The 576,716-nt window shown below is 41.7% G+C and overlaps 2 protein-coding genes across 2 annotated transcripts; one reads left to right on the forward strand and one right to left on the reverse strand.

Annotated features, from left to right (window-relative positions):
- Positions 1-37,828: 37,828 nt before the first annotated feature.
- On the forward strand, positions 37,829-299,530 carry DNAH7 (dynein axonemal heavy chain 7). The gene is made up of 64 exons (XM_063430168.1): positions 37,829-37,905; positions 47,328-47,393; positions 48,642-48,747; positions 49,037-49,172; positions 50,471-50,561; positions 51,006-51,186; positions 52,305-52,377; positions 52,566-52,691; positions 53,383-53,502; positions 55,253-55,436; positions 56,278-56,457; positions 58,893-59,162; positions 61,643-61,770; positions 62,999-63,077; positions 63,936-64,160; positions 64,565-64,711; positions 65,445-66,130; positions 67,559-67,745; positions 71,755-71,948; positions 75,648-75,846; positions 81,985-82,125; positions 83,054-83,266; positions 89,802-89,911; positions 93,211-93,379; positions 94,130-94,232; positions 95,191-95,318; positions 95,981-96,193; positions 97,146-97,244; positions 101,349-101,597; positions 105,003-105,152; positions 105,283-105,465; positions 106,949-107,125; positions 108,095-108,226; positions 108,955-109,176; positions 120,624-120,821; positions 124,182-124,337; positions 134,271-134,439; positions 147,112-147,238; positions 151,821-152,040; positions 152,963-153,835; positions 160,030-160,259; positions 165,723-166,053; positions 168,102-168,448; positions 176,652-176,832; positions 184,605-184,790; positions 209,304-209,467; positions 214,793-214,947; positions 224,207-224,397; positions 225,521-225,654; positions 230,753-231,088; positions 233,862-233,988; positions 234,843-235,037; positions 238,816-238,908; positions 243,573-243,749; positions 244,057-244,218; positions 249,620-249,820; positions 252,406-252,567; positions 254,807-254,992; positions 257,391-257,528; positions 265,443-265,673; positions 271,556-271,708; positions 288,738-288,915; positions 291,135-291,238; positions 299,225-299,530. Exons 1-64 carry the CDS (start codon positions 37,897-37,899, stop codon positions 299,429-299,431), a joined length of 11,988 nt encoding a protein of 3,995 aa, XP_063286238.1. The 5' UTR covers positions 37,829-37,896; the 3' UTR covers positions 299,432-299,530.
- An 8,808-nt stretch (positions 299,531-308,338) lies between these two features.
- Positions 308,339-379,813, reverse strand: SLC39A10 (solute carrier family 39 member 10). Its single transcript, XM_063430169.1, has 10 exons — positions 379,764-379,813; positions 343,481-344,508; positions 341,285-341,465; positions 324,381-324,550; positions 321,950-322,138; positions 316,910-317,027; positions 315,955-316,299; positions 315,735-315,815; positions 309,906-310,096; positions 308,339-309,704 (listed from the first exon to the last, which is right to left on the reverse strand). The coding sequence occupies exons 2-10, from the start codon at positions 344,495-344,497 to the stop codon at positions 309,555-309,557; spliced, it is 2,442 nt and encodes an 813-aa protein (XP_063286239.1). The 5' UTR covers positions 344,498-344,508; positions 379,764-379,813; the 3' UTR covers positions 308,339-309,554.
- Between the last annotated feature and the right edge of the window lie 196,903 nt (positions 379,814-576,716).

Raw genomic sequence — 576,716 nt, forward strand, 5'->3', positions numbered from 1 at the left:
TAAACAACTTTAGCTAAATGAAGCAGTTTTAGTGTATAGACCATGCCTCTCAGGTTTTACTGCTCAATTCACTGCCATTTAGGAGTTAAACCACTATGTTTCTGTTTATGCAGCCCTTGCCACATCTCCCCTGGCTATGATTGACACATTGATTGAAAAAAAACTGGTTTCACTTTCAATAAGATGTAATTTACTTTAAACAATTGTATCTCCTGCTCTGTAAATTGAACTTTAATCACATACAGGAGGCTCTTGCTGGCTCTAGCAAGCTATTAACATAGTAGGGGATAAGATAATCCAAATTAAACAGAACTTGCAATAAAGGATAAACTTTAGATGACTCTTAACAGGAAGTGTTTAGGAAGGCTGTGCAAGTCACATGCAGGGAGGTGTAACTAGGGTTCATAAACAAAGTAATTTAACTCCTAAATGGCAGAGAATTGAGCAGTGAGGTTGCAGGGGCATGTTCTATACACCAAAACTACTTCATTAAGCTAAAGTTGTTTTGGTGACTATAGACATATGTATAAATGATCTTGAAATAGGCATTAAAAGCCACATTTCAGTGAACAAAACTCAGTACAGCTATGCACTTTGGAAAAAAGAATGCACAAGCAACTTACACCCTAAATGGTAGTGAATTAGGGATAACAACATGAGACGGACCACCGTCACTGAGTACCATGCCCACTGCTTATTTGTGTGTTTTCCCTTGTGTAATGTACGGTTCTCCATGTATTTCGTGTTATATACCCTGTTGACTGTTCGGGAGCGCTCACGCGAGCGGAACACATTCGTCTCCCGAACGCGGATCACCCCGGTACCCCATTAGAATGTTCACACCAATCAATCAGAACCTTCGCACCTGCAACATAAGTGTGAAACCACAAGGGAAGTAATTAATGAGTGCTCCCCTGGGTGGCCGCCATTCGCATAGGCGAATGCCACCCAGGGGGAGCATTTGTATCCCGAAAGGAGATTATTTTCTTGCGTGGTTGTTGCACCGGGGGTTGATGGGCACATTGTTGGGGTACTGGCAGTTCACATTGCTCTTCCTGCTCCTGATGGAGCTATAATCACTGCTCCCGTGAGCTGCGAGGCCAGGCTAGTAGCTTCCCAAGGAGCGCTCTCACCGGGGCTGCCTAAGTGGAGGCAGCCACCGGAGAGATGCGCGAGCCCCAGCGGAGACCCTGGAACTGTTGGTCGGCTTCACAGCCGCAGAGTCCCACTGGGCGCTTGGAAGTCCGTGCCGACCAATCAGGAGAAGGAACTCCCATTCAAACTGTGTTCGCAACATTCTCCTGATGGGTCAGCACGAGTGAGTGCTCATTGGTTGCTGTGGGGCACAGACGACCAGTCAGAGAAGGGTTTTGCGAGCGTTTCTCCTGATTGGGTGGCGAAACACACTTATCCCTGAGCGCTGTTTGGTGCACATGGGTTTTGCGCAGTTTCTCTTGATTGGGTGACGAAACCCCTCTCCTCCTTGAGCACTGATTGGCGCGATTTGGTTTGCACCCTTTTTCCGGATTGGCTGTTGCTTGGTTTAGGCACGAAGTTTGAATTCGCCGGACTAAACCAAGCAACGCTGTGGAACTAATTGCAAGGATGTACAGAGCCATCTTCTTTGTGAGTGTGTATTTTTATTGTTATTTTGGATGTTTTATGCCATTAAATACTTCACTATGTATGTTTTTATTCCTCTTTTTATATGATCACCATGCAATATATATGGTAAATATACACACGATTTGTGATTGTGGCGCCCCCACTGGTATATGTCTTTGTACTATACTGTTTGTATACTTGTACAGAGCCTCAAGCCCCGGACTTTATACAATGATTTTTCGGGCTCCGTGCATCCTTCCCGGAGCGCGGAGCGTGGAGACCATAAGAATTCCCCCATATATGTAATGTGTTTTACGGTTTGTAATATGTTTTAATGTGTGTAACTGTGTCCTGTTGGTATCTCCCAGAGCGGGAGATGGTTATCTGTAACCCATGCCCCTTCTCCTGCCTGGGACAAAGGAAAGTGTATTAAAAGAGTGGAGACGCTCTGCGGGTGTCTGTGCTTAAAAAACTGTGTGTGTCAATAAAGGATTGTCAGTGTTTTTACCTCCAGAGCTGTGTCTCGTCTGTTACTGGGGGGAAAGGGTTCATCACTGTTCCAGCTCATGGAGGATGCAGCGTGGAAAGTCCTTGCAAGGACTAAGAAGCACCCTGGGCTGTGTGTCGTCCAGCCCCTGGGAGCGTATAGAGCTAGTCCCCTATCTATTCCCCAGCTAGGAAGCGGTCCCTGGTGGATGTACCCAGCCGGGGTACAAGGAGCTCCGTCACACAACACATGAGAAGGATTTGGGAATTATTATAGACAACAAACTAGGCAACAATATGCAATGTCAATAGCAGTTGATAAGTAAGGAATTGTCATGAATAAATAGGGGCATTAACTCTCAGGATGAGAATATAATGTTGCCTCTTTATAAATCACTGGTATGACCACAACTTTAATATGCTGTGCAATTTTGAGCACCTGTTCTAAAGAAGGACATTATGGCACTAGAAAAAGTGCAGAGGTGGGCAAAGAAATAGATAAAAGTAATGGAGCATTTTAGTTTTGAAGAAAGGTTAACAAATTTGAATCTCTTTAGTTTGGAAAAACTAAATTTTAAACACCTGTTCTAAAAAAGGATATCATGGCACTAGAAAAAGTGCAGAGGCGGACTACAAAATTGATAAAAGAAATGGAGCATTTTAGTTTTGAAGAAAGGTTAACAAATTTAAATCTCTTTAGTTTGGAAAAACAGTACCTCAAAGGGGATATTATCCCCTTAAGGACAGAGCTTCAGAAGCTTGTCTTTCACTTAATGACACAAGCATTTTTTGCATTTTTTTGCTGTTTGCGTTCAGCTGCAATTTGCATTTTACTCATTTATTGCACCGACGCATATTATATACCGTTTTTTAAAGGACAGAAAGGGCTTTAATTTGATGTAACATATATTTACATAAATGCTTATTTAATATTAAAAAATACAGAAAAATGCAAAAAAATATGAAAAATCTTGATTTTTTTTAACAGTTTTTGCAATAATAATGTGTGCACAATTAGTGCAGGTTAAGGAAAGTAATTAAAAATAAATTCATTTAGTTGTCCTGATTTACAGAATATATAATGTGTCTGGGATTTTAAGTTTTTTTTGGTAGTTACAGGTCACAAAGCACAAGGAGTAAAATAAACTTTTAATGTGGAGCGATTTTAGAATTTGGTATGTTTGTCTTGTAAGCTTAATAGCCATAAAAGAAAACAAAATTGCCACACAAAAGTATATATTTATATAAAGTAGACACCACAGGCTATTTACCTAAGGTTGTTTTGACACTTTCTACGTAGACATTTTACCGCCAACCTCTGCTAAATATTGGAGTAAAATAGTGTTTTTTGGGGGTTTTCGCACACAAACTTATAACAAAGAACTTCTCATGTGTATTTTGTAAAGTTGTGTGTGCTATTCCTGTACAAAGTTTTATTATGTGTTCAGTTACTTCTGCTGAGTACAACGGTACCCCCATTGTATGTCTTTGGCACTATTTTGTGAAGCTACAGTGCCATATAGGAGACCTGTCCTTTTCAGTATTCACAGTAGAATTTTGAGAGACGGATTTAATGAGCCTATGCTTCCATTTGGGGTATTATAACAGTTTGACTGTTCAAAAAAAAACCACAAAGGCCTACCATTTGTAAAAGTAGACACTCCAGGGTATCTCATAAGGTGCATATTGTGCCTTAACATGCCCCCATTTTTTTACCATTACATGCCAAAGTATGTGGTAAAAAATAATTTTGTGCATTTTTTACATACGGATTGCATTTTTGCTGGGCATTTTGTATATTTCATATGTGCCACTAAGTTCAAACCCCCCAAATTATGCTCAGCTAAGTCTTCTGAGTAAAAGGACACCCCCATTGTATGTCTATGGCACTATTTCGTGAAGCTACAGTGCCATACAGGAGACCTGTCCTTTTCAGTATTCACAGTAGAATTTTGAGAGACGGATTTAATGAGCCTATGCTTCCATTTGGGGTATTATAACAGTTTGACTGTTCAAAAAAACCCCACAAAGGCCTACCATTTGTAAAAGTAGACACTCCAGGGTATCTCATAAGGTGCATATTGTGCCTTAACATGCCCCCATTTTTTTACCATTACATGCCAAAGTATGTGGTAAAAAATAATTTTGTGCATTTTTTACATACGGATTGCATTTTTGCTGGGCATTTTGTATATTTCATATGTGCCACTAAGTTCAAACCCCCCAAATTATGCTCAGCTAAGTCTTCTGAGTAAAAGGACACCCCCATTGTATGTCTATGGCACTATTTCGTGAAGCTACAGTGCCATACAGGAGACCTGTCCTTTTCAGTATTCACAGTAGAATTTTGAGAGACGGATTTAATGAGCCTATGCTTCCATTTGGGGTATTATAACAGTTTGACTGTTCAAAAAAACCCCACAAAGGCCTACCATTTGTAAAAGTAGACACTCCAGGGTATATCATAAGGTGAATATTGTGCCTTAGCATGCCCCCATTTTTTCACCAATATATGCCAAAGTATGTGGTAAATAATAATTTGGGGCATTTTTTTTTACATACGGATTGCATTTTTGCTGGGCATTTTGTATATATCATATGAGCCACTAAGTTCAAAACCTCCAACTTATGCTCAGCTAAGTCTTCTGAGTAAAAAGACATCCCCAATGAATGTCTTTGGCACTATTTTGTGAAGCTACAGTGCCATATTGGAGACCAAGCCATATCAGTTTTTACAGAACTTTGGATTTTGACGCTGGGCCTATGTGCAATTTCCAAGCATCTTCACAGGTTTTAAATTCAAACTACCCCACAAAGGCCTACCATTTCTTAAAGTAGACACCCCAGGGTATTTCAAAAGGCATATTTTGAACCTTAGCGTAGGATAATTTTTCCGCTAGCTTGTACCAGGTGTAGTGGTAATAAGCGTTTTTTCTGCATTTTTGACACACAAAGTGAGTTTGCACAGTATATTTTGCAAACCTTATGTGTGCTACGACTGTATAATACTTCATATGTTGCTCAGCTATGTCAGCTGAGTACAAAAATACCCCCGTATGTACCTTTGCCAGGTATATGTGGACATCAGAGGGGCACATTTGGGACATAGTCATTCCAGTTTTTTTCAAACTTTAAATTTTTACACTGTGCCCATGTCCCATTTTAGAGTATTTTACCAGGCTATATAATTCAAACTACCCCACAAAAGCATACCATTTCTTAAAGAAGACATCCCAGGGTATTTCAAAAGGCATATTTTGAACCTTAGCGTGGGATCATTTTTCCGCTAGCTTGTACCAGGTGTAGTGGTAATAAGCGTTTTTTCTGCCTTTTTGACACACAAAGTGAGTTTGCACAGTATATTTTGCAACCCTTATGTGTACTACGACTGTATAATACTTTATATGTTGCTCAGCTATGTCGGCTGAGTACAAAAATACCCCCGTATGTACCTTTGCCAGGTATATGTGGACATCGGAGGGGCACATTTGGGACACAGCCATTCCATTTTTTTCAAACTTTACATTTTTACGCTGTGCCCATGTCCCATTTTAGAGTATTTTACCAGGCTATATAATCCAAATACCCCATAGAGCCATACCATTTCTTAAAGAAGACATCCCAGGGTATTTCAAAAGGCATATTTTGAACCTTAGCGTGGGATCATTTTTCCGCTAGCTTGTACCAGGTGTAGTGGTAATAAGCGTTTTTTCTGCCTTTTTGACACACAAAGTGAGTTTGCACAGTATATTTTGCAAACCTTATGTGTACCACCACTCTATAATACTTTATATGTTGCTCAGCTATGTCGGCTGAGTACAAAAATACCCCCGTATTTACCTTTGCCAGGTAAATGTGGACATCGGAGGGGCACATTTGGGACACAGCCATTCCATTTTTTTCAAACTTTACATTTTTACGCTGTGCCCATGTCCCATTTTAGAGTATTATACCAGGCTATATAATCCAAATACCCCATAAAGCCATACCATTTCTTAAAGAAGACATCCCAGGGTATTTCAAAAGGCATATTTTGAACCTTAGCGTGGGATCATTTTTCCGCTAGCTTGTACCAGGTGTAGTGGTAATGAGCGTTATTAAATGTATTTTTTTACTTTTTAAAACTTTTTTTACTTTTTAAAACTATTTTTTAAACTTTTGTTATGCTTATTAATTTTTTAAAGTTTCTTAAACTTTCGTAAAACTTTTTTTTACAGATTTAACATTTTTCTAAGCTTTTTTTTTTACCGTTAACCCCTAACTAGCAGTAAGCAGCACTAACAGTAAATTCCCCATTTTCCCATAACTCCCACACACCCCAGCTAGCAAAATATTTAATTATACAATATTTAAATTAGTTAATTAAATACATTTAACCCCTGAGGGTTAAAAAATAAATAAAAGTTAAATGGTGCGAACCAAGAGCGACACAGAACCTTGATTTCTTAATTGTCTGTAAAGATTAAAAGGTTGCACCAAAACTGAAAATAAAGAATTTAAAAAAAATAAAAAAAAAAATAAAAGTTAATCGTCAGGGGTTAAAAAAAATTAGATCACAGTATAATACTGTGATCTGTATTTTGATCACTGTAGGCAGTGATCGACTGGCAGGGAAGGGGTTAATTTTATTTGGACTGGGTAAAGTGTTTATTTTTTTTAATTTTTACTTAAACGTTATTAAAACTTTTTTTTAACTTAATTTTTTAACTTTTTAAAGCTTATTTTAAAACTTTTTTAACGTTAACCCCTAGTTAGCCTAACACTAAATCCCCCAATTCCCCACTAACTTCCACCCTCCCCAGCTAGCTAAATTTATAATTTTAAAATATTTAAATTAATTAATAAAATAAATTTAACCCCTGAGGGTTAAAAAAAAAAAAAGAATTAACCCTCAGGGGTTAAAAAAAAATCAGATCATATTAAAATTTAATCCCTGCCAATTGATCACTGTAGTCAGTGATCAATTGGCAGGGAAGGGGTTAATTTTTTATTAAAATGGGTAACGGGGGGTGGGATTTTAAATTTACTTTTTTTTTTTTACACTAGGGGGCAGGATCAGCACTAATCTGTCTCCCTGCACTTCACAGTGAACCCGGAAGTGCAGGGAGGCGGAAGGTAAGTATACACAGCACATGTGCTCGCTCTGACATGCTGTCAGAGCGGGTACATGTGCTGGGGCAGCCTGATCCGGTGCTCCCGGTCTGCCTCTAATACAGAGGCAGACCGGGAGCACCATTAACCCCACGATCGCCGCGATTGCGGCGATATGGGGTTAATTTTATCGCGTGACGGACGAGGTCCGTCACCCGTCGTTAAGGGTATTCCCTGGATGACGGACCTCGTCCGTCACCCGTCCTGAAGGGGTTATTATTATGATTTATATAGCGCCAGCAAATTACGTAGCGCTGTACAATGGGTGGACCAACAGACTCGGGATATGATAGCATTATACACATATATTTGGGGCCAATACAAACCATTGTCTGGAAATCTGTTCATGTACAGGACTATACATAGGGCACAAGATCATGCATTTAGACTAAGAGAAAGGAGATTTAATCTAAGGCAAAGGAAAGGTTTTTTTTTTTTTAAGAACAATAAGGATGTAGAATTATCCGCCTGAAGATGTCGTTTTATCTGAGTCTATTCAGATTTTTGAACAGCAATTGGATAACATTGCTCCCAATAGCATAGAGGGGTAAATTAGAGGGGTAATAGCTTCTTGATCCAAGAGGATATTTGACTGCCATTCTGGGGTCAAGAAGTAATTTTTCCCAGTTTGTTGCAAAATTGGATATGCTTCAGACTAGGTTTTTTGCCTTCTTGTCGATCATCAGCAAAAACAAATCTTAAAGGGACACTATAGTCACCTGAACAACTTCAGCTTAATGAGGTTGTTCAGATGAGTGCTACAGCTCCCTGCAGCCTTTTTCTTGTAAAAACTGTATTTTCATAGAAAATGCAGTGTTTACATTGGAAGCTTGGAACACCTCTTGTTGCAGTCAATCAGCCGGCCACCAGAGGGACTTCCGAGTTCAGAGGCCCTAAAAAGGCCTCGTTCACGTCTGACGTATTCACGCACTGTGAACCCGCTTTGTGTGCTGAGGCTGTCAGCACTGCTGTGGGAGTGGCTTCAGCTGACAGCTGAAGACCGAAGAGGAGGACCCACAGGGACTCTTTCTGGCCACAATAGTGGTTGAAGGGGGTGGGGGGAGGAGACCTACTCTCCTTCCCCCGCCTGGCCCCCAACCCCTGGGCGGCGGGTGGGGGCCATGAAGATAATGAGGGGGGACCTACTGTCCTCCCCCTCTCCGGCCCCCACCCCTGAGGTCCGTCACCCGTCGTTAAGGGTATTCCCTGGATGACGGACCTCGTCCGTCACCCGTCCTGAAGGGGTTATTATTATGATTTATATAGCGCCAGCAAATTACGTAGTGCTGTACAATGGGTGGACCAACAGACTCGGGATATGATAGCATTATACACATATATTTGGGGCCAATACAAACCATTGTCTGGAAATCTGTTCATGTACAGGACTATACATAGGGCACAAGATCATGCATTTAGACTAAGAGAAAGGAGATTTAATCTAAGGCAAAGGAAAGGTTTTTTTTTTTTTAAGAACAATAAGGATGTAGAATTATCCGCCTGAAGATGTCGTTTTATCTGAGTCTATTCAGATTTTTGAACAGCAATTGGATAACATTGCTCCCAATAGCATAGAGGGGTAAATTAGAGGGGTAATAGCTTCTTGATCCAAGAGGATATTTGACTGCCATTCTGGGGTCAAGAAGTAATTTTTCCCAGTTTGTTGCAAAATTGGATATGCTTCAGACTAGGTTTTTTGCCTTCTTGTCGATCATCAGCAAAAACAAATCTTAAAGGGACACTTAAACCAGCCAATCAGAGTGTTCTTAGCCTAATTGCAGGGCGTGGCAAGGCTTTATAAGCCTTCCCCCGCCCTGCAGAGCTCAGTCTGCGCTGAGCCCTCCATGGGTGAACATGGATTTTTTTTTTTTGCGCTCGTTTTTTTTTGTTTTTTTAATTGCATCAGTTATTATAGCTTTTTATTTGGTCTTTTTTTTGGGCTGAAGAAAGAAGATTTTAGAAGAAAGAAAACATCGAATGGTAAGTTGTTTTTATCTCATTTTTTTTACAGGTTTTTAGTTAAAGGTCCCCACCCTCATTATTTTTAGGGTGAGGGGGGTAGGTAGGGAGATAATTTTTTGGGGGGAGGGGTGACTAGGGTCCCCCCCCCCCCTTTGTATTTAGGGCCCCCACCCACCGCTCAGGAGTGGGGGCCGGGGGGGACAATAGGTGCCCCCCTTATTGGTAATTTTAGGGCCCCCACCCACCGCTCAGGGGTGGGGGCCGGGGGGGGGACAGTAGGTCCCCCCCCTTATTGTTAATTTTAGGGCCCCCACCCACCGCTCAAGGGTGGGGGCCAGGGGGGGGGGACAGTAGGTCCCCCCTTATTGGATGATATGGATGATGGGAGTGGATGGATGATATGGATGATGGAAGTGGATGGATTTGGGGATGGATGTGGATGATGGGAGTGAAAGGATGATATGGATGATGGGAGTGGATGGATTTGGGGATGTATATGGATGAAAGGAATAGATAGAAATAGATAGATATGGATAGATAGAAAGAATTAGATAGATAGAAATAGATAGATATGGATAGATAGATAGATAGAAATAGATAGAAATAATTAGGTAGATAGAAAGCAGTGGCGTACACACAACCCATGGGGCCCCGGTGCAAACTGATCCGTGCCCCCCCCCCGCGCGCTTACTCTGCGCGGGCTGGGGCCGCAACACATGGCGGCGGGCACCTGGTCGCAGGGCTGCGACCCGTGCGACCGCGGTATGTACGCCAGTGCATGCATAAACACATACACTTAAAGGACCACTACAGACACCCAGATCAAATCAGCTCAATGAAGTGGTCTGGGTGCCAGGTCTCTCTAGTTTTAACCCTGCAGCTGAAAACATAGCAGTTTCAAAGAAACTGCTATGTTTCACTGAGGGTTAATCCAGCCTCTAGTGGCTGTCTCATTGACAGCCGCTAGAGGATTTTCTGCGATTCTCACTGTGAAAATCACAGTGAGAAGATGCTGAACGTCCATAGGAAAGCATTGAGTAACGCTTTCCTATGGGCGGTTTGAATGCGCGCGTGGCTCTTGCCACGCATGTGCATTCGGAGCTGAGAGGCGGATCGGGACGGAGAGATCCCCAGCGCCAAGGGAGTCCGGCGCTGGAGAAAGGTAAGTGCTTTAGACACACACACACACACTCTCATGAACAGATGCACACATTTACTGACAGACACACACTCAGTGACAGACGCACACAAACATACTCAGTAACAGACACACACACACACTCTAACACACTCACTAACACACACTCTAACACACACACTCACTAACACACACTCTAACACACACACTCACTAACACACACACACACTAACACACTCACTAACACACTCACTAACACACACACTAACACACACACTAACACACACTAACACTAACACAATCACTAACACTAACACACTCTCACTAACACACTCTCACTAACACACTCTCACTAACACACTCACACTAACACTAACACACTCACTAACACACACTCACTCACTAACACACACACTAACACACTCACTAACACACTCTCACTAACACACTCTCACTAACACACTCTCACTAACACTCACACTAACACACTCACTAACACACTCACTAACACACACTCACTAACACACTAACACACTCACTAACACACACACACACACTAACACACTCACTAACACACTAACACTAACACTCTCACTAACACACTCTCACTAACACACTAACACTCTCACTAACACACACACTAACACTAACACTCTCACTAACACACTCACTAACACACTAACACTAACACTCTCACTAACACACTCACTCTAACACTCTCACTCACACGTTTTTTTTTGTTTTTTAATTTAATCCCCCCAGCCTCCTTACCTGTGGGACAGCTGAGGGGGTTCCCTGGGGTCCAGTGGTGTCACCCGGCTGGCGTGCGCGCGAGGGAGCACTGTCCCCTGAGTGCTCCCTCTTCAGCTCCCTCGCGCGCCGCGTACTGTTACCGGAGCCGGAAGATGACGTCATCTTCCGGCTCCGGTTTCAGTGCGGTGCGCGAGGGAGCTGAAGAGGGAGCACTCAGGGGACAGTGCTCCCTCGCGCGCGCGCCAGCCGGGTGACAGCAGGGCCAGCCTCGGGGGGCCCTGAGGTGGCCAGCTCCTGGGCCCCCCAGCAGAAGAGGCTGGCCCTGTGGGTACATACCTGGGTCGCAGGGCGGCCGGGCCCCCTGGTGGGCCGGGCCCGGTCGCAGCCGCGACCCCTGCGACCCCAGTATGTACGCCACTGATAGAAAGGAATAGATAGAAATAGATAGATAGATAGAAAGAATTAGATAGATAGAAAGAAATAGATATAGATAAATAGAAAGAAGTAGAAATAGAGTGTGTATGTGTTTAACAATATTTATTTAAAGTGTGTGTGTATGTTTAACAATATGTGTGTGTTTGTATGCAAACACTATATATAGAGAAATCTCTATATATAGTGTTTGCATGCAAAGTTTGGAGTAGGAGGGGGGCGGGCACACAGCGAGCTGAGCTGTCACTCAGCTCAGCTCGCGAACGCGCATTCTGCGCACATGCACGGTAAAGCGCTGAGTGTCTTCATAGGGCGGCTGTCAATGCCGCTCTATGAAGAACGCGATTGGTGCAGCGCGAAGCCGCGCATGCGCACCACATCGCGATGACGCTTCTCTCAGAGAAGCGTCCTATTGGGCCCCGCGATTTTGTCATTTTGACGAAAAAGGGGGCGCGGCATGGCTGGGAGCTCGGCGCTGGAACGGAGGTAAATTTTTAATATAAAAAAGCCTTGAAAATTATTTTAATAAATGAAAGTTCATATAAAAGCAAGAAGGAAGGCCTCTATAGTCAGCATATAAAAGCAAGAAAGACAGGTCCCCCAGTCTTTCTTGCTTTTATATGCTGACTATAGAGTCCCTTTAAGGCCTTAATTAGGAGATATCTATCATTTATTTTTCTGCCTATATATTTTATCAATCCTTTTGAGTTCATGCTAATGTAAATTTGAGGATATGGTGCCATCTAGTGGCTAATATTTGGCAGCACAGACTCCGGTACAATACAATCAGGATTTTATTAAAGACACGGAGGCTCATATTATGCATAACTCTTTCTTTATTTCCTCAGCAGCAAAGATAGAGGAATATAAATATTGTCAAAATGAAAGAAAAAACTGAACAGGCATAACAGTCAGCCAATCACATAACAGAGGAAGTAGCTATATAAGTCCTGTGTCTCCCACAATCCTCCTCTTTCTTTGCTGCTTCCTCAGACAGCTAAGTATCCATGTTTAGCTCTCTTACTTGTTGTACTTTGATTGTGGTATTTCTTGTTATTATTGCCATTTACTGGTTTTACTTTGGTATTGTGTTTATTGATGCATCCCTTGTTTAAATGTATATGCATCGTTTTTATTTGTTGTGCTCTTAGTGTGCCTTGGGGATCCCTGGGGGTTTTTCCCCTTTACCGGGAGATTTTTTCTCTCCCTGCCTTTCCCTTGCTCCCTCGCGGGTGCAAACAGTGATTTTTGCCGCGGCCGGTCCTTGCTGCACGACCGCGGCTACGTGCACTTCCCTGCCCGCTCACGGTCTTACCGCGCGGGCAGAGTGCACGCGCCCCTTCCCCCGACGGGTGCACGGCCGCGAGCACTTCCCTCGCGTGCGGCGGCCATTTTGGACGGACCTCCATGCGGTCTGCCTCCTAGTTGCCGTGCAGTCGGTCGCCTCGATCCCTCCCGGGCACACTAACGGTCTGACTATTTCTTATTGCTTTTTCTCTGTGGGTTACTCAACCCCTTTTAGTTCTCTCCTGCCCCATTTCGTTAGTCTAAAGTTGGCTCTTACAAACTATAGCCAGCATGCAGGATAGGGATGATGGGCCTGCAGATCCCTCAGGGGACTTTACCATGGAGACTACGGAGAGTGCTATGGCCTCTCAGGAATTTCAAGCATTGCTTGAAGCCACTATGGCTTCCTCCCTGCAGAAGGCTATTGCCTCAGCCATGGGGGCTGTCTCCTCCTCATTTACCCACTCCCTGCACTCGATGGTTTTACCTACAGTTACCGCCCCAGCTTCCCAGGGTGGGGGGTCCCCTTCACCTGCCCAGACAGTGCCTGGGGCACGTAAGGCTAAGGCCAAATCCAAAAATGTCGGCTCCCACTCCTCGATGCAGGTGCTACCTGCCTTGAATGACTCGCTGGAAGCGGTCACTGACAGCGCGCACCCCACGCGCAAAAGAGCCCCTGGCCGGGCTAAAAAGGCTAGACTATGGAAAAGGGCTAGAGCCCTGGATGATGGGTCGGATACCGACCGGAGTGTGGAGGATGAGTCCGACCATATGGGATATGACTCCTTCGATGAAGGTGAATCTGGCGAGGATTTGCCCCTTACGGGCGTGACCCCCTCGGGCTCCTCCGCCAAGGCCAGTGGCCACTTATTAGACGCCTCTGGGGATACCAAGGCGATTCTTGACCCGCAGGGTAACCCCCTGTTCGACCCTGATGACCTGCGGCACCCCAGGTCCGCTGAATGGGTTCCCCCAGACCATATTGCCCAGTACGTGGCTAAGCGTATTCGCACCCCGCTCTCTAAAGAAGGCCGCAATAAACTGCGCGCCGAATGCCCGAGACCTTCCCTCCCCGGCGCCGCCGGCAGAACCCCGGATATTGACCCCCAAATTGCCCAATTTCTCAATAAGTCGGGCTGGAAGCCCAAGAAGGGCCTTGACCACTCCCTGAAAGGGTGCCAGGACAAGATCCTGGATACTCTGGGGCCCCTATCTAAATTATACGAGCTTCTCGAAGCTGCCAAATCTGGAGACTCAGTTTTGGATATGGATGTGGCCATTGGATGGGTCCAGCGGGCTATATGCCTGCTGGGCAATGCTAATACAGCTATGTCCTCCGAGAGGCGTAAGGCGATCCTCCTAAAGATCGACCCTAAACTGGCCGCTATGACGGTGACAGAACCTGACCCGACTGAGGAGGGCTTACTGTTCGGCTCCTCCTTTGTCAAAGACATGGGCTCCTATGTGAAGACCTTTACCGCAATTGATAAGGCGCAAGCGAACATGAAGAGCATGTTCGCGCCCAAGGTTTTTGGAGGGGCCGGGCGTAGCAGGAACCGTCCGCCTGGCCGCGGTTACAGAGGCTCGTTCCGAGCACCCAGAGGTTCCTTTTTTCCGTCACGAGGCTTCCAAGACCCGAGAGCACCCACCTTCTTCCCAGCCAGAGGCAGGGCTTGGGGCTCCAGATACCCCCGCAGTGGCGCTCCAACCAGACGTCCCCCTTCTTCCACTCCCGCTCAGGTTCAGGTAGCGGGGAGGTTAGCCTTGTTTTACCACAGGTGGGTGGCACTGACATCAGATGCTTGGGTACTACAGTGTGTAAGGGGATATCGCCTAGAGTTCGTTTCTATGCCTGTCCAGTTTTGTCCCCCCAGAGAATTGTCTCTTCCACCAGATCAGGACGAGATGATTTCCGCGGAGGTCGTGGAAATGTTGTCCAAGGGCGCAATAGAGGAACTGCCGTTCGCCGCAAGAGGCTTTACGAGCAACTTGTTCCTAGTACCAAAGAAAGGGGGCGGAGTTCGCCCCGTGATAAATCTTCGCCCTCTCAATGCTTTCCTGCGTTACCAACATTTCCAGATGGAAGGCATACACTGCCTCAGAGATCTTCTACGCCAGTCGGACTGGCTGGCCAAACTGGACCTGAAGGACGCTTACTTCACGGTTCCCATTGCTGCGGACTGCAGGGACTACCTGCATTTCACTTGGCATGGCCGACGATGGCGCTTCACCTGCCTGCCTTTTGGTCTCTCTTCGGCTCCTTGGTGCTTCACCAAGCTCTTGAAGCCGACAGTGGCATTCCTCCGAACCCGAGGGGTCCGCCTCATTATTTACCTGGACGACATTCTGATCTTGTCCCAGTCAAGGGCGGACCTCCTACTACACTTAGAATGGACGACCGACCTTTTACAAGGTTTGGGATTTCTGATCAATTGGGACAAATCGGTCCTGACCCCCGCCCAGTCGATAGAATTCCTGGGCTTCAAAGTGGATTCCGTCCAACAGTTTTTATTTCTACCGGATTCCAAGATGAAGGCCATTCGGAAGGAAATCCGGAGGGCTCTTCGTGTCTCGGACTTGTCAGTAAGACAATTGGCGAGAATTATTGGCCTCCTCGCAGCCTCTATTCAGGCGATCTTCCCGGGCCCACTACATTACAGAGCCCTCCAACGGCTCAAAGGTTCACACCTTCGGCTGGGCCACTCCTACGAATCCCGGATACGCTTGGACGCGGAATCCAGAGACGAGTTAGAATGGTGGTTGGCACACATGGAGGCGTGGAACGGGAGAGCCATTTTCGGCTCCGTCCCGGACGTAGTGATAGAGTCCGATGCCAGCTTGCACGGCTGGGGCGCTCGTTGTGGAGACGTTTCCACAGGAGGCAGATGGTCCGACGTGGAGAAGTCGTTACACATCAACTGCTTGGAGCTTCTGGCAGGGGCATTCGCGATCCGCAGCCTTACCCCAGGGCGGGCGAATTGCTGCGTTCTGCTCAAGATGGACAACGTGTCGGCGGTCCGTTACATAAATCACCTGGGCGGCACGAAGTCCAAAATGTTAGCGATTCTAGCGAAAGATTTCTGGCAGTTCTGCCTCTACAACAACGTCTCAGTGATGGCGGAACACATTCCGGGTCTGGACAATTCGGGAGCGGATTGGAATTCCAGACACTTAAGAGACTCTGGCGACTGGCATTTACACGCTTCAGTGTTCCAGGGCCTGGACATGTTGTGGGGAAAATTCCAGATGGATCTGTTCGCATCTCGGCTGAACACTCAACTGCCGAAGTTCTACAGTTGGAGGCCGGACCCGGCGGCGGTGGCGACAGATGCCTTTCTCCAAGACTGGCCGCAGGGTCACCTGTACGCCTTTCCCCCGTTCAACATGATCGCACGCACGATCTCGAAACTGGTTCGCCACGATTGTCGTGTGGCATTGGTCACCCCTCTCTGGAGATCTCGACCGTGGTTCCCTCGCTTGATGGAGTTGTCAATAGATTTCCCTCGGCTGATACCAGTCTTCCAGGACCTCCTTCTGGATCCGGATGGGAACTCACACGACCTGGTGTTGCAACACCAGTTGCCCCTGATAGCATGGTTCCTTTCAGGGGACCTTGGGTTGTCTCAGACGTTCCGCAGACAACTCTCCTGCTCCTCGATAACGCCTGGGCCCCAGGCACACGAACAGCTTATCGAACTTCATGGAGATCGTGGTCTGGTTGGTGCATGGAACGGGCAGTGGATCCCGTATCTGCCCCTCTACATTTGATCCTGGAGTTCCTCACGTTTCTGTTTGACTCGGGCAAGGCGTACCGCACGATTAACCTATCCCGCTCGGCTATTTCAGCCGGACACAAGGATTTGGATGGTTCCCCTGTCGGCAGACATCCTTTTGTATGTCGCCTTCTCAAGGGTATTCGCTTTGCCCGTCCTCCTCGGCCTCGTTTCTCTGCATTTTGGGATGTCAACGTGATGTTGCAGTTCCTCTCATCATGGTACCCTAACCAAGAATTGACTTTAAAACGTTTGTCATCCAAGCTGGTGATGTTACTCTGTTTGATCTCTTGCAAGAGGGTCTCTGACGTCAGGGCCCTGGATTGGGACGCCGTTGCATTCACCCCAGAAGGCGTTACTTTTGACAAATCCAGGAGGACGAAATCCGCATCCAAGTCGTTTACTTACCCGAGGTTTTCTGGTTGTCCGGCACTCTGCCCAGTGGATTGCGTCAAAGTTTATCTAGATGCTACACGTTCCCTTCGCTCCGCTGATCTGCATGATTTGTTCTTATCTTTTAAGTCACCTCACCGGCCAGTTTCGACACCTACTCTGGCACGTTGGGTGCGTTGGCTACTGTCTTCTGCAGGTATAGACACCTCTGTTTTTACGCCTCATTCTGTACGGGGCGCGATGGCTTCGAAAGCATCCTCAGTCGGATGTCGTCTAGAAGACATTATGCGAGCGGCGGACTGGTCCAGAGAATCGACCTTTCGAGATTTCTATTTCAGACCTATTGAACACATCGCATCTCGAGTAGTGGCACAGCTTTGAACTTGCATAATATGAGCCTCCGTGTCTTTAATAAAATTCCCAGATTTTACTAGTAACATGACGTAAAGTCATGATTTTATTAAAGACACGGAGGCGAGTATTATTCCCGCCCACCCTCCCGGTGTGGATTCTGGGAAATGAGATGCTTCGGTGCTATTCAGGTATGCTTTTCAATTAGGTCTGTATTTATTTCATGTATTTATATCATATATTTGCATCATGTTTTGAATGATCTTGACCATTTTATGCTGGATCCTAATTTTATATATTTTCTATTTCAGAATACAGTTTTTTGTATGGCTCCTCACGGTTATGTTTGGTAAGTCTACAGTTTTGAGTTTGGAAATTACCATATTTTTCTATCTTTTTTAGCTTGAAGTTTTCGTATTGTTTCCCGTTTCCTGTTTGGATCAAGTGGGACATCGTTATCTTACCTGGTCTTCGGTTTTCGCAAGAAAGAGGGGGATTGTGGGAGACACAGGACTTATATAGCTACTTCCTCTGTTATGTGATTGGCTGACTGTTATGCCTGTTCAGTTTTTTCTTTCATTTTGACAATATTTATATTCCTCTATCTTTGCTGCTGAGGAAATAAAGAAAGAGTTATGCATAATACTCGCCTCCGTGTCTTTAATAAAATCATGACTTTACGTCATGTTACTAGTAAAATCTGGGAATTATTTCCTAAAGAGGGATCTGAATAAAAATGATAATTTGAAATTTCAGGTCAAAATAGATGCACTAGAATTTTTTTCTAGATCAGCTATGCTTCAGTTCAGCAACTCTGGCCTCACTTTAGTAAATTACCCTGTTTATCTCACTCCTAGCACTTTGATTCAAATGTTGTAATAACACGGTTAATAAGTACACTATATTGGTTTGCCCTATTTAGAGGCATTGTAACTTCCAGCCCTACTTAACATTTCTCTTTTTTTGTGGTTAGTATATTCAAGGATTACCCCCCCCCCCCCCCCCCCCCCCATCAGAGATCCAGCCAGGGATGCAAAATTGCACATCAAGCCCCTGAAGTGTCCTCCTCAGCTTCTTAGTGAGACCTGGCAGCAATTCTGCTGCGTACCAGGTCTCCTCCATCCTTTTCCTGTGTGGAGCTCCGATGTGAGGGGAGGAGGGGGGCCCAGGGGAAGGGCCCCCTCCTCTCCTGCTGAGTGGCTGAAGCAGCAGGTATTTAAATCCTCCAGGCCCCCTTCACTAACCTCAGCTCCCATCTCAGCCCCCATCTCCCCCAGGCCCCCCACCTCCACCCACCTTAGTCCCCATCTCCCTCAGGCCCACCTCCACCCACCCAGCCCCATCTCTATCAGCACCCACCTCAGCACCAGGCCCCCCTCCACCCACCTCAATCCCCATATCCCTCAGCACGCACCTCAACTCCAGGCCCCCTCCACCCACCTTAGCCCCCACCTCCCTTAGCATCCACCTCAGCCCCAGGTCCCGTAAGTGTTTAACTGTTATATGTGTGGAGAAGGCTGAGTGTTGTGAGTGTGTGGTGGCTGAATTTTGTGTATGGAAGTGTTTGTGTGGTGTCTGGATATGTTGGGGAAAGAGTTTGGGTGGGTGTGTTTTTCATTAGCCCCCTCATGCTTACCTTTTAGCAGGATGGGGATGTTATCTGTCCTCCAGTGTAGTGCATTCTGGGTAGTATTATAGTGGTCCAGTAGGGGAGCATTGCTGTTTGCACCCTTATCCTGTAGGGATGTAGATCAATTTAAGAGCTTTCTAGCTGTGACTTACTCATCAAGAAGAGCACAGGACTGTGAGGGAACTCTTACACGAACAACATAGTACTATGAATACAAACCTATATTCGCAATTATATAGTGTACTCCTTTTTATTTATTTTCAGGGTCCCCATAAATATAATTTGGAAAACTATTTTACTTAGAGTTGGATGGGCATTACAGAAGATTGTATAAAAGGTATGGGAGTGACTAAAGGATAGGAATGGAGGGATTAGGATACATGGGAGCGATGGAGGAAAGAGAGGGAAAATATTAGAGTGATGATAGAGAAATATGGTAATAATGGAAGCATAGGGGTAGCTGGGAGTGATGAGAAAACAGGAAGGGAGTAATGGAGAAATTATGGGAATAGGGAGGGATGGATTGGAGTTTGGGTAGACATGAATGGAATGATGGATTTGAGTGATGGGAGAATAGTGAGGGAGTTGAGTGATGGGAGTATAGGACTGCCTGGGAGCAATGGGAGAATAGGAAGGATGGTGAGTGAAGGATTGGAGTGATGTTAGTACAGAGAGAAAGGGAAGAGTTTGAGTGGTAAGAGAACAAGGAGAGAGATATTGGAGTAATGAGAGGGCAGGGAGGGAGGGATTAGAGTGATGTAAAGTTAAGGAAGGAGAAGATGGAGTGATGGGAGTATAAGGAGGGAAGATCGTATACACTGAGTGTATAGTGATTGTTATGGGAGTTAGGGGGTTTGGAGGGATGGGAAGTCATGAAGAGAGAGATGAATTTGAGTAATGGGAAGACAAAGAATGATGACAAGATAGGGATGGAAGTGAATGATGTTAAGATGGGAAATATGTGATAGGAGCACAGAAATGAATAATCGGACATTTAGGAGCAGGTGCTGTGCTCTGTGCTCTAGCCTTCTAGTGAGTGGGGCCTGATGGGGAAGAGGAAGAAATATTTAATCAAATGTCCATTACTAGCTTCTCTCACTAGGCTGGTACAATGTCTATCAACGCCTTGCACTATACCGGAGAAGGTACCGTAGGAGTGATATCTATAGGGCTTGGCCCAGGGGCAACACTGGGCTTTGTTACATGGATAGGGGGAACAGTTTGAATTTTAAGTGTACATAGGACCCACAAACATGGATGGAAGCTGGGCGGAGCTCTGGCCCCTGCTGCATCAATTTTGCAGTGCAATTATGCAGTGACTGACCAAGTCATCTTACTACTTTTTTTTGTTTTGTGTATTTTCTAGGTCCTAGCATCAGAACGCATATCGAAGAAGGCAGTTGCTCTGAAGATTGTGAGAAAAAGAGACCTTCTGATGGAACACCCAGACAGGATACTCACAGAGAGACGAGTGCTGGAGATAGCATCTGGAAGTCCATTCCTTACCAAAGCCCATGGCACATTCCAGACCCTGGTAACTCAACTTAATCCTTACATAAACAGAAAGACCAGGGGTGTACCTAGAGCATTTGGCACCCGGGGTGGATCCTGTGTGTGCCACTCCCCCAATGTAAAAAATGCCCGCAAAATTTTTAAAATGTTTTCTTTTTTTATAATGTATTGCACAAATTTGTAAACGCTGTAAACCCCTGTCTGCTCCCTTCTACAAAACCCTTTCCTGCCCCGCTACTCCTACAAAACCCCTATCCTGCCCCCCTTCTACAAACCCCTGTACTGCCCCTTTCCCCCTGCACCCCACTTCCTCAAATCTCCTGCTCAGCCCTCCCTTATACAAGACCCCTGCCACCTTATACAAAATTCTTATTACCATTTTTGATAAAGCCTTAAAGGTGAAACGCGTTAAATGGTTTTAAATTGTGTATTTTAAAGCAATAAAAAGTTTTATTTGGTTACCTTTTTTATAGGACCAATCTTATACTTATTTTATTGTATGTACACTTTTTTTTTATTATTTTTCCTGGCATTTTACTGTATCCTGTTTCAAGCAATCCATAGGTGGGGATAATTCCACCAGTGCTGTATCTATAGAGCAGTATTTTCTGCTCTACCATTGTGAGTATATTTTATTTTATTTTATATTTTCCTTTTACTTTTCCTAATGAGAGCACTATTGCTGTTTTTATATATATCCTGTGGAGTACGACGGAACCAAAGTCGGACGGACAGAACCACTTCTCCAGTATATCCTCTAGCGGGGATTATACCACTAAGGGCCCTTCATCCCAGAGTTGGCCTTAGCTCCACCAAATGTGAGTGTACTATCCTCCTTTTTTATTTATTTTACCTTCAGAGCTACAATATTATACCATTGGAAGCTTGTCGTGTTTTTTATCTTCACATATACGGATTACCTACAACCCGGACGGATCAACTCCTGAGGATTGTACACATAACCTATCCATATACCAGTGAGACGGTTTTTTGTACTTTATTGAACATTTTACTATTTGATCTCTACTGAACATTTTAAACACTTGGGCGGACTTTGTTTTATCTACTTTTTTATGATATTTTAATAGAGACTATTATACCTAGGTCTTTATATTGCTGTTTATTCATTTTGGCATATTCAATTTTTTACCATATTATTTTTTGTATACTAGCGCAGCCCTTACCTCTATCTTTTTTAGTTGATATTAATGCAGAGGATTGTGTTACACCACAGTTGCATGACATAGCTTAGATGGAATCTCTGAATCTGTGCATTAAGGTTTCAATTCGGTATTTGCCAAAGTTTAAAACACTGTGCTTGAAATTCTGACATTTCAGGAGAAAGGTGAAGGAGACACAAAATTACTCTAAATCAAATTTGCAAGTTCAGGTCTAATCACCAAATGTGTCTCCAAATTACTTTTTGTAAATGCTGTAATGGCAACTATGGGTCAAGTTTTCTCTGCCATATAAAGTTTACTTCACAGTTTCTAACTATAAGTGAACATGGCACCTCTGTGTAGTTTAACACATCATTTCACTCCTTATGTACACTCTGCATTTATAGTTTTATAGTCCTACAATATAAAAAATCTTAATTTTGCAATCATGTTTCTGTGGCTGTTTATGTGTCTGTGCTGTGATTTTTATCTCAATACATTGTATTTTCAATCAGAGCCATGTGTTCTATGCCATAGAATATTACCACGGAGGGGATCTGGAGGATTTTCTTAATAAGAATAAGAGAATGGAACTCAGCACTGCAATGTAAGGCCTAATAGACGCCGGTGTTTGGACTGGAGACAAAACTAAGAGTCAGAGGAAGGGAAGTCTTAGTAAAAAAAGGAATATGACAATGGTTTTAAAAAGACACAGGTGTAAGACAGTGTACTGTAAGAAAGGGTCAGTAAAAGAATGGACTATAAGGTTCCATGCTCTAAGCTCTAGAATTTCATCTTAAAGGAGTACTCCTGTTTTTAGGAGTGGTCATGGTGGTAGGAATCTTAAAGGAGTACTTCTGCTTTTAGAAGGGGTCATAGTGGTAAGTGCAACAGTCTGCTTGAAACACTGTGCATTCAGAGTTATTTACACTTTTGTGTGGAGGGTGCAAGCTACACCCCAGGCACTGTAGCTTATGCTTCATTTTAATTGTGTGGATAAAGTTGTCTGTTCTCACCTTCTACCATTACAGGCAAGTTTGACTGCCTCCTCTTTCTCTCCCCGCTTCCCTACATTGCACATTTTTTTTTCAAATAATAGACTCCCTCTAATGTGCACTCCCTCACTCCCTTCCTCCTCTCCCTAGCCCTAGAGTGTGTGCACGAGCTCTAAGCTGGTGAAAATGGTCCAATCAATAGCTTCTTTATGAGAAGCATTTGATTGCACCTTGTAAGAGAGTCAGTGACATCTGACAGGGATTGGAGACGAACATAGAGAGCTTTGCTTGGCGCTGGATTCAGGCCCGTCGCTACCCGACAGGCAAACCAAGCAACTGCTTGGGGCCCCGAGCTGGCCTGGGGCCCCAAGCAGAGCCGGTGCTTCCTATAAGGCTGCAGCCGCCTGAGCGCTCTATGGAGAGCCTCAGGCGGCTGCAGCACTCCTTTCTCGTCAGTGGCGTACTAAGGGGGGGGGCGGGGGGGCATGGGGGGCCCCGGGTGCCACTGTCCAGGGGGGTGCCATGACTTCACGTGTCATGTGTCGCCCCCCCGGCCCCAGTCATCAAGCCGCACCTTTGAGAAGGGGGAGGAGTCTTTGGGACGCGGCGTGATGACGCCGTACGCACGCCGCCGTCAATCCGCCTTCACGGATCTTCAGCGCAAGGATCCAGTGGTCGGTCTCGGAGGGAAGGCATCATCAAAACGTGAGTAGTAATTTATGTGTTTTTGTAATTTATGTAATGTTATTTAATTAATTAAAGGGGGTGTATTAATTATGGGGGGGTGTATTAATTATGGGGGGTGTATATTAATTATGGGGGGTGGATTAATTATGGGGGTGTATATTAATTATGGGGGGTGGATTAATTATGGGGGTGTATATTAATTATGGGGGGTGTATATTAATTATGGGGGGTGGATTAATTATGGGGGTGTATATTAATTATGGGGGGGTGTATATTAATTATGGGGGGTGTATATTAAGTATGGGGGGGTGTATATTAATTATGGGGGAGTGGATTAATTATGGGGTGGTGTATATTAATTATGGGGGTGGATTAATTATGGGGTAGTGTATTAATTATGGGGGGGTGTATATTATGGGGGAGTGGATTAATTATGGGGGGTGGATTAATTATGGGGGGTGGATTAATTATGGGGGGTGTATATTATAGGGGTGTATTAATTATGGGGTGGTGTATGTTAATTATTGTGGTTCCTGTAGGCTTTGCGTGCGTAAGGTGGGGAGGGCGTGGAGGGGGGGGGAGGCCTCCATGTCTATTTTGCTTGGGGCCCCCAAATTCCTTCAAACGGCCCTGGCTGGATTACAGGTAAGTTCATGGAGAATACATCTCCAAACTGATAACAAATTTCTAAGCGGAAAATGAATACATGAAGAAAACTTGAAAATAGTTAAATTTGGTTTAGAACAAATTAGTACCTAGAATATATTTAGTTGTATTCTATACAACTAAAGAGAGTTATAGTGGAATTACTGTGAGCCAACTCATATAGGAGGATCGCATTTAAGAAAACATGTTTTATTGATATTGTGAATATAGTTGATAATAAATACAATTTTTGCCTGTTAGATTCTTTGCTGCGGAGTTAATATGCGGCCTGCAGTATCTCCACCAACACGGCATTGTGCATCGGTAACTATATCTTTTAGTTTCATTACATTTAGCTTAATTTCTGAAGACGCTGTTTTCTATACTCTGCTTTGTATTTTGTTATCACACAATCTATATATACAGATCTGTAATATAACAAAAAATACTTTATAATATGGGCATAATTATTAGAGAAAGAAAAACAAAACAATGCTCACACCCTCAGAAATTACACATATAGCTCCCATTTTGAGAGATTGAAATGGAACATCTTTCACCTTGAAGGCTGTTTTCTAAAAGGTTTATTCAAAGAATAGTATTATACAGGAAATTTAAAATGAAATTAGGTCAAAATAACCAAATTTAGAAAAATTATCCACGTCAATTCTGTCTTCGGTGTTGCTATTTTAGCCTTAAAGGGAAACTATAGTGCTTGGAAAACAAAGTTGTTTGCCTGGCACTGGTGGTCGTCCGCCGCCAGCGGCGGGTGACCTTCCCGCGGTGTGGTCGGTGTTTTGGTCCATTATCTGATGCTGGACATCCTCACGGAACTCAAGCGTCAGATAATTTCCATAGGAAAGCACTGAATAATACTTTCCTATGGGGAGCACTAATGCGTGGGTGGTCATTGCCGTGCATGCGCATTAGATCTCTCCCGTCAGCTGACATCAGCGGTGGAGGAGTGTGAGCGGCGCTGGATTCAGGTAAGTGGATGAGGGAGTTTTATGTTTATTGACTGATCTTCTATAAATTCATAGACAAACAGAGTTCAAAATTTTTCTCTCTACAGACACATCAAACCAAGGAACATCATGCTGGACGAAGCTGGACATCTCAAGATCGGAGACTTTGGGCTGGCACTGGAAAACATGCATGACAAGAAGGCTTCGTGAAAATAATGGTGAGAGCAAACTGAATACTAGATAAAATCAGATGACATGTGTGTATCTGTAGGTATTTATACTAATTGAATATTCACATTGGTATTACAAATAAGCACTAAGAATTGTTTTTAATTACTGTATGAGGATGTTCATTTTATTATGATTAACATGCACATCATTTTATATACATATGTATTAATTAGCAGTGTTTTTTCTTTAATGATGTGTTTTTTATGTTTCCATGTATTGTATTATTAATACATTTTTTTCTTCTTTTTTCTTCTTATCTGTATATAATATACTTTGTGTGTTATAACATATTTCTGATATGAGATGTTATTATGCATAAAATTAGTTTGCCACAAAGTATAGACATTTTCCTTCAATAGGACTTGTGCAAAACAAAGTTGTTTTCATTATCTGCCCGAGACCGGAAGTATACAAAGGTACAGGGATGTCATTTACCGCTGACCCGGAAATAGACCCTGACACGCAACGTGACCGGGAACCGGAAGTTAGCAAGACCCGAAAACCGGAACCGGAAATGACACGCACCGTGACCGGAAACAGGAAGTCAGCAAGACCCGAAAACCGGAACCGGAAATGAAACGGAACACGAATTTTGGCGCCAAAATGTAACATATTTAAATGTAAAGTTTGATGAAGCATGTAGCACTTTGAAAAAGACCATTATCGGTCGAAACGCGTTAGTGCAATTGGGGGACGAGTTTCCTATGCTGTGTTTTTAGCAATAAAAGTTTTTTTCACTTACCTGCTTTTCCTGTCTGACATCAATTCTACAAGACGGATTTTATGCATTGAAAAACCTGCTTGCAGCACTACAGTCTCCAACATTACTTTACAAGGCGCTGATAGTCTGAGCCACTTTTGAACGGCTCAGCACCACGTGAGTGGGCATTTTTATACCTATTATTTATCTGTTTTGTGGAAACAGGCTATACTATGTCCTTTATGTTATTGTTTTTTAGGACAAGCCCAACAGACAGTTATATATGGTAATATTGCCTCTCATCTATCTGTCATCTGATTTTATCTAGTATTCAGTTTGCTCTCACCATTATTTTCACGATATTTTCATTATATTTATTTGGTGTGATTTGGAGTGATTCACATCAGTGGTGATTTGAGCATTCGCTCCCGATTCCTTTACCTTTTCTGTGTTTTCTATATTTATGACAAGAAGGCTGCAATAGGATCTGCAGGAACTGAGGGACCTAAAAATTGTATTAACACTACTTTTCTTTACTTTTCTTCAATAGTGTTAAATATGGATCAATTAACAGAAACACTTCATTAGTTTCCATGGTGATCTAAAACAGTATGATAGAACCAGTGTTTTTAAATAGAGTCAAGTGGAACTTCACAGTTTATTTTAATGCCAGAGTTATACATACACTTTACCCCGTAGTGTATATATAGAGCATATGTCAGATGAAAAGCTTTATCAATGTTTCGCAAACAAACTCAAATCATCCCTCTGCTAGTAAAAATTTAATTGAAAAGTAGAAAGAAAGTCTGGCCTGGGTTTATTTTACTAGATTAAAACATGTTGGGGCGGAGCCTGACCGGGGAGCTGTGCAGACATGCTTTTCATGAGCTCCCGAGCCTGGACCCGATTTTCATTAAAAAACGGGGGGCAAAACACCCAACCCTGAACCCCTACTCACCTCACCGGGCACCATGGAGACTTGGGAACTGGGGGACACCTTGCACGCTCAAGCACCCACAGTGCTCCCAGATCAGAGGCTTGGGTCCTACACCGAGCAGGGAAGGGGAGAGACGGCCGCTCTCCCGACCCACTGAAACAAGCGGCACCCGAAGCATCGGCCCCCCCCACAAGCCGACCTGGACTGTGGTTGAAAGCTACAGAAAGGGACATGCATCAAACAAGCGAACCGCCGCTTGTAAAATGGCGGCTGCAGACCACGTGGCTGAGCCTGCACCATCTCAACCCTTACATGAGCGCCTGGAAACCCTTCTCCGGCAATTCTGGGAGAGACTGGAGCGAAGGGAGGCCCAACGAATCCCCACTCAATACAAGGTGGAGGAGTTAACAGACGTCGTTAGGCGGACGGAGCAGATCCCGGGCAAAGCCGCCTTACCTCGAAGGGCGGAGTGCCCATCTGGGCTGGGGGTCACTAGGAGACATCCTCCAAAACACCGACCACACCACGGGAAGGTCACCCGCCGCTGGCGGCGGAGGACCACCAGGGCCTTCCTCAGCGCCCACAAAGGGAAAGACCCGGCCTTGAGAAGCACCCGAGTCTGTGGTCATTTGGTGTTGGCCCCACATACAGCCTGGAGCTGGGGAGAAGCCCCCCACCGCACGAGTTCACCCTCCCTACCCCAAGATTCTCAGATAACCACCACTACAAAGCCCAGAAAGACCGGAGATCCTGACAATCGGAGGAAAAAGACCCACAGACCAAGAGCAAAGGCCCACATTACAGCCCGGAGCCGCAGAGTCGCGGATTTGCTGCGCCACGAAATGCTGACAACCAGTTTGCTGTATCTGCAGCCCAGCCCGACGGACCGCACGCCAGATAGGGAGACTGATGCACCTGAGCAGGGAATGGACTGTCCACAAAAGCATACACAGGGAATCGGCTGAACCCAGCAAACAAAGCCCCTCTATGCACCTTTCATGTTGCCAGGCAAACGGATTGACTTCGGACAAACCTCAGGTGCATATTGACTGATCTTACCTAGCCTGCAACCTATCTACTAGATAAAGGCCTGTTTAATTACACTTTAATAAATAACTGTCTAGCATGTAACTAAATAATAGGCAATTGTATAACCACTGTGCCATAGCTTGAAATGACGATCAGTAATGTGTATCTATATCGCTCACACAGTCATAACCGCCGCCCCAGTACTGCTCTAATAATCTCGCACTATAGTTACAGGCAGTGCTTTACTCTACCTTATGATACTCCACGCTACTATACTACTATTAAGTATGGCACACTACACCCAAGCCACACACCTGTAACCTTAAGCTCAACTAGCTCAACCCTATGCATACTCAGCACAGCAAATTATACCACACACATCATGGCTCCATGGCTGACATCTTCATACAATATTTCAAAAAGGTGTGCAGATATGCAGCAGTTCTGTGATAAGGTGTGCCGATAAGCCGCAGTTTCTATAAAACATGCATTGCTTCTCATGTTACATAAATGTTGTAATCCACTGGATGTTTAACTACTCTACTATTATTACGCTAAACCTGTTAGTAATATTATAGACTGCTTGAATAATATAAAAGGAGGCAGTCACTCATAGGAGATGATGCATTGTGTTAGCATGATCCCAACCTGTATGACAAACGTACATCCTCTTCTCTCTATTCTGTATCCCATTTACCAATTGCCTCAATAAAAGAAAGATTGACAAAAAAAACAAAACAGGAAGTTTAATTACCACTTAATCCAATGTCATTTGACTAATGAATTTTGAAATTATTTTGGTAGATGCTCAAGGGGAAAAAATATAACGCAGCTGTAGACTGGTGGACCTATGGCATTATCCTGCGTACGATGGCCAAACGAGCGTTTCATCATAGAGATTCAAATATGACCGATTATTTGCTTCAGGACACTCAATACCAACCTGAATGTCTCAAAATGGATGTAAAAAACCTTCTGAAAAAGGCAAGTATTATCAGACAGCTTGGTACGACATCTTGTCAAACACAAGTAATTATATGGTGAGGCTATTTTGTTAAACATTATTTTAGCTTGTAAAAAAAGTATTCTACTGTGCAGAAAACGTTAACACAGAGTAACACATTCTACTCTTTTCTTACAGCTCCTAAACAAGAAACCATCTGAGCGCTTGGGGGCAGCTGGCTCCATCCGTGATCATCCTATTTTTCGATCCATTGATTGGGAGCAGTTGGAAGCTGGCAGGGTAGATCCCCCCTTTGCGCTAAATACAGTATGTATACAGAACCTTCAAATAGAGGCCAGTAAGATCTGATGTACTGGTGAATATTTAGTATAAAGACAAGAGGAACTGCCAACGTGACAGCATGGGTGTAGCTAATCTCTGGATAATTAGTTATTGAATATAAAGCTTGTCTGAGCATTATTGGAAATGCAGTCCAGAAACATAGAGATACAAACAAGCGGTGAATGTGTTGCATAAAAATAATTTACCTTGGGAGTGGGGCCTGACAGTTGATGTGACACACTCTCTGAGAGCTCCCAGCTTACCGATACCTGAACAGGCCAAACAAACTTGCAAAAACAGAAAATGGGGAGCAAGAAAACATTTCTACCCCCCAGGACCACATGGAAAGCAGGAGAACTCTACAAATACTTCAGAGATAAAGCCAGAATTCTAACGGCAGATGCGGAGGATAGCATGGTGGCGCCATCTTTGCCACAAGACTTGCCGCCACACAGCCCAGCCATCTCTGAACGATTCACTTACTCAAGGGAACTCAACCTCTGAAAACTCATACAGAACTTACCCTCAAAGAGGATATACCCTCAATGGTAGCAAGGTTTCAGTCCTCCGTTCAGGAAAGAATCTCGGTTCTGGTGACAGACATCAACTATGTAGGCCAGAGGGTACTCTCTTTCGAGGAGGAAAGTGAATCAGTCTGGGGCACACTACAGGAGGTAATACAAAGGTAGGAATCCATGGAAGGCATAATTAATCACATAATGAGAAGCATGGAGGACCTCGACAATACAGGAAGATAGAACAATTTCCGAATTAGGGGCCTACCAGAACCTAAAGGTACTACAGAAAACCTGCAGGACCCATTACAACGACTCATTAACACAATACTTCAACGACTGCCAGACACTCAGATCATCCTTGATAGATCCCATTGAGCTTTGCGACCCAGGGAGACAGAGGAAACTCTCCAAAAGACGTAATCTGCAGGGTTCATTACTTTGGTCTCAAAGAGGAGATTTTGAAACAATCCAGGAACACACCAGCCTTGCAAATAGGCAGGGACCGCATATAAATCTACCAGGATCTATTGTGGATTACACTACAGGCCAGGAGGACCCTCAAACCCATCACATAAGCGCTGGAGAAGCAGCAAATTAAGTAACGCTGGGGATACCCCTTCTTCCTAATAGTACAACATGAAGGACATTAAGTAACTATCGTGTCCCATAAAACTGTACTGGACTTTTTACAGTTCTTTGGACAGGAACACATGGACATACCAGACTGGTCTGATACTTGGCACAAAATCTAACACCCTATCTGCCTCAAAGTGATAAACAAAAAAATGGCTGGAACAAGGAAGTGTCCAACAACCAAAAACACTTCCAGATATTCTGTCGAAAGAGCTCGACAAGAAATCCCTGGGCCCTGAAAGATCGGACCAGGTTGTATGATTCATTCTAAAGGCTTTACACAACCTTGCTGCCTGGCCAATATTAATTGGGTTACAGCCACTAAACCCTGTTACTAGAGATGAGTAGTTTACTAACTACAACACGATCCCCATAATTATGGGAAGGACCACCTTGAGACTACCGTGTCTTACCTGTTTATAAATGCAATATTTAGACATAATACGCTAATTAGGTAACCCATATCCAGTATCGTTTTGTGGTAGAAAATCTTGGTTAATTGCAGTTTTTTTGTTTATATTATTTTATTGCTCAATGGATGCTATACCTTTACCTTCATCTTAGAGTAGAGATAGTACTGCTTCAAATCCCTCTCACCAACAGTAAGCTAGGCAGCAAATGCAGAATATCCTATGAAATAACCAACTAGCAGCTTGCTGGAGGATCTTGCGTCCAAATATCAAGGATTAAACCTTTTACCCTTACTGACTGGGCTAGTCCACCCTGACCAGGCTGAATTTGTGCCTACGTGGGAGGTAAACCATTCCAAATCACTACCCCCACCCATGCAAGAAATTGCTAACTATAGTAGTCTATTTAATTACATAAATCAGATCTCTTTTGAACTTCAGAGCCTGACCTAATTGACTTATCTAATCAAGACAAGACATACATGGCAGAACAGGTTGAACATACCTCAAACATCTACCCTACTACTTAGATCCACACACCATGGATAGATTAAAGACCCCTCTCTTCCCTCAAAACTCCAGATATGTGCAACCCATACAGACACCTCTAAATTATGTTAATTGTTCACGTTACTTGTTGTTTGAGTTCGTATTACCAATTATCAGTGTTTACAGGTTCCACATTAATTGACATCCTAATGACAAAACAAGAGACATGGATCTGCTCCTACAATGTTAGTAAATACTGTGGACATCCCTTTAGGGGGTCAACTACACCCATCTAACAACTCACCTTAAAGTCGACACCCATCATTACACACACATGAAGAAGCAGGTACATCTTACATAGTTACATAGTTACATAGTTACATAGCTGAAAAGAGACTTGCGTCCATCAAGTTCAGCCTTCCTCACATATGTTTTTATATTGCAGATCCGTATATGGGACACAAAACAATGCTCATGGACACCACAGGTGTACAGATTGTTACTTATGCATATACCTTCCTAAACTGTTGTATGCTTTGCATTATGCCAACCAATCAAATACTAGGATGTGATAACTATGTTGTTTCAATGGCTGGATTGCACCCCGAACGCCTAACAACTATGAGTTGTACCATTCTATGGATCTGTAAAAACTGTATGCTTATCTTGAACCACTGTGGAAATTTTATTACTATGCATACTCTTTCTCATTGTAAAAAAATCAATAAAAACACAATTAAAAATTGTAAGGAAACCTAGTATATCCAATCCTCATTCTGCAGTTTCCTTCCGAACGGCCAGAGCATCAGTGATTATAACTCTCCGTTCGGAAGATGAAATAAACGATGTCCATACGAATGCAATAGCTTTACAAGATGATTCCCTTAGTAAAGTATATGAATACCCAAACATCAGCCGGAGTCTAGAAGAAGGGTGCAACAGAACTGGCTTTTAATTATCACACACTGGCTTTTATGCAAGTCCCCGTGCAAGGGGACATCCCACAGGGAGGGACAAGGTCCAATCATTAACAAGTAAAACACAAAACACTCCAAGCACAAACATACAATTCCCTCCCCTAGTCCTGGAGATAATCAAGTCTGATAAAGTAATAACTTAATTATCTCCAGGCAGAAAAAATACAGTTTTACCCAATATTCAGAACACCCTTTTATGCATATGGTATCCCCACAAATAATATGTCCCCTGATAGCCCGATCTGGGTGACCAACATATTCAAATTTCACCCAGATCGGTTCAGGGGTTCTCAAAAAGTATGGAAGTCTTTTGTGACCGGCTAACTGCGAGGCTGCTGCCCAAAACAGTTCCACGAGTTTGGGTAGTTTTGCCGGTCCATTTCGTAAAGTGGCAAAAAACGAATAATTCCACGAACGGTTTCCCCTGGCTCTTAGCAGCGATTGTGCCCTTCATACGAATGAACAAAAGTACCGAACAGGGTTCTTCTAGCTGTTCAGGAAATAAAGATCCAGCGTTCATATGTTGGGACCAGTGTTCAGGAAGTCGAGTGTCCGATTTTAGTTCCAGACACTCGACGACCAAGTCCCGCTGCCTTTGTTCGCACAAAAAAAAGATGGCTGCCATTTTCTCAGCCACGTGGCGTTCGGCAATACGAACGACGGCCGCACAGGTAGAGGGTTCAATTAAGGCATGCTTTGAAGTTAACAAGCCAGGGGTGGTCTCTGTTCGGTAGTTACATCTACCGAATGAAAAAGGGGAGAAATACCGAACACAAAGAGGGATTTCTTCATACTAAAATAAATACAAAAATCAGAATCTAATCTGAATATGTTTGGAACCACAGTCAATCACCTCATCATTTCCTTCACATGTTATCAGTTACTGCAATTATACTATTAAAGGGACACTATAGTCACCAAAAAAACTACAGCTTATTGTACTTGCTCTGGTGAGTATAATCATTCCCTTCAGGCCTTTTGCTGTAAACACTGAATTTTCAGAGAAAATGCAGTGCTTACATTACAGCCTAGGGATACCTCCACTGGCCACTTCTCAGATGGCTGCTAGCAGCGCTTCCTGGGGAAGTGCTGCTCAGTGTGCAGCACTGCCATTCAGTGTCTCCACCCTCTACATGGAGACATCGAACTTTCCTCATAGAGATGTATTGACTCAATGCATCTCTATGAGGAGATACTGATTGGTCAGGGCTGTGTTTGTCTTGTGCTAGCTCTGTCCCTGTTCTGCCTTTTGACAGTCTTAGCCAATCCATTGTGATTGGCTTCAATCAACACTTCTGATGATGTCGCCAAGCAAGCAGATCAGGTGCAGAACCAGTAATACTGGAATAAAGTTACGATTTTAGAGGCTTGATGGTGTTTTTAACACTATAGGGTCAGGAATACATGTTTGTGTTCCTAACCCTATAGTGTTTCTTTAAGTCTCTTTACCATCACCTCCAAAAATTTTCACAACCTCTTGTCTCATCTCCCCATTTTAAAGGGACACTATTGTCACCTGAACAACCTTAGCTTAATGAAGCAGTTTTGGTGTATAGAACATGCCCCTGCAGCCTCACTGCTCAATCCTCTGCCATTTAGGAGTTAAATCCCTTTGTTTATGAACCCTAGTCACACCTCCCTGCATGTGACTTGCACAGCCTTCCATAAACACTTCCTGTAAAGAGAGCCCTATTTCTGTTTAATTAAGATTTTCTTATCCCCTGCTATGTTAGTAGCTTGCTAGACCCTGCAAGAGCCTCCTGTATGTGATTAAAGTTCAATTTAGAGATTGAGATACAATTATTTAAGGTAAATTACACCTGTTTGAAAGTGAAACCAGTTTTTTTTTCATGCAGGCTCTGTCAATCATAGCCAGGGGAGGTGTGGCTAGGGCTGCATAAACAGAAACAAAGTGATTTAACTCCTAAATGACAGTGAACTGAGCAGTGAAATTGCAGGGGAATGATCTATACACTAAAACTGCTTTATTTAGCTAAAGTAATTTAGGTGACTATAGTGTTCCTTTAATGTTTAGATCGTACGCTCACGGGCAGAGCTCTCTACCTTTTGTATTGGTCTGTTTATATTGTATTGTCTTTTTTCGAATTGTACAGCACTGCACAATATGTTGGCGCTTTATAAGTAATAAATGAAAATAAACATATGCTTATAACAGCTACCTACTCAATATACAAAGAGTAAGTATGCTTTTATATGGTATTTCTTAAATCAAGGTGCAAAGAATGAGGAATGGAAAAGGAAGAATAGGGAAGAGAATTATCTTTTTTCTTTTACATTTGAATTTCTATTTCACTGGTGTTTCAGTTAAGCTTTTTACTTAGGGTTGTGGTTCCATTAAATACTACTATGTGTTTCATGTCTTTTGTATAAAGAAGAAAAAAAATACACAAATACACCTAACCAACTCAATGGTAGGAATATGCAGAGGTACTTAACTGCGTGTAAGATGGATACAGCTTCCCAAGAGGTTTCCACCAAACGAACCTCAAATACAGATATGTGAATGAACAAAAATGGGATACAGCTGAATAACTAAAAAACAAAAGAATACATAGCACATAGTGAAGTACAATAACAATAATTGGATTTAACCCACAATGATTGCACTCACGAAATAGTGTAGAGTAATGCGCCTTTAAGCCCACAATGGGCTGAAGTGGTATTTGCCTTCCACGGGTAGGTTACTCTGTCTTTCCAAGAAATGGGAGTATGACAGTTGGAATGTAAAAAAAATTTTTATTCAAAGGCAATAGATAGCCTTAAAAAATCAATCGATAAAATTTAAAATTAACTGCAATCTAACGCGTTTCGTCCATACAACTTGGACTTCATCAGAGATAATTCTGCAGTTTAAACAATAATATAAAATACAAAGCATGCATAATCCCACCCCCAACAGAGTCCCTTAAATACAACCAGTCCGTGTGTTGATTGGAGAATCATCTCCTGGAACCACCTCTCCAATAAGGACATATTGCCTCCAGATGGTTTTCACTTGAAAAGTTTGCGGCAAAAAAGCAGCTGTTGTCCGTCCGTCTGTATAATATTACTTTGCGTTCCAAATGTCCGTTTCCGGTTGCGTTCCACATACGTATTTCCGGTTGCGGACGGCAACACACGTCATGACGCTGACGTTGCGTTCCAAGATTCGATATATGCGTTCCAAAAATGAAAAACCACTCAAATGGCTGAATAACTGAAAGTAATCTCGGAATAATGACAATAATCAATTAACAGACTCTCATAATACAAACAGAGACATATGAATAACAAAAAAAGTGCCATCATCCAATAGAGCAATGAGATTTACATCCTCTGCCAGTTTCTAACCAATATAATAAAAATATATGAATTAAATAGTGAAATATGTTTGAAAATCAAATGAACAATAATGAAAATAAATATAAGTGAAAAAAATAATATAATATAAATAAAAATGAAAATGAAAATAAAAATGAAAATAAGTAAAGAATATTAATAAAAAATAAAAATTAAAATTAAATTAAATTTTAAAATTTTAAAAGAAAGTAAAATAAAAATAAAATAAATAAGTATAATTAATGATAAAGATAAATATAACAATGAAAATAAAAATAAAAATAAAAGTGAAAATAAAAATAAAGATGTGTCAGTGAGCACATCTGTAGTAAGCATGTAAGTGTGTCAGTGAGCACATCTGTAGTGAGCATGTATGTTTGTGTCAGTGAGCATGTCTGTAGTGAGCATGTATGTGTGTCAGTGAGCACGTCTGTAGTAAGCATATTTGTGTGTCAGTTAGCACGTCTGTAGTGAGCATGTATGTGTGTGTCAGTGAGCACATCTGTAGTAAGCATGTGTGTCAGTGAGCACATCTGTAGTGAGCATGTATGTTTGTGTCAGTGAACATGTCTGTAGAGAGCATGTATGTGTGTCAGTGAGCACGTTTGTAGTAAGCATGTATCTGTGTGTCAGTGAGCATGTCTTTAGTGAGCATGTATGTGTGTGTCAGTGAGCATGTTTGTAGTAAGCATGTATGTGTGTGTCAGTGAGCACCTCTGTAGTAAGCATGTATGTGTGTCAGTGAGCATATCTGTAGTAAGCATGTATGTGTGTTTCAGTCAGCACCTCTGTAGTAAGCATGTATGTGTGTGTCCGTGAGCACCTCTGTAGTAAGCATTTTTTTAGTGAGCATGTGTGTGTGTGTCAGTGAGCATGTCTGTAGTGAGCATGTATGTATGTTTCAGTGAGCATGTCTGTAGTAAGCATGTATGTGTGTGTCAGTGAGCACGTCTGTAATAGCATGTATGTGTGTGTCAGTGAGCATGTCTGTAGTAAGCATGTTTATGTCAGTGAGCTTGTAATGAGCATGTGTGTGTCAGTAAGCTTGTCTGTAGTGAGCATGTGTGTGTCAGCGAGCAAGTCTCTAGTGACGTGTGTCAGTGAGCTTGTCTGTAGTAAGCATCTTTGTGTATACCAGTGAGTTTGTTTGTAGTAAGCTTGTGTGTGTGTGTGTGTCAGATAGTTTGTCTGCATTGAGTTTGTGTGTACCTGTAAGTTTGTCTGTGTTTGTCAATGATCTTGTGTGTGTCAGTGAGATTGTCTGTCTGTGAGGCCGTGTACCAATGAACTTGTGTCTATGAGATTGTCTGTGCCTGCATGTGAATATGCTTATATTTACTAATATTTATAATTAAAGAAGGAACATACCAATAATAAAAGTATATGTTAATATATACTTTAGTGAGAATGTTAAATATCCATTTATAACATTTAAAATGTTGGGCATACCATGAAAGCCTATTTCCACTAATCCACCACCATGATATGGAGTGGGCCCTCGGTGGTGACTGTTTCATGTAACCCTAGCCTGGCGCACCTCTACCATATAATTTTACCCTATAGCTAGTGTCACGCGAGATTTCACAAGTTCCCTCAAGCATGACATATGGTCGTTATTGCCACTGTATTGTTATTTAGCGTGTTTAGACTAGCCATGGAAGCATAACTTAAATATATCGACTTTACATTATAAAAATTGTGCATGTGCATATCTAGTAGCCCAAATATTCTGCAGGATCATATGCTTGAGGATTCCTGTTGGGGCACCCAATACTTATTTGTATTACTATAATGCACTGCAAAAACACACACAAAAAATACAAATAAAAAAAAACAATATTACACAAAGTATATTATATATTTAAAAAGTAATTTGCAGAAACTCTGTCATTATATGTATTTGATTTTTTTTATCTGATGTGTTCCTTTATAAATCAATATATCTATCTATCCATCTCTATCTATCTATCTATCTATCTATCTATCTATCTATCTATCTATCTATCTATCTATCTATCTATCTATCTATCTATCTATCTATCTATCTATCTTACCATTTAAAAAACAAACATTCAAGTTACCAGTAAACAAGAACCTAATGCAGCAGGTAAGGTTCTGTGACGCACTGCTGGTTATTCACGAAGATCGCTTACTCTGACACCGCTCCTAACCCACAAAATGGCCGCAAAACTACATAGCGGCGACATTTTTTTTTTTGGATTCGCCCCGAGCTTGATCCTCTGTCCTTAGTAACCGCCAGTCCCGTGTATTAACTGCACCACACATTCATGTCTTTGGCTTCCTTAGCGACAGGGCATAAACAATACAGTGCCTGACACACAACACGGACAGACGACGAATACTAAGAGGATTTCATGTTCTATAAAAGAAATCTAGGATTCTAGGGGAACTACTGCTCGGCCATGGATCAGGTACATTATGATAGTGTTGGTATTAAAACCAGCAAACTATTTACACCAGGCTATAACCTGCACTTCAAATCTCTGCCACCTCCTCAGCTGTCAACTTCAAGATTGAAACTTATTTCGGTTCGTTTTTTTTTTTTAAAGCAGGTTTAAAAGTTGACGTAATAATGTACTCGCATTTATTACAGAAATCGATGGGGTTTTTTTTTTGCTTTTATTCTTCATTTGAAGAAAAAATGGGTGAACTTTCACTTTATAATAAATTAGAAAATACACTGTGAATTTGTTATTCAATAATATTGTAATGTAGATATTAATATGAACGACTGTATAATATGCAAGGGTTGTGTTGCTTACTTTGCTATGTAGGACTTTATTACTGGTTTAACCCCTTAGTTACTGCAATACCGAAATTCTGGGCAATGGTGGCTGAGGCTTTTTTTTTTTTTTTTTTGCTATCAGGGTTATTCACTAAAATGAGAATCCAAAGTGAATTTCAAATAAAAGGTCACATTTATCTGACTTAGAGAATGTTTCCAGCTTGAAATAACAAACAAACAACAGGGTGCGCCAGAGACAAAGGATGAAAGCCAAAATTTGGAAGATAAAATAATACAATAAGAAAATCTACAATCAATCGTATTGCAATATAAAATAAGATAAAACCAGTGAAATAAATACAAAGAATGTTGGCTATTCTGTGCTTAGAATTTGGAAGTCACTCTGAATTCTCATTTTAGTGAATAGCCCTGTATGTGTTTATTCCACTGTAGTTTTCCAGTTTCCTTTTAAAGCGGCATTGCCACCGCTGGGGACTGTGCCGAATACGCAAAGATCCACGACACTGACATCGCCGCTGGGGCTCTGGTGGCTGGGGGGCAGGTAAAGGTGAGATTTACTTACCTGAATCTCTCCCTCGTGGGCGCCTCCATTTTGATCTGGCACGTCCTCTTTGGGCTGACTTTACTGCTGTACTCTTGAGCAAGCACGAGAGTACAAAATTGAGGTCTATGGAGGATCCCACGAGACCATGGCATCCTCCATGGATACAACCAATCCCCTGCAGCCATCACTGTTGTAGGGAATTACACATACACGCCGCCATGAAAAGTCAGGCTGAGGAGAAATACTGAGATAAAGTAGTCCCTACTTTGTCTCTGTATGTCTAGACTGGGTTGAAATTTCATAAAATAAATTAGGTCCAGGCACTCAAGATTGATAAAATAAATTGGGTTCAGGCAGTGAATTTACGTGAAATTCCAACACAGTTAACTGATTATTTCATAAAGAATTTTATTAAACACTAATTTTTCAAGGTGGTGACATTGCCGCTTTACGTGAACCCATACACGTTCATTTTATCTCCTGACCAACCTCTGCCAAATCTGCGGTTCTTTATTTAAATTGATGTGCATCACTTTGAGATAGCTGTCTCATTCAAGCATGTTATCTTTTAATGAGACAGTTGCCTAACTACTCTGCAGGCTGAAAAAGCAGTTATTTATTCATTTATAGTAAGTTTATAAACATTTAATGCATACTTTTCAAAGTATTTCTTATTTCATATTGGTTTGTTTATTTGTTCAAAATTGTTTGCTTGCTGGTTTAAAGAAATGTGTATTTCCCAACGTTGTTAAGACACCAAATATGTATTCTGCTACTGTCCTCAAGTATAGCAATACCCCAGATGTAGAACTTTGTCAAATTTCTGAGACCTTATAGAGTCAAATTCCAGACATGCGAGTCTCAGTTTTCAAAAACACAGGTTTCTCCAGCTGATTTACTTGTCCCTTGTCACTTTTTGGAGGAAATAGTAGCAGCCAGGTATACAGAATCCCAGAATCAGGACCGTCCTGCTGAAAGCAGTACTGTTGAGAGGACTGAGTTTCTTAATGGAGGCACCTAGGCTGGGTGAGGTTAATGGGCATAACTATTGCTAGGGACAGCTGGCCCTGCTGTTGCCTGCCTTGAGGGACCTTGACATTGCTGATTCTATGATGCCCCGCTAAGGGATAGCCTGATCTTGCTGAACCAGGAAAGACAGTGTATCTGAAAGCACTTTTAATGGCTGATGTTTGAGGTAAAATGGCTTTCACAAAGTGTAAAAAAAGTGACTTATCACAAGTTGTAGAAAGCGATTTTTACAAAGTTTATAATGACTCTCTATGGTGGCATCACAAAGGAGTTATTATCTTGGAGTTTACAACTCAACTATAGTCACAGATATAGTCACAGCGTGTAGCCACAATTTTTGCCATGTTAATTTGAATTTACTACAATTTGGAGTTTAGCAAATGTACTGGAACTGAAATCCAAATTGCATAATAGATAAGCTATTAGTTATGAAAAAGGATAACCATTTTAAATCTTTAGTTTAGCTACAGATGTAATAAGATAGCATTATATAAACATATTCGGGTTCATCAACAGAACTATACAAAGGACACAAGGTCACCAATTTAGACTGGAATAATGGAGATTTACAGGGTTATTTAGTAAAGTGAGAATCCAAAATGAATTTCAAATTTAAAGTCAAAGTAGCCTGGAAGTCAAAGTCAAAATAACTGTAAACTGTCAGGTATGTTTTTAGTTTCGCTACACTGGCATTGCATTTGAAATTCACTTTGAATTCACTTCAAATTTTCACTTTAGTGAATAACTGAGTTTTTTTCAATCTGTAAATAGCAACTGGATGACTTTTTGCAAAGACAAAATATTCAGGGATACAATTTTTAATATGTGGGGTAACAGCTTCTTGATCCAATCCCTGTTTCCTAGTTTGTTTCAAAAGTGTAAAGTGCTATAAACTGGATGGTCTGGGCTTCTTTCGGATCAACAGCAAAAACAAATGTGTAACTTTGACTATAGAGTTGCAACTCAGTTTTCAGTTCACTGCAGTGGAAGGGCTGGCAAGGGAAGGATGTGGGCAATTCTCATGAGCATACATGGATTGAGGGCTCTAGCTTAACACCAACTGTGCTGGTTTTGGCAGGACAGCCCTGACTATCCAGTCCTGTCCCTGGTGTTTCGCTTTGGGGAGCACATTATTGGAAAAAGCTTGTCCTTTGATCAGGGCACTGAAACAGTTCACCCTGTGGTGTCTGCCCTCAGTGGCCTTGCTTTACATTATTGACATACAGCCTGGCACGCAGTCAGGCCAGGCTGACCTGCCAGTAATTTGGAAGGGCCCACATTTTTGGCGGAGCCAGTGACATGACCGTGTCACTGGATCACCAACTTTACTCCCCTCCCTTAGGCATCACACTTCTTAGCAGTGTGTGTGTGATATTCTTGCTAGCCCTATAGTGTATTGGTTTGTCCATGGGCTGTAAACTGTCAATGTTCTTTAGGCAGTGCACTCAAATATTTCCTAATGGACTACTGTATTCTTGGTATATTCAGGCTACCAAACAATGACTAGTGTGTATGATGTCCATAGAGATATTAAGAGTGAAATGAAACAGTGCTCATTATGTTAAAATTACAGTATTCAACCCTCATTCAAAATTAGGTTTATTGTCAAAATTTTCAGCTGTTTGCATTGAACAAATCAGACAAAATTGAAATAGCTCAACACTTCAAATGGTTACCCCAAATTCAACTGAAAATGCAACTTATAATGACATCTCCAGTCTCAAAAATATTCACTCCTCTGCATAGAATCCCTCAAAACAGCACAAATATGCAAAACAGATGTCGTACAGTACAAATATGCAAAACAGATGTTGTCGCAAGGACACCTGATGCAACTATCCAAGGGCTTCATTAGTTGCACCAGGTGTGCTTGAACTGGAACACTTGAAATACCTGAATTGGCTTGGGGTTTGTTGAGTGTCATGTTTGACTGCATGTTAGAAATAGGGCATGAGATGTGCAAAACAGTTTTCAGTTCACCCAGCTTTGTATTCAACACCAAAATGTTTAGTGAATTAACTCCTTAACAGTGAGCAGTGAACAATTATTTCTAACACTGAATTATAGTGACTTAAAATGGAATTGCAATATATAAACTATTATAGTGGAGTTTTTTTCCAAATCAGCTTTTTTATCTACATTTTGCAGATCAGTTTTTAATTCACTACAACTCATTGTTAGGATGCGGTAAAATGATTAAAAAAATAAATAAATAAAAAGGGACAAAACCCAACAATATTAAGAAAAACAATATGTATTTCATTTAATTGAGTTGACATTGTCTCACCTAGTGGATACAAAGTGTATATTGCCAGAGAAGCATATATTTTCTGGTTAAACTTTCTCAAATCCGATTAAGGAAATAATTTGTCAAGTTTATTCACGAATCCCTGAATTTTTGCTAGATTTTTAACATTCTGTGAAAATGACTGAATTTGGACCAGACTGGCAATTCTAATATTTACTTAAGCCAAATCTGGTAGAAATACCGAATCTGCACCCTTTGGTTGGATGCCTTCATTCTCAACTTTCAAATCTATGCTTTTCACATCAGAATCATATAGAAAGGATAGAATTTGGGCATTTACAAAGCACTGATTGTAAAGCAATTCACTACCAAATGCATCGTATAGGATCCAAACTATTGCTTGTGGTGCCAGAGGGCAAATAGTTAAGAAATATGATGTGCTGTTGGGGATCTACCATTTGCCCATCCTTGCAGAGTTGTATTTGTGAGAAGTGTTTGTGCAGTTGAATGTAAGCATGTTGTTGTATAGAGTATGTGTCTGTGTGAATGTAGGGGTGTATTTGTATGTACCATTGACACTGGACTGCAGTGGTGTACTTCTGCGTTTGCGTTTGAATGCAGGGGTGTGTTTGTATGTATTGTTGCATTTAAAATTGTTTTGTTGATGTTTGAATGAAGGATTGTATTTGTATATCATTTTAGTACTTGAATGCAGTGGTCTGTTTGTATGTAATGTTGTGTTTGATTGCATGTGTGTGTTTGCATGCAGTGTTGGTGTTTCATTGCTGGGATGTATGCACATATACACATACACTGTCAAATACATACATACATATATATACACACAGATACGCATACATTGACACACATACATTGACACATACACTCTAACACACACACATACATACACATGTTTAAACAATATGTATAATTTATACATACAATATGTTTTAATATTTTTAGCCACCCTCCTGTTAAAATGCTTTTTCAGTGCAGGAGGGTGTTTCCTTGGGTTCTGCTGGTGCCTGAGGCTGATGGGAGTGTGGGGCTGTAAAACACACTCCTTGCTGCATCTTTCTCCCATCCTACCTGTACTACCGCCTCCTCTTCTCCGATTCTGCCTCTCACGCAGTTCTCTCTATTTGGGAGGACGTGACAGGCTTTTACTTCCTCCCAGCATCAGCAATACCACAGGGACATGGCCGCACTGTTAAAGGGCATTAGCACCCGAACAGGTCTCTGCCCCATTGTTAATTTAAGTGATGGTTACAGTTGGCTGGTTGCTTACCACTTAGTAGATATTCCCCCACCCACCCACTGCTCTGTCGATGGGGAATAAGAGAGGTTTTAAACCTCCTTATGGTTCGGTGGTTTTTTATATTGATACCCTTAGACTTTTATTATTATTATTTTTTTACTTTTTACCATGGCAGCTGACTACCACGTGCTGACCAGCCTCCACATAACTTAGCCCACATGTCTAAATGCTACGAACAATGTCCAGATTTTCCAGTCCAAATGTCCCCAACTGAAACGTGATGGTTTTGTCCTATTCAATACTGGGCCATTTAGACTTTAGTGAAAAATCCTGTTTGTATTGCACCAGAAAAATGCCTTACACATTCATGACCACAAGATGGGGATCACATCCTTCTGATAACTTTCTAAAGCTGTGGTATTGGACTAAGGCACATAACCGGAGACAATATCCCACTGATTTTCCATAGCCTCGTTCTACAAGGCTGACAGATTACTCACACCTGGAACAGGATGTCAAAAGCTAAGCCTTTCATATATATATAAAAAAAAGGCAGAGTATTACATTAAATAAAAGATAATATGAGTTACAGATGATTTCCATTGTCTTATTCAGTAGTGTAGTGGTCATTAACCACCAACTAATATTTAAAAGTATATAATTGTAGAAAGTAGACTCCCCCGGGATTTAAACCTTTTAAATTACATAGTTGTTCAAGTTGTTCTCGTGATGTCTAGCATGAAAGGTCACCATCACAAGGTTAATGGTAATATAAATCGTGTTCCCTATTACATTAAAGACTGAAGGTTACCGAGTGCCAAGAAACAGTTATTAGAAATGTGTGTAATTAAACCGTAATGTGTGAGTTTCATAAAACTACCACTAAGTGGACATTTAGGTATTGTGCACTGGTTTATTTATGGTGTTATTGATTGCACTAGTTATAGTTTAGTTACAGTGGTTATTTGTTCTTTAATTGGTTTATATTGAGAAATGAGGTGTTTGTGATGTTTGTTCTGCTTGCTACATTTTTACCCAGTAGATTTGTACCTTATAGCCCTATTCCCTTGAACCTCTGACACACCTCTACGTATTGACTTGTTAAGTTCTAAATAAAAAAAGAAAGCACGTGTTGAGGTATTTATTGTTTGTTAGAAAAGCATTTTCAAGTTCTATGAGGTCTTAAATTCAATGTTTCTTGTTAAAGGGACTCTCCAGTGCCAGGAAAACATATCTGTTTTCCTGTCACTGCAGGTTCCTGCAGACCCCCCATCCCAAGTTGCTGAAGAGGTTAAAACCCCTTCAGTGACTTACCTGAACCCAGCGCCGATGTCCCTCAGCGCTGGGTCAGTCTCCGCCCATGCTCCTCCCCGCCAATGTCAGCTGCGTGCGCTCATTAGACCTCCCTATAGGTAAGCATTACTCAATGCTTTCCTATGGGGATTCCGGCTACGCTGGAGGTCCTTATGCATAGTGTGAGGACGTCCAGCATCGTTTAAAACACTTTTGGGGTTTTAAGAACCCGGAAGTCCCTCTAGTGGCTGTCTATCAGTCTCCGCCCATGCCCCTCCCCCGCCAATGTCAGCTGCATGCGCTCATTAGACCTCCCCATAGGTAAGCATTACTCAATGCTTTCCTATGGGGATTCCGGCTACGCTGGAGGTTGTGGGGATATTTATGGGATAATAATAGTAAACAGTTGAGAATTGCCCACTATTTCAATTCTCAGATCCCAAAGATCGTTATCGTGTAAGTGAAATGTATTCCATATAAATTAAATCACAATTTGTTATAAAAATAGATACAATTTATTGTGACAATTTAAATAATAATAATATGTAACATGCGTGATAATAATCAATGAATATTCAGTATAACATGAGTATGCAATACAAATGGCAATGCATTCCACTGGCTAACATAGCAATTGTCAAGACAATGATTTATGATGGGCTTCACTGAGACAAAGAAAAAGTTTCACACAGTTTGCAGCATAAAGCCATAAAACTTTAGCTGACAGTTAAAATAACCCTTTCAATGCTGGCTAGACCTCCTAAGTAATTAAGACCTATTCTCATGTAATTTTAAATAAAATAACAATTAAACCAGTTCATTAGTCACTTCCTGGAACCATCCAATAAGAGTAATCTACCATGTTCTATAAGCAGAATTTTAACTTGCCTAAACAGATATTTTATCTTATTTTAGAGCAAATCAATACACCTGGATAAATATCACGATATGCTAACATGTGATATGCTATTAGAAAATTTTAATTAATTTAGATTAATTAAATGAAACCAGTATAATTACCAGTTGAGTAGATATTTTCATCAGATTAGTAGGTATTCTCAGGAATTTGAATGTCATGGGTCTCTTTCTCTGTCTCCTGACTTAGCCTGCTTCCAACTCTTTGCCCCCGACTGCTCACTTTCTTGCTTTCTCTGCATACCTTCTCTGCATCCCTTTTTTTTTTTAAAGGGAAAATTCACTGTTCGTCACTAGATGACAGACCAATAGAAAACTAGAGGTGTGGTTACCTTCCAGATAACAATGTAAGTATTTGGTCTATAGAGGGCAGTCTCGTCCCACTAAACATACCTATCCAGGAAAGAGTTAACTTTTCCTGGTGGCTATTTTGACGTCATTTACCTTATCTTTATAGTTGTCTTTAACTTAAGTTTTCTGTCATTTCAAAGAGTTTCCTTGAATTTTCTTCACACTATGTGTCTCCAATTCCTGCTGTAATTTCTACTATGACAGTTCGTAAACTTAGTCTCACCTTTCACTACAATGGGAATCTTGTAAAATTTAGAAAGTAAAATTAATTACTAAGTCTTATCTGGTCACTGGTGTCTGGCTTTCTTGTGTGAAGCTAACATTAAGAAGAGTATTCCATCCCCCTTCTCTGTTAGACTCATTGTATCACTTGGTTTGTTTATACAAAGCATTCCTTAGCTTCTGGCAAAGTGGTTAGTTTTACAGAAAGGATAGAAATCTTGTGTCTTTTGTTAGCTTGAAAATAACAAAATGGAGTCTGCTCTGTTTCAGAGTGACTCTGACAATATACATTTTAATTTCTATCATAGCACAAAATGTCTGCCGATATAAATACCCTGACAAGGTCCTCATGCATAGTGTGAGGACGTCCAGCATCGTTTAAAACACTTTTGGGGTTTTAAGAACCCGGAAGTCCCTCTAGTGGCTGCCTGATAGACAGCCACTAGAGGAGGACATAACCCTGCAAGGCAAATATTGCAGTTTATAAAAACTGCAATAATTAAACTTGCAGGGTTAAGGGTGATGGGAGTTGGCACCCAGACCACTCCAATGGGCAGAAGTGGTCTGGGTGCCTGGAGTGTCCCTTTAATTGTTGATAAAAACCTATTTGACAAGATTGTGATTGCAAGAACTTCAAATGTCTAAAGCAGGGCTTGACAAACCGTCATGCCGACCTAGACATGTCAGCTGTCAACTAGTGCCCAGATTATTGTCTCTGCTGCAGGGCCATTTAAACATAAAGACTACAGGAGCAGCTGCTACAACCCCATACTATTAAAATAGTTGTTCTGGTACAAAGAGACTGCCCCTGCAGTCTCTGCAATCCAAATACTTCTCATGCTTTTATGAGCATATTCTGATTGAAGCCACTACTACACATGCGCAACTGCCTTCCAATTATTTCCTACGGGGAAGCATTGGATTGTCTGAGATCAGTAATAATGGTGTAAAGAGCACAGCGGAACTGGAGCTTTCAGGGGACTAAAGGTAAGTAAAATGTATTTATTTCATTGATGTGATAATAGTAAAAGTGATGTAGAAAGAGTTGGATTGTGATTGCTTGGAAATCAGCTATTAACATGTCAATAACTATTGGAAGAGTATTATACTTTACCTATGTATTTTTGTATTTGGAAATCAAAGTATTATAATGAAAAAAATACCCATTACATTACTTTATTATAAACATGCCTATATTAATTCTGATTTTATACATTTTTTTAACAGCCTTCAAGACCCACCAAAGCGAAATTACCAAAGACTTCGTTAGGATTTTTACCACCACTGCCTGAGGTAGCAATGGATTTAAGATCATTACATTTCATATAATCAGAAGCTGTATTCATTTCTATAATGTCACAGAGGAAAGCAGTGAGAATTGTGCAAAATTCTAAGTGAATTTAAAATGTAAGGACAAAGTAACCGAATTGAGACCATAGCTGACTTGCAAATGTTTCCAGTTTCGGTATTTTGGCCTTAAATTTAAAATTTGCTTTGAATTCAATATAAATTCCTGCCAATTCTCAATTTAGTAAACAAACCTGTTTGAATTCACTTTGAATTCCCAGAAATTCTCACTGTGGGAGAATAATGTAACATATTAAGAACACTTAGTTTATACCCAAAACACTTTTGAAAGCTATGGAAACATATTTGAAAATAGATATTAACATTATTAAATAATTAAATACTGTATATATTACATATTATATAACAAAAAAGAAAAAATAAATATTGTTGTGGTATAAATAATTTCAATAAAGTGATTTTTTGATCCTGTCCAGGGGAGGTCTGCAGATTTAAAATAGTTATTTATTTCTGGGATAAGCTCTACAAATTTTGGTGAATTATACAGTCTTCATGTGAGATCCTACATTCTATTTTACACATGAGCTTGCTGGAAGGGTACCGTGCCTTATGCCAACATTAGCTGTCAGTTAACAGAACTGTAATCCCTTCACAGCTCTGAGCAAAGAGATAAGCAGAATGTACAGGTAGATCTTTAGAGTATGCCTGCAAGTCATAAAATAAACATTCTGTTGTGGACAGAATATTAACTTTAGTAAAATGTCTATTTACTCTGTGCATCTGTGCTCATTATTCATTCACTGTGTTAACCTGGCTGCTAGAGTAACTGCTCCTCCTCCCATAATTATGCATGTGACGTATTTCTGTCTTCATAAGGGGCTCCCGCCCCCTGATTAAAGCATTCCTGAGTTTTTCACCAACCTGAAACTTTGTGTCTGGTGTGAATTACTTTAGGAAGCGTGCACGAAACATATAACCAATTTAGACAGGGGCAGACATACAAAGCACTTTAGTAAGACACATTGTGCTACCAGTGTTTGGCTGTGGAGATTTCTTGGAGATTTTATACACTCATTAGCAAGTTAAGCTGAAATTGCTTGAAGTCAGTAATTAGTAGGGATGTCCACATATATTTGGCCATATAGTGTACATATCCTGTATACTTGAATAATGGGGGAAATAACTTGTCAAAACAACTATGTCTTAGAATGATTATTCTTTTTTTATCTTAAGGTCACCTCAAAACCTCCATGGAAAAACACTCCATCTTTTTTCCTTGAACGAGATGTAAAAAAGGACGAGCAGAAAGATGTTAATGAACTTTTTGACGTGAAACCCAGTAAGATTAGATTTTTATCTCTTATATTTTTAACTGTACGTTATTATCTTTGTATCTGAAAGTGACATACAAAACTAGATTGTAATGTGTGAGAACTAAAGGTTGGAGGAACAAACAAAGCTTGATGGTGGAAGTTCTGCCTTTTGTCAAATTTGTTAATTTGAGGATTTACCATAGTGTAATTCCAACACAGTCAATATGAGCAGTTCACAAAGTATTATCTTTATTAAATGCTTTACATTTTTTTTTGGTTTAACATTTATATAACAAAGTGTTTTTTTTACTACAGAGTTGGTAGAATTGCCTTCCCATGTGTCACCACGTTTTCATGATGCCAGACCATCTTATTCAAAAATGCAGAGCAGTTATCCCAATCCGAAGAAAAGTCGAGAAAAATTCCGGAGTGCGCTTGTTGATATCACCATGTTGGTTATTCTTTTATTTTTATTTCATTTAGTTTATTAATTATTCACCTTTTGAAATATTCTACATCTTATTCTTTCAACTCCATGCCCACTTTGCTTTTGCAGGTTTCCTAATATTAAAAAAAATAAAAAAAACATTATCTTGGGGACTTTTTACTTTTTAGGTATTGATATTAAAGGGACACTATGGTCACCAAAACAACTATAGCTTAATCAAGCAGTTTTGGTGTATAGAATAGATCATGTCCCTGCAGTCTCGCTGCTCAATTCCTTGCCATTTAGAAGTGTAATCTCCATTCTTCCAGTCTAAATGGGTGACCTTGTTTCCTTTGTATAGTTCTGTTCATGAACAGATTTTAAGACAATGGTTTGTACTGGCCTTGAATATGTTTGTACAGTTCTATCATATCCCATCCGTAGCAATGTTTTACTAAACTAAACATTTAACATACACAAATACACTACCTGATGAGGTTATAGTCCACTACAGTTACTTCTGGCCAGAAAGTCACTCCCTACAGTAAAAAAAAATCCCAAAAGACTGTACTTCTTTCATCTGCTTCTTCTCTCTGAATCTCCTCTATGGCACCTGCCTCCCAAAAGGCTTTGCTTTTCCTCTTCTTTGTTTCTTCACTCTGGACCCCCCCTTTCATATTTTGCTTTCTGTACAGATGGGTAAAATTTTTAAATTTCTTAAATTATTGTTTCTTACTTTTTTAATATGGGATTAACTTTCCATTTGTCCTGATATTTCATCTCTGTTAGACAATTTCGCATATAATCAAAACATCTTTTTTTTTTTTTTGGCAAAGGGAGTCTTACCCAGCTCCATCTACTATGAAATCGTTTGTTTTTATTGGTAGCCAATAAATAAGAAGGAAAGACAACCCTACAAACCTTGGGGTAGAATTCTTATATATGAACATATTTAATAAATACATATAACATGGAGGTCACTCAGTCCTTTAAAAAAAAGAAATCATTGTTCATTTCTCACATATCACAAAAATGTGACAAATGGCTTTAGTGGAGACATTAAATGGCTGTCTTAACATAGTGATAATGTGTATGGCAGGAAGTTTCCTTGGACATGACACCTGCATTTGTTTTGCTCATTTGTTGTTACTTCCTGTTTTTCAACTGCTGGGGATTAAATTCCCAGCATTCATTGTTTAATGCACTGTAACCACAAAAAGAAAATCAAAATATATTTACAGTACAACACCATCACACTTTCTTTTTGTAGGGTAAATGTATATTTTACATTATAAATAAAATATGACTCACTTATTTTTCAGGCAAAGAGATGTTGCTACAATCCAGTCGTTTCAGCTTGATCCCACTAATCAGCCACAAGCAAAGCCATCTTCTTTGGAAAAAGATATTTTGGTAAATAGAGTATTTCTCTTGCATTAATTCTTCTGGATTTTCAATCCAGGCAGTTCAGACTAGCATGGCTTTATGAGGAGAGCATGGATTTCTGGAAGTTGTAGTTTATTTATTATCTCTTTACTTGTGAATGCTGTTAGATGAACTCCAACTCCCAGAATCCTTTGCTGTATTTCCTGATGACTTGAAGAACTGTGTTACTGAGGAAACACTACAGGTTTGGAAGAGAAGAACAAAACGAGAGCTGTGATATCACATATCCAAATTTGGTAAACTGCAAGAAAGAACTAAACAAAATTTATTTGCAAAAATAATCACTGAAGTTATGAGCTGAAATTTGCATTAAAGTTGATGCCTAAAGTGTCCCTGTAAATAAAGTAGCTGTTCTAGCTGTAAAAAGTGTTACCTATATTCTCATTCAATCATCTTCCATTCATTTTCTAGCGGTACAATTATTACATAAGACATGGTATTGACAAAGAACATATTGCACCAATGGAGAACTTGTGGCTAGAAAATATTTTAAATTTGGTTCCCAAACGTCTGAAGGTTTACAAGGAGACCATTGATGGCCTTTTAGATGAAGTGGAAGAAGATTATCTAATTGGCGTCAAGAAAGCAACTGGTAAAATCTTTGCATCACTTTCTTAAAATATCTGTGTGAGCTGGAAATATTGTGTTCTGTGTAAAAACGTTCACTGTTATCTAATTTCATTTTCATTTTGCTGCTGTAAAAAATTATTTGGAGCATTGATACATTCACTCTCTATATATTTTATGCAGCTCTTCTTTTAATTATACAACACCTGCCTACTTTGAAAAGTCTTTCTAAGTACACATTTGAAAAAACAATACCAATTTAGAATAGGATGCATTAAAAGAACACTCTGGGCACAATAACAACTTCACCAGAATGGAGTTCTTATGGTGTGAGAAGTTCCCAGGCGCTGGCTTACCTTCACAGGCTAAACCATTAAGGAGCAGTTTAACCCAAAAGTCTTTCGTCAGGCACCAGTCAGCTGTGCTCCTCTACTTCCGTTTTAGTCCGAGGCTTCAATCAGGAGTCTCAAGTTTGGAGCTGCTGAGTCAAATCACCCTACCTAAACATTAATATTCACAAAATGGAGTAAAAACGATAAGTAAATTTTTCACTCAAGTTTGTGAACATTGATCTACTAATAGGATGAAAGTGTCAGCTGACACTCTCAGCCTATCAGGAGCACCCAGTCTGAGGCATCTTGATTTAAGCCTCAAACTCAAATGGAAGTGAAGGGGCAGAGCTGACAGTCACCAAACCAGGGACTATGGGAAAAGCACAAAAAGGCATGATGTTCTTAATAAATAGTATTCATATTTTTAAAACTATTGCGTTGTTTAACTAATAGTAACACAAAAATGTGGAAACTGGACAGTTTCTGCAAACAGATTTAATAAGTTATAAAGTAGTGGTAACAGTTTTTTTAAAAAAATTGTATAAATGTAAGCTTTTTTCTTAGGGACCTAATTTATGAGCATGGCATTATACTGGTGTTTAGCTGTGAAAATAGCTAAGTGTAATGTAATAATGTAATATTGTATAGACTCTTTATATTGCCAGAGGAGTTTCCCTTTGACAAAGGTCAGTGCTTCTACAGTAAGCAATGTATTGTTTATATAGGCGTATGTCTATATATAAAAAGTATTTGTACTTTAAGGCAGCGGTTACTCAAGCTAAAAGTTGCATCTTTTCTGACTCTCTTGTAGTTGATTTTGTATTAAAAGACCCACAGGAAAAAGATGAGGATAAGAAAATTGATCTTCTACCCCATCGTATGGAGTAAGAAATGTATTATGTCTGTCTGTCATATTTTAGCATCTATAAAATGAGCAAAATCAGTGGTTCATCTCCAGTTTTTGTTCTTCTTTTGAGCTGTTTGATATTAAATCATGTTTTGCCATATTATTTTACATTTTCTTATAATTTAATTAATCTGAGTGTATATATACGTGTGTGTATTATTTTAGAATACAGATTCTGCCAAAACCTTGGAAAAATTCATTTTTAGAAAACCATGAATTCATAAAGAAGAATTTGAATTCCATTAATCCAGTAATGGCTGCTGTTTTGGATTTGTGGTATTCCTCTTTTACGTAAGTAAACTGCCTACTTTGTATATCTAAGTCTTTTTCTCTAAGACACATGATCTAGATTTACTAAAAAAGTAATGCTCATTAATTTACTATTCCTCAAAACATTTGTATTGATCGGTGATAATGAATGTGAGTCCGGGAAAACTCTATACACAGAGCTACATTCTGGCATTACCAATGCGTTTCACAGTGTTATCAAGCACATTAGTTAGATGAGGGAATATAAGCGAGAGAGGGATGCTTTGAAGAGGATTTCAGCAGAGCTTTTAGAAGTTGACAAACAATGTACAATTACAATTATTTATAATTCCGCAGCGCTGTACAATAGGTAAAACAAACACTAAATTCTAATAAAACATGATTGACATACTGGAACAGCAGGTGAAGCAAGCCTACAAACTTACATTATAAACGATACATATACATAATATATTTAATGAGTCTCATCTCAGTATTCCCGCATCGGATCATTCATGCGTGGAAAAGTGTCTCCAAGAGTAAGCATCATTGTTCCTGGACCTTTCTTTCACTGCAAAGCACCATCACTTCTTTACAAGTTATTTTTAATGCGTTTCTTTGAAATAATAAAAAAGAAAAAAAACCTCATGAACTTAGATTTCTTACTGCTTGTTATACAACCCACTTGTGTTTTTTAAATGGCTTTAATGTTGATTGTTCATTTATTATTAAGGAAACTACGGCTGGTTGATACTGATGAATTTCACAATCGTCAAGACTCAATGGAACTTAGCATCTTTCAAAATCTTGTAATTCGACACATTGATGCCGCCACAGACAAATTACTTTCAAAGTAAGTATGTGACTATCTATAAAGACAATCCTCACCTAGGGACTTGGCTCCAATAATTACCAGTAATAAAGCGTCATTTTAATTGTAATCAATAAAAAGTCTCACTCAATAAGAATAAAGAAGAGAAGAAGTAACCAAATACACAAAATCTAGATCAACATAGTTTGCATCCACTTCGATCAATGAATCTGGAATGGAAAGTAAACTGTAAATTGTCACAGTGTATCTCAGATATTGTTCACACACTGTATCAATCCAAGGAAGATACATTTCTAAGTAGTATACCATGGCTCAAAATGTGTTGAATGTTATTGGGAGTAATAATATTTCCATACTCACGCATAACATTTTTTATCTCCATGCACCCAGGACAGACATAGTTATTCATAAAAGTGAGAATTGTTGGGAATTCAAAGTGAATGCCAAATTAAAGGCCAGTTTTGGGCCTTCAAGTTTAAATTCACTTTAAATTCACTTTGAATTAGCTGCAATTTTGACTTCAGTAAATAGCCTAATTTTGTGGGAAAACTCAGTAGGGAAACTAAAAATAGAAAAAAAGTTGCAGATAATAGCTGCCACCCACATGCCCCTCGTGACCCTGTAGTAAACATACAAGGTGTGACGTGTCCTGTCCATGGTAAAAAGGACACATTTTAGCTGAAAGTAAACCAAAACATTCAAATGTAAAGGGGGAATGGCATGATAGGCTTATCAATTTCCTCTATTTTAAATATTTTACATATGTTAGGGCTTAGTCATGAACATAAATGAAAAGATTTAGGAAAGTTATATTTTTTAAACACATTACACATTACTTTGCACATCATTTACATTTCCCATTTAATTTGTTCTTTAAAGGGACACTCTAAGCACAAAAACACCTTTAGCTTAATTAAAGGTGTTTACTATTTACACTATAACAACCAAAACAATTTCAGCTAATAAAACAGTTTTGGTGTATAGGTCATGCCCCTGCAGTCTCAATGCTCAGTTCTCTACCATTTAGGAGTTGAATCACTTTGTTTATGCAGCCCTAGTCACATTTCCCTGCATGTATCCTGCACAGCCTTCCTAAACACTTCCTGTAAAGTGTTATCTAATGTTTACACATCCTCTATTGCACTGTTTAATCTAGAATTTATTATCTCCTGCTCTGTTAATAGCCTTTTAGATTAAAGTTCAATTTACAATGCAGGTGATAAAAATGTCTAAAGCAAGTTGACATCTTATGCAAAATTAAACCATTGTGTTTCATGCAGGCTGTGTCAGTCACGCCCTGCGGAAGTGTAGCTAGGGCTTCAAAATCAGAAACAAAATGTATTTAACTCCTTATAGGCAGATAATTATCAGTGAGAGTGCAAGCCCATGGTATATATGCCATTACTGTTTAATTGAGCTAAATTGTTTTCGATGCTTAGAATGTCCCTTTAACAATCTTTTATAATGAATATTTTAAAAGATTTTCTATTAGGGTTATACATATTCACGTCTGCAGTCATAGGGTCTGCAGCCAAAAACAAGTTTCATCAAGTTTACTAATACTAATATTATATTAAAATATGAGGCTTAAAATTAATTTTGGTTGACCAAAGATCCAGAAACAGTGGACAAGGATGACAATTTAGCCCTGCATTATCGTGGGCCTTGGCATACCTGGGACACCTCCTGTGCACATCAATGTCGGAAGTTTACATGTAAAATATTGTGTAACTGACAACTGAAGAATACTATTTTTTTCTGACTTTAATAGGTGGTTTACAGAAGTCCTTAACATTTTCTATCAAGGAAATAAGAAAAAGCAAATTCCCAGTGACCGCAACCCTAGAAAACTACAATCTTTTTTCAGCTGCATCGCCACATTAATGACTGAACAGCTGCAACGTCTTGCTCTGGTATCCATGCAGGACTATACAGATTTAATTGTGCAACCACCAGTGAGTAATTATTTCCATTAATAAGTACAAGAAATAAAACTGATTGTAGACTACACAGACCACATTTGAAACAGTAAGCAGCTGGAATGTAGTAATAGTGGCATCAGCTAGGATGTTATAGAATATTGGAGCTGCTTAATAGGGGTTTGGATTCCTTTATATACATAACCCAATAGTGATATCTTTTTGGAAGCAAATGTCCATATACCAGCGCGATTCACATTTAGTTATGGTAATATATTGGGTCCTAGGTATTAAATAGAGATCCTGCTTCTGTCTTTTAGATAAAAGATCAGTATAAACATATCAACTAACACACATATATTTTATAAAGAAATGCTTCTGTTCATTTGTTCACAGTCCTCACAGATAGCCACTGGTAAATCCTGGACACACTCTGTAGCTGTCAAGGCTAGACAGCTCAATGTGCTAACCTCAGGTCTATGAGTATCCTATACTACAGGGATACTTAACTGACGTGGACTGGCATGGCATCAAAAAATGATGCAGACATCTGAGTGTATAAAAGGATTGCCAATAGGAACGGTCCATGTCAGAATCCGTGCCAGAATGATGTTCGGCATCAATGCGCACAAAGTTGTCTGTTCGAAATTGAATAGCTCACAGCATGAATGCAAACGTGTAGGTGTCCATCAGATGCAGGAGCCATAATAGTAGCAAAGGTGTACCAGAGATGCAGGCTAGAAAGCTTTATGGTTTGTAGAATCAACTGTTAAAAAGTGACCACAGCCCATGTCCAATTTTATAATTATGAACAATCAGTAAGTACCGAAATACTTGGGAAATGTCACGTATTGTAAAATCATATTCATTATTTCAGGACTCTATCCGTGCTTATGAACATCCTGGCTTCATAATGAGACTGATTCTTGACAACGTTTCTATCAAATTTGAACCTGATTTTGTTGATTACGATATTGTCCTGTTGAATACTTATGACATAATGATTAAAGCTGTTAATCTTGTCCCAAGAGTGGAGACTAAGCTTTTTTCTGCAGGGGTAAGTACAATAAAAAAAAAATCAGTGTCTCTAATTTCATTACTCAAAATTGTGTAGATATTGTTTCCAGGATTTGCTTCAGTTCTACAATACAACATTTCTCTATATGTGTTTCACTGCACATCCAATTGGCTTCTGTAGTAATGAGAATTATATTAATATTCATAATCACAGTGGTAAACTTATAGTGCGATGACATTTTCAGATATGAGTTCATAGATTATATCTTGCAGCACAATATATTTGTTTGTTGGTGTGTACAAAGAATCACTTTTATCAGGTACAGTGCCTTGCAAAAGTATTCACCCCCTGCCCCCTTGACTTTTTACCTATTTTGTTACATTACAGCCTTAAGTTCAATGTTTTATTAATCTGAATTTTATGTGATGGATCAGAACACAATAGTCTAAGTTGGTGAAGTGAAGGTAAAAAAAATATATACATAAAACTATTTTTTAGAAACAGAAAACAGAAAATTGGCATGTGCGTATGTATTCACCCCCTTTGTTATGAAGCCCATAGAAAGCTCTGGTGCAACCAATTACCTTCAGAAGTCACGTAATTAGTGAAATGATGTCCACCTGTGTGCAATATTAGTGTCACATGATCTGTCATTACATATACACACCTTTTTTGAAAGGACCAGAGGCTGCAACACCTAAGCAAGAGGCACCACTAACCAAACACTGCCACGAAGACCAAGAAACTCTCCAAACAAGTAAGGGACAATGTTGTTGAGAAGTACAAGTCAGGGTTAGGTTATAAAAAAAATATCCAAATCTTTGATGATCCCCAGGAGCACCATCAAATCTATCATAACCAAATGGAAAGAACATGGCACAACAGCAAACCTGCCAAGAGACGGCCGCCCACCAAAACTCACAGACCGGGCAAGGAGGGCATTAATCAGAGAGGCAGCTCAGAGACCTAAGGTAACCATGGAGGAGCTGCAGAGTTCCACAGCAGAGACTGGAGTATATGTACATGGGAAGACAATAAGCCGTACGCTCCATAGAGTTGGGCTTTATGTCAGAGTGGCCAGAAGAAAGCCATTACTTTCAGCAAAAAACAAACTGGCACATTTTGAGTTTGCGAAAAAGGCATTTGGGAGACTCCCAAAATGTATGGAGGAAGGTGCTCTGGTCTGATGAGACTAAAATTGAACTTTTCGGCCATCAAAGAAAACACTATGTCTGGCGCAAACCCAACACATCACATCACCCAAACAAATTGAGCAATACCTGTACCACTCTGTGCGTGATTTGAGGCTAGGACGGAGGTTCACCTTCCAGCAGGACAATGACCCCAAACACACTGCTAAAGCAACACTTGAGTGGTTTAAGGGGAAACATGTAAATGTGTTGGAATGGCCTAGCCAAAGCCCAGTCCTCAATCCAATAGAAAATCTGTGGTCAGACTTAAAGATTGCCGTTCACAAGCGCAAACCATCCACCTTGAAGGAGCTGGAGCAGTTTTACAAGGATGAATGGGCAAAAATCCCAGTGGTAAGATGTGGCAAGCTCATAGATACTTATCCAAAGCGACTTGGAGCTGTGATTGCCGCAAAAGGTGGCTCTACAAAGTATTGACTTTAGGGGGGTGAATAGTTATGCACATTGACTTTTTCGGTTATTTTGTCCTATTTGTTGTTTGCATCACAATAAAATAAAATTTAAAAACATCTTCTAAATTGTGGGCATGTTCTGTAAATTAAATGATGCAAATCCTCAAACAATCCATGTTAATTCCAGGTTGTAAAGGCAACAAAACACAAAAAAATGCCAAGGGGGGTGAATACTTTTGCAAGGCACTGTGAATCAGAAAATCTCTCTTTCATTCTACATCTTGGCTATGTGCAGAGGAACTTTCTAGAATTTGAAATGTATGTTGAAAATGTATCACTGAAATGGATAATTTTAGGAGAAGGTGATCATTATGAAAACGAAACAATTATGGGGTTCACTAACAAATGTGTCAACTAAATTCCGTTCTATTCTGAACTTTCTATTGAGACCTCTTATGTGTGTGGATTAGTTCCATAAATTAATTAAAATTGCCTACTCAGATTGTGTACTGGGTTGTGTGCTATACTGTAGTGTTGTGTGCACAGCTGAATATACTGTAGTTTTGCTGTGCAATAGTGCAATAATAATAAAAATATTAATAACGATAATGTACAGATAAATTCACTACCTTTAAAGTGCCATAAAGTGTATGTGTATATTTAAGATATTTTCTTTAAATGTTTTTTTTTGAGTTATAATTCTTTTGTAGGAAACCAATTTTATGTTACTGTGTATAGGTAATCCCCCTCCTTAAAACCCAATATTTTGCTTTTCACTGTAGTAGTTTAGTTGTGTACACATTAATTTGAAATATTTCTGCCTGTTAGACTCACTCAGGATCTGTTTAACCATATATTTATTTCCATACAGACTGATCAGTCCAAATTTACTCTAAAACCAATAATTCCTGACGATATCTTACAAGAACAGAAGAGGAAAGTGAAAGAATATGTTGCTTCAGAGAGCTTCTTACCAAAAGAGCATTTAAAATTGTATGATAAATACAATATTTTAATTAGCAAACAGGCAGATTTGGATGTAGATCAATTCTTGGCTGAAGATCATACATTTGAAGAGATTATGAGAGAGGTTAAGAAATATGAAATACTTACAGATGAAATACAATACACTTCCAGAAAGGTAAATATGTTTTATCTTAACATGAATGTATCTTGCAAGGCACTTTAATACAATTGTTTTTAAACAAAATATCATAATTAGCTTTAGTTCTGACGTTGGAAATGTGTTTTTATTGCACGAGAACACATACAGTATACATGACAGTAAACATGAAACCTACAAGAAATGAATTATTCAGCTAAAATAAAATAAAAAACATCCAGATTGTAGTAGTAAAGTCTGGCAAAGTATAGGAAGAGTAGAAAATCAAAGAGTTTGGGGAGTAGAGAAGGAAGGGAGGAAAAAGGTGAGAAAAATGGGAGACAGCAACGGGAGAAGTACTTTCATATTATTTGAATCTATAGGTTGGAGGCAAAAAACCCGTGGTAGAGTTTTATAGGTAATGGTATGCAAAAGCAAATGATGGCTATCCTGTCTAATTCATCTGACTAGGCTAGGTTCAGTTCACTCCATAATTTCGAGAGCTAAGAGGTTATCTGAACTTTAATAAAAATGTATACACTGATAAGCCACAACATTAAAACCACTTAGAGGTGAAGTGAATAGCATTGATTATATTGCTACAATGGCATCAGTCAACGGTGGGATATATTAGGCAGCAAGTGAACAGTCAGTTTTTGGATTTCATGTGCTGGAAGCAGTAAAAATGGGTGAGCGAAAAGGTCTGACTGACCTTTAACAAGGGTCAAATAGGAATGCTAGACAATTGAGTCAGAGCATCTCCAAAATGGCAAGCCTTGTGGGGTGTTCCAGTGTTTAGTACCTGCCAAAAGTGGTGCAAGGAAGGCCAACCGCTTAACAGGTGTTAAGGTCATGGGCGCCCGAGGCTTATTTTTGAAGCGAAAACTAGCCTCTCCTGTCCATTCACAAAGAGATCCTGTAGCTCAAATTGCTTAAAACCGTACTGCTAGCCATGGTGCTGGAACACTCAGTGGATCTTAATTTGCTGCGTATAGGGCTGCATTGGCGTAGACCAGTCAGATTGCCCATGATGATCCCTGTCCACCGACGAAAGTGCTTTTAATGGGAATGTGAGCATCAGAACTGGACCATGGAGGAATGGAACAAAGTTGCCTGATCTGAAGAACCATGATGTATGGCTAGGTTTGAGTGTGTCATATACCTGGAGAAAAGATGGCAGCAGTATGCACTATGGGAAGAATGCTTTGGGCAATGTTCTACTAGGAAACCTTGGGTACTGGCATTCAGGTGGATGTTACTTTGACACATACCACCTAGAGATTGCTGCAGACCACATACATGCCTTAATGGGAATGATGTTTCCTGATGGCAGTGGCTTCTTTCAGCAGGATAATGCAAACTGCAAAAGATGTTCAGGAATGGTTTGTGGAGTATGCCAAAGAGTTGTGGGATGTGCTATAACAACTTATCTGATCCACTTCGCAACTTGCAGGACTTAAAGGATGTGCTGCTAATGTCTTGGTGCCAGAGACCACAGGAAACATTCCAAGGTCTTGTGGAGTCCATGCCTCAACTCATCAGAGCTTTTTGGGTAGGACGAGGAGGACCTACACAATATTAGACGGGTGGTTTTAATGTTGTTGCTTATCAGTGTATTTCTTTGTATTACACTCATTTGTTTTTTAATACAACGCCATCTAAGCAGTGGGATTTTGCATTCTAAGGGAACTTTCTTGTTGAGAGATTGTTTATAGCATAGTGAAAGACAATTGGTGTCTTCTATACTCACGAAAACTTGTCTGGATTATGCTGAAGCAGCAACATAATGTCTTTATTTTGTTTCCCTTATGTTAAGAGCACTGCCTTCTTTATATGTATGTGTACAAAAAACTGATAGGTAAATATGGCCCAGGTATTGAGTTATTTGTTAATTTCAGATTACTAGAAAAAATACTCACCTTCAATGTTCCTGCCACGTCTGCTATTACCATTACAGGGAGACTCCTCCCAAACCAGAAAGAGACTCAACCCACCTGGAGTCTCTCCTTCTGGTTTAGAAGGAGCTTATCCATAATCCGTAAGTCTCTCCCTAGCAAGATTTATGAAGGTATGTAGTTCAGCATTCAACCGCAGTCCCACTCATCTCATATAGAATGCCTGAAATTATCGTATCGTATCGTACTCAAAACAACATATGGGTCCAACACACCTCTTCTCTTTTCAATGACCAGCACTCCTGTTTATTGGCTAAATGTACACAGTGAAGTCCAATGTGCTGTTTTGAGTAGTTTGTTGGACCTGGCATGGTAAGGGTTAACCTTACACCCCACAGTCTGACAAACACTGTTCGCCGCTTGGGCGCTGGCTAATGATTATTTTCTATACTAATGCCGTGGTGGCTGTCAATTTTTCCATTGCCCCAATTTGCAGTTTTGTGAATGATGTTTTCTTCTATGATCTCTTCAGCCAGCAATTGTGAATGAGTGGAGCCTCAGCTCTGCTGAGGTAGGGAATTGTGTATCAGTTTTTAAATAGTTTTTTCCTATTTCTATTTTCAGTTCATTCGTTTAGGCATGTTCGAACTCCACTGTGATGAATTGATCCGAGCTCTGGTCAAACGTTCAGAGACTATTTGTGGAAAACTGGTAGCAAAAATGCTCAAAGATCACCAGGAGACCAATAAGAGGTAAGCAGTGCTTCAAACTAGCTTTCTGTTTTTCTTCTATTGCATTGTATTAGTAAGTAATCTCTCCAAGGCATCAACCATGTAGCAGTGTTGTTCTCTTATAATAGGATTATTTGTTTTCATAGAAGGAACCTTATGGTTTTTATTTCTTCACTGCCAGGATATACTATGGAGAATTGAGTTCGATACTTATTTTCTGCATGTTAATCACTCAGTTCTACAACTTAAGTCTCTCTGTGCACATTTTAGCTGTTTATCACAGTGTCCAGTTCTCTCTTTTATTTTCTGTCGATTTTTCTAAATATAGTGATTCTACGATTGAAACATTTCCTTCATTGGTAGTAAAATACTGCTGTTGTGATGTTTAAACGTGGTAGGATTTTTTTTTTTTAACACTGTTGCCTTTTTTGCCTTATTTGGCTTAGTCTGTATAAGAGTATAGACATATATTATATTTGCATAGTCAGGTGCTGTGTATTACATGGTACTATAAATATCTGTACCTTTCCAAGAGCCAAGCCCAGATATATTGCTAATCAGACTATTGCAAAACAAACATTTAGTACAAAGTAAAATTAAAGGGACGATCAAATGTAGATTTGACCACCGTTTATGTAATGTTTTATGTCAATCATGCATGTTAATAAAAGTAGAAACATAACTGCAAATACATCTTGTGGATTTTTCTCTAGGTGCTGATCCTATTTCTTTGCAGTTTCTACAGCAGAAACTTTGCAGTGTGTGCAGTATTTGTCCTTAATAATCAATGGGAGGAGCACATTAATGTGCAATACATCTTTTAGGCATTCCATCGAGGGGCAAACATACTAGTATCATTTGAAATTGTCTATGAACCTTTTTTTTTTTTTTTGTATGTTATTTATACACTGAGAGCCATCTACAGTGCGTACAACTACACGATTACTCACTAAACTGCAAATAGTATGGATTTCATCAGGAAATTAGATATTTTAGTCCAACATAATCAAATTGAGCAAAATCTCTAACTCAGCAGTGTTTCCAGTTCACTTATTTTGGCCTTAAATTTATAATTTCATGTTGATTTAGTTTACAAGTTAGTGAATAACCCGGTAAGAGTTTCTTTCACTCCAAACATGAACATGGTATATGCACGCTTTTAGATGCACTCTGCTTTCTAGCATTGGTCATTATGTGTTGATGAGTAAGTCTATATTTTACAAGTTATTTTATTTCATATTGTCTGTAGGATATGTAATGACTTTGAGCAAATAGCAGAGAAGGCACTAAGCACACCTCCAAACACCAGTGAGCTCATGGAATTGAAGGTATGTTAACATTTTGGTTTTCAAAACTTAAAACTCTGCGTCGTATGCTATTTAGGATTAATATTCGTATTGCACAGACATAGGCAACATGTATAAATAGCTCTAATCTCATGTTTCTGTTTCCATTGGAGAAATTCATACTTGGAGTTGGAACAATCTACTAAATCCTGAGATTACTTCTGTTACTAGCTTCTTTACCTACCAAGCTACATGTGTTGTATAGAATTTCGTTCTTAGAGCTGTGGTAGTTTTGGCTTCCAATGTTCAACATATTCCCTAACAAATGTGATTTTGTCATTCATTAGCTATCCCTTAACATAGTAAACAAACATACATTGTATAGTGCATCTCTTGCAAAGAACTGTTAATAGTGAATTGATAGCCATTCTGTTTTCTCAGTAAGCCTTTCTGATTTGTTTACTTGGGGCAGGCACGCAACTAAAGTATAAAACACACTTTAGTCATTTCCGATACTGGTGCACTCTCTTCTGGTGTCCTGCACACTCATAGTCCCCTTGGCATTCACCTACCACAATTCCACACTAGCTTACGTGCCCAAACATCTATTCCATGATGCTGTCCATGCATGGTTACCATGTCGCACAAAACTTTATGTGATATCAGAGATTTGCATCATATCTCATTGACATTGACAGCCGAAAGTATAGCATAAATCTATTCAAAAGAAAAAAACATAAATAGCTTTTAAAAAGCTGTTGTGTAATTCAAACATCTTTCTGACATATATTCTTTAATTAATGCCTCTATCCTAATTATTCAACCACTTCTTGCCAACCACTTTAGCTTCAGACATCTGATTTACTAAAATTATGTTTTTTTTTTCCAATTGCAATTAAGGAATACATAAAGAAGGTTGAAGCCCAAGATATGCTGGATTTGGATCAGAAACTAGTGGAGGCTAAGAATCGAATTATTTTCCTGGTAGACTACAGCATATTTTCACCTGCGGATATACGGTTGAATAGCAATACTTTTCAGTGGCATGATCGCATGGGAGACATTTTTGAGGAACACAGAAAAATAGTTAAAGAGAAGACAGAACAATATCAAGAGGGATTGAAAGTAAGATATTTAGTGCTACGTTCAAATACTAGTAAAGGAAAAGCATTGCAAATAAATATGTATTAGTGATTGATGTATTTATTGTTTTTCGGTTCCACATTAAAAGATTGCCTGCCTTTCAGACAACAGCGGGACAATAATTCTAACACCTCTGTGTAGTATAATGCTTTTAAAACAGTTGTTAAAGTATCTGAACATATTTTTGTATTTGCTAGTAGTATTATGTACTAGTCTCATTATTAGTAGTAAAGTATGTGAGAATGATATCCATTACTACACCTCTTGATCCATGCTGGCTATTTTGCACATTAAATACACTACACAGTCATAGTCACATTTTGCCTAGACATAGTACATGCCTTTATTTAGTAATAAGTAACTGAAAAATATTTCATTTCAAAAAGGTTCGCTGTGAGAGGTTTGTGGAAGAACTGGACACCTATTCCAAGCAGGTGCTTGAATTTAAAGCATTTGGTGACTTTCAGGAGGTCAACAAATATCTTAAAAAGGCACAAGCACTGAATTCAAAACTAGACCAAGCAGTTGAAAAGGTTAGTTCTGGGTCTTCTTGGTTTACTAATTGTCTTTACATTTTTCAGTTTGTCACAATTGGATTGACCAAAATCAAGTTTTGCTATTTTGATCGAAAATATCTGGTGTGTAAATTTTACCTTCAATACGAGATATGGAGGCAGTAGTGCTGGTAGGCTGGGTATCCTGGAGGAATGGTGGATACCACCTAACAGTGCTGGCGGAAGGTTAGGCAGTGCTGTCTAGGATGAACTAAATTTACTTTGATAGTGTGGAAGTTTAAACACTGCCTTATCAGTGTCGTTGAGCAGTGACACAGTCTCTGGGTGCCATAGAAAACACTATTTTTGCCATACTCACAATTCAGAAACCTCACAATTAAACCTACTAATTTTCTTGCCTCTAAAAAAATGATAAAGTTGCCACATGCATTTTTTTAGTTACAAATGTAAACCTTAACAAGTTTTCTGTAATTTAGAGTGAATTCAAAGTCAATTAAAATGTAGACATTGTAAGCTGGATTAGAAGAAGAATTACAAGAAATATAGTCAGCTGTATTTTATTCCAAAATCTATAATTCATAATGACATAATTCCAACAAACACTTTAGTGCTGAACTTGAAGCATAGCTGATTTAGAAACTTTTTTTAGTTTGACTATTTGAATAGTCTGACAGTTCTCACTTTAGTGACTAATTCTCTAGTTTAGGCCACGTTTTCTGCTAACTATGTTTTTAAAATGCATGTATCCCAGGTGGATCAGCTGAATGCAGAAGAAGAAGCATTTGGATGGTCAGCTTCCCAATATCCTCAAAGGAAAAAAATTCAAGATACATTGAATCCATATCTGCGACTTTATGAGATTATAGTTGAGTTCAGCACCAAGTACAAAGACTGGCTGGAAGGTCCTTATTCTAATGTTAACCCTGACGGAGTCGAACAGGATGTGGGAAACTATTGGAGAGCACTTTATAAACTTGAAAGAACATTTCAGGACTCCCCAAATGCCCTTTCATTGGCTTCTAAAATCAAGGTCAAAGTGGAAGAATTCAGAGAGTACATGCCTCTTATCCAAGTAGTTTGTAATCCTGGGCTCAGAGATAGGCACTGGGAAGCTATGTCTGCTATTGTTGGCTATTCAATTAAACCACAACAGAGCACCAATGTCCACAATTTTCTAGATATGAATCTCCAACCTTTTCTTGAAAAATTTGAAAGTATCAGTGAATCTGCTAGCAAGGAATATTCACTTGAGAAAGCAATGGAAAAAATGATTTCAGAGTGGGATAAAGTAGAATTTACTCTACTTCCTTATCGTGAAACTGGAACATACATTCTTTCATCTGTGGATGATATACAGATGTTACTAGATGACCACATTGTCAAGACACAGACCATGAGAGGTTCTCCATTTATTAAGGCTTTTGAGACAGAAATCAGGTAAGGAGATTTGTTAAAACTTAGAACAGATAATGTATTTATCAACCCTGCTTGGTTTCTGATGGTGTAACTGCGTTTTGCACATCATACATTAATAATATATTATGTTTTCCAGTTTCATCCAACTTTTAGATGTCCTACACAGTATTAAGGCTTCCTTATCAATCCAGAAGTATAACACTGTAAACGTTATGTTTTCTGTAGCTTGGAGCAAAACAAAAGGGTTTGCATTTGATCCATGAGGCTTCAGACATTTAAACACATTTGCTAAAGTCCTTACATATGTGCTCAAGTTTTTAGATTTATATTTACTTTTAGCATGTGTGGTTACCTAAATCAGCTTAAAACTCACAGTCTAGGGTGCCAGAGATGTGAGCAACAGACATTTAATTTATCCATGTGAATATAGCGGTATTGCAGGACATCTGGGTAGGACCTTATTGAGGCACATCAATAGCCATTTCAGTCAGGTGATTGACTCAGTAAATGTTTGCATTTTTTGTTCTTTTAGGCCTATTTGTGTACCCTTTATAGAGGGCATGCAACTGTTTATTGTGTAAATGTTTGTGTTCTAAATCCTATTCATTGGTTTTCTATGGCATTGTTGGGATAGGGTTATTATCAAGATAAACATTTCTAATTATGACTGCGCAGTATAATTCAATCAAAACAATAAGACCTGACTAAAACATTTAAAGGGACCAAATGTACAAATCCTAGTTATAAAACATGATGATGCATGCAACTGTTTCAAAATTCCAGCAATTGAAGCCTTGAATCAGCATGCTCAAACTAATTATTTCTGCCATGACTTTCCCCCATAATGCACAAGTGGCTGATTTACAATGGACTGTCTTTATTCTGGGCCTGGGTTGCCTCACCATAGAAAACAGCTAAAACTAGATGTCAAATAATTGATTGCCAAGCTGTGTATTCAACTCAACACTGCAATGTGGCAGGCTAGCCTTGTTCATGCTTTATCAGCACACCAACATGGTATAGATACACATTTGCTAATATTAATTCATGTTTATTATGAGCTTTGCACTCAATCAGTGTCTTAGGTATGCTGCTGGTGCAATTTCTCCAGCTAACTTGTGCTCAGCTCACTTATGAATAATGGTCTTTGCATGGTTTATAAGTGTAGAATAGAGTACAGATTACATCATTGATAACAATAATTTAACCCCTTAAGGACCAAACTTCTGGAATAAAAGGGAATCACACATGTCATGTGTCCTTAAGGGGTTAAACTACAATAATTAGTAGTGTTCCATTGAAATAACACAGTTAGTTATTTGGCCTGTTGAAACCAACCCACTGAATTTATCTTAGCTCATTGGAAGTTATTTTTTTTATGATGAAATGTACATCGCTCCTGTTGACTTTACCAGGGTTATAATTTCAATCTCTATATATTCAATGCAGGGATTGGGAAGGTAAACTGTTGCTTCTACAAGAAATCCTTGATGAATGGCTAAAAGTCCAAGCAACCTGGTTGTACTTAGAACCCATATTTAGCTCCCCTGACATCATGGCACAGATGCCAGAAGAAGGCAGGCGTTTCACTACAGTAGATAAGACATGGAGAGACTTAATGAAACTGGTACTTTTGGTAAGTAAAAATGATAAAAAATGATACTGCACACAAGAATTAATACAAAAAAAGGCTAGTATGTAATTTCATAAGAGTCTAAAAATCCAAACCCTGAAAATTAACATGGGTCATTTATATCCTAGTACACTTCATAGTTGGGATATCATTTATTTATATATATATATATATATATATATATATATATATATATATATATATATACTTTTGGTAAATAGATTGAGATGCAAGTTTGCCATTTACAATTTTTTTTAGAAAGACCATATTCCTGTTTGCACTGTTTGTTTCAGTGATATCAGCCGGAGATTTGGTTATAAGCACTAGAAGAGTCATTGCCCTATTTTGTCTCTACACCACAAGCAGAACAGACACAATGTGCAGTAGTAAGTTCATATAAAGAACTTCTTGAATCCATAGCTTTCTACGTCCTCTAACCTGGCTACCCAAGCTATTTAAAAATACAAAATTAGGCCTTGTGCTCAAACTCCCACTGTTCCTTGACGGCACAAATGACTATAGTACACATTAGCCCCAATACATTGAAAACATAAAATGTACTTGTGCATTATCCCAAATCCCTATGCACATTTAAAAACTGAAGGTTTTTTAGTATCACTCCTATAACCATTTAAAGTGCAAGCTCATCAGCCACGTTAAGGCAAAATCTCTTAGGTGAGTCCTACACTAACAAATGTTTAGTGTAGGACTCACCTAAGAGGTTTTGCCTTAAAGGACCACTCTAGTGCCAGGAAAGCATACTCGTTTTCCTGGCACTAGAGTGCCCTGAGGGTGCCCCCACCCTCAGGGACCCCCTCCCGCCCGGCTCTGGAAAGGGGAAAGGGGTTAAATCTTACCTTTTTCCAGCGCTGGGCGGAGAGATCTCCTCCTGCTCTCCTCCTCCGATCCTCCTCTTCTCCTCCCCGTCGGCTGAATGCGCACGCGCGGCAAGAGCTGCGCGCGCATTCTGCCGGTCACATAGGAAAGCATTCATAATGCTTTCCTATTGACGCTGGCGTGCTCTCACTGTGAAAATCACAGTGAGAAGCACGCAAGCGCCTCTAGTGGCTGTCAATGAGACAGCCACTAGAGGACATAGGGGGAAGGCTTAACCCATTCATAAACATAGCAGTTTCTCTGAAACTGCTATGTTTATGAAAAAATGGGTTAACCCTAGAACAGGGGTAGGCAACCTTTTAGCAGCACTGTGCCGAAATAAGATTGTGATGTCCCGTAGCGTGCCGATCCTATTTTTTTTAAATTGAGGTGTGTATGTTGCCGCATTCTGCTTTTTATTTCTACTGCAGTTGCTTTGTATCTTTGTATTTGTGCACATATGAGTGATTATATTTTATATGTTCATGAGTAGTTTATGGTATTGTGTGTGATACCTATGAATGTGGGCTGTGTATGGTGGCTGCTTGTGGAATTGTGTGTGTGGATGGAAATGTCACATTGTGTGTTTGGTAGTGTGTGTATGTTTGAGGCTGTTTGGGGTATTGCATGTGAGAGGCTGCATGTGGGGTTGTGTGTTTGTGTGTGGGCTGTTCATATAATTTGTATGAGGGGAGGGTTATTCTTCATTTCTGTGTGTATCTAGCAGTGTCTGTGGCTTCCCTGGGTTCCAGTGGGGACCAGGCTGGCCAGGTACAGGTCAAGAACAGGAGCTGCAACAACAGCTGCAGGCTGCTCTACTACAGTGTGGATTCCCACTTACAAGTGCTGGAATGAAGTGATCTGAGATCACTTCCTCTATGTGCTGCAATGCATACATTGAGGATTGTCCCTCACCACCTTATCGTATTCGCAAATATCTGAAGATTCACTGGAATCCTGATAGGCCAGAGCCTGTTTGGCTCTAGCAGCCTTGAGTGCCATGCGAAGACACCTTGAGTGCCGTGCATGGCACACGTGCCATAGGTTGCCTACCCCTGCCCTAGAAGGACCTGGCACCCAGACCACCTCATTAAGCTGAAGTGGTCCGGGTGCCTAGAGTGGTCCTTTAATGTAGTTCTAATACAAAATGGTAGTGTTTAGGGCTTTGCTTATTTATTTAAAAAACACGTTTTTTGGTTTTATTGCAATATGTTTTCCTTTGCTGCATAACACTCCTAATAATGAGATTATTTATCTGACTTCTTGGTAAATCAAGAATGTGAATCTCGTTTCTCAGAAGGTGGTGCTGTGACTCTATAGAAAACATGCACTGAGCTAGAAGGATGGTTTCTTACATCAAAACAGACATTCCTTCCCTACTGATCAACACAAATACATTTTCTTTGTCTTTCATATTCATGGTAATGTGAGCTAGCTGTTAGCATATTGGGATGAAAGGTAATGCAAATGCAATCTTTCAAGCATCTAACCTGTCAAATTAATTATGAATAATTACTACTTAAAAGGCATATTTCGAGTTTGCTAAAATATAGAAGAAAAAAAAAAAAAGAAAATCTTGATGGTCAGCTATTTTTTTTTTTCATAGTTAAAACATATTTGTATAAACAATGCCAGATGGCCATCTACAGTAAATTGAAAACTATTTACTTGGAAAAACTGTAGCAATTTGAGAAAATATTAATGAGTGTCTTATTTTTTTCACTCAAAGTAGGATAATTTACCGTTAGCCCAGTTAAATATTAATATATATATATATACATTTTTATATATATTTAATATATATCATATTTAAATATATTGTACAGTTATACTCTATAAAGATGATTCTTTTGTGTTTTATTTGAGCGATGCAGTTGTTCACTGAGCTATAATCCTCCTAAAAACAAATAAACAAAAAAATAAAAAGAGCTTAAAGGAACACTGTAGTGTCAGGAAGACAAACATGCCGTTTAGCTCCGTGCCCCCCTTTGTTCCCTATTAAAAAGTAGTTTTACTCACCTTATTTCCACCGTGTGTGTCTCGCCGTGGCTGGCTTGGACCCCCCTCTGCCTCCTTGGCTGAGATTATCAAACCTGATGATCTTAGCCAATCCAATGCTTTCCCTTAGCTGCACTTCGCCAATCAGCATCTTCTCATAGAGATGCATTGAATCAATGCACCTCTATGAGGAACGTTCAGTGTCTGCATACAGAGCATGGAGACGCTGAACATCACCGTCAGAGTGACTGCCACTAAAGGTGTTAGTAGGGAGCAATAAAAACACTGCCTTTTCTCTGAAAAGGCAGTGTTTACATTAAAAAGTCTAAAAGCCTACAGAACCCAGAACAACTACATTAAACTGTAGTTCTTCTGGTGACTACAGCGTTCCTTTAAATATTAGAACAGTAGTATGGATTAATGAGTTGTTTTGATTAAGAAGCAAGATTCACAGTTCAAGGCTGCCATTTGCCAAGTTTTCAACAACCAAAAAGTGTTGTTTTTCTTTCTCGTTCTAATTTCAGTAGTATCCTGAAAGAAGCATAGAGCCCATGTAAGCATTGACATTAACTGAGAAGTAGAGAATACTTGTTTCCCATCTTTCAGTACCAGTCTTTACTTTAATCTAGGTAACATAATGGTAGCAACATAGCATTAAAGTTGTAGGCCATAAGATTAGTGGATGAGTTGACTGTGTTATGCTTGGTTGAGTCTACTGGTAAGACAAGCTGTATAATCTAGATATGCAGCTATTGCACGACGATTTTTCATATACCCCTAACGAAAAATAACAAAAGAAAATGCATGCTTATTTTTCTAAGTTTCTACTAAATTGGTAAAAATTCTTATTTTAATGTGGAGTGTTCCTTTCAATTACACGGTGAGCCCTCTACTAAAATTACGTGCAATATTTGTTATGGTAAGCCTCAAGAAAAGTTATCATTACAGATACATGACAATGCTTATATGCTTTCTTACACCAATAAACCATCAACACAATTGCATTTCATTTTATAAAACAGCTGTTGGTTTTCTGCACTTCCTTTTGCTTCTTGAGTGATAGGAAAAAAAAAAACATACAGAGCCTTGTGGTATTTTTTTTTTATGCCCAAAGTTTTAAAATATAATCTTATTTCAGGACAGAAATGTTCTCACTGTGGTAACAATTGAAAAAATGTTGGAAAAATTCAAAAAGTCGAATGAATTTCTGGAGCTTATTCTTAAAGGACTCAATGACTACTTGGAGAAAAAACGGTTGTACTTTCCACGTTTCTTCTTTTTATCTAACGATGAACTCCTTGAAATTCTGTCAGAGACAAAAGATCCTACACGGTAAGTGTGATATCGAATGCTGCCTCTCCTAGTCCATGGCCCCTGGTCCCTCTTCTGCCCTGATAAACCAAATATGTGCGATTTATCCCACCAGGGAAATATTGTATTTTCCTGTGAAGAGCCTTGGGGCTAGAATTTAAGCACATAGACTTTGGAGTTTTATTTGGGACACTGTACCCCCTCTTATAGAATGGTGCATTGTAACAATACAGGTTAGTCACTGTCATTACAGGGGCTCCTCAGACTGTCTGATTGTTTGCTAGAAGATGTTAACCCTGTTTACTGAAATTAGAGTTGAGATTATTGGTTTTGTGCCTGTTTTTACTTTTTTTTTCATGAATGAATACCATGTTGATTAAGTTGAGATGATAATAGATCAATGTATTATTGTATTCAAGTTTTTAATGTGTCAATAAGTCAGTACCTTCCTACAAAGTGTATTTAAATCTCCATTCTTTCCATGATAAAATACATTTATTTTTTACTCAATTAAGTGTCCTGCTAATGGCTGTAGGTACCTGAGGGAAGGCAGCACCAATATTTGGTAGCTCTGTTGTGACTCCAAGTACTATCAGTCAAGAATTACTGTGGGTGGTTATAGCTCCTTTGTGAGTGCTCTTGGATTGGATGAATTGTGCAATGGGTTGTGCTAAGAAAAATTGTAAGGCAAGGCTATCTTTGTTCCTGAAGAGCTACCGATATCTCCATCCTGCTCGGCACCCTCTGTGTGTGGGAGGACGTGGCCTGCTTTCACTTCTTCCTGGTATCACTTATACTACAGAGGGCCGGTTGTGTTGTTAAAGAGCCACTGTGCCCGACCAGGTCCTTGTCCCAGTAGCACCCTTATGATGGCCCCATGACCCCGCAGCTGCCGCACTGGCTGCACCAGAGGTAGTTCCACCTCTGAAAAGAAACCCACTGGGCTCCGTTTGCCATCCCAGGGTCTCAGCACTGCAGGACCATCTTTAAGGGACAGGGTTTTAGTGACACACTGGACCAGGAAAGATCTGCTCACTCTTGGTGAGTACTGTTGATGCCTGTCCTATCGATTTGTTGTGACACGGAGATTAATAGCCATTTTAAATAGTAGTATGTACATCATATACAGCAAAATAAAACCAAGTCCTGAAACTTTATTCCACAGAAAATAGCATCAGTACAGAAACAAAACACATATTTTCGTCCATTCAAGCCTAAAGCAGCAAAACAACTTTTGCTTAATGAACTGGTTTTGGCGTATAGATCATTATCTGCCATTTTGGTCACTTTGCTAATGAATTCCTAGGCAACCCCCCCCCCCCCCCCTTCGATGTGACTCTCACAGTCACCAAAGGGTTTCATTTTCACAGCACAGTGCAATTCCTTTCAATGTTTTTCTCTCCTGCTCTGTTAATTGAACTTAAGTCACACACAGAATGCTACTGCAGGCCCTAGCAGGCTATTAATAGAGCAGGAGATAAGAAATCCTACATTAAACAGACTGTGCAATAAAGGAAGTTGACACATTATCTCTCTCTTTACAGGGAATGTGTAGGGAGACTGTGTAGGTCACAATAGTTTCACGTAGAGGATCAGTGACTCTTGAATGGCAGAGAAATAAGCAGTGAAACTGCAGGAGCATGATCTATAGACCAGAACCACTTTCTTAAGTTAAAGTTGTTTTAGTACTTAAAGTATTCCTTTAAGTCTCAACATGTTTTCTTTTTTCTTTTTTTTAATGTATACATCTCAATTAGCTATGAATAGGAGTAGGGTTAGGGGTTCTTTAGTCTTTAGAGAATAGTGATTCTCAGTACCAGACAAACACACACACACATGCAGAGACAAACATACATACATCCCCTGCCAAGCACACAAACACTAATAGATTCACACACACACACACACACACCGACATACACACATAAACAAGGATCGACAGAGACCCCCACAAACGCAAATATTAAAATGTAAGATGTTTTAGTCACCCTGCTCTTTACTAACTTTTTGCCAGGAAGGTGGCTTCCCTGTGGTCCGATAGGGTCCAGTCCATTGAATGCAGGCTGTACGCAAGTGGGCAGTATCTGTCTTCTGAGCACTGGGAGGAATAGATCGAACATCTGTGCATGTGGAGATGCTGTACCTTGTAAGGGGTCTGTGCCATCATCAGATTCCAGATATTGTCTGGTGCTCAACCAGACCATGTAACATTGAATGGGCCTTTTGTGGACCCCAAAGCATGGGCTAACAGATTATGGTCTGTTCATTCCTGATGGTGGCCCTACTGCCCTGGAACCCTCAGCTTACAGGCAGCATCTCTCTTCCTCTCTTGCCCGAGCTCAACCCCACCTCCATCTCTCTTTCACCCCTCAGCTTCATCTCCCTCTCTCTCTCCCACTCAGCTCAATGTCCCTTTCTCCCCCAGTTCCATCCCCCATTAATCCCCTCCATCCCTCTCTCACCCCTTAATCTCCCTCTCTCCTCCCCAGCTCCATCTCCACTTTCCTCTCTCCCAACCAGCTTCATCACCATTTCTCCCTCTAATCCATCTCCCTCCATCCCTCTCTGTCCCCTCTGCTCCATCTGCCTCTCTCCCCTCAGCCTTATCTCCCTCTCTGCCACCAAACTCCATCTTCCCCTCTCCAAATCTGTTACCGCTCACCAATTCAGCTATTTCTTCCTCTCTTCCTTCCTTTCTTCCATCCATCAACTCTCTCTCCCATCGATCTTCATCTTCCTTCTCTCCCCTCCCAGCTCCATTGTAATAATAATCCTTAGGGGCCACCTGCACACCTTTGATGGTGATCCTTTTCCCTCCCCCGAATCTGCAGCAGTGTGAGAAGCGACTTACTGCTGTCACTCCTCGCACCTCCTAATAGTGGATAGCCTCTGATGGTGGCACTCTGCTGGCTTCTCCATGCCTTTTCTTCAGTTAGGTGAGTTAGGCAGCCGTGAGGCCCCAGCGAATGCGTGACCCTAAACGGCCTCCTAAATCACCTAATAAGAGAGCTGCTTTTGTGTCCCACCTCTCATAAATGCTGAATTGTGCTTCAACTTACCTGGAATCTTGCCATGCCTTGCTCGGCACTACCGTTTCTGATGTCACAGCAATCATCAAGAGGTCCAATCAAAGGCTGCTAGTAGAGAATGCTTTCATTGGACCACTTAACTGGCTCAGAGTGCATGTGGGTTTTGAGCTGGCGAGCGGAGAGAGGGAGTGAAGAAGGCAGGATGCCCCAATGCTTCCCCTTTCAGGCTATGTTTGCAAAGGAGAAGCAAATTACATCTATTGCCAGAGTGCAGTGAGTGCTGACGACAGACGCACAAACTCTGTTCCTCGCTTCCAAAGTCATGTGTATGGGGGCATCACCAGCAAATATCTCAGTATGTGCAGCATTTCAAGACTCCTACTACCGTGATCACTTCTGAAAGCATAAGTGGACATGTTGGTTGGTCTAAAAATTTAAATATAGATGATATGTAAACATAATATTAAAAAAAATCTGGGAATTTTTAAATCTGCATCCAATCCCAGAGGCCCAGCACACCTCGCTTAATCCTTAATTTTAACCTCATATCATGTTATTGTGTACTCACTGCCCTGGTCTTGAAAGGTAAAGAGCAGACCTTTGATAGGTATTTAATCGTAATGTACTTGACTTTTCTAATCTTTTGTTTACTAATATGTGTATGTACTTAAATTTATATTTTTGTTTTTAGAGTACAACCACACTTGAAAAAATGTTTTGAAGGAATAGCTAAAGTGGAATTTACAGATGTCTTGGATATCACACACATTAAAAGCAGTGAAGGAGAGGTGGTCCAACTAATAAATACAATTTCAACATCTAAAGCTAGAGGTCAAGTGGAAAAATGGCTTCTTGAACTTGAATCTTCAATGATCAGTTCAATTCACAAGGTAGAAAGGTTTCTTAAGATACTTCACTTTTGGTTTTCTTGATATGTCGGCATGGAATATTCTCTAAATCATATTTGATTCATATGGACATGCCACATTTCAAATGTTCCATCTTATTAATTATTTTGATCAATAGCATGTTATTGCTTGCTGTAAATTCAATTTTTTTATTTTTTATTATGGACTCACATAATGTAAAATAAAACAAGATTTCAGTAATGTTTGTATGTTATAAAAACCTTGCACTTATATTAATCATAACAATTACAACATTCCAAAGGTACACAGATTAATTAACAGATTGAATATATTCACTTATATTAACAGTATCGTATTGACAAACATTTCATGCTTAATGTTTTTGTTTGCCTCTGTATTGTAACTATGATCAACTGTGAATGTCCTTGGTTCTATACAACATATTTTATTGGTATTCTCTCAATGTTTTTGTAATAATATGCTACTTGGTTACATTTATTGTGCTTATTTTTTTATATTTCTAGATAATTTAGAATTCTGATTTTTTTCCCCTCTACCTTAAAGGGACTCTCCAGACCCCTAAAGAACTTGAGCATACTGAAGAGCTTTATGTATGAAGAATGTGTCCTCTTTTATTCGTTTAAAAAAAAAAAAAAAAGACATGGAATTTCAATAGAAATTGGCACTTTTCAAAATAAACCTTGTTATACCCATCAAGGCTGCCCATCACACAACCAGTCATGTTACTTCTAGGTTGTTTAGCTCACTGAAGCTAAACATAAGAGGCAGGCATAAACAACTTTGTCATTTTGCAGGTTATGGTACTGCCCAAGACTGGGATGGTCCTAATATTCCCTAACTGGATTCAGTCTCTGCTGCAAAATGCACAATACTGAAAATACTATTTTGTTGACCTTGTCATTTCTGTTTTTCAATATAAAAAGAAAGAAACAGACAATATGAAGTAATAGAGTATTGTGGGTTTGTTCATTTGACCTAACGAAACAGTAGTAATTCACTGCTCCCTGTTTCCACATAAATAGACCTGTTCCTAGATGTCTTTTATGTGAAAAACTACACCCCTTTTCTGACAAAAAACTACTTTTATTCACTTATACCCAGGACTGGATTAACATAGGGGCCGATGGAGCAGAAGCTCCAGGCGGCCCATTGATTAAAAAAAAAAATAATAATTATATGTATATATATATATATATATATAAACTTAAGAATGAAGGATGCACTCACAGGACTTGGTGAAAAAATCTTCTTGTTTTATTCAATCACGGTGTAAACCCAAAACACCGTGATTGAATAAAACAAGAAGATTTTTTCACCAAGTCCTGTGAGTGCATCCTTCATTCTTAAGTTTATATATACAACGCAAAGTGGATTGCACCCAGGCAAGTATTCCATAATATTGGTAAAGGAGAGTGCCAAGCTATTACTTATAATATATATATATATATATATATATATATATATATATATATATATATATATATATACTTTTTCAACTACTCTTCACATGTTCTTGCTTGGTGCAGAAGGAGTTAAGTATGGTAACTTATGTTGGATGTATGGGAGCAAAACTTATGTGGATTGGCTGTATATAAATTAGTTAAGGTAAAGCTGACTTTGTGCACTGTGCAAATGCTCTTGCTGCTTTGGTCTCTCTAACACTGTGGCATGTCCCCTTTCTTCTACATTCACTATATACACCTTTTCACCAGGGGCGGCTCTAGACTTTATGAGGCTAAGGCGAAACTAAACCGTGAGGCCCCACTAACACCCAAAGTGAAAAAATATAGGCAAATTTGCATTGCCATAATACAGACTGGGGCTGTGGGGGCTGTAAGAGAGTTTACTTACCTCTCCTGCAGCTCCTGTCAGCTCCCTCCTCCTCCGCGCCGTCCGTTCAGCACCTCGGTCAGCTCCCAGTGTAAGTCTCGCGAGAGCCGCGGCTCTCGCGAGACTTACACTGGGAGCTGACAGAGGGAGCTGCACGGACGGCGCGGAGGAGGAGAGAGCTGACAGGAGCTGCAGGAGAGGTAAGTAAACTCTCTTACAGCCCCCACAGCCCCAGTCTGTATTATGGCAATGCAAATTTGCCTATATTTTTTCACTTTGGGTGTTAGTGGGGCCTCACGGTTTAGTTTCGCCTTAGCCTCATAAAGTCTAGAGCCCCACTGAACTACCAATGCTGGACCACCAGGGAAGGAGAGCCCCCCTCCCTGCCATGTATCAAGCAGGGAGGGGGGACGAAAAAATAATAATTAGTAATAATAAAAAAAAGAAAAATTAAATAATAATACAAAAATAATAAAAAATTTAATTAAATAAATGAAAATAATAAATAATAATAAAAAAAATATTAAAATAATAATAAAAAAAAAATTGCCCATCCCCCACCAAGGCTCTGCAACACACACACACACACCACTCATACACACACACTGCACTCATACACACACACTGCATTCATACACACACACTGCACTCATACACACACACACTGCACTCATACGCTCACACACTGCACTCATACACACACGCTGCACTGTCTACGTGTATTTTAATATTAATATATACATAATTATATATATATATTAATATCAAAATACACGTACAATGATATTGATTAAATATATATATAATTTTCATTATATATATTTATATATAATAAATAAATAAATATATAAATGTGTTAAAAAATAAAATTAAAAAAATAATAAAAAATAAATAGATAAAAAATATATAAACATGCGTCATTTCGTTCTAACTGTATTTTAAAATTAATATATATATATTGATATCAAAATACATGTAGAACGAATAAATATATATATTTATATACATAAGTATATACGTATATATCACTATATATATATACCTATATATAAATAAAAATAATAAAAAAATTATATACATATATATATATATATATATACACATATATATTTACACACATATATATAATAATTCTACGTATATATGTATGTAATAATTTTACATAATTAGGTCATTTCATTAATTACAATTTGCAGGACCTGCCTGCCAACCCAGGCCGAAAGTTCAGGGAATTAAATTTTCTAGCACTATATTTAACCCTGTAACTTTCCAAGACACCATAAAACCTGTACATGGGGGGTACTGTTTTACTCGGAAGACTTCGCTGAACACAAATATTAGTGTTTCAAAACAGTAAAATATATTACAACGACGATATCGTCAGTGACAGTGACATTTTTTGCATTTTTTCACACACAAATGGCACTTACACTGACGATATAATTGTTGTGATACGTTTTACTGTTTTGAAACACTAATATTTGTGTTCAGCGAAGTCTCCTGAGTATAACAGTACCCCTCATTTACAGGTTTTATGGTGTTTTCAGAAGTTACAGAGTCAAATATAAGGTTTGCGTTTCAGTTTTTTCACATTAAAATTGGCCAGGTTGCCTTTGAGACCGTATGGTAGCCCAGGAATGAAAATTATCCCCATGATGGCATACCATTTGCAATAGTAGACAACCCAGGGTAATGCAAATAGGGTATGTTCAGTTTTTTTTAGTAGCCACTTATTCCTGGGCTACCATATGGTCTCAAAGGCAACGTAACCAATCTGGCGAATTTCAATGTGAATAAAATGAAAAATGTAACACGCTATATTTGACCCTGTAACTTCCCAAAACACCATAAAAAACCTGCACATAGGGGGTACTGTTTTACACATGAGACATAGCTGAATACAAATATGTGTATTTTATTGCAGTAAATCAAACAGTATTTTGACATTCACAGTTAGAACGTCACGTAGAACTAAAACAATTTTAAAAATTCTTATTTTCTCCCATTTTTTTTATATTTTTTTCATATTAAATTATGTTCCATACCTAAATATTTGATGTTAAACGAAAGCCCTGTTTCCCCTGAATAAAATTATATATAATGAGTGTGGGTGCATTTAATATGAAAGAGGTGAATTACGGTTGGACAGACATATAGCGCAAATGCCAGGTTTTGTTTACATTTTTTTTGGATCACAACTTGTACATTTGGCTGCGGTCTTAAGGGGTTAAGCTGAAGTGGTTCTGGGGACTATAGTGTTTCTTTAATGTGAGGTAAATTAGAGATTAGTGCCACGAATAATATACTAGATTGCCTACTTACAACCAGATGAGGATGATGATGGGCTCTAGCTGCAGTCTGGCTCCACTGGTCTGGTGTAGAAAAGGCTCTCTGGAGGCTGTTTGTAACTGTGGTTGCAAAAATCAATGTTCTGGGAGAACGGGAAGCAGCTCCATTTTTTGGGGGCCCTTTACACAGCTCAAGGTCTGGGTCCCAGGGTCCACCTTCATGTTCCACCAATGAGTTTGTTCACAGGGGGTGGAATGTGTAGGGGATGTCCTGATATGTGTGTAAGGAATGCATTGTGTGAATCTGTGTTTGTATGTGTAAGGGCTGCAAGGTATGTTTCTGTGTATGTACGGGATGCAGTGTGTGCGTCTGTAAGGGGTGCATTGAGTGTGTGTAAGGAATGCATTGTGTGTTTCTGTGTGTGGGGGAGGTAATGATGGTGTGAGGGGGTTATTGATGGTGTGAGGAAGGGGGGTGATGATGGTGTGAGGAGTGTGTGATGATGATGTGAGGGAGATGGGGTATTGATGGTGTGAGGAAAATGGAGTGGAGGTATTGATAGAGGGATGATGGTGTGAAGGAGGGAGTGATAATAAGGGATTAAATACCTTTTTGTAGCTCCCTGGTGGTCCAGTGGGCTCCCTGGTGGTCTGGTGGCCATAATATCCGGTTTGCAGCTCTGCAGACTTACAGACCATGTATCTCGCGAGATCCAGTCAGAGTGTTGCCGTGGTAACCCACATCTCGTGAGACACCTGGTCTGCAGCTCTGCACATTGCAGAGTTGCAGACCTGTTTGTGCTATTGGCGTTCTCCGGCCGGGCAGACCGGAGGGGCCTTGCACCCGGGGGGCATACAGAGCAAGCTGCCAGGCCCCCTGCTGGTGTCAGGTCCTCGGTCACTGACTGAGGACCCGACACAGTCTTCCCTAAGGCGGTTTAGGCACCCGCGAGGCCCCAGGCAGCGCAAGGCCTTAGGCGACCACCTAAATCGCCTAATTAGAGAGCCACCTCTGCTTTTCACTATGCCAGACAGCATACTGGAAGCTTCTACCTGCTAGTAAGAAGGTAAGGAAAGGAGTGAACAAGTGAGTGCTGGGGGACACCAGGGACGGGCCCAAGAAAGCGCTGAGGGAGCGCATCATTAGATGCATTTGCACCAAGCTCGGGATACTGTCTGCTTTGTATGCCCTTAGTTAGCCAGCCTGCATGATTGGCAGGCAGCCTGACATGCATTCACACTAAGGCCGACCTTCTAAATCTTTGGGCAGATCTGCTTCCCCCCTTTCTGGGCATGTCCGCCCATTTAGGCAGTGCCAGTCATGTGATTCACGTCAGTGGTCCACACTTTTACCCCTGCAGCAACGTCCTGCTTCACCGGACTCTGCTGTTATGGGGTATTGATTTGCTTGAGATATGAAGGGTATGTGTTTTATTGTAGCGGCATCCTGTGAGCTCACCTCCACCACCACCTCCACCAGATACATAATGCTTGGGAGGTATGACTGTTTTAGTATTTTTTTGTTGATAAGATTCTGTAATTAGGCCCATCATAATTGTCAGCACCAGGTTTATACCTTATGTAATCTGGCTTTGCTTATACCAACTTAACTGGATAATACTGGACAATATCAAACAATTTATTGAGAAAAACCTGACAATTATCACTTGGCAATGCTCTCTAGAGTTTCACATCATTGCCATGTAAACATTTGGCTACAAGTCCCATTATTTCAATTATAATGTTGCCCTAATTCTCTTATTTATTTGGGTCAGATTGCCAGGTGTAACTAGCTAGTGTGGTTGAATGGTATAGCTTGTGACATTCCAGATGTGCCAAATAATGTGGTTGGTCCATGAAGTTTATGGCTGAACCTACTTCTCTCCAGATTCCACTCCTTTGTGCATGTACAGTCTTTGGCTGTAAAACGCTCACAACCAATTGTTACAGAATTATATTTTTATTAGAATGTAATTGAGATGTTGTAGCAAAACAATAACACTGTTTTCATTGCATAAAGGTTATTGGTGAAGCCCTTGAAGCTTACCCCAAAGCAACTCGAATAGACTGGGTGAGGGAATGGCCTGGACAAACTGTCCTTTGCGTATCTCAGTGTTTCTGGACTCAAGACGTTCAGCTGTCTATCAGAAAAAGCCAAGAGGTATGAACATTTTGATAATAAGCAATAAGCCTTGCTAATTTGTTTTTTGCCATTTGATCATTTGAAGCAATGCCTAAATGAAGGCGTACTTTACAATATGTTTCAAAATAAAAATCTTACACAAAATAAGATCATATTGTGTTAAAGAGTAAATAATATCTCATATGTAGTATTCCTCATTAAATTTAAATGTTATGTGCTTTGAAAGACTGTTAAGAAATAGCCTCAAACTTCCCATTAAGAAGTTGGTAAGGGTTTAGTGAAGCACAACATGTTAAGTATAAGCATTCTTCTTTTGATTTCTGTTCTGTTGATCTACAGAAGTATTCTGCTGGACTGTCCAATCAGCAGATAAGTGCACATTCATGTGCATTGGACATTGCATAGTCACACCACCATGCTATTGCACACATACAGTACATTTTTATCTTCTGTGCATGTGCTGCTATTAACCTGTCAGAGCGCTAAAGAAAGAATTATTGCTGCGGACGCACAAAAGCTAAAACATGTTGAGGAGTATATGGAGTGACAGTCTGACAAATTTCTGGAGAGTACCTGTCTGCCAAGAAATTGCTACTATGAATAGAAAAAAAGGAAAAATAATCCTGAAACAAAACAACACAACATCTCTTGCAACTGATTTGAATGTAAACTTTTAAATGCTCCACTTGTATTGAATCCTTTACTTTTAGCATGATAATTTCTGCCTTATTATTAGTGTAGAAAACATTCACTTTAAAATAACAATGTATTCCAATATAAGTAACCTATGGTACAATATATTGGACGGCTCTAAAATCTCAAAGAATGAAGTGCAGGAGGTTGTAAATCAATAAATAAAGTGACTTTGAGATCAATTGGAATTTCAGAATTACTTTGTGTTTGTATCCTTTTTATACATTCTTGTCTTTTTTTGTTCTAAATCCAGGCACTTGAGGCATACTTGGAACAGAATAATAAGCAAATTGATGATATTGTAGCATTGGTACGAGGGACATTGTCAAAGCAGAACCGTGTGACACTTGGAGCTCTTGTGGTATTGGATGTTCACGCAAGAGATGTCCTCTCATCTCTGGTTAATAAACGAGTTTGCGATGAAAATGATTTTGAATGGTTAAGTCAGTTGCGATATTATTGGGAGGTATGCAATAAACATTTTTTTATAACTCCTTTGTATATACCGGTATTTTCAGTTTCTAAATGTTTTATGTCTTTCTGTTGTAAAAAAACAAACAAACAAGAACACATGAATAATACTTAGTACATTATGACCCACTTTTAAACACAGGAACAGAATGTGGTGTGATAAAATACTTTCTTAATCTATCTGCTCTTCCACCTGTTTAATAAATAATAGCATGACAAACAATTTGTTCTCTAGAAGAAAAGCAATATAAAACAAATATACTTTATACGTTATTGGTATTGCGTACATTGTCCTGGATCAGAAAATTGCATAACGCATTTAGTCTGAAAAGAAATATTACTGGAAAAGGGGATGTAATTAAGGAAAAGTTTTTATGTTTAGTTATTTTAAGACATATCAGAGGCCATTGTTATGCTAAAGAAGAGCGGCAATTTTATTTGCATGTTTGCCTTTCTTTAGTTTGTAGGTTATTTCACATATAGTAATCTATGTGCGAAAGAAAAGTTTTGTTACTCCCTGCCTATTCTTTGTGAATTACTGTCAGAAATGCTACTTGCAAATAGTACGTTTTTTGTTATATAAAATAGCACATAGCAGGCGTCATTGTTTAGATATATTCTGTTACATGCCACATACATAAACAACGATTGATATTGTGTGCAACATTTCACCTGTAATAATTATAAAGAAAAATCAAGGATAGGGGGTGTAATTTCACGCATTTAAAATAAGTGAATACAAAAAATAGAAAATACTTATTCACTCTTGAACCATGGTAAATATTAAATGAACCAAATAGATCTTCATAGCGATTTTTAGAGTGATTAATGCGGAAAATCTTGAAATGAAAGCTAGAATCAGAATAGAACTTAACAGCTGCTAATAAACAGAATCCTGACATCTGTCCTCAGCAATGTCTCCACTAGTTTAATCTTCTTTCTGAATTCTCCAAACTACCCACAATTTCTGCAGCCACCGGAAGCGGAAAACAAAGACCAGAAAGCTAATTCTTCACATTACTTTCCCGTAAACGGTGTGGCTTTTGCAGTGGGGTTCAAAAAAATGGCTCCTGTACAGAGACACTGCAAAAGCCACACCGCTTACGGGAAAGTCATTTGAAGAATTAGCTTTCTGGTCTTTGTTTTCCGCTTCCGGTGGCTGCAGAAATTGTGGTTAGTCTAGAGAATTCAGAAAGAAGATTAAACTAGAGGAGACATCGCTGAGGACAAAAGTCAGGATTCTGTTTATAAGAAAATCTTCAACAGAATAAAGTGGACTCAGATAAGCCGCTGTTAAGTTCTATTCTGAGTCTAGCTTTCAGTTCAAGATTTTTTGCATTGAACGTTCTTAGAAACTGCTATCAAGATCTATTTGGTTCATTTAATATTTACCAAGTATCAAGAGTGAAAAAGTGTCATCTATTTATTTTATTCACTTGTTTTAAATGCTTGAAATTGCACCCTATGTTTGTTTTTTATTTATACATTTTTGTAATTTTGTGTTTTGTGAGGGTTTTAGACACTGGGAAGCTGCTCAAACTGTGGCACCTAGTAAAGATTACAGATAATGGAGCTCTTGACTCTCTGCCTTGAGTATGACTCTACTATGTGTACTTAACCCATGATCAAACATAGAGGTGCACATAAACAATCACTTTAAAGAACTCTGCCTCCATCTATTGATGACGTTCGCCAATGGCATCCCTAGAAGACAGGGTTTTCTTTTTTTGTCCAGGATCTGACAGCCCACAGCCAATTGGTGACCTCTGTAAAAATAGAGCAAAACTAAGGATATCTTTCTAGACAAAGAGAATGGAACAAGTTTTCAAAAATACACCAAACTTAAAACATGGTTAGGATGTATGTATTTATTTATTTTGCACTATTGACCCGCCTCCACTGTTTTCATATAATAATGAATAATATAATCAGTATTGATCAAAAGTAACTATATTAGTAAACAAACTCCCCTAGTTAAGAAAAAAAATTACTAGAAACGTAAAAACTGTCCATCAAATATAACTCCCAAGAATGTGCTTATGCCCCCATAATGTGCTTATATTAGCCAGAAGATTTGACTTGTATAGTGTAGCTCACCTAGTGAGAACTTACACCTGGTCTCAAGAGGCAAAGCATTTACACCATATAACTGGCTTGTTTACAGTTTATGAATCTGCAACTCCAATGGTATTTCTATTAATTCTCATGGAGAGAGTTTGCTCCTGGGGCATACGTTTACGAGTCTCTGTAAAGTTACGACAGTGAGTTATTGTAATTTTTGTTATAACCGCAATTTTAACAGCGTGAGGCTCTAGTCTAGTAAATCCACTTGCTGGTTCAGTTGACACATTTATTTTAGAATTTGACTCCCAATATAGACACAAGTTGTGTATAATTAAAGGGACTCTATAGTCACCATATAAAAGCAAGAAAGACAGGTCCCCCAGCCTTCCTTCTTGCTTTTATATGAACTTTCATTAATTAAAAAAAAAAATTCGGTGGTTTTATATTAAAAACTTACCTCCGTTCCAGCGCCGAGCTCCCCGCTAGGCCGCGCCCCCTTTTTCGTCAAAATGACGAAATCGCGGGGCCCAATGGGACGGCTTCGCGCTGGACCAATCGCGTTCTTCATAGAGCGGCATTGAATGCCGCCCTATGAAGAACCTGAGCGCTTTACCGCGCATGTGCGCGGAATGCGCGTTCGCGAGCTGAGCTGTCTGACTGACAGCTCAGCTCGCTTTCTAAAATTATCAATAAGGGGGGGGACCTACTGTCCCCCCCCGGCCCCCACCCCTGTGCGGCGGGTGGGGGCCCTAAAATTATCAATGAGGGGGGGGACCTACTGCCCCCCCCGGCCCCCACCCCTGAGCGGCGGGTGGGGGCCCTAAAATTATCAATAAGGGGGGGGACCTACTGTCCCCCCCCCGGCCCCCACCCCTGTGCGGCGGGTGGGGGCCCTAAAATTATCAATAAGGGGGGGACCTACTGTCCCCCCCCGGCCCCCACCCCTGTGCGGCGGGTGGGGGCCCTAAAATTATCAATGAGGGGGGGGACCTACTGTCCCCCCCCCCGGCCCCCACCCCTGAGCGGCGGGTGGGGGCCCTACAATTATCAATAAGGGGGGGACCTACTGTCCCCCCCCCGGCCCCCACCCCTGTGCGGCGGGTGGGGGCCCTAAAATTATCAATAAGGGGGGGGACCTACTGTCCCCCCCCCGGCCCCCACCCCTGTGCGGCGGGTGGGGGCCCTAAAATTATCAATGAGGGGGGGGACCTACTGTCCCCCCCCCCGGCCCCCACCCCTGAGCGGCGGGTGGGGGCCCTAAAATGATCAATGAGGGGGGGGACCTACTGTCCCCCCCCCGGCCCCCACCCCTGAGCGGCGGGTGGGGGCCCTACAATTATCAATAAGGGGGGGGACCTATTGTCCCCCCCCGGCCCCCACCCCTGAGCGGTGGGTGGGGGCCCTAGTTAACCCTCCCCCCCCCCAAAAAAAAATATCTCCCTACCTACCCCCCTCACCCTAAAAATAATGAGGGGGGACCATTAACTAAAAACCTGTAAAAAAGAAAAAATGAGATAAAATCAACTTACCATTCGATGTTTTCTTTCTTCTAAAATCTTCTTTCTTCAGCCCCAAAAAAGGCCAAATAAAAATCCATAATAACTGACGCAATTAAAAAAAAAAAAAAAAAAAACGAGCGCAAAAAAAAATAATCCATCTTCACCCATGGAGGGCTCCGCGCAGACTGAGCTCCGCAGGGTGGGGAAGGCTTATAAAGCCTTGCCCCGCCCTGCAATTAGGCTAAGAACACTCTGATTGGTGGGTTTGAGCCAATCAGAGTGCTCTTTGTCATTTTACAAGCGTGGGAAAGTTCTTTGGAATTTTCCCACGCTTGTAAAATGACACAGAGCACTGTGATTGGATGGATTTCAAGCCATCCAATCACAGTGCTCTGTGTCATTTTACAAGCGTGGGAAAGTTCTTTGGAATTTTCCCACGCTTGTAAAATGACACAGAGCACTGTGATTGGATGGATTTCAAGCCATCCAATCACAGTGCTCTTTGTCATTTTACAAGCGTGGGAAAGTTCTTTGGAATTTCCCCACGCTTGTAAAATGACACAGAGCACTGTGATTGGATGGGTTTCAAGCCATCCAATCACAGTGCTCTGTGTCATTTTACAAGCGTGGGAAAGTTCTTTGGAATTTTCCCACGCTTGTAAAATGACACAGAGCACTGTGATTGGATGGATTTCAAGCCATCCAATCACAGTGCTCTTTGTCATTTTACAAGCGTGGGAAAGTTCTTTGGAATTTCCCCACGCTTGTAAAATGACACAGAGCACTGTGATTGGATGGGTTTCAAGCCATCCAATCACAGTGCTCTGTGTCATTTTACAAGCGTGGGAAAATTCCAAAGAACTTTCCCACGCTTGTAAAATGACACAGAGCACTGTGATTGGATGGCTTGAAATCCATCCAATCACAGTGCTCTGTGTTATTTTACAAGCGTGGGAAAATTCCAAAGAACTTTCCCACGCTTGTAAAATGACAAAGAGCACTCTGATTGGTTTAAACCCACCAATCAGAGTGTTCTTAGCCTAATTGCAGGGCGGGGCAAGGCTTTATAAGCCTTCCCCACCCTGCGGAGCTCAGTCTGCGCGGAGCCCTCCATGGGTGAAGATGGATTATTTTTTTTGCGCTCGTTTTTTTTTTTTTTTTTTTTTAATTGCGTCGGTTATTATGGATTTTTATTTGGCCTTTTTTGGGCTGAAGAAAGAAGATTTTAGAAGAAAGAAAACATCGAATGGTAAGTTTTTTTTATCTCTTTTTATTTTTATTTTTTTTTACAGGTTTTTAGTTAATGTTCCCCCCCTCATTATTTTTAGGGTGAGGGGGGTAGGTAGGGAGATAATTTTTTTTTGGGGGGGGGGGAGGGTTAACTAGGGTCCCCCCCCCCTTTGTATTTAGGGCCCCCACCCACCGCTCAGGGGTGGGGGCCGGGGGGGACAGTAGGTCCCCCCCTTATTGATCATTTTAGGGCCCCCACCCGCCGCACATGGGTGGGGGCCGGGGGGGGACAGTAGGTCCCCCCCTTATTGATAATTTTAGGGCCCCCACCCGCCGCTCAGGGGTGGGGGCCGGGGGGGACAGTAGGTCCCCCCCTTATTGATCATTTTAGGGCCCCCACCCGCCGCACAGGGGTGGGGGCCGGGGGGGGACAGTAGGTCCCCCCCTTATTGATAATTTTAGGGCCCCCACCCGCCGCACAGGGGTGGGGGCCGGGGGGGACAGTAGGTCCCCCCCCTTATCGATAATTTTAGGGCCCCCACCCGCCGCACAGGGGTGGGGGCCGGGGGGGGGACAGTAGGTCCCCCCCTTATTGATAATTTTAGGGCCCCCACCCGCCGCACAGGGGTGGGGGGCGGGGGGGGACAGTAGGTCCCCCCCTTATTGATAATTTTAGGGCCCCCACCCGCCGCACAGGGGTGGGGGCCAGGGGGGGACAGTAGGTCCCCCCCTTATTGATAATTTTAGGGCCCCCACCCGCCGCACAGGGGTGGGGGCCGGGGATAATTTTAGGGCCCCCACCCGCCGCACAGGGGTGGGGGCCGGGGGGGGGACAGTAGGTCCCCCCCCTTATTGATAATTTTAGGGCCCCCACCCACCGCTCAGGGGTGGGGGCCGGGGGGGGACAATAGGTCCCCCCCTTATTGATAATTTTAGGGCCCCCACCCGCCGCACAGGGGTGGGGGCCGGGGGGGGGGACAGTAGGTCCCCCCCCTTATTGATAATTTTAGGGCCCCCACCCGCCGCACAGCGGTGGGGGCCGGGGGGGGGGAGGAGAGTAGGTCTCCCCCCCCCTTCAACCACTATTGTGGACAGTAATCGTCCCTGTGGGTTCGGGCTTCAGCTGTCAGCTGAAGCTGAAGCTGTCAGCTGAAGCCACGCCCACAGCAGTGCTGACAGGCTGTCAGCACACAAAGCGCGTTCACAGTGCTTTGTGTGCTGATAGCCCGTCTGATGCATTCACCCAGAATGCATCGGACGGGAGGCCTTTTTAGGGCCTCTGAACTCGGAAGTCCCTCTGGTGGCCGTCTGATTGACTGCAACAAGAGGTGTTCCAAGCTTCCAATGTAAACACTGCATTTTCTCAGAAAATACAGTGCTTACAAGAAAAAGGCTCCGGGTAGCTGTAGCACTCACCTGAACAACCTCATTAAGCTGAAGTTGTTCAGGTGACTATAGTGTCCCTTTAATTAAAGAGACAAAATCTTTTAAAACAATACATTTATATAACGTGGAATAATAGTAGTTCATTTGTCTAGATAATTCCATTTCCTCTTCCTAAGGTCACAATAACTAGCAGTTCAGCTGAAAAATGTCTAGGGTCCCAGTAAATTGTGTAGAAAAATGTCAGTTATGAAATAGGACTCAGCAGGAGGTCGGTAGAGAAATGTCACTGGGAATGACATATTGGCATGTTTTGTAGTTGATTTCTGCTGATGATTTTTCATTTTATTTTAGGAAGGACACCTTCAAACAAAGATGATCAATGCTGGATTGCAATATGGATATGAATATCTTGGTAACACCCCAAGATTGGTTATAACACCTTTAACAGATAGATGCTACAGGTAATTAAGTAAACCCCAAGCAAGTCTTTATATTTACTTTATGTTGCTATCACTACTGATACTCTGGAAAGTCATACAGTATAATAAGAAATCAACTGGGAGCTCCAAGGGTTAAAACTACTCACATTAACTGCGTGTGACTGCTGATTTTCAGTCTCCAGTGGGGACCTGCTAGTCCCTTCAATATACAAATCCAAGCTAATAAAAATATGAAATGCAGAAATGGTTACACCAGGAGATCCACAAATTATTGCTCCAATATAAAAATGTATTCTATCTTGCAGAAAGACAAGGTCAGGTTAAAGCCATCTCACTTCACATATTTTATGTTGCAGAGAACACTTAGTCATAAGTTACTATTGATGCCCGGCCTATACTGTACTGTGTTCTAAAATGGAACAAATACGAACAGCGTGAGGCAAGCACTGAAGATCAATCACATACCATTTGGCTAGCACGTTTTTACTAATCTATAGACAAGATATGCTGCCATAGCTCCATCCACCTCTTGCTCGTGCTTTTCCATGTCCACGTAAATATTACCGTATATACTCGAGTATAAGCCGACCCGAATATAAGCCGAGGCCCCTAATTTTACCCCAAAAAACTGGGAAAACTTATTGACTCGAGTATAAGACTAGGGTGGGAAATGCAGCAGCTACTGGTAAATTTCTAAATAAAATAAGATCCTAAAAAAAATATATTAATTGAATATTTATTTACAGTGTGTGTATAATGAATGCAGTGTGTGTGTGTATGAATGCAGTGTGTGTATTAGTGCAGCGTGTGTGTATGAGTGCAGCGTGTGTGTATGAGTGCAGCGTGTGTATGAGTGCAGCGTGTGTATGAGTGCTGTGTGTATGTGTGCAGTGTGTGTGTATGAGTGCAGTGTGTGTGTGTATGAGTGTGGTGTGTGTGTGTATGAATGCAGTGTGTGTATGAATGCAGTGTGTGTGTGTGTATGCAGTGTGTGTATGAGTGCAGTGTGTGTGTATGTGTGCAGTGTGTGTGTATGTGTATGAGCGCAGTGCGCAGCTACTGGTAAATTTCTAAATAAAATTAGATCCTAAAAAAAATATATTAATTGAATATTTATTTACAGTGTGTGTATAATGAATGCAGTGTGTGTATAATGAATGCAGTGTGTGTATTAGTGCAGCGTGTGTGTATGAGTGCAGCGTGTGTGTATGAGTGCAGCGTGTGTGTATGAGTGCAGCGTGTGTATGAGTGCAGCGTGTGTATGAGTGCAGTGTGTGTATGTGTGCAGTGTGTGTGTATGAGTGCAGTGTGTGTGTGTATGAGTGCAGTGTGTGTGTGTATGAATGCAGTGTGTGTATGAATGCAGTGTGTGTGTGTATGCAGTGTGTGTATGAGTGCAGTGTGTGTGTGTGTGTGTGTGTGTTGCAGTGGTGGGGGGGTGGGCAATTTTATTATTTTATTTATTATTATTTTTTATTATTTTAATATATTTTTTTCATTATTATTTCTTATTATTATTTTTTATTTAATTATTATTTTTATTTTTGTCCCCCCTCCCTGCTTGATACATGGCAGGGAGGGGGGCTCCTTCCCTGGTGGTCCAGCATTGGCAGTTCAGTGGGGGGGAGAGGGGGCTGGCAGAGATCTTACTTACCCGTCCTGCAGCTCCTGTCAGCTCTCTCCTCCTCCGCGCCGTCCGTTCAGCTCTTCTGTCAGCTCACACTGTAAGTCTCGCGAGAGCCGCGGCTCTCGCGAGATTTACACTGGGAGCTGACCGAGGTGCTGAACGGACGGTGCAGAGGAGAAGGGAGCTGACAGGAGCTGCAGGACGGGTAAGTAAGATCTCTGCCAGCCCCCTCTCCCTCAGTCTGTATTATGGCAATGCAAATTGCCATAATACAGACTATTGACTCGAGTATAAGCCGAGTTCCGGTTTTTCAGCACAAAAAATGTGGTGAAAAACTCGGCTTATACTCGAGTATATACGGGACATTATGAATGTTTTAAATACAGCATGAGCTTTATTCTATTTACATGTTTATTGCTACTTGTAATTGGGTAACTAAAATAATAGATCAGGATGGTGCAGTAGACATTGCTTACCTAGATTTCAGTAAGACTTTTGACACTGTCGCACATAGAAGGCTTATCAATAAACTGCAATCTTTCAGTTTGGATTCCAATATTGTTGAATGGGTAAGGCAGTGGCTGAATGACAGGCAACAGAGGGTTGTAGTCAATGGAGTATATTTGAAGCTTGGGCTTGTCACCGGTGGGGTACCTCAGGGATCTGTACTTGGACCCATTCTCCTTAATGTTTTTATTAGTGATATTGCATAAGGTCTTGATAGTAAGGTTCTTATCTGGGATACTCTACATTGAAATTATCCTATTTTGAAAGTTTACTTTTCGTTTTTAAATGCACTAATAATGTACAATCCTTATTTTATGTTACCCACTCCACTAGAGTTTATTTTATATTCAGAAATCTCTTTCTTCCACCGTTCACCACACTGTGAATCCTTAGGGGAACAATATCCTGCCTCTTTGTTAACAGTATTGTAATTTGCACCTGCTTCCCCCTTGGGAGGCATTAAATATCCTCCTGAGTTAATGTATTTGCAATGTTACAAATCTTGGCTACTTTATGTTTCTTGCATATACCAGCTTACTATCCAGTTCTACTCTATTATATAAAGAGGGATAATTTAACTAATGTACCTTTTAATGCACAAGGTCACACATTTAGACTGGAAGAAAGGAGATCTAGTCTAAGGCAAAGGAGAGTTTTTTTTTCTTTATAGTAAGAACACAAGGATGTGGAATTATCTGCCTAAAGAGGTGGTTTATCTGATGTACAGATGTTTAAACAGCAACTGGATGAATACTTTCAAAAGCATAATATTCAGCAATATGACTTTTACTTTGTGGTATGATAGCTTCTCAAGGAGAGATCTGACTGCCATTCTGGGGTCAAGAAGGAATTATTTTCCTAGTTTTCCAAAATTGAAAAGTGCTGCAAACTTGGGGTTTTGCCTTATTTTGGATCAATAGGAAAGACAGATGTGAAGAGGGCTGAACTTGATGGACACATGCCTCTTTTTGGCCCATGTAACTATGTAACCGTAACTATGTATATAACTATGTAAGTTTGTTAGCAATTTGATGAATACAATGTGTTTAATATTCTTAATAGATGTTATTTACCATCACACAACTTGTTTGTGATGGGTAAACATTTTGTAGATCCACTGATATCAGTGGCTTTATGCTATTTTCCTCGCTCTTAAATTTAATAAAGCTTATTTTTTCAATTGTAGAACTTTATTTGGTGCTCTCAACCTTCATCTGGGTGGAGCTCCTGAAGGCCCTGCGGGAACAGGAAAAACAGAAACCACCAAGGATCTTGCAAAAGCCGTAGCAAAGCAATGTGTTGTTTTCAATTGCTCAGATGGGCTGGACTACCTTGCGTTGGGAAAATTTTTCAAGGTACAGTACCCAACTTGTAAAAATATTTCACATATTTAGGGCTACAGGATAGATCAATACTATATGTATTATAGTGCATTCTGCTCAGTACTCAGATGGTTAAACATACTAAATGCACACATATGAAGATTCATTTTTATTGTTCCTTAATCCAAATAAATAAAACAAATCTTCTGTTGCCATACATAGTACAATTGGCAAGTCTTATATGCTTTTAAATTGTCTTCTTTGACCTTAAATTTGAAATTTATTTTGAATTCCCAGCAATTATCACTTTAGTAAATAATCCTAACAAGGGCCTAGAATCTCCCCCCATTGTTCTTTCTTATAATATAATTTAAAAGAGGGGACTATCACTGCGTTTCACTTTCAGGCTTTCATTGGGCAGACTAGATGGGCCGAATGGTTCTTATCTGCCGTCCCATTCTATGTTTCTATGTTTTATTAGGCTATGCTATGTGTATCTACCTCACACTGACTAATTAAAAAAAAAAAAAAAAGTTTGTTGGTTTAGCTGCTCTGATATTTAAACAAAAGGTAATATTAATGTATTATAAATACTGAATTTATTTCTGTATGCTAAGCTATTAATAAAATACATGTATGCACAGCCTAAAGATTTTACATTTAAACATATTTAATTTTATTATACTCAAGGCAATATTTAAAAAGTCATGCCTCTTTATTAATTTACAATTCTTATCCTATATGTATATTTTGCAATAACATTGCGCACATTGTCCGTTTTAGGGTTTACTGTCCTGTGGAGCCTGGGCTTGCTTTGATGAATTTAACAGAATTGATTTAGAGGTGCTCTCCGTAGTAGCTCAGCAAATCCTTACCATCCAAAGAGGTACCGTATTGCCATGTTATGAATTTGTGTATGTGTGGTATTACGAGTTACTGAAAAGCTCATAGTAATATGAAAAAGACGATAGGTAATATATGTATATGCTCTAATAATAAAATATTGTAACAAGGACGACACATGCAAGTTTTCATACATATTTGTTGTACCCCACTTATCTGTTATTTCCTAACCACAGTAAAAAGGAAACAAGAATTTCCTCCCTTTGGGGCAATAATATTGAATGTAGTAAGCATTCATTTACTTAGTTAAAAGCACCATTGAAAAAAATCTTGCTTAATACAGACTAAAACCTTAAAGTACTCACACCTCAGATATTCAGTTAAGAAAGGTCAGTCCTCAGAAAATTCTATAACATCTAAGAACGTGAACATCAGTAACTTACAAAATCTATGACATTTATTTATCATTTATGGTTTATTAAAAGCAACAGTGTTCCCAAATGTGCAACCTCCGGAGTCAAGACTTAAGTGCTTTAGCAATGTAGACTCATCCAATAGCAGCAATAACAGTGTGCGCATTTCGTTTTCAAACTTTCTCAATGCTCGTTTTTTAATTTACTCATGATCTTGTTCTTGGATGTTACATCCAACCACATTAGTCCACTGCAGCCAAAACATTGAGTATCTAAGTAAACACCAACTGGGTCACTTGAAATGTATTTGGTGTTATTTATAACAGTATCTGATTTATCCTGCAGTAACTTTTTATACTAAATATATTTAATTATAAAACTTCATCATTATCGTTATTATATGGCCTAGATTAAAGAATCTTGTAAAATGTGTGTTATAGTTTAGGGGAAAGTGACAGTTCTAGGATCAAAATCAAATACATGAGTAAACATTATTGTACAAAGTTTATAATGAGCCATACATACACCCCTTACAATATGCACTATGCATTTAATATAATTACGGTACCCTGTTTTTCTTACTTATAGGCATCAATACAGGATCTGATTTATTAATGTTTGAGGGCACTGAATTAAAGTTGAATCCCTCGTGTGCTGTATTTATCACTATGAATCCCGGTTATGCAGGACGTTCCGAGCTCCCAGATAATCTCAAGGTATTGTATATCTGTTATTTTTTTTTTCATATACTCTTAATAGTGATGTTAATAGTTGGTGTAGTAATATAGTAATGTACTGCTTATTATATAACACATCAAAATTGTTAGTGGTTGTTAATCAGAGAAGTCTCAAACATTCAATGAACTCTTGACAACTCTTCTGAAATGAGCTGCATATTATACCAAGAAGCATAATTGTCACATTTGTTTCAGATTTAAATCCCACGTTCCTGTAGGTTAGGTTTGCCATGACCTATACTGTTTGTGGCCAAAGTGGAGGCTAGGGTCTGAATAAATAAATGATCTGTTGATAATGTCTCTGGTAACATTTCTAGCTTCCTAGGAGTTGTGTCACCTTCCCATCACTATTGAGTAAGAATACTGAAAAGTGCTTCCTGAAAGGTCCTGCAAGAAGTGTTTCTATGCACTAAAATTGCACCTAGGCAGCTAATACCTACCTACGTAAAGATGTTTCATTAGTTTCACTAATACATGTTGTACTTGTTTCATAAATATATTTAGCATACTATTGACGCAAATGTGCCTTATTTAAAGGGCCTTTCTTTCCTTACTGGTTCATTTCTCCATCTGCTATGACATGTACATTTCCTTTGGTTGCCATCTAAATTATGCACATACCTCTGCTTCCTGTTTTGCAGGCACTCTTCAGGACAGTGGCCATGATGGTACCTGATTACGCAATGATAGCAGAAATTGTTTTATATTCCTGTGGCTTTGTCACGGCCCGACCATTGTCGGTGAAAATTGTAGCAACTTATCGTCTCTGTTCAGAGCAACTATCGTCCCAGCATCATTATGATTATGGAATGAGAGCTGTAAAGTCAGTGCTGACTGCTGCAGGCAACCTTAAGGTAAGGATACTATACATATACTCAATAAAAGGAGGCTTGCACCAATAAAGTAAAAAAAAAACAAAAAAACTAGACTCTAATTAGAAATAATACTTTTGTTTTTGATCAAGTATTAACGTGCTAATCAAATGCAAGTTGTTAATATATTTAAGAACTGTGCTAATATAGTATGTTCACAGTTTAGAACTGTTTTGCTGACCATACATTAAAAATGCATGAGAACATATTATTTTAAGAAACTATTCTGTGCTATTGGTACAGTGCACATTTTATTCACTATTAATCACAAAATATGAATTATTTAACAATATAGATTTCTGATGGCCAAACATTAAATAAGGAAATATTATATGTAACATTCATTATTTAGTCTTTTTGTTTTTGTGATATTTTCATTTTCGAGTGGTTAGTACTGTATTTGATGTAAACATATTAAGTACTTTCAATTAGGAGTAGGAATAAATGGAGAGTCATGCTAAAAGATATGTATGCTTATTTTTGAGAGTTTTATGTTGCATAAAAATTGACATCTAACCTTGGCATAGTGGATGTTTCTGACCTATATTTTCAATACTTCTTAATTACTCATGTGTAAGTTTAAAATATGGATTTTGTGTACACTATAAATATTGACTTATTTCTAAAGTTTTCTTAGACATCTAGTGATAATCAAAGCCTTTACATCTTTTAAATGCACACTTTTAAAAAAATGATGCTGTAGACTAGAGTTGACCTCTATTTTTATTGCATTATATCAAAAAATTGAAAAAATGCTCCACATCCTCAGGATTGGATAGTCTGTGCAAAGACTAGAGGCTGTCTGAATCATGCTAACCAATCATCTCTTTTCATTTGTTTTCAATGGGAGTAGTGTGAATGTGCATATTTTACTCTGATGTCATTGGTATTCAGTGTATGTGATGGAATGACACACATATGTATTGTTTTACAGCTCAAATATCCAACTGAAAATGAAGAAATTTTACTTCTCCGCTCTATAATTGATGTAAATCTTCCCAAATTTTTGGCTCACGATTTGCCACTCTTTGAGGTAAGATTCTTTTTTATTGATGTTCTCTTTTTATTATTCTTAAACAATAAGCATGCCAGAAAGGAACAGGAACACAGCTGTACAGCAATTTTTATCCAGGTGATTTAACATTCTTACATGTAGAAGTGCATGGAGTTTGTAAATGCAACGTAAAAACTACAGTTCGGTACTTTTTTGGAATTGCTCTGAATACTAACTAGGGCATAGGCTCTCATGTAACAATGCTGACCGACAACTGGATGTAGATATTTATACTTGGATTAGTTGCTCAGCCTCTCATGAGTATCTCCAGCCATCAAAGTCAATTGGATTAAGGAAACTGCAGAGCTAGTCAATACACTCAGAGATTACTTTCCGCAATTTGGCAGAACTCGGCCAATCTAGTGAACAGTCGAAATTTTGATTTCTGACCAGCCACCCACCAGAATCTTGGGAACCAACTCATGCAAGCCTAAACATGCTCGTTATGGTTCTTGATTTGGAGTACCCTTGCTTGCACTGGTAAAAAAGGGGAATGGAAAAGATGCTTCCAAGCAGGATTTTCCAGACATTTTGATTGGAGCTACTGAGCAAGGCACACCAGCAGAGTTACTGTGTGTTTTACCCATGGTGTGTCTGTGTTGGAGTAGGAGATATCCTGGCTCATTGATTCTAGTGTGAGACTAGGTTTAACTTGCTCATGTGTCCAATAAGCAAGCTACTGCCGGAGGCACTTGAAACAACTATTTTATCATTGGTCCTAGCATGAGACTACATCACCAATATAAGTCGTTATTTTTTGCGGAGTCAGAACATTGTTCTTGGGGAGTGTTTTATTCAGTGAAAAAAAAAGAATTAAAAAAAAAGTTCTTCTTGCCTAGCCTGTTGCTCCCACATTAGCACACACAAACTTTAAGGGGGCGATATAGGCTGCTTTTTTCATCATAGAGTTACACTGTTGTTTATGTCTAGTGTAGTATTACACAACTAGCCACTGCCACTTAACACCAGCTTGGAATCATTAATTTACAGTTGTTAAAGTTGTGTTAGTTTACACAATACACAATCATTAATATCCCATGTTTATTACAAGAAAAACAAACTTACCATCATGTTATATAACAATCCCAAAATTAAATTGAGGAAAATAGGGGAATGGTCCTTTCCACAATCGACCATCTGCAGTAGTACCATGGCTTCTGAGAGTTTCAACACCTCAGCCATGAGTACTGCTGACATCTCTACCACCAGTGCCTCCAGCATCACTATTAGTAGTGTTCAGCCTTGGGATAGTGGGATTAGCAGCATGACCGTCGAAAACCAAAATGTTGGAGTACTGTATTGCCCCAATGAAGCAATGTTTGGGGTCAATTTAAGTACCTCCAAGAAGGCTGACTTTCAAAGTGCAAATTGTGCAACAAGGACAAGCAACAATATCTGATTCTGTGCAGTTGTCACAAATATTCAACACTTATGGCGAACAGTGAGGATGGCAAGGGTAATGCCAGTAGACGTCAGAGGCAGGTTAGACAGGAACAGTCGGACCCCTCATACAATGAATAAAAAAAAAAGGTTATCTTGTCTAGCTGCTACTGTCAGTGCCGATTACATCCACTTCACTGGTTTAGAATTGCTTTATTGATTTGTGATTTTATTTTAATTTTATTTCTTGTAAGAGACTGAATATTTGATGTGCTTACGTGCCACTGCTTGCATTTTGTAAATTGTGAGCTTCTTTTCTCAGTAGTATACACAAAGTGTATACACAAAGTAAAGCCTGTCCGCAGTGAATGTGACAGGTCTTTTTTTTTTTGTAGAAAAACTATTCTAAAATATGGTTGTGGTGTTGTAATGTTTTAAAACATTTCTAATTGTAGTAGAGTCACCCTGCCTGGCTGAGGCAGTGTGGCTATGCCTGCTACTTCTACAGATGCAGTTTGTAGAAGCAGATAGGGCAGGTTTTTTTCATACTGAGAGTTGTTTTTTTATATATATTTCTAATCAGGGACATTTTATTTTAAGGAACACAATAGAGTCAGGAGCACAAACATGTATTTCTGACCCTATAGTGTTAAAACCATCATCTAGCTCCCCTAATCCCCCTTGCCTCCCTAAATATAGTAAAATCTTACTTGTATTCGGGTCTGCAGTTGCTGCCTCTGAGCCATCTGAGAAGTGGCCAGTGGAGTTATCCCTAGGCTGTAATGTAAACACTGCATTTTCTCTGAAAAGACAGTGGTTACTGCAAAAAGACAGAAGGGAATGAAATACAATAAGCGTTGTTCTGGTGACTATAGTGTCCCTTTAATTTTGAGTGTGCTTCTGTGCCACTGTTTGTGCTTTGAAAATTGCAATATTCTTACCCTCTGCAATATATACAGTGTATGGCTGCAATTTACAGCACAATTGCACCCTGCCTACACTGGGTGTCGCAGTAGTAGTTTTACAGGCAGGGTACATCATCATTGAATATGAAGAATCAGTTTGCAAAGCCTTTTTTAACTATGTGCTGTACAAGTGTCAAAGCAACTGATTTTTCAATGCAAGCATTAGGCAGGGTGATAACACTACATTGACAAGTATACTTCATCAAGGTGAAACTCCACATTAAGCATGGTAGAAAGAATTTTGGAACAGCAGAGGGTTATCCATACTCTTCCCTCCATCTTCCCTCCACTCCAATGACATTGACTCCCTACTGAGTTGTGAGGATAGGACGGCTAGTGTTGGTTCTTGTACCAGTTAAGGACGCTACGGACATTTTGAGCTTGATGTCAATTTTGTGACAGTTCAGCCCCTTGTTTATCCACATCATAATAAAAATAAAAATAATAAAAATAAAAAAATAAAATATATGTATACCATTCACCACCAACAGAAAGCTCTGGATCTCTAGTCTGCACGGGAGGGTACGCTGATTTTTCCACCCAGCTTGACGCAATCTTTGAGGACTTTTGGCCCAAGCTGGCACATTGTTTGCCGGAACCTGCTACAATTAAGCACAGAGCTAACCTACCTCGGAGTTGTCATACTACATACAAAATGGCTGACATGCCAGGAATGCCTACCTGTCCTAGCAGATCTCCTGATATTATCTCTCCTGCTGAACCCCAGAGGAGCACTGGCACTGAGATTGTCCATTCTTCTACTGGGCCAGGAGTTCACTTGGAAAAGTATCCAGCCCACCGTCCAAAGGGGTTTCCGGGATTCAGAGTTCCCGCTGGCCCAAGGTCCTACGGCACGTGGCAGGGGGATCTATGGACACAGGGAAGAACCTCCTATTTAGGTCTGGGCTCAAGGAAATGAGAGGTTGAAGTGCTATGGCTCAGAATACACCGTTGTAATCATTTTTGCATTGCAGCACAGTCACCATTTTTCCTGCTGTTTTGACAGTCTAAATTGCTTTGCAAATGTTTTTCTGTGCCTAAATTTAGCCAAGCTGAACAATGGCATGAACTAAATTCTGCCGTGTCTAATTTTTTTTTCTGTTGAAGTTGTTTGGAAGAACTGTTTTTTTCCCCTGCACAAATCTACTTAACTAAGAGCGACACACTGTGTTTTTTTTTCTAACACACACTGCTCAGTAGTCCTCATAAAAACAGCTGATGTATTTAAAAAAAAATTGCAGCAAAAAATGTGGGCCAGTCTCACCGGCCCCCTATCTGACTTGTGGCCACATTTTACATATACAATGAAGATTACAAAAGTTACAGACACATTTTCATGATTTCAGATTGAAAGTGTTGTTCTAAAATGCATTTTATTATACAGGTAGTTTTGGTTGACCACACCATCTTATTTTGAACAGAGTGTGCTCTTTAATTTTCCAACATTTATTTGGTTTGCACACCTCTGTATAACACTTCACGTGTGGATATTTTACATTATTTTTGTTTTCACATCCATCATTGTTTTCCTTTAAAAGCACTTGTTTATTTTTCTTTGTCAATACAGAGGTCAATACTTATTGGTTAACAAACAGTTTCGATTTGTTTCTCTACCCCTTGTGCTGACATACACACATACAATAAATACAAGATTTGAGAAAGGTTTGTTATTACAAGGTTTTATATTGTTTAATACAGCACACTGAATATATGAAGATGATCTTTTTTTTTGAACTAGGGAATAACATCAGATTTGTTTCCTGGAGTGAAATTACCCAAAGCTGACTACATTGTCTTCATGGATGCTATCAAGGAAAACTGTGACCGTATGAATCTGCAGATGACCAGCTTCTTTGCAGAGAAGATTTTGCAGATATATGAAATGATGATTGTGCGACACGGATTTATGATTGTTGGAGAACCTTTTGGTGGAAAGACATGTGCTTACCGTGTCTTGGCATCTGCTTTGAATGACATTTGCGAAAAGGTATGCCATTTGCATTAATTATTCTCCTCCCCCCTATTAAATTTATGGAAAGCAAAAAACATGATCGAGGTAGCAAACAATTCGCATGGGTTTGGGGTAGGTGAGGAAATAAGAAAAAAACAAGAAACTATAAATATAATAATGTCTTGAAAATGCAATCTCGAACACCAATTGTGCATAAAGACACTGTGCAGTTAAAACCCACATATTGGACACATAAAATGTTTACTGCCTGGACCTGTGAATAATTCTGGCATTCTGTTTATTCCATAGTGACATTGTTATTGCATTGTTATTCAGTGTTCTTACAAACTCTCTGTTGCGCAGTCCTGTTCTAGCTGTGTCCAACTGGCTTTTAGTAAATACCTGACAACAAATGCTCTACAATATATTTCTCTTGTACGATGAAAGCAAACTGAAATAGAGGGTTCATCTTAGTCCTTTATGTGATGGAATCACTGAATGTGTTATCCAGATAAATAAATAAAAAAAAACAGATATTTACTAAATTAAAGGAGCACTAATGAGTTGGAATACAAACATGTATTCCTAAAGCTATAGTGTCCTAGTCTATACTTAGATTCAACACCCCCCCCCCCCTGCTGACCTCTGCAAAAAAATTAGAAAAAAAGTTTTACTTATCTTTTTTCCCTACCTACTAAACAGCAATGTTTTAGATTGAAGGGCTAAAATGTAATGATTTTGTATGCATTTATTAATATCTCGATGAATTAACACTCACCCAAACAAGATTTAGTGATACTTTAGATCCTTTAAGACTAAGGAAAAACAAGATTGCTGTTATTGTTACAGTCTTGACATTATTAGTGGTTGTGAAAAAAACAAAAATTCTTGATAATTAAGGTTACTGAAAAAAGACAAGAAATTATTTATATGCAATGAATCAGTTACAATTTAACAAGTAATTAATACATTAATTAAAATGGGACGGCTGAATTTAGCCACAAATGGAGAAGGATGGTCTTGCATGATAGTTTGGATGGTGATTTAGTTATTTGTAGAAATTGTAGTTAAAGAACGTCTTAAATCATGAAAGGACAATACAAACAGCAATCCGAAGTGAGGTTCATCCCACCATCAGACTTATGGTTTCAGTATGTTGCCCGAATGAGTTTACATACACTGGTGGCCTAAAGTTGCAGTTGTTATTTGTAAGTCTTAAATTATGATTTATATTTTACCACTCAGCCACCCTGAGTATTCTGAAATAAATGTACCTGAAAGATAAACAAGATTATATAATTTATATGAGCTATCACTAGACTACACTTTATTTGGTTTATCTCTAGACTACATGGTACCAGAGCACCAAGTTGTGGTGGCTCCCCGTGTGCCCGAAGAGTAAAAGAAAAAGGCTTATCTGGAAAAGGAGAATATAGCTCCTCTTCTTTCTCCTCACTTAGTACCCGAAATGCATTTTGCGCCGGTCCAACTTTTGAATATGATTTTTTTTACAGAGCATATATATCTAATGCGCTCTGTATTTTTCCTTGAAAAGTTCAACAAAAATGTAAATATACCTTTTGGGATGCATTATGCACTCTAAGGATAGTGAAACATTTAATTTTTTAATGACGTCCCTTCCCACTAATTCATCTTCTCATACATTGAACATTTACATTGACCCACTGAGTCATATTCACATACACTGGAGCACAATGCCATAAAGGCTATTGTAACCTATTCTGTACATATACACAATCTGGTTATACATGTAAACATATTTCAATTAACTCCTTCAGTACTAAGTTTTCTTTACACTTCTGGACAAAACAAATGACCTTGTTCAACTAAAATATCCTTATTTCTCACTGAAGAAGGCTGCATTCAAGCTGAAACACGTTTGCTGACTACTTGGAACTTGCATGGCTAGTATCTTTATTTGTATTTTATGGTGTAAACATTAGTCTGGTGTAGCAGAGCAGTGATCCTCCATGATCACACTGAACAGTGTCTAATCCTTAGTTTGTTCAATAACTGTTCTGATCAGATTCGCTCTGGCAGATGGCTCTGTAGCCATACAATTTGTATTATGTCCTGGTCTGCTGACCATATGTAGACTTTACAGTTGCCCCATGGTTTTGGACCTTGGATTGGATCATGTTGCATACTATTGTTTTCAATGATAAGTAGAAACATAGAATGTGACGGCAGATAAGAACCATTCGGCCCATCTAGTCTGCCCAATTTTCTAAATACTTTCATTAGTCCCTGGCCTTATCTTATAGTTAGGATAGCCTTATGCATATCCCACGCATGCTTAAACTCCTTTACTGTGTTAACCTCTACCACTTCAGCTGGAAGGCTATTCCATGCATCCACTACCCTCTCAGTAAAGTAATACTTCCTGATATTATTTTTAAACCTTTGCCTCTCTAATTTAAGACTATGTCCTCTTGCTATGGTAGTTTTTCTTCTTTTAAATTTAGTCTCCACCAATTAGTGATTCATCCACAATCTTGATGCGTTCAGGGATAGGTCTGTTATTCACATTAAGGCATCTGCTATTTTTGACACTCCTTGCATATTCATGTTTTGTGCTATTTTGATACTGGTTAGATACTGGTTAGGTAGCTACATGCTAAGTCAGTTTGACTAAAGTGGCAAGGAGTTATACTCTTTTGCCAGTAAAATTTCAGTACAAGATGTGTTGGCTTAGCAAAACACTCTGGATAAAATATGGTTCACTGCTTGTGTGTGTCTACTTTCTCCAATATTTTATTCATTGAAAATGATTGTTTAAAACATATCTGACACTTTCAGTATTTCATAAAGATATAATGAGGTTGCCAAAAGTTGACTAAAGCTCCTAGGACAAATTTTGTCCAGTCCCAACTGCTGTCAGAAATGACGGCTATAGAAGTCAGGCACTGTCTCGCAGGATCCTCCATAGACTGCAGAGTTGTGCTGTCACTCATGCTTGAGAGTGCAGCACTGACATGACTCTTAGCAACTGAACTGTCAGGGGCCAAAGAGGAAAGCAGGATGAAGAAGGCGGAAACCGTGATGAACAGTCTGAGGTACTAGACCCACATCAGTTTCGGGGGTCTTTGCAAAATATATAGAGATCCCTGAAAGTGACAAATTCACTTTAACTATATGAACAAGATCCAATGAAAGCCTTAACTGATCTTTTAAAATTAAAAGTATATTTGTAAATACCTGAGTGAGAAAGAAGGACATTTTAGTTGAACAAGATCATAGTAAAAAGCCTACATTTGTTTTGTCCAGAAGTGTAAAGAAAACTTAGTACTGAAGGGGTTAATTGAAATATGTTTACATGTATAACCAGATTAAATGATCTGACTATGTGTATTGTTATTCTTCTTATATTTTTTATTCTGTAGTATTTTGAACAACTCTGTTTTCCTTTTTTTTTTTTAGAACCTGTTGGATGAAAACAAAGTGCAAATCACAGTGTTAAATCCAAAGTCTATAACCATGGGTCAACTTTATGGACAGTTTGACCCAGTTTCCCACGAGTGGTCAGATGGAATCCTAGCTGTCAGCTTCAGAGCCTTCGCCTCTTCAACAGTGAGTATTTTGTGAGAAATAAAATATAATCTTATCATCGACCCTATTTTTAATCAGGTTAAACTGATAAATAAGAACAATGTTTAATCTCATGAAACAAATAATGATTTTTATATTTTACTTACTTTAGACTCCAGACAGAAAATGGCTCATTTTTGATGGACCTGTAGATGCTGTTTGGATTGAAAATATGAATACAGTATTAGATGATAACAAAAAACTGTGTTTGATGAGTGGAGAGATCATCCAGATGTCACCACAAATGAGCCTCATCTTTGAACCTATGGATCTAGAAGTTGCTTCACCTGCAACAGTAAGAATTCACATTTTGGCATGTTTTGTTTATAAAAGATGAAAATAGCGTCAATTGCTTGAATTGCCTCTTTGTGCCCTCCATATTGCATAGTGTTACGGAGAAATAATAGTACCAAAGAGATAATTCTTAAAATAAAGAGTTTCAATTGTAGGCAGGGGGGGGGGGGGGAGGGGGGTGTTATCTGCATCGTGTATAGGGTAATAAACAAATCATCTATGCTGTCTCACCCACACTTAAACTCATACATTTTTATTGAATATACATTTGTAGAAGTGGAGGGCTCAAAGATTACATTAAAGGAATCAAAAGATTTGAGGGAAAGATACAATTGCACTTGCTTAATACAACTAAATCTAGAAGAATGCTATTCCATACAATTCATAAAACCATTAACATGCAGGAGTTAGTGTATACGTTGGCAAAAGGTGAATTATAGAACCCATTTCAGCAGTATAATCTCCACTCTGGAACCCAACAAGTTCCATTGTTGTCTGGTACAACCAAGAACTCAGTCCATAGCTGAAAAATGCAAGGTGTAATATGGTATATATAAAATAATAGTTTCCCGTGTTATTGTTGTTAGCAAATGTACCTTAATATGTAATACCTGGATGTCTGTTTTAGTCGTGTCTAATTTAGTTCCCTGCATCAACTATAGATAAGCCTTTGTTAGTGTTACGTATAATCACCTTTAAGTTCAACTGAGTTTAAAACAGGGTAAAAAATCAGTCCTTGGGGAAGCTAATACATTGCCTTAAGAAAAAAAGTTACCTGCGCTCTCTCCTTAATCCCTATGTATATTTAAACAAATGGAGGTCATTTAGTTACTCCAATGGACAATGGTATGTCTGCTGCCAATGTCAAGGCAGACCCCCCTAGACGGGTGCTACTCTGACCCTTTGCCTTGCTTCATTGAGCTTCTGGCAAAAATATCTCTGAGACAGAAAGGGGTATTTTTTATATACATCCCTATATACTTGTTAACCCTTAATAGGGAACACATGGGATGGGTGGCAGCATTGTAACCTAGCTGTGTGATACAAAAAGTGAATACAAATACAAAAAGAAAAGTCCTGCGCTCACTCCTATCACTCCTGGGCGGCAGCAATGACTACAGTACACATCAGCTAATACATATAGTAAAAACCAAAGAAAAAAAGTTAGGGTCAGAGTAGGACCCGTCTAGGGGTGTCTGCCTTGATGTTGGCAGGCGGGCATTCCCTCCAGTGGCCATTGGAGTAACCAAATGACCACCATTTGTTTAAATATACATAGGGATTAAGGAGAGAGCGTGGGTAACTTTTTTCCTTTGGTTTTTACATTGCCTGAAGTGCTGATTTTGACATATAACACTGTATCCATAATCTGATTAAGCTGCTCACTCTTTCCACACTTATCTAATATGAATTATGACAAGGTTTTGTAATATTTATTTGTATGCGCATGCTAATTGACTGTGGTTGTTTTTACTTTGCTTTAGGTATCCAGATGTGGTATGATTTACATGGAACCACATATGCTTGGATGGAAGCCTGTTATGGTATCTTGGCTTAACCTCTTGCCGTCTGGTCTCAGCAAAATGCACAAATCATTTATTGAAAGACTGTTTGACAGAATGGTTCCTCCTTGTCTTCAAATGATCAGAAAATGTGCTAAGGTATAACATTCTGAATATTAACAAAATGAAACACATGCTATTTTAAAACCTGCTGTGTCGTGGAGAATTGCTCTGCATCTGGGGGAAAACAGTTGGGTTTTCATGTATAAATGCATAGGTTAAGCCTATTAAGTACCGTAGGTCTTTGTTAAGACCAATGGCATTGGTCATATTGTAGTAAGCAAAATTAATCTAGAATTGTTCCCCATTATGGGATCCAGGAAATAAAATAAAAATTTTATGCAATTTTACACGAACAAACTAATTTCAACTGCAAAACTCAGCCGCATTGTGATGCAAACACAGAGGTGAGCAATTTCGGATCGCTTCTTTACAAACAAAATAGAGAAATGTTTCAGTAGACAACCTTTTCAAACTCTTACTTCTCTCCACCACTCTGCCACTATTTCAGCCTGTCGTTTTAAGGATACTCCAAACAGCAAGACAACTTTACCTTAATGAAGCAGTTTTGTTGTATAAATCATGCCCCATACATTCTCACTTATCAATTATCAATTCTCTTTATTATAGTTTAATCACTTTTCTTTCTGTTTATGTAGCCCTAGCCACACCTCCCCTGGCTGAGACTCAAACAGACTACATAAAATAAATAAAATAAATGATGGCCTAATCAGTTTGCTAACATAGTATCTCATTTGACTGCCAATGCTTTGAAGCAGACTTTAATGACAAGCTGTACTTGTGCCTCAATTTTAGTGAATTGACTGTTAGGGAATGTGAGGAAAATACCTAAAATAATCCACTATACTTGACCATAATGATCAGTGGAATTCTGTTGCTGGTCAGGTAATCGTTTATAAATCAAGCTATTAATGGATTATATACAATCTGATCCGAATGTCTATCTACTAATGGTCAGGCTGTTTTATATTTAGTCTTCGTTATAAATTGTAGCATCATGTGTAAAGAATGACAGCTGACTAATGTCAAATAATTTGTGGATTTCAGGAACTGTCTCCAACTTCTGACACAAATTTAGTACATTCCCTAATGAATCTCATGGACTGCTTGATGGATGAATTTGCAGATGAATCTAAATTCCACAATATGAATGAGCGTGAAATATGCTCATGGCTGGAGGTGGGTGCTGGTTTTTTTTTTGTTTGTTTGTTTTTTTGGGAGTTTTTTTTTTATGCCGTATGAAAAATAGATAAATAAACTGAAAGTGCTCTTGAATTTTAATGTGTCATGTGATCAGTTTAATGAAAATTAATTTCATTACATATTTTTTTTCTATAGGTGTACAATATATAAATCTATATATATATATATAAAGCTAGGTTTTATTTCTGAAAAAGTCATGCAGTCCTATCCATTTCTCTCTGTTAGCTTGGCCACAAACTAGATTGTTCAGGTACATTACTGATTTACCTTATGTTTGCTTAGTTTAAGATCAGAAAACAACCTATACAGCATTTAAGAACATTTTACTCGGGTGATCCATAAGCTTGTCCATAAGTCAGCTAGACTTTATTATTCCATTTAAAAAAATAAATAAAGTAAATCCAGCAGCATGAATGGATAAGGGAATGAGAAAACATGTTTTAAAGATCATTTAATAAAAATCTGTACATTTGCAAACATTGCTGCTGGCACAATATATATATGAAATGCAAATGCTCTTTAACCCCTTAAGGACACGACATGTGTGACATGTCATGATTCCCTTTTATTCCAGAAGTTTGGTCCTTAAGGGGTTAATATTAGACCAAGTTGTGTGTACCTTAAGGTACGCCTTAAAATTGTATATGCCCATTTTATAGACAACTTCTTGAACCTTTCATTGATTTTTGGTTTTCTTTTTAAAGGGTATATTTTTGTTTTCATTGATCTGGTCTGTTGGGGGAAGTTGCAAAGAAGATGACCGACTTAAGTTTGATAAACTTGTCAGAGAAATCATAGATGGACCACTCAGTGAGGAAACAAGAACTCGATTTAAAATTCTACATCCTGTGGATCCGCCAGAAAAGCCATTCACTGTTCCATTCCCAAAAGAAAACACAGTTTATGATTATAGATTTGTCAAAGAGGTGAGTGTAATACATTGTCATAAATATCTTGAGTTTCTGCCATTTTATGTTCCTGCTTTGCATTACATGACATTGCTTGCCTACACTGAAGCTATCCCTATGTACAACATCTAGTCCCACCTCCTCTGCATGCTATATTAATCTGTACCTCCTATGACTATTTATTTTCACACGCTTCTATAACAGACCCCTTCATATGTTTCTAGGAGAGCTAAGATTGTCTTTAAAAGGTCACTCCAGACACCTTAACAACTTTAGCTTGCTGAAAAGCTTTATTTGTGAAGAGTCTGTCCTCTTTTTTCATTTTGCAAAAACTGCAGATTGCAATAGAAATTGACACTTTATAAATTAACCTGGTTACACCCCCTTGACTTTCAAACAAACAACAGGTAATATTACTTCCTGGTTTCATTAGCTCAATGCAGCTGACCTCAAGAGGCAGCAATTGCTCAGAGCACCTGACTTACAAAGATTTCTCGGTGAGCTGCATTGAGAAGTCTGTGATTGGACTGCCACAGAAAGTCTGGACGGGGCTAGAAGGGGAGAGCTTGCAAAGGCAGCAGACAAGAGAACTGCAGCTTTTGAAAGCTGATTTAAAAGCTGATATATCCCGATAATTAAATGCATGCAGGTTTTCATTTGGGTTTTATCTACTAACAGTGATTTTTATTTATTTGGTGTTTGGGCAGTGGAGTTTCCCTTTAATGTTTCCAATGCTTCCTAGTCATTAGAGGACTCACCACAAAGTCTCGCAAATCCAGGAGCACACACAGATATTTTAAAGAAGATTTGTATTTGTATTTCTATTATATTTTTGCATTTATTTTAAAAGCCCCACCTGACACTCTCTCTATAATGTCTTATTTTCTTCATTACTATACTGACATTAATTCAATGTACAGTACATTCCATAATACGTTTGGCATGTGTGCATTTCTTTGTATACTACACATAAGACAAGATTTTGTTCACACTAGCTTTGCCAAAAATAAAGCTTACTTTATGAATAGAACTTAGTTATACAATGTTGACATGTGTAACCCTGTGAAGTTACACAGACTGCATTATCTGAAATGCCCAGTAGATGGCACATGGCCCCAGTATGTTGTTAATAAAACATTGAGCATTGATCACATGACTTGCTGAAATCAGTGGGAGGAGTGTGGCATCATCAGTTCCTGGGAGGTTTTCCTGCACAGCTCTGGGGAAGGAGGGCCAAAAAGGATTCTAGAAGGATGACATGCTGAGCTGAAATGGAGGACATGTGAGAGACTGTAAAAAGAGATGCAACCTGGCAGAGAGAACTTGTTTCACCCAAGATCACACCAGATGAGAGAGGGACCTGCTGGCAAAGACAAGCATTGAGCCCAGACGTTTGGTGAATCCAGTGAGAGGAGACTGCTACTGACTACCTGGTTAATTGTGTTGTGAGGGTAAGCCAAACCTCTCCCTGTATCACCACAGGGCACCTGTCTTCTCACTCACAGTAAAGACTCTGAGGTCCCGTACAGACATTACACATCTGAGGCTGTGTCAGTGACTCTGTGGAGCAGGACTTATTAGGGCCCCAACTCTCCTATGTGCACCAACGGCCGCTAGGGCGAAGATCAGGGGGTGGGACACAGGTGTGCTGGTGGGTGAGTGGGGAAAATCCACATTTGCATTGTTATCTGTTACGCCATTGTATTTTCCTATGTGTGTCGGTTCAATTGCTATTTACCATATAAAGTTAGTTCTAGTTAGGCTGTGTCAGTCTTATTGCACCAAGTATGTTCCCAGTGGGACCCCACATCCCTACCCCGGATGTTCCACTGGGTGGAGGCGCTGCCGCAGACATGTACCCCAGCTCCCAGATAGCGGAGGCTCAGGATCCGCCTGTCAGGCATAGTGAATTAACTAGGTTTAAGGACCCCAAAGACACTAGGGGGCATCCCCAAAACCCCGTTACATATGGAGGCGCTGCTGAGATGAATTGGGGTACAACCAGTGAGAATAGGCTAAGTCCTCAGGCCACTCCCTCCTTTGCAAAAGAGTGGGCCCAGAAAAGAAATGTACCATTACAGCAAGCTGTGATGTTATGCAAAGTCCCATCCTGCTGTGAGATGAATCACGTCATCTTGTGTATAGAAATTCGACTGGGAATAGAAATGGCAACCGTCAGGGATATCCTGCAGGATTCTGAAGGCCAAACTTACATGTTAATATATTGTCATACGGACTTGGGAGACCACGAGATGCCTACCAACATTCATTTATATGGAGCCCCGGATGAAGGATGCTCCTTAGTGTACGCTCTCCTTGATAAGAAAGAAAGGGCCTCACTGCAACAACCCTTTAAATTAGAACGGAAAGATTATGTCACAGAAAATTATTCTAAGCTCCTGACCCCCATCTCCGGAAAGGCCGGAGCCATTCCTAAACAAGCTGCCCATCCTCCTAGAGGGCAGGGGATGATTACTCCTAAAGTAGAATCTCATCCACCTACAGCATTACTGAAACCAGACAACCCTGAAGTACACACCCTGCCTACAGGAGGTAGTGATGTATCGGACATACTACAGAAACTCTCAGAAGCCATAGTGACGGCAAACCACACCCATAGTTACCGCAAACTAAAGGTGTTTTCTGGGAATCAGCCTGTTCCTGCAGGAGAAGAACCTTTTGAGGTCTGGAAGGATAATGCTATGCAGTTGTTGGAGGAATGGTCTTGTACGAATACCATAAAGAAACAGCGGTTGGTGGAGAGTCTTCGTTTTCCCGCTACAGACATGATAAGACTGTACAAGGGAGTAAATGGGCAAGCTACTGTGCACGACTATCTACAAGTTTTACAGGATGCTTATGGGAAATCAGAAGATTTGGATGATCTGTTGGTTAAGTTCCTAGCCACTAAGCAGAAGGAGCATGAAAAGGCCACTGACTATATCAACCGGTTACAACTATCGCTTGGAAAGTTATTCCATAAAGGAGCAGTCACTGCCCCTGAGTTGGATGCTCGGCTATCTAAGCAAATTCAGAGAGGTGGTTTGACCAATAATCCAGTTATGATTCTGCTGAGAGCCAAATTGGATGATAAAGTTCTGCCTTATTCCACATTAATAAATACAGCTAGGAGAATGGAAGACCAGACGTGTCCACCCCTACAGAAGGAGAAAGAGGATACAGAACTGTCAGCTCTTAGGAAGAAGGTGGCTGAATTGGAGCTCTTATGCAAATCACCACCAAAGAGAGCAGTTTTTCCCCCTGGAAGTGGGGGGCAACACAGGAAGACTCAGAAAAAGCTGTTTCCTGAGGATTCACCCCGCCGAGGGGACTGCTTTAAATGTGGAAAGTCAGGGCATTTTCAGCGGGAGTGCCCTGCGAATTCCATGGAGGTGGATGTGGAGATACTGGCAACCGAGCTCGAGGAGACTCAAATGACCAGGTCTTACAAGCGAAGGAAGACCCGGCCTACACATAGTCTATCTGTAGGGGCCAAGATTGGGCCTAAATCTTTGATACACGTACAAGTGGAAGGAATTCATGCTTCAGCATTGCTAGATACAGGTTCTCAAGTCACCATTATCTACAGAGACTTCTATGAACGTCATTTGAAACACATTCCTATGGAACCTGCAGGAGAGTTTCAGCTATGGGGCGTTGGGTCGCAAGCTCAACCTGTGGAGGGATGCATAAAAGTGACCATAACTATTCCCCAGTTAAATACCGGGATGATATGTCCTATGGAGCTGGAAGCTTTGATATGCCCTGCAGCCAAGAAAGTGTGTGCCCCAATAATATTGGGTACTAATGCAAAGATGGTACAAGATGTATTCAGGGCCTATCTGACAGAAGTGGGAGATGTCTCCCTAGACCGACTGATGGAGGTCAGCCCTGTCCTAGGAAAAGAGTGTCGACGACTAGCCCTTGAAACAAAACCAGGGTTGTGCCACTATTCAGGAACAGAACCTGCATTTGTGAAGCCTGGTGAGACTAAAACCTTACGAGCCATAGCCTCAATGCACCATGAAATGTTGGGGGGAACTGGACAATACCTTATTGAGTCTCTGCCTGAAGAGGATCAGAAGAAGGGGTGGACTCTCATACCTGAGATAAAAGATTGGCGAAAAAGGTGGTGTCGGAGCTTTCCTGTGATGGTACAGAATTTAACCCCCACGGAAATCCGGATTGATCGTCATCAAACGATTGGTGCAATACACCTTTTAGATCAAGTTTCGTCCATCATGTCTGTGAGTGCAGAACAGAAGGATTATGTGAAAGCACCTTTAGATTTTGATCTAGAAGATTCTCCCCTACCACAGCAGTGGAAAGACAGCCTTCGTTCAAAACTGGCCACCCGAGAGGGAGTGTTCTCCAGAGCAGAGATGGACGTGGGGTGTTCTAAAAGTGCCACCCATGCTATAAGACTTGCTGATCCTACTCCCTTCAGAGAAAGGTCAAGAAGAATACCCCCTCGAGATGTGGAAGATGTCCGGGACATACTCCAACAGATGGAAGGAGCAGGCATCATCACAGAGTCCCGGAGCCCCTATGCCTCACCTATTGTGGTAGTGAGGAAAAAGAATGGTTCAGTTCGGCTATGTGTGGACTACCGTACTCTGAACAAGAGAACTGTGCCAGATCAGTACACTTTGCCCCGAATAGAGGATCTTCTGAACGCCCTATCTGGCAGCCAGTGGTTCAGTGTGCTTGACTTGAGGTCTGGATATTATCAGGTACCTATGAAGAAGGAGGATCAGGAAAAGACAGCTTTCATCTGCCCCTTGGGGTTCTTCCAGTTTACCAGAATGCCACAGGGAATCACAGGAGCTCCTGCTACTTTTCAGAGGCTGATGGAGAAAACTGTGGGGGATATGAATCCCAAAGAGTGTTTAGTGTATCTAGATGACCTAATTGTTTTCGGGAAGACACCAGAGGAGCATGAACAAAGATTGCTAAAGGTGTTGGATCGACTGCAAGCTGAAGGCCTGAAGCTATCAGTGGACAAATGCCGATTTGCCCAGAACTCTGTCACTTATGTGGGGCACATAGTCTCCGCTGAAGGAGTAGCCACAGATCCTGCTAAAATTGAAGCAGTGTTGAATTGGCCAAGACCAAATAACATCAGTGAGTTGCGGTCCTTTCTCGGATTCTGTGGTTACTACCGAAGGTTCGTGAAAGACTACTCAAAGATTGCTCGAGAGTTACATGACCTGCTGAAGATTACCTCTGACGTAAAGGGTGTTAAGGCACCATATCCTAAAGACCCCTTTGGAGAGAAATGGACTTCAGGATGTGAAGATGCCTTTCTGACACTGAAGAATAGACTTACAGAAGCTCCTGTCTTAGCCTATGCAGACCCTGAGAAACCATATATCCTCCATGTGGATGCCAGCATGGAAGGCCTAGGGGGTGTACTGCACCAAAGTTATCCAGAAGGATTGAGGCCGGTGGCTTACATAAGTAGAAGTCTTACAGGTGCTGAGAAAAACTATCCAGTCCATAAATTGGAATTTCTGGCACTCAAGTGGGCCATCGTGGATAAGCTGCATGACTATTTGTATGGAGCAACATTCGAAGTAAGGACTGACAACAATCCACTTACCTACATCCAGACTACAGCTAAGCTGGATGCCACAGGACATAGGTGGTTGGCTGCCTTGTCAAGCTACAGTTTCCGCCTGAAGTACAAGCCTGGGCCCAAGAATATCAGCGCAGATGCCCTGTCCCGCAGACCTAGACTCCCTCCTCACCAAGAAGAAGAGGAGTGGGAAGAGATCCCTGGGCCGGGGGTAGGAGCCTTTTGTCAGATGTATGTGGTGGCCGAGAGTCAAGAAGAATTTGCCGAGCTAAGGGGGATAGACTCCATTAGCCACTCTCCAGAAGCTGTGCCTGAGGTGTTCCATGCTCCAGTCATGCTTCAACAGTGGCCCAGTATAACCACAGAAGACAAGAGGAAGGCTCAAGCGCAGGACTGGTATATTGGGATAGTTATCAGAGCAATAAAGACTGAGAATCCTAAATTGCTGACTTCTCTACCTGTGAGTCAAAGAGAATTATACCGAAGAGAATGGAGCCGACTACATCTCGAAGATGGAGTACTCTATAGGGTCGTGAAGTATCATGATCACCCCGATAGAAAACAATTGGTACTACCGCACAGATACCGTGGCATGGTCCTGAGAGCTCTCCACGATCAACATGGGCATCTCGGGGTGGACAAGACCTATGGCCTAGTACAAGATCGGTTCTATTGGCCTCGCATGAGGGAACATGTCGAGCAACACGTAAAGACATGCAGGAGGTGTATCCAGAGGAAGACCCTGCCTGTGAGAGCTGCCCCTATGGGTCATCTGAAAAGTGCGGGACCCATGGATCTTGTGTGCATGGACTATCTCTGCATTGAGAACGATACAGCGGGAATTGGAAATGTGCTGGTGGTAACGGACCATTTCACCAGATATGCTCAAGCCTTCCCCACTAAAGATCAAAAGGCTGTGACTGTAGCCAAAGTCCTTTGGCAGAAGTATTTTATTCACTATGGATTACCCAATCGGATACACTCTGATCAAGGTAGAGACTTTGAGAGTAAGTTGATCAAGGAGCTGTTGGGCATGTTGCAGGTGCAGAAGTCCAGAACCACACCTTATCATCCGGAGGGTGATGCACAGCCAGAACGGTTCAATAGGACCCTCCTAGATATGCTAGGGACTCTCAAGCAAGTCGAGAAGCGGTCTTGGAGTAAACATGTGGAAGCCATGGTCCACGCATACAACTGTACAAGGCATGAATCTACAGGGTTCTCACCCTATTTCCTAATGTTCGGAAGAGAAGCTCGATTGCCGATAGATGTCCGTTTGGGAGTGTCTCCTGATGGAACAGATTCAACTTCACACTTTCAATATGTGAGGAACCTCAAACAAAACCTTCATCGGGCCTATGAGTTGGCCACCCAAGCAGCAGCAAAAATGGAAGAACGGAACAAAAGAAGATATGATGCTAAGGTGAGATATCGGGAGATTCAAGCAGGGGATAAAGTTCTTCTCCGGAATCTAGGTGTGCCTGGAAAACACAAACTGGCTGACAGATGGAAGGATACCCTGTTTGAGGTTGTGTCCAAACTGGACGGACTACCAGTGTACAACATTAGGGGCCCGGAGGGCCGAATAAAGGCTTGGCATAGAAACCATCTGCTTCCAGTTGTGTATGCTGATGAAGAGGAAGAGAGTAGTGAAGAACTGGAGGAAAACCCAACAGAGAGTCCTAGAAATGGGGCAGAGGAGACCTCGGGGACTCCCAGTGCAGAGGATCAGTGGTGGTCATCACCGGCTGAAGAAACACAGCAATTGCCTCCTTTAACTCCTGTGGTTTCACAAAGTCCCGGAACCTCTCCTGGGTCACTAAGTTCTCCAAGGTTGAATCCAGAAAGTCCATGTTTTGTGCCTGGAACTTCCCTTAGAGACTCTACCTCGAGGGCAGGAGTCGAAGTTCCACAGTTGATGTCCCAAGATCCTCTCCCCCAGCGAGAACTGAGACACAGCATCAGAGTGCGGCAACCCCCTAGGACCCTAGTTTATGACAATATAGGAGAGCCCAGTTATGCCCCGCTGACACAAGCCGCATCTAAAATGGCCATTTTCCTACATGCACTAGCTGAAGTGGTAAATGTTAGTGACTCTTTACCCTAAATAACTAGCTAGCTAGGATGTTACTGTGCTAACTGTACTGTAGGTATGCTAAACCTTTCTCTGTTGAATTTTTGTTAAGCTCCCTGGCTAGGACTTGCCAGTGGAAGGCAAGTATTTTCAAGGGGGAGCATGTAACCCTGTGAAGTTACACAGACTGCATTATCTGAAATGCCCAGTAGATGGCACATGGCCCCAGTATGTTGTTAATAAAACATTGAGCATTGATCACATGACTTGCTGAAATCAGTGGGAGGAGTGTGGCATCATCAGTTCCTGGGAGGTTTTCCTGCACAGCTCTGGGGAAGGAGGGCCAAAAATGATTCTAGAAGGATGACATGCTGAGCTGAAATGGAGGACATGTGAGAGACTGTAAAAAGAGATGCAACCTGGCAGAGAGAACTTGTTTCACCCAAGATCACACCAGATGAGAGAGGGACCTGCTGGCAAAGACAAGCATTGAGCCCAGACGTTTGGTGAATCCAGTGAGAGGAGACTGCTACTGACTACCTGGTTAATTGTGTTGTGAGGGTAAGCCAAACCTCTCCCTGTATCACCACAGGGCACCTGTCTTCTCACTCACAGTAAAGACTCTGAGGTCCCGTACAGACATTACACATCTGAGGCTGTGTCAGTGACTCTGTGGAGCAGGACTTATTAGGGCCCCAACTCTCCTATGTGCACCAACGGCCGCTAGGGCGAAGATCAGGGGGTGGGACACAGGTGTGCTGGTGGGTGAGTGGGGAAAATCCACATTTGCATTGTTATCTGTTACGCCATTGTATTTTCCTATGTGTGTCGGTTCAATTGCTATTTACCATATAAAGTTAGTTCCAGTTAGGCTGTGTCAGTCTTATTGCACCAAGTATGTTCCCAGTGGGACCCCACATCCCTACCCCGGATGTTCCACTGGGTGGAGGCGCTGCCGCAGACATGTACCCCAGCTCCCAGATAGCGGAGGCTCAGGATCCGCCTGTCAGGCATAGTGAATTAACTAGGTTTAAGGACCCCAAAGACACTAGGGGGCATCCCCAAAACCCCGTTACACATGTATACCTCACTAAACAAGCCACCTTCACTCTTTCCTTCCTCATGCGTAGATAAGTCAGTAAGGAAGGGAAATTGAAGACTAGATGATTACTGTATATACTCGAGTATAAGCCGAGCTTTTCAGCTAATTTTTTGTGCTGAAAAAGCCCCCCTCGGCTTATACTCGAGTCACTGTCTGTATTATGGCAACTTACATTGCCATAATACAGACTGGGACCGCCGGGCTCATTACATGCCCGGCGGTCCTGTTGGGGGCCGGCAGCAAGCGTTTACTTACTTTTGCAGCAGCTCCGTTCACCTCTGTTCCGTTCAGCTCCCAGTGTAAATCTCGCGAGACCCGCGGCTGTCAGAGCGTTGCCACGGGTTACCGTGGCAACGCTCTGCGCGGCCTGCACACCGCAAAATTTACACTGGGAGCTGAACAGAGCTGCTGCAAAGGTAAGTAAACACTTGCTGCCGGCTCCCCCACTGCTCAGCCCATGCCACTGGACCACCAGGGAATCATATAGCCCCCTCCCTGACCAGGTAACAAGCAGGGAGGGGGAACCAAAAAAAAAGTTACAAAATTAAATAATCAAAATAATAATATTAAAAAAAAATTGAAATAATTATATTAAAATAAAATTGTAAAAAATGTAAATAATAAAAATGCCCTCCTAGTTTACACAAACTACACAAACACACACTCTGCATCATATACACACACACTGCATTCACACAAACACACACATTCTGCATTCATTATATACACACACAAACACAAACACACACACACACTGCATTCATTATATACACACTACACAAACACACACACACTCTCCATGCATTATACACACACACTGTAAATAAATATTCAATTAATGTAATTTTATTGGTATCTATTTTTATTTAGAAATTTACCAGTAGCTGCTGCATTTCCCACCCTAGACTTATACTCAAGTCAATAAGTTTTCCCATTTTTTTGTGGTAAAATTAAGGGGCCTCGGCTTATATTCGGGTCGGCTTATACTCGAGTATATACGGTACTTTTATTAGTGTAGCAGAGCTTTGGCATAAGCTGGGCTACTAGCAATTATAGACCACCAGAGACTTGGTAATGCGGATTTGGTAATGCGGGTATAGCTTTCCTTGGAACACTATGCTTCTCTAATCTCTAAAATTTCTAGCAATGTTGGGAGTTATAACACCTGTAAGCGGAATAGGGTTTAAAGGAGTTGTATTGTACTGTAATCTCTACACTGAGTAGTGATGATAGGAGTGCATGGTATGCTGGATAGGGTACATAGGAGTATTCATGCAATGTCAGTAATTGTCAGTACAATCCTGCACTCTGTGAACTGGGAAGGGTTGATAGGAGCACTACCCTTGTGTATTCTTTACACTGGCTAGCTATGATAGGAGTTGCTCTGTACTCTGTATCCTGGCTTGATAGGGTTTTAGGTTCTTATGATGTTAGTTTTGGAGCTCCAGTGAATCAGGAAATGAGTTCATTTAAAGTTTAGCTATGGTTAACAGCACATTCTCTATATTGAGAGCAGATAAACTATATCAGTCTAACTCTTCACAGTTGAGTATAGGAATCAGGAATATCCTATTCTGAGGATGAGAATAACAGCTACTCAAGTGGCAGGAGTTGTCTTTCAAGTGTAGGAGGAAACAGAAATGACAAATCATTGTTTAACCTGGTTCATCTCAACATTTTTACTTTGCTCAAATCCTAATGTGTTCATTTACTAGACACAAAATTGTGCTAAATTAAAAAATATGACTCTAAAATAGATGATGTTGCAAAATAGTGCAACTCAACATTATGCTGTACTATTTTAGCCTAAATCTTGGCCTGCGGATTTCTGTTCACTGCAATCTGGAATTTAGGGAATAATGTCGCAGATATTTTCTAAAAGTAGTAAATAAACCTTTCTTAGTTGAAAATCTTCCGATTCGAAAGGTTTCTCTCAACAGTTGCCTCCAACCAATTATTGAATTATTATTGCAAAAATGGCAGGGGTATTGAAGCCTGTTTAAAAATGTAATGGATCTTGTTTAGATGTTTTAAGGCCACACATATATTCATTCATGATACATTATACCTGACTGTGAGAATGACAGAGTTCATTAATCTGTAAAACGACGGGGTGCCCTAAAACGCCAGTGGCCCTAAAATCACATGCAGGACCAAGAATACGTGTGTTTTATAGATTTCTGAGTCTGCTGCCAATCTCATAGTTTAGCATTTTATTCAAGTTACATGGGAGCTCTTTTTAATGCATTCCAGTATTCCTGGAATGTTTTGCATATGATTTTCTAAGTACAATTTTATTTTTCCGGTAAGAAATTCATGTCGGTAAATAGCTTTTTATCACACATTGAGCATCAATTTTCTTGCATGTGCTTTGTCTTTTCCTTTCTTTCTCTAGTCTTTCATCTTTTACACGTCTCACAAATTAACTTCACAATTCATCATTTAAGAATAGTCCTATTACTAATCTGTAAAAGTATTCATTTTATTGAATGGAGGCCAACATGCGTGTTATTTGAATTCTGTGTTATTTTACTATTTGTTTTCTTGGGTGAAAATGGTTGTTGCTAATAATGAATCCAATAATACATGATACATACTGTACACTAGAAAATAAATGTATGTTACCAAATTACCAAATGAAATAAACAGCATTATTGTAATGTATTCCTTGTATATCCGTTTTAATTTAATTGCTGATTTCATATTAAAAGGATGTTGGAAGATGGGAATTATGGACAGAAGGTCTTAGTTCAGCACCGCCAATTCCCAATGATATGATGTTTAACGAAATCATAGTGCCAACTTTGGACACCATAAGATATACAGTACTGATGAATTTGCTGACCACCCATCAAAAGCCCGCTGTTTTTGTAGGTCTAACTGGCACTGGCAAAAGCACGTATATTATTGTAAGTATGTTTTGTATTGTTGTTTTATCTTGTCATAAAAATGTTTCCATTCTATTTATTAGTAAATATTCTTGGATTTTTTTTTTTAGCCTCTTTGTGTCAGTATGTTTCATTGATGTGTCTTTTTAGATTTTTTTTTTTTTTTTTACAGTTACCTTTAAAAAGTAGTAATAAGTAAATGGATTATGTATAGTAGGTTAGTAGATATAAAAAAAATGTAGAGATACTAGTCATAATAATACATTTTATTAAGCTCTTGAAAGAGCATAATAGAATTCACATATTGAATATTTCTGTTATTTTATTACCGTAATTGTTTAGGGCAGAGACACCTTAAAGAGGCACGCTAAGCAATATAACTACTAAAGCTCGCACACAATTTTGCCTGATTAAAATGTAAATTAAATTCCATATTCATATTATGCTAGCAGAATTACTAGTAGAAATACCTATATAATAGGTCCCTCCGACACCTGTCAAATTTTTCCTCAGCATAGATAGCACAGGAGAGCAGAATAACCCTCCAACAAGTGGTCTTCTTGCACAGGAGAGCAGAATAACCCTCCTACAGGTGGTCTTCAAGCACAGAGTATGCGCTCTAATTGCTTTTGTTACTCCATAGCCAGGACTTTTAGTGCTTGTTAGGGAGTAAAGGAACAGAGTGACAGCATGTTGGTAATGAAGCAAGCTTGTCAGCGTCATACAACATGGCTAAAGTAACCATGACAACAGTATAAAGGGTAGCATGCATTCATATAACTATCATAATCTATTTACAAGAATTTTCTTATCTGTAACCATTGTCATGATATTCCAACTCAATGAGAAGAAAAGTTCTAGTTTTTTTAACTATAACAAAATCTTCATGAATACTCATGACTGTCAAATAATATGGCTGTCAATAGATATACAGAGACAAAGTACGGACTAATGTCTCTGCATTTCTCCCTCACCTGACTTTCTTTGTCACAAGGCAAAGTCCCAGGGAATTGGCTGTGTCTATGGGGGTCCTCCATAGTCCTCAATGCTGTACTCTTGCGCATACGTGAGAGTACAACACTGACGGCGCCAAAAAGTATCTCGCTGGATCAAGATGGCGGTACCCACGAGGGATAGGTTCAGGTAACTAAATTCACTTTTACCTGCTCCCCCACAGACACCAGAGGCAATGTTTCTGTTGGGGGTCTTTGCGAATTTGGCAAAGTCCACAAATGGTGACAGTGCAGCTTTAAATGATGTCATCAAATCGTATACTTTTATCCCATTTTATTTTAACTAATATATATTATAATAGTACATATGGCTTCAATGCACAAATCAACAATACTGCGGGGCTTCTATCTCATTTGGCCTGTCTTTGTAGAAAATGTAATGGACCATTTTCAATATACTGGATTAACTGTGTTCCGTTAGACTCATCAATTGGAATTCATGGAGTCATTTGTCTTTCAAGTTGGATAAAACTGTGACTGTTTATTTGAGATATAACACACCAGTGATCTTGCTCACTATAATCTAAGTAGTCCCCAATGTCTCATGTCATCATACATGCTTATCTTTTTCCCTATTTTAATTAGAGTGTTTCTAGAATTTCAATCAATCATTTTTTTATTGGTTGCTATTAAACCATCTCTTCTGTTTATTTTTTTCTTTTTATGTTTCTTTCTCAAATCAGTTTATTGCTACTGGGGATTTCTCTTACCAGATCAGTAGTTAGACAGACATTATTGGACAGGCAATCATATAATACTACATATAATGTTGAATAAGTACAGTAGCAAATTCTAATTACAATATTATGTATTGCTTTTAAATTTTATATTACTTTTATAAAGCAGAGATAGAAACAGAAATGAAACAATGCAGTATATAGCCCGATCACAGTCTACTTATTTAGAGGAAATACATATCTGCTTTAAGAATAATCTTTTTAAATATTTAGTGATTAAAAGCTGACTCTGCCCCTAAATTTAAAAAAAAAGTGCCAGCTGCATAACTACGATGCTGCATTTTATGTTACTTTACTACTATAGGATAGTATGGTCACCAAAACAACTTTAGCTTAATGAAGCAGTTTTCGTGTATATATTATTCCTTCTGACGTTTCACTACTTAATTCACTGCCATTTAGAAGTTAAATCAGTTTTGTTTATGAAGACCTGTCACATCTCCCTTGGCTGTGACTGGCACAACCTGCATGAAAACAAAATGGTTTCATTTTCAATCCAATGTAACTTATTTTAAAAGTGTTTAGTCTCCTGCTCTGTAGATTGAACTTTAAAGGAACACTATAGGGTCAGGAACATAAACATGTATTCCTGACCTTATTGTGTTAAAACCACCTTTTAGGTGGCTTAACCCCCTTAAAAGGTAAAAAAAACAAAAACGTACCACAAAGGTACGCTTTCCAGAGGATTGTCTGAAATCGGCAAGGAGGCGGGGCAGGCCAAATGCCAGCTTGGCCAATCAGCACTTCTTCATAGAGATGCATTGAACCAGTGCATCTTTTTTCAGCTGCATGGAGGCGCTGAACAGCAAGGCTGCACACTGTGCAGCACTGCCCCAGGAAACACCTCCAGTGGCCATCTGAGGAGTGGCTACTGGAGGTGTCCCTATGGCGCAATGTAAACACTGCCTTTTCTCTGAAAATAAAGTGTTTGCATGAAAAAGCCTGAAGGGAATGATTATACTCACCAGAACAACATTAAGCTGTAGTTGTTCTAATGACTATAGTGTCCATTTAATTACATACATGAGGCTCCTACAGGGTCTAGCAGTCTATTAACAGAGCAGGAGATAAGATTCTAAATTAAACAGAAATGCAATAAACGAAGTGTAAACATTAGATGACTCCTTACAGGAATTCTTTAGGAAGGCTGTGTAAGTCACATGCAGGGAGGTGTGGCTAGGGCTGTATAAACAAAGTAAATTAACTTCAAAATGGCAGAAAATTGAGCAATGAGACTGTAGGGGCATGATACATACAACAAAACTGGCTTATTAAGCTTAGGTTGTTTTGGTGACTATGGTGTCCCCTTAATTACAGTTAAAAAAAATGAGTCAGTAAGAACAACAAATTGTTTTCCATAGGATTTCTCCACTGTTAGAATTTCACCCTACAATTTACAACGTCTTTACGTCTGTTCACCATGTTTAATTAAATGGTTAAACAACTGAAATGATTAAACAACTGAACTACACACTTAAGTTTAACTAACCCTTGAGATCAAGAACATATAAAAAGAGCGATATATAGAGTACAAATATTGAATTATGTACCTGTCTTCAGTTTATTATTGTTGCCGAAATAAGTATTCAAAAAACAAGTTTTTGTTTCACACTGAAAATATTTATTTTCAGGACTTCTTGTTAAATCGTTTGGACAAGGAGACATACAAACCTTTGCTGATCAACTTCTCGGCACAGACTACAGCAGCTCAAACGCAGAATATCATCATGTCCAAATTGGATAAGCGGAGGAAGGGGGTGTATGGTCCCCCACTTGGAAAGAAAACGGTAACTTTTTTTTTGTCTTTATTTATTTGAACGCTTGTTTACCAGGGGTGATAAAGCATAATAAACCTAGGAGCTGACTGAACAGTGATCCAACAACCCTTCCATAGCTAAGCTATTAGGCAACTTGTTAACCTAGGACTGGGCGACTTGTTAAACTAGGTAGATGGCTTTTCATTAGTCTCCTGCTCCATCCCCATTTCTATGGATGAAATTGCATCCCATTTGACTAATTTGGTCTTAGCAAAGCTTTAACTGTATAAAGTCCCCTATTTGTATTTCCTGTAGCACTTATTTTTACATGATTAATGATTAGGTTCTTACTGCACAATATGAGTTTGTGTAAAGGATAGTTAAAAAACACTTGTTTGTTACATTGATTATTTAACATAGTTACCTTAAATGAGTTTGGTCTCATATGAATATTGTTTTTTTTTATTTAAAACACCCTCGCAATTTGTTGTGACAGATTTCCTCCATATCTTTTCACCAGTTCCTTTTGATGACCAGATCAGTTTCCTAAAGACACTGCAAACCCCAAAACCAATACAGCTCCATTCACTAGTTATTGTGCTGTAAGCCTACGAGTCCATCTTACTGCTTTTTGTAATCGTGTTTGTGATTGATTTAATGTGCAGTGGCCCTGAAAATGCAAAATCTGTCCAACCTGGACAGCGATGATAGATATAATATAGAGATTAAGGAACAGCACACAAAAATACAGCTTTACATTTTACATGTTTACCTAAATTCACCCATCTTAGTTTCAATGAGTGTAGGGCCCATCTGTATTAGGGCACTGTGACATAGTGGTGGCATTAATAGATGTGACTAAGTCCTGGCAACCGAAATGTTGAATATTTGTGTCTACTATCCTCCCAATTAACCTTCTGCACTGCATTGGCTGTGTAACCTGTTCATTAACTTATTTCTGCTGTGTTCAGGCGTCTTGCAGTTCCCTTTAAGTGTGTCATGTCTTTAGTGTTTACGGCAATGATAGAATGAGAATTCTGGACTATTCTAGATCTGTGAACCTTTCTCTGTCTTGTATGTCAAGTGTTATGTGTGCTTTCTTACTGATATATCCATACGGCTCATGAAAATATCTGCTTTACCAATGAAGCTACACAAATGGAAAACGAATAGTGTGTAAAACAAATATGCTGAGCCTTCATACATGAATATATTCACATGAAAATAAGACAAATGATTAACATTACAATGGAAAAATAAGCGGGGGGGGGGGGGGAGCAATGACGTAGGCGCACGTAGCCGGCGTCCTCCTGGTTTGTGGCTGGGATACGCTTGAGTTGAGGAGAATGGGTAGCTCATGCTGGCGGCTTGCCCAGGGCTGGAGGAGGGGAAAGGACGGTGTGTATTTTGAGTGAGAGGTCCTGCCTGAATGCAGCCGTGCCCCTAGGGAGCAAAACGATAGGCAGCCCAGGTATACAAAAAAGATACACTGGAGAAATACTGAAGCCAGTCTAAAGCTAAGTGTCAAAAGGGACATAGGTAAATCTCCTTAACAATAGTCTCTTTCCTTCCCTGTTTGTTGAAGCTTTGGCTCTCCCTCCTCTTGCAACTACCTCATATATGATATAATATGAAGCTTTAGCTGGTTAATAATGGTTGGGGAGAGGGGGCAAATTTACTGAATTCTGTGTTTTTTCTGGTTGGGTATTATTTTTTTAATTTTTATTTTCTCTCTCCTGTTACCTCCCGTAGTGTTATTCTAATAGTGGTGATATACAGGAAAGGGACTGGGACCTTAAAGAGATTTGAGGTAGTGAAATGGGGGATAGTGAAAAAGAAGAAGTAGAAAAAAATAAAAAGAAAGGAGGGAAACAATTAAAGAAAAGAAGAAAGGGGGGGGGAGGGAAGATGTAAGGGAAAGGATAACAAAGAGGAAAGAGTGTATGAACCCCTGACACAGGAGTAGGAGAGAAGGGGGGGGGGGGAGGAAAGGGAAAATGAGAAGAAACTGTGTTAAGACTACCCAAAGGTATTATAAGAAACCCCTGAAAAAGAAAAAAAAAGAAGTAAAAGGGGGTAAGAGGGGAGAGAAGGAGAAGAAAACATGGCCACCAAAAAGATGCAAAATGGCAAACACCTGAAGCAAGAAAAAAAAAATAGAAGGTCAGCTAGAAAAAAGTTTGTCTTTCGTCTCACCCCAACCACCTGGGAATAAATCAAATTTAGATGTGTCACACCAGATAACTAATCCGATAGAAGGAGAAACGAGCAGTACACAAACAGAGGCATATGATAACTCAAGACTGGAAGAAAACCTGTATGAACGATTACTTAGACATCTAGACACACAATTTGAGAAAATTAAGGTGGAAAATCATGCAAATACACAGGACATCAAGAGAGACCTTTCCTTATTAACCCCAAGGATCCAAAGTATTGAAAAAAAACTAGAGATGATCGAACATGTGAGAAACTCCCACCAGGAAGAACATGTCATTCTGGAAAGAAAAATAGCGGATCTGGAAAATAAAATTATGGATCTGGAGGACAGATCAAGGAGGAAAATCTAAGAATTGACGTGTGTCAGAACAAATAATTGGAATTGGAAACATATATAGAATATTTTTTTTTAACAAATGAAAGTGGAATGGGATATTAGAAGACCACCTCCTAAGAGATATATTGGTTTGTTGTTCCTCTTTTATACTGTAGTTACAGATCCTGAAATCACTGAAAAAGATCAATTTTTCAGGAGAGTATGAAGCGTTAAAGGTCTACCAAAACCTGTCATGGAATATTAGACGGAAGAGGAAGTCCTTTGATGATAGTACAATAGAACTCAGATCCAAAAATATAAAATACTGGTGGGGGTTTCCCACAAAGATCTTACTGCATGAAGGCAAGACCTTAAAGGGACACTCCAGGCACCCAGACCACTTCTGCCCATTGGAGTGGTCTGGGTGCCAACTCCCACTACTCCTAACCCTGCAACTGTAATTATTGCATTTTTTTGTAAACTGCAATAATAACATTGCAGGGTTAACTCCACCTCTAGTGGCTGTCTACTAGACAGCCACTAGAGGTCACTTCCTGATTTTTGATTTTTGGAAGTCACTTCCTGACTTGCTAGAGTGTCGCTGGACGTCCTCATGCTGTGTGAGGACCTCCAGCGTCGCTCATTTCCCCATAGGAAAGCATTGAAATTCGTTTTCAATGCTTTCCTATGGGGAGACCTAATGCGAATGCCGCGCATGCGCATTATGTCTCCTCGGCCGGTGGGCGGGATCAGTCTCGCCCACCGGCCGACGGAATCAGAAGGAGGAGCGGCGCGGAGGAGGAGACAACGATGAGGGACATCGTCGCTGCCTCAGGTAAGTGACTGAAGGGGTTTTCAGTAACTGGGGATTGGGGGGTGGGAGGGAGAGTGTACTTCCAGTGCCAGGAAAACGGATTGTTTTCCTGGCACTGGAGTTTCCCTTTAAGCTTCATTACGGCAAAAGATCTTAAAAGATGGTTGACTCTAAGTAAAGAGATACAAAGAATCAACATATTAATAATTACTTTGCTAGGAAATATGAGGGGAGAGTGGAGAAAAAAAGAGGAGAAACAGGATAAATAAAGTAAAAAGAGGACGGGAAAGGAAAAGGGGTGAAGAGCGGGGGAAGGGAGGAAAAGGGGAAGGAAAGGCATCTACAAATGTTTTTATTTATTTTTGTAGTTGTGATGAATGACGATTTATAGATGTACATAATGTAAAGAGGAAGTATATACACTAGCAGAATAAAAATGAATACATTTAGAAATGGAAGACAGCAGGTGATGTCATGAAATTAGAGGGGTTTTTTTTGGGCGGGGGGGAGAAGAGTCACAAGTTAAATAATACAGACCAAATGTTTGAGGTGTTAATTAATACTTATTTAATGATGAAACTGCCAAACATACTTATCAACAAACTCACAAGGGATTGAGAAAGTCGTGAAGATTTATATAACTAAGTAAAAAAGTGAAAATGATGAGAAAGAAAAGAGCACTGTAAAGTTAAAAATTATTACGTTATATGGAATGGTTTACTTACTAGGTGAAAATTAGATACATGGAACAAGATGGTAAGGGAATAAACAGGAGGAAAACATAATATAGGGGATCAATTAGACCTCTACACGATTACAAACTGGAATGAATAGGTTTTTTTTGGGGGGGTGGGGGGGTTAGAGAGATTCTGGGAAGAGAAGCATATAATACACATTTCACATTTAAGTGATGTTCAGAATACTATAATGTAATGTCCTAAGGGTGCTTTGGCAGAGTGACGGGGATGCAATCTTTGATTTTTTCCCCTTCTCCTCTGTATTGATTTAGTTATATATTTATTTATTTATTGGTTCAGTGGGATACCTATTTGATGCTTAGGTATGGACTCGGGCATTTCTAACCCAGCATGCTTACCCACAGGATATATGGGTTCCTTATCTAAGCAATGGGGGATATTGCTCGAGATACAGTATGGCATGGAGTGTTTGCCATACACAAGCTGGGTCTTAGGCTGATTCCTTTGTTTATGACCAGCCTGTCTATGTGTGTAATTTTAAAACTTTTTTTACATGCCCTATGTTATGATAGCCCTAATGTACCAATTAGAGAGAGAGAGCCCTTTGAGCTGTTAGAAATTTATAAATTAAGCTAGCATCATTGAACGCCTGTGGAATTAACTCACCTTTTAAAAGATCCCTTATTCTGGATTTCCTGTAGAAAAAACAAATTCAAGTTTGTGCATTACAAGAAACACATTGGATAAAAACGGACAAAATTAATATAACATCTATTAATTATCCACTTATTATAAGCGCGGCTCTGGAAGAAAAAAACATTCAAAACATTCAATACCAAGTTCTTGATAAGGAAGGAAGATATATTACCCTGGTGTGCGAAATAACTAATACACTTTTTACATTAGCTAATATATATGCACCTAATAAGTCTACTATAAAATAAATGTATAACAAAGAATATGAAGAAAATTGATCAAATCAAAAAGGGGGTGCTATTAATTATGGGTGATGTTAACTGTGTAATTGACCCTTTTAAAGATAGGAAGAACTACAATGGAAAAAGATTAATAAAGGAACTTCAGATAGATTACAAAATTTGATAGACCAATATAATCTTAGGGATATTTAGAGAACATTTCATCCACTGGAGTTGGACTTTACATGTTATTCAAAAACATTAAATTCTTCTCCAGAATCGTTCTTATTCTGGGGGATGTGGCTATGCTATACCTTGTTAAAAAGATTGTAATCCAGGATATAACATGGTCGGACCATAATCTTACTGGATTACAACGATTCTTTTGACAAGTTTCCTAAAGATTGGCGATTGAATAATAATATATTATATAAAAACTATAATATTAAACAGATAAAGAAAATAACTGAACTATTTTACTTGGAAAACAAAAATAAAGGGACATCAGATATTGTAGTATGGTGTGCTTACAAAAGCGTAATTAGAGGCCACCTGATGGGGATGGCAGCTAGAATGAAAAAGAAAGAAGCCCCCCCCCACACACACACACCTTCAGAGCTATACACAGCGCTAAATGAATATAAGAAACATAATAATAACACACCTTGTACAGAAATAGCAAAGAAAATATCAGAAATAGAACAGAATCTAAATGTGTAATTATCCAATAAAATAGCAAAAACTTTAGAATTTTTTCACTCCTATTGGTACCAAAAGGGCAATAAGCCAGAAGCGATTATGGCTAGTAAGTTGAAAAAGGAAAACAATAAAAGAGTGATATCTAGAATTAGGGATAAAGATACATATATTATGGCCCCAGAACAAAAAGGTGGAGCATTCGAAAAAATCTGTAGAGGTCTATATAACCTACCAGAGGGTTTTTTTGTAGTGATGAAGAATTTAAACAATTCTTTGAAAGTATAAAGATGCCCAAAATTCTGCCCAACCAATTAGAAACAACAAACCAACCTTTATCAGAAACACAAGTTATTAAAGCAATAGATACGTTTAAAGAACAAACTGCACCGGGCCCAGGTGGCTTTACGAATACATTTTATAAAATTATGAAAGATTAATTAAAAGAAGAACTCACAAATGTTTTTAATTACATGATAAATACAGGAAAACACCCTGGAGAGTTATTGAGATCAAATATCGTCCCAATTCCAAAACCAGATAAAGATCCAGAACTGATAAGCAATTTTAGACTGATTTCATTGATAAACACAGACATCAAAATATTCTTGTTGATTCTTGCGAAAAAACTGAAATCTGTCATACCAGATCTCATTAACAACGATCAGGTCGGTTTTATTCCAGGCCGGTCATCAGTTTACAATATTCGAGAAATAATTGACATTTTGGAGGCAACAGAGACCAAAAGGATCCCACTCATGCTCACATAAATAGACGCAGAGAAGGCGTTTGATAGGGTAGGGTGGGCCTTTATGTCAGCCACATTAAAGCAATTTGGAGTTACAGGTGCAATTCTAAAAGCAGTATCTGCTCTCTATGACTCTCCACAGGCAAAAGTCATGGAATCCGGATTTACCTCTCAAATTTTTAACATTAACAAAGCGACAAGGCAGGGATGCCCTCTCTCCCCACTGTTATACATATTAGTATTAGAACCTTTAGCCATTGCTATAAGACAAAATCCAAAACTTATAGGCTATAGATATCCGTTGGGGCAGGTTAAACTTCTCGGGCAGAATCAATATACTAAGGGCTTATATCTTACCAAAATGTCTCTATTTATGGAGAATTATCCCTCTTAACTATCTCGAAAATTGGTTACTAATGTTACATGCCTCTTTATAAAAAAAATTGTCTGGGATGGGAAAAAAACAAGAGTAAAAATGAAAAATTTAGCCAGGATAAGACAAGATGGAGGTTTGAGTTGCCCAGAAATCCATCAATATTATCAGGCCAGTAGACTGTTTCATATAATGTTATCACAGAATACATCCGCAGAAAAGGAAAAATGGTATTCAATAGAGAGACAGCACAGGGGTAGATAATTTATCCCCTCTATTCTGGATTTTAGATCTTAATAAAAACTTTATAGCTGATCCAAATCACATATAAATAGAGATCTAGCAGGTTTGTCGGATATATTTGGGGGAAAAAGTCAGACTAAAGAATAGAATAATAGATGCACTACCAATCTTAGTGATTAATGATATGCTAGATATCATTAAGATCAACTCTTGGAAGAGCAAGGGAATAAATAAAATCATAGATATAACAGAGGATTATAAAATCAATCCCTTTCAACAAATAAGTGAGGAATTCTGTATCCCACCAAATGATATCTTTAACTACCTTAGAATTAAAGGGTTTGTCTCAGCGTATATGATTAAGAATAGAGAGTGTAAAATAGTCGGAATTATTCAACTTGTCGAACTAAAAAACTGTAAAAAAAATATGCTGTTTAAATCTGTTAAAGTCTTATATAAGTTAAGACATGATAAACTTTCCAGAGCAATTGAAAAGTGGGAAAAAGATCTTCATATACAAATAGATGAGGAAGTTTGGAAAAGTATAAACATAAGTATAAACACGTATAAGTATAAACACTGCTTAAATTTGACAGATTTACTGTTTAAACTTTCTAATAGATGGTACTTGACACCAAATCTTCTAAATAAAATATATCCAAATACATCTAATAGATGTTGGCGGTGCAACATTGATAAGGGTACTTTATTACACACATGGTGGTACTGCCAGCCGATGTATACTTATTGGAAATATATAATTACATTAATTGATTATATGACAGAAAATAAATTAACAATTTATCCGGGAATAATTCTATTTAATTTAATTGAGTCAAAAATGAAGATAAAGGATTCAATGTTAATTTTACACATCATTACAGCAGCCAAATTACTGATAGCACAGAATTGGAAAAATGTACAAATCCCATCCACCCGAGAAGTGATAGCACAAGTAATATGGCAAGCAAAAATGGAAAGAGGCATCTTAGTGAGCTTAGAAAACTGCTACACGCAAATAGAATATTGGCGTACTTGGATAGATAAATTAGAATTTATAAAATTATCATAGAGGGTCTCTTATCCAGGTAAATGGAATGAAACAAGGAGGGAGACAGAGAGATGAACCATATGTTATGTAATGAAGTGGCCAGGGGTTTTCCCATACACCCGCCTTACATGTCCGACAAAAAATAACAATTAAATAAAGAGGGAATGGGTGGGTCAAATGGGCGTATAAAATAAAAAAAATGATGACGATAGTAGTTCAATCAAAGAGGTGAAAGGGCTCTCTCTCTCCCAATAAAGATAGGGAAAAGTCAGATAAGAAAGTGAGACTAAAAGGGTTATTGTAGGGATAATTAGAATAGGGATGGGGTAGGGGGCGGGAGGGAAGAAACATGGGGAACAAACAGTGAATTAAAGGTTAAACCCATAAAGTTTTACTATAGTTAAGTAAAGAAGAAGTATTGTATTAATAATGATAGAGACCCCAAAGCTGCTTATTTTATGTAATAGTTTAATAACTATACATTGGTGAGGTATCTATCTGAAATACAGTAAAAAATAGAAAAAAAAAAAAAACAAGGGAAAAATAAGTATACATGGAAAAAAGAAAGCAGCATTCACAATCTGAAGTGTTTTTGTTAGTCCTTAAACAGAAAGGAAAATCACAAAAGCTGCTTACCTGTCACAGAAAAATTGCCCCCTTTTAAAAAAAAATTTTTTTAACATCAACAGTGCCACTATTTAAAACAGCAAAAAGGCTGTCAGGAAGGGCACAAATGGGAAAAATGGGGCGCAGACAGGAAATGCAAAAAAATGTTGACACAAAAACATGTGCCACTTTTTATACATAACCCCTATAGTTTATTTTTTTTCATAAACATTTTCAGAGTTGTATAAGAATATAATATGATATGAATATATCAAGACTGCACTGGTACCCAAAGGGTCAAATGTGAATTTTAATTCAGTCTCTTGCTTTTTTCAACAATTGATTTTGTTCCTAATTAAGGCTTTCAAATGATTTTATATTTTTAGATAAACTTTTAGAATGATATATATATATATATATATGTCATTTGAAATGTTTATCCAAAAATATTAAATAATTTGGAAAGCTATTATATTGAATCATTAATCATTAGTTTTTCTCCATAATACTTTTATGTGTTTTTATTTTTGAAGTAGTAGACAAGGCACAGCTTTATCAAATCTATGTAAATACTTTTGACTAATAGACAAAGTTAGACGATGTTAGAATAAATAATCTGCTCAGTATTTTAATAGATTTATGGTCTCATCCTGCATGTCTCCTTTCTGCACCTTAGTGTTTTTAGATGACATCTTTAAAAAATATATATATATATTATGTGTATCGTTTGCAGGTGTTATTCACTAAGTGCGACTTGTCAGGAATTTCACGTGTTAGGCAAATCAATTAGTAATAATACCAAAAACAACTTCATGTATTCTGCACATCACGTTTCAGCTGTTTTAAGTTATTGAACTATATTAGGCAATAAAGATTAGGGTTTTATCAAGCTTTAGAAGACTTTTTGTAGAATTTTATCTCAGTTGAGTCTTTCAACTATCTGAGATTGTACATTGGTAAGAGATTATTATAAAACAATCCATTGAAGAGCACAGAAAGTTAGTTTGACAACTACTAACAAAAAAAATTCAAATTTTGTTGTTAATGAAAAATCATTTTTTTGAACACTAAGCAAAAATGCAAAACTTGTAAATTGTGATATTATGGCACCATTATTGGCTTTGTAGTCTTTTTAAAATTATTTTAAGATTGCCTACCCCTTCTGCATTCATACTACTGTATACAAATAAAACATATGCATGATAAAAGTTTTATATAGTATAGTTTGAACAAATACCGTATACGTTTTTAAACCGCTCATGGAAATTTGTTTTCTTTCAGGTGGTATTTGTCGATGATGTAAACATGCCTGCACGAGAGGTTTATGGTGCTCAGCCTCCGGTAGAATTGCTTCGTCAGTGGTTAGATCACTGGAACTGGTATGACCTGAAAGACTGTACAATGATCAAGCTGGTTGACATACAGATTATGTGTGCTATGGGTCCAGCAGGTAAGACTGTCTGGTGTTGTGAACTGTTGAAAAATGTTACCCTTTGCTCAGAGTTCAATGTTATCTACCCATCATATGTAAATTTCCATAGTGACTGTCTTGATTAAATCTGCTATGATAATAGGTATGATCATCAATGGCACTTTGTGAGGCCATTCATGCATTTTGCAGATATATATTCAATGATAAATATATGAAATACTCTTTGTTTCTTTAAAATTTGTGGAGGTAATTGTTGTAAATGTTTTTCTGGAGTACCGTGACTACTGTCATATCTAAAATTATTTAATCTTTGGGTAAACACTGCTCAATAGTCGTAGACTCTTTGTCTCTAGTTCACTTTTATTTAAATTTTAACTATTTCATGGGAATGCTCAATTAAAATTGCAACATGTGGGTGTGTGGCAGAGCCCATTCTCATATTTTAGTGCACTTTTCTAAACCCTCCTCCCCCCCATTACCACTCCTATCAGAAAATTCTAATGAAATAGCCCCAATGTCAACCTTTATTACCATATTACAACATACTATATATATATATTTTCTCACCTCTCCTGGGTGCTATGTTTATTCCTCATTCTTGGGTCCTCTACCAGAGGCCTAGGAGTTTAAGGGTTCTGCGCAGTATCTTAGCTGTTCCTAGAACTGCACTCTTCTGGACAGCGATCTCAGATGTCCCACCTGGAATCTGTTGAAGCCACTCCCCCAACTTCTGAGTCATAGCCCCGAATGCTCCTATCACAACTTGGACTACTACTGCCTTCACTTTCCGCATCCTTTCTAGTTCTTCTTTCAGTCCTTGTTATTTCTCCACCTTCTCATGTACCTTCTTCCTGATGTTATAGTCACTGGGTATTGCCACATCCACCACGACTGCAGTCTTCCATTCCTTGTCTACCACCAGAATGTCGGGTTGGTTGGCCAGCACTTGCTTGTCTGTCTGGATCTAGAAGTCCCATAGGACTTAGCCCTGTAATTATCAACTACCCTTTATGTTATTTACCATCTGGACTTAGGCATGTCCAATCCATATTCTGTGCAGATGTTTTGGTACACAATCACAGCAACTTGGCTGTGTCTCTCCGTGTATAATGTTCCTGCTAACATCTTGCATCCAGCTACTAGGTGCTGGACTGTCTCAGATGCCTCTTTGCACAGTCTGCACCTTGGCTGGTGTGGTAGACTCCAACTTCTATTGATCTGGTGCTGAGTGCCTGCCCCTGTGCTGCTAGGATTAGTGCCTCAGTGCTGTCTTTCAGTCCTGCCTTTTTTCAACCACTGGTAGGATTTTGTCATGTGAGCCACATCCACTATCTGCCTGTGGTACACCCAATGGAGAGGTTTGTCTTGCCAAGGAACCTCCTCTTTTCTTGCATACTCTATCTGTTAAAGTCTCAGGCATTCCCTTAGCAGTTCATCTTTTGGAGCCGTGAGTAGTTCACAGTGAGTAGTTTCCTCATCTTGACATCCATTGTGACTATTTCTTCTCTTGGCCAGGTTATTATTCCAGCTAGGCACCTGATGACCTGTAGCACATATGTGTTGATTGATTGGATCTTGTTCTTGCAATTGAGCTGACTCTTTGGAAGTACTTGGATGTTGCTATCCCCCTTGCCTCTTCCTCATGGTTGTCATGCGTTTGTGGTATCCCCAGGTACTTGTAGCTGTTCTCTACATCTTCTATTTCACCTTCTGGAACTTCAACTTCTTCTGTCCTGATCATTTTCCTTCCCTCTTTTTGCTATCATATGCCTGCACTTCTCTAGTCAAAACGACATTCCGATGTCCTTGCTGTATATCCTACGTAGGTGGAACATTGATCAATGTCCTGCTCATTCTTGGCATACAGCTTGATGTCATCCATGTAGAGTAGGTGGCTGATGGTAGCTCCACTCTTGAACCTGTATCCACTCTTCTTGATGATCTGGCTAGGGGGGGTTGAGGCCTATGCAGAACAGCATTGGGGATAGCGCATCACCTTGGTATATGCCACATTTGATGTTCACTTGAGTTATTGTCCTGGAATTGGCTTCTTTAGTTGTTTTCCATTTCCCCATGCGTTCTTGATGAAGGCTGTTATTGTTTTGTTGACCTTGTAGAGAGCCAAGCATTCTAGTATCCATTTGTGTGGCATTGTGTCATAGGCTTTCTTGTAGTCAATCCAGGCCATGCATAAATTGGTCTGTCTGGTCTTAGAATCCCGTGTGACTGCTTGGTCTGCCAGTAGTTGGTGTTTCTAACCTCTGGTGTTGTGTCCAATCCCCTTCTGAGTATTGTTGACTCAAAAGCCCTTGGATCTTGGAGGCTACAATGCCTGACAGGAGTTTCCCATTTTGTGGGGAGGCAGGTTTTTGGTTGGTTTTTGGATGGTGTTCCCTTGTGAGGGTCCTTCATGACCAGTATTGTTCTGCCTTGTGTTAGCCAGTCAGGTTCATTTGTGGCGTTCGTGCAGCGCTGTTAACTTCTTTATCCAGTAGTTGTGGATCATGTCAGGTCCAGGGGCTGACCAACTCTTCATGTGTGCTGCTCTCTGTTGGATATCTTCTACTGTGATGGTGACTGGTTCCTGTTCTGGCAGCATGCAGTAATCTGCTTTCAGTCTAGTAGCCACTAGACCTCAGTGTTATGAGATGCTTCTTTCTGAAATGAAAAGTCTTAGACAGTATGCAATGTTCATTAACTTGCAATATTTCACACAGGGTCTGAAACGTAAGTATAAAAACTAAAATTATATATTTTCTTACATACATACATAGTAGATGTGGCAAAAATAAATAACCACCCCCACCCATTAGAGGCGTTTGGGAGCCCTAAATAACCATAAGGGGAGATGACCTAATGTTTCCCCCCAGGCCCCACCCATGAGCGGCAGGTGGGGGCCCTAAAAAACCTTAAGGTGGGAGGACCTAATGTCCTCCCCCCAACCCCCACCCATGAACGGCAGGTGGGGGCCCTAAAAGACAATAGGGAGGGACTTATTTTTCCATCCCTCACCCATGAGCGGCAGTTGGGGGCCCTGAAAGACAATGGGGCAGGACCTATTGTCCCCTCCTGGCCCCCATCCATCATGAGCAGCAGGTGGGGGCCCTAAAAGACAATAGGGAGGACCTATTGTCCTGTCCACTCGCCCCCACCTATAAGCGACGTCTGGGGGTCCTAAATGACTGTGGGGGGGGGAGTAAGGACCATTTGTACCACCTGGCCACCACCTATGAGAGGCAGCTGGGGGCCCTAAATGACAAGGGGGGAACCTATTGTTGTCATTGGGGGTACTTTTGGGGGATTGTATAAATATTATGTATGTTTCCCTGTAACTGAGAGATACTTATTTACAGTGGGACCTCGGTTTACGAATTTAATGCGTTCTCCGGGACGTTTTGTATTGCGAAAAATTCGTAAACCGAAACACGGTTTCCCATAGGAATGCATTGAAAACCAATTAATGCGTTCCGGAGGTGAGAGTATTTTATCTGTTCAAAACTCTTTATAAAGTGCACTTTAAAGGCATAAATACTGTACAGGGACATGGTTAATCAAGAAATAACATTTCAAACATCCAACTTTATGTTTTAAAACATCACACATCAACTTTTAAAACATGGCAGAGTGTTGGTAACATGGTACAGTACACTTTAACTGTACATAAATCACACGTCAACAGGGAAAACATGGAAAATAGCAAAACAATTTCAACACTGTTTGGAAGATGAGGAGGACGAGGGAAATTGGACAGCACTAACACAAGCCGGTTCTTCTTCATGTCTAGGCTGTTTTTGTAGGAACCTTTCCATTGTCTGCTGCCTCTGGCGCCTTTTAAGCATCCCTCGGAAAGGGGACATGATGTCTGTGTCAAAACTGCTCACAAGTCTGTGGGCTAGAGCCTTATCTGGGTGGTGCTGCTGTACAAAAGTCTGTAGGTTTACCCACATTTGGCATGCCTCCTTGAGTTCCGTGGAAGAGAGCTGTTCCTCACTCATTTCCTCCTCCTCCTCAAATGCGATCTGCTCCTCCATCGACTCCTTCTGCAATTCCACCAGCTCCTCGGTGGTTAGGTCACGGTTGTGTTCCTCCACCAGCTCGTAGACATCCTCCTCAGTCACCTCCAGGCCCATGGTCCTCCCCAAGGAAACAATTTCCTCCAAGACTGTTGACTCTGGTGCAGGTGCAGAAGCACTGGAGGCAGGTTTTACAACACAGTCTGGCCAAAGGTTGCGCCAAGCAGAATTTAGGTTTGTCTGGCTGACCCCGGCCCAGGCAATGGTGATAATCTGCAGACAGCTCACAATGTCAAAATGCTCTCTCCAAAATTCATGGAGGGTGAGGCTTGAGCGATCTGTCATCTCAAAGCATCGCCGGAAAAGCTCCCTTGTGTAGAGTTTTTTAAAATTGGAGATGACCTGCTGGTCCATTGGCTGGAGTAGTGGGGTGGTGTTAGGCGGAAGGAATATGACCTTGATGAAATTAAAGTCCTCCAGCAAGTCTTCCTCGAGGCCTGGAGGATGGGCAGGAGCATTGTCCATGAGCAGCATGGCCTTGAGTGGCAGGTTATTGTCCAGAAGGTACTTCTTCACAGCAGGACCAAAAACCGCATTGACCCACTTCACAAACAAGAGGCGTGTGACCCAAGCCTTTGCGTTAGACTGCCACAAAACGCTCAACTGCTCCTTGTTCACCTTGTGTTTCTTGAAGGCCCGTGGGTTCTCTGAATGGTAGACAAGCAGAGGCTTGATCTTAAGGTCCCCACTGGCGTTGGCACAGAACAGGAGGGTAAGACGGTTCTTCATCGGCTTGGGGCCAGGCAATGAGGTCTCCTCTTCTGTGATGAAGGGACGCTTTGGCATCCTCTTCCAGAAGAGTCCAGTCTCGTCGCAGTTGAAGACCTGCTGAGGAAGGTAGCCCTCTGAAACTATGACCTCCAGGAACTCCGTAGCAAATTCTTCAGCTGCAGCAACATCGGAACTTGCAGCCTCTCCATGCCTGACCACACTGTGGATGCCAGATCTGTTCTTGAACCTTTCGAACCACCCCCTGCTGGCCTTGAAGCCTTCTGCATCTGCTGACGTTCCTGGCTGTTGTTTGAGGAGGTCAGCGTGCAAGGCCTTGGCTTTTTCGCAGATGATCGCCTTGGTCACTGAGTCCCCTGCACGCTGCTTCTGTTCAATCCAGAGCAGGAGCAACTTCTCGACCTCGTCCAGAACAGGTGGGCGTTGCTTGGAGACCCTGGTGACTCCCTTGGCTGCATCTCTCCCAGTAATCTTCTCTTTCATTTTTAGGATTGTACCGATTGTGGATGCACTCCTTCCATACTCTTTGGCAAGGTCGGTCAATCGCATTCCTCCTTCATGCTTCCTGATGATTTCCTTCTTGTCCTCAAGCAGAATCATCACCTTCTTCCTCTTCCCAGCTTCCGCTGCTTTCTTGGGTGCCATGACACCACCGTCCCTAAGTATGCAAAAAAAAATTAAAGATGCTTTACACCCATATGAGCTGGCATGGAAAACAACCCCACAATGCAAAACACACAGTAAAAGGCATGCACAGCACATGAGCTGTAACAGGCATGCACAGCACATGAGCTGTAACAGGCATGCACAGCACATGAGCTGTAACAGGCATGCACAGCACATGAGCTGTAACAGGCATGCACAGCACATGAGCTGTAACAGGCATGCACAGCACATGAGCTGTAACAGGCATGCACAGCACATGAGCTGGCATGGAAACCACAGTAAAAGCCATGCACAGCAGATGAGCTGTAACAGGCATGCACAGCACATGAGCTGGCATGAAAAGCAACCCCACAATGCAAAACACACAGTAACAGGCATGCACAGCACATGAGCTGGCATGAAAAGCAACCCCACAATGCAAAACACACAGTAACAGGCATGCACAGCACATGAGCTGGCATGGAAATCACCCCCAGAATGCAGAACACACAGTAAAAGGCATGCAAACAACCAAGCTCAGCTCCCTACCTTTCCACTTCTTGAGATGCACCAAAAAGGCTCCAAACCCTGCTGCAAAAGGCTCCAAAAGGCTCCACAACTTGCTGCAAATGGCTCCAAAAGGCTCCACAACTTGCTGCAAATGGCTCCAAAAGGCTCCACAACTTGCTGCAAATGGCTCCAAAAGGCTCAACAACTTGCTGCAAATGGCTCCAAAACCTCTCCAACACCTCCACACTACACACTCACGTGCTACCCACACTTCAGTATGCAGGGGGCGGAGCTATAAACCGGGACACTTATTTCGTATTGCGAAAAAAATTCGTAAACCGAGGCATTTTTTTTTACGAATTTTCATTCGTAAACCGAATTTTTCGTTTACCGAGGCGTTCGTTAACCGAGGTTCCACTGTACGTATTTTTCGCTCCATAAGACGCACCACACCATAAGATGCACCTAGTTTTTAGAGGAAGAAACCCAGCAAAAAAAATATTCTGAACAAACTGTCCCATAGTGTTTCTTACTATGGGACAGTTTGTTCAGAATATTTTTTTTCTCCCCTGTCCCATAGTGTTCTTCCCCCCTCTCCCATAGTGTTCTCCCCCCCTCTCCCATAGTCTTCTCCCCCCCCTCCCATAGTCTTCTCCCCCCCTCCCATAGTCTTCTCCCCCCTTTCCCATAGTCTCCCCGCCCCATAGTGTTCTCTCCTCTCCCATACTGTCCCCCTCCCCTCCCCTTGTCCCATAATTACTTACCTGTCTTGTAGCATGGGCTGGCCTTACAGCGCGCACCGCGGTACTGGAACTTCAATTTCAGGTTCTGGTTTCCGGCGGGACTGAAAGGAAGTGTGCACACTGAGTGCGCACTTCCTTTCAGTCCCGCCGGAAACCGGAACCTGAAATTGAAGTTCCTTTACCGCAGTGCGCACTGTGAAGCCGACCCATGCTACAAGACAGGTAAGTAAAACTTCATATTCGCTCCATAAGACGCACAGACATTTCCCCTCACTTTTGAGGGGAAAAAAGTGCGTCTTATGAAGCTAAAAATACGGTAATTGAGTTATAGTTTTTTGACTCAATTATCTCCCACACACAGGGATGGCAGGGAGTGGCTTGCTATGTTTCTGTATGGATACCCCCTGTTGGGGGTCTGTGTATAAATTGAGAGTGTTTGGCCTGAATAAACCAGAAAATAGCAGATGTAACCGGGTTACGGGTTACCTGGAGTCCGCTACAGTGAGTATTGTAGGGAAAATGTACTTGACCCACTTAGAATTTCGGATAATGTTCTCTATGAAATTACTAAACTAAATTGTTTTACTTAAGATGAGTTGCAGAGCGAGCTCATTAATACTTGGTATAAATGCCTATTCTAATTAACAGGATAATATTTCAATATTGATTTTTATACCTTCTATTTTAAATAAACTTTAGGATATATTTAAAAATTAGAAAAATAGAAGTCAACTTATTATTAATGCAAAACAAGGCACCCATCAATTTTAAAACAAACATTTTCATATTTACGTTTCATTGACTTGGTACATTCATTGTGAGCTTACTGAAATAATGTTTGTGCGAACAGCTCCACACAAACCCAGCATAGTGTAAAGCTTGTGCCTACTGGACATAAATTAGTTGAAACTCTTTTTTTTTGTATTGTTATCATTATTATTATTGGTATTTATATAGCGCTAACTAATTCCACAGCGCTTAACAATATTATGAAAGGGAGAAATTTACAATAAATGAGACAATTACACAGTGACACAGGAACAATAGGTAGATGAGGACCCTGCTCAAACGAGCTTACAGTCTAGAGGAGGTGGGGTACAAACACACAACAGGGCAGCAAGGGTGACAGCCACCAAACAAGGTGGAAAAGTAACAGAGCTGGAGATGAGAGTGGAGTATGGCACTTTTAGGAAATTTGGATAAGTATAGATTAAGTGTCAGGATTACAAGTTGATCCAGCACTTAGAACTTTATCACACCTAGGACTAAAAGGTAACGTCTTACCGGGCCTTAGAATGGCCGGACTTAACATACCAAAGAATAGTCAAAATACGTGCCGAGGTCGGGGACAACAACGATAAGGGAAAGCCAGAAGTCAGGCATACCAGAATACAGGGAAATCAAAACGAAGCCAAAGTCAATAACCAGAAATAAATGCTCAGCAACACACTCTTGGACAACCACTAAGGGAAACCACGACAGGGCAATGAGAAGTAAAAATGTGCTTAAATAAACCCTTTGCAAATCTGATTGGCCGAAATCAGTCTTTGACCCCAGAACGTGCGCGCGCGTCTCCCGCGTGACATCACACGCACGCCGACATTGTCATTAACATGGGCGGACGTAGGGCTATAATTTGGTGTAGATCCGCAGCGGCCGTCGTCCATCAACATGTTGCAGGAATCAGGTATACTGACGCATAGCCGCGGAGTGCAGATACCGCAAGGAGAGGATGAATATGTTACAATAAGTTACTCTGGGAGTCCATAAGCATTTCTGAACAGATGTGTTTTGATGGACTTCTTAAATAATTGAAGACTATTAGAGAGTCTAATGGGGGTAGGCAGGCTGTTCCAAAAGAAGGGAGCCGCCCGCGAGAAGTCTTGCAAGCATAAGTTAGCAGTAAGGGTGCGAGCAGCAGACAGGAGAAGGTTACCGACAGAGCGGAGAGACCAAGAAGGTGCATATCTATGAATAAGGGAAGAAATGTAAGAAGGGCTAGAGTTGGTTAGAGCTTTGTAGGTATGGGCTAGTATTTTGAATTGACACCTACAGGATACAGGAAGCCAGTGTAAGGATCGACAGAGGGGCGAGGTAAAGGAGGAGCGACGGGTGGGAAAGATCAGCCTGCCGGCAGCATTCATCACAGATTGTAGGGGGGCAGTTCGGCTTTTGGGGAGAGAATTACAGTAGCCCATGCCAGAGCATGAACAAGCTCCTTGGCAGCATCTTGCGTGAGAAAGGGGCTGATGCGGGCGATATTTTTAAGGTAGAATCAGCAGGTTTTAGCAACATACTGGATATGTGGCGCAAAGGTGAGGCCAGGATCAAAGATAAAACCAAGGCAACGAGCTTGCAAGGATGGACTGATGCAAGTACCATCAACTTGCAGGGAAAGCGAAGGAGGAGTATCAGCATTATGAGGAGGAAAAATAAGAAGCTCAGTTTTAAAAAAGATAGAATTTCAGAAAGCAGGAGGACATCTAATCAGAGAGTGAAGAAAGGTAAGCAGTGACATGTTGCAGGACCGCGGGGGAAAGATCAGGGGAGAAGAGATATATCTGGGTGTCGTCAGCATACAGATGGTAGCAGAATCCAAAGGAGTTAATGAGTTTGCCAAGAGAGGCAGTATAAAGAGAGAACAGAAGGGGACCAAGAACAGATCCTTGGGGGACTCTAACCGAGACAGAGCGAGAGGAGTAGGTGTCTTTTCAAAAGGAGACACTGAACGAACGTTGGGAGAGATAGGAGGAGAACCACGAGAGGACAGTGTCACAGAGACCGAGGGATTGAAGAGTTTATAGAAGGAAGACATGATCAGCTGTGTCAAAGGCAGCAGAGAGGTCAAGAAAAATTAGTATGGAGTAGTGGCCTTTGGATTTAGCTGTGATTAGATCATTTGTAACTTTAATAAGAGCAGTCTAAGTATAGTGGAGGTGGCGAAAGCCAGATTGAAGAGGATCGAGGAGGGAGTTGGAATTTAGGAAGTGAGTCATTCGAGTAAAGACAAGTCTTTCTAGAAGTTTTGAGGCAAAAAGAAGCAGGGATATGGGACGATAGTTGGGAGGGGAACACGGGTCTGGGGATAGCTTTTTTTAGGATTGGTAAGACAGTGGCCTGCTTAAGGGGAGCAGGGACAACAACAGATGAAAGAGATCAGTTTAGGATGTGTGTTAAAGATGGTACATGACAAGGGGAGAGAGATATGATGAGGTGGGAAAGTACTGGATCAAGCGGACAGGTTGTGGGATGAGAGGAGAGGAGAAGCAAAGCCACCTCCTGTTCTGTAGCTGGGGAGAAGGCTTGTAGGGTAGGGAAGATACGGTCCATGTGTGGTTGCGAGAGGGAGGAGCAAAGGGGAGATAAAGTAGCGTGCAAGGCTATCTGCTGAAAGGTCAGTTTGAGGGGTGGCTTGAGGTGGGCGAAGGAGAGAGTTGAAGATATTAAAGAGATGCCTGGGATTGCGTGAGCATGGGCTAACAAGAGATAAAAAGAAGGATTGTTTAGCAAGGGTGAGGGCTGTGCTATATTAACACAAAATGTATCTATAATAGAGGAAGTCTGACAAGGTGCAGTACTTCCTCCAGCAGCGTCCAGCTGAACGGGAGCATCTCTGCAGGTAGCGGATCGATTTAGCGTGCCAAGGTTGTTGAATCCCAGTTTTTCATTTGCCAGTCATGGAGACAAAATAAGTTGTACCTACTGTAAGCTTCTTAGTAAACATTATTGGTCAGTGATGGACCAAGTGGTTCAGACTGCAGTGATGACCAGCTATATATATTAAAATTAAGGCTTATACTGTTGCTGATAAGCAACAAGATAGGTGGACTGCTATCTGCTGTACAAGATTTGGGCCAAATATTGGGATTGCTCCAGTGACTGTAGCCACATAAAAAGGAAAATTACTTATTCAACACATATTTAGCTTTTTCATGTATTTGTTTATACAATAAATATTCTAGATTATAAAGATTGCCTGGAAAAAACACAGCATTATTTACCACTCTGGTCTTGGTAAAGGTATATCACCATGTTTCTACTGCAGGCAATGCTACATATTAAATACAGGGTGATTCAGCAAGAAACATTAATTGTACAGTCAAAATATTTGCATGATAGGGGGGGCGGGGCTTGACCGCCATGCTGACCGGTCGCAGGCTGGAGGGGCTCCTGACGACTTTGGTCCCCAATGGCGCAAAAATTGACCATCAAAGCAACCTGAGTGACCAGAGGCCGTCTTAAGCACCCAGGCAGAAGCCAGGGCCACCGCAGTCCCTGAGATCGGGAGTTCCAGTGCCCCCAGTGAGCGACATGGGACTTTGGGGCCTGCGGCCTATGGGGGTGGAGAGCGGGACGGACGGCCGCCGTCCTGCTTGTGAGCCTGGCCGCTGTGCGACAGCCTTGGGATGCGCCTCGCAGGACTCGCTTCCCCCCCCATGGACCGGGGGGGTTATCCCGGTCCCCATCGGAGGGAAACACCGCCCTACAACAAGCGTTAGGCGCCACGAGCCAGGGCACTAAAATGGCGGCGCCACGATCCACAATGGCCGACACAACCTCTCCTGTCTGCAGACGGAACCACCTGGCTGAGCATCACCCCTACCCAAATAAGCCCGCACACGAACCCGCCTTCCTACATGGTGAGCGGGATGGGGATGGAGAAGGAGGAAAGCGCCGGCGAGAGGGGCCCACGGAGGTTATGCATGTAAAGCATAACCGTGATCAAGCTGTCTGTATGAGCGCCTTGTCTACTGACTCACCCAAACGGCATCCATCACGCCCTCAGCCTCACTGCAGGGACACGCGACAGCATCGGCACCCGAGGCAGGGACCAGCACAGCCCCAACAAGGCATAGGTGGAAAACTTCAAGCAAACTACTCACCTGGGGTCACGACCAGGAGACCGACCGCAGCACACTACACCTTGCCGTGGAACCAGGACAACTCATCTCTCTGCCGGTCAGCCCAAAGAAAGTGATCTGCCCGTCCCTATCTCTGCCGCGTTCCTGCAGTTCTGTAGTGCATGCATGACCGAATTGTACTTGATTCATGGACGCTAATATCCTGTTAGCTATTAGACATGAGAAGGCACCCTCTATCTCCCTATATCTAAACATGCCACAGAACATAGCCTGTTTGCCTCTTAATAAGTCATAAATAGTACAAGCTTGTTCAACCCACCATATGTTCTTGACTCGTATACGCCTGTTTTATTATTAGTTTAAACCTGTATACATTGCCTTGTAATAAGCGTTTTAGAGCTAACCTGCTATTAATACGCGGCACAACTTCGTTAAGCTTGTACAGAGCCTGTCTAGCATGCTTCATAAGCCTATTGTCACACGTTTATGTATATAAGCACGACGAGCCTAGCATTTATTGTACACTTAGGCACATACATCCGACCCTACAACTCGTCAAAGCTACTATACAAGACGCTAATAGGACACCACAGATAGACCTCACGTGGTACAAGCCTGATCCACTTAACTTGCATTACATACGCCATTTCGCTAGTACACCATACACAGGTCTCGCTAATCCTACTACATAGGCTACTCAAGCATCCTACATATCAGACAAGATACATATGTGTGTATACAACTGAAATGTGCAATTAAACCGTGCCACTGTTTAATGTACCTGCGTTTATACATACTTGCACGCTTTAGAGGTGTTTGTAAATACTACTCGAAAAAGCGAGTATATATATTGCTTCACAAAGTTACCAGCATGAACGAACCTACAACTACAGTTTGTTTTACCTAGCCTGACTTCTCTTGTTTTAAAAAAAAAATGTGCTGTTAATGATTGCCATGTTATTGATATTCTTGTTTCATTCCATCGGCTTGTATTTGCTGTTGTGGCAATATAAGCGTGTTTTGTTATTCTAAGCACAATAAAAATAAAGAATTAAAAAAAAAAAAAAAAATATTTGCATGATACTATTTAAAACGTAAAGATTTCTAAAATCCACTCTTTTTGTATAGGTGGCGGAAGAAACCCAGTCACTGCCAGATTCCTTCGACATTTTAACACAGTTACAATTAATGAATTTGACGACAATTCAATGTATACAATATTCTCCAGGATTCTAGACTGGCATCTTACAATACGGTATGTTGTGAATGTAGCATTGGCAAATGTACAAATGTGTTTTTCAATCAATAGATCGGCATTTTGTGTGCTACATATCCCATGATACTAATCCATCTTAAAGAATGTCTCATCATGGGATAATTCATTATATTTACATTAAAAGTACACATACCGGGGGGGCGGAGCCTGGCACTGAACCGGACCGGACGCCATTTCTCCCAGCTCTGAAAATTAAATATACAATCTAAGAGCTATCTCGGTAACAAGCTACCATCCAACCCTGCAAACACCAGATACAGCCTGGGGACACCCCGCTGAACCCACAGATGCCCTTCCAGTACTCCCCGAAGCACCTAAAGGCAAAACGCAAAACCTGGGCCTACCACAAGCCCTCATACCGCGACCTTGAGTATCTCTGGGGCGGGGATCCTGAAGGAAACGCAGCGGAGCTGTGGTCGACTCAAACAGCAACTGCCAATACGTCCATGGGGCGCAGAAACCAGAAACCCACACCCGGTAATGCACCAGAACAGAGGGACATCGGAGCTATGCTCCAGCGGCACACCTCAGCCAAGACGGCGGCCGCCGAACACCCACCTTCACCAGGGTCTCCCCACACAGCTGCTCTTGCAACATCCCAGCTACAGAGCCCAGCGGAGGACACACAGCAACAGCCCACAGCATCAGCAGGTAACACTGAGCCTGCAACCAAACAGGACCTCCAAATCCTATATACTATGCTACAGGACAAGGCCTACTTGCTGCTGACCTGCCCATCCTGAAATCCTCCTTGCAACAACTCACAGGCAGACTGGAGGCAACTGAAGCAGAGCTCCGCCAAGACACCTCCACCATGCGGGCATCTATAACCCAACTACAGGCAGCCCAACAGGCTCTTTCACTACAGGTGGCAGTGCAGGAGGACAGGTATCGCCGCAACCACGTAAAGATAAGGGGCATCCCGGCCACCTCATGAGGAACTGCCACACTACGTGAGAAGGCTGCTAGCCACAGTGCTGCCACCCGCTACCGCAAAAAAAATAAACATCGCTGGGATGTATCGCCTACCGACGCCCACTACTACCACTAGCACAACATCGGGCGACGTCATACTCCGCTGCGCACTACCTCAAGACAAGGGGCAAATAATGACAGCGGTAAGGAACAAGACCCCGCTTACATTTGAGGACTCACAATTGTCCTTTTACCAGGACTTATCCAAAGCCACCTTGCAGTGGCGAAAATCCCTGAACCCTGTCACCGCCCGACTGCAGGCAGCAGGAGTGTCCTACAGGTGGGGCCCCCCACGATCCCACAGGGACTGATATTCCAGCGTTCCTCGCAGCTCTGGATATGCAGGAGGCGACGGCAGCCCCAGCGGCCCCAAATCGCACCCACGGATGGGACCCATCCAATGTGCCAAGAACTGCTGCCGACGGCCCGACGGACACCTGACTGGCAGGGACACTACCAGCCCCAACCCAAACCCACTGGAGGGACTCGCTCAACCAGCAGCTCTGGGCTGCACGACCATGCACCATGCACGAAGGCAGTCATCTCCCCCCCCCTAAAACGAGGAGGGCAGCACTCACACTACCGACACCCTAGATCTAACTCAAGACCTGTACATGGTCCCAAACTTGCTTTCACGTAAAGTCAGGTCTATTAACGGTAGTTCCACCTCTTAATAACTGCTATAGCATGGTATACCGCTCTATTCGTTATGCTCATTTATAGCTGCCATCTTGAATACATGTCTATCTGTATGTCTAGATTTCCTACCCACCGGCAAGCTGTAAACAGCTCATCGTTTCAATACCCAGATTCAATCTTTGAACCTCGTAATCATAGTCAGTGCGTAGCCTATGGTAGTATACTCTCTACTTTTTCCCACCCCAAGCGCTGAACGCCACTTATCATTAATATTTTATTTTCCTTTACAAGAAAAAAACAAGTGCAGCAATCTCAACGTGTATAATATTACTTCTTGTGACACTTTGTACTGCTCTTTATTGACATGTTTATGTTTCCTATGTACTTAACAATGCACTACCAAAATAAAGAATTAAAAAAAAAAAAAAGTACACATACCACTTTATAAATATACTAATTGGATAATTATATAATTATTACAGTTGAACAGTAAATGCTAATTCTTGTTATTCTAGCGATATTTTCTTTGATGCTATTGAATAGCTTATCACATTGGGTAAAGTAATCCAGCTGATGTGCCATCTTTTCACTCCACACTCATATCCACTTTCCCTAGCCCTCCTATCGATACCGTCCTTCCTCCCAGCCTCTTCCTAACAAAATTCCATATTTTCCTATCCAGCTATATGCATATAAATAAAATAAAAAATAACCAGTAAACACTGAACACAAAATAATTCTAATGCCATAAAAATGAAATATTACACCAATCTATAATTCTGCCTAACTATTCCATTGCCTTTCTTGCTGTTAGTATTAAAGGACCACTCTAGGCACCCATATTAAAGGACCACTCTAGGCACCCAGACCACTTCAGCTTAATGAAGTGGTCTGGGTGCCAGGTCCCTCTAGGATTAACCCTTTTTATTATAAACATAGCAGTTTCAGAGAAACTGCTATGTTTATAATAGGGTTAATCCAGCCTCCAAATCCTCTAGTGGCTGTCTCACTGACAGCCGCCAGAGGCGCTTGCGTGATTCTCACTGTTAAAATCACAGTGAGAGCACGCAAGCGTCCATAGGAAAGCATTGTAAATGCTTTCCTATGAGACCGGCGGAATGCGTGCGCAGCTCTTGCCGCGCATGCGCATTCAGCCAAAAGGGAGGATCGGAGGCGGAGAGGAGGAGGAGAGCTCCCCGCCCGGCGCTGGAGAAAGAGGTAAGTTTAACCCCTTCCTCACACCAGAGCCCGGCGGGAGGGGGTCCCTGAGGGTGGGGGCACCCTCAGGGCACTATAGTACCAGGAAAACGAGTATGTTTTCCTGGCACTATAGTGGTCCTTTAATGATGTATAACAATGTCCTTTTGTTGCTGCTATTAAAGATACCCAGAATCTGTGACTCCTTTTATTCTTTACTGAATCACCTTTTATATCTGACCATTTAAAGTGGTTATATCCAGTACATTTTTGTGACCTTTTACTTCGTGTAATTTTTTTAATGATACAGTTTCTCTTTTTCTTTTTCCCTTTTCCCTCACCGAGCTATATATTTTTAAATTAATTGATATTGGAATTCTTTCTTATTGTTTTTTTTTTTTCAATGCACGTTAGCACAGAGCACAATATATATATTTTTTATCCAATTTCAGTTTAAAAACCTGTATGGACTCTGATAAAACTACCACTTCAGGCAGAGAATTCCATAACCTCTATGAGGAACGTTCAGTGCCTCCATACAAAGCGTGGAGACACTGGCAGAGGAAGCAACTCTAGTGGCTGTTTCTCTGAAAAGGCAGTGTTTACATTAAAAAGCCTGCAGGGACAGGCAGTAGACAACAGAACAACTACATAAAGCAGCAGTTGTTCTGGTGACTATAGTGTCCCTCTTAGAGGTAAAAATATTATTTACAATAATGTACATAACACATTAAGAGACTGGGAAAAAAATTATCAGTTTGCTCAATTTAATTCCTAAAGTGTTTCTAGCAACAGAACAAAGAAAATACTATTTTTGTTTCGTTTTATTAGGGTGAAAGATAAGTCACATACATAGAATCAATATATAGTCAGTAGACAATGCACACGGAATTGGTACAGTTGTTCAAAAGACCATCCATAAAAACAGTTTACATACTGAACAATGATTGTATGTACAGGTTAACATCAAAAGGAGTAAAAACAGGAAAATACTAATTTTTTATTCAATTTTATACTATGTATTCTGGTCCTTGGTGTGGTTTTTAAACTCAAAATATTGTTGTAGTATCATGTTACGTTAAATAATAGATCACACTGACATTTTTGAAGCAAATCTGTTTTCTTTTTAAGATCAATGCTGTATTGACCGACTTTTGTATTAGGAACAATGTAATACTAATATTCTTCACAAGATCTCTTTATTATTTTCAACTACCTTCCAGTTCCTCTTCTTCTTGCTACCTCAGAATTACCAAAGTTAATTATGTATAATGCTTAATTAGTTATCTCTGCCCTTCTAACCTTCTCAACTATACTTAGTTTGATTTTCAAGCAATACACTCCAGAGTTGCAACTTTGGCAAACCAGTTGTAAATGAAATCCAAATCGCACACCTTCTTCTGAAACTCTTCATGGGCTTTCACACACTTACTATTTCCTCATGCTCCCTTTAGTAGGTTTTTCTTAAGTGGTGGCTTCGGACTCTTTCAGGTCAACTTACTAGACCCCCAATGCTGTAAAAACACATTGTGGCAAAGTTCTGACAAAAATTGTATGAACTCATTAGCATAAGTTTGCTGCAATGCAGTAACGGGGGAATGAAAAGGGAGGTCATACAGTGGGCCTCATGTCTTTTATTTATTTATTGATGTTAGAGAGAGATGATCCGTCTCACAGATCCCAGCATGCCATCTATTCTTTTTTCTTTTTTGTATCTATGACTTATGATTAGTGACTTTTTTACCTTTAGGTATAACTTTCCAGGAGAATTTGCAGCCTTGACACCTCAAATTATACATGGAACTATGGCAATATACAAAGAAACAATGAAGAATCTCTTGCCCACACCAGCTAAATCTCACTACCTATTCAATCTCCGTGACTTTTCTCGAGTAATTCAGGGAATTTGCCTATCACGACCAGAAACATCAGATTCTCCATTGTTAATCAAGCGCCTGTGGGTCCATGAGGTAAAAATGCTAAAGAAGCCAGTGCAAATTAAATTGCATTGTAATGAAATAAGTATCTGTCTATTTAAAACAATGCATAAATTCAATAAGTAGGACAGCCTGTGGATGCAGTGGTGTATCCTGGTTTTGTGCTGAAAGATTATGTCTGTGGTTCATGACCTGGCCCTTAAGGAATACTAGCAAGTCAGAGTTTAAAGGCTCAGTCTAAGGACCATAACCAATTTACATTATGACAAAGTACATGGTATTTACAACACCTGAGTCCACTGTTAGAACTTTTGCAGTTCTACAGCTCGTACCCTAGTTTATTAAACAGAGAACCAGCATGTGTATAAACTGAGGACAAGAAAAAAGAAACCCATAGCACAACATGTATGTAATGAAAAATGGATTTTATTTATACACCCAATAGCCTAAAGGTGACACAAATAAAGTGCATATTACAAGTGTAAAAATTTATCTATATGTATAGAAAAAGAATGTATTAAACACATAAATAAAGTTTAAAGTGCATACATATAAACCCACAAGTATGACTAAAGGTATACTAACCAGAGGCTGGAGCCCCTCCAAAAATGTTTTGTCTGTATGCCTTTCTCAAGAGGATCCCCTTGAAAAAGGTGTCCAGCCTAAATGTGTTTGTTTTTTTCGTGTGCCTTTAATGGAACTCATAGTTGTAGAAAAAAAAGTTGAAAACCACTGGACAGGTGATTGGTTTGATTTTAAATAGAAGCATGATTTGTGGTGAATTTGTATCCAGATCAGATGTTTGGTAGAGGAACCCATTACTTTGGGTTATATGGATACATATATAAAAATAAACTATTACAATAAACACTATTGTTAAGCATTCTGCTGACCATTAGGAAGTTTTGCTCCATTTTACGTAAACTTATGATGTATTTGCTTACATTTTCTTCAGGTCCTCAGAGTTTACTATGATCGCCTTGTGGATAATGGAGATCGTTCGTGGCTTGTTAAATGCATTGAAGAAGTAGTAAAGAGTCACATGCGTGAAGACTTCCATCAACTCTTTCAACATCTAGACTTTAACGGTGATGGCAAAGTGGAGGAGGATGATTTGCGTAGCTTAATGTTCTGTGATTTTCATGACATTAAAAGAGAAGACTTAAATTACAGGGAAATAAATGATGTCGATAAACTGCGTTTAGTTGTGGAGAGTCACCTGGATGAATTTAATAACATTAGCAAAAAAACAATGAACCTTGTGCTGTTTCGTTTTGCAATTGAACATATTTGCAGAATTTCACGTATTTTGAAACAGCCAAGAAGTCATGCCCTTCTGGTTGGTGTTGGAGGGAGTGGACGCCAGTCTGTCACTAGATTAGCTGTCCATATGGCTGACCAAAGACTATTCCAGGTTGAAATTTCTAAAGGTTACGGAAATGTTGAGTGGCGTGAAGACTTGAAACAAATTCTAAGGAGGTCTACAGAGGGTGAAATGCAAGGTGTATTTTTGTTCAGTGATGCCCAGATCAAAAAGGAATCTTTCTTAGAAGACATTAACAATTTACTAAATGCAGGAGAGGTGCCAAACCTTTTTGCACCTGATGAAAAGCAAGAAATATGTGAACGGATGCGACAAATAGATCGTCAGAGGGATAAATCAAAACAGACTGATGGAAGTCCTTTAGCTCTATTTAACTTATTTATTGACCGATGCCGAGATCAGCTCCATGTGGTTCTAGCCATGAGTCCAATTGGAGATGCTTTTCGTAATAGGCTGCGAAAATTTCCAGCTCTTGTTAACTGTTGTACGATCGACTGGTTTCAGGTACAATTTATATGTTTAATTGTTATTTATTTTTATTCAAATGGGTACCTTTCTCTTTTTTAAACACCTAAGGACCATAACAACTTATGCTCCTTCACCCTTTTTGAAGTCACCTGTCCTTGTCTCCCTTTTCTCTTTGGCTATAACAGCACTTCAGGATGAAAGTGACTCATTCTTTATTGTGATATATGGGTAATATGTTAAAATATATAACAAAATTAAGTAAGATAAAAAGCTACTCACATTTAAATGTTTTCTGAGTTTCTAGCTTTTGTGGACAACTCTGTCCGGATTATGTGGCGTATGCAGTCAGGACAATCTTACACTGTTCTTTAAGGCCTGAACTTATCCCTTAAAGGGGTATATGGGGTATTTAGTCAAGCACTTTAAGATTAATAGAACTGATGCCTAACTTGATAGCAACTGCAGCTCTCTCAGACAAAATGTTATGGCCATGACGTATACTTACAGTATAATATCAAAGGACTTGTCATGTATCAAGGGACTTGTCATGATAGATGGGGATTTGTATATCATGCATGATGGAAAATATTTGGCCTGGCAGAGGAGGAAGCATCTTTCTCTGATGTCAGGTACCAAAGGAGCAGACTTGTAGCTACTTTAGTTGTCTGCACACTGTTTTATAAGCAACAGTGTGCAGACAGGGGACCTCGGTGTCCTGTAGCTTTTGAAGCAGCATAAGTTATTATTTTGCTTTAAATGCTCTCTTAATTTACAAGCAGATTAAGCAGTGAGGGAGTGTCAACAACACATTTACAAAATAGTAAATTAATTAATAGTTAATTTTGCTGCCACACTAAGCCTAAACCATATGTCACCCCTCCCCCATGCCACCAAAACCATAGAGTACTTTCACTTTTTTTCACTAGTGTTATCAATGCTACAAGCAGGGCTGCCATCAGAAATTTTGGGGCCCTTGACAAAGCTCAAGGTCTGGGCCCCCGGGGCCGCCCCTGAGTCCGCTCACACGGCTCTTCCTGAGTCCGCCCACAAGGATGCCGTACTGAATGTGGTGTGTGTATAGTGGATGTAGAATTAGAATGTGTGTAATGGACACAGAGGGCGTGTGGAAAATTGATGCAGTGTGTATAGTGGATGCAGATTTTACATTTGTGTAATGGATATAGTGTTTGTGTGTATTAGATACAGTGTGTGCAGCGGATGCAGTGTGTACAGTGAACGCAGAGTGTGTATTTGTGTAGTGTATGTAGTGTGCGTATATTGAATACAGAGTGTGTTTAGTGGATGCAGTGCTTCTTTGAGTAGTGGATGCAGTGAGTGAAGTGGAAATAGTGTCTGTGTATAGTGAATGCAGAGTGTGTGTTTGTTAAATTGGATGTAGTGTTTGTGTGTAGTGAATGCAGAGTGTGTGTTTGTTAAATTGGATGTAGTGTTTGTGTATAGTGAATGCAGAGTGTGTGTTTGTTAAATTGGATGTAGTGTTTGTGTGTAGTGAATGCAGAGTGTGTGTTTGCATAGTGGGTGTAGTGTCTCTGTGTATTAGATGAAGTGTGTGTAGTGGGTGCAGTGTGTGTGTATCTATTGGATGTAGTGTGTGTATGGTGAATGCAAAATGTTTGAATGAGTAGTGGATGTAGTGTGTGTATAATGAATGCAGAGTGTGTGTGTGTAGTGGATGCTGTGTGTACAGTGAATGCAAAGTGTATGTGTGTGTGTAGTGGATGTAGTGTGTGTGTATAGTGAATGCACAGTGTGTGTAGTGGATGTTTTGTAGGTATAGTGAATGCAGAGTGTGTTTGTTTAGTGCATGCAGACTGTTAGTGTGGTGAATGCAGAGTCTGTGTTAGTGTAGTGAATTCAAAGTGTGTTAGTGTAGTGAAGGCAAAGTGTGTTAGTGAGGTGTATGCAGAGCGTGTGTTAGTGTAGTGAAAGCAGAGTGTGTGTTAGTATAGTGTATGCAGAGTCTCTGTTAGTGTAGTGAATGTAGAGTCTGTGTTAGTGTAGTGAAAGCAGAGTGTGTGCTAGTGTAGTGTATGCAGAGTGTGTGTTAGTGTAGTGAAAGTAGAGTGTGTGTTAGTGTAATGAATGCATAGTGTGTGTTAGTGTAGTATAAGCAGAGTGTGTGTTAGTGTAGTGAATGCAGAGTGTGTGTTAGTGTAGTATATGCAGAATGTGTGTTAGTGTAGTGAATGCAGAGTCTGTGTTAGTGTAGTGAAAGCAGATTGTGTGTTAGTGTAGTGTAATCAGAGTGTGTGTTAGTGTAGTGAAAGTAGAGTGTGTGTTAGTGTAATGAATGCATAGTGTGTTTTAGTGTAGTATAAGCAGAGTGTGTGTTAGTGTAGTGAATGCAGAGTGTGTGTTAGTGTAGTATATGCAGAATGTGTGTTAGTGTAGTATATGCAGAATGTGTGTTAGTGTAGTGAATGCAGAGTCTGTGTTAGTGTAGTGAAAGCAGATTGTGTGTTAGTGTAGTGTAATCAGAGTGTGTGTTAGTGTAGTGAAAGTAGAGTGTGTGTTAGTGTAATGAATGCATAGTGTGTTTTAGTGTAGTATAAGCAGAGTGTGTGTTAGTGTAGTGAATGCAGAGTGTGTGTTAGTGTAGTATATGCAGAATGTGTGTTAGTGTAGTGAATGCAGAGTCTGTGTTAGTGTAGTGAAAGCAGAGTGTGTGTTAGTGTAGTGTAATCAGAGTCTGTGTTAGTGTAGTGAATTCAAAGTGTATTAGTGTAGTGAAGGCAAAGTGTGTTAGTGAGGTGTATGCAGAGCGTGTGTTAGTGTAGTGAAAGCAGAGTGTGTGTTAGTATAGTGTATGCAGAGTCTCTGTTAGTGTAGTGAATGTAGAGTCTGTGTTAGTGTAGTGAAAGCAGAGTGTGTGCTAGTGTAGTGTATGCAGAGTGTGTTAGTGTAGTGAAAGTAGAGTGTGTGTTAGTGTAATGAATGCATAGTGTGTGTTAGTGTAGTATAAGCAGAGTGTGTGTTAGTGTAGTGAATGCAGAGTGTGTGTTAGTGTAGTATATGCAGAATGTGTGTTAGTGAAGTGAATGCAGAGTCTGTGTTAGTGTAGTGAAAGCAGAGTGTGTGTTAGTGTAGTGTAATCAGAGTGTGTGTTAGTGTAGTGAAATCAGACTGTGTGTTAGTGTAGTTTATGCAGAGTGTATTAGTGCAGTACATGCACAGTGTGTGTTAGTGTAATGAATGCAGAGTGTGTGTTAATGTAGTAAAAAGCAAAATATTGAGCAAACTGGGGAGGGGAAGGAGCATGTTTTCACATTTAGGTTATTCCCCCATCCCTGCTTCTTCCCTGGCCCAGGGAGGGGGTAGATTCTATTCCCTGCTTGTCCGGTGGCATGGTCGGGCCCCGGCTGCCTGTATACTGCAGAGGGGGCCCAGCACACTCCATACTTACTTTACAGCTCCTCTCTCTGTCTCGACTGATGCTGGTAATAATACATATTTACTGGTGTGACTGTGCTGGAGGTCCCGCACCAATAAAAAATATAGATTTTTTTTATATATTTATCATATTAATCATTTCATTTGCAGATTATCAAACTACCACCCTTCCCTGTTCAATAAATAAAACAGCTATTTTTATTTTTGACAATTTTTATTGTTTTTTTCAGGGTACAGAAGAAAAGGGGTGGTTATAGAGGGGGAAAAAAGACGGGATTACATGTTTCCCAAGACATGTTATCCTTCAAGTTTGACATTTAAGGTTACAGTATTTTTACAGTAGTTTGGGCATTGTTTGTCTGTGATGCTAGGTAGGTCGTGCTCGGCCTAAATTTTGGCTGGTCGTTAGCGGTAATCTTATTGAGTGGCCCTACAGGTATGCCGGGTGGATTTTGCTGGTATCTAGAGTTGTCTAGGGACAGTGCATTAATGCGGTCTGTCGTTTCAGCTATTACCTTAGCGTGTGCCTCTGAGGGATGCAGGAAGTGTGCGTTGGTGGTGTCTCTCCGTTTGCGTAGTAGGGTGAGGTGTTGCAGCCGTGAGTTCTTCGCTAGGTGTGCGGCTCTGGTTCGGAAGTAGAGGTGGGGTTGACCTGTACAGTCGCCCAAGTGAGGGTTCGTACGTGCCTAGGCAACCTCTGGTTGTCGGGGTGCGGATAAGCACCACGAGGGGTTAGGAGTAAAAAACTTTCCTAATCTGTGGTGTTTTGGGCTCCTATGCGGATTGTATATTGGAGCAGAAATCTCAGTTAACAAGGTTACATAAACTTTTTTTTTGTGTGTGTGTGCAATTTTTAGTCTGTAGTTTCCATAACGGTTGCGAAGGTAGTTTGGCCTTAGGTAAGTCCCCTTTGTCAACTACATAAAGCAACTATATAATATAAATGTATGGAGTAGGTGTAGGGAGGGAACAGCACTCGAAGGTCCAGCAGAGCTATCCCTTCTTCTGGGGTATGGACGGTGATGGTTTCTCCACCTTTGGTGATCAGCAGCTTTGTTGGGTACCCCCATCGGTGTCTGATGTCGTGGTTCCATAGGTCTGTCATAACTTGGTTGAATGCTCGTCTTCTGCGCAGTGTCGCTGCTGATAGGTCCGCCATGATGCACACGCCAGGGTACTCTTCGTGTGGGTCGGGTTCGCTCCTGCATGATCGGAGGACCAGCTCTTTGATGTGGAAGTAATGGGCTTGGAGAAGGATGTCGCGGGGCGTTGTGTCTGGGAGGTGAGTCCGTTTAGGGATCCTGTGGGCCCTATCCACCAGCAGCATGTCCACATGGACTCCCGGGGCGTAGGCGTGCATGAGGCTCCTTACATATACCTGGAGGTCACTTGGTAGGACATATTCTGGGACACCCCTGAGGCGTAGGTTTTTTCGTTGTGCCCTGTCTTTGGCATCCGCCATGCGGGTTTCCATCACCTCTAGCCGGGGCTCTAGGGCCTGCACTTGGTCGACCATTTTGTTTTGAGCCATGGTGAGCACTTTGCACTCCACTTCCACGCGGTTCACTCTGATGGTGAGGTTTAAGAGTTAAATTTTTAGTTGGTCTGCTGTGGTCTGCCACGAGGCCATTCGTTTTGTGGACATAGTTTCCATAGCGTTTGTAAAGAAATCTTTGGTGAGGTTTTCAGAGTGCGGTGGTGTATTCAGTGCGGCCATGTGGTTTCTGGATTCGTCTGTCACAGCTCCGTCTTGTAGGCCTGTCCGCTCGGACTCAGGCAAGATGGTTGTTTTGTGGCCAAAGAAGTTTTGTTTGTCGCTTTTGGAGGAGGCTTTCTTATTCTTATGTTGAGACATGGTCTGTTATGGCTTTAGAGATTTCTGCTGAATTAATTTTCTGTTATTTTAGAGCCCATGTGCCAGGGCAGATTTTTATGCAGCCATCTTGTTCGGCGGTCAGCCATGCCCCCGAAAAACAGCTAGTTTTATACATTGGTAATTATGTTGTCTGTTTCAGCAGAATCCTCTCCCAAACCTCTACCTGTAAAACTCTTTAACTTAATTACCTTTTCTGCAATATCTACAAGTATCTCTTGGATATAACAAACAGAAAAAATGAATAATTGGGTTAATTCATATTATTATCATATGACTTTTCATTGCTTCCTAACTGAAGATAGCAAGTATAATAACAAAATTATTATGGTGTTTGCTATTATGTGTATTGTATGGTGCTAAAGAACTCATTGGAACATTATGAAATATACCTGCAATAATATTATTTTTATTAATGTGATCGTGCTGACCTTCATTTGTTGTCATTGATGTCACCACAGTGGACAGCAGCTTGTGTATGCATGGCCATTAGAACACATTACAGTGACCTAATGGTGCCTTGTCAACTTTTCAACCCACAGCTTTATCAAAGGATGTTGGAGAGTGTTATTATGTAGTAGCTTACAGAGATCTAAGTGCCAACCTGCTGTGACTGCCAATATGAGCAGTAAAAGCTCAATGTAAAGCTCAACAGATCAATCAAATTGAATATTCATCTGTTCTTCTCTGTACATACTTATGTATATTATACAAAATGCATATCATTAACGCTAATATGTCAAAAACAGAAATTATAGTACATTTGTGGCTTTAAGAATTAGTGCTGTTTTCACTAAATGTATGTAATAAAACCATGGTTATTATAATTACATATAGTGCTATAATTTCTCAAAATGCACAATGTATTTTCAAATGCTTTTTACATTCCCAGTTTGTGAAACATGTATTGTGGTCTAAGAATTTGATTGTAATTTTTTTTTTTTAGTCCTGGCCAGAAGATGCACTTCAAGCTGTTGCCACACGTTTTTTGGAGGACATTGAGATGTCAGATGAAATTCGAAATGGGTGCATTGACATGTGCAAAAGTTTCCACACATCTACAATTACATTATCTGAGAAATTCCGCTCCGAACTTCAAAGATACAATTATGTGACACCTACATCTTACCTAGAGTTGATCTCTACATTTAAAACTTTACTGCAGAAGAAACGATCGTAAGTGCTTATAAGTAATTTATTTTAAACCTCTATAACACAGAGAATGCAGTCTGGCAGATTATGACCCTGTAGATATATTACAAAAAACAAATATATCAGTTGTGCCTTGTTATGTCTGTTTATTTAAAAGCTTTTCTTTGATTAACACAGTTCCATTTTCCATGAAATTGAATGATACACGAGGTCATGACAGAACAATCATGATCAATCATGCTGGTTATTATTTCTGTTCTTTTCTTTTAGCTCTTGTCTTGAGTTTATATTATTTGAAAGTTTAAACTAATAGCAACATTTCATGGACTAGACATGTCAAATACACTAATCACAAAGACTAGCTCTTTGAAGATAGAATTTAAATCCACTGGTGGGGCCTGGAACCGCTACAGCTCAGACACCATTCTTTGCTGCTCCAAAAATGTAAACTATATAACTGGTCTTCATGGGAGCAGTAGTTTTTACTGGGGGATCTCGAGGGGATCACACTGATGCCTTTTTTGTGTGGAACACCAGTCAGATTGTAGCGCAAAGCTCAACAGAGTATTAGGCCTGGAAGCCTGCGGGCCGCTGCCATACATGCAGGAACCCGTCTGGCCTGCTTCCTCAACTCCAACTCTCTCTGCCACTCTAGTGAGACTGCCTTTATCAAAGTCACTAACGACATTATCACAGCTAAATCCAAAGGTCACTACTCCATACTAATTCTTCTTGACCTCTCTGCTGCCTTTGACACCATTGATCATGTTCTCCTTCTCCAAACTATTCAATCACTCGGTCTCTGTGACTCTGTCCTCTCATGGTTTTCCTCCTATCTCACCCAACACTCATTCAGTGTCTCCTTTTCTAATGATACCTCCACCATTCGTCCTGTCTCAGTTGGAGTCCCCCAAGGCTCCCTGGTCCCCTTTTATTTTCTCTTTACACTGCCTCCCTTGGCAAACTTATTACCTCATTTGGATTCCAATACCACCTGTATGCTGATGACACCCAGATATATCTCTACTCCCCGGACCTCTCCCCTGATGTCCTGCAACGTGTCACCTCTTGCCTTTCTTCTATCTCTGATTGGATATCCTCCCGCTTTATGAAACTGAATCTTTCCAAAACAGAACTTCTTATCTTTCCTCCTCTTAATATTAATCCTCCTCTCTCGCTCTCCCTTCAGATTGGTGGTACCCATATCAGCCCATCCTTACAAACACGTTGTCTTGGTGTTACTTTTGATTCTGACTTCACCTTTGAGCCTCACATCCGGTCTGTTGTCAAATCATGCCAATTCCACCTTAAAAACATTGCCCGCATCCGCCCCTTTCTTACACAAGATGCTACTAAAGAGCTTGTCTATGCTCTAGTAATCTCTCGCATGGACTATTGTAACTCTCTCCTAATTGGTCTTCCCAATAGCCGTATTGCCCCGCTACAGTCTGTAATGAATGCTGCCGCCAGACTGGATTTCCACTCGGTCCTCTCACACCTCACCCCTTTGTCAGTCCTTACATTGGTTTTCTGGATACTATAGGAGTCAATTCAAAGTGCTAACCGATACCTCTAAAGCACTGAACAATCTTAGTGTAGCGTTACTCACCTTTCCCAGGGGCCGGCCGCGGTCCTCTCTTCAAGCCGCGCGCGGTCCTGCGGCTGCACGAGCTGCACGCAGCTCATCCGACGCTTCAGGCAGGAAAGCGGGCAGTGACCGCGAGATGCGGTCACATGTCCCGCCTGAATCTAAGAGCGCGCCGCGAGTCTCGGGCGCGCTCTTAAAGAGACAGTGGGAGCCTAAATTGCCAAAAGGCTCCCATTGGCCCCTGTCATCCCACACACCCCATACACTTACCTTTTGGGGGTGTGGAAGTGACAGGAGCCAATCACATTAGTTTTGAACCTATTTATACTTACCCTTTTCCCTTAGTTCCTTGCCCTATCGTGGTTTCTGCTACAGTTCCCTTTAGTGCTTGTTGTGTTCAGTTGTGTTCCTCCGTATTTGACCTTGGCTTTGTATTCTGACTTCGTTTTCGCTTTACCCTTGTCTGTACTGTTTGCCGGCTTGCTGATTCCTGTGTACCAGTCCCCGGCTAGTTCTCGTTTACGCTGTCTCTTTGTGCCCTTGACCTCGGATCGTTCCTGACTCTGTACTTCTCCTATTACGTCGAGTCCGGCCACTCTAAGGTCCGGTAGACGTATCTCTCCTCTGTGCTGTCTTCTGTTTGGCTGGAACCTGCGTGTAGGGGTATATTCTCGTTACACTTAGCCCCTCTTATATCTCCTCATAGATCCATAGGTATGCCCCTTCTCGGTCTCTCCGCTCTGCCCATGACCTTCTCCTGTCCACTGCTTGCACCCGTACGGCCAACTCACGCTTGCAGGACTTCTCGTGGGCGGCTCCCTTCCTATGGAATAGCCTGCCTACCGCCATTAGACTCTCCCCTAGTCTTTAGTCATTTAAGAAGTGCCTTAAAACACATTTCTATAGGAAAGCTTATGGCCTCTACCTCACATACCTGTCTATTGCTCTCTCCTAAAGGGCAGCACTCTACTCTCTCTTCCAGCTCTGCTTCACTCCCACCTAATTTGATTGCTATTTCCTGTACTAATGTGTTTTCTACCCCACCTCCTATAGACTGTAAGCTTGTTTGAGCAGGGCCCTCTTCAAGCTATCGTTTCTGTAAGTTTTCTTGTAATTGTCCTATTTATAGTTAAATCCACCCCTCTAATAATATTGTAAAGTGCTACGGATTCTGTTGGCACTATATAAATTGCCAAAATAATAATAATAACTCTTGCGGATAAGAGCACATTCTTTGTTTCCTGCCCAAGCAATCTATTCTGCACGAAGATGGATCAGAAACTGCAGCAAACATAGGCAGCACCACCGCAGGAGGCCAGAGACATAGGTAAGTTACTTAAATGTACTCCGAGATCACGTGTGGGGGACATGTCAAAAGATGAACCTGACCTTTCAGATGTATAAACTAGCAGCACCAAACCTTCTACCTTGGATGCCCTCAGTGGGACCCCAGGGTTGGCATCTGCTATCAAACATAAAAAGTTATACAAGGCTGACATTGTCTTAGTAAAAACTGAAGTTCAAGTGGTCATGGCCTGTGTCCAAGTTACAGAGGAAGACATGAATGATCTCAAGCAAGGCCTGGCAGCTTTGGGAAAAACCGTGCAAAAGTTACAAGACACTCTAGCCTTAAAAGTGGACACACCAGACAACATAAGTCGGAGGCATAATATTAAAATTAAAGGGGTATCAGATGCGGTGTCCCCCAAAAAATTTCCACATTTTCTTAGGCAGCTGATAGTCTCATTGCTGCCCAACAAACAAACTAAATTGTTTACGCTAGATGGGCCTAGCGGATCACTTTCGGATCTCCCCAAGAGACATTATACTCAGATGTCAATTATATGTCGACAAACCTCTGGACTTTGAATCACTCCATCTCACTTTCTGTCAAGATATTAATGGTTCCACATTGCAATGGCAAAGATCGATGCAGCCCATTACCAAGAAGCTACAAGAAGCCGACATAACATACTGCTTGTCACATTACAATTGTTCTTTGACTCACAGTTCTATTTTTTATTTTTTAATCACACTAACAGTTGAGGCGCTATAGGATGGTATTAAAGTTTTTGGGCCTAGTATATGTAGTTTAGTGGACTTTTCTGTTTGTTTTTTGTTCTACGATTTATTTTTTATTTCTTTATGTACCTTTTAGGCAAAGTACTTACAAACATAGAGGTATCCCTACAACTCCCCTCCCCATCCCTGCTGTCCCTTGGTTAGGGGTTTTCATGCACCCTGGAGGAGCTACACCTGTTGCTTCTTTTTGAAGATTCACTAGCCTCTAATACCTTTAATGCATACTCTAACACTAGCAAACATCACTGACAGTTTCCAACTACCACACAGACACAATTATACAAAACAGGTTTCGGTAACAGCCCCAGTACTCACCTCACGAAAGGTACTCTGCCCTGCTGGGTATTCTAAATAAGCTTCTCACACAATAGGGGTCTATTCCATAAAAATCTTTGGAATATATCGGTTGAACTTTCCTTTTGTTTTTCTTTTTATTATGTTATGTCTGCACTATATTTCTCTGTATTTTCTCTTTTATATATCTGTTTCCTACTGTGGTTGTACCCTAACATAAGGATAAGTAATTTGTTTGATTTGTATCACATAGTGCTTCACTGTTTCATATAAGCTTACTACTTGTAACACTAGTAAGGCATATTTTTAATGTGTGTGAATTCCCACATGTGTGTTTTTTCCATTCCTTCTCATTGATTTTTAGGTAAATGAATGGATATTTTTTGGATATCCAAACTAAAATGTTTGTTCAAGAAATAAATGAGAATTGAATCAGTCAAGCTGGGTTGATGGCCAAACACGTTGTGCCTTTTTAATTTAAAGCTACAAAATAGTTTCTGTGTATTTTAGAAAGTTTAAGAAAGAAAATACAGAATAAAACAAATGATAAATTCTGAGTAAAAGAAAGGGTCTTGCATCACACGGAAATCTAATACAGTCATGTAAGTCATGTGTTTAGACATAAAGTTTTTTTTGTTTTTTTGTTTTTTTATCTTAAAGGAATACTCCAGGCACCCAGACCAATTCTGCCCGTTGGAGTGGTCTGGGTGCCAACTCCCATTACCCTTAACCCTGCAAGTGTAATTATTGCAGTTTTCATAAACTGCAATATTTACATTGCAGGGTGAAGTCCTCCTCTAGTGGCTGTCTACTAGACAGCCACTAAAGGGACTTCCGTGTTCATAGAACACGAAAAGTGTTTTAAAATGACGCTGGACGTCCTCATGCTATGTGAGGACCTCCAGCGTCGCCGAAATCCCCATAGGAAAGCATTGTATAATGCTGACGTTGGTGGGGGAGTAGAGTAGGCGGAGCTTGACCCGTGCCGAGGGACATCGGCGCTGGACTCCGGTAAGTCACTGAAGGGATTTTAACCTGGCACTGGAGAATCCGTTTAAAGATTATTTTTTTTTCTTTATATAGGGACAGAAACAGAAGAACATAGACAGATAATGTCTCTATTACATGTGAGATATTTGCACAATAATTCATGATGAACATTTCAGTGAATTAATCTAACAGGTTGCCTTCCAGTCATTAAATGAGCTGCCTCTTTCACAGTATTATGCAAGTTATATATTATATATATGTTACAGTAAGACCAAAGTAATACTTTTTACCTGTTTGAACATTGGAAAGTAAGTAGCACATTTTACTACAATTTTATACCACTTACTGTATTACTTACTGATAGACTACAAGTCACAGATTTTGCACAGATAGATAGCTGGAGAATAATGGGAGTTGTAGTTCTGCAATATCTGGAGGGGGCAAAGTTTAAGCTTAGCTCATTGCATTTCTTTAAGGTGACAATTGAAAATGTGTCTGAATTATTTGAATTAACATGTGGTTTTATATTACAGAGACGTTCTGAAAATGAAAAGAAGATATGAGGTTGGTCTAGAGAAGCTGGAATCTGCTTCATCTCAAGTGTCAACCATGCAGGGTGAGCTAGAAGCTCTGCAGCCTCAGCTGAAGGTGGCAAGCAGAGAGGTTGATGAGATGATGGTTATAATTGAACGAGAATCCATAGAGGTGGCCAAGACGGAGAAGATTGTGAAGGCAGATGAAGCTGTGGCTAATGATCAGGCTATGGCTGCCAAGGCAATCAAGGATGAATGTGACAGTGATCTAGCACAGGCATTGCCCATTTTGGAATCAGCTTTGGCTGCACTTGACACACTTACTGCACAAGTATGTGTTCTTTATTAATTTTGTTACTTGAGTTAGTTTTTTTTTTCTAATTGTATATTATTAAAGCAACAAATGCCATGTCAGAAAACTAAATTGATCTTCACACTGCATTTTATGTTTAATGGGAAGTGGTTGTCTTTTTTACTGTTGTAAGAACATTAAATCATGTGTGATATTTTAATGACATGAGGAAGAAAATAATTAAGTAATTTTGACAGTATTTACAAAAGAAAATATTATTTCTAAATATGTTTATTTACCCAGTGATTTAGTTCATCCACTTCAAAAGGACATTTGAGGTTCTGAGAAATGTTTCAAGAACTGGTTAGTCCATAGTCAGTTCCCAAGATCTGTTTTATGATATTTTAATGACAGTTTGGGCTCCTAAACCTCTCACTAGAGTTTCTCCCTGCTATTCTAAGTTTAATAGGTTATAATTCCATGTTAATAATCTGGTGTATTCATATTACCAGGAGTCAACACTGATAACAATCTTTGAAGAATACTTACTAAAGCACTGGATGTATGGTGTCTACATGTCTGTATAGGCTTGATACCCACGATGAAGTAGACTATGATGTGCTGTACTTATGCATCTTGAGGCTTGATATAAGATAGCAAAAGCAAGTCAAATCATTTAAGCTATACCGTGGAATTTTCTAAGACATTAGTCAATTAGTCATCTATCTCTATCATCTATGACTAGTGTTCTGTATAGCAAAGCACAGTTTTACATAATTCTATCAGAAGAGGGAATCAAATTATATTACAACTTGAACTCAATTACTTTTAAAAAGAGGTCTAACCCCTTACAGTCCTAACAGTTAGTGCTGGGTCTGAAGAAAGCAGAAGCGCTGAATTACTGGTGTTTCAGAAAAAGGATAGATGAGCACAGGGATATAGCACTCACTGGTTTGCTTTCATTGTGTCTTCCTAAAGACACAATGGATATTGTGCTAAGTGATGCTAAGTGAAGTGAATAGGCTATGTGCAGCTTGTGATTTAATTTACAAGTGTTCATCTAAAGTTATTGACATAGATTTGCACATTTAGTAGTTTATTCCATTTATGGTGAATTGTAGCTTGTTCATAGAAATATAGAATGTGATAAGAACCATTCAGCCCATCTAGTCTGCCCAATTTTCTAAATACTTTCATTAGTCCCTGGCCTTATCTTATATCTAGGATAGCATTATGCCTATCCCATGCATGCTTAAACTGTGTTAACCTCTGCCTCTTCAGCTGTAAGGCTATTCCATGTATACACTACCCTCTCAGTAAAGTAATACTGATATTATTTTTAAACCTTTGTCCATCTAATTTAAGACTATGTCCTCATGTTGTGGTAGTTTTTCTTCTTTTAAATATAGTCTCCCCCTTTACTGTGTTGATTCCCTTTATGTACTTACATGTTTCTATCATATCCCCCCTGTCTCGTCTTTCCTCCAAGCTATACATTACCTAAAGAAATCCCCCAGTGGGTGAATAACTTTTCCAGTTAAGCAAATTTGATCTAAAAGTTCTACGTTTGTTGTCAGCTCTATGCTTAGTGAATGAGTTATTCTGCTTAACTTTTGATTACTTTGATGAAACAGTAGGTAAGTCAAATTATGGAGTTACATTTTAATTTATTGAAATATAGTTATATAAGAAACACTCAAAGTTGACCACAAGTAAGTTGCCAAGTTGTTTTCAACAGTTTGACTACTTAATTTGGTAATGCTCCAGGTTACTCCTGGCACCATAACCTCTATGACAGACTGCAGTTGTTGTGGTGCCTCCAGTGTTCCTTTAAAAAATCAAAAGGAAAACGTGTGTTTTTATCCTTTTTAGAAAGTGCCTACATTGTCCTAGTGAAAATCACACTTGCTGACCATTTATATCTATGGAAAAAAATATCACAGAATCAAAAGAAAAACTCTGCTTTTGATTCTTTGTTCTATTTGCCAAAAATAACATGTTTCTTTGACAGATTTTATAATTAAAGTATTTTAAAATATATGTATTCCATAGAATGTTTAAAAGGAACAATTTATCTCTATTTGTAGGACATCACGGTGGTGAAGGCTATGAAGAGCCCTCCTGCTGGAGTTAAGCTTGTTATGGAGGCAATTTGCATTTTAAAAGGTGTGAAACCTGACAAAATGCCAGATCCATCTGGCTCTGGGAGAAAGATTGAGGATTTCTGGGGACCATCAAAAAGAGTATTGGGCGACATGAAATTTCTTCAGTCACTACATGAATACGACAAGGATAACATTCCAGCTGCTTATATGAGTATCATTAGAAAGAATTACATCACAAATGCCGAGTTTGTTCCAGATAAGATTCGCAATGCATCAACAGCAGCAGAGGGACTTTGCAAATGGGTGATTGCTATGGATTCCTACGATAAGTAAGAATAATTTTACTACATGTTTTATTCACTAACTATTTATAGGAAATGTATATGGAAATATGGAAACATAAAAGAATAACATTGTGATTCACAAATTCCATAATATATTTTATGAATTGTATTGACTTACTTATAAGTACTGGGTACTTATAACATTCCAAATGTGAACAGTCTGATAGAGTGGTTGCCTTATTATTGAGCCATTAGGAAATTATAGGCAGTTACATTAAGCTGACACTATAGTCACCAAAACAACTTTAGCTTACTGAAGCAGTCATCTAATGTTTACACTTCCATTAATGCAAATTCTTGTTAATTTATAATTACTAATCTCGTGCACTATTAATAGCTTGCTAGACCCTGCAGGAGCCTCCTGTTAGTAATTAAGTGTTCTTGCATAGCAAGACCACTTAATGTTATGTCACATACAGGGAGTGCAGAATTATTAGGCAAGTTGTATTTTTGAGGATTAATTTTATTATTGAACAACAACCATGTTCTCAATGAACCCAAAAAACTCATTAATATCAAAGCTGAATATTTTTGGAAGTAGTTTTTAGCTTGTTTTTAGTTTGAGCTATTTTAGGGGGATATCTGTGTGTGCAGGTGACTATTACTGTGCATAATTATTAGGCAACTTAACAAAAAACAAATATATACCCATTTCAATTATTTATTTTTACCAGTGAAACCAATATAACATCTCAACATTCACAAATATACATTTCTGACATTCAAAAACAAAACAAAAACAAATCAGTGACCAATATAGCCACCTTTCTTTGCAAGGACACTCAAAAGCCTGCCATCCATGGATTCTGTCAGTGTTTTGATCTGTTCACCATCAACATTGCGTGCAGAAGCAACCACAGCCTCCCAGACACTGTTCAGAGAGGTGTACTGTTTTCCCTCCTTGTAAATCTCACATTTGATGATGGACCACAGGTTCTCAATGGGGTTCAGATCAGGTGAACAAGGAGGCCATGTCATTAGATTTTCTTCTTTTATACCCTTTCTTGCCAGCCACGCTGTGGAGTACTTGGACGCGTGTGATGGAGCATTGTCCTGCATGAAAATCATGTTTTTCTTGAAGGATGCAGACTTCTTCCTGTACCACTGCTTGAAGAAGGTGTCTTCCAGAAACTGGCAGTAGGACTGGGAGTTGAGCTTGACTCCATCCTCAACCCGAAAAGGCCCCACAAGCTCATCTTTGATGATACCAGCCCAAACCAGTACTCCACCTCCACCTTGCTGGCATCTGAGTCGGACTGGAGCTCTCTGCCCTTTACCAATCCAGCCACGGGCCCATCCATCTGGCCCATCAAGACTCACTCTCATTTCATCAGTCCATAAAACTTTAGAAAAATCAGTCTTGAGATATTTCTTGGCCCAGTCTTGACGTTTCAGCTTGTGTGTCTTGTTCAGTGGTGGTCGTCTTTCAGCCTTTCTTACCTTGGCCATGTCTCTGAGTATTGCACACCTTGTGCTTTTGGGCACTCCAGTGATGTTGCAGCTCTGAAATATGGCCAAACTGGTGGCAAGTGGCATCTTGGCAGCTGCACGCTTGACTTTTCTCAGTTCATGGGCAGTTATTTTGCGCCTTGGTTTTTCCACACACTTCTTGCGACCCCGTTGACTATTTTGAATGAAACGCTTGATTGTTCGATGATCACGCTTCAGAAGCTTTGCAATTTTAAGAGTGCTGCATCCCTCTGCAAGATATCTCACTATTTTTGACTTTTCTGAGCCTGTCAAGTCCTTCTTTTGACCCATTTTGCCAAAGGAAAGGAAGTTGCCTAATAATTATGCACACCTGATATAGGGTGTTGATGTCATTAGACCACACCCCTTCTCATTACAGAGATGCACATCACCTAATATGCTTAATTGGTAGTAGGCTTTCGAGCCTATACAGCTTGGTGTAAGACAACATGCATAAAGAGGATGATGTGGTCAAAATACTCATTTGCCTAATAATTCTGCACTCCCTGTATATATTATTATTAAGTGTTCTTGCATAGCAAGACCACTTACTGTTATCTCACATATATATTATTATTATTATTATAGCCAAATTTGCCACCCTAACTCCTCCCACAGTTTTTACACTACATAGACAAAAATATACCAAAACGTGCAGATTGTTCCCGATCGGATTGCTATTACTTTGTGGAACGTTTCGGCGAATGGTTCTCGGAATATCGTCGTTCTTGTGGCGAAATTTGTCCCATAGGAATGAATGGCAAAGCTAGAGTGGGCGCTGGCAAAAGCTGAAAAATCAGGACATGATTTCTAAACTGCCACCACTCCCTCATTTTCAGGCCCACCTACACAAATCTTATATCAAAACGTTCAGCTATCCCTGCTGCCACTAAAAATGTCCACAGCTAAGCCATAGTCCTTATAGTTTTCACAATATGACCATTTGTTTGCAACTCACGCAGTCCATTGACATTCATTGAAACTCCACTCTGCAAAGCTCACATTTGAAGGGCAATTTCTAAACTGCGACTGTGCCTTCATTGTTAATATCTCAGAGACATACTATACACCAAAATGTAGGTCTGGGTCTTGTGACTCTCACAATATAAAGCTATTCACTGTAGGATTTATAGTTTTTAAAATACGACCATTTGAAGATGGCAACCGCCAAAATACTCTGACCTGTGCAAGGCTGCAGCAGCAAGTGATGTCATAGACAAAGCCTTTTCTACACCTGCTAATATTTTTATAAATGTATGTTTTAATGTAACTGTGCAACAACATTGCAATTAAATGTGCTATACAAATAAATAATAACAGTTACTTCGCCCACTCCATTTGTAGACTACTGGTGGAGGCAAGAACACTTCACACAATTTCCCCAGAAATTGTAGCTTTTCTAGTTATTATTATTATTATTATTATTATTATTATTATAGCCAAATTTACCACCCTAACTCCTCCCACAGTTTTTACACTACATAGACCATAATATACCGAAACGTGCGGATGGTTCCCGATTGGATTGCTATTACTTTGTGGAACGTTTCACCGAATAGTTCACGGAATATCGTCGTTCTTGTGGCAAAATTGGTCCCATAGGAATGAATGGCAAAATGTTCAAAACAAGAGTGGGAGCTGGCAAAAGCTGAAAAATCAGGACATGATTTCTAAACTGCCACCAAGCCCACCTACACAAATCGTATATCAAAACGTTCAGCTATCCCTGCTGCCACTAGAAATGTCCACGGCTAAGCCGTACTCCTGATAGTTTTCACAATATGACCATTTGTTTGCAACTCACGCCGTCCATTGACATTCATTGAAACTTCACTCAAGCCAGCTTAAACTTGAAGGGCAATTTGTACACTGCGACTGTGCCTTCATTTTTAATACTTCAGCGACATACTATACATCAAAATGTAGGCCTGGGTCTTGTGATTCTCACAATATAAAGCTCTTCGCTGATGTATAGTTATTAAAATACGACCGTTTGAAGATGGCAACCGCCAAAATACTCTGACCTGTGCCAGGCTGGAGCAGCAAGTGATGTCATAGTCAGAGCCTTTTGTACACCTGCTAATGTTTTTAGAAATGTATGTTTTAATGTAACTGTGAAGCACTTTGGGCAACAACGTTGCAATTAAATGTGCTATATAAATAAATAATAACAGTTACTCCGCCCACTGCAGTTGTAGACTACTGGTGGAGGCAAGAACACTTCACACAATTTCCCCAGAAATTGTAGCTTTTCTAGTTCAAATTCAATTTACATGGCAGTAGATAAAAACGTTCACAGTAAGTTACATTTGATTGAAAATGAAACAATTTTATTTTCATGCATGCTGTGTGAGTTAAAGGACCACCATAGTGCCAGGAAAACAAACTCGTTTTTCCTGTCACTATGTAGTCCTGAGTCCCCCCCCCCCCCCCCCCCCTCCTCAGCTACTTACCCTTCTCTGAAACTGCTTATGTTTTCAGCTGCAGGGTTAAAACTAGAGGGACCTGGCACCCAGACCACTTCATTAAGCGGAAGTGCTCTGGGTGCCTATAGTGGTCCTTTAAAACTCTGGGAGGTGTGGCTAGGGCTGCATAAAAAGAAACAAATATGATTTAACTACTAAATCGCAGTGAATTGAGCAGTGAAACTTCAGAGGCATGATCTATACACCCAAACACCTTCATTAAGCTATTAAGCTTCATTAAGTTGTTTTTGTGGGTTTAGTGTCCCTTTCAATAATTTATTATGTCCTCTGCTTTTTCTTGGCCACCTTAATTAAAATTGTTATTGACAATAACGCCATCTATTGTCATTTTGCTAATAAAAAAATAATTAGTTTTTCCGAGACTTCACTTAAGAAGAACAGAAAACAACAAATTTAACATATATCTTGTGACAATATGATGCCATAAGGTATACATTAATGGAGCAGTAGAGGTCCTTCTTGGCCTTTGTGATTATGATCTAGATTAGTAGATTAGTACTTTTCACACTGTTGTTTCCAGGCAATTTAGCAAATAAATCTTGACCTCTTTGACCACAGTTTGATACTGAGTCATTAAAGACACATTAATGAACAAAATATCTATCTGTGTCATTAGTACATAAACATATGAAAACAAAACATACACAGTACCTGTGTTTAATATATCGAAATCTAATTATACCTGTGCAAATGCTAGACTCATTAAAAAGACGATATGCAGTACATAAATGGACACTACTGTAATAATACATTCTGGAAAAAGTGAGAGCAGCATTCTTACTACACCATGAACTTGTTGCTCTATTGCTTCTAGTGACTGTTTAAGTAATAAAAGTTATTGCATCTGATACGTTATTCAGTTTGAATTGTAAATAGCTAAACATTTACCTCTAGTTCATCTATCCACCAGTCCCCTTTAAACAAATATATATCATGTCTTGAAGAAAGTTCTAATGACCCATTGGATCATAAATTGTTTTAATCTTTGGATTAAATTTACTATTTTTTGACAAGTCCTCGAGTGCTGGTTTTTCTACCGGAGTTATATTTTGTGCAGCTGAGCACCGGGCCAAGAACACAGGAAAGCAGGAGTGCAAAACCCCTGAAATTACATATATATATCTATATCTATATATATATATATATATATATATATATATATATATATATATATATATATATATATATAGATTCATCACAACATTAAAACCACCTGCCTTACTGCCTAATATTGAGGCCCCCACTTGTGCTGCCAAAAGAGCTCTGATGAATTGAGACATGGGCTCCACAAGACCTGTGAATGTGTTCTGTGGTGGACTGGCACCAATACACTAGCAGCCGATCCTTAAAGTCCTGTAAGTTGCAACGAGGGGCCTCCATGGATCAGAGTTGTTGTTCAGTTACATATTGAGATCTGGGGAATTTGGAGGCCAAGGCAACACCTTGTCAAGTTCCTGAAACCATTCCTGAACATTCTTTGCAGTGTGGCAGGGTCTTTCTTATCCCGCTGAAAGAGTCCACTGCCATCATGGAAGACCATTGCCATGAAGCGGCTCTGTGGTCTGCAACAATCTCTAGGTAGGTGGTTCGTGTCAAAGTAACATTCACATGAATACCAGGACAAAAGGTTTACCAGCAGAACATTGCCCAGATCATAAGACTGCCTCCTCCAGCCTGCCATTTTCTCATAGTGAATCCTGCTGCCATCTCTTCCCCAGGTAAACAATGCACATGCACCTGGCCATGATCTAAAAGAAAACCTGATTCATCAAACCTTCTTCCATTGCTCCATTGTCCATTTCTAACGCTCATGTCCCATTGAATGTGCTTTCGGCGGTGGCCAGGGGTAATCATGGGCACTCTGACCGCTCTGTGGCAATATAGCTTTCTTACAGGTACCAGTGTAATGATATGATCAATGTTATTCACTTCACCTGGCAGTGGTTTTAATGTTTTGGCTGACCACTGTGATGTTTTTATAAACATGGAAGGGGGCGTGGCCAGCTGAGCAGCAAGCAACATGAGTTTATGTGTAGGTGCTGCTCAAATCACCCAAAAACGACCTAAAACGCCACGAAAACACAGCACTGGGACCCCAAAACCAAGCTGCAACAAGCGCTGAAACCCCCCACAGAGAGATGGAGCGAAAAAACAAAAGACTCGTCCGCCCGGAGGGCTCCTATCTGCCCTACATCAGGCGATCCTTCAAAAGGCCGCAACAGCCACCACAGCCTAAAATGGTGCCTGGTAGGCCTCGAAGCGCCAGTGACTCAGACACATCTATGGAGGTAGAGAATCCCCCGGCCACATACCCCACCACCACAGTATACAGGTCAGAAGAATCAGACTCAGATGACTCACCCTCCACAAAAGGCGACATTAAAAAGCTGCTACTGGACCTGCGGGAGGTGTGGAAGTCCGACCTGACAGGCGTGCGGATAGAGGTGGCAGGCATTACGGCACGCCTAGGCGCAGTGGACACCCGGGAAGAGGACAGAGACACCTTACTCACAGACACCAGAACGCAGATGGAAACACTGTCCTACCAACTCCAAAGACTCACCAGCACTGTCACAATGATGGAAACACGCCATCGAAAGAGAAACAGACGCATACGCGGAGCCCCTGAAGACATAAGCCCGGAGGCCTTGTTGGAGTACACAAATAGAGTGGCAATGACCATGGGGGCGAAAAAAGATGGTGACACATGGCCGATAATAGCGGCATTCAGGATCAGGAAGACCCCGGCCGCCCCGGCAGATGCACCCAGAGACATTATAGCCGTCACCCGAGACATCTCAGTAAAAGCGGCACTCATGGCCCAATCGAGAAAAACACCCACCACTAGTGTGAATAACCACCACATAAGAGTCTCTGACGACCTCCCGTTCACGACCCTGATGGAACAGCGGAAGTTTATGCCAATTACCTGCCATCTGCGAGACAGGGGCATTAGATATCGCTGTAGGGCAGTGGGCACACTAGTAGTACCACACAAAGACGGTCTTAACGCTGTTTGCCCGCAAGATTTCTACAGCTACCACAACAGGTACCTCCGGAACTGGGGAGCAGCAAGACCCAGAACGCTCCTGGCGGGGAAGAGGACATGGAGAGCGGCGCGGGAATGGAGAAGAAACGGGGATAGCAGAGATCGCAGAACCCCCCATAGAACGGCTGGAGCAAAAAGACTGTTACCCACACACCTACCACAGGGGTCGGGATACAGCCCTACGCAAAACAGGCCTGCACTGGACTTCAAACCTATATAATGATCCCCTTCATTTAATTTGTTCTCGTTTGATATCTTTTCTTTTCTTGTTTTAATTAACCTCATATTCTACAAGCAAGCTGACCGATAAGCCACGTTCTGCCCCTCAGTGACCACCTCTCCCACTAGCTCCATAGATAGCTACATAGAGCCCTTATCTGCATTGCAAGGATTGACAGGTAGTGCGGGGGATCAACCACTGTAAGGCGGGCAGGGGGAAAGGAGATACAGAGCAGACCCAAGGGGAGAAAGGGAAGGACTACCAGTAGAGAAGAGTAGATCACCATCTCCAGAGAAGATTTAACACAAGGTCATGCAGGCAAACAGGGCACCTACAGAGATCACATACTCAGCAGCGTTACTCTGGTGATATAATACGGAGCACAACTCACAGATTAGAAAAGGGATACACCCGGGGCCCCCTACACAGGACAGCCCTAGACCCCCACAAAATTCCCAGCAGGATGCCTGCTTAAACTCGGATCTGCCATCCACTCGTGAACCAGACAGGTAAGACACGGGACAGACAAGGAACCTGAGAGGGATCAACCAACAACTGGAGAGAGGATAATCAGAAATGACAGAGGGAATAGACGGGCAGGACAGAGAAGGCCCCAGACGTGGGAGACAGAGCACCAATACAGCGGGCAACAAAGTGCTTGAGAATAAATATAGAAACACGGGGCACGGAATACAGACAGAGGGGAAGCTCATGACACAATCAACATCCCTACTGGACCTATGACTTCTTATCTATATCTATGTTTTTGATTTAAATTAATTTTTATGTTACTGGAAATTGAGACGATATTTATTTTATAAACCTGTGGCATATTTGATAACTGTCGATTTTACTGATTTGCTGCCACAATACAAATAAAGAATATATATATATTTTTTTTTAATTATAAACATAACTCGTACAATTCTCCCTCAGCTTAACTTATGTTTTTATTTTTTTTAGGGTGGCAAAGGTAGTGGCTCCAAAAAAAATAAAATTGAACCAGGCTCAGAGTGAGCTTAAGGTTGCAATGGAGGGTCTAAAGAAGAAGCAAGCAGCTCTGAAGGAGGTACAGGACAAATTAGCTAAACTTGAAGAAAAGCTTGAAGAAAACAAACAAAAGAAAGCAGACCTTGAGAATCAGGTGTGTAATTATTTTTGCTTAGCCACCCAGGCTCAATATATATGCTGGCATTCTACTTTTTATTTTTTTTAATTTTTAATAAGCATGTAACTTTAAAATACCTTTTAATATTAAAGCCATTGTATTACCAAAACCATATATTATAACACTGAGAATGAACAAATACTTAATAGCTTGATCACTTGCCATTTGTTTAGTCCATGCTCACATTTCAAAAAATTTTAGGTCACATATGCCATAGCATTTGCATATCAGACTGATCCCACCCATTATGACATTCCAAATCTCTTACTTGTTTGAGGCCTGTGTGGAGACTAACCAAAGGTATACATTTTTACATGTTCTGAATGTTCTCATGAACTCTCTTTCTGAATTCTCATAGCGCACTATAGGTGCGAAAACACCATTTAGGTTACAGGCCTCATTAGCTCCCTGTGAAATATAGCGATTTTGATCATTTTTTTTCCAGTGATGCGTGGATATCCTTGCGGCTGGCTCAGCCCCTGCTCTGCCTCTATGGCTGAGATCATCAGAAATGATAATCTCAGCTAACCCAAATCTTTTCAAAATGAAAGAGTGGGAGGCTATTGTGCATGTGCCTCAAAACGTCACGCTGCGCCAATCAGCCTTTCCTCATAGAGATGCATTAAATCAATTGATGTGCAGCACTGACCCAGGAAGCACCTCCAGTGGTCGTCTGAGTGACTGTCACTAGCGGTGTTACTAGGCAGCAATGTAAACACTGCCTTTTCTCTGAAAAGGCTATGTATACATCAAAATGCCTGCAGTTAGCTATTCAGGTGACTGTAATGTCCCTTTAATGCTATTTGTAGTAAACTATATCACCTACTGTTAAAATTAAGAATTGAACACATTTTTATTTTACATTCATTGAAATAATGTTTTTGCAGTTGGAAGATGTCAGAAGTGAACCTTCTGATTCGGGTTATAAGAACTGTGCCTGCTCTCAGTCATATTTTTGTTTTACTACACGATAAGCTTTTTCACTTCACGTACTTAGTAGGGTATAATGTGTTGACAGCTTCAAATAAATTATTTTCAGGGGACTGCAACTTGCAAATTAGTTGCCATTAATTATCTGTCTTCGCACTGAAGGATTGATGAGCTTTAATAAAAGTGCATATTTATTTATGTCAAAGGTTTTATATTCAGTTTTCCCAACAGCTATTTAGTGTAGTATTCTTGTTCGGTATGATTTTTCATTGTTTTATTGATCTCCATCGTTAGCTTTACCCACTAATATTTTGGCAGTCGGTATATAAGACTTGTCTGGATATTCCATGCATTTGTGTCAATGTTGTGGAATTGATTTCATCATTTGATTTTAATCTGACAATCAAATTAGTGATGATTCTTTACAAGACAAACCACGGCTGTAACTGCGTTTAAGATAGATGCCCGAATTGAGTGAATGTAGCAGATTATTAGATTCAGTCTTTGAAGACCTTAAATGCATTAAACTGTAAGAATGTATACTTAACAGTGTCTTTATTAATTCATACTAGTGCTAATTGTTTCATTGCATGTTAATTGTGCTGGAAGAATTTGTAAACATTCTCTTTGTAGAGTTCAACATCGAACAAAGAATAAACAGAGCTAGGGATAAAAAAACAATTAATTGGGGATTAACCCCTAATATGCTTATACATTTTACAACCTAAAAACTAAAGAGATGTTTTCAAGAGCTAGTTAGAAGAAACGGAATATATTAAACTCCGATTAATGGAAAGGTATAAAACGTAACCTTTATTACATGAGTTTTAAAATCACAAAAACACAAATCAATATAAATTCAAAATAACCCTGATTAAAAACACAAGTGAGATGGCACCTGCTTATACAGAGTATATGTATCAGATTGCCGATTTATAAGAACAAAATACATGTGTGTGTGTGTCTATGTGTGTGTGTCTGTCTGTGTGTGTGTCTGTCAGTGAGTATCTGTTTGTGAGTGAGTGTGTGTCTGTCAGTGAGTATGTGTGTGTGTGTGTGTGTCTGTCAGTGAGTATGTGTGTGTCTGTCTGTGTGTGTGTCTGTCAGTGGGTATCTGTGTGTGTGTGTGTGCGGCCCACATAAACTTAAACCTTGTTTATGTGGCCCGTGCCACACTTTGAGTTTGACATGCTTGCCCCAGAGGAAGGCTTCACAGCCGAAACGTTGGGGTTTCATTTCTCCTGCTCTTGGTCAATATACCTTTTTTTAATGGGTTTTTGCATTTAGCACTTTACTTACATTGTGGTTTTGGTTCTATATACTGGTTTATCACTATATTATGCACCTTCTCTCTGCTATAATGATATCTTGTTGTATTTTCTATGCATGAATAAATACTCTTTTTATGTGCAAAACCGTGGTGTACCTTGGTATCATTTCTTATTTTTTATTACATGTATATATCTGGTATGGGAACAGATTATCTTCCTTTAAGAGCACCCTGTACCTTATAAACCACACACTTATTACCCATTTTTCAGTAGAGCTTTTCCTGTAATTTTATGTTTTTAATGAGTTTACACCCCTTTATTTTTCACTTCATATAACAGCTTTTACAGCTTTGAGTATAATAAGAATGTGTTTTGTTCTTATAAATCAACAATTTGATACATACTGTATATTCTCTATAAGCAACATGGATTAAGATAGTCATGTAGTTTTAAATTTCAGTAGTTTATAATTTTTGTAAATGTTTATGCTTTCCCTACCATTGAAAACGGATTGTTTTTGTCCATGTGGATGAGAAGTGTGTAATTTAGTGTTTAAACAGGATTAAAATTAATGAATGCATCTAAGAAGTATGGCCAAAACAGGCTGGTCTGCAGTAGGAAACAAGATATAATTGAGCAAGATACAGAAGTCAGAATGACAAGCAGGAGTCACCTGAAGTACTGACTGAAAACACGACTTGACCAATGTTAATGACTGGAAACAAGTATTGACCTAGAGTACTGTCTAAGACAGGACTTAACTGAAGACAGGGAGACACTTTTAGCTGAAAACATGCTAGACTGAAGAGTGGACCTTGAGAGCTACACCAGACCTCTAAGAGTCTTTAAGAATAGTTATGTACATGCCAAGGTCTTAAACCTTGTGTACAGAGAACTGGCGAGAACATGACACAGAAAGTACTTGATCATATACACTGAATACACTTAGAATATCCAGAACTTGACTTGACTAGACAAAGACTTTTCAAAAGCAGCAGTAATCATGTAACTAACCCAGACAGCAGGAAACAAATTGCACATCTACTAGTAGAAATGAATTAAACATTTAGAAATATTAAATTCTAGAACTACATATGCAAAGAAGATTCCCATTGCAACCCCTACCAAGTTGCAAATGTTGATACAAAGGCAGGGAAGGGACCCCAACTAATGCACTCTGCCACCAACTGTTCCTAGAAAAGGAATGAGTTTCAGGTGGGGAATTTAGATCGAGATCTGTTGAACAGTTGCCAATGGCTAACACAATTACAGATTATTAGTAACACATTTCTTCACAAGGTATTTGCTGATGAAAGTGAAACATCTACAATTATGCTCAGATGCTCCCCAATAAACAAAAAATAATTTGCATCCATTTCTTTGTCAGGGAACCTGCCAAGCTATTAAAATACCCTTGAGCGCTCACAAAGAGTAAATGAAGCTATCTTTCTTTTATCAATTAGAATCATCACTGCTGCTAGGTTGACACATACTTAGTGTTTTGATCTTTAGCTGGGAGGTTCAATTCTAACATCTGTCTCATCTCTGCCACATTTGTAATCCATGCCGCATAGTGAGTGGTGACACTTATTTCCATTTTAATTGAATCGATGATTTAACTGCATTCAACATGTGGATGACAAGCCCTTATTTATACATTGCTGCTGAGGTATAAGTGCAGTGTAGTAAAGATAGTTTATTTTTCACAGTTAATAAACACCAATTTCACATTGTCAAAAAAGGACAAGGTATCTCTTAACCCCTTAAGAACACATGACATGTGTCACATGTCATGATTCCCTTTTATTCCAGAAGTTTGGTCCTTAAGGGGTTAAAGGGACACTATAGTCCCCTGAACAACAACAGCTTAATGTAGTAGTTCTGGTGTCTATAGACTGTCACTGTAGGCTTTTTAATGTAAACAACTGCCTTTTCAGAGATAATTCAGTGTTTACATTAATGCTTAGGAACACCTCTAGTGGCAGTCACTCACACTGGAATATGGTGAGTAAAATACCTAAGGGGGTAGAAGGACCGGGAGCTAAATGGTGGTTTACTCCTATAGTGTCAGGAATACATATTTGCGTTCCTTTAATACAAAAAAATTATAAAAGATACACAATGCTACACATATCAAATGCAAATAAAGCACAGGGTTTTATTCATTAACATTTCATATTACTTTGTCTATAGCTACCTTCTCAGTCCAAGTTATTTAACACCTATCAATGGCAATAATAGAGCAAAAAATACAGATTTCCACATAGGTTATGTTTCTCACCAGATCATAATTAGTCTAGTAAATTTGTTTACTAAAACACAGATGCCTGTTGTGTGAGAATAGAACAGAGGATAGACAGCTTAATATTGTATAAACATATTACAATCAACAGGGCCGGCGCCACTGTGAGTGTGTGTGTGTGTGTGTCTGTCAGTGAGTGAGTGTATGACTGTGTGTGTGTGTCAGTGAGTGAGTGTTTGTGTGTCAGTGAGTGTGTCTGTGAGTGTTTGTGTCTGTCAGTGTGTGCTCGTCTGTGCTAGTCTTATAAATTAAATTCACCAAATGCATTGAATACATAATTTATTACAGCAATAAATTATGTATTCAATGTACAATGTATGTATTAGGCAGTATGTGTGTATGGATGTAGGTATTAGGCAGTATGTGCGTATGGATCCATGTTTTAGGCATTATGTGTGTATGGATGTATGTATTAGGCAGGGTGTGTGTATGGATGTAGGTATTAGGCAATATGTGTGTATGGATACTGTGACAAAATGGCTTTTGTCACTGGGTCTGCATGTGACAAACTGCCCGACCCCCCTATCGCTTGGAGGAGCCGGATTGCTAGCCTCTTACCCTGGGATGCTGGCCCGTTAAGTCATGGGGTCTTAAGGCACTTGGGACAGAGCCCTCTGGATCACATCATTCGCCTTACTTGCTTGGATTGTACATTTCCCCTGTTACACTCATATGTGGGTTCGTGCAGTTTAACTTCCATTACAGCTGGACTAAGGCTGTTCGTACCGACAAACAAACTGCCGAAGGGCCGACCACCCGGTCTGCGGAGTGTGCTGCTTGTTAGCCACCCAGAAGCTGCGGTTAACCGCAGCTTAATTGTCAAATGCCTGGGTGGCCGGCGTTCGTTTGCCGAACACGTGGCGGCGGCCATTTTAAATTGCCGAATACTCAGCGGTAGTTTGTCGTCGATGCTCTGGAACTCTTTTCGGGTACATTTGCACGGACAGCTGGTGAACTTAAACTTTACTCGACGTTATTGAGAACTGTGTTCGTGGGATCTGAGCACTATTCGCCTATAATATGCGCTCAGATCCAAGCTATCTGGGGGTGTGTGGAACATGGGGATCTTCATGAAGTCTCGACTCATGTTTGGGGAATTGGGAGCTATAATCACTACTTCACTCTTTTCAGCTTGGATTTCGGGAGACGCTACAAGGATCAGCGCTGCACGGATAGCAGGATCCTTTACAGATACATGTATTAGACAGTATGTGTGTTTATGGATGTATGTGTGTATGGATGCATGTATAAGGCAGTATGTGCGTATGGATGTAGGTATTCAGCAGTATGTGTGTATGGATGTACGCCTTAGGTAGTATGTGTGTATGGATGCATGTATTAGGCAGTATGTGTGTATGGATGCATGTATAAGGCAGTATGTGTATATGGATGCATGTGTTAGGCATTATGTGTGTATGGATGTACGCATTAAGCAGTATGTTTGTATGGATGTACGCATTAAGCAGCATGTGTGTGTGGATGCTGTATTAGGCAGTGTGTATATGGATGATGGATGTAAGTATTAGGCAGTGTGTGTGTGTGGATGTATGCATTAGGTAGTATGTGTGTATTAGGCAGACCTAACTGAAAACCATATGGCAAAATGTAGGCCAAAATAGCTGATCTAGAAGAATTCTCCATTTCGGCTACAGTCACAGTTCATTTTGTTTGCTTAAACTTAGCAATTTGGTTTTCAACTCACTGCAATTCAGAGTTTAGTAAATAAACTTCTGTGAGATTGTATTTGCTTTCATGATGGATCTTTGCCTAGGGCGGCAGAAATCCTTGCACCGGTCCTGACAATCAAACATTGCTTTTGTAGATCAGTATAACACTAGGCAAGGTTTATTTAATTATATGTTTTCCTCACTGCCATGAGGATATTCTTAAGTCATTGTCCCCCCATCTTCCATGTGGTATGATTGAAAAGACTTGGCAGAATAAAACACATGACCTCTTCGGCAATCTCACTGCAAGAAAGGTATCCAGGGAGAAGCTGCTTTCACTTGTTTTCTCTAGAACCTTGCTGGCTTTTAAGGGACCCTCAAACCACTCAGTTTGCAACGGTAATGCTACAAACATCCTTGCTAACCACATCTAGGCTTTGTATATATTTGCATGTTGCTGCGTATTTTTTACATTTATTGCTCAAGTTCAGGAAATTTGTGGAAATAAGGAACTACACGTCCTAATATTCTATTACTCTAAAAAAAGACTATATTTAACTAATAAATTAGCTAGCAGGCACGTTACAAGTTTAAAAGACTGGGACGAATGTAGCAGATTAAGTTTCGCAGTCATACTATCATGGCAAAAAGGAATCCTAACCCCAAACAACAAAAATAGAGAGCAAGGATAGCCCATATTATTGGTCATTAGAATGGCCTGACTTAAGAAATAGTCAAAATACAACCCCAAACCAAGAAAATTGGGTGAGATAAGCCAAAAGATCAGGAGCACAGAGCTTAGAATAATCAAACATGACAAGTCAAAACCAAAAATAACACATTTGGGCGTCATCCCTGTGCGCCAGAAGGTACCTTAATGGTTAAATGCTGGTTTCACATGACCACTGATGCCGAAAAAACGCAATTCACATTTGTGTTGTGTTGCATCAAAAATGATGCAGCTCATTCATTATGGATAGGTTGAGTTACGTCATAACTGATGCAGATGTGATGTGACTGCATAAGCACTTTGAGTTGTATCTGTATGATGCCAGGATGATGTAACATTGAGCAAGTGTTTGTGTCATTATGGCATGCTGTATCAATAATGACTCCAGATGTATCAATGTGACAAAGATGTATTCCTAACACAAGTGTCCCTCGCCTTTCCCCCTTCCATGTAATGAGTAAAAACACATTTAAACAGTTACCTGATTCTAGCACCAAGGTCCCTCGGCACTGGGTTGTTCTTTCCCTCTGCCGATGTGTGGCGAGTGCTGCTTGCGCATTAGGCCTTCCCCATAGAAAGGAATTGAATCAATGCTTTCCTAAGGATTATGCTTAGTGCAGGATGTCCTCATGCAACGTGTGAGGACATCGGCATCATTTCACGGAGTCAAATTCCGTAAAACAGCAAGAACCCCCATCAGTGGTTGTCTGGTAGACTGATAGGTAAGATTACAAAAAATATAATTTTTTAAATATTATTTCTATTATAATTTTACAAAAACCTAAAACAAGAGTAACAGTTCAAACAACGTTATAATATTGACTATTATTGTATACATTTTTTTACAGGTTGATTTGTGCAGCAAAAAGCTTGATCGTGCAGAACAGTTGATTGGAGGTCTGGGTGGAGAGAAAACAAGATGGAGCCAAACCGCAGCAGAACTTGGACAACTTTATATTAATCTCACTGGAGATATCCTTATATCATCAGGAATTGTGGCTTACCAAGGAGCATTTACGTCAAGTTACCGGCAGGTATATATGTGAAATCTGTCTCTCATATTTGGCATAACTGAGTGACGGAAAAATATAAGCCACGCTAGAAGTGCTGCGAACTTTTAGATTTTGGCTCATATTCTACAGATTTTTTTTCCAACCTTAAAGTGTTGGTCGGATGGGCAAACTATTAGTGACACATATATAATTCATGCTTATCCTATTAGTGTATCATATTTAAATGCTTGAGTGAAATTGACTTTATTGAACACAAGTAATTCCTGACATTTTAGGTTAATTCCAGCTCTTGAAGAAATGCTTACTGTTATGATAAGGATATGTATGTACTTGTGTGCACACAACACAAAAACACTTTGTCCCTTACACATACTTGCAAACGGACATCGTCACTATCTCTTACAAACACATCTATGAACTATACATACTCACTTTGTTTTACACATATATTCATACTCAAGCTCACACACGTAAAAAGATAAAAGCTGATTAAATGAACAGAACTGATAAACTGAATCATATAAAGCTGTTGGGTTAACACCCAGCCATTTGGTACACACTCAGATTATAGATATACAATTTAAAAGAAAAGCATCATAGACATCACTCTCGTTTATAGACTTAGGCACAAATGTAGCAAACCAAAGTGTCCACCAATAGATACATGCATAAAGACACCAATAAATGCATACTGGCACACTTTCACAGACACCATAGTCAGAAGCATGCCACACAACCATACAGACCACATTCATTAATACTCATAAACTAAGAAATGGAATTATACAAGCTCACACACAGATACAGACATACTCTGTTTGATTGCACAGACACAGATTAGGGCATATGGGATAATGGAGGGGAAAGTTGCCCTTTCCTATAAAGAATTATGTCATGAGACAGTAAATTGTTTAGCAGGTTTGTGTCTTTCTGATCACTGGGCAGAAAAGATGCTGATGTCATGTGTGTGTGTGTATATATATATATACACACACACAATATCAGTGACAATTATGATCACCAATCACCTGTCACTGCTCTTTCTCCCATTCACCAATGTGTGACTGAGAGAGGCTGCTATGGAACTGTGCCCCTCATTTGGTGAATGTTCCATTTGTTAAAGGGGCAGTGACAGACAACTGGTTACTGAGTCTGCACATATTCCAAAGGCAGCCATGTGCAAAGACATACTTTGGTCCTGAGGCCACAAAACTAACCACTACCATGTACATTAAAATATACAAAAATAGCACAAATCATAAAAGAAGAAACAAAAAGGGGGCAGGGTCAGTGGTGACTCTCCAGACTGCGAGCTCCCCCATTTGTAAGCAGATATATATATATTGTAAGTGAAGCTTCACCTACATTTTGCGAAGTCTTATTTATGTTTCTATAGCACAATTCATCTGTAATCTGACAACAGTGATTTTTTTCCCCCTAATGCATTACCCATTTTGAAATTGTGGATTTTTCCAGAAATGTCAGTAAGTATTTTTTTTTCTGTTTAAAATGCATGGATGTGCACATACTTAATAACTGCTGTCATATAATTGTACACTGTACTAATGAGCAATCAGCTCTGGTGAAGATCAAAAATATGTAATGTTTGCTTCAGCATGCCATGAAGGCTCACTCTTTCAAAATCCCTATTTAGCATAAATCTAAGGGATTCTATATGTCAACGGGACCGAGCGTACGCTGTCAGGATATACCATTGTTATGTTTAGAAGATAGTGATTTAATTAAATGAAGTAAATGCTAGTAAAATGGCTGTATTGAAGGATTATATCTCATTGAGGTAGTAAACATTATGTATTAATGTATTATTCTTTGTAATAATATTCTCATCTCAGCCTCATGATTTATTCAAAGCTACAAAAAGTTTTATAAAGCAAAGTAAAATTATCATGCAGGTTAACAATGGTGTTGATTTCATCATACAACGCTTATGGTATATGTATATAAAAGGATATTTTTTTTTGTCTGCCTGCGGCTTGGAAATTGCACATATCAATATGGGTTCAAAACAGTGGTCAGTAAATTAAGCCCTTATTGGACATTCCCAAGTAAGCATTTAATTCCCTTTTTAGTACCCCTAATAATTAAGTACTCTAATTCTATATAACGCCATAACAAATTAACTGCAGCATAAATATGTTTCAAAATGTTGTTCTGATGTTAGCTAAACTTAAAGGAACACTATAGTGTCAGGAACACAAACGTGTATCTTGCCCCCATGCCTTCCTACCCCCCCATCTCCCTCCCCTTTGCCCTCATAAATATAGTAAAGTCTCAGCATTATTCCAATTTGCTGGTGCTGGCCTCTATGTCTTTTTTGGCTGGCATCATCAGAAGTAATGATCTCAGTCAATCACAGTATTTTCCAGTAGGAAATGTCAGTGGCTGTGATTGTCAATTCCGATGATCTCAGCCATGGAGGAGGGCCGGGGGCTGAGCCAAACTCCGCCCTGACCTATCAGCATCTCCTCATAGAGATGCATTGAATCAATGAATCTCTATGAGGAATGTTCAGTGTCTCCATGCAGAGGGTAAAGACGCAGAATGTCAGTCACACTTTGCAGCACTGCCCCAGGAAGCACCTGTAGTAGCCATCTGTGAAATGGCCAGTGCAGGTGTCCATAAGGAGGAATGTATCCACTGCCTTTTCTCTGACAACAATGTAGTAGTTCTGGTGAGTATAGCCTCTGCAGAAACCCAGCTGGGACAAGCTATAATCACTAGAACAACTACATTAAGCTATAGTTATTCTGGTGACTATAGTGTCCCATTAATAGAACCTGCACTGACCCTGCCTTGTAGCTAAATATCTAAGAGTGTAAAAGGCACTCCAAACACCCAAAGCCCACCCTCTCTTCTGAGAACCGAGAGTTTGTAAAAACTATGGTAAGGGGGACTTGAACTGTAAATCGCCACAAATTTTTCCGCAGTTGAATCACTATATACACGTTCTGCTTTGCAGGACTAACATGCTCCCAGTGTCTACAGCTTCGCACTACACAGATTGAATACTTGATAGAGAATGAAAAAGCAAAAATGAGGGTCTGAATTGTGGGTCACAGGGAAACCTCAAATAACAGCGTGATGAAAACCAGGCAAATGTATTCATCCTACCACTTTAATCACTGCAATAAAGCTGGAGTGGTTATGAATACTTAGATGTTTGTTTTTGTGTTACATTTTATATTAAAATTTAAGAAAAGTGCTGTCAAACATAGATTTTTTTTTTTACAAATAATGAAAGGGGGGGACATCAAAGTTCCAGATGAGCAGTTTTGTACATCAAGTCGATGTTTTTGCTGATTTTTTGATCTAGTCTCTTTTAGCCTGTTTCAAATTGAGCTCCAATACATATATATGCCAGCCATTTTATAAAGTACACCCTGTCCACCTTCACTCCTCTTGCCCCCTTCATTATAAGACCCTTTTCTTTTGTCTCATTTTCTCCTTGGCCCACTTTTCTTCATCCCTATACTTTAACTCTTTTCCCTATCCTCCTTTCCCCTTAGCGCAGAAGGTTATCCCCACTCCAAGAAACCCATTCTTTTCCAGTCCATTTCACCGTACTAGCTGTTCCCTGCAGAATCAGTACAATAAGTGGGTTTGTTGGTGTCCCTTTAATTTTCTATTATTTGGGGTTTAGTGAATAACCGTTTAACATGTTGCTTGACCTTAACCTTGAAAAAGAGGACAGAAGGGGAAATAAGAGATAAAGAAATATGGAAATGAAAAATAGAGAAGGAAAGGGAAGTTGGTTGATTGTTATTTTTATAGTACAATAATACTTACTGAATTTGGGTATGTAAAATGTTAATAAAGCAAGATATATTTAGAAATTGGCAGTGTCAGGTGGGCAGATAGGCAAACATACTGACCAAGGTTAATATTTTATATAAAGATACGTTGGCATATGTGGCTTGCTAAATGTGAATTAAAACCACTTCCCTGAACTATCTCTTGGTGGCACTGTTGACCAATATGTCTTTTAAGCATCAGGAAAATATGACAGAAAAACTTAAAATAACTGGTGGGTTTTAACTTCAACTGTTTCTTTGATCAGTGGACGTTTCACTGATCTTTTGTTCACCTCAGCAGAATGAGCTGGAGTCAAGTGATATATTAGACAGCGTCTCTTGTTCTAAGGCTTAGAAATTATGCTGTATACGCAGACATATACAGACAGACCTATGCACATACTCAGAAATGCAGGTCTAATTTGAAATGATTCCTGAAAACAAATAGAATATTCAAAATTCAACATATACTCTTGTAGAAAGCATTTTCTGTGTACTGCTTTTAATTGGCTAAAAATGCTCCACAGGTTTTATATAGTATACAGACATGGACAATGCTGTTTGTGGAATGTATAAAATCATCCATACAGTAACCTTTATATATTATTCATAACACAGAGCTTTTTAAAGGAACACTCGTAGGCATCATAACCATTTAATCTCATTAAATTGGTTGCAGTGGCTGGAGTCATCTTGTGTCGTACCTCCATCCAGTGTTAAACCATTTTTAAACAGTTTAACAAGGGCCCCTGGTCACCCACAGCCAAGCCCTTACTGGATGTATGGCTAAGCATGAGATGACACTCTTCCTTCTAGCAAATGGGCTCTTTGATCATTCGCGAATGGTCAGCGCCCACTCTCAACCACTGCTGCTTAGGGTAATACTTTCTGATTAGCCCAAGCAGTGCAATCTAAAGTGTGTTAGGAGTTTGCAGTCTTCCTTTAATCAAAACTACATTTTCTAAAAATGTGTATTTTCACATTTGCACATATTATTTATTACTGGCATTTATAAAGATGGCTCTTTATAAATGCCAGTAATAAATAATATGTGCAAATGTGAAAATATTCCGCAGCGCTGTACATACATAACTGTACACATATTTTTAACATTCCACACATATATAGACACATATGATGTCCTCCATTTCAGCTTCCTCTGCATTATCAGATCTACCCATTTTACACAATCCGTCACAGCACCCCTTTAACTGTGTCCTCTTTTTCACAAATTTTCAACTTTTGTTTTTACAGATTTTTTTTTTTTTTTTTTAATTCTTTATTTTTGTTGCACAAAGAATATACAGATTGGGACTGTCTCGCCACGACAGCGGAGCAGTCCTGCATTTTCAGACATGGTATGACAATATCATAACATTGACAGTGTGTGCATATGATTTTTATATTATTAAAGTAGAATAGTGCAGTAACACAGCTTGGTGAGTCTTGTGGGCTATTAACTGCCGTTTAATAACTGGCTGCTGAGTACGTCCGTGGTAAGAGCTCTTCTCTTCTCGCCGGCTGGGCAAGATGTAGGTAGGTGTGGTGTTGTATGTGGGAAAGGCAGATAGTGGTGTTGCTCTTACGGAGTTGGAGGGCTGCTAAGTCGTACTTGTCTCTGGGTTATATTATAAGGAGCCCAAAGGGAAATGTTAAGTGTGCTAGCGGTTCTTGGGCATAGTCGTGGGGGGGGGTGGTAGGTGCCTGCCCCAGTGAGATATAAAGTGAGGTGGCCGATGGAGCGTTGGTGTGCCCTGATATGTGGGGGGTTCTCTGTTGCGAATTACGATAGCGCTTGAGAGGGGCGCACCCCTGGCAGACGGTCACTGGCAGCTTTTCTATGTGGGGAGAGTGCGTTAGGGTAGTGCTCAACGTCTCTTAAGCCTGGGGAGGGGTGGGAACGTAGTCGGTCTGGCTGTCCTTCAGGACTACTGTTGTATAAACTGCACTGTATATAGACCATGTAACATATAACAAGGAAAAACAAGACAAAAATACTAATAAAAATAATAAGAAACATAGTCAACAGACTAAGATGTACTTATTAGCTGCAGTAATATTGATTGCCAGTCTCTCGGCATACTCCCCTATGAGAGAGTAAAGGTAAAGGTATGTCCAGGCCTTCCTGTGGGTCTCAGCCTGTGTCCGCTTCCCTGCGAGGCACAAAAGGGGTTATATTTGGCACATCCCAAGAGTGTCCAGGGGTAGGAGCCTTCTTCTTGGGGCCGTTTAGTCCCAGACTGCGGAGGAAAGTGTCGGCATCAGCTGCTGATGTTAGTCGGCGGGTGGTTTCACCCTGAGTGGCAGCTAGTGTGTGAGATGGGCCCCATCTGTATTGGACGCCTGCTTCACGTAGGATCTTGGTGACCTGGTTGACTGAGCGTCTCCACTCCAGCGTTGCCTTGCAGAGGTCCAGTAGGAAGGTGAGTTGGCAGTCTTCAAATTAAAACGGGCATTTGTTCCTGACGGCTTCCATTACAGTTTGTTTGTTTGTCTCGGGGGGACTGGAGGCGGAGGAGGACATCGCGGGGTGCGTCCGCAGGTGCCCTTGGAGACTTTGGGAGTCTGTGTATTCCGTCCACTTGTATGAGCTTTGCCTGCTTAGGATGTAGAATCTCCGAAAAAAGGCATCGAACAAAGTGGGGTAGCTCCCTGTCAGTGACCGTTTCTGTTATACCTCTGATTTTGAGGTTGGTACGTCTCCTGGCGTCGTCCATTGCATCCATTCTGGCCTGCAAAGCCTGGTGTGAGCTTTGGAGTTGCCGTATTTGTTCAGATGCACCCGTTTGTTGTTGTGCTATGGAGGAGATATCCTCCTCAGTAGCCTTCACCCGGTCTGTCACGGCTGTGACCTCCTCGCGGAGCAGTGCTATGTCTGTGCGGAACCAGGTACGTAGGTGTTTCAGGAGGCCTAGGATGTCTCCCTTGGTTGCAGGTGCCCCGAGGTCACCTATTTGTATGTCCGAGAATGGGTCATCTGCTTCGGGGATGGCGTCTGGGGAGTCCAGCGGGTCCTCTATCGAGGCTAGGCTTGCTGAGTCAGGCGTCGCCGCCATTTTGGGTTTAGGCCGCGCCAGAAATATGTCCCCTATTCTTCGTGTGCCCTCGTCAGAGTGGGCTTTTAGTTTCTTGGCTCGTTTTCCCATAGTGAGGAGCAAGTGGGTTGGCAAGATATCGGTTGGGCACCGCTGATTTTTGGGGTAATTGTCGAGATTTGTCGATTTTGGCCCGGAGCACTGCAGACATGCGACCGCACTCAGTGGCTGCTAAGCTCCGCCCCCCGTTTTTACAGATCTTTTAAACATCACTATTACCATAGTGCCTTTCCACGTGTTCCCTATCATTAACTACATAACAGTTAAACTTCTTGTGGCAGGTAGATATTTTCATACCTGTCTACTAGGAGCCAGCCATGATGTACCTTATAGAGTCCCTGTTAAAGTAGATGGGGAATCACCTTCATGCTGGGTTGAGGGCACTGGCCTACATCAATTTCTGCTCTGGATTGGCCTTGAGTTTGGCTTGACACTACACCAAGATTATGCAGGACATTTAAATTATGAGAAATGCAGCAGGGCCAGTCAAGGCTTCTGGGCCCTTTAAGGCATCACCAATGATGTTTTCAGAATCAAAGACTTTATCGAATACATACGGTACATTCTGTCCAAATTTTCTTTTTTCATTATTCAGCATTAAGAAGGAGCATTGGTGCAATACAAGACTCCAGAATTGGCTGAGGCCCTGATTATCATTATTATTTTATTATTTATATAGCGCCAGCAAATTGATCAAATGTCTTCCTTAGATTCTTATTTCATATAAATATATTTCATATTATTATTAGCCATTATAGTTTTTTTCTGAGTCGTTAGGTTAATCTACACAGTAAGAGGCTATAAGGCATAAAATGTATAAATCTTAGCAGTTCCTTTTTTTATATCTCGATGTGGTTTTTTTCTTTTTTCTTTTCCCTTACTGTCTGTCTCAATTGAGACTGTATGCGCCTAATAAATTTGATTTTCGTTCACCTACTTTGGTGTTTCCATGGGAACCACTGAGTGCCCCTCCTTACTTCTGAATCTAAATGCTTGCATAATTTAATGTCCCTTAACACTAATACATGTTATGAAAATATCTAAATACAGCAAGTAGACAAGCAGTTATGCACCACAGCTTTAAGGATTCTAAAGAGAGTTATGAGAGATGTATTATTATTATTATGTTCTTATTTATATAGCGCCAACAAATTCTGCAGCACTTTACAGTGGGTAAAGTTGAGTTTGTAGTTTGTGGGTACAGTTTGTAGTTCTACAAACTCCGGAAGTCAAAATGTTGGACCCCCCCAACTTTTGCATATAGAACTAACAATAATGACTAAAGGCAGGTCTTGGAGCAAATACTACATTAAATTGACTGGAGCCGGGGTTAGAGATTAATAGTGAACCAAACTGTGCAAGGATAATACTAATATAAGAACATGATAGGATCACGGTGAGGTAAAGTACAGTAAATTAAATTACTTGGCAATCATTATAAATAATATAAGTAACAGTGGACAATGAGTAGTAATCTATTTGACTAGATGTTAATATCTCACTTTTGCTTGAATTTCATGTTTTGGAAGCAGGAAAGATGGGCAAGTGAAAAGATATGAGGGACTTTGACAAGGGCCAAATTAGTATTCCCAGTATGCAGTGGTTAGTACCTACCAAAAGTTGTGCAAGGAAGGACAACTGGTGAACCGGCATCAGGGTCATGGGCACACAAGGCTCATTGGTGCACATGGGGAGCAAAGGCTAGCCAGTCAGATCCAATTAAACAGTAGAGCTACTGTAGTTTCAGATTGCTGAAAAACTTAACACACTGCATCACAGTTTTCTGCGTTGCAGCATACCTGTCAGAGTGCCCATGATGACCTCTGTCATCGAAAGTGTCATCAATGTAGACGTGAGCGTCAGAACTGGACCATAGAGCAATGGAAGAAGGTTGCCTAGATGAAACATGTTTCTTTTAGATCAGGTGGATGGCCATGTGTATCGTTTACTTGGGGAAGAGATGGCAGGAGGATGCAGTGTGGGAATAAAGCAGGCCGGTGGAGAAATTGTTATGTTCTGGGCGATGTTCTGATGGAAAACCTTTAGTCCTGACTTTTATGTGGATGTTACTTTGACACATAGCACCTACCTAGAAATTGTTGCAGATACACCCCACCCCCCTGCCCGTCAGGGCAATAGTGTTCCCTGATGATAGTGGTCTCAGCAGGATAAGGCACCCTGCCAAACTTGTCATGTGCCTCAAACCATTCCTGAACAAAGAGTTTAAGGTATTGCCTGTGGAATGTGCTGGAACAAAAATCCAATCCTTGGAGACCCCACCTCGCAACTTGCAGGCAGGGCCGGACTGGCCCACCGGGATACCGGGAAATTCCCGGTGGGCCGTCGGCACCTGGGGCCGGGGAGACATGTGGATGTCCTGCGGCCGCATGGAGAGCTTGGATGGCGGCCGCAGGGGAAGCTCTTCTGGCGGCTGCTGGGGGAGCAGGCTGTTCTGTCTCTGCTCCCCCTCCCTCGCGCGCTAGAAAGAGACCGGCGCCGGAATATGACGTCATATTCCGGCCCCGGTCTCATTAAGCTGCGCGCGAGGGAGGGGGAGCAGAGACAGAACAGCCTGCTCCCCCAGCGGCCGCCAGAAGAGCTTCCCCTGCGGCCGCAAGAAGAGCTTCAGGAAGGCTGGCTGGGCTGGAAGGTGAGCACAGGAGGGGAGGGGGTGGGGGGGAAGTAACAAAGGTCACAGGAAGGGGAGGGTGGGGGGTAACAAAGAGCACAGGAGGGGAGGGGGGGGTAACAAAGAGCACAGGAGGGGAGGGGGGGTAACAAAGAGCACGGGGGGGTAACAAAGAGCACAGGAGGGGAGGGGGGTAACAAAGAGCACAGGAGGGGAGGGGGGGGGTAACAAAGGGCACAGGAGGGGAGGGGGGGTAACAAAGGGCACAGGAGGGGAGGGGGGGGTAACAAATGGCACAGGAGGGGAGGGGGGGTAACAAATGGCACAGGAGGGGAGAGGGCTAAGAGGTCACAGGAAGGGGAGGGTGGGGGGTAACAAAGGGCACAGGAGGGGAGGGGGGTAACAAAGGGCACAGGAGGGGAGGGGGGGTAACAAAGGGCACAGGAGGGGAGGGGGCTAAGAGGTCACAGGAAGGGGAGGGAGGGGGTAACAAAGGGCACAGGAGGGGAGGGGGGGTAACAAATGGCACAGGAGGGGAGGGGGCTAAGAGGTCACAGGAAGGGGAGGGGGGGTAACAAATGGCACAGGAGGGGAGGGGGCTAAGAGGTCACAGGAAGGGGAGGGGGGTAACAAAGGTCACAGGAAGGGGAGGGTGGGGGGTAACAAAGAGCACAGGAGGGGAGGGGGGGTAACAAAGAGCACAGGAGGGGAGGGGGGGTAACAAAGAGCACAGGAGGGGGGGTAACAAAGAGCACAGGAGGGGAGGGGGGGTAACAAAGAGCACAGGAGGGGAGGGGGGGTAACAAAGGGCACAGGAGGGGAGGGGGGGTAACAAAGGGCACAGGAGGGGAGGGGGGGTAACAAATGGCACAGGAGGGGAGGGGGCTAAGAGGTCACAGGAAGGGGACTGTGGGGGGTAACAAAGGGCACAGGAGGGGAGGGGGGTAACAAAGGGCACAGGAGGGGAGGGGGGGTAACAAAGGGCACAGGAGGGGAGGGGGCTAAGAGGTCACAGGAAGGGGAGGATGGGGGTAACAAAGGGCACAGGAGGGGAGGGGGGTAACAAAGGGCACAGGAGGGGAGGGGGCTAAGAGGTCACAGGAAGGGGAGGGGGGTAACAAATGGCACAGGAGGGGAGGGGGCTAAGAGGTCACAGGAAGGGGACTGTGGGGGGTAACAAAGGGCACAGGAGGGGAGGGGGGTAACAAAGGGCACAGGAGGGGAGGGGGGGTAACAAAGGGCACAGGAGGGGAGGGGGGTAACAAAGGGCACAGGAGGGGAGGGGGGTAACAAAGGGCACAGGAGGGGAGGGGGCTAAGAGGTCACAGGAAGGGGAGGATGGGGGTAACAAAGGGCACAGGAGGGGAGGGGGGGTAACAAAGGGCACAGGAGGGGAGGGGGCTAAGAGGTCACAGGAAGGGGAGGGGGGTAACAAAGGGCACAGGAGGGGAGGGGGCTAAGAGGTCACAGGAAGGGGAGGGGGTAACAAATGGCACAGGAGGGGAGGGGGCTAAGAGGTCACAGGAAGGGGAGGGGGGTAACAAAGGGCACAGGAGGGGAGGGGGATAAGAGGTCACAGGAAGGGGAGGGGGGGTAACAAAGGGCACAGGAGGGGAGGAGGGGGTAACAAAGGGCACAGGAGGGGAGGGGGCTAAGAGGTCACAGGAAGGGGAGAGGGGCCAAAAGATGAGCACAAAAGGGGCTGAAGAGGGTACAAGTCGGAAGGGGGGCTAAAGAGGGCACGGGATGGGGCTAAAGAGGGCACAGGAAGGGAGGTGGCTAAAGAGGGCACGGGAGGGGGCTAAAGAGGGCACAGGAAGGGAGGGTGCTACATAAGGGCACAGGAGGGGAAGGGGCTAAAAAGCACACAGGGGGCAAAAGAGGGCACAGAAGGGGAGGGGCACCTATCAGTCTGCCCACCCACCCACACAGGTAGCAACAAGTATGTATGTCAGTGGGAGTGTGTCTGTCTGTGTCACGCTGTGTGTGTTTCTGTGTCATGCTGTGTGTGTGTGTGTGTCATGCTGTGTCTGTGTCATGCTGTGTGTGTGTCTGTGTCATGATGTGTGTGTCATGCTGTGTGTGTGTGTGTGTGTCTCTGTGTCACTGTGTGTCTGTATCATGGTGTGTGTGTGTCTGTCTGTGTCATGGTGTGTGTATGTCTGTCATGGTGTGTGTGTGTCAGTCGTAGTGTCTGTGTGTGTTTGTAAAAATAGTGTTTTACTCACTTTTTTTTTCCCAACGTCATGCTGGTCTCTGCCTCTATGACTGAGATCATCAAGCTTGATGATCTCAGCCAATCCGCACTGACACAGGAAGCGCCTCTAGTGACCGTCTGAGTGTCTGTCACTAGAGGTGTCACTAGGAAGCAATGTAAACACTGCCTTTTTTCTGAAAAGTCAGTGTTTACATTCAAAAGCCTGCAGGGACAGGCTATAGACACCAGAACCACTACATTAAGCTGTGTGTGTGTGTGTGCGCCTGCTAGTGAGTTTGCTTGCTTGCATGTGTGTGTGTGTCTGCTAGTGAGTGAGCTTGTATTTTTATGTCAATGAGCTTATGTATATTAGTGAAATTGGTTGTCTATGAGGCTGTGTATCAATGAGCTTGTGTGTGTCAGTAAGATTGTCTGTGTCTGCATGTGAGTATGCTTACTGTATAATTAAATATTTTACTCTGAAAGGACCAATATATTATATTAGAAAAAGCTATATATATATATATATATATATATATATATATATATATAATTACTCAATCATCTGGGGTGGCAAGACATAGCCGCCTTACATATTACATGCGACAATATATGGCGCAATGACTTATGGGGCTGGCATAGATTTTTTTTCCCAGGGCTGCTTTGTATCCCCAGTCCGGCCCTGCTTGCAGGACTTAAAGGATCTGCTTGCTAATGTGTTTTTTGCCAGATACCATAGGACAGGTTTCAAGGTCTTGTGGAGTCCAAATGGCTTTGATGTTGCGGCTGATCAGTGTAAACCACAAAAAGAAACAATAGGAGTTGATATGTGACATAAAACTCATGCCTTAATATTACTTCAGTGTGAGACACAGTGGAATGTACATGCATGTACTGTATATAACGAGTGTCAACACTTTATTAGCTTAAAAAGAAACCCTCCTATAGTGTACTATACCAAAACCACTTAGCAGATGCACGTAAAATAATGCACTTACAAATAGAAAATGTTATATGTGATAAGCATACTGCAAAAGAAGCTTGATAACCGCTTCTGGCTCCTGGATAACAAATTGGAACAGTCCAGCAGGTGTAACTGCTGCTGCATGTGTTTCCACACTCACCTTTCTGTTGAAACAGCTTTGAACAAAATGATCCGTGATTTAATTGCTGTAAAACCTAAGGGCCACTTATCCTTTGTATTTCTCCCTGATCTTCACGCTCCTTCAACAATGTTTTAGAATTCCTTTACATAGACTTTCCTCCTCCTTCAACTAATTTCTGTTGGTGTTTCCTAAATATTTTGTCCCTGTTCCCTACTGTGCTCAGTCTGTACTTCTTTCTTAGCTTGTTCCTCATTGGTGACTTTCCCTGTTCTCCCCATTACATTCCTTATTAAATGCTGCAGCCGGACTTAACTTCCTGTCCACTCCCACACCACACAGCATTGTCAGTATTTACATTGGATTCCCCTAAGATTAGGGTTCACTTTAAGTTTTTGGTCCTTACTTACAAATTACATCATAGGACTACCCACTACCTCACTATTATGTCCCATCCAGGCCCCTTTACTCTTCAAAAGAACCAAGGCTATCCTCTGGTCACAAATGCACTCCCAACTCTCACCTTCAATACTTATCTAGGGCTGTACCATTCTTATGGAATTTCCACCCTCTCCCACTGTTACCTAGTCTCCATTTGATTCTCACCCAACCTTCAAGAGTCACTAAAAACGTACTACTTCAAGAAGGTATTCCAAATAACTGTTACATTTCTTCCTTTACTGTCCTTCCCCACACCTCACTAACCTGCTTCACTTTCTCCATTCCACCTGAGTCATCTAATTATTAAGTTATCATTTTATTGTAAACGCTCATAGTAACCAAATAACTCAAATGGGGGGGACATAGTGCCCCCCGCGTGCGCCCCATCTCAGGCTGCAAGGAGAACCAGCGTTTTTTGTTTCTCCTCCATGCTGTGGGCGTTAATTCTCCCGCAGCACGGAATACACCGGCAGTGAAGTCTCCCGGTGCAGGGAGAGCTAGTAATAGCATTAGCCACCAGTGTGGGGAGATTTAACCCGTGCAGGGTTGCAGGGAGACTCTTACCTGTACGGGTTAAGTCTCCTGCTGCAGGGAGACCCAGGTTTTTTGTTTCTCCTCAGTGCTGTGGGCGTTAACTCTCCTGCAGCACGGAGTCTATTAAACAAAATAACTGAAACAAAAAGGTAATGCATTTGCCCTTTCGTTTCGTATATAATTTGCATGTAGGACTTTCGTTTATGTCATAGTAAACGAATAAGAAAAAGTCCGAAAATTCAGACAAAAACATATTCGTTTGATAACGAATGTACATGTCTTCTAGCTATCTATCTATCTGACACTGACATTAACAGCTAGTCACTGCTATGCAAACTTTCTCATAAGACCTTGCAGCACAGGTGCAATGGGACTTTCATTTAGTGTCAAACTATTTAACTGTGAATGGAGAATGGCTCCAGAGGACTCCAGGTACTATAACAACTTCACTGAGATAAAATGGTTACAATGCCTTTAATACCGTTAATACTGGAAGACTTCCAGACCTTTAGGACTACTTATACATAGATAAAGATTTATTGACTACATAATTACATAGTTACATAGCTGAAAAGAGACTTGCGTCCATCAAGTTCAGCCTTCCTCACATATGTTTTTGCTGTTGATCCAAAAGAAGGCAAAATACCCAGTCTGAAGCGCTTCCAATTTTGCAACAAACTAGGGAGAAATTCCTTCTTTACCCCAAAATAACAGTCAGATGTCTCCTTGGATCAAGCAGCTATTACCCCACTAATTAGAAATTATATCCCTGACTAGTACTCTGAAAGGACAAATTACTTCTCTATCAGTCCCCTTTCATAGATCATTTGCTGATATTCAGACCAGACTCTGGTTAGATTTGTCAGGATTACTATATGATCCAGCACGTAGTATTGTGTCATACAGATGACTAATAGGTAACATATTACCGGGCCTTAGAATGGCTGGACTAATGTACCAAAGAATCTAGCCGAGGTCAGGGGACACAGAAAGGGACACAACGATAAAGGAAAGCCAGAGGTCAGCGATACCAAAATACAGGGAAGTCAAAATCAAAGTCAAAAACCAGAAGAAACTTGAATCAGGAACTCACTCTCGGACAACCACTAGGGAAACCACGACAGGGCAATAAGGAAAGGTAATTTTAGGTTTAAATACCTGCTTTACCTTTCCAATTGGCCGAGATCGCTCTTTGACCCCAAAACGTATGTGCACGGTGCGTGCGTGATGTCACGTGCACGACAACATCGTCAATCACGTGAGCTGACCTGGGGGTATAATTAGCCGTTGATCCGCAGCGGCCCGCGTCCATTAACATTATGCACGGCCGCTGACCCCAAGGTGAGGATGAATATATTATAAGATTAGACTGGTGATGTGGAATGTGAACACAATCTAAATGTGATGTATGACCTCAATTATGCCAATTCTACGTGCATGACTTCTCTGTCCATAATTTTTTGTGCTCAAATTGGTCAGAAGCTTGGCTATGGCTGTTGCTTGTTGTTTTAAGTCTACATTACATATGTAATACTTGTATTATTTAGACTTCAAATCTACTTCACAAGCATCATGGGAGGTTTCTGTGAACGTATCATGAGGATAACAACACTCTATATGCTATATTTTTAGTGAAGAGCTCTAGTTAGCTACAAGCTGTTCAGCCATTTCATTGTTGCCACTGAGTGAGCAGAAACAATGAAGAAAATTCAAAGTATTTTTATTTTAATTCTTTCTCTGCAAAAATAATTACATTTGTACAATTTATAGTATCGAAGCTTTCGGGTTATACAGATTGAATCTGAAGCAGCACTGATATGCATAAGTAGAAATAATACATAGTCATGTTAAAGTATGCAAAGACTATAGAAACATAGAAACGTAAAATAAATATACGTATAAAGGGAAAATAAAGAAGGGAGAGATTAAAAAGAAAGTGTAAATGCGGGATAAGAATTGAGTTTATTTATGTTATCCATACAGTGAAATCAGCCTAAAAGAAAGCCTGGAATTCAGGGGTGTATTTGAACGATGTTCAACCCAAGAGTTGCAGATTTTAGATGAATGCGCCATTGTATAATGGAGTGGACTTCATTGGATTGAACACCAGCAGAGTGAGTCTGTTACACTCATCACTGTCACATTGCCACATACTCCGTCGCCCTGTCACACCTCACCTGCCCATCTCCCACACATAAAACACAGCTTTGCCACGAAAGAAGACAGCAGACAGAGAAAGGGCGGCCCGGAGGTGGCTGTTACTGAAGTGTAAAGAAGGTGAGCAAATAGTCCCATTGGTTATTTCAAAATTTTACATTGAACACATCTTGTATCTCTGTGATATGATGTATTTAATGTATTTTGGGATGATTTATGTAAACTTAAAAAAAAGGAAGACGTGTTCACTTTAAGTATACGTATATTCCTGGTGGTCTTTTTTAGTCAATATGTTTATTTTTGGCAGGTCTCTGCGCCTCACCATGTGTTTTTTACTAGTACTGGGAGAATGTACAGCTATAATTGCCTCTTTATTGAAGGCTTTTTCTTGAGATTCCAGAGGAGTTCTTTTCTTTCTATATTTTAACATTGCATTATTTTTTTTTCAATTTGACAATTGTTATTGGTTATAAACTTAAGGTACATAAAGGAAAAGGAGGAGGGGGTAAAAGTAAAAGCATACTTTCCATTTTGATTTTGACATTTCCACAGGATTTATCGACATTTTCACATTTACTGTATTATATCCAGAGTTTTGAGCAGGCCGTTTAAGTAAGCCGCCATGTCTGTGAGTCTCACAGTTTTGTTGACAACGCGGATCTGCACATTATTATGGTGGGCACTGTCTTCAATGTCTGCTAGCTTGGTGTGATATGCCGCCATCTGTGTTTTGAGTTGTTCCAGTTCTCCTGCCATGCCTTCTTGGGCCTCAGAGAGGTCCGCCATCTTGGATTCAGTCATGGCGGTTCTCACCTCCAATTCCTGGAGATCCTTAGGAAGGTCTCTGATCAAGGTCTAGAAGCTGGTCTCCAATCGTGCTGACATGTCATCCAGCATAGTCTTCATCACCTCTATGGTGAGAAGGCATCCCTGTCGGGGGTCTTGTGGGCCTGCTTGGGCTCATCGCCATCTTGGGTGTCCTCCTGTAGCATGGCAGTCCTCCCTAGCGGCGTCCGTGAGGCAAAAAATACACTTTTGTCTGCCTTGTCCGATTGTCTCTTCCCCTTAGATTGGGACATAGTGGTTCAGGGACGGCTCTGTGGTTTCTGAACTGTGTGATTGTGGGCTAACTGCCAAAATTGCTAGTTTATAGGCCACTCAGACATGCGTCCGCTTAGTTCTGCTTCAAGAATACGCCCCCAACATTGCATTATTTTTATAGGTTTCATAAAGCTACTTAAAGGGACACTATAGTCACCAGAAAAACCTGCTGTGTTTGTTCTAGTGAGTGTAATCATTCCCTTCAGGCATTTTGCATTAAACACTTTCTTTTCAGGGAAAATGCAGTGTTTACATTACAGAATAGGGATACCTTCACTGTCCACGCCTCAGATGGCTGCTAGAGGTGCTTCCTGTGGCAGTGCATCCTCTGCATGGAGACACTGAACTTTCCTCATAGAGATCCATTGATTAAATGAATTTCAATCAGAAGATGCTGATTAGCCAGGGCTGTGTTTGGTTTGTGCTGGCTCTGCCCTGATCTATTTCCTTGACAGTCTCAGCCAATCCTATTGGAAAGCATTGTGATAAGCCCTTTGATGCTTCCAAGACTTCTCCAGGGCTGCACCTTTTCTGTGGAACTCCCTTCCCTTCTCCTTTAGACTTTCACCCAGTCTCCACTCCTTCAAAAAGTCTTTGAAAACACACTTCTTCAGGAATGCATATCACTTAAACTGTTAGCGGGTTTTCAATCCCCCCCCCTCTAGCATGTAAGCTCATTGAGCAGAGCCCTCAACCCTTCAGTTTCTGTGCGTTCATTTGTCTGTTTACAATTATGTGTCTGTTAGTCCACCCATTGTACAGCGCTACGGAATATGCTGGCACTATATGAATAATAAAATAATAATAAGCTCAGAGACTCATGTATGATGATGTAAGCTAAGCAGGCACATCAGGGGCAGAGCCATCAGCAACAGACTTGAACAAAAGTAAGATTTTACTATATTTAGAGGGGCAAGGGGGATATAAGGTGGTTTTAACACTATAAGGTCAGGAATACGTTTGTGTTCCTGACCTTACAGTGTTCCTTTAAAGTGTGTAGGGTTAATTTTAATTTATTGTGTTTATGATTTTAAGTGTTTACCTTGTATTTGGAAGATGTTTGGCTTTAGCCGCTATAATTATAGTCCCTTATTTCAAAGCCCTTATCATGAGTCCTTGGCTACAGTGCAATGTGTTCTCCTATTAGATTGTATTAATTCATTTTTCATTAGCTCTTCTTTTTTTTGAGGTTAGTAACCTGGGTAGGAATGAAGAGGGAACAGATGTGACACATGCATTTAGATATATTGTGGAGCAAGTTTATGAATACATCACTCGCTGAAATTTATCCACTTTGCAACCCTTCCAAGATCTTTTTGTGTGCATATTGTTGGTTTACTTATTAATAATGAATAATTCATCTGTACTTTCCCATTTGATCTTTACAGAAAAGTATAGCATATTTTGAATTACGCCTTAGAACTAATTGTGCGCATTGTGAGTTATGCATTAATGGGTTACTCCAAGTTTCATGACCATGTTAGTGATTTGCAGTGGTCACGGTGCCTGGAGTCTGTATGTGCAGGTTTTCATAGTAAAACTTCACACCTCCAACATAAAAATAGAATTGTACCCCTTTGCTTCTGGAGGTGTAACTCCACCTCAGGCACCTTCACTGGGGCATCATTAGCCAGCAGAAACCTTTTTAGGTTTAATTAACATTCAGGCTCCGAAATGCATAACAGGGACAAACTTTAGTTTGTTTAATGCTGTTTTCTTAAATGGTGCAAGTTTTGGATGGTGGGGAGGGGGGGTGGCCAGGGAGAGGCTCTTTGAATATTTTTCATACAGGGTACCTAAAGGCCTTGTACACACACATACACACTGTACACCATATATCCCCTATATACAAACACCAAATCGCCTATAAACACTCTCGCACACTACAGCCCTAGTACATATAAGCAGACTACAGGTCCTAAAACAAACAAAATATACCCCCTATTTTTATTTTATTATTTTTAGATCAGTCACTATATATGACACATACTTTATTTATAAAACAAGACTTTCCATGATGTGACCGATAAGAGAGATAGATGTATGGCCATTAAGGAGAAATCATGTCAGCAATGAGAAATAAAACATATCTCCCAACATCTGCATCCCAACTCCCAAGAAGCGAGACACTGGTGGGTGTGGTAAAATAATTTTACTGGCACCACCCAAACAGAAATCGGGTTGTCCACCCAGAGGTCAGTAAGGCATGAATGCACGTTAAACTGCTTGCCAATAAAAAGAAGTCAGGCATTGTTTCAGTGCTGTCTGCAGGATCCTAGTGCCCTAAGCAGCATAACACAAGCTTGTCTAATGTACACACACTGTGCTAACACAAACGTGTGCTATGCTTCCTGGGGACAAGGTTAGAAAGGCATGACAGAACCCTTAAAATGGGGACTGTCCCGCTGAAATTGGGAATGTTGGAAGGCATGGATAAATATTGAGAATTGAGAACTGCATGGATGGAAAAAGCACAATAGAGACTTGGTCAAACACACACAATTTCAATTCTAAAAAATAATAGGTTCATGCAGCATAGCATGGGTGAAATCAATATTTGGTTTCTTTCAGCATGACACTACAGTCTGATAATAAAGTGTGCTTTTTTATATTACTTTTAATATACTTAACACATTATGATAATAAATTGGGCTTCTAAATACTACACACATAATTCTTCCAAACATACTCAGCTAAGTCAGATTTTCTAACTTCATCTAAAAAGGGAAAATTTGCTTTACAAACATGAGCCCTGTTAGTAAAGACATTGGTAATTAAACAACCATGGAGAACAAACGGAATAATTTCAGGGTTGATAATGAAACTTTTGATTAATTCATCCCTGTTGGTTCTCTAATTACATTATGTTGATGGCCATGGTGATTATTCTGTTATCCCATTTGGATTATGAATGTAGAAATTACAATCCTTTTGTGTTTCCCTCTAGCATTAGTTACAAACAGTAGATATGCCATTATATATTACTTAGATCAGCATTTTAAAGCCTATAGTCCTGTACGCTTCACAGATGGTTACATAGTTACATAGTTAGATAGCTGAAAAGAGACTTGCGTCCATCAAGTTCAGCCTTCCTCACACCTGTTTTTTGCTGTTGATCCAAAAGGCAAAAAAAAAAAACCCCAGTTTGAAGCACAATTTTGCAACAAGCTAGGACAAAAAAATCCTTCTTGACCCCAGAATGGCAGCCAGATTTATCCTTGAATCAAGCAGTTATTACCCTACATTGAAAGATTATATCCTTGAATATTCTGTTTTGCAAGTATGCATCGAGATGCTGTTTGAACATCTGTATGGACTCTGATAAAACCACCTCTTCAGGCAGAGAATTCCACATCCTGATTGTTCTTACAGTAAAAAAAACCTTTCCTTTGCCTTAGACGAAGTGTTCCTCTTTTAAATTTATATCCGCAAAGCTCAGCCGCCTTGATCCTTTCTTCCCTAGCCTCCTCTATCATTGTCTTTCTAAGATCTTATTCTTGACTTTATTGCAGCTTCCTGTCAGATAGATGTCCCATAAAACTGTACTCAACTCCTGACTTGAAATCTATGGCGTTCACTCTCTCAGTGGTCTCGCTGCTTCCTTTCTCTTTCTTTTTCAAACCACCCCAGATCGCAACTCCACTTGCTCAAATGTTGCATCATCACGTGCGCCTGCACAACGAGGAGCAGCTTTTAATGATGTTATAGACTACAGGATGTACTCAGATGATGCTGCACGTCCTCATATTAGAACCAGTCTGGAGAGCAGCAGCGTCATCATCAATAATACATACAAGAAAGTCTATGGGACTTTTTGTAAATAAATAATTTGAAAAGTTTTTCTAACAGGTTGTGCTCATTTAAGAAGTTTATCCAAACATATTAAATTGAAGCTTATGTTCTTGACATGTGCATCAGGCTGAGAATTAAGGCAGCCAGCGTGGAGGTGCATCGTATTTGGAATGATTAAAAAGAAAAATAATGTTTCTCTGACCATAGAACACTGCCAAGTAATCAGAAACTGTGATTTCTACAGTTGAGCTTCTTGCTGTCAGCAAACCTGCCTAATGATTGAGAATGCCCTTTTTACTGGAGAAGATTGTTAGGTTATAGGCAGGTGTCGCCTTAAAAAGACCCACCCAATACAGATTAGTGCAGGAACACTCTCTGTACAATGTGAGTGTATTACTTTTGTGGTGATCTTGCCTGTTCCCATCAGTTTTAGTTTATTGCTCCATTATTTTGTTTGTTTTCTCTCTCTTTTTTATGTTATATTTCCATCTGATCCCTGTATAGTTGTTAGTTGTATACTTTAATGGATTATTGGTATGAGAATGCCCTATGTGCTCAAAGTTTAGCTCTAAATCCGCATTATCTATACATAGTTTATTAATTATTTATAATAACATCCTTCTGAACAAATTTAATAAGAATCACCACTGCTGATAGGCATTTACAATGTAATGTTTAAGATGTAATCATTCATTGTTACATAGTTACATAGCTGAAAAGAGACTTGTGTCCATCAAGTTTAGCCTTTCTCACATATTCTTTTTGCTTTTGATCCAAAAGAAAGCAAAAAAAAAAACAGTCTGAAGCGATTCCAATTTTGCAACAACTGGCAAACAATTCCTTCTTGACCCCAAAATGTCAGTCAGACATCTCCTTGGATCAAACAGCTATTGCCCCACTAAGTAGAAATTATATCCCTGTATGTTATGTTTTTGCAAGTATTTACCCAATTGCTGTTTAAACATCTGTATGGACTCTGATAAAACTACCTCTTCAGGCAGATAATTCCACATCCTTATGGTTCTTACTGTAAAAAAAAATGTTCTTTGCCTTAGACTAAATCTCCTTTCTTCCAGTCTAAATGCGTTACCTTGTGTCCTATGTATAGTCCTGTTTATTAAAGATTTCCAGATAATGGTTTGTACTGGCCCCGAATATATTTGTATAATCTTATCATATCGCCTCTGAGGCACCATTTATCCAAACTAAAGAGATTAAAACATTTTAACCTTTTTTCATAACCCAAATTCTCCATTCCTTTTATCAATTTTCTAGCTTGTCTCTGCACTTTTTCTAGTGCCATGATATCCTTTATTAGCACAGGTGCCCAAAATTGCACAGCATATTCAAGGTGTGGTCTTACCAGCGATTTATAAAGAGGCAAAATTGAATTTTCATCCTGAGAATTTATGCCCCTATTTATACATGACAAAACCTTACTGGCCCTAGCAACTGCCGATTGATATTCCATATTGCTGCCTAATTTGTTGTCTATTACAAATTCCCAAATCCTTCTCGTGTGTTGTTATCCCAAATGCACTACCATTTAAGTTGCTTGTGCATTCTTTACCCCAAAGTACATAACTTTGCATTTCAATACATTAAATTGTATCTGCCATTTTAGTGTCCAGCCCCCCAATCTATCTAAATCTCTCTGCAGCAAAGCACTATCCTGCTCACATTTGATTACTTTGCAAAGTCTTGTCATCTGCAAACACTAAAACATGGCTTTCAATGCCTATTTCAAGATCTTTTATAAATATGTTAAATAGAAGCAGTCCCAAAACAGAACCCTGAGGGACACCACTAACCACTTTTGTCCAGCTTAAAAAATTACCATTAATGACAACTTGTTGGACTCTATCCTTAAGCCAATGTTCTACCCAAGAACAAGAATATTAATCTAGACCAATTTCTTTTAGTTTGAAGACTAACCTATTGTGAGGAACCATATCAAATGCCTTGGCAAAATCCAAGTAGATCACATCCACTGCAACACCCTGATCTATACTTCTACTTACTTCTTCGTAGAACGCAATTAGGTTAGTTTGACATGACCTATGTTTCATAAAACCATGCTGATTATTGCTAATAACAAAGTTAATAAATTCCTGAATATTATCCCTTAATAGCCCGTCAAATACTTTCCCAGTCACAGAAGTTAAGCTCACATGTCTATAATTTACAGGCAAGGATTTTAAAACCCTTTTTAAATATAGGAACAACATCTGCCTTCCTCAAATCCTCTGATTCAATTCCTGAAATAAAAAAATCTTGAAAGATTAAATACAAAGGTTCACTTATTTCAACACTTAGCTCCTTAAGTACTTGTGGGTGAATACCGTCAGGCCCCATATCTTTATTTACATTAATTTTCTTTAACTGCTGTGGCACCTTGTCACGAGTCATCCAATCACAAGTTACCTGCAAATTTTTTGCAGCAATCATTTGCATATCTCTTGCCAAAGGATCCTCATTAATATATACTGAAGAAAAATAGTTATTTAAAATGTCTGCCTTTTCCTGGTCTTCATTAACTAACAGACCCATCTCTGTTTCCAGTGTACCTGCACTTTCATTTTTTATTTTTATTTTTAGAATTTATGTACTTAAAAAAAAATTGGGGGTTGGTTTTGCTTTCTTTGGCTATCAATTTCTCATTTTCTAGTTTAGCCACTTTAATTGTCTTTTTGCAAGCATTATTGGCTTCCTTATATCTTATATAGGATGGCTCTGATTTGTCAGATTTAAATGCTTTAAATATCCTTTTCTTATTTTTTATTTTTTTAATTCTTTATTTTTGTAGTGCATAAGCTTTTAACAGTCGGTTGCGAGGTACCCCATAGGCATTCCTCCAACGCATTTTAGACATTTGAACAGAGAGGTAGACATGTGCAATTTGTTTCGGTCCGAATATGTATTCGGAGGAATTTTGGGTAATTCGGACATTCGGGTACTTCCGAATGTCCGAATTGCTGAAGTGCTGAATTGCCGAAGTGCTGAATTGCCGAGGTCCCGAAGTTCCGAAATTACCGAATTTCCGAAGTGTCGAAGTGCCGAAGTTCCGAAGTGTTGAAGTGCCGAATTGCCGAAGTCCGAAATGGGAAAATTCCGAATTTCGGAATGTCGAACCGAACCAAAAACATTTTTCCCCATGCACATGCCTACAGAGAGGTACTTGAGATATCTAGCACACATTTTATGTTTAAAGGTAGTTGAGTATTAACGTGGTTAGATACAAGCTTAGTTAATCTTATACTGTGCATCGCTATTCAGTTGTTTGGGTGCATATCTCCTGAGTGTGTAACTAAAGTTAAGCAAAGCCTTTTCTTATTTTTAATCTCTTTTTATACTTCCCTACTAAGCCACATTGGTTTCAATATGTTTCTTTTATATTTATTACCCAATGTACATACTGAGAAAAAAATACAAATGTATAGGCGAATAAAAATGGATTTTATTTAGTGATCAATATCATAACATCAGCTTTCTCCTTCAAGTGTCCAAACAGATGAGCTTCAATTTATTAACACAAATGAGTTTTGATATAAGACATCCTTGGTTTGCAGGTGATTAAGCAAATTTCATTTTATATTTCTATATAGATGCTATCAGTTACAGTGGCCTTAGATATTTTTTATGTCATCCTCTAATGATGTCTTTTTTTTTTTAGATGCAAACAAAAGAATGGACCTCAATTTGCAAAAGTAAAAACATACACTGCTCAGAAGATTTTTCTCTATCAAGCACTTTAGGAGAACCTGTAAAAATCCGAGCATGGAATATTGCTGGTCTACCTTCAGACAATTTCTCCACTGATAATGGAATCATTATTTCGTAAGTGCTACACAGTTCATATAATTTATTCATATTTGTGGGCTGACACATTTAAAGACATTTGTTCTGTGATATAAGTAGAGCAAATCTAATTAGTTTTAAAATGTGTTAAAGAGACACTATTGTCACCAGAACAACTACAGCTTATTGTAGTTGTTCTAGTGAAAATGGTCTATCCCTGCAGGCATTTTAATGTAAACACAGTGTTAATGTTTTAATGTAAAGGCAGTGTTTCTATTACTGCCTAGTCCCTAGTCACTCAGATGGCCACTAGAGGGGTTTCCTGGGTCAGCGTTGCACAACGTGCAGCACTGACGTTTAGCGTCTTCACGCTTTGCATGGAGGCGCTGAACTTTCCCCATAGAGATGCATTGAGTAAATGCACCTCTATGAGGAGATGCTGATTCTCACAGTGCTGTTTTTCGTTGCGCATGTCCGATACCCTCACAATGGGAAATCATTGAATTAGCTGAGATCAATATTTCTGAGGATCTTGGCCAAGGGGGTAGAACCAGCACCAGCGGACATATGCAGCTATGGGAAAAAGGTGAGTTTTATACTTATTTAAAGGACCACTATAGTGCCAGGAAAACAAACCTGTTTTCATGGCACTATAGTATTAATAGGTTCCCCCCCTCCCCCCCCTCCCCCCCTCCCCTCCCTCCCCCCCCTCCCCCCCCTCCCCTCCCTCCCCCCCCTCATGGCCCCCCTCCTGCCTGGCTCTAGGGGGAGGAAGGGGTTAAAGGCTTACCTTTCTCCAGTGCCGGGCTCCCTCGGCACTGGGGACTCCCCTCCCTCTTTCGCCGAATGCGCGCACATTCAGTCAGTCCATAGGAAAGCAATCTCAATGCTTTCCTATGGACGCTGGCGTCTTCTCACTGACCCTACAGCGCTCCTTTAATCATGAGACTGGTATAACATGATTTGTTTTTTGAAGGTACCAAAAATTACGATTATTAATTATTTTTAACTTTGCTGAAATTAGTACCCCATGTGAAACTGCAAGTCAAAGAGTGACTTGTGCTATTATTCACACGTTCCTTATCCAGAGAGTGCTGCCCCAGAGGACTTGTACGGACAAGCTTGTGATTTAGTGAACATGTACAATAACAGGAAATGCTGATGTGTAGGTTCTGAACAAAGCAGCATCCACTTTATCAGCACTTTCTAGTACATTTGATTAGCAGCGTGTTTTTAAAAATACTTGATTTTTTTTATGCTATGCAAAAACAGTTCTGTAAACAGCACTTGGAAAGGGAACTTGTCATTTGACACGATTTTTAATATTATACTTACTTATCCTCTATTTCTGACAAATATGTGGTTGTAAAGTCTGAAAAATAAAATTAGCTGTAGAAATCTGAATCTTTTTATCCTGCATCTTGGATCACTGTTAATCACTGTTATAAGCTCAGTCATTTGCACCTGGAGATTCCATACACTGAGTTTCTCCTTGCAATACTCAGCTAGGGAACCCCATCTTACCTCTTCATTTGTACCAGGCAGACAACACAGAGAAAGCACGTAGAGAACATGAGAAACAGAAATAATGTCGATTCTCCTTATTTGCTATATGTGGCCTGACTGTGCCTGGCCTGGCCTGTACTGATTATGATGCCATTTGCTAAATCTGCTAAAGACTGAAAAAAAGTTAACACAGGTTATAGATGATTTGTAATGTTTTATTCAATAGTATATTTTCTAGAGAAGTGATGTAGCAGAGCACATCTGTATAACTGAGCTTACACTGAGTAAGCAGCTCATTAGATATGTTTTTCAGCTTTATACACTAGCACAGTCCAAAATGTTTTTTTTTCCTTTCCCGATCCTTGCTAGAGAACAACCTTTTATTTCAAGTAACAGGGTATGTGGATTCTTTATTAATTCTGTTCTGCGCAGTTCTGTGCAAAACCTGCAGACGTTCAAGTGGAGTGATGCTTTTATTTCTGTATTTTGAAGCTGGAGGTGTAGTCAAAGGGTAGGGGGGGTCTCCTGCATAAACGTTACGATGTCTTTATGAGCTTCTGATACTGATTCATGTAAATAAAGCAGTCATTTACAACCAGACCAAAATATGTTTATTTGACAAGCTAATTTATAAACACATTAAATGTACTTTATAGGCACACTTTTTTGTATGGAAAAAACCATGATAGATACATGGTGGACCCAAGAGGGCCTGCCCCTTTTACTGCTGGCACATAGGACATATAAAAATAATATGTTTTAGTATAACTTTTTCTTAGATTCAAAGACTCAGAATGAGCATTTAAATGGGCAGCTACTATAAGTAGTATTTTCTACTACTGGATTGTGATGTAGGTGACCCTGGCTGTTTACTACCATCTATCTAGTTTTACTACTCACAGTGCCAGATATTTTAGAATAATATATTTTACTGTCACATATTGTGATTTGCCAAACTAAACTTCTTGTCAAAATGTGTGCTCATGTCTCTGAATCAAATGCTCTTAATCATGCTATTCATATGAATGGAGACTGCTTTGATTGCTGGACACAAGAGAATGCCTCTCACTGCCATCTTCGTGAATTAAATTCTCATTTTATAATTAGGTAACCTGATCAGCAGTATATGACTGTGGTGGGAAATACCTGTTCGCAATATTTTATAAAATCTTCTTGACTGAAGGGAAACAAGACTGCATGCATTAATGCAAAAGCTGGGGACAGAATATTGTGAAAATGAACTGAACTATAAACCCAAGAGAAACAGACATGTATTAGATCAATCAGATAATTACCAGGGAAAATGTGGCTTTTGTTAATTGTGTTATTTATATGGAAACCAGTTAAAGGACTACTAACTAGTTTCTTCTCAATGAAGCAGTCTGGTAAAAGTGGCCGTACAGCTTTAACCCTGCAATGTAAAACATTATACAAATTGGCCGTCTTCTTGCTTCTTGTGGAACAACCGATTTAAACTTTCCGCCATGTGACCAAATGCCGCTCATAATAAAGCACTGAATTGAGTACTTTTCTATGAGGAACATATGATTGGATGTCCGCAGCGAGTGCCACGCACACGCATCTCATTCCCAATGCTCATCTATGGAGAAAATTGATTTGGAAGATCTCAAAGGAAATTAAGCCTCAATGACATCACAGGAGGTGGAGTGGGCAAAAGCATTGGGGAAGTCTCGGCGCAGGAAAACAGTAAACCCTTTTTTTTTATTTTGTCTAATTTTATTTTAAGGGAGTCCTAAGTCCAATAAAGTACTTGGGCAGTATAGCATTAGGAATACAATAGTATTAGGGCCTAATATCAGGCAAACTGGGACAAACATGTGGCCCGGTGGGAGGAATCTATTCTGCACCACTTGGTCTGCTCCCGCAATGGCGTCAGACATCACAGTAAACAAACCGGTTTAACATTGAATAGTAGACTCAAGGCACCATAACATGTTATAATGTTAAGCTACCTATGACAGCCACTAGAGGCAGCATTGTAAGCACTGCCTTTCCTCATTAATTCCTTCACTGCACTAAACATTAACCCCCTACATTACACTATATTATATTAACTATCACATCTGAGGTTTCTGGAGACATTTATAAATCACTCAACCTTATGTCATTGGAACTCGTTGATGGGATTATTTTCCCATAATGCATGGATTGCTGTTCTGTATCTTTAACATGATATTTTTAGGTAAGGGTTAGAACAAGTGTAAGTATTAGTGTTTCTTTAGTGTAGAAGTTAATGTTTAGTGTTTGTGTTATGGTGTTAATGTTCAGTGAGATAAGTGTATGTGTGTGTGTGTCTGTCTGTCTGTCTGTGTTTCTATTTATAATATATTATTAGACCTAGACATATTGAGACTGTAGGAAACCTTGCTACTGAAACTGTTCTTATTCAGTTCCCTGCATGCATCTCTTATTAGTTTCCTCCTGCTGCTCTTAGAGACCCACTGCTACATGCATTTAAATGTGCAATTTACTTTAGTTCTTTATTTTATGAGTCTAAGAGATGGCAGGCCTGCGGAGACATGTTATTGTAAGTATAGACTAGATATTTAAATGCTAGTCATAGCACTCCATGTGGTTTTTAAAATTTTGCACAGATTTTTTTTTACAACTATATACCGGTATATATAACTATAAAGTATAATACAACTATTATACATTTGTCACAGTGTATTTTGTGCAGTTCTACATGTTTTGTATTTAAAGGAACACTGTAGACACCTTTAACCACTTCTCAATGTTCAGTGTTAAGTCATTTTCAAACTGAATGAGAGCCCAAGCGCACGTGGCTTCACTCCCCGTTGGAAGTATGGCCAACACAGAGGGTATCTCTGAGTTAGCCATACCAACTCATACCACACAGCAGTGGGGGTCTGAGAGGACTTAACTGCTGCTAGGGGCTAATTAAAAACAGTAGCCCCAGCAGCAAAGAGGATATGGGTTGCAGTTGCATAGTTTTAAGGGGAGACTTAGGCTTATGGCTTATCTCCATTTAGGGTGCTGTAGATTGTTCCTATTATCAATTTTTAAGCCTTGCTGAGAGTGAAGAGAGTTAGATTTCACTGCACACTGAAGGCAGCTACCCCTTATCCTACATTCCTGTAAATCAAAATGACCTGGCTGGATCCCTAAACCACTTCACTAAACCTAAAATGAGCATCATTGTTTAAGACAGAGCTGCAATATTGAGGCTCTCTTACAGACATAGTATCCTTATGTCAACATTTTCGTATATTTTAAATACACGTGTTCCTTCTACTACACAATAAGTAGAGCCACTTTGTTTAAGTGCAGATGGTTTAAAAAAGGTAATGCATAGCTAATGCATTCTCATTTTAAAAATGAATGCCCATTCCCATTGCTGCAATGTACACAGGATCTTTTGTTATGGTTTATAGCCCATCCCTTTGTACATCTTGAAGGAAGTTAAATGTACTCTTAATCTAAACTGTGTATAGATTTTTATATAATGATACATTCCAATGGCTATTGTTTTATGCAAAGTTAATTAAATTAAGCCCATCAGAGATTGCTATTTCTGCCCAATGCTTTCCAGGCTAATGGAAAGGTAAAGCACATTCTAATTATATTTTAATTTCCATTATGTAAGGATTCATTATTGAAGATGTCATCCGATTATTTTCACCTTATCTCCTTCTATAAAAGTAGGACTGATTAAAAACTTGCCTGTCACCATTATCTGCATTTGCATTATTCATGCCTTTGTTTTGACTGAGGGTCAGAAAGGCAAAATTCGATAAACCACAAAGCAGACTGAAGGCTTAACGTGTGAAATGTATAAATAAGCATTGTTAAGTGTGTATATGAATACAATTACAGGAACGCGAGACGGTGGCCTCTGATGATTGATCCACAGGGTCAAGCAAACAAATGGATAAAGAATATGGAAAAGGCCAACAGCCTTCATATTATTAAGCTAAGTGACCCTGACTTTGTGAGAACTCTTGAAAACTGCATCCAGTTTGGTACTCCAGGTAAGTGACATTGACATAGTGAGCAGACAGACGCCTTGTTGGTAAAGGCATATGCGGCGTACATAACTAGAGCAGGGAAAAAAAATATCTTTCACCAGAACTTTTAATAAAAATAAGCAGTGCGTTTTCTCAACCTTTCATTTCATATTGATCGTTAATCAAATTAAAATTGTAATTGCTGCATTAAACAGCAGGTGGTAAAATTTGCATGTTCAGAAATTCATTTGTGGAAAATTCTCTTAATTAGCTCTTTTAATTGTTCCGTGAGAAGCAGCATATTTATGTATTCATTAAAGTTATCGTTTTTCCCCAATGCTGTTTTGATGTTGAAAGACACATCATATGAAACCCCACACAGCTCTTTAGAAATATGAAGCTTTTTGTAGTTTATCCTCGTGTATATAGAATATATATTTAATTCCAAATATGCTATTTATGTTTACATCAAACAGTAAGCTTTTTCATTTTGGCTAGTTAACACTGCAAACATAAAACAACAGCAGAGCCGTATTTAACTTCCAGAATATACTGTAGTGTATATATATTATTTATTTTTTAAGTTACACTTCCACTGCCCTCATTTATATTATCTACCCACTCTCAATGTAAAATTTGAAAGGTGGAACTATCAATCACTAGGATTTTTAACACTGCGTTTGTTTATCACTATATGTAACAAATAGGTATTTGAGAGGTGGGAAAAAATACAGTTAAAAATATAAATCCACACTGGGTGCCTCCACCTTATTCCCCTGTCAATCACTGATCTGAGCTCTGTATTGTGAACCTGGCAGTTAGCAAAGATAAAGCATTCAGAGACCAGGATACTGTCCTTTTCTTCTCTTCACTTGGATTTGCGTTGACTCAGGGTATGAAGTCATTTGCTAAATCTTTTTAAAAAAAAATTAAAGAAAACAGAGCATCACATGAAAACGGTTAATACAAATTCTAGGTAATTGTCAATGCTTTATTCAATGGTGTAAATGCCAGAAAAAAAGGCTGTTCCCTTTTAAAAGGACACTGTTGGCACCCAGGACCACTTCTTCTCATGGAAGTAGTCTGGGTGCAGTGTCCCTACCCACTTAGTGCTGCAATATAAAACATTGCAGTTTCTGAGAAACTGCAATGTGTTTACACTGTGATACTAAGACAGCCTCTAGTGGCTGTTTACCAGAGAACATCCAGCGTCAGTGAAATTCCCATAGCAAATCATTGGTTTAGTGCTTTCCTATGGGGAAGACCAAATGCGCAAGTGACGCTTTCTGCGTATGCGCATTAGGTCCCCCCATCAGTTGATGTCGGAGGAGGCGGAGTGCTGACCCAGAAAGATCAGCGCTACAATCGGTGGAATCGGTGAGTTTTTAACCTTTTTATGTGCCAATGATTTACGTGCCAATGATTTACAAGAAGACAGATGTTGTTGCTATATAAATATTATTAATAATAATAATAATAATATTAGATATTCTAGCTTAGATCACATATCAGATTGCCAGATCACAACTACAGTTCCTATCATTCCCATCCAGTATTTCAAGAGAGAGATGCTAGTGGCCTTGTCATAATGTCAATACAGTGTTTAAAAGACCTTTCTCTTTACCTAATCATTATTGATACATGTGTTTGCCTTCTACATCCATAATAAGGCACATGTAAAGCAAATTGTAAAACATATTAGACAATATAGAATGTCAAATAAATAACAGTAAAATGTTTCATTAGAAATTTGAGCTATATTAAAGGACCACTATAGTGCCAGGAAAACATACCCTCAGGGTCCCCCTCCCGCCGGGCTCTAGGGGGTGGAAGGGGTTAAACTTCACTCTTTCTCCAGCGCCAGGCAGGGGACTCTCCTCCTCCTCTGCTAAATGCGCATGCACGGCAAGAGCCGTGCGCGCATTCAGCCAGTCTCATAGGAAAGCATTCACAATGCTTTCCTATAGACGCTGGCGTCTTCTCACTGTGATTTTCACAGTGAGAAGTGCGGAAGCGCCTCTAGCGGCTGTCAACGAGACAGCCACTAGAGGCTGGATTAACCCTAATATAAACATAGCAGTTTCTCTGAAACTGCTATGTTTATAGAAAAAAGGGTTAAACCTAGCTGGACCAGGCACCCAGACCACTTCATTAAGCTGAAGTGGTTTGGGTGCCTATAGTGGTCCTTTAACAGTATTCTCTAGTCTATATATGGGAGAAATGTTTGTCATTCATACCACAAGTTTGATATTATTATTATTATTATTATATTTATATAGCGCCAACAAATATAGCCTACACTTGTTTGCAATCAGTTCCAATCATCTTAGTCAACAAGGTTTGTTATTTTTTTGGTTTGTTTTTAGAAATTTTCTCCATCTAATATTATTATTATTACATTATTATGGTTGTAAAAGAGAGCTGCAAATTGAAGATTATATTAGCTTTAGTGTACTAATAATCTTAATTTTAGTAATGACAGGAGGCGAATATTTGCATATCTTTCTTTACTGAAAACTCCAGCAGCATAGAAACAGTAACAACCAATCAGAAAAAAGATATGGTGCCCATAAAAGGCCCTGTCTATGACATCACTTCCTCTTTCTTTGAAGCGAAACAATAAATAACAACAAGAAACATAATCATATCACGTCAACAGTTCAACAACATATTAGAATATCCAACTCCATAGTTCCGCGATGCAGAGGTATGGAAGGTGAATCTTTGTCTCGATGAGAAGACGTTCACGCTGCAAGAAAAAGAAAAAGGTGAAAGGTCTCTGGCGTGATAACTTGTCCGCATACAATAAGCATTAAGCATCTGATATACCAACGAACATTAGAATGTGAAACATATCAATATATATTTATTCTAAAGCAATGATATTTAAGAATCTATAAACACAACATAATGCAAGGTTCATGTCTAATATTCAACCTATACAAGGCCCACAAGATACAGATCTAAGTAGCAAACATACAAACCATACGTACTTACCTTCCTGAACATAAAGGACATATTCTGTTCAACGAGAAACATGGGAGGGATCCTATAGGGTGGGAAATATTCGCCTCCTGTCATTACTAAAATTAAGATTATTAGTACACTAAAGCTAATATAATCTTCAATTTTACCACATGACAGGAGGCTTCATATTTGCATTTTTAAAGCTTAGAATTGACCAATGTGAAGGAAGCATGAGATGTTTGCCGAAAACAGAACGTTCTAAACGTACTTCTTGCGTTCAGTCCGCGCAGCGTATAAAGTCGGCTAGGGAAGCGTCGGCCCGAAAAGGCTTGTGTGGCCGCCGCTCCCCTGATCGAGTGGGCTCTGAAACAGGGTTCGACGCCCGCGAAAGACAATAGCCAGCGGACCCATCTGGCCGGTGTTGCGGTACACACCGGTCCATGAGGGTTCACGTAAAAAGCCAGGAGGTGACCCGTCGAATGAGTTCGAAGGGGGATATAGATATCGGTATACCCATTAGCGTTCTGACCACGCATAGTGTGTTGTCTGACACAAAGTATGGGTATGACACTGAAGACGAATCGGACTTAGTTCGTCTCGACATGGTAAAGGCAACCCCGTCCGGTGTGATAGAGAAACCATCCATATCGCAAGCCCTAACGTCCGCCACACATCTAAATGAGTCGAGGCATAATAAGAGGGCTAGTTTGGCTGAAAGTTGCTTCGGTGACAAACAAGGATAGTCCAGCCATTCCCTAAGGAATCTCAGAACCACATCCACCTGTCAGAGGCGTGAATACTTGGGTGTCAGGGGTCTCGATAATTCGGCACCCCGTAGCAGTCGACAAACCAGTGTATATTGACCTACTGGTCTGCCCTGTACCGGAACATGCGCCGCCGATATGGTGGGTCAGATCACGTTGAGGGATCGATATGACCGACCCAACGAGACCAGGTGTGACAGATAGTAAGGATCAGTGGGACAGGTGCGGTAAAGGGGTCGGAATCCCGGGAGCCTATGAATCCCATGGAAGGTCTAGTTGATGCAATATGTCGTGGACTGACCAGGAGCCCCTGAAACCGTCCAGGCCACTAGTGCCAGTTGTCCTTCCCTGACAAGGGAGTGATCTTCCCCTCGAGGTCCCGTCAGAAGTAGAAGGAAGGTAGGGAGTAGTAGAGGTCTTCGCGAGACATCTCCAGGCGATCCGAGAACCACGGTTGATCTGCCCGAGGGGTGTCATGAGCAGAAGCGTGTGTACGTGTGTATCGAAGTACGTGTGTATCGAAGAACCCTTGCTATTGTGGAGAACAGCTGGGTCATGTTTGTCGGTTTTATCCACCGCTTCGCGTCCGGAGGAAGAGACAAGGATCGTTTTGCCAATCCAAGTCTGTATGTGGAGTACTCACCATCGAAATTCCGTCCACACTTCTGCTGACAGTGGGATCCAGTGGTCGTGTGAGTGACCGGTGCGTAGGTATCTCGCCATCAGTTGTTGCATGGCCCTGTAGTGTAGTGGGCCAGGGGATATAGCTTGTATGGGGGAGGAGAGGAGGGGAGGAATCCCACAATCCGGCAAGTATCCTGAGAGGAATCGTATCCAACCTTAGATTGTGTCTGACATCTATCCTTATAGAGGCGATCTTTGCCCTAGACCGACGCGGAACGTAGTTCTCCAAGCTGATGTCGAAACCGAGCAACTGGCCCAACTGAGATGGAGAAGCGATCTTTGTTTGTGTACTACAAAAACCCATGGAGTCCAGAAAGTGAATTACAAATTTGTCTGCAATCGTAGCCTGGATTCGTAAAGGGCTAGCAAGTCTTCCAGGTAAACGAGGCATCGCACACCCACATTCACGGATGTGTGCTCACACTGGTTTTAGTAGCTTTGTGAGCACCACGGAGTCGTAAACCGCCATGTTTGTCCTCACCATTGGGATCGGAGGAAAACTTCGGCAGTCCAGGGCAACGGGTACCGACAAGCGTGCATCCTTGATGTCCAAATGTGTAAACCAGTCGTTATCGCTTATGAGGTCCTGTAGAAGATGAATTTCCTCCATCTTGAAGTGTTTGTATACCACGTAGGAGTTCCATTGATGTAGTCCCCTGGCTTCTGCTTGACCAGGAAAAAAATTAGCTGAGGAAGCCTTCTCCTCCGGTGCATATTGAATTGAGCCCTTCTTGAAGAGGGTGCGGATTTCATAGTCCACGAGGCGTTCCTGTTCCGCCAGCACGCGTAATGGAGGCGAAGGAGCGACCTGAACGGGTGTGATAAAAACTCTATGAAATAGCCTTGTAATGTCTGGAGAACCCAGGTGACTTTGGTAATCGTCTCCCAATTCTGCAAAACAGAGACAGGCTGTCGGTCACAAAATTGGAAACATTAGTTATGTAGGTTGACCCACTAGTAGAGAAGCGAGTAAGAAAACTATGAGGACTGTGTATACGATCTGGAACCTGTCGCCCAGAAGCGGCTGGTGGCTCGGTTCCGCTACCGACCAGTCCTCCCGAAAACATCTCTCCCCGTAGGGGTGTGGAAGACTTGAATATATTTACGTGTTTCTTGAGTTCTGCAATGAACACTACGTCAAATAGCAGACCTTGTGCTTTTTAGCCGAATTCTTGTCGTTCCTAAGTCCAATAGCGTCTGGTAGCAGTGGTCTGGGGTAATTGGCCTTGAGGCGTGCGCATACTTCCATCCCCAGAGGGTTGCGCAGCCAATAGTGTTCGTCCAGGAACGGTCCGTCTTCGGCTACTCTGGTTTAGTGCTGCTACTGCTATCTCTGCCTCAGCCGCCGTCACAGAGTAAGGTTTCCCTAATGTACGTCGAGGAAGTGTGGGGTAGGTCTTGCCATTCCACTTCCTCAGACGGCGAGCTGTCTTCGTGTCGCTTGTCTACCATGTCCAAAGTACGTGGTGGGTAGTAGTCTTCTTTGTCGGAAGATTGTGGCGGACGGGGTTTGGGTTCCCGGTGCTCCGCATATTTGGTCTGTTTGATGGGCGTCTTGCCCTTGACCTTAGTGGCTTGAAGGCCTGTGGGTCTGAGGCCTCCATCAAGCGGTGTGGGGCAGAGCCCAATACAGAACCTTCTCCGCTGAGGCCGCTCCTGCGGCGTTTGTCATTGCCTAGAAAAACTTGGGAAGGTTGAGAGTGTCCACTATGACTCGTTCCCGTCCTGTTGGGAGATAGTGGTAGTCAGTGGGAGCAGTGTTTGAGGATCAGCACGTAGGGGTGCTAGACTCCTGGTAGAACTGGGGATCACCCAGGTAAAATGGTTTGAATTGCCTGTTTAGTTTGTCTGAGAGTATGAATACCCATGTCAAATGTAGAGGGGTCACCTCTATCAGTTTAGTCTGGCTACTGAGAGCCGCGGTGCAGGCACGACTGACTGGTAGTGGTGTTGGTCAGGTTAGCCGGGTTCACCACAAATGTACGCCAGAGCTGTATGCACGGTTTTTAATTATACAGGCTATTATAGAGGTGCGTGGAGCCTGTCTCCATAAGGTCTACAGCCGCAGGACCCACGTCTTTTCGGTTGGGTTCATCCCAGGTGGTGTGCCATGGTAATCCAGAGGACACCCACATTATAATTATTGGTACCCAGCAAGTATTGCATGCATATCTGGGGGTCACCCCAGGTGGTGTGCCATGAAAAAAAAAAAAAAAAATAACCCAGAGGACACCCACGTTCAATATGTACACTAGGCACAGTAAACATACATATGTGTATCCCTGTGAAGGGTACTACGCACTACACTCAGTTTCCTTAGTGGACCTGCCGTCAAATCGTATCCAGCATGGTACTGTTGCTTTAGTGTAAACTGACAGGCAGTGTTTAAACATCCATATATGTCTGTAGTAAGCAGAGGTAAAGTTGAGGCGTGGGCCTCCGTGCATATGATCGGGGTTCACCCCGGGTGGCGTGCCGTGGTAACCCAGAGGACACCCACATCCACGGTAATGGTCTGTCAGTGACCTTGCATGCATATCTGGGGGGTCACCCCAGGTGGTGTGCCATGAAAAAATACCCAGAGGACACCCACATAAATTTGCACCGTCAGGTACAGTAATACAATATGACCCTTTGTAGGGTACAGTAATATGATACAATATGCCCTTTCTGGGTAAAGTAATATGATACAATATGCCCTTTCTGGGTACAGTAATATGATACAATATGCCCTTTCAGGGTACAGTAATATAATGTGTCCTTCATAGGGTACAGTGATACAGAATGATCGTGTATAGGGCATAGTAATAGTTCTGTATAGTAATAGTGATACTGTATGGTTGTAGGGTACAGAAATTCATTCAGATTGTGTGCATGCTCGATATACATGTATTCCAGTGTAAGGCACAATGAGAGGATTATATCCAAGTGTCAGTGCACAGCAGAAAGGAAAAAATACATTTCATTAATGGATGAGCATGCCTTTGAGAGGGGAACCCCTGAAGGGGTTAATGGAGATGCAGGGCGCGGTGATCGGGTGATTCCCGAGCCACCGTGAGAGCAGGGAAGGCGGCCGTCGTGGGTCTCGCGAGCCGCAAGATCCAAGATGGCCGCCGGCCGCGTGTGCAGTGAGGACTCGCTCGCGGCCGCGAGTGAGGAGAAAAAACCGCGGCGAAAACGCAAACAGCCCCGGCTACCCTCCACCCGTCCCCACACAGTCCCCAGTAGCGTCAGCAGGGCAGGTCCTCGCAGCGAGCGCAGCATGGGCAGCCGCGACGCCCGCGGACCGCCAGATACAGAATAGGGATTAAAGGAGGCAAAGAGCATAAAACGAAAGCAGGAGACACACTAAGAATGGGGGAACAGGGAGACAGGATAGGCAGCCAGGGGTAATACTAAGTACAAAGTGATAAGGAAATACAAATATTAAGTACAGAGTGATAATAAAATACAATCATGTAAGTATATTAGAGAGGCAAAAAATACTCTGACCTGTTGTAGGCTGGAGCAGCAAAGAAAGAGGAAGTGATGTCATAGACAGGGCCTTTTATGGGCACCATATCTTTTTTCTGATTGGTTGTTACTGTTTCTATGCTGCTGGAGTTTTCAGTAAAGAAAGATATGCAAATATGAAGCCTCCTGTCATGTGGTAAAATTAGTTTAGATTTTCAAGGTCACAGTGTGCAAACCATAGGTTACATAGTTTTGTATAAAATGTCTCATGGATAATGGCCAAAGAACATGAATGTGCAGTTTCCAGAGAATTTCAAGATTTTGTTTCTAATTGTAAAGAATTAGATAACTTTATCATTATTAAATATAGGCTGTTTTTTGTACCATATAAGAATAAAAAGGTATAAACAATATACCAGCGAGTGGAGCGCTATAATAAATATTAATATAAATAATGAGGGGGTATACTCACCCCTCCAACATAGTGATACAATGCGTCCAAATGTACATACAAAGTAAAACAACAAAAAGAGAGAATATAGTGCAGATGGTTTACAAAAATAAAAAATGAATAATAGTAGCAATTGGTTGAAACCACTCACGTGGGTTGGAGCCTATAAGCTATTGGCTCCGTAAGTTACTCCTTTTTGCTCTTGAGGCAGCAACACACCCCTTTATCCCAAACGATGTTCTCCCGAAGATATGGAACAAGCAGAGAGAGAGAACCTCATAGGTGGTATTGTACAGATAGTGTATACAAAATAGTGAGATAGTAATGGTTATGCTCACCTTAGACAGAGCCTTGAATTCCTGGCTCTGAGGTTTGTTGGCAATATGCTAATTTATTGGGATAGCATTCCCCACATAGTGTTCCTGGAGGCTAGAAAGGACTATATGGACTAATATAAAAAAATAACGATTTATTGTAGAGATAAAAAATAATAATAAAAACAATATTAAGACTTCTCAAAAGCATATAAGCTAAATGGTAGAAAGTCCAAGTATAAAAGTCCAAACTCCAGCTAAACGCGTTTCACTCTTGTATGAGCTTCCTCAGTAGCAGCTACTGAGGAAGCTCATACAAGAGTGAAACGCGTTTAGCTGGAGTTTGGACTTTTATTATAGCGCTCCACTTATTATATAGCGCTCCATTTATTATAGCGCTCCACTCGCTGGTATATTGTTTATACCTTTTTATTCTTATATTTTGCACTTTATTGTGGATTAAGGTATTCCACTTTTTGTGTTGAGCTGCTTTTATTCAGGCACTTTAGTATATCACTCACTATCTCAGTAAGGGATAGTTATTGTTTTCTTTGTGTGTTTTTTGTACCATATCTGCAGCGATGATTTGCAGTTCTTTTGTGCTTGTTTTATTCCCCTGGAAAAATATATAATCATGAAATATTTTACAGTGTTGCTGGAAAATGTTGGAGAAGAACTCGATCCCATTCTAGAACCTCTTCTGTTAAAGCAGACATTTAAACAAGGAGGCAGTATATGCATTAGACTGGGAGATTCCACCATTGAGTATGCACCAGATTTTCGGTTTTACATTACAACTAAACTCAGGAATCCTCACTATTTACCTGAAACGTCTGTTAAGGTTAGTTTACCTTTAGTGCTTAAAAGGACACTACAGTCACCAAAACAACTTTAGCTTAATGAAGCAGTTTTAGTGTATAGATCATACCCCTAAAGTCTCACTGATCAGTTCTCTGCCATTTAGGAGTTAAATCACTTTGTTTATGCAGCCCTAGTCACACCTCCCTGCATGTGACTTACACTGCCTTCCTAAGCACTTCCTGTAAGACTCATCTAAGGTTTACACTTCCTTAATTGCAAATGATGTTTAATTTAGAATTTCTTACCTCCTGCTCTGTTAATAACTTGCTAGACCATGCATCAGCATCCTGTATGCAATAAAAGTTCAATTAACATTGCAGGAGATAAAAACTTTAAAAGTAACTGACATCTGATAGAAAATGAAAAAACATTTTCATGCAGGCTATGTCAGTCACAGCCAGGGGAGGTGTAGCTAGGGCTGCATAAACAGAAACAGACGTAATTTAACTAAATGGCAGAGAATTGAGCAGTGATACTGCAGGGTCATGATCTATAAACCAAAACTGCTTCATTATGCTTAAGTTTGTTTTGGTAACTATGGTGTTCCTTTTATTCTTCTCAGTTTAAACTCTGTCGATAATTACTAAACATGTAAATGTTGTGTTGGTTGGAACTTTGATTAACAAGAAATTATGCTTCAAAATTACAGGGAAAAGGGATATATTAATTTTGATTACACTAATTATATTCCTTCTGCTTCAGAACATCCACACCCACCAACTTAAGAATACATTTGTAACTTATACGAAATAATGTATGCACTTATTTAACATATTTAATACAAATTTCCTGCTATAAAGAAAAGCAAGATTGTATAACTCAGCATAAGATGGAGAAATGTACTAATAAAACAATAATGAATCTAAGTGAATGTTTTCTTATTTATTGTGTGTATTTACCTGAATCTTATCCGGCTTTAAAGTTGACATTTTTAAATGTTATGCTGTTTTTGAACAAATTAGAAATAACACAATTGAAAGGTCAAATGTGTTGGCAGATCTCAGTGCTAAGGTTTTGTTTTGTTCCTTTATTAAGTTAGCAAAAGAGATATGTGAATATTTACATTCCAGCAGACGGTATAATATTGTTTCTCTCCCATGCAGGTCACTTTGTTGAATTTTATGATCACGCCTGAAGGGATGCAGGACCAACTGCTGGGAATTGTTGTAGCTCGAGAAAGACCTGATTTAGAAGAAGAGAAGCAAGCATTGATTCTTCAGGGAGCAGAAAACAAAAGGTTCTAAAATGAATACTTACACTTTATAATGTGTGATAAACATTTTTCAAAGACATGCTAGTGTTATATAATCATGCTCCAGGCCATGAATATATCTGTCTATGATCATAAGACATTCATTCTTAAGAAGTCTTGATGTGGACTATATTGACCTATACTGAGTTGATTGAAATCTCTAACTTGATGTTGATCCAACTTGTTGTTTGTGTGATTTGATTAGCATTACTACAGACCGTTCTACGCCAGGGTAGAAAGACCATATTACTAGACCCATGTACAGTGACTTCTAGGAACATAGAAACATAGAATGTGACGGCAGATAAGAACCATTCGGCCCATCTAGTCTGCCCAGTTTTCTAAATACTTTCATTCGTCCCTGGCCTTATCTTATAATTAGGATAGCCTTATGCCTATCCCACGCATGCTTAAACTCCTTTACTGTGTTAACCTCTACCACTTCAGCTGGAAGGCTATTCCATGCATCCACTACCCTCTCAGTAAAGTAATACTTCCTGATATTATTTTTAAACCTTTGCCCCTCTAATTTAAGACTATGTCCTCTTGTTGTGGTAGTTTTTCTTCTTTTAAATATAGTCTCCTCCTTTACTGTGTTGATTCCCTTTATGTATTTAAATGTTTCTATCATATCCCCCATCTCGTCTTTCTTCCAAGCTATACATGTTAAGATCCTTAAACCTTTCCTGGTAAGTTTTATCCTGTAATCCATGAACCAGTTTAGTAGCCCTTCTCTGAATTCTCTCAATATCCTCTGGAGATACGGTCTCTAGTACTGCGTACAATACTCCAAGTGGGGTCTCACCAGTGTTCTGTACAATGGCATGAGCACTTCCCTCTTTCTACTGCTAATACCTCTCCCTATACAACCAAGCATTCTGCTTGCATTTCCTGCTGCTCTATTACATTGTCTGCCTACCTTTAAGTCATCAGAAATAATCACCCCTAAATCCCTTTCCTCAGATGTTGAGGTTAGGACTCTATCAAATATTTTGTACTCTGCCCTTGGGTTTTTACGTCCAAGATGCATTATCTTGTACTTATCCACATTAAATGTCAGTTGCCACAACTCTGACCATTTTTCTAGTTTACCTAAATAAGTGACTAAACAATTAAAGTGTTGGTGCTTGAATGAGTATACTTACATTTGCAGATAATATCTGTGCTGCATGAAGAAAATAATAAAAGTGACATGACTATAAAACTCCTCCTATTTATACACACACCTGTGTTTAGTTGTTACACTGTTTTTAATTTATTTTATCACTTTATTGTATACTCACTTTGCTCTTACAAATAAATTAATTCAATACACTGTAGCTTGTGTTTAGCACCAGTACTATTTAATTTGTCTCCCACATTTTGCAATTAGCGTAGGACCCACTGACATTGGGGTACTTTGAAGCAGTGGTGGACTTAACATCATATGGCCATGTGGCTGGAACTAAATCCCCATATTTATTCTCTTAGATAGGCGTTGTATAGTAGCTTTCTTAGTTATGAATTTTTACAAGTCTGAGTGCGCCGTAACTAGTTTTTTCTGTACTTTCTTGTGAATGGCACAATCTTCGCTAACTTCCAATCTTCTGGGAATCCTCCTAATAACATTGATTGGTTAAATAAATCTGTTAATGGTTTTGCTAGTACACCACTAAGCTCTTTTTTTTTTAAATTTGTATTTTATTCGATTTAGAATAACATATACATCTGTTCCATTATATTCGTTTAAGTATACAACGTGTACATATTTATGTCATAATGGGTATATTGTAGGCAACAGGTAAAACAAATAGGGAACTCTGGCCATACGTTGGTCAGTCTTAGATGTCTTTATAGTGAAACTAGATGGCTAAGTCCCGTATACCATAGAGTAATAGTGTCCTTTAGAGGGTCTTTGTGCTCAGTCCGACTCTACGTGGTCTCCGCTACTTGTTGGGTCTTGATTTAGCAGCCTTGGGGAGTGGAGTCAATCTCTTTACGGTGCTACTGGACGGAGCGCTGTGCCATTTTTCGACGGTTCTCTCTTGTTGCACTTGATTCATGGTGGGAGGTGGTGTCTTTTGCTGCGGCATGCGTGTCAAACCGGCTTTTTGTAGGAAGTTTTCCAGGTCGTCCTCTGAGGTGAGCTCGTATCTCTCTCCCTCAACTTCTGTGAGGAGGGACCCCTCTATGCCCCAGCGGTACCTGATATTGGCGTCCCTTAGTGACCTGGCTACAGGTGCTAGTTGTCTTTTCTCCACAAGTACGGAGAATGGTGTGTCTGGGTATATGGCTACCCTGTGGCCTTCGATCAATGTTGTTCCTAGTTCTCTGGACTTAGACATTACGGCAGTTCTAACGGAGATATCCCGAGTCAGCACAATAACATCTCTGGGTGCCGCGGTGGGCGCTGCAGCGGACTTCCTTACCCTAAACGCCGAGGTGATCAAAGGTAGGTCATGTGCGTCTGTTATTCCCATGGCTGTCAGGAGGGTGTGAGTATAGGGTAGGAGCTGTGCAGTGCCGATCTCTTCTGGGATGCCTCTAAGGCGTAAGTTTCGTCGCCTGTGTCTGACCTCCATTGTGGTGATTGTGCGTCTAATTTGCTTTACCTGTGAGGCAAGGTCTTGTATGTCTCGACTTGAGGTCTGGATCTTTTCCTCCCTGGAGGCTTCCCTTGTCTCCAGGCTACTGATTTTTTGCCGTACCTCCTCCACCTCTGTCTGCACTGTCTGCAGGTCGCTCCTCCAGATTTGTCTCATCTCCGTCAGGAGCCTTTTAATGTCACCTTTTGTGGCAGGTGCTTCGTCCTCCTCAGACTCTGTGGTGTAGGATCGAGGAGAGGGCATTGAGTCTTCCTCTTCCTGAGAGGCTTCAGATACCTCGGGTGTTTCGCGGGCCTCAGGCGCCATCTTGGGTCTCTGTGAGGTCGCAGGTCTCTCGAAGGCCAGTCTGATATCTGGCTGTTGGGGCTTGGTCGGACCTTGGTGTCTCTTATTTTTCTTCCCCATTCTCTCTGCTTGGGGGGTGTCTGTCTCTCGGGTTGGTTTGCCGCGATTTTGCGGTATTTTCCGTGGTATTTCTCTGTGTCGGAGCGGAGCTCCGTGGAAAGACGTCCGCTCAGTTCAGTCGTAGGCCACGCCCACCACTAAGCTCTTTTAATAACTTTGGCTGTATTCTATCAGGTCCCATTGACCTATTTGTCTTTACTTTTGACAGTTGAACTATAAACCTCTTTCCTCTGTAAACCCACATGTAACAAATGACTCACTTGTCCTTTTTCCTAACAGAGGCCCCATTCCTTCATATTCATCTGTAAATACTGAACAAAAATATTCATTGAGGCAGTCAGCTAGACCTTTATCCTCTTTTACATACTTACCTTCTTTTGTTTTTAGTCTAACTAATCCTTGTTTTATTTTCCTTTTCTCATTTATGTATCCCTTTTTTTACTGACTGTGCTATTTTCTCTTCTGTGTGTGATTTGGAAGCTCTTATAACTTGCTTAGCCTCTTTCTGACTAATATTATAGATCATTATGTCTTCCTCACTCTGGGTTTTTTTATAATTACTAAATGCTAACTTTTTGTTTTTTACTATTTTGGCCACATCTGCGGAATACCACAGTGGTTTCTTGAATTTTCTGCTTTTACTGACAAGCCTAATGCAATTTTCTATTGCCTTCAGCAGTACAACTTTTAAATAATCACATTTCTCATGGACTCCATTTAAATTGCTCCAGTCTGATAATGAATCCTTTACACATATTCTAATTTTAGAAAAGTCTGTTTTTCTAAAGTCTAAAACTTTTGTTTTTGTTTGGTGTGACTCAGTCACTGTTCTTATATTAAACCACACTGACTGATGATCAATGGATCCTAAACTTTCACTTACAGTAATATCTGATACCAAATCTCCATTTGTTAACACTAAATCTAGTATGGCCTTCTTACGAGTTGGCTCCTCAATGACTTGTTTTAGTTACAATCCCAGTAGGGAGTTTAGAATATGTGTGCTCCTGGCACAAGCAGCTATTTTGGTTTTCCAATTCACATCAGGAAGATTAAAGTCACCCATGATGATAACTTCCCCCTTAATTTTAACTTCCCCCTTTATTGTGAGGTGGGTGAGAGAGAAACCAATCTACGGTCCCTTTTTTCTGTTTAGGGGCTGATGAGTTTTGCACTAAAAAGCTGTTCCCTCCTGCTCTCCATTGGAACTCAACACAATGGACAGGCAGTGGGTGCCTGGTTATGACTTATTGACTTAGTTATTGACAGGGCCCCAAGCCACACAGGACTAATACTAATGTATTCATATTAGTCACAAATACATGATTCAGGTCTCCTAACTAATATAAAAATGCATCCAAAGTTGTTAGAGCATAAAAAAACATATCATATTGTAACTGGTTACCAGTTACCCCTTTGCCGTCTCTTTGGTGCCCCAGTAGAACCTTCAGAACATACAGCCTTCCCCACAAGTACTTCACCAAAATCTGTACTCAACTCAGACAGCAGGTGGATGAGCCAGAAATACTTTTTAGGTCTTTCCAAGTAGAGACAGCTATATGTGTTGTCTGTGTAATTCCTAAACAGCAAACATTTGCAAATAAATAAAATGGAAACACATACTCAGTTTCTATAAATTGTTTCATAAAAAGCCTGCAGGTGATATATCTGCTTTAAAGTGGATCTCTGACGTTTTAGATTTGTGTCAGGTTATATCTACAGAAACTTTTTTTTTTTTTTTAAGTATTATAGTTATTTAGAAATATGGAAACAATGGTAGGAATAGTGTGAATGTATTTCAGATCATACTTATGTTTAATAGAATCACAAGTAGGGTTGGCTTGTGTTACCTAACACAAAATTAAGCAATATTTGTGTTTTTTAAATACAATACGTTTAACGTACTGAAGCATTTGATACGTATAATAGAATTTTACATTTCTTTGTAGTTATGTAGGATTGTCAGATTTGAATTCCAATAAGACGCATTTAAATAAAATATGTATTTCTGAAAATCCTGCACTCTTCTAGAGTTGAACTATTTCACATTTAATTCTAAAATATATATATATTTATGTTTGTTTGCATTCTAGGCAGCTAAAAGAAATTGAAGACAAGATACTAGAAGTACTTTCATCTTCAGAAGGAAACATATTAGAAGATGAAACGGCCATTAAAATATTATCTTCCTCCAAGGCTCTGGCAAATGAAATTTCTGAGAAACAAGCTGTGGCTGAGGCAACGGAGAAGAAGATTGATGCCACTCGAATGGGCTACCGCCCCATCTCAATCCATTCTTCAATTCTGTTTTTTTCCATTGCTGACTTAGCCAATATTGAGCCCATGTACCAGTACTCTCTTACATGGTTCATTAATCTTTTCATTATGTCAATCGATAACTCAGAGAAGTCTGATGATTTACAGAAAAGGTAACTTAATTTCACTTATATACTGTATATAGATATAGTACTCTGCAAACAATTTTGTCCATTTGGGAATAATTAAAAAAAAACTATTTATCTAAATAGTAAGTAGCGATATTTTTATGTATGCAGATGTGAGTCCATTGTCAATACCTGGCAAATTGCACTAAAGTGCAATGGTGAAAAGAAAATGAAAAACCAAATCTGATTTCTGTACATGAAAGGGTATAAATTATGAAGCAAAACTGTCATGAAATAATAGGTCCACATTTTATTTTATGAAGCTTCAGATGATTTTCCTTCAGTCCCTCAAATTTTGTTTTGTGTTTTTTAGATTTGTTATGGTGTTGGAGGATGCCACACAAATTTCTGGCTAGTTTTAAAGGAACACTCCATGCACCTTAACATCTGCAATACATTGTAGAGCTTATGGTGCAAGGAGTGCCCTGCTGCTCTCCCATGGAAAGTAGTCAAAAGATTTGACAACTTACCTGTGTGTATGCTGGGTGCCTGGTGCAGTCGCTCGTGGTTCCAGAAGCTGGACCACTAATCTTTGAAGCAGTGCTTAGCTCAGTGGAGCTAAAGGAATCTCCTAGCAGGCTGAAGGCTACAGCCAGTACCCAGAAGAGCCAAGAAAGGTTGTCAAACGGTTTGACGTCTTACCCTGGGAGGGTGCAAGGGCACTCCTGCACCATAACCACCTCAGTGTGTTGTAGGTGCTAGGGATGTTTCTTTAAATTAACAACTGGTGTTTTTTATTTTTATAATTCTTTATTTTTGAAGTGCAGATAATTACATACAGCTTGTCACGCCCCAACAGCTTGTGACAGAAGACAAAATACACAGCTTGTAAGCAGTAAGGCAGTGAGAAAACATGCACAATTTTTTAAAGTTACAAAGACAAGAGTAGGTACATGCTTGGTATCACTATTATAGAGTTAGATTATAACGTAGATTCTTAGGGTATTCAAATCTATCTAGACTCAATAGCAATTGTAAATGATTATTTATAGCTTTCTTCAACACATTATAGGACCACTGGGGGGGACGCACTTTCAGGCTATCTTTGGTAGAAGGTGGCATTGCATCGCTAGAAGCTAGATGCTAAATTAGGGTGTGAACTAATTAAAATTTCCACTCGTGTCCTTCATCCCATGCCGCCGGTGGCCATGCCAGGAGTGGTAGGTATGCGTCAGGCAGTGTTGCCTTAGAGGGTAATGAGAGATAAGATGAGCTCTACACCTGGGGACGGTGACCCAGTAACATGCCCTGAGGCTATTTCTTCCTTAGAATAAGCTACTCGAATGAGCACAACATTGAGAGACCTATAGGGGTACATTGAGCCTGGGTTATCTTCAACAATGCTGGTTACACCTGATATGGTAAAACAAGTCACTGCAGTATTGACCCCTCCTGAACTAGCATGAACATTTGAAGTGCAATAAAATAATATAGCTTAAGGCAACAGGCCAAAATCAAAATAAAACTATCAGAACACAGTTACAACTAGTTATCATCGGTTCCCAGCCGCTTTCCTTGCAGCTTGATGTGCCGATTGGGTAATAAAGCCGTTGTGGGGTTGTGTAAGTCCCGGGTGAGAGAGCATGCTAATGTGGGAGGCTGTGTATCCCAGTCCTCATGTCCCCGCTAGTCCCCTTTAACCTATGCCTTCAGGAGTGTCTGTCCCGCACGAGGGCTCACCCTTCTCAGCTGTGCAGTCCGAGTGTGTCATAGAGGTGTTCAACCACCAGCGTGGACGCTGGCCGCTTTCAGGGTTCCTCGGGATGCTTGCCGGTGCTGTATGGCCCCTGCTCGGGCAGGTAAGTCGGTTCGTGCCGGTCCTTATAGGTTGTTGCTCTTTGGTTGCTGTTTTTGGTGGGGCTGGCGTTGTCTTGTGCAGTGCAGTGACCGTTGGAGGTCGGCTCCGCTTGTGTGTCCCTGTCGGTAGGATGGGACGTCGTTTTCGGCGCCATGTTTTGGCGCGCTTAATCTGGGTGGGCAAGCCAGTCGGGCAGGAGCGGTACGATGGTGTCATGGGTGATTTTGCGACCGGGACTTGTGTAGTGTACAGACGGTCATTTAGCTTCTCCCAAAACGCTGCAAATGTGGCCTCTAGCCTCACCAGGATGTCGGCCTCTTGAATTATTTCGATTGGCTTACTCGTGTGTTCCGCCATCTTGGGTATCGCCGCTTGTAGTCTGCTCGAGGGTGTCACCGCTACCTCTGTTTCGTCCAGGGCTGCGGTCGTCCAGCTCGGCAGGGACCGGGATATCCCCCACCGGTCCAGGGGGGGGGGGAGGACAATACAAGAGTGCTCCCTCTTCGGCCAGAGAACCGGGAGAGCGGCCGCCTCTCCTCGGCTCCCACCCGTGTAGGCCGCAGTCTGCGATGTGGTCGGTTCAGCCACGGAGGGTCTCATAACGGGTATCCCCCGATGCAGCATCACCCCCTGAATAGGGTTATCGCTATCCACAGCTGGTACGCTTGGGTGGTCGGGCGTTATCACCCAAATCTTGGCCTCAGGCTCAGGAGCTCTTAGCAGGCACGTCTGCTTTGCTCGGCAGGCTAGCTCCGCCCCCTGGTGTTTTTTATTTTTAAGTGTATTAATATTAATTTGTGTTAGCTATTTATTTATTTATTTTTTTAGAGCAAATAAACACTTGCTACATGCTGTTTTCGCATGTTTGTGTATATATGCAGTATTTATTTCAATGCTGTAATCACTAGCAATTTACCGATTAGATATTATACACACTATGTAAATACTCCTCTCTTTAAGGCTTGGAATCCTGAAGAATTATTTCACATTTTCTCTCTATACAAACGTTTGCCGCTCACTATTTGAAAAGGATAAGCTGCTTTTTTCCTTCTGCTTAACAGTAAATCTTTTGAAACATGACAAGCTGGTAAGTTTTCTGATATGTGTTTAAAATTCATATACTCATTGATATAGACATAGACACGTGTGCATGCATTTTGTGTGTGTGTGTGTATGTGGATGCAGAATTTATTATTTATGGTTTGAGGGGATCCAACTAACAGGAGCAGGGAAAGAAAGGGAACAAACATCATATCAGTAGGGGTAGGAATGGCAAATGCAAGAGGGTAGTGTATACAGTCTTCAAAACACAAAGGTTATAATAAAAAAAAGTCCAGAATAAGTGACACAGTGTTACAGTATGGGGATAGCGCAGCAATAGTTAACGTAGAGCTTTCAAAATGCCACTGCCCTGTTATTTTTGTTTTTTTTTAAAGAGACATTGCAGATATGAATAGTTCTTCTTACTTGGTTTCTGCTCTCTAGCCTCCTACAAGCTAGCTACTGACTCAATGCGTGCACAGAACTCCCATTATCCTTATTTTAGACCTCGTACATGTGTGGCACACCTAATCCAGAGAAATATATCAATGATGTGCACACAGCAAGCCAGCACATAACTGGGAACAGGGGGGGGGGGAGCTATTGTGCAATTCTCATACCTTTTCTCAATGATTCTTCTGTTAATATTAACACATTTTAAATCCAGCATTGTTCTAATCATATGTCAATCACATGTCAAATCACTTTAAGATGGACCTGAATAGGGCAAAGGGTGTTTTGATGAAGAAACATCACTAAAATAATGAGGTTCTAAAAGGACAAGACTGTAAAAATAAAGGGAATGAGTGGTTTGTACTGGGCTCAGACATTTATGATGCCACCCCTATTGTTGAGTGCTATATTCAGTTAGATTTACTTTAATTCTTTATTTTTGTTTAGATTGATGAAGAAGAATGGAAATTTTTGCTAACTGGCGGCATTGGATTGGACAATCCACACTCCAATCCTTGCACGTGGCTACCCCAGAAATCATGGGATGAAATTTGCCGCATAGATAATATGTCAGGATTCAAAGGCATCCGCAAAGATTTTATGAGATTAAAAGATGGATGGAAGTCAGTCTATGATAGCTTGGTAAGTGCTCAATCCAAAGCAGAAAACAAACAAGGTTTATGAGCTGCACACCCCCTTCAGGAAATGTGTGCCTTCTGTGGCCGAATATCTATTTTTCCTTTCCTGCATGCTATATGATAGACAGAAACCAACCTCAGCACTCTGTCTGTTACATGGCAATGTAGAAAAAAAAGCTTTGTAAACCCTGGACTACCCTTATTTCATTTACACAGCTGCATACACTCTCTGTACTTAGAGATTCAAATACAATACATTACAAGCAGAAATGTGTACATGCATACATATATACATATGCAGTCATCAAATATTAATATATATTTTTAGATGGTTTTATGCCTGCAATGTTCAATTAAAGTGAAAAAAAAATTTTTTTTACCCTTCAAGCAAACACTTTTAAACAAATATACAAATTAAAAGAAAGCAAGACATACAATGAAAAGTATGTAATAAATGTTTACAAACATACTACAAACTTGGTCATCTTACATTGTCAGGCAAGCCTGACAGCTAGGGGAGCCTCCCCCTTACTCTTTTTCACCCCTACTCATTTCAGTTTCACGTGCACAAGCACTAGCCATGCGTGAGAAAATAGGAGCACCTTCATGACCTTTGCAACCAAAAGGACAAAAGAGCCCAAAAGTCAGGGAAACAAAAATGTCAATCTGATGCTCTACATACAGAGAATGAAAAAAAGATGTAAACATTCATTGTGTGTATGTTGATACATAATATATATAGTATTATGAAGTTGTATTCTAATATATAGATTTTAATATGTAGTTGATCCCACCTTTGCAACTATAACAGCTTCCATTCTTCTGGGAAGGCTTTCCACAAGATTATGTTTCTATGGGAATTTTTGTCCATTCGTCTAGTAGAGCATTTGTGAGGTCAGGCACTGATGTTGAAAGAGAACTGGGGCACAGTCATGCTGGCATAGAAAATGGCCACCCCCAAACTGTTCCCACAAAGTTGGGAGCATAGCATTGTCCAAAATGTATTGGTATTCTGAAGCATTAAGATTTACCTTCTCTGGAAGTAATCTCATTATCCCACCAAACTTTACAGTTGGCACAATGCAGTCAGGCAGGTAACATTCTCCTGGCATTTTCCAAACCCAGACTCACCCATCAGACTGCCCAACACTCCACAGAAAACTTTTCTACTGCTCCAGAGTAGAGTGGTGGCGTGTTTTACACAACTCAATCCGAAACTTGGCATTGTGACAGCAATCTGCACAAACATGTATGAGGTTGTAATTGTATGAAGATGGATTGCCGTATAAATGTTAAAGCATACCTCCCAAGTGTTCTTATGTAGCAGGGACAGTCCTTATTTTGGGCCCAAATCCTTCTGTTCGACTTGTCTATGCTAAAGTCCCTCTTCTACATGTGCTCTTTATTGATGGTGTATTTGAGTGTACATAACAGAGCTCCACGCAATAATACAGCAATAAGATACATCGTTATTGTTCTAACTTTAATTTTAGTGTCCCTCTTTGTCTATTTGAAATGTTGGGAGGAATATATTTAAGTACCTGTAAAAGTGGTGGAATTTGCTGAGAGCAATCAAGTGGCACTTGTCTATCATAATTTAGAGATTTCAAAATAAGTATGTGCCTGTTGTAAGTTTTAGCGTTATAGTGTGCGAAACGCATGTTATATTAGAAAACGTATACAATTTTAAGATTTCCATGATATCATTGTTATCAGCATTTGCCCTCAGCTAAAACTGATCTGAATGACCCAGCTCCTAGGAGGGAAGAGTAAAATAAATAATTTAGATTTATTTTTGTTATTTTTTTTTTTGGTTTTGCAGAATTGCATCATTAGCATCATTAGCTTTCACCAAAAATGTTGAGGATTTTACAAATGCGACGGTCACTGATAAAAAAAAAAGTGTTATTTGTGTAATAAAACCTAATCTGATTAGTCTCTTACAGCTTGCATTGCAATCAATAGGACTGTTTCCTTATCTTTAAAAATAAAGAATTTTGTGAATATTTGTTTTTTCGAATAGACTATGAAATACTATAAGTCACAAAAAGAAGAGCTTGTGAAGCTGAGAAAACCAGCTGTACTTGAAAAAATGTATCTGAAATATTTATGAATTCTAAATTATTAATAAAACTAAATTGGGCTTACTGAATTTCTTTTTGGAATTCAGCACCATATGGACACTAATGTTACAGCTTTATTTCAGTGAAAGGGAACACAATAGGCCATTACTATGTCATTAAACTATATTGAACCTAAATTGAAATGATGCCTCTGAGTTTAAAAGGGATATATTTTGACTAATAGCATATTTGTTTCCATTGATGAAAAATGTACTTTATTTAGGTTTTTCTTTCAAGTGAGTTGCGCTTCAATGCGCATGCCAAATTTATCGGTTTAATTAAAATCTTCTTGTTTTGGATCCTTAGTCACAGAAACTAGCGTTTGCTATTTAAAATTCAGATTTTAGTAAAGTATATGACACTGAGATTTGGAATACGAAGATTGTTTGAGCGTTATCCTAGTATGTACGAATTTGCAATCCCATCATACGTAATATTAGGACATGTAACTCATCATGAATTTTACATATTTACTTTATGTATTAATTAATAACTCTGCCCAATATTAAAGAACTAACTTGTACTTTTGCTTTTGGATGTGGGCACACTTCTACAAACACACCTTCCATGATCGTGGCAACACGCTGGTGATGAAATATTTCGTACAGAGAATAGGGAAATTATCTGCACACTCGCATGGGGGAAGAGTCTCAATTTTCAAACAGTATATCATTAAAGTCTATGCATTTGCTAGCATTCCTGCCAGCTCAATGTATAGGTGAAATGGTATTGTGTTTAAATAAATGCTAGGCTGTGAGTACCATGCTGTGTATACACTATATATATATATATATATTTGGAGGTATGTGTAAAAGAAATTCTGATGAAAAGGTATAATAGTGAAGCAATCCTTACAACCAATGCACTTTTCTGATGGTTTCTTTTCATTGAAAAACTTTGCCGCAAAAGTGCACTATATACATAACCCACACTATGGCTACACATTTTCCCACAATTATTATGTGACCTCTTTCATTTCCATAATTTATTTTATTCCTGTTGACGAAATGTTTCTCTTTTCGGGTTTCTCTATCGGATTCTACTCTTTTCTGCCCTATAGTCATTTAAATATAATCTGAAGATATGATTGGACTGTATAACATACAAAGATCCTTATCGCTAGATTTACAGTGCAGTTAAATCATAATAAACTACACTGCACACTCACTGCCATCAGCTGCTTTACAGCTATTCCAATGCTTTCTATTCAGAATTGGAATCTGTTCTCTAATGAAACCTTTTCATTTGGAACATGAGACAAGTGGTAAAAAAAAAAACATTTACTTACATTTTGTCTCTGGATAGTAGATTCTGATGCAATCTGGGTTTTTGATGCTTGTGTATCATAAGTCTGTGTATGTTTTATTAAGTATTTTAGAGGGTATTTTATTTCATTTCCTTGGGTTTAAAAAGCTTCCATAAAACTCTCAATGGATATCATTGGAGCTTATTGTGATAATTGTATGTTCGTTTCTGTTATTTTTATTCTCTCTCTTACTCCCTTCAACCCAGTCTTACATCTGTGAAATAAATATTCACATCAGGAATCCTTTACAAGAGACAACGCTCAGCTTGCCATTATGTTGACTTTAATGTTTTGAAAGTGTTATGGAAAGTGACAAATTAAACTAAGCTAACATGCTGTGCTGGCACTTGCAGGAACCACACCATGAGGCTTTTCCTTTAGAATGGCAAGAAAAAGTGGGTCAGTTCCAAAGGATGCTCATCATCCGATGCCTAAGGCCTGACAAAGTAAGTATGGCAACAATTTAAAAGTCTTATCATACACAGCTTTGATGACATGGTGCCTTGATAGCAGATAAACAACTAACATAGCATAATGAATGTAATGGAGCATGACAGGGAACTATAAATGAGAACATGTTTCTGTTGTTTTCTTCTTATCATCAGAAAATATTAGCTCATGCACAGCGTCACTCATTGGTAAAACCAGAATTCTCTTGTGTATACAAACCTGAGATGTTTAATGTCAAGTTATTTTGTAGTCATGGGTTTTTAAATATTTCTCTCTGCAAAAGCAAAAATAAACACCATTTTGTATTGTTCAGCATATAAAAGGAGCACACACTGTTTGCACGCACATATGTGTTTGATATATTTTTTTACTTGCCTCGAAATCCACTAATATATAGATATATCCAGAGTGGCAATGTAAACAATTGGGGAGGAAATGGGTAATGCTTTTATCAGGGCTAAAATGTACATCCTCAGTGCCTGTAGGTGAATAATTCTCATGGGCCTCTCTGTCCAAGAATGTAAGAATGATGTGGAGTAGTCAGGAAGCACATATCTTGCTCCCTCCCTTCTTAAAAACACCCACAGTTAACACAGAGAAAGAAAAAAACATATATATATATGTAGATTTGTGTGTGTAACGGATCACCTGGCACCCCGACTGGGTACCTCCGTTGAAGGATGCTCCTAGCGCTTACAGAGGACTCCAAGCGCTCCGCCAGACACCACAACCACCGTAGACCCCACGAACTGCCGCAGCTTGGTTGGGGTCTCGCCGTCTCCTACCCACCCTGGACCTACGACAAGGCTCCAGGTTCCAGTGGGTGAACCTCTCCTCCAAGAGAGTGAAGCAGGAACAAGCTATTTAAAGAGCTTAAGTGATTAAGGCTCAAGGGAGTATGCAGAGCATAGCAATCCCTTGTAGTGATATAGCAATTCCCCCAATAAGAGACAGGACTCTAGATTGAGGGTGAAGAATAACTCTGGTTTAATGACACACACTCTGCTTTTATGCAATTCTCCTATGCAAGGGAGACGCCCACAAACAATTATACATTAGCCAATCACACAATGGTTACATCCCACACATCTCCTCCCCTTAGCCTGAGAGGTAACCCAATTATCCGTACAGTTTAAAACATACTTTTTACCCAACTTTCATAACTCTAAAACTATACATTCAATCTTCATAAAAATTACATATTCGAACGCAGCACACTTTACTTACAAACATATCAAAAATTCAACTAATTCCTTCCAGGGGTTAAAGAGTTAGCTGGAAGTCCTTTATGACCGACCGTAAGCACATTTTCCTGCCCAAAACAGTTCCATAGATTTGGGCTGTGTGGTCGGTCACTTTCACACCGAAAAAATGACCCAACGTGTGTTCGAATCTTCGAACGGGACTTAGTCTCTGTGACTGAAAACTCGGTGCAGGAGAAGGTAAGGGTCAGCGGTGTTCGTTGAAATGTGTAGCCGATTTCAGTTCCATGGATTTGGCTACACATACCGCTGACCTCATTCGAATGAACAGATGGCCGCCGCCATGTGTTCGCTTGTCGAATGGCGGCCACTTTGACTACTTCGGCACTTCGGCTGTATCCGAAGTGCCAATTTAAAGTTGCAACACTGCTCCAAAGTAATTAAAGGGCCAGAAACAGCATTATAAAAATCCATTATGCCTAAATAGTAAAATATAAGTCCATAAGCCCCAACTCAGTTCCTTAAAGGGCAATACATCCCAGGGCCATAGTCGCAGGGCAGGAGGCTGGCAAACAGGCCCCTCCAAAAACCAGTGGCGAGGTTACTTTCGCCACATATCTCCCTTTGGGGGGTAGACTAACCAGGTACCTGACCTTTTGTTGGTCGGTGCCGGAGTTAGTCTGACAACCCACCCACAACAGCAAAGTGCAAGAGCAGCCCACCCACAACAAACCGTTACTGCACCTGGGTATTTCTCTGGGGTGATGGGGCAACACGCTGTGGGGACTTGAGGGGCAGAGGCTAGCGGCGCTCTGCCCTGATGCCAGCGCTTCTGCTCCTGATACTCCTGCGATGGTAGCTGGGGATCTGTCCAGGCTCCAGGTTGGGTAGGAGACGGCGAGACCCCAACCAAGCTGCGGCGGTTCGTGGGATCTATGGTGGTTGTGGTGTCTGGCGGAGTGCTTGGAGCCCTCTGTAAGCGCTAGGAGCATCCTTCAACGGAGGTACCCAGTCGGGGTGCCAGGTGATCCGTTACAGTGTGTTATCCACATAGAAATTATATTGGAAGCTAACGGGGCTGATGAGTTAAAGGGATGCAGTATAGATTGAGAGGAGTAGGGGACCAAGGACAGCACCTTGAGAAACACCAACAGAAAGGAATTGCAGAGAAGAGACAAAGCCAGAGAAAGAAACGTTGAAAGAGCGCTGGGAGAGGTATGAGGAAAACAGACAGTGTTTTGTAGATAGAGACTATGGCGCATGAGAAGAAGTTATCTCAAGTTAGGCATTAAAAATTCTTCCTTAGGCACAGAAAGTCAAGAAATCCCAAAGTTTCCAGCTTGACATGCAAATGAGCACATACAGGCATTGTGTTTCAAACTTCACTCTGCATTTCTGCAGTTACGCTTAGCAATGGACACTGTTTAAGGCACAGCTTTTTTCAAATTATGACATGGGTTGTAATCCAGAAGGACCAATGACCAAATACCAGCCATGGGCTGCAGTTTCAACTTTGTGGGTCTCATCAGCATGGTGCTGGTCTGGAAGTTGAAGTCTCTCTGACAGTGTATATACTTGTCTTTTTTGCATATAGCAATATATATGAAAATTTAAATGTATGTATACAATAATAATAATGATATCTATATTTTTTCATAACCAATGGTTAGAGCAGACACAGAAAATAGTTTTTTGGCAACATTACTCAGAGCAGTGGTGGACCCTTCCCCACTGTAATTAGGGTTTTACAGTAATGATTTTGTTACAGATTATCATACAATTAAGTAATGGAATGTGCAAAGACCATTCTTTTTGTTACCAGAACTAAACCAGCCTGATAGAATGGATCATCGATCCATCAGGCTGGTTCAGATCTAATTGCGAAAAGCATGGATGTTATATTTCCATGCTTTTTATTCTCATGCCACTGTATCATGCACTTTACATCAGTGGCAGAACTAATGGACAGGACCTTGGTGAAGTAAATTTCTTGGGTCCCCCTTCCACCGCAAGGGTACCAAAAAGGTAGTATTCAACTGCCACCTCCCACCATGCTTTTCCAGCTAGGGATCTTCTATGCAGGGATGTGTTTATATGTGGTGTTGGTGTTTGCTTGTTGGTTGTGAATTTGCATGAAGTGTTAGCATTTGAATGCTGTGTTTGTATATAATGTTGGCATTTCAGTATAGGGGTTAGTTTGTATGTAGTGTTAGCATTTCAGTGCAAGGGTGTATTTTTATGTAGTGTTGGCGTTTCAATGCGAGGCAACATATACAGTGGCAACACTAGGGTTGGTGTCATCTGAGGCATTAATTCATGGCGTCACCCCTCCTGCCCATGTACTTCCTTCCATAACAGGCACATTCCTTACCAATGTTTTTTTTTTACTAATGTTACGCACAAATCATAATTACCATATATCACTTAATGTAATGACACTCTGTAGGGGGAATGCAGTGTGTGTTTTTAAAGAATGCATTAGGTATGTATAGGTGATTGTCAGGAATATATGTGGATCCAATACGCAGAGTGTAATAGAATAGTAACGTATACCGGACCTTAGAATGGCCAGGTTAACGTCACAAGAACAGAGAGTAATCAGGAACAAGCTGAGGTCAGGGGAGGCAGAAATCAGGAACAGCAAGAGTACAAGAGCTGAATCAAAGGAATATAGAAGGTAGACTAGTCAAACGTTGCCAAAGTCAAAACCAAGAGAAATACACACTATACAGAATCACAACAGGGCAATGAGAGATGTCCTGAACTCCACTTATAAACTGAGTACCATTACTTTGTAGCCACGCCCCCAATACATTAGAATTCAACCGTTTTGGCGGGCCGTGACGTCATTAGCGTCATGACATTGGCGCGCATGTGCTGCGTCAAGAAGGGCTGGGCTATCGTAAAGAAGGGCGGGGCTATCGCGGTCGGCTCGAGAACCGCTAGTAAAAAGAGAAGAACCACTGGAAAGGTCCCCAACCTCCTGCAGGATGGCTTCAGCATGTGGCACAGCCTGTGCCAACACACAAGGTATCCTGACAGTGATATAGTATGTATAGGCGAGGTAGTGTGGAATAGGGGCTGTTTGAGATTTCTGGAAGCATTTACATTAATATATATATATATATTTATATATATATATAGTAGAACAAAATACAGTTTATTCCACTCTCTTTTCCTTTTTGTTACCTTGGGTCAGGGATGCCTATGCTTGGTGGTCCAGTGTAGAGAGCGTAAGGTGTGCATTCTGTGCCGGGTGTAGGGTGTGATAGCTCTCTCGAGCTCCAGACATTTCTACCGAGAAATGTACTCTTCTCTGCCTATAAGTTACGGTAATGAGCATTTAAATAAGATATATAAGTTATGGAATTGAAAACATGTAGTGGGGCTGTGATTTTATTTTTACACTTTGTCTCTAAAATAATCATGAATCTCACAAAATATTTCTTTACATCTAGGTTATACCTATGGTTCAAGAATTTGTTACTGAACATTTGGGAAGACCATTTATTGAGCCTCCTCCATTTGATCTTTCCAAAGCATTTGGCGATAGCCACTGCTGTGCCCCATTAATTTTTGTGCTGTCTCCTGGTGCTGATCCAATGGCAGCCTTATTAAAATTTGCTGATGATCAGGTATGCTCAGAACTTTAAAGTCTTAACCCATTAAGCATTAAGCATTAAGTGTAGTATTTTTTGTCATTATACACTTTACTGTCAAATTGCTTGCATTCTTCCATGATCAAAAAATTATCTAAAATTGCTTTCAGGCAACATATTTAATACTCCTTTGTAAATATCAACATTAGTCACAACCACTTGTTAAAAGTATGTTACTTCTATTAATTGTCCCAGACAGAATCTAATTGCACTCTAATCTTTTCTTCAGCCTTTTCAATAATAAATGCGTATTAGTTGTATAATTCCTCATTTTAATCCGTAGGGTTTTGGGGGCTCAAAGATGAGTTCTCTTTCTCTTGGGCAAGGGCAAGGACCAATTGCTCTCCGCATGACTGAAAAGGCTATAAGAGAAGGTAGTTGGGTTGTTCTTCAAAATTGTCACTTAGCTACATCATGGATGCCCATGCTGGAGAAAGTCTGTGAGGTAATTATCATGATTTTGTTTATGGTTATAACTGTGCTTGTGATAAATTGTGATACCGTATTTATCGGCGTATAACACGCCCCGGCGTATAACACGCCCCGGCGTATAACACGCACCTCATTTTAAGAAGGAAATTTCCCCCCCTCCCATAGTGTTCTCCCCCCCTCCCATAGTGTCCCCCCCTCCCCTTGTCCCATAGTGCACTTTCCCTCCCCATGTCCCATAATTACTTACCTGTCTTGAAGCATGGGCCGGCTTCACAGCGCGCATCGCGGTACAGGAACTTAAATTTCAGGTTCCGGTTTCCGGCGGGACTGAAAGGAAGTGTGCACACTGAGTGCGCACTTCCTTTCAGTCCCGCCGGAAACCGGAACCTGAAATTGAAGTTCCAGTACCGCGGTGCGCGCTGAACACCGGCCCACGCTTTAAGACAGGTAAGTAAACTTTCACATTCGCTCCATAAGACGCACAGACATTTCCCCTCACTTTTGAGGGGAAAAAAAGTGCGTCTTATGGAGCGAAAAATATGTATATCGACGTATAACACGCACACATCATTTGCCCCCTATTTTCAGGGAGAAAAAGTGCGTGTTATACGCCAATAAATACGGTATGTTGTTTTACTCATATACAAAGTTCAATTTAAAAATGATTTGCTGTGTTTGTTTTTAGCCAAGTTTGCTGTACAAACGATGGCATATGTGAAACTGTTTTTAAATATATAGTTTCCACTAGTAATGGTAGAGCAACTATTGTAACTGATTGAATAAGTGGTACTAATGGGAGAGCCAAGATGAAAAGGGAAAAACTGAATTTAAAACCCTTAATTAAAAACTGTATAAATGTACTACATGTAATAACTAAGTACAATCACAGTACATTTCTAAATATTTTAAATATACTGCCTTTCTCTGTTATTATCTTTGTAAATCATTTAATGTTATTTTAGGAAAAAATAAATCAACGCAATCCTGTGGTAGGTAAACACATTCCACATAACAGATGTTGAGCTGATGTATGATTCACTTGGCTACTGTCAGGTAGAGATAAACGATCACATTAAGGGAACACTCCAAACACCATAACCACTACAACCAATTCTAGGGTTATGGTGCCAGAAGTTCCCTGTCTCCCTCCTGGGGTTAGTAATCAACCTGTTTGAGAACAGTTTGACAATTTACCTGTGATCTGTTGGGCGCCTCTTCTCTAGTTGGAGAGTCCTGTGTTGAGCCAAACACAGTTTGCAGTGCAAGGCTCGCTCAGGGGAGCTAAAGAAAAGGTCAAGACAACCAGGATGGCAAAATCCCAGTAAGTACTCAAACAGTTTGACTTTACCCAGGGAGGGTGCCAGGGCATTCCACTACAGCAGGTAAGGATTTATAATGCTTGGAGTGTTCTTTTAACACTGATGTGAGCTTACAGTACCTGTCTCTATAATTGCACTCTGGGTAATCTTTTACAAAGAAAGGAGCCTAGATAGCAAAAGTAAAATAAGTCAGGACTATAAAGTTGGAAATGACAGTGAGTCAGTGGGAAAAAGACCCACAAAAAACAATAAATATAAATTAATATATGGCTAATACGCAAATACATTACATATTAAAATTTGTTTAAGAACAGCCGGTGAGAGTGCACAAGCCTAACTTTAATTTTCAGTTAGATCACACTATTCCCCAGCACCAATATCCATCCTGGTGGCACACTGTAATTTATTGTTTGCATATATTTGAATATGTTATCTGTATAATTCAAATATAAAAATGTGTCATTCTCAGGTCAGAGTGTGCCTTCAAGGATATTATTGAGAGGGAAATTTTGACAGTTTTATGTGTCACGAATGAGGAAATTAAATTTGTTGTTAACCCCTTAAGGACACATGACATGTGTGACATGTCATGATTCCCTTTTATTACAGAAGTTTGGTCCTTAAGGGGTTAAACAAAATTGATATATCAGATATACCAGTCAAACATTTGCAACATGCCAACTGTCAGGTCTTTTGACTCGTAAAGTACTACCGTCCTTGTGGCAGTGACTGGGTTAATGTATTTCATCTCATTTCACACATCTGTGTCCTTGAAGACATTGTCATCGATTGGTTTTGAAAAAACTAGTTACGTACGAGTCAGAACTGATACAATCTAAGCCACATCCGAAGTGAATGGGATTTTCATGTTTAATGTTCTCTTCGAATAAGCCAAGAAATAGGAAAAGTTAAGATATTTATAAAGTAAATTGGATTCATTCTAGAGTTGAATTAACGGTGCACATATTACTAGTTCTTATCTTGTGCTGCTAAAAATGCATATGAGATAGGTACTTTTTCTCAAAACTCATTTTACATATATTGGTCTTAAAACAAGAAAAAAAACAAAAAAACGGCTATTTCATTTTTATTCTCTATCACAGTTCTCTGGTTTGTCCTGTACTTGTGTGTTGTCTTTTCATGCAACTTCTTGTGTCCTATAACCTTCCTAAAGTATCCTATTTTCCCCACATTTCCTGTGATCTTCTACGGACACATTTCTTCCATTCTGATCACATCTGGAAGCAGATTACTATCCTGTGACTTACATTAATCAAAATCTGAACATTGCAGTATAATGCAGTTAAAGATTCTTTCTATACATTTTATTTGTGGTTTTTAGTGCTCTCAATGCTACACATTATTGAATAATAGCTTGTTTATTGACATACAAATAAAGTCAGCATTCTGATCTGGGATGATTACTTTTTGTCTTTCCTAAAAGCTGAAATCCTTGTGGCATAGTTTAAATGCAATATAATACTAAACATTTGGTAGATCATAGGTTTTTTTTTTAGCAGGATCCCCTCTGATTGCATGTATAATAAATGTGAAAATTGCACCTATCCTACCTCAAAAACCCCATACATGTTTTTCTCCCCCAAGTACATCACCAACTCATTGATGGATAGAATCTGGTTCACATCCTAGATGATTACCATACTGAATGATTCCTTAGTGCTCTTATTCAACTTATGATACAGATGTTCAAACAGCTACTAGATGCATACTTGCAAAGACAGAATATTCAAGGATATAATCTTTCAATGTAGGGTAATAACTGCTTGATTCAAGGATAAATCTGGCTGCCATTCTGGGGTCAAGAAGGAATTTTTTGTCCTAGCTTGTTGCAAAATTGTGCTTCAAACTGGGTTTTTTTTTTTTTTTGCCTTTTGGATCAACAGCAAAAAACAGGTGTGAGGAAGGCTGAACTTGATGGACGCAAGTCTCTTTTCAGCTATCTAACTATGTAACTATGTAACTATGTAACTTGCTAAACACGAGGATACTCTGATGAGTTGGAATGTCTGTATGTTAACTAATTTTGTCTATAACCTTTACATTCAAGGGATGTAAAATTACTTATCTTTACTAGTTATCCAAGAACTCCTTCTCTAATATAGATCACATCTTGTGGAGATTTAATCCCCACATATGGGATCTAGACTTAGTATTAATTAATGTGTTAACAATTACCAACAAATGGATGAACAGGCATTCCTAATTATTATTATTACAATAGCAAAAATTGTGTATTTTGGATTTGTCCTGCTTTAGGCATGATGAAACTCGGGCACCCCTCCAATCTAAATTTGCTTCACCCCTTCCTGTTTAAGACCAGCACTTTGATTAACTAAGATACTACACACTCACTCACAGACAAACATTGACAGACACACACACACATTCATAGGCACACACACTGACATAGATAAACTGACAGACACACACAATTACTGACACAATTACTAACAGACATAAATTCACTGAGGCACACACAGACACACACTCACTCACTAACAGACACACACTCACTGAAAGACACATATTCACTGACAGACTTAAACTGACAGAAACACACATATTCATTCAGAAAAACACACATTCACTGAGAGACACACACATTTACTGACAGACTTACACTGACACACACACACATTCACTGACTGACTTACATTAACAGACACACACATTCACTGACAGACACACACATTCACTGACACATATCCTGATACTGACACATTGTCTAACAAACTCACAAATTATATGTAATTTAATTATAATTTAAATCCACCCAGCCTTCCTAACTTTTGGAGAGATAAAGTGCATTCTTCCCTCGGGTCCAGTTGGGCTGCTCTTCTGGCTCCGATGGTGCTGGGCGGGCAGTCAATGGAGGCGGTGAGGGAGCTGTCCTCTTAGCTCTTCCTGCTCAGCTCCCTCACGCACCGTTTAGTAATGCCGGGAGCCGGCATCACAGCCGGAATCACTGCTGGACGTGTGAGGGAGCTGAGCAGGAAGAGCTAAGAGGACAGTGCTCCCTCGCTGCCCGCCTACAAAATAAGCAGCTGCCTGCCTTGAGGGGGCCCTGAGGTGGGCCCCCAATGAAATGAGAATAATAGGGCATCTGCTAAGGCATTTGGGGGATTGAATAGAATACAATCATAGAATGGGAATATCTGACAAGTAATTGATAAACAAAAATTACCAGAGACAAGGGGTGAAGAAGGCTCTACTCTATGATGTAACGTGTAAATTTATATGAACACTTATTCATAAATCATGCTTTCTGTGCTGGGGAAGTAGGCATCAGCGTACCTATCAATACTCTAACCCCACATTTTAGTTTGTGTTTTCCAGTATCTTGGAATGACAACTTAATCCTACAAAAATATTTATGTTACCATCTCTGCAGACCGTATCCATTAGATTGTGCATCTGGTTTCAAACAAATACTGTACACCAATTGGACAACTTTCGCCCCATTTGGTTTGTCTAAATGCTTTTTTACGAAACAATCTTATGGACAGAATTTGCCCGGACTTAAATGCTAAAAGGACGAATCCCGAATTGGCAAAATTCAAATCGTTTTTTGCTGTGCACAAGTCTGGTGTCTGTACTCCTTCTGATCAATAATCACTTCCTAAAGTCTCAGATTTTCTAGCCTGTGCAAGTCCTGTACATCACAGCCAACTAGATGTTCTATGGTGGAAAGAACCCACACTGTGGAAGTGAGCTGAACTACACCAGTAACTTGCATTGATAAAAAGCTCATTACTTGATCAGATTTTTTTTAAGATCAGTTTGCTATTTGATTCAGGGAAAGTGTTTAAATATCTTTAGTACCTGACACTAAAGCTAAAAAAAAGCATGATATAAGATGTATCTATCTATGTCTTCCGCCTATTTATATCTGGCATGACCAAGACTATTAAACACATCTTTTCCTGTATATATTTTGCAGCCTCCTATCAGGCAAACAGTTAAGCTAATAGGCAAAATCATTTTGTGCAGTTGAAACCCTATGTTAAATATTCATGACATGTTGAAATCAAATTGCAGTGTATCTTTTCATTTGACTGTTTTATCATTCCACAGGAGCTGAATCCTGAAACTACACATCCAGATTTTCGCCTCTGGCTTACAAGTTATCCATCCCCAAACTTCCCTGTGTCTGTACTACAGAATGGAGTGAAAATGACAAATGAGGCACCTAAAGGCTTGCGTTCTAATATAATTCGCTCATACCTGATGGATCCAATCTCGGATGCAGAGTTCTTCGGAGCTTGTAAAAAGCTTGTAAGCATTGTTTGCTAGTTGTAATCCATGTGTTTATTTATAATATAACATACAGAGCATTTTTTTCTTTTGTGTGAATTGCATTGTTACCTTTGTTAATGAAAAAGAATAATGCATTATTATGCAAAGATGAAAAAGAACAGATTGAAATAACTGTTTCTACCACATACCTATTTTTTTTATCTGAGAACTACTCACGTAAAAGTACGTTATAGTTGTTAAAATTCATTTGTTTTCTAAATTTAGTACTGTCTATATCATTTTTACTTAAAATTCGCAAGCAGCGATTTATTCTGTTGAATATCATTTCTTCACAATTTATGAATTTTTGATAATGTTTTTTTTTTTTTTTTCCAAACTCGTGCACTTGCTGGAATTAACAAGTGAAATTAGTCCACAAGCCATTAACCAACCCCCCATTGTGATTTCACTTTTGAAGTTCCTACTTTATTTAGAATGCAAATGAGTTAAATGAAAGAGGTGTCAATCATGAGATTACAGATGCTGTTTAATTTCCCATCCATAACGTGTTATTAACGCATACAATTTGGAGTTACAGCACAAACACTAAAAATAAGTTCAAGCAGCACTGTCACTGTCTGGGGCTTTGCAGAAAATACAGCACTGAAGTCTGTAGAGGATCCCACAAGACCTCGAGATCCTCCATAGATAAAGCAAATTTCCTGCACTAGTGACAGCTCACTTCTAGATGGTGGTAGCTCCGCCCAGTGTATAGAAGTGTCAGGTGTAGGAAATATATAGAGACAAAGTAGTCCCTATATGTCTCTGTATATCTCATTGAATTCAATACAATTCCAACACAGTCAATGTGAGAATTTTGTAAAGATTTAATCTTTATGGAATATTCAATTTTCAAGGGGGTGACAGTGCTGCTTTAAACACTTAAAGGACCACTTAAGGCACCCAGACCACTTTTTCTCAATGAAGTGTTCTGGGTGCAGTGGTCTATTAGTTTTAACCCTACAATACAAAGCAATGCACTTTATATATATATATGGCATTGCTTACATTGCAGGGTTAAATACACCTCAAGTGGGCATCTCCTAAGATCCAATAGAGATCTTCCCGTGTGAGTACATAGTCAAACTCAAATCTCAAAGCTAACCCCCATTGCATTGGAGGACCACAGCAAATACACTTTTCTCGCCTTCTCTGTGAGGAGCATTGCATTAGAAAAAAAAAGAAAAGTTTGCATTGTGTTGTGGGAAGTGGATCAAACGACTGCAGGGACTGGATCTCAGCGCTGGAAAAAAGTAAGTAAAACCTTTTTTTCCATATTTTATCTAGATTTGGTGGGGAGGACCTTTTACTAAAAGCAGAGGAGGACACTATTTCATTAGGAATACAATATATTCCTAACAATATAGTGTTCCTTTAAACCAGAAGTGAGTTCGGAAATACTGGCAAAGCATCATGGGAGCTGGCATTTTCCCACAGCTGAGGATCTACTTCCTGGCCAAACCCGATAGATAGTCGGTGCTTATAATATAGAATTGCCTGGATACAGCATGTTATAAAGACAAAAAAAAAAAAAAAACAGATATATCAAATGAGAAATCCAGCAATAGGCTGTTTTACTTAATCATCCAGCCTCAGCAGGCCTTAAAGGGCTTTGCACATTATCCACCCAGCCGCAAAACAGTAGCATTACCAGTATCAAAACAGCATTAGATTTGTCAGAAACAAAAAACATCACTTTTGTTTTGCGTTTGGTAAGTTATTTGCCTTTTTGAAGCAGTTTAAACATGAGCTGCTTTGTAACATATATTCTAGTATTGTAGCAGCAAACCGTGTGCATTTATTCAGCATCTGCCTGGAGACATAGCTGCTATCACAACGACATAATGCAATTAGCACCCATTGTTCTGGAGACACAGATAACTGGCTGCAGTTTGCAAAAAAGAAAATAACAATCTTTCCTCGGAAACAAAAGGCAATACTATTCCAACAGGCTAGACACAAAGGATAATGGGATGCTAACCATGACAGAGTAGTCTACATTTTTTTTCAGTTGAACACATCTGAGCATATTTACTAAGCAGGGAAATTTAAATATTTCTTCTCATTGTAAACGCGGCGGATCCTACATACAAAGGACATGAATGTCAGAGGATGTCCATCATAGCCATTAATAGTTGCTTGTCACCAAAATGTTGTAATTTGTATTGGTTTCTCAATAAAAGCATCAACCTGAATGGGAAATAATGATTGGTATAGCTGTTCAAAGTATCAGTGTTATGACTGTTGGGACCTGGAGGGATCCCCATAATTGGTACATTCACTAAACATTACTTGACCATATACTTCTGTATTCTTGGTCCTAGAGTGATCCTTTCACATTTAGATCTTTGCTCCAAAATTATTATTTATGCATATGTTATATAAAGCACAGATAACCCCATTTTACAAGTGGCAATAACCGTTCCTAGTGTTTAACCAGGATATATGCAACAATGAATTATTAATCCAAAACTGTACAGTTTCATGGGATCATCTACCTTTGCCTAAATTATTCTAATATTCTGTGTTTTTTTTGGTTTGTTTTTTTTTGTTATGCATGAAAGCCGGAGTTCAAGAAATTGGTGTTTGGCCTGTGCTTCTTCCATGCTTTGGTTCAAGAAAGACGTAAATTTGGTCCTCTCGGATGGAATATCCCTTATGAATTCAATGAGACAGATATGAGAATTAGCGTACAACAACTTCAGATGTTTTTAAATCAATATGATGTAAGAAAATGTTGACCATAAAGCATGCATTTGTTTATTATATGTAATTTTCAGTTTTTAGATTTGTATGTGCAATCATTTAATTTGTATCCTAAATACTAATGCTCCTTTATTTTGTATCCAATTCTTTCCCTCGCAAAAGTACTAGTAATATAGCTTTTGCATTACAACTAAGCTCACTCGCATTTTTGAGAGTGGTTTATAGCAGCAGCAATTTGTAAAACTTGTAGACTGCGCATGGAATATCCGCTATTTTTCCGATACTGAAAAACAGCACGGTTCACTTAATGGATCACTATAGCATTAGGAATACATCCCCCAATAAAAGTTCAAAAAAATTTATAAAATCAAAGTTTTACTCCCCATCGGTGCTGTCCACCTTTCTACCTCCTGTGAAGAAGCAGGGCCTCCTCATACAGTATCATGGGGGACCTGATGTGCATTGTGTGGCAAGCTTCTCCAAAGGAAATTATTGTACTGTATGCTTTTCTAAAGACTTCTGTGACCAAATTTTACTCAGTCAGTGCAGCAGAAGCTGAGATGAGCTGAGATTAAGTGGTCTAGGTCACTTTAGAGGTCCTTTAACAGCGAGTTTAACGGTACATAAAAAGATTGTATGGCTGATATCAGTTTGAACAGTTTCAGTCGTTCTGCGTGATGAATAAAACTGATCTTGGTGATAAACTACTTATCCCATAATCCTCTGATGGACAGGATAACTATGGGATAAGATCAGTCCCTATAGACCAAAATATGATGCTCTCACCAATCAGCATCACCCCTGAGATATGCATTAGTTTAATGCATCTCTATGGGGAGTGATCAGAATTTTCATGCAGTGTGTCAAGACTTCAAACATCAGTCCTATAAATATTGCAGTATCAAAACAGAACGCGGCTCTTGTGACTGTCTTAGTAAGAGCTACTTAGTAAGAGCCACTAAAGGTGTTCTTACAGCTCAATGTAAACACACTGCCTTTTCTTAGAAAAAGTAATATTTAAAATTGACACACTGCAGGGACAGTCTCTTTGCATTAGAACCACTATATAAAAAGAGCATTATAGTGGCTATTACTCAGCCACTAGAGGGATCTCCTGGATGAGGTCCTGCAAAACCAACGTGCATCCTCTCCATTCTCTGAGTGGAGATGCTGAACACTCCCCAGAGAGATGCATTGATTAAATGCATCTCCATGAGCAGATGTTGATTGGCACAGTGCAATGATTTGCCGCTCGTGTCTACTAGCCTTCCAATGCTTTCCTAAGGGGAAACATTGGATTGACTAAGATCATCACGATTGATTATCTCAGTAAGGAGGTCGGACCAGATTGGCACGGCAAGAGCTACAAGGGCTAAATTTTATTTTTTTCTTCAAGTTTGTCTCTTCTAGCCCTACATTTCAAATTCACTTATGGGTTTATTAATTAAAGTGAGAATTCAAATTGAACTCAAAGTGAATTTCAAATTTAAAGGGACACTATAGTCACCAGAACACACAGCTTATTGTATTTGTTCTGGTGAGTATAGTCAGTCCCTTCAGGCATTTTGCAGTAAATGGTTTTTTTTCAGAGAAAATGCAGTGTTTACATTACAGTCTAGGGATAACTCCACTGGCCACTCCTCAGATGGCTACTAGAGGTGCTTCTTGGGGCAGTGCTGCAGACTGTGCAGATAATGGAGACACTGAACTTTCTTCATTGAGAGGCATTGATTCTTGATTGTTCTTGGCCCTATAGTGTTCCTTTAACATCACAATAGTTGAACGAGAACATTCTCCAATTCAGCTAGGATTTCAGTTTGGCTACTATGGCCTTTAATTTAAAATTCACCTCGAATTGTTACTTTAGTAAATGACCTTGTTTGAATTCACTTGAAATTCTTGAGTTTTCTCACTTTAATGAATAGCTATGTAAGCTGTAATGCTTCTGGTGGCTAAAGTGTTCCTTTAATGTTTTCAACAGTTTCTTGTGATAAGTTCAAAATTTATGCTAAAGAAAAAAAAGTGGGAGATTATTTTTAACCTCTTTTCTCAGACTCTTCACAACCTACTGTTTAGTAAATAGACTCTTCAGTAATTTGTGGTAGTAAACCATGGAACTTGACCATTTCAGTGACAGATAAAAGTCTCTAATGAATCGTCTGATACAAGGGGAGTGGCTGTATACTATAATTTAAAGGAGAGTGTTCAATGTAATCAACTGTAATTTCAAAACGTATTTGCAATTTGTTTCCATTTTAGGAGGTACCTTACGATGCTCTTCGATACATGACTGGAGAGTGCAACTACGGAGGGAGAGTAACTGATGATTGGGACCGACGTACACTGCGCACTGTTCTCAACAAATTTTACTGCTCACATATAATTACAAATCCTGACTACAAATTCGATTCCAGCGGAATTTACTATTCACCACCTGATGGAGATGTAAGTATAATTAGGACGTTTTTAAATATTTTTTTATATATATATATGGAAAATAAATCTTTCTATATCTTGTTTTATGTGTAGATTTTTAGTTATGAAGATATTATATAAATACATCACTTCCATTTGCTTAACCTAGCAGGATTTCATTTAATAACTCCATATAAATAAATAAAATGCCAACTTCCTTTGGCAAAGGCTTTCTCTCTCAAACTCATATCTCACTGATGGCAGTCCTTACTGTGCGTTATACCATAAAGCCACGGCCTTTCCTCTCATGATCCATGTCCCTTTTCCCTCTGCTTCTGCCCATCTTGATCCACATCTCCACTTCCCATGCTCATATCCATGTTGTCTTTCCCCAAGCTCCTTAATAATGTCTTGTCTCGCAAAATGAATGCCTGCCCAATCTCTGCCAGGACATTTCTCTGTCCAAACTGTTTCTTCTAATTTCTCATAATGCCCGGAAAGGCTACATGTATGGTGCCGTTCGGCTCCAGGGAGCCATAGAGAGCTGGGCAGTTGCTTTCTAAACACAACTACGGCATGGAAACAAGAGTGGAGCAATATATTGTAAAGTGAAACTCTACAAGTGTAGAAAATAAGAAATAAATCCTTGACTAACAGTTTGTTAGAATTAAGGCACTGTCTTATTGTATTTCCATAGCCCTTTGTGTTTGGGGTATATTATCTGGGAATACAAATAACATTTTTAGTACAATCTGCACTATTATTTGCTCTTGTTATGTCTTTTTCCTACATGTTTTGAAAAATCTATGTATGGAAGACTCTTCCCTGCTTTTGGTTTTACTTACATTTTTCTACACTTGTAGATTTTAAGAGGGATACTGCCTAAATTTCCAGTTTACAAAATATTGCTCCCCTCTTATTCCTCTTTTTTCTTATGTATTGCATTGTGTATGGTGTGTTTTAAGGGTATCACACTTAGAGTGTTTGAAGCAGTAAAACAAGTTATCAACTCTAATTCCAAATATTACCATTCTAAAACAACTACGGCATGGCTCATGTTGTAGTGATGTCATGCATCAATGGAAACTGCCAGTAGCTTTGTATAAAACTCTCCAAAGCACCGCTCCTTGTACAGTGCTGTATGTGAGATTACATAGCCCCTGGGAGCTCATCTACACTTGGCAACTGCAAGCAGTCAGGAGCAATGTACATTTTGGCTATTTTTGCCTTTAATTTAAAATTTGTCTTGAATTCCTGACAATTCCCTTAATAGCCCTGTGTCTATGTATATACACATATAATACAAACAATATATATATAAATATATATAGTGCTTGGATTGTTCATTTAACTTGTCCTGACAGTCAGGTGGCTATATGAAAAAGTAACTTGAATCTTTAGCACCAGGGATTTATTTGAGCATATCTAATTGCCCCATTATTTTCTATTGCATTTTCTTGCATTATTCTTGATTTATTAAATTATTGTCTTATTGCCTACTCCCCTGAAGTCAGGGATAACAAGGTACCACTGATTATTTCTTGCCTATTGGATGGTCCTGGAGATGCACATAATGTGTTCTCCTTACTTTGTTTTACTTCCCTGCTTCGTTACGTTGTTTGCTTTTTAGAATGTTGTACCCCTGCCTGTTAATAATACTGAATTACACTATATTGTTTTATTTTATTCTGTCTACATCCAACAACCTATAAACAAACCTATACCAATATCATTTTATATTTGGTCTACTGCACATCAATGTTTCCCCTCTAAGCTTTTATTCCCTATATTTATAGCATAATTTATTTTGCTCATTTGTATTTATCTTTTTTATTTTTCAGATTATATTATATTGTCTTCTTACCTCATTGCAAAATATATATTTTTTTTCTTTTACTATACCTGTGAAAATCACATTCTGTAATATTCTCCAAATGTGCCTCAATATTTGCTTTTGTAAATACCTAATGACATTTTCTGGTAATTCAATTGACATTTGTGATAATGAGACACTTTCAGACTCATTAAATAGCTCTAAATACATGTAATCGGCAGAGTAGATTGGCCAATTGATTCTTATCTGTTATTGTACTCTGATCTGTAACGCTTATCCAAGCATCTCCGATATCTCAATATATTACAACAGGCATGACCTACAGCGAGGCTATGAGAACATATAAGGTTTATCACTAAATTGAGAACTCAGGGTGAATTTCCAGTGCATTTAGAATTTTAGGCCATAGTAGCTGAACTTGATGCATACATGGCATAGAGAATGTTTCCAATTCTGCTATTTTGCCCTTACATTTGAAATTCACTTTGAATCCTAGCTTTAGTGAATAATCTTTTATACGTAATTTTAATCTGTTTCATGCTTGGCTTTTTAATAAATGCAAGTACTTATACCTTTTGCCATTTCACTTTGCAGTACAACTATTATATTGAATATACCAAGAACCTGCCATTGAATCCTTCCCCTGAGATTTTTGGCATGAATGCTAATGCGGATATCACTAAGGATCAGTCAGAAACCCAGCAACTATTTGACAGCATCCTCCTCACTCAGGTATTAAACTTGACAGCGCTCTTATTTTATGTTTACAATAAGCATCGAGCACCAAGTGACATGTTGGATACAGAATGCCTTATTTAAAGGCTGTTTTTTGTATTTAAGGAGTTCTATATATTGGCTAGGTATAGAATACATATGTTATAACATTAACAAGGACACACTAACTCTGCATGCACAAATAGAGAAAACCTGCTATTTAATACATTTTCTTTCAATATTCAGGACAGAGGGACAAAAAATGTTTTTTTATGGGACTAGGGCAGTGGTAGGCAACCTATAGCAGCCCAAATGATGTGTACTATTTCTCCCCGATTCTTTGCCAGCGTGCCAAGGTTGCCTACCTGCTAGGGTATAAGATACTGATTGAGGCTGTCTGACTAGAAAAGACACCTGAAAGATATATCATTATTTTTTAATTAGTTCGATTATTGAGGAAAACACATTTTTAAGAGGATTCTTGTATCTAATCAAATGATCATTTATATAAATTGTAATTTTGGCCAGCTCTCATTGGTGCTCACACGAAAAGAATCAAACCTGTAACTGAACTGTCCATCTAACTATACACACCACTTTCACAAGCATCATAGCTACCAATCTCTCCTCCCCTCTGACACATTGCCATTCATCTTGTGTTTCTTTACCCCATTTTCCCAAATTGTAAGAGCATTCTTCTCCTCTCATCTCTATCAACATAATTTTTTTTGTCAATTACTAAAAGCAGAATGGGACGGCAGATAAGAATCATTCGGCCCATCCAGTCTTTCCAATTTTCTAATTCTTTCATCAGTCCCTGGCCTTATCTTATATCTAGGATATGTTTATCCCACGCATGCTTAAACTCCCTCACTGTGTTATCCTCTACCACTTCAGCTGGAAGGCTATTCCATGCATCCACTACCCTCTCAGTAAAGTAATACAAGTAATACTATTTGTTTATTAATCCCATTGTATCATTGTAAAGCTTTGTGGAAAATGTTACCTTAACATAATCATATACTTTTCATTTTTTTCAGACTGATAGCAGCGTAAGTACCGGTATATGGATTGGTAGCATCCTTAATACTTGTATATACCCTTTACTTCCTTTCTATGGTGTAAGGTTTCATTTTGGGAGAGGTGTATTCAATTTCTATCATAAGTAACAATGCGCTACAGGTCACCAAAATCTTTGAGAAAACATTTAAAATAAATGTAATACTACAATTACGTGACACATTCTTACATATCTGCACTAAACTAGCCATTGTGGGAATAAGTGGATTTTTACTTTTTCTTTTTAAGTTTGAAATTGCATTTTACAGTTTAACACAAATAGATGTCTATAATAATATGAAAAAAAGTATCTTTGTTCCAAATGTCCTGTTACCTACACCAACATTATCAACTTTGAGTTCGGCTGTGTCCTCTGGCAACACCAATAGCCTCTTTGAGCTCTCACGGATGTTGCCAGACACTTCCCTGTATGGCTTCAACATGCACCATTGCTCTTGATGTATCTGGAAGATAGACCTGATAAATGCCTCCTTTTCGCAGGGTGGGACTGTGTGTCCTGCAACTGCAAATTTTATGCAGCTGTATATATCTTATTTAAGACTGCATTATTCTAAACATGATATCTTAACGTGGTTCCTGTTTTCTGAGTGTAGCTGTGATAAATATTTATGTTCTCACAGTGACCCAATTGTTCTCCATTTTACCTTACTTCTGCTATTTAAACATACACTGTAGGCACCCAGACCACTTCAGCTCATTGAAGTGATCTGGGTGCAATGTCCCATGTCACTTAACCCTACAGTGGTAATTATTGCAGTTTCCGAGACAGCCACTAGAGCGACTTTCGGATGCTTAGACGACTTGTGGTTGTCTAAACGGCGCTGGACGTCCTCACGCTATGCATGAGGACTTCCAGCGTCACCAGAATCCCCATAAGAAAGCAATGAATAATGCTTTCCTATAGGGAAATCCTAATGTGAGCGCGGCCATTGCCGTGCATGTGCATTAGGTCTCCCTAATGGAGTGTGGGCAGAGCCTGACCCAGCGCCGAGGTACATCGGCGTTGGATTCAGGTAAGTGACTGAATGGGTTTTAACCCCTTCAACGATGTGGGATGGGAGGCGGGAGGGAGGGGGCACTGTAGAATTCTACAGTGCCAGGAAAACGGGTTTGTTTTCCTGGCACTAGAGAATACTTTTAAACACTGCTGGTCTCTTGTATCAGGGGCTCCTAACCCAATGCCCCCTACCAGTTCAGGAGTGGGGTCCGGGGGGGCGAACAGTAGGCCCTCCCCCCCCATTATCCTTTATGGCCCCCACCCACCGCTCAGGGGTGGGGGCCGGGGGGAGGACACTAGGTCCCCCCCATTGTGATTCATGGCCCCCACCCACCGTGCAGAGGTGGGGGGCCGGGGTGGAGGACAGTAGGTCCCCTTATTCTTGTTTAGGGCCCCCACCCGCCGTGCAGGGGTGGGAGCCAGAGGGGGAGGACAGTAGGTCCCCCCCATTCTTATTTAGGGCCCCAACCCGCCGTGCAGGGGTGGGGGCCGGAGGGGGAGGACAGTAGGTCCCCCCTCATTATCCTTTATGGCCCCCACCTACAGCTCAGGGGTGGGGGCGGTGGGGGGAGGACAGTAGGTCCCCCCACCCCTCATTATCCTTTATGGCCCCCACCCACCGCTCAGGGGTGGGGACCGGGGGGGGGGGGGGAGGACAGTAGGTTCCCCCCCTCATTATCCTTTATGGCCCCCACCCAACTCTTACGGGTGGGGGGAGGGGGGAGGACAATAGGTCCCCCCCTCATTATTCTTTAGGGTACTAGGACTTTTTGTTTTATTTAACAGTGAGCAGCCACAGGCTACTAGACATGCCCCTACTCGCGATATAGCGAGTAGGGGCTGAATTTACTAATACTAAGTAATCTTTACTTGGTATTAGTAAATGTGGCTGAAAGACCAATTTAGGTCTTTCAGCCTTTTGGTAGATACCGTGGGAATTAGGTAGTTATCTACTAAGCGGCTGCAAGATGCAGCTGCGGCATGAATAGGATCGGAGTTTCATTCATTCGAATGATATTCAGATACGGACAAAGTCCCGATTTGCATTCTAACATGAATGGAGAAACTGTTCTCATTAAGTTAGGATGCAATTTGGCAGTTTTGCCGGCGTCCTGTCTAAGTGACAGGACGTTCGGCAATACTGACAGGAAGCATCGTGGGAACAGGGAGGAAAGCTAAGAATTGTGAGAAAAGTTCTCTGACCACCGGAAACGAAGCACACTTTGCTCCTCCGCTGGTCATGGAAGAGGAGAAATAGTCCCTACTTTGTCTTAAGTTTTAAAGAAAACTAGAGCAGATAGGAAGAAATGATGAACAAATCCTGACAGAGGGAGAGAAGAGGAATCAATTGGGGCAAGGTAAGTTCGGCATGACAATGCTGCTTTAATTTTAGGCTATTTAAGTGCCAGTAGGACAACTTATTATTGCTTTGCCTCTGTCCTATGATCTTGTGTTTAGGAACAAGACTGTATATAGCATTTTTGGTCCTGGGTACCGAGATCCCAAGACCACAGTGATAATTTAAAAAAAAAAATTCATGTATATTTAATAGATAGAACTGCTTCTGAAATAGATCTAATGAACTATACTTATTATTCCAAATTATTCATTTATTGCCATTCAGAGAATACGAACATGTTTTTCACAACCTTTTCCCTCATTAGCAGATAAAAATGAAGATAAATCTTTCTTATCCACTGAATTTATGAATTTCAAGTGTTTGAAAACTTAATTTAATATGACATTTCATTATTTTTTACAACTTAATGTACAATGCTGACAGTTTAACATTTCTAATTTAGGTTATATTTTATTGTTCATAGCCAAAATTGCCTTTGAAACGTTGCTCATAAAGAACAGATAGAATTCATAATCAAACCCTTTGAATTTGTCAGTCAGGATTTCCATTTTATTTACAAAAAGTAAAAGTCAACCACATTGCATATACTGTTACTCTCATGTGTTCCAATTTTTGTCAGAGTACATTTTTCAAATCCAAAGCTATTCCATAGCGTGTAGTGTAGTGTACTGTTAAATCATAGCAAATATTCTATTTTTACTGATTATGTTGTTTACTACTCATTTACCTTTCTCCATGGAGACATCATACAAAAGTTATAATAAAAGTAGAATTCTCTAATTTTTTAATTTTTTGGGCCTAAAATCATTTTAGTCAATAAACAATAAAGTTGTATTTCTGGATACAGCAGATATTGATAAAGTGGCAGATGTGTAAGAATGCAGTTTTGCTAGTTCTACATGTTTTTTGTCACATCACTTAGGATGTGTAATATTGTACTGATGATGCAAGATCAAGGACATTATTCACTAAACAGTTAACTGTGATGCCATGATACTGATAGTGTAACTTTTAATTTCATACTAAGTAGCAGATTTGCCAAATGTTTCCATGTCTGCTATATTAACCTTCATTTTAGTTTAATTGTCCGTTTGGATGAATTAAAGGGATATCATATGCACCATAGCCACTACTGTGCACTGGTAATGATGTTTCCTGGCATCGTCCCACTGTTAAAAGTCAAACCGTTTTGAAACAGTTTAACACTTCGCTTGGCCATCCCTAGCAATGCTTTCTGGCTCTTGTCCTCAGATATCACCATTAATCTAAAGCTGGAGTTTTCCCTTTACTTTAGCACAGCAGTCATGTCTGTGTATGGACAGAATCCATTGGTTGAGAATATTAGCTGATGCTTTCAGCCAATAAATTAAATTAGTGGTTCCCAAACCAGTCCTCAAGGCTCCCCTACCAGCCCAGGAATTAGGGATTACCCAGTTGTGTCCAAGGTGTTTTTAGAAAGAAAAAAAGGAAAAGAAAAATACCTTAGACAACTGGGTAATTACTAAACCCTGGACTGGTAGGGTACCCTTGAGGACTGGTTTGGGAACCACTGAATTAAAGCGATACTCTAGGCACCATAACTATTTCACCTAATTGGATTGGCTTTAGTACCTGGAGTCCCCTGGTGATGTCCCTCCATTCTGTGTTATTAGCATTAAACTATTAAAAGTTGGAAACTGTTTAACAGTGAATGGAATTGGAATGACAGACACTATAACCTCTTTAATAAGATGAAACTGTCACAGTGCCTAAAGTGTCCCTTTAAAGGAATACTAAATACCACCCTTCCTTGCTGTAAACCTCCTTATTTGAGATCATTAAGATTGATGATCTGAATGATACCACCCTCTCTGTAAGCCTCCTGTGTTGAGATCATTAAAGGACCACTATAGGCACCCAGACCACTTCAGCTTAATGAAGTGGTCTGGGTGCCTGGTCCAGCTAGGGTTAACCCTTTTTTTTTTATAAACATAGCAGTTTCAGACAAACTGCTATGTTTACACTGAGGGTTAATCCAGCCTCTAGAGCCTCTAGTGGCTGTCTCATTGAAAATCACAGTGAGAAGACGCCAGCGTCCATAGGAAAGCATTGTAAATGCTTTCCTATGAACTGGCTGAATGCGCGCGCGGCTCCTGCCGCGCATGCGCAATCGGCCGATGACGTCGCTAGGAAGGAGGAGAGGAGGAGGAAAGCTCCCTGCCCGGTGCTGGAGAAAGGTAAGATTTTAACCCCTTCCTCTCTCCAGAGCCTGGCGGGAGGGGGACCCTGAGGGTGGGGGCACCCTCAGGGCACTATAGTGCCAGGAAAACGAGTATGTTTTCCTGGCACTATAGTGGTCCTTTAAGAATGATGATCTCAGCCAATCCAAAGTTTCTCTGTTGGTGTTGGTCTGTGAGACCATCTGACTGAATAGCCACGTTTAGCTCGGCTATAGAGGAGGGACGCACCTCTAATGGCTGTTGGGAAGATAGCCTCTGGAGGTGCTTTTAATCTTTCAATGTAATGTTTTACAATGAAGGCATAAATTGACAACACCACTGCACCCAGACCACTTCATTATAATGTGGAAGGGAACTTAACAGTGGGATGGAGCTAGGGGACACCTGGCACCATATCCATTACATTGAGCTGTAGCAGTTATGTTGCTTAGAGGGTCTGTTTAACTGTTTAGTGAGTAATTTACAAAACATTGCAAATTAAATAATAATAAAGACACTCATCATATACATGAACCGGTTTGTGTTGGCATACTGTACAAATCTATTGGCTTTTGGCTTAAAACCTTTTCTGGCACATAAGTGGACAATGAGAAAAGCTGGTATTTTACACGCTGCGCAAATAATAAACACATTGTTTGCTAATTCCGTGCAAAACGAACAAATCTGATGGCGCCTTTACAATTTGTATAAAATCCAAGTGTTTTTCTAAAAACACAAATAAATTGCGTTGTACACTTAACAGAAGATATAAATGCACTGACTGGTAATTTCATTGTGCACTTATCTGTTGACATATTGTGCTCCTTATTAAAGCAAGTGGTAAATTATCAGTTTCTTAACACGAGAATGATTATTTTCTATGGGTAAAACATTTCTTACTTTTTTTCTGTTATTGTGGTGTTTGACCTTGTGGCTAAATATATAAATATAAGATATTTGTAACAGTATGCCTTGAATCTGATCTTTGTATTATTTAGTTAAAGTCTTGGGGCATTTGTTTCCTATTTACTCATTCTTTATGATATGTATCTATGTTTATCTTTATTTGGGCTACAGTGTGGTTTCATGTCCTCTCTATGCACTTTCATTGAAAAACAGACCCACAAAAGTAGTCAGATTCAATAATATGTTTTATGATTTTACTTGTAAGCTATTGGTCGTGCTTTCAGACTATGAAGTTTAAAATGTACCGGTCACGTTACATACAACTTGAGCTTCATTTAAAGTGCATTACATTGTATCTGTACATTGTGCAAACAGTGTTTGCAAAAATATACATTTCAATTTATTGCTCTTTAAAGTTTAATTCTTTCCTTATCAGTCAACCATTGGCATTAGATAATTCACACAGAGAGGAAACCGCACTCTTATATAAAGAACCTAGGTGCTGCAGACATGGGGCTGGCAAACCCATATACAGCAAGTCAAGAAAATGGTATGGCCCAGGCACTCGAGGTATATAATACAGAGCAAGGACTGCAATGTTTCAGCCTGCACAGTGGCCTTTGTCAAGCTGATTAAACTTTGTCTTAATCATTGGTATTAGATCTTTATGGTGGCAGCAGAGGAATTAAACAGATAATTGTGTGACTGGGAGAACAAGAGAACCCACTCAAAGGTAGTGCTCTGCTCCCTATCACTGTACTCCCCCAGCAAGCATTTTTCATGCTTGCACAAGTAGTACAGTAGGACATTTAGAAGCTAATGCGCTGGCAGTTAAACCAGGATGTGGGTGTCTTCGTTGACTGATAGATAAAAGATTGACTGAAAGATAAAAAGCATAAACTTACAGCGCCAAGATCATGTTCTTAAGCCGATCCTCCTCACTGGAAGAAGTGGGATGTCAGGGTGGAAGGGCTGAGAGGAGGACATGGGTGACACGATGGGGGCCATGCTACCATTGGAATCCTGCTGCCAGCCAGCTTTGCATGCTGATGCACTGAACTGACATTAGCGAGTCCGGAACTCTTGTTGGCTCCTAACAACACTGTCATAGGAGGAGTTACACATCCAGCAGAAAAGCAACATTTCATAGTGAAATGATGCACATACAGACTCCAAGCACCATGGCCACTTCAAAAGAGTGAAGTGGTCATGGGGATTGGAGAAATCCTTTACATTTTATGTAATTCCATATTTTGTGCATTACATGTTTAGCACGTGCAGTTTCACACAAATAAAATTAATGCTTAGAAGTGCATTCGATATGGCTCAGCTTGTAAACATATTGGTTTTAACATATTGGTCTCAATATATTAATCATTTTGGTTATGCAGTCACGGGCTTCTGGTGGTGGTGGAAAATCTACAGATGAAACGGTTTATGAAGTGGCTGCCGATATCCTGAGCAAGCTTCCCGCAAATTTTGACATTGAAGCAGCAATGAGGAAATACCCAACCACATACACACAGAGTATGAATACTGTGCTTGTCCAGGAAATGGGTCGCTTTAATAAACTTCTTGCTACCATAAGAGATTCTTGTATCAACATACAGAAAGCAATTAAGGTACGTCACACTTTTTAGTTATTTTACACTTAATTTGATTTTATAGCAGATGCTTACTTTCAATTTAGTATATTCCAATGCAAAGGTATCTGTCATTCAGATAAAAACACCCATGATGTATGATGTGCTGAACACTCCTGGAGGAAGTCTTGCACCCAGACAGACTATCTCCATTATAGATTCACATTGTGTTCATGCAGTGCAGCCCTTGCCCTCGCCAAACAGTCATACTTTTCCTCTCTCATTAGTTTATGCTCCCGCAATCCCAGGTGTCTCTTTGACACCTTTAACTCTCTTCTTCCACCCCCCAAACTAACCTTACAGCCGATAGCTTAACATGTTACTTTACCAACAAGATTGAACAGCTAAGGAAAGAATTCTCTTACCTTGCCTTTCTTTTTTTCAACCACACGTAGATCATGCCTTTCCTACCCTTCAGACTTTCTCCCCGTCTACTGAACAAGAGGTGGCTGCGCTTTTCCTTTCCTCTCTCCCACTCGATCCTGCCCCATCTCGCTATCCTTAACACACATCTTTTAACTGCTCTCTCTCTTCTGGCGTTGTCCCTGCTGACCTTAAACATGACACTGTAGTACCTATCCTGAAAAAAACATCTCTTGACCCGTCCTGCTCCCTTTTCCTCAAAGCTTCTGGATTGACTTGTCTTTACCCGTATGTCTACTTCCTCAATTCCAACTCTCTTCTTGACCCTCTTTAATCTGGCTTCCGCCCTCTCCACTCTAGTGAGACTGCTCTAATCAAAGTTACCAATGACCTAATCGCAGCTAAATCCAAAGGCCACTACTCCATACTAATTCTTCTTGACCTCTCTGCTGCCTTTGACACCGTTGATGATGCTCTTCTTCTTCAAACTCTTCAATCACTCGGTCTCTGTGACTCTGTCCTCTCGTGGTTTTCCTCTTATCTCTCCCAACGCTCATTCAGTTTCTCCTTTTTTAATGATACCTCCTCCCCTCATCCTGTCTCGGTTGGAGTCCCCCAAGGCCTTGATTCCCTTCTATTTTCTCTATATACTGCCTTTCTTGGCAAACTTATTACCTCATTTGGATTCCACTACCACCTGTATGCTGATGACACTCAGATTTATCTCTCTTCTCCGGACCTCTCCCCTGCTGTCCTGCAACGTGTCACTGCTTGCCTTTCTTCCATCTCTGACTGAATGTCCTCCCGCTTTCTGAAACTCAATCTCTCAAAAACTGAGCTCCTTGTCTTTCCTCCTCCTAATACTGATCCTCCTCTTTCGCTCTCCCTTCAAGTTAGTGGTATCCACATAAGTCCATTCTTGCAAGCGCGCTGTCTTGGCGTCATACTTGATTCTGGCCTCACCTATGAGCCGCACATCCAGTATATTGCCAAATCCTGTAGATTTAATCTTAAAAACATAGCCCGCATCAGCCCTTTTCTTAAGCAAGATGCTACCAAGGAGCTTTTCCATGCTCTAGTAATTTCCCGCATGGGTCATTGTAACCCTCTCCTAGTTGGTCTTCCCAAAAGCCGTATTGCCCTGCTACAGTCTGTAATAAATGCTGCCGCCAGACTGATTTTCCTCTCTAGTCGGTCATCTCACCCCTCTGTTAGTCCTTACATCGGCTTCCAGTATCCTGTAGGAGTCAATTTAAAGTGCTAACCCATACCTATAAAGCACTGAACAATTCTAGCCCCTCTTATATCTCTTTACAAATCCATAGGTATGCCCCTTTTTAGTCTCTCCGCTCTGCCCGTCACCCTCTCCTGTCCACTGCTCTCACGCGTACGGCCAACTCCCGCTTGCAGGACTTCTTGCGGGCGGCTCCCTTCCTATGGAACAGCCTGCCTACCACCATCAGACTTTCCCCTAGTCTTCAATCGTTTAAGAAGTGCCTTAAAACCCATCTCTTTAGGAAAGCTTATGGCTTCCCAGATTAACCTCTGCCTCACATACCTGTCTCTTGCTCTCTCCTAAAGGGCAGCACTTTACTCTCTCCTACAGCCCTGCCTCACTCCTACCTCATTTGATTGCTGTTTCCTGTCCTAATGTGTTTTACACCCCACCTCCTAAAGACTGTGAGCAGGGTCCTCTTCAACCTATCGTTTCTGTAAGTTTTCTTGTAATTGTCCTATTTATAGTTAAATGCTCCCTCTCGTAATATTGTACAGCGTTACGGAATCTGTTGGCGCTATATAAATGGCGATAATAATAATAATAATGATAATAATGGAGAGAAGCAAAGCAATGATGGCCAGTAGATGGGTAAGAGCTAGTTAGTTAGGATCATAAGCCTAAGCGATTACATTGAAAAGAGTCAGTGGAGTGGTATTGAATGGGTGAACTTTAGAACTTTCTGATTGTTCATCTAATACAAATGTGTCCATGAATTCCTTAATTCTAGAAAAATCCACACAACTTGACCAAATTACAATGCACAAATGTATTAAATGCATTTCTGGCTCAATTACAAAGGATATATCCAAACTGCCTCTTCAATTTTGGCTTATTCCTACCAAAAACAAATTATTGAACAAACAGACCTAATAAACCTGTAAAATAAAGGTGCCAGCATTATGGCTGTAAGTACATTATGGAAAATGTAGTTCACAACAATTGGAGTGCCAAAGGTTGCCTACCGCTAGTATATGACATGAATCATTCAAGAAGTGAAATCCTATCTTTCACACACAAAAAAACAAACATCACTTATTCAGTTATTTATGTCCTAGACCTTAAATTATTTAGATATTACAGTCCCATAGCTTGTCTGAGAGTTTTGAAGAAAAAAAAAAACAGATAAATCTCTGACCTTTAACAAACACACCATTAAAACACAGTAATAGTAAATTATAAGCCTGGCATATATTAATGCACACTCTCAAACCTTCACAATGGATTTTAAATAGCTTCACTAGACTCATAAAGGTCTCTGCCATGTGTAAAACTGAAGGATGTGGAGAAGGATGTGATATGAATGCTAAGGTAATTCTTACATTCTGCTCAAAGTTGTGATTTTCTTTTTTTATTAAGTTGAAAGAAACAAACACCTGAAAGTACCTGTGATTCTCCCTACAATAGCATAGGGAGCATAACATTTATTAAATAGATCATGATAGTAGATTTTATAGCAAATAGATTGGGAGAAGAAAAAAAAATGAAAAATAGGCCTCTCTCCCACTTTCTGACTTACAAGGGAGAGCAGAAAGGACATCCCACAAGTAACACCCTAGCTGGTTAGTGAGTAAGGGAACAGAGTGATGTCAGCATTCTGGTAACAGGGAAAGTTTGCCCTATTTGGGGAAATGCCCCCAAGCAGGGAAAATCAAAGAAGACGGCAGGAAGATCCACCCACAAAGCTCAGAGCATGGCTGTGCTGGAACAGAGATGAGGTGAGTAAACTGCAATATTTTACATTGACTAATTCAATATTCTCTATGACATTTGATGTATTCAAAGCATTTGGAGGAGATTTAGCTAAAGTTGTAAAAGGCATAACATGTTCACTAGGGATTGAGGGCAGTTCCTTAGGAATACAAAAATGACCTTTAATCTAGCACTGTCCTGCTCTCATCAAAGCAGCCATAACACTCGCTGTGAGATTATTATTCTGATCTTTGGTCTAGTCTGGTTCCTTTAATTAAAACAGCAAGACTAAAATAGAATCTACATTTTCAATGGTCACATGATAGCACAGCTCAAGTTCTGAGAGTTCTTTTTTCTTATTCAAATCACAGAATTTGCAGGTTCTTGCAGTTTGCTGTGCCAAGACTAAAAAATGTGAAGGCAACGTTCATTATTTTCAGTGAGAATATATACCATGAACCCCTGATTAACAGAGGAAAGGAGAGGGTGGGCACAGTGTCCCCATTTATGCATGCACATGGCATACAGCTACTCTATAGGCCGGCAGGGCCCATTTTAAGGGGGACAAACGGGGAAGCTGCCCCGTGCCTAGTTACTCCTAAGGGGCCCAAAGCAGCTGCCCCATGGGCCCACTGCCCGCATCACTTTAGAGGAGCCCATTGGGGGGCCCATGAAATTAGGGCCACCCGATGAGTATCGTTGAACAGGGGACTGGTTGAATGCTGTGGCCCTTTAAGAGCACGACAGGGCCCCTCTAGTGGATGCTTGGAGGAAGTGACAGCTGATCACTTCCTCCTAGCTTCATAAGAGAGTACCGCACGGGAGGAAGGAGAGGAGGAGGCGGCAGCATGGAGAGCAGAGGCAGGAATGAGCTGCTGCTCACACTCACTGCCATCAACCTAAGCCAGCATCATCAGGATCAAGATGAGCTGAAGTTAAAATCCAGCCGTGGAGAGAGAGGCTCTAGCTGATTGTGTACAGATATTGTATGTAGATGGCTGTCCTCTGGGACCCTGTGCTGAGATCTAAGTGCAGAGAAATCATGCTTCTCACAGGCTGTGCATTTATGCTTTCCTCTGCATGGAGCTCACACACTACCTGCTGTGTGTACAGTCACTGACCCTTTCTCCTTATGATGAGGATCAGCACATTTAGATATATATGTTGCAGATCTCTGCAATCTGGCTGAATGGCTGCAACTCAGAGAGTTTATGGAAATTTATTTGGGAGCCACCCCACTCTCTGCTTCTGCCCTGTGTCCCCTCCCTCCACTCTCTGTTTCTGCCCTGTGCCCACTACTCTTCTTCTACCCTGTGTCCTCTACTCTTCTTCTGCCCTGTGCTCCCCCCACTCGTCGTCTGCCCTGCACCCCCCTCTCTGCTTTGGCCCTGCTGCAAACATAGAAAAAACATCACCTGTATGTGTCTAGGTATGTCAGAGTGTTTGTGTGTTGCTGACTGTCAATGTGTGTATCTGAGTGTGTATGTGTCAGTGTGTGTATCTGAGTGTGTGTGTCTGAGTGTATGTATATTCTAGTGTGTGTATCTGTGTGTCAAGGTGTGTGTATGTGCCAGCACTTGTATCTGTGTATTTATATGTGTGAATGTGTGTTAATGTGAATGTATATCTGTGTAAGTATGTGCATACATCCCAGCAATCAAAAACATGCAAACACATCTATTATATACAAACACACTTTTGATTTCAAACTCCTAAATGCGTATATATGTGTATATATATATACACACACACACAGATACATGTAACAGTACATACAAATACACACCTACTCTATACAAAAACAGGCATACTTTCAAACACTGCTCACAAATACACAAATACAAATACAACACTGCAAGAATGGCCAAATGGTAGATCCCCAGCTGGCATAGCATCATGGGAGTTGTGCAACAGATGGGGATCTATCATTTTGCCACTCTTGCGCTATGTGGGGGGCAGGGGCAAAAAGATTTATTGCTCCAATGCCCTCTCTACATTTGTTCTACCAATGGGTTGGGCTGGGCTGTAGGGTGTGATTGCATGCCAGGGAGTGGGGTTGCAGGGACCAGCAGGCTCAAGCAAATGCTTTCCCAGGGTCCAATCAATATTAAAAACGGCCCTGTAGGCCAGGGGTGAGAGTGAGGGGTTGACATTCAGTAATCTTTTGAGAATTGCTCCAGTTTTTAAGCCAAAGTCAGAAGGTAAGCAGAGACAGGGAGCCTATTTGCACCATACCATATACAATGAACACATGGTGCTTGTAATGTCCCTTTTACAAATATCTGCCTTCATAAAAAAGGACAAAATGAACCACTAACAGAGAGGTCTTCTCAATACTATATGACAGTTATAATATTTAGAGGGTTCATCTAATGTGAGAAATTGCAAAAAAATTAAATCACTCTTAAGGTATTGAGTTTAGCACAAGCAAAACAATAAATCAGTTGTTTTAAAATTACAAATTTAAATAACCATGGTGTGTGCAGAGAACAAATACCTCATCTTAATTTACCCTTTTTCTTATCAATAGGGTCTGGTGGTTATGTCCTCTGAATTGGAGGAGGTAGTGATCAGCATTCTAAAAGGCAAAATTCCTGGTATGTGGATGAAGAAATCCTACCCCAGCCTAAAACCTCTTGGCAGTTATGTTAATGACTTCCTCGCCAGGCTAGCATTTTTACAGGTGAGAAAATGAGCATCTTGAACAGAGGGTGAAGCTTCATAAACCATATGTTTAGGAACTACTTTTACCAAGCTTAGTGTCAAGCTTAGCCATGCCTGGGCTTAAATAAGATTCTGAAAGTCTTGGTTAAATGTTTGCAAGCAATTCTAAAATCAAGCTTCATCAAAAAGAGATATAACTAAAGAAAAAATAAAAGTAAATCAATATTGGATGTCTCCAGAATCCCACATTTGTTGAAAGAACTTTTAGAAATAGCTTTTCTCCCCCATATAGAATTACAGTTACCCCCAACCCTGTTTGCACTGCATTAGATACTTAACTTTAACTTATATAACCATTGTTTAAATCTTAAACCTGTCCCTATCTCCAATGCTCTGTCTTTTGTTGTTCTGTCATTGAATTGCCTTTTAAATATCTTATTGTAATTTCAATACATGTTTTAGTTGTGGACATAACATGGGGCATCACAGAATATTCATGACTTTGTAAATTAGTTACACATTTGTTATGTCTCATCCATTCATATCACTGTATTCACAAATATGTACACTACATCTATACGTTTTATTGTGATCCATTCAGACACAATATGCAATTTGAGTTCTTACAGATGAGTTTAGAAGGCTAAGAGAGACATGAAGATTTTAATGTTGAAGTGATGTTGAATCAAGGAACAATTTTGAAATATGTAATCATAAGCTTTAGGTACACATTTGTGGCTGCTTCTGGTATTTTGATGAATCATAAGTTGAAAGCTCTTATAATACCCTGTGCAGATATCTATTTAAATGAAACTGTAGTGCCAGGAAAACAAACTCGTTTTACAAGAACAGTAGTGGTAGATAGCCCCTAGAGGATGAGTTAACCCTAGCAAGTAATTATTGCAGGTTATTAAAAACTGCAATAATTACATGCTCAGGGTTAAAGGACCACTCTAGGCACCCAGACCACTTCAGCTTAATGAAGTGGTCTGGGTGCCAGGTCCTTCTAGGGTTAACCCATTTTTTCATAAACATAGCAGTTTCAGAGAAACTGCTATGTTTATGAATGGGTTAAGCCTTCCCCCTATGTCCTCTAGTGGCTGTCTCATTGACAGCCGCTAGAGGCGCTTGCGTGCTTCTCACTTTGATTTTCACAGTGAGAGCACGCCATCGTCCATAGGAAAGCATTATGAATGCTTTCCTATGTGACCGGCTGAATGCGCGCGCAGCTCTTGCCGCGCGTGCGCATTCAGCCGACGGGGAGGAGAAGAGGAGGATCGGAGGAGGAGAGCAGGAGGAGATCTCTCCGCCCAGCGCTGGAAAAAGGTAAGATTTAACCCCTTTCCCCTTTCCAGAGCCGGGCGGGAGGGGGTCCCTGAGGGTGGGGGCACCCTCAGGGCACTCTAGTGCCAGGAAAACGAGTATGCTTTCCTGGCACTAGAGTGGTCCTTTAAGTGTGATGGGACACTGCAACCAGACCACTTCAATGAGCTGAAGTGGTCTGGGTGTCTATAGTGTCCATGTAAGTTCGTATTGTCATAGGAGTTAAATTTTGAACACAGTGTTTCCTATACCCAGAAAACTAATAAAAAGGTTGATGTGAGATGGTGTGAATGAATTTAATGGGCAGTGTAAGTTAATTGATACATCTGATGGGTACAGTAGTTTGTCATTCTGTACCAGGGTAAAGGATTCTTACATGCTTTAGTAAACAAACTGTAAAGTCTTTCATCTGATACCAATTCACAAGACAGATGGCTACATGGACTAATATTGATGTACAGTGGCAAAAAAGTATTTAAACCCTTCAGAAACAACTGCATTTATGTATAAAATCTATCTGGTTTGATACTTATCTAAGTTACAGTAATGAATAATCTGTTTTAACTAATAAACAAATGCTTGTATTGTTCTTATTGAATATACCACTCAAATATTCACAGTATAATAAATGCCTTGCAAAAAAGATTAAATGTCCCAGACACGGGCTGTCTCTGTTCTCTCTTGAATTGTACCTTGATTGCATTCCAGTGGCCCAACAGTTTTAAATATTACCAATAGAGATCAGTGTTACAGAATTATTGGAACATAGCTAGGAAGAGTAGTCACCAGAAGACTACTTTGCTCTTTGGTTACCGTATTATACTCTCACTTTACTGTTTACAGATTGTTTACGGACTGTATTGCAGTCTCGTGTACTAGGTTATCCTGCCACTGACTATATGACTTCGATGCACTGTTGTAACGAGTATATACCCCTACACGCAGGATCCAGCCTAACAGAAGACAGTACAGAGGAGAGATACGTCTACCGGACCTTAGAGTGGCCGGACTCGACGTAATAGGATAAGACAGAGTCAGGAACGATCCGAGGTCAAGGGCACAAAGAGACAGCGTAAACGAAAACTAGCCGGGGACTGGTACACAGGAATCAGCAAGCCGGCAAACAGTACAGAATAGGATAAAGCGAAAACGAAGTCAGAATACAAAGCCAAGGTCAAATACGGAGAAACACAACTGAACACAACAAGCACTAAAGGGAACTGTAGCAGAAACCACGATAGGGCAAGGAACTAAGGGAAAAGGGTAAGTATAAGTAGCCTTCAAACTAATGTGATTGGCTCCTGTCACTTCCACTCCCCCAACAGGTAAGTGTATGGGGTGATTGGCATGACAGGAGCCAATGGGAGCCTTTTTGCAATTTAGGCTCCCACTGTCTCTTTAAGAGCGCGCCCGAGATTCGCGGCGCGCTCTTAGCTGCAGGCGGGACACGTGACCGCTTCTCGCGGTCACTGCCCGCCTTCCTGTCTGAACAGTCGGACGAGCCGCGCGCGGCTCGTGCAGCCGCAGGACCGCGCGCGGCTTGAAGAGAGGACCGCGTCCGGCCCCCGGATAAGGTAAGTACCGCTACAGTACCCCCCCCTGAGGACACGCCCTCCGGGCGGGCAGGACCAGGCCTGGCAGGAAAACGCGAATGGAAAGAACGTACAAGGCGGGGAGCATGAACAGCATCCGCAGAAATCCAACTGCGCTCCTCAGGCCCATAACCCTTCCAATGTACCAAGTACTGAAGCCGACCCCTGAGAAAACGAGAGTCAATAACAGCAGATACTTCGAACTCCTCATGACCCTCCACAGAGACAGGAGGGGGAGGGGGAGTATGCCGGGTATAGCGGTTGCGTACGTAAGGCTTCAACAAAGAGGTGTGAAATACATTGGGTATACGCAGATTCTTAGGCAGACCCAAGGCATAAGAAACGGGATTAACCTTATGTATAATGCGATAAGGACCAATGAAGCGGGGAGCCAATTTCATAGAAGGCACCCGGAGGCGAATATTCCGTGTGGAAAGCAAAACCCTGTCCCCCACAACATAGGAAGGAGCCGCTCTGCGATGCTTGTCAGCCTGAGCCTTCTGGCGGGCAGCAGAGTCCACCAAAGAACGCTGAACCTGCTCCCAAGTATTACGCAAACCAGCCAAATGCTCATCCAGAACTGGCATGCCCTGTGAGGAGAATGCAGCCGGAAGAACAACGGGATGCTGGCCATAGACAACGTAAAAAGGGCTTTTGCCGGAAGAATCATGAGTGGCATTATTCCGAGCAAATTCAGCCCAAGGAAGCAGGTCAGACCAATTGTCCTGATGGTGAGACACAAAACAACGGAGGTACTGCTCAAGAGACTGGTTGGCACGTTCAGCAGCTCCATTAGACTGGGGATGGTAAGCGGAAGAAAATGAGAGGGAAATACCCATCTCCGAACAAAAGGCTTTCCAGAACCTGGAAACAAATTGGCTACCCCTATCGGATACAATAGATAAGGGAATACCATGTAATCGAAACACTTCTCTAGCGAAGATAAGAGCCAATTCCTTGGAAGTGGGCAACTTGCGAAGAGACACAAAGTGAGCCATTTTGGAAAACCGATCTACTATCATTAGGATGACTGTGTTACCATTCGAAGGGGGTAATTCAACAATAAAATCCATTGATAGATTAGACCAAGGTCTCTCGGGAACGGGCAACGGATGCAACAGCCCACAAGGAACTCTACGAGAAGTTTTCATACATGCACAAGTAGTACAAGCACTTATATAGTCAGTAACATCCTTACGTAAGGTATCCCACCAGAAATACCGAGAAACGGCTGACACTGTTTTGGAAATACCAGGATGTCCAGCAGTCTTAGTATCGTGATAAAGTGACAGAATATCCCGTCTCTCGGGAATGTCAACGAACAATTTATCATTAGGGCTCTCGCTGGGTGCCATGCCTTGTTTCGCTTGTATGGCCTGCAAGAGGGACGAGGAAATAGACAATATAGTAGTTGCTATTATCCTGTCTGGGGGAATGACAGGAGTGACATCAATCTCCTGTTTGTCAATAGTCTCGAATTGTCTGGACAGAGCGTCCGCTTTGGTGTTCCGGTCACCTGGCCTATAGGTGATTATATAATTAAAATGAGACAAGAACAGTGACCACCTAGCCTGCCTTGAAGACAATCTTTTAGCTTCGCTAAGGTAGGATAGGTTCTTATGATCTGTAAATATGAGAATAGGATCCTTAGTTCCTTCTAGCAAATGTCTCCATTCTTTGAGTGCTAAAATGATAGCAAGGAGTTCGCGATTACCCACATCATAATTCCTCTCTGCCTTGGACATTTGTTTAGAAAAGAAGCCACAAGGATGCAATGGCTTGTCAGGAGACTCTCTTTGGGATAAGACAGCACCTACCCCTATATCGGAAGCATCAACCTCAAGTATATATGGCAATGAGGGGACAGGATGCTGTAAAATAGGGGCAGAGGCGAACGTAGTTTTAAGAAAGTCAAAAGCCTGAAGTGCCTCAGTAGACCAGACACGTGTATTGCCATCCTTTTTAGTCATACGAGTAATAGGCGCTACTATAGACGAAAAACCTTTGATAAAACGTCTATAATAATTAGAGAAACCCAGAAAACGCTGGATGGCTTTCAGACCTTGCGGCAGAGGCCATTCTATGACTGCAGCGAGCTTCTGGGGATCCATCCGAAAACCCTCGGCGGAAATCAAATACCCTAGAAACTGGACCTCGGACTGGTCGAATAGACATTTTTCTAATTTGCAATAAAGACCATTAGCAAGAAGGGTCTTCAGAACTGTCGTAACATGTCTGTGATGAGTGTGAATGTCTGTAGAATATATTAAAATGTCATCCAAGTACACAATAACAAATGAGTGAATAAAGTCCCTTAAGACATCATTAATAAATTCTTGGAACACTGCTGGGGCATTGCAAAGCCCAAATGGCATGACGGTATACTCATAATGACCTGACCGAGTGTTAAAGGCTGTCTTCCATTCGTGGTCCTTTTTAATACGTATCAAATTGTATGCTCCTCTAAGATCTAATTTGGTGAATACCGTAGCATGTTTGAGCCTGTCAAACAATTCTGTTATTAGAGGTATAGGGTAAGCATTTTTGATGGTGATCTTGTTAAGACCTCTATAATCAATGCAAGGTCTTAAATCACCTTCTTTCTTTGATACAAAGAAGAACCCCGCTCCAGCCGGAGAAGAGGATCTTCTAATAAATCCCTTGTCTAATGACTCTTTAATGTATTCCTCCATGACACGGTTTTCTTGAACCGATAGGGGGTACACCCTGCCCTTAGGAGGTATAGTACCAGGCAACAAATCAATAGCACAATCGTAGGGTCTGTGAGGCGGTAATTTGTCAGCTTCTCTTTTATCAAAGACAGTCTTTAAAGTTAAATACTGAGAGGGTATTGTCGTAGATAAAGGAGGAACAGTAGGAACGTTAATAGAATTCACAGGCGTGACTTCAATAGTACATGACTCATGGCAGGCTTCACTCCATGATTTTATCTGCCCTGTCTCCCAGTCAAAAATGGGATTGTGGGCACGTAACCATGGATACCCTAACACCAACTGTGAAGAGGGAGAGGTGATGACCTGGAACCGAATGGTTTCATAGTGTAGAACCCCTGTGTACATGTGTAGCGGTGCAGTCTCGTGAGTAACAACAGGAGATATCAATGGTCTACCATCTATGGCCTCAACGGCCAAGGGTATCTCCTTCTCTCTGATGGGAATATTGTTTCTCTTTACAAAACCAGAGTCTATAAAGTTCTCGGCTGCCCCAGAATCAACCAGGGCGTCTATGTTTTCAACTATACAACTCTCTCCCATATGTAAAGAAACAGGGAGAAGCAATCGGTTAGGAGGCAATGTAGGAGACTTAGAAATCACACCCAAGGCCAGTCCCCTATAAGGTCTTAGGTGCGAGAGTTTTCCGGGAGCAGAGGACACTCCTTTACCATATGGTCTCTCTTACCACAATATAGGCAGAGTCCCTCCCTTCTCCTATGTAATTTCTCAGTATCTGAGAGTTTGGCAACCCCTAATTGCATAGGTTCCTCTTCAGATACTTTAACACTCTCCGGTATATTAACTCTGGGTTGAATAGGTGTAACAAAACGTCTATTCCTGTTCTTAGTATAGAGCCTGTCACGAATCCTATTATCTATATCGATGAGGTAGTCAATAAGGTCCTCTAAGGCAATAGGAAGCTCCTTAGCTGCTACCTCATCCAATATAGAGTCTGATAAACCTTCCATGAAGGCCGTAGTTAACCCATTATTGGTCCAATCGACCTGTGAGGCAAGGGTACGAAACTGTATAGCGTAATCAGCCACAGACCTAGAACCCTGTTTAACCCTCATTAATGCTCTAGCGGCATTCTTAGACCTTTTCATAGTATCAAAAGTTCTGCGAAAAGCTGTTAGGAAACTGTGAAAGTTATGCACCATAGGTCCATTAGCCTCCCAAATAGGGTTTGCCCATTCAAGTGCTTTGTCGGTAAGTTGGTGCATAAAGAATCCAACTTTAGACCTCTCTGTGGGAAATGAACGTGGATACATTTCAAAATGAAACTCTATTTGGTTAATGAACCCTCTGCATGTCTTAGAATCCCCTCCATACCTAGGAGGAGGCGTTAAATGTGCTGTAGCGTTAGGCATAGTCGATACTTCAGGAAGCAGGGGTGCAGGAGGGTTAGGTGCGGTTGCTGGAATGGTTCTAGTTAAGAGCGTCTGGAGAGCCTGAGCTATTTGATCCATACGGTGATCCTGCTCTACAAATCTAGCCTCATGGGTCGCCATCTGTTGAGCTAAATCTGCGGGGTCCATGGCCCTATCGTAATGTAACGAGTATATACCCCTACACGCAGGATCCAGCCTAACAGAAGACAGTACAGAGGAGAGATACGTCTACCGGACCTTAGAGTGGCCGTGTCAGGATCGGGACAGGGATCCAACACGCAGGGTACAAAGAGTGGAAAGGTACGTATACCGGGCCTTAGAATGGCCGGACTAACGTACCGAGAGTAATAGAGAATAGTCAGAGACAAGCCGAGGTCGAGGGAACGAGAAGACAGATAAGCGAGAGACAAGCCGGGTCAAGGGATAACAGAGAAGCAGGGTAGTACAACAAGCCGAGTCAAAACCAAATAGAGCAAACTAGAATACCAGAGCACTGAGTGACTAGACAAGCTAGAACCACGACAGGGCAATGAGCTGAAGAGAGAAGCAAGCTTAAATACCCTGGCTCCGGCTGGTAAGCACGCCTCTGACAAGTGCCGATTGGATATCGGACACTTGAGTGACAGATCGCTCGTGATAGCGTCATGACGTCACGTATTGAGCGTCCTGCTAGAAAAGGGTGTGGATTCCTCGCGGCCGGTGTTTAAGTGGCTGGATGAACCGCGAGGAACGGAGGAAACAGCTCGCCTGGATGGATAAACCACCAAGTCTCTACCTCTCTTAGAGGTAGAGGCCTCAGGTACCCTGACAGTACCCCCCCTCTCAGATACGCCCACCGGGCGGAAGGAACCGGGGCGAGATGGGAAGCGGAGGTGAAATGCTCTGCGAAGGCGAGAAGCATGAACATCCTCCTGAGGTACCCAACTCCTCTCCTCAGGACCATAACCCCTCCAGTTGACCAGATATTGCAATTTTCCCCTTGAAATTCTGGAATCAACGATGGAGCTTACCTCGTACTCCTCCCGACCCTCCACCTGAACAGGACGAGGCGAGGAGACCTTAGAGGAGAATTTGTTGCAAATAAGGGGTTTTAACAAGGAGACATGAAAAGAGTTAGGAATGCGTAAGGCAGGTGGCAGAGCAAGGCGATACGCAACCGGATTGATACGAGTGAGAACCCTGTAAGGGCCTATGTAGCGAGGAGCAAATTTCATAGATGGAACTTTTAGTCGAATATTCTTAGTACTTAACCATACCCTATCCCCAGGAACAAAAACAGGAGCAGCTCTTCTATGCTTGTCAGCGTGTATCTTGAACAACGAGGAACTATGTAACAGAATTTGCCGAGTCTGATCCCATAATTTCTTCAGGTTGGCGACATGATCATCAACCGACGGTATCCCCTGAGAAGAGGAAACCGAAGGAAAAATCGAAGGATGAAAGCCATAGTTCATGAAGAAAGGGCTAGAGCGAGTTGAATCGCAAACAAGGTTATTGTGTGCGAACTCCGCCCAAGGAATCAGACCGACCCAATCGTCCTGGTGTTCGGAAACAAAGCAACGCAGATACTGTTCGATTTTTTGATTGGTACGTTCAGCAGCTCCGTTAGACTGAGGGTGATAGGCCGAGGAGAAGTTCAATTTGATGCCCATTTGAGAACAAAAGGATCTCCAGAAACGTGAGACAAATTGAGAGCCTCTATCAGAAACAATCTCTGAAGGAATCCCATGTAGGCGAAAAACCTCTTTTGCAAAAATCTCCGCCAATTCAGGAGAAGTCGGAAGTTTAGGTAATGGCACGAAATGGGCCATCTTAGTAAATCTATCCACCACCGTGAGAATAACAGTCTGTCTCTTGGAAGCAGGCAAATCAACGATAAAGTCTATGGATAAACAGGACCAAGGTTTCTCAGGAATGTCCAAGGGGTGTAACAGGCCACATGGAGATGCATGAGGTAGTTTAGTTTTGGCACAAGTCTCACAAGCTGCGACGAACTCCTCAACATCTTTTCGAAGTGAAGGCCACCAGAAATCCTTGGATATCAAAGAGTATGTCTTGTGAATACCAGGATGACCAGCTACTTTACTTTCGTGAAAACATTGTAAGAGCTCCAGTTGAAGTTCAGGAGGAACAAAGTTTCTTCCCTCAGGAGTGTTTCCGGGAGCTAGATGTTGTGACTTCAAGATCTGGTCAAGTAGCGGAGAATGAATTTTGAGACTGGTATTAGCAATAATATTGCATTTGGGTACAATGGAGGACATAAGTGGTTCAACTGAAGCAGAGGGCTCATATTGGCGAGATAGCGCATCGGCTTTAGAATTCTTTGACCCAGGTCTGTAAGTCAGAACGTAGTTGAAATGGGTAAGAAACAACGACCAACGAGCCTGCCTGGAGGACAACCGCTTAGCCTCTCCGATATAAGACAAATTTTTGTGGTCAGTTAGAATGGTAACAGGATGTAATGTACCTTCCAGTAAATGTCTCCACTCTTTCAAAGCCTTGATAACCGCTAGTAATTCTCTGTCACCAATGTCATATCTGCTTTCAGTACCGGTCAATTTTTTAGAGAAAAATCCACATGGATGTAATGGTTTATCAACCCCCAACCTTTGAGATAGGACAGCACCTAAACCAGTCTCTGATGCGTCTACCTCAAGTAGAAAAGGCAGAGAAGTGTCGGGGTGAACTAAAATTGGAGCGGAAGCGAAAAGCTCCTTGAGAGTTTTGAACGCAAGGAGAGCTTCAGTAGTCCAATTCTTAGTATCAGCCCCCTGTTTGGTCATATTAGTGATAGGTGCGATAATGGAAGAATAGCCCTTAATAAAGCGCCTGTAATAATTAGAAAAACCAATAAATCTCTGTATGGCTTTAAGACCTGTGGGTAAAGGCCACTCTAGAATGGATTGGAGCTTATCCGGATCCATCTTAAATCCCTCCCCAGAGATCACATAGCCGAGAAAGGTTACCTGGGTTTGATCAAAGCTACATTTCTCCAACTTGCAGTACAAGCCATGCTGGAGAAGCTTGTGCAAAACCCTCCTGACTTGCTTGTGATGAGTCTCAATCTCACTAGAATGAATGAGTATATCATCTAGGTATACAATGACGCAATCTTGCTGAAATTCCCTAAGAACCTCATTTATCAGATCCTGGAATACAGCTGGCGCATTGCATAACCCAAAAGGCATAACAGTATATTCATAGTGACCATATCGAGTATTGAATGCCGTCATCCACTCATGTCCCTGCTGGATTCTCACCAAGTTATATGCCCCTCTGAGGTCTAACTTGGTGAAAATTGTAGAGCCCTTCAAACGATCGAAGAGTTCGGTGATCAAGGGAATCGGGTAGGCATTTTTAATGGTTATCTTATTCAAGCCTCGATAATCAATACAAGGTCTCAAAGAACCATCTTTCTTTTTAACAAAAAAAAATCCAGCCCCGGCAGGGGAGGAGGACCTCCTGATGAATCCCTTGTCTAAATTCTCGTGAATATACTCCTCTAGAACTGAGTTCTCTTTTATAGATAATGGGTATACATGACCTCTGGGAGGCATGGTACCAGGGAGTAGGTTAATTTTGCAATCAAAGGACCTGTGTGGGGGTAAGGTATCGGCTTTCTTTTTGTCAAATACTGCCTTTAAATCTAGATACTGAGACGGAATTTGTGTCTCTGTAGGATTGTCAGAGGTATTCGATGTATTAGTTAATCCGAGAGGTAAGACCTTCCGCAAGCATTTTTCTTGACAATTCTCTCCCCATGAAACTATCTCCCCTGACTCCCAATTAATAATAGGGTTGTGTCTCCTCAACCAGGAGTACCCCAGGACTATGGGAATAGACGGAGAAGAAATGAGCATTAAGGATATATCCTCTTTATGCAGGATGCCAACAGTTAAGTTAATCGGTATGGTTTCATGGAAAATAACAGGCTCAAGTAACGGTCTACCATCGATGGCCTCGACAGCCAGTGGTGTCTCTTTTAACTGGGATGGGATAGCATGCTTGGCAACAAAACCCTGATCTATAAAGCTCTCAGCAGCTCCAGAATCGATTAGTGCCATAGTCTTTACTACTCCCTTCTCCCACCTCAAAGAAACGGGTAACAGAAGCCTGAACTCTTTGTAATTGTGAATAGAGGACAAAGTAGAAACACCCAAGGCCTGTCCTCTAGAGAAACTTAGGTGCGAGCGTTTCCCGAACGATTAGGACAATTTAGGCGTAAATGTCCTCTGACTCCACAATACATACATAAACCCTCCCTTCTTCTGTACTGTCTCTCTCTCTCTGTGAGATGAGTACTGCCTATCTGCATAGGTTCAGAAATACGTAAGTCCTCGAACTCAGAATTTTGAAAGGTAGGCGCTAGTTTAAAGGAGGGTCTACGGGTCCTATCTCGAGTGTTCTGCCTCTCTCTTATGCGTTCATCAATACGAGATATAAAAGAAATTAAATCCTCCAAATTTTCAGGGAGTTCTCTAGTAGCGACTTCGTCAAGAATTACATCTGATAACCCATTCAGAAACACATCTATATAAGCCTGTTCGTTCCACTTAATTTCTGCCGCCAAGGACCTGAACTCTAGTGCATAGTCCACAAGTGTTCGATTGTCCTGTCTAAGGCGCAACAGTAATCTAGCTGCATTGACCTTTCTACCAGGAGGGTCAAAAGTTCTTCTAAACGCAGCTACAAAGGCATTATAATTATAGACTAGTGGATTATCATTCTCCCATAAAGGATTGGCCCATCTCAGAGCTTTCTCAATGAGTAAAGTAATAACAAATCCAATCTTCGCTCTATCTGTAGGATAAGAGCGGGGTTGTAATTCGAAATGGATGCTAATCTGGTTCAGAAAACCACGGCACTTCTCCGGTGACCCGCCATAACGTACTGGTGGGGTAATACGGGAAGAAGCACCTACAGTGCCTACCTCTAGACCTGAGACTGCAGGAGAAATAGAAGGAGTACGTGTCTCCTCAGGTGGGTTACTAGCACGAGACAAAAGTGCCTGTAGTGCTAGAGCCATCTGATCCATCCTATGCTCCATGGCGTCAAACTTGGGATCAGAAGAACCAAGCTGACTGTTTGTACCTGCAGGATCCATTGGCCCTGTCGTAATGTCAGGATCGGGACAGGGATCCAACACGCAGGGTACAAAGAGTGGAAAGGTACGTATACCGGGCCTTAGAATGGCCGGACTAACGTACCGAGAGTAATAGAGAATAGTCAGAGACAAGCCGAGGTCGAGGGAACGAGAAGACAGATAAGCGAGAGACAAGCCGGGTCAAGGGATAACAGAGAAGCAGGGTAGTACAACAAGCCGAGTCAAAACCAAATAGAGCAAACTAGAATACCAGAGCACTGAGTGACTAGACAAGCTAGAACCACGACAGGGCAATGAGCTGAAGAGAGAAGCAAGCTTAAATACCCTGGCTCCGGCTGGTAAGCACGCCTCTGACAAGTGCCGATTGGATATCGGACACTTGAGTGACAGATCGCTCGTGATAGCGTCATGACGTCACGTATTGAGCGTCCTGCTAGAAAAGGGTGTGGATTCCTCGCGGCCGGTGTTTAAGTGGCTGGATGAACCGCGAGGAACGGAGGAAACAGCTCGCCTGGATGGATAAACCACCAAGTCTCTACCTCTCTTAGAGGTAGAGGCCTCAGGTACCCTGACAGGCCGGACTCGACGTAATAGGATAAGACAGAGTCAGGAACGATCCGAGGTCAAGGGCACAAAGAGACAGCGTAAACGAAAACTAGCCGGGGACTGGTACACAGGAATCAGCAAGCCGGCAAACAGTACAGAATAGGATAAAGCGAAAACGAAGTCAGAATACAAAGCCAAGGTCAAATACGGAGAAACACAACTGAACACAACAAGCACTAAAGGGAACTGTAGCAGAAACCACGATAGGGCAAGGAACTAAGGGAAAAGGGTAAGTATAAGTAGCCTTCAAACTAATGTGATTGGCTCCTGTCACTTCCACTCCCCCAACAGGTAAGTGTATGGGGTGATTGGCATGACAGGAGCCAATGGGAGCCTTTTTGCAATTTAGGCTCCCACTGTCTCTTTAAGAGCGCGCCCGAGATTCGCGGCGCGCTCTTAGCTGCAGGCGGGACACGTGACCGCTTCTCGCGGTCACTGCCCGCCTTCCTGTCTGAACAGTCGGACGAGCCGCAGGACCGCGCGCGGCTTGAAGAGAGGACCGCGTCCGGCCCCCGGATAAGGTAAGTACCGCTACAACTGTTTACTACTGTACTTTCTCTTTGACATAACTAAATCTCAAATAAAAATAAATAAATAAAAAAGGAACCATACAGAGACACATAAAGACTTGAAGAAATCATTGGAACAGGTTATCTCTGTTCATGAGTATACTATATGGAAAGTATTGAACACACAAGGTGTCCATGGCGCTGCTCTTGAAGTTTGACAAAGATCACCTTAGCATTCAACAACGCTACTGGGGAAATATTTTGTGGACTGATGAAACTACAGTTGAGTTCTTTGAGAAGTATATGCAGCACTATGTATATAGTAAAAAGGGAACTGTATACCAACATGTAAACACTATCCCAACGGTTAAATACTATGGACAGAGCATCATGATTTCATTAAGGGAAAAATGAATATCCTACAGGCTGTGCACCATCTGAAGCTCAGTAGAGGTTGGGTGATGCAGCAGGACAATAATAATAAATGTAAAAGTAAATCTACTACAGAATGGCTTTATAAAAATCCTCCTTTTGGAGTGGCCCAGTCCAGAATTTACCCCATAGAGATGCTGTGGAATGACCTCAAGAAACCAGACATCCTAAGAACATGGCTGAGCTAAAGGAACTTTGTAAGGAAGAGTGTTCCAAAAGTCCTTCAAATGTGCAGCTTCCCGAAACCTGTAGCTGAGGTTATTGCTGCCAAAGGAGGATCAACTAGGTATTAGATCCAAGTATTAACTTCAAGCTCACCAAGTTGTGCATTCCCCATGTCCCAAAGATAGGACTCCTTGTGTGGATCAGCCAGCTGGAATCCACTATTGACAGCTGTTAACACCCAGTGTCAGTGCAAGAGAGTGTACAAATAAATGTAGTCAGAGAAAACAAAGTACATATGGTGGAAGGAAAATTCACTTTAAAGTGATTTTGCAATATTTTAAACCTCTTCTCCAAATTCTGCCTGTATGCTGTGTGTATATATATATATATATATAAAAAATATATAAAGATATAGAATAGATATAAATATATATAAAGATTTTACATTTACTGGTCACTTACTCGCCTGTGGAATTTGTTTGAAGGTTAAAGGCATACTGTAGTGCCAGTTGTGTTTATTCACCTAGAAAGTGAACTAGTTTAATATAAAAACAAATTGCTAAATTTAGACTAAAATATCCAAATTAACCAAATGTGAAATTTGCTCCTCCCAGCTTGCTGAAGTGATTATGGTGCCAAGATTGCCGTGGACAATTTGACAATGGTTTGACTTTTCACTCTGGTTCTGTAGGGTGCCTCTCTGCAGCCAGACACTATGTTCACTGAGCTAAGCCCGGCAGTACAGAGCATCTCATGCATTGGCTGAGAGCAATCAGCTGCCTTTGCAGGAATTAGCTCAGAAGAGCTAACTGAATCTCCTAGCATGAGCGTCCAGCTCTTACTTCCTGCTTCAGAGAGATAGGGAAAAGCACCGACCTATCCAAGGGAAGAAACTAAATCGTCAGCAAACAGTTTGGCTATTTACGTTTAGTGAACGAGGGTTGCCAAGGTACTCATGGCACCTTAACCACCAAAATGTATGGTGTTTGGAGTGTTCCTTTAACTTGTACCTAATGGTAAAGGAAATAAAAACTAATGGAAATCTCACAATAAGGTTTAATAATATACCAAGCAATCTTCACCAAGCACCAAGGGAAAGTTAACATGACCATACTGATGACTGACAGATCTGATTTGGCAAATCTTTGCTTTCTTGTATTTGTTTTGCTTCCATTTAAAATATTACGTGATACATGTTATCATGTTATATAATACAGGTTTACACTCTATATATGTAGGTGTAATAAATGAACAGACTGGGCTCACAGGAAATGCAGAGTGTCATTTTGCTCACATAAAAGACACGTTTGGACTCTATAAAAGTCTTTTTCAAACCTATAATACATATTTATTGAAAGTGTATACTAAAGCGCTATATAAAAAGTATGTAATAACATTAACAAAAAAATATATATTTTTTCATTGGTTTAGTACATATTTTATAAAATAAAACCAACTATAACTAAATCATTATTTTGATAAACCCTAAACGATAACAGCAACTTTTAAACTATAATCAGAGTAGAAACAAATAGCACATTAAGAAACTTGTTTTATTCTACAAACACAGATAATTTGAGATATAATATGCACAATACCAGAACCAGCAATGACAGGTGACTACCTTGGGAACGAGTTGCCATGGAGACAGGCACGGAACGTTATGCACGGGACATGTAACAAGCCTTAAATAAGATTCTGAAAGTCTTGGTAAAACGTTTGCAAGCAATTCTAAAATCAAGCTTCATCAAAAAGAGATATAACTAAAGAAAAAATAAAAGTAAATAAATATAACTCGAGGAAAGAAGCAGATGAAAACAGTCGAACTAGGGGAAAAGTGTCTGCATAATGTAGAAAGAAAAAGCTTCTCGTTTAGTTAAATATTCACATGTCAAATTGTCAAGACCAGTCTTGTCGAAATGTTACAGTCTTAATCCTGGTCTTCACTTTTGCATTAGCCAAAACAAGTCAGCTATTGTGGACATTAACTTCATCATTAGCTAAAGCAGAGGGACCAGTTTCAGGCACTGTGAGAAACCCAAACTCCGTTTTCTTTTTTTTAGAGCAATTAGAAAAAAAAATCTTTGCATATTACTGATAGGTAATATTTAGGTTGTTTAAGGTACCCTTTTAGAAAATAGTATAATTTAACATCTAAGTTTTTCTATTTTTGAGTGATTAAGTAATTTTTTTCCATTGATTAAAAATGTGAACATTCACAATGAATCCACAATTGATTAAACCCCTTATCCATTTTATCCTGAAAAAAATTCTCTATGCAAACCTTATCCAAATCATGTTCAACTTTCTCAGCAATAGTTGAAGAATGTTACTTATGAAATTTCGAGAACTAGCATTGAGCATTGTCTCTTTCTAGGTTTAACACTGAGTTTGGTTCAATGTATTTTTAAAAATAATCTTTGCCAATGATTTTTAAAAAGCAACAAGCGTTTTAGAATGGCTAAACCACATGACCATTGTAACACATATAAGCTTGTCCTAGAGTTCTAATAAAACTATTTGAGAATCTTGTTCGAGAAAGCAGGAAAGAAGTGATGTATTGTGTAAGTAGAAGCATTATGGTCTTTTTAATCGCAGAATTTGATATATATTTTAAATCAGATTAAAAACAGGGTTATTTACTACAGTGAGAGTTGTTGGGATTTCCAAGAGAATTCCAAGTAAAAAAAGTATCTCAAACAGCTATGCTTTAAGTTAGGTTACTTGCTGGAGTCCTTATGCAAAACATTCTCAGTTCTCATTGTGAAACTGCAGAAAGTGCCTCTAGTGGCTGTTTGAGTGACAGCCACTATAGGCAGTTGTAAGACTGCAATGTTTTAGATTGTAGGGTTAACGGAGCAGGGACATTGCACCCAGACCATTTCCCTTTAAATTCACTTTGAATTCCCGACAATTCACAGTTTAGTAAAAAACCATGTGAGTTGTAAATTGGACAAATAACGCTGTGTGACCTTTCTAAGTTAAACTAAATTCTTAGATGGTTCAAAGCACATTGACATAATAAATGGTCTTGTGTGATCTTGATTGGCATCTGGTCTGAGACACAGTATTCTTCTGCCTTTCCATCTGTATGATGACCACAATCTTATTTGAGCTCCATAGATTTATTTTGTATCATATCATTTGGCTGAACTAGATGAAAGTAACAATTCTTTGTACTTATTTATCAGGATTGGTACGAGAATGGAATACCACCAGTCTTTTGGGTATCTGGCTTTTTCTTTACGCAAGCCTTTCTAACAGGGGCACAACAGAATTATGCTCGCAAGTACACTATTCCAATTGATCTTCTGGGGTTTGACTTTGACGTTTTAGAAGATAAGGAGTACAAGCATCCACCAGAGGACGGTAAGGCACTTTAAATGGTCAATGGGTGGTAGTAATTCTATAAATAGTCCATAGTTTTTAAAGCGGACTTATTATTCAAAAATTCTTATCGCATTTATAAAACAATGTATTTTAGAAAGTCAAAGGTTTTTCTTAAAGTGTTCGTTTTGTCAGGCTATTAGAATCTTGTTGTGTTATCATTGCACTTTAACATTTTGTTGCCTTACCCACATTTCCCGAATGCTGAAAATAAAACTGCACAGAGACTAATTTCCAGTCAGGTCTGCTCTCGATATTGAATGATGTTCCTGCAGGTCAATGAATTACACCCATACATACGAAGCGACTCCCTGATAACCTTTGTACCACAGTGGTGGTTCATTGTATTAATGGCTATCAAGTAATGAGCAGCCCAGTGCTGATATAAAGGGTTACTTTAAAAGTTATTTTTATGTAGACAGTCACAGGCGTAACTACCAACCACTGGGCCCCGGTGTGAAAATTGCACCTCTATGATTTTGTTTGGAATTTGGTCATCATTCATATAGTTAAATAGAAATTCTAGATCCATAAAGGCATATTTTTACTGTATGTTCCCAAGGCATTACACACAAAAAAAAAGTTAATCATCCTTAAGATCAGAGGCAGTGGACAAGAATTGGGATATCCTCTAATCTGGGCTGGAAAAGGCAGGCATACACCTAAAAATTTAAAATCATTAGTCCGTCTCCTCCCTTAGGACCACCAAGACCCCCAGAAAATTCACAAACCAAATAATATTTATTAGTGTATGTGTGTGTTTGTGTGTGTGTGAAGGGGGGTGGGGGTGGTATTAGGCCTGTATGTCTAACCAATAATGATTTTAAAAAGTCTGCAAACTACCAGGTAGCAACTTTGCAAATCTGAGTAGGAGTGGTCTTCTTTTAAAAAAAAAATATATACATGTGAAGGGTGATTCATGGATTCCAGACAGATATCAGTGTTACAATGTTACTTGCGATAATTCTGCTACTTGTACTTACAAGAACATGTTAACATTGGGCATTTCTAAACTCAGGACAAAATTTAGAAACTATTTAGCATGGGTGTTTTTTGGTGGTTGTAGATGCGTAACAGATTATGGGGTCAAAGTTCGGAAAAGTGTGTTTAAAAAAAATGTATCATATTTTATAAAAATGTTTTATATTAAATTATAGAATATGAAAATAATAGTATCTTTAGAAAGACTATTTAATGGCAAGAAAACAGGTACATAAGGTGTGGGTACAGTAAATGAGTAAGAGGAAAATTACAACTAAACACAAACACCGCAGAAATGTAAAAAATGCCCTGGTCCCAAATGGTAAGATAATTGAAAAACTGTCTGGTCACTAAGGGGTTAAACACTGATAAAACCACCTCTTCAGGCACAAATTTCCACGTCATTGTTCTTACTGTAAAAACGCTTTCCTTTTCCTTAGACTAAATCCCCTTTCTTCCAATCTAAATGTGTGACCTCGTGTCCTATGTATAGCCCTGTTTATGAATTAGTTTTCCAGACAATGGTTTGTATTGGCACTGAATACATTTGTATAATCATATCCCCTCTGAGGTGCTGCTTTTCTTAACAAAACTGATTTAAATTTCTTAACTTTTCTTCCTAACCAATATGTTCCATTGCTTTTATTAATTTTGTAGTTTGCTCTGCACCTCTTTAGAATAGGTGCCTTAAAATTGCATGGCGTCAAGGTGTGGTCTTACCAGTGATTTATAAAGAGGGAAACTTATTTTATCCCAAGAACTAATGCCCCTTTTTATACATGACAATACTTTACTGGACGTATCAACTGCTGATTGACATTGAACATTGCTGCTTCGTTTGTGTTCTATAACAAATACTTCTCTTGTGTCGTCCATAATTCACTACCGTTTAGGGGTAAATGGATTGTGGATGCTTTGCCCCGAAGTGCATAACTTTACATTTTTCTACACAGGTGGAAATTCAGTGGGGAGCAGAGTTTGAAATGCCTTTTGTGGCAGTATTTGTAGAAATTTTCCACATCAGCTATATTTGCTGATATTGTGCCATTTGGAAGTCAATTTTCTACAATTTAGACTTTAGTGATTATGCCTCTGAGTGTACCAAAATAAAAGGTCAAGAACATTGATTTTAAACACTGGGATTTTTATTTAAAATTAAAGAAAATCAGACACATTTTTTATTTCAAAACAACATAATACACTTCTATGTCTTTGCTTAGGAGTGTACATACGTGGTCTTTTTCTGGATGGTGCACGCTGGGACAGAAAGAAAAAAAAATTAGCAGAATCTTATCCCAAGATCCTTTATGACACAGTACCAACGGTTTGTATAATTTTCTTTATTATGCTACGGCTAAAAATAAATACCCAACATAGGCTTGCAGGGTACATCAAATATTTATGAAATAAGTCAAGCATTTTGTAGAGAATTAACATCTATTTTAAACCTTTAATTTGTTTGTTTTTAAACCTTTTAAAAAAAGTGACAGATGTTTAACATTGAGGTATGAACGTTTTTAACATAAAGGAGCACTGTCACTTTTTTAAAGTGCATGTATATCTACCTGGTTTCCTAATTTAGAAGGGATTGTCCTCTGTCCCCCTTTTATAAAATCTCCATATTGTTGTTTCTGAGTGTATACCAGAGATCCACAGCAATAATACATCCTTAAAATAATAATAATGTTTATTAATTAATGTTTATTAATCTTTGCAAATATTATTATTATTATTATTATTATTGCAATTTATATAGCGCCAACAGATTCCGTAGCGCTTTACAATATTAAGAAGGGGATTTAACTATAAATAGGACAATTACAAATAAACTTACAGGAACAATAGGTTGAAGAGGACCCTGCTCGATCGAGCTTACATTCTATAGGAGGTGGGGTGTAAAACACATTAGGACAGGAATTTGCAATCAAATAAGGTGGACTGCCCTTTAGGAGAGGGCAAGAGACAGGTATGTGAGGTATTGGTTAGTCTTGGAGGCCATAAGCTTTCCTAAAGAGATGGGTTTTAAGGCACTTCTTAAAAGATGCAAGACTAGGGGAGAGTCTGATGGCGGTAGGCAGGCTATTCCATAGGAAGGGAGCCGCCCGCGAGAAGTTCTGCCATCGCGAGTTGGCCGTACTAGTGCGGACAACGGACAGGAGGTGGTCACGGGCAGAGCGGAGAGACCGAGAAGGGACATACCTATGGATCTGTGAGGAGATATAAGAGGGGCTAGAGTTGTTCAGTGCTTTATAGGTGTGAGTAAGTACCTTGAATTGACTCCTATAGCATACAGGAAGCCAATGTAAGGACTGGCAGAGGGGTGAGGTGTGAGAGAAACGACTAGAGAGGAAAATCAGTCTAGCAGCAGCGTTCATTACGGACTGTAGGGGTGCAGTACGGCTTTTGGGAAGACCAATCAGGAGAGGGTTACAGTAATCCATGCGGGAAATTACTAGAGCATGGACAAGCTCCTTGGTAGTATCTGGTGCAAGAAAGGGGCGGATGCGGGCTATGTTTTTAAGATGAAATCTACAGGATTTGGCAACATGCTGGATGTGAGGCTCAAAGGTGAGACCAGAGTCAAGTATGACGCCAAGACAGCGCGCTTGAAAGGATGGACTGATGTTGGTACCACAAACTTGAAGGGAGAGCGAAAGAGGAGGATCAGTATTAAGAGGAGGAAAGATAAGGAGCTCAGTTTTTGAGAGATTGAGTTTCAGAAAGCGGGAGGACATCCAGTCAGAGATGGAAGAAAGGCAAGCAGTGACACGTTGCAGGACGGCAGGGGAGAGGTCCGGGGAGGAGAGATATAGCTGGGTGTCATCAGCGTACAGGTGGTAGTGGAATCCAAAAGAGGTAATAAGTTTGCCAAGAGAGGCAGTATAAAGAGAAAATAGAAGGGGACCAAGGACGGAGCCTTGGGGGACTCCAACCGAGACAGGACGAGGGGAGGAGGTATCATTAGAGAAGGAGACACTGAATGAGCGTTGGGAGAGATAAGAGGAAAACCACGAGAGGACAGAGTCACAGAGACCAAGCGATTGAAGAGTTTGAAGAAGGAGAGCATGATCAACGGTGTCAAAGGCCGCTGAGAGGTCAAGAAGAATTAGTATGGAGTAGTGGCCTTTGGATTTAGCTGTGATTAGGTCGTTAGTGACTTTGATAAGGGCAGTCTCTGTAGAGTGGAGAGGGCGGAAGCCAGATTAAAGGGGGTCAAGGAGAGAGTTGGAATTGAGGAAATGAGACACACGGGTAAAGACAAGTCTTTCCAGAAGCTTTGAGGAAAAAGGGAGCAGGGATATGGGACGGTAGTTAGAGAGGGTGGATGAGTCGAGGGATGGTTTTTTTAGTATAGGCACTACAGTGGCATGTTTAAGGTCAGCAGGGACGATGCCAGAAGAGAGCGAGCAGTTGAAGATGTGTGTTAGAGAAGGCACAAGACAAGTGGAGAGAGATCTGGTAAGGTGAGATGGGACAGGATCGAGCGGGCAAGTGGTGGGGCGAGAGGAGCAAAGAAGAGCAGCCACCTCTTGGTCAGTAGCTGGGGAGAATGTCTGAAGGGTAGGAAAGGCATGATCTATGTGTGATTGAGAAACAGAAAGGCAAGGAGGGGAGAATTCTTTCCTTAGCTGTTCAATCTTGTCAGTGAAGTAACATGCAAAGTTATCAGAAGTAAGGTTAGTTTTGGGGGTGGCCACAGCAGGGCGAAGAAGAGAATTAAAGGTGTCAAAGAGACGCCTGGGGTTGCGGGAACATGAACTAATGAGAGAGGAAAAATAGGACTGTTTGGCAAGGGCAAGGGCTGCACTGTATGAACACAATATGAATCTATAATGGAGAAAGTCTGATTGGGTACGAGACTTCCTCCAGGAGCGTTCAGCACAACGGGAGCATCTTTGCAGGTAGCGCGTTAATTTAGTATGCCATGGTTGGGGGCGGGTCCTCTTCGAGGTGCTTGTTTGTAGTGGCGCTGCAGTGTTCAAGGCAGATGTAAGAGTACAGTTATATATGGAGATGGCCAGTGAAGGACAGGAGAGGGAAGGGATGGACAGCAGTTGTGAATCAATGTCAGCTGACAACTGTTGGAGATCAAGAGAATTAAGGTCCCTCCTGAGTTGAGGGGGGTTAGGCTGAGGTCGTTGGGTGAGGGGGTACGCAAGAGCAAATGATAAGAGGTGGTGATCAGAGAGTGGATATGGAGTGTTGCAGATATTAGTTACTGTACATGCATAAGTGAAGATTAGGTCAAGGATATTGCCAAATAAGATGCATATTTGTTCTAAAGTACATTTTAGTTGCATAAATGGTTTTTAAAGGAGCAATCCACACCCATAGAGCACTCAGCTTGCTGAATAGCTATATGGATGTGGAGTATCCCTTTAAAATCCCAGTTTATAAAAAGTGCCAATTTCATTGTGAAATTAGCACTGTTATATATGAAAATAAAAACGCCTCCTCAGCTGTCAAATAGCTGGGGTGATTCACTTCCTACTTCCGTTGGCTCCACTGAGCTAACAGAAGTAGCAGACACGTTCTAAAAGAGTGTGTCTGCCTTACAATACTGGCTGCAAGAACTGCCGGAAGACCAGCAGGAGGGGTAGCACGCCCCTCCCACCTGTCATTTCTTGCAGCGTCTGTCCCTTCTCCCCTCCCTGTGTCAGAGCCTCCCCTCCTCTCCTGCTGACATTTAGTTGGCGATCTATGGGTAGAGGATATTTAGTTTCCTCTACCCAAACAGACAGGAAGTGTTTTCACTTCCTGTCAGTCTGGGTAGAGTAAACTTAAGATCCCATAAACATAGAATACATAGACGACGCACGTCTATGGCATTGCGTGCTTAGCGGCGAGAAATGCGGGCGCCATATTGGACCGGTCGCCGCTCTACTCAAGCTATTGAAGAAGACTTGGAAAGTCCATCTCACAAAAGGTAAGTGAAGGACTTGGGGCACTTATAGTCCTTAACCCCTTAAGGACCAAACTTCTGGAATAAAATGGAATAATGACGTGTCACACACGTCATGTGTCCTTAAGGGGTTAATACTCCTACCCCTGCACACACACTGTTAATACCCCTACACCTGCACACATAGTGTTAATACCCCTATCACACACACGCAGACAGTCACATACACACACAGTCACACAGTCACACACACAGAGGCTGACAGTCACACACACACACACAGACACACACAGAGGCAGACAGTCACACACACACAGACACACACAGAGGCAGACAGTCACACACAGTCACACACAGATACACTGACCTGCTTCTTACCTCCACATCCCTTGGAGCTCCTGAAGGCTGGGTGTTGGGGACGCAGGGACTCCTTCCTGCTTCCCATGCTGCACTAGCTAGGTCCCGCCGCACAGCAAGCTCCGCCCTCGCTGCACACTAGGCTCCGCCCCGCTGCAATATATATATATTTTTTTAATGATCCCGGCCGGCCATGTGTGAGGTGTGCCGGCCGCCTGGCCTCCCATGGGACCATGTGCGGCCGCACAGCTCACACATGGCCAGCCGGGATCACAGAAGCCTAATCACTGATAAGGGCTGTCAGCCCATCCCCAGGTGCTGCGGCCCACCGGGAAATTTCCCGGTATCCCAGTGGGCCAGTCCGGCCCTGGTAGGGAGGCTCTGACACAGGGAGGAGAGGGGAAGGAGGCGTTGACACAAAGAGGGGAGGGAAGATTTGACACAGATAGGGGTGGGTGGATTTGACACAGATAGGGGTGGGAGGATTTGACACAGATAAGGGAGGGAGGATTTGACACAGGGATGGGGAGAGAGCAAGGAAGATTTAACACAGGGAGGAGAGACACCTGACAGAATAAAACAGGCTTCTCTAGGAGATGCTTCTGATTGGACAATTCTCTGAAGTGACTGAAAGTCACTTCTTGTGAAAAAGGGGAGGGCTTACAAAGGCTGCAGTCATAAGAACTGCAGCTTTTGCAAGCTGTTTTAGACTGTACTCCCAATGAATACATGCATTTATTGTATTGTACCGTTCAAAAATTACCCATCAGAATTGAATTAATTCTCTTAGTTGTGACAGGTATATAACAAAACATTTGTTTAGTTACACATTATCAGGGTGTCTCGAAACATCAAACACAGATTATACACAAACTATGGTTTTGTTGTTTTCACTCCCCTGAGCACAGCTAGTATATGGTAGTAAAATGGTTAATGTCTTGTTGCATAGATAATTAAAAAACAATATATAAATCAGTGGAAAAATAATAGGCAAAGTTATGTGGAAGGATATGTTAAATTTATATTTACACTCTACAGTATTGTAGATACACAAATGACTCCACCTGATCTTAAAATACAGAAAAACACAAAAATAGATCTACAAACAAAACCATAAGATCAAACATAGGACAGTATTGCATGGACACTTTTATAATCTTTTTTTAAATAGTTGGATTCACAAATGTGAATTTGATTGCATTATATTCCACAATAATGGGTATAAGGCTTATTCTGTCTGTCTCAATTCCTATGGACATACAACAATAAAATAAAATATATATATTTTTTAAATCAGCAATTTAATATAAATACACTTACAAAATCTAAATCAGTATATGCATATAACTATTCCCACTGGAGACAGGAATCTCTAAACGTCAATTCACCAGGTATTCCACATGTGAAAATCGGCATTCAAATAAAAAACAAAAGCAGAATTAAATCATTAAAACAAAACTGATAGCCTGATGTGTTTCACCCAATTGTTTTGACCTCTGCTAAGCATTCAGCTTCAATCGCTTCCAAAATATGATATAATGCACTGTGTGTCTTTGCCATCTTTTAATTCCCTCAGGCTCCTTCCACAGATAATGTCAGCCAATCCGCTGATTCGTCTTCATGTGCAAGTCTTGTGTTCCTAGCCTCTATTTCAACACACTTTCCAGTTCTGCTTCCTTGTTTGTTTGTTCTTGCGCTCCACTTTTTTTATTTCCTGCTCCTCCACACGTGTTGTGTATCTACTAACTTGTGAAAGTGGAGCACAGTATGTGGAAAGGACGGAACGGAGAGTTAAAACCAGGTTTACGTAACTTGATGACAGAGGTGGTGATTTCATAATGAAACAGGAGAATAGGTTTTTGGATACATATACTTCAAACTATGCAACTTAATTTCCATATTCTTATAAGCTTATTTTTTTGTTTATATAGCTGTATATGGTTTTCAAATTATTGTTGTTTATTTGCTTCGTTTTTACATACCATTTTTAATATAGAGGGTTACATTTTGTTTCCGTGTAGTCCTTCCCATCAGGTCTTAAAATATTAACCATTTGTCAATGGATTTTACGCATAAACTTTGTTTGACCTGATTTGTTTGAGTTTTACTATAACATTTGGACAGCATGTGATAAGTGGAATGCAAGCACAAGAATGAACAAAGCAATGAAAACAGAAGATGTGTTGAAATAAAGGCTTGGGACACATCGTTAGGAACACAAGACTTCCACATCGGCTGATGGCTATTCGCAGGAGGAGCCTGAGGGTTTTAAAAGACGGCAAAGACATTTAGTGCACTATATTGTATTTTTAAAGCAATTAAAGCTGAATGGTCCTGAAGAGGAGCAAGCAATTGAATGAAACGCATAGGGCTGTTCGGTTTTATTTATATTTTATAGGGATTTTGCTATTTTTATTTGAATGCCGATTTTCACCAATGGAATACCTGGAGAATTTAAGTTTAGAGATTCCTGTCCCAAGCGGGAGTGGTTATATGCATATACTAATCTAGATTTCGTATGTGTATTTATATTAAATTGCTGATTTCATAAGATAGGCACTATGTGTCTGTTTTTCTTTTTTTATTCCTATATGTCCATATGAATTGAGAGGGACAATAAACCTCATACCTATTACTGGATGATGTAACTGCAATCAAATTCATGTTTGTGAGGGCAATTATGTAAAAAGATTATAAATGATGTCCATGCAATATCACCCTATGTTTGTATATATACATCTGTGTTTTTCAGGAACAAAATGCCTTATCAGGACACTGGGCAGTAATAGGCTCAGAGCGTTTAGTGGACTCTCAGCTTATTGCTCAGGCTAATGCTGCAGATCGGGTAGGCATTGTGGGCATCCAAGGACCCTTGTTCACAGCTATACCACTTTAAAACTGCTTAAGTTGTTCTCTGGGCACCATAACTACTTCAGTGAGATGAAGTGGCTATAGTGATTAGTGCCCGTCTACAAAACAAAAAAAACACACAAACCCCTTCCCCCCCACAAAGTTAGAACCTAAATGTTTCTGGATAAAACCTGTAGATATGTGGAAAGCGGTTTTTCATACTTTCCTTCAAATTAAATGACCCTTCACATGCTTTTGCATGGATATGGTTATATCTGCTCCATTAACCCCTTAAGGACCAAACTTCTGGAATAAAAGGGAATCATGACATGTCACACATGTCATGTGTCCTTAAGGGGTTAAAGGATCACTATAGTGTCAGGAAAACAAACTCATTTTCCTGACACTATACAACCCATAGGTCCTCCCACCCTCAGGGCCCCCCTCCCATGGCGCTGAAAGGGGTTAAAAATCCTTCAGTTACTTTAATCCAGCGCCGGGCTGCCTCGGCGCTGGTAACCTCTCCTCCCCCTCCGTCGCCTCCCGAGTGGAGCGGAATGCGCATGCGTGGCAAAAGCCACGCGCGCATTCAAGCAGTCCATAGGAAAGCATTTCTCAATGCTTTCCTATAGACGTTCTGCACACTGAATGCGATTTTCGCATCCAGCGTCGCACAAGAGCCTCTAGCGGCTGTCAGGAAGACAGCCACTAGAGACTGGATTAACCCTGCAATGTAAACAGAGCAGTTTCTCTGAAACTGCTATGTTTACATCTGAAGGGTTTAAACCAGGGGGACCTGGCACCCAGACCACTTCATTGAGGTGAAGTGGTCTGGGTGACTATATAGTGTCCCTTTAACAGCTTCTCATTTAGATGATTAATTTGTCCAGTATTGCATGAATGTATTCCTCCTCCTCCTCGTGATTATGGACATAGCATTTGAAAAAAAGGAGAAGTGCAGTCCCTTCTAGTGTAGTATGCAGTGCAAAACTGTATTCATATTGCACATGGAGTAGCGACACTTTTCTATTATGCACTGATCATCTTTTCATAACCTCCATTATGCATCCTTATAGTGAACAGATTAGAGTGGAGCAGGAAACACGTCCAGCAGGCAATAAATCAGTAATTTTAAAAAAAACAATGTGCCAGTACATTCCATATTCACACTCTTCTTGTAATTATCGCTCTATCCTACAGATGTGGCTGAAGCCTTGTAAGAGATCAGACATTCCACAGAGACCGTGTTATTTGGCACCCGTTTATAAAACCAGTGAAAGAAGAGGGACCTTATCTACTACTGGACACTCTACAAACTTTGTTATTGCAATGACTCTCCTGTCTGACAAATCTCCAGAACACTGGATTGGAAGAGGTGTAGCATTACTATGCCAGCTAAATGCATAAAACATATGTTTGTTACTTAGTCAGTGGCATTCGTTACACATTATGCGTAGGTTGCCTATGACAGTTGCTATAATTTGTTGTATATGGTTTGATTCAGACATTTTTTTCTTTGTTGATCAAAATTGTTGAAGAATAGTTTGTTGTAATTAAAAATTATATTAAAAAAGTTATGTATTGGCCAGTCATTATTTTTAATTCCCAAGTATCGTATAAACAAATCTTTATAAGAAATGCCCAAACTGAGAAATAAAACTGCATACGTAGTGCGCTTTCCAGATTTTATTGTTTTTTGGAATTTTCAGAATGAACATGTACACAAAATGAGAGCAGCTGACATTAAAACAAAACTGTTGATTTTAACATTCCAACAAATGATTTTAAGTTGAACAAGAAAACACAGTTTTAAGACTGAGCAGGAGCTGCTTAAATCACAGACCATAATCACATTTACAGACTTGTTGGTAAAGGAAAAACACATTTGTCATGAGTCAAACGGGTTGCAATGCGAGTTTTAATGCATTGCCATTAGACGTCACACAGTGACAATGCTGTAAAACTGGTAGCAATAATATACCCCTATGAAGTTCCAGGAACACGCTTACTTCAAGCTTCATGTAATGTTAAAGTTCAGTACATATAATGAAAACCTAGATTGTCGGTAATCATCAAATCCTCGGAATCTATTACATTGAAATACTGATGAAAAAAGTGTAGCAGCAGGTATTTAAGTTAATGTTGACCACACAAATACTTGTAAACAAAATTAACCATTGAGCACCACATATCTCAGAGGTCTTGCGTACCCCAATATTCGTTGTGATGTCTATTTCTTGAAGCAAAGATCAATAACCTGAAAGATGTACCAGTTCAGAACCTAGAAATCTGAAATATCAGTGAATAAATGCTGATAAAAGTGGATGGCTAGACAGAACGGTGTAATCTAAGTTTTGCAGAAAATATAATGTTTATTTACAAGTTTACAAACTAATCCTACTGCCTGGTAAATACGATAATAAGCAAGATTAGCTTTTTAAATAAAATAAAATATAAAAAGTTACCACTCCAGCTATTGAAAGGGACATTACAAGCACAAAAGCAGCTGGCATTCTATTGCTTGTGAGTACAGAATGCCAGCTCTTCTGCCTGTACAATTACTTTTATGGTGTTGAATGCCATATGAACAGCTACGAAATCCCACTACCTCTGAAAGGCTCACTCCGGTTTCAATGATAAAGCATGTGCTGCTGCTTTGCACAAGCCATGTCGAGCTCTATTCATGAAAAGCATCAGTTTCAGGAATGTATTTTCAGTAATAAAATAACTACAGAATACAGAAACCCACACAAAACATCTTCCTAACCAGGGTTTGTGAGATGTGTGAAAATTGTGAGAGCTATGAATGGCGTAGCTCATTGCAAAACCTGAACATGTAATGCAAAGCATGAACTTCAAATGAGGGTCTCTGGTTTTTGATTATTATGCATTACATATATGATCATGTGCATTCTAAAGATTTCACAATAAGAAAATAATTCGACTCTGGTCTATTAAAACTAATAATCGCACAAAATGAGTTTCTCCCATACTAAGGCTAATTCCCATTTTTACGATTACTGATAGGTGTGTATATAGCACTATAACAGACCCAATTACAGTTAGTGCCTATAGAAAATTGGCATTCACACCGCATGTACTTGAACACAATGCAGTACATATCTAGCAACTTGGCAGGCTGTTAGAAATTCTATGTAGTTATAGTGTTTACATGGTGTTGGAACATTTCATGTGTGACCACACCTGTTAACTACCATGGACTTTTTTGGTTCTGTCCAGGGCAACAAAGGCTTTTTAACCATTTTACAAGGTTAGACCAAGGGAGTAAAGCAGTTCTGTCACAATTGGGCGTTTTTTACATTCTTACGTGTGTTGGCCTAGTGGTGAAGCTATGCTTACTTAAAGGATCACTATAGTGTTAAAATCCCTTCAGCCACTTACCTTTATCCTGCGCCGGACTCGCTCGGCACTGGTGATCTCTCCTCCCCCGCCAACGTCAGCTCCCGAGTGGAGCGGAATGCACATGCGCAGCAAGAGCCGTGCGCACGCATTCAAACAGTCCATAGAAAAGCATTTCAGGAAGACAGCCACTAGAGGCTGGATTAACCCTGCAATGTAAACAATGTTTACTTCTGAAGGGTTAAAACCTGGGGGACCTGGCACCCCAACCACTTCATTGAGCTGAAGTGGTCTGGGTGACTATAGTGTCCCTTTAAAGCTCTTCCTCGCAAGTGCTGGAATCATCTCTCTTCAGTGAAAATTGACTAAAGTTAACAGTTGAAGCTCGACCACTTGTCAATCTCAGACTTTAGCCATGAGAGAGTAGTCCCCACTTTAAAGTTTCAATGCAATTAAGGTCATAAGACTATGAAATTCCAATGCAGTCAATATGAGTGTCAAAGATTATATATTCAAAAAGCGAGAGTACTTCTTATAGGGAATCTATAGTGCCAGGAAAACAAACTAATTTTCCTGGAACTATAGCTTCCCCCTTTGTCAAGGCACACCCCTGTGGTGCAGAAGGGGTTAATAACCCCTTCTGTCACTTACCTGGGTGCAGCGCCGATGTCCCTCGGCGCTGGCTCAGCTCCTCCCCCGACAACGTGGAGACTTAATGCGCATGCGCGGCAATGGCTGCACTCTCATTAGGATTTCCCCGTAGGAATTATTTAATGCATTCCTATGGGGATTACGGTAACGCTAGAAGTCCTCAAGCATAGCTCCCATAAACGCAGGACAAGTTGCACATTCAAAAGGGGTCTGTGAGAATTGTTTCTCAAAGGAGTTAGGAAAAATCAGACAACTTTAGACTAAGTGGACACTGCAGTGAGAGTGAGCTTGTCATTGCATATCTTGCTGGTAGTGGACACTGGAAGAAGAACATTTTATAATAACCCCATTTATGTTCCTTTAAAAATCAGAGCAGTTTTGCTTTAAAAATTGATGCCTGTTAAAAGTTAAAGGACCACTATAGCTTAATGAAGTGGTCTGGGTGCCAGGTCCATCTAGGATTAACCCTGCCCTGCTGTAAACATAGTTTCAGAAATATTCAAATAAAATGCTCTAGAAACCGATTTTTATTTAAAAGTACACTCAAAACATTAAACCGCATTGTTGTAGGCTGCTTCAACAGGTTTCGTTGCATGTACTTTTTCCAAATATCATCTGTACATTATTCGTTTAAAGACAATATTATTTGTATTCCACTTGCCTAAAATTAAATATTATTTGCCCTCAATTGTGTCTGTCTATCCATTGCTGGAGAACAAGATTCACAAGTTTGTTTTTTGGGAAGTAAAACTACCTTAGATCTTAAATTTTGGCAGAATGGATTCCCCATCATGTTTGTAGAGTAACTTGAACTGTCACTTCAAGAGAAGTGACACTTCCTCGCTCCTTCATACTTGTATTACAGCATTTATCAGGGTAAGCAAAGCAGCGGAGGTAAGATAAATAAATAAATAAAATCAAAGAGGGAAATGCAAAAAAACAACAAACTATCCTCAGTTGCACACTTACACACTGGATTGATTTCATCACCCCATGCCACTTGAGCACCTAATAGAGATTCTGCACGGGCTTGTGCTAACTCTGCATTTTCTCCATCACTGCCGTGAGTACCGCATTGTTAGCAAGCGTTAGATAATTTGCCTGATGTTGCAAATTAAGATTTGTAAATTAAATAATCTATTAAGAATTAAAAGACCGAAAACAAACAAACCCATAACCAGCAGCTGACCTTTAGATAGTGATTTTATATGCAGAATGCTAAACATGCCCAACGTTTGCAGGAATAGCTAGATATACCAACATTCACTAAGCAACTACATCTAGCTATATCAGAATATTATATGCAATGTTCTTTCAATGTTTATATGTAATAAAAAAAATCAAAAGGAAGAAGATCCATGGTGCACCCATGTTTTTCAGTAGCAAAAATAGAAAGAAACAAAATGTTATAAAATAGCGCACTAAACAAGATTTAATAATCTTCTGTATCTTTACATTTCTTACAATATAACAGCATAGCAAATGTTGTACAAGCAAATGTACTACTAGCAAATGTAAGCCTTTTTTGAGATTACATTACTTTAGATTATTTGGCATCTACAGTGTAATGCTTTCTTCATCTAACTACAAGCAAACAAAAGACAACATCCCAATTAATTGAATAGATCATTGGGTTGAAATGTGGCAAGGTCTGTCTCACAATGAAACATAAAATCCCGTTTTAATCTGATTTGTTACAACTAATTCCACAATCACAGATGAGCATACATTTTGCTTTAGAAAAATGCTCACTCGTTTTAAAGTGGCACTCTCTCATTTAAAGGGCACCCCTGGCACAAAAACAACTAGTGGTTATGGTGCATGGAGTGTTGCTTTAAAGGGACATTATAGTCGCCAAAAAAAACTTTAGCTTAAGGAAGCAGTGTTGGTGTATAGATCATGCCCGTGCAGCCTCACTGCTCAATTCTCTGCCATCTAGGAGCTAAATCACTTTATTTATGAACCCTAGTCACACCTCCCAGCATGTGACTTGCACAGCCTTAAACACTTCCTGTAAAAAGTCATCTAAAGTGTATCCTTCCTTTATTGCAAGTTCTGTTTTACTTAGATTTTCTTATCCCCTGCTATGTTAATAGCTTGCTAGACCCTGCAAGAGCCTCCTGTATGTGATTAAAGTTCAATTTACAGAGCAAGAGATACAATGTGTAAGGTAAATTACATCTGATTGAAAGTGAAACAGTTTTTTTTTTTTCGTGCAGGCTGTGTCAATTATAGCCAGGGGAGGTGTGGCGAGGGTAGCATAGACAGAAACAACGTGATTTAACTCCTAAATGGCAGTGAATTGAGCAGTACAACCTGAAAGACATTATCTATACACTATAATGTCTTCATTAAACTAAAGTTGTTTAGGTGACTATAGTGTTCCTTTAACAGGAGAGAGAGCATTTACTCCTAGAGTGGTGGTAATACAATTTATACATTTTGGGGTTTTGTAGTGGGGCAAACTTGTCTTATTAATCAAGGTCATGGTTAAAAACGGCCCAAGAGAGTTTTCAATTAAGTTTAAGTAATTTTTTTATATGATATTTCAGGCCAACTGTCAATTCAGTAGGATTCTATTGGTCTAAAAGCCAGAATATTGTCCAAATTCCTAGGAATTTACTTTAGATGTTGTAATATAAAAAAAAACAAAAAAAAAACAACACATACCTAAGCCCTTATTTTAAAATATAAAATGTGTACTGTGGAGCACTCAAATTAATGAAAACGATTTATCAAAGCCAATTTAATTAGAAATACATAAACCATATAATGTCCCACATTTTAGAAACGGAAAATAAAAACAAAAAAATACATACCGCAGGTTCTGAAACAACACTAACAACTTCTAGTCAAATATAACAGTCAATCTGATGTACCACACAGAAAAAAAAAATATGTACACAATAACAAAAAAATATGAAAAAGATAAAAAATTGTATACATTTGCTCATATCCTATTAGAATGCTTGGGATAAACACAGAGGCTCCTCAGAACAGCAATTTATCAAAAATACAAAAATAATATCCTTGGTCAAATAAAGGCCAAAGTAAAAACACCAACAGGCTTGTCAAAACTAGTGTTCGTAGGTTATTGATGGCTTGGCACACTCAATGTTTCTGAAGTTCATTAACAAGTCACGTAGCCATAAAATTGAGGTACAAAAACATTTGGTGTGACAAAATGAATACTCACTGATCACAGTTTGCGTTTAATATCTTTAATTGATTTACTTAAAACGCATACTATAAAGTACCATTAGGTCATAAGATTTGGGCTAAAAACCACAGATGCTACCAATAACGGTTTTGATGGTGACTATTCATACACTCAGATAATTATAAGTTTGCTAGCAACTAGTATACTATAGCAAATAAATGAATCAATAGAAACAGACTGGTTAAAGGGGCACTTTAAGCATCATAATCAATCTTACCCACTATATTGCTAGGGGTGCCAAGAGTCCCCCGGTACCTTTCAATGGTTGTGTGTCAAACTGTCTTCAAACAGATTAACATTTATCACGGGTCACATAGGAATCTGCTTTCCAGGCCCTCAGAGATACATTACGGATATCAATTTTGTCTTAAATTTGAGGAAAATTCATTGTCTGAGAATATCAGCAGTTGTGCTCAGCCAAAAGAATTCTAAATAAAGAAGTACAGAATTGACTTTGTTAATGCAGGGGGGCAACTTACATTTTAGGAACATCTCTAATGAGCAGCCAGAGCTGCAGGCCACCAAATCAGTGTCAAACTGTTCTAAAACCCTTTTGCACACTATGGTTTAACTACACATACTGGTATGATAACAAACATAGCGGTTTATGATGCTCATAGTGGCCTTTTAAGGTTGGTTTGTTTGATTAAATTTGTATCCAGATTGTAAGCAGAATTACATCAGATATGTTAGGCAACTGTACAAATGTTCCACAGGACAGTTATGACCCAAAATGGCAGCGATAACAGGAATAATAGTATTAGGATTGGATACTCCACAAGTACATGTTCTAGACCTCTTCAGTCCATGCCGAATACATTCCACAACTAGGAATAGCAATATACAGACGTGCATGAGTCAAAGTTGTACAAGCAACCTATTGTGTAGCTACGTTTGCAAACATGTTTCAATTGAATAGGCTATGTTTTCATTTAATATAAATCTTTATTTAATGTTTTGACTGGATCTTATTTAAGACAAATCAAAATATTTTGTGTGGAGTGCAAATACAATGTTTTCTGAAGATTTGCAGTTGTGGGGAAAAAAATAGAATAAAATTTCACAAAACAAAATGCTGATAAAAAAATAAAAATACTCTGATAAGTTAATACCAATAGCATTGGTAGTTCATATTAGCACCATGTAGAAAATGTTTAAGATTTATAAAAATGCATTCGTTAAAAAAAAACAATTGTCAAAAATGATCTTTGTGATTGCAAAATCCTTCAATCCAAAACAATTTCAAGCAATTTTTAGTCACCCTGAAATTGTAAAGCCAGACATGTTTGCTGATAATTTATAGCAGGTCAATTTCATTTAAGTTAAGGAAAAGAGGACTGTGCGTACCAGGTATAAATCTATTTTTAATTGGGGGGAAGGCTAGCAGCAGCACAAGCATATATATCTGTGCCAAACTAGGGCAACACTGTGTCCTGCTACTTGAAAAATGATGCCTATATTTAGAATTTTGAGGTCATTGAAGAGAAACTAGTTCAACATCAAGGCGTGTTTTTCTTTTTCCTTTCCTTCTACAAATTATGTGATGGTGCAATACAAATGAAATTAAGAGACAGTGATCAGGTGATGACGGTGATCAGGTGTTGTGGAGCTTTTAGATCAGGGGTAGGCAACCTTCAGCACTCTAGATGTTGTGGACTACATCCCCCATAATGCTCTGACACCCATAATGCTGACAAAGCATCATGGGAGGTGTAGTCCACAACATCTGGAGTGCCGAAGGTTGCCTATGCCTGTTTTAGATCAGGTGACGGCAGAACTATATTTAAAGGAACACTATGGGGTCAGGAACACAAACATGTATTCCTAACCCTATAGTGTTTAACCCAACATTTAGGTGGCTTGTGTCTCCCCCCCCCCCCATAACACTCCTTATTTCCAGCACTGCGCGGGTCCACCGGCGCTGGCCCTCCCCCTTGGTGACATCAGAATTGCAAAAAATTTACAAGGGGGCAGGGCTAAACAGTTTTGGCCAATCAGCACCTCCTCATAGAGATGCATTGAATCAATGCATCTCTATGAGGAAAATTCAGCGTCCCCATGCAGAGCGTGGAGACACTAAATGGGCACTGAGCCAGGAAACACCTCCAGTGGCCACCTGAGGAGTGGCCACTTGGAGGTGTCCCTAGGGGCAATGTAAACACTGCCTTTTCTCTGAAAAGGTCGTGTTTGCATAAGAATACCTGCATATAATTATTATTAAGCTGTAGTTGTTCTGGTGCCTATAGTGTCCCTTTAAGAGCTTCCTTTCATCTTGCTACTCAACTTTCGATATAAAATTATTCTGAAATGCAACTGAAATTCTGGTCCAGACCAGTGTCCATTCCCCATACTTTCAGCTAAAAGGCCTCAATAAGAAACCAGAAGAAACCATGGTGGGTGGCACTTTTTCAGTTGCAAGCCATATCAATTATCCATTCAATTAAAGCAAAACACTCACAAATGCATTGAAACTGTAATATGAATAAGGTTCAAATCCCGGTCAGTAATTAAGGACACTTAAAAAAGAAACCATTATAACATTTGAGTTGTAATTCATGATTCTGTTAAAGGAACTTTCCAAGCACCAAAACTACAACAGCACACTGCAGTGGTTATGGTGCCCAGAATGCCCTGATTCCCCTTTCCCGCAATGTAAGAATGGTTTGACTTCTTACCTTGAGTCCATTGGACCCCACCTCCCCTATTTCAGCCTGAGAGCTGGCAGGAGAGTTAATGACTGGAAATAAGCAGGAGCTTTACGCTCTGTGGTTGAGGTTTTGCAGCTAAGGAGCTCCGTCTGATGGATTCCAGCTGAGAAGCAAAATGGTTTTAAAACCTTGTTGACTACTTACAACAGGGAAGGCAGTTTACTCCTGGCATCATAACCACTACTGTTCTGGTGCCCGGAGTGTTCCTTTAAGGAATCCAAAGCAAATTCATTTTTAATATTACATTTCTTAACACGTAAATAACCCCCCACCCCTTAAAAAAAAGTTGTTTTATCAGGGACACTTTCAAAAAAATTGATAGTAATGTTTAGTAATCATTGATTTAAGAAAAAAACCAAATGGTATAATTGAGGTTTTTAATATTGGGTGACCATCTGCAAGATCAAAATAAAAATATTTAGCTATTTGAAACAAGTTGACAGTTTGTTTTTTTCTCCAAATTTGGCTAACATTTTGTCTGAACACAACACATCTTATGCACCTCCATGTCAAAGAGTGATTCACAGATTAGAGGGAAATATTCTTGCCTTAAAAAATGTACAGCTCAGTCACCGCAATTTCTGTTGTTAAATGTTCAGATAGTCTTTTAAAGGATTTTTGGCAGAAGGCAATCAGGATTATTTGTATTGAGGACAGTAGCATATTTCTATACCATAATGAAAGGGAAATCTTGCAAACAATGAAATATTCATAAGCCACATGTGTAATTTATGGAATGTGCTAAAAACACATGACAATAACGGTTTCTGTAATGACCTCTACCTTTTGCCCAATAGCGGTTTCTGTAATATAGGAAGACAAAGCTGCCTTACAATTTGCTATGCCTCTGAATAAAACATTCTTTAATTACAAACAAAACGTACTCCTGTACATGTCAGTAACGGAAAAAGAATAGCATGTTTTCATGTGCTCACGGCCTTAGCTCCCAATTCAGGGCAAATATTATTCTACTATGTTATTAGTCTACTAGGTAGAAGATGTACCGGTATATGTAAACTAAAAAAAAAACCCTAAATAAAAATTAGAAGCATAGCAAATTTAAACAAACAAAAAAAAAGCCCACATAAAAACAATTTGAAATCAAATCTGTGAAGCCCTCTAACCCAGAACTATGAGCCTTCATAGATATAAAAGGTTCAGACTTGGTAACCAAGTAAACAAAGAAGTGGGTGACTTAGCCGTCATTTTGTTAGAGATGAATTTCATGTTAATATATTTTACACCTAGAATAGTTCTACAAGATTGACTCTTGCCATCATGTTCTGATTTGCCATGGAATAGTGCAATTTTGAATCCTGTGTATATTAGACACAGATTTATTAAACACTCGTATGTAGTGAGCCAAGATTTAACGTTTCACAAACACTGCCAAGTAAACAAACATCACAGTAATTACTTCATATTGATCCCACAGGTTGACTGTACCCAATGGCAGGTCGTTTACAAATGAATTTAGGAGGGATTTCTTTTGTTTGGAAATGATGCAAGCATGTTCTGTATCATTTGAATGATGTCCATACAAAGCAGGCAGGCAAAGACACCTTACACATGAACCACTGTGAGTACCGTGTCAAAACTGGATGTCAAACACAAGCTTATCTTCGTACAGCGCAATGACCAGCATTATGGCAAAGCCAAAGAGAAGTCCTAAATTCTGCAGAGTAAAGTGTCCTATAGGACAATGTTCACTTTCAGCATCACCGTGCAACATTTCTGGGAGCTAAGAAAACAAATGGACAAAATTAGATCATCCTATGAATGAGGGGGAAGGAAAAAACAAAACACACAACACACGGATATGCTTATTATACTAAACGTTAAGATGAAGACAACACAAAAATTGCACAACAGAGAGAGATAGGAATGAAAGACACACGCCACCTTTTATGAAGTAAAATCTATTATAGCTGCATAATCTTACCATGTCTACTAGAGCCACATACAGAAACATGCCAGCTGTAATGGCAAATATCCAAAGGGTGATATTATCGGCATATTGTCCAACTGCTATGCCAATCAGCATGCCTACATAGGCCATCATTGCAGAAAGGAGATTATACACTATTGCTTGATTTACCGTCATGCCAGCTTTGAGAAGTACTGCAAAATCACCTAGAGGAGCAAAAGATTTCATGAATCAACAAATACTGATTTTATTAACAAACAGTATTCAAACACAAATGGCACAAAAGGGAATGTCGCTTGTTTAGTGATTAGTGCAAATAGTCAAGTAACTTATGGATACAATTGCAAACAAAACACAGACAGAAAAGATGCAAATGATTAAAATATAAAGTATGATACCACAATCCAAACTAGAGGTCTCAAACCTGCAGATTGTAAACAACTTTGTGACTTGAGACATTGTAAGCTTGTGAAACTTACATCACTCATGGTCACAGACATCAGCCCAGGGAGGTTTTCACAGTTTACACGGAACACTAATGAGCTTTGTTAAGTGTTCCGCAGTTTTAACGTGAGGCTTAATGTCATGTGCACGCACAATGCATTACACTGAAAAAGTCCCAATTGCGTGGCCTTCAAAATTTACACATATAAAATGGCTTTATCGCTTTTTAATGCTCGGAGTTATTTAAACAACCAGTTATTGTGCAGGTATTTTGATTTGTATATGGAAGATAGTGGAGATGAACAAGGGGTGATTGGAAGGATTTCGGTTGCCGTAACTAGTTCGAACCGACAGTCTGTACTCAAATCACATGGCACCTTTTAATTCCAGTGGTATGAAGGCTGGTGGTACTTTTTAACAGAAAACCACAGAGCCAAGGCATAGCTACAGTAGTTGCACAAGAGGCATATGCATCCATACCCTCCTTCAATTTCCCACACAGTGAGCCCACAGTGAGCCTACTGCAACAGATCTGATATCAAAATTAAATGACATACTATTAAAGGAATGTACTAATGCTCTCAATTTGAGGCCAGCTGCCCAGCAAAGGAGAGTTTAACTTACATGAATCTGTCCCTCATGGGCACTGCCATTTTCTTCCAGTTCTGCTCCTGTGTGCCCTGACGTTAAGGCGAGAAAGTACAGATCTACAGATATCCTGATGCTTTTATAAGGGTAAGGGTCATATTTTATTTAGCGCTCCACTTCATGGATAGGTGGTGGAGTCTACCCCCAACACCTATTTGTAATTTATATAGAATTTTGGTGGGCGAGAGAGAGAACCACATCAGTGTAGTAGCAGCTGTGATACCGGTGTTTCCTGAATAATATTTAAAGCACCTTTCTGCACAGATCAATTTTCACTAAATATTAGTAAATTGTAGGGGGAAAAGTAATATGTCTAAACGGAGTTATACGAGAGAACATTCCTGCTTTGTTTTAACCAAAAACAACCTACAGGACTCCAAGTTCCATACAGTGTACATTCCGAACAATATGCATATACTCAGCCTTTTGAATAATTATAAACATCCTTCCATCCTTAAAATAAAGGTATTACTATAGTGATTACCCCTACAATATCCCCTATAAACCAAGGAAAAAAATACTGCAACCTAGGGTCCACCTAGCAATACCTTGGCACATCTACAAACATGTGTGCCTACACAAGCAACTAAAAGCTCAAAAAGGCTGCGGGGAACCCTGTACAACAAATGGCTACAGTCCTGCTAGACCTAATAAAAGCACACATTATCTCGGCTAACCACATTGCTTTGCCTACATACCAAAGAAAATAGTCCACACTAAAGAAAGAATCAAAATCATACTACTAAAATACTAGATAAGAGAAGTGCTACCCAAAGTAAAAAAAAAAAAAAAAAAATTACACAAAAAAGACAAGCCCTATGTGCGTTTTGGCATAAAGAATTAAAGAATATTTGAGTGTAGTTAAATGTAATCTTAAACAGAGTAGTTTGATACTTCGGCATAATCTATGTTAAAGGGAAGCACATTTTAATTAAAAGACTTACTGTTTATGCGGCACTCTTTCATCTAAAAGGCATTTCTTCTTGTATGCCCAATCTGAATATGCTGCAGGGGCTCAGACTAACTCTCTGCCCTGCCAATGCCAGTCACATACACAAAACTTATGTTTGCTAACTAACCAAACATGAGGGACTCTTCAATGTATCACAGCTAGAGGGACTTGTGTTCACCCAAAACCTGCAACATCATTGAGCAGATAGAAACTGATAACGTTTTGGACAATGAAAACAAACATGCATGTGAGCCAGATATCACAAATCACTTGATACTTGCTAGGCAGATTTGTGTACTTAAAGGACCACTCTAGGCACCCAGACCACTTCAGCTTAATGAAGTGGTCTGGGTGCCAGGTCCAGCTAGCTTTTACCCATTTTTTTTTATAAACATAGCAGTTTCAGAGAAACTGCTATGTTTATACTGAGGGTTAAGCCCGCCTCCAGAGCCTCTAGTGGCTGTCTCATTGACAGCTGCTAGAGGCGCTTGCGTGCTTCTCACTGTGAAAATCACAGTGAGAGCACGCAAGCGTCCATAGGAAAGCATTATGAATGCTTTCCTATGCGACCGGCTGAATGCGAGCGCGGCTCCTGCCGCGCATGCGCATTCAGCCGATGACGTCGCGAGGAAGAAGAGGAGGAGGAGGAAAGCTCCCCGCCCGGCGCTGGAGAAAGAGGTAAGTTTAACCCCTTCCTCCCCCCAGAGCCCGGCGGGAGTGGGTCCCTGAGGGTGGGGGCACCCTCAGGGCACTCTAGTGCCAGGAAAACGAGTATGTTTTCCTGGCACTAGAGTGGTCCTTTAAGAGCAACTGGCAGGTGGAAGAGTTTTTAAAGTTTAAAGCTCCCAAGCCAACACCTATATATTTTTTCTAATCAAATATCTGATCGCATTAGGAGTAGTTATATACCTACAATCTGCCCCTTGCTCAAACACCACCATGCGACACAGACGTACAGCCTCTGCTGTCAAATTTGTAATAGAGCGCAGAAGAACCTGGGAGAGGGTTCTTCTCTTTTCAGTATGCTTTCTCTATGCCGACTGCCAGATACAAAAGCTTATAACAATGACGAACCAGGAGCAGAGATCTGGCACCCAGCTGCAGTATAAAAAAAGTGTGGGTTTCTACAAATTACATTACATTTCTATAAATACATATTTGTTAAATGGAGGGATAAGTATTGATATTAAAAATACTGTGAGGTAGCAGGCCCACTTTCATTCTATTCTAACTTGTATGTTCTATAGCAAGTTCACTTTACGTGCGTGCGTGCGTGCTTTAAACACACTTTTAATGACTTGAAGAATGTTTATATTTGGTCTATTTTAAACAAAAATTGGAAAGACAGTTACCATCAGCGAGTTACCATGATTACCATTTCACACACAAAAAAAACCTTTTAGATAATTTAGTGGCAAATATACAGGGAGTGCAGAATTATTAGGCAAATGAGTATTTTGACCACATCATCCTCTTTATGCATGTTGTCTTACTCTAAGCTGTATAGGCTCGAAAGCCTACTACCAATTAAGCATATTAGGTGATGTGCATCTCTGTAATGAGAAGGGGTGTGGTCTAATGACATCAACACCCTATATCAGGTGTGCATAATTATTAGGCAACTTCCTTTCCTTTGGCAAAATGGGTCAAAAGAAGGACTTGACAGGCTCAGAAAAGTCAAAAATAGTGAGATATCTTGCAGAGGGATGCAGCACTCTTAAAATTGCAAAGCTTCTGAAGCGCGATCATCGAACAATCAAGCGTTTCATTCAAAATAGTCAACAGGGTCGCAAGAAGCGTGTGGAAACACCAAGGCGCAAAATAACTGCCCATGAACTGAGAAAAGTCAAGCGTGCAGCTGCCAAGATGCCACTTGCCACCAGTTTGGCCATATTTCAGAGCTGCAACATCACTGGAGTGCCCAAAAGCACAACGTGTGCAATACTCAGAGACATGGCCAAGGTAAGAAAGGCTAAAAGACGACCACCACTGAACAAGACACACAAGCTGAAACGTCAAGACTGGGCCAAGAAATATCTCAAGACTGATTTTTCTAAGGTTTTATGGACTGATGAAATGAGAGTGAGTCTTGATGGGCCAGATGGATGGGCCCGTGGCTGGATTGGTAAAGGGCAGAGAGCTCCAGTCCGACTCAGACGCCAGCAAGGTGGAGGTGGAGTACTGGTTTGGGCTGGTATCATCAAAGATGAGCTTGTGGGGCCTTTTCGGGTTGAGGATGGAGTAAAGCTCAACTGCCAGTCCTACTGCCAGTTTCTGGAAGACACCTTCTTCAAGCAGTGGTACAGGAAGAAGTCTGCATCCTTCAAGAAAAACATGATTTTCATGCAGGACAATGCTCCATCACACGCGTCCAAGTACTCCACAGCGTGGCTGGCAAGAAAGGGTATAAAAGAAGAAAATCTAATGACATGGCCTCCTTGTTCACCTGATCTGAACCCCATTGAGAACCTGTGGTCCATCATCAAATGTGAGATTTACAAGGAGGGAAAACAGTACACCTCTCTGAACAGTGTCTGGGAGGCTGTGGTTGCTTCTGCACGCAATGTTGATGGTGAACAGATCAAAACACTGACAGAATCCATGGATGGCAGGCTTTTGAGTGTCCTTGCAAAGAAAGGTGGCTATATTGGTCACTGATTTGTTTTTGTTTTGTTTTTGAATGTCAGAAATGTATATTTGTGAATGTTGAGATGTTATATTGGTTTCACTGGTAAAAATAAATAAATGAAATGGGTATATATTTGTTTTTTGTTAAGTTGCCTAATAATTATGCACAGTAATAGTCACCTGCACACACAGATATCCCCCTAAAATAGCTAAAACTAAAAACAAACTAAAAACTACTTCCAAAAATATTCAGCTTTGATATTAATGAGTTTTTTGGGTTCATTGAGAACATGGTTGTTGTTCAATAATAAAATTAATCCTCAAAAATACAACTTGCCTAATAATTCTACACTCCCTGTAGTTGAATGTATTTCTTAGCAAGATAGTCTTCATTATTATTATTATTATTATTATTAATATATCGCCAGCAAATTCCGCAGTGCTGTACAATGGGCTGACAAACAAACGTGTATTTGTAACCAGACTAGTTGGACACACATGCTAGAAGGAGTAGGGTATAGTGACACAAAAGGTAAGGGTAGGAGTAGAGAAGTAGGTTGCTAGGATTGCAAGGTCTTAAAGTTTTGTTTTGATGAAATTTGCAGGAAAGGAATCAGGGTGTGGGGAGAGAAAGCGGTTTGTGACTTAGGGATGTACAGAATGTTTGGGCCTATCCCATTGTGGCTCAAAATGTATAAAACCGGCCGAAAATTCAACCCCCCCCCCCCAGCAGATTTGCAGAATGTTTACCTCAAATCTGTCAAATTCATAAAAAAAAAAAAACTAGAAAAATGAGTTTAAGGAATAACCTTGTTTGAATTGTCTCTAATGTATTTTTCTCCCTGAAGACTCTCCATACTGGAACATTAGAATTTATTGACATCTTTGTTTCATAGGACTTTAACATGGATATCAACCACAGTTTTCAAATCAAAAAGGCTGGTAAATTAATAGCTCTGACTCCTAATCGCTACAATATTTGTCAACTTCTTTAAAGAAAAAAATGTTTTTAAACTTTACGGTTTTCACAATTTCACAGGCAGAAATGGATTCAGACATTAAAAAAAAACAAAAAAAAAACGACTAGATAATAAATAAATCCTGCATTAGGCTATATTTAGAAAAAATAACTGTGTGCTGCATTCAGAAAAACAAATGTGAATGTCACTTACCTAATTCATGGGGAAGCTCATGACAAAACACAGCAACGGATGTGCTAATTCCACCTGGCAAGCCAGTACTGAATGCGGCACCTGGAAATAAAGAGACCACAAATGTTACAAAAAACCCTCAAACTGGAATTTTTACTTTTAGCGTCTGGTCTTTAATTCAGTAGTTGTATTAGTTTGCAATTCCTTAAAAAAAGGTTTATTTTTTCTTAATTATTCCTACCTATTGCTAGTCCGTCGCTAAAATTGTGCATTCCATCACCCATGATCACCATCCATGCTATGCTGGCAATCCCAGTATCCTTCATATCTTTTCCAGAATGGCAGTGACCGTGTGAATGGTGCGAGTGTTTGCTGTGGTGGTGTTTTTTCGGTAGGTCTATTTTTTCGTGATTATGTTCACAATGTCCATCTAGACTATGATCGTCATCATAAGAGCCATCCTTGTTGGTATGTGGCATCTCTTCATCTGGGATAAAAGCCTTTGGAGACTGTGTGAGTCCCCCGACATATGTCATTTCAGTTTCATTGAGCCTTTGAACTTCAGATGCTACAGAATCGTCAACGCCTAAAATCACAAAAATATAAAAAGTATATATAAAAGTAAAGTTTTTTTTTTTTTTTTTTTTTTTTAAATGGGTGCAAAATAAGTAGTGCAAAAGAATTGCAACATCAAATGGAAAATATAGTGCCTGAAAAACGTTTTTTTTCTGGCACTACTATAGTGCTACCCTGCGTTGTGCGTGTCTCTCTCTCCCCCAAAAGTCACCCAACTACCCAGAAGTCCCTCTAGACAGCCACTAGAGATTAAGTTAACCCACATAGGTAACCATTGCAGTTTATTAGAAATTGCAATAATTACCTTTGCAGGGTTAAGGGACATGGGACAGTGCACCAAGACAACTTCAATGAGCTGAATTGTAGGAAGGAGATGATAATTAGGACATAGAAGGCCAAGAACAACTATGATTTCTCATCCAATCCTGGTGCGAGTACACCACATGTTTGTATGTTAATGCAGGAATAGACAGTGAGTGGGGATAAGAGAGACCAGGCTAGGCACATTGGAGTAGCCCTTTAATAGTTTCACAATCAAGTTTCTTCCCTAAAACCAGAATGGTTCCTGCTGAATGGACACATGAAGTACACAAGCTGAGTCACTTAAATAAAGTTCTCACCGGATATAGGTTTGAGCTGCAGCCATTCAGCATCTGACCTGCGGTTTAGCTTGTGATCAGATAATTTTCGGCCTACTGCTGATTCATCAATCTTTCTGTTCAGCCACTCTTGTTTCCCCTAATAGAAGGAAACAGGTTTACTTAAAAAACAGCAAGTTTACAGCATTGTCTACTGTCATGGTGTAGAGAAGGAGATGAACGAATCTCACAATAAAGACACAAAATACAACAGGATGTGTGCAATTATCACATATGTTTTCTCTGGCACTGGAAATTTTGGATATGCAATGAGCAGTCACTGCTGCACATTAGTCCGTTCACAACACCCTTATGTACCTACCAATATCATCATTGATCCTGTAGATGCATTTTCTCCCTGCCTTGTATAAAAAGGGTAACTCTCAGTGTTGTAGCATTTCAATTTAAAAAAAAAAAAAAAAAAAAGGCAGCTAAGCTGAACAACAGGTTTATTTTTCCCTATACAGTATGTATTGCAAATAGTATGAGGCTTATTATGGATTTTAATGCAATAAACAATATGATTTACATTTTGCAGTTTCCACATCTACTAGTGGCGGTCATCTAGTAATTTAAAAATAATAAGGAATATCTTATTAAAAAAAATATATATATATATATCTTCCTTGCATCTAGAAACATTGATATCCTGGGCAAATACCAGGTATGTAGATTTTGCTAATTAGACATCTAAATACAATATAATTGTTATTTTGCAAACTAGTGGATATTCATTTCCTAACAAAAATTTAAATAGATTCCCTCCACATAAAAACGTGTTATAAATATTTTTGGAAAAAATCTTTGTTACATTAAGTACAAGTACATTTAGATATGTATGACCTACTTTTGCCCTATTTGGCATTAGTGATTAGGTCCCTCTGTTATAACACTATAAAATAAACTTACTCTCTAGCACAGGGTGGAACTCCCCTTGTGGTTTCCCATGCCACATTCAATGTCACAGCCACCTTTTCACAGTCTAATCAAATGATTCTCATATAGAAGCATTTGATTGGACCGTTTTCCCCTTGAACGCTCTGAACGAATGAGAAGAGGGAGTGGGGGGTGGACATGGAGAGGGGAAACAAAAACATTTAACCCCTTAAGGACACATGACATGTGTGACATGGCATGATTCCCTTTTATTCCAGAAGTTTGGTCCTTAAGGGGTTAAAGGGACACTATAGTCACCAGAACAACTACAGCTTATTGAATTTGTCCTGGTGAGTAGAATCATTACCGTCAGGCTTTTTGCTGTAAACACGGTCCTTTCAGAGAAATTGCAGTGTTTACATTACAGCCTAGTGATAACTTCACTGGCCACTCCTCAGACGGCTGTTAGAGATCCTTCCTGGGTCATGGCTGCCTAAAATGCATCCAAACATTCAGTGTCTCCTCCCTCTGCATGCAGACACTGAACTTTCCTCAGATTCATTGATTCAATTCACTGTGATTGGATCAGGCTACCACTTCTGCTGATGTCAGCAGAATGTTTTTTTTTTGTTTTTGTTTTTTTTAAGGCAAACAGCATGCAGATTTACAGCTTCTGGCTTGAATACAGTAAGATTTTGCTATATTTATGGAGGCATGAGGGTTCCAGTGGGGCTAGATGGTGGTTTTAACACTATAGGGTCAGGAATACATGTTTGTGTTCCTGACCCTATAGTGATCCTTTAAAAAAATGGAGGAATGCACTATGTCCGTCACCAGCATGCAGCAAGGGCCAAACAACAAAATTTGTTTGCATAGAACTGAACAAATTCTGGGCAACCTAAGACATATGTGGCAATATACTTGTATTTATTTCAAGCAGAAGCGATTCACATACAACCTCCTACCGCTATGACCACTTCTAATAGCAAAAGTCACCATGGAAGTTGGAGTATACCCCTTTAATCCTCTTCACTTGGGATCATTAACATAGTAATCTGCTGTAAAAAGGAGAAAGTAAAACGTGACTTAAAATTAAACGGTCAAAGTTAACCTAGGTTGAATGGGGTGGGCCAGGGAGTGAAAAGGTTAATGTACAAATTTAACTACCTTTATGGATTTTTAAAATAGAAATATAGTAATGGACAAAAACTGTTGACCTTTGGGTTTAATGATCCTTCAGCTACTTTAAGAATTGGACAGCTGCAGTTAAAACCATGCATTAACACAATGAAATATGATAAGACAGGCATTCTTCACCTCTATTAACATCACTCTGGCATGACAGGCTCACAATAACATTATTAACTCATTTTATTTATTCTGCTACTTCATGTCGGAAACATATACCTTTCTGAATGCTCCTGCTATTATTTTCTATGCAGGTCGTGAAAGGGACACTACACTCACCAGAACCACTGTAGCTTAATTTAGTGGTTTTAGGGCAAACAGCCTGTAGGCTTAGCATTTTAAACACTGTCTATTCAGAGAAAAGGTTGTGTTTAAAATTGCTCTCTAGGTCCACCTCTCCTGGTTGTCCAAATAATGAGGTCAAGGTCCTGCAATCATTGATTTAATGAGGATCTAAGGCAGGGATGGGGAACCTTTGGTTCTCCACCTCCCATACAGCCACTATACTGGCAAAGCATCAAGAGAGATGTAGTCCACATCATCTGGAGGACCGAAGGTTCACCATTCCTGCTCTGAGGAGAAGATGCTGATTGGCGCATGCACACTAGCCTCCTAATACTTACCTATGGGGCAGCACTGAGGATTTCAGCCAGAGAGAGCAGGTGCAGGTAGGCCATTGCAATGGGGGAATTAAGGCAAGTAAATCCTACCTTTCTAATGCACATGCCGCTATAGTGTTCTTTAGGTTGTGCAGACTTTTTGTATAGTACGAGGGCATGACAGAAATAACCTCCAACCAACCCAAAGAAAATCCAAAACATCACATGTTTATTTGAAGTATATGTGAAATTAGTTTGTAGGACTACTAAGTGTACCCCCTTGCCACATCTACAATACTTTGCCCATATAAAATACTGGGTAATATCAGGTAGGATAAATGTGCACCAGGGTTCAAAATTTCACATCCTATACTACTAGATATGCTTAAATGTTACTTGTCACTACAAGCAGGAGGGTCCATGGCACACTCACAGTCAATTTCTACTCGCCTACAGCTAGTGGAAAGTTTAAATCCTGGCATAACTTAATTCTTATTAGTAGGATACAGTGACCAAGACATGGCATGGAGCACAGAGAGATTCCTGTCTGCAAGAAACTTATGATCAGTTTCATTCACCTTTTTGAAAACATTTTATTCCTTAGCTACAAAGCCACTGACCAAATAGATTTCTGAAGACTTCAGTCACAGATTCAGATTTGCTTCCTTGCAAATATGCTTACAAAATCCTGTTTGGTGTAAATGCGTGAGTTATTATAGAGCACGTCAATGTATGTACTACTGCACAGCTGCCTGCCTTAGTTATGGTACCGTAGTTCCCCGAAAATAAGACCTGGTCTTCTATTAATTTTGCTCCAAAAGACGCATTAGGGCTTGTCTTTATTTTTTCATGTACAACAATCTACATTTATTCAGCCCCACCATGTAGCTCTCTCCCTTAGCCCCCCCACCTGTATGTGGCTCTCTCCCCTCTACATGTGGCTCTATCCCCTAGTCCCCTCCATGTGTCTCACTCCACTAGCCCTCCCCCACACTCCATGTGTACCGGCCCTGAAACCAAGCTGGCTGCCCACAGTCGCAGGAGTTGTCAGGGCAACTGAGCCACCTGGAGTAATGGGACCAGTCGCAGGTGCGACCCCGGTAGGTACGCCACTGGGTCAAAATATTATTCCCTTGCAACAGAGGTACTTAATAGGTCCATCTGGCGTATGATCTGAACTCTGGCTTATTATAATATGAGCATCCTGAAAAATCATGCTAGGGCTTATTTTTCTGTTAGGATTTATTTTTGGCGAAATATGGTACTAAAGTATTTCCTAGTGCAGATATGCTCATAGAAAGAGCAAAAGTAAGCCTGCTGAAAACAAATCACTGGTATTTCCCCCCCAAAATCCTTTGGCCTGGATCTAGTGATTTGGTAGATTTCATTTTCCCTACTCTAATATTTTTTTTTTGTTTTAAAAAGTTTGTTTTATTGACTCAAAAATAGCGCAATATAAGTTATACTTTTGTCAGCGTGCCAGAACATGGATATGGATAACAAGCAGTACGAAAATAAACACATGCATAGATTGAAAACATGGCACTACATATAGTAAGGCTTAGCTTAGGTATGCCAACAAAAGGGGTACCAAGGACTTCTTAGCGCCATGCTGGTAATTTGTGTTAAACATAGCCCTTGCAGGCAGTGATAGGACGTAAACAGTATTACTGAGCATATGCATAAATTGGAAACAAGGAATTGTATGTCATGGTACAAGTAAGTCATACAATTCTACAGCATATATCATGTGCATGCATGTGTGGTTTAGCTCGGTAACATATCAAGAAACAGCGCCTAATGAGGCCTAGACAAGTAGAGTAGCTACATGGAGTAGGTTATTTGCACCTTGAGTATAACTTATCAAATTAACATAGCGTAGGAAAACAGTATACAGCAGCCACATAACAGCTACCCTACTCTTAGCTAGTAAATGGCAATATGGCATGTGTTAAGGCAGACATACTTGTCAAAAACGTGGTGCATTAGTCAGACTTTAACTTCAACTTCAATATAGAAAAGAAAAAAAAACTTTTAGCTGAAAATGAAAAATATGCAAACACACGATCCAGTGGTGATGAAAATACAAACCGGTATGGGGAATGAGGAAAGAAAAAAACAAACAAACAAACAAAAAATAAAATAACGAATATTTTAGGAAACAATAACACATAAAATTATAAGATAGCTATTATGCAAATATCTACTGGGACATCTTAACACATTTAGTTAGTGATAACATACTCTTAAAGCGTATGCAGCCAATTTGACAAAAGGTGGAACAATATTGAATCATGTTATAAATCGGGTGATAGTGCTGTGAACCGAAAGAACAGGACTGGATGAGCTGGAGGCATACCTTTCGGTCTTTGTAGTGTTTAAACATTCGTAGACAGTGTTCTACAATAAACAGAAGATAGATTCCTCCCAGAGCAACAAGTCCTTTCAGAATGCTGTCATACTGTTCCACAAAGGCCTTATTTTCAGCATGTCCATGATGCGGGTCATCATGACCACCATCATAACTGTGATCGTGCCCTCCTTGGGACTGGAAGGAAGACAAGAGAAAAAACAAAACATGTACTCAAATTGTGAAAGACATGATTTCTTTAAGGCAAGATGAAAATCATACTATCTTCCTCAAAATTGTCAAAACATATCTATATTACAGTTCATTTAGACTGGATTTATCAAACAAAACCATATAGTAAAGAGGGCTACAGAAACCAGCTGGGATCCAAGTATGAATATTTTATTATGCACAATATGCTTGAACAAAAACATTCTTACATGATGAACAAAACTATAATGTATCTTGGATAGCTTTTCTCTTTCATATACCTATCATCTGACATCTTATTACATTATTGATACCCCCAGTTTTACATGTACTTTACATGGCAAGAGCAGCATCTGTGAATGAGTGGGAGAATGGGTAAACTGTGAATTATGAGAGAGATATATTAAGAGGCATTGGAGGCACAGCCAGAAAAATAATTTCTCACCAATAGTGCTGCTGTAGAGTTTTAAACTGTATTGTTATGTGTGGACTTTTCCTAAATCTGTATTTTACATAAGAAGCAATAGCGTGTAACAGAAAAAGTTTTATAAGCAAAGATAAAGTAAAAATGCTAACATTTTAGTAGTTTTTCTGTTACATGACTTCACGTTTAAATACAGCAAAATAAGCAGTGTGTGTATGCCCAATGAATTGATCTCTAAATATTTTCTTATAATCTAGAATTCAGATCATGGTTGCATGATGCAGATGTGAGATTAGAGACAGCAATGTACTCTATAGTATAAGGTTGAAGAAAAAAAAAAAAAGGAAATTTACAGCAATACAGCTATAAATACTCTGTCAAAATACAAAATAAATGTAAAAATATACATATAAAAGTAATTTATCATCTCTTTAATACACCAACAGAACACAGAGTGTGTTAGTTTCTGTGACCATATCGTTCTAAATCAGAAATCATTGACCAAGGTCAACGGATGCGGTTCTGCTTAATCTCCTGTAACAGTATAAAATTGATGTTTATCGGCTACTTCTGCTTGCTATTGTCTTTCTGAGCACAGCTCCAGGGAAGATGTAAAAGTCAGTTATATACAAGGTTTCTTCAGGATCATGGGGATATATAGATAAGAACAAAAGTGACACTTTGAATGTTTTTGACAGCTTTCCTAATTTGATAAGTATGGATGTGTACCAGCATATGACCTGTAGCCCCATTGTAATGAGTCACAGAGATTTAAAATTTCACCTGGGATCCACTGGACAACTCTCCCAGTCATCTAAGGGGAGATTAAGGTTCCTCTGCAGGAACTTCCATTAACTCTCCTGGGCTAAGCAACGCGAGGCCCTCCTTGAGAGTGGCTCAGAGTGATCAGTTAGATGGCCCGAGTACTGTACAACACTTAAAAAATTTACTGTATTTACTATGCATTTACCTGAAGGTGGATCAGGGGAGCCCGGGGCAGATAAAGAGCAGGAGAGTGTGGAATAAAAAAAAGGAGAGTGGGAATATAATAACATACATTTGAATTAACTGGAACTATATTGGTGTCTTAGGGTCACCCGATGGATATAGCTGAAAAGGCAGGCGCCGCGGCTGTTTAAGAGCGCGACCAGGCCTCTGTTGTATCGGACACTGAGATGAAGTGACAGCCTGTCACTGCCTCCCAGACATAGAGACCCTCAAGCTGGAGGGAGAGAGCTGCTGCCGACCTCACACATCTGAATGGGACATTTCCTCACTCCTCACTACCGGAGCGTTTACTAGGTAGAGTGAAAAACAAACACAAACACAAAAAAAAAAAATCCACAGCAAATGTGTGTCATGGGGTGACATCATAGACCCACGATGCTGAGGTGCATTCAGGCACCTGTAGACCTATTTTAGCAGTACACATGAGCTTGTGTATTCCTTCCTTAATGCATGCCCTCGTATACAGCAGTGTAGGAGTTCATAAGCATGCCAGGACAGTCAGGCATACAACGTAATTTCGTACCCTCACAAATCCAATAAACTTTGATATAAATTTATACAAGATATATTGGAACAAAGTTGGTGTATATTAAAATAGATATTCATAGCAGATGATACCCTCATGCCCCAGGGCAACGCCATTTATAATATGTTTTGAAGGCTTCTCCCACTCACCCTTATAATTAGCCAGGAGTATGAGAATTTAGTGTTTTGTAAAGAGATTTTCAAGGTTGCACGTTTAAATCTTGTAAGTGTAACATGTTTTGTCTTTATGGTACTGAAAAAATATATACTTACATGGGGTAGAAGATGAAGCAGAGCATCTCCGCTCAGTGTTCCCACTGCTAGAGCAACTAGAAATGTGAGCAGGTACTTGAAGCAGCCTTGATTAATTATTGGAATCAGGATCACACCAAGCAAGGAAAGTAGACTAATAACGGTGATTGAGATGAAGCCACAAATCCACACTGAAAGTAAGAAAAGACAAATGGATAAAACACACTGAAATCATTTGTAGTCACTCTAAAATGTAATCAATAGTTAGCACAAAAAATAAATAAAAATGCTATTTCTATGTATGTGTCCTGTAGACTTTGGCAATGCATTCATGCTGCCCAAAGACAAGGCAATAGTTGCAAAACCTGGAACTTGAAAATTTCACAACCAGCAGGTATGCAGAGCAGACAAGCAGTTCCGGTTGACTGCAAGCAGTGTACAGAGCAATCCACTATGTGCTGAACAACTGCTACTATTTATTCAATAAGCCCCTGCTGTGTTTATGGTACATGTAGAATATCTCCTGAAGAGGAAGGGTTCTGTAAAGGTCTGTATTTTGTATACTATTCATAAAGTATATAAAATACTTATTTTTAACCCCAGATATCCACTGAAAAAGTCTGCCTTAGACACAGGAGATCTAAAAGATCAGAGTTCTGCAATTCTCCCAACTTACTGTGATACATATGCAAATAGACACAGACCATCACTTATTAAAATTTCAAACCAACCCAACCAGTTTTGTATGTTCCATTTGAAAAGACATTTTGTTTTAAAATACCATAAACTGTAGTAAAGAAAAGAAAAAACAGAAGGGTAAACCGTTTAGAAGATAAACCCCTCTGTGCAAAAAGTAACCCAAATAAAACGTAACCTTTAATAATATTATATATATATATATATATATATATATATAAAAAATGTTTTGTAAAAAGGGCTAGGTCTCAGTTGTAGTAATTCTACGTAATACTAGGTAGCAGATAAAGTATATCTACTTCTACTTATAATAGGAGAAAAAATTCTCCAAACAAATAGGAGTATAAGAAATAACTGAAAAACGAAATAATTTGGAAAAAATTATAAAAAGAAATAATAAATGTATAAATATCCAAAATTATCTAACTGAAATACGTAGTTGGATGATTATATCATGTACTGCAAAGTGTGAAACCAAAAGGTGCTACAAAGTTTTGTAACTAAAATGATAGAAGTTGCAATTGTAGCATGTCCAATTAGCTAGGAAAGGAGAAACAAAAAACAGATTAGGAGTAGTGATGTCCCGAACTGTTCGCCGGCGAATAGTTCCCGGCGAACATCGCTTGTTCGCCACGGACGGCGAACACATGCGCTGTTTGGTCCGCCCCCTATTCGTCATCATTGAGTAAACTTTGACCCTGCCTGTACCTCACAGTCAGCAGACACATTCCAGCCAATCAGCAGCAGACCCTCCCACCTCCTGGACAGCATCCATTTTACATTAATTGTGAAGCTGCATTCTTAGTGAGAGTAGGGACAGTGTAGCTGCTGCTGATTTGATAGGGAAATTGATAGCTAGGCTAGGGTATTCAGTGTCCACTACAGTCCTGAAGGACTCATCTGATCTCTGCTGTAAGGACAGCACCCCAAAAAGCCCTTTTTAGGGCTAGAACATCAGTCTGCTTTTTTTTTTCTGTGTAATGTAATTGCAGTTGCCTGCCTGCCAGCCTGTGTGTCAGGCTCACAGCATATACTGTGCCCACTTGCCCAGTGCCACCACTCACTCACTGGTGTCACAATAGCTTGCATTTAAAAAAAACAAACAAACAACTTTTTGGACTGTAATATAATAGCAGTCAGTTTCCTTCACGAGTGTGCGTTTCAGGGCCTGCCAGGGCACAGTGTCACACCAGTGCCACTCATATCTGTTGTCACAGTAGCTTGCATGCATAGTACCACTGTGCTGTGCTGTGATTCCCTTTGGCCCTAGAATAATGGCCAGTGTTCAGAGGCCACGTACCCTGAACTCGAAAAGTTCTGAGGACATAGTTGACTGGCTAACACAGGAACCCAATCTTCTACAGCTTCTGCTCGGAACCTTGACGCACCATCCTCCTCCAGCTTAGCTTCAGGCACCTCTCAAGATACCACTCTACCGCCTGCCGCCAACACTAGCACCACAGCCGCTTCACTTGATCTGTCAGAGGAGTTATTTACACATTAGTTGGAAGAAATTAGTGATGCGCAACCATTATTGCCAGAGGATGTAGATAACAGGGATATGTCTCAGTCAGACAGCATTACACACGTATGGTGTGATGATGATGATGATGATGTACCCGCTGCTGCTTCCTTTGCTGAGTTGTCAGATACAAGTGAAGCGGTTGATGATGACTATGCGTCAGTGGATGTCACGTGGGTGCCCGCTAGAAGAGAAGAAGAACAGGGGGAAAGTTCAGATGGGGAGACAGAGAGGAGGAGGAGGAGACGAGTTGGAAGCAGGAGGAGGTCGTCGCAAGGAGCATGCATCAGGACCCGAGGTCAGCCAGACAGCACGCCAATCAACGCATGCTGTTGCCACCACCAGAATGCCGTCATTGCGGCATTTTTTTTGTGTGTCTGCCTCTGACAACAGCGATGCCATTTGCAACTGCTTTGCGAAGGCACATAATCGCACATCACAAACGCCTATGGGAACAACACATCAGTACAAGCAGCACACAAACTCAAAGCCGCCATCCTCCTCCTGGTCCAGCATCTTCAGCCACGTTAACCACTGCTGTCCTCCTTGCCCCCTCTCAACCATCCGCCCCTCCGTCTCTCGCCTTGGGCAGTTTCTGCTCATCTGCCCACAGTCAGGTGTCTGTCAAGGACAAGTTTGAGCGTAAGAAGCCAATGTCACAGAGTCACCCCCTTGCCCGGCGTCTGACAGCTGGCTTGACTGAACTCTTAGTCCGCCAGCTTTTACCATACAAGCTGGTGGAGTCTGAGGCGTTCAAAAAATTTATAGCTATTGGGACACCGCAGTGGAAGGTACCCGGTCGAAATTTCTTTGCACAAAAGGCAATCCCCAACCTGTACTCGATTGTGCAAAAGGAAGTAATGGCATGTCTGGCACACAGTGTTGGGGCAAGGGTCCATCTGACCACTGAAACCTGGTCTGCAAAGCATGGTCAGGGCATGTATATCACCTACACTGCGCATTGGGTAAACCTGCTGAATGCTGCCAAGCATGGAATGCGTGGCTCTGCAGAGGAGTTGGTGACACCGCCACGACTTGCAGGCAGGCCTGCTACCACCTCCTCTACTCCTCCTACTCCATCCTCTTCTATAACCTCCTCAGCTGAGTCCTCTTCTGCTGCTGCGTCTTGCTCCACATCAACGGCACCCCCCCCCCCCAGCTCCCCAGGTACTGTTCCACATCCTGGATACGGCAGTGACACGCCGTCTTGGGGTTGACTTGCCTGAAAGCAGAGAGTCACACTGGACCAGCACTCCTGTCCGCCCTGAACGCACAGGTGGATCAGTGGCTGACTCCGCACCAACTGGAGATCGGCAAAGTGGTTTGTGACAACGGAAGAAATTTGTTGGCGGCATTGCATTTGGGCAAGTTGACACATGTGCCGTGCATGGCACATGTGTGTAATCTGATCGTATAACGCTTTGTGCATAAGTACCCAGGCTTACAGGACGTCCTGAAGCAGGCCAGGAAGGTGTGTGGCCATTTCAGGCGTTCCTACACGGCCATGGCGCACTTTTCAGATATCCAGCGGCAAAACAACATGCCAGTGAGGTGCTTGATTTGCGACAGCCCGACACGTTGGAATTCAACACTCCTAATGTTCGACCGCCTGCTCCACCAAGAAAAAGCCGTTAACGAGTATTTGTATGACCGGGGTGCTAGGACAGCCTCTGCGAAGCTAGGAATTTTTTTGCCACGTTACTGGACGCTCATGCGCAATGCCTGTAGGCTCATGCGTCCTTTTGAGGAGGTGACAAACCTAGTCAGTCGCACCGAAGGCACCATCAGCGACATCATACCATTTGTTTTCTTCCTGGAGTGTGCCCTGCGAAGAGTGCTGGATCAGGCCATAGATGAGCGTGAAGAGGAAGAGTTGTGGTCACCATCACCACCAGAAAAAGCCTTATCAGCATCGCTTGCGGGACCTGGGGTCAATGCTGGAAGAGGATTGTGAGGAAGAGGAGTCAGAGGAGGAATGTGGCTTTGAGTAGGAGGAGGAAGACCAACCACAACAGGCATCCCAGGGTGCTCGTTATCACCTATCTGGTACCCGTGGTGTTGTACGTGGCTGGGGGGGAAGAACATACCTTCAGGGAGATCACGGAGGACGAGGAACAGGACATGAGTAGCTCGGCATCCAACCTTGCACAAATGGGGTCTTTCATGCGGTCGTGCCTGTTGAGAGACCCTCGTATAAAAAGGCTGAAGGAGAACGACCTGTACTGGGTGTCCACGCTACTAGACCCCCGGTATAAGCAGAAAGTGCCTGATATGTTACCGAATTATGGCAAGTCGGAAAGAATGCAGCAGTTCCAAAATCAATTAAAAAGTATGCTTTACACAGCGTATAAGGGTGATGTCACAGCACAACAGGAATCTAACAGGGGAAGAGGTGAAAGTAATCCTCCTCCTCCCACGACCACGCCGGCAAGGACAGGACGCTTTACAGACATGTTGTTGATGGAGGACATACGGAGCTTTTTAAGTCCTACGCATCGCCACAGCCCTTCTGGGTCCACCCTCAGAGAACGACTCGACCGACAGGTAGCAGACTACCTCGCCTTAACTGCAGATATCGACACTCTGAGGAGCGATGAACCCTTTGACTACTGGGTGTGCAGGCTTGACCTGTGGCCTGAGCTATCCCAATTTGCGATAGAACTTCTGGCCTGCCCCGCTTCAAGTGTCCTGTCAGAAAGGACCTTCAGTGCAGCAGGAGGTATTGTCACTGAGAAGAGAAGTCCCCTAGGTCAAAAAAGTCTAGATTACCTCACCTTTATTAAGAGGAATGAGGGATGGATCCCGAAGGGACTGACCGTGGGCGATACATTCGACTAAAAAAGGCCTGATGAGGGGGACTACTTAACACACTACTCCTATCTGGTGGCACATTAGATTGCACGCGCAGTGCCCCAAATTTGAAGTAGGAGGACCGACCAAGCATCTTTTTCCATCTCCCGCTTCCTGGGTGGAGGAAGAGAGACCTTCAATGACATCAGTGAGGACAAGGAACGGGACATGGCTAGCTTGGTATCCAACCTTGTGCAAATGGGGAGTTTGCGGTTGTGCAAATGGATTGTTTGCGGTGCGTTAAACGGGGAGTTTGGTCTGTCACTGTGAAGCGGGCGTAACCCTTACACTACCTGATCGATACAACATCATACCTGATGTTTTAAAGCACGTTATTCCAAACAATTTAGGAATGTTAGGTGAGTTATGCCCTTTATGGATTAAAACCAGACTCTGCATCAACTATGTCATTTTCCATGGGAGTTTTGCCATGGATCCCCCTCCGGCACGTCACAGTCCAGGTGTTAGTCCCCTTGAAACAACTTTTCCATCACTATTGTGGCCAGAAAGAGTCCCTGTGTGTTTTAAAATTCGCCTGCCCATTGAGGTCTATGGCGGTTCGCCCATTCGCGAAAGTTCGCGAACTGAAAATGTTATGTGCGCGACATCACATTGGTTTCGGTGTCATCAGTCATGGCTGCCGAAGCTGGCTTCCATGAACCAAGCCTGGCTATGTGCCGCACTGGCGGAGGTGCTACCTTAAGCCTTTGCTGAAGTATTGCGTGGAAGCAATATGTATTCTGTGACAGTCCTGACAGAATATGTCCCAGACTGCCAGATTCAAACCTTCCTTTCTCCCATGTAAATAGCTGGTCTCTTCCGAGACACTGAATGATTAAGTACATTGAATTTCAAAACTACAGGGAGATACATTAATGACATTCTTACAGAATAATATATAGGGACACTATAGTCACCTGAACAACTTTAGCTTAATGAAGCAGTTTTGGTGTATAGCACATGCCCCTGCAGCCTCACTGCTCAATCCTCTGCCATTTAGGAGTTAAATCCCTTTGTTTATGAACCCTAGTCACACCTCCCTGCATGTGACTTGCACAGCCTTCCATAAACACTTCCTGTAAAGAGAGCCCTATTTAGGCTCTCTTTATTGCAAGTTCTGTTTAATTAAGATTTTCTTATCCCCTGCTATGTTAATAGCTTGCTAGACCCTGTAAGAGCCTCCTGTATGTGATTAAAGTTCAATTTAGAGATTGAGATTCAATTATTTAAGGTAAATTACATCTGTTTGAAAGTGAAACCAGTTTTTTTTTCTCATGCAGGCTCTGTCAATCATAGCCAGGGGAGGTGTGGCTAGGGCTGCATAAACAGAAACAAAGTGATATAACTCCTAAATGACAGTGAATTGAGCAGTGAAATTGCAGGGGAATGTTCTATACACTAAAACTGCTTTATTTAGCTAAAGTAATTTAGGTGACTATAGTGTTCCTTTAGGTCTGGTTTTATGGTGTCTTTACTTCTTGAAACGGTTTAGCTACACTATTGCATATATTCACATATTTGAGAGAAATAAAAATTAAAAAAAAGAGGAAAAAGTTTAGTTTTATTTTTTACCCCTGTTACCAATTGACAAATGCTCAAGAGACCTGACAATCCTAGATTAGGTTACATACTCCCGTGCTTAGACCTTGAGCACCCAATGCAATAAGGCACTGTCCACCCAAAATGAACAGACCCCCAGAACAAACCAATCTTTCAATATGTAGTGATTATACCAGGGGAATGGTTGGAGAGAAGCATAGAACAGAGCATACCAGATACCCATGCCCTTTCCGATTCTACCATACCATACCCTGAGCCAGCAGAGCACTATATCCTCAGCAACCAGCACAAAGATAGGACACATGAGAAGCTAGCACAGTGACGTAGGCAGCACAGGCCTGAGAGCAGAGGTGTGAAACCACCGGACAAGGTGACCTCATTACAGGAGGGTGTTGCAGGTCTACTATGTGACATTGTGATGTATGTTTGGTACATTATAAGGGAAAGTATGCTGGTTATGTACTGGACTGTTGGATGGACAGCCATGTATGTTTACCGTATCCCCCATCCCTTTTCTATACCCTGAATCAAAAACACAATAAAAGTTGTCAAATAAAAAAAAAAAAAAAAAAGGAGAGTTTATTCGAATGCATCAGATCTTACACGCCACTTTCAAACCAAAAGCTCTTTGATGTATATACATAGATTATTTATGTCTTACTAAAATGGTTTCTTCCTTAACTTGAAGTAATATTTTAGAGTAACCAAACCTAAGGTGGTGGCTGTTCTAAATCTAAATAATGGGGGTCATTTGGGGTACGATCATGGTAACAACCAGGGAACTATTGACATCATAACAACTACAGTCCGCTCTGGTGGTTATTGTGCTTGTGCGTTCCTCTACTACACACTTTTGTGCATTCTTTAGATTTCTACTGGTATTATCAAATGTAAACTCTTCATATTATTTCAAAAGCCTGAGCAAAAAACATTAAAATTATCTAGAACAATACACACAGCAAAAAAAAAAAAGGTAAATACTTGCTCATAATTCTTTAAAGCAACCATAAGAAATTAGGTCCTGAGAGGGTTAAAAGGCCTTCAAAACTAGTTCTATTCAAACTCCCTTCTTAATTACAAACACAACTAATACTCATTTTTAAAAAGGGCTACTCATCTGTGAAAAAATTCCTAATTACCTTGGTTCATAGCACAATCAGGCCGGCAGTTTTAAACCCAGTCTAAGCAGTTTAATTGGGGGAAAAAAGGCTTTGAATCCTTTTAATAAACTCCCTTAGTAATTAAGCTTAAGTCAATGGAAGGAATAAATGAGCTTCCTCAAAGAAGAAACTATTTGCTCCCATAAGTAGCAGAAACACTATCTCCTCTCTAACAGACTTTAAAGAAAGTTAATATGTTGGCTGCTGTGTCACCACAGGAGATTATGCGGAACAGGTTAACCTTTCTTAATGATGCTACAGTTATTAAAAATAATTAGCAATATGGCGTTCAAGCCAAAAAGGGAAAAAGAGGAAATAGTCAATTCAAGAATAGCTAAAATACAATATAAAAATGTTACCCAAAACATATCGGGTTTATTGGATTAAACTTGTTTTGTTTAATATATAATATTAAAGACATAAAATTAGATATTAATGGGAAAAAAAACAATTAGTTGCACGAATTGGGATTTAACAGCAGGAATACAAATTTGCACATGCAATCACTGAGCAATGTACATAATGTAACATTTAAAGGGATACTGTAGTCACCAAAACAACTTTAGCTTAATGAAGCAGTCTCACTGCTCAATTCTCTGCCATTTAGGAGTTAAATCACCTTGTTTATACAGTCCTAGGCACACCTCCATGCATGTGACTTGTGCCGCCTTCCTAAACACTTCCTGTAAAGAGCCATCTAATGTTTATACTTCCTTTATTGCAAATGCTGTTTAATTTAGCATTTCTTATCTCTTGCTCTGTTAACAGCATGTTAGATCCTGCAGAAACCTCCTGTATGTAATTAAAGTTCAATTTAAAGAGTAGGAAATAAAAACTTTCAAAGTTAGTAACACCTGATTGAAAGTGAAACCATTTTTTTTCATGCAGGCTGTGTCATGTGGGGAGCAAGGGGAGGTGTTGATTTAACTCCTAAATGGCAGATAATTGTCCAGTGAGACTTTGGAGGCATGATCTACACACAAAAACTGCTCCATTAAGCTAAAGTTGCTTTGGGGACTATAGTGTCCCAGAACTCAAACAAACCTTCCGGAAGACATTATTTGTAAAGTAGCACTACCGTAGACAAACTAACAAATATGTAGTTGTACAGGAATAGAACAGGTTTAGGGTTTACCCAAACAAGCTTGCATTTTAATTGATACATTTTCTTAACCCAGGTTAAGAAAAACCCACCAGTTTGGTACATGTGCCAATTTGTAAGAATTAAACGGTCATCAATTACACAAAAACAATGTTGGTGAATGTGTAAGCCAAATATTTAAATGAATACTAAACCATTACAGCTTGAAGGGAAGCACATAATTCCAGGATTTCTGATATGTTTGCTTATTATATTTATATATAACAAACACGTTTGTTATATTTAACAAACACGTTTATGAGGAGTAAACATTTTTTAAATATTAAACATTGCTGTGCTAAGCTCTATCCTGAAACTGAACACATCCATGTCAGCTTATTCTCAAACAACTTCTATAACATGATAGGATATCATATTTGCTTAAGTCTCTCTTTATTAGAACTCCACAGCAGCACATTAACACAGAGAAAAAACAACCAATCAAAGTTAGGTACTATAACACTCTCCTCCCCACACATAACGTCCTCTTTCTTTGCTGCTCCACATCAGTACAGGTCAGAGTACCACCGTCTCCTGCTCTTAGTTGGTGGCTGTGAATGTTATCTTATTCCTTCTTTTATGGTGTTTGGACTTTAGGGGTTTTGTTTTACTCCCCTGTTTACTCCATTACTTTCTGCCTATTTTTCCTATCAAAGTTTCCCTTAAGCTTGTGTAGCCTGCTCTGGCTGACTTAATTCGACCTTGCAAGCCCTTTGTACTTTGCAGCAAGGAACTTTGCATGACTTTGCTATACTGTCTGTCTGCTTGTTATTTTTTATATATATATATATATATATATATATATATATATATATATATATATATATATATATATTCCCCCTTGGTTTATCTGTGCTCTGGAGATTACATAGTCTTAGTGCTTCTGCCTTGCTACTCCCTCCGTTTTCCCGATCACCAGGACCACGGAGTCTCTCTCGGGCGGTCCCACGTGCTCTGCTCCACGTGTTTTGCTCCCACGGCCTCCTTGGACCTAGCGCTATTGCACGAGATCCCGATGGCCGGAGCCGGCATTTGCCGCAGCCCACGTGTGCCTGGGCAACGGTGGTAGAGTGCGGATGTTCGCTGCCCTCCCACAGTGTTTGATCTACTGCAGTGGGGTAAGCAGCTCCCTGGTTTTCTCCAGGGGCACCAGAGTTCCCGGAGATGCCCTTATAGCTAAAAAGTTCTAAGGCTGATGCTCCTTCTGCAGAATGTCCAGGATTGTGTCTGTATATAAGAGACTATTTGTTTTGTGAAACTTGAAATCATGATGAATGTTAAGGAAAAGGCTATTTGAGTCAACTAACTTAATACATTGTTTTTTATAGCCGCATGGCGTAACCCTATCCTTCCCTCTACATTAGCCAAGGATTCTTAGGTGGGGTGCATTTTTTATAACGCGCATTTGGGAGATGGGTAGGATTTTAGTATCCCCTTCCACCATTCAGTCCTTACATTTATTCAAGGGTGAGAATATATTTGTTTTTGATACCCCTATGTTCAGTGCCATTATGTGAGATTTTATTCTTTTCTTTATTGTATATTACTGGCTCTCTCTTCCTTTTTCAAATACTCATGTGCCACAGACTTCCTTTCAGACCTCTGCCCCTCTTTTCCTCTGTGATCTGCTTCCATTGCCTGCCCTAGGTTTTAAGGGTCTAATTTTTTCATTATATGGCATACCCTGGTCTGTTTAGGTATTTCTCGCACTGTAGGTCACATTGCATCCTTTTGGTGGGTGTTGGGCCCAGTCTGGGGGTACCCCCCAGTGGCATCGTTTTTTCTTTCCTGCCATGTCAGATTAGGACCTCCTCAGGCTGCCCGTATACTGCCCTTTATGTCGAGGCTTTCAGGGCACGCTGCATGGCGGTGTTTGTGGTGTTTTGTTTCTCCGTTATTTTTCTTATGGCCCACTCCCTGGTTGTTCCTTTTGGTAGACACCTGTCAGGGGTAGATTTCTGTTGATACTCCTTACAGGATCTTTGGGAAACACATGCAGGGACTAGTGCTCAGTCAAAAACGAGGGAGCACAGGAAATATTTTGGCCTTTAGCTGTATCTTTTTTATATCTAGGTAGTTATATCTATGTCATGTATAGTTCTAGGTTATTTACCTGCTTTTCATTTCCTTTCCGTTATATTGCCTTCCCGCTTTAATTTTAGTTCTGTTTCTTTGTTTCGAGTCTTCCGGTCTTTTCCTCTCGCTCAGGACGTCGAGAGGCCTGACTCTGCCTCCTCCGACCTCCCGGGCTCTCGTGGATCGCGGAGAAAGTCTTTTCCTCAGACAGCCATCTTTGATCCCACGCACTGGCGCGAGATCCAGGCGGCCGTTTGTAGCTTCCTTATTTTCTAGGTATTGCAGCTTCTCAGCCTGACTCATGGGCACGGCCCTAGGATGAATTGTTACTCCGACTACTATAAGTATTGTTTATTCCCAGTTTGGGTCCACCTCTCATATGACTGATACGGAGAGCGATTTCATTATTAAAGGGGGACCCCTATCAGGAGCACAGCCCAAGCTGATATAAGAGGGTGCGACCCTCCCATAACCTCAGCCCGATGCCAATGCAAATTACATGATTAGAGGGTGACCCCCTCTCATATATCGAACCTGACACTAATTTTATTATTAGAGGGCGCGGCCCTCCCATAACCTCAGCCCGATGCCAATATTGATGCAAACTGCATGACTAGAGGGTGACCTCCTCTCACATAAAAAGGAGCCAGACACGGATATAGACACTACGGCTCTTTAATACGCTCAACCCGCTACTGAGCTCCCCTCATGTGCACAGCCCAATAGGACTACTTATACTGTTCCCATCAGTTTACCGTTTGCGTTGCAGTTTATTACAGTACTGGATTCTGTTTCGATTCTTGGAGGGCAAACCAGTCTCTTGTCGTTACTCAACATGGTTATTTATCCTGCTACAGTCGGCCTTTGTTCATCTTACAGGCTTATACCAGTACAGAGCACCGATGTCTTCTTAGAGGGGCGTCCCTCCTACATTCAACTCAATATGGAGGTCTGTTCTACATACCGTGTTTTGCAATAAGTACTATGGCTACCTCACTAGAACGTCTATGAGACGCTGCTTCGTAGCGACTGGGTAATAGGAGAGAACCCCCTCCATTAGATCTAACGACTGTGCTACTATTTATTTTCTTTATATAGGTGCTACCTGATCAGGCATGGTATTGCCTGTTTAAACTGGCTGTTACTGTTACAACTCCTATAATTGGGCTGCTGGGTCTGTGCCACTGTACTCCCACTCGGGATATACTTACTGAGGTATTACTGGGGGAGATCCCCCACCTTATTTACACATTTCCCTGATGCCTTATTGGACAGGGTATGGGCTGTTTTGAACTGGCTGTCTCTGGTACAGCTCCTATGAATGGCCCACTTTGTTGGTGCCCCTATACCTCCCTACTGGATATACTCCTGGAGGTTGTACTGCTAATGGGTGAGCCCCAGTTATTGCAGGTGTGTAGGTTATGGTATCTGCATTGTATCGAGCAGGCAACCGCACACTGTTTATTTTTATGCACAAACTGCTCAGGAAGTTTTCCCCTATCAAAGGTAGCATGAGATTTTGATGCCTTTAAAGAGCAAACAAGCCCTGCCTACTCGGATGGCGGGAATGGGGAAGTCCCACATCCCGGTCTGCACATGCACCGTCGCATGGAAAGACCAGAGTTCCCGGTCGACTTTGGGTTCCCTGGCCGTTAGCCAGCTTGGGATATATGGCAGGACTACCTCTACTCCTCTGAGAACGTTTCTGGAGAACACGATTTGTATATGGAGGCCTCTCCCTCTGAACACTAATCCCCTCACGTGAGCCGTCCTGGTTTTTGATCTTTCGCTCACCCACCTATTCAGGTACCGACAAAGATGACTTGCCTGGACTTGATGGGGGAACCCTTCTTTGATGTCAAATCCTACACAGAAGTCGGGACGCAACCTCCCTGGAGGGCCGGTGTCTGGCTCGGATAAGGCTAGCCGACATTTTAGAATCCTGGACACAGTCCCTGCTTCGGACGGTCGAAGCTACGCCCCCTTTTTTTGCTATATCTATCCCCTGGATTCTACGGTCATTGTCGAAAGGACTTTACGTTCTATCTACGTATTGGACAATGCTATAAGATCACGGGACTCTAGAGGAAGAAGATTTGGGGAGGGGGGTGTATTCCTTCATATGAATACCTAACCTTCAGACCTCAAATTCAAATACCTGAGTCCCTTGGCTTATGGCCTACTCTTGAAAATAACATTCCACTGACAGTCAGGAATACAGGAACCTAGATGCCTCACTCTATTATAACCTATCTTTGGTGTGACATGCATACCATAAGTCCCCCCATGGGCTTTTGGCAGGGCTGGACTGAAGCAGGATCGTACACGCAGTTATTTGGATTATTTCACTCTCTCCCTAGTCGCTCACCAAGGCCCGATTCTGTTTTTCCAACCTGCCTGCTCTTTGAACTGCTTTCGACTCATTTGTGTTCCACCACGCAACTAAATCACGTGACGGCTCTTCGTTGATGCAGGTCCCAATTATCCCATGGATCCGGACCGCTTATCACTCCTCGACGAGGATACCTTTGGATGGAAAGCTCAACCTCTATTTACGTTCCCCTCATTTTGGTATTTCAAGACTTCACAATCTCCCAGAGTAGCCGATCCTCGTTTCGCCACACAAATTCAGTTTTGGAACCCTGATTTGACGCTCCCTTGGGAATATTCTGACTACCACAGTCGCAGGTTCCACAGTCCAATTGGAAACATCTAGCATGCAACTAGTTTTTTCCCCTGCACTCTTGCCAGCCTAGTAGATTCATTCTCAGATGAGACCACTCGCTTCGTAGGCCATGAGGGAACGAAAAGACCCTATTCGATCCGGTTACAGAATTGGTGCTGGATTCTGACGCATTGCTTGCATGACCACATCACCTGGTGACCCTGGCACGATCGGTGGAGCCAACTTCCACCTTTATCTCACGGGTCCAAGTCCGCCATGTTCTTCGGAATTTTGCACCTGCAGGAAAATGCTTACTATGTCGGCTTTGCAGTTCATGGACCGTCTTCTAGGAGACAGGTCGCCACCCCAAGTACAGCGGATCTAACAGCGGATTGCGTTTTTCCGTAATTTGTGGTACACCGATGGCTGGCATCTTGATCGATCGATCGACCTGCCGTTACTTCACGCAATTGGAAGGTCCATTTGGGATTGCTCTAGTTATGTCCTGGAATAGGTACCAGCGAAACAAACATTGTTGGATTTGTTGGCGGAGCGTTAAAACAGCAAATATGAAGCCTCCTGTCATGTTCTAAAATAGTAGATTACGCTAGCTTTAGTGTACCTATAATCTTAATTGTATTAATGACAGGAGGCAAATATTTCCCTCCCATTCTTATCCCTCCCTTGTTTAATTTTAATAGTTTGGGTTAATCGGGTACGTATGCTTGTTGTCTCTGCTACCTGTCACTTGTTCTTGTGTCCGTTTCCTAAGTAAGGGTTGGGATCTCTGTATATTACGATATTTCTGGTTGTTACACTGGGTGCAAATGTTTTGTTCAGAGTACATTTCATTGGCTAACCAACCTTTTCGATCCTGTTTTTTCTCTCGTTTCAGTTTACAGTTGGTCAACGCTACCTGGTTTGACATTTCTTGTCGGATGAAGGACGTTGTTGTATTCATTGTATCTAGGACTTAGTTTTTCTCTACATTGTTTTTTTCTGCCTTTTGTTCTGTTATTGTCGCAGCTTGAAAGAGGAAGTTGTGTGTAGGGAGGGGAGTTTTATAGTACCTAACTTTTTTCTGACTGGTTGTTATTTCTCTGTGTTAATGTGCTCCTGTGGAGTTCTAGTAAAGAGAGACTTAAGCAAATACTCGCCTCCTGTCATTAATAAAATTAAGATTATAGGTACACTAAAGCTAGCATAATCTACAATTGTGATCTCAATCTTTTATTTTTAAAATCATCAAATCTTCTGTATGATGGTATACTTTCCAGTGAAGCGATGGTTCCCTTTTAAAATGCTACTCTCCTATCTAGATAGTGGGTCACTGCTAATTTAGTTTAGAAGGGACAGACGTGTATAAAAAAAAAAAAAAAACACAATATTATAATATATATATATATATATATATATATATATATATATATATATATATATATACACACACACAAAAATTGAAGACAGGAGCACTCTCTGGGAATTTCAAATTGTATTTCAAAAAAATCACCACCTCTACATCAACGTTTCGACCCTTCTGGGTCTTTATCAACATCTTGATAAAGACCCAGAAGGGTCGAAACGTTGATGTAGAGGTGGTGATTTTTTTTAAATACAATTTGAAATTCCCAGAGAGTGCTCCTGTCTTCAATTTTTGTTTATATGTCTGCTGGGATGCACCCGGGTATAAGTCTTTGGATTACAAGTTTGACATTATATATATAAAATTTACAAGTAAAACAGAAATGAAACTGTATATAAAATACTGGAAGACCAGATGATTAAAGGGTTTTTCCAAGCACCATAACCACTTTGGTGATTTAAAGTGTCACAATGCCTGGAGACTGTATGTGTAGCGTTTCGCTATGAAAAGTTCCACATACTGAGTATAACCACTTTGCCGGTAATTGAGTCCGGCAGAGTCATTGGGACTTTATTTGCAAGCCTAGAACAAGAGTCCCAGACTGCCTAATGTCAATTCTGTGCACAGAATGTCACTGAAAGTGCCCAGCTGACAATCTCAGCCAATGAATGCCCAGCGGGATCAGCAGAAGCCTGATGTGCATTATATATATCTGGAAAGCGAACTCTCTACACTAAAAACGCAAACTAACCCTAATCCATCACCGCATGGCGGCAGTGGAAGACCGCAGGAGATGGAAGAATGAAGGTTCGGGGTCTTGCAGACTTGATTGCACTGACCTCACCTTTTCCAGAGACTTCTGACTAATCTATTCTAAGCTAAGCAGGGTAAAAACTAGAATCCTAGATGTATGCTACAGACTGACCGTACCACAAGCAGGCGACACAGGTATAAGCAGAAATGTGATCATTCGCTTCCAGCATGGCCCAGACAGACAAGCATTTATTGCGGAAGATCACAGCAAAACTCTGTTCCACTGTGAGGAGCACACCCAGGCATTCTATCCCAACCTCTCTAGAGCCAGAATGGACTGGCGGAGGTCCCTGAAACCTTTAACATCAGAACTTGCCAACCTACAAATGGGGCACCCAGAGATGTCTTGTGATACCCAGTGTATCTGGGACGTTTAGGGTCCATGAGGCCTCAGAAGGGACCAGTACGCTTCAAAAGCTGAGGCTATCTACCGCCACGAAGGATCCACAACCACTGGAGCACCAGCCAAAGCCGAGAAATTGCAACCCTGCTGAAGTTCGTCAATTTGTCCCTGACGCACAGTGAGGAAGCACTGCGTCCATGGCCATCACTTGAGGACTCACGGCCATTACACAAGCTTTTCCCTTGATTAGTTTGTTTAGTTTACTTTGAACTTTATGTACATTTTTTTTTTTAACTACTGACACATATGCACCCTGATGAGCAACGTTAGAGACGCTATTCAATTTGAATTTAATACCTCCTGCTGGCTTAGTGGATTTAACTCCCCATAACCTCCTCACTCCCACCCACTTCAAAACACCCCCATCTCTCATTTGATCTAGCACAGTGGGCAATAGCCTCTTGGCAGTCTTATCTAAACTCACTTTCTGACAGACGCTTCATAGTAAGCGGCACATGGCCTTAACTGCCCCTTTGCAGCCCTTGATTTTGTTTAATAGGGTACGAGGCTCAGCCCAGTCCTGGTTAGAACAAATATTTTCTTACATATTTCATTTCAGATAGATGATTTTAAATATCCATGGAATATGCAATACACTACATTTTGAGCAACTTCCTTTCAGCATTTTTTGTATTCATTTAAGTATTTTCTGGGTAGTCCACAATGATATACTTACCAGATAGTTCACTTTTGGGTATATCCATGTTTTCCATTTCCATCTCTGCAAGATGCTTTATGCAAAACCTACTATCAATTTGATATAACAGAGCTGGACATAGAAAAGCAAACTGGTCAGGGGAAATTGGAGAGTTGGTGTTTAACCCATAATAACGTAGCAGCTGTGTGACATTCAAACACTGAAAATAAATAAAGAAAAACAAAATTATTTTAGATATTTACCACAAAATGTCACCAAATTGCTAGGATTAGCTTATCTAACAACTCCATATAGATTCTAAATGAGCAGCATTACTGGGACACACTAAGGACCATAACCAGCTCTATATGATGGTTATGGTATAAAGGGTTTGTGGCCCTCTGGGTTTACCTCTAAGGTGTATAGTTAAACATGTAGATGATAATGTATTACTGAAATACTATAAACTATGACATTTTAATGTCACCCATTTATGAATTATTGAAAAGATTTACAATGATTAAGTATAAACAGCAAATCTTGCTTCAAAAGCGCTGTCTAGACTATTTGGAAAGTGATAATTTACAGGACAGATTAAAATAAACCAATTATAAGGATTCATATTTCACCTCTTAATCAATGCCTTAAAGAACTGAAAAGGTACACTAAAACATTAAAAATGAATGCCAATCCAGCTAAGATCCGTATTTCTAGGCACTGGAAGTCAGAATATCCCCTACGATTTCAGAGTGGATAGTGGAGGTCAACAAGATTAATATGATTGAGTCTTTAGTTGCATCTTCTCGGGGTCAGGGCAACATGTGTGTTTCATTGGGAGTAATTCTTAGAACTTCTTCCCTTCTCCCTCTCCTACAAACCCCCCAGGGTGTGCCTTCATAGTGGCAGTGCAGGTGGCATGTCCCTGCAATTAGCACTCTTTCATTAGCATTGTGACTTCTATATTGATATAGGGTCCTTTGGCCAGTTCTTCTTCCTCAATGCCATTTCTTACTCTTCCCCTATAGGCTTACCCGCCCTCCGCCCCACCTTTATGACTGCTTAACAGATATGATTCGATGTGTAACTGTTATACAACAGTTGATTGTAGTCTATCACTACTCCTCGAGAAATATTGCTACTTCTTGTTCTATATGTCAGTCATTAAAAGGTATTCAAGTGTATTAAAAGTAGTTATCTTAATTATTTTGTGGTCACGTGACTGATATCTGACTGCGAAATTTGAATTAGCTCATGCTATATAAATGGTTTGTTTACAGGAATCTGTAACACTTTGACAAAGTCCTGTTAATTGGTGAAACGCATCACTGTTATACTACTACCCTTTGTTTTATTGTTTTTATTACTCATATATACCATTTAATAAAAGGTATACATTTTTAATATCCCTGGACCATTCTGTTTTCCAGATATCTGGACTTCAAATATCTGGATATCCTTGCTGGTAATGTACCACATATACTTTGTGGATTGAGCAAAACTGTTCTTTGGCTCTACATTTGTGAGAACATTTTCATTTAGTTTGCACCCTACTGAATTACAGTGAGCACTAGATATTTTATTTCTGTTATTATTCATATATCAAATAGGCGAGGACTTCAGCCATTATTTTACCTAAGATTGGGGATTATACCACTCGACTATTTACTGGGAGCCACTAGAAGACTCCTTTAATTGAGAGTGTATTACCAGACATACTACACTATATTGGTGTCTATGATGTTTCTTCTTTCATAACTTCTGGATCAACTTTTACTGTACCAAGAGATATAGCACACATCCTCAGGCGGGGATTATACTGCGCAAGTGCACAGAAGTAAAGCTAACTGATCTCTTTCCCTGCAAGCATAGCTTTTGCTATATTTATCATCAATACCCTATGCATTTCTCCATTGTCCCTTCCTCTCATTGCATATTGCCTACACCTGAGGATACCCCGAGGCGCTACTCCCTTCTTTACGTATGTACATCCTACTTTTGAAAGGAATAGAGAGATACCAGTTTAGGTTGCTCGAGTTGCTTTAAATCCCACCATCAAAACAACTCAAGGACTAGAAACCTACCATTCACAACTCTTGATCACATCTATGATTTTAAGGCATCAGCGCTTAACACAAGCACAAACCCAAAGATGTGCTCTCAGAGGAGCTCATAGAAGCATGTATTTCCTTTCAAACAGAATTCACAATAAGACAAGTTAATGAAATGCTCACAGACCTCATCATGTGTATGCACATCTTCACTGTGCTCCTTGTGTTTTTCAGATGATACAATGTCATAGTTTTTCACAGTTACATGGTCATCATGAGGAGCCTCTCTTTTCCTTGTGCTTCTTCCTCTGTTCTCTGGCACTAGACTATCTTCTGGTTCATGATCAGCATGATTGCTATTCTCATGTTCCTGAAGAGAAGGAATATCAAAAATATTATCTGCTTTGTGAACGTGGTTGTGCTCATCATGAGCATGCTCAGAGCCAAACTCTGATGTAGAATCTACAGAAGTCTCAGTATTTTTTGTTCCTTTTCGCCTCTTCTTGTGTTTATGAGGTTTTCTTGCTGTCTGATCATGTGTTGTATTTGCATCTGCCAAAGGTTCATGATTATGTCCTCCGTGTTCCACATGTCCAACTGTACCGTTGTGAGAATGATGGCTGCCATTATGAGAATGATGGGTCCCATCATGAATATGATGATGTGAATGATTATGGGAATCCTTAGGATTTCGCTGTATTAATACATCTACATTTTTATTTTCACATTTGTCATGGTCTTTTGTAGCAGTAGGGCTTTTTGTATCATTAACTGCATCCATGTGAGCATGATCATGAAAGTGTTTTTTTTCTTGTACATCTAAAGCATCCAAATGTGATACATGGTCATGCCCAATGTCTTCATGGCCTATTTCAACTACTTTTACCTCTCCAAGACCCAAACTATCCAAGAGTTTTTCCAACCCATAAAAAGACAACCTTCCATTTTCACCATAACGGTGGAAAAGTTTTTCAATATAGTATTTTTGTTCATGCTCAGCATCAGCCCCTGATGAAGACTTGCTAGTAGATAACTCCATAGCTGCATTCCAAAGGTACGACTCCTCTGAGATTTGATAGTCATTGCGATTGTGTACGTTTTCCTCTGTGTGATCGTGCACATCTTCATGGCAATGGTTACAATGATGAAAAACAAATGTAAATAAACAAAAGAAGCAGAATTTTGTGTGACTATGAACCTTCATTTCTATTTGACCTAAACAGAAAAGAAAAAAAAATAATTAGCAAAGTCAGATTTTTAACAATCGATTCAACTTTATAATCAAATCAGTGAAATTGTTTTTTTTTGCCCATTTGTAATCTAAGGGAAAATAAATAAAATTCAACACAAGACATGTCTGTAGACTTATACGTCTATTTGTTAGTGAAAAATATGAATCCCGACTTTTAAAATGAAAACTTCAAGAGGCACACAATGCACACCTACTATGGCTCAAGGTAATTGATATAAAGCAAAGAGTATGTGTGCTATCTTTCAGTTCTATTGTATCTTTTCTATCAGCACTGGCAAGAGAAACAACACTGCAAACAAGATATACCCATTAAAATGGGCCTTATCTAAAGCTAGTAGTTTAGAGATATGCTGAAACTGTCTTTTTTATACAAATGGGTGATCAGACAAGAGAGAAAAATTTTTGTAAAAATTTATTTTTGCCTTTCTTTCTATACCTTTAGCACAATATATCCTATTGTAGAAGGGTATAAAGCATTTATCATTAAAAAAAAAAAAAAAAAAGAATGGAAACATGTCATGCTGTGCATGACCCCTAGGTCACAGATCCTTTCTGGATGCCTGCATTTCAAAGTGGCTAGTAAATATAACAAAGTGTGTAAAATTTCTAAAGGCATACAGACTCAATTACTGGTGGATGGTTATACTTTGTCTTTTATATAATGCGAATATATAGATATTTATTCTTAAAATATGTATGCCACCGATAATAAACGTATTAACGTATTGGCAATTTATTAAAGGCAAAGTAAATCAATGTTTTTTTTTGTTGTTTTTTTTTATTTTATTTGAACACCTGAAGTCCACTGGATTGCATTTGTGAAAAGGGCAATCACCAATTGCGAGTTTGGACTAACAAAAAGTGGGACCTTACAATTGTTTAGTTCCACAAAACAGGGTGGACTTAAAAATAATAACAAAAGACTTACAGCAATTTTTTTTATACAATGAAATCAAAGAGTTGAATACCCTTTGAGGAATAACAGGTTTAGGGTTGGAGTAATCCTTTAACTAGAATTCTCATGCATAAACACTGCACGGTTCAAAAATGGCAGGACTCCTTACAATGGGAGATAAGGAGTCAAACCAGTGGTTATGGTTCTTTGAGTGTTCCATTAAACTGAGACAGGCTTGTTTATTTTGCCATTATGGATGTAAAGAGGCAGCCTTTAAACCCTTCCCGCCGTTACGACGTACCATGCCGTCACGCATTAAATGGGCTTTAAAGCCGTTGCGACGGCATGGTACGCCGTAACGGCTTGCAGCCCCAGGAGGTGAGATTTACTTACCTCCGCCCCAATCCTCTTCTGGAGGGCTGCCTGACAGCCCAGGCAGCCCCCCTCCGGCAAATGAGGCCCCCGGGGGCCATGTGATCGCTCTCAAAGAGCGATCACATGGCCCCCTATAGCTGGCTATGGATCTGCCAGCAGGGGGACTGTCTAAAATATCATACAGTCCCCCTGCTGGTAGGAGGTGTAGAAAAAATAAAATAAACAGGTTTAAAAATAAATTAAATATATTTTAATATATATATAATATGTATATATATTATACATATAATATATATATATATATACATATTATATATATATGTAACGTCATACAAAGTGTATTTTAATATTAATATAAGTACCGTATTTATCGGCGTATAACACGCACTTTTTTCCCCTGAAAATAGGGGGAAAATCGTGGGTGCGTGTTATACGCCGATATACCATATTTACTTACCTGTCCTGAAGCGTGGGCCGGCTTCACAGCGCGCACCGCGGTACAGGAACTTTAATTTCAGGTTCCGGTTTCCGGCGGGACTGAAAGGAAGTGTGCACAATAGTGTGCACACTTCCTTTCAGTCCCGCCGGAAACCGGAACCTTAAATTAAAGTTCCTGTACCGCGGTGCGCGCTGTGAAGCCGGCCCACGCTTCAGGACAGGTAAGTAATTATGGGAGGGGAGGAAAGTACACGAGGGGAGGGGAGGGGGAGGAAAGTACACGAGGGGAGGGGAGGGGGAGGAAAGTACACGAGGGGAGGGGAGGGGGAGGAAAGTACACTATGGGAGGGGAGGGGGAGGAAAGTACACTATGGGAGGGGAGGGGGAGGAAAGTACACTATGGGAGGGGAGGGGGAGGAAAGTACACTATGGGAGGGGAGGGGGAGGAAAGTACACTATGGGAGGGGAGAGGGGGAAGTACACTATGGGAGGGGAGAGGGGGAGGAAAGTACACTATGGGAGGGGAGGGGAGGGGGAGGAAAGTACACTATGGGAGGGGGAGGAAAGTACACTATGGGAGGGGAGGGGAGGGGGAGGAAAGTACACTATGGGAGGGGGAGGAAAGTACACTATGGGAGGGGGAGGAAAGTACACTATGGGAGGGGAGGGGAGGGGAGGGGGAGGAAAGTACACTATGGGAGGGGAGGGGGAGGAAAGTACACTATGGGAGGGGGGGAAGTACACTATGGGAGGGGAGGGGGGGAAAGTACACTATGGGAGGGGAGGGGGGGAAATACACTATGGGAGGGGAGGGGGGGAAATACTATGGGAGGGGAGGGGGGGAATACTATGGGAGGGGAGGGGGGGAATACTATGGGAGGGGAGGGGGGGAATACTATGGGAGGGGAGGGGGGGAATACTATGGGAGGGGAGGGGGGGAATACTATGGGAGGGGAGGGGGGGAATACTATGGGAGGGGAGGGGGGGAATACTATGGGAGGGGAGGGGGGGAATACTATGGGAGGGGAGGGGGGAGAATACTATGGGAGGGGAGGGGGGAGAATACTATGGGAGGGAAGGGGGGAGAATACTATGGGGGGGAAGGGGGGAGAATACTATGGGGGGGAGGGGGGAGAATACTATGGGAGGGGAGGGGGGGGGAGAATACTATAGGAGGGAAGGGGGGAGATTACTATGGGAGGGGAGGGGGGGAGAATACTATGGGAGGGGAGGGGGGGAGAATACTATGGGAGGGGAGGGGGGAGAATACTATGGGAGGGGAGGGGGGAGAATACTATGGGAGGGGAGGGGGGAGAATACTATGGGAGGGGAGGGGGGAGAATACTATAGGAGGGAAGGGGGGAGATTACTATAGGAGGGGAGGGGGGAGATTACTATGGGAGGGGAGGGGGGAGAATACTATGGGAGGGGAGGGGGGAGAATACTATGGGAGGGGGAGAATACTATGGGATGAGGGGGGAACACTATGGGATGAGGGGGGAACACTATGGGATGAGGGGGAATACTATGGGATGAGGGGGAATACTATGGGATGAGGGGGGGGAATACTATGGGAGGGGGGGAAATTTCCTGGAATTTCTTTCTAAAAATGAGGTGCGTGTTATACGCCGGTGCGTGTTATACGCCGATAAATACGGTACATATATTAATATTAAAATACACTTAGAATGACGTTACATATATAATGTGTATATATATATATATAATAGATGTACATATTATATATAAATACGTATAATTAAAATAATAAATAAAATAAAATAAATAAAATATTAAAACAAAATTTAATATAAATTATATATGCATATGTAATTTCATTCTAACTGTATTTTGTTATTAATATATATATAGGTAACAAAATACACTTAGAATGACATTCTATATATAGCTATCTATATATAAAATACAAATAACCGCAAATAAAATATATATATATATATATATATATATATATATATATATATATATAGATAAATACATATAGATAAATACATATAATTACATAAAAGATTACATTAGTATACACGTAGAATTTAAATACCTATAAATGCATATATATTAGAATTCTACGTGTATATTTAAATAATCTTTTAACGTAATTATGTGATTTGATTAATTAAAATTTGATTGACATGCCTGACAACACAGGGAGAAAGTGCAGAGAATTTAATTCGCAAGCACTATATTTGACCCTGTAACTCTCCAAGACACCATGAAACCTGTACATAGGGGGTACTGTTTTACTCGGGAGACTTCGCTGAACTCAAATATTAGTGTTTCAAACTGGTAAATTGTATTACAACAATGAAATTTTAAGTAAAAGTGACGTTTTTCGCATTTTTTACAAGCAAACTGCACTTTTATGGTCTATATTATTGTTGTAATATGTTTTACGGTTTTAAAACACTAATATTTGTGTTTAGTGAAGTCTCCCGAGAATAACAGTACCCCCCATGTACAGGTTTTATGGTGTTTTGGAAAGTTAGATAGTCACATATAAGGCTTGCATTTCATTTTTTTCACATTGAAATTTGCCAGATTGGTTATGTTGCCTTTGAGAGCGTATGGTAGCCTAGGAATGAGAATTACCCCCATGGTGGCATACCATTTGCAAAAGTAGACAACCCGAGGTATTGCAAGTGGGGTATGTCCAGTCTTTCTTAGTAGCCACTTAGTCACAAACACTGGCCAAATATTCGTTTTTTGCTTTTTTCACACAAAAACAAATATGAACGCTAACTTTGGCCAGTGTTTGTGACCAAGTGGCTACTAAAAAAGACTAAACATACCCCACTTTCAATACCTTGGCTTGTCTACTTTTTCAAATGCTATGCCATTATGGGGGGTAATTCTCATTCCTGGGCTACCACACCGTCTCAAAGGTAACATTACTAATCTGCAAAATTTCAATTTGAAAATGGAATGCTCTATATTTGACCCTGTAACTTTACAAAACAACATAAAACCTGTTAATGGGGGGTACTGTTGTACTCGTGAGACATCGCTGATTACAAATATAACAGTTAAAATGTCAGACGGAAATGCAAATTTAAAAAAAAAAAAAAAAATCTTATTTTCTCACATTTTTTTTTAATTTTATTCATAATAAATTATGTTCCATATATGAATAGTTAGTGATAGATTAAAGCCCTGTTTCTCCTGAACAAAATGATATATAATAAGTGTGGGTGCATATAATTTGAAAGAGGGGAACTACGGGTGAACAGACATATAGCGCAAATTCCAGTTTTTGTTTACGTTTTGATCAGAACGTGCACTATTGACTCCGTCCTGAAGGGGTTAAATTGCAAAATAGTGATAAAGCCAGCAGTCATAATCAAAATATCCCTCCAATATGCCACAGACTATATAGGTATACTGGCTCCTCCATCACCATCAGTACTGTAGTAGTAATCCAACCAAAATACACTTCTGCATGCCCATGTAACATCAGAAGGCGCTTGCTATTTCTAGGTGAGCAACAAAGATGCTCCCAGTTATACAGGTCTGCAGAGTTCCGGGGTTTCCACAATTCTCAGTGGTGTTTTTTGTATTTTTTTTTTTTTAAACATTTATTTAGATTAAATTTATTCTGGCCAAAATAACCAAATGCAATAGCCTACTTTGGAACATTACGAAAATAAATTAATACCACCTTAGTTATGTTGTATATAAAATATGCATTTCCAAATAATAATAAAAAAAATAAAAATAAAAAAAATTAAGCATTTAGTATTAGAGTGTAAAAAAAAAAAAGGGGGGGGGGACAAAAAACATGAATATTGGGTTGCCTCAAACATACCTGAGCTTCACAGATTTACAAGACAGCCATAAGAATATTTTTTAAACTCAAGAGTATGAAACACATGCCTTTGCACTGGAGATTAGGATTCACAGAAGGGGAGCAACATAGCAACTATACAAAAAATGGAGAGCATATTAAAAATATATATTTTTAACCAATTGAGCAACCATTGTCACTATATTCAAAGTATCACAGAATATGTAAATTCCATTTTCTACTCAGCCACTACAATTCACAGGCACCTACTAAAATGAACAGAATACACCAAACATTTAAGCTTAAACAAAAACACATTTAAAAAAAAAAAAGATCATAAAAAATAAAGATCCAACAAAATGACACAGATATAAAGTTTTTCGCATGGAAAATGCACTACTAACTACAAATATATATTTCACCAAGTTAACCTTCAAGCAAGAATAAATGGGGGTAAAAAAAAACAAAAAAAACACATACAACACTTGACAATGTTCCAAGCATAGAACCAAACATTAGCAAACAAAATAACTCCTATTCCTTTAGCTATAATTTAGATATAGATACTGCATAAGATACCCGAGCAATGAACATCTCTCTCTCTCTGGCTTGTTTTGTTTTTATTTTTTTTCCCCCATCAAAAATAAAAGATCAAAAGTTCTAAATCTTCTATTAAAACAAACCTATAAAATAAACTGACCTTTAATGGCAAGATCCAGTCACAAAAATAAATAAATCTTACTTTCCAGGGAGTAAAATAACATTTTCTAGAAAATGCAACTCAATTTCTAAATACTGTTAAAGTATTGCAGCTTTTTAATAGGTCAGTTGTTGGGGGCAGGACATGCATTAACACACAAAACATAAATAAGGGAAATACAAAGAAGCTATTAAGATTTACAAAAATATTTTTTAAGACATACAAACATCTGACTATCTAAAAAGTAACTTTGCATGTGATATCAGCAACCTTGGAGGCAAATATTTCTTAATCTGTGATCATACTACCTTCACTGGACCGAAAAAAGGATGGCAGTGGGGAAAGGAACATTTTTCTGTTGCCATACATAAGATTTAAAGCCAGTTTTATGAATGGGGAGTCACTCATTGGCAGACTACTCTTAGCCAATCAGAAGCACTGCTGCCAGTTTCAACGAGAGCCTTAAGGTTTGAAGATTTTTGAGGAATCGGAATGACAAAGAGGCAGGAACACAGACTTTGGGGTTAAACAGTTTTAATCCCTTACGGTGAACCATCGCCAGGGATCTCTTGGCACCATAACAACTTCATTTCAATGATTGTCTTTAAAGGAACAATTTTTTATTATATTTTAAGATACCGTTATCATTTAGCGCCATTACTGTGCTCAGAAAAGAAGTCCAACCAGGAGAGTGGGGGAAAAAAATTACATATATTCCATCTCATGTACTACCACATAATATGGCAGAGACACCTATGAGGTCACCATCTGGACTTGATCTAAAAACTGCAATGGGCAGGATAAGAAGAAAAAATTAGTAGAGCAGCTATTAGAAGTGAGAGATAAAGAATATAGAGAAGAGGCGGATAAAGCAAAATAAAACATCAAAGGAAAGCAACATGAAAGAGGGAACCCTGCTGGTCATTTTGCAGGTAATACACTTATGCTGTCCTTTTGCTCTTCCATTTGTGGTGCTCAACAAATCTAAAGCACAAGGACATCGTGGTGATGCAGAAATTGGACCTGGTTCCTACAAATGCATTTACCTGCACCAAACAGGTTGAAAGACTATGGGAAGAATAGGTGATGGTATACAGCTATAACATCAGTCTCCCATAGGTGAAAATATCTGACCAATGCATTTTTTTCCCTGTGGCAATGATGTCAGCTTTGGGGCAATGTCAGAAACGGACTATCAAAAAAAAATATATATATAGTGAGAAAGTCTACAATAGTATTTGTAGAATTAGTTACGGTTTTCTTATTAGAAAAGGACTTTAAGTGCAAGCTTATGGAGGTATGATATGGTCAGTGTTCAAACCATATGTAGAGCCAGCACTGGTAATATACTTTTTGTGAACTTATGGAGGGCCTTGAAAGTTGCATGCTGTACGTTGGATGAAAGTTCTTAAATATTTTGCCTGGATCCAATACAGAGAGTGAACTCAGAGTTGCCTCTCCCAAGAACCATCTTGCCTAGATATCCTTCCCAGTATGTCTCACTGGGGTCTGTGGTAAGGTTGACTCAGTTTGGTTCGACTGGGTTAGAAGAAATCCTTCGGATAAGGCTGAGCCCTCATCGAAGTTGTATTTTCAACTTAAGATAAGCTTTTTGGTTCAAGCTAGTTCTATCTTCTGGAATCAAACTGCCCTAATTGCTTTGGGATAGCAGCTGGCAAAACCTATGAAAGATACGTTTGATATAACTTTTAAAAGCAATTTCTAAAACCTTTCTAGAGACTTTACTATGTTGTCGGCAGCAGGTACGATCGGTGGGGTCCCGTTTGGTTCTGAGAGCCTGGGTGCATTGTGTCACTTGTCTTTGGAGTGTCTATTATATTATTGTATTACGGTAGTGGGGCGGCATTTGTAGGTAGCCCATATTTGATGGGCAGTGTGACTTAGTTTCCCAATTCTCGTTTGGTACCACATCATCTCATATTCTAGTGTGGCAGTCACCATTGTATTATTTCTGTGATGGCTGGTAGGGTAGGAGACTTCCAGTTTTTAGCTATTAACGTGAAAGTTGAAGGGAGTACTAAGTATATTATCTTTTGAATAGGTCTGGGTATGTTCGGTGGAAGTGATTTTAATAAGAAGATCTCTATCGTGCGTTCTATTCCAGGGCCTGTCGCTGCTTGTGTCAAAGTCGCCACTGCCTTCCAGAGGTTAGTTACCTCTGGGCATGTCCACCACATATGGAGCCTTGTTCCTATGGCCGTGGGTGAGTGGCATCTTCAGCATCTGTTGCTGACAGGGTAGATTTTAGCCAATTTTTTGAGAGAGGATACCGATAATCTGTGAACTTTCAGGTCTATAGCTTACCGATATTCTGTACATTTTCAGTTTTTACAATTTCTAAACAAATCTACTGTCAACTGAATAGGTTTATTGAATTTTAACTGGTAAATGCACAAAATATACACGCCAGTCAGATTTTTACGTTTTCAAGACTATTAAGTGTACCTCTCCCTGTCCCTTCCCTCTCCTTATCTCTCTTGTAGCGTTGACGAGCAGAGCGGTCCGCGGTACAGAAGCTGTGCGCTTTCTTCCCGACGGTCACTCGATTGTTGCGCCCCCATAGCCGGTGCGCTGGCCGGCCCTTCTGCGCTGGGCCACTGCCGCCTAGGGATCGACCGCTATTGATTTTTTAGAGCAGATACCGATAATCTGAACTTTCAGGCCGATAACCAATAATTTACCGATATTCTGTACATTTACCATTTTGAAAAAAATAAACTATTTCTACAAAAATCTACTGTTAACTGAACAGGTTTATTATTATTATAAATTTTTATTTTTCTCAAATCCTTTTTTTTTTATTAAAGGTAAATGCACAAAATATACATGCCAGTCACATTACATTAATGCATGTAATGTGTGTGTGGGGGGACGGACATTTTTATTGTACTTTGTTTGTTTTTGTCCCCTCTCCCTTCTTCCTACTTGGCTAGGGAGGGGGGGATATGGCATTCCCTGGTGGTCCGGTGGCATGGAATGTGCAGTGGGGCCGGCAGCAAGCTCTTACTTACCTTTCCAGCAGCTCCCTTCAGCTCCCGTTTAAATCTCGTGGCCTGCTTGAGGCGCGGAGCGTTGCCATGGTAACAGGGGTGCTGAAGGGAGCTGCTGGGAAGTTTTAAGAGCTTGCTGTGGGCCCTCCAGGCTTGTCATGGGCCCGGCGGTCCTGGTCTGCATTATCGGTATCTCAATAGGCCGATACCAATATTGCCGAAAATACAGAATATTGGCCGATAATATCGGCCAAACCGATAATCAGTCAACCACTACTGCCGCCTCTCACATTATGGGGCAATATCGGTATCAATAGTGGCCGATAGCGATATTTGCCAAAATCCGGAATATCAGCAAAACCAATAATCTGTCTATCCCAAACATGTACCACCTGTACAGAATTCGAGAGGCCTCCATATGCGAAGCACATGTGGTAAGGCCTTTCTGCACTGTGAAGATTTGGTTCCATTCATCCAAAGTTAGTTTGTGACCCAAGTCCGTTTGCCAGTATCTCATGAACCCCCAGGACAGCTCTGATTTGTGAGTAGTTATGTGTTTATAGCATATTGATACGGTTTTTCTAGGTGGGGTCATATTCAGACACATCTTCTCAAAGGGAGTTAGCCAGACATTTACACTTGGCATTTGCTACGGTGTGTACTAGGAGTGTTTTCAATTGTAGATACAGGAATGTTCGTGTGTGTGGTAGTGCGTGTGTCTCTTGTAGTTTTTCGAATAAAGCTGATGTATGCGAGTTATGCCATGTTGGTGTGATTTTAAGTTAATGTATCATTGTAGATATACAGCGAGTGTATAGGCGTTGCTAGGGACCATAGTTGTGCGTTAGTAACCAAGCCTTGGTCCTCATTCCAAGATTGAAATAGTAAGTGGGTGATTAATAGGTAATTAATTAACATGCTAGATGATGCTTTTCAATGAAACAAAAGGCAGTAATAAAACGTATTAAAGAGCAGATGTATGAAAAAAGGAGTCTTTAGTAGTCCCTCTGCTTTTCGTTCTAAAAGGCATGATTTTTAGTTGTTTTAATGCGATATTGCAGGAACTCTGCTTGCCTGCAACCGTCCAGCTTGGACCGCCAAGCTGGACGGTTGCAGGCAAGCAGAGTTCCTGCAATATCGCATTAAAACAACTAAAAATCATGCCTTTAAAACGAAAAGCAGAGGGACTGCTGGAACCAGGGAGAGGCTGGATCAACGAGCTACAGTCCCCTGGAGTAGAAATCCTCGCTAACCTACCTGAGGCCTTCTCCGGCAGTGAGTGGGGCGGATGGCTGCTGCCCCACTACCCTACAATACAGCACCCAGCATGGGGCACAAATCTGACCCAGCTTCAATTTATTATACAGCTACTTATACAATCGACTGTCTATAATTGTCATTAATATAAGATGTGCCTGTTCATCTTGTGCCCCGCATGTCGAGCGTGGGAAATGCTGGAGGACTGCTCTTGGGGCACCTCCTACCTGCCTGTACTACACACAAGCACAACAAAAAAAAAAAAAAAAAAAAAAAAGGAGTCTGCCACATTGTGTTTGAGCGGAGATGGCACCTATGTCAGCATGGTCCCCAGTGTGTACCCTCAGGCAGCCAGGTTTTCCTTGCCCCATCATACAATGCCTCTGTGGGGAGGCTGCTGAGCTCCCAGCAATAGGCGTCTGAGTGCCACATGGCCAGCCAGCAGGGAGGTTCGCCATCTTGAGGGTCTATAAGGATTAAAGTCCCATAATCTTGGGCCTTGGTCTTGCTCCCTTTGCTATAAACTCTGCTCTCTGCCTCCCTGGTCTCAGCTGAGCAGTAACCCCAAGGTTCCTCACTAACTGCCACTTCAAGAGGGATCTCGCCAGTCAGGCTGGGTGCATAGGATCTCCGAACACAGAGTGGGTTTAGGCAGGTAAATGTGTTGAGTCACAGACACAAGGATGTGCGTTTTGGGTATTGGCTTACTCTGCTTCTTTCCTGCCAGGTATGCCCTGAATTTGTCAAAGATTAGGTCCAGCCGGGCTAGAGAAACTGCAATGTGGGCCTCAGCTGTGATACTGCCTGCACTCGCTGCCATTTTAAGAGCCACGCGGTGCCACTGAGTAACGGTAGATGCTTGGTATAGCGATGGGTAACCTCCTGGGACCAGGATAACCCTCACCGGTCCAAAGGGGGGAAGGTGGGAGGAGAGGAGGAGGGCAGATGTCCGCTGTAGTTAGCAGGAGTCAGCGCCCCTCTGCCGCATGATGCACTTGTAGGCTGCAAAAAATTAGAAGGCTGGCAATCCGGACCAGAACGGTTTTGATACTGGTGTCTATCGGTACACCAAGGTCCGCTCTATGTAGCCTGTGGTATTCTGCAGTTTAATCTGCAGCCTGACTGGGAAAAAAGACAGCATGCAACCTCTCAGCTAGCCAGTCAGGCCCCGCGGCCCTCTCTTGGCAATTTTAATGGCAAAAAAGGTAAGGTAATCGCCCCTCCAATCGCACCTGAATGCCTTTTTCAGTCTAGTCTCTAAATCTGCATGTTAATCCCCATTACTTGGGTTTTGGCAACATTTAATGTGTTGTACAATTGTTTGCTATATACTAGTATTTCATGTTTGAGGTTTAGGAGTGAAACTACGGGTTGTGTGAGCGTCCGTAAAATATCGTCCGCAAACAAATTAAGTTTATAGTCCCATCCATTTATAGATAGCAGATGGATGTTTGGGTTTCATCTAATTGCTTCGACTAGCAGGTCCAAGACTAGTACATACAGGAGTGGTGACAGGGGACAACGCTGGCGGGTAATGGGAAAGGGATTGGAGCAGAATCCTGCTTTTAGGACCGTGGATGTAGGGCCTTGTATAGGGCTTCTATCGAAGCAATAAAATTAGGGGTAAAACCAAACTTGGATAGAACAGTTCAGAGGAATTGCCAATTAAGTCTGTCAAACGCTTTTTCAATATCCAGGGAAAGTAATGTTCCTTCTTGTTTTGAATTGTTAAGGATGTGGTATATGTTTAGTACTTTTTGGGTATTGTCTGGGCCCTGTCTACCAGCCACGAACCACACTTGGTCAGTGTTGATAAGGTTGGGAAATATGGACTTCAGTCTGTCGGCATATATCTTTGCATATCATTTCGCATCCGTGTTTCACAGTGAGATTGGACGGAAGTTTTGGCATATGTTAGGGGGTTTCCCTGGTTTCGGGGGTGTAATTACCTGAGCTGAGAGGAATTCTTCAGGCAAGGAGTCCACCAGGGTTGCCGCATTAAAAGTTTTAGAAAAGTATGGAACAATTGTAGATTTGGAAGTGGAGTAGTAGACATTAGTTAAGCCATCTGGCCCAGGGGCCTTCCTTTTGGGCATGGTTTTGACGTGTCTCGTAATTTCCTCATCCGTTATAGGGTCAATTAATTGTGTTGTGTTAATTGTTGCTCGTTGTATGTCATGTAGGTATGTGGCAATTGAGGCCTGTGTCGGTTGTGTGAGGTCTGTATTATCCTTTAGGTTGTATAGTGTGCTAGAATAGCTCACATATTCATTGCCCATTTGTTTTGGTTCGTAGTTTGTTTGCCCCATTTTGGATTGAAGTTACGGGATCCTAGTCTGCGCCTGGCGGTCTCAGTTTTTGTGCTAGTATTTTAGTGGCTTTGTTACCTAATACAAAATAGGTAGCTTTCAGTTTTTTTAAGCGCATAACTAGCTTTGTGGATTTTATATTATTGATAAACATTTGGGTTTCTTGTATTTTATCCTGAATAGTGGTAGCTGGAAAGGTTTAGTTCACCCTGTGTACATTTTGCAGAGATGCAAGATTTTGCATAAGGGAAGAATGGTGTTTTTGTTTGCTGTAAGAGGCTCTTCTAATCAACAGGCCTCTGATTACCAGCTTGTGGGCCATCCACAGGGTCACCGAGTCCATGTCTGTTGTGTTCGTTTCGAAATATTTGGTCAGCTCTGATTGCAATGAGCAGGTAAATGGAGGATCGTGAAGGAGGCTTTTTTTTATTGGTAGTGATCTGACAGATATAGCTTAAGTGGGTTGTGGTCCGACCATGTGAATGTGCGTGTATCGCAGGACCCAACCATTTAAGTGTGCGCTTTTCATAAGGAATCCGTAGATTCTGGAGTAACTGTTGTGCACTTGTAAGTAGTGGGTGTATTTTCTATTATTCAGCTGTAGTGTGTGGCATATGCCAGAGACCAAATTTAGTGAGTGTCTTGAGCATCAAATTACATTGCTTGTGTAATGTTCTCGATCTACTGGTAGATGTTTAGTCTCTGTGCCTCGGTCAAGGAAGTGATTGAAATCTCCACATATGATCATGGTTCCAGTTTGGAAATGAGTTACTTGGTTCCAGAGATTGTGGAGGTAGTTTGGTTGATTTGTACGCGTTTACTAAACTGTATGTGGAGTTGTTAGTGCATACTAAAATTATATCGAAAAAAAAAGCTAGGGGTAGTGCCACAATTTTGATATGTACATTGATCTATACAGTATGTATTATATAACAAATATATAGTTACAAGTCCAAAAGATAATGTAGATATGCACTTATCAAAAGTATTTTTCTATTAAGTGTCTGGGTAATTCCTCAATGGGCGTGGCCGGGTATGTTCGTATGAAGCAGAGGAATAATAAGGTAGTATGTTCTTACATGGGAAAATAAAAGGAAAATGATGATATAATCCTACTCACATTTTAAGGAGCTGTAACGTTAGCAGGATATGTGAAACTGCACAATAAAGTGATAATAGATATTTAGTATAGACGACATTGCCTCTTCCTTGATAAATCAATGTTGGACAAGATGTAAAAGTACTTTTTACAATCAAAAATTAATGTGTTCTAGATTTTTCATATGTAGGTTAGCTCTTCTTTAGTAAACACTGCTTACATTGACAATGCCATAATATCCTTTAAATGAATTGTTCAACTTCAGCTTGTTCCTAACCCTGCAAAGCCCTATGCTCGTGACCAGAAACATGTGATTATCACATAGTTCACTAGGGCATTCACGCATGTCTTATCCCTTTGATTGCTTCACTGACCTTCCTATGTAAGCACAAGTATTTTTCAAATCGCCGAGATGCTTGCATACAAAAACAATGAATCTCTATGTACCTTAAAACTCTCTCTCTCCCCCCTCCCCCCCTCCCCCTCCCCAATAATTTTTTAAATAAAAAAAAAAGAGAAGGATTCCTTGTGACGATAGCTTGGAGCAATTTTAGAATACACACAAAACAAGGCTTATCATATCTGGTAACTATCTAGAATCAGACAGATGATAATGATTGGCATATATCTGAAAACATGTACTCTAATCAAAGGAGATTGTGTAATTGATGCCAACAATTTTAGTAACTATTGTCTAAACTGGTGGTTCCCAGACTTTTTAGGTTCAATGTTCCCTTAATAGTTCAATATTTTTCTAAGGTGCCCCAAGTCAAAACTTCTAGGTTGTATACCTGTATAGTGCTGCGGTATTTACTGGCACTATAGTGTAATGTACAGTGCATTTGAAGGGGTGCTTGTATATAATTTTTGTGTTTTAATACAGTGGTGTGTTTGTATGTAATGTTTGCGTCTGACTGCTTGGATGTATGCACATACACTACCACACACATTCATAGACACCAACATGCACACATAGATACAAACCGACACATACACACACTAACATAAAACACATTCTGACACACACACAGGAGATGCACTCCCTGAGAGACACACACACACACAGGAGATGCACTCCCTGAGAGACACACACACACACACACACACAGGAGATGCACTCCCTGAGACACACACATACACACACACACAGGAGATGCACTCCCTGAGACACACACACACACACACACACACATAGGAGATGCACTCCCTGAGACACACACGTGATATTTTTAATATCTCCAGCCACCCTCCAGTGAGCTTACCTTATGTGTCCAGGAAGGTGCCTTGGACTCCTGGTCTTGCTGCTGCTGCTGGTGGGAGTGAGGGGTCTGGAGCAGCTCTGGAGTGCTCCTCTCCCCTCATGCTGCTGGGAGAAAGGGACAGGCTGTCACCTCCTTCCAGCATGCTGACATTACAGGAGCTCGGTCGCGGTCTTAGAGGATCGCGGCACCTGAACCAGGACCCTGTTCAGCAGTAATGTTCCCCGGTACTATAAAATCACACTCAGCAGCTGATGTGTGCCTGTCGCGGCGCCCCGGCACACAGTTTGGGAACCGCTGGTCTAAACTCTACATTATAATGAAGCACTGTTCAACTCTATTTGAATAATCAGGGGTGTGGAAATTAAAAAAAAAAAAACTACGTGTCCAAGAGACTACAGTGGTAATCAAATTTACTTGCTCGTCTAGTTGTCTTGACACAAAATAATCTCAGAGTAAAAAGTTTGGTGACTTTGTTTAGACCTAGACATTGATATTTACTAAACTGAATTCTCCCAAATAAAATCGGAATCGAAAAACAAAGGCAAAAACAAGTTATGTAACTATAGCTTTTGCCAATCTAATTTTATTTATGAAAATGTTAAGTTTTTTGTATCACCCTCTATCCTCCCATAGTGTTTGTGGTGGGTAGTATAAAGCACTGGCTGTATGTAATGTTGGTGTGTGTTATGCTGAATGCCCCCCCTATGTCAGCTAGTGTTAGATTTAGTGGCCACAGACTGACAGATAAGCTGTATTATTATGCAACACTCGTAGTGAAGCATACAGCCCTTTAAATTACTGATGTTACATGGGAATCTCTCCAGCAGGGTATACTTTCTGGCATAATAAGTCTGAGAAGACCAGTGTGTTTGGAGAAGAACCCGATGTAGACTCCATGCAATCCCCGTGCAGTGCGATAAGCACTGCGCTATGCATGCTTCCCAGCACTTGAATGATAGTGGCTGCAAGGGGCATTTAAATCTTCAAAATGAGATAGTGATGTCTCTGATTCAGAGGTCAGGAAGAGTGACCAATGAATAAGTGCCAAAAAGCCCTAAAGATTACTCTCCCAGAATAGGGAATAACCCTCAAATATTGTAAAAAGAAAAAGAAAAGAAGGGCTAGGGGAAGCCCATGTGGAGAGTAATATTATGAAGGGAAGTCCCTACCTTTTAATAATCCTAAGGGAAAACAATAAGTAATAAAATAGACAGGAGGGTAGTGATAGACCAGTCAGAGGGGAATATATACAGAAGCAGCTGCTCACTATAAATGAAGCCAGCTGATTAGTGTCCTAATTTAAAGGTAGATAGTAATCCCCCCCAGAAATACAAAGCCACTGTGCTGAGGTACTTAGGGACAGTTCACCCTCTACAGGGGCCTCTGTTTGGGCTTAGCATTTTGGGGTTTAATAGTGTCTCTATTTAGAGACTGCTTTTTTCTAAAGTCCTGCTCTATCAAGTTCTCTCAAACTACTCTGAAGCATTTACTGTGATGCTTTGTATTTCTGGGGGGATTACTATCTACCTTTAAATTAGGACACTAATCAGCTGGCTTCATTTATAGTGAGCAGCTGCTTCTGTATATATTCCCCTCTGACTGGTCTATCACTACCCTCCTGTCTATTTTATTACTTATTGTTTTCCCTTAGGATTATTAAAAGGTAGGGACTTCCCTTCATAATATTACTCTCCACATGGGCTTCCCCTAGCCCTTCTTTTCTTTTTCTTTTGGCATTTAAATCTTATTGCGACAACTTGACGGAAATAATTCTTCTCATGCTGCACTTGTAAAATGCAAAGCGCTATCTGATATCAGCAAATAAATCGCTCTACGGGGTCAACAAGGAATTTTATTTGCACTTAGGTTAATAGCCTGAGATGCCTATTGATCTGTAAATACCAAAACTAAACTGAAATTGTACATATACCACGCTCTCAGTAAATCAGAAACAAATAAAGTAATTGCAGTAAGTAGGCAATTAAGAGATATCACTGAATTTTAGGGAAATCATGACACATTTTCATTAAATTTTATTTACTCTGAAAAGGGTTTACTTAAATCAGGTCTAAACACAATAGGGCCAACTTTCACTTACATTTGATTGTTTCTTTTTAAACATGCAACAAGGTAATAGAGTAAAATACAAAACTGAATCTGTGGCACTATAGTATCCTTCTGCTTCCGTGCAAACTTTTTTACACTTATCTGATTCCAGTGCCTAGGTCCCTAGGCATTGGTAGGCTCTCTGCCTTATAAGCAGGCATGGCGAGGGCTATGCGCACGTTAGCCCTTGCCATATGAAAGCATTGACTCAATACTCTGAAACTGGAATGTTTTCACTTGGAGGGTTAAGGGATACTGCACCCAGACCACTTCAATAAGGTGAAGTGGTCTGTGTGTCTGTATTGTCTCTTTAAAGGAACAGTCTAAGCATCTAAATCACGCCATCTCCAAGCACCCTGACCAATTCAGTGTTTTGACGTGGTCATGGTGTTTGGAGTCTGTATGTGCAAAGTTTCAGTATTAAACACTGCACATAAGATAGTTAATATTGATGTTAGTCCACCTCGCGCATGTCATTAGCTGTTCGGGGCTGGAAAACGTCAATATGGTCATTTAATCATTGGCTGAGAGCACTCTCAGCCAGTGATTTACCAGCAGAATCAGCAACCAGCTTCTGCAGAATCCTGATGCTTGTCACCCTGCTTTAAAAGACTTGGCGCCATGCGGCAATTACTGAAAATGGCACCATGGTACTAGCATTATAACAGGATGTAGTGATTACGATGCCTGTTTTAACCCTTTAAGTAATTTGTTCATTAAGGTTGGCCCCTGCACAGTCATGTCACTGATTCTGTAGTACTTTTTTTTTTTTTAAATGCACACTGTGCAGAGCAGAATTTGAAAATATGTTCTTCTCGCTGACATAACCTAACTTTATGTGGATATGTTCTTCTCTTGGGATTTGACTGTCCAGTCATTAACAGCATGGTTTTTGGAACTTGTATAAAAGACATTGATGACTCAAACTGCTTGAGTCCTTCACATCTTCACAGAAAAGAAACCCCATTGCATTTGTGTTATTGATTTCAGTAAAATACTCACATTCCTTATTAAGCAATGAAGGATATGACTTATGGTCTGGTGCGATGTAGCAATAGGTTTTGTATACAGGATTATATATCTATATATATATATATATATATAAACAAAAAAGAAAGAAAGCCTTGCACTCCTACTTACAGTTGTAGTGACCCGGTGCTCGATTGCACTATTCAATATAAGTAAATGATAATCAGCACTCCCAGGTATTTGTAGAAAAACCTCTATTTATTCCAAGTAAATGTCAACGTTTCAGTTCCTCTAGGGAACTTTCATCAGGACAGCTTGCTGTCCTGATGAAAGTTCCCTAGAGGAACTGAAACGTTGACATTTACTTGGAATAAATAGAGGTTTTTCTACAAATACCTGGGAGTGCTGATTATCATTTATATATATATATATATATATATATATATATATATATATATATATATATATATATATATATATATATATATATATATATAATTACTTTCCATGCACTTTTTAAAAAAAGTCAGCAATGACTGAGCAAAAATGTCTATAAAAAGTGATGCGAATAGTCAAGAAAAAAAAAAAATAGTAAGCCTTTGCAAAAGCAGGGGGACATACCTAATCTGTCTTTTGAAGCAAGGAACCCTGCAATTTAAAGGAACATTATAATTACCTGGGTGAGGGAAACTGCAGCATTTACATTACAGGGTTAAGTCCACCTATAATGCCAGTCATACTGAGCCACTATAAGCGCTTCGGCTGCACGGAGTTCGATTTTTAAGCATATTAAGTTCCCAATGAGGAGCATTGGATTGGGCATCGGTGTAGGAGGCCAATGTGCTGTGGTAGGTCTGCTTAGAGAGCTGGACTGCCTGTGGAGGTCTCTTCTGTTCTCCTTGTCACTTAACTCTCTGGGACAGTTGAAATAATTGATTGACAGGGAGGAGAACTGACTATATTTTTCAGTGGGCCACACAAGAAGTAAATAATTGTCTGCTTCTGGTACCCAAATTGTTGTTATTAAACCGACAGGTTACTTGCAGGGAGTGATTGACAAAACAAACGTTCATTATTATTGGATGGTCTCTGGCAATACTGTATTAGCACAGATTTACTTTTGGGATATACTGGTTAAGGACAAGAAGTATTCTCATACAACCACTTCTCACCTGGAGGGCTTTAATTTGGATACTCCTTTGTGGTGAATTTTATTACAAGACACGGAGTCTCGTATTTGCATATCCCTTTCTTTACTGTCCACAATAGCAGCAAAGAACATTAACAGAATTGAAAAGAAAAGGTAGTACATGTCTCACACACAGGCCACACCCCCTTATGTCCAGTATAATACCCTAGTCCGCCTTCCCATTTCCCTCTTTCTTTGCTGCTACCACGTCAGATAAGTACCTTTTTATTATACTCTGATAATACTTAATTTTCTCATTACTATACATTTATAATTTTATTAATCTTTTCCTTACATCCTGCTTTATGTATTTTATGTGACTGAATATTAGTTCTTCGTTGTACTCCCAGGTTCCCAGACCGTGTGGGGTGCCCTCATACTCACTAGGGGCAATCCACATTCCTTGTGAGAAATCCTGACCTTCTCTCACTAGACTTTATACCCGTTTTCTGGTCTCTGTTCAGCGCTTTAGCGCCAATTTCTCCCTGGGTACTTCTGTCTCCATTAGTAATTCGGTTGTTTTCCCTCATTTTAGATGAATTTTTCATTCAAATTTTTTTTAGACGAACGACTGTTCACCTTTTTATTCACTTTACTTAAACCCTTCTATCTATTCACTGCATTAGTTTGTTTTTTTCTTTTCCCGCTCTTTTCTGGTCAGCTCAGTGACCCTCCTGTTTCTCCTCCCCCCTTTTGGGACCTGCCTTCCTCATATCAACAGTCTGGGCCCTGGTGAGAGTCTCTATCTTCTGTCTGTCAGCATTTTTTAAATACCTTTCTCCTATCTGGTTTTGAATATTGCAATTCTACTATTACTTTAACAGTCAGTTTGGGTGAATTACTCTCACTGACTTTATCTCTAGCATTATTACTATGCCTAAACCCAATATGCCTGTCTCCCCCGCCCATACGGATGGGGACACCACCACCCCATTAGGGGAGACCTCGGCCACCATGTCAAACCCGCTCTCTTCGGGCGATAACCCCCATAATTCAGAGGGACCCCAATTCACGGCGCTTCAGCGCTCTATGTCCGATGCCATTATGGCAGCAATGGAATCTATGTCATCAGCCCTCTCTCAGTCCATTGCCCAAGCCCTTTTGGCACGGCCTATGGACGCAGATCCCAGTGATTTAGGCGCAACCCTCACGCGCCCTATGGGACAGCCTGGTGACCAGGCACATAGAAAGGCTACGCACAAAGCCAAACATATTTCTCTCCCTGCCTCCAGAAACACCAAGACTGGCGCACCATTGGTCGCCCCTGAAAGCGTGACCCAAGCACGCAAACGAGCGTGGCTTTGGAAATGTGCAAGAGCACAAATTGAGAGCGACTCCGACTCGGAAATCAAATTAGAGGAGGAGGCCAAGATCGAGTCAGAGACCAACTCAGATACAGAGAGACCTGAGTGGGGCACAGACCTCTTTTCCTCCGCAAAAGCGGAGACGCATGGAGGTGAAATAGGGACGGCAAGGGGGGCGGGGCTTGCCAACCGACTAGAACGGACGCCATTCATGAGAGCTCCTCCAAATACAGCCTGAATCCGCCAAATATCCCCCCCAACAAAGCCCCATCCAAACATAAAAACACCCCAGGGGACCAACCTGAGTGGCACCATACCAACTGATACCGCTTTTATACCCGGCGAAATACAATAAGCCACGGCGCCGGACTGCGGCCTACTACGCGTCAACGCTCCAGGGCCTAGCGGCCTTTTTCTGTGGAAGCAACACACGGAGCCAAATACTCGCCAATACCTCATGGGGCGGAAAACTAAAAAGCTGAAGCCTGAAAAACCGAGGCAAAGCATGCATATCGGCGAACTTTGGCGGCAGGCCGCAGAAGCCTCAAACTCTAGAATGGAATCCCTCCATGGCGGCTGCTCCGACTTCTACGAAGAATCGTCGGACGAAGTGGAGGGGGACACCACTCAGGCCCAGCCACAATCACTGCTAGCCCGGACGCAGCAAAAGCTACCTGCTACCTCCCCTACACCAGTAAGCATGGAAGCTATACGGGAATTAATGGCAGATCACCACCAGAAAATCGCGGCCGATGTGGCCTCACTCAGAGAAACCCTGCAGGGCCTAAATGGCCGATTGGGAGCGGTGGAAGTAACCACAGACACCCAGAAAGGCCAAATCATGGAGCTGCAACAAGAAGTACAAGAGCTCAAGAAGCAACACCAGATCCATGAGCTGAAACTCGCCTCACTGGAAGACAAACGCCGCATGAAACACCTAAAGATCAGGGGCATAGCGGAAAACACACCAGACGCCGAGCTGCCTCACCTAATTAGAAGGCTATTAACATCGTTACTCACCCCGAAACTAACCAAAGCGGTAGCTATTGACGGCATATTCCGCATCCCCAAGCCCCCTAAGGCCCCGTCTTCAGCCACGAGAGATGTCATCACGCAGTTCCAGACCCTGAAGGATAGAGCTGCAGTTCTCACAGCAGTCAGAGACCATCCGACTTACACCTTCGAAGGAATGCGCCTTACATTCTATCCAGACCTCTCGGGAGCTACCATGGCCTGGAGGAAAACATTACAACAGTTTACCTCCCTCCTGAGATCGAAGCACATCAGGTACCGCTGGGGCCCGAACCATACCCTGCAAGTCACTAAGGGCGACACCACACACAACATACACAACATGCAGGAGGCTGAGAGAACCCTGAGTCTGCTGGAACTCCCCCTGGACTCACTTACCGCACCAAAGCCCTTAATGAATCCCACCTACCCCCCACACTGGGGCAACGCAGAAGCTCCAGCATTTATACCCCGACGCCCAATTGGAACGCCTTCAGCCACAGGCTCAACATGAACTGAACTTGGGACTAATATTGCAACCTTTTGAGACACTGATTTCTCATTCCATCCCTTACGGATAGGTACAGCTCCCCTGACATTAGAGGCCACAGACACCCTACTATGACGAGAGTGAAGGCCCAGACACCATTAATAGAAGACCCCCCGCACTAACACAGGTCACCATACCTACCGAGAGAAGGATGACTCCATGTCACGCCACCCCCCCCCCCCCCCGTCCCAGGGTGACAGGGACATCACTAACTACACGACAGCTCTGACGAACCAGAGACCACAACATTAGAGACCCAGAGACCACAACATTAGTGACCTACCGTATTTATTCGAGTATAACGCGCATTTTTTTAAACCGATTTTTAATTTAAAATTAAGGGTGCGCGTTATACTCGAATAAATATACCTTCCAGGACCGCCAGGCTCATTACAAGCCCGGCGGTCCTGGGGGGGTGGGCAGCAAGCATTTACTCACCTCCGTGCAGCTCCTCCAACTTCCCAGTGTAAATCTCGCGAGACCCGCGGCCAGCTCTGACGCTCTGACGCTCTGACGCTCTGACGTCGTCAGAGCTGGCCGCGGGTCTCGCGAGATGTACACTGGGAAGCTGGAGGAGCTGCACGGAGGTGAGTAAACGCTTGCTGCCCACCCCCCCAGGACCGCCGGGCTTGTAATGAGCTCGGCGGTCGGTATTATCGAGCACCCACTCGAATATTTATTCGAGTATAACAAGCACCTAATTTTAGATTAAAAATCGGTATAAAATTTTATACCGATTTTTAATCGAAAATTAGGGGTGCGCGTTATACACGTGTGCGCGTTATACTCGAATAAATACGGTACCTAAGCACACTGGTCCATCGCATTAGTATTGTATTACGTATTGAGTGTTTTCACCAAGCTTTATGTTCATGTTAGAACGCTTAACTGGGACAAACTTAGGATCTATATGGTTTTAGAGATGATAACACAGCATGTAGTTACCAATGAAGTTCAGCAGTTATATCAGGTGTGATGTGTGCGCATCCGCGTAAAATATTACTCTTAAAACCATAATTAGTATTCAGAACTCTCCTATGCGCAATCACACGATGTTCAAGGAGGTAGACATTAAGCCTCCCCGTTCCGACTATGGGAAAGCTGTAACTTAACTCCACATTTAAGCGCTGAACAACATGTCGCCCAACAAGGCGCATAACACACTGTAATCTTGAAATGCGGTCAATAACCCTCTTAACATTCGACATATACCATTTAAAGTGCGCAATTTTATTAATATTTTGTTAATTTTATTAGTATTTCTTATACTTTAGCGACAGGCTCTACGGCAGACGCAATGGCTATAGATATACAAGCATGTAACTTTCATTACCTTGCTCTTTACCTTTAAGGCAGTTCTATTGGGCAGAGGCTCATGTGTTTATGTTTGCATTTTTTCTTAATACTGTTTTATCTTAATAATGTGTCAAGCTTGAATACTAACAACAAAAAATTGTGCAGTCTTAATCAATGTCGTAGATCTGTTAACCATTAGTGGCCGATTACTACTGAAGTGACAATACCGGCACGTATGTAACATTCACCCTGCACTCAAAAATAAAGAATTTAAAAAAAAAAAAAAAAAAGAAATAGGGACGGCAATCCCCGCGGCCGCGGGGTCTGCCCTAGTGGATCCGCTGGGAGAGCCATTATTTGACCCGGACGAGCTTCACCACCCAAGGTCCGCAGAATGGCTCCCAGCGGACCACGTTGCAGGCTACCTAGAAGCCACACTTTTTAAAATTGACCCCAAACTAGCCAACTTGGCCCTCACGGAAGCCGGCAAAAATGCCCAGGGGCCTTCTGTTTGGAGACTCATTTATCAAAGATTTGGGGCGTTACGTGGGCACGTTCACTGCCCTTGATAAAGCACAAACCTCTATGAGAAAAGGTTTACTAGGGACGGGTCTCTACCAGGGCCGGCAGATCTAGCAGCCGTCTGGCCGGCCGGAATTATTTCCAGTCCCGAAGTGCGGGACGAGGCTTTATTACTCAACACCCCACCTATCACGACACAAGGGGCCGATCTCCATTCTTCCCGTCCCGCGGCCGGCAATGGCGCTCAAGAGGTTTCCGTGGATACACCGGCTCAAGACGACCTTACGGTGAGTCTTTACAATTCTCACACTCTGCGCACACATCTATGTTTTTCTCATGTTTGTGTAGGGGGCAGACTCCAACATTTTTTCCCAGCATGGTCGGGCCTGACGTCCGACACCTGGGTGCTCAACACAATACGGGGGTTTCACATAGAGCTAGTGGGGGATCCGGTAAGTATCCCCTCCCCCAGATCACTTTGCCTCTCTCGGCACGATCGCATGTTGATCAACGAGGAACTGCTCGACCTCCTAGACAAGAGGGCGATAGAACAGGCACCCATAGGCAACGCTGAGGTCCTGAGCAATGTATTTCTCGTGAAGAAAAAAGGTGGCCTTATGCGCCCGGTTATAAACCTGCGCCCCCTCAACAACTTGCTAAAGTATCGTCATTTCAAGATGGAGGGTATACACCTCCTGAGAGACCTACTCCAGCACGGAGATTTGTTGGCGAAACTAGACCTCAAGGATGCCTACCTTACAGTCCCGGTGGCAGAAACATCTCAGGACCTCTTACGCTTCCATTGTCGCAACAAGACCTGGCGTTTTACCCGCCTCCCCTTTGGCCTCTCATTGGCCCCTTGGTGCTTCACCAAGCTCCTCCGCCCGGCGATGGCCTGGCTACGCAGTCGAGGGATAAGACTTATCGTCTATCTAGACGACATCCTACTCATGGCTCAAGCTCACCAGGTCCTCTTACGACACATCAAACTGGCACTAGATCTCCTTTCCCGTCTAGGGTTCATCATCAACTGGGAGAAATCCCATCTGACCCCTACGACACGGATAGAATTCCTAGGATTTATGGTGGACTCACTTCAAGAATCCTTGAGCAAGGTTCGTGCGATCCGCAAGGAGCTGCGCAGGGCACTCCTCCGACCGCAACTCACGTTGCGACAATTAGCTCGCTTGATCGGCCTCTTAACATCCTCCATTCAGGCGGTATTTCCCGCCCCTCTACATTACAGAGCCCTACAACGACTCAAGAATGCGCACCAACGGGAAGGCGCATCCTACGCGGACCTGGTGACTCTGGACAGAGAGACAAAAGACGAAATCCGCTGGTGGATTCTCAACCTGTCCGCTTGGAACAGCAAGGCGATCTTCGGCTCCCTCCCGGAGTTAACCATAGAATCAGATGCGAGCCTACAGGGATGGGGCACATGGATGTATCCGCCTCCGCATGGACAATGTCTCAGCAGTGCGGTACATCAATCACATGGGCGGTACCCATTCGGCGCTCCTAGCCGGATTAGCGAAAGACTTCTGGGAGTTCTGTCTGGAATGGAACCTGATGGTTCAAGCAGAATATTTGCCAGGGTTACACAATGTCCAGGCGGACTGGAGTTCTCGCTATCTCTTGGACGCCAGCAACTGGAAATTGGACGTGGAGGTGTTCTCCACTATATCATCTATGTGGGGTCCTTTTGCTATAGACCTTTTCGCATCCCGACTCAACGCCCAGCTCCCGCGTTTCTTCAGCTGGAGACCAGACCCATTGGCAGAAGCCGTGGACACCTTCCTGCAGAACTGGCAAGAAACCCCACTATATGCGTTTCCCCCATTCTCGATGATCCCCCGCACCCTGATCCAAACCCGCCGCCAGCGGGCCGAACTAGTCCTCGTCACCCCTTTCTGGGGGACGCAATCATGGTTCCCACAGCTATTGGAGATGGCGGTGGATCTCCCCAGATTGCTGCCAACCTTCCAGGAACCCGTCAGGGGATTGTCACCCCCTCCTGGTGAATGCCTCTCTCAGCCTACTACTGGCCTGGCGCATTTCAGGGGACCCCGGGAAATCCGAGGTGTTTTGGACTCTACTCGACGACTCTTGGCGGGTGCATGGGCTCCGGGCACTCGATGAGCATATTGGTCAGCCTGGAGAAATTGGGCTAGCTGGTGCATGGCTAGGAACGTGGATCCAGTTTCAGCCCCTGTGACATTCATTCTGGATTTCCTCACATCCCTCTTCGAGGAAGGGAAGGCATACCGAACTATCAATTTATACATGTTATAGAGGATTCTGGTATACATAGTGTATGCACAGATGAGAGGGAGTCTAACTAACACCAAGTTGCTCACACTGGAAAGCACAATAGGGATTCACAAAAACCTATAAGTATAAATGAAAGAACAACACTCTGAAAGATAGTGTAGTGTATGGTATCCAGGAGCTAACTAGTGATGATGGCTGAATAGGATAATGAAAGTGTGAAAAATCGAGTACTGTGCCTTTAAGAGAAAAATAAATAAAGATAGAAATAAAAATAAAAGAATAAACATAGAAATTAAAATAAATGGAGAATATAACTGATAGACCTCAGAATAGAGGTATAAATGAAATTGATATTGTACCTGAAGAATAGACACACATATACAAAGGAAATGCAGAATAGAGATAAAATGCAATTAGAAATGAATAGGGTGCTGGGCCTTTAAGGGATAAAATATAAGAGATATTGGTAGGGAATGGATGAATATAAAATGGCACTAGTAACCATCAAAATAGAGATAGTAATAAGATGGTAGAGGGTAGAAAAGATAAAATAAAATAAAATGAATGAAATTAAATCAATAATAAATAAATGTATAGTGTTGGTGTCTCAAACCCTGAGATATGCAGGGCGAAATAACACTTCCACTGGATATTATACTTTGTATCTGCAAAGATGGTAAACAGAATTAGATAGGATAAATAGCAACACAGTATATAGAACTGTTTGCTTAAAGCAATGAAATATCGCTGTAGACTGAAGTATATTACAATAATATTGTAGAAACTGGGTCGGTTAAGAAAAACCAGTTGATTATCAAAGAATATAAAAACCATAAAATATAGTAAAATATGGATCAGGAACAGTCTGTGGTGTTATTACCAGTCTGATGAAAGTCAATTGGTGGTATGAACCCTCGGATTGGCTTAGGATGGATGTGGATTGCACTGTACCAAAAAACGCCTGCTGGATGCAACTGCCGGTGAGGACGGCGTGCGTCTGTGTGTACGTCCCGACAGGACCTCACTCCAGGGGACGAACAGGATAGGCACTCTCGGTAGGAGTGTTTCACCAAGGGTTCTTTGTGTGAGATGACTTTCTGCCGGTGTAGTTGATCTGTAACCTGCCTTCTAGGTCTGTCTTATGCGTTTCGTAGGAGTGGCCCTACTTCTTCAGAGACGGGATCCCGTCTCTTATATTTTATCCCTTAAAGGTCCAGCACCCTATTCATTTCTAATTGCATTTTATCTCTATTCTGCATTTCCTTTGTATGTGTGTGTCTATTCTTCAGGTACAATATCAATTTCATTTATACCTCTATTCTGAGGTCTATCAGTTATATTCTCCATTTATTTTAATTTCTATTTTTATTCTTTTATTTTTATTTCTATCTTTATTTATTTTTCTCTTAAATGCACAGTACTCGATTTTTCACACTTTCATTATCCTATTCAGCCATCATCACTAGTTAGCTCCTGGATTCCATACACTATCTTTCAGAGTGGTGTTCTTTCATTTATCAATTTATACAGATCGGCTATTTCCTCGACAAATCAAGGCTTGGACGGAAACCCAGCCGGTCAACACCCACTAGTGTGCAGACTCCTAAGGGGCTCCAGACTTTCCCGACCACCCAGACCCCGCTACTCCTCCACTTGGGATGTTTCCACTGTTTTGTCCTTCCTCCTCGCCTGGCCTCCGAATCCAGATATCTCCCTACGCCAATTATCGACCAAACTACTTTGTCTCCTTTGCCTTATATCTTGCAAGAGAGTATTGGACGTCCGGGCCTTGGACCTTGACGCTAGATCATACACCCCTGACGGGGTAACGTTCACGATCAATAGACGAACCAAAACATCGATTAGATCGGTTTCATACCCGGCTTTCCTATCTACTCCAGCACTGTGTCCGGTGGCGTGTTTAAGAGAATACGAGGATCACACTCGTACTAACCGGGTGGCGACTACACCCCAGCTCTTCCTCTCACTCCGTCCACCTTTTAAACCAGTGGTAAGCACTACCCTATCCCATTGGTTGAAGTGGCTACCTGGCTCAGCAGGTATCGATACCTCCATCTTCGGGGCTCATTCAGTAAGGAGCGCCTCGGCATCCGCAGTTATCACATCTGGGGCATGCCTGGAGGACCTTATGAGGATGGCTGATTGGTCTAGAGAGTCGACATTCCGAGAATATTACTTTCGCCCGACTACTCACCTGTTTACGGCATTGGTGGACCAGCTTTAAACTTGCAAATACGAGCCTCCGTGTCTTGTAATAAAATTACATGATTTTGCTATTGCATGACGAAAAGTCATGATATTAATAAAGACACGGAGGAGAGTATTGTCCCACCCAACTTGCGCAAGTATGTGAGGATTTTATTCCGCAAATTTTCCCACCCACATCGTCTGCATACGGACAACTACGGACAGGTGGTAAGTGGGACATTTTCTTGCACTTATGTATGTGGTTCTTTGTCTTATAGATGCAATTGCACTAGCATGACGCTCAGGTGAGATTATGTATATTCGGCCTCTTCCGGCCTTGATATAGGTACACAGATCCGATTTAACCTTTGGGATCCTGTCGCTTATGTTTTCACAGCCTGACCTGGACCTGCACGAGTCAGCCGGAGACACGCTGCCACGCCCGGATGAAACGACCCTTCTCATCCAGTGGAAACGGCTCATCATCACCTGTTTATGAACTTGCTTCCATGGGACTCACAGTTATGCGGGTTACAGAAAGCCCGAAGTTTTGTTGACAGTAACCTACATGTTATATTCTTACGTTTGTTAAATTTTTCGTGTAGCACCTTCAGAAAGAGGGAAATGGGAAGGCGGACTAGGGTATTATACTGGACATAAGGGGGCATGGCCTGTGTGTGAGACATGTACTACCGTTTCTTTTCAATTCTGTTAATGTTCTTTGCTGCTATTGTGGACAGTAAAGAAAGGGATATGCAAATACGAGCCTCCGTGCCTTTATTAAAATCATGACTTTTCATCATGCAATAGAAAAATCATGTAATTTACAGTTATACACAAAAAGTGTCAGGTTTACTTTTTAGGCAGTTTTTCTGAAGCTTTTTCTATTTGTGCAAAATATTCCTAACTGTCCATTTACTGTGATTTTCCTGTTCAATTTTTTTTTTTTTACTTTTGACCGCAAGTTTGTTATTGCCAATGCATTAAGAGAGAAAAAATAAATAAAAAAGATGCAGGGAAAAAGTGTGCGTTTTCGTTCAGACAATTTTACACCACTGTAATATTACTCAGTTTAGTTTTGTAAATGTTATGAATGGTAAAATCAGCATGAACAAAAAGGAGGCAAAATATGGATTATTTTGGAGCAATATCAAATAGACAAAAAAAATAAAATCACCAAAAATAAAAGGATTAACGGTTTTATACATAAGAAAATAGTACATGTGCACAAAACTGGCACAAAAGTGATCGCAACAATTTTACATTAAATGTTTTTCATTATAACAGGGCTCGACAAATCCCATGCGCCAGGACGCATGGGATATGCGAGCCTGTTCAGCCGCCCCCCCCCCCCCCCCCTGTAATCTCCCTGCTCTGCTCCCTTGCGCGCCTTGCAGTGAAGCCGGGTTATGACGTCACTCTGGCCCCGGCTCACTAAACAGTGCGCGAGAGGGAGCGAGTAGTGAGATGACAGCAGCCCCATTGAACCCCAGGGAAAGCAGGGAAACCAGAAGTCAGGGGGCTGGGTGGATTTAAATAATAAAAAAATAAAAAAAAAGTAATTACTTGTGAGTATGTGGGTCTGTCGGTGAGTGTGTCTCTTCCCTCCAATGACATTGGAAAGGTTTTTAACTCATCTTTTTTTTCCCCCACGCCGTGCTGATGACGCCGCGGCTGGCCCCACCTCAAATGACAGATTATCAAGCTTAACGATCTCAGCCAATCCAATGCTTCCCCATTGGCCACTGTGCCAACTTAACTTCTTATAGAGGTGCATTGAATCAATGCATCCCTATTGGGAACATTAACCCCTTAAGGACCAAACTTCTGGAATAAAAGGGAATCATGACGTGTCAGACATGTCATGTGTCCTTAAGGGGTTAAAGGGACTCTATAGTCAGCATATAAAAGCAAGAAAGACAGGTCCCCCAGCTTTCCTTCTTGCTTTTATATGAACTTTCATTTATTAAAAAATAATTTTCAAGGCTTTTTTGTATTAAAAACTTACCTCCGTTCCAGTGCCGAGCTCCCAGCCATGCCGCGCCCCCTTTTTCGTCAAAATGAAGCGTCATCGCGATGTGGTGCGCATGCGCGGCTTCACGCTGCACCAATCGCGTTCTTCATAGAGCGGCATTGACAGCCGCCCTATGAAGACACTCAGCGCTTTACCGCGCAGGTGCGCGGAATACGCGTTCGCGAGCTGAGCAACAGCTCAGCTCGCTGTGTGCCCGCCCCCCTCCTACTCCAAACTTTGCATGCAAACACTATATATAGAGATTTCTCTATATATAGTGTTTGCATACAAACACACACATATTGTTAAACACATCCAGACTATTTCAACTTCTTTCTATTTATGTATATCTAATTCTTTCTATCTCTCCATATCTATCTATCAATTCCTTTCATCCATATACATCCCCAAATCCATCCACTCCCATCATCCATATCATCCATCCACGCCCATCATCCATATCATCCAATAAGGGGGGGACCTACTGTCCCCCCCCCCCCAGCTCCCACCCCTGAGCGGTGGGTGGGGGCTCTAAAATTAACAATAAGGGGGACCTACTGTTCCTCCCCCCCCAACCCCCACCCCTGAGCGTTGGGTGGGGGCCCTAAAATTAACAATAGGGGGGGGGCCTACTGTCCCCCCCGGCCCCCACCCCTGAGCGGTGGGTGGGGACCCTAGTCACCCTTCCCCCCCAAAAATTATCTTCCTACCCCCCTCACCCTAAAAATAATGAGGGGGGGGGGGGGGCCTTTAACTAAAAATCTGAAAAAAAAAAAAAAAGAGATAAAAACAACTTACCATTCGATGTTTTCTTTCTTCTAATATCTTCTTTCTTCAGCCCCAAAAAAGGCCAAAGAAAAAGCCATAATAACAGACGCAATTAAAAAACAAAAAAAAACTAGCGCAAAAAAATAAATCCATGGAGGGCTCCGCGCAGACTGAGCTCTGCAGGGCGGGGGAAGGCTTATAAAGCCTTGCCACGCCCTGCAATTAGGCTAAGAACACTCTGATTGGCTGGTTTAAGCCAATCAGAGAGCTCTTTGTCATTTTTCACAACGTGGGAAAATTCCAAAGAACTTTCCCACGCTGTCTAAAATGACACAGAACACTCTGATTGGATGGCTTGAAATCCATCCAATCACAGTGCTCTGTGTCATTTTACACAGCGTGGGAAAGTTCTTTGGAATTTTCCCACGCTGTGTACAATGACAAAGAGCACTCTAATTGGCTTAAACCAGCCAATCAGAGTGTTCTTAGCCTAATTGCAGGGCGTGGCAAGGCTTTATAAGCCTTCCGCCCGCCCTGCAGAGCTCAGTCTGCGCGGAGCCCTCCATGAGTGAACAAGTTTTTTTTTTGTTTTTTTTTATTGCGTCGGTTATTATGGTTTTTTATTTAGCCTTTTTGGGGGCTGAAGAAAGAAGATTTTAGAAGAAAGAAAACATTGAATGGTAAGTTGTTTTTCCATCTCATTTTTTTTATTTTATTTTTTTTTTTTTACAGGTTTTTAGTTAAAGGTCATTATTTTTAAGGGTGAGGGGGGTAGTTAGGGAGAGTTTTTTTTTTGGGGGGGGGGCCGGGGGGGACAATAGGTCCCCCCCCCTTATTGTTATTTTTAGGGGCCCTACCAGCCGCTCAGGGGTGGGGGCTGGGGGGGACAGTAGGTCCCCCCTATTGTTAATTTTAGGGCCCCCACCCACCGCACAGGGGTGGGGGCTGGAGAGGGGGAGGACAGTAGGTCCCCCCCCTCATTATCTTCATGGCCCCCACCCGCCGCCCAGGGGTGGGGGGGGAAGGAGAGTAGGTCTCCTCCCCCCCCCCCCCCTTCAACCACTACTGTGACCAGAAAGAGTCCCTGTGGGTCCTCCTCTTCGGTCTTCAGCTGAAGCCACTCCCACAGCAGTGCTGACAGCCTCAGCAAACAAAGCGCGTTCACAGTGCTTTGTGTGCTGATAGCACGTCTGAAGTATTCACACATGTGTGAATACGTCAGACGTGAATGAGGCCTTTTTAGGACCTCTGAACTCGGAAGTCCCCCTGGTGGCCGTCTGATTGACTGCAACAAGAGGTGTTCCAAGCTTCCAATGTAAACACTGCATTTTCTCAGAAAATACAGTGCTTACAAGAAAAAGGCTGCAGGGAGCTGTAGCACTCACCTGAACAACCTCATTAAGCTGAAGTTGTTCAGGTGACTATAGTGTCCCTTTAACATAGGTGCTGCATATTGTGAAGCACTGACCCAGGAAGCACCTCTAGAGGCAGTCTGAGTGACTGTCGCTAGAGGTGTCACCAGGCAGCAATGTAAACACTGCCCTTTTGTCTGAAAAGTCAGTGTTTACATTGAAAAGCATTCAGGGACAGGATATAGACTTCAGAACTACATTAAGCTGTATTGTTTCTGTTAACTATAATGTCCCTTTAAGAATTGTATTTTTGTAGTTGATTTCTCTGGCTCAACTTTTCTAGCTGGCTCCTAGATTCCAAGCCCTAAATCATAACATGTATACACATTACTTATGATAAACATGCCATGAATATAAACACACGCAAAAGGTTTAAAAACCATAGTAGCAATTTTAATGTTGATTATTATGGTTTAGAAAAAAAGCTTAGAGGGATATTTACTAAACAATCAATAATGGTGCTAAACAAATATACTTAAAGGGACACTATCGGCACCCAGACCACTTCAACTCATTTTAGTGGTCTGTGTGCTGTGCCCCACGTCTCTTAACCATGCAGAGGTAGTTACTGCAGTTTTTAATAAACTGCAATAAGTACCTGCCAGGGTTAACTCCATCTCTAGTGGCTGTCTACCAAACAGTCACTAGAGAGACACCTTAGGATCGTTGTAGTCGCCTGACACTGGACGCCCTCACGCTATGCATGAGGACATCCAGCATCACCAAAAACCCCATAGAAATAAAAAAATTAAAAAAGCATTATACAATGCTTTCCTACGGGTGAAGTCCTAATGCGGGTGCAGCGATTGCGAAGTAAGAGCCTAAACTAGCACAGAGGGACATCTGTGTTGGAATCCGGTAAGTGACAGAAGGTTTTTTTTGTTTTTTTAACCTCTTTTGCACCATGGGAAATAAGGGGAGACACGAGGGAGGAGGGCATTATAGGGATCTATAGTGCCAGGGAAATAACTCTTCCAGGCACTACAGTTTCCTGTTAAATATCAATTTTCCTCTGTTCCATCTTCTATATTACACCTTAGTTCACATAACAAAAATAGTGCAGACCATCTATATAAAAACAAATATTTCAAATATTGTTCTATGAACAGCAACTCACAAATGATGAGTGGATTAAATGTCACTCACAAAAAAAAAGCTCTGGATCAAACTCTTAGCGAATGGTGGATCCTCTGAAATATCACTGCTTAAAAAGTTTATTTACTAAACTACAATTTTAGTGAATTAAATCCACACTGCAAATTTTCAGCTAAAATGGTCAATTTGAAAAGATTTCCTAACTTGGTTGTAGACAGTTTGGCAAATTTAGCCTTTTTTTTTTTTTTAATTAAAATCACTAAGATTCAGAATTTAGTGGGAAAAAAAAAACAAAAAACAGACAAGTACATAAACACAGCTTTGCTCAATCCTTAAACATCACAATAGGTGTTAGTTTGGCAATGGTTTCTTGAAGTTAACTTAATCACCTACTACAAATAACAAATTACTCAGAAGAAACGGAAATTACAACACACTAAAGTGGAAAAAACACTTTTTTTCAACTGTGTGCATGGCTGATGCTCACACAACTCCCCAAACAAGCCAAATGAAATAAAATTCCCATTTCTGGCAAAATTAAAATAAATTTTAAAAAAAACGGAAAGAATGAGGGAAATATGCCCATGCTATAACTGAGTTGAACATATTCTCCAAACAATCTATTTTACCCTTTTAACTTTTAGATTCTGGTCCTCTACAATTTGTTGTTTAAGTTAATATCGCACGGCCCAGCATGCCCTCATAATCCAAAATTGTATCCTATTGCCACTATTATGCAGTATAAATTTAAATGTTCCTTATTTATTACTGGCATTTATAAAGCACCAACATATTCCGCAGTGCTGTACAATTAGGGAAGAACATACAATACATAGAGACAAATACAAAAAAGGGTATCAAGGGCCCTCTCCATAAGCTGTGATCCAACCATTGATGCTCTTTTATACAAAGTGCTTAGACAGCCCATGAGCTTACAATCTAAAGGACATGCAGCAGATGTAAGAGTTAAAACCAGGCACATAAGTTGCATGTACACACAATAACAAGCAGCATGTCAATCTGTTACTATTAGACACATACAAACAATATCACCTAGCCTGAGAGTTCACTGCCAGACCTAACCTGACTGGGAAATAAAGGTAGACAATAGAAAGCCAGGAAGTAAGGGGCAGTAACAAAAGGACAAAGGCAGTGCAGGCAGTGCCACCTTAATGAATGCTGCTACACAGTGAATGGGTGCCCCCATGCTTGTCTCACAGTGCCGCAGTCACGTTGTCACTATAGCAATAAAGAATGGTTAATAAATAGGTCCAGAACTGGCTCCTTCCCGCCCTGAGGACCCCCTCAGACCAGGGACGGGTGTCCGAGGTTCCGGGTGGAAACCCTCTGACCTTATTCGTAGCTCCGCGCGGTCCCAAAGTGCCCGGCCATATGAAAAAAAGCACACCTCTGGAAATACACTACGCGGACTACAACTCCCGGCGTCCCCTGCAGCACCGTGTAAAAACTGATTAGGAAATAATTCAAAAGCATATAACTTTAATGCTTACCGACAAAAACGTGGTGCGTCAGAGGCGCACTGATGGTACAACCACGTGGTAAGCGAGCTTCGCACACCCGGTATGTGAACCACGCCCCCTCTGTATGAGCCACGCCCAGCCGGGAGGGACGTGTGAGGCTGTGATGGCTTGTTCACCAAGTTGATTGGGGTTTATTAGTGAAACAGCGAAATGTAAAATTGTAAGGTTATAAATGGCTGGTCTGTAAAACATTTCCAGCTGAGCTATAATCCTATTGTGACTTGCTTAGTCTCAATTTAGGAAATGGGTTTCAGGTCACTACAATTTGTTTTTTTTCAGTAAATACACCCCAGCAGTGCAATGCTGTGATTTGATAACCCAAGTTTAGATGATAATATTAAAATAGGAAAAATGTACCACTTTGGGTAAAGAGACAGCTTGGCTATTTCTTGGATTTATTCACTTAAACCATACACTGTAGAGAATTAAAACTGCAAAATTAAGGCGCGCGTAATTTGGAGCAATTATCCGACTCGTCTTTAGTCACAGTTTGGCTATTTTATAAATTCTTTATTTTTGTGCCTTGTTAGGCATATCAGCAGAAAATATTAGTACAAGAGTGCAACATTTTGTTCTACAAAATTTTAACAGCCAATGTGGTAATAACCGGTAATTTCTCAGCATATTTTATATGACAGTAACATGTGAGGCGACATACCCGGGGTGGGTGAGATGGGAACGAGTTAGATAGTTGTTGTATTAACCCCTGAGATACTCCAAGTGTGAGGTTGTGTGGTTGCTCGTAGTTTCCAGTTTTGTAGATATGTGTGACTTGTGAGCGTAATTGCGTGTGTGTCAGGTTTGTTCAGGTGGATGCGGTTGGAGGCCCATAAGTGCACTGTCTTGGAGTATATGTTATGAACATGAACATTGGATTGTCAGGTGTGAGTATTACTCCTACGTGTGCGGTATATGGTGTGGCTTCCAATTTTAACCCCTAACCCTTGGAGTGATGGGGGGGGGGGGGCGGAGGTTGCTGAATTGCGAAAGCCTCCCTCTCAATGTTAAATGGGGGGGTATTAGTTTACCCCTGTCACATATATAAGTCCCCATTGGGGTCTGTGCATTGCTTGTGTCAGAAAGCTTGTGAAACATATATAAGAGCAGTTATCAAAGGAAATTCAGTACGTAAACAGTTGTAAATATGGATAACAAAATTATAGATAACAAAAATATAACTCAGCAACATAATACTTGGCCTTTTGGGCTGCAGTGGTTATTGTGGCAAAGGCTTGTAAGAGCCGTTTTGGAAGTTCATGTGTTTAAAGCCTGCTGGTCGGGGGGCGGGGCCGGACCGCCATGCCGAGCGGACGCACAGAGGAATAGCTCCCGACAAGCTACCCAGTTTTAACCCTTAAAAAACGGCAAAATTCTTACCCAGCAAGAGGCGACCCTGGTACCGGGGAGAGGCTTGCCGTGAGGTTTTAGTCCCTCGGTGGGGCGATCCCTGTCAGCCAAGATGGAGACCGCTCGGGCGGTGAGCGGGGTGGACGGCCGCTGCCCAGCTATCCTGCCCACCAGAGGTACGACAGAACCGAGAAGCTAGGCGGGTCCGGCCCTGTTCCCCCCCACCTCTGGGCTGGCGGGGGTGATCCCGGTCCCCACCCTGTGACCCACCGGAGTGCCACGAACTTGTCGATGGTCCGCTTCCAAAATGGCGGAGACCGCGTGGCAGGCAACTCTGCCGGACGCATCCCCCTCTCCTGATACTACACAGGCGGACTGCAGACCCTGAACGAGCAGGAACCGGCGAACAAGTACCAAGGTACCACAAGCCAGGGAGGTGCAGCACTACTACCCACAACATCAGAGGGTACTAATCGCACCATGGGACAATGCTTTAAGGCCCTGAATTACCCTACTGTGCCGTTTAACTGACCGCAGAGGGGCAGAAACATATTGCCTGACAACCTAAAGTCACCATACTGGGACTCTCCCCCTGTACATGGCAGGCATCAGGCTGGACAGCAAATGCCCCTGGGTGGAAAATTGTTTCCCTGCACGGACAACTAATGAGACTGCATTTACCACCAAAGTCATCAATCCGCTCATCCCACTATGGCAGACCGCACTGCAAACAGACAGATCGCCCGGCATCCCGACAAGGACGCTTGACTAGCTGCACTGGCCCAACATGGGGTGGACACTCTACACAACAAAGCATACCCCTAATGTTGACACCGCTTTTATGTCTTGCTCTTTGTTGTCAAGCTACCTACACTTTAAAGCTAGCTTCACAAACCGTTTTCTCTTTCGCAACGTTCAGTTAAGCCTGGACATAAGTCTTAAATAGATAACTCATATACGCGTAATGTTAAGCTTGGTTATATATATTAAAAATGTGCAAAGAACTCATGTCATTGCCTAAACTGAATGCATATGCAAGTGAACGTTGTTGTGGTGTATTGAAAATGCTTGTACCTACCTGCACAATAAAAATAAAGAATTTAAAAAAAAAAAAAAAGCCTGCTGGTCTCGTGCCGGTGAATCTAGAGAGGGTCCTTCTTCGGGGTCACCGTCTTCTGAGTGTCCTGTCGACATTGCGTGCTTCCGTGGGGGTTGTATTCCCAGTGCGCGCAGGAACTCCGGTGCCCCAGCTGGTGAGGTGAGGGTGTGGGTAGTTCCTTGATGGTGGACCAGCCGTGAACCTGTGTTCCCCCATCTGGATGCTATTGCAGCTTTGCGGAGTGTGGTGGTAAGCCAGCTGCCAGCTGCCAGCAATTTCTGTATGTCTTTTAGCAGAGTTTTTAGGTCCCCTTTGGTAGTGGGGGCTGTGTCGTCCTTAGATTCAGGTTGTTGTGTTCGCTCAATCTGGAGGGCCGTTGTGGGTAGCGGCTCGCCTAATGCCTTTTCTGGGGTCGGATTAGCATTGGGCTGGCGTGTGGTGTGTGCCAAGTCTGTCTGCCCGGGTCGGAGTAGCATGTCCCCGATGTCTCTGACCTGTAAGCTGGTGCCCGCTGCTTGCTTTAGTGAGCGACGGCCCATGGTGAGTGTGTCAGAGCTCTGTTCGTAGGGGGAGTGCTCCGGGTAGCTTCCGTCGAGGTAGGCCTCAAAGTTGAGGTGCGGCGGTGTGCGGTAGGCCGCAAGTTTTCGCCGTTGCCTGGGTTGTTTGGGAGCCTGGAAAAACGGCATCAGTCGGTGCAGTATGCTGTATCCTGCTACAGGAGTCGGTTTGTGGGGCTGGATGGGGCTCGGGTAAAGAGATTGATGGCAGATGGTTTCGTGCTTGAGGGAGCTGGCTGAGATCGCGTCCGTTCAGGATGGCTGCCAGGCTCCGCCCCCCCAGTTTGGCTATTTTAAAGAGAAAAGAGAATTGGGGGCACACCCGGGACATGCATTCTACAGGAATAGTGCTGCTGTAGAGACCACAATGTATACGTAATACAGATTAAATAACAGCACATACATAAATATACAATTTTAAATGTTATAAGGCAATTTAAAATCACCTATCTCAGCAAAGAAATATTGGGTTTCAGTTCCACCACATGGTTATATGTACCCTAATATCAGTGAGTCCTACACTAACTCCAACTTGGGAGACAAATTAAATAGTGCTAAATGAACTATAGTGTATTTTAATAATTTGTTGTAAGAGCATTGTGAATATATATAATGCAAAAAAATGTGATGAAAAACACAATTAAAAAAAATGCAGTGTATGTAAGCTGAGATGGACTTCACATTGTCCCATCCTGCATCATAGATGGTGACACAGCGTATAAGGTTAGTTTATTTTGCCTCATGGTTGGAAGATTATGACAATGTTGCTTCTCGATTAGTTTGACATGCTTTTTAAAGGCAATTATTTGGGTATCTCTTGTCTTTGAAATAGTGTCTCAAAACCTGGGCTTGTCTAAGGAAATCCTCATCTCTTGAGAAGTTGCGTGTAAGTCAGAGGCTTTGCCCTAACAGTATTCCTGGTTTTAATGACTAGTGGGTGAAAACTGTCCCTTCGCAGAAAGTTGTTTAATGTAATGGGTTTATTAAAAAGGGTAGCATCTATACAAATCATTGCATTAATGTGAATCGTTAGGTCAAGGACATGAATTATTTTGGCCCCAAATTCACAGGTGAATTTTAAATTTAAATCATTGACACTTAGTAGGTTAACAAAGGAATCAAAGCGTTCCCTGAAGTCCATCCAAACAAGGAGAATATCGTCTATATACTGTTTCCATACGCATAGAGACCTTGTATATATTTACTCATGTCAGTAGAGAAAACTAAAAATATTTCCCACCGAAAATAATACAAATTGAACCAATATATTGATAGAGTAATTCTATGTCTCTCTGTGCAGCAAAGTGTAATATTGTTTAGCACTTCACTGTGGCGAAAAGCAGGTACAGGAGGGGGGTGAGGTAGGAATGGGACACAGGGAGAGGAGCAGGGAGAGAGGGAGGCTATGGGACAAATAAAGGGGAGGGGGGAGAGAGAGGGTATGGGACACATGCAGGGGAAGAGGGAGAAATAGGAGGACACAGGGAGAGAAGGGGGGAGAGGGTATAAGACACATGAAGGGGGAGGGTATGGGACACATGGAGGGGAAAGAGGAAGGAATGGGACACATGTAGGGGTGGGGGAAGAGAGGGAGGAATAAGGCTTGGGGAGGGAGGAATGGGACACATTAAGAGTGTAGTAGAGCCACCTCTCTATCGAATCCACCGTCCGACCCCAGTATTTCCTCCGTTCGCCGTTTGATCTCGTCCCAGAATGGCGTGATGCGTGGGCATTCCCACCAGATATGCAGGATCGTTCCACGTCCCTCCCCACATCTCCAGCAAGTGTCAGGTACCGCCGGAAAGATCCTGTGTAGGCTGTCAGGCGTTCTGTACCAGAACGACAGGAGCTTATAATTAGTTTCCTGATAGCCGGAGCTAGAGGAGCATTTGTGGTGCAGGACCAGGATTTTTTCCCATTGAGTCACGGTGAATGATATACCCAGGATGCGTTCCCAGCGTCGGCGAAAGGTGTCCGCGTTCTCCAGATGGCCTGTAAGGAGATGCTGGTAAATGAGGGACGTGGATTTGGCTAGGTTGGTCCGTCGGTCACAGAGTGTCTCAAACCACGTCAGGTCTCTATGTAGAGATTCTCTGTGTGGTAGGGTTTGGTAAAAATGTGTAATTTGTGTGTAGCGGAAGATTTGCATTGCGGACGGTTGGTCGTTGTCTATCAATTCCCGTAATGGTATTACGCCTGTGTTATTCAGCAATCTATGGATGGAGAGGGATTCTTCCCCTCCCAGGATACTCCAGGATGCTGGTGGTAGTCCACCTCCTATGTGTGGGTTATATGACAGCTGTATCAGCGGGCTCGGCGTTGGAGACAGTTGCGGTAGTCTTCTGATGGTGTCCCATGTTTTTAGTGTTTGTGCCACTGTGGAGGGGCAGTCATGGGGCGACATCGGAGGTCTCTTCGAGTTCCATACCGTAGTGAGAAGAGACGACCCCATGTGGCTCTTATCTAGTTCAATCCATTGTTTGTGTGCTGGATGAGTATGCCATTCCAAGACCCGTTGTAGCACTGTAGCATGATGGTATTTGCGAAGGTCCGGGAGTGCAGTTCCACCCCACGCTCGTGGCAGGCATAGGATCTCCTGTCTCGCCTGTCTTCCGCTCCACACAAATCGTATCATAGCGGTCCGGAGCGATTGAAAGTACGCCGTCGGTAGGGCTAGACGTATCGTTTGGAAGAGGTATAGGATCCGGGGCAATATATTCATTTTCAGGATGGCTATGCGGCCGAACCATGAGATATATGGGTACGACCACGCCTGTAAGTCCCAGCTTATTCTTTGTAGCAAGGGTAGGAAGTTTGTCCGGTACATGTCTCCTAGATCCCTATTAAGGGCGATGCCCAGGTATTGCATGTGGTTCGGGCACCATCTGAACGGGAATTGGCGCTTCAGTGCGTCGACCTGCGCCGGAGAGGCCGAAATGTTAAGTACCTCACATTTAGGTATATTCAGTTTAAATCCCGATATCTCCCCGTAGGACTCAAATGCCGACATCAAGTGAGGTAGGGTGGTCTCGGGCTTATTGATGATGAATAAAAGATCGTCCGCATACGCCGCCACTTTGTGGGTGACGTCCTTGTTGGGAAATCCGAGGATATCATCCGATCTGCGCACAGCTTCCAGGAATGGTTCAAGGGTGAGGGCGAAGAGCATGGGGGAGAGCGGGCATCCCTGCCGCGTTCCGTTCCGGATCTGAAAGGGTTCGGTGAGTGCACCGTTCACTCTTACTTTGGCGCTTGGGCAATGATACAGCGCACCTATCCACTTCATTATGTTCTCCCCAAAGCCCATCTCCCGCAGTGTAGCCGTAAGGAATGACCAGTTTACCCGGTCGAATGCTTTCTCAGCATCCGTGGAGAGCAATAGGAGGTTATCATTTGACCGTCTCGCCAGATGTTGGATGGATTGGACTCTGAGAGTGCTATCTCTGGCCTCACGCCCGGGTATGAAGCCTGTCTGGTCTGGGTGGACTAATGTCGGCAAAAGACCTCCGATCCTGATGGACAGTACCTTGGTCAGCAGTTTTATATCTACATTGAGTAGGGAGATAGGTCTATAGCTGCTGCAGAGTTCGGGATCCTTCCCCGGCTTCGGGAGAACCGTGATGGTAGCAGCCAGTGATTCCTGGTGGAATTGAGCGTCTCCGATGAGAGCGTTGAATGCATTAGCGAGTTTTGGGATTAAGATGTGCTGGAATTTCTTATAATAGTCTAAGGTGAAGCCGTCCGGACCTGGCGCGCGCCCTGTTTTAGCTGATTTGATCGCTCCTGCTACCTCCGCCTCTGTGATCGGTATCTCCAAGTCCTCCGATTCCCCTCGTTGCAATCTCGGCCCCATATAGGTCTCGATATAGTGCCGCATTTTTTCGTTTCTATCCGCTATCTCCTGTGGCTGCGTCGGTTGCGGAATGTTATACAGTGAGGAGTAGAACGTCCGAAATTCCGAGGCGATCTTATCCGGGAATTGTGTAGTAGTACCATCAGCTTGCCGTATTCTGTTGACCTGGGCTAGTCCCTGTGGACCTTTAAGCATCCTGGCCAGTAGCCTCCCTCCTTTGTTAGCATGCTGGTAAAAGAAGGCCTTCGAGCGTTGCAATGAACGATAATGACAGGTCGTCATGTGCGCCTGTTGCTGTCTCCGGGCTTCCAGTAATTCCGCGTATGTCGACTCGAGTTGTGATCTCTTATGTTGTGCCTCGAGTGTGGATATACGGTCCACAAGGTCGGTCATGTGTCGCTGTGATTCCCTCCTCTTTTTGGAAGCGATGTGCATTAGTGTGCCTCAGACGCTTTTATGCGCCTCCCAGATCGTGGTCGCGAGTTGGTCCTCCGTTGTGTTGAGCGTAAAATATGTATTGAGTTCCTCGGACACCTGTTCCCTGATTGTCGGGTCTAGTAGTAGCGAATCTTGGAGCCTCCATGTCCATGAGGTCGGGCGCATCCTTGGGGAATCTATCGTCAGAGTGACGGGGCCATGGTCTGACCACTGTGCAGCCCCTATCTCCGCTGTTTGAATTGTCGACAGCCGTTCTTGTTGCATGAATATATAGTCTATTCTCGAGTAGCGTTTGTGGATCGTAGAATAGTGTGTGTATTCCCTGTCATCGGGATGCAGTGCGCGCCAGCAATCCACAAGCCGAAGGTTCCGTAAGGATTTCAGTATGTTGCGGAGGGCACCTTGGGTAATGCAGCTGTGTCCTGTAGACGAGTCAGCAAGGGGGTATAGCGGTACGTTGAAGTCGCCGCCTAGAATCAGGGTTCCTTCCGTGAAGGAAGAGAGCTTAAGGAGGGTTTTGCGTATGTATTGAGCTTGATTGTTGTTCGGGACGTAGATTGTAGCGAAAGTGTATCGTCTATCGTGAATATCTCCCTTAAGGAAGAGGTATCTGCCATTTGCATCCGATAGACGGTCCGCTTCGCGGAATTGAAGCTTCGCCTCCAGGAGGACAGCCACCCCAGCCCTGCGGGCCGTGGGGTGGTTACTACAGGCGGCGTTGGGGTAGTGCTTGCTTTTTAGCATTGGGGCTGCGCCCTCCTTGAAGTGCGTCTCCTGTAAGAAGGCTACAGATATACGCCTAGCGTAGAGGTCCCGTAGGAGCTGCGTCCGACGTTCCGGGATGTTGAGACCGTGGCAGTTCAAAGATAAAACTCGGTATGGGTCGGGCTCGTAGGTCGCGAGGGGGCGAGAGGCCGCGGCCGTCCCCCACGGCATCGTGGTCCGCACGGGCAGGGGGGGGAGCGGGGAGAGGGTAAGGGGCGGGGTAAAGAGAAAAATAAATAAATAAATAAACTTATGGGGGGGGAATGAGAAGAAGGAGTTAGGGAAGAGCGTGAGAGAATGGAGGGGGCGTCAGTCACACCTTAACTCCCTTTCCCCTCCCAGGTGACGTTACCTCAGTTAGAGTTGAGAGTAGTAAACGGGGGTTAGAGTGCGCGCCTCAGATGAGAGACGGCAACTGCACCTAGATGTAGGTGCAGAGGAACCCTCTTAGAAGGGTGTTTTCGTGTGACCACGGCGGCAAGCGACAGTCGGGTCTGCCAGAGCAAGTCCAGCAGCGTCCAACTACCGATTCCCCGCGGGAAGGGTTTGTTCACACGAATATGTTCGGGGTTAGTGGGTGTGTCCGGTAAGCATCACCACCTGGGGTGATACCTCTCCCATATGAAGAGGTAGATTAGGGTCGTGGGCAGCCTACGGGTGCTCCGCCACCTCGTCAGTAGTCAAATGTCACTTATATGGAATAGTGCAGTTAGCAAGTTGTGTCAGCGGTCCCAGGGGGCCTGGGTGAAGGGGGTCTTACGTCGTTTTTTGTTTGGGGTGGGGGAGTAAAGTGGGGACCAGGCAGGGGGCGAGCCTCACCTATATCACGGTCTTCTGTGAGGGCGGTAGGAGTCAGAGTAGATCGTCGGGTGTCGCCGGGGTGTGGGATGGGGTGAGAGTACAGCATGTTTGCGGGATGGGGGGCTAATGTCCAGGAACAGGGGTATCGGCCGGTCTAGTTGAGCTTGCTCAACGTCCATCAGTAGGTCCAGCATAGCCTGGGGGGTGTCGGGAAGGGGCCAGGCCACCACTACCAGCAGTAGCTCGTGCAGCGTCACCTGTGTGACAGGGGGTGTTAGTGGACTAGAAGACTGTCTGAACTAACATCAGATGCGTACCCGGGATGGGGAAGGCGTAGGTGTATCACGAGGGAAAAAGGCATAGCAGATAAGACATGTCATTTTTCACATTGATGCCTAAACATGGGACGACCGGGTATAGAAATGCAGATATACATGTACATGGTTAAATGCAGAAAACACAATACATTTCCCCCCCCCCCCGCCCCATATAGCATGCAGGCCGAGAGTTAAGACAATAGGTTAAATAATAGCCTCCAGGTATTACATAGTTACCAGGGTTGTCCCTCCACTTCTGCCAACCCCCCCCCCCCACACCCCTGTTATCTGTTAATTGTTCCCCTTTTTGCCTTTCCCCATGGCAGTCAAGATTCCTCCTCGTCATTAGTCATATGTCAGTCACTTACATGGGGTAGTTTAGTTAGCAAGTTGTGTCAGTGGCCCAAGGGGACCTGGGTGAAGAGGGTCCTAAGTCGCCTTCTTGGGAAGTACAGCGGGGTCCTGGCGGGGGCAAGTCAGAGTAGATCATCGGGTATCGCTGGGGCGTGGGATGGGGTGGAAGTACAGCGTAATTGCGGACTGGGGGACTAATGTCCAGGAACAGGGGTGTCGGCCGGTCAAGTTGAGCACGCCCAACGGTCGTCATAAGGTCCAGTGTAGCTTGGGGGGCGCTGGGAAAAGGCTAAGTCACCACCAACAGCCGTGGCTCGTGTAGCATCACCAGTGTGACAAGGGGTGTTAGTGGTCTAGGGAGCTGGCTGGGAATGGGACACATTAAGGGGAAGGAGGAGAGGGAAGAATGGCACACATGGAGTGAAAAGGGAAAAGGGAGCAATGGTACACATGGGAGTGGAAGGGGCAGAGGGAATGGGACACATGGATGGTCGGGGGGAGGAATGGGATACATGGAGGGGTGGGGGGGTAGAGGGAGGGAGGAATAAGACACAGGAAGGGGGGATAGAGGAGGAATGGGACACATGGAGGGGAAGGGGGAGAGGGAGGAATAACACATATGGAGGGGCTAAGGGATATAGGAAATGTGACATGTGGATGGGCTGGGGGAGGGTATGGAACACATGGAGGGGTTGGGAGAGAGGAGGGTATGGGACACCTGGAGGGGCTGGGGGGCTTGAGGAGGGTATGGGACACATGAAGGGGCTGTGGGGCCGAAGGAATGAGATACATGAAGGGGGCTTTGGGGTTGAGGGAATGAGACACATGGGGAAGGTATGGGGGTGGGATTAAGGCACATGGAGGAGCTGGGGGAGGGAATGAGACACCAGGGGTGGGGTGGGGGGAAATGAGACACATGGGAGGGGTGGACTCCAGGGCAATTATTGCACCGTGACCCGGTGTATTTCTAGTTACGCCTATAGTCATAACAGGTAAACAGATAAAGTGCAATTCAGTTAGGACACCTTCGATACACGCCTATATCAATTATCGCTTTTACACTATATATGTAGGGTGACTGTATTTAGGATTTCATTTTGGCGCACTAGGGTCATATAGCTTTCAATAAGCTTACTTACTGCATACAGAAGACTATTTACACTTTCAACTGCCTGTTGTAAATATACACTTGTTACATAGTTACATAGTTGAAAAGAGACTTGCGTCCATCAAGTTCAGCCTTCCTCACATTTGTTTTTTGCTGTTGATCCAAAAGAAGGCAAAACAACCCAGTTTGAAGCACTTCCAATTTTGCAACAAACTAGGAAAAAAAAATCCTTCTTGACCCCAGAATGGCAGTCAGATTTATCCTTGGATCAAGCAGTTATTACCCTACATTGAAAGATTATATCCTTGAATATTCTGTTTTTGCAAGTATGCATCTAGTAGCTGTTTGAACATCTGTATGGATTCTAATAAAACCACTTCTTCAGGCAGATAATTCCACATCCTTATTGTTCTTACAGTAAAAAAAACCTTTCCTTTGCCTTAGACGAAATCTTCTTTCTTCCAGTCTAAACGCATGACCTCGTGTCCTATGTAAAGTCCGGTTTGTGAATAGATTTCCACACAATGGTTTGTATTGGCCCCGAATATATTTGTGTAATGTTATCATATCCCCTCTCAGGCGACATGTTTCTAAACTAAATGAGTTTAAATTTGTTAACCTTTCTTCATAGCTGATATGTTCCATTCCTTTTATTAATTTTGTAGCCCACCTCTGCACTTTTTCTAGTGCCATAATATCCTTCTTTAGAACAGGTGCCCAAAATTGCACAGCATATTCAATATGTGGTCTTACCAGTGATTTATAAAGAGGCAAAATGATATTCTCGTCCCGAGAATGAATGCCCTTTTTCATGCATGACAATACCTTACTGACCTTGGCCACTGCTGATTGACATTGCACATTGTTGCATAGTTTGTTGTCTATAACAATTCCCAAGTCCTTTGCGTGTGTTGTTATCCCTAATTCACTTCACTTAAGGGTATACGTTGCTTGTGTATTCTTTATGCCAAAGTGCATAACTTTGCATTTTTCAACATTAAATTGCATCTGCCATTTGAGTGCCCAGTCCCCCAGTATATCTAAATCCCTCTGCAGCAAAGTAATATCTTGCTCACATTGTATTATTTTACAGAGTTTCGTGTCATCTGCAAACACTAAAACATGACTTTCAATGCTGATAATTTATAAACATGTTAAATAGAAGGGGTCCCAGAGCAGACCCCTGAGGGACACCATTTGCCACCCCTGTCCAGCTTGAAAATTTACCATTAATGACAACTCTTTGTACTCTGTTTTTAAGCCAATGTTCTACCCAAGAACAAGCATTTTCATCTAGACCGATTTCCTTGAGTTTGAACACTAATCTATTGTGTGGAACTGTATCAAATGCCTTGGCAAAATCCAAATAAATCACATCCACTGCAACACCCTGATCTATACTTCTACTTACTTCTTCGTAGAACGCAATCAAGTTAGTTTGACATGACCTTTGCTTCTTAAAACCGTGCTGATTTTTGCTGATAACCATGTTCTTCTCAAGGAATTCTTGAATATTATCCCTTAATAACCTTTCAAATATTTTCCCAGCCACAGAAGTTAAGCTCACAGGTCTATAATTTCCAGGCAAGGATTTTGAACCCTTTTTGAATATAGGAACCACATCTGCTTCCTCCAATCCCCCGGAACACTTCCTGAAAGAAAAGAATCTTGAAAGACTAAAATCAGAGGGTCACTTATTTCTACACTTAGTTCCTTAAGTACTCGTGGATGGATACCGTCAGGCCCTGGAGCTTTGTTTATATTAACTTTCTTTAGTTGCTGCAGCACCTTGTCTTGAGGAGTTAACCAATTACAATTATTCTGCAAGTTTTTAGTAGCAATCATTTGCACATATATTGCCATGGATTCTCCACTTGTATTTATATCACTTTATTTTTTGTGAGTTTTTTGTGTTTCCAATAAAGTATATATTTATTTTTTAGCTTTACTTTTTATGCAAGTCTATATTTTGTGTTGTTTTCCCTGTTCCAAATTATAGCTTATTGTATTTGTTCTGGTGAGTGTAATCAGTCCCTGTAGGCTTTTTGTTGTAAACACTGTCTTTTCAGTGAAAAGCCGGTGTTTACATTAAAGCCTAGAAACACCTTCTCAGATGTCTACTACATGTGCTTCCTGTGGCCCTCTGCATGGAGACACTGAACTTACCTATAGAGATGCATTTATTCATTGAATCTCTATGAAGAGATGCTGATTTGATCAGGGCAGCATTTGGCTCCGCCCTCAGCCCGCCTCATTGGCTGAGATCATTAGAATTGACAATCCCAGCCAATACAATGCTTTACTATAGAAACACATTGTAATTGGCTGAGATCATCACTTCTGATGATGTCAACCAAAGAGGAAGATCAGGGGAAAAGCTAGCATCAGCAGACAGGAATAAAGGTAAGATTTTACTATATTTACAGGGCAGGGAGGTAGGGGGGTTAGTTAGTGTTTTTAACACTATAGGGTCAGGAATGCATGTTTGTGTTCCTGACCCTATAGCGTTCCTTAAGAAAATGGGAATTAGCCTAGCCAAAAGCTACTCAACTAAGGCACTAAAGAGCAACGCCCTTTATGCACAGCCTAGAATATGAATGGAAGAAGCGTCCAGCAGCTCAACTCAACAATTTGTAATCCCTTACTCGTCCACAATGGAAGACTGACATGTGAGACTCTGCACCTGATCTTCTCCTTATTAAATCACTACCCTTTTAAATACTTTTATTTTAGAAAGATATACTTCAAATGAACTCTGCAATCACCATAACCTCTACAGAGTGCTGGCCTGGATCCACCACATTGTAAGGAGTCAAACCATTTTAGAATACTTGGACATTTTACCTGGGGTCTGCTGGGTACTGATGCCCACCTACCCTACAGTCAGTGAGAGCCGGAAGCTTCTGCTCAGGGGTTCAATTAGCTTTCCTGAGCTAAGACCCGCAGTGCCAGCAGCTCTTCCTTAGGATCTTCCATTACCTTTCCAGAAATAAGCCCTGTAGTGCTAGGCCAGCGTATTGGCTGAGCGTTTCAGCTGATCACTCTCAGCCAACTAACTAAGCCCTGCACCATTGGGCTTAGCTCAGTGAATAGAGCTTCCATCTCTCACTTAGCTGTAGTTGAAGGAAAGAGCAGTGCCCAGTGGATCCAAGGAAAGAAGTCAAACTGTTGTAAAATGATTTGGCTTACAGTGTGGAGCGCCAGGCCAGTCCTAACACCATAACCACTACAATGCAAGTGTTCCTTTCATTGTATGAGGACATTATGCACAAATACAGATAGATATTATTTTTACATCATGTTCAAATTTTCACTGTTCTACTAGTAATGCCTCCAGGTTGCTTACAAATACCTATAGGCAGGGTACTTAACCATTTTCATTTATCTATTTTTTCGCATATGCTCCATGTGATAAAATCTATTTTTGCTTCTATTCTACTATTTCAGACAATGTGTGAAATATTGCAAGATAAAGCACACTGCATTCTGCTTTTCCTCGTCAAAACATAAAGGATAAGCAAATAAATGAAAAATAAAAATTGTGTAAATTTACATCATTTTAATTTTTAAGTTTGAAAAGCAATCTATACACAAAACTACTCTATTATATGTGCTGGCTGTGTATTTCTTGTTTCAAATAAAGGTTATGCTAAAATAAATAACAACATTTAAACAAAAAGTGTTTGTTAGTGTATTTTATAGGTTACGCCAACCACCATGAATTTTATTGGTTACTCCAACCACCATGACCACTTCAGTGATTTCAAGGGACCATGGTGGTAGAAGTATGTATGTGCAGTGTTTCTGCTTGAAACACTGCACATGCAGAGATTTGTTAAATTGTGTGCATGGGCTAGTTGTTCACTCATCACAAATAACATTAGCAGCCGAGAACTCTATTCCGGAATGCCAATTCTGTGCATAGTTTGCGTCTGTCAGCATCATGGCGACAGACGAGCTCATATTTGCCCTTGCAGACAGAGTGTCTGCAGGGGGAACATAGTTTTCCCTCCCTCCCTGTGGGTGCTCCCACCTACCTCCACTATTTGCTTTATTTTTTTTACTGAAATTACCCTCCTTCCCCTTCTTCCTCCCTACCTCTAACCTTCCTCACCTCGCCAGCCCAGAGCACGCACTTGCTCTCTGAACCAGCAAAATGGTCCAATAAGATTTTGATTGGACCGCACGTGGCCAATATGACATCAGACAGAGGTGTAGAAATTAGCGTTATGAGCTTTGTCCGGCGCTGAATGCCAGGTAAGTACAACTTTACTTTTGTAGGTTAATCAGCAAATCAAGGGGGAGTAACCCTTTAAGATAGGCAGCATATTGTTTACATATGTATTTTTGGAATAAAGTAACATTTATTAATTATTTGTTATTTACATTCTGTGTTACAGAAAATGTTAAGGAAACTAAGGCATAGCTACATACGTATGTATAATTGTAAACCTTAAGCCTAAATAGTTAAATTGCAAAAAAATATCTGGCGCGTCTATAGTCAGCTATTTTACACAGGATTATGCAATTCAGTTTTCAATTCTGTGGAATTTATTGTATACTCAAGGGTTTAAAGGATTTACCCAGTGCTCCTTCTGAAGGCTTGGATATGTGCTAGTCTCTGCAGATCATGGAATTTATTTATAATTTAATCTTTTTTTCAATTATTATTCATTATATTACTGTAAAGAAAAGAATCTACCAACACTAACCCGGGTAATCGTTTTAATTTTTATAAATACTGAATTCCAAATTATCTCTCACAATTACATTAAATATTTGACTCTAGGAGAATATTGAGTAACAGTTCCACTCATCCTCCTTAACAAAAAGTTGGACAACATTTGATTCAGTTTGGAGGGTGTTCATCAGACAGGATCTGTCAGTTATTTTGTTTGATTGTTTATAACGTAATATATAGTGTGTTGGATTATAAATGGGAATTACCCTTATCCTACCACCCCTTAGTTAATGGGTTTAGGGCATTTTGGTCGCATGCATTTTGGTCGAGGCAATCTGGTCGCCATGCATTTTGGTCGCATGGCATTGTGATTGCATGGATTTTTGTCGCCATTTTTACCATAACAAAAAATATTTTTTTTTAACCCACTACCCCTAACCCTAACCCTATCCCTAACCCTATCCCTAACCCTAACCCTAACCCTCTAACCCTAACCTTCTAACCCTAACCCTAACCCTCTAACCCTAACCCTTACCCTAAGATAGTGACACCTTATATTACCCAAATGACACCTTATATCAAAATGCGGCCAAAATGAATGGCGACCAAATTGCATGCGATCAAAATGCACAAACAGTGTAATTCGACCAATTTGTCACGACCAAAATGCATGCGACCAAATTGCATGCGATCAAAATGGTTGATATGTAGTTAATGTAATGCTAATGTGGTTATGCTGCTTGCATTGTACCTTTAATTCATAATATAGACCTCTGTGCCATTGTAATAGAGGTATATGCTAAACATTGACTGACAGATAGTTGAGGTACCACTTTTTTCTAAATACATTAATACATTTTTGATTGTTCTCAGTCTTATAAGAGACCATAAATAGGCATGATACAATGTACAAAAAGAATATCAAAAACATAATCACTAAAAAAGAAAAACATGCAAACCACCTTTAGGGAACTGAGGGAAATATTCGCTAATCACCTACCAGATTCTGAACCAAAACAATAAGCACCACAAGGCATGGTTAAAATAGATCAGTCAGTTTTTGTTTACCCATGAATCCCACATTAGATAATGCTTTGAATGTCAGTAGTACCCAAACTTTTTAAGGTTAAGGCGCCCTTAATATTTCAATATTTTTCCAATGCAACCCTAGTCAAAACAAATGTCTAGGTTGTATATATGTACAGTGGTGCGGCATATACTGGCACTAAAGTGTAATGTATAGTGTTGGTGTTTGATTGAAGGGTTCTTGTTTATAATTTTAGTGTTTTAATACAGGGATGTGTTTGTATGTAATGTTTGCGTTTGATTGCAGGGGTGTTTGTAATGTTCACTTTTAAATGCGGCTGTACTTTTGTGTGAAGTATTTGTGTTTGAGTGAAGGGGTGTGTTTGTATATCATTTTGGAGTTTGAACACAGGGGTGTGTTTGCATGTAATATTTGTGTTGGATTGAAGGAGTGTGTTTGTATGTTGTGCTGGTGTTTGACTGCTTGGATGCATGCACATACACTTCTACATACATAAATACATACTTACACAGATATACATGCACATTAACACACAGATACATATAAATACAGCGACATATACACACATTCATATAGACACCGACACAAAGACAAACCAACACAATCAATTGAGAAGTCAATCAGCTGGGTATTTATTACAGGGAACATACAGGACCAGACAGAGTCATCAAGAAAGACTATAATAGTCTAAATGCATCTGAACTCTGCAAGGACTATTATTTGGTTTTATTTTTACCCATGTCCATAGGAGTACTATTTGAATAAATGTTATTTGTCCAATAAAAAATAGTTTTTTCTTCATTGATCCTGGTGTTCCTGATATCTTACTGGATCCTTAGTTGTTCTCTCTAAGGTTGGCGAGTGGACTGCGTTGTAGTCTCCTCCGATTACTGTGTAAGACGTGGAGAGGGATGACAGATGAGATGAAAACTGAGGGTAAAATGCATGATTTGACCTTGATGGGGCATAAATATAAGTGAAGGAGTAGGTGGATGAGCCTATTTTGCCCACTATGGTGACATATCTACCGTAACAGTGTGTGTCTGAATGTCAGAGAGAGGGCAGCTAGATTTTAATACGATGGCAACACCTTTAGACTTAGAGTCTGATGAATTTGATAGGAAGGATTGTTTATAATGTTTGTTCGTGAGGGGGAATTGTGTTTGATGTGTGAAATTAGTTTACTGTACTAAAAGTAAATCTACTTTTTAGCCATGGGCCCAGCGAAGTAAGGCATGACGTTTCTTAGGGTGGTTGAGTCCCTTAGCATTAATGGAGACGCAGTGAAGATTAAGTGGCATGTTGGGATGTCGGGGTATGCTGTGGAGGCATCGACATCATGCTGAGATAAAAAAGGGGGAAGGGCGGGTGGGGGAGTCTGAACAGAGAAGGAGGCTGCTGGACTTACAAACACTGCCAGCATAAAATGAACTGTGAGGTTGGGAGACTTCCAAATCATGAAGGTAAGCGTCTACCAACTAAAATCAGTCTATGTGGGGGGTAGATGGTGGTCCAGAGAGGAGGCGGTCAGGAATGCTTAGGCCTACCTGCTGTACTGGTGTGGAGTTCGGGGTCAGTGGCCCCTTCTGTAGAAGAGAGGTGGAGAGGGGTGGTCACAGGCTACCGCCCCCCATCCCCTCCCCAGATCTCCAGGGTCGGGGAGGTGGAGGAGGGCCACAAGCACCCATCCAACACCCTCCACTGTAAACCGCAAAACCAGCAAGTGATCAGCCCCAGTGGCCAAGGGAGTTTGCATGCATCTTTGAAATAAATCTAGCGCTAAAGTGACTGAGGGGGGTAGGTCCTCTTGCTAAGAGGCTGAAGTACACTTGGGTAACACCTGCATCAATGTCGGAGCGATTACCTGTGCGGCTGGAGTATATTCATTTCTTAACAGATACATTAATTTACAGAACACGGCATAGCAGGACACGGTGCACATGAGTATTAAGGTTGTAGGCAATCGCTAAGTGACGATACAGCTCAAGAGAAAATGTATAGATTTCTGGGCCACATGCCTGAGAGCGGTGAGCAGGTAGAGTGGAGGTCAGTAAGCGTGTATTCAGAGATGGATGTGAGCTGGTATCTACTGGGTGGGTTAGTGTACTCTGTAAGGGGGATGTGAGACCGAGTTTGTTGTATTCAGCTTAGTTAATAGGTAATTCGTTCTTGTGGCCCTGTAATATGGATAATTGGTTGGAACAAAGTTGTCGTTAGGTGGATTCGCTCATGGGCACTATGCACTTGAACATTCAACTCAAATATAACATTATATGAGGAAAGGAGGGAGATAAGGGGAAAAGAGAGAGAGGTAGTTTAGCAATAATATGACATTTATATCAGGTACATTAACATACATAGGGAACCCAGCACCGTGAACCACTTAGCCTCATAGGTGGGCAACATATTGGTGCAATCAACCAGGGGTAATTCAAGGGGGAGTAACTGAAGGGTGATACCTAGACTGGAAGGTTAAAGCAGAAATTGAGGGCACCAACTTCAGAGCCAGGTTGATTGTTTTACAGGCCATATCGGCTAGTGCATAATCATTGCATATTAGGCACAGTAACGTACATAGCTAGCCATAGTGTTATTTGTGAGTGGTAGCGATGGTAGGCAAGGTGTTCGGGAGACCTAGCAGTTCTTTCCTCTGGGGGGGAAGGGGACACTATGAGGAAGCTTATGCTTTGAGGCTACAAAAGTGGCATATTATTCAGCCTACGGTAAGTGTCCGTATCACATTTATCACAAGAACAATAAGTATGGATATGAGAAGAAGTGGAGTAGCAGGCGAGTGGGGGGGTGGAGGGGAGGAGAGGGAAATATTCAAGAGGATAGGGGACGGATGAGAAGGGGGAGGGTAAAGGTAGAAATAAACCATGAGCAAAGATAGCATACTGAATACGGCTTCTTGATGCTTGTCTGGAACTGACTGTGGCTCAAGGAGCAGTGTGAAAGCGCTCAGATGTAGTCTCTCTAGGTAAGATAGAGGGTCGTGGTAAGTTCACTTTGTTTCAGTGGTTGGGAAAGTGTCAGTTAGGTGACCGGGGTGCAGCTAGGTGGGTATGAAGGCCTTAGTGGTGGATTAGTTCATGTTTCAATTGAAGGAAGGTTGGGAGGAGCGTTGATGTCTGGACAGTTTACGGTTTCTTAAAGGTAGCAGATCCCATAGGAGTTAGAGTGGAGCTGAGCTTTGGGATGGTAGGTTGAGGTGTATTTCCAGTAATCCCAGTTGTTCTGTGAATCTGCAAGCTTAAGACTGTCTATGCAGGGTATACGTATGATTATCTTTCCAGACTATAAGTTTGAATGGGCCACCCCAGGAGTATGGTATGCACTGTTGCTGGAGAACTTGAGTGAGAGGCCTCAGGTCTCGCCTTTTGAGCAGCGTGGCAGGGGCCAGGTCCTGCAATAGTTGGACCAGATGACCATCAATACATCCCATACTGCCTTCATCAAAGCGTCCTTGGTGTGGACAAATTAAAGCGGACAACTACATCTCTAGGCTGTGATGGATTTACAGACAGGTTGCAAAGAGCTCTGTGAGCCCTGTCTAGCAGAAGGTCCGCAGGAGGTGAGCCTGGCAGTAGGTTGCTAAATGCCTCTCTTAAGGTGGAATGGAGCATGTCTGGGAGTATAGTTTCCAGGAGCCCCCTGGATTCTGACATTATTATGCCTAGACCTGTTGTTCAGGTCCTCCTGTGCCTCTTCCATTAATCTTAGTTCTTGCATATCCTGTAAAAGTCAGTCATGGGTGTTAGTGGTATTTACTATCTCATCCAGTTTATCCTCAACTTCATGGGCCATTCTGGTCAGATCAGCAAGGCCTTCCCATATGGGAGCTAGGTGTTTAGTTAGCTCTGATGCTACCAGCGTCTTAAAATCAGAGAGGAGATTTTACAGATCTCTCGTTGTGAGTGGAGAGGATCCGGTCTCCATCTAGCCTACCTTTTTAATACTAACCTGGGGTGGACAGAAGAAAACCTACAGTCAGGGCCGTTACAAGGATTTCTGCCGCCCTTTGCAGATATCCGTTTTGCCGCCCCCCTCATAAAAGCAAAGCTGAACTGTGACTGTAGCAGAATTGGAGAATTCTTCTAGATCAGCTATTTTGGCCCAAATTTTGCCATATGGTTTTTAGTTAGGTTTGCCTAATACACACATACTGCTTAATGTGTACATCCATATACACTAACTGCTTAATGCGTACATCCATACACACACTACCTAGTACAGCATCCATACACACATACATCCATACATACACACTGCCTAATACCTACACCCATACACGCACACTGCCAAATACATGCATCCATACACACATACTCAGGGCCGGTGCAAGGATTTTTTTTTTCAATGTTCTGGGAGAACGGTAGGCAGCTCCATTTTTTGGGGCCCCTTACACAGCTCAAGGACTGGGCCCCAGGGCCTGACGGTGAGTATGCCAGCAAGGGAAGAGGGGAGAGAGGCAGTGCTGCAGCCGCCTGAGGCTCTCTATAGAGTGCTCAGGTGGCTGCAGCATTAGAAGGGCCGGCGATGAGGGCGCAGGGTGCCCCCTTCTATGTGGCGCCCTAGGCAGCTGCCTAGGTCACCTTAAAGGAAGCGCCGTCCCAGCGCATACTGCTTAATGCGTACATCCATACACACATACTGCTTAATACCAACATCCGTACACACATACTGCCTAATACCTACATCCATAAACACACACTGCCTAATACATACATGCATACACACATGTTGCCTATGATATGCATCCATACACACATACTGCCTAATACCTACATCCACACACACACATACTGCCTAAGACATACATTGTACATTGAATACATAATTTATCGCTGTGATAGATGATGTATTTAATCAATTTGGTGAATTTAATTCATAAGACTAGCACACACGAGCACACACACTGACAGACAAGCACATACACTGACAGACACACTTACTGACAGACGCTTCCTATAAAGCGAACTAGGCAGCCTCAGGCGGCTGCAGCACTGCCTCTCTCCCCCCCTTCTCCTCACCTTCCCTTCCCTGTGTAGCGTGGCTGAGCTCCTCTCCGGTCCGCGGTACAGGCAGGGCCGGTGCTTGGATTTTTAGGTACATAGGCGAAGATGCATTTTTCCGCTCCCCCCCAAAAAAACATCTTCACCTATGTGCCTCTTAACCAGCTCCTCTCCCCTCCCCGACCATTAAGGGTCCCTTCCCTGTCCCTTAGTGTTCTTCTCCCCTCCCCCCTCTTTTCCCTGTCTCTTGGTGTTTCTCTCCCATTCCCTCCCTGTCCCTTGGTGCACCCCACACCCCTTTAGTGGTCACACTCTCCTTCCTGGTGTGTCAGTGTGTACAGAGTGTAGCGGAGCGGAGCGCGGTACAGGAGCTTCAGTTTTCTGTACCCGGCCGAACTGACAGGGAGTGCTCTCTCTGTGAGCACCTCCTGTCAGTCTGGCCAGGTACAGGAAACAGAAGCTCCTGTACCGCGCTCCGCTCCGCTACACTCTGTACACACTGAAAGTCACACACTCAATGACAAACACACAGACGTCACTGACAGACACAGACTCATTGACAGACACACTGATAGTCACACACAGACTCAATGACAAACATACTCTCACTGATTTGACAGACACACACTCATACACTGACAAACACACTCATCATACACTGACAGACACACTCATACACTCACATGCACACACAGACGCACTCACTCACACACACACGCTGTCACTCACAGACATACGCTGTCACTCACAGACACACACTCTGTCACTCACAGATGCACACACTGTCACTCACAGACGCACACACTGTCACTCACAGACGCACACTCTGTCACTCACAGACGCACACACTCTGTCACTCACAGACGCACACACTCTGTCACTCACAGACGCACACACTCTGTCACTCACAGACGCACACACTCTGTCACTCACAGACGCACACACTCTGTCACTCACAGACGCACACGCTGTCACTCACAGACGCACACGCTGTCACTCACAGACGCACACGCTGTCACTCACAGACGCACACACTCTGTCACTCACAGACGCACGCACACTGTCACTCACAGACGCACACTCTGTCACTCACAGACTCACACTGTCACTCACAGACGCACAGTCACTCACAGACGCACACTCTGTCACTCACAGATGCACACTCTGTCACTCACAGACGCACACACTGTCACTCACAGACACACACACTGTTACTCACAGACACACACACTGTTACTCACAGACACACACTCTGTCACTCACAGACACACACTCTGTCACTCACAGACACACACACTGTCACTCATAGACACACACACTGTCACTCACAGACACACTGTCACTCACAGACACACACTGTCACTCACAGACACACACACTGTCACTCACAGACACACACTGTCACTCACAGACACACACACAGACACATACACACTCACACATACACACACACTCACTAATTATTTTATAAATAGGTATTTTCCACCCAGCCTCCCTACCTGGAGAGCTGGTGTGGATGATGCATCCTTCCCTGGGGTCCAGTGGGGCTGCTGGGCGGCGTGCGTCTGTGCTGAGATCAGACGCGGCGAGGGAGCTCTAACCTCTCTGCTCTGCTCCCTCGCGCGCTGCCTGTCTGCTGATACCGCGGGAGCCGGAATATGACGTCTGCGAGGGAGCAGAGCAGAGAGGTTAGAGCTCCCTCGCCGCGCCTGATTACAGCACAGCCGCACGCCGCACCGGGGGCTGAGATTGTGGCCCGGCAGGAGGGAGAGCTTCCCTCCTGCCGGTCACTGAAATCTTGCGCCCCCAGAGCCCGTGCGCCCTAAGGCGGCCGCCTGTGCCGCCTTATGGACGCGCCGGCCCTGGGTACAGGAACATCCGTTTCCTGTACCTGGCCAGACTGACAGGAAGTGCTCACTCAGTGTGTACTTCCTGTCAGTCCGGCCGGGTACAGGAAACATAAGCTCCTGTACCGCGGACCGGAGAGGACCTTGGCCACGCTACACAGGGAAGGGGGGGGGGGGGTTGAGGACAACGGGGGTGTGTGTGTGTGAAAGAGTCCACTAAGGGAGGGAGGGGGGTGAAAGAGTCCACTAAGGGGGGTGAAAGAGACCACAGAGGGAAGGAGGGGGGTGAAAGAGTCCACTAAGGGGGGAGGGTGAAAGAGTCCACTAAGGGAGGGGAGGAGTGAAAGAGTCCACTGATGGAGGGGGGGTGAAAGAGTCCACTAAGGGATGGGGGTGAAACAGTCCACTAAAGGAGGAGGAGGTGGAGGGAGAGAACACTAAGGGGGGGGGGTGAAGAGAGACCACTAAGGGAGAGTGGTTGGAGAGCAGAGACCACTAAGGGAGGGGGGTGAGGAGAACCTGGGGGGGGGGGGGGAAGTCCACGAAGGGAGGGGGTGGTGAGGAGAACATGGGAGGGAGGGGTCGTTTAGGAGAATGTGGGGGGGGGGAGACCAGAGGTCACTAAGGGAGGGAGGGGGGATGGAGGAGAGACCACTAGGGGAAGGGGGGTGAGAAGAGACCACTAGTGGAGGGGGGGGGTCAGAGGAGAGACCACTAGGGGGGGGGGGCAGAGGAGAGCAGAGACCACTAAGGGGGAGACTAGAGACCACTAATGGAAAGTTGGGGAGAAGAGAATAGACCACTGAGGAAAAGTCAGGGAGTAGGGAGGGGGGGTGTAGAGACCACTAAGAGACAGGAGAGGAGAGTAGAGACCACTAAGAGACAGAGGAGGAGAGGAGAGACCACTAAGGGGCAGGGGAGAGCTCTAAGGGATGGAAGGGAGAGCTCTATAGGACAGAGGGCAGGACAGGGAGCTCTTTCACACTGCACACACACAGTGCATCCCTATACAGACACAGAAACACACAATGCTTCCCTTACACACAGAGAAACACACAATGCATCCCTTACACACACATGCAAACACACACTGCTTCTCTTACACACACATAGAAACACAATGCATCTCTTACACACACTCAATGCACCCCTTAGAGAAACACACTGCATCCCTTACATACACAGAAGTACACCTTGCATCCCTTATGCATACAAACACAGATTATCACAATGCATCCCTTACACACAACCAGAAACAAACAATACATCCCTTATACACAAACACACACTGCTTTCTATCCCTTACACAAAAACACACTGCTTCCACTACACACAAACACACGGCATCACCTATACAAACTGGTATCCCTATACACTACATTCCATAAGCACACACATTAGATCCTCTACAATAACACATAACACATCCCCTACACACTCCACTCCCTGTGAGCGAACTCATGGGTGGAACATGTAGGTGGACTTATGGGTGGGCCTTATGGGCATACTCACCGTCAGGCCCTGGGGCCCAGATGTTGAGCTGTGTAAGAGGCCCCAAAAAATGGAGCTGCTTCCCGTTGTCCTAGAACATTGAATTTTGAGATCCTGTTCTACACCAGACCAGTGGAGTCAGATTGCAGCCAGAGCCCATCATCATCCTCATCTGATTGTAAGTAGGTAATCTAGTATATTATTTGTGGCACTAATTTACCTCACATTAAAGGGACACTATAGTCCCCAGAACCACTGCAGCTTTATGAAGTGGTTCTGGTGTCTATAGCCTGTCCCTGCATGCTTTTTAATGTAAACACACACTGTGTGCAGCACTGGCGTTAGTTCATATGGCAGATCATATGACACATTGGGATTGGGGCGGCAAATTTTTATTTTGTCTAGGGCAGCAAAAATTCTTGCACCGGCCCTGCACATACTCAGTCACTGACAGACACAAACAGTCACAGACACACACTCACTGACAGACACCCACTCACTGACACACAGACACCCACTCACTGACACTGTGTCAGTGAGTGAGTGGATGTGTGTCAGTGAGTGTGTCTGTCAGTGAGTGTGTGTGACAGTGACACACACACACACACACAGACATACACTCACTCATTCACTGACAGAGACACACAGACATACACTCACTCATTCACTGACAGAGACACACAGACAGACACACTCACTGACACACAGACTCACACAGTTTTATTTTTTGAGGCAAATTCAGCCCACTACCTCCCTGTGGTCCAGTGTGGGACAGCTCCTCACTCCTCCAGTGCGCTGCTTAGTATGCCGGGCCAGAATGACGTCATAGTCTGTCTCCAGGCATCACAGAGGGCGCGCTAGGGAGGAGTGAGAAGCTGCAAGAACAGCCTCCCTCGCCGCCCGCAATACAGCCGACTGCCTTCTGTCCCCCCTCTCCTCTGGTGTTTCTCGTCAGAGCAGGCAAATTCCATCAAGGTAAGCAGGTGCCTGCTCTGCCATTCCTAAAAAGCACTGCATCCGGGGTGCCCTGAGGTGGCCAGATGGCAACCTCCTGGGCCCCCTGTGACAGTTTCGGGCACCTGGAGGATCGGCCCGGCGCCGTGGGTAGGGCGGCTCAAAAGCCACTGGCCCAGCACTGTGGCCCAAGACAGGGGCAGCCCACCAGAAAACATCCCGATGGGCGCCCCCAGAAGGTCGGTGCCCTAGGCGAATGCCTAGTTCGCATGACGGCGCTGGCCCTGCCTACAGTCTTCAAATGATTGTTATTTTTGGGATTATAGGTTATCTTTAAAGAGCACTATAGTGCCAGAAAGAAAAACTTTTTTTTTCCTGGCACTATAGGGTCATTAGGTACCCCCACCCTCAGGGCCCCCCTCCTGCTGGGCTGAAGGGATTAAAACTCCTTCAGCCACTTACCTTTCTCCAGTGCCGGTGATCTCTCCTCCCCCTGCCGATTTCAGATCCAAATGCGCTTGCACGGCAAGATCCGTGCGCGCATTCAAACCGCCCATAGGAAAGCATTACTCAATACTTTCCTATGGACGTCCAGCGTTTTCTCACTGTGATTTTCACAGTGAGAATCGTGGAAGCGCCTCTAGCTGCTGTCAGTGAGACAGCCACTAGAGGCTGGATTAACCTTCAGCTGCAGGGACCTGGCACCCAGACCACTTCATTGATCGGAAGTGGTCTGGGTGCCTATAGTGGTCATTTAAGTGGTAAGGGAAGCATGAGAATCATCCCACAAGTGTCTATCTTGCTCTATGTTACAGTGCTACAGCCTCAGCAGGCATTCTCATACTTGCTTTGGTATTACGAGACTCATTGAGATGTTGGCCTTAACACTGAGTATTTTCCTCTTTGAGGAAGTGTCACCAGGCAGGGCCATTCACAGTAGACAGGGCGTCTCAACAAAGAGTGAGAGTTACAGCACTCTGCTGCTGAAGAGAGAGTTGGTAGTAAACAATGATATAGGAGCTCCAAAACCACAAAAATATATGATTTATCACTGTGATAAATTATATATTTACAGGGTTATTCACTGATGTGAGAATTCAAGGTGAATTCAAAATGAATTTAAAATTTAAAGTTAAAAAAAAAACAAAAAATGTCTTAGGTTCGCTATGCTTTTATTTCATCTACTCTCACCTTAAATTTGAATTTCACTCTGAATTCACTTAGAATTCTAACTGTAGTCTCACTATCTTGACAGGTTCTCTTTAAAGTGGTTCTGTCAATTTAGATGGCCTTTGCATATGTTGCAAAGACTCCTAAAGGTGTTTAGGTACCGGTAGCCGAGGGGTGCAGAGTAAGGTAGGTTTTAATTACCTGAAATTGGACCTCGTGGCCACTGACTTTTTCTTCCTTTTGGTCTTCTTCAGGTCCTGGGCTCCTGGCCCTTTATTTGCCTGAGAGGACAACACTGAGGTGCATTAGGAAGGCTCTGATTTGGCTGCCACAGAAAGTCTGGTGAATGGAAAATTTAAACAAAGGATGTATATCTTCAAAAGATCAAAAAACATCAAATACATTTATAGTTATGGACTTTTGGTGGGGTATCATCAGGGCCGGATTAACATAGAGGCTGATGGAGCTGCAACTCCAGGCCCAGGCCCATGGAATAGGCCCACTGATTTAAAAAATATATATATATATATTTTTTTTATATATTTTTTTTCACACACTACTCTTAGGGATTCCACCTGGCTTTTATTTTATTGGCACAGCCAGTATTTTAGGCTGCCTGGCTGGTGCCAATATTGCAGTGATATTGGCAATACAAATGCTGGTATTTTTCTCAGTATAAACAAGAGATTACTATGCACTGGCCAGTAGGGGTCGCTGTGTGTGGAGACAGGCAGGGATAGGAAGTTCCAGCATATTCCTCCTTGCCTATCTATACTCACTGATCTGCAGGGGTGCAGCTACAGAGAGTCCAGACAGCAACTCCCACCCTGCAGAGACAGCCTACAGCTCAGGGAAGTAAGGGCTAGGGGACACGACACTAGGGGACACTGGGAGACATGGGGCACTGAGACCTGGAGTAATCGACACATGGGGGCACTGGGAGACATGGGGGCACTGGGAGGAATCCATCTATACAGCAGAATCAAACTAAGTAGTTTTTGGTGATTTTACAGCATTTTCTCTTGTCACTACTTGTGATTTACATCATGTGATGTCACCCATACATATTTAATTATGCAAATTAGTAAGGCTGGTATGTTTTACCAAGAAAGGTGGCAACCCTAACTACGTTTCACATACTCTTACTTAAGTATGGAAACTTAAGAGGGATGTATGGGAACAAAACTTGTGTGGACTGCCTGACAATGAATATAGTTAAAGGGACACTATGGTCACAAGAACAACTACAGCTTGTTGAATTTGTTCTGGTTAGTAGAATCATTACCGTCAGGCTTTTTGCTGTAAACACTGTATTTTCAGAGAAAATGTAGTGTTTACATTCAGGGCCGGACTGGGGATACGAAGCAGCCCTGGAAAAAAATCTATGCCAGCCCCATAAGTCATTGTGCTATGTAGGATGTATGTATGTATGTGTATATATATATATATATATATATATATATATATATGTGCAATTGAAATAGTTGGCTGCACTCTCGGATTTCCTTAAAACGTAACTTTTAATGAAATATTTAAGAGAAGATCAACGTTTCAGTCCCTCTTGTGGACTTTCATCAGGATCATGATGAAAGTCCATAAGAGGGACTGAACCGTTGATCTTCTCTTAAATATTTCAATAAAAGTTACGTTTTAAGGAAATCTGAGAGTGCAGCCAACTGTTTCAATTGCCGGGATACTGGAGCCCTGGTGATGCACCGGTCACACAACTTTGAAGCCTGAGTGCAAGGTACAACAGCATATATATATATATATATATATATATATATATATAGGGCTGCCATCAGAAATGTTGGGGCCCCTGACACAGCTCAAGGTCTGGGCCCCCCCCGGTGCCTGCACCCGAGTCCGCCCAAAGTGTGTAGTGACTGCAGAGTGTATGTTTGTGTAAGGATGTAGTGTGTGTAAATTTTAGTGAATAGTGTGTGTATATGTTAGTGTATAGTGTGTGTCAATGTTAGTGAGTAGTGTGTGTAAATGTTAGTGTATAGTGTGTGTAAATGTATGGGTCTGCAAAATGTGGGGGGAAAAGCCTACAGTTTTTTTTCCATCCATTAATAGTAATGTTTTATTCCCCCCTCCCTGTATCTCACCTGTGGCCATGGAGGGGGGAGATCACATTGGCTGGAGCCCTGGAGCCAGAGGTCCTGAGGCATGGTGCAGCCCCCGCTACCTGTATTCTGCAGGGGGCCCAGCACACTTGAAATATACTGCCCAACTACTCTGCTCTGTAGAAGTCTCACGAGCCGTGCGGAGCGTTGCCATGGTAACCCGTGGCAACGCTCTGACGATCGCATCGCTCGCGAGACTTCAACAGAGCAGAGTAGCTGGGCAGTATATTTCAAGTGTGCTGGGCCCCCTGCAGAATACAGGTAGTGGGGGGCCCACAGTGCACACATATATAGTGTTAATCGCTATATATGTGTGCACATAGATAATGTGGGGCCCAGGACGACCTGAGCAGTCCGGGCCCCCCAGGACCGCCAGGCCCATGACAACCGTTATGGTTGTCATGCCCTGATGGCGGCCCTGTGTATATATATATATATATATATATATATATATAAATATATATTATTGATACATTTCCAGCTCCCACTGTAGTTTTGAACATTTTGCCGTTCATTCCTATGGGACCAATTTCGTCACAAGAACGACGATATTTCGAGAACCATTTGGCGAAACGTTCCACAAAGTAATAGCACACCAATCGGGAACAATCCGCACGTTTCGGTATATTTTTGTCTATGTAGTGTAAAAACTGTGGGAGGAGTTAGGGTCGCAAATTTGGCTATAATAATAATAATATATATGTGAGATAACATTAAGTGGTCTTGCTATGCAAGAACACTTAATAATAATATATATGTGAGATAACATTAAGTGGTCTTGCTATGCAAGAGCACTTAATTAGAGAGAGATTAGCCTAAGGTATGTGTTTTCTTATAGCTGCTGTTTTCTTTCTCTCCAGCACCATCTCCATCAGATACATGACGCTTGGGAGTGTTTTAGTGTTTTTGGTCGATATGATTCTGTAATTAGGCACGTCATAATTGTCAGTACCAGGCCCACTTGGCTGTTAATCTGGCCCTGGGTATCTTCTCTATTTGATGATTTAGATCTTCAGTAGATAAACTCCCTGTTTTCTTGGCTCTTGTGAATACTTTTTTTAAAATTTGCGTAGTTTCTTCTACTCGGTTACAGAAAAAGAAAATACATCCGCTGTGGGTATCAGCATCCGTGTCCATTGAATCAGAAAATTCAATGGACACAGGCAAACAGGATTTTGGGGGGAATAAGATAGTTATCTTACATCGATAAAGCAGTGATAACCCATTATTATTAAGGAAAAGGAGAGAGTTCTATTATACTACTGTACCAATGTTTTTTTTTTCTTAATTATAGAAGGAATGCTAGGAACTTGCTAGGCACAAACATCAAGAGAAATGTCTTAATCAATTTGTAGTAAAACAGAATAAAAGATATGTGTAATATCTTGGACATATCAATCAGATGAATTTATCTACGGGAGTGACTTGTTTGTATCCATCTGTATATCTCTTGTCTTTGACCTGGCTTGTTTTCTGGTATTGAGTAATTCTGCTGGCCTCCATTTATTCTTATAATCAAATGAATATATGATCAGTGGTGTATCCTGGTTTTGTGCTGCCCTAGGCAGGACAAAACTCAGGCGCCCCCTCCACCCCCCCAAGCCACCCTCACCCAACCCTTCCCCCCACCACGCCTTCTAAATACACACACACACACATTCACTGACAGATACGCATACACTAGCTAACAAAAACACACACTCACTAACAGACACACACACACACTCACAGGCAAACACACTCACACTTACAGACACACACTCACTCACTAGCAGACACACACTCACTAACAGACACACACTCACTAACAGACACACACACTAACAGGCAAACACACACAGTCAGAGACACACACACATTAACAGACACACACACTAACACATTTTTTTTATTTAACTCCCCCCCCAGCCTCCTTACCTTTGGGAATGCTGGGGGGGGGTGTCTCTTTCTCCCTGGTGGTCCAGTGGCTGCTGGACGGGCAGCACTGGCGGGCAGGCGGGCGGCTGGCGAGGAAGAGCTCCCCCTGAGCTGTCTGCTCAGCTCCCTCGCGCGCCGCAGAGTGAGGCTGGGAGCTGGAAGATGACGTCATATTCCGGCTCCCAGCCTCACTCTGCAGCGCGCGAGGGAGCTGAGCAGACAGCTCAGAGGAAGTGCTCCCTCGCCAGCCGCCCGCCAGCCCAGCATGTTGGTTAGCCGCAAGGCTAACAAGGCATTTGCCCTGGGCATTTGTGGGCGGCGTTTTTTGCCGCCCCCTGCAAAATGCCGCCCAAGGCAAATGCCTTGTTTGCCTCGCGGCTAAAACGTCCCTGTATATGATATTAACATTAACCCCTGCGAGGTGCAAGTATGAGGTGTAGGCTGCCTTTTTTATGAATTGCAATCCTGAAAACCGATGTATTGTTTCAAAGTGTATCTTTGATCTACAGACAGTGTTATTTATCAAAGTACCGTACATTCAAAGTAAATGTTACATTTAAGGCCAAAGTAGGTGAATTTAAAGCAAAGCTGACTTAAAGATTGTTTCCATTTCAAATATTTTAACCTTTAATTTGAAATTACTTTATATTCACTTTGAATTCTTCATTTAGCGAATACCCCTGTTAATCCTCTAGTGCACACTTTTGTTGAACATTAGCTTGCAGGTCGGTTTTCTGCTGTTGCTACTTAATTGGTACAATAAAGAGAATTAATTAAACTGGCAGGATTATTTAATAAAGGTGTTGCATTAAGAAGGAACAATGTAGGTTCCATGTGTGAAACTGAAAGGAGTGAAGGCTCCATTTTGTCCACCTGCCCGTTATTATTTGTCATTGTCATTTAATATTAGAAAGCTTTTTTTCCAGAAATATCTTTATTAAAGACAGGAAAATTAAAATATACAAGTAAATGCAGCCACTTCCTTTTTGAGCATTTTCATGGTACATAAACCAATGCATATATGAAGCAGCCTTTATAGTGATGCTAATGGTTCATTCCTGCCTGTGACAAATTGCCAAGGATTTTTTTAGAACAATAATAAACTTGTCTAAAAAAAATAGTAATGGTGTCAAGGGACCTATTAATTTAAAAACCATAATATATGATTAGGCCGGACAAACTAAAGGGGTCTATTCTCTAAAAAGTGAAGTGAGGCGATTTGTTAAGGAAATATCTAGGCCAAGGTAGCTAGTTTGACCAAACTAGTTGAATTGGAGATTTATTTTGTTTTTCATTTTTTTTGCTATTTTGATTTAGGTTTTTCAATTGCCTTGCAAAACTCACTTTTTCATGGTTATTTTGGTCACCAACATGTACTGTTGTCAGGGACCAGGAACCAGACAGAGACGGAACTAGATGCAAACACACCTTTATTAATAAATAACAAATAAATAACAAAAGCAAAGTCCAGGAATCAAGCAGGGGTCAGTCACCAGAGCGGGTAGTCAGACAAGCCAGGATCAGGAGCACGGAGAGCAGCGGAGTCAGGAACAAGGCCGGAGTCAGGAACCAGGAACAAACAGGAAACACAGGAACAAGGAGACTTCTGGGAAACAGGAAACCACGCAAGGGCAAGGAGGTTCTGGGCTTAGCTGCTTAAATAGGCAGAACTGATTAGCAGCAGGGTTGATTACTACTCACAGGTGAGTAACCGTGGCAACAAGCAGAAGCAGCTCATAGTAATTGCAGCTGAAAACTCAATCACTGAAACAGAAAGGGTTTCTGTTTAAAACAGCAAAGAAACACTGACAGTACCTCCCCCTCAACGACTCCCCCCATCTCTGCTGGTGGGTCCGGGCTTCATGGGGAAGCGGGCATGATAGGAACGAAGGAGGGATGGTGCATGGACATCAGAGGCTGGAACCCAGGAGCGTTCCTCTGGACCGTATCCTTTCCAGTGCACCAAGTATTAGATCTGTCCTCTGAAGACCCGTGAGTCAATGATGCTGCATATTTCATATTCCTCATGATTGTCAATCAGAACAGGACGTGGACGTGGCACTGAGGTGGTGTAGCGATTACAAACCAACGGTTTCAAGAGGGAAACATGGAAAACATTTGAGATGCGCATGTTAGCAGGAAGGTCAAGTGCGTAAGCTACAGGGTTAACCCTTCGAAGTATACGAAATGGCCCAACGTATCGGGGTGCCAGTTTTTGTGAGGGAACGCGGAGACGTAGGTTGCGGGAAGACAGCCAGACCCTCTCTCCGACCTGATAGGTAGGTGCAGGAAGGCGTCTGCGGTCGGCCTGGAGTTTGTAGTTCTGCATTGCACGTTGCAAAGAATTCTGAACCTGCACCCAAGTGGAACGGAGTTCCCTGAGATGTTCCTCCAATGCCGGTATCCCCTGTGGCAAGAACGTATCAGGCAACATGGACGGTTGAAACCCATAGTTTGCCAAGAATGTGGATAGCCAGGAGGAGGCATTAATCGCACTATTGTGGGCAAACTCCGCCCAGGGTAGCAGATCAGACCAGTTGTTCTGGTGGTCAGAAATGTAGCAACGCAGAAACTGTTCCAGTGTTTGGTTAGCTCGTTCCGCTGCACCATTGGATTGCGGGTGGTAGGCCGAGGAGAAGGAAAGCTGAATTCCCATTTGTGTACAAAAAGCTCTCCAAAATCTGGACACGAACTGGCTACCCCTATCTGAGACTATCACTTTGGGTAACCCATGCAAACGAAAGACCTCCCGAGCAAAAATTGTTGCAAGTTCCTGGGAAGTTGGTAGTTTTTTCAAGGGAATGCAATGCGACATCTTCGAGAATCGGTCAACAACCATGAGAACGACTGTATTGCCACGGGAGACCGGAAGATCTACGATAAAATCCATGGACAAGTGGGTCCAGGGTCGTTCACCATTAGGTATGGTTTGCAGGAGACCCACTGGAGGGCGTTGTGGGGTTTTATTTTGAGCGCACACAGGACAGGCAGCTACAAAAGCGGTAACATCCGAACGGAGACTAGGCCACCAAAATTGCCGGGAGACAGACCAGATTAACTGGTTTTTGCCTGGATGTCCAGCTGCTTTGGGGTCGTGGTATGTACTCAATAGTTTCGTACGGAGGTTAATAGGTACAAAACAACGGCCATTAGGTTTCTCTGGAGGAGCATTAATTTGTGCAGCCAGAATCTCCTCGCCTAGGGGTGAGGTGAGGTTAGTACGGATGGTTGCCAGTATATGGTCCGGAGGAATCACAGGAGTAGGGGTTATCTCCTCTCTAGATGGAGGGGAGAACTGTCGAGACAAGGCATCAGCCTGAATGTTTTTAGTACCGGGCAAGTAAGAAACCACATAATTGAATCTTGATAGGAATAAAGCCCATCTAGCTTGCCGGGGGGAAAGCCGCTTAGCTTCGGAAAGATATGTAAGATTCTTGTGGTCTGTGAGGATGAGGATTGGCACTGAAGTACCCTCAAGAAGGTGCCTCCCTTCTTTGAGAGCCAAAATTATGGCTAGAAGTTCTCTATCACCAATCTGGTAATTGCATTCCGCCGGGTTCAATTTCCTCGAGAAATACCCGCACGGATGCCTGGGGCTCTCAGGGTTAGGACGTTGAGACAGGAGGGCGCCTACTCCTGTCTCAGACGCATCGACTTCGAGAATGAATGGTAAGGCAGGGTTAGGGTGTGCCAGTATAGGAGCAGCAGCAAAGGCGACTTTGAGAGACCCAAAGGCAGTAATGGCTTCTTGTGACCAATGCTGTGGATCAGCATCTCTCCTGGTCATGTCCGTGAGAGGTTTAACCAAGGAAGAAAAGTTGCGTATGAACTTCCGATAATAATTGGCGAAGCCCAGAAAACGTTGTATAGAGCGAAGACCCGTAGGTCGAGGCCATTTTAGTACAGCCGAAAGTTTCTCAGGATCCATAGAGAATCCAGCATCTGAGATAACATATCCTAAGAATGTGACCTGTTTGCAGTTAAACTCACATTTCTCCAATTTGCAGAACAGATTATTTTCTCTAAGTCTCTGTAGAACACGAGAAACGTCTGCGTGATGGTTCTCGAGAGATGTGGAATGGATAAGAATATCATCAAGATAAACCACCACACATTGCTGCAGCATATCTCGCAGGACGTCATTTATAAATTCTTGGAAAACCGCCGGAGCATTGCAAAGACCAAAGGGCATTACTAGGTATTCGTAATGACCGCTCCTGGTGTTAAATGCGGTTTTCCATTCGTGGTCCTCTTTTATCCGGACGAGATTATATGCCCCTCTCAGATCAAGTTTGGTGAAGACCGTTGCTCCCTTGAGGCGGTCAAATAACTCCGTGATTAATGGAATGGGGTTGGCATTCTTAATAGTAATGCGATCGAGACCCCTATAGTCGATACAGGGTCTCAACTCGCCATCTTTTTTTTTTACAAAGAAAAAGCCGGCCCCGGCAGGAGAAGATGACTTCCGAATAAAACCCTCAGACAGTGCATCGGTAACATACTCCTCCATGGCTCGATTCTCTGCTACAGACAGTGGGTAAATCCGGCCACGGGGAGGATTGGCACCAGGTTGGAGTTCGATACCACAGTCATACGGACGGTGTGGTGGCAGAACGCTGGCTTGACCTTTGTCAAATACATCTTGGAATTCTTGGTACTCAGCGGGTAAGGAAGAGGCAGAACATGCGCCCAAAACTTTGACCGGTTTCTGGAGACAGGAAAATGTGCATTGCTGGGACCATGATAATATCTCAGCTTTGCGCCAATCAATTGTGGGGTTATGCTTCTGTAACCAAGGGTATCCCAAAACAACCTGGTAATATGGAGAGGAAATGACCTGGAATTGGATTGTCTCATGATGTAGAGCCCCTACAGCCAGAGATATGGGCACGGTTTCTTGGGTCACGTGGGTTGGCTGTATTGGTCTGCCATCGATGGCCTCGAAGGCTAGTGGAAAGTTGCGAGACTGTAAGGGTATAGAGTGCTTTGATGCAAAAGCACAATCTATAAACAAGCCTGCGGCCCCAGATTCAAGAAATGCCCGTGTTTTAATGGATGAATCAGGCCAGGAGAGGATAATAGGCACCAAGGGTTTGCGCACACATATCTCTGGGTCTGCAGAAAGACCACCTAAGATCTGCCCCTGACAGTATCTTGGGTGCGGGCCCTTTGCCGGACGAATCGGGCAAAACTTTAACATGTGACCGTGGTGTCCGCAGTATAGGCACTGACCCTCCCTCCTCCTAAAGGCTCTCTCCTCGACCGAGAGGCGTAAGAAGCCTCTCCACACAGACAGAGGACTCAGGACCAGGAGGCATGGGAGGCGAGGGAGGTTCGGGTGGGCAAGAAAAGCTCGGTGCCAAATTTACAAGAGGCCTCCGCAGGCGCTCCCTGGATGAGGATCTCTCTCGGAGTCTGATGTCAATGAGGGTGACAAATGATATCAGTTCCTCAAGATCTTTAGGTAATTCTCTGGCTGCAATCTCATTTTTAAACACATCGGAGAGACCCTGTGCAAAGGCAGCCACGAGAGTCTCGTTGTTCCAGCCACCTTCTGCTGCCATGGTACGGAATTCACTGGCATACTCGACAATAGTTTTTGTGCCCTGAGCATTAGACATGAGTAGTTCGGCAGTAGGGGTGGAGCGAGCTGGAATATCAAAAACCCTTTTGAAGGATGCAACAAATTCAGGGTAATTGTGTCAGGGTACCTGTGGTCTCTACCTCCGAAAGAGGTAGAGACTTAGCTGTTCCTCCATCCAGACGGTCTGATGGCTCCCTTCCCCGCGGTCTATCCGGTCATGCTAGGCCGGCCGCGAGGGAGTGACTGCCTTTTACAGCATCTAGGCAGGAAGTAGTCATCAGGACACTCCCCCTGAACAACCTGTCAATCAATGGCTGCAGGACCAATCAGGACGCCTTGGGGGCGTGGTTACTGCTCTGAACAGGGTATTTAACAGAGCTTCTTTCATTAGCTCATTGCCCTGTCGTGGTTCTAGCTTGTTCTAGTCACTCAGTGCTTGTGTATTCTATTATCCCTTTTGGTTTTGACCCGGCTTGTTTACCTTACTCTGCTTATCTCTGTTACCCTTGATTCGGCTTGTCTCTCGCTTACCTGTCTTCTGTTACCCTCGACCTCGGCTTGTCTTTGACCATTCTATACTGTACTACTTACGTTAGTCCGGCCATTCTAAGGTCCGGTATACGTATCTGGCTACTGTTTGTACTCTGCGTGTTGGATCCCTGTCCCGATCCTGACATTACGACAGGGCCAATGGATCCTCCAAGTACAAACAGTCAGCTGGCTGCTCCTGATCCTAGGTTTGAAGCCATGGATCACAGAATGGATCAGATGGCGCTTGCGCTACAGGCTCTATTAGCTTGTGCCAATAACCCACCAGAGGAGATACGTAATACCCCTGTTTCTCCTGTCGGTTCAGGTCTAGAGGTAGCCACAGTGGGTGCTTCTTCTCACATTACCCCCCCAGTACGCTATGGTGGGGCTCCTGAGAAGTGTCGTGGTTTTTTAAACCAAATTAGTATCCACTTTGAATTGCAACCTCGCTCTTATCCTACAGATAGGGCAAAAGTAGGATTTATTATCACCCTACTCATTGAGAAAGCTCTGAGATGGGCCAACCCACTATGGGAGAACGATAATCCATTAGTTTATAACTATAACGCATTTGTAGCTGCTTTTCGAAGAACATTTGACCCTCCAGGTAGAAAGGTTAATGCAGCCAGATTACTGTTGCGCCTGAGACAGGAGAACCAAACACTGGTGGATTATGCACTAGAGTTCAGGTCTCTGGCGGCAGAAATCAAGTGGAATGAGCAGGCGTATATGGATGTATTTTTGAATGGCCTATCTGCTGTAATCCTTGATGAGGTTGCTACCAGAGAACTCCCTGAGAATTTAGAGGATTTAATTTCGTTCATCTCTCGTATAGATGAACGTCTAAGAGAGAGACAGAACACTCGAGAGAGGAACCAGAGACCTTCTTTTAGGTTAGCTCCCCCTGTTCCAAGTCCTGACTCCACGATATCTTTGCTTACTGAACCTAAGCAGATAGGGTATACCCGCCTCTCTGAGGAGGAAAGACAGCACAGGAGAAGAGAGGGTTTGTGTATGTATTGTGGAGCCAAGGGTCATTTACTCTCGAACTGTTCTAACCGCCCGGGAAACGCTCGCACCTAAGTCTCTCTAGAGGACAGGCCTTGGGTGTTTTTATTTTGTCCTCTACTCCTGATTATAAAGATCACAGGCTTCTGCTACCAGTTTCCTTAACTTGGGGGAAGGAAGTAGTAAGGGTTATGGCATTGATAGATTCCGGTGCTGCTGAGAATTTTATCGACCAAGCCTTTGCTAGTAAGAACAATTTCCCATCCCAGCTAAGGGAGACACCTTTGGCCGTTGAGGCCATAGATGGTAGACCACTACTAGACCCTGTTATCTTTCGTGAGACCATACCCATTAATTTAAATGTGGGTATCCTACACGTGGAGAATTTATCTCTTCTGCTCATTTCGTCTCCTTCCGTTCCCATAGTTCTGGGGTACCCATGGTTGAAAAAACACAACCCTATTATCGATTGGGAGTTAGGAGAGATACTCTCGTGGGGCCAGGGCTGCCAGGATCGGTGTTTGTGCAAGGTTTCTCCATTAGCTAATATTAACATACCGGAGAATCCTACTCAGTCCACAGAAAGACAAATACCAGACCTTTACCTAGACTTAAGGGCAGTGTTTGACAAGAAGAATGCCGATTCTTTGCCTCCACACAGGTCATTTGACTGTAAGATTAAGCTTCTACCCGGCACTATGCCTCCGAGGGGCCATGTATATCCTTTGTCTGTTCAGGAAAACTCGGTTCTAGAGGAGTATATTCGGGAGAATTTAGAAAAGGGATTCATCAGGAGGTCTTCTTCTCCGGCCGGGGCTGGGTTCTTTTTCATTAAGAAGAAGGATGGCACGCTGAGACCTTGTATCGATTACCGAGGCTTGAATAAAATAACTGTCAGAAATGCCTATCCTATCCCACTGATTACCGAGTTATTTGATCGTCTTAAGGGCTCCAAAATCTTCACCAAGTTAGATCTCAGAGGGGCTTACAATTTGGTGAGAATCCAGCAAGGTCACGAGTGGATGACGGCATTCAATACCCGGTATGGCCATTACGAATACACTGTTATGCCATTTGGACTATGCAATGCTCCTGCAGTATTTCAAGATTTGATTAATGAGGTACTTAGGGAGTTTCAGCATGATTGTGTTATTGTTTACCTGGACGACATACTAATACACTCTAAGGAGATTGAGACTCACCATAGACAGGTCAGAAAGGTATTACACAAGCTGCTGCAACATGGTCTATATTGCAAATTGGAGAAGTGCAGTTTTGATCAGTCTCAGGTAGACTTTCTTGGATACGTGATTTCTGGGGAGGGTTTTAAAATGGATCCTGTAAAACTTCAATCTATTTTAGACTGGCCCTTGCCCAAAGGACTCAAGGCTATCCAAAGGTTTATTGGTTTTTCCAACTACTATAGGCGCTTCATTAAAGGATACTCCTCTATCATTGCGCCTATTACCAATATGACCAAACAAGGGGCTGATACTAAGTTCTGGTCTAAGGAAGCTCTGGGTGCTTTCAAGACTCTCAAGGAACTTTTTGCCTCGGCTCCCATTCTAGTCCATCCTGATACGACTCTGCCTTTCTTGCTCGAGGTCGATGCCTCTGAGACAGCAGTTGGGGCTGTTCTGTCTCAAAGGTTAGGGGTGGATAAACCATTACACCCTTGTGGTTTCTTCTCTAAGAAATTTTCTGGGCCTGAGAGCAGATATGACATCGGGGAAAGGGAACTGTTAGCAGTCATTAAAGCCTTAAAGGACCCTACACCCTATTACGATTTTGACGGACCACAAAAACTTGTCCTATATTGGGGAGGCTAAGCGCTTATCCTCTAGACAAGCTTGTTGGTCCTTATTCCTGACTCACTTCAATTATGTACTGACTTACAGACCTGGTTCTAAAAACTCTAAAGCCGATGCATTATCTCGCCAATATGAACCTTCTACTGTACCTGAACCAGTTCTTTCTTCTATAGTTCCGAAATGCAATATCATTGCTAATACGAATCTCAGGATTCATTCTCCATTACTGGCCGAGATCATTAAGTTGCAACATCTAGCACCTAAACAGACTCCTGCGGGCCGTCATTTCGTTCCTCCTGCTCTTCAACTGGAACTTTTACAGTGTTTACATAATAGCAAGATGGCGGGACATCCTGGTATTCGCAAAACTTACGCGTTGATCTCTAAGGACTTCTGGTGGCCTGCTTTACGGAGGGACATTGAGGAGTTCATCGCTGCATGTGAAGTTTGTACTAAAACCAAACAACCCCATACGCTTCCATGTGGATTCCTGCAACCCTTGGAGGTTCCAGAAAAACCATGGTCCTGTTTGGCCATGGACTTTATTGTCGATCTACCTATCTCTAAAAGACAGACTGTTATCCTCACCGTGGTTGACAGGTTTACTAAGATGGCACACTTCATTCCCCTGCCTAAACTCCCGTCTTCTCCCGAATTGGCAGAGATATTCGCTAAGGAGATTTTTCGCCTACATGGGATACCCTCTCAAATTGTATCGGACAGAGGCTCCCAATTTGTTTCCCGCTTTTGGAGGTCCTTCTGCTCTCAACTTGGTATTAAATTAAACTTTTCTTCTGCCTATCATCCTCAGTCTAACGGAGCTGCTGAACGTACCAACCAGAAAATTGAACAATATTTACGATGCTTTGTTTCTGAACACCAGGATGATTGGGTCGGTTTGATTCCTTGGGCGGAGTTTGCACACAACAATCTCGTTTGCGATTCTACTCATTCAAGCCCCTTCTTCATGAATTATGGTTTTCATCCGTCTATTCTTCCTTCGGATTCCCCTTCCCAGGGGGTGCCGTCGGTTGATGTTCATGTTGCCAATTTGAGGAAGTTGTGGGATCAAACTCGACAAATCCTTGTGCACAACTCTATGTTGGTCAAGAAACACGCTGATAAACGTAGAAGGGCGGCTCCGGTCTTTGTTCCAGGTGATAGGGTATGGCTGAGCACGAGGAACATCCGTTTAAAAGTGCCCTCCATGAAGTTCGCTCCTCGTTATATTGGACCCTACAGGGTGCTGACCCGTATCAATCCAGTTGCGTATCGTTTAGCTCTTCCTAATACCTTACGCATCCCGAACTCGTTTCACGTTTCATTGCTGAAACCACTCATATGTAACAGATTTTCCTCCACAATAGCCCCTCCTCGCCCCGTTCAGGTGGAGGGTCAGGAGGAGTATGAGGTTAACTCTATTATTGATTCTCGAATCTCCCGGGGGAGAGTACAATATCTGGTTGATTGGAAGGGATATGGTCCTGAGGAGAGGAGTTGGGTACCTCAGGAGGATTTTCATGCTCCCCGTCTGAACGGGGGGCGTATCACTCTCGCTTCCCATCTCGTCCCGGTTCATTCCGCCCCGTGGGCATATCTGAGAGGGGGGGTACTGTCAGGGTACCTGTGGTCTCTACCTCCGAAAGAGGTAGAGACTTAGCTGTTCCTCCATCCAGACGGTCTGATGGCTCCCTTCCCCGCGGTCTATCCGGTCATGCTAGGCCGGCCGCGAGGGAGTGACTGCCTTTTACAGCATCTAGGCAGGAAGTAGTCATCAGGACACTCCCCCGGAACAACCTGTCAGTCAATGGCTGCAGGACCAATCAGGACGCCTTGGGGGCGTGGTTACTGCTCTGAACAGGGTATTTAACAGAGCTTCTTTCATTAGCTCATTGCCCTGTCGTGGTTCTAGCTTGTTCTAGTCACTCAGTGCTTGTGTATTCTATTATCCCTTTTGGTTTTGACCCGGCTTGTTTACCTTACTCTGCTTATCTCTGTTACCCTTGATTCGGCTTGTCTCTCGCTTACCTGTCTTCTGTTACCCTCGACCTCGGCTTGTCTTTGACCATTCTATACTGTACTACTTACGTTAGTCCGGCCATTCTAAGGTCCGGTATACGTATCTGGCTACTGTTTGTACTCTGCGAGTTGGATCCCTGTCCCGATCCTGACAAATTGTAAATAATAGGCTTCTCTGCCTCCCAGAGAGGTTTTGCCCAAGCTAGGGCCTTTTCAGACAGCAAAGAAATCATGAAGTGAACTTTGTCACTGTCTGTAGGAAATGCCTGGGGCAGGATTTCAAGGTATCCTTTAACCTGATTTATAAATTCTCTGCACTGAGCTGGGTTGTCCCCAAAATACTGAGGGAGCGGGACAGACCCAGTCATTTCTCTAGCCGCTACAGGTTTGGAGGCTACAACCGGTGCTAGAACAGGAAGTGAGGCAGAGGCGGCCGCAATCGCAGGCTGGCCGGGTACTGGATCCAGATGGGCATACTGGTCCAAATGGTGGTTCTGCTGGTCCCACCGGGTAAGTAGGTTAGGTATAGGTGTCTTGCCTGTACCATCTGTATTCATGGCCCTTGCGTAATGTCAGGGACCAGGAACCAGACAGAGACGGAACTAGATGCAAACACATCTTTATTAATAAATAACAAATAAATAACAAAAGCAAAGTCCAGGAATCAAGCAGGGGTCAGTCACCAGAGCGGGTAGTCAGACAAGCCAGGATCAGGAGCACGGAGAGCAGCGGAGTCAGGAACAAGGCCGGAGTCAGGAACCAGGAGCAAACAGGAAACACAGGAACAAGGAGACTTCTGGGAAACAGGAAACCACGCAAGGGCAAGGAGGTTCTGGGCTTAGCTGCTTAAATAGGCAGAACTGATTAGCAGCAGGGTTGATTACTACTCACAGGTGAGTAACCGTGGCAACAAGCAGAAGCAGCTCATAGTAATTGCAGCTGAAAACTCAATCACTGAAACAGAAAGGGTTTCTGTTTAAAACAGCAAAGAAACACTGACAACTGTATAGTTTATAAACCCATTAGTGATGTTCTACTATACTATGGACTAAGAGGTTATGGAACTAATTTAACCTTTATGAAATTATGCAAATATACAGATAATTTAGTATTTCCTTTTTTATATACATTGAATTTTGCTTTTGATTGCCAGCATGTTCTTGGAGTGGAATGCCAGTGTGGGTGTATCAGTGTTAATTTTGTCAACTAACAAATTTAGTTACATTTTAGTCGACTAACATTTTTGATATTTAGTCGACTAAAACTAGACTAAAACTGAAACAATTCAGATGACTAAAATACGACTAAAACTAAAATGGCTTTTTTATTTTATTTTTTGAATTCTTTATTTTTGATGTGCAGTGAGTTATACAGAAGCCTGCCTTGCCACGACAACAAGGACGGGCACGATCATAGTAATACATTGTGGCACGTATCATACAGTGAGCGAGATTTGCAAGGGACTATGACATCACTTTTGACATTACACACTTTTTTGGTATAGTAGGGTTGTAGCCCCGGCTGAGGAGTTGAAGCATTTGGTAGCGTGGTTGGGTCATGTGGTGGTGATCCTCTACCAGGTCAATTGAAGGCAGTATGTGTAGACTTGCATGAGTGAATGGATGCTGGGGTATTAACATACTGGGTGTCTATAAGTAACGAGTGAATGAAATGATGGTGGTTGTAGGGTATTGGTATGTAGCTTTGTGGTTCATGAGCGTTAGGTGTGAGGCGAGCGTTTGGGTAACCAAAGTGGTAGAGTAAGTGGTATCAGGGAGACTACTTAGTTCCCCAAAGAGGTAAGTGCCCGTGACCAAGGAGGCGTCAGGTGGGGGGGGGTTTGTACACCTCTAATGGGTATGCCTAATGTGTATGTATGTTCGAGACAGGACTTAGACTGCTTCCAGCAGGGCCTGACCATAGAAGGTGTGACGAAAGCAACATCGTCACTGGGAATTGGAGAGGCCAGCTTGCCAGCCTCTTTCCCTGTGACTATGGCCCCTTTAACCACTTAAGGACCAAACTTCTGGAATAAAAGGGAATCATGACATGTCACACATATCATGTGTCCTTAAGGGGTTAAAGTATTGCGTCTTAAGACACTTGGGACAGAACCCTCTGTCCCTGGATTGCACCTTTTTAGTTTATTACTTGGATTTTGTATTTTCCCTTACGTATTCATGGATTGGTTCGGTGAATTAAACTGCTATACTGTTATTCCAGCAGATGAACAAACTGCCGAACGACCGACCACCCTGCATGTGGAGTGTGCGGCTTATTAACCACCCAGAAGCTGTGGTTAACCGCAGTTCAATTGATGAACGGCTGGGTGGTCGGCGTTCGTTTGAATTAACACGTGGCGGCGGCCATTTTAAACTGACGAACGCCTAGCGGTGTTTGGTCATCGACCGTGTGGAACTATTTTTGGCGACAATATCACACGAACACAGCTGGGAATATCCTACTCCCATCTCGTTCGTCTCAATTTACACGAACGCTGTGGTGTTTGGTACATTTTATGTACGAATGAGACCGACCCCAGGTAGCTAAATCCATGGAGCTAATTTCAGACACATTTCTAACGAACAGTCAGTGAACTGACTCTTTGTCTCCATGGTGTTTGGATTGTGTTCGTGGGATCTGAGCGCTGTTCGGCTAGATCAAGCGCTCAGACCCAAGCTATCTGGGGATATGTCGAATGTAGGGGTTCCATTCGGTAAAAGAAAAGTTATATATTTTAAGGTATTTTGTTACTTTTGTAAAATAGAAAGATGGTCTCTACCTGGAGATAATTAAGTTTGCTCCGGCTCTTAACCCAATTATCTCCAGGATAGAGAGGAGGGATTTTACTGTGTATTTGGGAGTGTCAGACATTGTTGTATTGTTTTGATTGGTTTGTGTCCTTTGTGTGCCTGTGTACCATCAGGTCCTAGGGGTGTGCCTCTGACCTGAGGAATTGTATAAATTGTGAGTGCTTGCTTCCATTAAACAGACCTGCTTACCCCTTCATTAAGTCTTGGCTCATGTTTGGGGGATTTGAGACCTACACTCTGGGGATTGCTATAATCACTATACTCCCCAGAGTATCATCATTAGCTCTTGTAAGAGCTGTTCTTGTTCCGGGTTCCTGCTCTCTGGATTTAGGAGAGGTTCACCCACTGGAAGCTGGAGCCCGGTCTTGGGTCCAGGGTGGGTGGAGGACCGCGAAACCCCAAACCAAGCTGCGGTGGTTCGTGGGGTTGGCGGTGGTTATGGTGTCGAGTGCGGTGCTGGTGGTCCTTGGCGAGCACTAGGAGCATTGTTTGATGGAGGCAACCAGTCGGGGTGGCAGGCATTCTGTCACAGAAGGTATGAGTAACAAAAAGGTAACATAGTAGTATTTTGGTAACAGGAAAAACTAAAGCAAGAAATACGAAAACAGAATATTGATGATCTGTTACAGGTTGCTTCCAAACGTGGAGTGGCTTCTTCTTCCTTATCAGTCAGGTGGTTGACGTGGTCCTTGGTGTGCTTCTTGGTACGAATGATACAGCTGACTCTGGGTGCCAGACTTGGGTTAGATTTGGTGTGGAGGAAAATTGCTTTTTAGTCAAAAGACTATAACTAAAGCTAAATTAAAATTTGCTGCCAAAATTTAAACTGCACAGAGGGGCTATGAAAGGGGCAACAGAGACAGACCAGTGCTTGGGAGAGAGAGAAACCTGGAGGGGCTGGAAGGACACAAAGGGGCAAAAGAGAAGAAAGACACTTTAACAAACCCATTAGATTTTAGTTGTGTCAACTAAAATCTCCAGTAGGTTTAGTTGACTAAAATCTACTGGAGATTTAGTCGACTAAAACTAGACTAAAACTAAAACAGTTCAGATGACTAAAATATGACTAAAACTAAAATGGCTTTTTAGTCAAAAGACTATGACTAAAACAAAATTTAATTTTGGAGCCAAAATGAACACAAAATGAAAACTTGCAGAATAATTGTAATTGGTTAACTCAAGACAAGGTGCTGCAGCAACTAAAGAAAGTTAATATAAACAAAGCTCCTGTCAGGATCGGGACAGGGATCCAACACGCAGAGTACAAACAGGTACAGGGTACGTATACCGGACCTTAGAATGGCCGGACTAACGTAAGAGTAGTAAAGAATGGTCTAGAGACAAGCCGAGGTCGAGGGAACGAGAGAGCAGGTAAACGAGAGACAAGCCGAGTCAAAGAGTAATAGAGGTAAACGAGGTAGAACAGACAAGCCGGGTCAAAACCAAAGAAACTAACAGCATACAAGAGCACTGAGTGACTAGACAAGCTAGAACCACGACAGGGCAATGAACAGACGTACAAAGGCCTCTTTTATACCCTGATCTAAACAGGTAATCACGCCCCCGACTAATCCTCATTCGTGCTTGGGGCTTGATTGACAGATCGGGTTGGGTTGTCGTCATGACGTCGGCTACTGAACGCCGCGTCATAAAAGGAAGTGGATCCCTCGCGGCCGGCGCGTAAACGACCGAGGGAACCGCGAGGAACGAGTGATTCAACCCTTTTGCGAGGAGGAACGTCCAAGTGTCTCACCTCCACAGAGGTAGAGACGGCAGGTACCCTGACAGTACCCCCCCCCCCCCTCAGAAACGCCCACAGGGCGGAAGGAACCGGGACGAGATGGAAAACGGGAGTGAAAAGCCCTGCGGAGGCGAGGCGCATGCACATCCTCCTGAGGTATCCAAGACCTCTCCTCAGGACCATATCCCTTCCAATCAACCAGATATTGTAACTTCCCCCGGGAGATACGAGAATCGATGATGGAATTGATTTCATACTCCTCTTGTCCCTCAACCTGAACAGAGCGAGGAGAGGATGCCGTGGAGGAAAACTTGTTACATATTAGGGGTTTTAACAAGGAAACATGAAAGGAGTTAGGAATGCGTAAGGCAGATGGAAGAGCCAGACGATACGCAACAGGGTTAATTCGAGTCAAGACCCTGTAAGGTCCAATATAACGAGGAGCGAATTTCATAGAAGGAACCTTCAAGCGAATGTTTTTGGTACTCAACCATACCCTGTCCCCTGGAACAAAGACTGGAGCCACCCTTCTATGTTTATCAGCGTGTTTCTTGAACAACAAGGAATTATGCAGAAGAATTTGTCGAGTCTGATCCCACAACTTCCTCAGATTGGCAACATGAACATCAACCAACGGTACTCCTTGGGAAGGAGAAACCGAGGGAAGAATGGAGGGATGAAAGCCATAATTCATGAAAAAGGGGCTAGAACGAGTAGAATCACAAACGAGATTGTTGTGTGCGAACTCTGCCCAAGGAATCAGACCAACCCAATCGTCCTGGTGTTCGGAAACGAAACAACGCAAATATTGCTCGATCTTTTGATTAGTGCGTTCAGCAGCTCCGTTAGACTGGGGATGATAGGCAGAAGAGAAATTCAATTTGATACCCATTTGAGAGCAGAATGACTTCCAAAAACGGGAAACAAATTGGGAACCTCTATCAGAAACAATTTCGGAAGGTATCCCATGTAAACGAAATATCTCTTTAGCGAATATCTCAGCCAATTCAGGGGAAGATGGAAGTTTAGGTAAGGGCACGAAATGAGCCATCTTAGTAAACCTGTCAACCACCGTGAGAATCACAGTCTGTTTTTTAGAAACAGGTAAATCGACAATGAAATCCATAGCCAAACAGGTCCATGGTTTCTCGGGAATTTCCAAGGGATGCAACAGCCCACATGGAAGCGTCTGAGGTCGTTTAGTCTTCATACAGACCTCACATGCTTCGACGAAATCCCTAATATCCTTACGTAAGGTGGGCCACCAGAAATCTTTGGCTATTAAGGAGCATGTCTTACGAATGCCAGGATGCCCAGCCACCTTACTATTGTGAAAGCATTGTAGCAGTTCTAGTTGGAGTTCAGCAGGAACAAAATGCCGTGACTCAGGACTCTGTCTAGGAGCCAGATGTTGTAGCTTCATAATCTCGGCAAGCAACGGAGAATGAATCCTGAGGCTAGTGTTGGCGATAATATTGCATTTGGGAACTATAGAAGAGAAAACCGTCTCAGAAATAGTAGAAGGTTCATGTTGGCGAGACAAAGCATCGGCCTTAGAGTTCTTAGAACCAGGTCTATAAGTGAGCACGTAATTGAAATGGGTGAGGAACAAGGACCAACGAGCTTGTCTGGCGGATAAGCGCTTGGCCTCCCCAATATAAGACAAGTTCTTGTGATCCGTCAGAATAGTAACAGGATGCAAGGTCCCCTCCAATAAATGTCTCCACTCCTTTAAGGCCATGATAACAGCTAGTAGTTCCCTGTCACCAATATCATATCTGCTTTCAGTCCCAGATAGTTTCTTGGAGAAAAACCCACATGGATGTAATGGTTTATCCACGCCTAACCTTTGAGACAAGATGGCACCTATACCTGTCTCTGAGGCGTCTACCTCGAGTAGGAAAGGTAAAGTCGTATCAGGGTGAACCAAAATTGGTGCAGAAGCAAAAAGTTCCTTAAGTGTCTTGAAGGCAACGAGAGCTTCAGTAGACCAAGTCTTAGTGTTAGCCCCCTGTCTGGTCATATTGGTAATAGGAGCAATAATGGAAGAGTATCCTTTAATGAAGCGCCTATAGTAATTGGAGAATCCAATAAACCTCTGAATGGCCTTGAGACCCCTAGGTAATGGCCAATCTAAAATAGACTGGAGTTTATCCGGATCCATTTTAAAGCCTTCCCCAGAAATCACGTAACCAAGAAAGTTTATCTGAGATTGATCAAAACTACATTTCTCCAATTTGCAGTACAATCCATGTTGTAGGAGTTTGCGTAATACCCTTCTGACTTGTCTGTGGTGGGTCTCAATTTCTCTAGAGTGTATTAGTATATCATCTAAATATACAATAACACAATCCTGTTGAAATTCCCTAAGAACTTCATTGATCAGATCCTGAAATACTGCCGGTGCATTACAGAGCCCAAAAGGCATTACCGTGTACTCATAGTGCCCATATCGAGTATTGAACGCTGTTTTCCACTCGTCTCCCTGCTGAATTCTCACCAAGTTATACGCCCCTCTGAGATCTAACTTGGTGAAAATCTTGGAACCCTTTAAACGATCAAAGAGCTCAGTAATCAAGGGAATTGGGTATGCATTTCTGATAGTTATTTTATTCAAACCTCGGTAATCAATGCAAGGCCTTAACGTACCATCCTTTTTATTCACAAAAAAAAAAACGGCCCCGGCAGGCGAGGATGATCTCCTAATGAATCCCTTGTCTAGATTCTCACGGATATACTCCTCTAAGACTAAGTTCTCCTTAGTGGATAAAGGATATACATTGCCCCTCGGAGGCATAGTACCAGGTAGGAGATTAATCTTGCAATCAAAGGACCTGTGTGGAGGTAAAGTATCAGCATTCTTCTTGTCAAAGACTGCCTTTAGATCTATGTATCGAGACGGTAAGTCTGTAGACTGGGTGGAGTTAACCGGTGTATTACCTACGCAAAGTGGTGAGACTTTCTGTAAACACCTGTCCTGGCAACCCTGACCCCATGAAGTTATCTCCCCTAGCTCCCAATCAATAATAGGGTTATGTTTCTTTAACCATGGATACCCCAGAACTATAGGAACAGAAGGAGAAGAGATAAGCATAAGAGATATATCCTCCTCGTGTAAGATACCAACAGTCAAAATAACAGGTATAGTCTCATGGGAAATCACAGGTTCAGATAATGGTCTACCATCTATGGCCTCAACGGCCAAGGGAGTATCTCTTAGCTGAGATGGGATAGAGTGTTTAGAAACAAAAACTTGGTCGATAAAGCTCTCAGCAGCTCCGGAGTCTATCAATGCCATAGTCTTTATTACTCCCTTCTCCCATGCTAAAGAAACCGGTAGTAGAAGCCTGTGATCTCTATAATTGTGTATAGAGGACAAAATAGAAACACCCAAGGCCTGTCCTCTAGAGAAACTTAGGTGCGAGCGTTTCCCGGAAGATTAGGACAATTTAGGCGAAGGTGCCCTCTTACTCCACAATACATACACAATCCTTCCTTTCTTCTGTACTGTCTCTCCTCTTCTGAGAGGCGAGTATTGCCTATTTGCATGGGTTCAGAAAAAAATGGGATAGTGGTTTGAGGACTTTGAAATAAAGGTGCTAGTTTAGAGAAAGGTCTACGAGTATTATCACGAGTGTTCTGTCTCTCTCTTAAACGTTCGTCAATGCGAGAAATAAACGAAATTAAATCCTCCAAACTTTCAGGGAGCTCTCTAGTAGCCACCTCGTCTAGGATTACATCAGATAATCCGTTTACAAATACGTCTATATAGGCCTGTTCATTCCACTTAACTTCTGCCGCCAAAGACCTGAACTCTAGTGCATAATCCACAAGGGTTTGGTTATCTTGTCTAAGGCGCAATAGTAATCTAGCTGCATTGACCTTTCTACCTGGAGGGTCAAAAGTTCTTCTAAAAGCAGCGACAAAGGCATTATAATTATAGACTAACGGATTTTCATTCTCCCACAGAGGATTAGCCCATCTCAGAGCTTTATCAATGAGGAGTGTGATAATGAATCCAACCTTTGCCCTATCTGTAGGGTAAGAGCGAGGTTGTAATTCAAAATGAATACCAATTTGGTTTAAGAAACCACGGCACTTCTCCGGAGAACCACCATAACGTACAGGAGGTGTAATACGGGAAGAAGCACCTACAGTGGCTACTTCTAGACCTGAACTTACAGGAGAGATGGACATAGCTCGCATCTCCTCCGGTGGATTACTAGATCGAGATAATAAAGCTTGCAGCGCTAGAGCCATCTGGTCCATTCTGTGATCCATGGCATCAAATCTAGAATCGGAAGAACCAACCTGAGTGTTTGTACCTGCAGGATCCATGGCCCTGTCGTAATGTCAGGATCGGGACAGGGATCCAACACGCAGAGTACAAACAGGTACAGGGTACGTATACCGGACCTTAGAATGGCCGGACTAACGTAAGAGTAGTAAAGAATGGTCTAGAGACAAGCCGAGGTCGAGGGAACGAGAGAGCAGGTAAACGAGAGACAAGCCGAGTCAAAGGGTAATAGAGGTAAACGAGGTAGAACAGACAAGCCGGGTCAAAACCAAAGAAACTAACAGCATACAAGAGCACTGAGTGACTAGACAAGCTAGAACCACGACAGGGCAATGAACAGACGTACAGAGGCCTCTTTTATACCCTGATCTAAACAGGTAATCACGCCCCCGACGAATCCTCATTCGTGCTTGGGGCTTGATTGACAGATCGGGTTGGGTTGTCGTCATGACGTCGGCTACTGAACGCCGCGTCATAAAAGGAAGTGGATCCCTCGCGGCCGGCGCGTAAACGACCGAGGGAACCGCGAGGAACGAGTGATTCAACCCTTTTGCGAGGAGGAACGTCCAAGTGTCTCACCTCCACAGAGGTAGAGACGGCAGGTACCCTGACAGCTCCAGGGCCTGACGTTATTCATCCATGGAAGTGTAGAAATAAGTGAACCTCTGTTTTTAATCTTTCAAGATTATTTTCTTCCAGGAAGTGTTCCGGAGGATTGGAGGAAGGCAGATCCTCCGGAACACAAAATCCTTGCCTGGAAATTATAGACCTGTGAGCTTAACTTCTGTGGCTGGGAAAATATTTGAAAGGTTATTAAGGGATAATATTCAAGAATTCCTTGAGAAGAACATGGTTATCAGCAAAAATCAGCATGGTTTTATGAAGCACAGGTCATGTCAAACTAACTTGATTGCGTTCTACGAAGAAGTAAGTAGAAGTATAGATCAGGGTGTTGCAGTGGATGTGATCTATTTGGATTTTGCCAAAGCATTTGATACAGTTCCACACAATAGATTAGTGTTCAAACTCAAGGAAATCGGTCTAGATGAAAATGCTTGTTCTTGGGTAGAACATTGGCTTAAAAACAGAGTACAAAGAGTTGTCATTAATGGTAAATTTTCAAGCTGGATAGGGGTGGCAAGTGGTGTCCCTCAGGGGTCTGTTATGGGACCCCTTCTATTTAACATGTTTATAAATGATCTTGAAGACAGCATTGAAAGTCATGTTTCAGTGTTTGCAGATGACACAAAACTCTGTAAAATAATACAATGTGAGCAAGATATTGCTTTGCTGCAGAGGGATTTAGATAGACTGGGGGACTGGGCACTCAAATGGCAGATGAAATTCAACGTTGAAAAATGCTAAGTTATGCACTTCGGCGTAAAGAATACACAAGCAACGTATACCCTTAATGGAAGCGAATTAGGGATAACAACACATGAAAAGGACTTGGGAATTGTTATAGACAACAAACTATGCAACCAGGGGCGGGCTGGGCCGGGGGGCAGGGAGGCAATTGCCCCCCAGGCCGCCCGAAATTATTTTAGGACCGGCCACGGCGGGCCGGCCCTTTAAATGCTGCAGCCGCCGAGCGCTCTGTAAAGAGCGCTCAGACGGCTGCAGCTGCTTTTCCCTCCCTCCCCTCCCCTGTAGGTGGCCGAGCTGCAGTCCGGTCCGCGGTCCCGGCCGGAGTGATGGGAAGGTGCACACTGAGTGTGCACTTCCTGTCAGTCCGGCCGGGTACAGGAAACAGAAACTCCTGTTCCGCGCGGAACAGGAGTTTCTGTTTCCTGTACCCGGCCGGACTGACAGGAAGGTGCACACTGAGCACCTTCCTATCACTCCGGCCGGGACCGCGGACCGGAGTGCAGCTCGGCCACTTACAGGGGAGGGGGTAAGAAGAAGGGGGGGGGAGAGAGAGAGTAAGAAGAAGGGGGGTAGAGTAAAAAGAGGGGAGGGGGGAGTAAGAAGAGGGGAGGGGGGGAGAGTAAGAAGAGGGGGGAGAGTAAGAAGAGGGGAGGGGGGAGAGTAAAAAGAGGGGAGGGGGGAGAGTAAAAAGAGGGGGGGGGAGAGTAAAAAGAGGGGAGGGGGGAGAGTAAAAAGAGGGGAGGGGGAGAGTAAAAAGAGGGGAGGGGGAGAGTAAAAAGAGGGGAGGGGGGAGAGTAAAAAGAGGGGAGGGGGGAGAGTAAAAAGAGGGGAGGGGGGGAGAGTAAGAAGAGGGGGGAGAGTAAAAAGAGGGGAGGGGGGAGAGTAAGAAGAGGGGGGGAGTAAGAAGAGGGGAGGGGGGAGAGTAAGAAAAGGGGAGGGGGAGAGTAAAAAGAGGGGGGAGAGTAAAAAGAGGGGAGGGGGAGAGTAAAAAGAGGGGAGGGGGAGAGTAAAAAGAGGGGAGGGGGGAGAGTAAGAAGAGGGGAGGGGGGGAGAGTAAGAAGAGGGGGGGAGAGTAAGAAGAGGGGAGGGGGGAGAGTAAAAAGAGGGGAGGGGGAGAGTAAAAAGAGGGGAGGGGGGAGAGTAAGAAGAGGGGGGGACAGTAAGAAGAGGGGAGGGGGGAGAGTAAGAAGAGGGGGGGGGAGTAAGAAGAGGGGAGGGGGGAGTAAGAGGGGAGGGGGGAGTAAGAAGAGGGAAGAGAGGGAGTAAGAAGAGGGGAGGGGGAGTAAAAAGAAGGGGGAAGTGAGAACGAGGGGGGTAAGAAGAAGAAGGGGGGAGTAAGAACAAGAGTGGGGAGTAATTAGAAGAAGGGGTAAGAAGAAGAGGGGGGTAAGAAGAAGAAGGGGGAGTAATAAGAAGAAGGGGGTAAGAAGAAGAATGGGGTAAGAAGAAGAAGGAAGGGGTAAGAAGAAGAAGGAGGGGGTAAGAAGAAGAAGAGGGGGTAAGAAGAAGTAGGAGGGTAAAGAAGAAGAAGGGGGGTAAGAAGAAGGGGGGAGTAATAAGAAGAAGGGGTTAAGAAGAACAAGGGGGGGAGTAAGAAGAACACAGGGAGGGGGTGGGTAAGAAGAACACAGGGGGGGTGAGAACACACAGAGGGAGGAGTGAGAAGAACACAGGGAGGGTGGAGGGGGGATGAGAAGAGCACAGGGAGGGTGGGTGAGTGTGAGAAGAGACCGCTAGGGGAGGGTGGGGGAGAGGAGAGACCACTAAGGGGCAGGGGAGAGCTCTAAGGGACAGAAGGGACAGCTCTATAGGACAGGGGGCAAGACAGGGAGCTCTTTAACACTATGCGCACACACACACAGACACAATGCATCCCTATACATACACAGAAACACACAATGCACCCCTATACATACACAGAAACACACAATGCATCCCTATACATACACAGAAACCGAACATGCTTCCCTTACACACAGAGAAACACACAATGCATCCATTACACACACACACAATGCAACCCTTACACACAAAGACAATGCATCATTTGCACACATACACAGAAACATACAATGCAAACCCTTACACAGAAACATACAATGCAAACCCTTACACACACATGCAAACACACACACTGTTTTTATTACATACACACAGAAACACAATGCATCTCTTACACTCAATGCACACACATACAGACACACACCTTGCATCCCTTATGCATACAAACACAGATTCACACAATGCATCCCTCACACACAACCAGAAACACATAATACATCCCTTATACACAAATACACACTGCTTCCACTACACACAAACACACTGCATCACCTGCACAAACTGGTATCCCTATACACTACATACCATAAGCACACATATTAGATAACACATAACACATCCCCTACACACTCCACTCCCTGTGAGCGAGCTCATGGGTGGGTGGAACATATAAGTGGACTTATGAGTGGGCCTTATGGGCATACTCACCGTCAGGCACTGGGGCCCAGACCTTGAGCTGTGTAAGAGGCCCCCAAAAAATGGAGCTGCTTCCAATTCTCCCAGAACGTTGAATTTTGTGACCACAGTTGCAAACAGCCTCCAGAGGTCCTGTTCTACACCAGACCAGTGGAGCCAAACTGCAGCCCATCATCATCCTCATCTAATTGTAAGTAGGCAATCTAGTATATTATCAGTGACACTAATCTATAATTTACCTCACATTAAAGGGACACTATAGCTTAATGAAGTGGTTCTGGTGTCTATAGCTGGTCCCTGCAGGCTTTTTAATGTAAACACACACTGTGTGCAGCACTGGCGTTAGTTCATATGGCAGATCATATGGGTGGGGCATTGTGATGTCACATGGGGGGGGTGGCGGCAAATTTATATTTTGTCTAGGGCGGCAAAAATCCTTGCAAAGGCTCTGATCCTGGGCAGGTGCACCAGTCTACTGGTGACCCACAGGAGGGGAGTGCACTGATTGCACTGCACTCTCCTCCTGCCCAGACCTGTCTTGACCGCAGTGCAAGTGCCCTCTGCCCCTAATTTACAGTGGCTCACACTCACAACAAGCAGTGCCTAGAGCCCTTTGCAGAGACGGAAACAAAGAGGTTCTGCGGCAGCTGGCCGTCCTGCAAGCATTACATTAAACAGCTGTTCCCCATGCAGCCACAGGTGGCGTTGTGCTGGGAGACTGTGATTACTCTTCACTTCCTCCCAGCCTACAGAGCAGCGCATGGGGGAGAGAGGAGGAGGCATGATTTAATCTTGAATAAATACTCTAAGCAAACCTTTATAAATTTGGGGGGGATCAGCTCTGTTTCCACAGTTTATTGGTGTTTACTCTCATCTCTGTATTAATATTGAGGGATGTCTAAGTAGTAACATCAGTGTGTGTCAGCAGGGCCAGCCGTTAGGGTGGGCAAGCTGTGCGGTCACGCAGGGTGCCATGACAACAGAGGCGCCTGGCTGCCAACACAGCTCACAAGTTAGGTACACCAGCATATTTAATTTAAACGATTCACTGGTGGCCCACTGGTGCGCACCAGCAGTAGGTGCAGTCAGATCATATCCTCTCCCTCGTGGTTCCGGCGCTCAGTTAGTGAGTCAGAGCACAGGCTCAGAGATTCTCAGCCTGTGCTCTGACAACATTGAAAGTCAGAGCCGTGAAGGAGCGGGTATGGCAAAGAGCTACTGATTAGCATAACATCAATATCCGTTATAAAACCAGAAAAAGGTGGGCATGGACGGTGAACTGATTTAGTGGCGCAATGGGCCACTTGACTGGTTTTGCCCCCCAGGCCTAAGGCTGCCAGCCCTCCCCTGTATGCAACAATGTGCAATGTCAATTAGCAGTGGCCAAGGCCAGTAAGTATTGTCATGCATGAAAAAGGGCATTCATTCTCGAGACGAGAATATAATTGTGCCTCTCTATAAATCACTGGTAAGACCACATATTGAATATGCTGTGCAATTTTGGGCATCTGTTCTAAAGAAGGATAATGGCACTAGAAAAAGTGCTGAGGCGGGCTACAAAATTAATAATAGGAATGGAACATATCAGCTATGAAGAAAGGTTAATAAATGTAAACCTATTTAGTTTAGAAAAACGTCGCCTGAGAGGGGATATGATCACATTATACAAATATATTCGGGGCCAATACAAACCATTGTGTGGAAATCTATTCACAAACTGGACTTTACATAGGACACGAGGCCATGCGTTTAGACTGGAAGAAAGAAGATTTCGTCTAAGGCAAAGGAAAGGTTTTTTTGCTGTAAGAACAATAAGGATGTGGTATTCTCTGCCTGAAGAAGTGGTTTAATCAGAGTCCATACAGATGTTCAAACTGCTACTGCATACTTGCAAAAACAGAATATTCAAGGATATAATATTTCAATGTAGGGTAATAACTGCTTGGTCCAAGGATAAATCTGACTGCCATTCTGGGGTCAAGAAGGAACTATTTTCCTAGCTTGTTGCAAAATTGGAAGTCCTTCAAACTGTTTTTTTTTTTTTGCCTTCTTTTGGATCAACAGCAAAAAACAAATGTGAGGAAGGCTGAACTTGATGGACGCAAGTCTCTTTTCAGCTATGTAACTATGTAACACTGCACAGAGGAGCTGTGGAAGGGGCAAAAAGAGGCGTTAGCGAAACCCATTAGATTTTAGTCGTGTTGACTAAAATCTGCTGGAGATTTAGTCGACTAAAATCCACTGGAGATTTAGTCGACTAAAACTAAAACAGTTCAGATGACTAAAATACGACTAAAACTAATGGCTTTTTAGTCAAAAGACTATGACTAAAACTAAATTGAAATTTGCTGCTAAAATTAACACTGTCTCAAGTAGGTAATATTTCAAAGTTTAACATGGGTTTAAGAAGGGATTAAACAGGGAAGGAGGGTGTAGGGACATAGTAATGGACATAGTTATCACCACATTTTTACTTTTTCTATCAAGCTGAGTAGCATACTGTAGAGATAAAATGACATGTTCTCAAGTGGCATTAATTCATGCTAGGTATAAGAGCTGTTATTATTTGCATTTCATGATACTTAGATTGGAGCTTTAGAATGCTACAGAGTGGAACAAAAAGTTTCAAATTGATGTGTTTTAGACCATACCAGTGGCAACATAGACATTTGTCTCACAAGGGTTTGCTCATTAAACTGGGGAAATTGTAGTTATAAAACATTCTGAAGCTGTTAGGAATGTCTAACCTTTTCAGGTCTGCTAACTACCCACTGAGCTGTGCTCATATTCTCAAACTTTCCAGTTTTTCTTCTCATTTCTACCTCTTTTCCTGTTAGTTCCTCACTTAAATGGTTCCAATTATTGTGTCAGATAGGGGCATGCTACCCTTCAAAAAAATCTCTATTTACTTTTTGATGGTTATCTTTTATTTACCCTTCGGTGGTCTTTTTTAGACACTTTGTTCAAATACATTTTCTGCTTCTTGATTATAGATGCCATTAACCTTGGCATTTTTTCTATTCCATTTTTGTTTGCTTTTATGTCTACCATTTTTGCTCATATACTTTTCAAAAATCACGGTCTAGTTGGAGTAGGGATTGTCTCTGGTAAAAAAACTTTGTTGTCGGGGGTGGCCTGGCTGTGACAACAGATGTGCTTCGCTCGGGCATTTTTAAAAAGCACTTATAAACCACACTAACACAACCCAAAGCCCTACCACAGGACCAGCTAACATCCCTGGACCGAGATACAAGAAAAAAGCAATCCAAGAAAAAAGCAAGGGTGGCCGCTCTCACAACCTTTTTCCTGGCTGAGGACAAGCAAGCCGACAGGCAAGATGGTGCCTCAGGTAGCACACGTAAAGCGCGCAAAGACATAGAGGATACGGCTTCAAACTCCAATGATACTGCCCACATTCTCACCCAGATGAAGATAGACAGGGACTTGCTGGAGAAATGGAGCGTAACTCCAGAGAGGTATGTCAGGAGATTCAGGCCCTGGGTATCTGCACGCACTAGAGGCCAGAGTCGAGAGGGTGGTCAAGGCCCATAACAAAGCTCTGACCTATCATTCTGAGTGGGAACCCCACTTGCAGGCACTCAAGTCTGCAATGGAAGACATTAATAATAATAATTGAGGGCCCATCATGCCCCCGGTGCGTCACAGAAGGAGGAAAACCAACTCAAAGACATTATTGTGCAATTCTTCTTTTACTGCATAAAGGCGGCGGTGATACGCAGAAGTTGTGACACAGAGATAGCATTTAAGGACACCCAGTCCAAATCTGCCTTTCTTCAGTTACTCCGGTTAGAGACTGCCGTGGAGGCCTTGAAAGCACAAGCTATCAAATTCGCCTAGAGCCATCCATGCAAAATCCTGGCATTTCACGGAGGTCACAAACATATCCTGCTCCCATCGGGAGACCGTAGCAATTTTGTACACTCCCTGGAGCTTCGTCTACCACCAGGGATGGGGGATCTTTTTCTGAGAACCAATCCACCAACCCTAATACTGCGCAAATGGATAGAAGTGAGCACAACCTAAACTAAGGAGACCTTACCAGGGGATTCTCGCCCCAGGTGACACAGAATAAGAGAGCCATTGGACCATACCCTACTGTCTTAACCAAGGCATGCTCGGAGACCTGAATAACATGGAGCCAACTGACTACTACACTACTAATGGCTCCCGAGGAACCCCCCGGGACTTGGACTACCTACTACACGGTCACCTCTGAAACAGGATAACTAATTGGTATAATTTTTGTTTTCCCCTTTTTTTCTTCTTGGTTGTTCTGAGTTCCCTCACTGTCACCTGTCCTGTTTGGACCCAGGACCTCCTGCACCACATATTTGGCAAAGATCACAAAGTTTATGGGTCAAGCACTCCTCTTAAGCCTCCCCAAAGGGACACTTACCCTGGCTATATGGAAACCTACAGAGACTAACCGGAGACTGCATTAACCCCTTAGAGAGGGCACACACTAAGCACCCAATCCTATGCAAAGGGATTTTTACCAGCTGTCCACCGAATGGCCCTCAGCTGTCTGAACGGGATATTGGACTCCTACACGCATATGCACATCCAACCTAAGGTTCATGGTTCCCAGGCCGGAGTGGGGGTGTTGGCCATTGCCTGAGTATATCCATGAAGAATCTCCTGAATTCCAAGCATAGAAGTGATTATAGAGAGTATAGCTCCCAATCCCCCAAACATGAGCCAAGACTTCATGAAGGGGTAAATTGAATGTGTTTAATGGCAGCCACACCCGGTCTTATATGCAGGTCCCCATGCAAGGGGCACCCCCTCTTGGACCTGAGAGTAGAGTGCAGTACAAACAATCACACTATGACATTGGCTGTCTGGACCAGGACACTCCCACATAAACCAGGATAATTCCTCCTCTTTACCTGGGAGATAATTGAGTTAAGTACTGTATTAAACTCAATTATCTCCAGGTACAGAAAACATATATTTTTACAAAAAACACTAAATACTGTAAAACACACTAAATACATAATTCACAGAAATGATACTCCATAGTCTATATATGTCCGGATTGCCTGGATCTGAGCGCCCAACATATCCGAAAAGCGCTCAGATTCCACAAACACAGTCGAATTGCCACCGAGGTGAAGACCTGATCGACAGCTCTTGAGGCACCTGCCTAAAATAGTTCCACAGTTTCAGAGGTAGCGGTCGGTCAAGTTCCAGAGTTATAAAAATGAATGAAAAGGTGAACGGTTCCCCTGGCTCATTGGTAGCGTTTGTCCGTGAGATCCATTCTAACAAACCTACCTAACAGCGCTCTCCTGGCTTGCCGCGAACAGAAGCAGGCGTTCACATAGTTTTACCGGTGTTCGTGCCGTCGAGTGTCCGCCTCAGAGTTCCAGAAACTCGATGTTGGAACAGGGTGGCCGTCCACCAACCATCCACTACCTCCATCCATCTGGACCATCCAGGGTTGCACGGCACTCATCAGTGAACAGGACAGTTTGAAAGTTAGTCTTCATGTATTTTTGTGCCCAATGCAGCCGTTTCTGCTTGGGAGCATTGGTTAGTGGTGGCCGAATAGAAGGTTTATGCACAGTTGCAAGACTCTGGAGGACTCTACACCTTGATGTCCATGGGACTCCAGAGGCACCAGCAGCTTCAAATATCTGTTTGCTGCTATGTAATGGTATTTTAGCAGCTGCTCTCTTGATCCGATGCATGGATCTGGCAGAAATCTTTCTCAATGTGCCTTTATCTGCACGAACCCGTCTATGCTCTGAATCAGTCACAAATCTCTTAATAGTGCGATGATCACGATTAAGTTTTCGTGAAATATCTAATGTTTTTTTTTTTTTTTAAATACTTTATTTTTGCATCCTGTCGGACAAAGAGGAATGATAACATTGCATGGGCTTACGCAGAAGCCACAAAATATATATATATGTATAGGAATAACATCCATGAAAACTGTACATAAACTTCAAAAAATTTCACATGAGGCTTGATGTCGTCACTGTCTCTGTCCACCAGGGGATTTTTTCTTTTTAGAGATCCGCATCATATCGTGGTGATGATACCATTTGAAGAAAGAAACAACCGTGGAACATAAAATATTATATATAACTTCATGCATCATAACCTGATAGGGTTGCCTCATCCCGTAATATAAGGGGTTTACCCTGGTGCACCTTGCCTTGTGCCTATCTTGTAGAGCAACTTGAGTGTAAAGTGCGATTAGGGTCATGTTGCGTGGTGATACACCGTTGCTTTATACCGTATGGATAAAACTTAAGGAAATTAGGAGTGAAGAGAGAAGAAAAAGGAAAGAGAAAAAGGGGGGGCAAGAAGTAAGGGGAGGGAGAGGGGGCATGGGGTAGATGGGGAGGGTCGTATGCGACGTCTCAGAGCAGCGTGGCAATGTTCGTACTTCTTATCGGTGTGTGTTGTTCTAGGCAGTGACCGGGAGTACATAGTCGTGCCATGGTTCCCACACTCTGTCAAATTTTGGTGTGGTGCCTTTCAATCTGGCCGTCAAACTATCCATTAGGTGTACCTCTTTTACGTTGCCTATTACTCTCTGGGTGGTGGGTAAGTCAGTTTGTAGCCACGTTTGTGCCATCGATCTCCTAGCTGCCAGTGTAATTTTATGGAGTAATGTTTGTTCAACTCTTGTCCAATTATCTACTGGTCTGTTCAGGAGGTACGTCCAAGGGTTGAGGTCAGGTGCCTTATGGAATATTCCATTGACTAAGTGATGGATCTTAGCCCAGAATGCCTGAGCTTTGGGGCAATCCCACCACATGTGAAGGTATGTACCCTTGTGTCCGCAATCCCTCCAACAGTCGTCAGTGGGTGTCTGGCCCATGCGGTGTAGTGTAACTGGGGTGGTGTACCACCTGAACATTGTTTTGTAGGATTGCTCCTGTAGTGTGACACTTATAGATACCTTATGGTTTGCTTCCCATATGTCCCTCCATTCCTCACCCTCTAGTACCTCTCCCAGGTCTCTTTCCCACGCCTCCGTATATGTCAGCGGTCCCCACTCTTTTGATTCTGAGCATAAGTGTGCATACATGGTGGTAATTAAGCCTTTTCGTGTATATTCATTCAGACACATTTTTTCATAGAATGTTAGGGGGGTGGTTGCTGCCTGTCGAACGTCTGTCTGTTGAACGTAATCTCTTATCTGTAAATAACGGAAGAAGTCTGCTGGGGTGAGGTGTATTCTCTGTCGGAGTATGTCAAAGGGGACTAGTTTCTTTTGTTCATACATATGGCAGATTCTCTGAATACCTGCCGTCTCTATGTTAGCGAAGTCCCTAGCTGCTATGCCTGGGGGGAATGCCCTGTTCCTCAGTATAGGGGTCATGGGTGAGTGCCTAGATGTTAAGTTATATTTGTGGGCATACGTGTCCCATATGGTTAGGGAGTTCAGTATTGCTGGGCAAGTCGTCCTCAGGATAGGCCTGTCTTCTTTGCGTACCCACATGTGATACTGCGGGAGGTCGGCCCCTGTCATAAGTGATTCCAGGTCTACCCACCTTCTAACCTCCAGGGGAGAATGCCACATAGCGATCTGTGCCAATTGCGCCGCCAGGTAGTAGGAGTAAAGGTGTGGCAGGCCCAGCCCTCCTCTTTGTTTCTGTCTATATAGTACATTTCTGGATATCCTGTGCCTGCGGTTGTGCCAAATGAAATCGCCTATTGCTTTCTGGAGGTGTGCCAGATCTGATTTGAGTAGTCTGACAGGCAGCGCCTGAAAGAGAAACAGTATTCTCGGTAGGATGTTCATTTTTACTGTGTGGATGCGCCCTATCCAGGATATAGGTTTGTCTTGCCAATTGTCCATGTCATGTATGAGTGTCTTAATCAAAGGGGTATAGTTCAGGCGGTATAGATTTTTTGGGTCTGCAGGCAGGCGTACTCCTAGGTACTTAAGATGGTCACGTACTATCGGAATGTTGTGAGTTTCCTGTATGGTCGTTATGTCCTCTGTTGTCATACCGAGTGGGAGGGCACTTGATTTATCCAGGTTCGCCTTGTAGCCGGAGAAGGCCCCGAACTGTGTCATTAGGCCTCTGAGTGCCGCCATGGATGCTATGGGATTCGTGAGGGTCAACAGAACATCATCCGCGTAAGCGGAGGCGAGAAACTCTTGACCCGCTACTTTGATCCCTGTAATCAGGGGGTGTCGTCGCATGGCTTGCATGAGTGGCTCAAGCGACAGCACAAACAGGAGGGGGGAGAGGGGACAGCCTTGTCTGGTTCCGTTCTTCAGAAAAAAGGGTTGGGTCCTGCTCCCGTCATCCTAATTTGTGCAGAAGCATGATTGTACATGGCCCTGATTGATGTCACGTAACGTTCGGGGAAGTTCAGGTGTTTCAGTAGGTCGAAGAGGTACGGCCACTCGACCCTGTCAAAGGCCTTCTCCGCGTCCAGCGAGACCAGTAATGTGGGGGTGGTAGAGGCCCTCTGTCGCCATATGAGATTTATATTTCTCCGGGTATTCTCAAATAGCTGTCTATCTGGTACGAACCCCACCTGGTCAGGGTGGATCAGAGTTTTTAACACTGGGTTTAATCGGTCTGCTAGAATCTTCGCCAGTATCTTAATGTCTTGATTAATCAGCGAGATGGGTCTATAGTTGTCAGGGAGTAGTGGATCCTTGGCAGGTTTCTGGAGGAGTATTATGTTAGCAAGTGACATACTGCTTTCCGTGTTGCCGCCCTCCATGAGGTCGTTAAACACTCGCGCTAGGTGTGGAGATAGTTCCTCTTTAAAGGACTTGTAGTACGTCCCATCGAAGCCGTCCGGTCCCGGAGCCTTGTTACCTTTCAGGCCTGCTATAGCCCTATCTACTTCCTCCCTTGTTATGGCTTCGTCAAGGAGCTGTGCCGATGCCGTCGATAGTTTTGGCAGGTCGAGATCCTGCACAAAGTTGCGCATGTGCATGTCAGCTTCTTCCTGAGACGTTTGAGACCGGGGCGTGTGGTTGTACAGTTTTTTATAATAGTCGGTGAATACCTGTGCCACCTCTACTGGGGTGTTTTTTATCGTTCCGTCCCTGTGTTTAATCGCAGTGACTGGGGCCCGGTTTCGCCTTGGTCTCAGGGTTCTGGCCAATAAGGTGTCCATTTTGTTTGAGTGTTCATAATACGTTCTCTTGGTCCAATTAAGGGCCCTTATGGTGTCATCCATCAGTATGGCGGTTATGGATCGCCTGATCTCTTGCACTTGCTCTGTGAGTTGGGGGGTTGGAGCGGTTTTATGTCTCTGCTCTGCTTTCCTCAGTTCTCCCAGTAGTCTGTTCACCTCTTTGGCCTTGTGAGCTTTCTTTCTCGTTGCAAGTTTAATGCATGTGCCCCTGATCACAGCTTTATGGGCCGCCCACACCGTGTTTGAGGCAATATCAGCCGTTTCGTTTTCGTTGAAGTAGTTTTGTATGTCGGCGCGTATTTCAGCTTTGGAGCCCTCGTCGCGTAACAGGTGTGGGCTCATCCTCCAGTTCCAAGGCGCTGCTGCGCACAGGTGATCCAGCGTCAGGGTGACTTCGGCATGGTCTGACCATGTAATAGAACCGATTGCGGTCTCTTTTACCTTTGCCATGCTTGTATCGTTAACGAGGAAATAGTCAATCCTCGAGTAGGTACGCGTGCGGTGCGGAATAAAAGGTGTAGTCGAGTTCTCCAGGATGCTGGGCCCGCCACACGTCAATCAGGCTGGTGTTTTGGAGAAAACCATGTAGCATTCGGTCCTGACCCCCCCTGCCCTGCGACCTCTGGATGCCCGTCTTGGTGCTTCTGTCAACTGCTGGACACGGTGCGGCATTGAAGTCACCCCCCATGATTAACATACCGTATGGCAGGGCCTTAATTTTATCCGTCATTGTCCCCCAGAATGTTGCGTCTGGTGAGTTAGGGGCATACACATTGATTAAGTGTACTGGATGGGAGTACAGCGTCCCTGACAGTATGATGTACCTTCCGTCCGTGTCTATGTCTGTAGATCGTATTTGGATCGGGCACCTGTTGTGTATTAAGATAGCCACCCCATTGTGTTTGCGATGAGATCTAGCCTCATAGGAGGTAGGGTAAGTACGGTCTCTAATGCGAAGCGTCGTGTTTTGAGAAATGTGTGTCTCCTGAATGAGCGCTACGTCAGGATTGTGCCGTTTGATCTCCCTGAGCATGAGGCGTCTCTTTCTAGGGGCGTTCAAACCTTTAACATTTATGGAAAGTAGTTTTAGAGCCATATCTGTTGCGGTGTTTGTCGCTCGTTGCCCGTTAGTGGGCTCCCTCTCTGATCGTCCCTATTGCTATAAAAGATACCGATCATAAGTGTTATGATGAGTGCCTCCGCCTCTGAGACTATCGCATACCGGAGGGGGGGGGGGTAGGAATGGGGTAAGGTAGAGGGGGGAAAGAGAGACAAGGGTAAAGAGAAAAGAGAAGAAAAAAGGAATAAAAATAAAAAAGACTGGACTTACTAGTCGCCAGTTCTATGTGGGGTGTCGTCCTCGCGTCCACAGTTAGTACCCAGCCGGGTACCATACGGACTTCGGGTTACAAAGCCGTGGCGGAGCCGCACCGCTTTAAAAGCTATATGTCAGTTTGGTGTGTGCATCCCTTGTACGTGTATATGCGTCCCAGGGAGGGACCAGGTTACGTGATTCCGTGGGGCTGAAAGGCAAGGAGCCGCAACTCCGGGGGGGGGGGGGGGGGGGGACCCCTAGCACATGAACCGGGCCACGGGGGGGGGGGGGGGATCCGCATGTGTGGGGAGCGGAACAGTGATCTAGCGGTAACAATTACATTTATCCAGCGGGGGAGCGCTGTACTATCAGTGTATGCACTTAAACATTAACTAGCTATTTAGTCAAGGAGCGTATTGGGTCATCCCTCCTAATACATCTGGGTGGGGTGTTTGTCTGTTGCGGGGCTATACAGCGTGTATGAGTAGGCAATACATTTAGGCTCTCATGCAGGTGAATCAGAAATAGCGAATACATGCACTTAACATAGGTATGGTACATGCATTATTACCCCTGTCCCCATACCATCCGGGCACCCCCTCCCTCACCTCCGGGCCACGGGGCTAACCCCCTAGGCCTGATTACCCTAGTACACCTATTGTAGTTCCAAGCTCAGCTGGGAAATGCCCGTTCCGTGGGGCGCAAGGGTATTAAAAGGAGCCGGGGGGGGGGGGGGGGGTAAAATCTCCGTACAAGATCGGGGTCTCAGGGGGAGGGGACGCTGTCGCGGGAAGTGGAGCATTGACCCAGAAGCATCTTTAACGTTTGCAGTCACCCAGCTGGAAAGCACTGTACAATCAGTATGAGCGTTTGAACATTGATAAACCAGTTAGGCAATAAAAGGTGGGAGATACACATAACCTTCCCCCAGGGTCGTCTACGCTGGCCAGTGGGCCAACCCTCCCTATACGCTTGGGTGGGGTGCTTGGCCACTACTGGGGCACCTAGCGTAGGTTCGTAGGCTATGCGGCTCCCATGCATGCAGATCATAACTAGCGAATACATACATATAATAAAAATACGGTGCATACATTGTCATCCCAAAGCCCGTTCTCTCCGGCCACCCCCTCCCACACACCTGAGCCGGGTCTCGTCTGGCCCTCATGGGAGGGCAGTCGCAGGGCGCGACCTCTCCTATGTAGCCCGCTATAAAGGGGGCTCCGTGGTTAAAAGGGTCGATGGTACTTAAATCTACCACGTATTTTTTTTTCTTTTTTTTTTTTTGTCTTATTTACTTTTTTTTTTTTTTTTTTTATGTTGTGTGATCGCATAGCTTAAGAAAAAGAAAGAACCTGGGGTCTGGCAGCCTGGCTATGGTCTGGATCTACAGATAAACACATAAAACATACGGAATATAATACCATACAGAATTCCGGGTTGCATAATCAAAGACCAGTACCCCGACACCCAATCTCAGCAAACTCAGTCCCCCCCTCCCCATCCCCCACCCAAATGTTATTATATGGGATGTCCAGTGCTCAATGTCCATCCCCGGTTGTCTGGAAGTGTTCTCCCACACCCATTGCTGAAGCGTATTGTCCCTCTCCCAGTACCCCCCCCAATTTAGCCGGTTCGGGCCCCTCTTCAACCCCCGTTGAACTGTATATGGACAGTCACTGTCCCTTGATGTGTACTGTGCCCCTGTACCTTACTCTCCGACGGCATGCCATTCTCTTGGTAGGGGCTGTAGGGCTCCAGACTCCGTCACCATCATGGGGATCCCCTCAGGGGCTGGCAATTCCATGGCTTGGAAGAAGGACCGTGCATCCGCCCCTGGGTGAAGGACGTGTGTTCTCCCCTCCTTGAATGCCAGAAGCTTGAAGGGGTATCCCCAGGCGTATCGGATACCCGCGTCCCGTAGTGACTCCGTAATGGGCCTCCATTCTCTTCTCCTCTGCAGGGTAGTAGGCGCTAAGTCCTGGAATACAGACAGGTCAGCACCCTGGAAGGTGATCCGGGCCTCCCTGCTTTTCTTAAGGATGGCTTCTTTTGTTTGGTAATGCAGGAACCTTATAATAATGTCCCTGGGGTAGTTGGCGTCCAGCCTCCTAGCCCGCAGAGCTCTGTGGGCTCTGTCAATGTGCCATTGGTGTTCAGGGATATCAGGCAGTAGTGGTTTCAGAATTGTAGACACTATGGCCGCCACAGGGCCCTCTCCCGCGTTTTCTGGGAGGCCCCTCAGACGTAGGTTATTGCGGCGTGATCTATTTGCCATGTCCTCGATGGTCAATTCAGCTGCCACCATTCTGGCTGTCAATTGATTGATTTGAGCGACGGACGTATTATGGGCCTTCGTTGTAGTTTCAAGCCTCGTTTCCAGCCTCGTGGTGCGGTCTCCCAGGGTCTGGATTTCATCCCGGAGCAGCTTGACAGCTCGGTCTATCTCACCGGCCAAGAATGATTTTACTTCGGCAAGTGAGGTGAGTATTTGGGCTGTATCCGGAATGCTCTGAGAACCCGCAGCATTGGTCCAGAGCGCCGGCTCCTCACCTCCCTCCTTCCCGCCGCCGCCGCCATCTTGGCGATCTGGGGTCGCAGCTCGCGTGGTGAAGAATTCTGCCACGGAGGTACCGGAATCCTGGCCCTTTTTAGGGTTCTTCTTCTGGGGCCTCCTGTCCATCCCCGGGAGCAGATTAGGCTTCTTTTAGATGAGTTTAAACGCTAATGTTTGCTAGTTAGCGGTGCGGCGGAGCGGAGCTCTAGGCAAACACGTCCAGCTCGCTCCGTGTCCAAGCCACGCCCCTTAATATCTAATGTTTTTATACCTCGTCCAAGGCATTGAACTATTTCACTCTTTTCGGCAGCACAGAGATCCTTTTTCTTCCCCATATTGCATGAAAATGGTGCTCTGCTTAATAATGTGGAACACCCTCCTTTAGTAGTTTTTCCTTAAATTGGGCTCACCTGGCAATCTAATTATCACAGGTGTCCGAGATTGTTTTCAGTGACCAAAAGAGCCCTGAGACACAATACCATCCATGAGTTAAACTGAAAAACTAAATATTTAAAGGGAAACTCCAGTGCCAGGAAAACAATCAGTTTTCCTGGCACTGGAGGGTCCCTCTCCCTCCCACCCCCCAATCCCCGGTGAAAACACCTTCAGTCACTTACCTGAGGCAACGTCTCTGCCTCCGCGACGCTCCTCCTATCCATTGCGTCGGCCGGTGGGCGAGACTGATCTCGCCCACCGGCCGGGGGGACCTAATGCGCATGCGCGGCATTACGTCTCCCCATAGGAAAGCATTGAAAAATCATTTCAATGCTTTCCTATGGGGTTTTGAGCGACGCTGGAGGTCCTCACACAGCGTTAGGACGTCCAGCGATGCTCTAGCACAGGTTTCCTGTGCTAGAAACCAGGAAGTTCCCTCTAGTGGCTGTCTAATAGACAGCCACTAGAGGTGGAGTTAACCCTGCAAGGTAATTATTGCAGTTTATAAAAAACTGCAATAATTACACTTGCAGGGTTAAGGATAGTGGGAGTTGGCACCCAGACCACTCCAATGAGCAGAAGTGGTCTGGGTGCCTAGAGTGTCCCTTTAATCTTTGTGACACTTAAAAAGAATTTACATAATAATTTGCAACAGGGTGTAGACCCGGGAGGGGTGGTCGCTCCAATCCCATACTGGCTATGTATAAGTCCAGTAATTAGTTCTTGTAAATACCTTTTGTTTTGTACATATGTTTTTAAATTTTTCATCTTTCTCTCTCTCTTTCTATATCTCTCCCTTGCCGCTGCCGAAGGCCATCCTGGTTTCTCGAACACATGAAATCCCCATAGCTGCACCACACATATACAGCTACAACCATGATCACTAAAATAGTTTCCCTAAATGTTAAGGGCTTGAACTCCGTCAAAAAACGTAGGTTGCTGTTCAAAGAACATCCACACTGACATAGCATTCATCCAGGAAACCCACCTTAACCGTATGCACTCTGCTCTCCTTAGGGATAAGCACTATAACAAAATTTACCAATACTCGGCTCAACGCAAACACAATGGGGTCGCAATCTTACTTCACACCCGCTGCCCAGCTCGCGGTCACAAACACGCTTTGCGACAATAAGGGAAGATACATCCTAGCTTCTGGCACCATAGGCTCTTGTATCCTTCACCTCCAGAATATATATGCCCCTAACACCCCTCACACTGAATTCTGAGGGGAACTGGGCGATATTTTGGCACCCCTCATGTCTGACCTAATCCTAATTGTAATGCGGTCTCGTGCCGGCAAAGGACAGAAGCTCCAGGTCTGGTGAGCAACACTCCCAGGAAAAAAAAATTGGAATTGGGGGCACATCCAGAACAGGCATATCCAAGCACTAGTGCTGCCGTAAAGACCAAAACATATACAAAATACAGTCAAAGGAACAGCACACACACAAACAAAAATACAGGTTTACATTTAACAAGGCTACTTAAAATCACCTCATTTTAAGCTTCCTGTAGTCACCTCCAAAGGTGCACCGATAGTGGAACTGAATCCCAATATTTATTTGGTAAGATAGGTGATTTTAAGTAGCCTTGTTAAATGGAATGCTTTATCTTTGTTTCCAAGAGAGAAACTTGTAGTCTGCACCTAGTGGATCTGCACCCTGTGGTTGTGCAGACCAGATCTTTAGCTCACTGCAGTGGTGTGTCCTGGTTTTGTGCTGCCCTAGGCACTCACTAACAGACACACACAGTCACTAGCAGACACACACATTCACTAACAGACACACATACACTCTCACTAACAGACACACACATAGTAACACACTCCCTAACAGACACACACATAGTAACACACTCCCTAACAGACACACTCTCTGACATACACACTCACTAACAGACACACACTCACACTCACTAACAGAGACACACACACTAACAGACATACACACACACACACACACACACAATAACACACACACACTAACAGACACACACACACACACACACAGAAACACACTCCCTAACATACACACTCCCTGACATACACACTCACTAACAGACACACACACTCACTAACAGACACACACACACTACCAGACACACACTCACATTAACACACTCACTTAAAAGAAAAATTCCAGGACCGAGTATAAGGTAACGCAGAGTGAAAACCACCAGTAGAAATAGAGACAGAAAGAAAGTCCCTAAGCCGGTCCTTAGAATGGCTGGATAAAAGAGATACCTACAAGATACGTCAGAAACAAGCCAAGGTCAAGGGAAGCCAGAAATACATGATAACGAGGAGTGAAGCCGAGTCAGGGAAACCAGAAATCAGAATAGTCAAGAGCAAGCCAGGTAAAACCAAAGAACTATCACAAATGGATACAGGAATGCACTAAAGGGACACTAGTGACACAAAGCACACTATGAACCACAACAGGGCACAGTTTTTAGAGCAGACTGGGCTTTTATATGATTGAGGGTGTGGTTATCATAACCACGCCCCAAAAGGTACGTGTGCGCTGGGCTTTGTTGTGTAGAGCACTCCTGATAATATGACGATGCGTGCCGCGTCATTAAAAGGGGCAGACACGTAGTAGTTGATGTCCCTGAGGCTGAGTGAAGCCTCTCCCGGCAAGGGAGCGGTGGTCCGACCGATCCCGATGTTGGCAGATCAGTGACCGACAATGGAAGTGGGAGTGATCTGACATTAAGGAAGATGTAGTGCCTCTAGTTACTGTCAGGAAGACAGGCACTTGAGGGGTATTTAACTTTGCAATGTAAGCATTGATTAAAATGACAGGACCACAGCACATTTATTGAAATGAAGTGGCCTAGGTGTCTTTAGTGGTTTTTTAATGAAATCACCAAAATTCTCACTGCTTACAAAAAGTTATCATTACTTACCTATCAAGTCAACAACACGGTGACATTTAAGGATTATTCTGCACAAGTTAACCCCTTAAATGGACACTATAGTCACCAGAACAACTACAGCTTAATGTAGTTGTTCTGTTGAATATGGTCAGTTCCTGAAATCTTTTTCATTTTTCAGAGAAAAGGCATTGCAGCCTAGGAACACCTTTAGTGGCCACTTCTCAGACAGCCACTAGAGGTGCTTCCTGGGTAAGTGCTGCACACTGTGAACTTTCCCTGTAGAGATGCTGACTGTGAATGGTAGTCAAGATGTACAGTCTCTGTATTTCAGAGCCAGTAGTTCATCCTGTCATATAGCAGCTTTTTCTCTGGAGTTTCCCAGCATTTCTGGACATGACAAATGGAGATGTCCCCTCTTGCCACAGTACATGCACATCCCTTCTCTCATTCTAGCAGTTTTTTTTTTCTGCCAGAGCCTTTGGGAAGCCTGTGCATATCTTGTGGATAGTGCTGCATATCACAATCTCAAAGCCGAATAGCATTTTTGGAGAGGTATGCTATTATAATAATTATCAATGTAGAGGTGGTCCCCCTTGTTCAGTAACGGGTTAATTAAGATCCCAAACAATTTTCCTACTAGTCTCAACTATATCTGACCATCCCAGTGGTCATCTTTACCATCATATACTCGGAAATTATATAAATACCCACTGCCACTTTTTACATAATTTGTATAACTTGATGCCGTATTGAGATCTTTTGGATGGGATGTACTTGAACCCAAGTCTTCCCTTGTACTTCACAAAGGACTCGTCTATACATATATGGTTTTTTTTTGTATATAAATTTTGCCAATTTTACAGAAAGACAGGAGGCTTCATATTTGCTTATAGCTTATTTACTGAAACCTCCAGCAGGAAATAAACAGTTAACACAGTTAGGGAAAACCACCAATCAAACCAGAGTTAAACCCTGAACAGGACCCTCCCACTTCCTTTTTTGCTGCTGTCCTCAAGTGAGTAACCTCCATTTTGGAGTTCCTCTGTGTTTAATGTTTATGCTTTGTTTAATGGTACATTTTTATTTTTGTGTGTGTGGCTGCGGGCTGCTATTATATTTCCCATCGGTGGTGGTTCCCATCTCCTCCTGGGGTACTGATGCCATTGTAGTTCTGCAATCGTGTTTTTGCAGACCCTGTTTTCTTTTAGGGATCTGGAGTGGGGAAGAATCCGACAGTTTGCAGACTGCTGCATGGGATTCGTCTGGCCAGACCTCCCTTGTCCCGTTACTCATCCTTTTGGGACGGCTCTTCGGTCCTGTAATTTTTGGAACCGTGGCTGTCATTACATCAGGTCTCTGTTAAATTGGCCATTCTGCTCTGTCTGGTATCTGTCGGGTTCTTCTTCTGCGTCTTACCCTTATTTCCTGGATAGGCCTTGACTCTGTGTGGCTCATGGTCTACGCTGCTATATCTCATTGACGTCCTCTCTAAGGTCCTCTCGACGTGATCAACACATTTCCTATGTCCATCCTTTTCTTCCTGTTTCAAGTCCCACAATTGCTCGTGCAAATGGATCCTGCGCCTCGCGGATGTGGAAGGATCTTTTGGTCCCCATTTGGTTCTTGGTGCTGCTGCATCAGCAGTACTGGATTTTGGGTGGTTCACTGTGTTAAGTTTTAGCTGCGGTGTATTGGATGTGAGAGTCTTTTTTTTTGTCAATGTTTTATTTTCGCACTCGTTCTCATGTTTCCTTTGCCTTGCTTTCAGGGCGTTAAAATTGCAAATATGAAGCCTCCTGTCTTGCTGTAAAATTGAGGATTATCTAGCTTTGGTGAAGAAATAATCTAAATTTTATTGGTATAAGCAAATATTTGCCTCCTATCTTTATTTATTTATTTTTTTTTTAAATTCTTTATTTTCGTTGTGCAGTGGTTTTACAGGCAGAGTTATCTGCGTCTTTATGCATTATAGATTACAAGTGTTTCACATGAGATATCTTAGTAGCATATCAAAAAATAAAACTGCACTTCTTTTTTTTGAAAAGGTAGCATACAAGTGTGAACATATTATGTCAGATATTGAAAGGTATACATACACATTAGATATCAAGCATATATGCTGACAATAATTACAACGTGGGAAAAACTGTTCGTCCCATGCTAAGGGGTTATATTAATGCTGCTTCTGAAGGATAGTAGCCGCTGGGTACCTTTCAGCTTCTTGAAGCCGGGATTAAAGTGACGTAAGGTATAGCCTTTGTGTGTGTGCTAATCCGGAGTGGTGACTATCTAGATATGTTTAACAGAAAAGGTTACCAATGCGGGCTAGTTCAATGCCCCTAACCTAGGGGGCTACGGGGGGAAGGAGCTGACGTTCTTTAAGGACTGGGCCCTCGGTCAGACCCTTGTAAGGGTGGTTGTGTAGTCGTTAGGCCTTGGGGTTTCGTGTGTTCCTCCTGTTCCCCTTCCATGTTCATGTAGGGTAAGTGCCTCTGTGTGTGAGTTGAGGGGGGGGGGGAGGGTGCCCTCCTAGCAGGAGGGGTATGTAGGCCTAACAAGTGTAAAAACATGAGAAAAACATATGAAAAGAAAACATGAAACGTGTACAGCTCGGTCTATGTGAGCCAGTCCAGAGAGTGATCGTCCAAAGTTCTAACCATGTTTATACGTTGTGGGTAGCTGGGTCCCGCCAATATGGCCCAGTAACAGCTCTCAGTACGGCATCTCACCGGTCTGGCGTCGGTGCGGCTCCGGGGCGCTGCTCGGCGGGTGTCGCTGTGGTCGGGTCCCGGACGTTTGTAGGTAGTCCAGGGTTTATGAGCCTATCAGGCAGTCCCAGGTTCCGGAGGAACGATGTGGCTTCTCCCATGGCTTGCAGGATATGCGTGGTCCCTGCTCGTGTGACTTGAATGCAGTTGTCTGCTCCCCACCGGTATGAAATGCCTGCGGTTCGTAGTTGGGCGGTGACGGGGCTGCAGGATTTTCTCCACAGCAGCGTCGCTTTGGATAGATCCTGGAAGAACAGTAGTGCTGCATTTTCAAAGGTTAGTGGCGTCTTGTCCCTCACGGCTTGCATTATTTGAATCTTTTCCTGGACGTTGCGGCATCTCAGGATGACATCCCGGGTCAGGTTAGGTTTCGTGTGGGTCGTCGAGGGGAGACGGTATACCCCTTCAGGGGTCATTTTGCGGGCTACCGCTGGAGGCAATATGGTTGCGAGGAGGCGTCTTGCATAATGGGGCAGTTCTTCTGCAGACACTGTGGTCGGGACTCCCCTGATTTTTATGTTTAGCCGGCGGTGTCGATCCTCCATAATTGCAAGCCTGCCCATCAGGATCCTTTGGGACTGTTGTAGCTGGAGGACCGAGTCTTGCACCGCGTGGATCTTGTTGTGTGCCTCCGTTACCCCCTCCTCCATCTCTCCCACCTTCTCTCTGACCTCTTTGAGTTCGGTTTTTAGTTTTGCTGAGTCCGCCTCTAGTAGCTTATGTATGTTTGCAAGGAGAATTTTCAGGTCGCCCTTAGTGGATGGAGCTGAGTCGTCTGAGGCGTCTGCGGTTGGTGTCATTGGTGCCCGTGTGGCTGGCAGCGCTTCTGACTCTCGACCGCATGGTTCGGTGTCGGCCTCTTTTTGTGGCTCCTCCGAGGGTGCATGGGCCTGGTGTTGTGCCGGTCGTTGGAACAAGGACCCAATATCCCTGGTGTCGGTACCTGCAGTCGGTTTCTGTGACCGTCGGCCCATAGCCGTATCGTGTGCTGGCTCTGCCTCCTCCGGTTGGCCTGCGTAGCTGCTCCGCAGGAGTGTCTCGAGGTCCGAGGTGGTCAGCGGGCGGTAGGCCTCAATTCGGCGGCGCCGCTTCTGTAGCTTCTGCGGCTGAAAAAAAGGCATCAGCCGGTTCAGCCCCGCTTGCTTGCTCCGGATCTTTGGGTTGCAAGGTTGGATCGGTATTAATTTGGCCGATATCGGGCAGATTAAGGATCACTTAGGGAGAGCTCTGGAATATGGCGTCCGTTCAGGTTCGAGTTCAAGCTCCGCCCCCCGCCTCCTATCTTTAATACAATTTCAATTATTTTGTCAACAAGGCTAAAATAATCCTCAATTCTTTATTAAAGTTTGAAATTAGGAGGCATATTTTGTGGATGACCTTTTGGGAGGCACTTTGAATTATAATTAAAGTGCGAAAAACGCAGAATGTCTTCATACCTTGGCCTACTTATTATATGGGAAAAAAATAGGGGTATTACAAACTGGGTATTACAAACTAGAGGTATTACAAACTATCAAGGAGGCAGATCAGGGGCAGAGCCACTCCTATATGGCCCCTCCTTGTCTCCCATATAGTAAAATCATACTTGTATTAAAGTCTGCCTTTGCCCCAGATTTGCCTGCTGTCTGCTGACATTATTAGAAGTGATTCTGTGAGCCAATCACAATTCTTCCCCATCGGATTGGCTTAGACTGTCAAGGAGGCAGATCAGGGGCAGAGCCAGCACAAGTCAAACACAGCTCTGGCCAATCAGCATCAGTGAGGTACACTGTGCAGCACTGCCCCAGGAAACATTTCTAGCAGCCATCTCAGGAGTGGCCAGTGGAGTTATCACTAGGCTATATTGTAAACACTGCATTTTCTCTGAAAAGACAGTGTTTACTGCTCTACACCAGTTTTTCCCAACCTTTCTTTAACTTGAGAAACCCTTGGCAGCACATTTCCATAAATTGTACCCCTCATATTAGCAGAATGTTTGTTATTAATATAGTTGCTGTTATTTCACATGTAAAGGTTCTACTCCAACTCCCCTTTTCTCTGCTCCAGGCTTCACTGCTCCCACTCTGCCTCAGGCTCCCCTTCACCTGCTGACTGCTGTATCCCAAACTCTTCTGCTCTTGCTCTGGCCCAGGCTCCCTTTCACCTCCTTTGCCACAGGCTCTGGCAGTTTCGCAAAGTGCAGATAGACACACATGCAGATACACAGACTGACACACATGCAGATACACGATAAAAACAATGACATACATACAGACCCACAAAATCACACAAAGACACGTATAAAAACACTGACACAAACGCTAATAGACATGCAGATGAACAGACACAGATAGAAACACCCATACACATACAGTTGCACAGACACACTGATAGACACACACTTACAATGAAATATTCCCATAGATACAGAAATACATACAGATACACACTGACAAGCATTTAGATACATAGACACACAGATACAAATATTAACACATACAGACACAAACACACATGCAGATACACAGTGTCACAAACTTACCTGCTCCTGGAGCCTGTGGTGCACCCCTCTTTGGTCCGCACTGCTCCCCTCCTCAGGTTACGTGGCCCAAATGCTCCACTGTGCGACCTAAACAGAGAATACTTTATACTTACTATTTGGCCAAGCGATTAGCTCCCTCTGCTGGTTTGCGTGGGCCAAAATCCTCTCAGCCGTTTTTCCTCCCTATAGACCTGTTTGAATTTTGTGTCTTTTATCGATTTAAACTGTGACATCACGCCACGATCATGGTTGCTGACTTAAAACACGTTAGTGCTCATAGTAAGTCTGTCTTGTTATTTCCTGATATTGACCTCGCCTTGTATTTGACTTTGTGTATTTCTGGTATCCTGACCTGGCTTGTCCCTGACCTTGGCTATCCCTGACTGTCTGGCCTTTTAACAGATCTATCTAGAACCTCTGTTTGTGGGATTCGGCATTCCTGTAAGTTTGGGTACTACCCTCGTGGGAACTAGATTGTATTGCTGGGGTAGGCATACCATAGATTGGGAATCATGGCTCTACACCTTTGATCATACCTCCAAAATTATGAAGCACTTGGCTCATCTGCTGGTGCTCCTCCCATATCTTTGACCTTCTGGTTTGACCCAGTTTCCAATGCACATTTATGGGTATTTTTTTTTCTTAAATTGACTACCCAATGTAATCAATTTTGGATGGTTGAATATACAATGGATTTAATGGCAGTGGATTAAAAAAAAAAAAAGAAATAAATAAAATAGTAAAAAAAAAAAGTCAATAATTGTTGGGGCTTCTCACCTTAAACTCACATTCAATTGTTATACCCTCAAACTCAGGAAGCCATAGTTCAGACAAACATACATGTGCACTGAATAACAACTTTAGTTTATTATGTGCAAGCATACTGGTTTTATAGGTTTGCAACAGAATGTGAAAACAGGCTTCTCAACCTTGAAAAGGGTACACACAAAATCAAAAAGGAGTTACAATATTTGGCATATGGTTAAAATTGTTAGATACAAAAAGTGCTGTTAGACAGAATGTTCTGTTAACTTAGTTTTGAGAAAGCCAAACAGTTATAAAATATTAAACCAGCAAACAATGCTTACTTGTCACTATAGCATGATAAATGGACACTCAATAATTATGAATTGTTTTCGGTCAATTGAATTGTTACGAGGCACAAGTCTAGTTAGCAAAAAGGTGCATTCATGTATACATATGGAATGGCTGGAAATGGGGACACACTTCCACCCCAGGCCACTAGGATCCAGGTTCTGTGGGTTGCAGATTCTTACCATTCTTCTGTGGAATAAAATAGATATAGTTTGGGATGCTGTTGACAGAAAACTGCAGGAGTGAGGCAACAGGCAGGCATTATGCAGGGTCGGTGCTAGTTCTCTACCATGTGAGTTTGTACTTGGACTGGTTGCCCAAAATCTTAATGCTAATCAGGCCTTGGTGTTCCCAATAGTAGAGTACACCATCTGGGGGTTGATCAGGCTGCTAGACTATGATGACGTCCCTAGACTTGTTAACAAGTACAGGATTATATTCATAACACTGCTTGTCACTGTAGGAAACAGCCTGCATTTCACATTCTTCTGTTAAATGTGCCCAGGCTTTATAGATATGTCAAGCCTTGCCACTCTAGGGTCCATCTGTTCTACTCATATAATGCATGCTCTGTGTGAGCAGTACTATGCACATTGAGATCTGTACGTTCTGTGCACAATAAAGGCAGTTTGTTCATGCCCCCAAGGCCATAGGTTCTCAACCGAACATGTAGACCCATTTACTGCATCATGTCCATCACTTTTTACAATGCCTAGACTGAAGAGAGAATTGTGTATGGTTTAAGTAATTTTTTTTTAGTGCCTGTAATCTTGACAACTATATGTATTCACTATAAGCAAGTCACAGCGAGTAGACAGCCGAGCTGTAAACATGTAGATCTGTGGTTATCAATTTACCATACTATTTAGTTGATAAACCTCTTAGTGCTGTAGCTCATGTAAACTTCATGATATTATGCACCTACTGTTTTATACATATATCATAATAGAGAGAAGTAGTAGTCTTAAAGGAACACTAGGGTCATGAGCTCAAAACATGTATACTTGATCCTATAGTGTTAAAACCACCATGTAACCCCCTCCCTGGTTACACACACAAAAAAAAAGGAAGGGCTAGTTTGTTGCGCGCACACGGATGACAGATATAGTTTTTGCGCAGAACTGATGTTAAGCAGACTTAAAGAGTTTGGGAGTGCAAATCTCTGAATGTGCATTTCTAGCATAAACACTGCACAGATTAGTACCACCATGACCAATACTAAAATCAGAAGTAGTCATGGTGGTTGGAGTAGGAAAAAAACAAAACAAAAAAAAAAAAAAACAAACACACTTCAACTCATTAAAGGGGTCTGGGTGTAGACTCCGATCAACCTTAACCCAGAGCATTAAATTATTACAGTTTTTATGCTAGGGTTAAGTTCTCTAGTGGCAACAAGAGGGACCTCTGGGTGGATAGGTGACTTTTGGTTGCCAAAGGTACGCTGGACGTCCTCACGCTATGCATGAGGACCTCCAGCGTCACTGGAATCCCCATAGGAAAGCACTGAATAGTGCTTTCCTATGGAAAAAGCCAAACGCAAGCATGGCTGACGTTGGCAGGGGAGGATTGTGATTGGAGCTGAGCCAGCGTAGAGGGACCTAGGTAAGTAACAGAAGGGGGTTATTAACCCCTTCTGCACTACAGCGGGGGCCCTTGAAAGAGGGGGGAAGGTATAGTGCCAGGAAAATTGAGTTTTCCTGGCACTATAGTTTCCATTTAGGAGCAACTAACCCCTATATGCTAAGCTGCAGGTTGTATTTGAAATCGGTTTAATAAATAAAGTTTACCAAAGGTGACAAAACTATTTGATCATTTAACTACTTTTAAAGCTAGAGGCATTTTGATTAGCCAGCTTATATGTAGAAGTTGGTTAAATAACATTAAGAGGGAATTATTTACTGCAAATGTTCAGGTTTTGAAGGTACTGCAGTAAGCGACTTATCCAATCACAATGTTAACCACACTTTCTATGACATATTGCATAAGTAGTGCTTTGAATACACCAAGTGTTTTTGGTCTGGTAATTAAGGGAGAAATCAAGAGATGCTTTCAACATGAAGGAAAATAAGGTTTATTATAGGTACAGTTTATGTCACACACATTGACTAAACAAAATGCATATTTTTAGATCTTCTAAACACTGTTAACCTGGAATAGGAAAAGGGTCATCCATCCAAAAAAATATAAAAATAAACTACTAAAATAGCACAAGTCTATATGTAGGATATTCAGATTGGAAAGTCCATAGCATATTTAAATAAAATGACATCTTATTCTTAAGTAGTTTAAAAATAATAGCAGGTTAGCTTAACTATATTTAAGAAAAAAAAAACAAAAATGAAGTGCTCACAATAATAGATATTTGCCAACCTAAAAGTCTAAAATTGTAGATACCCTTTTCATTTGGTTACCATAACTGGAAATACATGGATTTGAAACAAGTGGAGATATTAAAAAAAAAAAAAAAAAAAAAAAAAAAAAAAAAAAAAAAAATTGTACCAAGGATTTTTGGCTAGAAATTTACCTTTTTAAACCCCCCCCCCCCCCCCACACACACACACACCACAACCACACCCCACAGAAGGGCAGAAACTCTTTTCTAGCAAACAAATTGATTTATTCATATTTGAAACCAGTTAAGGTGAGGGATCAAATTATTCTGTTAAGTTTATTTTTAAACTGCAGTATTGACATTAACAATGGTGAGTATCCACACAATCTACAGCCTATCATACAACTTTGGCCAGGCGAGATCATGGCCTATCGCTAGTCTATTTCCCCCCTCCCCCACCCCAGGTTGGGGAGTAGAAGTGCATAATTTTGGAAAAATCCCATAATTTTTCTATAAAGCAACTGCTCTCTGAACAAATGCAGACCTATAATTGACAAGTCTATTTATGAAAATATTAACACTTGTCTAAAGACTGGCTAAACAAGTACTGCTTGAGAAAATATTTTTTGGGATGAAGATATACATTACGGTGTATTTTAGGACTATTGTTTTTAACACTTCGCAACAAGTTAGACTCTCTGGAGCAGTCATATTTAGTCTTTGTCTGTGGATCCTGGATAGAACAGTCTACTGATCTGTTAAACATGGCAGAAGTTTTGTGCTCGCTCACAATGGGAGTTATGGATGGATCCATTTTTACATGTGCAGGTAGCAGCCTAGGTCTGTTTGTTATAGCGTTCCCCAGTAACACATCAGTCAGAGAGATCTCATCATACTCTAGAGAGAAACAAAGTTCTTCAAGTTTAGCATTCCCTCCTTTAGATAGCAACCGTTTCATGGGGTCCTCAAACACTTCAGGTTGATGCACTTCTTGAGGACATGTATTTTCACGTTGTGGGTCTCTGTTTTGCCCTGTTAGCTTATACAGTTTTGAATTGTGGTCTAGGTTATCACAAGGAGAGGAGTCTGATCGCTTTGATGAAAGAAAGACTTCTGTGATGTCAGCAACTCTCTGCACCTGCCCAATGCAAAACGGTGTGTGGGTTGTTACCTCTGTGCTGTATGTTGTTCCCTCATATTTTAAGTTCACAATCTGTTCCTTACGGAAGTGAGGCTTGTAAATGCAGGTATCTTTTTTAGCAGGCAGCTCAGCTTCAAGAGAAGAAGAATCAGGTTTTGATTGGGTAGTTTGTATCTGGTCTCTGGGCTGTTGATCAGGCTGGACCACATAGACTGCTTCCCGATTGCTGAAGGAAGCGGATATGTTAGATGGTAAATGTTCGATTGGTGCAACATTACTAGTGGTCTCTTGATACATCGAGAAAGAAAAGTTTGCAGCCATGGAGGATAAATAATCCTTTTGCTCATAGGAAAAGTCAAGTTCAGAGACTTCATTGTAGATAGGCTCATGCAATGTAGGAGGTTCAATATAGCCAATCAACATTTTCAAGATAACTTTTTACAGCCTTTGAAATAAGAACTTGCTGCACAATCCGTCTTCTCTAATACTGCTCTGCTATCACCAAATCATTCACACTGCAAATAAGGGAAACACAAGTACCTCAGTTTTATGACCACCGACTCCTCCCAAAGAGGCAATTAAAATTAGGTGAAACATTTAAGCTGAGTATTGCGTAATACAATTTAATTGTTAGATAAACATGAAACATGGGGCTAGCCCACTTCTGGTAATATGCAGAATTATATAAACCATGGTAATGTAAAGAATAATACTCTGGTTTGTTCACTCTATACACCAAGCTATATTTGTGATACTATTGAGGGATAATTAAGTGCAAGATTATGATTTACAGCTAAAGCTCCAAAGTGTTAATTTGATGTATTTGTTGAAATCTGGCATCTATACAAGTGGATTTAACTTGACTGGTGCACTTCACTGATGAAGTGGAAAATATACTTAACACTTCCTTCCTATTTAAATATTAACAAAATAAAAACATTAATTTGGTCTCTTTGGTCATCATATGGAGATGTGAAAATATTTTAACATTTTATAACATTCCAATTGAGGAATATTTTCTAAATTCAATATAGGCATGCTGTTTAGAATGACATAGTATTAAATAGTATGTACTATATATATAGTGTAGATCAGTGGTTCCCAATCCAGTCCTTAAGTACCCCCTAACAGTCCTGGATTTAAGGATTACTCAATTGTGTCTAAGGTGTTTTTAGGGAAAAACAAAAAAAGCTTTAGACACAACAGGGTAATCCCTAAATCCTGGACTGGTCGGGGGTACGTGAGGACTGGGTTGGAAACCCCTGGTGTAGATTTGCACTATTGCTTCAGACCTGAGGAAGAGAGAATGCAAATTTTGTGTCATAATAATAATGTATACTACTTCCTATAATCATGCTGTAGAATTGTAATAAGCATTCGTGAAAGATTATAAATCAGGCAGTTATTATACGCCAAGATTATCTTAACCCATTGTTAAAAAAAAGGTTTTCATTATTACAATCATGGAGTTCTGAATTTAAGGTTTTGTGACAACCAGTTATCACTTAGTCACATGTGGGTAGGTTTGTAAAATTCATACCCTTTTTTAGTGGACATATATCCAGGGTTACCATATCCACCACGTTTTCAGGGACACATATCAAGTGTACATATTGATGGGCAGCACATGAAAATGGTTGCCCTGTAGTATATAGAATTCAGAAGAAGGTGTATAAGATTATGCAGTAATTAGGCAATGAAGAATCCTGCAGAATATGCATTATACATAATGCAGGGCAACACTTTTCATGCGTTTTCATAAACATGACAAAATGATGTGTCCCGTAACACATGGTGGATCTGGTCACCCAGTACATATCATTGCTTTCTTGTGGCATGATGCATTCAGGAGATGAATCGGTTAACTAATCAAGGAAGCTCCTTTGGGATTTCTACTTGACTAATTAATTGATTCCTTTCCAGCTGCATCTAAATGTCACATCCTACAGGGTGGTCAACAGATCCACCTTGTTTTCCTGGGTATATATATTTCTTATGCATACTGACTGGCAACACATGAAAAGGGCTGTCCTGCTCTATATAGAATTCAACTGTTGTAAATAGGAAATCAGTTCATATATCAAAGAGGAACTCTGCAGCACATAAATGCTACATACTGCAGTGCAGCACTTGAAATGTACTACCCATTGGTATGAGAAAGTGAGATGTATCCAGGAAAACAAACGTAAAGCAAATGTTTATTCACTTAAGTCTGGATGTGCACCAGATTTGAAACATTTAATGAAAATGACATTAATGATATTCTTGCCAAATCTGCAAATTGCATTTTCAAAAAAGACAAAATCAGACAGAATTTGGTCATGCTTACTGAATCAGCACTTATATTTTGGAAGATGGGATTTGCATATTTATTCAACACAAATTTTAACTGGCTTTATTAAAAAAAAAAATGGTAGCAAGCTTTTTGCAAACATACTGAACCTACTAAATGATAAAAATAATTAAACATATAATAATACAAATATAATAAAAAATACATAGTAGTAACAATAAAAATAATGCATTGTTATTTAAATAAATTTATATAATAGAAATGTGTTTATTTAAATAAAGATGTCTGACTAATTTGGGCATATTAGACATTTTTGTGGTGATAACCCATACATCTCAACATTTAGAAGTATGCCATTGGGACAGTCAGTCCCCTTGATGAGTGTGCTAGTGATGCAGTTTGTGTCACTAGCTCTCCCAAAATGAGCAGGCCCAACTGGAAAGGGTTCGGCCATCCACAGAAGGGGTGTGTCAGTTTGGAGTCAACATATACGTTGCTACCGGTAACTGAGAGCCTCTGTTTGCCCACCAACAGATCATGTAGGGCGGGCATAGGCAACCATCGGCACTCCAGATGTTTTGGACTACACCTCCTATGATGCTTTGTCAGCATTATGGGTGTTAGAGCATTATGGGGGATGTAGTCCACAACATCTGGAGTTCCGAAGGTTGCCTATCGCTGATGTAGGGAGTGCCCCTGAAGTGCTCTTTGCTAGGACCTATGTTAACCCCGTTTTCTTAGTATTTGGCTCTCAAATTGCTTCTACGGACAGCCTTTTTTTCCCTTCAATGATCTCTTGTATTAGAAATGACCTATTTCTGACCGTAAATTTAGTTATGGCCTAATTTTGTAAAGTTGGTTTAACCAAATTTACTGGCAGATAGAGTTTAATTCTCATGACATTGAGTTTTAGTTTCCATAATATACTTCTGGATTTCTGCTGTTCTGTTGTATCTGGACAAGATATGGACAGGCAGAAATACAGACTGCAGTCAACGTAAATCTGAGTCTGCTTTGGACATTTGTAAATTTTGTGAACAGTGTCCGGATTTTGAAGCCTCCAGAGTTTTGCTCATCATATAACCTGGGTTATTTGGACTCAAGCAAATGAATCCTACAGTTTTACATTGCCTTAGTTTGCAACCTCACATGTTATACAAATATTTTGTGAACCTTGTGATGTCATGCACCCAAATCTGTCTGGGAGCATGCCCCTGTGTGTCGCCATTTATAGAATGCAAGGGTTATCATGGGAGGATGGGAGATTCTGAGCCTATTCTGGAATTCCTGTGGATGTAATTGTACTTCTACTGCACTTATCACCCCAGTAATTTATTCTATTAGGTTTATCTACTAAAGTGAGTAATATCAGAAATTCTAAGTGAATTTCAAATTTAAGGCCAAAGTAGCTGAACTGGAAGCACTGCTGACTTGGAACATGTTTCCAGTTTGGTCATTTTGGCCTCACATTTGAAACTCACTTTGAAATCGCTTTCAGGTTTATGCACTAAAGTCTGAATAGCCCCATAAAGAAAAGGGTAAAACCATTTGGTGCCGAATTGGGCTGTTTGAATGACAGTTAAAGGGACACTCCAGGCACCCAGACCACTTCTGCCCATTGGAGTGGTCTGGGTGCCAACTCCCACTACCCTTAACCCTGCAAGTGTATTGCAGTTTCCAAATTATTATGCAAATTATATTTTTCTCATTTACCTAAATAATTGATGTAAATAATAGTCAGCATAATTCTCATGTTATCAACTATTAAGAGTACAATTCAAATTTTATTGAACAAACCTCCTAATGATAACAGTATTTTAAACATACAAAACTTACAATGCACTGTTCCAAATTATTACATACAGTAAGTTTCAAAACACTTTATAGGTTGTAAAGAACTGAAAATTGTCATTTGCAGTAAATTTACTGAAATCAAAAGCTATTTCAATCAAACTTATAACATTTTAACTTTTTAAACATTTTAACAGGTCACGTTACATTTTAACATGGGACCCCTTATTTGATAGCAGCTTCACAAGTCTTGCATCCATTGAACTTGTGAGTTTTTGGACAGTTTCTGCTTGAATTTGTTTGCAAGATGTCAGAATAGCCTCCCAGAGTTGCTGTTTGGATGTAAACTGCCTCCCACCCTCATAGATCTTTTGCTTGAGGATGCTCCAAAGGTTCTCAATAGGATTGAGATCAGGGGAGGATGGAGGCCACACCATGACTTTCTCTCCTTTTATCCCTCTAGCAGCCATTGATGCAGAGGTATTCTTTGCAGCATGAGATGGTGCATTGTCATGCATGAAGATGATTTTATTACGGAAAGCATAGTTCTTCCTTCTGTACCAGGGAAAAAAGTGGTCAGTCAGAAACTCCACATACTTTGCAGAGGTCATCGTTCCACCTTCGGGGACCCTAAAGGGGCCGACCAGCTCTCTTCCCATGATTCCGGCCCAAAACATGACTCCACCACCACCTTGCTGACGTCACAGCCTTGTTGGAACAGGGTGGCCGTCCACCAACCATCCACTACTCCATCCATCTGGACCATCCAGGGTTGCACGGCACTCATCAGTGAACAGGACTGTTTGAAAATTAGTCTTCATGTATTTTTGTGCCCAATGCATTTCACTCTTTTCGGCAGCGGAGAGATCCTTTCTCTTCCCCATATTGCATGAAAATGGTGCTCTGCTTAATAATGTGGAACACCCTCCTTTAGAAGTTTTTCCTTAAATTGAGCTCACCTGGCAATCTAATTATCACAGGTGTCCGAGATTGTTTTCAGTGATCAAAAGAGCCCTGAGACACTGCCATCCATGAGTTAAACTGAAAAACAAAATATTTAATCTTTGTGACACTTAAATAGAATTTGCATAATAATTTGGAACAGGGTGTATTTACCTTGCAGGGTTAAGTCCTCCTCTAGTTGCTGTCTATCAGGGACTTCCGTGTTCTTAGAACACGAAAAGTATTTTTAGCATCGCTGGACGTCCTCAAGCTATGTGAGGACCTCCAGCGTTGCCGAAATCCCCATAGGAAAGCAGTGAATAATGCTTTTCCTACGAGGAGGTCTAATGCGCGTGCGCGGCCATTGCTGAGAATTTCTTTCTGAGAATTTAAAAAATGTGTCTCGCTGAACGCCGAAGGAGATGGCTGCCTGATCACGGAGCTCCGTCCCGCTCAGCCATAAACAGCGCACCTTCAGCACACTAACCTGTCCGATGGGACACAACAAACAGCCGGACTCCCACCCAGCAGAGGGACGACCGCAACAACAGCAGCTCCCGGGCACATTAGTCGGCTACCTCCGAACCCTGGCCAGACAGACACGCGCCACGCCGGGATCCAAGACAGGCTGCAACGCCAAGGACATCCGAGGCGCAGGGCTCCTCCTTGGCTGACATAAGAGCCGACATTAGGGCCCTTACTGAAGTTATGGTCACAAAGTCAGACCTCCAGATGCTGTCTGCCAACCTGCACGAGGCACTCAGGTCAGAAGTAGCCACCATACAGAGAGATATTGCAGCACAAGATGGCCGCATACAAGCCCTAGAAGCCACAAATCAAACAACGGTAAACAGGCTGGAGACTGCCAATACAGCAATAACTAAACAGGGCGCGATGCTCCTGCAACTGAGAAGACAGACAGAAAATCTGGCCAACAGGGGGAGCAGAGCAAACATACGGATCTGCAATTTACCAGAGGCCCCAGGTGCAGAAGATGTTGCTGCAACCCTCACGGCCCTTTTCATGGAAATTCTGGGACCAGATGCTCCACAAAGGTTTGAATTCGACCGGGCACACAGAGCCCTGAGACCTAGGATAGACGGCGGTCCGCCAAGAGACATCATATGCTGTCTCCATGAATACAAGATAAAAGAGCTCATCATGGCGAAAGCCAGAACCAAACCCACGTGGCGGTTCGGTAGCTCAGAAATAGCCCTGTACCACGACCTGTCGCCACTCACGCTAGAGGCAAGAAAGGCTCTGAGACCAGTAATGCAACTACTAAGAAGCCGCAATATCCCGTATAAATGGGGCTTTCCCTTTAGCCTCACAGCAAGACACAACAATGAGTGGAAATCCCTATGCTGGCCCGATGAGGTGCCGAATTTCCTACGATCCATGGGCCTGCCAAACACAGAGGTAGCAGACTGGGTCCTGGGCTCCCTGGAACAGAGAAACAACCAGCCAGCACGAGAGCCCAGAGACGCCGCAGAGAAGACTCTCCGCAAGAACACCCAGCCCGCAGACACCAACTACCGGCGCAGCAGCAAGCACAACCCAGAGAACACTAGGCCGCACAACAGCAGTTTATTGCCATGATGCAGTGCAGCCACTATGAATAATCTCCCGTAGATGACGATGGACGGACATAGGACACAAAGGACATACAGATAAGTAATTTCCACATCTAGACATGCAACGCTACAGACATTGACACACATCCCCACGACGCACACCCCACCCAGACCACTTGCAAATGGCGACATGGCCAGACTAGGCCCTGAACCACCCGAATTAAAGGTGGTAGTAAAGATACAGCCACACCACAAAGCCCGTTACTTTGGGGCCGATGCATCACCAAAGGAGACCGCCATTAAGTGGCTCCCCATGGACACACCTGGGAAAGACTGCAAATTGGGGAGAGGGGAGAAGAGGGGTATGTGACGAAGGCAGGGGACTAAAGATCTTGAGCAGGACGCATTGCACTCGGATGGGGTGATCAAAGTGACTCGAGCACGACACGTGAACACAGAACATTGACACAGGCCGATAGGCTACAGGCACCTACAAGGGGAATGTGGGGTGGGTTTCGGGGATCCGGGAAATGGCCATCACGCCACCCCTGGTGGGCGAGGGGGGGAAAACAAGGGTCCTGGGAACACAGGGCGGGGGGAGGGAGAGGGAGATGGGGAGGTGGCTGGGAACATGGAGAAGAGGGGGGACGGGACACATATAGTGACGCCCCCCTTCTTGTCCTACATGAGACTCCGAAATGTTTAGGGTCACCTCTCTTCTCCCCCCCCCTTTTTTTTTTAAAGGGGGGGGAGAGGAGGGGGAAAGGGGGGAAGGAAAGAAAAAAGAAAGAAGGGGAAGAAAAGTGTATAACTCGATATGTATGCATAAGTATGTACATGTTTATCTGAATGTATAAATGATGGCACAGCCCCACCTCAAAGCAACTCGAGGGGAAGGGGCGAGATGGTGAGATGGAAGCGCAACAGGCTAAGGTGTCCAACAGGACTCAAAGCGGGGGAGCGTACTCCCCCACACGTACCGCGGACCCCGATGGCACTCACAACATGACAGGCTCCAACAGCACTACTACCACTACTGCCTCACAACAAGCTTTAAGGGGCAGGACAGCACGCTCCATGAGCATTTGCAAACCAGCTTATAACCAAGCCCAATGGCCCACAGAAACTCCACAGAAACACCCTCAACCCCCTGAATAACACTGCAGATATTTAGGTGCCCTTGACTTGAAACCACCCCACCCCCGACCCAGTCCCCATGAGACCCACCCCCTGAGGCAACACCCCGACTCTCACCGCAACCAAGACGACTGACAGATACCCAGGGAGATGACGCATCACGCTAGCTGCATGTGGAACACAGATCTAGGCTTAGGTCAAGACAAACACGAACATCACCTCATTGACAAGGTTACTACAGAACCACTCATACTGTACAACATGGTGCACCCGCTTAGCTACACATATAGTGGGAATGATGACCCACAACACACTAATAGATTTTTTCGAACACACTACAAGGTACAGGCCACTACCTGACATAATACCCGTGTAGACTAACCATTGGGAGACCCACTGCCGACACCCAGCCGGACATAGAAACCGGCGGTACGGCTCTGACTATCTACCCAGTTACACAGAGCCTTCCCATATTGGGAGCTGGAATACAATCAAACACCACTTACACTAACACACACACGGCGATAGAGGGGAAGGAGAACAGCCACATCCAACCCTTGGACACAAAGGGGAGGCGAACACCAACACCCAACCACTAACAACCCACGACAGGAAACACAACTCACAAACACCAACCCATACTACCCCTACCCTATCGCACCCTCCCTGAACACCCATACCAACCCAGGAGGCGCGTCCGGGCTGACCCATAGGTGAGTGCTCGTTCCGCCCTCCAGGTTCCAAGGGCAAGAACGGTGGGGCTGACCCATTCAGTAGCGTGGGGAACACGAATGGCGTATACACCGTCACCCTTAGTGGTGCACTCCCAAAATTGTAGGGGACTTAACATTCCGGAAAAAACGTCACAACTCCTGCGCAGTCTCAAACAACAACATGTGTCAGTGGCAATGCTCCAAGAAACGCATCTCAGACCAGATACAAACAAACTACTCAAAGATAAAACATATCCAACGAATTACTATAGTAACCACCCAACGGCACTCCTTCTGGCATCACACCTACAATTCAAGCTAACGGACACGCTGTTGGATACGGGAGGTAGGTTCCTCTTCGTCAAGGGTGAGATAGCGCAGAGGGTGTATACCTTCGCTACGGTATACGCACCCAACAGTGGCTAGGCCAGCATCCTCAGGAGATCACTGACGAAGTTATCCCGATTCACGGAGGGCACCCTTGTACTGGGAGGCGATCTTAACGTCCCACTGGATCCTAGGGTAGACACCTCCAGGGGACATAGCAGTGTACCAACAGGGGCACTAAAGACAGTGCACAAAACCCTCAGAGACCTGAGGCTGGTGGATACGTGGAGAGCATTCAATCCAGAGGGAAGGGACTACACGTACTACTCCACTGTCCACGACAGATACTCCAGAATTGATTATATCCTGGTGCAACAAGAGGGACTCACGTACGTACAGAAAACAGCTATCCTCACCACGACATGGTCAGACCACAGCGCGGCACAGGCAACCATGGCTTCACTCCCTGTTCAGACCGACTAAAACGGCTTGGAGGCTAAACGACTCCTTGCTGGCGGACGCGAAGACGAAGGAGAAGATCGCAGAACACGTAAACCAGTACTTTGAGGAGAACAACACGGACGACGTAACACCCATGTCGATATGGGAAGCACATAAAAGCGTGATCAGGGGCCACCTTATCCGCATGGCCACCCAACGAAAGAAGGAGGCCGGCCAGCAAATCAGGGAGCTAGCACAACAAATCTCAGATTTGGAAACGGCACACACACTGGATCAACAAGAACAAACCTACAGGACCCTGATAGCGACCAGAAAGCAGCCGTCAGGGATTCTCGAACGCAGACATGCAAGAACAATACAGCGTTCACGCGCTTTCTTCTATATACACGCCAACAAGGGAGGCAAACTCTTAGCACAGATGCTGAGGGGCACACAGGGCAGAGCACAGGTACACGCAATACGAACCACGCACAACCGGACGACACAATTTCCGGAAGAAATCGCAAATGAATTTAAAAGGTTTTACACTAAACTGTACAATACACTTGAGGACGAAGGAGATTTACCAAGGGCCGCAAAACACAGAGACACGGCAGAATACCTGAGGAATTTCCAACCGAAAGCCCTCACACCGGAAGAAGCAGAGGAACTCAAAGCTCCAATCACCGAAGGGGAAATCCGACTAGCACTGAAAGAGGCGAAAGCAGGGAAAGCACTGGGTCCAGACGGCTTCCCGGTGGAATACCTTAAGAAATTCGGACTCGCCCTCGTACCACACCTCACCAGAGCCCTGAACAGCCTGAGGGAAGGCACAGCCTTCCACAGGGAGACTCTGGCCGCAACAATAGCGGTGATTCCGAAACCGGGCAAGAACACCGAACAGGTCGGAAACTACCGCCCAATCTCACTCCTCAATGCAGACATCAAGCTGTTCTCGAAGGTCCTGGCTACAAGACTACAAAGATACATGGCTAGACTAGTACACCCAGACCAGATGGGCTTCATACCTGGCCGAGAGGCCAGGGACAACACCCTACGGTTATTTGCCATACAACACCTATCAAAGAAAATGGGAACAAAGCTACTACTGCTGTCGACAGACGCTGAAAAAGCCTTTGACAGAGTAGACTGGCACTTCATGACGGAGACACTATGCGCGACAGGCATTGGAAACGGCATGCTTACATGGATCACAGCACTCTACAACCAGCCAACTGCCAGGGTTTGAGTAAATGGGGCACTCAAAGACAGCTTCAACATCAAGAACGGCACGAGGCAGGGTTGCCCGCTGTCACCCCTAGTGTTCGCCCTCACTCTGGAGCCGCTCCTAGACCGCATCAGGAAAAATGGAAGGATAACGGGCTTTAGACACAGAACACACGAACACAAAGTGGCCGCATCCGCGGATGACATGCTATTTTTCCTCGAAAACCCACTAGCCTCCACCACACAGTTAATGTCGGAATTCGAAACATATGGCCGTTTGGCCGGACTCAAATTGAACTTAACGAAATGTGAAATCTTAAACGTCACCGTCCCTGAGGAAGAATGCGCTCAGATCAAAAGGCAATATCATTTCCACTGGTGCCCAGACCGAATGAAATATCTCGGGTTGTGGGTCACACGAGAGGCAAAGGACATCTACGCCCAAAACCACATACCCCTACTGAAGACCATTCTCGGGACCTCAAAAGATGGCATTACCCCCACATATCTTGGCTGGGGAGGATTGCAGTGATAAAAATGAATGTTTTACCTAGGCTACTCTACATATTTCACACAGCCCCACAGGCAATTCCACAGTCATTTTTCAGGACACTCAAAACAGCAATCACACAATATATTTGGAGAGGGGAGAAGGCCTGCATAGGCTTTGATAAGCTCTGCCTACCAAGAAGCTGGGGAGGATTAGCCCTACCCGACATTAGAAAATATCACCAGGCCACGGTACTGCAGAGGCTCAAGGAACTTCACACGGACGCATCCGACAGAAGATGGGTAACGCTCTGGAGGGAATCCACCGAGAAAAGATTGCACACACTGATTTGGCACAGAGAGGCAGACGCACACATAATATTGGGAGAGGACTCCCCACTCACACACACCCTGAGACACTGGAACGTGTTGAGGAAAGGACAACAGATCTCACCCAAACCCAGCCAGCTGATACCGATCGCGTACAACCCCAACCTGGGAGACAGCCTCCCGCCGACAGCTTGGCCGATGGAGCACCGAGACGGATACATACCTTTTATGAGACTCTAAGCAACACGGGAGTGAAACCACTGCGAGACATACTGGAAGAGAGACCACACACACTAATGCACCAATTCCATTACGCCCAACTGACTCACTACTACCACAATCTACCACATAGAGCTAAAATACACAGGGACCTCACGTGGTTCGAGAACCTATGCACTCAGCCAACAGAGACTGAAGGGAGGGTCTCCATGATATATCAAAGCATACTGACAGGACATAGAACGGAAAACACCCTATACAAAAGGCAGTGGGAGGAATGGACGGGGGAATCCTTTGCGGACACCCAGTGGGAAAAGATCCTAATACTGCAACACAAAAGCTCCGCTAGCTCCCACTACCAGGAGGTAAACTATAAGCTTCTCACGCACTGGTATCGCACTCCCTCCCTGATAAATCGCTACACACCAACCATTCCGAACATCTGCTGGAGATGCGGAGACGGCCCTGGAACCCTGAAACACATCTGGTGGGATTGCGATAAAATTAAACCGTACTGGGAGAACATTGAACAGGAAATAGGACACATCCTAGGAGACCCTACAGACCTGACAATGGGAGCGGCCCTCATACACCACACGGACCGACCCATACCCTCTTACAAAAAGTCAATCCTGAGACACCTGCTAAATGCGGCTAAATCCCTAATCCCACTGCACTGGAGGGAAGAACATATACCCACAATAGAACAATGGAAGAATAAAGTAGAAGACATAAGAAGGGCAGAAGCCAAAATAGCTGAAACAATGGGAAGGGAGGAAAAACACACAGAATTATGGACACCCTGGATACAGTACATCGCTTAAGACATGACACAGTAAGAGTGCACCCAACCGGGAGAGCCGGAGTGCGCACAGGAGGGGGCTAGGACGCGCCACGGGGAGAGATGGACACCCTCCCTCCCTTCCTCCCCACCCCCCTTCACCCCCTCCTCCCCCCCCTCTACCTCTTCTCCCGATCCTCAAGGAGGGAAGACCTCCGCACACACATAATATGAAGGAATGAGGAGAACAGGGAGACACTTACACTAGAAGCTGATGTGAATCACGGACAGAACAGAGAGACACGAACTCCACAATGGAGGACACATAACAAACATAGCAACCATGGAGCACACAAAGAAGCAACACGCATAAGAAACACATGTTGAACGACCACAGACATAATAGCAAATAAACTAAAAATCAAAAACGAGACAACATAACTCTATATGTACATGTATGTATCCAGGCACATGACAAAGAAGAAAATAAAGAAAGAAAATAAAAAGCTTTCACTACACAACGTCACAGGACAAGGGAAAAGGATAAGTAGTAAGGAGACATGAAACAAACGTTAAGATATGCAGATGGAACAGACATGACATCATCTGATAGGACTGCGGGCACGCGACAACATGAGAAATCAGGCCCACACATACTAACACTACCATAAACAGACAAACACCAACAACTGACTGAATTACTCTGACACATAAACAGCAACAGAGGGACTGAATAGAGACTGGAAAGTCTCCCGCCCCAACGCCTAAGATCAGGTTAACGCCTTGGTAAACAGGAAGAATTGGTGAATTCAAAAACCATAGCTGTAACTCAAGAAATTATAAGGGACCTGCATGTCCGGCAATATTGTGGGCCTGCGAGCCCAAGAGCATACCCACACGTCATGCTCCCTACGCTGCTGAATGGTGCCCATGCTATTGTAGATCGTGATATGTCTCTTGGGACCTGCGAGTCCTATTTTGCCTCGACTTTGCTGACACAAATAAAACAGATTTACAAAAAAAAAAAAATGTGTCTCTAGTTTTGGTGGTCTGAAACTATGGACTAATTTAGTCTTGATCGTAGGGGCACCTCTGAAAACTATTCGCGGTTTATCTGGTAAAAATGTTGATAATAGAGGATCCTGTTTCAAGAGATGCCAGTGTTGATTTATACTTTTCTTTACAAATTTTGATTGACTACTATAATTAAAAATGATTGGACAATTAAACAAATTCCCTTCTGGAACTATATTATGAGATGGATTTAAAAGTAAAATTCTGTCTAGAGTATTGTCAGGATCGGGGCAGGGATCCAACACGCAAAGTACAAACAGGTACAGGGTACGTATACCGGACCTTAGAATGGCCGGACTAACGTACAGAGAGTATAGAGAATGGTCAGAGACAAGCCGAGGTCGAGGGAACGAGAGGACAGGTAAGCGAGTAACAAGCCGGGTCAAGGATAACAGAGGTAAACAGAGTAAGTCAAACAAGCCGGGTCGGAATCAAAAGGATAACTGAAAAACACCAGAGCACTGTGTGACTAGACAGGCTAGAACCACGACAGGGCAATGAGCAACAGGGCGAAGTATGTTTAAATACCCTGGCTAGAGAGGATAGACACGCCTCCGACAAGTCCTGATTGGTTTCCAACGGATTGAGTGACAGGTCGTTCCGGATTGGCGTCATGACGTCGGTCTCCGGGCACCATGCTACATAAGGAAGTAACTCCCTCGCGGCCGGCGTTTATGTGACCAGGTCGACCGCTAGGAACAGAGGAAACATGGCGTCCGGACGGATAAACGTCTAAGTCTCTACCTCTCTCGGAGGTAGAGACCTCAGGTACCCTGACAGTACCCCCCCTCTCAGATACGCCCACCGGGCGGAAGGAACCGGGACGAGATGGGAAGCGGGAGTGATACGCCCTGCGGAGACGAGGAGCATGAACATCCTCTTGAGGTACCCAACTCCTCTCTTCAGGACCATAACCCTTCCAATCGACCAGATATTGAACCTTTCCCCGTGAGATTTGAGAATCAACAATAGAGTTAACCTCATACTCCTCCTGACCCTCCACCTGAACAGAACGAGGAGGGGCTATTGTGGAGGAAAATCTGTTGCATATAAGTGGTTTCAGCAATGAAACATGAAACGAGTTAGGGATGCGTAAGGTAGTAGGAAGAGCTAGATGGTACGCAACTGGATTGATTCGAGTCAGCACCCTGTAAGGGCCAATATAACGGGGAGCGAACTTCATGGAGGGCACTTTTAAACGAATGTTCCTTGTGCTCAACCATACCTTATCACCTGGAACAAAGGTCGGAGCCGCCCTTCTACGTTTATCAGCGTGTTTCTTAACCAGCATAGAGTTGTGTATAAGGATTTGTCGAGTTTGGTCCCACAACTTCCTCAAATTGGCCACATGAACATCAACCGACGGCACCCCCTGGGAAGGAGAAGCCGAAGGAAGAATAGACGGATGAAAGCCATAATTCATGAAGAAGGGGCTTGAATGAGTAGAATCGCAAATGAGATTGTTGTGTGCAAACTCCGCCCAAGGAATCAAACCGACCCAATCGTCCTGGTGTTCGGAAACAAAACATCGTAAATATTGTTCAATTTTCTGGTTGGTACGTTCAGCAGCTCCGTTAGACTGAGGATGATAGGCAGAAGAAAAGTTCAACTTGATACCTAGTTGTGAACAGAAGGCCCTCCAAAATTGGGAAATAAATTGAGATCCTCTGTCAGATACAATTTGGGAGGGTATCCCATGTAGGCGAAAAATCTCCCTAGCGAATATCTCTGCCAATTCGGGAGAAGACGGTAGTTTAGGCAGATGAATGAAGTGAGCCATCTTAGTGAATCTGTCAACCACGGTGAGAATAACAGTCTGTTTTTTAGAGGTAGGCAGATCGACAATAAAGTCCATGGCCAAGCAGGACCAAGGTTTCTCTGGAACCTCTAAGGGATGCAGGAATCCACATGGGAGTGTATGGGGTTGTTTGGTTTTAGTACAAACTTCACAAGCAGTGATGAAATCTTTAGTATCTTTACGTAAAGCAGGCCACCAGAAGTCTTTGGAGATCAAAGCAAATGTTTTGCGAATACCAGGATGTCCCGCCATCTTGCTGTTATGGAGACACTGCAACAGTTCCAGTTGAAGAGCGGGAGGAACGAAATGTCGACCCGCAGGAGTCTGTTTAGGTGCTAGATGTTGCAGCTTAATGATCTTGGCCAGTAACGGGGAGTGAATCCTGAGATTCGTATTAGCAACAATATTGCATTTTGGAACTATAGAAGAAAGAACCGGTTCCGGTATAGTAGAGGGTTCATATTGGCGAGATAAAGCATCGGCTTTAGAGTTCTTAGAACCAGGTCTGTAAGTCAGCACATAATTGAAGTGAGTCAGGAATAAGGACCAACGCGCTTGCCTAGAAGACAGACGCTTAGCCTCCCCAATATAGGACAAGTTTTTGTGGTCCGTCAAAATAGTAATAGGGTGTAAGGTCCCCTCCAATAAATGTCTCCACTCCTTTAAGGCTTTAATGACCGCTAACAGTTCCCTGTCTCCGATGTCATATCTGCTCTCAGGACCAGAAAGTTTCTTGGAAAAAAAAACACACGGGTGTAGTGGTTTATCCACCCCTAACCTTTGTGACAGAACCGCACCTACTCCTGTCTCAGAGGCGTCAACCTCGAGTAGAAACGGCAAAGTCGTATCAGGATGGACTAAAATTGGAGCAGAAGCAAAAAGTTCTTTGAGATTCTTGAAAGCAGCGAGAGCTTCAGTAGACCACGTCTTAGTATCCGCCCCCTGTTTAGTCATATTGGTAATGGGCGCAATAATAGACGAGTAACCCTTAATGAAGCGCCTATAATAATTGGAGAACCCAATAAACCTCTGAATAGCCTTGAGTCCCTTAGGCAATGGCCAATCTAGAATAGACTGGAGTTTGTCAGGATCCATCTTAAAGCCCTCCCCAGAAATCACGTATCCCAGAAAGTCTATCTGGGTCTGGTCAAAACTGCATTTCTCCAACTTACAGTATAAACCGTGTTGCAGGAGTTTGTGTAACACCCTTCTGACTTGTCTATGGTGAGTCTCAATCTCTCTAGAGTGTATGAGTATGTCATCCAGGTAGACAATAACACAATCATGTTGGAATTCCCTAAGAACTTCGTTAATCAAATCTTGAAAAACTGCAGGTGCGTTACAAAGACCAAAGGGCATGACCGTGTACTCATAATGACCATAGCGGGTATTAAACGCTGTCTTCCACTCGTGACCTTGCTGGATTCTCACCAAGTTATATGCCCCTCTGAGATCCAACTTGGTGAAAATTTTAGAATCCTTTAGCCGGTCAAAGAGCTCGGTAATCAGAGGAATAGGATAGGCATTTCTGATGGTTATTTTATTCAAACCTCGGTAATCAATGCAAGGTCTGAGTGAACCATCCTTCTTTTTAACAAAAAAAAATCCAGCCCCGGCAGGAGAGGAAGATCTCCTAATGAATCCCTTGTCTAAATTCTCCTGAATATACTCCTCTAAAACAGCATTCTCTTTAGTGGATAGAGGGTATACATGACCCCTGGGTGGCATGGTACCAGGCAATAGATTAATTTTACAATCAAATGTCCTGTGTGGGGGTAGCGTATCAGCGTTCTTCTTGTCGAACACTGCTTTTAAATCCAGGTATAGAGAAGGTATCTGTATCCCCTTAGACTGGGTAGAACTGTCTGGTGTGTTGATTACAGCCAATGGGGATACCCTGCGTAAACACCTGTCCTGACAACCCTGACCCCATGAGAGTATTTCCCCTAACTCCCAATCGATAATAGGATTATGTCTCCTTAACCATGGGTACCCCAGAACTATGGGAACAGAAGGAGACGAAATGAGCATAAGTGATACGTTCTCCTCGTGTAAGATACCAACAGTTAGGTTAATAGGTATAGTCTCACGCGAGATAACAGGCTCGAGTAGCGGTCTACCATCTATGGCCTCAACGGCCAAAGGTATCTCTCTTAACTGGGATGGGATAGTGTGCTTAGTAGCAAAGGCTTGATCGATAAAATTCTCAGCAGCACCGGAATCTATCAAGGCCATGGTCTTTAGCACTCCCTTCTCCCACGTTAAAGAAACTGGTAACAGCAACCTGTGATTTTTATAATTATGAGTAGAGGACAAAATAGAAACACCCAAGGCCTGTCCTCTAGAGAAACTTAGGTGCGGGCGTTTCCCGAGCGAATAGGACAATTCAGGCGCAAGTGACCTCTGACTCCACAATACATACATAATCCCTGCCTTCTCCTGTACTGTCTCTCCTCCTCTGAAAGGTGAGTATTGCCTATCTGCATAGGTTCAGGAAACAGTGAGGTATTGGAATCAGGACTTTGAAATGCGGGTGCTAACTTAAAGGTAGGTCTAAGATTCCTCTCTCGAGTGTTCTGTCTCTCTCTTAAACGCTCATCAATGCGAGAAATGAACGAAATTAAGTCTTCTAAATTCTCATGGAACTCCCTAGTAGCAACTTCGTCAAGGATAACTGGGATGGGATAGCGTGTTTGGTGAGAAAAACTTGATCGATAAAGCTCTCAGCAGCTCCGGAGTCTATCAATGCCATAGTCTCTAAGGTTCCCTTCTCCCAAGTTAAAGAGACAGGTAACAGGAGTCTATGTTCTTTGTAGTTATGAGTAGAGGACAAAATCGAAACACCCAAGGTCTGTCCTCTAGAGAAACTTAGGTGTGAGCATTTCCCGGACGACTGGGACAGTTCAAACGTAAATGACCTCTGACTCCACAATACATACACAGTCCCTCCCTTCTCCTGTACTGTCTCTCCTCCTCTGACAGGCGAGTAAGGCCTAACTGCATAGGTTCTGAAAACTGTGGAGTTTTGGTTTCAGGACTTTGAAATGATGGCGCTAGTCTAAAGGAGGATCTACCGGTTCTATCTTGAGTGTTCTGCCTCTCCCTTAGACGTTCGTCAATGCGAGAGATAAAGGAAATTAAGTCCTCCAAGTTCTCGGGAAGCTCTCTTGTCGCTACCTCGTCAAGTATTACATCGGATAATCCATTTAAAAATACGTCTATATAGGCCTGTTCATTCCACTTCACCTCTGCCGCCAAAGACCTGAACTCTAGTGCGTAATCCACAAGTGTTCGGTTGTCTTGTCTAAGGCGCAACAGTACTCTAGCTGCATTGACCTTCCTGCCAGGGGGGTCAAAAGTTCTTTTAAAAGCAGCTACAAAGGCATTATAGTTATAGACTAATGGATTATCATTCTCCCACAACGGATTAGCCCATCTCAGAGCCTTCTCAATGAGTAAGGTGATAATAAATCCCACTTTTGCCCTATCAGTAGGGTAGGAACGGGGCTGTAGCTCGAAATGGATACTGATCTGGTTCAAAAAGCCACGACACCTCTCAGGAGAACCAGCATAACGTACAGGTGGGGTGACTCGGGAAGAAGCACCTACAGTAGCTACCTCTAGCCCTGAACCCACAGGAGGAACAGATGTATTACGCATCTCCTCAGGTGGATTAATAGGACGTGATAGCAGCGCCTGTAGTGCTAGTGCCATCTGATCCATCCTATGCTCCATGGCGTCAAACCTAGGCTCAGGAGAACCAAGCTGACAATTTGTACCTGCAGGATCCATGGCCCTGTCGTAATGTCAGGATCGGGTCAGGGATCCAACACGCAGAGTACAAAGAGTAGCAGATACGTATACCGGACCTTAGAATGGCCGGACTTAACGTAATACTACGTATAGAATGGTCAGGGACAAGCCGAGGTCGAGGGAACGAGAAGACAGGTAAGCGAGAGACAAGCCGGGTCAAGGATAACAGAAAGACAGGTAAGTAATAACAAAGCCGGGTCAGAACCAAAAGACAAGAGAATACAAGAGCACTGTGTGACTAGGCTGACTAGAACCACGACAGGGCAATGAGTGAATGGGAGAAACAGCGTTAAATACCCTGCATAAGTGAGTAGGCCCGCCTCCGACGAGTCCTGACTGGCTTCCAGTCAATTGAGTGACAGGTCGGTCCGGACTGACGTCATGACGTCGAGCACTGTGCGTGACGTTATAAAAGGGGACGGATCCCTCGCGGCCGGCGTGTGAGTGACTAGGAGAGCCGCGAGGGATGGGAGAAGCAGCCCTGCCGGAAGGACAAACTACTAAGTCTCTACCTCTTTCGGAGGTAGAGACCTCAGGTACCCTGACAATAACGTACTGGTGGGGTAATACGGGAAGAGGCACCTACAGTGGCTACCTCTAGGCCTGAATTTACAGAGGAAATAGGAGTAGTACACGTCTCCTCTGGTGGGTTATTAGCACGAGATAATAACGCCTGTAGTGCTAAGGCCATTTGGTCCATTCTGTGTTCCATGGCGTCAAACCTGGAATCAGAGGGACAAACCTGACTGTTTGTACCTGCAGGATCCATTGACCCTGTCGTAATGTCAGGATCGGGGCAGGGATCCAACACGCAAAGTACAAACAGGTACAGGGTACGTATACCGGACCTTAGAATGGCCGGACTAACGTACAGAGAGTATAGAGAATGGTCAGAGACAAGCCGAGGTCGAGGGAACGAGAGGACAGGTAAGCGAGTAACAAGCCGGGTCAAGGATAACAGAGGTAAACAGAGTAAGTCAAACAAGCCGGGTCGGAATCAAAAGGATAACTGAAAAACACCAGAGCACTGTGTGACTAGACAGGCTAGAACCACGACAGGGCAATGAGCAACAGGGCGAAGTATGTTTAAATACCCTGGCTAGAGAGGATAGACACGCCTCCGACGAGTCCTGATTGGTTTCCAACGGATTGAGTGACAGGTCGTTCCGGATTGGCGTCATGACGTCGGTCTCCGGGCACCATGCTACATAAGGAAGTAACTCCCTCGCGGCCGGCGTTTATGTGACCGGGTCGACCGCGAGGAACAGAGGAAACATGGCGTCCGGACGGATAAACGTCTAAGTCTCTACCTCTCTCGGAGGTAGAGACCTCAGGTACCCTGACAAGTATGCACCCTTGAAATAGAATCCTCTAGTCTAGAAGGTCTAAATTATACTTTTTCTCTACAAACTGCTGTTTTACTTTTTCTAATTGTTGATTGCACACCATAGGGTCTGTACAATTTATTTTAATTCATTAAATTCATGGAATTCATAGTAGAATGTATAAGTTTTATCCATGCCACAATTTTTTCTGGCATGGAAATGAGGTTTATCTACAGGTGAAAGGTACGACTATGGGGACTAGGTTCGCACCCAGTTATGCGAACATTTTTATGTCCTATTGGGAAGATCTATTTGTATGGACAGGACATCCATGGGTTGCGAACCTAGTCCTCTATAGGCGTTACATTGATGATTGCTTCTTCATTTTGGAAGGGGAGGAGCAAAAACTGTAAAAAAATTTGGAATACAAGAACAACAATAGTTTTAATTTATCGTTTACATTGCAACATTGTCAAAATAAAGTGGAATTTTTAGACTTAGTCTTATATGTGGAGAAAGAAATGTTGAAATCTAAAACTTTTTTTTTTAAATGGTTGATGTAAACAGTTTTATCTTAGTTCTAGTTGCCATTACCCACCATGGCTCACGAATGTACCATATGGGCAATTTCAACAAAGTAAAAGAAATGTATGAAGAGTACAGACTAGTGAGAAACAAGCCCAATACCAGTCTTATTACCTTTATTAAAGTCAACATTGGAATGAGAAAACCTTAAAAATGTATAATTCACAACTTTATTAAATATACAAATACACACACAAAAAAACTGTGCCAGAAAAATATGATGAAGTGAAAAAATAGAAAATAAATATAATTGGACAAACAGATGGATCCTATATAGATAGCCAGAATGATCTCCCAGCTTGGAAACAGACTAGAAAGCAGGTGACCGTAACCTGATACTATGTTGCAAAATTGCATATAAATTGAAAGCACCCAGCCAGGTCTTATGAGTAGTGATGTACCGAACTGTCCGCCGGCGAACAGTTCCCGGCGAACTTAGCATGTTCGCGTCTTAGCTAGGTCTTAGCTAGGTCTTATAAGCTGGGGTAGGAAAGTCTGATATAGTATCGAATATATAACAATAAATGTAGATAAAGAATAGCAGACTGATCCTAAGGCAGTATAATGGATCATTGGCAGAAATTGTAGAGTAAAGAAGGCTCTGTATGGTGTTAACCAATGACTCTGTCTTATTAAAGGACCACTCTAGGCACCCAGACCACTTCAGCTTAATGAAGTGGTCTGGGTGCCAGGTCCAGCTAGCTTTTACCCTTTTTTTTTATAAACATAGCAGTTTCAGAGAAACTGCTATGTTTATACTGAGGGTTAAGCCAGCCTCCAGAGCCTCTAGTGGCTGTCTCATTGACAGCCGCTAGAGGCGCTTGCGTGCTTCTCACTGTGAAAATCACAGTGAGAGCACGCAAGCGTCCATAGGAAAGCATTATGAATGCTTTCCTATGCGACCGGCTGAATGCGAGCGCGGCTCCTGCCGCGCATGCGCACTCAGCCGATGACGTCGCGAGGAAGAAGAGGAGGAGGAGGAAAGCTCCCCGCCCGGCGCTGGAGAAAGAGGTAAGTTTAACCCCTTCCTCCCCCCAGAGCCCGGCGGGAGTGGGTCCCTGAGGGTGGGGGCACCCTCAGGGCACTCTAGTGCCAGGAAAACGAGTATGTTTTCCTGGCACTAGAGTGGTCCTTTAATCAGCTTAACTAATCGTTAAGAAACCTGTCACGTATCCTTAGTATCCATGTGGCAAAAATGGAGATAATTACCTTCCGAAGATCGAAGGGAGTGACGCTCTGCGGTCTCCAGCCATGATGCCTGGCTTGTGTGGCATGCCGGTGCACAGCGGCTGCTGCGGACCCACACAATTATATAGAGCCACGTCCATCCACGGTAAAGACGACGTTGACATGTGGGTGACATCACGCAAAAGACGCACACGCATGTTTTGGGGTTAAGGGCTAGGTACAGCCAATTCAGATCTTCAAGAAGGTTATTTAAACTCACTTATTCCTTTGCTCATTGCCTTGTCCTGGTTTCCCTTAGATGGTTATCCGAGAGTGTGTTCCTGATCATGTTTTTCTGTTTTTTTACTTCGTTTTGACTTCCCTGACTTCTGGTACCCTTGACTTTTGGCTTTTCCTTATCGCTGTGTCTTGTTCTGTGTCCCTGACCTTGGCAAGTTTTCTGACTATTCTACGTTAACGGGTACGTTAAATCTGTCTGATGTAGAATTATTAAAAATCTTTATTGAACTTGTACTGAATTATTGTACTAACTCCATTTTAACCTCACACTGTGACAAACCCTCCATTTTGTCCTCATTACCTGACAGATTCTCCATCTTAAACTACATTACATGACAGAATTTCCCAGCAACATTCAATACAATGAACAGAGACTGTATTTTCTATAAAGACATAGCTGACTTCGGAATTATTGAATCTCCTGTAACATGCAACAAAGTATAACCAAGGCCAGAGCCAAGGCCATGAGAACACTGTACTAATGAAATGTTCTATTCATAAAAGAACTTTGCACCTGACCACAAGATTGACATCACTAACTGTGTAAAATGACGCTCAAGCCCCCCTTTCCACCGAGTAAAACTCATGCTGGGAAAAATGGCGCCTGAGCCTTCTGTCCACACCCTTGTCCAGAACAATACCACCTCCCGGTGGGAGGACACCCAGCTAGTCACTCAAACCCCTGAGCCAATTAATAATATTGATGTGTGGACACTGATATAGTCACATAACATTTAATCCAATTAATGATGTTTATTTGTTATTATCTGATATTCAATGATGATGTCATTTTGCCTTTAAAAAGGCCTGCATAACTGTTTTCCAACCAGATGGCATTAAATTTTCTGAAGTGCTTTTAACCTGAACTCCATGTGTCAGTGTGAGCTTACTTCTGCGTATACGCAATTTAATCATCTCAGATTTGGACAGGAACAGATAGACATTTAAACATATTTGTTTATTTCTAAATTAATCTACATCAATTTGGCGCTTTCCAACGTGGGGCATCGGGCTATGTCTGGCCGGTGAGCCGTCCTAAGGAAGATGCTGTTGGACGGGGGAATCCTGGGGGTAGGAAAGGAGACTGATCACCTCCAGGTACACGGTAGAGACTTCTGCAGAGCCACCGGTATGTTCCGGCCCCTTTGATTGACCCGTCCACGTGTCTGTGACTGCTTCCCGGGAGGACATCAAAGACAGGTAATATCTTGCCCGGTGTCTCGTTACTCACTTGTTTACCTGCATTTAGTCTATCTGTTGCCTGGGTGTGTTTGAATTGGCCTGTTTTAGTTAAGTGACCGGGTTGAGTGTTTATTTGTTTCCCCTTTTTGGGATAAAAGGGGGGTGGACCTGTGGTAGTTTGCCTGGGGGTCCTGTGTTTGTCTGTTGCCCCTTTTGGGATAAAGGGGGGTGGACCCGGGGGATTTGCCTGTAGTCCTGTTGCCTGTTTTACTCCTTTTAGGAGCCACGTGTCTGTGGCTGTAGGGAAAAAGGGGGGTTGACCTGTGGAAGTTTCCTGGGGGTCTTCTTTGCCTGTTTACCTCTTTTAGGAGCCTCGTGGCTGTGGCTGTAAGGAAAAAGAGGAGTGTTGGAACTGTGGAATTTGTGTAGACTCATAATTTCCTGTGATCCTTCTTTGTGTCACTTTGATAGCCTAGCTAGCTTCACTGTGCGCTTTCGGATCCTCCGGCTCTAGTTGAGTTGGGGGCTTCCTGACCCGGACCCTCCGGCTCTAGTTGAGTTGGGGGCTTCCTGACCCGGACCCTCCGGCTCTAGTTGAGTTGGGGGTTTCCTGACCCGGACCCTCCGGCTCTAGTTGAGTTGGGAGGCTCCCTGATTATTTAATTGTGGTAGGGGACTTAGTCTTGTGGCAGGGGACTCAGTTTCCTGGGGGGATTCAAGTAGGCATTGCTTGTTTTCCGCATCACGTGGTAGTGAGACTTATAAAGTGGGTTTTATAGGGGCACTACGGGAGTGAGGATAGAGGTGGCCACATTTTTGTGGACTGCTGTAACGAGGGAGGCTAGACAGGATTCGGGTCGGAGATGATTGCTGTTTCCTGTGGCCGCTGGTAGTGAGACTTGAGGAAGTCGTTCTCCGAGCGGGGACACTACGAGGTTGAGGGAGGTGACTTTGGAGTAAGCACATGATTAAAGGAAAGGGATTACTGTTGATTTCATTTGAACTGTGATGCATGCAGTGTATTTCAACTGTATTGTTGTTTTGTTTGTCTAATAGGAGTCATTCAAACTCCTGTGTCTGTCTCTAAGGATTTTTCCTTACCTTTTACCTTTTCTACACTTCCTGTACTATTATACTATCCACTCCCATTCCTCTTAATAGAGAAGTGATTGGTCACACACTTCTCACCTCGCTCCAATCCGTGTCTACCACCCCGGGTAGGCGGATTCAGTGACTAGTCTACGTTTTGGGAAGACGCACTTGAGAAGGGCCCACAATTCTCAAGTGGCAGTCGAGCAAAAGGAGACGCTCCTGTTCAATTTTCCTTGTCTTTCCCTATATCTAGGACGCTGGTGTAGGGGAAAAGGGATTATGGGGCAGGATTTAAGTAAGCCCAGTAAGGGCTGGCTAGCATGTGATTTAGTTGAAGACAGAGAGGGTGAGGAGATGGTTAAAGGTGTTGCAAAGATTGCAAAAGTATGTAAAATTGCTGTGCCTTGATGTGGTAGATTACTGACAGAGAAGAAAGCAAGCTTACTGGTACAGAGTAGCAATGCTATTCAGCAGGAAGGTTGGGTTGAGGAAGAACTAGATCACAAAGGGTTAAGAATATATGTATATTATAATAATTGTTTTTGTATTTTTTTTTTTGTTAGCCATTACCCTGGTAGAGGGTGGGGGTTTTGTATTGAGTTTCACTGAAGAGTATTATTAAATGTTGTGTTTTTGTGTCTCTTTGCTTTTGCAATAATTGTAACGTAACTGTCTTTCCAGCACTGACATGGTTAAAATGTCATGCTTGCAGCCCCCCCTACCTCTTGTTTCTCTCCCTCTCTCCTCCTACCCCTCCCTTTTTGCCTTCTGTGAGACAAGGGAGGGAGGAGGAGGGGGGGGGCGTGGTTGCGACTCAGTGCGATTCAGATTTGTGTTTCGTAGAGTTATTACTGATAAGACTTAGCAATGGAATTTTTGCTAGAAAATATTCTAATTGTGTATTTTGCTACTTACATAGGAGTGTTGTGTCGTATAGGAGGTTTCTAGGGTTTGTGTGTTGTTGCTGCTGCCATTCGTGCGACGCCAGCAGGTTCCGTGGCGTTGTATATGTATTTGGACGTGTTGAGTGATTAATAGCTGGTGAATGATGGGGGAGGTTGGTTGCATCCCGTGAGTTTATTTTTTGCACCATGTTATTTCAAAGCTTCACGGGCTGTTAAATGTATAATGCTTTCATTTGCCAGCTGAAATGCCCTAAAAGAAAATGGCCCCTAGAACAAAAGAAGGTTGTCCTTAAAGAGACACGTCAGTCCTGGCTCCTGCCCTCACTCTGCCCTTAGTGAAGTCATATCCGCCCATATATCGTGTCAATTCTGGCCATCCAAGGCTGACGAGATCTACTTCTACCACGCTCATCCTATCCTAAGACATGCTGTCTTCCTTAATTCCCATATATTATGAACAAAAAGTTACAATTACTAAAATTATCCTACTATTAGTTTCCCTATATCAGGAAAAGTGTCTGTGAACAAGTGTGTTTGAACTTTGTATAAAAAAAATAAAAAAAATTGATAACATGCTGGAAGAGGGGTTATCTTAAAGAACATTTACTAAAAGAAGTTTCTAATAAACAAAGATTTCTTGACCAGTTAACATTATAAGCATAACTATTAACAAATGAATAAGCCAAGTTTAAAGACTGACTAACATAATTTTTGTTGTAAGCCCAGATATTTTATTATTGCATATGCATAGGAATGGAGACTTTGGGCATTATAGTATATTAATTCTAGATCTGTTACTAGCAGCAAGTGCTTAGCCTTATGCCTATCCCACGCATGCTTAAAACACTTCTACTGAGTTAACCTCTACCACTACAGTTGGAAGGCTATTCCATGCATCCACTACCCTCTCAGTAATGTAATGCTTCCTGATATTATTTTTAAACCTTGGTCCCTCTATTTTTGAGACTATGTCCTCTTGTTATGGTAGTTTTCCTTCTTTTAAATATAGTCTCCACTTTTACTGTGTTGTTTCCCTTTATGTATTTAAAATGCTTTTATCATATTTCCCCTGTCTCGTCTTTTCACCAAGCTATACCTGTTAAGATCCTTTAACCTTTCCTGGTGAATTTTATCCTGCAATCCATGAACCAGTTTAGTAGCCCTTCTTTGAACTCTCTCTAAGGTATCCATATCCTTCTGAAGATATGGTCTCCAGTAGGTCTCACCAGTGTTCTGTACAATGGCATGAGCTTTTCCCTCTTCCTACTGCTAATACCTCACCCTATGCAACCAAGCATTCTGCTAGCATTCCCTGCTGCTCTATTACAATGTACATTGTCATCAACAGCCAGAAACTGGAGAACAAGAAATGTGAATTAATGTATAGCCATTTATAAGCTTAACAAAATCTCCATTATCTTTTCCATTTATTTTGCAGAAGGCAATGTTATTTGTCTATTTTGTATGTTTTAAAAATACATTATCAGTGAAGAGTAGAATAAAGTTTATCCCATTTGCGAGACATAAAATTGTGATAATGTATATTTGTGATATAAGTAGGAATTACATTTTGAGATGTTAGATATAAATTAATAAAATAAAGAACGAGAGTCAGGGATAGCGTCTGTCTCCACGGGCACAAGTCTGGTGTGGGAGATGTGGTGGGCTAGCCGCTGCGGGACACCCACGGAGTGAAACGTTCGAGGCTTGTGGAGACAAGATGAGCATGTTAGCCTTTTATTATTTTTCTCTAGGGAAAGCATAGGGCCAGTTAATAGTTGTTGTACATGGGCTATTTGCAGCATCCATTGCATTTCTACCTAGTCTTGATTTCTGATGTATCCTCCATTGCTACATCACCTGTCTGCTCCCTTACCTGCCCACCCCCGCTTATTCCTCCCACCGATCCCTCCCCTTCATCTACAGTCCCCCACTTTCTCCTACTACCCCTCCCTCTACTCCACCTTCTCCTCTCTCCTCCTACTTCTCCTCTTCTCCTCCTCCTACTCCTCCCTCTACTCCACCTTCTCCTCCTCCTACTCCTTCTTCCTGCTCTTACTCCTCCTTCTTCTTCCTACTCCTCCCTCTACTCCACTTTCTCCTCCTACTCCTCCCTCTACTCCACCTTCTTCCCTCTCACTCTATCCACTACTCATTCTTCCATCTCCCCACCACCATATCTATATCCTTTATATGCTTCCTCCCTTCTTATTCCTCACCAATTTCCTCCGCTCATAGACAACTCTGCCTCTACCTGACAACATTATATTTTGAAGAAAAGTTGCTCTGGCCACTCTTCCGCCACTTCCCAGGGGGGGAATACCACACTAACGAAAAATTATTCAGACATGAAAGAACTGTTTTGGACACTCTCAAGGAAATAGTGCGGTCCTGACCCAGATTCCCATGGAAGTAAGACACCTGTAAGGGAGGTGGCTGTCCCTCATGTTTTTTCTACACTAAGTCCCCAGAAATCTCATGAAAGGAACCTGACTCATTAGAACAAAACATGAACAATTCAACTCTCTACAGAGGGGGGTCAGCAAGAGAACTGTAAATAGAAAGACAAATACCCCCCAATCTCACACAGAAATAGGTGAGGAAACCTCTTCTACTGCTCCTCATGGTTGCTTTGAACAGATGAAAGAAGAAACAAGACACCTTTCAACAGAGCATGCAGTAGCTTTACCAGATCCTGACTCCACTCTGTTTGCGGATAAAGAGGAAAGGTACCATACTGGATTTGCTGTTGCTACAGAAGATCAGGTACGTCAAGCATCTTCACTTTCCTCACTCACATCTGCTCAAGACGCTGAATTGACAGCCTTCTCAGTGGCATACAAAATGCCTGAAGGAAGACATGCCAATACCTACACTGACTCAAGATATGCCCTGGGTGCAGCACATTATTTTGGATCAATCTGGAAGATAAGAAGCACCACTCAGCTGACTAAAAGCTGCCAACCAAGCCACAAGTGCACCAAGGGAAGTGGACAGAATAGTGTCCGCTAAAGAAACTTCTATACTCACCATGTAGATCCTACCTACAGATCTCAAGCTTCTGAAAGAATGATAAGCAGCTGCTGACCCTGAAGAAATACAAAGCTGGAAAAACAGAAAGGGGCAACCCTTGAAGACGGGCTGTACTCCAACACTCTCAAGCTCTGTATACCCAAAAACATGTACTGGGCAGTGAGCCCATGGAACTTTATACCTATCCAAGACCCTCATGAACTCTTTGATCTCTAAATACTCCTAAGCACCTAGCTAACTCTCAATATCCCTTTCAAGAATCCAGGTGACAAAAAGCTACTGGGTCAAATATGCACTAGTTATAATAGACATTTTGTCAGGATGGCCAGAAGCCTAGCCGGTCATCGATGTGACAACCAAGACCATATACCCAATAGTGCATTGTGAAAGTTGCAGAGATCACTCAGTGGATTCATTGTTCCAGATTCAAGACTCTCTCTCTCTCTGCAACATGAGAAGTAACATTTGTTGATTTTGACACACTTTTGACTCTAAAGGAAAAATGACTTGTTAAATAAAAAGATACCAACAAGTAGGTGTTTGATGGCCATAATAATGCCTGACCACCTGCCATCGATGGAAAGCCGAGGACCCCAAAAGGAGACCTCGTGAAGCTAAAGAGATCCAAACGCCAAGCTCCCTCAGGATTATTTGCCCATCCTGAGTTTGTGGTGATATTAATATTGACTAAATGATCCTAGTCCACCTACGCTGATGTAGTGTGGGACAGGTTTAATAATACAATGCATAAGCAAATGCGCCCTAGCCAAGGTTATTATGTCCATACACATAATACATGACAAGGTACTCTTGACACACCACATTCATGCTTCAGAACATAAAGAGGAGCTGGTTCCCATACCGGGAGTCGAACCCGGGCCGCCTGGGCCACACCGGGAGTCGAACCCGGGCCACACTTCTACTGAGTTAACCTCTACCACTACAGTTGGAAGGCTAAGGTGAGGGTAACCCCTCATAAACTAGATATAGCCAGAGTCAAATAAGCTAAACACTGCTGCTTCAGGAATCCTAACTCATTAGAACAAAACATGAACAATCAATTCACAACTCTCTACAGAGGGGGGTCAGCAAGAGAACTGTAAATAGAAAGACAAATACCCCCCAATCTCACACAGAAATAGGTGAGGAAACCTCTTCTACTGCTCCTCATGGTTGCTTTGAACAGATGAAAGAAGAAACAAGACACCTTTCAACAGAGCATGCAGTAGCTTTACCAGATCCTGACTCCACTCTGTTTGCGGATAAAGAGGAGCACCCCTCTAAAGGGAAAGTTTGACACATATATATATATATATTGATGCCATAGGTGTGCCAAGGGGGGTACCAGATGATTTTGCAGTAAAAGGAAAGTTTGAGTCCATTTTCCCAACCGTCACTGCTAATAATAATAATAATATTTTGATTTGCATTTATTATATCTATTGCAACCAACAACGTCCCTCTGAAGAACTAAGAAGGCTTTAAGAACCGTTACTTCATAGGGTTTTGTGCCTTTGGGCTAACCTGTCTTCTGAAACTAACCAATAAAGTTTATCTTTTAGAATTTAACATTTCATAGGGGGGACTGATGTAGAATTATTAAAAATCTTTATTGAACTTGTACTGAATTATTGTACTAACTCCATTTTAACCTCACACTGTGACAAACCCTCCATTTTGTCCTCATTACCTGACAGATTCTCCATCTTAAACTACATTACATGACAGAATTTCCCAGCAACATTCAATACAATGAACAGAGACTGTATTTTCTATAAAGACATAGCTGACTCCGGAATTATTGAATCTCCTGTAACATGCAACAAAGTATAACCAAGGCCAGAGCCAAGGCCATGAGAACACTGTACTAATGAAATGTTCTATTCATAAAAGAACTTTGCACCTGACCACAAGATTGACATCACTAACTGTGTAAAATGACGCTCAAGCCCCCCTTTCCACCGAGTAAAACTCATGCTGGGAAAAATGGCGCCTGAGCCTTCTGTCCACACCCTTGTCCAGAACAATACCACCTCCCGGTGGGAGGACACCCAGCTAGTCACTCAAACCCCTGAGCCAATTAATAATATTGATGGGTGGACACTGATATAGTCACATAACATTTAATCCAATTAATGATGTTTATTTGTTATTATCTGATATTCAATGATGATGTCATTTTGCCTTTAAAAAGGCCTGCATAACTGTTTTCCAACCAGATGGCATTAAATTTTCTGAAGTGCTTTTAACCTGAACTCCATGTGTCAGTGTGAGCTTACTTCTGCGTATACGCAATTTAATCATCTCAGATTTGGACAGGAACAGATAGACATTTAAACATATTTGTTTATTTCTAAATTAATCTACATCATGTCTATTCTAAGGTCCAGTAAGACGTTACCCTAAGTTCTAGGGTGTGATACTATTCTGCATGCTGTATCAATATAATCCTTTCAAAACCATGAAAAGAAAAGGAAATTGGAATATATGATGTCATCCAAAGCAGTAAACCCCAGGCTGAGAAACTATAAGAGCCAGGAAACCAACAATTGAATTGTCCCTAGTATAATATCCCTTATGGTCAAGTGCTCAGAGCCAATATAATAATATATCGATGATAGACAAGTATGCAGACCCGCTCATGAGTGAAGGAACAAGTAGTCCTATATAGGACACACCCTGAAGATACAGAGATTAGCCAATAGTATAGAAAAGATAGCTAAATAACCTGGAAATAACTGCTTCAGGGTAACCCCTCATAAACTAGATATAGCCAGAGTCAAATAAGCTAAACACTGCTGCTTCAAGACAGCCTATCATCTACCTAAAGTAGCTTATACGAACTTATGTAATACTGCCTAAAAATAGGCCTATTTGCCCAGGAGGATCGTTAAGATTTATATTAATAGCAAGTTGCTAAGGCATGTAAAACTGTCCAAGTATTAAAAATGACCGGTGGAGCATATCTTATATATTAAATATATTAGATACTATAACAGACTTTCCTAGCCCCCAGCAGCTCATAAGTAGTGTTGTCGCGAACCCGAAATTTTCGGTTCGCGAACGGCGAACGCGAACTTCCGCAAATGTTCGCGAACCGGCGAACCGCGCGAACCGCCATTGACTTCAATGGGCAGGCGAATTTTAAAACCAACAGGGACTCTTTCTGGCCACAAAAGTGATGGAAAAGTTGTTTCAAGGGGACTAACACCTGGACTGTGGCATGCCGGAGGGGGATCCATGGCAAAACTCCCATGGAAAATTGCACAGTTGATGCAGAGTCTGCTTTTAATCCATAAAGGGCAGAAATCACCTAACATTGACACCTGTCCTCAAAGCCCCTGATACACACTGACACAGAGCAGAATAGAGACTGTTCCCCCTACATAGGGTCACTTGGCAGATATATGCCGGGGTCGTGGGAGGGGGAGGATGACTTTCACCTCTTCCCCTGTTACATTCCCGTTGTGCTGTGACATCACCCTTATACGCTGTGTAAAGCATACTATTTAATTTGATCAGCATGGCCACTTGAGTTTTTATAGTTTTCACGCTGCTTGTAGTTTATATATGGTTCACAAAAATCAAACAAACGATAAAGTAAACGTGTAAGGATTCAGAATATTCTTTCAAACCCTTACACATTGTGTGTACGTATTTTTTGTCTTAAGTTTGTGACTTTCAAGAGGTTTACGTTGTTTCTATGATGTGCATAACATGTTCTTGTAAATGTTTGTTAAATTTTTCCTGGAATTGTAATTTTTCAATCTGAATAAAGATAGTCAAATCCCTGATACACACTGAAACAGAGCAGAATAGGGACTGTTCCCCCTACATAGGGTCACTTGGCAGATATGGATTGACACCTATCCTAATGATCCCTGATACACACTGACACAGAGCAGAATAGAGACTGTTCCCCCTACATAGGGTCACTTGGCAGATATGGATTGACACCTGTCCTCAAAACCCCTGATACACACTGACACAGAGCAGAATAGGGACTGTTCCCCCTACATAGGGTCACTTGGCAGATATGGATTGACACCTGTCCTCAAAACCCCTGATACACACTGACACAGAGCAGAATAGGGACTGTTCCTCCTACATAGGGTCACTTGGCAGATATGGATTGACACCTGTCCTCAAAACCCCTGATACACACTGACACAGAGCAGAATAGGGACTGTTCCCCCTACATAGGGTCACTTGGCAGATATGGATTGACAACTGCCCTCAAAACCCCTGATACACACTGACACAGAGCAGAATAGAGACTGTTCACCGTCCACAGAGACCATGATACACACTGACACAGAGCAGAATAGAGACTGTCCCCCCTACATAGGGTTACTTGGCAGGTATGGATTGACACCTGTCCTCAAAGCCCCTGATACACACTGACACAGAGCAGAATAGAGACTGTTCACCGTCCACAGAGACCACGATACACACTGACACAGAGCAGAATAGAGACTGTTCACCGTCCACAGAGACCATGATACACACTGACACAGAGCAGAATAGAGACTGTTCCCCGTCCACAGAGACCATGATACACACTGACACAGAGCAGAATAGAGACTGTTCCCCGTCCACAGAGTCCATGATACACACTGACACAGAGCAGAATAGAGACTGTTCCCCGTCCACAGAGACCCTGATACACACTGACACAGAGCAGAATAGAGACTGTTCCCAGTCCACAGAGACCATGATACACACTGACACAGAGCAGAATAGGGACTGTTACCCCTACATAGGGTCACTTGGCAGGTATGGATTGACACCTGTCCTCAAAGCCCATGATACACACTGGGGGGAGCTACTGTCCTCCCCAACCCCTGCGCGGTGGGTGGGGGCCATAAATCACAATGGGGGGACCTACTGTCCTCCCCCCCTCGGCCCCCACCCCTGCGCGGTGGGTGGGGGCCATAAATCACAATGGGGGGGCCTACTTTCCTCCCCCCTGGCCCCCATCCCTGCGCGGTGGGTGGGGGGCATAAATCACAATGGGACGGACCTACTGATAGGAGTGGAGTATTGTTCATATCAGTTTAATACCTTCCGCGTCTCCTATCAGTGGACGTGTATATGGCAGCCATTTTAGGAACCGCACACCTGGGACCCGAGCAAGGTCACCTCGTTCAAGCTGCTCTGGTTCCTTGATGAGCCAGCTGCCCGTGAGTTAACATGTCCCGTGGAGAAGCACTCTGTCCTGTAAAGCCTCACCACAAAAAAATTAAATAAATAACAGCACTCGGAGTGGTGAGTTTAGTAAATGTTCATATCAGTTTAATACCTTCCGCGTCTCCTATCAGTGGACGTGTATATGGCAGCCATTTTAGGAACCGCACACCTGGGACCCGAGCAAGGTCACCTCTTTCAACAGGCGACATGATTTGGCCCTGTAAAACTATCCTGGATATTCTCTACAATTTCTATGGATATGGCATTGATTTATGTAACAGGGAGATGGAAGAAGATGCTTGGTCGGTCCTCTTACTTGAAATTTGGGGCACTGCGCGGGCAAGCTAATGTGCCACCAGATAGGAGTGGTGAGTTTAGTATTGTTCATATCAGTTTAATACCTTCCGCGTCTCCTATCAGAGGACATGTATATGGCAGCCATTTTAGACACACCCGCTTGAAGATAAGTAACTGCTATTCAATCTATAACAGTGAAAAAAAAAATTTGGTTTTAAAAGCACGCTATAGAGACACCAGATATGATTGGCAACTGTCAAAGCACGCTGGCACAGGTCTGCAGAGCACACGCTGAAGGAAGGACTGACAGAGCCGCTTGAAGACAAGTAACTGCTATTCAATCTATAACAGTGAAAAATTAATTTTGTTTTTAAAAGCACGCTATAGAGACACCAGATATGATTGGCAATGTGCACTTGAACAGTTCTGCAGAGCACACACTGTAGGCCTGACAGAGCCGCTTGAAGACAAGTAACTGCTATTCAATCTATAACAGTGAAAAATAAATTTTGGTTTTAAAAGCACTCTATAGAGACACCAGATATGATTGGCAATGTGCACTGGAACAGTTCTGCAGAGCACACGCTGAAGGAAGGACTGACAGAGCCGCTTGAAGACAAGTAACTGCTATTCAATCTATAACAGTGAAAAATAAATTTTGGTTTTAAAAGCACGCTATAGAGACACCAGATATGATTGGCAATGTGCACTGGAACAGTTCTGCAGAGCACACGCTGAAGGAAGGACTGACAGAGCCGCTTGAAGACAAGTAACTGCTATTCAATCTATAACAGTGAAAAATAAATTTTGGTTTTAAAAGCACGCTATAGAGACACCAGATATGATTGGCAATGTGCACTGGAACAGTTCTGCAGAGCACACGCTGAAGGAAGGACTGACAGAGCCGCTTAAAGACAAGTAACTGCTATTCAATCTATAACAGTGAAAAATAAATTTTGGTTTTAAAAGCACGCTATAGAGACACCAGATATGATTGGCAATGTGCACTGGAACAGTTCTGCAGAGCACACGCTGAAGGAAGGACTGACAGAGCCGCTTGAAGGACACTGACTGGCTGCTATTAGCTTACACTAGAAACCTTTTTTCTTTGTAAAAGCACGCTAAAGAGACACCAGATATGATTGGCAACTGTCAAAGCACGCTGGCACAGGTCTGCAGAGCACACGCTGAAGTAGGCCTGACACCCAGACGCTTGCAGACAACTAACTGCTCTTCTATTACAGTGAAAAAAAATTATTTCTTTTAAATGTAAAGCTTAACCTATTGTTAAAACAGATATGAGTGGTGGCACTGACTGTGCAAATGGGCAAGGCATCCAACCTGACACAGAAGCTGGCAGGCAGGCAACTGCTCTTCTATTACAGTGAAAAAAAAAAAATTATTTTAAATGTAAAGCTTAACCTATTGTTAAAACAGATATGAGTGGTGGCACTGACTGTGCAAATGGGCAAGGCATCCAACCTGACACAGAAGCTGGCAGGCAGCCAACTGCTCTTCTATTACAGTGAAAAAAAAAATATTTATTTTAAATGTAAAGCTTAAGCTATTGTTAAAACAGATATGAGTGGTGGCACTGACTGTGCAAATGGGCAAGGCATCCAACCTGACACAGAAGCTGGCAGGCAGGCAACTGCTCTTCTATTACAGTGAAAAAAAATATTTATTTTAAATGTAAAGCTTAACCTATTGTTAAAACAGATATGAGTGGTGGCACTGGGCAAGTAGGCACAGTATCCAATGTGAACCTCACACAGAAGCTGGCAGGCAGGCACCTGCAATTACATTACACAGGAAAAAAAAAAGCAGCCTGATGTTATAGCCCTAAAAAGGGCTTTTTGGGGTGCTGTCCTTACAGCAGAGATCAGATGAGTCCTTCAGGATTGTAGTGGACACTGAATACCCTAGCCTAGCTATCAATTTCCCTATCTAATCAGCAGCAGCTAAACTTTCCCTCCTCTCACTAAGCATGCAGCTTCAGAATGAATCGAAAATGGATGCTGGGAGGGAGGTTGGAGGGTGTGGAAGGGAGGGAGTGCTGCTGATTGGCTGTAATGTGTCTGCTGACCGAGAGGCACAGGGTCAAAGTTTGCCCAATGATGACGAATAGGGGGCGGATCGAACTGCGCATGTGTCCGCCCGCCGCGGCGAACGCGAACACGCTAAGTTCGCCGGGAACTGTTCGCCGGCGGACAGTTCGGTACATCACTACTCATAAGACCTAGCTGGGTGCTTTCAATTTGTATGCAATTTTGCAACATAGTATCAGGTTACGGTCACCTGCTTTCTAGTCTGTTTCCAAGCTGGGAGATCATTCTGGCTATCTATATATGATCCATCTGCTTGTCGAATTTTATTTATTTTCAGTTTTTTTGTGTGTGTTTTTGTATCATCCTTATAGGGATTGAATAAAGTTGTGAATTATACATTTTTAAGGTTTTCTCATTCCAATGTTGGACTAGTACTTTAAGTATGATTTCTTTATTAATATTATTATTATTAATACAGGTATCAGATTTATTGCCCTTTCTCACTATTATTAGGGGAGACCACTAGCCACCAGGTGGAGAGAGAGGAAGAGCATGTCCCTAACTTTTGTGTGGGTGAACAAGTCCACCCCCCTATATTGTCACTATAGGCCCCACCCAAAGCCCATGGGGAGCATTGGCATGTTTACCACTCTTTGTTTTAATAACTCCCTCATCTAAAGCCCATTGGTGTGAGAGTAGGGTGTATAGTTTAGTTTCCCCCAGTTAAAATTTAGAGCCCCCACATGCCATTCATGGATGGTGGCTGTGTGGGATGTGGGGAAGCTGTTGATATTAACCATAGCTGGCAGCTATTTGAGGCAGCTGTTTACCAAAAGGTTTAAAACCTTTTGCTATTTTTTTCAGGCTGACTGTCAATAACATTACATCACAATACCGACAATTAGTTGCTTGCTGATAAAGCACAAAAACATATGCTGTGTACTACTGTTGTTACTAGTAAACACACCTTACCAGTAATAAAGCACCCTAAGCATGGGTACTTCAACATGTGACGGACCTTAGCAGGAGATAGCAGCAGTGTATACAATGTATTAAACTGTGGTTTTATACTATGCCAGATATATGCCAGATCTTTGGATTCCTCTGCCATATGCATGCACTCTCAGTTGGATTCTGACCTAGACTATCTATGGTCTGCCCTGTGTTGAATTGACATAAGACACTGAGAGAGGATTAGAAGCTTATTCCGAGTCTTCACCTCACAACTGAACTGTATCTTGTCACCTATTTCCTGTTTCGGGTTACATGACAAGATTTAAAGTGAACCAACACATTAACTATTTAAGATATGACAGTGCAGTTAAACAATTAACATTAGAGATGTCACACACACAATGACACATCATCACATGTCCTACATCAAGCATGTCAAACTCAAAGTCTAGCAAGGGCCAAATAAACAAGGTTTAAGTTTATGTGGGCCGCAAAAAAACACCAACTTATATTTACATAGAAACGTAGGTTTATTTTGAAAAGTACAGTATAAAAAAAAACAGAACCCCCTCTACTAAACCACAGCATCCCCCATATACTAAATCCCAGTCCCCCCTCTACTAAATCCCAGCACCCCCCTCTAGCCAACAAGCAGACTCCACTCACATTACCGCTGCCAGTATGCAACTCCGGAGCCCGGCCTCTGGTATATCCCAAAATTTCGCCGTCCGCACCCTGTGCCAAAGCGGATGCTCCCGCTACTTCTTGACACCTTGTGAAGGTGGAGCATGTGGACGTCACTTTGGAATGTGACGTGGCATTGCGTACCTCTGTGCACCTCCAGGTGCTCCACTGTCCAGCCGCGGCCAACACTGACCGACACACACTGACAGAAACACTCACAGACAGACATACACTCACTCACTGACACACATACACTCACAGACACACACACACACACACACACACACACACACATACAGACAGACACACACACACACACACTCACTGACAGACAAACACACACACACATACTGACAGACACACACACACTCACTGACAGACAGACGCACACTCACTCACTGACACACAATGACACACAGACAGACACACACAGACATTCTCACTTACACACACACTCATTGACAGACACACCCACTCACTGACAGACACACATACATACTCACAGACACACACACACTCACTGACAGACACACACACTCACTGAAAGACAGACACACTCACTGACAGACACACACTCACTAAAACACAGACAGACACACTCACTCACTGACACACACACTCACTGAAACACAGACTGACACACACACTCACTCACTGACCCACACACTGACAGACACACACTTACACATTGCTCCCTCGCGCGCAGTTTAGTGACGCTGGGTGCCGGATTATGATGTCATATCCCGGCGCCCGGCATCACTACAGACACTGAGCTCCCTCACTGCTTCAGTTTTCCCCTTCTCCCCGGCCGGGTAAATTATAGCAGAGTAGGCACCTGCAATGTGTGGAAAGCTCTGCTTGGAACACTAAGCATGTACTCGCTGCTCGCAGGGCCGTAAAGCTCTCCATTGTGGGCCGTATGTGGGCCGCGAGTTTGACATGCTTTCCCTACATCAATCTCTACACAAAGCAGTAATGTCATTGGTCATCACCCTGTGCAGTCTGCAAAGCATGGCATCCTTGTAACCATTAGTAAGTAGTCCCCCATAACTGTTAAAATAAAGTCTATTTACTTCCCCGCACAGCCTGCTGCCTGTGCCGACAATGCCCTCCAACAAACAATGCAGAATCACAACCTCCGCCAACCTCCTCACTAAACTGCCTATCTGCTTATTACATGACATCCCATTAAAAGGTCACTACATTGCCCAAATCCAAAAACAAATCACTGTTTAGTATATATACCAGACATTTAATAGTGCATTTTTCACTGGGGTATTGTAACGGATCGACGGGCACCCCGACTGGGTACCTCCGTTGATGGATGCTCCTAGCGCTTCCTGAGGACTCCAAGCACTGCAGCAGACACCACAACCACCGAACCGGAGAAGTATACGAATGCTCTCAAGCATATGAATGCTGTAAACAGCTGAACAGGAAAAGCATTCAATCAGCTTACACTCCTGGCAATCAGCATACAATCCAATTCCACCAATAACGAGACGACACTTCGTTTTGAGGTCAAGCAGAACTGACTGTACTGGCACATACAGCCTCTTTTATTCACAATCCACAAACATAGTACTGCCCACAGGGTTTTGAAATACAACCAATCAATCCGTACAATACACACAGACACTCCCACACAAAATCCTCCCCTCTGCCTGTGATATGATTACTGAACACAATGGTTAATATAATTTTCACAGGCAGAGAAATACAGTATTATAAAGCATATCACAGGGTCCCCAAAACATGCAATAACCCCATAATATATCTTCGGAACCGGGGGATCTGGGTGAACCACATATCCAAAATTCACCAATATCCATTCAGTAGTTTGGAAGATACAGTTTAATGCAGATTCCGCAGAACATATACAGGCTATATGAAAAATAATTACTGTATAATGTGTCCCCTGTTGTATAGTTTAAAACTACGGCACGATGTCTTTGTGCACCAAATACCGTCGAGATGGCACCGTGTAGAAAAGTCCAAACAGTGTCACCATGTGCTTCATCCATTGTTCTCACCATGTGCCTCTGATACATGAAATGGTGGCCACCCAGTAACTCCATAGTATGTCCCCAGATGGTTCTTAAAGGGCCAGCAGCAGCATAATAAAATACAATATGCCCAAATACTGTATTTAAAGGGCCAAATCTCCCAGGGGCCATAGTCAGCAGGCAGGAGGTGGGCAAACAGGCTTCTCCAATGCCCAGTGGCGAGGTTGGTTTCACCACTGGTATATCTAAAAACAGCTTGGAAAAGCTGCAGATCTCTTATCTACTCACCCTCTACTCACCCTCTACTTCTGACCCAGCCCAGACTTTCTGTGGCTGTCTACAATCACAGACTTCCTAATGCAGCTCAATGGCTGGTGCTCTGAATTGTTGCCTCACAGCTGAGTCAATTTATATTGAGATCAGCTCTTTTGTAAAATGAAAAAAGAGGACAAACTCTTTACACATAAAGCATTTCAGCAAGCTAACGTGCTTTAGAGTGTTCCTTTAATCTTAATCCTTATCCTTTCAACTACACCTTGATTGTAGGCCTAATGCCAAGACAAAGCACTAGACGATATTCAACCACATGGTTCTTACTTGCAGTATCAACTCCCAGCCTACAAAAATGCTCCTTCATTTTCTAAACAGGAAATGTGGTCCAAAGCTTTCCTACCTTCATGCACCACCAAAACATGAGGAATTTCACACAAATGTAGGCTTTTGGCATTTGTGGCAAAACCTTGTAAACTCTATACACCAAACTAATATAGAAACATAATGTGACAACAAATATACTCAGTGGATTGTAACACAAAATGCTTCCGTGCTTCAAAATACCTTAGTGGAATCCCCAACCGCCTTAAAAAAACAATAGATCATACGTACAAATGGTAGAGCACTGGAATAACAATTGCAACACAAATCTAGGGAATAAAAAATATAGGCAAAAATAGTGCAATAACGTCTACAAATTAATGTGATGAATTTTAATCATATGATATAACAACAAGACCCAGGGTTAATTCGTTTGAACAAATATGTATTAATTTCGGTCTCCTGGAAACTGAGAAATGTAACTATATGAGGATTAAAAGCTATCTGAATAATACTCTAAATAAAGAGAAATGGGAATTTAATAATAAATTAGGAAACTTATTGAAAGGAAAGGACATGAAAAACGTATTAAACAAATGTAACTCGGTATTGAGACAACTAGAGGGTGACTTGACGTTTCCGGCGATAATAAAATGGGAGAAAGATCTAAAAATACAAAAATTGATGGACAGGACTGGAATAGAGCATGGCTGACAGTTGCTAGGTGCATTCAATGCCTAAATTTAGTGGAGCTACATTTTAAGATCATTAACAGACTCTATTTGGTTCCTAGCCGTCTAAACAAAATAGACCAGAGTAAAACAGATATATGCTGGAGATGTGAAGGGGGAGTGGGAGATTGTGTACATATTTGGTGGGGCTGCCCCCACTTAAGGAATTTTGGAAATTGGTCTTGTCTAAAATTGAAATGGTAACCGGATTTAACTTTCCCCTTGCCCCGGAAATGCTTATATTACATTTAAATATTTATCAGTATAATGTAGATTTGCAACACTTTTTTACTCACACATTAATAGCAGCAAAGATTTCCATAGCTAGAAGGTGGAGAACTAAAACTCTACCGAATTGGGACATAGTGAAAAATCTACTAATTTCGCAATTTAGGATGGAGGGAGGTTTGAATAGAAATCTGAAGACATTTTTTTTATTTCACATAAATAAGTGGTTGAAAAAATTGTCGGCAGTAGATTAATATACATAGAAGAGAAAGGGAAGAAAAAAGGAAGATAAAGGAGAAAAAAGGAAAAATAAAAAAGGGAAAGGGGTGAAGAGAAAAGAAGACGAAAAAAAAAAGAAAAAATGCTAGCTCATATATTAGTACTATGAATAGCAATGCAGAGAGACTAGGGAAGAGGGTTTCACCATCGTGTATGAATGTTGTGTATGTCTGCTTAATGTTTTAGTTTTCTCTTTGTTAATTAATAATATTAATGTTTTTTATAAATTAAAGTCATATAAACAGGAAAAAGAGGGGAGAGAAAACATTGTTGATGACTAATACACCAATGCCTGAAATGCTGAAAGCTTGAAAGAATATAAGAGGCTGGTAACGTCTGAAATGAAATGAAAATAATAAAAAAAAAAAAAAAAAAAAAGAATTATAATCATTTGAGAGGTACACTCACAAGCCTATTTGGCGTTAGGCTTGTGTGTACTTCTCATATGATTATAATTCAGGGATCAGGGGGAATGGATCAGGCTAGCAATTTGCTATAAACAAGTATTTGGCAACCAAATTTCTAACAGCCAGATTATTAATGACTACATCAAGTACAAAATATTACAGTAGTAAACTATATGTAACAATGGTAGTATCATTATAGTAAAGTAATAATCTAGTAACTAAATGAAAGAAATATGGTTGAATACATGGGGGGGGCTGGCAGCCTTAGGTCTGGGGGGCAAATTCAGTCAAGTGGCCCATTGCACCAAGAGGAGAGTAAAAACACCTTTCCCATGTGATTGAAAGTGTGTGTGTGTGGGGGGGGGGGGGGGGGGGGAGGGGGGGGGAGCAGTCACCTAAACAGACAATCAATGACAGGCACACACACTTGCTGATTTGGCACACACTAAAAAACACACACTCACTGACAGGCACACGCACACACTCACTGACAGGCACACACACACACACACACACACACACACAGAAAGACACATTGTTACAGGCATACTGACTCAGACAGACAGACATACTGACACACACAGGCATACTGGCTGACACAGACAAATTGGCACACACACAGAGACATACTTGCACACAGACATACTGACACACACACAGAGATACATACTGGTACTCACACAGACACACACAGAAAGATACACTGTTACAGGCATACTGACTCAGACAGACATACATACTGACACACACACACACACACACACACACAGGCATACTGGCTGACACAAACACACACAAACTGGCACACACACAGAGACATACTTGCACACACATAGACAGACATACTGGCACACACATAGACAGACATACTGATGCACACACACAGACATACTGATGCACACACACACAGACATACTGACATACTAACGCACACACAGACATACTGACATACTGACACACACAGACATACTGACATACTGACTGACACAGACATACTGACACACACAGACATACTCATACACACAGACATACTCATACACACACACACAAACTTTACACTGTTAAAACCAGTGGACAGGGGCTGAGTAAGGGGACAGGGCTGTAGTGGGGGACAGGGGGTGGTAGTGGAGGGTATAAGCTGTAATTGGGGGTTTAGGAAATGTACGGGGGGATAGGGGCTGAAGCAAGTTGATGGCTACAATTTGGGAAAGGGACTGTGGTGTGGGTAATATGGGTTGCAATTGGGGGAGAGGAGCTGTAGTGGGGATGTTATGGGGCTGTGGTGGGGGGCATGGGGCTGAGGAAGGGGGCAGGAGCTGAGAGGGGGGAAAGGAGCAGGGAAAGGGTGGGACAGGGTCTGACTAGGGGGACAGGGGCTGAGGAGGGGGGACAGGGGCTGAGGTAGGGGACAGGGGCTGAGGAGGGGGGACAGGGGCTGAGGAGGGGGGACAGGGGCTGAGGAGGAGGGACAGGGGCTGAGGAGGGGGGACAGGGGCTGAGGAGGGGGGACAGGGGCTGAGGAGGGGGGACAGGGGCTGAGGTAGGGGACAGGGGCTGAGGAGGGGGGACAGGGGCTGAGGTAGGGGACAGGGACTGCGGAGGGGACAGGGACTTTGGAGGGGACAGGGCTGAGGAGGGGACCGGGCTGAGGAGGGGACAGGGCTGAGGAGGGGAATAAAAAAAAAACCATAAAGTGTATTTCCCCCCTCCCTCAGTCTTACCTTAGGCCAGGGAGGGGTGGACAGCAGCCAACAGGCTGCTCCCCAGCGGTCCTGTGAGAAGAGCAGTGGAAGTCACGCCCCCTCCTCCTGACATCATCAGGAGAGGCCGACTCAACTGACTGCAGACTGCAGGAAGAGTGAGGTAAGTTGAAAAATCTGAGTCCTCAGCCAGAAGCAGGGGATTCAGATTTTTCCTTTTTTTTGCTGGGTGTGGGCAGCCCTGGGTTTAGGGCGGCCTGGGGGGCAATTACCCCCCTGCCCCCCTTCCCAGCCCGCCCCTGGTTGAATATCTTCTCCATCTCAGTCTGTAACTTACAGCTGCAGTGATCAAAATGAAAAGGCCTTCATGCAGGGATGTATGATGACTTGGATCTAGGATAGCATTATGTCTATCCCATGCATGCTAAAATTCCTTAATTGTGTTAACTTCTACCACTTCAGCTGGAAGGCTATTCCATGCATCCACTAGCCTCTCAGTAAAGTAATATATAGCAGTATGTTGGCACACAGCCCTGGTGAAAAGCCAAGCCATGTACCTTGCCACTTGACCATAGCTCTCTGTTTGACACAGTAAATGGGTTTGAGTGTCCAACCAGCCATAGCATCAACAGCATATGCATATCATAAGTAATAAGAATACATTTAGGAGTAAAAACCAAGAAGACTCCCACTTCTTAATTTTAACCTCCCCCAAGTTGTTTCACAAGGTCACACCAATATGAAAGAAATATGACCCTAATTCACAGTCCACTATCCCCAAAGCCTGCAAACCTTTCCTTTAAAAAATGGAATAAACTCGAAGTGTGACAATAGACCACTGCCTTCATGACTCAAGAAATAGCCCTCTGACACTTGGGGCACACTTTCAAAAATGCTGACACCCGAACTATGCCAAAGAAGACGGTCCCCAATCCCAAAATGAAACAGCTGTTTAACTTTCCTAGATTGGTCAGTCTTAGACATGCCACCCACATAGATAGCATATCACCCTTCTCTACAACTCTCTCAAATGCTATGCTCGAAGGAAAAACTCACCTGACACAAAAACACCTCATGGCCAGAAAAACATGTGGCAAGAGATGTCCTCAGACACCTTTTTTCTGTGATACCCCTTAACACTTGTCTCATTAAAATAAAACCTATCATTATCTCAAACGTGTATGTGACAAAAAAAAAAACACCAGTGCAGATAAAGTCATATCCAGCCTCCCCAGAATACATGTATAACTATCAACCACATAAAAAAAATAAAAAAATTACATCCTTCTTCTCCTCCTGGAATATCCGCAAGATGTGGGTGAAAATGGTCATCATACAACAATCACGCCACTATCCCTCACAATGTGTCCTATAAGCCTCCCATATGCAATCTAAATAAGAGAACAGTCAAGAGCATTTCTAGGGAGATGTTTCCCACAATACATTTTGACACACTGCCTTAACCACATTTTATCACAGACCTCCTGCTTAATAAACAACTCCAAAAACCTGTGAAGGAGACTTAAGCATTGTCATGCGCTGCCTAAGAGACCACCTGTACCAGTAAGTCTCATTCCTTAGAAAACTCCCAGTCTGATACCACCCCCAACATAAATAAAATATAGAGTGTTCTACCATTATGTTACATACTCATTTATTTTTCATATTTCTACTTTATCCTTAAATTTACAAGTTAAGTGGAAACATACACAATTCAATTATTTATCACCTTTATTTATTACCTCTAGTTCATTAACCTAAGTTGCATCTAGCATTTTTATGATTTTACAACAACCTCATCCCCGTTTATCTAGTATCAAGTTTATCCCATATTTACAGTATAATCATAAACCTGGTTCCCACCCCCTTTCAGAACTGCCCCAAAAATCTTCCCAAATACTGACAATGTATCATTAGCCTAATGTGCTAAAAATTCCATTTGACAAATATGTTTTAATGGGAATTTTATCACTCTTCCAATTTCTGGCTACAAAAGCCTTTAAAGGGACACTATAGTCACCAGAACAACTACAGCTTATTGTATTTGTTCTGGTGAGTAGAATCATTACCTTCAGGCTTTTTGCTGTAAACACTGTCTTTTCAGAGAAAATGCAGTGTTTACATTACAGCCTAGTGATAACTTCACTGGCCACTCCTCAGATAGCTGCTAGATGTGCTTCCTGGGTCATGGCTGCCAAACATTCAGTGTCTCCTCCCTCTGCATGCAGATACTGAACTTTCCTCATAGAGATTCATTGATCCAATTAATCTCTATGAGGAGATGCTGATTGGCCAGGGCTCTGTTTGAATTGTGCTGGCTCTGCCCCTGATCTGCCTCATTTTCAGTCTCAGCCAATCCTATGGGGAAGCATTGAGATTGGATCAGGCTACCACTTCTGATGATGTCAGCACACTGCTTGTTTTTCTGAGTCTAACAGCATGAAGAGTTACAGCTTCAGGCTTGAATACAGTAAGATTGAGGGCATGAGGGGCCCAGGGGGGCTAGATGGTGGTTTTAACCCTATAGGGTCAGGAATACATGTTTGTGATCCTGACCCTATAGTGATCCTTTAATGCCCAAAAGAAAAAAGTTATCAGTTTTTGATCATATAGTAATATCTGATCTGAGAAATTACATTCACCTTGATGATGACATACTGCTCATCTCAAATAAATTCTGCTTTACATTTTGTTTCACTCCTGTGTCAGTTTTAAATTATGCTTTGCCCAGATTGACACTTTATCGGTAGCTGTATTTCTCAGTTGGGTATCAGTGTCTCAGTGTGGCTCTAAGGTTACCAGTTTCTACAATACTATGTTTAATAAATAAATCCAAGCTATCAAGTTCAATCAATACTCACTGATTTCCTGGATATTTCATGTAACGATATGCAGGTGAAAGTTCACTGTCTATAAACGTTACTTACCTCTTAGAAAGCACATCCTTTGAATGCCACAATACATGGTGGCAACTATACCTTGTTCAAATCATTTCCTTTCCACAACCAACATGGTAGTTAATGATGTTGCATGTGTCTATGATGTCAGCTGCCAAGCCAATGAAATTGCAGCACAGCTCACCCCTTCAGCAGTGTTTCTCAAACTGCAAACTAAGAAACACAAACACTCAGCACTATTACTGATAAAAAAAAACAACAACTATATCCATTAAAGATTCATGAAACAAATCATTTAAGAAGCTGGTAAAGGCTTTAAAAAAAACAGACACACACAAACAATAGGAAAAAAGAGCACATGTGGAGTGCTTTTCCAGTATATCTGTTTTGGCCTAATTTGTGAAATCCCAAAGTTAATTCTGCTCATGGCATTAATGATTCACATACCCTATGGGTAATAAAACATGCATTCGTTTGGATATTTGAAAAATCACATTCACCTTGATGCAGACATACTGCTCATCTCAAATACATTCTGTCTTACATTTTGTTTCACTCCTGTGTGAGTATTAGATTATGCTTTGTCCAGACTGACATTGTTTCACTGTAACTTTATGTTTTACTGGATTGTATTCACTATACACTGGATTATAGAGCACTGAAGACTTAAATGACAGAATTTTGGAAAAAGTTGTTCATTTGGAAACATTTTCCAATTTGACAAATGTCAAAACTTGGCTATTAGAGACCAAGTATAGGTTATCAGTTTGCTACAATACTATGTTCAATAAATACATCCAAACTATCAAATGCAGTCAATACTCATTGATATATTTCCTGGCCAGGTGAAAGTTCATTGTTTGTAAATTTAACTCACCTCTAAGAAAGCATATCCTTTGAATGCCACAATACATGGTGGCTAACTATACTTTGTTCAAATCATTTCCTTTCCACAACCAACATGGTACCTAATGATGTTGCATGTGTCTATGATGTCAGCGGCCAAGCCAATGAAATTACAGCACGGCTCACCTCTTCAGCAGTATTTGTCCTTCTGGGTGGCATAACCACCTAGCAAAGCTGCAATTATTTTGCAGTGCTAAAAAACGCTTGTGCTGTGCTCCTGCACAGCAACAGCATTTTAGCCAATCAGGTGATCAGGACAGCAGTGCAGCTCGGGGCAGCACTGATCACCTCAGATTTTAAAATGGCAACGTTGATGGAGGACTCCATTTCTGTGTATGCCACATATATAGTGGATGTCTCTCCTAGAGACAGCCCCATCAACGGTAGAAGGCTCCATAAGAGAGCCTTCCTTGCCAGGGACCTATCCTCTTCATCTTCTGAGGAGGATATAGTCCCAGTTAGTAAAAGAAAAAAAGACGGCTTGCCTTTCCTTTTCAAGTTGTGAGGATGAAATAGATTTTGGTCCCTCTTTCCCTCGTTCTCGTTTGAGTAGTCAACGTTTTAAAGGGACGGTACCTCCAAAAGCGAAACGTGTGTTTCCCTCATTTGAGGTTTCAAATCAGTTTTCACACAAAAGGGACAAGACTTGTTTGAGTGCTGTCAGTCCCTCACCGTCCACCTCAAGAGCGATAATAGAGAAATTGATGTGCACCATGGAAATAACCGACAGTAGTAGTGAGTACCATAATTGTGGTTAAAGGATCACTATAGGGTCAGGAACACAAATATATATTCCTGACTCTGTAGTGTTAAAACCACGCTCTAGCCCCCCTGGGCCCCTCATGCCTCCATAAATATAGCAAAATCTTACTGTATTCAAGCTTGAAGCTGTAGATCTGCATGCTGTTTGTCTCAGAAAAACAAGCTGTCTGCTGACATCATCAGAATTGGTAGCCTGATCCAATCACAATGCTTCCCCATAGGATTGTCTGAGACTGACAAAGAGGCAGAGCAGTGGCAGAGCCAGCATGATTCAAACACAGCCCTGGCCAATCAGCATCTCCTCACAGAGATTAATTGAATCAATGAATCTCTATGAGGAAAGTTCAATGTCTGCATGCAGAGGGAGGAGATACTGAATGTTTGGATGCATTTTAGGCAGCCATAACCCAGGAAGGACCTCTAACAGCCATCTGAGGAGTGGCCAGTGAAGCTTGCACTAGGCTGTAATTTAAACACTGCTTTTTTCTGATTCTACTCACCATAACAAATTTAAAAAGCTGTAGTTGTTCTGGTGACTATAGTGTCCCTTAAAAATGTTTGTTTACTGCCAGCTAATATCATGATTGCTGGGGCAGCGGTGGTCATTTTCCTCTCTTTGATTTGTAAGTCCATGCTTAGTGGATATAAACTTGTAGCCATGTTCCTTCTGCCTAGGGCTGAACTTTGGAATGACAAACATGAACTACATTTGGATGGAAAAAATAGGGAAAAAAGTTTGGATGTGGTGAGTAACAGCTACAAACAGCAGACCAAAAAGCTTAAGTAAAAGATATTTGTGGTCCATGAGACTCCAACATTAGTCTTATAACAGATCTGAGTGTCTTTATGGCCCTCTCTCACCCCACATGATGCAGAGCATATAAAAGATATATTAAAAAACAATAACTTTGAGTTATTAACTATGGGGTGTTGTGGCGTGCTGGAAATACCAGGTAAACTATACAATGAAAGACCTTAAGATTTTCCTCCACCTCATGACTTGTGGTGGATAATATTATTAGTAATAATACTAGTTTGCAAGGGTGTTCCCACGCACTATACAGCAATCAAATCTGGATCAGGAAATGCTAAATATAATAATGTAAATACACCATTAAAAAAATCCACCAACCCATACCTATTAGAAGACTATAGGCTACTCCGATATCTTGCCTCAAGTGTTGTCATCTTCCCACTAGGATTTTTGTTATTTCATATTATTTGAACCATTTTGTTCACACCTTCTCTTAGCATATACTTAAAACAACATTGGTGATCTAGTGCGTGTCATTGTCAAAAGACCAGCGATGCGTATTTAAGCTGTGGATATGAGTCTGGATACAGATGTGTAATTTGACTAGTTGACATTTGTCTTTTTTAAATTCAAAATTAAAAGAGTAGGTTAATTGGTTTGGATCTTTATACATTTGCTTTACTGGCACATGCTCATGGTATTTGCTTGTTGCAGAATCTTTTTTACAATTCCAAATGATCTTTCTCTGACACTTCAGTTTGTTCTTTTTTCTAATATTTGCACTCTGTCCTGAACATTGGCTTGTCTCTCATTTCATGGTGATATTTATAATCTTGATCTCAGCTTATTCCTGATATTATTTTCCACTGCTTGCATTCATTCGTTGGCTTGTCAATTGTTTATTCTGATATCTGGTTCCCTGTGTTTGGCCCATCTCCACTAATGCTATTTTTGACCTGCCTGCAGTTTTCCTTCTACTTCTCTTGAGATTCTAATTGTTAAACATGTATGCCTTTAAGACTGTAGAAAATCTAACTTTAACTTCTGTGTTTCACAGTGACATGTATGAAGAATTGATACTCCACACTTTCCGGATGCATTGAGATATTCATCTCAGCCTGAACTAAATGACATGCTTCATGCTGTCAGTGTTTTATAAAAGTGTTCATAATTATAGTTTAGCAAATTAGATTCAGTCAGTTAGGTAACCAATGCCTCTTCTATGGCTTAGTGGTACACTAAAGGCACGCAGACTGCTTCATCTCAATGAAGTGGTCTGGGTGCAGTGCCCATGTTGTTTTAATCCTACAATGTAAAACAAATGCTTCTCATTGAGAGCTTTTGATTGGTGAAGCACAGTGTTTTGCTGCACATGTGCACTAGCTTCCTAATGATTTCCTACGGAGAAGCATTGGATTGGCAGCGGTCATCAAGATTGATAATCTTGACCACCAGTGATCCGCGAGAAATAAGGTAAGTGAAACTTACCTTTTAAACACTCACAGGGGAAGCTGGATACACAAATAGGCAGGGTATCATTATTATGTTAGCAATACATGTTTGTATTCCTAATACTATAATATTCTTTCATGAAATACTCTAGAACTCAAATGCACTGGTTAACTATAAAGTATGATACAAATTGTAAACTAAATCAAATAAAAGATATGAGAACAAAAGAAAAACCAGACCTGTTATAAAATAATTAAAAAATAACTTACCCTACACTTGCAAGGGTGGGTCAAAAACCCCTAAAATACTTTCTAAACATTCGATAGTTACTAACCTGAGATTGATCCACGTTAGATACTAGTTACTAGTTAATAGAATCTGATTTATGGATTGGATTAATTTGACTAAAATTTTATTTCTAGTTCAACAACTTTTAACCATGCAAGGATTAGAGAAACATTGTGGGCCACAATGAGAATTAACTGTATTCCCTAAAATCTGTTGAGGAACTGACTAGCTTTTCATTAGAAGTATTTTACTTTTATTGAAGTCTCAACAGAGTGAATCATGCTCTGATCAGAAGATCTCAAAGAAAGAGTTGTTGGTGCTGAGGAGGCTTTCACACATACATTCTGGGTCGATAATTATGAAGCTGCTTACAGTAGTCAAAGACTAATGAATTAAACTCAAGAAATGCACTTACTATTGTCCTTTTATGGCTTCTAGTATTCCCAATAGTGTGTTATATTGCTAAATTGTCTCTTTGGTATCTATTGATCTAGCCTGCCTTAGTTTTTTCCCCATCCTTGTCTAGGCATGCCCTATTGTTTTTATCAACTTCCTACCCCTAGACCAGGGTTAGTCAACCTGGTCCCTACCGTCCACTTGTGGGTGGTTTGGGATTTCAGGTGGGTGGTGGTGCGTTGTGCTGAAAATGCCCAGTGGGCCTTGATAGTTGTGGACCAAGGCTGGCAGAGAAGATCCTTTCATCTCCCTTGATGACCCTTACCAAGCCAGCCTTGCTGTAAGCCCTCTTGGGCTGGTGAGGAGATCCAAGATCTCTATCACCAGCCTGCTGACATGTAGTACCAGCAGAGGGAGGGTAGGGCCTGTGAAGCTCTGTGTTCCTCTCGCGAGCAGGCTAGTCGAAGTGTTGCCACATGTTACCATGGCAACACTCTGATACAGTGCTGTGCTCGCAGGAGGACAGGAGAGTCAGCCTGCAGCCGGATGTATAGATGTGTTTTAATCTAAATAAAAGTATTTTTTCTGACTACCTAATATTTTGGTTAGTCTCTTTAATTTTAAATACTTTTATATTTATCCTTATTTTTTTACCTGGCATATCCTAACATCTGAAGCTTTTATACCAGCCAAAGATTCCATGGTGGGGATTGTTCCATCCAGGCGCATTACACAAAGCGGTTTGTCTGCTCTGTAAATTTAAGTACATCTCCTATTTTATCCAGCAATTTTTTTATATAGAGAGCACTATAGGCCTTCTCTTGTGTTTCTATTTCATATGACCTACACTGAAAATATCGTCAGAGGAATATCCTACATGTGGGAAGTTTAAATACCACTGTATGCTGTTTTAACTCGAGCTGGTTATAGCTCCCATATGTCAGGGTACCTGTGGTCTCTACCTCCAAAAGAGGTAGAGACTTAGCTGTTCCACCATTCAGACGGTCTGATGACTCCCTTCCCCGCGGTCTATCCGGTCATGCAAGGCCGGCCGGGAGGGAGTGACTGCCTTTTACACCATCTAGGCAGGAAGTCATCATCAGGACACTCCCCCGGATCGACCTGTCAGTCAATTGCTGCAGGACCAATCAGGACGTCTCGGAGGTGTGGTTACTGCTCTGAACAGGGTATTTAACAGAGCTTCCTTCATTAGCTCATTGCCCTGTCGTGGTTCTAGCTTGTTCTAGTCACTCAGTGCTTGTGTATTCTATTATCCCTTTTGGTTTTGACCCGGCTTGTTTACCTTACTCTGCTTATCTCTGTTACCCTTGATTCGGCTTGTCTCTCGCTTACCTGTCTTCTGTTACCCTCGACCTCGGCTTGTCTTTGACCATTCTATACGGTACTACTTACGTTAGTCCGGTCATTCTAAGGTCCGGTATACGTATCTGGCTACTGTTTGTACTCTGCGTGTTGGATCCCTGTCCCGATCCTGACATTACGACAGGGCCAATGGATCCTGCAAGTACAAACAGTCAGCTGGCTTCTCCTGATCCTAGGTTTGAAGCCATGGATCACAGAATGGATCAGATGGCGCTTGCGCTACAGGCTCTATTATCTCATGCCAATAACCCACCAGAGGAGATACGTAATACCCCTGTTTCTCCAGTCAGTTTAGGTCTAGAGGTAGCCACAGTGGGTGCTTCTTCTCGCATTACCCCCCCAGTACGCTATGGTGGGGCTCCTGAGAAGTGTCGTGGTTTTTTAAACCAAATTAGTATCCACTTTGAATTGCAACCCCGCTCTTATCCTACAGATAGGGCAAAGGTAGGATTTATTATCACCCTACTTATTGAGAAAGCTCTGAGATGGGCCAACCCACTATGGGAGAACGATAACCCATTAGTGTATAACTATAACGCATTTGTAGCTGCTTTTAGAAGAACATTTGATCCTCCAGGTAGAAAGGTTAATGCAGCCAGATTACTGTTGCGCCTGAGACAGGAGAACCGAACACTGGTGGATTATGCACTAGAGTTCAGGTCTCTGGCGTCAGAAGTCAAGTGGAATGAGCAGGCGTATATGGATGTATTTTTGAATGGCCTATCTGAAGTAATCCTTGATGAGGTTGCTACCAGAGAACTCCCTGAGAATTTAGAAGATTTAATTTTGTTCATCTCTCGTATAGATGAACGTTTAAGAGAGAGACAGAACACTCGAGAGAGGAACCGGAGACCTTCTTTTAGGTTAGCCCCCGCTTTTCCAAGTCCTGACTCCACGGTATCTTTGCTTCCTGAACCTATGCAGATAGGTTATACCCGCCTCTCTGAGGAGGAAAGACAGTACAGGAGAAGAGAGGGTTTGTGTATGTATTGTGGAGCCAAGGGTCATTTACTCTCGAACTGTCCTAACCGTCCGGGAAACGCTTGCACCTAAGTCTCTCTAGAGGACAAGCCTTGGGTGTTTCTATTTTGTCCTCTACTCCTAATTATAAAGATCACAGGCTTCTGCTACCAGTTTCCTTAACTTGGGAGAAGGAGGTAGTAAGGGCTATGGCATTGATAGATTCCGGTGCTGCTGAGAATTTTATCGACCAAGCCTTTGCTATTAAGAACAATTTCCCATCCCAGCTAAGGGAGACACCCTTGGCCGTTGAGGCCATAGATGGTAGACCACTACTAGACCCTGTTATCTTTCGTGAAACCATACCCATTAGTTTAAATGTTGGTATCCTACACGTGGAGAATTTATCTCTTTTGCTCATTTCATCCCCTTCCGTTCCCATAGTTCTGGGGTACCCATGGTTGAAGAAACATAACCCTATTATAGATTGGGAGTTAGGGGAGATACTCTCGTGGGGCCAGGGTTGCCAGGATAGGTGTTTATGCAAGGTTTCTCCATTAGCTAATGTTAACATACCTGAGACTCCTATTCAGTCCACAGAAAGACAGATACCAGACCTTTACCTAGACTTAAAGGCAGTATTTGACAAGAAGAATGCCGATTCTTTGCCGCCACACAGGCCATTTGATTGTAAAATTAAGCTCCTACCTGGGACTATGCCTCCGAGGGGCCATGTATATCCTTTGTCTGTTCAGGAAAACTTGGTTCTAGAGGAGTATATTCGGGAGAACTTAGAAAAGGGATTCATTAGGAGGTCTTCTTCCCCGGCCGGGGCTGGGTTCTTTTTCGTTAAGAAAAAGGATGGCACGCTGAGACCTTGTATCGATTACCGAGGCTTGAATAAAATAACTGTCAGAAATGCCTATCCTATTCCACTTATTACCGAGTTATTTGATCGTCTTAAGGGCTCCAAAATCTTCACCAAGTTAGATCTCAGAGGGGCATATAATTTGGTGAGAGTCCAGCAGGGACACGAGTGGATGACGGCGTTCAATACTCGGTACGGTCACTATGAATACACAGTTATGCCGTTTGGACTTTGCAATGCTCCTGCAGTATTTCAGGATCTGATTAATGAGGTACTTAGGGAGTTTCAACATGATTGTGTCATTGTCTACCTAGACGACATACTGATACACTCTAGGGAGATTGAAACTCACCATAGACAGGTCAGAGCGGTATTACAGAAACTTCTGCAACATGGTCTATACTGTAAATTGGAAAAATGCAGCTTTGATCAGTCTCAGATAGATTTTCTTGGTTACGTGATTTCTGGGGAAGGTTTTAAGATGGACCCTGACAAACTCCAGTCTATTTTAGATTGGCCATTACCTAAGGGACTTAAGGCTATTCAGAGGTTTATTGGTTTCTCCAATTATTATAGGCGCTTCATTAAGGGTTACTCGTCTATTATTGCGCCCATTACCAATATAACAGGGGGCAGAAACTAAGACGTGGTCTCCTGAAGCTCTCGCTGCTTTCAAGAGGCTCAAAGAACTTTTTGCTTCTGCTCCAATATTAGTACATCCTGATACGACTTTGCCGTTTCTACTCGAGGTCGATGCCTCTGAGACAGGAGTAGGTGCGGTTCTGTCAAAAAGATTAGCGGTAGATAAACCATTACACCCGTGTGGTTTTTTTTCCAGCAAACTTTCTGGGGCTGAGAGCAGATATGACATCGGAGACAGGGAACTGTTAGCAGTCATTAAAGCCTTAAAGGAGTGGAGACATTTGTTGGAGGGGACCCTACACCCTATTACGATTTTGACAGACCACAAAAACTTGTCATATATTGGGGAGGCTAAGCGCTTATCCTCTAGACAAGCTCGTTGGTCCTTATTCCTGACTCACTTCAATTATGTACTGACTTACAGACCTGGTTCTAAAAACTCTAAAGCCGATGCATTATCTCGCCAATATGAACCTTCTACTGTACCTGAACCAGTTCTTTCTTCTATAGTTCCGAAGTGCAATATCATTGCTAATACGAATCTCAGGATTCATTCTCCATTACTGGCCGAGATCATTAAGTTGCAACATCTCGCACCTAAACAGACCCCTGTGGGTCGTCATTTCGTTCCTCCTGCTTTTCAATTGGAACTTTTACAGTGTTTACATAATAGCAAGATGGCGGGACATCCTGGTATTCGCAAAACTTACGCCTTGATCTCTAAGGACTTCTGGTGGTCTACTTTACGGAGGGATGTTGAGGAGTTCATCGCTGCATGTGAAGTTTGTACTAAAACCAAACAACCCCACACGCTTCCATGTGGACTCCTGCAAACCTTGGAGGTTCCAGAGAAACCATGGTCCTGTTTGGCCATGGACTTTATTGTCGATCTACCTATCTCTAAAAGACAGACTGTTATCCTCACCGTGGTTGACAGGTTTACTAGGATGGCACACTTCATTCCCCTGCCTAAACTTCCGTCTTCTCCCGAATTGGCAGAGATATTCGCCAAGGAGATTTTTCGCCTACATGGGATACCCTCTCAAATTGTATCGGACAGAGGCTCCCAATTTGTTTCCCGCTTTTGGAGGTCCTTCTGCTCTCAACTTGGTATTAAATTAAACTTTTCTTCTGCCTATCATCCTCAGTCTAACGGAGCTGCTGAACGTACCAACCAGAAAATTGAACAATATTTACGATGCTTTGTTTCTGAACACCAGGATGATTGGGTCGGTTTGATTCCTTGGGCGGAGTTTGCACACAACAATCTCGTTTGCGATTCTACTCATTCAAGCCCCTTCTTCTATTCTTCCTTCGGATTCTCCTTCCCAGGGGGTGCCGTCGGTTGATGTTCATGTTGCCAATTTGAGGAAGTTGTGGGATCAAACTCGACAAATCCTTGTGCACAACTCTATGTTGGTCAAGAAACACGCTGATAAACGTAGAAGGGCGGCTCCGGTCTTTGTTCCAGGTGATAGGGTATGGCTGAGCACGAGGAACATCCGTTTAAAAGTGCCCTCCATGAAGTTCGCTCCTCGGTATATTGGACCCTACAGGGTGCTGACCCGTATCAATCCGGTTGCGTATCGTTTAGCTCTTCCTAATACCTTACGCATTCCGAACTCGTTTCACGTTTCATTGCTGAAACCACTCATATGTAACAGATTTTCCTCCACAATAGCCCCTCCTCGCTCCGTTCAGGTGGAGGGTCAGGAGGAGTATGAGGTCAACTCTATTATTGATTCTCGAATCTCCCGGGGGAGAGTACAATATCTGGTTGATTGGAAGGGATATGGTCCTGAGGAGAGGAGTTGGGTACCTCAGGAGGATGTTCATGCTCCCCGTCTCCGCAGGGCGTATCACTCTCGCTTCCCATCTCGTCCCGGTTCATTCCGCCCGGTGGGCGTATCTGAGAGGGGGGGTACTGTCAGGGTACCTGTGGTCTCTACCTCCAAAAGAGGTAGATACTTAGCTGTTCCACCATTCAGACGGTCTGATGACTCCCTTCCCCGTGGTCTATCCGGTCATGCAAGGCCGGCCGCGAGGGAGTGACTGCCTTTTACACCATCTAGGCAGGAAGTCATCATCAGGACACTCCCCCGGATCGACCTGTCAGTCAATTGCTGCAGGACCAATCAGGACGTCTCGGAGGTGTGGTTACTGCTCTGAACAGGGTATTTAACAGAGCTTCCTTCATTAGCTCATTGCCCTGTCGTGGTTCTAGCTTGTTCTAGTCACTCAGTGCTTGTGTATTCTATTATCCCTTTTGGTTTTGACCCGGCTTGTTTACCTTACTCTGCTTATCTCTGTTACCCTTGATTCGGCTTGTCTCTCGCTTACCTGTCTTCTGTTACCCTCGACCTCGGCTTGTCTTTGACCATTCTATACGGTACTACTTACGTTAGTCCGGCCATTCTAAGGTCCGGTATACGTATCTGGCTACTGTTTGTACTCTGCGTGTTGGATCCCTGTCCCGATCCTGACACCATAAATGTGAGTTGGCATTTCTTAACCTCAGTGTTGTCTGTTGCCATACTCCTTTAAGTCAGTGTTTCCCAACCCAGTCCTCAAGGCACACCTACCAGTCCAGGATTTAAGGATTACCCAGTTTTGTCTAAGGTGTTTTTTCTTTTTTTTCTAAAAACACCTTAGACAAGACTGGGTAATCTTTAAATCCTGGACTGGTAGGTGTGCCTTGAGGACTGGGTTGGGAAACACTGCTTTAAGTTACTGCACCATTGGTCCCCTCTGTGTATTTTTTCTTTTCATATATGCTGATGAGGATTTGACCCAAGAAGTTTTGAGAATCTCTTAAGACTATACCTGTGAATTAGAGACTTTAATTTGACTGTTTCCCTCGTAATTTTTTATATTATTTATTTTATTTATTCACTTTGTTCTTGGCGCACCCTGTACTTGTTGTTTTCTAAAATTAACATATGTAAATGCCACCTTGCAGCATAATACCCCCCCCCCTTCCTGATAAAAGGCAAGAAGAACAGAGGGAGAGACAATAACATAGATTTTCACATCTCACCCACCTGCACACAGCATAGAACCTATGCACCCTTCACACTCTTCACACACACTGCACCCCTCACACACACTACACCACTCACACACACACACACACACACACACACACACACTGCCCCCCACACACAGACTGCCCCCCCACACAGACTGCCCCCTCACACAAACTGCACACACACACACAGACTGTCCCCTCACACAGACTTCCCTCTCACACAGACTGTCCCCTTCACGCACAGCACCTCTCACACACCCTGCACCTCTCACACACACTGCACCCTTCACACACATCAACCTTCACACACACACTACACCCTTCACACACACACTGCACCATGCACACACACACACACACACTACACCACACCATTCACACACAAACACACACAGCACCCTTCACACACACACGGCATCTCACAGACACACATAGAAAAAAAAGAATAGAAAATGGAAAAATAGATACATTTAAGTACATATTTAAAAAAAGAGGAGATTTTACCATCAAAGATACAAAAGTGGGCAGTAAGTATTAAAAGGTTGACTACCCCTGCCCTACACCAAGGACACTTCTTGTCAGTATCATACTACTTCAAACCAGGCTCTAAATTTTGGCATTGCACTGCTTTCCTACCTTTCTATTATTTTAGTAAGGTGGAATATAGACGTGAGGTTGGTGTGTAAGTGTCACACTCACACTAATTGACAGAAGCTCAACATGGTTGGTCTAAAGCTAACGTCATGGAGAGATGGGGTATAAACTTGGATAATTCAAAACCTTTGTTACTTCACAGAATCAGTCACCAACTAGAAAAATGTCAATAGTAAATTGCATCATATGCTAATCATGTAGGTTACAAATAAGCCCCCTAGATAATGGATTATTACTAATACTCTCCAGGTATCCTCCGTATTGGCTAATGTCAGTGTTTTGAGTTCTATGTAAGGAACTAAAAAATATACCAAAAGCAATAGGAAGTGTAACGTGCATAATACTAATATCATTAATTAAGAAAATAAATTGCAGATTAAAAAATCTAAAATGTAATTTATAATTAACTATATGACTAATCAAAATAGTGTGGGAGGATGCTACCGAGGAAACTGCTATTATGCAAAGTAATATTTAAGCCTATGACATTTTTTTGAAGTCGGTAAACTGCCAATGAACGTTATTGGCTGTAATCTAATTGAAGCCTTTGTAGGAAATCCCAAACTAGCACACATACTGAACATGTTTTTATGAAGCTTAACTTCACCAAAACCATTTAAATATTTCTTTCCTCCACTGGTTTCCTTGACATCACCTGGGACTCAAGTGATTGCTTGTCTAATTTTCACACCTTGATACCATTACAAGTTACAACTAATTTTGGGACTAAAGATTCATATGTGAATTGCAAATGCTATGTATAATCTTCTGAAAAGATGGATCTATTGATATGTGAATACATTATCACCTGCAATATATCTTGGATTTGTTTTAGCCATGTCACGCTTAAAGTAATTTCTTGCTAGTTAAAGGGACACTATAGTCACCCAAATAACTTTAGCTTAATGAAGCCTTTGAAGTTTCACTTCTATTTACGAGTTAAATCACTTTTGTTTCTGTTTATGCACACCTAGTGACACCTCTCCTGGCTGTGACTCACACAGGTCGAAAGGGGGATTAGGAGAAACACACAAGAAGGGTCAGTGGGTTTAACCCCTTAAGGACACATGACATGTGTGACATGCCATGATTCCCTTTTATTCCAGATGTTTGGTCCTTAAGGGGTTAAAGATGACACACAAAGTTTAAAATTTGGGGTGTAAAGGCACAACATAGATTTCCATCCGGATGACAAGTGACCTTGCTAGGGCTCTGCCTGGATCCCACTGGGTTTTGAGCATCCAGCCCTGCTTTGTGAGGTGCATCAGCTTTCTGCAGAGTTGCAGAAGCCAGTTGCCAGTCCCCCGGTTTTCATTGGCTGGGAGAGTAGTGTCAGCTGACCACTTTCAGCCTATGAATGACTCTCTGTGCAAGAATATGCACAGATTTGACAGTAGCCAGCTTGGAACTCTCCTTCCAGGCGGTCTAATGATGCTGATGGAATGGAATTACACCTCTAGCAGCTGTCCTAAATATATCTTCTTAATATCAATCTTCTTAATGAAAAGCAGATTTCCATCAGGGTGCTTAGAGTAACCCTTTAAGATGTTTTACAAGTTTTTCACCAAGGCTAAAGATACTTTTCACTGTAATATTCTTTTGTCAGTGAACATACTCATCTTCTGTAACAAACCAAGACAGTTGATATTCCAAAATGTAAAGTGGACATTGTTATGACTTACAAAGGCTTAATAAAGCATTCATTAAACAAAATGCATCATTCAAATTCATGGACCACTTTTGTCCCAAAGGTTATCTTTGCATACTCAATTGTTTGTTTTTCTCCATATCATCAATGAATTAATCAAATGATGTTGGCACTCACAGTACTCTGCAATTCGGAGTGGCTAAAAGATTCAAACAGAACATATGGCTACCATATGTACCATATATGTGTCTCAGAAAGCATTATCTGCAATCAACGACAATGTATTTGTAGAGCTGAGCACAAACTGTGGTACATGTGATTACTGTGCCCAGGGTTAAAATTACTGAAACTGTTTTTATCTCAGCACCTCCTAACTACTATTTTAAAATAAATAGATTACTGGTAGGGAGAGAAGGTTGGAATAGTAGATAATAATAACAGATAATAAAGTAATAAGGTTACAACATGAAGTGTTTATTTACAATGGGAATTTACAATGGGAATTATACAGGAAGATACTAATATTATATTTTTCTATATTTTTCTACAGTCAAATGTTAGGAAAAAAGGTAAACTGCTCCTACCTCACCCTCTGACTTACAGAGCTCAGATGTCAAATTTAATTGTAATTGTATGTTTAGTGCATGGGGAGTTGTGTTTGTGGTGAGATATATGTACTAGGAAATATTCTAAGATTGAAAGACTTGGCAACCCTAAGCCTTGGAAGGGAGGTGGGTTCAGAATTTTGTATCCCCAAAGCTATAACTTTTATGCAAGTGTGAGTAAATCGTTCAAAGTATGGATCAAAGTTTTGGGGCTAAGAATCCTACTGCCACTTTTATTTTGAAGGGGTTTGAACAGAGATATCGGACACAGGGAAAGCATCAGGTAAATCCTAAAAGTGATTTATCCTTAAGTGATTTAACTCCTAAATGACAGTGAATTGAGCAGTGAAATTGCAGGGGAATGATCTATACACTAAAACTGCTTTATTTAGCTAAAGTAATATAGGTGACTATAGTGTTCCTTTAACCCCTTAAGGACACATGACATGTGTGACATGTCATGATTCCCTTTTATTGCAGAAGTTTGGTCATTAAGGGGTTAAACAAATTGATAAATTGCATCACATGTTAATTAAACATATCTACAGAGAGAACTGTACAACATGACAAGGAGTCTAATAGAAATCCTAAGTAGTACTCAATCATCTTTAAGGTATAATGTCCTACTTCATCTTAGGGGTACAAAGCAGAATACGAATCTGTATAACATAATGAGAAAAATTGGAGAGTAAACATCCCAAATTATATGAATAAATGTGACATAGGAGCAAATAATTGGATCAAAAGATCACTCTATTGGAAGTTACGAAAATGTACAAGTCAACCTAGAATTAACCATTTAGTTAACATTCCATAAGGTCATGGACTAACCAATCATAAATGAATATAAACCAATGGTTAAGGAATCTATGTAAATACATGAGTGAAAATATACAATACTAAGTACATAGTCACAATATAGAAAATAAAAATGTATATAATGAAATAAGATGTTCCTCATATGTAACCACCCTAATCCAGGTGGGCACCAGAGGGTACACAATACGCTTCAAGTAGCGCTTTAAAAGAAAGAAAAAGGTGTTTAATGTGTGGATCCAAAAGGACTCCTTCTTTTTAAGATAACCTTGATGGTTGCCACCTCTCCTGAGTGGGGGCACATGGTCAATAACCTGAAAACGCAATTGAGATAGATTGTGACTATGTTCCACGACATGTGCAGAAATAGGTTATTCCTTTTGTCTAGTTCTAATAGTTGATTTATGCTTATTAAGTCTCTCACGGACCTTCATAGTGGTCTCTCCTACATAGAGAAGGCCACATGGGCATTTAAGGACATAGACAACATAGGTCGACTCACATGTGTAATAATTCCTAATATTATATACATTTTCATTTTCTATATTGTAATTATGTACTTAGTATTGTATATTTTCACTCACATATTTACTTAGATTCCTTAACCATTGGTTGATATTCATTTATTATTAGTTTGTCCATGAACTTATGGAATGTTAACTAAATGGTTAATTCTAGGTTGACTTATAAATTTTGAGAATTTCCAATAGAGTGATCTTTTGATCCAATTCTTTACTCCTATGTCTCATTTATTCATATAATTTGGGATGTTTACTCTCCATTTTTTCTCATTATGTTATACAGATTCGTATTCTGCTTTGTACCTTTAAGATGAAATAGGGTATTATACCTTTAAGATGCTTGAGTACTACTTAGGCTTTCTATTAGACTCATTGTCATGTTTTAGAGTTCTCTCTAAGGATATGTTTAATAAACATGTGATGCAATTTATCAATTTATTTAAGCACTTTATCATGTTGTATCCCTTATGCATGATTAAGGCTCTGTTGAGACGAAATATTGCACTTTGCACTTTCTGAGGTGGTGTTTCCAGAAATAAACTTACCTTATTGATCCTGGAGTGTTGCCTGTGTCCTTCTTCTTCTGTAAATAAAAAGTTAGTGTCACCTCCAATGATTATCTCTCCAAATGTATGGGTTTGAACTAAAGCAAATCAAGTATTTACAAATTGTAACTGATTGTCATTCGGACCATATACATTAATTAGAGTAGATATTGGTGCGGTGTAAGTGACAAGGACCTACACCTATAAGTGGAGCGCTCAAACACAGATAAATCTTACCAAAACGTAGTCTCATTCAATGGTAAAATATGGGGTACATGTCAAAGTAAAATACAGAAAATACAATATAGTGTAGATGGTACTGAAAAATGGCTTCACAGTGATTATAATGATATCGTGCTGAATATTACACTCACATTTCAAGGAGCCTGTATATAGAAAACACTGGCTCCGTATCAAGGCTTGTGTGCTGTTATGGTAGCACCACCCTCCTACTTCGGCTTGAAGAATTTCTCAGGAACACAAAAAAAAAGGGAAGAAAGCAGACCAATGTGTAGACTTATGGTGATAAATGACACAGGTATATGTTCAATAAATGGGGTGCTCACCTGGTCCTGAGCCTACGAATCCCGGCTCTAGGTGTGTAGGTTTTGTGCCAATTTGAATGGGGATGGCACTTCCCCTGTGAGGATTCCTTGGAGGCTCCAAAAAGGACTTGGATGAGGTTTTGAATGAAAATGGTGAATTTATTGGTTTAAAATAAACATAAAAACAAAGATGATAAAAGTCCTCAAATAAAAGTCCTTTAAAAATGGCCAATACGCGTTTCACTCTCAAATAGAGCTTCTTCAGTCAGCTGTAATGTTAGTCCTCTGAATCCTCCATTTTAAATGTCATCTGGGTCTTCCCATTTAATGAGTTAAGTTCATTCTGTCCAATCAGATTCAATTTCACATAATGTGTGTGTGTGTGTGTACCTTTAATAGGTTAATGATGTTAACGCCTTTATTTGTCTATTTTTTCATTGGTGGGCAGCGTTGGTTGCCGGAAGTGCTTGTTTTCAACCGGGTGGTTGGCGGAAGTGACATCACGTAATCATGTGATCGCCATCCAGCCACTCCGAAAAAAAAAAAAAAAAAAAAAAAAAAGGACATGATACTAACAATGGTTGGCGGAAGTGCTTGTTTTCAACCGGGTGGTTGGCGGAAGTGACATCACGTAATCATGTGATTGCCATCCAGCCATTCAAAAAAAAAAAACAAAAAAAAAAAAACAGCTGAAAACAGCAAATAGAGCTGCAGAATTGAAATGACAGTAAAATTGCATAATGTCAAATATTGATATAATGTAAATAGTGGTGCATATAGACTAATACATTCACATTGTTAAAGGTGCATACTGTGCTGGTGGTACTTATATTTTTAAACATTAAAAAGGTGATATTACATACATATGTGCTAGAATAGATATCCTTATTGGGTATTTAAATCAATATTCTTTAAGTGGTATTCACAGTGTTTATAGTGTTCGGGCATACATAATATGCCACTGATTGAATATGAATAAGAAAAATGTATGAAAGAAAAACAAGGGGTATAAAAAGGGTAGAATGGATTACAATGGATAAATTCCATTGAACCCAAAAAAGGGGGGATACCCATTTAAATGAAATGGCAGAGTTCAAAGTCTATATTCAAACCCCGGGGCTTTAAAGTCCCGAGGTTGAATATCCACCTCATCTCACTCTGTCCCAATAATTTATTGAGGTCGCCTCCCCGCCAATTCCCCTTAACCTTTTGTATACCCATAAAGAGTAATTGGGTGGGATCACTGTTGTGGGCTAGGGTGAAGTGGTGTGATACACTGTGTCCTTCAAATTTTTTCTTAATATTTCTAGTGTGTTCCTCAATCCTAGTGTGTAAATTCCGTTTAGTGCGTCCCACATATTTTAAACCGCAAGGACATTCCAATAAATATATTACGTTGTTTGAGTTGCAAGTTATAAGTTCTTTAATAGGGAATTCCTCATCATTATTGCAGTTCTTAAAAGTCTTAATATGTCTCTTTTTATTATTGGTGTTCCTACATGCAAGACAAGTACCACACCCATAAAAACCCTTTCCTTTATTTAGGAAGGTAGTGGTTTTAGTTTTTTTAATGTGGTTCTTTACCAAAAGTCTGTTTAAATTAGCTGCACCCCTAAATATTATCTTGGGTTTTGGTGGTAGAATCTGAGATAGGGCATGGTCCTGAAGTAAAATAGGCCAATGTTTATTTAGGATTTTCCTTAATGCCTTATTGTTATGGCTGTAATTACATACAATAGGTAAATTGACCTCACATTCATTTTGCGTTTTGTTTTTTTCTTGTAAAAAAGTGCTCTGTGGAATTTTTAAAACTTGTGTATAAGTGTCGTTGAGTGTCTCCTTTTTATAGCCCTTATCTAACAGGTCGGTCATTAATTTGTCTGCTTGTTCCTTGAAGGTGTCATTGTCCGTGCAATTTCTTTTTATACGTATAAGTTGTGATTTAGGTACACTATTTAGCCAAGGGGAAAAGTGACAGCTTGAGGTGTGGATAAAGCTGTTCACATCCACATCTTTAAAATGTGTCTTGGTCTTGATCTTTTCATTATCAATAAAAATATCCAAATCTAAAAATGTGACCGTGTGTTTACTAAAATTCGTTGATAAAATAATGCCCCATTCATTATTGTTTAATTGATTTAAAAAACTTTGTAGCGTGTTTTCTGTGCCCTTCCAAATAAAAAACAGGTCATCTATGTAACGGCGATAGGTCACCAGGCCCTCCACCCAGCCCTCATTGAGTTGTAAATGTTGGCGCTCACAGTCTGCCATGAACAGGTTAGCGTAGCTGGGTGTGAACCTGGTGCCCATCGCCGTCCCACATGCCTGTAAATAAAAAGTGTCATCGTACCAAAAATAATTACTGGTTAAAATTAATTGTATCCCTTCAATGATAAAATCAATTTGATCTGACTCAAATTTCTGAGATTGTTCTAAAAAGAATTGTACTGCTGCACAGCCCTTTTGATGTGTGATAATGGTGTATAAAGAGCTGACATCAGCAGTTACTAGATAGTAGTCATGTTCCCATTTGATGGTCTGTAAATGTCTCAGAATGTTCCCTGTATCTTTAAGGTAACTAGGGATGCCTTGCACTATAGGCTGGAGGCATCTGTCCACATACTCCGAAAATCTACATGATATGGAGTTGATGCCTGAGACGATAGGTCTTGCGGTTTAAAATATGTGGGACGCACTAAACGGAATTTACACACTAGGATTGAGGAACACACTAGAAATATTAAGAAAAAATTTGAAGGACACAGTGTATCACACCACTTCACCCTAGCCCACAACAGTGATCCCACCCAATTACTCTTTATGGGTATACAAAAGGTTAAGGGGAATTGGCGGGGAGGCGACCTCAATAAATTATTGGGACAGAGTGAGATGAGGTGGATATTCAACCTCGGGACTTTAAAGCCCCGGGGTTTGAATATAGACTTTGAACTCTGCCATTTCATTTAAATGGGTATCCCCCCTTTTTTGGGTTCAATGGAATTTATCCATTGTAATCCATTCTACCCTTTTTATACCCCTTGTTTTTCTTTCATACATTTTTCTTATTCATATTCAATCAGTGGCATATTATGTATGCCCGAACACTATAAACACTGTGAATACCACTTAAAGAATATTGATTTAAATACCCAATAAGGATATCTATTCTAGCACATATGTATGTAATATCACCTTTTTAATGTTTAAAAATATAAGTACCACCAGCACAGTATGCACCTTTAACAATGTGAATGTATTAGTCTATATGCACCACTATTTACATTATATCAATATTTGACATTATGCAATTTTACTGTCATTTCAATTCTGCAGCTCTATTTGCTGTTTTCAGCTGTTTTTTTTTTTTTTTGAATGGCTGGATGGCAATCACATGATTACGTGATGTCACTTCCGCCAACCACCCGGTTGAAAACAAGCACTTCCGCCAACCATTGTTAGTATCATGTCCTTTTTTTTTTTTTTTTTTTGGGAGTGGCTGGATGTCGATCACATGATTACGTGATGTCACTTCCGCCAACCACCCGGTTGAAAACAAGCACTTCCGGCAACCAACGCTGCCCACCAATGAAAAAATAGACAAATAAAGGCGTTAACATCATTAACCTATTAAAGGTACACACACACACACACACATTATGTGAAATTGAATCTGATTGGACAGAATGAACTTAACTCATTAAAGGTGAAGACCCAGATGACATTTAAAATGGAGGATTCAGAGGACTAACATTACAGCTGACTGAAGAAGCTCTATTTGAGAGTGAAACGCGTATTGGCCATTTTTAAAGGACTTTTATTTGAGGACTTTTATCATCTTTGTTTTTATTTTTATTTTAAACCAATAAATTCACCATTTTCATTCAAAACCTCATCCAAGTCCTTTTTGGAGCCTCCAAGGAATCCTCACAGGGGAAGTGCCATCCCCATTCAAATTGGCACAAAACCTACACACCTAGAGCCGGGATTCGTAGGCTCAGGACCAGGTGAGCACCCCATTTATTGAACATATACCTGTGTCATTTATCACCATAAGTCTACACATTGGTCTGCTTTCTTCCCTTTTTTTTTGTGTTCCTGAGAAATTCTTCAAGCCGAAGTAGGAGGGTGGTGCTACCATAACAGCACACAAGCCTTGATACGGAGCCAGTGTTTTCTATATACAGGCTCCTTGAAATGTGAGTGTAATATTCAGCACGATATCATTATAATCACTGTGAAGCCATTTTTCAGTACCATCTACACTATATTGTATTTTCTGTATTTTACTTTGACATGTACCCCATATTTTACCATTGAATGAGACTACGTTTTGGTAAGATTTATCTGTGTTTGAGCGCTCCACTTATAGGTGTAGGTCCTTGTCACTTACACCGCACCAATATCTACTAAATTTATTCAGTGGAATAGAGGATATTTCCACACCAGTGTATTGAGCTGCCTGTAAATCACTTTCTGACTTTTTTGAGCACTTTTGTTATACACACTCCTCTGTAAAAAGAGGCAACCTTTGATTGGTATTCATTAATTAGAGTATACTGACTACCATTAATATAGGATTGAAGAATCAAGTATCGCCCCTTCCTGTCGCCTATCTTGCGAACCAAGGAAAATGATGTGTCCTTCCCAATAAGTATAGAGACTCCTCTTATTTTCTTAGAGAAGCAGGAATGTAAATTCTTGGGGAACCACGTAGAGGTAAATCTGGGTCTGTGTCCCCACTGAAAGTGTATCTCTTGGAAAAATGCTAGGTGGGCACCACTGTTTTTGCCTTCTGTTAGGGCCAATCGGCGTTTATTGGGTGAGTTAAACCCCTTGGTATTTAGGGAAAACATTTTTAGTACCATAATGGTGTGGCGGTAGAAACACTAAAGGAAGAAACACAGGCCGTTAAGGATGTCACAGAAATTGTGACTCTGTTGAGGACCCGTGGTGTGTGTACTTTTACATGCGCATTTTGGGCACTCAATGGGCAGTCTCCTCGATGGAGAGGGGCGTAGTGGATGGTTTGAGGAACGTTTATGGTTGTATATAGAGCGTTAAGCAACAAGCATATGACAGGTCTTAAGGAATAAAGGAAATGAAATAGAAAATAAAATAGAGATGCATATAAATAAGTACAAAAAACTTTGACAATCATAAGAGGCATAGTAGTAATGTAACGGGATAATTTGTAGTTGAGCAAACCACTTAGGGGCTATAACATATTGGCAGAACTTGCTAGTGTATCGTATGTGGTACACTAGGTAAAGTTCAGCGACTTATGGTCACTTGTCAATGGTATAAAAATTTAGATCTAAGTAAGTTCACAGCAACAAAATTATGACATTTAAAGCTTATGAGCAAATAAAGAATCCTTCCATTGGATGTATATCCATGGTGATGAGAGTAGATCGGGAAAGTCTCTACTTGATGGCCTAGGGTGGTAGCCAGTCTTTGACGACTTTCTTTGGGGATGGTGCAGTTTTATGCCTAGGGGGATCTTCGGGGTCGAAAGCGATCCATTCTTGTAACAGTCTTTTACCTTCCTCCACAGAGTGAATAGGTTTTTCCACCTCATTTCGTCTAGTAATAAGTTTGGCAGGAAAGCCCTACTTATTTTGGACATTGACTGCTCTCAGGGCTTTAGTAATTATTATTATGTTATTATTTATATAGCGCCAACAGATTCCGCAGTGCTTTACAGTGGGTGGGTGGACGAACAAACATGTAGTTGTAACCAGACAAGTTGGACACACAGGAACAGAGGGATTGAGGGCCCTGGTTAATGAGCTTACATGCTAGAGGGAGTGGGGTAAAATGACACAAAAGGTAAGGATAGTATTAGACTAATGACAGTTGCAAGAGAGGAATCAGTCAGGAGCTATTAACAGTTTCATTGATACGCTTTTATGAAGATGTGGGTTTTTAGTGATTTTTTGAAGGAGTGGAGACCGGGTGAGCATTAACAGAGAAGGGAAGTGAGTTCCGCAGGAACGGTGCAGCCCTTGAGAAGTCTTGAAGGCGAGCATCAGAAGTGGGAGTACGGACAGAAGATAGACGTAAGTCTTCAGCAGAGCGTAAAGGCCTAGACGGGACATACTTGTGTATTAGGGAGGATAGATAGCTGGGAGCATTATGAAGAGATTTGAAAGCAAGAACCAGAATTTTAAATTGAGCCCTATATCTTACAGGAAGCCAATGTAGGGACTGACAGAAGGGTGAGGTGTGGGCGGTGCGGGCGCATTCATTATGGACTGTAATGGTGCAGCTTGGGAGCACTTAAGACCACTAAGAAGCGGTTTACAGTAGTCAAGGCGAGAAAGGACAGTGGGTAAGAAGTAATGGGTAAGAAGGTACGTCTTTTTGTCTTCGTGACAGACAAAAGGTCAGTGAACAGTTGTAGATTTTCAATGTGTCCCAGTAGTGGGGGTCATGCTCTGGAGGCTTGCATTATGCGTTCCTTCACAATATAATAGTGCCCTTTGGTGATGATATCTCGCGGCACTGTTGTGGCCAGATGTCTGGGTCTTGGTAACCTGTGGGTGCGATCCAAGAGCAGTCCTGAGTCTGTCAACTATGGGAGGTCTTGTAACTCCTGCTTGTGTCTCCAACTCCTGCTGTTTGATAGACTCTGGCGCACCTCTTATCCTTATGTTGTTGCACCGATCCCTGTAGTCATGGTCTGCGATTTTGTCTTCCAGACTTTGGCTTCTCCTCCAAGTGATCTGTGCACTCCCAACTGCTTAGATGTCCGACCTGATATCAGAAGCAATTTTGTTGAGTTATGCTTGCAGGGTTTTGGCCAGCTCCTGTAGCATTGTCCAGATGGAGGAGCCTGTGGCTAGTTTGGGGTATTAGGCGCAATGTCACTGGTGTCGGAATACGAATGACTTTGACAAAAGTAAGAAACCTGAATAAAATTCAGAAGTATGTGGGATTTCATTTTCACAGAAATGAAAGAAATATTCATAATATTTCTGTAAAATTTAGTTATATTAGTTCACTTAGGTATTTAATATGAGGTTATTGCTAAAAATGTAATGTAAAATGTTTTTATAATATACAATACTAAATATAATTTCAGTGGGTTCCAAATTACTGAACTGTATTTTGTTCTGGGTTTAGTGTATGGTTTTAAAATTGCTTTTACCCACTGTTGCACACACATTCAGTGTTTTATTCTGAAAAGCTCCTTATATTTTTTTAATCCTCTACAAATTCTCTGTAACATTCCTGTCGTGTAAAGAAACTTGCATTTAATGCAGTTTATTTTTATTCATACATGTTTCTCATCTGTCGAGAAAATAGATTATTAAAATAAACCTGTTACTCCTAAAATAATCCCTTTTAGAAAATGAAAATGTATTTTACTAACAGAATTTCATGCAAATGCATATTGTGAACCTACTTTAATTAGTCCTACAAGCCTATATCCAACAAAATTATCCAATACAAAGTATCCATTTTTATGTAAAATCACTTTGAGATCCCTTAGCTGACAATCTCGGACAATGAATAATATCCCAGTTTTATATGAATTTATATGATAATGAGGACGTATGAACTTCCCCTTTACTATACCAGCTCAGACCACAAGCAGTGCAAACACCAGAAGAAGGCAGGTAACTGTCAAATCTTCCTTAAACTGTTTGGCAGTTTGCTGTTGGTTGGCACCAGGGATGACAGGGGAATGCATGCTATGTAGTAGTCATGGTGCTTAGGGTGTCCCTTTAAATAGAAAGGGTGGCATTATATAGAGGAGTAAAGGGGAGGTGATGCTTTGGGAAGAGGGCAGCTTGAAACTGAAGGGACAAGAAACTTACATAAATAAATTACTGAATTGCAGTTATTAAATGAAGGGGAAGACAAATGGAGGGGGGAAGAAGCTATGAGAGTTTAAGGAGGCAATAAAAAAGGAGTGGACTGAAAATAGAAATCAGTCTGTATACTTTTAGTGCTGCTATATTTGACAATCAGGCTCACAAAAGTTGTGGTAATGGGGAAAACTATTTTGTAATTGACAGGCCCACCAGGATAGCATGATTTGGCAACATTTGGGGCTAAGCAGTGAAGCCATAGTGCCTTTTCCTGGTGTACTGAGACAGCAGTATAACTTGTTTGCACATCAAAGAGTTGACAGCTCTCTTGGCAGGTTAAGTCCTAGGGGCAGTGCAATGTGGCTGGCCCAGGTTGCGTGCTTTGGATCACTGGGGACCACGAGATCTGCATACTGGTCTGGCTTCTATGTGCTTCACTACACTGCACACAAGAGGTGAGCAAAAGGAGTTGGACTGTGTATGTGTGTATCTCTGTGTGTATGAGTGTGTATGTGAAAGAGTGTGCATATGTTTAAAAGTATGTTTGTGTGTATATATGTGTATCATAATGTGTGTATGTATGTGCGACAGCATATGTACGTTTGAGAGCATGTGTAACACTGCATGTATGTATGTATGTATGTATGTACGTACGTGTGTGAGTCAGTGAGGGTGTGTGCGTCAGTGTGTGCCAGTTGGCATACTTTTCTAAAGCAAAAACAGTTAGCAAAAGCAAAATAAAATTATACTAATATTACATAGGTGTTGTAGATACATTATCAAATGTTGGAGCCATGAGGCTGAAACACTAAATGCATTAAAAAGCAGTTTGTTTTATTTGAAGTCTTTTGAGTTCATTCCATCATGTTAGGATTTTCCTTCTTTTTGTTTTTTTTGTTTTCTTACATCTGTATATTGCTGTGCAACAAAATGCATTATAGGGCTGTTATAAAAAAGGCCTGCTTTTTATTCCCAGTACAGCCCTGTGGCTGCGTGTAATGGTAAATTAAGTAATTTCTTTATATTTCTTAAGTTCTGAATTTCATAAATATGAAATAATACCAAAAATAAAATAAAAGGTATACTGGCCAATCACATAAATATTAGTGAATATTTTGAATGAACAGACAAGAGGCAGAGTTTTGATGAAAGTATAAACACAACTTTATTGGGAATACAATTATCAAGCACAAAACAAATACTTTAACCCCTTAAGGACACATGACGTGTGTGACACGTCATGATTCCCTTTTTTTCCAGAAGTTTGGTCCTTAAGGGGTTAAAAACACACACTGCTAGTAACAATACAATCGCAAGAAATCTACTTAGCTCTATTCATGGAGATTCAGCAGCTTACACGGGATAATTAAATCAGCATAAAACACAGAACAATGAGCTGAGTTCCTTGCCACATGTTAAATAGATGTGCGTGGGCACCTCTAAAGACACCTGGCTTCTTCCGACCCAGTCATGAAACTGCTCTCTAGTTACTGGTAACACCTTAAATAACCTCTCATCTAGTATCCACCCACAGAGCTAACATAACCAATACCTGATGGTCATCTCTACAAGGCGGATACTACATGTGGTCATTTGTGAAAGGAAGTGACTCAAAGATTCTCACTTCCTCCCTAAAGCACATATGTAACGGCACCCCCAGGCATAAAAGGGGTTAACAGCCATTTAGGCGATACTCCGTTCCAGATATACAGGCAGCTACTGTAGACACCAATCCACCGAACCGGAGAAGCATACGAATGCTCTCATACATACGAATGCTGTAAACAGCCGAATAGGAAAAACCATACGATTAGGTTTATACTCCTAGCAGTTGAACTGGAACAGCATACAATAAATCCCCCCACCCCCAAGAACAAGACAAGGCTCCGTGTTGAGGGTCAAAACAGGAACAGGCAGAGCTGTGGGTTTATTGTTCTTAAATACACATTAGTACCACCCACAGGGTTTTGTAAAACAACCAATAAACACGTACAATACACTCAGACACTCCCACACAAAATCCTCCCCTCTGCCTGTGATACAATTACCTTACACAATGGGTTAATGTAATTATCACAGGCAGAGAAATACAGTTTTTCCACATTATTTATAACTTTAAAAGTATGCATCACACTCACATTTTCAGAATCAGCATACTCCAAATACAAACATATGTCAAAATCATACAAATTGGTCCAGTGGGTCAAAAGTTAGATCGAATGCCTTTGTGACCAAATGAAGCATGGCTTTTCTGCCCAAAACCAGTTTCACAGAGTCTTTTATCCTGGAGATAATTGGGAAGTAATCCAATTTTCTCCAAGGACAGAGGCAAAACTCCATTGAACACATGGTAGCAAAAGACAATAAAATACATAAAAATGTATAACTGTGCAGCTATTGCATAAAACAGGTACATTCAACATATCCCCAGATAGCTTAGATCTGAGCGCACATTATTACTGAATGGCGCTCAGATCACATACATACAGTTCAATTGCCATGGAGCCAAAGTCTTTCACATAGTCTTTCGTTATACGAATGGGCTCCATGGCATAGCTATCTGGGGTATCACTGTTCAAATAGGGCAAGTACCGAATGACCCGGCTTTCGTGTCTTTGCAGGGGAAAATCAAGCGTTTCAACATGGGGCCATAGTCTAAAGGCAGCAGGCAGGCAACCAGGCTCCTCCAATGCACAGTGGCGAGATCGGAGTCCTCAGCAAGCGCTAGGAGCATCAATTGGCGGAGGTACTCGTTTGAAGTGCCAGCGGTCCGTCACAATTAATGAGGGAGGTAGCTGGGGATAATAAAGAGAAAAGCCCTATAAATACTGAGCAATGGAAAGCACAGAATAGTCAGTTAACGTCTCTTCCGAAAGGCATAAACGAATGTCTGATGGAATATGCTGTATGTGCAGAGACCAATATTACAGTATTAAGCAATGTGAGAGAAATATTTAGTGTCAAATTGCTGATTGCAATGATTGTATATGGTTTGCATGAATCCTAAGGTAAGTCGCTTTTGAAGATTTTAAGACACAGCTTTGAGAAGCTTTGAAGATACTAAGAAATGCTGTGCTAGCTCAAATGATGATAAAGTGTTAAAAGTGAGTAATATGACTCCTAGATTTAAAATGAAGTGCGATTCTAATTTTATTTGTTACAATTGTGGCTTAAGTGGGCTCAGGGCCAGAATGTGCTTTAAAAGTCAAAATGACAGCCAGTAGCTACTGTAATAGCCTGACACACAGAGATGCAGACTGTTGGTGCAAGAAAATAGATAATGTTAAACAAACAACAGATAACAAAGATAACAGACACATGTTTTCAAAATCAGACATGACCGACTTGATGGGCTAATAGGAAAAGAGTTAATGGTTGACTTCATGGAGCTTGTAGATGGGAAAAGGCAGCAGGCGTAGCACTGAAGAGAGGTGATACCGATATCTGCCTACTTGACAGTAAAGGAAATGGAGTGAAAGCAACCCAAAATATAGTATTGTATATACCTTCATAGCTTCAAGACATTTTCGCTGTAGAGGCAGCAATAAACAATGGTGCATTATTTTAAGGGGACCTATCATGACCCAAACATCTTATGCTCATTAAATTAAGCATACAATTATATCTATTCATTGTGCTAACAGTTTTGCTGGCAAATGTATAAATTAGGAGAAACATCTATTGACTGTCAAGGGAAAAGACCTCCCACAGGAAACAGCACTTCTAATGCAGGCTAGTGAGTATAGGAATGGTGGGACATGATTTCACTCTTTTTCAATGCTGGCACCTGTCACTATGACTGTCCCTCGCAGGGCCGAGCGTTCATGGTAGTGATGTCATTTCTGATGCAACCACTCATCCCTAGCTTCCTTGTGCCTCATTATGTCATGATATATGACATGAGCTTTATAATCTCAGTCTACGTGGTGCTTTTTGATGATGCTTACACACTGGTGACATAACAGCCCTCTGTAACCATTCACAACCCTGTATAGAGTATATATACTTCCTAGTTGTCCTTGTTTCGTTGCTCTGTCATGGTTTCTGTTTAGTTGAGAGTGTGTTTTTTCTAAACCTGTTTTTTTTTTTTTTTTTACTTTGGCTTGCCTGGCTAATCTTGCTCTCTGTTATCTTTGACCTAAGCTTTACATTTAGTCTGACTCTTCTTGCAGACATTCTGACTTATATTCTAGGTGCTAGCCCTGCTACTCCAAGGACCGGTACACATTCATACTTTATCTTTAACCTAGGTTTGTATGTTATGGCCAGATCAGTCTTAACAGCAACAAAGTCAGCGTGCTGATGTCACTGAGGAGGCTTGCCCTGCTTAAGGGATGAGTCCCCAATCAGGGCAAAGTTAAAGAAGACAGCAGGTGGAGCAAAGGATAACCCAGAGGTGGGTGTTAGATGAAGGGTAACACCCATGAAGGGTAACACTTATGAATGCAAGAAAGGTGAATAAATCTCTATATTTGACATTGGATACATCATGTATCTTTTTGCTATATGGTGCATTCAATGTATATGAGAGCGATTTCAGGTCAGTTAATTATTTTCACAACGGGTTTACTCTGGTTTACTCTAACTTTAAGACAGAAGTGAACATCTAAACAATTAGTTAACGTTTATGCTCTGATATACACAAAGCACCTAATTCTTTATTTTTTGTTTTGCATAGGTATATATTCAAGCGTGCTGTTACATATCAGATGGAAATACACGAAGAACGCATATGTGTTACAGGACATGTCTAGAAATTTGCACATTTTTTTTGAGGATATCATGAGTACAACATTCATGTCTGACGATTGCAGTAGGTAAAAGCTTAACAACATAGGGTTTGAGATATATACTTGTATTACAGGCTTAATAGTAGTTAGGCAAGCTAAACCTGGGGAATACTGCTTTGATCACTGGTATAGTGAGTATCAATCAAGTATGCAAGACATGGTAAGTATTGTTAGAGTATGAACATGCTAACTACACAAGATAAACACAAATAAAAGTGAAGCCTCCAAAAGCTATGTTTAACTGAGCTCACTGAGTGTGAAGACATGGTAAAGTGAGCAGAGGGGTAGGAGTAGTGAGCTGTTGGCTGTATTTATCTTATACCCATGGCATAGAGACATAATCCAGGCAGGCATAAAAGGTGACAGAAGGTTCCTAAGGTTTCACAACTCGCCCCAGCTATCCACCTCTTGTTATCAGCACCCCAGCTCCTACGGTCATAGGCTTACCCTCCCACTACAAGGCAAAGTCTATGGGCATACGATCTTCACAGAGGTGCAACCTTTGTGTTGCTCATCAATGCTGCTTGGGTCTCCGACCATTGGGGGGTTTGTGGGCAGGAACTCTGCATGAACTCTGCAACAGGCTGAGTCACAGGAACCCTCCCTGAATCTCGCTTCCTCCGTCTCTTCAGCTTCCGCCAGAACTGCTAACAGATGGCATTGAATGTCTGCAAGAATCCTTCTTCCCAGCTCTGCGCCAGTGCTTGTTGAGCATGCTTCGTGGTCATTTTAGGTATACCGCGTGGGAGCTTAGTATGCAAAGGTTGTCCAGGAGCAGCAGGTAGGTGAGGGATCAGTGCTTGGTGGGGACCGGGGTAACCCCCGCCCCCCAGAGGGGGGAAGTACGAGGTTTGGACGGTCTCCAAAAAGTGAAAGCCTGGGTCATCCCAGATGTAGAGATCGTCCGCTTCTCCCGCCAGGGCAGCACCAGGCTACAAGAAGATGGAGGCCGCAGTTGCCAGTTGGAAGAAGGGTGAGCTTGTGGTTCACTACAGAGCTGCTCTAGCAATGGAGGGTGAGGTTGTCAGTGTGGCAATGATCTTTATCAGGGTATTTGCCCCGTTTAGAACACTCTTAACCCCTTAAGGACACATGACATGTGTGACATGTCATGATTCCCTTTTATTCCAGAAGTTTGGTCCTTAAGGGGTTAAGTCGAGTTAAATCAGGAGCTCAATCTGCGACCTTCCAGGATGGCGTCTAAGCCCAGCCCCATTTTTTTTTTTAAATATAGTCTCCTCTCCTAGAGAGACATTAACCAATTCTAACGAGAACAGACATGGAATTTTGAACTTATCACAAAAAAATTTAACTTCAACCCAAATTTCAGTTATAAGTAAAGGTCTAAAATTTGCACCCACTAATCCTTTTAACCCATTTCAGGCATTTTTAGATATTAACAAGTTTGTGAGAAAAGCAACTTTTTTAAAAGATTTTTTATTAGCAAATCTAATATATCAGACACCCCCAACAACACCCCAAGCAACTCGCAAGTAATAAGCACCATGCTGAAAAAAAGTTAAAATTTTTACCCATCCAGTTTTAAGTCAGGCCCTATAGAGGTGTTTGAGAAGTTAGTACTACATGATTTAGACAAAATCAAACAAAAGGAACCAAAAAAACCAAAAATACAAATATCATAATCTAACATGCCAAGAACAGAAAGCAGTCTGCGCGGAGCCCTCCATGGGTGAAGATGGATTATTTTTTTTGGCTTTTTTGGGGGCTGAAAAATGCACTGCTCCCTGCCGCTTCTATTTTTACATATTACAAGGAGAGAGCTGCGTGCCGGTAGCTCCCTCCTTGTAATAAACCGAACAAGCAAACGAACACTGATACACAGTGTTAGTTTGTTCGTCTGATTTTTTTCTATTCATTCATTCGTCTGTCTGACTAATGAATGAATAGATGAAATTCCCGTTCGCATGTCCAGGTGTTTCACTGGGCATGTGCGGGAATCTCAGTGCTATCTAGTGTGGGCAGATGACGTGTCCCACAGGGATTTCATCTACCCACACAAAGATGGCGGCGCCCTGAATAAAGATCGGGGCAGAAAATAAAGATCAAAAAGAGGTAATCTGGGGGGCTAAGGGGTCAATTGGATGTAGTGGAGGCGGGTTAAAAAAAACCCAACGGGATTCGGCATGACAGTGCCGCTTTAACACTAAAACATATTTTAAAAAAGTATGTACCAACACAACTATTGAAAAATCTAGTTGCCATTACCAGCCTTGGCTAGATGGGGTCCCCAAGAGTCAGTTCCTGCACCTTCGCAGGAACTGCTCCCGCAATAAATATTTTGAAGAACAGTCTAAAACCCTCAAAGAACAATTCACCAGCAAATATTATTCACCAGAAAACCTCAATAAAATACTAAATACTGTAAAACAAAAAGATAGGAAGAATATAAAACAAATAATAAAATAGATCCACCCTCTTTGCCAGTCATTTTTAACTTTAACAACAAAAGCCAGATTGTGAAAAAAAAATCATCAAGAAACACTGGCACATCTTAAAACAGGATGAAATTCTTAAAACGCTCATCCCAGACAAACCCAGTGTGATTTTTAGAGGGGCCCCTAATTTTACAACTATTCTTACTAAAAACTATACAAAAGATCCCACTACTACTAATTCATCGTTTTTAACTAAATCTAATTTTTTAAATGCAACAGATGCATAGTTTGCAGAACCACGGACCCACAAATTAAGTCGAAAACCACGCACTTTACTTCTAATAATACTAACTCATCATATCCCATAAAAGACCTAGTATGTTGCAACACAAAACATGTCATATACTTACTGGAGTGCCATTGTGGCCTCCAGTATGTAGGAATGACCACTAGATTCCTAAAAATTAGACTGGCAGAGCACTGTCGGAACATCATCAAAGGTTACCCTAACCACTCGGTTTCAAAGCACTTTATTAAACATGATAAAAACACCAAACATTTAAAATGTATTGGAATTCAAAAATGTAAAATACCGTGGAGGGGAGGCGATTTAAAAAAACTTTTGGGTCAGAAAGAAATGTATTGGGTGTTACAGTTAAAAATGCTTGCCCCTGAAGGTTTAAACATTGATTTTGATCTTTTTAACTTTTTATACATTTGCATATTCTGTTTTGTTTATAATATGATACAAGTATAATAATATTTTATTTTATTCTTACCCTATATTTACATATGTTCTTTTATATCTTCATATATACTTTTCTGTGACATTTGCAATTTACTGTGACCTTTTTATATCTATATTTATTATAATTTTCTATTATCATATTTTAAAATGTATGGCAAAAAACTCCTGGCCGCATTAACCATATTTGCACTTGCTACTTGTCACATATATGTTTTATTCATTCATTCCCTTCTTCCACTTTTTTTCATTGCCCTCCCTAATATGGCTGGCACATGTTTCATTGCCCTCCCTAATATGGCTGAAACATGTGCTACAATAAAGTTCTACACAATCAAGTAATCTGAGGCCTTTATAAAGCCAGTGTTGTCAGGTACATGTTTTTATCCACTTGAGAAAGCCCTAAGGGGAGAAACGCATTGTGGTATTTTAATTGCTGTATTTCATTAAAGGTATTTTGGCCACTTTCAACTTGTGAGTCAGCCATTTTACTCTTTTATTTATTTTTACCTGGCACCAGAGTTTTTATTGTTTCAGTGAGAATTTACTCTAATTCTAAAACTTCACATATCCCATAAGTGGGGATTGTACCACTGTATGCCATCCACACTAGAGCTAGTCTTATAGCTCTGGAAAACGTGAGTAGGACCATATAGACCTCTAAAAACAGTACATAGTACCTGTTGGGATATAATGCACCATTATTTGCTGTCTTTTTATTTTTTTCATATGGATTTCACGAACATCCCATGTCCATACGTTACTAAAGAATACTTCCCCTGACAAGATTGTGATTGACTTCTTATTCAAGGTTTTATTTGGACTTTTTTTGGACTCTTGATTATTATTCATTATCCATATTTCAAGCTCTTTTTGTTTTTTTATCTATCTTGTATGTATTTTATCTTATATAGTGTCTTGTATATGTGCTTTTATAGTTTAGAATCAGGTTTATTTATTTATTTATATTTTATTTTACCTGTGGCGCCACCTCCCCCTTCACCTTTTTTAGTTTTGTCTTCTCTATAGGGCCTGTGAGGGAGCCCTATTTTTCAGGTGTGCTGCCTTACATTTATCTCTGTAAGATCTAGTATATATTTTTATAGTCTCCTCCTTTACTGTGTTTTTTCCCTTTATTTATTTAAATGTTTTATCATATCCCCCCTGTCTCGTCTTTCCTCCAAGCTATACATGTTAAGATCCTTTAATCTTTCCTGGTAAGTTTTATCCTGTAATCCATGAACCAGTTTAGTAGACCTTCTCTGAACTCTCTCTAAAATATCAATATGCTTCTGGAGATATGGTCTCCAGTACTGTGTACAATACTCCAAGTGAGGTCTCACCAGTGTTCCGTACAATGGCATGAGCACCCTCTTTCTAATACATCTTCCTATACAACCAAGCATTCTGCTAGCATTTCCTGCTGCTCTATTACATTGTCTGCCTACCTTTACGTCATCTGAAATAATTACTCCTAAATACCTTTCCTCAGATGTTGAGGTTAGTAGGGTATCAAATAATTTATACTCTGCCCTTGGGTTTTTACGCCCAAGATGCATTATCTTGCACTTATCCACATTAAATGTCAGTTGCCACAACTCTGACCATTTTTCTAATTAACCTAAATCATTTTCCATTTGTCTTATCCCTCCTGGAACATCAACTCTGTTGCAAATTTTAAGCAAACTTGACACACAATTCTAGACCATTGTAATTATTGTAATTATGATGACATTACAACGTTACAAAGAAGGAATGAAATTAAGAGTTAGTTATATAGGTCTGACCTAAAAAGTTAAATTTGCACTCAAGAAACATTTGTTCAGAGTTGAAGCAAAGAGCCTGATGCCAGAGCGACATCAGCACTAGAACTCATAATGACTTACCTGGTTTCATAGAAGCACAAGCTAAAGAAGGTCTCAAATAAGCCATTGCATTCACTGAGGACCATTCAGGAGCATTGTGAATATTTCTATAAAACAAAAGTGATGGATCGCTGAAAAATAAATTACCAAAACAGACCCATATAGAATCATAAAGTGTATCTGACGATGGCACTGAGTTCATGGCTGAGAGTTTTAGATCAATGCTAAACAAACAAGATATTAGACATGAGACATCAACACCTCACTCACCCCATCAAATTGTACTAGTGAGAGAAACTGGAGAACACCATTTGAAATGGCAAGATGTCTGTTAATCAAAAGTAATTTGCCAAAGAACTTGTGGACATACACAGTAAGGGCTACTGCACAGATCCAAAACATGTGCTTTAACCCTCATTTAGTAAAAACGTAATATTATCTATTAACAGACAAAGGATATAACTTTTCTAAAATGAAGATTTTGGGGGTCAGAATGTTTTGCATAAAAATATGATAGGAGGACTTTCATAATGTAGGAGAAGGATTGTTGTTGCATTTGGCAAGAACAGCCCTTCTTATCTAGTGTATTGTCCTGACACCAGAAAAGTTCTCAAACACAGTCTTCTAACAGAAAAAAACAATATATATTCTGTGCGTAAAACAATAAATGCTGAAGTACAGTGACCAGTAGAAATCGGACCGCATTGTGAGTAGAGTGGTTAGGGTACATGTAATCTTCAGAGAAATAGAAAAAAAACCCAGTACTTGGCAGACTATGCTTCAGATTTAAAAAATAATTTTAGTTTAGGTCAGGGGTGGGATGATGCAACACACGCATGCTCATGCACGCACACCTGCTCTGCAAATAGCAGAGATGGCAGTTGATGCCTTCTTATGGGCCAGTAGCAAACAAAGGTCTTTTTCTCCAAGTAAGTTTTGGAAATTTATTGCAAGTTTTTGCAAGAGCTTGAGTATATATTGCCTGCCTCTGACATGGCGTTTAGCAAGATCCCCCAAAAAAGATTTTATGATCACTATAGGCCATTGCAAAGAGATTGTAGCTTTGTAGCTACAAAATATCCTTGGTCAATGATTGTTTAGCTGCTCAACTGTTCTGGTTCCTTTGGAAACTCTGGATTAAAATACCTATTGGTTTGAGGGGCTGCATTGTATGTATAAGTAAGTGGTTAAAATCCGAGGTCTGAGCATTAACAATTAATCCTTGCTGAACAATTTATCAATTACTGCCTATCTAAAGATATGCTGCACTAGAAACTTTATCAGAAGTACAGTTGGAAAAAAGAGTCCAGGGAAAAGTTTACTGATTCACAGAATCGATAAATTTGTCCTTGTTTCTATCCTATGGATTTATACATATAGCTGCAGAAGTGATTAAGCTAAATTCCAAAGGCTATATCCAGATAAATAATTTTCTGTATTCTCCTTTAAGGACTATTGAGAGTAAAGCGACAAATGGGCTTATGAAAGGAAAAATACTTTTGTAAAGCACATAACGAGGAAAAGAAAAGGGGAAAGGAAAAAGAGAAAAAAAAAGAATGAAAAGGGAGTGAAAACGAGATACTAATTAAAGTATCTGGATGCTCATACAAATCTTCCATCTTGCTTTTTTTTAACATTTGTTATTTGTGTGTTGATATTTAGGTCTTAATATGGGTCCAAAGAAGGATCAAACACAGGTTACAGACAAAAGTAAGCCAATTAATATGTTTTACTCTCCTAAAAGTCAAACTACTAAGTAATGAAGGAAATAGATGTTTATCATTATTAGATCAAAGTGATCTTAAATCTTCCTTCACATTTGAACAATCAGGACATTTTTAAGCACTTCATATGTATTTGGAATGTGTCCAATGAGGTACACATGATTAAGGAGCACTTCATGAGAAATTGTTATGCATTTTATAGGTACTTGAATATATATGTATATATATATATATATATATATATATATATATATATACACACTGCTCAGAAAAATAAAGGGAACACTTAAACAACACAATGTAACTCCAAGTCAATCACACTTCTGTTAAATCAAACTGTCCACTTAGGAAGCAACACTGAGTGACAATCAATTTCACATGCTGTTGTGCAAATGGGATAGACCTGAACAGGTGGAAATTATAGGCAATTAGCAATAAAGGAATGGTTCTGCAGGTGGTGACCACAGACCACTTCTCAGTTCCTATGCTTCCTGGCTGATGTTTTGGTCACTTTTGAATGCTGGTGGTGCTTTCACTCTAGTGGTAGCAGGAGATGGAGTCTACAACCCACACAAGTGGCTCAGGTAGTGCAGCTCATCCAGGATGGCACATCAATGCGAGCTGTGGCAAGGAGGTTTGCTGTGTCTGTCAGCGTAGTGTCCAGAGCATGGAGGCGCTACCAGGAGATAGGCCAGTACATCAGGAGACGTGGAGGAGGCCGTAGGAGGGAAACAACCCAGCAGCAGGACCGCTACCTCCGTCTTTGTGCAAGGAGGAACAGGAGGAGCACTGCCAGAGCCCTGCAAAATGACCTCCAGCAGGCCACACATGTGCATGTGTCTGCTCAAATGGTCAGAAACAGACTCCATGAGGGTGGTATGAGGGTCCGACGTCCACAGGTGGGGGTTGTGCTTACAGCCCAACACCGTGCAGGACGTTTGGCATTTGCCAGAGAACACCAAGATTGGCAAATTCGCCACTGGCACCCTGTGCTCTTCATAAATGAAAGCAGGTTCACACTGAGCACATGTGACAGACATGACAGAGTCTGGAGATGCCGTGGAGAATGTTCTGCTGCCTGCAACATCCTCCAGCATGACCGGTTTAGCAGTGGGTCAGTAATGGTGTTGGGTGGCATTTCTTTGGGGGGCCGCACAGCCCTCCATGTGCTCGCCAGAGGTAGCCTGACTGCCATTAGGTACCAAGATGAGATCCTTAGACCCCTTGTGAGACCATATGCTGGTGCAGTTGGCCCTGGGTTCCTCCTAATACAAGTCAATGCTAGACCTCATGTGGCTGGAGTGTGTCAGCAGTTCCTGCAAGACGAAGGCATTGATGCTATGAACTGGCCCGCCCGTTCCCCAGACCTGAATCCAATTGAGCACATCTGGGACATCATGTCTCGCTCCATCCACCAACGTCACGTTGCACCACAGACTGTCCAGGAGTTGGCAGATGCTTTAGTCCAGGTCTGGGAGGAGATCCCTCAGGATACCATCCGCCACCTCATCAGGAGCATGCACAGGCATTGTAGGGAGGTCATACAGGCACGTGGAGGCCACACACTACTGAGCCTCATTTTGACTTGTTTTAAGGACATTACATCAAAGTTGAATCAGCCTGTAGTGTGTTTTTCCACTTTAATTTTGAGTGTGACTCCAAATCCAGACCACCATGGGTTGAACAATTTGATTTCCATTTTTTTATTTTTGTGTGATTTTGTTGTAAGCATATTCAACTATGTAAAGAACAAAGTATTTCAGAGGAATATTTAATTCATTCAGATCTAGGATGTGTTATTTTTGTGTTCCTTTTATTTTTTTGAGCAGTGTATATATATATATATATACACACACTTTATAGACATTTGAATCAAGTTTAAATCAGAATCATGTTCATTATAATGAAATAAGTTTATAGGTGACAATTGATTATTTGAATGTAGTTCTATGTGCAATATTGATGTATATCTAATTAAGGAGAACTTTGTGTGATTTTATGTATGGGATTTTCAAATATTAAAGGGAAACTCCAGTGCCAGGAAAACGATCTGTTTTCCTGGCACTGGAGGGTCCCTCTCCCTCCCACCCCCCAATCCCCGGTTACTGAAGGGGTGAAAACCCCTTCAGTGACTTACCTGAGGCAGCGGCGATGTCCCTCGCCGCTGTCTCCGCCTCCGCGACGCTCCTCCTCTTCATTGCGTCGGCCGGTGGGCGAGACTGATCTCGCCCACCGGCCGAGGGGACCTAATGCGCATGCGCGGCAATGCCGCGCATGCGCATTACGTCTCCCCATAGGAAAGCATTGAAAAATCATTTCAATGCTTTCCTATGGGGTTTTGAGCGACACTGGAGGTCCTCACACAGCGTTTTTCCCACTGGGAGTTGATCCAGGGTGGGAAAGGATGGCGAGAACCCAGCCAAGCTGCGGCGGCTAAGGGAGGCTACAGTGATTATGGTGTCCGGTGAAGTGCTTATGGTAGTTGGCGACTACTAGGAAGCGAGATTGGTGGAGGTACCCAGGGCGGAAAGTCTGATAACAGGCAATTTTCTCATAGGCAGATTGAATAGAAGCAGGCATAGTAATATGATGGGAATAGATGTGGGAAGTTCTCCATCAATTACTCAAAGATTTACACTAAAAAAATGGTCTCTTTGACTGCTGGAGAGTTCAGCATTCACTAAATTGGGAATTCTCATTCTTTTTAAACGTTCATCATACTCAAAATCTTGAGTATGAACTTATTTTTTCTTAACTTAAGCCCAATTTCTAAAGTCAATAATAAAATCAGAGGTCAGCTCAATTGCGTGGTCTGACCATACACCAATATTTCTGGAGGTTAAAAATAGCATATATAATATCAGAACAAATTTGAGGTTTAACAAAAGCTTATTAAAATCAGCTTCCAAAATAGAAAATTGGAGTAAACTAGTAACTTTTTGGATATCAAGGAAATCTCAATAACAACTCGCTAGCGTTCTTTTCCACAGCATCATTTCACAAATGCCTGTGTCTAAACAAGAAAGGTGGTATGCTGTGGAAGAGAAGCTTGCTGCCTGCAAAGATTTAGCAATGCTTTTTTGGAGGACTCAAGAAAGTTATACGCTCACATCTCAATCAAACTCTGGTAGCTTAGTAATAAAATCTATTCTTAAAATTTGGAAAAAATTAAACGTACACACAGAACTCAGAAGTTGTATTATTAGCGCCCTGCCGATTTCAATCCTCGAATATAATATACAAGATTTAAATCTGAATAAATGGAGCAACGCAGGCATAATAAGAATTGAGGATATAACGATGGGGCCTAGTATTAAACCGTTTAAACAAATATGTACTAAATTTGGTCTGCCAGAGTCACAACAATATCATTACATGAGAGTCAAAAGCTTTTTGAATAAATTTCTATCGAAAGAAAATTTTGAATTCCATAACATTCTGGAAAGCTTTATAATGGGAAACGATATGAAGAATCTGCTAAATAAATGTAAATCGTTATTGAAATGCTCTGATGCCGATCTTATTTTTCCTGCTATGGAAAAATGGTACAAGGACCTGAATAAAAAGATCCCTTTACAAGATTGGAAACTGTCTTGGACAAAAGTTTCTAAATCTCATAACTGTTTAAACTTAACAGAATTACAGTTTAAGATCCTTAACCGATTAAATCTGGTCCCTAGTCGACTTATTAAAATGAATCAGACTCGTGTTGGAGATGCAATTTAGAAAAAGGAGATTTCCTCCATATTTGGTGAAGTTGTCGCCCATTGCAGGGTTTTGGTGGAAGTTTTTGGGCCAAATTAAACTGGTATCAGGAACCGACCTACCCTTTGTAGCAGAAGTGGTCCTGCTACATTTAAATCTGAGCAATTATAACTCAAATGTACAATATTTTTTCATGCACGCACTGTTAGGAGCCAAAATCTTAATAGCTAGAGTCTGGAGAAGTTACACTCTCCCAAATCAGAAAACTGTAAAAGCGCAACTTTACCTTCAGTTGACAATGGAAGGAGGGTTAAATAGGAATTTGAAGAAAACAGCCTTTGATATGAAAAATTGGTTGATCAAGTTATCCCTTGTAGAGTAAAAGAAAGAGAAAAAGAGGAAAGAGGAAAGAGAAATCGAAAAAATGAGAAGAGAGGGGGGAAGGAGAATATCTAAGCGTTTCCTTTGTAATAAAATAAAATATGCTGTGCTAGTTTAGATTGAAGATGGGAGGGCTAGGAAGGAGCAACTCACCGTTTTTTGTATATTATTGTTTTGTATAGTATTGTTTCATATGATTGTTGTATAAGTATGTATTTTCTTATTTTATGTATTACTTTTTTTATATGTGTCTTTTTTTCTGTTGTCGAGTTCATGGAACTCATATCGGACACGTGACGGCACAAACACCGCTAAAGTTTCACCTTCCATGGATGTTCGACTGTTCGAACGGGAGTCGAACGGCGTTTGGTGAAAATATGCTGCAGAACAAGAGACATACATTGACTATATCTACGAAAGGCTTTGTTCGGTAATTCGAACGTTATTTCGAATCCTCGAAGTAGACCAGCCACACCGCCTGATTCTCTGGAACAGTTTTAGGCAGTAATTGTGGGGATTTTATGAGTTTGTGGGGTACTTTTGGGGTTTTGTAAAATATGTGTTGATAATTGGGTTAATACAGTATCTGACTCAATTATCTCACAGGCAGAGGGGAGGGATTGTATGATTGTTATGGGAGTGTCGTACATTTAATTACTGTTCTGATTGGTTTGTAAGCTGCATGTCCCTGTCCCCAACAAGGTCCATTTGGGCGTACACCTTGCTTGGGGACTTGCATAAAAGGCCAGTGTGGCACCATTAAAATTCAGTTCCTGCTTTTCCCTCAACACAGAGCCTGGCCTCGTGTTTGTAGGGACCTGCTTTACAAGCTTTATCACTAGCTCTCTAAGAGCTTCACAGCTATGACTACTCCTCACTGCTTGGATTGATGGTTGGGAATACTTCAGTGCTCTCTACTCTAGAGGGAAAGGACATCTCTGCCGGTGGAAGCCCCTCCACTAACAGGGTGGCTGTTACAGCACCCAAACCACTTCATTGATTTGGGTGACTTTACTAGTCCGCACCATAACATAAAAAAAGCAAAAATGTACAGAACACCTGCAAAAAAAAAAGGTAACAAATATCTGTAAATGTTAAATGGCAAAAATGTACATAAATGCCAGAGTTTCGTGTACACATTGGGTTGTTCAATAAATGCAAAATGATAACACCTACATTAAAGGAACACTTTAGACACATATAGCACTTCAACTTACTGAAGTACTTTATATTTCTAGAGTCTGTCACATTTGTTACAGTTCATAAAAGTTTAGATTTCAATAGAAATCAACCAGTTGATTCTGGTGCCTATAGTTTTCCTGTGTATGGTTGTGGTGCCCTCAGGGCCATCTATAATATGAATAAGACCCTGGGCAAAGCATTTTCTTGGGCCCATTGGGCCCTGCTCCTCCCCCTCCCAACCCGCAATCACACTGACAGACATACTGACACATACACACAGAGACAGACATATTAAACATTCGCAGATAGATACTGACACACACATACACTGACACACAAATATATACTGGCAGACATATTGACACACATTCAGACATACATACACACACAGACACACACACTGACAGATATACTGACACACACACAAACACATACACTGACAGATGTATTGACACACACACACAGGCATACTGATACACACACGGGTATACTGACATACACACACAGACATACTGACACACACACAGACATACACACAGACAGACATACTGAAAAACACACAGACAGACATACACACAGACATACTGACATACACACACACACAGACATTCTGACATGCACACACACACATACTGACATACACACACAGACATACTGACATACACACACACAGACATACAGACATACACACACAGATCTACTGACATACACACACACAGACCTACTGACATACACACACACACAGACATACTGACATACATTTAGCCACCCTCCAGGTTCTTACCTTTTTCTGGAGGGTGGTTTCCCTTGAACCAGTGGCAGGCTGAGGCAGATGGGAGTTATCTTCTATAACTCCCCTCCTCCCTGCCTTACACCTCCTGCGCGGCTCTGATCTCCAGAGGGAGGAAGTGACGCGCGGCACTCACTTCCTCCCAGCTGGTTGCCGAACAGGAAGGGGCCCGGTCGCGCTGTTTAAGTGTCACAGCGCCTGACTGGGCCCCTGTTGACACATGCTCACCAAGTGGCCCTTAGTGCATGGGCCACATGGGGGGCCTCCTTACTGTGTGGGCCCGGTCCATGGGGGCTGCACAAATCGTGGGGCCCATGGGTCAGCTGCTCTGGGGCCCCCCAGGAGCAACTGGGCCAGGGGCAGCTGACCCCATTTGCCCCGCCCTTGGTGCCCTTAGTGTACCTTTAAATGAATCAGAATTTTTCTGTTTAGTAAACTGGTGTATTTGTCATTCTCATTCTAACATCTGCAGTATATTAACTTTTTTTTCTGAACATAATTACTGTGATTGTTGCTTAGAAAGCCTAATGGGGCATTTCACACTTCTGCTTCTTGCTACAAATCCCAGCTTTCATACAATCTTTATGTTTGATAACTGATGAGCTTAATCCCTTCAAATAGTGATTTTGCTTTGAATAATTTTCTTAGAGGATCATAAACAATTCAAAAGGGCTATTCAACCTAGCAGATAAACAACAGAACAATAATAAATAGTATGGGTATCTGTATACGATTTTCACAGAAAGAGGTTGTTTATATGTTTAGCGTTTTATTGTGTGTTGATCCATATGGTCAACTTTAAAGATTACGTTCATTGGCCCCTAATCCCTTTTTACTTTTAATGACTTTGCGAACTCTAAACAATAATCCTTAATGCTTGATTCAACAGCAAAATGTATGGTACCCTCAACAACCATCCCTTTTATTCACTAATGTATTTATTTGTTACTGCACGTTCCAATATTTGATTCTAAAGAACTGACTAAATAAAATGCCTAATGTGATAAAGTCAAAACAAAGGTAGACAAATAAAGAAAATTTCTATTTAAAAACAATGCTGAGTATGGTGATCGGATCTCAGAAAATACTAATATACTTCTGTTTCACTATTTAATTGAGGTAATGGCCAACTGATAATTAGGTTAGCAAAACTATTCTCACGGGAGCTAGCAGAGTTTGTTTATTGCAGATCTCTTATCCTTGTGTTGGTTATCCTCTTTTTCTTATTTTTCCCAACTAGTTGAGGTAATTTCCATAGTGATGGACATCAAAGATGATCTCAGTACAGGATTATATTGTATCTGTGTTGTTCCCTTCTTAATGTAGAGATTTTTAAAGTTATAATTAAATTATAATTAATTCTAAATAAAAAGTTTTATTTGTTTACTCTCCACTACGCCCTTTTCTAGTTGAACAACATTGGTGTAAAACATGTTTGTGAAATGACAGCTGATACCTCCATGTCCAGTAGACCTGTGCATGGTGAAACACTTTGATTTGTCTGAGTCTGTTTCAATGAAAAAAAATTGGTTTGGGGAGATTTGGAGATCGACCATGTGGTGCTTCAGTTGAATTTGTCCCTGTGATCATTTCAGGAAAAATGATTCAGGCAAACCAAATTGGTACTAAAATCGGCCAATTGTCACACCATTTGGTTCACAGATTATTGATTGCTTCTGCTCACTCAGAGGGAAAAAAGAAGGAGCAGTAAAAAAATTAGAATAAATCTATATTTATATATTATATCTTTATTTCTGCTCCTGGTCACTTCTCACATGATCTGTGAATAAAATCAACATTTAGTGGCTGCCCCATACCATCAATCATCTTTTTTTTCCCATAAATCATCTTCTTTGTTTTTGTGCTGCAGACCCAGAATCACAAAACAAACAAAATGGTCCGTGAATTGTTTAGTTTGTTTTGTGATCTATCCATATAGCATTTTGGAATTTCAGACAAATCGCATAATGCACAATAAACAAATGCACAAGTCTAATGTTCAGAAAGTCAGGAAATTACTGCATATAACGGTTGGGAATAGAAGCAGAGAATTTTCATCTTGTTAAATGACTAACCTGTATGAAGGGTGTTTTTAGGAGAGAGAAATAAAATACTGTGGATTAGTACTGTTGTAGTGGATTGTAGTCAAAAAGCAGTTCAACTGTAGGATGGTATTAAGGTTTGCATGACAAGATATATATGGGTATTGCACTTTATTCAGTGGGTGATTTGTAAGCTGGAACAGTGCTGAAATAAGTGCAACTGGATTGACAGTGTCTGAGTCTCCTTCAAGTTTTGGCAATCCATCAATTTGTTAAAGCGGCACTGTCATGCCGAACTTACCTTTCTTTAATCGATTCCTCTTCTCTCCTTCTGTCAGGATCTGTTCTTCATTTCTTCCTGTCTGCTCTAGTTTTATTGAAAACATAAGACAAAGTAGAGTCTTCTTTGTCTTATGGAGGTTTCCTACGCCTGACCAGCTATGACCAGCGGACGAGCAAAGTGTGCTTCATTTCCGGTGGTTAGAGCAATTTCCCCACAATTCTCACCTTTTAACCGTGATCTCGTGATGCTTCCTGTCAGTATTCCTGAACGTCCTGTCACTTAGACAGAACGCCGGCGAAACTACCGAATTTCGTCCTCATGCTTTAAGCATGAGTTACCAGTCCTCAAAGTCATAATTTGTCTCTGATGGTGTGTGGCATTTATGAGATGACAAAGCGCTTTGGGTACTTTGACCTCTCCTAATGGACTGCACCTCTCTAAAGGGTTACACAACTGTCAGGCATCCATCAGTTAATGTGATATTCAGTTTTCATGTGAAATAGGTCAGTAACATGGGGTTACTACAAAATAACCCTACTCCATGGGTGTTTAACATGGCGGTAGGCTGCAGACAGGACATGCTGTGATTAAAATTCAGATGATGGCAGTTCCCTGCCAATAAATCTGAATGTTGCTGAAAGACGCAGGTAAGATGCAAGACATCATGGTCCAAAGCTGCTTACCAGTAATCACCAGGCATTCTTCACCTCTCTGTATATCTGGAAGGGAATATCTCCCAAACGGCTTTTAACCCCTTTTATGCCTGGGGGGTGCCGTTACAATTTATATTTCTCATAAGAGTCTATGTGACCTTTTAATATGTGCACACAGGGGAAAAAAATGTAATTTGGAAATATGCGTTTTTAAGTAAACTGAACAATTAAACTGTGATTACCATCACTTTGACTTTTCTCTTGACTTTTGCGACTGATGATAATTATAGCAATTAAAAATTAAGATGTATACTTGACATAGACTTAAAATTAGTCACATGAATTTGAATTAAATGTAAAAAACATCAACTACATAGATATACACATGTCTGTGGATATGTCTGTGTATGTGTGTGTATATATATATATATATCTATATGTATGTATATTAATATATACAAAAATGAAGTTTAGGGAGCACTCCAGGTCCCATATTTGTGCAAATAGCGTATATATTGGGTCTCCAAAGATTAACTGTGCATTATAAATCAAATCAATTTATCAAGATCACAGTGTTAAAACAGAAATGTGTACATATAAGAAAAAACATAAATGAGTTACCAATCAAGTGTGACATTACAGTTTCTATACAGTAATTTCACACCCAACTTTTGGACCCTAGAAGGACATGTGGTCCCAGGACACTGCTCGTTGATTGCCTCGAAAATACTGCCTGCTATGCACTGCCATGTGCATATTAATACACCACAACTGAGGTCCATGAGTCCCACGAGGGTGACTTGAATATCACATGTTGATAAGGATGACTATAATGTCTCAATTGTGCCCCTTTTACTTTGCAAATTGACATTATGCTATTTTATTATTTTCTACATCCCTATGAGTGTATCTTCTAACTAGTGGTACAGTAACTTTGGAGTATGAGCGAATTAACCACATGCAAGCAGCCACTGATTATTTCTATTGCTAGCAATGTACAACAACTGCGATTAGTTTGGTTTTAGTATGGTTTTAAATATTTTTTTGTTTCTTCGTATTTGATTTCTGGTTTTAGGGACTAATGTCACTGTGAAATATTTTGATTGCTGTGGTTATATGGAGACCTTGGCATTCAGAATGTTCACTTGAAACTAATGAAACTGTTTCAATATCTACTGGAATGTGAGAGTTCTTCAAAATATTCTAGTTTACACATTTATGCTTAATACTGGAGAGAGAAAAAAAAGATACAACAGAATAACTCCCTGGATTAAAGCGAACAGAATAACTATTTGGATTAAAGTGGAAAAATAGAAAAGGAAAATAATTACAAAATATCACTCTCTACAGGTGGGGAGACAACTCCCAAAATAACTATATAGGTGCAATAAGAGAATCTGAAGCACTATACTGATGCCATCTGGAGCTGATATACAGAAAGAACCCTGTATATAATAATGAATAGAAAGGTGAACAGCGCTAAAGATCAGAAATTGTACATACGTTTAGTAGAAATACTGGCCAGCGGAGTAACTTAAAAAAAAGGAGAAACAAAGATACAAATAATGGTACAGTATGTATGAACGATATAATTCCACAAGAACAAAGGTGTTATATTCACACTCACACTTTGAGGAGCTATATCAGCTCGGTGTTAAGAGCTTGGACGGAATAATCCCCGTCTATGGATTTCTTGAGGTTCCAGATCGTTGGTGAGTTTATAGGTGTAAGTATTCGTTATATGAAAAACAAGAGTAAAATACGCCACATGGTCTAGTACGTAAATATAAAATATTGTAGTAAGAGTAGATGATCCTACTTACATATACTAGAGCAACGACCTGCTCTAGTTTGGAGAATTTCAGGTGGAATAATCCCCACCTCGGGATATAGTGGACCCAGGTATAGCAGCAAAGCAGTATTAAATAGGAAGGAGGACATAAAAAATGACTGGATGGTTTAAAAATTATATATACTTTAATACAATAAGTAAAAAGTGAATAATACACTATAAAACCAGTCCTGTATAAAAGTCCAAAATTCTTCCTCACTTGACGCGTTTCGCCGAAGCTTTCTCAAAAGTGAATGCTTGCTGCTTGGGGTCCTTGAGATTATATACCTTCTCTGATGATGAAAATCGATTCTGCTGTGCATATTTCCTCATTTCCTGTTTTCAGCAAGATAGCATAGACAGGAAGTTTTCCGGACGCCATCTTGGATGTGGGCAATTTATGGGAAAGTTCAAAATAGGAATACTGTACCCATCTATTGATTGGCTAATTCCTAATTCTCTGTCCCTTGCATGGGAGAATTGTATAAAAGCTGAGTGTGTGCATTAAAAATCAGTTCTGACCAACATCCCTAGCCACACCGCTACAGAGCGTGGGCATCCAAGTACCAACCTTAGACTATAGATCATGGGTCGAGCTGGGATGCACACGCTTGTACCAGCTGCTCCATGGAAACAAAATTATCCCCTTACCAGACCTTCCGACCAGGTTCAACTTGCTGAGTAAACTACTGTTCCCATACCTCCAACTAAAGTCGTACATATTAGAAAACTCTAAAGCTGATACGGGATCCACACAGCTGACAATTCAAAAAGCTATGCATAGCCCTTACCCCTCCGAGGAAAGTACTCTCTACCACTTACACAGCGTTGATAGATGCGCACCCACTAGAGACCAGGTCATACAGGGAGGCGTGGCACAAGGAGCTGGGATACACAATCCCGGACGACCAATGGGATAAAGCACATATGGCACATAGAGGTAATACAACATGCGCAACGCACTTTGAGCTGATGAGAAAACAGATGGTTAGACTTGCCCGCATATATTCAAATGTATCCAATAAATGTTGGAGATGTGGGGAGGGAGTGGGTACAATGTCTGGTGGTCTTGTCCGAGCCTCCAGGACTTCTGGAAAATGGTCACAAAGGTGGTATCAAATGTTACTCACGACCACTAGTGCGGAGGCAGAGACTAAACCAGCGCAGAGGGTCATCAGCTCTGTAATCAGGTAAGTGACAGAAAGGGTTTTATATCCCTTCTGCACCACAGGGGAAGGAGGGGGAAGGGGGCTCTATAGGAAGCTATAGTGCCAGGAAAACAGTGTTGTTTTCATGACACTATAGTTTCCCTTTAAAGCCTAGAGTCACGTTTCATAGAGCACCTAATCTATAAAATACTATTGCTCCTACAAAGTTACGTAAACCTAGAATCAAGACTCAGAGTGTCTTGTTTGGGAAGGTAATTTCAGAGTGGTGCCAAATGTTGTCTAACCTGCACCCACCTTGCCCAGAGAGCCGATACCTTTATGCCATTCACTAATTCTAATAAATTTAAGGTTCAGCAAAGGATAGATTGTAACAGTAGATCTGTTGTTTATATGTTGTCTTGTTGCTGTGATTTGCAATATGTAGGTCAAACCTGCAGGAAGTTCAAAGACAGATTTGGAGAACATTCATATTCAACCCCACATCTGAAAAGTATTTTGCTTAATGCAAACCCTAGTTTCTCATCAGTAAATTCCTCCAGTTGGTCCCAAGCAAAGGTGTAACTTGAGACCACTGGGCCCCGGTGTGAAAATTGTCCTGCCCCCCCCCGGTTCCTTGATGTGCCTCATTCTTTCTCTCCCAAGCCCCTCCATGTGTCTCATTTCCCCCATGTGTCTCATCCCCCAAGTGTTGTGTTTTTGTTCCCACCCAGCCCTATGTGTGTCTCACCCTCCATGTGTCTCATTCCCCCAAGAGTCTCATTTCCTCCCCCAGCATCTCCATGTGTATCGTTCCCTCCTCCCAAGCCCCTCCACGTGTCTCATTCTCTCCAAGCCCCTTAATTTGTCTTATTCCCCCAAAGCCCCTCCATGTGTCTCATTTCCCCCAGGCACCTCCATGTGTGTTTCACCCCCTCCACTCTTACCCCCCCATGTGTCTCATTTCCCCTATGTGTCTCATTTCCCCCAAGTGTCTCATTTGCTCCCCCAGCCCCTCCATGTGTCTCAGTTCTTCCACAAGCCACTCCATGTGTCTCAACCCCCCCAAAACTAATCCACATGTCTCTCTCCCACCTCCCTTCTACTGCAGCTCTCCATTTCTCTCTCCCCTCCTCTGCCTTCCCCTGGAGCCCCGCAATTTTTCTCCTCCCCTCCCTTCCATTTCTCTCTCCCCCTCCCTTGCAGCCCCTTCATTTCTCTCATCCCCTCTTCCGCGGCAGCCCCTCAATTTTTCTCTCCCCCTCCCATTCCCTCCCCTCCATTTCTCTCTCCCCTGCAGTCCCTCAATTTTTATCTCCCCCTCTCCTGCAGCCGCTCAAATTTTCTCTCCCCTCTGTTTTTCTCTCCCCTGCAGCCCCTCAACTGATCTCTCCCCTCCATTTCTCTCTCCCCTCTTTCCTGCAGCTCCTTAATTCCCCCCCCCCTCTCACCTCCATCCCCCCTCCCTGTATACCTGTTGGCCACGGTACCCGTCTGAGTCTGATAGGAAGTACTCTCTCAGTGAGCACTTCCTGTCAGATTGCTCGGATGTGTTACACACAGCAACAAGAGGGGAGCAGTACAGTACATATCTCCACTCTGGCCTATTAGCCTGTGACCCACAGGCCCTGGGCCAGTGCGGCTCTGCACCAGCCCTAAAAGTATGTCGGTGGCCCACGGTCGCAGCGACCCCTGCGACTGTGGTAGTTACACCACGGGTTCCAAGTATGATAGAAGATTGCTATCTATTTACAAGTTGAAAAGAGCATCTTATATATTTTGCTGTGTGACTTACCGAAAAAAAACCCAGAAAAACCTAGTACATGTGGCTAGTCTCCATATTTTATATAGGGTGCTAACTGAAAACTCAATACAAACCAAAAAGAAAAAAAACAAACAAACTCCATTAAGATTTTTAATATTGTGGTACCATTATTATTCGTTTTGTAATGTCAATGATGTCCTTCCGTGTGGAAAATATGCCCTATTATCAGCTTCTTCCAACTGTGTCTAAAGAGGTAACAGTCACTGTAAGACTCAGCCAGACAAAAAAAATGGAGCAGCAGAAGGAGTATGTTAATTTGAAAAAAAGGGGATTTAAAAAACAAAACAAAGGGAATTGTGAAAGTGATTGGGCAATTGATGACCCAACTAACCTTTCCACCCCTTCATCTTTTGAAAAATCGCCTGTTTTCTAATTAAATTACTACTACTACTAAAAAGTCACAGTTTAAAAAAAAAAAAAAATGTTTAACTGAAGGACAGTCACTGATGCGACAGACTGGATGGGTGAGAAAGCTTTATTCTTCTTGGGGTAGAAAGATAGAGAGGGTCATGAATTGCCCACTTACATTTTCAATTCGTTGTTTTGATTTTTTAATTACCAATTTTCAACTTGAAATGACTCCTGCTGTAGCTCCTCCCCATTATTCATTGATAACAAAATACAAAAGGAAAAACATTGAATCATCGTCATTAAAAATCTGTCACTTATTTTGTTTAAATAGAGATATAATAATATAATTATGACAAGTTGACAACTGAATTGGTATTAGGCTAGACCAGGGGTAGGCCTTTGGCACTCTAGAAGTTGTGAACTACATTTCCCATGATGCTTTGCCAGTTAGAGCATTATGGGAGATGTAGTCCACATCATCTGGAGTGCAAAAGGCTGTCTACCCCTGGGCTAGGTAATATTGTAGCTGTTTTTGCCTTACACAAATAGGTGCCTTTTACCTTTTTTTTGGCTTGTTTAAAAGTTTCTCTGAACATTTTTCATGGACGTCATTTGGACAAGCCAAACTTCCTCATGAATGAGTGTCGGAGGTCCTGGGCTAAATTTCTAAAAAGGTGTATTTTCCATTGTGCACATGTCTAACTGTTGCTTTTTTAGCAGGTGCTACTAAAAAAATGTATTAGTGTTATTAGTTTTTTTTTTTTTTAAATCCAAATTACTTACTTTTTCTCTTTCGACTTACACATTGAGATAACGAAAATTTGATTTTACATCTTTTTTGGAAAAGATTCCTGATCAGTCTTTTCAATTTGATGAAGATGTTCTCAAGTTATTGGACTTAGTGATGCAGAAGGTATTTTGTTTTATTTTGCAGGCTTCATTAATAGTAACACTATTATCTCCTACACATTTGAATAAATAAAATATTTTTATACTAGAATAGGAAAGTATGTCTGGTTCCTTTAATTTATGTAGATTGCATTTTCTATGCACTAAAATATTTCATTCATGAATTAATGACAAAATACAAGAAACTCCAATAGCATATCAAATGGTTTTCTGCATCTGATTGCTTTGTGCAAAAATAATTTTTGACAGTGGAAATAAGTAGATATGTTTTATTACCTTATGATTTTCTGTATATATATTTCATTGCGGTGTGGATTCCCAATACAAATGGATATATAATAGCTAAAATCTAAATTCTCCTTGCAGCCTGGAACCATTTGATACGTTTTACTTCAACAGCGGTAATATTAATTGAGTCTGCGAAGGACAAGAAATATGCATTGTCAGTAAGACATCTGACTATGCAATATATTTAAAGGTAAGGGTTTTTATAGCTTTTCATAACAGCTATTTGTAAATCAATATATATATATATATATATATATCAACACTGTGTCCTTACAGTTAGCAAGGTCAGCGTGACATATATAGTTTATTGGATTCATGACCACTGAGAGCTATCATTATATTCAGAACTGTTGTTAACCTTATAAGGTGTTAAAAATGTCAAGTAGTAAAAATCAGTGATACACAACCATTGCACTGTAGCATTTATGGACTTTATTTCCCATGATGCTTAACCAACTCACATAAAACCCTTTGGGTCTCAAAATTTGGCAATGATTTCAATGTACATCTAACATGCAATGAGTTAAAGGAGTCGATTCTTGTGTACAGTGATACCAAACAAACCAAAATGGAGGCACATGAGGGGGGTTGGGGGGGGAGAGGTATTAGATGAGTTATCACAAATGCTTTAGGAATTAATTCAGAGGAAATTCTAGTAAAGTTATCAGGAATTAGAAAACTCCACAAAAGGGAAAAAAAAAACTCCAATAACATTATACTGTAAAGGTAAAATATATTTTAATAAAACACCAAAATGTACATGTAAAGGGACCTTTACAAAACAAGTGCACTTCAGCTTATAATCAAATACATATATGCTTCAAAGGTATGTGGGTCATCACACCCCAAAAAACATAATATTTTTCACATGCTGTGCTTGATGACCCCTGTTAACCCTTTTTACATGTTTTGTCAGAATTTTGACTTCGACACTGCGTAAATGGATTCTGGTCATAATGTTTCTTAGCTGCAGTTGGCATCATCATGAAACTGAACGCGTAGGCTGTACATTTTTACAGTCTTTACGAAGAAATCCTCTAGTGGCTTTCTGATTGACAGTGACTAGATGCACACTGATTGACAAAGGAAACATTGCCATCACAAATGGCAATGCTCACATTTGTCAGATGCAGGGAAAGCATCTATGCACCAAAACCACTACACCACAGACAGCAATTTTGATGCCTAGATTTTCCTTTTAATAGGGTTATATCTATTTTCACTGTTGCATCTTAATTAATACATACACACATATATATATATATATTTTTTTTTTTTTTCTGTAAGGTTAAGAGGGATATACTACATAAGGCATGTCTTTATCAAGGAGAAGAAAACAAATTGCAATTGCTTTAACTTATTTATTTCATTGTTTCTTGTTTTAGTTATGGACTTGTTTTACGCTAATTTTACAAAATACCTGCCGTGTAGCTGCTAATTCAAACCCCTTGTTCAAGAAAATAAAACTGTAAAACGACTTTCCTTTCAGTCTGTTGGGAAACATTTAATGTTATTAATTGCATGCATCTTTCTGCAACTTGTGTGCTTGAACATTACTTCTGTACATCCTACATTAATTAAATTGTTTTCTGGATTAATGTGAAGCACAGTCTGAGTCGATACCGTTTACGAATGTTTAATAAAGTTAATCTTAGTTAGTATAAAAGAAGTACTAGTGCAGACTTATGACATGTTATATTTTATTATAAAGTACGGTTAAATGTCCCTTCTTATTTACCCCCGTTAGTACTTCCCCAAGTCCAATGTCTCTTTATCCTAGTAGCCCTCTTTCTTTAATCGCTGTAACAGTTTATATGTCTGTGACAGTGTTTTTTTTTTTTTAGTGGTCTTGGTTTTGTCACGGCTTCCCTACCCAACTTACAAGTACAGGTCAGGAATAAATACATAAAAGGATGTTTTACCGGACCATAAAATGGTCAGGTTTAATGTAAAAAATAGAGTAAGTGTAAAACAAGCCAAGATCAGGATACCAGATAAATGGAAATATGATATAACTAGGTATGTCAAGATTACCAAAGTCAGAAGAGTCAGAATACCAAGCAAAAATCGAAGAACCAGGAAATCAGGTAACAATATAATGCATTATACGAGGAACCAATAGGAAACCACAACAGGGCAATAGCAAATGTGGCTAAAATGTTATTTGGTCCACATCGTCCATGCGACCACAAAAAGTACGGAAATGGGATTGCAGTGGTGACGTGGCACTGCCCATATCAGAAATGACACTAGGTATTATTTTATTATAAATATAGAGACGCTGTGAGCGTGTAGTATCCCTCTCTATATCAAAATGCTGAATAGCATTCGCCTGAATTCAGCGTGTTTGGAAAGTGTGAATGCAAACGACATGTGGGAGGCCGGAAGGAAGTCATGAGACGGTACTGCTCTAACAATGCGCAACATGGTCATTCAGTCCAGAACAGAGTGTCGATCAGGTAAGAACTGTGACAGGGGAAGAGAGTGCTAGGGTACATATGAAGTTTGTGGTATTGATAAGTGTTGATGTCCACATTCTTGACAGCTTTTCTAGTTCAGGGAACTGCCCATCCAGTATTGTTCTGGGAAGATTTTGCTCACAAGAGAGGTGGGAAGATTCCCCTGTATCTGGGGTTGTGAGTGGTGGGGTAAAAAGGTGATATGGTGCATTACAGGCCCTTTGATATTTGATCATTTCCAGGCTCTGAGGGTGTGTTGATGAATGGCTGTGTTTGGTGGCAGAGCTCTGGTATGGGAGCATCTTGTGAGGGTATTGTTTCTTTCAGAATGGTGACTGACAGCCGTTTCAGTTTTACCTAGCTCTAAGAGCAGTGGTTCCCAAACTTTTTAGGTTCAAGGCACCCTTAATATTTTAATATTTTTTTCCAAGGCGCCCAAAGTCAAAAAAAATTCTAGGTTGTATATATGTACAGCTCAGCAGCAAATACTGGGCCTCTGTTTGACAGAAATAGAAACATAGAAACATAGAATGTGATGGCAGATAAGAACCATTTGGCCCATCTAGTCTGCCCAAGAAATGCTTGCCGTCCAAGCACAGATCCAGAAACAACCCAGGCACAATAAACACTACAGCACTTTGTAGTGGTTACAGTGCCAGTAGTGCCCCCCCAGAGTAAGTAGTCAAACTGTTCTTGCCCCCCCCCCCCCCCTCCAGATTTTTAAGCTTGTGCTGCTATTTTCCGTTTCAGTGTGAGAATCCACTGCAATACTGGCGCTGGCCAGTAGGTGGCGCTGTGAATGGAGAAAGGCAGGGATAGGAAGCTGTAGCTTATCCCTGCTTCTCTCTACTGACTGCATTCGCAGGGGAGCAGCACAGAGTGCAGCTAACAATTCATAGACTGCAGAGACAACAAAACAAGGAGTAGAGTCAGCGCTAATCAGGAAGGCAGCAGTCCCAAACAAGGACTCCCTCTAATGTCCCTGGAGATAAATAGACAAAGCAAGAGAATGGGGGATGGGTCTGCGCCACTGTGTACAACAGATAATGAGATTAAGTCCAATGGGATCTATATCGTTGTGTCCAAAGTTCTACTTTATACGATATCCAGAAGATGTCAATGACATGGAGGATAATCCAATTTTATAAAAATGGAAGAGTTCTTACTTACATTTGACAGAGCTTAATCCAGCTCTGGTGTGAATGGCTTGCAGCGGTATTATCCCCGCTTGCAGGATATACGGCAAGTGTCCTCTTCTATGTAGTGGCAGGTAACCAAGTTGGAAATAAAAATGGAAACAGTAATGGTGCAGAATGTTCCACACATGCGATAACAGATATAAAAATATAATAGATACACTCACATTCGGTAGAGCTTCAGCTAGCTCTAGTCTGTTAGGCGTGCAGAGGTATAATCCCCGCTTGTAGGATATGGGATGAGTGATCTTGACGCGAATATCAGTAGCTCGGAGAGAAAATAAAACAGCGATAGTGCTCTCAATAAAATCTTTGGTGATAAAATAAAATAATAAAATATACTCACAATATATAGGGCAGACTAACTGCTCTATGTAACAGCGTAGGTGGTATAATCCCCACCTAGGATTCTTTGGAGTATTTATCCAGGAAATAAAAATAATAAAAGAAGTATACGGTATAAAATATATATAATACTAGAAAAGCTACAATTTCTGGGGAAATTGTGAAGTGTTCTTGCCTCCACCAGTAGTATACAACTGGAGTGGGCAGAGTAACTGTTATTATTTATTTATATAGCACATTTAATATCAATGTTGTTGCCCAAAGTGCTTCACAGTTACATTAAAACATACAGTTATAAAAACATTAGCAGGTGCAAATGGCCCTGTCTATGACATCACTTGCTGCTGCAGCCTTGCACAGGTCAGAGTATTTTTGCGGTTGCCATCTTCAAACGGTCGTATTTTAAAAACTATAAATCCTACAGTGAAGAGCAGCAGGGATAGCTGAACGTTTTGATATAAGATTTGTGTAGGTGGGCTTGAAAATGAGGGAGTAGTGGCAGTTTAGAAATCATGTCCTGATTTTTCAGCTTTTGCCAGCTCCCACTCTAGCTTTGCCATTCATTCCTATGGGACAAATTTCGCCACAAGAACGACGATATTCCGAGAACCATTCAGCGAAATGTTCCACAAAGTAATAGCAACGCGATCGGGAACAATCTGCACGTTTTGGTAAATTTTTGTCTATGTAGTGTAAAAACTGTGGGAGGAGTTAGGGTGGCAAATTTGGCTATAATAAGAATAATAATAATAATAATATATATGTGAGATAACATTAAGTGGTCTTGCTATGCAAGAACACTTAAATATATATAAAAGCCAGGTAGTAGTAAAAGATGATGGTTTCAACGTAAAAATGACCAAAATATTTTTATTAACAGTTTAAAAAGCAGTAAAAGTATGGATATATATATATATATATATTTATTTTTATTTTTTTACACACTACTCTTAGGTATTTCTCATGTATTTCTTATGGTTGCCAGGTAATTCTCAGAAGTATTTCCCAGGTATTTGAGGCTGCATAGTCGGTGCCGGTATGGCAGTAATACCGGCAATACAAATGTCTGTCTCAGTATAAACAGAGATTATTCTGCAATACCAGCGCCGGCCAGTAGGGGTCGCTGTTTGTGTGGAGAGAGGCAGGGATAATAAAGTTACAACATCTCCCTCCCTGCCTCTCTCTACTCACTGATCCGCAGGGGAGCAGCTCTGCAGAGTTCAGACAGCAGTTTTGAGCCTGCGAGACATGGGGACAGTGAGAGACTTGGGGACGCTGAGACATTGGGACACTGGGAGACATAGGGACACTGGGGAACCTGGGGACCCTGAGACACTAGGGACACAATGGCCCCATGTCTCCCAGTGGCCCCTAGTCTCTCCCAGTGCCTCAGTGTCCCCAAGTCTCACAGTGTCCCAATGTCTCTAAGTGTCCCCTAGTGTCCTAATGAAATTGGGACACTGGGAGACATGGGGATACAAACACTAGGGGACATTGGGCGACATGGGGACACTGAGAGACATGGAGACACTGGGGGACACAGGGAGACATGGGGATACTGGGCGACTTTGAGACTTGGGAGATATAGGGGACTCCCAGTGTCCCCATGTCTCCCAGCCAGTGTCCCTAGTATCTCAGTATCTCCATGTCTCCCAGTGTCCCCATGTCTCAGTGTCCCCTAGTATAAAATAAAAAATCTCAGGCACTCACTGTGATAGATTTAAGCAGGTTTATTGGACACCGCAATGTTTCGACCTGTACCCAGGTCTTCATCAAGTCTCCAGTGTCCCCTATGTATCACAGTGTCCCCTATGTATCAAAGTGTCTCAGTGCCCCATGTGTCCCTGGTGTCTCCTAGTGTCCATAGTGTCTCAGTGCCCCCTAGTTTCTCAGAATACCCTAGTATCCCAGTGCCCCCAAGTGTCTCAGTGTCCCCTAGTATAAAAGAAAAAATCTCAGGCACTCACTGTGATAGATTTAAGCAGGTTTATTGGACACTGCAATGTTTTGACCTGTACCCAGGTCTTTATCGAGTCTCCAGTGTCCCCTATATGTCTCCTATGTATCACAGTGTCTCAGTGCCCCATGTCTCCCAGTGTCCCCTCATGTCTCAAAGTCACCCAGTGTCCCCATGTCTCCATGTCCCCAAGAGTCTCAGTGTCCCTAGGTCTCCCAGTGTTCCCTAGTATTTCAGTGTCCCCATGTCTCCCAGTGTCCCAATGTCTCTCAATGTCCCCTAGTGGCATGGGGACACTGGGAGACATAGGGACACAGACACTAAGGGACTGGGAAACATGGGGACACAGACATGTCCCCTTTTGTGTATGCCCCATTCGGCAGTTTGGGTTATGTGATTTGTGTCAGTGACCCACCCTTTCACCCCATCCATAGACTTACTGCTTTACTGGACACTGCTGTTAGGGGGTATGGGATGGGATGGGTTTACTTGAAAGATGAAAGTATGAGATTAGCATAGGGTATGTGTTTTCTCATAGCTGCATCCTATGAGTTTCCCTCCAGCACCATCTCCATCAGATACATGATGCTTAGGAGGTAGGACTGTTTTAGTGTTGTTAGTCAATCAGATTTTGTAATTAGGCCCATCATAATTGTCAGCACCAGGCCCACTGGGCTCTTAATCTGGCCCTGTCCTAAATACTCAAAGCTTCCCCTGGCCTCCTTAAAGCTGTACTTTTCTAATATTTGTCCCTTAACATCAGAATCGCATTTTGAGAACATTGCTGTTGATTTGTCTATGTTCATCTTATAATTCAACACTTTACTATAATGATTTATCTCCTCCATAAGATTGAAAATAGAGGTAGAGGGATCTGTCAATGTAATTATTGTGTCATCAGCATACAAACACACCTTTAGGTTCCCTGATGCTACATGAATCCCTTTGAAGCTCTGATTATTCTGATATAATTCTGGCTGCAAAGGGTTCCATGGTGATAATATACAATATTGGCGAGAGCGGGGATCCCTGACGGGTGCCATTATTAATCTCAAACCAATCGGAACATAAATCTGCGCCTACTACCCTGGCCATGGGGTCTTGATATATAGATTTAATTGCGGCCATCATCCATCCACAAAAGCCCATGGCTTCCAGGACCTTAAACATATATCTCAACCCGACCCTGTCAAAGGCCCCACCCATACTCCGCAGCAAGCGCCACCCATGTCCTGCCTCCATGCACCGCCTCCAGCCACACCCTACACAATCTTTAGACACAAGGAACAAAAGTGCAATAATCCCTTCAAGGCCCCAGTAGAGACTACAATTGAGGGCTAATGGGCCATGGAGGGGGGTCTTTCTAGCAGAGGCTATCTCAGTGTCCTTTAGAGAGTGTGTTAGAAAGAATCCCCTCCAGGCCCTATTAGAGACTACAATGGAGTCTAATAGGCTTGGAAGGGGGTCTTTCTAACAGAGGCCATCTCAGTGTCCCTGCTGGAAACAGTCACCTCCAGGCCCCAGTAGAGACTACAATTAAGGGCTAATGGGCCATGGAGGGGGGGAGTATTCTAGCAGAGGCTATCTCAGTGTCCTTTAGAGAGTGTGTTATAAAGAATTTCCTCCAGGTCCCATTAGAGACTACAATGGAGTCTAATGGGGCCTGGAGGGGGGTCTCTCCAACACTCTGGTTCCTATTCACAATATAGCAACACAACATAGCTCGCTGATACCTAGGCCAAGTTGGCTCCTCTTACCTTAATTACTGTTGTTGGCTGGCAGTCTGTGGGCTTGCTGGAAGGCTGTGGGCTTGCTGGCTACTGCCGGCAGGCTGTGGGCTTGCTGGCTGCGCCTGGCAGGCTGTGGGCTTGCTGGCAGGCTGTGGGCTTGCTGGCTACTGCCGGCAGGCTGTGGGCTTGCTGGCTGCGGCTAGCAGGCTGTTGGCTTGCTGGCTGTGGCTTGCTGGCTGGCAGGCTGTGGCTTGCTGGCTGCGGTTGGCAGGCTGTGGGCTTGCTGCCTGTAAGCCTAACTGGTGGCCTGTGGGCTGGCTGGCTTGCTGGCTACTGGGGCACTTGGAGTTTATTTAAAGAAATAATCCATGCACAATAACCACTACTGCTCTGTGTAGTCGTTATGGTGCCAGGAGGGCCGGGCCCCCCTCCCAGAGTAAGTAGTCAAACCGTTTAAGAACAGTTTGACAACTTACCTGGGGTCTGCTGGGATATGAGGCTGTTGTAGGGTATAGGAGCAGTGGTGCAATGTGTAAGGGGTGCAGTGTGTGTGAAAGGTTCAGTGTGTGTGAGGGGGTGTAGTGTGTGAATGTGTAGGGTGTGTGGGACAATGTGTGTATGAGGGGGCTGTGTATGTGTGTGGCAACGTTAGTATGGGGGGCTGTGTGTGTATGGGTGGGCAGTGTATGTGTGTGTGTGTGAGGCAATGTGTGTAAATGTGTATGGAGTGTGGGGGTAGTGTGTTTATGGGGCTAGAGTTCACTCTCACCACTGCAACCACCAGGAATCCCTGGTGGTCACAGTGTTGAGAGTGAACTCTAGCCCGTAGCTCCAGGGCTAGAGTTTACTTTCGCCAGAGCCGTAATGTTGCCGTGGTAACCGCGGCAACGATCTGTGCTCGCGCAAGAAGGACCCAGAGGTGCTGCAGGCTGAGCTCCCGGGTCCTCTCTTCCTCCTTCCCCTGCCGGCTGCCCGCACGGTGCCTGCGGACAGGGGAGGGGGCAATTGCCCTCCTCTTACTCCCCCCTACCCCTCTTCTTACTCCCACCTCTTCTTACTCCTCCCTCTTTTTACCCCCCTTTCTTTTTACTCCCTCCCCTCCCTCTCTCTTTTTGCCCCCCCTCCTTTCTCTTTTTGCCCCCCTCCCCTCCCTTTCTCTTTTTGCCCCCCTCCCCTCCTTTTCTCTTTTTGCCCCCTCCCTTTCTCTTTTTGCCCCCCCCCCTTCTCTTTTTACTCCCTCCCCCCCTCCCCTCCTCTTTTTGCCCCCCTCCCTTTCTCTTTTTGCCCCCTCCCCTCTCTTTCTCTTTTTGCCCCCCTCCCCTCCTTTTCTCTTTTTGCCCCCCTCCCTTTCTCTTTTTGCCCCCCTCCCTTTCTCTTTTTGCCCCCCTCCCCTTCTCTTTTGCCCCCCTCCCCTTCTCTTTTTGCCCCCCCTCCCCTTCTCTTTTGCCCCCCCTCCCCTTCTCTTTTGCCCCCCTCTCTTTTGCCCCCCCTCCCCTTCTCTTTTTGCCCCCCCTTCTCTTTTTGCCCCCCCTCCCCTTCTCTTTTTGCCCCCCCTCCCCTTTTCTTTTTGCCCCCCTCCCCTTCTCTTTTTGCCCCCCTCCCCTTCTCTTTTGCCCCCCCTCCCCTTCTCTTTTTGCCCCCCCTCCCCTTCTCTTTTTGCCCCCCCTCCCCTTCTTTTTTTGCCCCCCCTCCCCTTCTCTTTTTGCCCCCCTCCCCTTCTCTTTTTGCCCCCCTCCCCTTTTCTTTTTGCCCCCCTCCCCTTCTCTTTTTGCCCCCCTCCCCTTCTCTTTTGCCCCCCTCCCCTTCTCTTTTTGCCCCCCCTCCCCTTCTCTTTTGCCCCCCCTCCCCTTCTCTTTTGCCCCCCTCTCTTTTGCCCCCCCTCCCCTTCTCTTTTTGCCCCCCCTTCTCTTTTTGCCCCCCCTCCCCTTCTCTTTTTGCCCCCCCTCCCCTTTTCTTTTTGCCCCCCTCCCCTTCTCTTTTTGCCCCCCTCCCCTTCTCTTTTGCCCCCCCTCCCCTTCTCTTTTTGCCCCCCCTCCCCTTCTTTTTTTGCCCCCCCTCCCCTTCTCTTTTTGCCCCCCTCCCCTTCTCTTTTTGCCCCCCTCCCCTTTTCTTTTTGCCCCCCTCCCCTTCTCTTTTTGCCCCCCTTATCTTTTTGCCCCCTCCTCTTTTTGCCCCCCTCCTCTTTTTGCCCCCCTCCCCTTCTCTTTTTGCCCCCCCTCCCCTTATCTTTTTGCCCCCCCTCCCCTCCCCTCCTCTTTTTGCCCCCCCTCCTCTTTTTGCCCCCCCTCCCCTCCCCTCCTCTTTCTGCACCCCCTCCCCTCCCCTTCTCTCCCCTCCCCTTCTCTTTTTGCCCCCACCACCCCCACCTGTAGCGTGGCCGAGCTGCACTCCGGTCCGCGGTGCCGGCCGGAGTGATAGGAAGGTGCACACTGAGTGTGCACCTTCCTGTCAGTCCGGCCGGGTACAGGAAACAGAAACTCCTGTTCCGTGCGGAACAGAAGTTTCTGTTTCCTGTACCCGGCCAGAATGACAGGAAGGTGCACACTGAGCACCTTCCTATCACTCCGGCCGGCACCGCGGACCGCACAGCTACAGGGGAGGGGAGGTGAGAAGCTGCAGCCGCCTGAGGCTCTTAAGAGAGCGCTCAGGCGGCTGCAGCATTTAAAGGGGCGGCCGGGCCCCCTGATGGCGGGCCCCCCTCCCGGCCGGGCCCTCGGACCATGTCCGAAGTGCCCGACCGGTCAGTCCGCCCCTGTTATTAGTCAACCACTTTGTAATTTTATTGTCATCATGATAATAATTTACTTTCATTTTTTCTAGATTCCTGTTAATGCTTTCTATTTCTATTTTATTTATTTTTTCTTTGATATCTTTTAATTGTATTATTGTTTCATTAGTGAGGAGATTTTTCATATTTTTAGAGATTCCATGATATTGTATATAAAGTTATTCTCTAGTTGCACCCCTTTCTTTATTTAGTCTGCTTTTGAGTTTTATCAAATAGCCTCTTACAACAGCTTTGAAGGCACACCAGATCACTGAATATGACATACCGTTTTGTTTTCCTTGAAATATAACTCAACGAGTTTTCCTTTTTGGTTTTGATGTTCACTCTTTAGGATAATATTGTCATCCAATCGCCAGGTATTAAAGGTTTTTTTTTTTATGCTTTATGCTAAATATGTTATAACTATGATCCGCCCATAGGTTTTCAACTATTTCTATTTTTTTAGTCTGTTCCACCAAAGAATTCTCTCCCAAGACCAGGTCTATTCTGGAGACTGATGAACTCTAGAGAAATTAGTATATTCTCTTTCCATGGGATAGAAAACACGCCAGATATCCATAAGACCACTCTCTCTCATAATATTTCCCAGAATTTTTGATTGTTTCTTTATTTGTCTATTTATTTTTTTATTATCCTTAATTTTTTTGTCTACTGAAATATCTGGGACACAATTAAAATCCCCTGCAATTATTAGGATCCCCATTTTTACTTTGTCAACCTTATCCATTATTTTTTTAGGGTATTTTGTAGGCAAGATATTAGGCAGATATATATTAACAATAGTATATATTATTGATTCTACTTTACACACTAAAATTAGATATCTACCTTCATCAACCAATTCTAAGTGTCTAATTTCTTTTTTGATTTTTTTAGAAAAAATAATAGCTACTCCTCTCTTTTTTTCCCCTTCCAAAGATGCGTGTAAAACCTCTGCATATTGTTCATATCTCCATCTTATTTTGCCTTCCCTTTTCCAATGCGTTTCCTGAATCATAGCTATTTCTATCTGTTCTTTTTTTAAGTAATTCTAATAGAAGTTTTCTTTTATGAGGGGTATTTAATCCCTGAATATTCATGGATATGCACTTCATAGTAATTCCCCATTTCCTTCCTCCTTTCCTCCCTGTACCCTCCCCCCCCTTCACAGAATACAACCATCCAACATTCATCCAACAACTGAAATTCCTATAATAATAGGGATATTTCCATCCATTCTTATCCACACCTACAAGAGAAAACATTCCTCCGTTGATGTTACTCTTAACATTATTTCTCATAATGTTACTAAATGAGATCTCATTAAGGATCTCCAAGCGGGACTTAAGGGGTAAGATCAGGACTGACAGACATTAATATATCAAAAACTTAAACATGGCTCTTTCCTCTTTTCATATGAGAGATATGAGTAAAGAATATAAATATACCAAAAAATATAATATACCACAACCATAATACAAATTTCAAGGGGCCAAAGGCCCAATTTATCTTTCCTCACGTTATTTCCTATCTATTCCCAATTCTATAAATCGTTATTATCAGTGAATATACCATTATTATTCAAATAGTGATTCTGTTTCGTGATTTCATATAACCTTTTTATCCTAAACTCAATCTTATCTATAATAAAATATTGAGCACCTGTATTCTTATATTTCTATAGTCGTGATTATTGTGCAATTCCTTTCTAGCTTTATATGATAATTACCAAAACTTCTATATAATTTATCAAAGTTAAATCACTTTGGTGTTAGTTATTTAAGTGAAAGAAAAAAAAAAAGAGTCCTCATAATCTTCAATTTTTCTTCTTCATACTCTCTCTGCTCTTCTTCGATATTTAAATATAAATCATCTCCTAGTTCTACTTCTCAATAGCATTAAATAAGTTGCACTTTAGTCCATTTCAAGATCTTTTGGCTCAGGAAATACTACTTTTTTGTCTTTCCAGAATAATATGACTGTTCCGTTAGGGCTCCACCTATATTTTATATTTTGTTGTTTGAGCGGAGCCAAAGCAGAAAAAAATTATCTTCTCCTTGATCTTGTATATGACTAAATATCGTGATAGACTATCAGATCTTTGAATCTTCCATCTTTAATTCTCTTTATTTTGCTAGCTTGCATTACTTGTTGTAATGGGCTAGATTCCGGAATATTAGGAGGTTTTCTCACCCAATATATATTTTTTATAGCGTATTACTTATTATATATTTTAACGTCCTTAGCTGTCAAAAATTCAAGTACATACTCAGTTATGTTCTCCTGTGTGATTCTTTCTGGAATATTTTTGACTCTGATGTTTTTAATTCTTTGTTTATCCTCCAGTCCATTTATTCTCTGTTCAAGAATTTTTACTTGATGTTGGAATTCCATTAATTCCCATTTTTCTTCCATTTTAGATAGTTTTTCGCTTATTTCTTCAATATGCATTTTCAGTTGGTAAGTGCTTTTGTTGATTTCCTTTTTAAACTCTGCTGTTTGATTTTCCAGACTATTTTTTATAAATTCTTGCAAATAATTCGATGACATTCTCCTGTCTTCCACTATAGATTCTTCTACAAGTGAATTATGTTCATTCAATTTTTTTGAATTTTGAATTTTGAATTTTTTGAAGAAATCTGCTGCTCCTTTACCTTGATTGACATCTTTTTTTAACTCTTTAGTATCTTTTTTTTGCCATCTTGGCTGCAGCCATGTTGTTCCACTACTTGAATCAGCTGCCCCTTTACTTTAAAGTTGTCTTTCCTTATCTCTTCTAATACCTTTGATTTGATTTTAAATAGAGATTTTCAGCTTCAGCATTTTCTTTAATGCTTAAATAGCAGGTGGAGGGGGGGGGGGGTCCCTCTCCTCCCCTTTTCTTTTTTTCTTTTCTCTTCCCCTTTAGTTTCCTTCCACTTTACCCTTTTTCTCAAATAGGTTCTAGATATAGTCTTTCTTCTTTAGCAACTTTAGCACTTTATAAAAAATAGCTTTCTATACCAATGGTAGCTGAAATTCAACATATATATATATATACAATCTCCTCCAATCACCCACTTAGTATGTACTTGCTTTTGAGTAGATTGTCTCGAGGGAGAACTCAGGAATGTTCTGTAACAACTTCTACTTCTTTGTTTTGAATCCAATGCAGCATATTTATGAGGCTTGTAAGCGTGTTCTATCCGATTTTCTACTTAAGCTCCCTCTTCCTTAGAACGCCATCTCCTCGCGGCAGTATATTCATCAGAGCACAGTCAGAGCACAGTCAGCCGTCGATCCTTTTAGTCCCCCTTAGCCCCGCCTCCTGATGCATGCGCTCATTGCGTTCACGTCATCGCGTTCCCCCCCAGTTTATGATTTAATGAATAACTGTTAGGTTTTAGTCTTAGCTTTGTTAAATAAGTCAATAATATTTTTTTATGGATAAAAAAATAAATAAAAAAAAATTGGAAAAATAGGGGAAACAGTACATGCGATAGGAAAATCTATACTGCATTTTAATTTAAATTAAGTACATGTATGAATCTACACTATGTTATACTCTTTCCATATTTGGGTACTCTCTTCCATTGAGACTGTTAGATATGTGATGTGCCAACGGACTAGATGGATGACCATGTGCACGCTATTAATACCAAAACAAGATTGTTTGCTCTGGTAAAGTGGTAAGTGTTCATTAATGGACAAGTAAAACAATGATTTTTATACTATACAGAAATCACTTCTCTCTGTATGTTTTTTTTTTTTTTACAAGGTCCGAAGAAGTCAAGAGGAAAACAAAGATTCAATTTAAGTATTTGTGTGTATGTACCATCAAGTGTTGTTGCATGTTATGAAAATGCCACATGATTAGGTTGTTGACAATTTGCTCACAAGCTATTTTTTTATTTTTTTGTTTGACTTAGCATTGTTTGATCTTGTGATTTTGTGTATCTGACCCAGACTTGTGTAGTCGGACATTGTGTTCTTCTGGTTTATTAATTCTCCTGATGATTAATGCACTTTCTACTATCTGTCAACACTGATGTGATAAATGTGTAATAAATAGTGCTAAAATATAGTAAAACATGCATAGTTTTATTAAAAAGAAATAAATTATATTTATTTTACTCTATCATTTCATTACTAGTATAGCAGATCAATAAAGACTAGCTTATTTGTTCCGAATACTGCAATATTTTACATTGTAAATGTAGTGGTATAAATTGGGCACATAGAGAAGCATTCCTTGTCACTATGGATGGATGAGTAAGGTCACACATCAGTTTCAATGCAGGAGTCACACTACACGTCAAAAGTGGCAAAACATGGACACATAGCATCAATATGCACCGCAGATCTACGTAATGTGACACTTAGTAGAATATCTTGTGCGTAATAGTTCAAAAGTCTTATAATCACATGTTTCTTTAAAGTATCCCAGAGGTAGAAATCTGAAATTGAAATGTAAAGGTTGTTTGTTAAACCCAACATTGTTTTTTTTTTTTTTCTGCTCCTTTATTTTTAGACGTGTAATGTAATTATCAAATTTGGATTTCAAAGACATATCTATATTATCTTGATATGGTTTGTAAGTGCCCTCATTAAAACTTGAACAAACTACATTCTCTCAGTCTGTGGAATCGTCATGCAAAAATGAAAAGGTTTGCTTACTTATATGTTGGTCCATAAAATAATATTTTCATTGCATGTGACATCTCAAACAATGTGTACATTTATAAAATCTAAGATGAAAACATTAAAATGAACCCTATCAGCCAGAGTGAAAAAGAAAGCACCTAACCATTAGACTACAAGGGAACTTATGTGATAGCAAAGCACAGTTTTGATACCAGCACTGTGTCTGTTGATAATATATAATCCAATTGCAACACTATGTATGTCTTCTAAAAATGGGTCCCCTGGTCCAAGTACTGCATCTATTGCACCGTTTGCCTGTATATCCAATAACATGCCTTGTCAAATATCCTCAACTCTTTTTGAAACTGCAATTTTCATATTTTATCATTGTTTATTGTGTCAGAACAGGGGTAGTGTGTGTAACTCATTAACCTATGCAATTTCCTGCAGACTAAATAATACAAAATTATTGTGAGCCTAAGTTACCCTTTCTTGTTTGGCAGCCTGTGGCTACCCTGTACATATCGGTTTAGGCTTCTTCCCCTCGGGTATTATTGTACTTATTTAAGTTGTTGTGGTTTAGGTCATCTGTAACAAATTATTCAATAAAGGTTGCTTTTACTTCCACTGCCTTTCCTTCCTGTAGTACACTTGAGGTGCTTCCTGTTAATGGTTCTATAAGTAGTTATTGTGGTAGGGTTATCCCCTTTATTTATGGGAGTGCAGTTACATGCCCCCCTCAGTGATGTAGCCCCTTGTGGAGTTCTACCCTGGACAGTGCGCCAACAGAGCTGGTATTTACTATTGACCATAAATCATACAAAATTATAGTTTCTTGTTTAACTTTGAGTGCCAGAGACATGAACAACAAATTTCAACAAAGGATTAATCAAACAATATATCTATCATATTTTCTTTTTACTTTAATAAGCATTTTGATTTTTCAAATGTAAATAAATTAATAATCCACCCTTTCAGGCACAGGCACAGGCACAAGTACTTTTTGCCTCTTGCATGTGAAGCTATTTATCAGTTTAAGGACAGGTATTTGTCTTTATCTCATAAGAGCCTCTTTTTAATTTATTTTGGATATGTTCCTTGAAATTATTTAATATTGCTGGTTAAACTTTTAAATTATTTAATATACTGAGATATGTATTTTCTTATATATGATATATTTTTGATATTTTAATGTTTTGAGAAAATCATCTTAAATGTTTAGGCAAAAATATTTTATCAATTATAAAGCTCTTCCAAAAATATTAAAATCGAGGCCAAAGCTAAGGTTATTTAGGGTACAACACATTTTAGCATGGTTTTAGTTGATCAAACAGGGTCCTTCACCTCGTTTGCTCACACTAAAACAAGTAGAAACCACACAAACCTCATCCAAATACCCTGCAGTTTGTCCTCCACTAACAACATTCAGTGTGCACTCTGGAACACCCGTTGCATCTGTAGCAATATTAAATCAACAGCCATACATGACCTCTTCATCTCTAATTCCCTCACACTACTAGCACTCACTGAGACCTGGCTGTTTCGGTGGACTACAATTCTCACACACTCCCAGACTCAACTTTAAAGGTGGTGGTTAAGGCATCCTTCTGTCCTCTCAATGTACTTTTCAACCTATCCTCCCAGACCCTGCCCTATCCTTTACTTCCTTTGAAGTTCACACTGTCCAGATATTTAAGCCCACTTCTTTAAGAATTGCCATCATCTATCGCCCACCCGGTCACCCTAGGCCAGTGATGGCGAACCTGTGGCACGCTGGGCCCTCTCTGTGGGCACGCGGCCATAGGTTCACCATCAATGCAGAGTAGGCACCTGCCTGCCCGAAACGGCAGGCGCCTACTCTGCTTCCGGTTTGGGAGGCAGGGGGAGGGATCTGTGATGCAGCTCCCCTGTCCTCTCGCGATGCTGTGTGGAGCGTTGCCGAGCGTTACCATCAGTGGTGTATCCTGGTTTTGTGCTGCCCTAGGCAGGACAAAACTCAGGCGCCCCCTCCCCCCTGCGCACCACCCCCACCCAACCTTTCCCCCCGGCCCGCATTCTAAATACACACACATTCACTGACAAATACGCATACACTAGCTAACAGAAACACACACTCGCTAACAGAAACACACACTCGCTAACAGAAACACACACTCACTAACAGAAACACTCACACTCAGTAACAGACAAACACACTCACTAACAGACACTCACTAACAGACACACACTAACAGACACACACTAACAGACACACACTAACAGACACACACTCACTCACTAGCAGACACAAACTAGCAGACACACACACTCACAGGCAAACACACACACTAACAGACACACTAACAGACACACACACACTCACAGACACAGACACACACACACTAACACACAAACACACACACTAACACACACACTAACAGACACACACACTAACACACACACACACACACACACACACTCACCCACATTAACACGTTTTTTAAAATGTATTTAAACACCCTCCCCCCCCCAGCCTCCTTACCTTTGGGAATGCTGGGGGGGGGGTGGTGCTGGTGGGGGGGTACTGGTGGTCCAGTGGCTGCTGGGCGGGCGGCGAGGGAGCACTTCCTCTGAGCTGTCTGCTCAGCTCCCTCGCGCGCTGAGCCGTCATATTCCAGCTCCCAGCCTCACTCTGTGGCACGCGAGGGAGCTGAGCAGACAGCTCAGAGGAAGTGCTCCCTCGCCGGCCGCCCACCAGCGCCGCCCGACCGCCCAGCAGCCCAGCATGTCTGTTAGCCGCAAGGCTAACAAGACATTTGCCTTGGGCATTTGTGGGCGGCTTTGTTTGCCGCCACCTGGAAAATGCCGCCCAAGGCAAATGCCTTGTTTGCCTCGCGGCTAATACGCCCCTGGTTACCATGGCAACGC

Source organism: Pelobates fuscus, chromosome 8 (assembly GCF_036172605.1).
Source record: "Pelobates fuscus isolate aPelFus1 chromosome 8, aPelFus1.pri, whole genome shotgun sequence".
Lineage (NCBI taxonomy): Eukaryota > Metazoa > Chordata > Amphibia > Anura > Pelobatidae > Pelobates > Pelobates fuscus.

Excerpts from the sequence above, each read along its gene's own strand:
- DNAH7 (XM_063430168.1), top strand. Across the intron at positions 71,949-75,647 it reads GAGACAAAAGATCCTACACG|AGTACAACCACACTTGAAAA; the intron begins GTAAGTGTGATA and ends TTTTGTTTTTAG. Across the intron at positions 265,674-271,555 it reads ACATACAGAAAGCAATTAAG|GGTCTGGTGGTTATGTCCTC; the intron begins GTACGTCACACT and ends TCTTATCAATAG.
- SLC39A10 (XM_063430169.1), bottom strand. The coding sequence starts at position 344,497 with ATGAAGGTTCATAGTCACACAAAATTCTGCTTCTTTTGTTTATTTACA. Across the intron at positions 324,551-341,284 it reads ACCCAAAAGTGAACTATCTG|TGTGGATTTGTGGCTTCATC; the intron begins GTAAGTATATCA and ends TCTTACTTTCAG. Across the intron at positions 310,097-315,734 it reads TGAGCTTCCCCATGAATTAG|GTGATTTTGCAGTACTTCTC; the intron begins GTAAGTGACATT and ends TTGCTCCTCTAG.